The sequence below is a fragment of the Stomoxys calcitrans genome, chromosome 2 (assembly GCF_963082655.1).
Source record: "Stomoxys calcitrans chromosome 2, idStoCalc2.1, whole genome shotgun sequence".
In the NCBI taxonomy this organism is placed as follows: domain Eukaryota; kingdom Metazoa; phylum Arthropoda; class Insecta; order Diptera; family Muscidae; genus Stomoxys; species Stomoxys calcitrans.
Genome location: NC_081553.1, coordinates 168,119,438 through 168,693,681, shown reverse-complemented (window position 1 = coordinate 168,693,681; position 574,244 = coordinate 168,119,438). Strand labels below are relative to the sequence as shown.

At 38.3% G+C, this 574,244-nt stretch overlaps 2 protein-coding genes, 1 long non-coding RNA gene and 1 pseudogene across 37 annotated transcripts; 2 read left to right on the top strand and 2 right to left on the bottom strand.

Annotated features, from left to right (window-relative positions):
* The first annotated feature begins 10,679 nt into the window (after positions 1 to 10,679).
* LOC106081487 (nicotinamidase) lies at positions 10,680 to 113,572 on the top strand. 6 transcript variants are annotated; one of them, XM_013243477.2, is made up of 8 exons: positions 10,680 to 10,842; positions 54,969 to 55,178; positions 58,766 to 58,952; positions 91,938 to 92,042; positions 110,214 to 110,348; positions 110,422 to 110,719; positions 112,858 to 113,000; positions 113,063 to 113,572. In XM_013243477.2, the coding sequence occupies exons 2-8, from the start codon at positions 55,093 to 55,095 to the stop codon at positions 113,180 to 113,182; spliced, it is 1,074 nt and encodes a 357-aa protein (XP_013098931.1). In that variant the 5' UTR covers positions 10,680 to 10,842; positions 54,969 to 55,092; the 3' UTR covers positions 113,183 to 113,572. The 6 variants fall into 6 exon arrangements, with proteins under 6 accessions (XP_013098931.1, XP_059218513.1, XP_059218515.1 ...); XM_059362530.1 differs by lacking the exon at positions 10,680 to 10,842 and adding an exon at positions 10,903 to 11,245; XM_059362532.1 differs by lacking the exon at positions 10,680 to 10,842 and adding an exon at positions 54,320 to 54,338.
* Positions 113,573 to 257,417: 143,845 nt separating this feature from the next.
* Positions 257,418 to 531,519, top strand: LOC106081129 (glutamate-gated chloride channel). 30 transcript variants are annotated; one of them, XM_013242892.2, is made up of 16 exons: positions 257,422 to 257,623; positions 275,082 to 275,629; positions 328,298 to 328,330; positions 349,310 to 349,410; positions 391,065 to 391,194; positions 397,703 to 397,815; positions 427,543 to 427,613; positions 454,138 to 454,207; positions 463,088 to 463,324; positions 463,597 to 463,731; positions 480,036 to 480,188; positions 509,175 to 509,354; positions 519,499 to 519,605; positions 525,312 to 525,436; positions 529,967 to 530,083; positions 530,584 to 531,519. In XM_013242892.2, exons 5-16 carry the CDS (start codon positions 391,133 to 391,135, stop codon positions 530,591 to 530,593), a joined length of 1,380 nt encoding a protein of 459 aa, XP_013098346.1. In that variant the 5' UTR covers positions 257,422 to 257,623; positions 275,082 to 275,629; positions 328,298 to 328,330; positions 349,310 to 349,410; positions 391,065 to 391,132; the 3' UTR covers positions 530,594 to 531,519. The 30 variants fall into 30 exon arrangements, with proteins under 30 accessions (XP_013098519.1, XP_013098526.1, XP_013098501.1 ...); XM_059362527.1 differs by lacking the exon at positions 328,298 to 328,330 and having other exon boundaries at positions 257,420 to 257,623; positions 509,175 to 509,339; positions 525,357 to 525,436; positions 529,979 to 530,083; XM_013242999.2 differs by lacking the exon at positions 328,298 to 328,330 and having other exon boundaries at positions 257,420 to 257,623; positions 509,175 to 509,339; positions 529,979 to 530,083.
* Positions 509,511 to 510,103, bottom strand: LOC106081255 (uncharacterized). Its single transcript, XR_001220337.2, has 2 exons — positions 509,869 to 510,103; positions 509,511 to 509,800 (listed from the first exon to the last, which is right to left on the bottom strand). It is a non-coding gene; the product is annotated as an uncharacterized LOC106081255 (long non-coding RNA).
* Positions 531,520 to 571,267: 39,748 nt separating the features above from the next.
* Positions 571,268 to 571,954, bottom strand: LOC106080893 (prefoldin subunit 3-like; annotated as a pseudogene).
* Positions 571,955 to 574,244: the final 2,290 nt, after the last annotated feature.

Sequence of the window (574,244 nt, the reverse complement as noted above, 5' to 3'; positions counted from 1 at the left end):
AAAAGACTTCATTTGAGCCCGATATTCTCATGATGTCCTATTTGGGGGTGTTATCGGGGGTGAGGTGGCTCCTCAGACTAGTTTACCTGATTATTCCTTGTTATCCGTGTTTGAAGATGTGACTAGTCCAAATTGATTGAGATGTCCTGTTGAATTCGTTGATCTTATTTTGTAATTTATTAAACTTACCCCCTCGATCCATACTAGCTTCTAATTAATATTATAAATAATTTATTGTAATTAAACTAAAAGAATAAAAAATGTTTATTGTATAAATTATAGACGCATTAAAGTACAACCAAATTTTAGAATATTTCATACGAACGCTCTGTTCTTCAATTGCTTGAGTCATTTGATGCTCTATTACAAGTCTATAGTCCTTGATTCGAACATATATATATTTATTATATTTATATATATATATATATATATATATATATATATATATATATATATATATATATATATATATATATATATATATATATAATATATATATATATATATATATATATATATATATATATATATATATATATATATATATATATATATATATATATATATATATATATATATATATATATATATATATATATATATATATATATATATATATATATATATATATATATATATATATATATATATTATATATATATATATATATATATATATATATATATATATATATATATATATATTTATTATATATATATTTATTATATATATATATATATAGATATATATATATATATATATATATATATATATATATATATATATATATATATATATATATTTATATATATATATATATATATATATATATATATATATATATATATATATATATATTATATATATATATATATATATATATATATATATATATATATATATATATATATATATATATATATATATATATATATATATATATAGTTTGGATGTTAGATGTACTCCACTCTTAAAAGACTTCATTTGAGCCCGATATTCTCATGATGTCCTATTTGGGGGTGTTATCGGGGGTGAGGTGGCTCCTCAGACACTTAGCTCTGAAAACAAATATATAAGCATCGTGCTCTACTCTCAAATACCATTTATTTAAACCTCATATTGCCATATGATTAAGGGAAGTTTATGGGATGAGGTGTCTCCAAACACTGGCCGAAAAATTGGTAATCAAATTTGTTTTCTAATCTCCAGTATATTTGAGACACATATGGCCATGGTCGGTAAATTTATACTCTTATCCCTCAAAATAAATAAAAACTTTCAAATATCATTTGTTTGAACCCCATATTGCCATTGGCCTCCAAATTGTATATCATATTCGTTTTCTAATCTCAAATACCTTTCATTTTAAATCCTTATTGCAAAAGTCTGCAAATGTGTCCGGTTGGGGTATGGGCCATAAAAACTATCAATACCAAGCTCCACTCTCTTCATGATTCAAATTGTCATGGTGAGTAAATGCGTCCTACTTGGGGGTTGTTATGGGGCTGGGACGTCCCTAAGACAGTTGGTCCCGAATGTTGAAATCACATTCATGGTCTACCCCCAAATACTTTTCATTTGAGCCCCATATTTCCATAGTTGGCAAACATTGACTTGGCCCTGAAAATATATCTCAGATTCGTGTTACACTATAAAATACATCTTATTTGACCCTATATTGCAATGTTTACCAATAACACCACCTATTTGGGTGGTGTTATTGGTGGTGGGGTGGCCCCATAGACACTTTTCCCGAATATTTATATCAGATTAGTGCTTTACTTCCAAATACCTTTCATTTGAGGCCCATATTGCTATGATCGTAAATTTGTCCTCTTGGGGTGTGTTTTTGGGGAGGGGCTGCCCCACAAACACTTGGTCCCATATTTGATATCAGATTCGTATTATTCTCTCAAGTACCTTTTATTTGAACCCCATATTGCCAGGGTCAGTAAATAAATCCTATTTGAAGGTGTTTTGGAAAATGGATGGACACCCAGAAACTTGGTCCCACATTTGGTTATCATATTCGTATTCTACTCGCAAATACCTTGCATTTGAGTCCCATGTTGCCATGGTGGGTAAATACATCAGATTTAGGGGGATGGGGGTTGGGGTGGTCCCCCAAACACTTGGTACGACAATTGAATATCAGATACGTTTTCTTATCTTAAATACCTTTCATTTGAGTCCCTTATTGTCGTGATTGGTCTATATGTATATATTTGGTAGGTTTTTGGGGTGGGGCGGCCCCCCTAGATACACCATCCGAAATTTGTCATCACATTTTTGTTTTTAGGTCACTATAAGAGATCACACAAAACGTTTTTGAAAATTAGTATAAGGGGGAGGGTCCGACCCCCTTTCGGATATAAAAAAATTTAGTACCCTGTTTTCACCGCGGGTTCATAGTACACCATCTGTGAACATTTCAAGAAAATCGGTTCAGCCGTTTTTGAGTCTATACGGAACATACCTACAAACAAACAAACAAACGCAAATTCATTTGTATATATAAGAAGATGACTAGCAATAGAGTCAATCTAGATTGGTCGAATAATTTTCCAGAACTTATTATCTTATGTCATCCTGCACAGACGTAATAAATTTGCAGTGATACCAAATTCAGACATGGCTTAAAATACCTTTAGCGGTAAAGGGCTGTCGAAGGGGCTTTTGTAGTCAAAGAAGAAATGGCAAGTATCGATATAAAATCCGATTTTATGAGATCATAAGATCAGGTTTATATACAAAGAATACGAAATCATCAAAAAATGTTTGGAAAAGATCAGAAGATCAGGTTTATATACAAAGAATACGAAATCATCAAAAAATGTTTGGAAAAAATTTGTATGTCCAAAATATCAGAAAAATTATAAATTCTCAAATATATACCCAACGCTTGGGTATTTATTGGTAAATACCCAATAAATGCCTTTTTTGGGTATTTATTTGAGTATTTATAATTTTGCTGATATTTTGGACATACAAATATTTTCCAAACATTTTTTGATGATTTCGTATTCTTTGTATATATACCTGATCTTCTGATCTCATAAAATCGGATTTTAGTTATATATAGCCGCTATATAGACCGATTTCCAGACTTAAAGTCTTGAGGCAATAAATTGGTAATTTTTCTTTCTGATTTCGATGAAGTTTGGCACAGTGAGTTCTGGCAGACCCCAACCCATTTCTGTGAAGTGTGGTTCAGATCGGACTATATTTGGAAATAGCTGCCCTTAGACCAACCGCTCGATCTCCCGATATAAAGTATTGAGGCAATAAAATATCCATTTATAACCCGAAATTGACGAAATTTGGCTCGTACTCAAATGTCAAATGAGGTCCAGATCGGACCATATTTGGATAAAGCTGCCATATAGACCGATCTCCAATATAGTGTAATGAGCCTATAAAAGGAGTATTTTTTATCCGATTTCAATGAAATTTGGCACAGTGAGTTCTGGTACCCTTCTAAACCTTTTTGTTGAATATCGTTCAGATCAGACCATGTTTGGATATAGCTGTCATATAGACCGATCACCCGATATGAAGTATTGATCTAAAAAAAGGAGTATTTTTCATCGGATTTGGATGAAATTTGAGTTTACCAGAATACACTGTACCAAATTTCATCGAATCCGGGTAATAAATGGATATTTTATGGCCTCAATACCATATATCGGGAGATCAGGCGGTCGGTCTAAGGGCAACTATATCCAAATATATTCCGATCTGAACCACACTTCACAGAAATGGGTAGCGGTCTACTAGAACTCACTGTGCCAAATTTCATCAAAATCGGATGAAAAATTAACAATTTGTTGCCTCAAGACTTTAAATCTGGAGATCTGGTGTTTTTTTTTTTCGAAAATTGGGTAGGAGAGAACGAACCCTTCCCTCTCAGATCCTAAAATTGTTAATAAATTGTTAATCCTTCCAGACCGTTTGGAAATCCTTTTTAATTTTATAAACATTTCCATACGAAAGGTATACCCGGCACGAGTTATATGAGAGCACCACATTTGCTCGAATTTTGAGGTCCGATCTGTGTGGTGTTTGTCGCTGTCACGAGAAGTTTATCTGCGAGCTACTGGGCGCGTCCACCGGTTGCGGATAGTGGAATGCTTCATACGGAGTAGCTGCAACGACAGTCATGGACAATCATCGAGAGGCTTGCCTAAATACTGAGTGCCTATGATGCTCGGTATGACAATAACCAATGGCTACCATATTCCCACTCCAATCGGACATTTGAACCGGAATGAGCTTCAGCTGGAGCTTTACGAGGATCGCCAACTTCACATGCAAATGTAGCTTCAACAACAGAGTCATACTAACTTATTAATTCTGCTTATAACACCTCGAAATATCTGTCACGAAAGGTTCTGCATTCCAAGTTTATCTTCGGCAAACTCCGTTTACTCTTTTCCCCTAACCCCACGGCGGTCTGGCAACCAAATGATTGTGCGCAAGCTTTAATCGACTTCCTGTAATCTAGAACTGTCGTTGATTTAATCGTTCTAGAAGTTGTGCCCCTCTACACCCATCCCATATGCCGCCAATATAGATATGGGAACCACAAAAGCTCTTGGGCCTTTAGACGCTTAAATTTTTAACCGTTAAGATAACAATGTTACCAACTTTCGTGAGAATCGGTTGAAAAATTATCACATTATTGCAACATTACTTAAAATCGGAAGAACATATATATGGGAGCTACATCTAAATCTTACATGATTTCGACCAAAATCCGTAAACATAGTTGAAGTCACGGAAAAAGACATTGTGTAAAATTTTTGGAATATTGATCACTTAATGCGCTTGGAAAGTCCAACAGAATTTTGACAAACAGGCATGATTAGAACGAAAAATAAGATATTAGAGAGGTTATAAACTTAATGATACGCACTAAGCCATTTTCATTTCATTCATTTGAGTTATTTTATGCTATTTAGAAACGCAACAATTACAATCTTTATGATTTAAAAAAAATGTCTTTTTTTATTGAATATAGTTTAAGACTGCGCCCTAAGGTCGGCTAATATTTTTGAATGCTTGAATGCGCTTATTGCTTGTTTCGAACATATCGGGGTTGCCATAGTGCTTAAACTTTTTCATTTCTTATATATATTTGAAAATATGTTTTCTACCTTTTGTATTGGGTTGCCCAAAAAGTAATTGCGGATTTTTCATATAGTCGGCGTTGACAAATTTTTTCACAGCTTGTGACTCTGTAATTGCATTCTTTCTTCTGTCAGTTACCAGCTGCTACTTTTAGCTTACTTTAGAAAAAAAGTGTAAAAAGGTATATTTGATTTAAGTTCATTCTAAGTTTTATTAAAAATGCATTTACTTTCTTTTAAAGAATCCGCAATTACTTTTTGGGCAACCCAATATTATCAAACTTCCGATGACAGTTTATTTTTAGCGTGAATATCGATCATTTTTAGCACTATCGATGCTATTGGTAAAATTAAATTTTTTGTTGAAATCTATCCTATTTCCAACTTTGGTTGATACGACTAATATTAGGTCAGAAGGCCAAAGCCCAAAAAATTGTAGAGTTCGCAGAACAAACATTTGTACGGCGCTTTGGTCAAACACGGGTCAACAAATCCCCAAATTAAGTTCGAGCATAGCCGATTCGGCCCAGACGAATTTACGCTGTTTGGGTGTTTTCTTTCAAAATATGCATAGTTTACAAAATATTTAACAAATTTGACAGGCCATCGTCATATTCTCCATCCGAAACTATCGAATGGAGAGAATATCGATCGCTTGTCAGCTCTAATTTGTACTCGTATACCCAGAGCCATACAGGTTGGTCATACCTGCTGTGTTTTATTTTAGTACGGAATACAAGCCGTGAAGAGCAAAAATAAAACGCAAAAATTAATTCCAGTGCAAGTCTATTTGTTTGACAAATAAAATTTATTAAGATTTGTGCATCCAAATTTGTAAACAATTGAGTTTAAGTTTTATTATATCATTCACAATAGAGGTATTTCTGCAGGTGGCTACACTTATTTTTGAAATACATACCATGATTCATGACAATTCTGACGACAGATGGTCTATATAAGCCTGCACTGGTAATTCATCCACAACTTCTTTGTCATGGATAAATGTCGTTTTCATACAAATTTCATTGCACTGCAAATAGTACGAACATAAAACACAGCTTCTGTTTGTAATTCCTCGCAATATCGAGCCAAATTAGGTAAAGGGCAGGATTTTGTTTCAAATGACATTTTCCTACCCTTTTTGCCATTTGTTGTTAATAAAAACAACTAGGAGCGTGTTTAGTTCTAGCGTGTTGAATAATATAAATCCGCCATGGATTGCTTTTGATAAGTTGAATTTTTTAACCAATTCGTAAAATATTGACTCGTGAAGCTCAAAAAGTCAAATAGGGAGATTGGTTTAAATAGAACTTACATATATCAGAAGATGGTCCAAATTAGATTATACGTAGCATAGTTGTTGCAAACGGTTAAAAAACATCACGTGGAATATTTTAGGCATATAGGGTAATATTTGGGCACTCTACAGATTCAACAAGTCAAATCGGTTGTATGAGAGATGTAAGAGGATATGGACAGTTTTGATACCGCTTTGGAAGTCATAACAAAACACTGTCATCTCAATTTCATCATCATGCATTTTGGTAAAAAAAAAGTTGGATATCACCACGGAACCGCTCACCATTCACAGTTACGTTACGATTCGCATCATCTTTGAAGATGCCACCAGCCCATAAACTGCACCAAACTGTGAAATATTCTGGATGCATTGGTAGGTTTTGCAATGCTTCTGGCTGATCTTCATTCAAAAATAGACAATTTTGCTTATTTACATCTTTGGACATGTAAATAAGCAAAGTTGTCTATGAACTTTCTCAATAGAACATACACTTATACTCGTAGCAAATAAAAATTGCAGTTTTGAATGAAACGCCGAATTAAAGCGCCGTTTGGACTTCACCATAAAAAGGAGGTTAAAAGGTACTAGTGGAAAATTTTCTTGAGTTAACGTATTTTAAAAGATAAGACGGTTCAATTAGATTAATCTTTGAAATATGTTGATAAACCACCTATGTACAACGTTTGTAAGTGAAGCATAACCCCAAGTACCCGGTAATTTACAAAAGTTTTACGCAAAATGATAAGGCGCTATAAATGTTATTGTTAAGAATAGTCAAGAACAATCACATCAACCAAGAAAAAAAAGCAAATAAAGCAATTTCATAATCATGAGTACACCAAATTAATGGTGATTTAATATAATCTTCTTACGCACATTTAAAATTTCCAAGAAATCGCTGGAAATATGCGATATGAGGGTATGAACCGATAAAAATTCCCAGCGAATCTTTTTCCGCTTATTTGCTGGGGTAGTTGGTTAAGATTGGACATTTTTTTCATAACCAGGGGCTTAATTCTGGCATATGTACTCGACATGTTACACACAGAAAAATTAGTTTGCTGATATCAGCAAACACTGTCTGCTAACATTAAATTAAAAATTTTAAGCTTCTGAATGAATCTATTCAAAATTTTTGAACTTCCTAACAACTATTGAGGCATTTGCTATGTATAAATAAAAAAATTGCCTATTATTAGCTTTACATTTTTACTAAAAAGCATAAATATAATAGTAGAAGTTATTTTGTTTGCTGTTATTAAAATTTCGTAAAAAAATAACAAATTGTAGAAAATGTAAAAAAACGTGCATTATATACCTGTAAAATTGAGAGATCTGAGAGAACATAAAAGTTTTTGAAATATTTACGAGATTTTTGAGCATTTTTTAACCTTTCAAAATCAGCAGAAAGTGTTTGCTCTTTGAAGGCTCTATTACAGCAAACATTTTTGCTGTGTTTACAAACAAATTTCTCTGAGTGTACGACTAAAATAAAATTTCCACTATAGCTTCTATGAATATCAGATTATTTAAAAAAATCTACTCTCAACCAAATTTGTTATTCAAAACAGCTAAAATGTTTGATAAAACAACAGTTTTTGTCTGTTGTTTCAGCAAACATGGGGCTGCAGTATTAGCAAACATTTCTTGCTGCTTTTTCAACTAACAAAATCGGATGTCTGCTGTCTGAAAGTCTGGTGAAAAAAAATTTTATGCCACTTTTTATGGTTGCCTGTTACTTGTTTTGATTACCTTAGGCATTTTTAAATTTGTTTTTTAAAATTTTGTTTGAACAGATTATTTTTTGTGTGGAATAATACTGTAAAGAAGCTAACTGATCCATCCATTGGTATATATTTCCAAATGTGGCTGATATAGCTCCCATTTTTTGTTAATGCTCTACTAATGCGCACATGATTGGCATGGGCTTTTGTATCTTAATTTAAAGAAAAAAGTTTATGGAAGGTATACATTTAGTGGTGATTAAAAAAATTCCCATATTTACATATTTGTTCTATTTGTTCTTTTTACATCCCCTTCATAATTAAGCAAACAACAGACTTTTCAGCAGTAAACCTGCTACTCTGAAATTGCAGTAATACTGCTGTAATAGCAGAACTACTGCTACAATAGCAGCAAAATTAACTAATAATATGCAGCAGACAGTGTTTGCTTTTTTTATATGAGTGCATTTAAATAAAAACAAGTAAAAAAGCATTAAGTTCGGATAACCACCACCTCGGGTGATATGTAAACCCCTTTTCGTCACAATCCGGTGAAAATTGGATAACTTATGCACCCCAATTCGGCACGGCCATTGAGTGGTCTAATAAATATAAGTCACTGTTGAATTTAGTATTTCAAATTTCAACAAAATCGGATAATAAATAAAGCTTTTCAGAGCTTCAGAACCTTAATCGGCATATCGGTCTATATGACAGCTATATCTAAATATAGTTCGATCTGAACCATATTTGGGTCAGATGTTGGTAGTCCTATAACTACTCACTGTTTAACATTTCGGCGAAATCGGATAAAAAAAGAAATCATTTATGGGCTTCAGACCCTTTATCGGCAGATCGGTCTATATGGCAGCTATATCTATTTATATTCCGATTTAAACCATATTTAGGTCAGATGTCGGGAGGCTTAAAATAACCCACTGTTTCAAATTTCAAAGAAATCGGGTAATAAATAAAACTTCAATGGGCATCAGACCATTTGTCGGCAGATCAGTCTATATGGCAGCTATATCTAAATATAGTCCAATCTTAACCATATTTAGGTCAGATTTTGGGAAGCTTTAAACTACTAACTGTTTCAAAATTCAGCGAAATCTCGTAATAAATAAAGGTTTAATGGGCATCAGAACCTTTGTCGGCAGATCGGTCTATATGACAGCAATATCTTAATATAGTCCGATCTGAACCATATTTGGGTCAGATATTGGGAAGCCTTAAACTACTCACTGTTTCAAATTCAGCGAAATTGAATAAAACATAAAGCTTTTATGGGCTTCAGACCGTTTATCAGGAGATCGGTCTATATGGCAGCTATATATCCAAATATAGTCCGATCTAAACCATATTTAGGTCAGGTGTAGGGAGGCTAAAAATAACTCTCTGTTTCAACCACCCTTTATCGGCAGATCGGTCTATATGGCATATATATATATATATTCCAATCTAAACCATATTTGGGTTAAATGTCGGGAAGCCTTAAACTACACACTGTTTCAAATTTTAGCAAAATGGGGAAAAAAATAAAGCATTTATGGGCATTAGATCCTTTATCGGCAGATCGGTCTATATAGCAGTTACATCAAAATGTGGTCCGATTTGGCCTGTTCAAAAACTTGACTAGCGTGCATCAAAAAGACGTATCTGTGCAAAATTTCAGCTCAATATCTCAATTTTTGAAGGCTGAAGAGTGATTACAACAGACGGACGGACAGACACACTAACATCCTTAAATCGTCTTAGAATTTTACGACGATCCGAAATATATATACTTTGTAGGGTCGGAAATTGATATTTCGATGTGTTGCAAACGAAATGACTAATTGAATATAACGAATAAAATGACTAATTGAATCCTACGATGGTGGGTATAATACACGAAATTGTTCATGTAAATGTTATACACACAACTTCCTAACATTTTTTGTATGCAAAAAAGTATGTAGAAAGCCCTAAATCTTTCGTTTTGTGTTGAGAATGTATGCAAACAGCGTTATATTAGCGCTTGTTTTCGGATTTTTTTTATTAAAATGTATGCATATTTGCGTACCAAACAGCAGTTTGAACCTTTATGAATATGTATATTAAAGAATTTAATTCGAATTCAGGCAAATAAAATAATACATACCCAAATAAATTCAAATTTGAAAACAAAACATACCTACCTACCTATACGTATTGCTAACGGTAGAAAATCAAATGAAATACCAACAACGCATTCAATAGCAAAAAGTGCAAATAATCAAATACTCACATACATACTTTCAATTACTAAATAGTATATACCTACACCTAATCTTCACAAAACAAATGTCAAGCTTAATATCAAAGAGCATGGAGGGGCCGTAAAAGAGAGCAAAATTAAGCTAAAATCGATTTCTCCATAAAAATATGCCGGCAGTTGTGGATGAACAGCTGATGAAGCATACAAACAAAATTGCCATTCATTTATATGTCCGTCCGTTCGCCACATTGTGCGCTCCCTGCGTTGGCCGTAGAAAGTTCAAAGCTAACGCCAGTTGAGGTAAAACCCTTGTGGCTTTAAAACGTTTGTTCTGACGGTTCTATTTCCCTCTGTTTATCAAATAAAGTAGTGACCGTGTTTGATAACTTGCCGGTATCGTAAATGTAAATTGCGCGTAAATTTGTTATATTCATTGGTTTGCCTTATCGCGTGAGTATTGTAATCACAGTTGTCAATAGAAACGATTATCGAAAAGGAATTATGTTTGGTAAAACGTGCAGTGAAGTACATACATTTGTATATAAAAACACGAGAGCAGATATGGTTGTTGTGTATATATAGTACCCGCCAAGATTGTGTACTTTTTTGGATGACGAAGATGTTGCTGCAGATTGTCTATATCTCATCCCTCTCCCCTGTTTCCCTTTTTGTTTTGATGATGGCAACTAACTCACGTGTGCTTTTTGCGATTTCTTGAGTGAGTAATGTAAAGGGTTGCCATCATGTTGTTTTTGCTTTCGTGCAACGGAATGGCGTTTTTTGTTTAAATGCTTTGAAAGACAAATGAACCGATTTGATTTTGCAAGCCAGCAGATTTGCGAAGGTACATCAGGTAGGTGTTATGCGTCCCGCTGATTAAAAGATTTTATACAAGTACTATACATACGGAAAAAAGTAACTCGTTTTCCACAAAGGAAATTTTGGGGAAATAAACCTCTTTGTGAAAAATGTTGGAACTTTCTTGCGATGGAAGTAGATGCTTTCTGTACAAATTTATGGAAGAATTTGTGACAAATATACTTTTTTACCCAAATAAAACCTTTTACGTATTCTTGATAATTAAAATTTTTTTCAAGGTTTCAACTGGTTTTTCTCTATATATATGTAATTTAACATTTTCATGCTTATATACTACTTTTAATGTTAAAATAGATTGTGCATATCCAGAAAGACGACACGAAAAAAAAAATAACATGTTAGGGAAATTTTTACAGAAAACAAAATATTATTTATCGCCAAGTTTTCTTTTATTTTAACCGTATAACGTTTCGCATTAACATATCAAACGTTTGCCGTAAACGTAGGATCATTGAACGTTACTTACTCTGTTTATTGTAAACGCTTTAGCAGCTTCGCTACGCTAGAAGGACCTTCCTTTTGTTATGAAACCAAAAACTCTTTAATTGCAAATGTGAAATTGCAACAAGTATTATCTTGTGTCTCTCCTACTTGAGAGAAATGGTGAGTATTTGAGCGTATAGACCAGTGGTTGGCAAAAATACCCATTCTATTGCACAAAATAACCCAAAGCAGACCCATATGCTAGCAAATAATTGCAATGATGTGTTCATCACTGGTATAAGCACATTTCACACACAACATTTTTCTTTTTTGTTTTGGCTGAGCAAAGAGCAGTCAGAACATTGAGCAGCACGGACGAGTACGAAAGTAATCTCGGAAGTGGCAATATACAAGAAAATACAACAAAAATTTCTAAGGCACATACATTTTCGCGATAAAGATATATCCACCACAAAGTAGGTATTTAAATGTGCGAAAAGAACAACAACAACTATTTTTTGTTTTATTTATAGTAAACTAATACAGCAGATCATAATACAAAACCATAAAAGAGATATGCGAAAATGGAAGGCTTTTAATATAATTGTATATCATAACATCGAAATAAGTCCAAATATACTCTGAAAGAGCTTTAATTACCAACTGAGATCTGCTTACAATTAGTAAAAATTTGAGTTTGAATTATGTTACAACATTAAAATGAACTTAGCTTCCTTTTTAGTATGCACAATCCATTTTAAACGTTTGACGTCAAATTAATTTATAAACAAGGAAAAACTATTTGAAACCCCGAATAACATGTACTATATATCAAGAACAAAAGGTATTGCCAGGGTAAAAAAAACGTTATATGTCACAAATTCTTGCAAATGTTCAAATTCTTTGTACTATAAAAAAAACAACAAATTACTTATGGAAGTTGTTGTTCATACACATTCACGTACCAACCAAACACGTACGTGAATGTGCATGCCCAAGGTGGTCTCGCGCGAACAACTGAAAAGAGCCGGTCAAGATCTCTTTTCAAAAATGACGAGATGGCGGACTGCACCATATAATTTGTTGTTATTGTACAAATGAGACCACCTGTAATTGTTGGACATGGTATATTCCTCAGAAATTCGTGTTGTGTTTTTGTATGCTTGGCGCCATTTGTCTGTTGGTCTAATGTTTGTTGTTACGAGCATTTAAATGTCTAAGGCAAAACTTAAACATTTTTCACTTCCAAGTTTTCCATTTAGGCACTACTGCTCATCATATGGGCTGTTTTTAAAAAGTAATGATCGCTTAGTCAGAGAACAAACAATGTTATGTGTACGAAAATGTGTTTCTACGCTCAAATCTCTCCTTCTCTCTCTCTCTCTCTCTCATTAGTAGGAGAGACACAATAAACGTCTGCTAAACGAATAGTCGTTTTCAGCTATAGGAACACTTTTGACATTAAAGAATTATTGATTTTTCAATTTAAGAAAGATTCTTTTATCGTAGGCGATGTTGCTTAAGGGTTTACAATAAAAAAAAGTTACTTACGTAATGTGTTACATTTATTCGTATGGTACAAAAACAATACCGGATGGAATGGATGAAACATAAAATGATCAGTACCGTTTGCTACTAGCTTTATTACCGACCTGGTATTGGTTTTAAGACCAATATGTTTTCAGTACCAGACTGTTATTGGTTATTGATTATTCCACGTCCTAATGAACCAAAAAAAAAAGAAACATTGAAAATAATTTTAATCAAATTTTATTTCGATTATTTATGCTAATAATTACAAAAAGGAATGTTACAATTGATTTAATATCGATTGATTCCCAGAAATGGTTTAAATATGAATCGTTCGTTTTCCACACAAGAGGCTTTCATGTTTTTGATGTAGAATGTCCTTAGAATTTGTGCTGTTTTCATGTTTAACGTTTTCGAGTATTTGAACAGGTTTTTACGCACTCAAATTATATTAAAACATTTCATTTATTTGTTTAACAAATACTTTATAATGCCATCAATATTTAAACATTCACGTTGTTAAATTTCCAAAATTCACGTTCACCAAAGATTAATATAATTGACAATAGAGAGATTTCGAACGATGTTACCCGTTCGCGTATGCGGTAGTTCGGCCCCAGTCTACAAGTTACATGTCCCACAAATTTCGTAAAGTTTAATGTGTAGTGGCAACTCTGAAATGCATTGTTTTGGTTATATACATTCCCGTCGCGAGAATTTTTCACAACCTCTCTTTGATGTCATGAGCTCTCAACCATAAAAATCACGGTCATGCGTCTAATATTCAATAATAATAAAAAAAATAATAATAATGAGCGGATTCATTTTTACAAATTTGTTGTTAGATAATTAAAAAATAATAAGTAAAGTATGTAATTCTGGCTTTAATGAGAACACCGCCGGTAAACATGATTTGAAGAGACGTAGAATTACGAGTTTGTGGGAAAAAATGGTTTAATGACATTGTGAATGCATATTCAGGATAGACATTCACTTTGAGCAGCTGAAGAAAAATCCACCCTGGAAGAATGGAAAACCTTTGAACCATAACATTAAATCTCCAATTGTTTTTCTTGAGTCCAAAACTCGAGAATAAAAATAAAAAATTTTACCGTGAATTATTCAATTCACTAACGAGCGTTTCAGATAGTCTATTGTGATTGTGGTTGTAGTAATTGCTTAGGTTGAGTGATTAAACCAGCAACCGTCAGATGGCTCTAAGTTACTGGCAATCATTTTAGACCAAATCATGCATGTTCTAAACAGTGTTGCCGTTTTTGGAAGTTGCCAAACTTGACTTGACTTCAATTGCGGTAGCTTTTCTCAAGATATAAATAACAAGCAAATGAATGAAGTAATTTGTCTTAATGAAACTCTTTTCGGCTAAATAGAATAAAATATGTGCCGTTTATGATCCCTCAAGTTTTTATTTGGGAGATTGGTGGCTATAACATCTATGGTCGGTTATTGACTGAAATTTGTGTGAGTGTCAAGGAGTTTCGGGTAATAAGTGCGTATTTTATGGGTTAAATATCTAAAATCGGGCAGCTTTATCGCAATTCGGCACTGTAGTCGACTTATCTAATACGATTAACCGTTGTAATTTCAACGAAATCAAGGCTATATACGACTTTAATGCGCTAAGGAAATCCTGATAAAATTTAATACGGCCCACTTATAGCATATTTGGTAGGTTCTGCCCGGGTTTGGTAGGATTTATCTTCAATTTTAATAGAACAATTCAGAGGCAGAAAATCAATTCTGCACTAAGATTTTTGTATGAACCGTTGAGTGGTGGTCGTTTTGTTATTTCACTCCGCAACAATTTTCCTGTAACTCGTAATAAGTCATTATTTTTGGAAGAAAAATTTAAGTCACTCAAGGCTAGCTGCGATTGAGGTATCCATTAAGTGGTTGATGATCTGCGTCTGTTTCCAGTGGAGCGCAGATTTAGAGCCCGGGAGTAGGCTAAGAATGGGATCCAAAAACCTAACACCTGCGGTGGTGGTATCGGGCCGTAGCATGTTGTCCGCTATTGAAACCTTGACTGGTGGAGCGGTTGCTCCAGGCTCCACCATCCGACATACTACTGGTCAGCAGGGGTTTTTGACGAAGACACCAGATTCGAGTCTTAAGGACAAGGCCGTACCTATTCTTTCGTCGCATGCCTATAATTTTGCCTAGGCCATCGGCCTTCTCCGGCAAACCAACACGCTCTTTAAGAGGTTGGAATAATAGAAGACGCGTCGCTCTCAGGTTTATTAGGAGACTTGGTGCGAAGTCTAACTAATAGGGAGAGAGACTCCCTAAATTGGGCTCGGGAATTCGCTGCACAGGCTACCCCAAAGACTACAAGTCTAGATTCGGAAACTGCACCGTAGTCAGCCAAAAGGCTGCGGTCACCTAGGGGGCATCCCATGATTAAAGGACCTAGGGCGAACATCAGTAAGATGAGTCCAAGAACCTTTGCTAATGTCGCTAGGGACAGTTTGGTGATGACAGTTGTCGACAAGGAAGAAGAACAGGGCTGCATACCTAGGAATAATTGAATTGGGATAGTCAATGGACTGTCATCAGTATACTCCGGTGTCCTTGCGGAATTTTCTGGGTCAATTGAAATGTATCAACTCTGGCAGACCTCAACAAGTCTGAAGGGGTTGTATCCTACGGGTTCAACAAGTTGAAACTGAAGGTCTATAGAAGCGGTGGGGTTGGGGAATCAGGAGGCGACTCAACAGTTGTTGCTGAACACTTACCTGAGGAACTATCGACCACATCGCTAAAGTCTGGCGGCAGGCAGGAGACTGAAAATCCCCCTGCCACAATCGAGACAGGAGAAGATGGCAACGAAACAGGCCCCGACAAGCTCTGTGTGGGTGGGTCATCCGGTTGGACTGGGCTCAATGTGTGCGTCAGCGGGGAAGCAAGAAACTCAAAAAGTACTTCGACAGCAGCAGCTATTGAAGCATCTAAGGAGGAATCGTGCACACCGCAGGTGTCCAGGGTCCTGAGGAAGAGTGGTTCCACAGCTTTCTCATTTGCCTCTGGACGCGTGCGGAAGCTCATCATGACAAGATCCTCCTGGTGGAATAAGAACGCTAACACAACAGTGGTGGAAGTTCTGTATCCTGACTATGGTCCGGTTTCTATAGATAAATCTCCACCATTCTAAGGCCGCGGCGGCGGCACTAAACGTTCTCCTGATGGCAGGGGGATTTGACGTGGTTCTTATCCAAGAACCATGGGTGTGTGGAGAAATGATTCGTGCACTAAGAATTCCGGGATTTAAGCTACCCATGGGCACGGGGAATGGGAGATACAGAGCCTGTATTCTTGCAAAGAAGATTTAGTATTAGCCAGCCTTGAAATAAACAAGTGTCATTACTGGCTGGTTTCCCTACATATGTCACACGGTTCAGAGATGCCGCCTTCAAACATTAAGTCGCTGATTGAAGCCGCTTCTGTAGGAAAGAAGAGCCTCATTGTAGAAAGTGAAGGTAATGCATATCACCAGATATGGGGAAGTTCGGATGGGGGAGGGTAGTTTTATTAATCTCGGGGAAGTGTTGTTTTAGTATCCTTTCTCCTGGATAAGGGTTGTTTTAGTACCTCTTCCCTTGGGAAAGGGTAGTTTTAGTACTCCTTCTTTTGGGGATGTGTAGTTTTAATACCCTTTCCCTTGGGCAAGGGTAAATTTAGCATTCTTTACCTTGGAGAAGTGTAATTTTAGTACTCTTTCCCTTGGGAAAGGGTAGTTTTATTACTCCTTCTTTTGGGGAAGGGTAGTTTTAGTACTCCTTCTTTTGGCGATTCCTAGTTTTAGTACTCTTTCCCTTGGGAAAGGTATTTTTAATACTCTTTCCCTTGGGAAGAATATTTTAGTACTCTTTCCCTTGGGGATGGTCAGTTTAAGTACTCTTTCCCTTGGGGAAGGTTAGGTTTAGTACTCTTTGCCTTGGGGAAGGGAAGTTTTAGTACCCTTTCCGTATCTTTTCTCGGCTCCGCAGCCCTGCTTTAAACATAGATTCTTCATAGGTCGCTGTGGTATAATGTGGTAAGGCGTTTGTAAACACATAATCATGGGATGGATGGAATACAGGTTTGATTCCCAGCAGTACTTAAAATATTTATATATCGGCAAAATACTGATTTGTGCCAAGTATAAGAAAATTTATTATACTCTACATGAGTCCATGTATTATTGTAATCAAGGTACAGGTCGTATTTGTTGTCCAATCGTCACGAACTTTTCCACATTTCACTTGTTTGGCCCAAGACGAACGCTATTGATATATTGGGTTGCCCAAAAAGTAATTGTCGGTAATAAAGTAGTAATATAGTCGGCGTTGACACATTTTTTCAACGGCTTGTGACTCTGTAATTGCATTCTTTCTTCTGTCAGTTATCAGCTGTTACTTTTAGCTTGCTTTAGAAAAAAGTGCGCGAAATTTTGTTTACATTTGTTTGTTTGGCGTCAATTTTAATATGGGTACCACATGTATTGAAAGAAATTCATTTAACAAACCGAATCAACGCTTGTGATATGCACCTTAAACGCAATGAATTCGATCCGTTTTTAAAACGAATCATAACTGGAGATGAAAAATGGATTGTTTGCAACAACGTTAGTCGAAAACGATCATGGTCCAAGCATGGTGAACCAGCTCAAACCACTTCAAAGGCTGATATCCACCAAAAGAAGGTTATGCTGTCTGTTTGGTGGGATTGGAAGGCTGTGGGATATTTTGAGCTGCTTCCAAGGAACCAATCGACTAAATCGGATGTTTACTGTCAACAATTGGACAAATTGAATACAGCCATCAAGGAGAAGCGACCAGAATTGGTCAATCGTAAAGGTGTCATACTCCACCAGGACAACGCTAGACCGCACACATATTTGGTCACTCGCCAAAAACTGAGTGACCTTGGCTGACCTTGCACCATCAGACTACCATTTATTTCGATCTTTGCAGAACTCCTTAAATGGTAAAACTTTCGGCAATGATGAGGCTATAAAATCGCACTTGGTTCAGTTTTTTCCAGATAAAGGCCAGAAGTTCTATGAGCGTGGAATACTAAATTTGCCAGAAAGATGGCAAAAGGTTATCGAACAAAATGGCAATTATATTGTATATTTGATTAAAGTTCATTACTTTTTAGGCAACCCAATATTTTGGTAAAATCGGTTCAGATTATATATATTTATATTATTTATCGCCGGAATTTCACTTATATGGCCGTAGTAACAACAATTTTCAAACGATCTGTTCGAAAAAAGTCGGTTCAGATTTAGATATAGCTCTTACATACAAATATCTATTACCCGAATTTATAATTGTAGGGTAGGTATAGGGTGTTATACAGTCGGCTCCGCCCCCTACTGGTTTTTGTTTCAAACTGCATTGGGCTTACAACATTTTTATACCCACCACCGAAGGAAGGGGGTATATTCATTTTGTCATTCCGTTTGCAACATATCGTAAAAATCTGTGACGATCTAGCCATGTCCATCCGTCTGTCTGTTGAAATCACGCTACAGTCTTTAAAAATAGAGATATTGAGCTTAAACTTTACACAGATTCTTTTTTGTCCATATGCGGGTTAAGTTCGAAGATGGGCTATATCGAACTATATCTTGATGTAGCCCCCATATAGACCGATTTGCCGATTTAAGGTCTTAGGCCCATAAAAGCCCCATTTATTATCCGAATTTGCTGAAATTTGGGACAGAGAGTTATGTTAGGCCCTTCGACATCCTTCTTCAATTTGGCCCAGATCGGTTAAGATTTGGGTATAGGTGCTATATAGACCGATCAAAGCACGCTAACTTTCGAAGGAGTAAAGCTAGGCCCGTTAAAATTTTGCACGCATACTTCTTATTAGTGTAGGTCGGTTGGGATTGTAAATGGGCCATACCGGTCCATGTTTTGATATGGCTGCTCTATAAACCGATCTATAAACCGATTTGACTGAAATTTTGCATGAGGTGTTTTGTAACGATTTCGGACGATAATTTGTTTCTTTTGCTTTCGGTTGATTTGTTAAATTTTTCAAGTGTTGGTTTAGAAATTGATTTCACATTTAAAGGTGTCGTTGAATCTGGTCCATATTTCAGTGATTTTGTAATTTGTATTCATTGAACTTGGGAGCCAAGGAATACGTTTACCATCGTATCACCAGTTATGTACCCCAACTCGCAGAAGTCATAAATAAACGGGGTTTATATCGAACTCATATTGAAGCCATAAATAATGTCACAACTGTGCACTATGCAGTCTAGAAGAATGCTACCTTAATTTGGCTGCTTAACTGGAAAATTCCCTTTTAGCTGCTTTGTTTGCTTGTTTGTCAACAGAGAAATGGTAAGGGAATGGTGAGCATACCAGCATCCAATATCGCCCTCACACGGGTATATTTTCCACAATTATCGCCGCGGAACGAAGCCAAGAGCCAAGAACCAACCACAGTGACTGGCAAGCTTATATGCTGTCATAGCAATATATGTGTATGCGTATGTGTGTGTGTGTGTGTGATGGAGTCTCTCTTGGCTTCCATGACCTAGAATGGTTTCATTTGGTTGTGGGCTTGCAATAAAAAGAATCCTGCAAATGTTTGCAAGATTGATTTACGAATATTTAATGGCTGAGCGACATCTGGAGCCATAAATTCCTTCTCACCCTGGAGTTGGAGTCTTAAATTGTTTTTGTAGTTTTTATTATGGCATTTGTTGTTGGTTTGCGTTCCTTTACCTCCTTTACTCGGCAAAGGAAAAATAACATCAACAGAGCACGTGTGAATTGTCCTCATAAAAATAGAATATTTTTTCAACGTCATCGATTATGAATGAAGTGAAGTGTCCTGTTACGTCCAGCCCTAGTCCAGTCAATTTTATGGCCATTCGGAAACCTGACAAAAGTATGAAAACCTTGTTTATCGTCATAAAAAACGTACAGCGATGAGGACGACACTCTCGTTTGTTTACTCTACCACTTGGGCAAACAATGTTTTTTTTTGCTCTTGTCATTGTGGATCTGTTATGGGCCCATAAAAAAAGGATAACTAGTCTAGCAGAGACAGATAGTCGAAACAGCCGATACAGGAAAAAGAAGTGTGGTAGTATTAGTTGCTTAGGATGTTTCAATTTAATTTCTTTCTATTACGGCCACTAAATCGTTAATGATGTTTGTGCTTTGATTTTTGTTTTAGTGTGACTTGTTCGCAATCGAAAAAAAATAATAAATCTTGGCTAAAAGTTTATTTTATTTCATACAACGAATCAATCTAAAAGTTGATTTACGATTACCAACCAAAGCGGGTACGTTGAATTCAGTCTCAAAGACAACCTAAAGGGGACGAGTCTAGAGATACATTGAACTTGAGATATTCACAATGTGATTATCGGCTCTGTCCCATTGCATTTTCGATTGATTAGGAGTCCATCTATATTCCAAAATTTGTTACACTCAATTTAGTTGTCTAACTGCATGAAGCTTAATAAATTAATGCATACTTCTCATCAGTGAGTCTTTTCGGTCTACAATACACTCATAGAAAAAAGTCTGTCTGCTAATTGTTAGTAGTTAGTTTTGCTGCTATTATAGCAGTAGTTCTGCTGTTAAGGCTAAATGGTTGCAATTTCAGAACAGCACACTGACTGCTGAAATGTCTGTTGTTTGCGGAGGCAACAAAACAAAAAATACAGAAATACGTATAATACAGGATTTTAGAATTTTGAAAGTAATAATATAATGAGTACAAAAAAATTTGGAGAGTGGTGGGGTTTGTTGAGTGTGGTCGAGAATCCAAGAGAACAATGTAACGAGTAGCTCGTTGTTAAAAAATTTTTGAAAATTTTTCCCATGAACATTCCACTAAGGAACAGGGGCAAACTTCTCACATATCAATGAGTGCAGTCCGATTCAAGTTTTAGCTCAATGATAAGAGGTCTCCTTTTTATAGCCGAGTCCGAACGGTGTGCCGCAGTGCGACACTTTTTTGGAGAGAAGTTTTACGTGACATAGTACTTCACAAATGTTGCCAGCATTAAGAGGGGAAAACCACCGCTGAAATTTCTTTTCTGATGGTCTCGCCAGGATTCGAACCCAGGCGTTCAGCGTCATAGGCGGATATGCTAACCTCTGCGCTACGGTGGCCTCTAGTTAGCTAGTTGTTACAAAGAGGGCTTATTTTATCATTGCACTATGGGCGGAAATTATAAATTTGCAGCAGATATGTTTTAGAATCAAACCAGCTTTTCCAAACTTTGTAAATTGGTATTTCTTATCAAACAAAACAAAAAAAAAAAAACGATTTTGATGATGATTTGAAAATGATTTTGGAAGAAATCGATTCAGATTTAGAAATATGGTTTTATAGCTATTATCTTTTTGGCAACCCTGGTTTAAACAGCTTACGCACGTTTCGTGTTTTGTTTCACTGTCAAACATCTTCAGTTGAGTCTATAATTTAATCATGAATCGTTTTACAGACGAACAAAGCTTGTAAATTATTGAATTTTATTATTATTTGAATGCGTGCTTTGTTAAGAAAGTTCATCGCGCGCTTCTTCTATTCCATCGACGAAGCTAATTTTTGGCTCAATGGGCACGTAAATAAGCAGAATTGTCGATTTTGGAGTGAAGATCAGCCAGAGCATTGCAAGAGCTACCGATGCATCCAGAAAAAGTCTCAGTTATGTGCGGTTTATAGGCTGGTGGCACCATTGGACGGTACTTCTTCAAAGATGATGCGAACCGTAATGTAACTGAGAATAGTGAGCGTTATCGTGAGATGATATCCACATATGGTACCAATATGGCCACACAGTACGCGTAACAATGGACTTATTAAGGGGCGAGAAGATCAAAAGCCCGATGGAAAGATTAAGTGGTAGCCACCTTGAAACTTGGTGTCAGAGATTTTAGAATGAACACAGAGACGAGGCGCTTGGAACGCTATGCTACGTTCGGCTAGTGGAAAACATGTTCTGTCACAGCCTTTTAAAGTAAGTAAGTATGTAAAGCTGATAATCACATTGTGATTCAAATCAGTTCATAACCTGCCATAGCTGCCATATAAAGCGATCTTGGATCTTGACTTCTTGAGCTCAAGAGGGCTCAATTCAGCTGATTTGGCTGAAATTTTTCATGAGTTATTTTGTTATGACTGCAATAACTGTGTTAAGTATGGCGGAAATCGGTTCATAACCTGATATAGCTGCCATATAAACCGATCTGGAATCTTGACTTCTTGAGCCTCTAGAGGGCGCAAATCCCATCCGATTTGGCAGAAATTTTGTGCAACGGTTTCGCCCACGACCTTCAACATACGCGTCCAATATGGTCTGAATCGATCTATAGCTTGATACAGCTCCCATATAAACCGATCTCCCGATTTTGCTTCTTGAGCCTCGGCAAGGCACAATGACTCCTACAATGTTCACCATTCAATTCATTTATGGGCCGAATCGGACTATAACTTGATATAGCTCCAATAGCATAACAGTTCTTATTAATTATTCTTTGTTTGTCTAAAATGAGATACCGCTCAAAAGACTCGACAAATGCGATCCATGGTGGAGGGTACATAAGATTCGGCCCGGCCGAACTTACCACGCTCTTACTTGTTTTATCCTTTGTTTTTCTAAAAAGAGATAATGGGAAAAGAACTCGACCAATGCGATCCATGGTGGAGGGTATATAAGATTTGGCCCGGTCAAACTTAGTACGCTTTTACTTGTTTTAGCTGCAGAAGCCACAATTTCCAATCATTACAAAATTTGGAATGAATCGTTCTTTTTGAGGTCTCAATATGTGTACCAAATTGTATCAAGATCGGCTCAGGTTAGATATTGCAAATTGCAAATTTTGCCCATGAACATTCCACTAAAGGAACAGGGGCAAACTTCTCACATATCGATCGGTGCCTTGTACTACTCCAATACATCCGCCAGTATGTATATTGCACTTTCTCAATAAACAGTCTGGAAATTACAGGTGCAGATCCGCAAATCGTGGTCCTTTTTTCATTTGTGTGGGTTGTCAACATTAGGGGAACCCGTTCTTATTACTATTTTATTTCTCAGAGTAATTCTTATAATTCCCCTTGATGTTGCTCGCCGCTTGCTCCAAGGTACGACGCTCGCTTCCATCCGCCCCTGATTTGGAAAGCATCAATAGGTTAGGTTAGGATGAAAAGAGGGTGCAGATATTAATCCAGCCCATGCCACTATGGACATACATCTAAGCCAGTAATCGGCTTGTTGTGCGCTCTGAGTACCTCTAAAAAGAAAATGTTAAGTTAGGAATTCTGTGCTACTTACAAAATCCTTAATTGTTTACAATACCACTCCCCTAAGTTGGTTCATGTCTGATATTGTATCTCCACTTAAGTATCTGTTGTACGAGAAAGCCGGGCAATGGCAAAGGAAATGCTCCAACGTCTTATCATCTTCCCCGCATGCCCTATGCATGCTATCACTTGCCGCACCGATTTTGCATAAGTGAGCTCGTAGTCCTATGTGTCCCGTTATGATACCAATGGCTGTACTGACCTCCTTCTTGCTTCCTTTCAGTAATAGCCTCGTCTTCTCACGATCTGGATCACCGCATATGATTTTCGCCGTCCTACCGACCGTTCCGCTGTTCCACAATGTTGCATGCGCATTCGTCGCCCACTCCCATAACTCGGACTGCGTCGACCCGAAAGACTTCGGGTTAACCAAGTTTATTGACGGCAGTCCTCTGGTCTTCACCGCCAAATCGTCTGCCCTTTCATTTCCCCTTACTCCGTTATGGCCCGGCACCCAAACGATGCGGATTTGGTCATCCTCAGAGAAGGCGTTAATCTGTTCGTGACCTTACCGTCCTGGTTGTTATTGCCCTTATGGCAATTTTACTGTCGGTAAAGATGTTCACACTCGACGTCCTCGCGTTAGCACCACACCATTTCACGCATTCCGTGATTGCCCGGATCTCCGCCTGCAGGACCGTATTACGATCAGGCAATTTAAAACTGATCTCAGTCCCTGGTTTCTCAATGTAAACCCCCAGACCCACTCTGTCCTCTAGCTTTGATCCATCCGTGTAACATGATCTTCCAGATGGCAATACTAGGGTTCCGTCAATCCAAGACTATGCCGATGGCAGCAGTGCCTCGCACTCGACTTCAAGGTTCTTCTCAGGTATCCGATCGGAAACCTCTTCCCTTCCTTCCAGGTTTTTAGTCGTCGCCTCGATTATACCGCGATGGTATGAGCTGCTGCCATCCTAAATCCATTCTCCCATCGCCTTAAGTCTCATAGCCGTAGTGGCTGCCTCGCACTTAATCTGTATGTCACTGGGTCGGATATCTAGAATAGTTTTCCTCGTGAACAGGCATATTTCAGTCTTCTCTGGATTAACATTGAGACCTCTGGGTCTAGCCCAGTAATATGCCATATTCAAGACTCTTTAGGCCCTTCTGCATAGCTCGTTCGGATCCTTAGCCCTTAAAAGTATTATAACATCGTTTGCGTAGCAGACGGGTTCAAATCCCTCCTGAGTCAGCATCCGTAATAGGTCATTTATGGTGGTCACCAATAGGAGTGGCGATAAAATGCCCCCCTTTGGTGTGGTCTGTGCCACTTTCTCCCTTATATTTATGCCATGGGACACACAATTTAACCACCTGTTCCTTAGTATATGGTTTATCCAGTCTTTAAGGACCGGGTCCACCCGTTACTGTCCTAAGCATTGGATCCTTTAAAGCATCAATAACTCGCCTTGTCATCTCGAGTATCATTTGCACTTAGTATTTAAATAAGAGCCAGTGCCACCTCACCTCTCACTTAGACCCTCCTCTCGAAATCGCTGACTGCCCGTGGCCGAATTTGCGGCTGGTAGCTTTAAGCTAAGCTTCCTGTGATAACGATGGTGTTCATCGTGTTCACACAAGTCGGAGTCGAAAATTCCAGCCTGTGTGGTGCTCATAGTTATCCCGTGATCTTTTCTCCCCAGAGCTGGTAACATCAGATGCAACAGAGCTGAGACAGGGAGATGGTGGATCATTTTTCATCACTTTAACTCTGGCTTTCGACTCTCCGACACCCACGCCTACATCTGAGCTGCAACGACTGTTGAGGAAAGCAAAACAAACAGGAAACGTGGTACTAGAAGGGTGCATTGCTAACTCTCATATTAATTAGTGGGGTCGTGCTAACCTTAATCAACATGGCCAGGTAGAATTGTTAAATAAATACGACTTAATAACCCTTTATACAGGTAATGCAGCTACCTTTGGCAACAGGATTAGGGAAGAGACTTTGATATAATTAATATAGACGGAAACCTCTGTGGAACCCTCCTTCGCGGATTATTGTAACATTAGGTTTAGAATAGTACGGCCAGCACCAAATCCGATAGGCTTTGGAAAAAAGTTGAAAAACAACTGGACAAAATTCAGAAGGATACTCAGAGGAAGAACTAAGCAAGAAGTTTTACATTGTCCAAGAAAATGATTGCAATAATGGAATCTTTCAACAATAGTTGTACGCTTCGCGAGAGGAAACCAGTACAAGAAAAACACTGGATGACCAGTTATCCCGTTTCGACCTGGATAAGCAGCATTCTTTAAACAGGAACTCGCGGTTGCTACTCTCGAATGAAAAGCTTCCAACTTACTTCTTAGTAGTCTTCAACATATGCCAAGTTTTAGTATATTTTTTTCGCCCTTCTTTCTAGAGAATTTAAATTGGTCTCTTTTTTTTAATGAATTTACTGATATCACTCAGTGCATTTTTAGGTGGTCAAAAAAATTTGTTTTCGTATACTTTATTTTATTTTTATACCCTACACCACTACACTATTACTGTGGTACAGGGTATTATAACTTAGTGCATTTGTTTGTAATACCCAGAAAGAAGAGAGATAGACCCATTCATAAGTATACCGATCGACTAAGAATCACTTTCTGATACGATTTAGCCATGTCCGTCTGTCCATGTTAATTTGTGAACACACTACAGGTCGCAATTTTCATCCGATCGCCTTTAAACCTCCCCTTACCCTTATTTTCAGAAAAGCCAGATCTCGGAGATGCGTCGTGCGATTTTTAAGTGCTCTCTTATAGTTACCTAAAAACAAAAATTTGGTATCCAAATTTCTGATGGGGTACCTAAGGGGGCCGCCCCACCCGCAAAACTTACCAAATATATACATAGACCAATCACGACAATATGGGACTCAAATGAAAGGTAATTAATATTAGAAAACGTATCTGATATCCAATTATGGACCAAGAGTTTGGGGGACCACCCCAACCCCCAAAACACTCCTAAATAGGACATATTTATCGACCTTGGCAATATGGGACTCAAATGAAAGGTATTTGCGAGTAGAGTATGAATCTGATATCCAAATGTGGGATCAAGTTTCTAGGGGTCCACCCCTTCCCCAAAACACGAACCCAAACAGGACTTATTTACTGACCATGGCGATATGGGGCTTACATTAAAGGTATTTGAATGTAGAATACGAATCTAATATCCAAATATGGGACCAAGTGCTTGGGGGCCGCCCCTCTCCAAAAAGATTTCCCAAAGAAGACAAATTTACTACCATAGCAACATGGGGCTCAAATGAAAGGGAGTAAGGCTCGAATCTGATATCAATATTTGGCAAAGTGTCTATGGTGCCACCCCATCCCCATAACACCACCCATATGGGACGTATTTGCTGATCATTGCAATATGAGGCTCAACTAAGAGATTTTCTAGAGAAATCTGATATGTATTTTCAAGACCAAGTCACTGAGTGGCCGCCCCATCCCCCAACCGGACATATTTACCGACTATAGACATACCGGACATATTTGCCGACTATAGAAATATGGGGCTCAAATGAAAGGTAGTTGGGAGTAAACCACGTATCTGATATCAAAATTCGGGACCAAATGTCTAGGGGACGTTCCACCACCATAAGAACCCCCAAATAGGACGTATTTGCTCACCAAGACAATTTGGGTCTTCAAGATATTGGAGCTCGATATTGGTAGTTTTTAGGGCCCATACCCCAAACCGGCCATATTTGCTGACTTTTACAATAAGGGTTTTAAATGAAAGGTTTTTAAGATTACAAAACGAATTTGATATCCAATTTCGAGGCCAATGGCAGGTCTAAGTGTTTGGGGTACTCTCCAAAACACCCCATGTCAATGTGGGGTTCAAATGAAAGTTATTGGGGAATAAAGCACGAAATTGATACCCACTTTCAGGACCAATTTTCTGGGGGTCTACCATTTTCCCAAAATACCCTACAAACAGCAATTATTTACCAACCATCGCAATATGAGGCTCAAATAAAGGTATTTGGGAGTAGAATACGAATCTGTTATCCAAATATGGGACCATGTATTTGGGGCACCGCCAAAGCGTCAAAATTTACGGACCATGCCAATATGTGGCTCAAATGAAAAGTAAATGAGATTAGAAAACGAATTTGATAACCAATTTGGGAGACGCCTCATCCTATAAACTTAAACAATGGCAATATGGGGTTTATGGGCCCTTAAAACATTGGCAATATGGGGTTTAAATAAATGGCAGTTGAAAGAAGAGCACGATGCTGACCAGCTCAGGCGGACCAGCTCACCCCTCGAAAACACTCCTAAATCGGACATCATGAGAATATCGGGCTGAAATAAGGTCCTTTAAGAATGGATTACATCTAACATCCAAACTTAAATGACATTAAACACTCCGAGCGAGTCGTAGTCCAATAAAGATCATATGGATTCAGGTAAAGGCACTCATATTGTTATACTCTTAGCTAAGCGATATGCATATACTATTTTCGTAGCATAGTATTTCATTAAAAGCTCTTAATTTGTCGGAAATAAATATTTAAAGGATAATTTTGTTTGTAAAACAAGGCGCAACGGAGCGGGCTCGCTCTAGCTAGTAATACAATAAAACTGTCATTTGTTAACCGATACTCGGGAAATTTGGCAGGAAGAATTTTCTTATGACTTTCGACATCATTAGTGAAGTTCATACAAATCGGCTCAGATTTAGATATAGCTCCCATATATATATTCGTCCGATTTGCAGTAATAATACGATAAAATTGTGATTTGTTAACCGATTCTCTTGAAATTTGGTACGAAGGATTTTCTCTTGACTATCGATAATACTGTTGAATTTCATAGAAATTGGTCCAGATATAGCTGCCATTTTTCTCTTCTGGAGCCACTGAAAGCGCACTTATTGACCAATCTTGCCAAAACTTTGTACAACACATTCCTCATCAACTGCAACAATATTTGAGAAGTTTGCTCCAAATCGGTTCAGATTGAGTTGTAGCTCCCATATATATGTTCGTCCGATTTTGGGAAACATTGCAATAAAGTGCTCATTTGTTAACCGTAATTATTAGAGTTTGAACATATTTGCTCGAAATTTTATACGGATTGTTTAATAACCCATCTGAAAACATCCGCTGGGGTTCATCAAAATTGGTTCTGAATTGGATATAGCTCCCACATTGTACTTATAGGGTATGTGTAGGGTGTTATACAGTCGGCACCGCTCGACTTTTCCCCTTCCTTACTACTGGTATTATAGTAGTTTTCATTAATGTTGCTAATTTTGTAACTAAATAAGGCCTTGTTTGGCTTAGTTATTGAAACAATACATTAAATTAAATTAAATTAAATTAAATTAAATGTATTTATAAGAAACTTAAATTAAATGCCTTTAAAACTTGGAGTGAAACACTTGTTTTTAAACCAAAAAACCAAAGCGGAACACGAATACTAGCAACAAATGAATAAAAACAACAAGGAAGAGAATTGTTTACATGGTTCGGTTTAAACAGTAAATGAAGTGAATATTTAAAAAATGCTTATACCACATAGTTTGGATTTTTTGTAGAACACAAAAAAAAAAACAAAGAAATGAAAATGCTGGCTTACTACAATTTCGACGACAATAAATTGCACTTAAAACGCAGCCACAATCTAGCTGGTCGTTCATTCTATACTGCGCTGCAGTAAAAACGATAAATTTGTCATAACAAGGAGGAAGGGCTTGTCCACTCTAACGTGGTTGCTTTAGCGTGAACTGTTATTTGGTTATATTGTGAGTGCCGAAAGTTTGTTGTTGGTGGCTTCCTCTTTGCGAAGAGGTGGGCATAGGGCCTTATCTATTGTACTACGGTGGCATTTGATATAGGAATGGGTACAACTCCTCAAGGTGTCAAGGAAACATATGTGTGTCTGAGCACTGATTTTCGCGTATCCCATGAATGCATCCCGTGGAAATAAAAACCAAGCAAAGAGGTGATATTGGTTGCACTGTTTTGGTTTGTTTAGACATGTTTTTTGGAAATATGGATGAATGATAAGCATTGAAAGAATGAATGAATCCATTCTCATTCAATCACTTGCAGCACGGATCTGTGCAGCACTGCTGTGCATTGAAATGATAATCAATGCGAACAATTTGAATTCTGTTTTCGGTTGAACAACTTTTTTATTTTTTTTCACTGGCATTCAGGTATGTTCAAACTGTTCGCGATGTGCACTAAGGGATTGAAGGCCTTTTGTGACATTGGTTTTGTAGTCAAAACATTGTTTAGTGTTTGGGCCATAGGTCGATGGCTGAACCCAGAACGCTTCTCTGCGACTTTTTTTTATACCCTCCACCATAGGATGGGGGTATACTAATTTCGTCATTTTGTTTGTAACTTCTCGAAATTTTCCTCTGAGACCCCATAAATTATATATATTCTTAATCGTCATGTCATTCTAATTCGATCTAGTCATGTCTGTCCGTTTGTCCGTCCGTCTGTCCGTCTGTCGAAAGCACGCCAACTTTCGAAGGAGTAAAGCTAGCCGCTTGAAATTTTGCACGAATACTTCTTATTAGTTTAGGTCGGTTAGGATTGTAAATGGGCCATATCGGTCCATGTTTTGATATAGCTGCCCTATGAACCGATCTTGGATCTTGACTTCTTGAGCTACTACAGGGCGCAATTTTTACCCGATTTGGCTGAAATGAGGCATGAGGTGTTTTGTTGCGATTTCCAATAACTGTGTTCAGTGTGGTTCAAATCGGTCAATAACCTGATATAGCCGTCATATAAACCGATCTGGGGTCTTGACTTCTTCAGCCTCTATAGGGCGCAATTCTTATCCGATTTGGCCGAAATTTTCCATGAGGTGTTTTGTTATGACTTCCAACAACTGTACTGAGTTCGGTTCAAATCGGTCCATAACCTGATATAGCTGCCATGTAAACCGATCTTGAACCTTGATCCACTAGAGAGCACAATTATTCGATCAAATCGATCTGGGATCTTGACTTCTAGAACATCCATAGGGCGCAATTATTTTCCGATTTGGCTGAAATTTAGTACAACGACTTCTCTCATAAACTTCAACATACGTGTCAATTATGATTTGAATCGGTTTATAGCCTGATACAGTTCCCATATAAATTTATACGGGAGTCCATTAAAGGCGCAATTTTTATTCGAATTGGCTGAAATTTTACCCAACGACTTTTACTATGGTCTCCAACATTCAGTTCAATTATGGTCCGAATCGAACGATAACTTGATTTTATAGCTCCAATATCATAGCAATTCTTTCCTTTTATCTTATGTTTGCCTGGCTAGAACATAAGAAAAAAATTTTCAGCGGTGGTTATCCCCACCTATTGCCGATGACATTTGTGAGGAACTATGCCATTGGAAACAAGAAAAAGCGTGGGAAGTTCGGCCGGGCCGAATCTTTTGAATACATAACCATGGACTCTTCAAGAAATTTGTGGAAAATAAATTTAGGTTAAGGGCATAATTTTATTCTACATACCAAACCTCTGTCAAACCAGCAAAAATTAAAGCTTCTAGGAACCGAACAGTGATAATCGAGAGACCGGCTTACATCGGAGCTTCACCAGGTTATAGACCGATTTGAACCGTTCTTGGCACAGTTGTTGGAATTATTTTTGAGATATCGGACAAAAATTGTGGCTTCCAGGGGCTCCAGAAGTCAATTCAGGAGATCGGTTTATATGGGAGCTATATCCAAATCTGAACCTATGTAGCCTATCTTCAACGATCCCCATCAAAAAGAAGTATCTGTGCAAAATTTCAAGTGGCTAGCTTTACACGTTCGACCGCTTTTATGATTTCGAAAGACGGATTGACGGATATGGCTAGATCTACTCAAAATGTTGAGACGATGAAAAATACATATACTTTATGGGGTCTAAGATTAATATTTCGAGGTGTTACAAACGGAATGACTGTTTGTGAGAAGTTTGCCCCCGTTTCTTAATGGAATGTTCATGGGCAAATTTGCATGGTGGTTACCCATACAGGGTTGCGGAGTGGGAGTCGAGCAATTTTCGTTGGAGTCGCAAAAATTACCTCGACTCCGACTCCGGACAAAACAAAAGATCTTTTCAACAAAAAAAAATATATGTATATAAATATATATATAATTTTTTTTTTGAAATTTTGTCTTTACGCTCAAACAAATTTGTTATTCAAAACAGCAAAGATGTTTGCTAAAACAGTAGTTTTTTCTACTGAAAATGGGAAAGCAGACATAATTGCTCTTACAGCAAACATAGGGCTGCTGTATTAGCAAACATTTCTTTCTGCTATTTCAACTAACAATATCTGCTGTTTTGAGTAGACTAGTCTGCTGAAAAAAGTTTGTTGAAAATAGCAAACACTCTCTGCTGAATATTAGCAGTTAATTTTGCTGCTATTGTAGCAGTAGTTCTGCTATTACTGCAGTAGTACTGCTATTTTAGAGTAGCAGGCTTACTGCTGAAAAGCCTGTTGTTTACTGAAAATAACTGCTGATTAATTATGAAGGGGATATTAGAAGAAAGAAAAGAACACATGTAAATGTGTGTCTCAGTGGATGTTTATAATCACCATTGAATTTATACTTTCCATAACCTTTTTTCTTTAATTTTAGATACAAAAGGCCATGCAAGTCATGTACACATTACAACAAAATTTCCAAAAAATGCCTTAAGTAATCAAAACAAGTAACAGGCAACCATAAAAAGTGGCATACAATTTTTTTTCAGTAGACTTGTGTACTCAAAACAGCAGATTTTGTTAGTTGAAATAGCAGTAAGAAATATTTCCTAGTACAGCAGCCCTATGTTTGCTGAAACAGCAGTAATGTCTGCTTTCCCATTTTCAGCAGACAAAAACTGCTGTTTTAGCAAACATTTTTTTGAGTGTATGAGTGTAGAAAAATGTGACCAGTCCAATATTGGACTTATTTTTTCTAAAGACAAAACGACAAATGACCCACAAAAGGAAATATCTATGCAAAATGTCATGCGGTTTGCCTCATTCGTTCCGACGGTATTGTGATTTTGTCTACCTGATGAACGAACGGACGGATGTGGTTAGATTGACTTCGAATACTCAGACGATAAAGAATATTTATTATAAATATTTATAGGTGTTTAACGAAATGAGGATTAGGGGAGGAATCCACTTTATTGTGCCCTAGTTTGGAGCCCAGTAATGAAATTCTGAAATCCGTTTCTGGGGCAAAGGTCCCTCGATATCCTAGTGACCCAAAATGGACCCTCGGGGAGATGTGCTCCCTAGTGTTGAGTGGGAGCTACCCAGGGATTGCCGCGTGGATGTGGCAATCACATTTTAATGCCCTCAGTAGTAAATTTAATGTGGGCTTCCTTTACACACACGATGTGATGTCTTAAGACCCATAATTATCCTCCTCCTCCTCTTCATCCTTAATTTTGAATAATAATGAAAATCCATTTTCATAACCTACTCCTTACTAACTTTCATTTGGCACCCATATTGCTTAGGGTTAAAGGGGGTCCAAAATACTCAAGATCACGTAGGTCCTTCCCGGGTTCAATTGTTATATGTTTTACATATTCGCAATCTAATCGATAATACCTTTCATTTGATATTCATATTGTCTAGTTTGGGTATCACCCCCATTCGTAAGTGGTGGGTATAAAATAGAGCAATTTGCCTGGAGTGAAGTCAAAATTGTTCTACTTCGCAGCTCTGTACTCATGGGAGCGTCAAAAAATGCCGTCCTGTGGCTTGACCTGTGCCACTTTCGTCCTTATCTTTATGCCATGCGACCCACAATTTTGTCACCTATTCCTTAGCGTATGGTTTATTCAGTTTCTAAGGACCCAGTCCTCTCGGCACTGGTCCATGGGTTGGATCTTTGTTTTTGTCTTCACATTTTTAGGAAAGCCCCCTCGATGTCAATGCATATCGCCAATATGTACGTCTTGCCATCGGAGGATTCTTCTATCTTATGCACAACATCGGGCAGGGCAGTCTCCACCGAACTTCCCTTGACGTAGACATGCTGTTTGCATTTGAGCAGTTTGCTGGAAGTCCTACTCTTTATCATGATATCCACAAGTCGTTCCATAGTTTTGAGCAGAAAGGTAAGCCGTATAAGTCTGTAGGACTTTGGTGTCGCATAACCTACCTTGCCGGGCTTGGGTATAAATACTACTCTTGCATCCTGCCAGGCTTTCGGAGTATATGTAAGTTCTGGGTTTGCTGTGAAAATAGCGGCTAGATGGGGCGCCAGATAATCGGCCTCACGTGCTCTGTTATAAAGTCGGTGGATCATTTCCCAATTATTTTTTCTTGGGCCGATTTCCTTTCTTGAAAAGGAAGGACACTGCTTGGACACTAAAGTATCTTTCCCAAGTCTTACGAATTTTGTCCAGTCGGCTTTCACCTTTCAATATTCTGGAAGCTTATCGGATTCGGGTTTGGCCGTGCTCTTCTGCATCTAATGTAGCGAAGGTCCAAGAAGGAGTACTCCATGGAGACTCCACGACCTTGAACTTCATCGATTAAATTTTCTGAACATATTGCCACATCCAAAAGCTTCCTCCTTATCCTATTAACAATGGTACTGGTATTACCGATATGAAGTTTAATACTTGGTCGTTAATATTCAAGTATTATAGTATAGTATCCTGTCATGGCGACATCCGCGGAGTCAAGCTTTTTTATGTTTGTACTACCCCACGGATTCTGGTGATAGTTTGCATCGCACCCTATTAGTACTTCATTTCCTGTTTGTTTTATCTTCCTCATCAGTCGTTGCTGCTTCGACGTGGGTGGTGGTGTTGAAGAGTCGAAAGGTATTTAAAGTGATTCCAGGTATTCTCCCGTGGGAGGCCACCATAGCGCAGAGGTAAGCATGTGCGCCTATGACACTGAACGCCTGGGTTCGAATTCTGGCAGGAACATCAAAAAAATTTTCAGCGCCGTTTGGTACTTTGCCATGTAAAAACTTCTCCCCAAAGAGGTGTCGCTCTGCGGCACTGTCCTGGCAATATTTGGGCTGGGATACTGCCGTTGCGTAAATTGCCATATGGGAGAGGTCGGGGGGTCACATAGTCTGACGACGAGGACGCAGAGGGCGACGACGACGACGCTTGCGACCCATTGCTGGCTATGTTCGCACAGCACCTTGCGACATAACCAGTATGACTATACTCCCGTAGTGAAGTGAGGCCAGAGCAAGATCGGAAATGTACCCACTCCATGCACCGGTTACACCTCACCGACACTAACCGATGATGGAAGCGGTTCTGGCAAACCGAACAGAACCAGGGTGCGGGGTTCTTTTTAATCCCAGCATTGACCAGAAGCGTACGGAGAAGGCACTCCGGGATGTGCCTCTCCCATGACGAAAAAAGACGAACACGTACACTGAGGCGACAGCCCTTGCCGATTAGGATTCCATCGGGTCAATCCGGTGGGTACAACCGGCTGCCATGGGATTGATACCATGATTGATTGATCACTGGTACGTTGACTGGGCGGTGTACATTCTTTACTATCATCTGGGATTGTTTCTGTCGCATGGGGAGTTTCTGCTGGTTGTAGGGGTTTTGTGCCGCGTTCTTGATATCTTGACACACCTGGTCATGGGTTTCTTGGGGAGGCTTTTGATACTAAAGTATAATTTTCGATATAGTTTCCCTGGAGTGATTATGGATTGCCATTGCGCCGCTATGTCATTGGGAAATTGGATCAGTGGATTGGAGTATGCCGTTGTTATCTGTTGAGTTTGCAGCATTTCGACATCCAGCATTTTTTCAATGAGTCTGCTGTTCTGAAATTGCAAACATTGAGCTATAACAGCAAAAATTCTAGGCTGTGTTTGTTACTATCAGCAGAATATTTGCTGTAAGTGTACAGGTCAAACCATTTTATGTTGAACGGTATAAATAGGAAAGTAGAGACAGAAAGAACAGAAGCCTGTGGCGCAAGATGGTGGATAACCTCATGCACAGCAAGTTAAGTCTATTTATCACCCTGATGCGTGTTCAATTAATTTTAACATGTGATTCTACATTAAATGGTTATACATAAAAAACATTCGTTTTATGTTTATATGAAAAGTTAACCACAACCAGGTACCTCGTTTGTTCACCTCTGAGTTTGAGTGGAATTGAAAAAGTTTTCTGATTTCAAATGTTCCGGCACTACAAAAACAAAACTGTAGTCTAATGGTGTCAGCGGTAACACTCATATTCAGGTTCGTGTAAAAAATCATCAAAAAAAGTTTACTTTCTTTTTGTTGCCTCCATTTCCATTTCGATTTTGCATCGATGCGCTAATTTCGTCATTATTCAGCAAATATGAATTTATGCGGGGTTTTTGTATATCAAGACAGACCTGATAGAACGACGTACTTACCGGTGGCACGCAATCTGGCAAAGAGGTGGGAGATGAATGGACGGACACTAAGATAGAGGAAGCAGAGACAAGGAGGCAAACTGGCAGGTTAATCGATTTCCTTTTTAGGCCAAGCATTCACTAGGTAAAACGGCAACTTTTATCCTAGTATGAAAGTGCTTGCGACGAAGGTTTTCTTTTTATTTTAGTGCTTAATGTGTGAATGACTCTGAACACTTGACTTTTGGCAAATGAAACAAGTCAATTATTTTATTTGACTTATACGAGTATTTAATTGAGGGCGCGGATACTGCATTTCCGTTAAGCGGTTATATTAGGCTTTTTCTTATAGCTAGTATTGTATAACTTCTTATAATTTTGAGATTTGAATGACCGCATTCCCGTCTTCTGTACATTTTTTTGACAGGAAAAAACGTTTTACATGACACTTAAAAAAATAGCGGCAATAATTGTAACATGAATGTCACTCGAACAATACAGGCAAATGATATATCGAAATAAATAAATGTTGCCATAATCTTTGAAGAAGTCTATGAAAAAGAATACATAAAATAATTGCTTGAATTTTAAAGGAAGAAAAGAAAAAAAAAATAGTACAAAAGCAGTTATACCAAAATCTAATCCGATATTAATACATTTATTAGGCTGGACAGACTCACTTAGCCAATTTTAGTAGATTGTGAAATCACAAGCACATCAGAGGCACCCGTAGCGCAGAGGTTAGGATGTGGTGGTTATCCCCACCTAATGCCGGCGACTATATGAGGTACTTTGCCATGTAAAAACTTCTCCCCAAAGAGGTGCCACACTGCGGCACGCCGCTTTCGATCGAGATAACAATAAGAAACCTAGATGAATGGGAAAAGGTTTCAGGTCGAATACTTCAGACAACACTTGAGGTCGAATGCCAGTCACTGCTGCTACCGTCGCGGTCTTGGATTGACGAAACTCTGGTATTATCATCTGGTAGTTCATGCTACACGGATGGATTAGAGGACAGAGTGGGTCTGCGAGTCTTCATTTAGGATCTAGGGACTGAAATCTATTTCCAACTGCCTGCCCATAACACGGTCCTGCAAGCGGACATCCGGACGATCACAGAATGCTACAGAATATACTACGACTGCTATATAACATATAGGCAACACTTAGTACTGTCAGGTGCAATCTGATTTTTCCATTAGAAAGTTTGACATTTTGTTGCATAATCTTACTCAGAAGGTTTTGACGTACGACCATCATTTGTGCTGATTACAGTTACTTGAAATACTTAATTTGACAAAACTGGAATTAACTCGTGGACGCTTTCGTTCGACAATTTCTTAAAACTTTCAACGTGTATTATCACGATTAGCGCACTTTGTATAATAATGAAGCACCATCCTATAATTCTGTGAAAACCCCGTTTTTTGAATTCGCTCAAAGTCGAATTACGTGAAGGTCGTCCAAAAACGGCCACCAACCCAGCCCATAAACCGCACCAAACTGTGACTTTTTCTAGATGCATTGGTAGCTTCTGGCTGAGCCAAAAATGAGCATCGTCTTAAAATGGAAGAAGAGCACGATGAACTTTCTTAACAGAGCACTCATTTTGATAATAAAATTCAATAATTTGCAAGCTTTGTTCGTTTGTATGACGATTCATGGTCATCCGTTTGTAAGAATATGCAAGTCATTGTTTCAACAAGACGGTGCCACATGCCACACACCACGTGTATCAATGGACTTAGAGCTAGACCCATCGATAAGTATACGGATCGCCTTAGAATCACTTCCTGATTCGATTTAGCTATGTCCGTCTGTCTGTCCATGTATTGTTGTAATCAAGGTGCAGGTCGCATTTGTTGTCCGATTTCCACAAAAATTTGCATATCTGTTTTTTTGGTCCAAGGACGAATGCTGTTGATATTGAAAAAAATCGGTTCAGATTTAGATATAGCTCCCATATATATCTTTCATCCGATACGCCCTTTTAAAGCTGTAGGAGCCGCAATTTTGGTGCGATCTCTACCAAATTTGGCATGAAATGTTTCGTGTGATATCCCAATATGTGTGCAAAATTTCATTAAATCGGTTCAGATTAAGATATAGCTCCCATATATAACTTTAGTCCGATTCGACCTATAAAGGCTGTAGAAGGCACAATTTTGGTCCGACCTTTACAAAATTTGGCACGAAGTGACGTCCCAATATGTGTGCAAAATTTCATCATAATCGGATCAGATTTAATGTAGCTCCAATGTATATATTTCATCCGATATGCCCTTTTAAAGCCTCAGTAGCCTCAGTAGTTCCATAAAAATCGGTCCAGATTTAGATATAGCTCCCATACATATTTTTCATCTGATATGGCCTTTAAAGGCTGTAGAAGCCACAATTTTGGTCCGATCTTTACAAAATTTGGCATGGTTTTTTTCAACGTCCTCACATGTGTGCAAAGTTTCATAAAAATCGGTCTAGATTTAGATATAGCTCCCATATATATTTTTCATCCGAGATGGCCTTGTAAGGCTGTAGAAGCCACAATTTTGGTCCGATTTCTACAAAATTTTTCATGAGATGGTTTGTTTGACATCCCAATACGTGTGCAAATTTCATCAAAATCGATTTAGATAAAACTCCTATATATATCTTTTATGCGTTTCGACTTTTAAGGCTGTAGAAACCACAATTTTCGTACCATCGTAAGAAAATTGGAAAGGTTCTATTCGATATTTCAACAGGTATGCAAAAAATAAGTCTGACTAAATTTGAATATAAGTGCTATCTATAAAAGTATTACGTATACTCGATGGTGTAGGGTATTATATAGTCGGCTCCGCCCAACTTTTGCCTTTCCTTACTGGTTTTTAAAGCAATCTGGATGGTTCAACGGTAGGAACTAAAGGCATTTTACTTCCTGATTCCGTAGTACTACAATGGACGATAACGTCTAATTGAGTCTGATGGCAGACTGCCACTAAAAGTAAAGCCTTCTTTTTTAAACCCTCCACCATTGGATAGAGGTATATTAATTTCGACATTCTGTTTATAACACCTCGAAATATGCATCTATAACCCCAGACGTTATATATATTCTTGATCGTCATGACATTCTAAGTCAATCTTGCTATGTCCGTGCGTCTGTCCGTCCGTCCGTCTGTCTGTCGAAAGCACGCAAACTTTCGAAGGACTAAAGCTAGGTGCTTGAAATTTTGCACAAATACTTTTTTTGGTGTAGGTCGGTTGGGATTGTAAATAGGCCAAATCGGTCCATGTTTTAATATAGCTGCCATAAAACCGATTCGGGGTCTTGATTTCTTCAGCTTTTAGGGGGCGCAATTCTCGTCCAATTTGACTGAAATTTTGCACGTTGTATTTTGGTATTACTTCCAACAACTATGCTAAGTATGATTCAAATTGGTCCATGTTTGCATATAGCTGCCATATAAACCGATCCGGGGTCTTGACTTCTTCAGCTTTTAGAGGGCGCAATTCTTATCCGATTTGGCTGTAATTTTGCACGTGGTGTTTTGATATCACTTCTAACAATTGTGCTAAGTATGGAGCAAATCGGTACATAACCTGATATAGCTGCCATAAAAACCAATTTGGGAACTTGACTTCTTGAGCATCTACAGGGCGCGAAATTTTGTACAACTACTTCTCCCATGGCCTTTAACATACGTGTCCAATATGGTCTAAATCGGTCTATAGCTTGATACAGCTCCCATATAAACATATCTCCCGATTATACTTCTTGAGCCCCTACAAGGCGCAATTCTTATCCGATTAGACTGAAATATTACACAATGACTTCTACAACGTTCAGCATTCAATTCATTTATGGTCCGAATCGGACTATAACACCAATAGCATAACAGTTCTTATTATACTCTCCACCATAGGGTGGGGGTATACTAACTCCGTCATTCTGTTTGTAACTACTCGAAATATTCGTCTGAGACCCCATAAAGTATATATATATATTATTGATCGTCATGTCATTTAAAGTCGATCTAGCCATGTCCGTCCGTCTGTCGAAAGCACGCTAACTTTCGAAGGAGTAAAGCTAGCCGCTTGCAATTTTGCACAAATACTTCTTATTAGTGTAGGTCAGTTGGGATTGTAAATGGGCCATATCGGTCCATGGTTTGATATAGCTGTCATATAAACCGGTCTTGGGTTTTGACTTCTTGAGCTTTTAGGAAGCGCAATTCTTATCCCATTTACCTGAAATTTTGTACGACGGATCCTCTCATGACCATCAACATGCGTGTTATGATCTTAATCGGTCTATAGCCTGATACAGCTCCCATATAAATCGATCTCTCTATTTTACTTCTTGAGCCCCCACAGGGCGCAATTCTTATTCGAATTGGCTGAAATTTTACACAGGTCTCCAACATATAATTTAATTGTGGTCCAAACCGGACCATGTCTTGATATCGCTCTAATAGCAGAGCAAATCTTTTCATATATACTTTTTTGCCAAATAAGAGATGATGGAAAAAGAACTCGACAAATGCGATCCATGGTGGAGGGTGTATAAGATTCAGCCCGGCCGAACTTAGCATGCTTTTACTTGCTCAATATTCTTTGTTTGCCTAAAAAGAGATACCGCGTAAAGAACTCGACAAATGCGATCCATGGTCGAGGATATATAAGATTCGGCCCGACCTTAATTATCACTCTCTTACTTTTTCCTATTTGTAAGCACCTTCTTCAGCGTAAATTAAAAAAAATTAAAAACAAGTAAAAAGGCGTTAAGTTCGGCCGGGCCGAACTTTGGATACCCACCACCTCGGGTATATATGTGAACCACATTTCGTCAAAATCCAGTGAAAAATTCATACCTTATGCCCCATAGCAGCTCTATAGATATCATCCGGTTTAGACCAAATGCTTATAAGTACAAGTCATTGTTCAACCGAGAGATCGGTCAATATGGCAGTTATATCCAAATCTGGACCGATCTGAGCCAAATTGAAGACAAATATCGAAGAGCCCAACACAAGTCATTGTCCCAAATTTCGGCGACATCGGACAATAAATGCGCTTTTTATGGGCCCAAAACCTTAAATCGAGAGATCGGTCTATATGGCAGCTTTATCCAAATCTGAACTGATCAGGGCCAAATAGAAGAAAGATGTCGAAGGGCCTAAGGCAAATCACTGTCCTAAATTTCAGCAAAATCGGATAATAAATGTGGCTTTTGTGGGCCTAAGACCATAAATGGGAGGATCGGTATATATGGCAGCTATATCCAAATTTGGACCGATCTAGGCCAAATTGACGAAGGATATCGAAGGGCTCAACACAACTCACTGTCCCAAATTTCAGCAAAATCGGATAATAAATGTGGCTTTTATGGGCCTAAGACCATAAATCGGAGGATCGGTCTATATGGCAGCTATATCCAAATTTATACCGATCTGGGCCAAATTGACGAAGAATGTTGAAGGGCCTAACACAACTCACTGTGCCAAATTTCATCCAAATCGGATAATAAATGTGGCTTTTATGGGCCTAAGACTCTAAATCGGAGGATCGGTCTATATGGCAGCTATATCCAAATTTGGACCGATCTGGGCCAAATTGACGGAGGATGTCAAAGGGCCTAACACAACTCACTGTCCCAAATTTCAGCAAAATCGGATAATAAATGTGGCTTTTATTGGCCAAAGACCCTAAGTCGGAGGATGGGTCTATATGGCAGCTATATCCAACTCTGGACCGATCTGGGCCAAATTGACGGAGGATGTCAAAGGGCCTAACACAACTCACTGTCCCAAATTTCAGCAAAATCGGATAATAAATGTGGCTTTTATGGGCCTAAGACCCTAAATCGGGGGATCGGTCTATATGGGGGCTATATCAAGATATAGTCCGATATAGCCCATCTTCGAACTTAACCTGCTTATGGACAAAAAAAGAATCTGTGCAAAATTTCAGCTCAATATCTCAATTTTTAAAGACTGTAGCGTGATTTCAACAGACAGACGGACAGACGGACGGACATGTCTAGATCGTCTTAGATTTTTACGCTGATCAAGAATATATATACTTTATAGGGTCGGAAATGGATATTTCGATGTGTTGCAAACGGAATGACAAAATGAATATACCCCCATCCTTCGGTGGTGGGTATAATAAAGAAAATAATAAAATTGTTGTTGCACGGTCCATCGCTTACAATGCCCAATATATTAGAGAGTTGTTAAAGAAGTCTCATGCCTTATCATTATTTTGATTAGCATGTTCTACGCCTTGCGCTGTTTTAAACGACTTTCAATAACAAATAAATGTCATCACCTGCTTGAGAGATATAAAATGTATCAGGCTATCATTTATTCAACCTTTCTTCTACGATATGGCAAAGTATAAGAGATAATTGACTTCTCAAATGGGTGAATAATCCAAACTAATTAACCTCTTAAGCTCTATCCCATCAATACTTTAGGAAGAAGAAGAAAAAGCTCAGATGTCCTTTGTTAATTTCCTAGCAATGTTCATTAATAATCGTTTGCGCATTAACCTTTAGTTGCTATCCATTCACTCAATCACCTGCTGCGAAAGCAAATAAAAAGTCTTTAATTTCGGTTTGTATGAGTTTTTTCTGGTTGGCGTAGGAGGTACTACATTGATGGAGATTTTTGTTCTTTTATTAGGTTCCATTAATAATTAGTTGCAAAAGAAGTTACCAAGAAAACAAAAGAGAGAAGAAAACTTAAATAGCTTGTGACATGTCATTGTGATTGAGTCGAGGTGCACACGCACCACAAACAAAAAAGGGGAAACTTCATGAAGGTCGCCATTGATGTTTTGTTGTATCCATGGTGCCATTAATGGAAATCTATGAATGGAATAACACCACTCGGAATATTATGATGGTATTATCTAACAGATATTAAATCAATGGGAAGTTTTCAGAATTGAATGTGGGAGCCTACAGTTGGACCAAGTATCAAATACATGGTAACTCATTGTAGCCATGGCTACGGAAGCTTCTTCTTCGAAAAATCCAGTTGAAGTAAATCTTTGCGTGGGTGATTGCTTGAGGGACACTTGGAAGCTTGGATGGTAAAATTGAAACCTATCTTCTTGAATGCTTGGCAATAGAAATGTGGTCTATTTACTCTTGTTGTTATTCGTCATTAAACCATACATGTTAATCATTTTGTTTTGTGAATTGAACATGTCATGGCTTTTTCCATGCATGTCAAGATTGAGACCTAAGAAAACAAAGTTGCGCACACGCGGTGTCACTCACATCATCCACATCATGAAGGTGTACAGTTTATGACACATACCCAGGCGGGTTCAACTCGGGCACTGACACCGATTGCGTCTAAAACTCGCATTTATTATTGCATAGACAGCCACCACATTGGCAAATCGCTGCGAAACGGCCGTAAGATCGTAAATAATGGGCATGGGCATATAAAACTTCTTATTGAGTGACTTTCTGATGCTTTCACAAGACCGTCTAACCTATCTCAGAGCGGAGGATTCCGCTACCCGTCATCCCACCTGCCCGTCTACCTACGATCCGTTTGATTGTTGTTTTGGTTTTGTTTTATTGGCATAACGTCATAGTCAACGGCGACATGACGTTGTTGTAGCTATGACGACCGATTTCCCATTGATTACAAATATTTTTTGTTATTTCAATAAATTTGCTTTGAAGCGGAAAATGAATTGAATTGTGTTGTGTTGCTATGGACACAGGTAAACCTAGGGAAACAGAGTTAGAAGAAAATACCTGCTGATACGAGTTTAAAATTGAAAGCTGAGATATATTCATAACTCATCTGTATCAATTTCTTATAGTTTTGAAATATTCCTAGAATGCCGTGAGTTATTTTTGAGTGGCTTGTTAAACTATGCCGTTTCCTTATGTAAATATTGTACGAGGAATTCCTGTAAACATTTTTTATAGCCGTATCGCTGCTCCGCACAAATAGCATAGCGACATTAAATGAAACAAGCTAGTATATCGGCCTCAATTATTATTATTTTCCTTTATAAATTCATTGCAAGCAGTGATCAGTGCTATTTTAGTTTTTGGCTAGCCTATTTAGTAAAAGGGAACTATGTTGGCTATGTCGCATGGTTTGCAACAAGACAACATTTTTATACCCATCACCGAAGTATGGGGGTATATTCATTTTGTTATTCCATTTGTAACACATCCTATAAAGTGCACAGCCCTATAAAGTGCATATATTCTTGATCAGCGTAAAAATCTAAGACGATCCAGCCATGTCCGTCCGCCTGTCTGTTGAAATCACGCTACTGTCTTTAACAAGTAAAAAGGCATTAAGTTCGGTCGTGCCGAACTTTGGATACCTACCATCTCGGGTATATATGTAAATCCCATTTCGTCGAAATCCGGTGATAACTGGATAACTTAAGCACCCAAATTTGGCACAAAAATTGAGTGGTCTAATATATATGTCACTATTCAATTTTGTAGAACAAAATATTGGTCTTTTTGGCAGATATATCCAATTATTAAGGTCGGATATCGTGAGGCTCAGAAAAACTCACTGTTTCAAATTTCAGCGAAATCGGGTAATAAATAAAGCTTTTATTGGCTTCAGACCTAGATCGGTCTATATGGTAGCTATATCTAAATATAGTCCGATTTGAAGCATATTTAGGTCGGGTATTAGGAAGCTAAAAATAACTCACTGTTTCAAATTTTAGCGAAATCGGTTAAAAAATAAAATTTTTATGGGCTTCGGACCCTTTATCGGCAGATCGGTCTATATGACAGCTATAATTAAATAAAGTCCTATCTGTACCATATTTGGGTCGGATGTTGGGAGACTTAAAACTGTGCACTATTCCAAATTTCAGAAAATCTGAAAAAATTAAAGCCTTTATGGCCTTCAGACCCTTTATCGGGAGATCGGTCTATATGGCAGCTATATCTAAATAAAGTCCGATATGAACCATACTTAAGTCAGATGTCGGGAGGCTTAAAGTAACCCATTGTTTTAAATTTCAGCGAAATCGGGTAATAATTAAAGCTTTTATGACCTTCAGACCCTTTATCGTGCGATCGGTCTGTATGACAGCTATATCCAAATATAGTCCGATCTGAACTATATTTATGTGAGGTGTCGGGAGGCTTAAAATAAATCCCACTGTTGCAAATTGCAACGAAATCGGGTAATAAATAAAGCTTTTATGAGCTTCAGACCCTTTATGAGGAGATCAGTCTATATGGCAGCTTTATCTAAATATGGACCGATCTAATCCATATTTAGGTCAGATGTCGGGAGGCTTAAAATAACCCACTGTTGCAAATTTCAGCTAAATCGGGAAATAAATAAAGCTTTTATGGGCTTCAGACCCTTTATCAGGAGATCGGTCTATATGGTAAATATATCTAAATATAGTCCGATGTGAACCATATTTGGGTCAGTTATTCACTGTTTCAAGTTTCAGCAAAATCGGATGAAAAATAAAGTTTTTATGGGCATTAGACCCTTTATCGGAAAATCGGTCTATATAGCAGTTATATCCAAATCTGGACCCAATATTGCAGAAGTATGTCTAGGGGCTTAACTTAATTCACTGTCCCAAATTTCTGCGACATCAGACAATAAATGCGCCCACAACCTTAAATCGAGAGATCGGTCTATATGGCAGCTATATCCAAATCTGGACCGATCTGGACCAAATTGCAGAAAGATCTCTCGATTTAAGGGTTTGAGCCCATAAAAGGCACATTTAGTTTAGTGTCCGATGTCGCCGAAATTTGGGACAATGAGTTGTGTTAGGCCCTTCGACATCCTACTCAATTTGGCTCAGATCGGTCCAGATTTTAATATAGCTGCCATATAGACCGATCTCTCGATTTAAGGTTTTGAACTCATATAAGGCGCATATGTTGTCCGATGTCGCCGAAATTTGAAACAGTGATTTAAGTTAAGCCCCTCGACATCTCTCTGCAATATGGCCCAGATCGGTCCAGATTTGGATATAGCTGTCATATGGACCGATCTCTCGATTTAAGGTTTTGGACCCATAAAAAGCGCATTTATTGTCCGATGTCGCCGAAATTGTGGACAATGAGTTGTGTTAGGCCCTTCGACATCCTTCTTCAATTTGGCTCAGATCGGTCCAGATTTGGTTATAGCTGCCATATAGACCGATCTCTCGATTTAAGGTTTTGAACCCATAAAAGGCCCATATATTGTCCGATGTCGCCGAAATTTGAGACAGTGACTTGTATTAGGCCACTCGACATTCTTTTTCAATTTGGCTCAGATTGGTGTAGATTCGGATATAGCTGCCATATTGACCGATCCGCCGTTTTAGAGTCTTAGGCCCATAAAAGCCACATTTATTATTCGATTTTGCTTAAATTTGGGACAGTGAGTTGTGTTTTGCCCTTCGATATCTTTCTTCATTCAGTGCATATGAGAAGATCTGGATAGAATTTCAATGGATATTGGATATATTTCGATAAGATATACTACTGGTAATTTGTCCTTTATACTCGTAGTACTAAAATAAAAGACAACAAATATTCGATCAATTGTTTTTACATTTCGTGGAATGTTTTGAATTTGGCCAACATTCTTTCAAATGATAAACATGCAAATTTGATGTCAAGCAATGTTATATTTTTTTTATCCACCACTATTGAATGGGGGCTATTCTATTTTTTTTTTATTTTAATAAATCTCCCATAGGGGAGAGATACGGGCGGTTTGCCCATGAGAATGTAGATCACTAGAATGAAAGGTTTTTATTAATTACAGAACAAAATTTCCAGACTCACAGGCAGATAAGACACAAACAAACATCCTATCATCAACACTATGGTGTTCTCTGGCCCTCTTGTCTACGGGCCAACACAGGCGGATCAGACACAGACAAACACACCGGTAGCGAATATATCGGAACTTTGTAAAGACCCCCTCATCAGTGCTATTGTGTTCTCTGGACCTCCCGTCTGCAAGCTTACAACTTAAAGCTTGCTTTTTTCTGGTATATAAGCTTAGAATACACAGGGGAATTCCAATGGAATCTAAGGATACCACAACCAATCGCCAAATTCTAACAACTGCAGCCTGCTGCACAAATGTCCGACCTTATAAAATATATATGTAAAGTGCGATTTTTGAAGAACTATAGGAAAATTTTTCAAAAAAAAAAAAAAAAAAAACACACACACACAAACATAAAATTCAGAAAATGATTGAAATCTTTATTTGAATCGATAGTACGGTTCCTAAAATTTAATGTTTGAAGATTATTTCATGCAAATGTTGACCAAGACTTCGCCTCAAATGGTCCGGTAAGTCCGATGTTTGCATACTCTTTCCAACATTTCAGCCGGTATCTCACGAATAAACGCTTCAATATTGTCTTCCAATACGTCAATTGAAGCGGGCTAGTCTGTATAGACATGAGCTTTTACATAGCCCCTCAAAAAATCCCAAAAAGTCCCGAACGTGAAAGCCGGAAAATATTCTGCAATGGAATCTCAATAAGATTTTAAGACCAAAAAAAGAAACCGCAAACAGACAAATTTGCAAAGCGATGTTCGTTTGTAAGACGATTCTTGGTTAAATTATAGACCAATTTGAGGATGTTTGATAGTGAAACAAAACACGAAAGGTGCGTGAGCCGTTTAAACCGGTGATGCCAAAAAGATAATAGCTTAAAAATCACCCTTTATTAGGAAAAGTCTCTAAGACCTGCTATTCTGACACTACGAACATGCTGCTATAACAGCAGAATTACTACTGCATTTGCAGAAAATTTACTAGGAACAGTTAAAAGACAGCATTTGCTCTTATGAGCAGACAGAATCATAGAAAATTTCACAGAATATTTTGATACGAATAAGAATATATTTTTGTTTTATCTTTAATGTATTTGAAATATGGTATTGTATTGAAATATCGGTAGCCCTCATAGTTACATTACGAATCGCATCATCTTTGAAGAAGTACGGTCCAATGATGCCATCAATCTATAAACCGCACCAAACTGTGACATCTACTAGATGCACTGGAAGCTCTTGAAATGCTTCTGGCTGATCTTCACTTCATTTCTATTTAACACCCAAAATTATTACCACGGAATGTCATTGCACCCAAACCACCGTAGCTATTGGGTCTTTGGAGTCTATGCTAAGCCTACTCTCGGGGTCTCGTTCATCAACCGCCTAATGGATAACACTATTGTAGCTATCTTTGAGTAACTTAATTTTTTACGAAAATAACTACCTATTACAAGGTAAAGAATATTCTTGGGGAGCGAAATAACAAGACGTCCGCTCCACTCAACAGTTTAAACAAGGCCTTATAAAAACAATGAAAAAATATATTTTTTTTAAAGTTCGCGTTAAATTTTTTATGGAATTTGTAAAAGAATTAAAACTTTCTTCTTGACGAATCGTGTTATTTAAAAATCTTGTAAAAACGATGACGAAAGACTAAATTATTATACTCTTATCTTATGTTACAGGGTATAAACATGGAACGATTCATGATTTAGCAACGCATTGAAATTATTATAACTTACTACTAATGTGGTGAAATCTTGAAGTCACAGTTCGATAAACTAAAGCATTTTTGGCTCGTCATGAAGTACCTTGTCGGACCGCAATGCAGTAAAATTGTCACATCTGGGGCTCCGAAAACACAAGAGTTATTGTTGTGACTGTTTTGTGCAGTTTAAGATTCAAGGCATTGGACTTTATATAAATAAGGTTGTATCAACAGATAGGTTAGGTTAGGCTAGGTTGAAAAGAGGTCGCAGATAAAAATCCGCCCCATGCCATTATGGACATACTTCCAAGCCAGTAATCGGCTTAATGTGCGCTCTAAAAACTAAAAAGTAACCTTGAAAAAGGAAATTTTAATTTAGAAATTCCGTGCTAATTACAAAATCCTTAATTGTTTTCCATACCACTCCCCTAATTTGATTAATGTTTGGTATCGTGTCCCCACCTAAGTACCGGTGTCTGTTAACCGCGAAAGCCGGACAATGACAAAGGAAATACTCCGACGTCTCCTCATCTTCCCCACATGCCCTACACATGCCTTCACTTGCTGCACCGATTTTGCATAACTGAGCTCGTAATCCTATGTGTCCCGTTATGATACCAAAAGCTATACGGACCTCCCTCTTACTTCCTTTCAGTAATAGCTTCGTCCTCTCACGATCCGGATCACACATAAGATTTTCGCCGTCATACCAATTGTTTCGCTTGTCACTCACATCCTTAAATCGGACGGCGTCGACCCGAAAGGCCTCGGGTTAACCAAGTTTATAGACGGCAGTTCTCTGGCGTTTCAATTCCTCTTACTCATTTATGGCCCGGCATCCTAACGATGCGGATTGTGCCATTCTCAGAGAAGGCGTAAGTCTCCTTCTTACACTGTAAGACTGTTCGTGACATTACCCTTCTGTCCTTTGCAATTTGCAATTTTTGCCCATGAACATTTCGCTAAGGAACAGGGGCAAACTTCTCACATATCAATGAGTGCAGTCCGATTCAAGTTTAATCTCAATGATAAGGGGCCTCCTTTTTATAGCCGAGTCCGAACGCCGTGCCGCAGTGCGACACCTCTTTGGAGAGAAGTTTTACATAGCATAGTACCTCACAAATGTTGCCAGCATTAGGAGGGGAAAACCACCGCTGAAAATTTTTTCTGATGGTCTCCCCAGGATTCGAACCCATGCGTTAAGCGTCATAGGCAGACAAGCTAACCTCTGCGCTACGGTGGCCTCCACCCTTTTGTCCTATACGGACAGTACAGTAGCTATAAGGGCAATAACAACCAGGAGTGGATCGACAGTTACGGTGAATGTATTGCCCTATCGAGACATGGTTTATGATTTTTTATGGTCGGAGTTCGATGGTTTTATCTGGATAATGTTAACTTTCCACAAGTAAAAGCGTGCTAAGTTCGGCCGGGCCGAATCTTACATACCCGCCACCATGGATCGCATTTGTCGAGTTCTTTTCCCGCCATCTCTTCTTAGGCAAAACGGGATATAAGAAAAGATTTGCTCTGCTATTAGAGCGATATCAAGATATGGTCCGGTTTGGACCACAATTAAATTATATGTTGGAGACCTGCGTAAAATGTCAGCCAATTCGAATAAGAATTGCGCCCTCTTGGGGCTCAAGAAGTAAAATAGAGAGATCGATTCATATGGTAGCTTTATCGGGCTATAGACCGATACAGACCATAATAAACACGTGTGTTGATGGTCATAAGAGAATCCGTCGTACAAAATTTCAGGAAAATCGGTTAATAATTGCGACCTCTAGAGGCTCAAGAAGTTAAGATCCCAGATCGGTTTATATGACAGCTATATCAGGTTATGAACCGATTTGAACCTTATTTGACACAGTAGTTGAAAGTAAAAATAAATTACATCATGCTATATTTCAGCCAAATCGGATAGGATGTTTATATGACAGCTATATCAGGTTATGGACCGATTTGAACCATACTTGGCACAGTTGTTGGATATCATAACAAATTTTCATTCCAATCGGATAAGAATTGCGTACTCTAGAGGCTCAAGAAGTCAAGACCCAAGATCGGTTTATATGGCAGCTACATCAGGTTATGGACCGATTTGAACCATACTTGGCACAGTTGTTGGATATCATAACAAAACAAGTGGTGCAAAATTTCATTCCAATCGGAAAAGAATTGCGACCTCTAGAGGCTCAAGAAGTCAAGACCCAAGATCGGTTTATAGGCAGCTATATCAAAACATGGACCGATATGGTCCATTTACAATACCAACCGATTTTAAGCGCCTATCTTTACTCCTTCGGAAGTTAGCGTGCTTTCGACAGACAGACAGACGAACGGACGGACGGACAGACGGTCGGACATGGCTAGATCGACATAAAATGTCACGACGATCAGGAATATATATACTTTATGGGGCCTCAGACGAATATTTCGAGTAGTTACAAACAGAATGACGAAATTATTATACCCCCCATCCTATGATGGAGGGTATAAAAAGACGAGGCAGCGTGCCACACAAGCACCACAACAATTGCTCTTTTACAGGAAAAGTTCCCAGGCCATGTTACCCTGGAAAAGGTGATCACAATTGACCATTAAGATCATGCGATTTAACACCTTACGACTTCTTCCTTTTAGGTCATGTGGAAAATAAGGTTTGCGTAAGCATCGATTCAAGACCTCTTAGTTAGAATAAGTGAGGCTATCGAGAACATAGAGGGTACCCTTTGCGATTGGGTTATGGAAAATTTCATGAAAACCATAAAATGTATGCGTGGTTATGGTGTCCATTTGGCTGATGTTCTTTTTATAACCATACAGTGGAGGAATACTAATCTACTCGTTTTGTTTGTAACACCTCGAACTGCGACCCCACAATGTTTATGTATTCTAAAAGGATCGAACCATATATGTATTCTGGGTGGATTTAATCGTGTGCGTCCGCCCATTCGCTTAAAGCTAGCCGTTCGAAGTTTTGTACAGATATTTCTTTTTGATAAAGATCGTTGGGGATTGGACCATATCCTTTCAGATTTTGAATATAAAGCGATTCCTGGTTTTGACTACTTGAGTCCCTAGAAACCCGTATTTTAAACAAATTTGGCGGAAACTTGACACAAGGACCTGTTAAAACTTCTGTCCTAATTTTAAAGATTCGAGCCAAAGATCATCTAACTTAATTTAATGATTGTAAACTTTTCAACGTGTTATGGAAACATTTCCTTTGGTGAAAAATATTTTCCTTCATATTAAGGATTTTTATTTTAAATGGTTGGTTAATGAATCCTTAACTTTGCGTCTTGTTGTTAAAGACAACCAGTAAGGAAAGGCAAAAGTCGGGCGGAGCCGACTATATAATACCCTACACCTACCCTACACCATAAATTCGAGCAGTATATGAATATATATGTGTACGAGAGCTATATCTAAATCTGAACCAACTTTCAAACAGATCGTTTGAAAATTGTTGTTATTACGGCCATATAAGTGCAAATCCGGCGATTAATATGTATGTGTGCTACATCCAAATTTGAACCGATTTTGATGAAATCTTGCTGATATGATAAATCAGTAACAAAACAATCCGTGCCAAATTTTGTGTCGGTTACAAATTGTGTTTATTACAGCCTTATAAGTGTAAATCGGGCGATACATATATATGGGAGCTATATGCAAAGCTGAACCGATTTTCAAGAAATCTCACAAATATGTTAAGATCAGTAGCAAAACAATCCGTGCAAAATTTTGTGCTGATCGGTTGAAAATTGTAGTTACTACGGCCATTTAAGTGCAAATCGGACGATACACATATATTGGAGCTATATTCAAATCTGAACTGATTTTGATGAAATATCTCAGATATGTGCCAAATTTTGTGCAGATCGTTTGAAAATTGTAGCTACTACGGCCATTTAAGTGCAAATCGGGCGATACATATATATGAGAGCTATATCTAAATCTAAACTGATTTTGATGACATTTTGCACTTATATTAAGATCAACAAGAAAACAATCCGTGCCAAATTTTGTGCAGATCGGTTGAAAATTGTAGTTACTACGGTCATTTAAGTGCAAATCGGGTTATGCATATATATGTGAGCTATATCTAAATCTGAACCGATGTTTACCAAAATCAATAGCGTTCGTCCTTGGGCCACAAAAGTGATATGTGATGATTGGACAACAAATACGACCTGCACTTTGATTACAAGAATACATGGACTCACAGACGGACATTGCTAAATCGAATCAGAAAGTGATTGTGAGTCGGTCGGTATACTTATCAATGGGTCTAGCTCTTCTCCTTCTTAGCGTTGCAAACAAATACACAAACTTATAATACCTGATACCCGGTGGTGCAGGGAATAAAAATCTAAAATGAAGATCAAAATATCTTAGAAGTTAGGAAATTGACCTTGAGGCAAGACAACTGTGAACCCTAGTTAAAGACTCAATATAGTCTTACCAATAGGAGTGTCTTTAAATGTTTACTTTTTAGGTCAAGATGCTAAGTTTAAAAAAAGTTTTTTCAAAAAGTAATATTTGGACAGTAAAAGTAATAATTGGAAGTAAAATAAAAATCAATCAGCTATTAAAATTTGAATCGGATGGTCATTTCCGTTAGTAATTTAAATTTAAAGATAACATCTTTATTTAAAAGTTTTGGCTCCTTGGCTCATTTTCATTGCTTAAATCCTACGAATAAGGAAAAATCTTAAACTTCGGGCCAACTTTTTTTCAACGTATGATCCAAATTGATCTATAAACTGATATAGCCTCATATAACTGTCCCCGGGTTTGACTTCTTGAGCCCAAAGAAGCTTAATTTTTCATTCGATTTGGCTGATGTTTGGTACGTGATGTGAATTTATAGGTTCAGATAGATTAATAAATATATATATATATAAATCAAATAAATCTATCTCATACAAAACTTAGTTTTTTTTTCCGACTTTGATAAACGTATGTCATCCAATACTCATAACGAATACTCCACGATAGATTCATAAAAAGATATGGTCCTTAAAAACCTATACCCCGATATGACTTCTTGAGACCATAAAATCCTTCATCAATACCCGATTTCATTGTTTCAAAATATTTCAAATACCAGTTCACAAGGTTATATTTTTAGCAAAATCCATGATGGTGGATACACAAGATTCGGGGCCCGGCCAAACTTAGCTCGTTTTTTCATGTTCATGATTAACGATTAACACCTCGTATCGGAAAACCTCCATACGAACCGGTTTCCCTATCAGTCTTTTTCATTACCAGCAAACCTCAATTTCCATACGATTTGGCAGAATTCCTGGCGGTGTGGAACCAAGAATCAGCTCGTTATGGTTTTCTTACTTGTTATATGTACGAATAAGGATCCACCATAACGGGTACTTTAGCATGTCGGCCTTTGTCTATAAACTTCAGGGTTTGAATCAAGGCTTTTTCAACCGAGTTATGAGTTTCAATTGGGAAATAAAATTTTCTATAAAAGGTTTATAATTTTTTTTTTATTTTGTGTTAGAAGTTTTGCCTATGCCACGGTTGTTTGTAATAAGGGTAATGTAAACTTTTATTGAAAAATAAGTTTTTAAACTGTTTTTTTTTTGCTATAGTAATTGGTTTCAATAAAAAAATTGCATTAAGTAAACGATAAGATACTATGCCTTTGATCTAGACCCGTATGTCATAAATATAGCAAGTGAAGGGTGTTTTCAATTCGTTGCAGTCGCTCTCTCTCTATCCCTCCCTTTAACAGTTCATACTGGGTAGTGTCTTTTGTTGAACATTGTCATCACCATCGATGTGGATGTTGTTGTTGTCGGTTGTTATACTGTGCCAGTTTGTTTGTTTCTTTCTAATTGAGGTGATTCCCGCCCCGGCGTTGCTTCTCGAAAACCTTTCACATTCAGTTGTTAGAGTAACTTTTCCAAAACTGACAATCAGTCATCGCCGATAAACCCGTTAAATCACACACAGCTGCTCAGCGAATAAACGAAAGCTGAGAACTCAGTAGACAGACTTGTTGTAAGGAACTGAGCAACTGCGAAACCAAAGAACTTTCGACTGCTCTGTCAGTTGGCATTCAAAGAAAAGTGAAACGAACCCAAATCCAAATCCCTAGAAAAAGACACGGACTGGCACACTCGCTGCGGTGAAGCCCAAAATTGCGAAGGTTAAAAAACTTTAAAACCACCTACGGTCGAAAGGAGTAGGGCTGCCAGTACATCATGCACTCTTTCAAATACATTTTAGTGGGGGTTGTCACAGTCTGTTTTTATGTGTGCTTGTGTTTTGTGGGTGAAAGAGCGTTTGTTTGAAAGGCTGTGTGGTTAGAAAGTTTCAGTTTTATTTTGAATTGAACAATTATGTGCTTGTGCTAAAGGACTCCGATACAAACAAGCCTATTTGTGTGTGTGTGTGTGTGTATGTGCGCTTGTGTGTTTGTAGGTGTTTTTGAAAATCCTTGATTTATTTCTTATTCTTTTGCTTGCAGCTCTGTAGTCGCCTAAACAAAGCTCCTTTTTCTTGCTGTTTACTGTGCTGTGAAAGTGTTTGCGGTGGCCTCGTGTATATAAATCCCAACTGTGTAGCTGCGGTGAACATTTTTAAATCGAAGTATGGACTCACCAACACCGCCAATTGTCATCGACGATCCAAACGGTTCAGCAATGGATGCCTGTTTCACTGCTTTCGATAAGGACGGGTGAGTGTGTGATCATAATAAAATGCTTAGAAATCTCAAGTTAATGAAATTTCTCAATAAACGTGTTAATGGAAACAGTGTTCAATACCACAGTGGTACAGGGCAAAGACCATTTACTAGACTCCTTTTTAGTGATTCACCGATTGATATATTTTCAAAGTAATGACATCGTGTTTTATGACTATTCGTGTTGTTTGATGCGTTATAACTACTAAAAGAGACTATAAATAAACTGAAATTTACATAATATGACAATTTTTGTGAGAACTATATGACAAATATGGCATAATTTTACTGCAAGTGTATAAATATACCTTTATTACAAAACTAAACGAAAATAGTTTATTGCAAGTCATTACTAGACATTAAAGGACAAGTTAAATCGAGACATGGTAAAAACTTAGAATTATGTTTTAAATTTTGTGCACATAAAACAGAAAGAAAGATTCCGATTTATATCGCAACGCTAAGTGCCACAAATAATTTGTATAAAAAGCAACGGGAGCACACGACTATAAATATACTACCCTCGCCACCACGCTTATCCACAGCAAATGCAAATTTGCCCATGAACATTCCATTAAGGAAGATCAAGTGCTTTCCACGCATCAATAAGTGCTTTCCGATTCAAGTTTAAGGTCAATGATAAGGCCGAGTCCGAAGTTTTTACATGAACTGTCATACGAATTGGAACGGTGGGGGTATATTCATTTAGTCATTCCGTTTGTAACATATTGAAATATCAATTTCCGACCCAACAAAGTATGTATATTTCGAATCGTCGTAAAATTCTAAGTAGTTTTACGATGGCCGTGTGTCTGTCCGTCTATCCGTCTGTCCGCCCGTCTGTTGTAATCACCCTTGAAAAATCTCCCAACATCAGCCTTCAAAAATCTCTCAACATCTGACCCAAATATGGTTAGATATAGCTGCTTATATAGACCGATCTGCCAATAAATGGTCTGAAGCCCATAAAAGATAAAAAGTAAAATCTGATTTCGGTGAAATTTTGCACAGTGAGTTGATTTAAGCCTCCCGTCATCCGCCCCAAAAATGTTTCACATAGAACTATGTTTAGATATCGCTGCCATATAGACCGATCTGCCGTTTAAGGGGCTGAAAGCCATAAAAGCTACATTAAATACCAAATATCTCTGAAATTTGAATCAGTGAGTTGTTTTAAGCCACCCGCCATCTGACCCAAGTATGGTAAAGATTGGACTGTATTTAGATATAGCTGTCATATAGACCAATCTGCCCCGTATATAGTTCTGCTGCCATAGCCAAATGTTTGCTAATTCAGGACAGCAGTCTGACAATTGAAAAATCTGTTGTTTGCTAAAAATGGCTGGCTGGTTAATTTCCGATGGGGTTGCTGGAAGAAGAGTATAAAAGAAGAAGAAGAAGAGAATAAAATTAATTACAAGATTTAAATATTCCGAAAGGAAAGAAAATGCAGATCGCAGTCCGAGGAAAATACCTAAAAACATCAAGAAAGTAATAATAACCAGTAAATAGGGGCAAAAGTCGGGCGGTGCCGACTGTATAATACCCTACACCTTCCATATAAGAACAATAAGGAAGCTATATCCAATTCAGAACCAATTTTGATGGACATCGGCGGATGTTTTCAGATGGGTTATTATACAATCCGTATCAATTTCTAGTAAACAAGTTCAAACTGTAATAACTACGGTTGACAAATGACAACATTATTGCAAATTACCCAAAAAGTTGACGGACATGTATATGGGAGCTATATCTAATTCTGAACCGATTTCAAGCAAACTTCTCAGATATCGTGGTAGTCGTCGAGAAAAGTCGTCTTCAAAATTTTGGCAAGATCGGTCAAAGAAGTAAAAAGGCGTTAAGTTCGGCCGGACCGAACTTTGGATACCCACCACCTCGGGTGTATATGGAAACCACCGTTCAAAATCCGGTGAAAAATACATAACTTATGTCCCATAGCAGCTACATCGAAATATGTTCTGATTTGGCCTAAATACTGATTAGAACAAGTCATTGTTCAATTGCGTATAACAAAATGTTGGTCATTATAGCAGCTATATCTAAAAATAAACCGATCTGAACCATATACGACACGGATGTCAAAAAGCCTAACATTAGTCACTGTGTCAAATTTCAGTGAAATCGGATTATAAATGCGACTTTTATGTGGCCAAGACTTTAAATCGAGATATTGGTCTATACGGCAGCTATATCCAAATCTGGACCGATTTGGGCCAAGTTGCAGAAAAATGTCGAAGAGCTTAATACAATTCAATGTCTCAAATTTCGGCGACATCGGACAATAAGTACGCCTTTTATGGGCCCAAAATCTTAAATCGGTATATATGGCAGCTATATAGCCCATCTTCGAACTTAACCTGCTTCTGGGCAAAAAAGAATCTGTGCAAAGTTTCAGCTCAATAGCTCTTTTTTTAAAGACTGTAGCGTGATTTCAACAGACAGAGGGACGGACATGGCTTGATCGTCTTAGATTTTTACGTTGATTAACAATATATGTACTTTATAGGGTCGGAAATAGATATTTCGATGTGTTGGAAACGGAATTACAAAAGAATATACCCCCATCCTTTGGTGGTGGGTATAAAATTCGCTGGCAGTGGCTCTTGGAGTAAAAATCGGGCGATATACATATATGACACCTATATCTAAATCTGGGAGAATTTCTATGAAATTCACCAGTAATATCGAGAGTCATAAGAAAGTCCTTCCTGCTAAATTTCGAGAGAATCGGTTAAAAAATGAGCACTCAAAATCGGACGAACATATATAATGGAACTGTATCTAAATCTGAACCGATTTGGAGCAAACTTTTCAGATATTGTGGTAGTTGTCGAGGAAAGCGTTGAACAAACTTTTCGCAAGATTGGTCAATAAATACGCTTGCAGTGGCTCTAGAAGTGAAAATCGGGTGATGTACATATATGCCAGTTATATCTAAATCTGATCTGATTTCTATGAAATTTACCAAAATCGGACGAACATATATATGAGAGCTATATATAAATCTGAACTAATTTCCAGAAAACATCTCATATATTGCGGTAGTTTTCGAGGAAAGCATTGTGGGAAATTTTTGGAAAGATGTGCCAATAAATGCGCTTGCTGTGACTCAAGAAGTTAAATCGGGCGATATACATATATGGGAGCTATATCTATTTATATCTAAATCTGAACCGTTTTCCATGATATTCGCCAGTAACGTCGAGAGAAAATCCTTCCTGCGAAATTTCGAGAGAATCGGTTTACAAATAACCATTTTATTGCAACATTACTGCAAATCGGACGAACATGTATATGGGAGCTATATCCATATCTGAACTGATTGCTTCCAATTTTAATAGCCTTTGTCGAAATCTCTCTCCTCTTCTGAGTGTTACAAACAAATGCACTAATTTATAATACCCTGTACCACAGTAGTGGTGTAGGCTATAAAAAGGAGGGTGTGCGTTTTAAAAAAATGTTTTTGACACTGTACTGTATAAATTTTATATACCTTACCAATGTTTTCAAATTTGTAACACTTTATTGAATTTATGTTTTTGTTTGTTTTATTTTAGCGATGATCGTTTAAGCTTGAATGAATTCTCACTCATCTGTCGAGCTCTGTTTCGCAATGACAAAGGACACATTTACGAAGTACCTGCAGATCGTTTGGAGCAAATATTTGCAGTGTTTGATTCCAATGAAGATGGTTTCATCGACAGAGATGAGTTCAAGTTCTGTTGGAATAATTGGATTAAAACGGTAAGAACAACAAAATAAAATTACTTTATATATCGTATTTGTTGTTGTATAGCATAGAAATCGTAACGCAGCGCATTTATTTTACAAATGCCCTGCATGGGCAATGCAAAATTCGCCCATGAATGAATTGCCACTAAGAAACAGGGGTAAACTTCTCATATATTAATGAGTGCTGTCCGATTCAAGTTTTAAAATCAATGATAACGGACCTACTGTTTATGGCCGAGTCTGAACAGCGGCCGCAGTGCGACACCTCTTTTTGAAGAAGTTTTTCAATGGATGCTATACCAAATGGTACAGTACCTCACAAATGTCGCTAGCATTAGGAGGGGAAACCAACAATGATCATTTTTCAGCGTCATAGGCGTAAATGCTAACCTCTGTGCTTCGGTGGCCTCGCCCTGCATGGGCTACCATATAAATAACTCAAAAAGTACGATTTAGGGTTTACTCTTACCCTTTATGGTGTACGAATATCTATCAGAGATCCTTATAAGTAAAAAGAAGATGGAGTGTCTACAATATAATATTTAATGAAGATTACCATCTTCTTAGACAGTCAGGCAGCCATTAAAGAAGTGGAGGGTATTTCTTGAGAAGCTGGCTTTACAGTTAAAAATTCACCTGTTCTGGGTGCCGAGCTACAGTGATATCCCAGGGAATTGTAGAGAAATACAATACAAGGAACTGCCTTACACATTTTTTGCAGATCTCTCAACCATCGACCATCTCGGTCGAACAGTTTAAAATTCATTTGTTCTGGGTGCCAGGCCCTAAGGTATCCCAGGGATTTGTAGAGCGGGCGAGCTTGCGAGACTAGGAACTGCCTTGCACATTTCATTGGAACTGGAATCTGTAGATATGTCTCTAGCGAAAAGTAAGCTAAGACTTCAGGATCAGACCAGTGACAACGGATGATAGATGGTTAAAAAGGGGGGAGGTGTGGGAATTCCAAAATTATTTGGCCTAGTCTAGACTTGAAGAGGTTTACCGCTTTACTGCCGCTGGCTTGAACGGACGTCACGGTCATTGTGTCCGTCCTGACAGGTTACTGTCTGATGGGGAAACATGCTGACAGCAAATAATGACTTTTGCAGAAGCTTTGAGGACGTAAAGGAAGAATAGACTATAGAACGTCTTGTGTTTGTGTGTCCCGCATTGGCAGTCAGAAGGAATTCCTCTTTAGGTTTTAATTTCTTAGAGAGTTTGTCTGACTTTTAAATGTGAGCTGGATCGTTCATCGGTAGGAACTAGACATCTTCCTTCTCCTGTTCCTGTGGTATAACAATTAACGTCTAAGTGAGTCTGATGGCAGACTGCCACTTGAACCTAATCTAACCTAACTAACTGCAAGCTAATTTTTCGAGGTAGTACTCAAAAGAATGGCAAAAGGTCATACATCTGTGGGGTTTGTGAATGCGTCCAAGAATATTTGGTCTAATCTAAACTTGATATTGGTCTAACCTAGCTTGCAGAAGCTAAAAAGATATCTATGAAAAGAAAACAATAGAACATTGCTGTAATGTGCCGGTGTAAAGCAGAAGGAGTTCCTCATTAGCAGATGTGATTATTCATTTTAAGGTCTTGTAAAGCGATCTAGCTGTATAAACGGGGAGAACTAGGAAATCTATTATTGCTTCTGCGATATCAAATGCAAATTTGCCCATAAAAATTCCATTGAGGAACAGGGGAAAACATTCTCACATACCAATTAGTGCGGTCCGATTCAAGTTTAAGCTTAATGATAAGAGATTTCCATTTTATACGGCGTGCAGCAGTACAACACCCCTTTGGCGAGAAGTTTATACATGGCACAGAATCCCACAAATGTCGCCAGCATTAAGAGGGGAAAACCACAGATACAAATTTTATTATAATGTTTTCGCCTGGATTCCAAGCCACTCGTTCATCGTCATAGGCGGATATGCTGACCTCTGTGCTACGGTGCCGTGAGTGTGTCGTGAGTTCTTGGTAAAGTTGACCAAAAATAGAAGGAGTTAACGTGCCAATCGGATAATTTTTCTATACAGTTTCTATATAGACCGATCTCCCGATTAATGGTTTTGTCCTGTAAAATGCGTATTTTCAGCCGATTGTGCTGAAATTTGGATTAGTGAGTTATATTACACCTCTCAAGGCCCGTACCGAAAGTTATCCAAATCGGACCAAATTTGCATTTAGCTACCATATAGACCAATTTTTCGATTTTGGGTCTTGGGACAGTTCACCCAATTGCTTTGAAACTTTACTTGAAAAAAAGATAGGTTCGAATCCTGGCGAGACCATCAGAACAAATTTTCAGCGGTGGCTTTCCCCTCCTAATACTGGCCACTTTTGTGAGGTACTATGCAATGTTAAACTTCTCTCCAAAGAGATGTAGCACTGTACCCCTATTCCTGATAGAACAGATTGGAACTATATCCCTGGTAACAGAAGTTACATATACTACTATATGGATGGTTCCAAATTAAACGACCAGATGGGCTTTAGGTTGTAATCTAACGATCTAGAACTGGTCATATCGGGAAGGTTACCCGACCACTGCAGTGTGTATCAAACGGAGATCCTTGCTATTATATAATGCAATGATCTCCGATATAATGCCATTACGGGAATTGGCATATATTTCTTCTCGGACTGCCAGGCAGCCATTAAATCCCTGGAGAACGTATTTCTGAACACTAAAACCGTCCTCTACTGTCGCAGATCTCTCAACAAGATGGCTGAACAGTTAAAAATTCACCTGTTCTGGGTGCCGGGCCATAGAGATATCCCAGGGAATTGTAAAGCGGATGAGCATGCTAGACTAGGAACTTCCCTACACATTCCAGAGACACTGGAATCTATGGGTATGCCTCTAGCGACATGTGAGCTAAGTTTTCAGGAACAGACCCGAAGGACAACGAATGATAAATGGTCACAAAGAGGAGGCTGTAAGCATTCCAAAACTTTGTGGCCTAATCTAGACTTGAAAAGGTCTACTGCTTTGCTGTCATTGGCTAGAACAGACGTCTCAGTCATAGTGTCTGTCATGACAGGTCACTGGCTAATCGGAAAATATGCTGACAGGCTGAAGGTTTCCAGCAACAACATCGAAGAAGAAGAGACTATACAACACCTTCTGTGTGTGTGTCTCCCACTAGCAGCTAGAAGGAGTTCCACTTTAGGTTCTCATTTCTTTGAGAACCTGTCGGACTTAGCGGATGTGAACATTCGCAAGTTATTGGGCTTTTTAAAGAGATCTGGATGGTTCAACGGTAGGAACTAGACGGCATCTACCTTCTTCTGTTCCTGTGGTATCACAATCGACGAAGATGTCTAATTGAGTCTGATGGCAGACTACCACTTAAATCTAACCTAAGCTAACTGTAAACTTCATATGATCAATATCTATATTCAACAAGTAAAAGCGTGCTAAGTTCGGCCGAGCCGAATCTTGGGAGCCCACCATCATGGATTCTGCTAAAATTGTTATACAAAATAAATGTACTTGTAGGGCATAATTTTATTTTACATACCAAACTTCTGTCACACCAGCAAAAATTAAAGCTTCTAAGAACCGAACAAGGTTAGTTGAGAGACCGATTTATATGGGAGCTATACCAGGTTATGGACTGTACTTAGTACAATGGTTGGAAGTCATAACAGAACACTATGTGCAAAATTTCAGCCAAATCGGGCAAAAATTGTGGCTTGTAGGGGCTCCAGAGGTCATCTCGGGGGATTTGTTTATATGGGACCTATATCAGGTTATAGACCGATTTGGACCGTACTTAGCGCAGTTATTGGAAGTCATAACAAAACACTATGTGCATAATTTTAGCCAAATCGGACAAAAATGGCGGCTTCCAAGGGCTCCAGAGGTCGTCTTCGGAGATTGGTTTATATGGGACCTATATCAGGTTATAGACCGATTTAGACAGTACTTAGCACAGTTATTGGAAATCATAACAAAACACTATGTGCAACATTTTAGCCAAATCGGACAAAAATGGCGGCTTCCAGGGGCTCCAGAAGTCATCTCAAATCTAAAATGATATGGCCCATTTTCGATCTCCAACGACCTCCATCAATATCGAGTATCTGTGTAAAATTTCAAGAGGCTAGCTTTCGACCGCTACCGTGATTTTGACAGACGGACGGACAGACTGAATGGCGTTAAATCCAACTTGCAAAAATAGATTATTATTTTTTTCTGATTCAAAAGTTGAAATTTTTATTAGAAATGGTTATTAGCAATTTTTATTTAAGGTATAAAATCGTACTCATTCTCTATAGGGTTATAAATTTTATAAATATTTTTTCTCCTGGCAATAACCGCATTTCATTTGTACTTCAACTTATGTGGTATTACAAATGAATGCCATGAGATTTAATGGGATAATCACATTAACAGTTTGCATATCGAATGTTGAAGGATATGGATAACTACATTAAACTGCGCTATAAATGAAATTTCATTTATCCATTTACATACAGAAGGCTGTATCGCTGTTTGTCCCCGGAAAACAAAAATGCGCCTTTTTCCATAAGGGAAATATGTAAGAAACTTAACTTGCTCTAAAGTTTTTACAATTATTTCGCTATGTACGTACCACAATTTTATTACCAAATGATATGTTCATTTGATAAGATAAAACGTAATGAATGTCACCATGGAATTGCGAATTCAAAAAAATCGGAATTTCTATTGAAATTTTATAATATACCCGGTTGAAATTTCATCGCAAAAACATCATTGAAAAGGTGTGTCTTTTATATGACTGAATGAATGGTCTTTTTATTACTCCAATTATCTTAAATTAATTCTCAACCCAATTGAAAGTTTTAACAATTGACTCATGATTAGCCATCAACATTCTACACGATAAATAATTCACAAACCATAGAGACGAATGATAACGATCTGGGCTATGGTGAAAGTTGAAGTGAAATCAGTTTTGTTGTGAATATGCCATCCTTCTGGTCTGACAAGCATTCACTCATTTAACATGGAACGGGTGGAGTTCTGCCCAGTGACACTGACTGCATTGGTGAGTAATGTGGGTGGAAGAAATGTTGTAAACAACGTAAATGTCTCGCACCCACCACGCAAGTCATTGGTAACTGCAACCATAAGGATTTCTGCAATGTCTGATCTGTTTATGGTACTACATGACACAGTGCAATAGACACATACGAATGTTCGCTCATTTATTTACTCGCTGACACATGAGAGGACACACTTACATAGAGTATGTGTGAAAAAAATTATATATGTTCATATGTGCATTAAAGAATATTAGACTGGTAGTATTCGGAAGTTTAGGATGGCAGTCATAACAAAACTTGTCCAGATTTGATCTTTTTACAATTCCAACTAACATTATTGGAAGGTTGCAAATTTGCTGATGTACATTCCATTAAGGAATAGCGAGGATACTTTTCTCAAGTGAATTGGTGCTGTCCTATATTAGTTTAAGCTCAATAACAAGGGCCATCCTTCTTCCGAACGGCAGCGACACCACCTAGTAAAGAAGTTTACAGTTTGGGACTGGTAGTATTCGGAAGTTTTGAAAGGCAGTCATAACAAAACTTGTCCAGATTTGAACTTTTTACAATTCAAACTAACATACATTATTAGAAGGTTGCAAATTTGCCCATGAACATTCCATTAAGGAACAGCGGGGATACTTCTCTTAAGTGAATGGGTGCTGTCCTATATTAGTTTAAGCTCAAAAACAAGGGCCATCCTTCTTCCGAACGGCAGCGACTCCACCTATTAAAGAAGTTTACAGTTTGGGCTACCGAACGTGGTCTAGGTATAAATTCGTGCAAGACAGAAGTAGTTCTTTTCAGCAGGAGATACAAGTTGCCACCTGTCTCCATGGGTGGAGAGAATGTTCCATTTACAGAAAGCGGAAAATATCTGGGTGTTTTGCTGGACAGGAAATTGAACTTCAAATCTAACATTTTGGAAAGGGCAAGAAAGGCCACTCTTGGTTTTCTCCTCCTAATGCTGGTAACATATATGAGGTATTATGCCATGTAAAACTTCTCCCCAAAGAGGTGTCGTACTGCTGCACGCCATCCGGACTCGGCTATAAAAAGGAGGCCCCTTATCATTGAGCTTAAATTTGAATCGAACTGCACTCATTGATATGTGAGAAGTTTGTCCTCTGTTCCTTAGTGGAATGTTCATGGGCAAAATATGCATTTTTTGTCAGACATATAATGCTATATAGTGTTGTGGTCTGGTGGACGGCGCTTAAAAAATCCACCCACTGCTCACTTAAACGGATCCGAAGGATGGCTTCTTTGTGCATCACAGCCGCACTGAGGACGACACCATCTGATGCACTGAATCTAATGCTTCATCTTATGCCTCTGGACATTGTGGCTACCCAAATTGCAGCGACCACTGCCGTGCGGTTAAGGGAGCTTTCTCATTGGTCATGTGGCGGCTACGGACACTGTGTCATTCTTGATACAATATCCGATGTTCCAGGCAGTGTGGATTACACCCTACCTGAGCCGCTTTTAGATAAAAATTTCTATACATCTATTCCTGATAGAACCGATTGGAACTACGATATCCCTGGTAACAGAAGTTATATAGACTTCTATACGGATGGTTCCAAACTAAACGACCAGGTGGGCTTTGGGGTGTACTCTAAAGATCTAGAACTGGTCATGTCGAAAAGGTTACCCGACCACTGCAGTGTGTATCAAACGGAGATCCTTGCAATTAAGGAAGTGATGGAATGGCTAAGATATAATGTCATTACGACGTTTGGCATAAATATCTTCTTAGACAGCAAGGTAGCCATTAAATTCTTGAAGAACGTATTTGTGAACCCAAAAACCGCCCTCGACTGTAGCAGAAATCTTAACGAGATGGCTGAACAGTTCAAAATTCACCTGTTCTGGGTGCCGGGCCACAGAGATATCCCAGGGAATTGTAAAGCTGACGAGCTTCCGACACTAGGAACTATCCTACACATTCCAAGGATACTTGAATCTGTGGGTATGCCTCTAGCGACATGTTCCTGTAATATTACAATGGACGAAAACGTCTAAGTGAGTCTGATGGCAGACTGCCACTTAAACCTAAGTTGTCTTAACATTCTGTTCATCCTTTTGTTATTTCTTTATAATATTGAAATTCTTTTATCTTTATTTTACAAAATTTTGTTCGCCAAAAACATGATTATACCTCCAGTGTAATGTTACAACCAATACATATATAACATACAGTACATATACATGAAGATGGTGTAAAAGTTGATGTTGAGCAGTGGATATTCGTAACTACCATGTCATTCCTTTGACATACCACATACGTATAGATATATCAAAGCGAATGGAAAATATAAAAACTTGGAAAACAAGATGAAGCTTTGGCATCAACATCAGCAGTTTTGTCGTCGTCATCATTGGATGTCTTCCCGAAAGCCTTTAGTATGTAAATGTGATAATTTGTCTATGACGTTTGCATGTCAACGTTGTTGCATTGCAGTGTCTCTCTTTTTTTTGTCATGTACCCTACTTTTCAGAGGGTCCTCTTGGACATTTAAGTACGCTCTCTGTTTTGGTAGAATCTTTACAGTTGCAAGTTAAAATATTTAAGTGAAATGATTAGTTTTATGGTACTTTGTTAAAGCCTGTAGTTGGTTATTCGGTTCGGTTATCTAGACCTTGCTATGTCCTAATTATGCAGAATCACGTCAAGTTTCAAAATGTTAAGTGCAGAAAATTATTCAATAGACCCCGGAACATTTCATGGCCATTTGCCTATGAACATTCCATTAAGGAACTGGCGCAAACTTCTCACAAATCAATGAGTGCTGTCCGTTTCAATTTTAAGCTCAATGGTAAGGGGCCTTTTATAGCCGAGTCCGAACTGCGTGCCGCAGAGTGACACCTCTTTGAGGAGAAGTTTTGACATGGCAAAGCACCTCATAATTCTCGCTATCAAAAGGAGGGTATAACTACCGCTGAAGATTTTTCTGTAATCCTCCCAGGATTCTTGCATATCTAGTTCAACTTAATGAAGATAATTCGAAACGCACAACGAATCTTTTTCTTAAACAAACATTTTGCCTTGCATAATTTTCCCTGCAAAATTAATTAACCTTAAATGTTTCTTACTGGCGTTCTGCTGTTTCAACAAATTTGTGAACGAAAAATATGCTCGCAGATGTCAGGAAACAAGTTTAAGGACAACCGGACATAGCTCATCAATATGCTGTTTTTATGTCGTACTCAATTCATCTCTTTTTTAACAGCGTGATTCTGAATGCTCGGGGCTATGCTTAATAAACGGATGATAAATGTGGTATATTTGAGTGAATGTGTTGAGAGCTGTTCCTATCATAAGGTGGGGAGAAAGTGATACATAATGCATTTATAATAACGCAATCGCATTTTAAAACTAATCTTCGATTGTACGTGCGCACACAAAACATTTTCCTTAGAGAAGCAAGTTTTTCCAATAAGTATTTATTCCTTAAATTTAAGTCGCTATGTTTATGGGTGCGAACATGATATCGTGTGCGCTGAAAGCCGGCCCGAGATAGTCAATGCGATAAAACTGGTTACATACAAGGCAATGCAAATAAGCTTGTGTATAATATAGTGAACGCCAAGCAAAGTAGAGAGCATAGCCGATTCAGTGCGAGAAAAGAGTTCCAAAGCGTTTTTCACGCTTGTTTGCCTGGTTGATATTTATTTTCAGCGTGCAGTCGTGTTTTTCAATGTTTTAAAAACAAAAAAGTCAATATCAATCAAAAAATTACTTTTTTTTCCGGCATTATATAAATAATGACAAAAAATTTTGCTCCCTTTTATTGTAATTGGAAGTTTTGGCAATTTCTTTGATGATAATAATTGAATTAATCACACTAGAAGAAGCAAAATTGTCTTCGTTCGATAAATCCATTTCCGTGTGCAGCAATTTTTTAACCACAAATGAACAGTGAATTTGAATGACATAAAAGCATGGAACAAACAGTATTTTATCACCGATTCTAGCATTCACTGTGTTATATAAAAATTTTCTTCTCGCATGAAAATAAGCGTCAATAAGCTCGGTTCCGCTTGGCATCAGCGCTTACACTGTTTGCACCCTAACGGAACCTATCATTTCGAATTTGGCTTGCTTTCTTAATCTCCCACTATGATACCCCTGGTAACAGAAGTTACATAGACTTCTATATGGATGGCTCCAAACTAAACGACCAGGTGGGCTTTGGGGTGTACTCTAAAGATCTAGAACAGGTCATATCGAAGAGGTTACCCGACCACTGCAGTGTGTATAATGCACAGACTCTTGCAAATATCGAAGTGGTGGAATCCCTAGAGAAAGTATTTCTTAACACAAAAACCGCCCACGACTGTCGCAGATCTCTCAACGAGATGGCTGAACTGTTCAAAATTCACCTGTTCTGGGTGCTGGGCCACAGAGATAACCCAGGGAATTGTAAAGCGGACGAGCTTGCGAGACTAGGAATCATCCTACGCATTCCAAGAATGCTGGAATTGGGGGTATGCCACTAGCGACATGTAAGCTAAGTTTTCAGGGCCAGGCCCGAAGGACAACGAATGATAGATAGTCACAAAGAGGGGGCTGTGTTTGGAATGCACACTATGTGGCCTAATCTAGAGTTGAAAAGGTCGACAGCTTTGCTGTCATTGGCTAGAACAGACGTCTCAGTTGTTGTGTCCGTCATGACAGGTCACTGTCTAATCGGAAAACATGCTGACAGACTGAAGGTTGCAACTACTTTTGCAGATGCCGTGAGGACTTCGAAGAAGAAAAGACTATAGAACACCTTCTGTGTGTGTGTCCCGCACTAGCAATCAGAAGAAACCTTAAGTGGAAAGTTATCATTTCTTTTAGAACCTGTCGGGTTTGGCTTTTTAAAACGATCTGGATGGTACAACGGTAGGAACTAGACGGCATCTTCCTTCTTCTATTCCTGTATCACAATGGACGAAAACGTCTAAGTGAGTCTGAAGGCACGCTTCCACTTAAACCTAACTTCAATCTCCCAATTTCGGCATTTCCAAAAAATCCTATTGTTAAAACTTGGTATCTTTTTATATATCGTGTTTTCCAAAAATGACTTGACAACTTTTTTTTAAATAAATCGACTTTTCTTTTCCATTTGCATCTCTGATCATTGAGCTCGTCTCGAAAGAGAAACAAACAAAAATTGTAAAATTTAATGATCTTCGCCCTAACAAGCAAAAAACTTGAAAAATGAAAAATTCGGCAGAGCCCGGCCAGGATTCGAACCTGGGCATACGGAGCAACGGCGAGAGCCAATGCCGTTGTCTTAGCGTTCGAAGCCATCAATATAACTTCCAACAGATGAACAAAATAATGTGTAGTACGGAAGAAGTGTAATTTGCCACAGGCAGAATGTCTGTCATTACATAAAAATACATGCATTGGGAAAAAGTACAGCTTATAGACAGGGTTGTCGAGCGTGCTTAATGTGGTAATTGTATCATAGATGCGTTTTCGCTATTAATACGATTCAAATACACCATACCAACGCACGGCCCTTGAAGCCATCACACCTAATATGGTTGAAAAGTCTTCTAACCAAAGACGAAACGCGTCCCATGGTGGTTGGTGTGTGTTGAGCTCGTCTCGAAAGAGAAACAAAAAAAAATAAAAAAAAAATATATAAATCGGAAACCACATTTCAAAAACTGTATTCTCGGCTTGAAGTACAATCAAAATATTTATGAATGGAACTCGACTTCGTTCATATGGCTACCATAGGTACGTTTGCATCTGTCAATACGTTGGACTCGGCCACACATTTCAGCCGAAACGGTCGTTTTTTTCCGTCCAATGTTGGGTCTGAGCTCCTCCAACGTCATCGACTTGGTGGCATCGACTAATGATTTGATGTAGCCCTAAGGAAAATAGTCTAGAGGCGTCAAATCACACGAAAGCCTCGTTCCAAGGCGTTCAGAGGCCAATCGACTGTACTATTTTTTTAGATAACACTTTCATCAAACTTACTCTTCAATAAATCTACGTTTTGTCGTCCAACGTCCATACTTTTCAATTTAGGCCAAAAATAATCAGTGAGCAAGTTCCATTCCTTCCTATCGTTGCTTCAAATATAGCTCGTATCCTCAATCCATCACATATCTACAATAGTATAGTTTCCAAAGCTTTAGTGGCCTAATCCTCATCGCCCTTCGCAGTTCACCATACTACTGATGCGTAAGTAAGTATCGCTCTAATCACGTGCCAGTAGAGCCAGTGGACAATCCTCAGATTCAGGCCCCATTTCTAGCCTACGGCCCGTCTACATAGTGCTGAACAAATGTGAGCCTTCTCGCGTGCCATCTGCATGACCCTTTCCGCTCTTTTGCATAGCTGGTTCGGATCCTTATCCCTTAGATCGTTTGAATATTTGATATTTTAATATTAGGATTTTTGCCTATCCTAGTCTTCGCAATTCGACATTGGTCCCTGGTGTCAGTAATTATTGAGACTCGTGTTACTGCACCGCCTCATGTCTTAAATATTGGAATCTTTGCTAATCATAGTATTCCCAATATTGAAAAATACAGATTTGAACGCGTGGAACGCCAGCCATGTCAAAATTGCCATAGAGGCTTGGTCAACGACCCCCCCACAAGGAGAGTTCCATCCTCCTTCTCCTCCCTGTGGAAGACGTGACCAATCTTTGCTTAAGACATTCACCATGCTTTCTGTCAATAGTTGCTATACCATCCTTTGATGGTCATCACCTAGCCTGTATGACTTTGTCTCCCACTGTAGGGTACTAGGAGTCTCCATTAGCTTGGTCTTCCAAGAGAACGGGTAGCTCGTTTTTATACCCACCACCATAGGATGGTGGTACAATAATCTAGTCATTCCATTTGAAATACCTCGAAATATTGATCAAGGACCCCATTAAGTATATAATTCTTGATCGTCTCACGATTGGATACAGCTCCCATATAAACCGATCTCCCGATTTGACTTCTTCAGCCCCTGGGAGCGTCAATTTTCATCTGATTTGGCTGAAATTTTATACATGGTGTTTTGTTATGACTTTCAACATCTGTGTTAATTATAAACCGATCTTCCGATTTGACTGTTTAAGCCCTTACAAGCCGCGATTTTTATCCGATTTTGCTGACATTGTGCGTATAGTGTTTTGTTATGACTCTCAATAACTGCGCATAGCACGGTCCAATTTGGTCTATAACCAGATATAGCCCCCATATTTTAGCAGAATTCATGGTGGTGGGTTCCCAAGATTCGGCTCGGACGAACTTAGCGCGCTTTTACTAGTTCGTTTTAGACCTGATTCTCTTTCCAGCTTCCGTAGAAGTGTTTGTAATGTCAGCTCTATCCCAACGAGTATCTTGCACTTTCGTCCGATTGCCCTGCCGGGGCATACTCCTCAGTCTCCATCGTCTGACACGGATTGCTTTCTCGACCTTCTTTTGAGCTAAGCAAAGCCATTTCTCATTACTGCTGTCATCCCGTTTACCTTATTTCTCGATTCGGCTGCTATAACTGTTTCATTGACTCTATTACTGTCTGAGTTTGAATCGGAAACACCACGTTCACTTAAAGGCTGGGGACGAAAATAGAATCCCCCTGGGTTATCCTCCTCAATCCTCATTCGCTAGTATGACGGACGGACAACATGCTAAGGTATTGTGCCACCACAGCCAGCTGTTGGTTCTTTGGAGACCATTTTGAGCCTACTCCTGGCCCTTTGATCTCTGCCGCTCCACTGGAACCAGGCGTAAAGCACCAACTGCCTGGTGGATAATACAATTGTAGCTATCCCTGAAAGGCTTTAAAAATTTCTGTGTAAAGACAAATATTTTTGTTCTTTGAGTAGTGAAATAGAAACACACTCTCTCCACTATTACTTTTAACCCACGGGATTGCCTTTACAGTAAGGCGGTACTATTGTCTTTGCAAACGAATATCTTAACCTAATGTTCGTTAGCGAATTCATCCTTAATTTTCTTTGGTTCATTACAGTTAATTTTTATTTTTTATAATTACTCACCCAGAATGAAGAGAGATATCCCTATTGATAAGTGTACCGGTCGACTAAGTATCATTTACTGATTCAATCTAGCCCGATCCGTCTGTCTGTCGATCTGTCCATGTTAATTTGTGATCAAAGAACCAATTGCAAATTTCGTTCGATCATCTTTGACACACCCTTTTTTGGTCGAAACGCATCCTGTTGAAGTTCGAATAAGGGCGCCGATTTAGATGATGTATCTATATACATGTATGTTCGTCCGATTTGAAGTACAGCCCTAATCTATGTAAAAAGAACCTAAAACCCTAGCTTAGCCTAGTTTTGCATCTTAATTCTATTGATCTGGTTTTTCAATGTTATTAATTTTTATACTTTGGTCCACCCGCATGTTGGATGCCAGTATTTTCACTACATATCACACACCTTGTTTTGTTTTCCTTTTGTGTATTTTTGTTTTTCTTTTTCTTTTCTATAAATTTCATTGTTGGCAAACATATGATACAAAATGAAAGCGAAAAGTGATGTATGCGAATACTTTTGACAGACAACCCTTTTTAGGGCTTACTAGGGTGTTTCCATTGAGAGATGGTAATTACACCATCAATACTTTTTATATCCTCCACCATAGGATATGCCCCCAGCATACTAATTTCTGTTTGTAACACCTCGAAATATGAGACACCATAAATTATATATATTCTTGATCGTCTTGTCATTTTAAGTCAATCTAGTCATGTCCGTCTGTCTGTCGAAAGCACTCAAGCTTTCGAAGGAGTAAGGCTAGCCGCTTGAAATTTTGCACAAATACTTCTTATAAGTGTAGGTCGGTTGAGATTGTAAATGGGCCAAATCGGTCCATGTTTTGATATAGCTGCCATATAAACCGATCTTTGGTCTTGACTTTTTGAGCCTCTAGAGGGCACAATTATCGTCCGATTTGATTGAAATTTTGCCCGTAGTGTTTTGGTATCACTTTCAAAAACTGTTTTAAGTATGATTCAATTCGCTACATAAACTGATATAGCAGCCATAAAAACTGATCTAGGATCTTTACTTCTTGAGCCTCTATAGGGTGCAATTATCATCCGATTTGGCAGAAATTTTGTACAACGGCTTCTCTCCTGACCTTCAACTTACGTGTTCAATATGGTCTGAATCTATCAATAGCTTGATACAGCTCCCATATAAACCTATCTCCCGATTTTGCTTCTTGAGCCCCCACAAGGCGCAACTCTTATCCGAATGTACTGAAATATTACACAATGAATTCTACAATGTTCAGCATTCTTTTATGGTCCGAATCGGACTATAACTTGATATAGCTCCAATATCAAAACAAGTTCTTATTCAATATTCTTTGTTTGCCTAAGAAGAGATACCGCGCATAGAACTCGACAAATGCGATCCATGGTGGAGAGTATATAAGATTCGGCTCGCCCGAACTTAGCACGCTCTTACTTGTTATACACTTGATAATGTTGAAGAGTAGGATTTAAAGTTGTATACAACAAAAGAAAAGATGGTTAAAAAATCAAATGTTATATATCACTTAAATTTTTGGGCTACCCTTATACATCCACTACACATACATATGTGGGAAAACTCATGCAATTACATGAGCATATACATATATATGTGTGTGTGTGTGTCTGTATTTTTATACATATTGAAAAATATGAAAATGAATTGTGCAACATATCTTTTGATAGATTATATCAATGACAACAAACAACAGGATAAAGGACAACAACAGAACAACGATGCACAGCGTTAACGACAACCGAAAGAAAACACATTCCATGTCAGAGATGCAAATTGACTAAAACGTCAACGAGTGTGCTAACGAAAACGAGAAAAAAAAATCAAACAACGCCCTGTGAGCAAATATTTAATTTTTTCGGTACAACATTTAATTGAAAATTGATATGCAACGTTTTGTAAATATTGTGGATGTGACATCATATGCGCTGGAACCAATCCATACCATTGTACATACATGCATGATCTCAACTTTGTTATATGGAACATGATAAACTAATAAAACTGTCATTTGAGTAGAACGTTAATCAACATGTTCGGAAGAGAAGATAATAGACATTCCGACATAATTGAATCTCATTTTAAAGTACAATAGAAAATAATGGCACAATTTCTGAACAGACAAATTGTACATAAAATACAGCGGTCAAAAAAAGTATTCATCATTAGCAAAATTGATAATAAATTCACTTATTTTGGGTAATTGAAGAAAATTTAAAGTAAACAAATAATGCAGTTTTATGCAATAGTTTATTTTTCGTAATATGTTTTAAAATAAATTCAAAAAATAAATTTAATTAGCGCAAAAAATGCAATTTTATATAATAACACCAAAAACAGAACAAAAAAAGTATTCATCATTGATGTGCTATCATCAAAGTCAAATTCAAATATTATTTGGGAATCCCCCTTTTCTGTTTTATTTAGTAAAGGAGGCTTTGCCCTTGACAGCAAATATTTAATTTCATTGAAAATATAGTTTTTGTCAAAATGGGTCGTAAGCAAAACGAGGTTTCTGATGAGGTAAAAGTTTTGATAATAAAACACCACAGGAATGGTTTAACTCAAAAAACTATCAGTGAAATATTAAATAGACCACGATCTACTATACAATCCATCATCAGAAAGTGGACAGAAACGAAAACTGTTGACAATAAACCAAGATCTGGTCGACCAAAAGCACTTTCAGTTGGAGATGTGCGTTGGCTAGTGCGGCAAGTTCAGAAAACTCCGAAGACAAATGCGACCATTCTTCGTAAAAACACTATGGAATATTTAGGGAAGGAAGTTACTACACAAACAATTCGAAATACACTCAAAAGGCATAGTTACAGAGGAAGAACTGCACGTAAGAAGCCCTTTATAAATAAAATAAACCGAGTGAAAAGGCTAAACTTCGCAAAAATGTATGTAAAACAACCCGAATCATTTTGGAAAACAGTCATTTTTGCAGACGAGAGCAAGTTTAATCTTTTTGGGTGCGATGGAAAGGTCATAGTGTACAGAAAACCAAATACAGAGCTTGAAGAACGAAACACAGTTGCTACTGTAAAACATGGTGGAGGTGGTTTAATGGTTTGGGGGTGTATGGCGGCTTCAGGAGCGGGAAATCTTGAAATTATTAATGGAGTAATGGATCATAAGTATTACATTGACATTTTAAAGAGGAATTTAAAAGATAGTGCTGTAAAACTTGGGCTTGGTAATAACTTTCAATATTATCAAGATAATGACCCCAAACATTCTGCTTTAAATACCAATATGTGGATGCTGTATAACTGCCCCAAAGTCATTAAAACTCCTCCTCAAAGTCCCGACTTGAACCCAATTGAACATCTTTGGGAACATCTCGAACGCAAATTGAGAACGCGCAATTTTTCGAGCAAGAGTCAAATGCAACAGGTGATAATGGAGGAATGGACTAATATAGACCAAAATATAACCGCTAAATTAGTCCAATCGATGTCAAACCGTTTAAAAGAAGTTATAAGACGCGGTGGTCGAATAACAAAGTATTAATTTTTTTAAATTATGTTATTTATTTTTTTGTTTTTTTGCAATGATGAATACTTTTTTTGTTTAATTTTTTGTGTTCAGCTGTAAAATGGCCCTTTTTGTTCCAATAAATACTATTTTTTTCTTTAAAAACAATGAAATTGTGTACATATATATCACACAAGCACTACTGCATCATTAGTTTAATATGTTTTTATTCCAATTGTCTTTTGTAGACTTATTAAAAAAAAAACATTGAATGATGAATACTTTTTTTGACCGCTGTACTTCCAAAGCTTTAAATTCATATAGTTAATGAAATGGGAATCTGTATTATTAATTAAATTCGATGGATTTTAGAGGAATAGTGTAATCATTTACGGATAAGCGAGCAGGTGCTTGGTATTCCAAAAACTTGTAATGGTGAATTGCATAGACTGTCATTCAAAGTAACTAATGCATGGTCCATATTTGTATACAGCTGCTTACGGATTATTGGAGGAGAAGTAGAATAAGGGAGGAGGTTTTAGATGTGACAATATATTCGGAATATGTTCTATTCAATGAGGTTCAGGATTGGAAAGTCTCCATAGAGCCCAAGGTGTGTTGACCAACGCTTCATTAGGTTTAGAATAGCGTGACCAGTGCCGAGTCCGATAAGCTTCCATAATAAGTGGGAAACCAACTGACCAAAATTCGGAAGATTAACCAAGATAATTTAAATTGTCTAAGCATAAAAGACATTGAGCATAATATAAACAGGATTACAACAGTTGGGCCTTGAGAAAGAGTTGCCCTCTTCGAGAACGGAAATCAGCCGTAGAAAACCATTGGATGACCGGGGAGATTCGCAACATTGAGAAAGAGGTCCGCAGACTTTACAACAGAGCACGCCGTAAAAAACGGCATTTTATTGGGCAAAAAGTAAATTTTGGTGGCTTTTCTGCGAACAAGTCTAAAGCGTTAATAACGCCGCCAAGATGAGAATGTTTCTTTCAAAACCCATATTAGTGAGAGCAAAGGCAACGGAGAACATGTTGAGGCTTTTGTTGAAAACGCATTTTCCATAGAATACGACGGGACTCACCGGAATCTTGGAACAATGAGGTTGATAGAAGGAGAAGCTTCCTTGAGGAGCTTCCAGCCATTTTAGCCACCCGGACCTGATGGAACATTGTCGGCGTTATTACAGAACAAGGCCGACGATCTGGCGCCCATCTGGCCACTTTTTCCACTGCGTGCCTAGCACTTGCGTATACTCCGTAAGCCTGGCAGGATGCAAGGATGGTATTTTTTACCCAAGCCCGGCAAGGCAAATTATGCACCACCAAAGGCCTACCGACCTATAAGCCTAACAATCGTTCTACTAAAATCCATGATAATTTCTTTGTCAAAGAAAGGTTGGTCGAGACTGCCCTGAACGAGGTTGTGCATAAAATAGAAGAATTCTTTGATGCTAAGATGTACACATTGGCGGTGACAATGACATAGAGGGAGCTTTTAATAATGTGCGGACCGACACACTGATCCAATTCCTAGACCAGTAGCGTATGGACCGGGTCCTTAGAGACTCGATAAACCATATGCTAAGGAACAGATGGATAAATTGTGGGTTAAGTGCAAATGTTTGCAAATTTGCCCATGAACATTCCATTAAGGAACAGGGGCAAACTTCTCACATATCAATGAGTGCAGTCCGATTCAAGTTTAAGCTCAATCATAAGGGACCCATTTTTATAGCTGAGACCGGACGGCGTGCCGCAGTGCGACACCTCTTTTGAGGAGAAGTTTTTATATGGCATAGTACCTCACGAATGTCGTCAGCATTAGAAGGGGATAACCACCGCTGAAAATTTTATGATGGTCTCGCCAGGATTTGAACCCCGGCGTTCAGCATGCTAACCTCAGCGCTACGTTGGCCTCATAACATTGTGGGTCTCATAACATAAGTATAAGGGAAAAATTGGCCGAAGGTACTCCACAGGGGGGCATTTAATCGCCACTCCTCAGGATGACCACTTCAAATCACCTATTACAGATGCTGACTGAAGAGCGATTTGAACCCGTCTGCTACGCTCTAGACGATGTTATAATACTTCTAAGGAGTAAGGATCCGAATCAGCTAAGTAGAAGAGCTAAAACGGTATACGACTGGGCTACACCTAGGGGTCTCAGTGTTAACCCAGAGAAGACTGAAATCTGCCTGTTCATGGGAAGACAAAGCAGGGGTAGTTTGACGCACCATGCTTCCTCAATAGAAAGATTTTGATATTCGAGAAGGTTCAGAGGCTCAAAATGAGGACCTAAATCGGATGATAGTCCACTGGCTCTACAATAGCGAGATTAACGCCTCAGTAGTTGGTTCAGCAACGCAAGGACAATACAACAGGTTCAGCGAATATGCCATTTAGGCATAGGCAGCGCGATGAGAAATACGACCACTAGGACACTGAAGACAATACTTGATATCCGACTCATAGACATACAGATTAATTGTGAAGCAGCTACTGCAGCTACAAGTCTTAAGGCGATGGGACCCCGTCCTTAGAGACTGGATAAACCATATGCTAAGGAACAGGTGGATGAATTGTGTGTCCCATGACATAAATATAAGGGAAAAGTGGCACAGGGCACGCCACAGGGGGGCATTTTATCGCCACTTCAATGGGTGACCACCTTAAGTGACCTATTACGGGTGCTGACTGAGGAGGGATTTGAACCCGTTTGCTACGCAGACGTAACTTCAAATTTTCTTTTTAGAGGTTACTTTATAGTTTTTAAAGCTCACAACAAGCCGATTACTGGCTTAGGTGTATGTTTATAGTGGCATGGGGCGGATTAATATCTGCACCCTCATTGCAACCTAACCTAAGGTCACGAACAGTTTTGCAGTGTAAGAAGGAGATTAACGCATTCTCTGGGGTTGGCACAATCCGCATCATTTGGGTGCTGGGAGTAAGGGGGAAAGAACAAACGATTTGGCAGAGAAGACCATAGGATTGCCGTCGATAGACTTGGATAACCCGAAGCTTTTCGAGTTGACGCAGCCCGATTTAAGGGCGTGGGCAACAAACGCTATATCAGGCAATAGACCGATTTAAACCGTACTTGGCACAGTTGTGGGAAGTCATAATAGAACACTATGTGCAAAATTGTAGCTAAATCGCACAATAATGGCGGCTTCCAGGGGCTAAATATATCAAATCGGAAGATTGGTTTATATGGGAGCTATATCAGGATAAAGACTGATTTTTACCGTACTTAGCACAATTGGAGTTGGAAGTCATAAAGGAATGTTTAGGTTGAGTTAGAGTGAGAAAGAGGGTGCAGATATTAAACTGCCCCATGTCACAATGGGCATTCACATTAGCCAGTAATCGGCTTGTTGGGCGCTCTAAAAACTGAAAAGCAACCTCGAAAATTAAAATTTAGGAATTCCGTGCTACTTTCCTAATCCTCAATTGTTTTCCATACCAAGTTACTTCATGTCTGGTATCGTGTCCCCACTTAAGTACCGGTGTACGTTAGCCGCGAAAGCCGGGCAATGACATAGGAAATGCTCCAACATCTCATCACCTACACATGTTATCACTTGCCGCACCGATTTTGTTTATGTGAGCCCGTAACCCTATGTGTGCTGGGGCTTTTTCATTCGTTATATTTTTATACGTTTGGCTATGCCAATGTCGCCATACAGCTCGATTGGTCCGCCTTAAACTTTATGATGCTTAACCACTCCCTTCTCCGCTTTGCAAGCACCCATACTTTTCCATATTGCTATGTGCGTACAGTTTGAAATATAATTTAAAATTTATTAAAAATATTTTGCAAACTAATTCAGTTTTATTACTCAAAAATTCTCACACAACCATGTCATGATTTCTACCTCAATACTTTCTTCTTCTTCCCATACTTTATCAATGATGAAATGATTTCTTTTGGACTCATGTGGTCAACCTCAAACACTTTTAAAATGTTTTCAAGTTGAAACATTTAAACTTTTCGTTCAAAAGGTTATAATTTATTTAACCACAAATGGAAAAACAATTTGCAGCATACTTTTACAGCTAAAAAGAAAGCACTTCTGATCTAGTTTCACCTCAACAAGGTAGACGAAGGCAACAAAGGAAGAAGGCTGTGGCACATATGAGTATGTTGTTGTTTTGTGTTTGCTTGTGGCTACGTCGTAGTTGTCCAAAATGAAATTTTAAAATGAATCATTATTTACAAGTGATGATGTATTTTATGTTGTGGTCCAGGTCACCGGATGTTGTGAACCTTTTCATAACATTTCCAAGTCATGTGGGTCCTTCGTCATATGTATTTACATGCATATGTGTCAGGTATTGCCCTTCCATCTGCACTGTCATACCTTGTGTTAGAGTACGTAAGGCCAAAAGACCAACAACCACACCCATTGAGAAACATTTAGTCTAGACACGTTCTAGTTTTTGGACTTGTGATGGCTTTAACCTCATTTGTTTGAGCAAATCTTGAGTTGGATACTTAAGGGTGAGGTATAAATGTTGGGGCTTTTCGTTTGTCAGAGGAAGACAAGGAAACATGTTACGTTGTTGAATTTCATGTAATTATCATTTATTATAAAAAATTTTGTAATGATCTTTAAGAACAATTTTAATTATTTATTTAAATTAATAGAGCTTGAGCTACAACAACCTATTGAGGTGTACCAAATTATTTCGCTTCCGTTTGTATTAGAAAGTCATAACACGCAGAACTTTTCGATGATAATCAATGAACGGAGGCTATACTAGACCTGTACAAAATCCTGCCAAGTTTGTTCAAAAACTATTTTATCCAAAAACTAAACAAACATTTCAAAATGGCCGACTTTAAAAAGCATAATTAAGCAAATTTCTATCAAATCAGACAAAAAATTAAATTATAAACCAGTTTAGACCATATATGGCATCCTTCGTAACGAAGGATGCCATGGGCAGAAAATCGTAAGATGTGCTAATATGCAAGCTATATCAGGTTATAGACCAATTCGGACCATACGGCTCGCGCTTCAGATGACGCACTATGGTGCGACCAGAGGAACCTGGCCGCACAGGTGGCAAAAATCAAAAATTTCATGTGTACCTACGAAATTTTGAAATTTGACAGATGTTTAGTTTAGAAGATACGCCCGTTCAAACCCGAACTTTTTTCGATTATCCAAAAAAAAAAAAAAAAAACAATTTTTTGGTATGATGGTCCGATTTCAAGTGTTATATCTCGAAAACTAGTTAAAGGATTGTCATTTTTATACCCTCCACCATATATAGGGGGTATACTAATTTCGTCATTCTGTTGTAACACCTCGAAATATGCGTCTGAGACCCCATAAAGTATATATATTCTTGATCGTCATGTCATTTTAAGCCGATCTAGCCATGTCCGCCCGTCCGTCTGTCTGTCGAAAGCACGCTAACTTTCGAAGAAGTAAAGACAGCCGTTTGAAATTTTGCACAAATACTTTTTTTTAGTGTAGGTCGGTTGACTTCATGAGCCAATAGAGTGCGCAATTCTCATCTGATTTGGCTGAAATTTTGCATGAGGTGTTTTTTATGACTACCAATAACTGTGCTATGGCGCAAGTCGGTACATAACCTTATATAGCTGCCATATAAACCGATGTGGGATCTTGACTTCTTGAGCCTCTAGAGGGCGCAATTCTCATCCGATTTGAAAGAATTTTTGTTCAACTTCTTCTCTCATGACCTTCAACATACGTGTCTAATATGGTCTGAATCGATCAATAGCTTGATACAGCTCCCATATAAGCCCGATTTTGTTTCTTGAGCCCCTACAAGGCGCAATTCTTATCCGAATGAACTGAAATAATACACAATGACTTCTACAATGTTCAGCATTTATTTATGGTTCGAATCGGACTATAACTTGATATAGTTCCAGTAGCATAACAGTTCTTATTCAATATTCTTTGTTTGACTAAAAACAGATACTGCGCATAGAACTCGACAAATGAGATCCATGGTGGAGGGTATATACGATTCGGCCCGTCCGAACTTAGGACGCTCTTACTTGTTTATTTTGTCTATGGAATGATATACTAAATAAGTGTAGAATTACCCAAAAAAATAAAAAAATAATAATGATTTCTTTGAGCTTCTCTAGATATTTCACTATTTGAAAAGTACCCAATTTTACTATTTTTTAACTTTATTGGAAAATAAAAAAATGAACCCAAAACAACGCTCGCCATATTTTCAAAATACGCTCTTCGAATGGCCTTAACATAATTCAAAATAGTTTGGCTGCTGGTAGTTGCCTCAATTTTTTTTTGAGGTAAAAAAATGAAAAAAAGACTTGGTTCAAATGTTTGGAGGAAATGTCCCAAAGTCGAACAAGTAAAAAGGCATTAAGTTTGGCCGGACCGAACTTTGGATACCCACCACCTCGGGTATATATGTAAACCCCCTTTCGTCACAATCCGATGAAAATTGGATAACTTATGTAACCAAATTCGGCACGGACATTGAGTGGTCTTACAAATATAAGTCACTGATCAATCTATATAACAGCTATTTCTAATACAGTCCTATTTTTACCATATTAAGGTCGGATGGTGGTTGGCTTAAAACTACTCACTGTTTCAAATTTCAGTGAAATTGTATAACAAATAATTCTTTTATAGACTTCAGACCGTTTATCGAGAGATAGGTTTATATGGGAGCTATATCTAAATATAGTCCGATCTAAATCGTATTTGGGTCAGATGTTGATAGATCTAAAACTACTCACTGTTTTAAATTTCAGCGAAATCGGATAAAAAATAAAGCTTTTATGGGCTTCAGACCCTTTATCGGGAGATCGGTCTATATGGCAGCTATATCTAAATATAGTCCGATCTGAACCATATTTAGGCCCTATGTTAGGAGATCTAAAACTACTCACTGTTTCAAATGTTAGCAAAATCGGTTAAAAATTAAAGCTATTATGGGCTTCAGACCCTTTATAGGGATATCGATCTATATGGCAGCTATATCTAAATATCGTCCGATCTGATCCATATTTAGGTTCGAAGTTGAGAGGCCTGTTTCAAATTTCAGCGAAATTTGTTAAAAAATAAAGCTTTTATGGTCTGCAAACACTTTTTCGGCAGATCGGTCCATATGGTGGCTATATGTAAATATGGACCGACCCATATTTAGGTCAGAACCATACTTAGGTCAGATGTCGGGAGGCTTAAAATAATCCACTGTTTCAAATTTCAGCGAAATTGGGCAATAAATAAAACTTTTATGGGCTTCAGAATCTTATCGGCAGATCGGTCTATATGATAGCTATATCTAAATAAAGTCCGACCTGAACCAAATTTGGGTCAGATGTCGGGAGGCCTTAAACTACTTATTGTTTAAATTTTCAGCAAAATCGGATGAAAAATTAAGTATTTATGGGCATTCGACCCATTATCGGAAAATCGGTGTGTATAACAGCTATATCCAAATATGGTCCGATTTGGCCCGTTCAAAAACTTAACCAGCGTGCATCAGAAAGACGTATCTGTGCCAAATTTCAGCTCAATGTCTCAATTTTTGATGCCTGTACAGCGTTTACAACAGACGGACGGATAGACGGACGGACACACGGACATCGTTAAATCGTCTTAGAATTTTACTACGATCCGAAATATATATACTCTGTAGGGTCGGAAATTGATATTTCGATGTGTTGCAAACGGAATGACTAAATGAATATACCCCCTATAATATGGCGGTGGGTATAAAAATGCTTGGAATAATTCTATAACATTTGATAAGGATAAGAATATTTACACGAAACTTGAAATACATTTACCCTATGGAGATTTCCGAAAATTATGCAAAACTTGGAGACCCTAGTAGGTCCAAGGGCTGACATGGGGCGTGAACTTAGGTCACCTCTGGCATTTCATATTCTGAAGTGCTGACAAATAAGTATTTATATGCCAATCGTCATGATTCTTTTTGCAAAGGATAGAGCTCTTAAAATAGAGCATAGAAGTCTGGAATATCTATAACTTCTTATGAGATATTGGAGTTGAAATTTTTTTTTTTAAGATTTCAGCTAAGGATAAAAAATTCTCCGAATAATAAAAATAAAATGATAAAGGTTGACCTTTCGTATCAAAAGTTACATATACGATTCACAACTTGAAATTTCTGAAAAAAAGTAAATTACGAATCGTGTTGAATTTTACAGAAAATTGACAACAGTTTTGAAAAACAACTTTTTTTAAAGGTTTGTTTGATAATTTAAAAATACTAAAGCCTTAAGAAGGAGGAAAAAATCTGAAATTAAAAGAATTAGTTACCAATTTTCCACAAATTTTGACTTTGATAAGCCAAACTAAGCAACTAAAAGGAGTAGCACTCTTTCAAATTCATTTTATAGGCTGAACACTTAACACTTTCACTTTAAATCATTCGGTTCAAAAGAAAAAACGAAAAAACTCAAACCGCGCTACTGTGTGACGCCTATATTCTCCATTATCATAAACTTTTCAATATATTTTACGAAGGTTTTTACTCAAATACTCCAAGTACTGCCTCATCAATTTTCGCAAGTATCCATGCTTCGTAGCCATACAACAGCACGGTCGAAATATTACTTTGCTTCTAACTGCTTGCCCAATCCAAGGTAGCTTCTGTTAGCCAATGTTATACTTTGTTTTATTTCAAAATTGGTATCATTTGTTTCGGTTAAGACTGTGCCGATGTAGATAAAGTTGCTCAACATTAAAGTTAACCACTTTCTCCAATTTCTTTATATGCTCAGGTGTACAGGACTTTGAGGGAGCAGATACCATCCAAATGCAAATTTGCCAGTGCACATTGCATTAAGGAACAGGGGCAAACTTCCCAAATGTTAATGAGTGCTGTCCGATTCAAGTTTATGATAAGAGTCCTCCTTTTTATAGCCGAGTCCAAACTGCGCAGTGCGTCACCTCTTTGGGGAGAAGCTTTTAGATGGCAAATGCTTCCGGGAGCTGATAACCACCACTGAAAAGTTTTTTTATGTTCTCGCCAGAATTCGAACCCAAGCGTTCAGCGTCAAAGACGGACATGTTAAAATCTGCACTACGGTCGCCTCGAGTTGATACCATCCACTTTGTCTTGTCTTTATAGGTGTGCACGTAAGTCGGGAGTAGTCGTGTCGCTCACGCTATCACGTGATTAGATTTGGATCTCACTCACGAATCACGACTCATAACGCTTACCACGACTCACGAGAAAATCACGAACCACGAGATATCGCGACTCATAAGAAAATCACGAATTGGTATTAGGGCTAGTATTCTATTCTGCTTTCGGGAAAGTCGCTAAAACTTTTAATTGTTTCGAGAGAGAAATTTGACTACAATCCAATGTTTTCGTTTCCATACCAAAACACGTTTTTTATCTGCACCTATTGTTTTCTATATTTAATTTATTTTTTTTCAGAAATAAACCAATAAAAGCGTGCTAAGTTCGGCCGGGCCGATTCTTATATACACTCCACCATGGATCGCATTTGTCGAGTTCATTTCCCGGCATCTCTTCTTAGACAAAAAAAGGATAAAAGAAAAGATTTGCTGTGCTATTAGAGTGATATCAAGATATGGTCCAGTTCGGCCCACAATCAAATTATATGTTGGAGACTGTGTAAAATGTCTGCCAATTCGAATAAGAATTGCGCCCTTTGGGGGCTCAAGAAGTAAAATAGAGAGACCAATTTAAATGGGTGCTGTATCAGGCTATAGACCGATTCAGACCATAATAAACACGAATGTTGATGATCATGAGAGGATCCGTCGTACAAAATTTCGGCCAAATCGGATAGGAATTGCACCCTCTTGAAGCTCAAGAAGTCAAGTCCCCAGATCGGTTTATATGGCAGCTATATCAGGTTATTCACCGATTTGAACCTTATTTGGGAAGTTGTTGAAAGTCATAATAAAATACGTCATGCAAAATTTCAGCCAAATCCGATAGGAATTCCGCCCTGTAGAGGCTCAAGAAGTCAAGACCCAAGATCGGTTTATATGGCAGCTATATCAGAACCGATTTAAACCATACTTGACACAGTTGTTGGATATCATAGCGAAACACGTCGTGCAAAATTTCATTCTAATGGGATAAGAATTGCGCCCTATAGAGCCTCAAGAAGTCAAGATTCAAGATCGGTTTATATGGCAGCTACAGCTACAACACATGGACCGATATGGCCCATTTACAATCCCAACCGACCTACATAAGAGTAATAAGAAGTATTTGTGCAAAATTTCAAGCGGCTAGCTTTACTCCTACGAAAGTTAGCGTGTTTTCGACGGACGGACGGACATGGCTAGATCGTCATGAAATGTCACGACGATCAAGATTATATATACTTTATGGGGTCTCAGAAGAATATTTCGAGTAGTTACAAACAGAATGACGAAATTAGTATATCCCCATCCTATGGTGGAGGGTATAATAACAAACTAACAATTTTATTTTATTTGCTTCATGGAAAAATATTTTTTCAACCGTGATTCGCAAGTTTTTCGTGAATCGTGATTTTTCTCTTGGGTCGTGATTTTTCTTTTGAGTAAAATATTTGTCTCGTAAGCGTGGGAGCACGTGAGTCGATATAAAATGTCGAGCGTGAAAGTGCGTGAATATTTTCTTGATTCGTTATGGTGAGTGAAAAATCACTCACGTGCACACCGTATCGCAGAGGTTAGCTTGTCCGCCTATGACGCTGAACGCCTGGGTTCGAATCCTGGCGAGACCATCAGAAAAAATTTTCAGCGGTGGCTTTCCCCTCCTAATGCTGGCAACATTTGTGAGGTAATATGCCACGTAAAACTTCTCTCCAAAGAGGTGTCGCATTGCGGCACGCGGTTCGGATTCGGCTCTAAAAAGGAAGCCCCTTATCATTGAGCTTAAACTTGATTCGGACTGCACTCATTGATATGTGAGAAGTTTGCCGCTGTTCCTTTTTGGAATGTTCATGGGCAAAATTTGTTGTTGTTGCACATCTCTACTTGTGTCCATTTTCTGCCAGACTCAATTTCGTTGATAATCTTCTATACTTTCAAAAGCTGTTATTACGTTTTCCGCTAACCGACCCATAATATCGATGTCATCGGCGTAGGTGAGTAGCATATGTCCTCTTGTGAGTAGTGCGCCGTGCTTTTTCACCCCTGCATCTCGTATAATCTTCTTTAGCAGGATATTATCAGGCGATCAGGCGATGGGCTGTCTCCCTTTCTGAAACATCATTTGGTATTGAACGGTTCAGAGAGGTCGTTTCCCATTTTAACTGAAATACGTTTATTAGCAATCGTTATACTGCAAAGTCGTATCAGCTGAGGTTCCATCGGGTATTAAGGCTGGCAAACTATCGATAATCGTAACATTCGATATTTCTAATTACAAATATCGATACTATCGTTAATTTCCCATCACCTATATGTTAAAAGAAAATGCGAAATAATAATAAGGAGATCGATTTATATAGAAGCAATATTAATGCACAGACCGAATAAAACCAATTTTTTAAAGTCAGTTGGAAGTCATGAGAGAAACCATTGTTCAAAATTTTAGACCAATCGGATAGAAATGGAACCCTATATAGGTGCAATTTATCTTATGGGACACAATCAGTGTGGGATCGCTTATTTTGGTTTAATTTTGCAAAAAATTAACTTTGCCGATATTATTAGTAGGAACAAGTAAAAGCGTGCTAAGTTCGGCCGGGCCGAATCTTATATACCCTCCACCATGGATCCCATTTGTAGAATTCTTTTCCCGGCATCTCTTCTTAGGCAAAAAAGGATATAAGAAAAGATTTGCTCTGCTATTAGAGCGATACCAAGATATGGTCCGGTTTGGACCACAATTAAATTATATGTTGGAGACCTGTGTAAAATGTCAGCCAAATCGAATAAGAATGCACCCTTTGGGGGCTCAAGAAGTAAAATAGAGAGATCGATTTATATGGGAGCTGTATTAGGTTATAGACCGATTCAGACCATAATAAACACGTATGTTGATGTTCCTGAGTGAATCCGGCGTACAAAATTTCAGGCAAATCGGATAATAATTGCGACCTCTAGAGGCTCAAGAAGTCAAGATCCCAGATCGGTTTATATGACAGCTATATCAGGTTATGAACCAATTTGATCCTTATTTGACACAGTAGTTGAAAGTAAGAATAAAATACGTCTTGCAAAATTTCATTCCAATCGAATAAGAATTGCGCACTCTAGAGGCTCAAGAAGTCAATACACCAGATCGGTTTATATGGCAGCTATATCAAAACATGGACCGATATGGCCCATTTACAATACAAAGCGACCTACACTAATAAGAAGTATTTGTGCAAAATTTCAAGCGGCTAACTTTACTCCTTCGGAAGTTTGCGTGCTTTCGACAGACGGACGGACGGACGGGCTAGACTAGATCGACATAAAATGTCGCGACGATCAAGAATATATATACCTTATGGGGTCTTAGACGAATATTTCGAGTAGTTACAAACAGAATGACGAAATTAGTATACCCCCCATCCTATGGTGGAAGGTATAAAAATATCAATCTATATGCAGACAAAAAATAAAATATCAATGATATCGATATTTTGCCAGCTCCATCGGGTTAGCCGGATTGCACAGACGAGTTGATGCATACGCCCTATCACCGTGTCGTCTCTGGTCTTAACAGATGGTCGGACATTGTTAACTCGATTTAGAATTTCAAGACTTATATATTTTGTTGGGACTTAGATCAATACAGCGTTACAAATGAAATGATGATGTTGGTATTCCCCCATCCAATGGTCTTACCAACAGTCCGTTTTCAGTAACTGTACACATTGTTCAAACTCCTATACCGCTACTGTGGTACAGGGTATTATATCTTAGTGAATTTGTTTGTAACACCCAAAAGGAAGAGTGATAGACCCATTGATAAGTATACCGATCGACTCAGAATCACTTTTTGATTCGATTTAGCTGTGTCCATCTGTCTGTCCGTCCGTCTGTCTGTCTGTCCATGTTAATTTGTGTACCAAGTACAGGTCGCAGTTATCATCCGATCGTCTTAAAATTTGGTACAGGCATGTTTTTCGGCCTAGATACGAAGTTTATTGAAATTGGAAAAAGCGGTTCAGATCTGGATAAAGCTCCCATATATATGTTCGTCCGATTTGCAGTAATATTGCAATAAAATGGTCTTTTTAAGACCAAAAATCTAACCGATTTTCTCGAAATTTAGCAGGAGGGATTTTCTCTTGACTCTCAATATTACTGGTGAATTTCATGGAAATCAGTTCAAATTTTAGATATAGCTCTCATATATTGCCCGATTTTAACTTCTAGAGTCACAGCAAGCGGATTTATTGACCCAACTTACCAAAATTTTTCAAAACGCTTTGCTCGACGACTGCCACAGTATCTGAGGAGTTTGCTCAAAATCGGTTCAGATTTGAAATAGCTCTCATATATTGGGTTGCTCAAAAAGTAATTGCGGATTTTTCACATAGTCGGCGTTGACAAATTTTTTCACAGCTTGTGACTCTGTAATTACATTCTTTCTTCTGTCAGTTATCAGCTGTTACTATTAACTTGCTTTAGAAAAAAAGTGTAAAAAAGTATATTTGATTAAAGTTCATTCTAAGTTTTATTAAAAATGCATTAACTTTCTTTTAAAAAATCCGCAATTACTTTTTGGGCAACCCAATATATGTTCATCCGATTTTGAGAAATATGTATATCGCCAGATTTTCACCCCAAGAGCCACTGCAAGGGCATTGTTTGACCAATCTTGCCAAAATTTTGCACAACGCTTTCCTCGACGACAGAATTATTGTAGATACAGCTCCCAAATATATTGTCGTCAGATTTTGGGTAATTTGCAACAATGTTGTCATTTGTCAACCGTCGTTATTACAGTTTGAACATATTTGCTCGCCGAGGTCCATCAAAATCGGTTCAGTATTGGATATAGATTCCTCATTGTACTTATAGGGTAGGTGTAGGGTATAATACAGTCGGCACTGCCCGACTTTTGCCCTTCCTTACTGTCTTATAGATGATAAATACATCTCTAGCTGCTCAGTATTATTATTGTTTTCGATTAATTATACCCACCACCGAAGGATGGGGGTATATTAATTTTGTCATTCCGTTTGCAACACATCGAAATATCTATTTCCGACCCTATAAAGTATATATATTCTCGATCAGCGTAAAAATCTAAGACGATCTAGACATGTCCGTCCGTCTGTCTGTCTGTTGAAATTACGCTACTGTCTTTAAAAATAGAGATATTGAGCTGAAATTTTGCACAGATTCTTTTCTTGTCCATAAGCAGGTTAAGTTTGAAGATGGGCTATATCGGACTATATCTTGATATAGCCCCCATATAGACCGATCGGCCGATTTAGAGTCTTAGGCCCATAAAAGCCACATTTATTATCCGATTTTGCTGAAATTTGGGACAGTGAGTTGTGTTAGGCCCTTTGACATCCTTTGTCAATTTGGGTCAGATCGGTCCAGATTTGGATATAGTTGCCATTTAGGCCGATCCTCCGATTAAGGGTCTTAGTCCCATAAAAGCCACATTTATTATCTGATTTTGCTGAAATTTCGGACAGTGAGTTGTGTTAGGCCCTTCAACATTCTTCGTCAATTTGGATCAGATCGGTCCATATTTGGATATAGCTGCCATATAGACCGATCCTCCGATTTAGGGTCTTAGGCCAATAAAAGCCAAATTTATTATCTGATTTTGCTGAAATTTCGGACAGTGAGTTGTCTTAGGCCCTTCGACATTTTTCTTTAATTTGGCCCTGATCGGATCAGATTTGGATATAGCGATCGCTCGATTTAAAGTTTTGGGCCCATAAAAGGCGCATTTATTGTCCGATGTCGCCGAAATTTGGGCAGTGAGTTTAGTTTAGCCCCTTGATATACTTCTGCAATACGGCACAGATCGGTCGAGATTTGGATATAGCTGTCATAAAGACCGATCTCTCGATTTAAGGTCTTTCGCCCATAGAAAGCGCTTTTACTGTCCGATGTCGCCGAAATTTGGGACAGTGAGTTAAGTTAAATCCATTGACATACTTCTGCAATATGGCACAGATGTGGTTTACATATAGACCCGAGGTGGTAGGTATCCAAAGTTCGGTCCGGCCGAACTTAACGCCTTTTTACTTGTTTTCGTTTAATTTTATACTAAAAGTGAGAACAGAAGTTCTTAAAAATATATAACATACCACATCCAATGAAATATTTTATTTTCATTTTGTAAAAGAAATCAAATGATTGAAATCCAAGAAATGCAGTCGCCCTTAAGTGGCAGCATTCTCTTACAGAATAACCGGTAACTTCACTTCATTTCTTTCCTTTAACCTTTGATTGAGTGTCAGTAAGTCAACTTTAAATTTTCTGTGTTGCGGAGAAAAAGCTATAGTTAATAACGTTTATAATCCGTCATTTAAACTCAAATTAAGGACAATGACAAAGGCGACAAAGAAACGAAAGACAGCCAAGAATCAAGTGTCGCATTGAAGTACTTAAAGCTCATATCCGGCATGCGACAAGGCAACAATTCAACTCAATTTGACAAGAAAACAGCCCAGAACAAAAACAGGAGAGAATCACATCGCTCGCAAATGACAATAACAATGAATTTACATCCGGCTACAGTTAAACTATAATAAACGATTCTTTCTTCAGACTTACTTTCTTGTGACTTTGTTGTTTATTTTTTGTGAGACTGCTCCTTCATCGGATATAAACTCATCTGGAGTGAATTGAATGGAAACGGAGGTGAGCTTCCAGCATAATGATGATGAAGTTGATGACTACTATGACGTTGTCAGCACAGGATTGTAAAAAGAGATTGGGATTGCCAAAGTTGTTGGGTAAGGATGGGCCAACTGGATATCACTGGAGCTGATGATGATGACGATGATGCCGGTGATGTGGCAAAGGTAAAGTATGTATTTGGAAATATGTCATCGCCATCATTGTTGCCGGAGCTTTTTGTGCTGGCAATTTTCATATGCCAGTGCGTCGTATTTTACCCGACTCCATTGTTAGCGCAGCGTTGCCATTATCGTTGTTGTCCTGGCTGTTTTAAGTTATTTCCGTTTTCCCTGTTTCCCTTAAAGTATTTTGTTATTGTTCCTTGTGCTGTAGTTGTACCATTTAAACGTCGTTCGTTGATGATGGAATGATATAAAACTTTATGGGTAGTCCGTCAGTCATGCTGTCAGTCATACAACAAGCAACCATTTTGATTTCTTTCTTTCCTTAGAGTGTTATTTGTACATTAATGTAAGCCACACTACCAAACTACCTTATACTTAATGTGAGTGTTGATGTTGATGTTTGCCCGTATGTATTAATGTGTATGTGTATATCGTTCCTTCTTTGCAGATTGTACGTCCTGTGAACGCGTTTCTGATTGTTGATGTACAAAATGACTTTATAAGTGGATCTCTGGATATAAGTAATTGCAGTGCACAGCAAAAAGGACATGAGGTAAGTTGGTCCGCATTTTTCCTTTCCCATTCCCCTGCTTTGCTTAAGACTGTGGAGAAACGTAGTCTATAAGTGTATTTTTGTATGTCTATTAGACTTTGCAAGCAATTTTTTTTGGCATTTCTTTACGTTAAGAAAGAAAAATACGATTTTTTGATGAAAAAGTGCAGTGAGCTTTCCGTGAGTTCTATTCGTTTATTGTTTGGCACTTTTTCCCAAACAGTAGTACAAGAGAAATGAAAAGTTTCACAAACTCTTCAAAAGCGATGATGCGTTTTAGCAAAACTCAGTAAGGTATCAACGCTTTCTTTATTACTATGGAATCAGTGAAGGATATATTATCATATAGTCTGCTTTAGACATCAAATAAAGAGTGAAACGGTTTGTTTAATTCATGATTAGTTCTTGCTTAGGAAAGTCTATGTATTGTACATCTTAGGAAAGTCTGTAAATCTAATCCCACTTGTTTTGGAGAGGAGTATTCAAATAAAATTGGGCAGTTATGAAATGAGAATCATTTAGACTGAACACTGAACAATAAAAACGGCACTAATCTTATTTCTACGAGCGTTAGTAAATCACCAGTTCGGAATTCAGCCGCATTCCATGGCAAGCCATGGCAATTGAATCAAACATATATCAATAGTGCATATAAATTCGGTTCCAAATCACACACCCGCCATATAACCATAGACATGAAATTTAAGAAGATGTGTCAGCACACCATCCCTTACACAGCACAGCCTCAGCAAAAATAATCAGTTGAAAACAATTCAACCTATCAACTGGAACTGAAAGACCATTTAGTGTAATTGGGAAAAATTCTGCGAACGTATTGCTTATGTTCCAATGATTCTTTACCTACAAGCTTCATACAATTATGGAACCTCCAGGAACTGTGAAGACAATTTCTCATACTGTCAAGATAATCAGCATAACAGCTCACGTTAACTAAAATGTCTCTAATCTACATTCCATTTATATCCAAGCCCGGCAAGGCAAGTTATGCGACACCAAAGGCCTACAGACCCATAATCCTTACGTCCATTCTACTCAAAACCATGGAACGTATTGATTGACTGGGCTAGACCCAAAGGTCTCAATGTTAACCCAGAGAAGACTGAAATATGTCTTTTCACGAGGAAGACGAATCTGGGCCAATTTTACGTACCACGTTTCCTCAATAAAACGATTTCGATATCTGACAAGGTCAAATACTTAGGTGCGATCTTGGACAGGAAATTGAATTGGGAGTGTCACATTCAGGAGCGTACTGAGAAGGCTCACAGATGTTGGGCACTATGTACACGGGCCGAAGGCTCGAAATGGGGTCTGAATCCGAGGATAGTCCACTAGCTCTACAGGAGCGTGATTAGACCAATACCTATTTACGCCTCAGTAGTTTGGTGGACTGCTATGGAGAAAAAGTGCAACATAAGGACCATACAATTGGTTTAGAGAACATGTTGTCTTGGCATAGGCGGAGCGATGAGGACCACGTCCACTAGGAGACTGGAGACTATTCTAGATATCCGACCCATTGACATACAGATTAAGTGTGAGGCACCAATTCGGCTATGAGACTTAAGGCGATGGGAGAATGGATTGAGAATGGGAGCAGCTCATACCATCGCGGTATAATCGAGGGGACGATTGGAAACCTGTAAGCAAGGGAAGAGGTTTCCGATCGGATACCTGAGATGAACCTTGAAGTCGAGAGCGAGGTCTTGGATTGACGGAACCCTAGTATTGCCATCTGGATGATCATGTTGCATTGATGGATCAAAGCTAGAAAACAGAGTGGGCCTAGGGTTTACGTTGAGAACCCAGGGACTGAGATCTGTTTTAGGCTGCCTAACCATAATACGGCGCGTGAAGTTGTGTGGTGCCAACGCTAGGACGTCGAGTGTGAACATCTTTAACCACAGTAAAATTTCCATAAGCGCAATAACAACCAGGACGGTAAGGTCACGAACAGTTTAGCAGTGTAAGAAGGAGATCAACGCCTTCTCTGAGGATGGGAAAATCCGCATCGTTTGGGTGCCGGGGCATAACGAAGTAAGGGGAAATGAAAGGCCGGACGATTTGGCAGTGAAGGCCAGAGGATTGCCGTCAATGAACTTGGTTAACCCGAAGCCTTTCTGGTTGACGCAGTACGAGTTAAGGGAGTGGGCGACGAATGCGCATGCAACATTATGGAACAGCGAAACGATCGGTAGGACGGCATAAATCTTATGGGTGGATCCAGATAGTGAGAAGACGAGACTTTTAGTGAAAGGAAGCAAGAAGGAGGTCAGTTTAGCTATTGGTATAATAACGGGAAACATAGGTCTACGAGCTCACTTATGTTAAGTCGGCGCGGCAAGTGTTGGCATGCATAGGGCATGCGGGGAAGATGATGAGACGTTGGAGCATTTCCATTGTCATTGCCCGGCTTTCTAGCGTCCAACAGATAACGGTACTTAGGTGGAGACACAATATCAAAGATGAACCAACTTAATGGAGTGGCATTGAAAACAATTTAGGATTTTGTAAGTAGCACGGAATTTCTAACTTAAAATTTTCGTTTTAGAGGTTACTTTAAAGTTTTTAGAGCGCACAACAAGCCGATTACTGGCTTAGGTGTATGTCCATAGTGGCATGGGGCGGATTAATATCTGCACCCTCTTTTCAACCTAACATAACCTAATCTAAATCCCATATATCTCAAGGGTACTTCGATCTTTGAACCACTCCGGAATTGAACTTAGAGTTAAAGTCATCTACATAAGGAAACATCTACACCATGAATAATGGTACACAGACTATCCTCGTGAACTAAGGTTCACTTTCCAATATCGCTTTAGTTTGGGTGGAACTAAGGTTCCAATTGTACAACAAATATAAAGACTCAACTTTTCGTTGCAATTTAGGAGAAAAATGATGTGTTCGAGCTTTTTTACTTTTACTATCTAGATTGGCCATCCAAGACCTAATACTTACATCGCACAGTGGGCCAAATGGCAAAAAAATTGGAAATAAGTCTACAACTTTTTATCTGTTGATTTTAGCCATACAAAATGTTCTAGACATTTGTAGAGGAGGACATAGGCTTTCAGAAAAGTGCTGTTGTTGGTCCATATCTTTAATACAGGGTGAGCTACAGGGTGTCAAAGTTGACCACTTTTGACTTCTCCAAGCTTCTGGGGGCCATAACTTTTGATCTACTCAACCGATTTACATGATTTAGGACTCTAGAGAAAGAGCTTGACAAGATCTAAAAAACTTATGCATAAAGTACCATGCCATCGTGTACTGTTAAGGAGTTATGAATTGTTTAATTTTAAAATATGAAAATTTGGCCTTGGTTTTTTTCAGTGTTTTTTAAATAACTCCGTCAATTTTAAAGCTATAAACTTCATACTTCACACAAATTATGCCAGCATATGTGTGCATAAAATACAAAAGGAATCACGTGAATATCTTTGGCGGTTTAAAAATGGCATCGTTTTCAATATGAAAAATATTTTTTTTGTCAAAAAATTGCAAAATTTTTCAAAAAAGATACTCCCATTTCCTTTAAGTTTTCGCAAACTTTGGCCATCAAAGCATTATCATTTCTTTCCATTTTCACAAAGTCGAGGTATTAAGAAAAGTTTTAAGTGCTAATTTGGCTAATTTCGATATCAAACAACACCGTTATCTTAAGACCAAAATGGCCAATTTTTTTACTAAACTTCAAAAGTTTCTCACTGGAAAAAAAGTTCCACGGGGATTTTTTCGCTTTTTTTGAACTTAAATGAAAGCTTAAAATGTTCCCAACATTTTAAGGTATGTCTCGCCATATCCTAGCCATAAATGAGATCGTAGCGATCAAAATACTGAAAAAAGTCAATTTTCAAGTAGTGCTATATTCATTGCTAAAAAACAAGTATTACGTCACATTTTATTGCAAAGATGTTAAATAAACTTTTATTTGGTAACACTTCTTCTACAAAACACAAAAAGAATCATGGAAATATCTCTATTCTATTCCATTTTATGGAACCGGCAATAAAAAAGTCAATTTTTCAAAAAAGTCGAATTTCCCAAATTTTGTTTTTGTTGTCCTAATTGCACATGACACACTATAGCCATATTTACGCAACATACCTTATCGTAAAGGAAATTTTCATACCTTTCCAACGATGTATAAAACATTTCTCAACTCGGATTCTATCTACTCTAAAATTCATTTACACTTCATTAAACTCTATATAAAAATGTCTATTTGTGAAATGGAACCTTATATGGGGCCTACACTAAAACATTGATAGATTTGCCCAGGGTTTACAATACAAATGTGTTAGAATAAAAAAAGGTCTCCTGCCAAAGTTTAAAAAAATTGGAATAAAAATATGTGTTTTAGAGCGAAAACACTTCGCATCGGCGTGCGTTTGTATAGTACCTACATCTATTTTTAATGTAAGCTGATGATTTTTGAATAAAAAGTAACCTAGAAATATACCTGCATATATATATATATTTGTGTTAAGATTTGATGCAGACAAATGTTACCTGTTTCGCTATGTCGAATTCCCAGGAAATCCACCGTATCAATGAATGTGAAAAAACCTACCCATAAAAAATTCATTGTCATTTTTTTTAACCAAATTCGAGTCCAGGTAAATAATTATAGAAGAGTAAGTAAAAAGAGGCACTTTGGACCCCTTTTTACGATTGCGTCTGATACCTGAAATGGGTCATTAATTGTGAATATATTGCATAAATATTTGAACAAAATCCAAATTTTCTTCATTATATTTTGTAGAGGCGTAAAGGACATTTATAAGTTATGGAAGTCATACTGAAGTATTCCACTCTTTCGAAAATTGTATGGGACATCAAAAATGATTCCAAATCATACACGGAGTCATTTAAGGAACTTGTTTACACTTTGGACCACATATATGGAATAAGGCTAAATAAAGACGCTTTAGACAAACTTGAAAAATTCTACAAATCATTTGAGAGAAGGTTGCCAGAATGTTCATTCGCAAAAATCAAGTTTTTCAAAATGTATGAGAAGTGGCTGAAATCGGATCTACTTATTGAAATTAAACCGCTGATTCCCGGCCGGCCTAGCAAAGCATACGACGAAGTTACGGAGAAAACCAAAAAGAAAAAACAAGAGGAACTATTGGCGGCACATCCGCCAAATTTAATAAAAGATACGTTCAAAACAGCATTGTTAAAAACACAACCAAAAAATGTTGGACGAATTGTCGATGTTTTACCATTAGCATCTCCGAAAAGGGTAAAGAGAATGGTAGAAAGTATTCCAACTCCAAAATCGACTACAGAATTCACGGAGGAAGATGCACTGGCCCTGATTTTGAACCTAGGCCTCTCAAGAAACAAATACTCAACAATGAGGAAGGCTCTTCGTGAAAAAGGATGGGGTTGTTTACCCTCAAAACATAAATTGTACAACACCAGGACGAAAATGGTGCCATCAAATATATACGTGGACGAATTAAAAGCAAGAGTGAAACTTGCTGATCTTGTTGAAAATACAGCTGTTAGAATTATTTCTAATTTTACTGAAGAACAGTTGAACACATGTAATAATTCCGAAGTGGTTTTGATCAGCAAATGGGGTTGTGATGGATCATCTGGATTTTCCGAATATAAGCAACAAACAGAAATAGATACCAACTTCGCATCAATTTTCATGGCATCATTAGTACCATTGAGAATGAGATTGTACAAGGACCAATCTTCATCATCGAAAGAAAATGCATTTCAAGATATATGGATAAATAGAACACCTGGGTCAAAATATTTATGTCGCCCAATTCGGTTTGAGTATACAAAGGAAGACCGGAACACAACACGATCTTTGGTGAACGAAATAAAGGAAGAAATTGCTGCATTACCCATGATTGTTATAAACCAATTGGGAAGAAATATAAAAGTTTCGTTTCAACTACAACTCACTATGATCGATGGAAAGGTGGCAAACGCATTAACTGGCGTTATGTCCAATTGGAGATGCAATATTTGTGGCAAGAAGAACGGGCAATTCGAGGACAAGTCTGATGAAAATTTAGTAAACGAAAATGCGCTCAATTTCGGTATTTCGCCCCTGCACTGTAGAATTCGATTCATGGAGTATTGTTTGCATTTATCGTATGACCTTAAATATCGGACTAGCCCTGGAAACCGCGATGTCTCTGCTAGAAACAACCAAGATCTTCACAAAATGAGGCAGGAAGAGAAGAATCGAATCCAGTTGGAGTTTAAACAAAAGGGACTTATAATAGATAAACCTCTTTACGGATACGGAAGCACAAATGATGGCAACTCGGCAAGGCGGTTTTTTGAGGACCCCGTATCGACATCTAAAATAACCGGTCTTGATGAACACTTGCTAAGACGATTCAAAGTGATTTTGGCTGTAATCAATAGCAAAAAGATGATAAATTCAACCAAATTTGAAGCTTATAGTAATGACACAAAAAACATTTTATCTGATTTATATTCGTGGAAAGCTTTAACACCGACAGTACATAAAGTCTTACATCATGGCAAGGAAATTGTGGAATACAACATACTTCCGTTAGGAGAACTTACAGAAGAAGCTCAGGAATCCCGTAATAGAGATGTTAAACAGTTCCGGCTTTTCAATACCCGAAAGAGCACCAAATTTAACCAAAATTATGATTTACTTCAATATTTATTGTTATCGTCTGATCCGGTACTATACAGCATCAGAACTAAATGGCTACCAAAAATATGTGACGATATAGATAAGGACGATCCCGATGCCATTCAAATTAAAGAGCTTTTAAATTTTGATACCTTAGATTATTTGGTAGAGAATAAAATCAAATAATACAAAACTAAAATGCTTTTTTATTTTGGGAGTAGCTAATATACATATAAACGCACGCCGATGCGAAGTGTTTTCGCTCTAAAACACATATTTTTATTCCAATTTTTTTAAACTTTGGCAGGAGACCTTTTTTTATTCTAACACATTTGTATTGTAAACCCTGGGCAAATCTATCAATGTTTTAGTGTAGGCCCCATATAAGGTTCCATTTCACAAATAGACATTTTTATATAGAGTTTAATGAAGTGTAAATGAATTTTAGAGTAGATAGAATCCGAGTTGAGAAATGTTTTATACATTGTTGGAAAGGTATGAAAATTTCCTTTACGATAAGGTATGTTGCGTAAATATGGCTATAGTGTGTCATGTGCAATTAGGACAACAAAAACAAAATTTGGGAAATTCGACTTTTTTGAAAAATTGACTTTTTTATTGCCGGTTCCATAAAATGGAATAGAATAGAGATATTTCCATGATTCTTTTTGTGTTTTGTAGAAGAAGTGTTACCAAATAAAAGTTTATTTAACATCTTTGCAATAAAATGTGACGTAATACTTGTTTTTTAGCAATGAATATAGCACTACTTGAAAATTGACTTTTTTCAGTATTTTGATCGCTACGATCTCATTTATGGCTAGGATATGGCGAGACATACCTTAAAATGTTGGGAACATTTTAAGCTTTCATTTAAGTTCAAAAAAAGCGAAAAAATCCCCGTGGAACTTTTTTTCCAGTGAGAAACTTTTGAAGTTTAGTAAAAAAATTGGCCATTTTGGTCTTAAGATAACGGTGTTGTTTGATATCGAAATTAGCCAAATTAGCACTTAAAACTTTTCTTAATACCTCGACTTTGTGAAAATGGAAAGAAATGATAATGCTTTGATGGCCAAAGTTTGCGAAAACTTAAAGGAAATGGGAGTATCTTTTTTGAAAAATTTTGCAATTTTTTGACAAAAAAAATATTTTTCATATTGAAAACGATGCCATTTTTAAACCGCCAAAGATATTCACGTGATTCCTTTTGTATTTTATGCACACATATGCTGGCATAATTTGTGTGAAGTATGAAGTTTATAGCTTTAAAATTGACGGAGTTATTTAAAAAACACTGAAAAAAACCAAGGCCAAATTTTCATATTTTAAAATTAAACAATTCATAACTCCTTAACAGTACACGATGGCATGGTACTTTATGCATAAGTTTTTTAGATCTTGTCAAGCTCTTTCTCTAGAGTCCTAAATCATGTAAATCGGTTGAGTAGATCAAAAGTTATGGCCCCCAGAAGCTTGGAGAAGTCAAAAGTGGTCAACTTTGACACCCTGTAGCTCACCCTGTATTAAAGATATGGACCAACAACAGCACTTTTCTGAAAGCCTATGTCCTCCTCTACAAATGTCTAGAACATTTTGTATGGCTAAAATCAACAGATAAAAAGTTGTAGACTTATTTCCAATTTTTTTGCCATTTGGCCCACTGTGCATCGTTTACACCAAAATGAAAAACCACGGAGTTGTTGCTATAGAAATGAATCGGGAGGTTTTATTGCGGGAACTTTGAGTTTTGCCTAAGGGCTGGTGGCCTGCGTTAGTGATAGAGCTGGCAAAGTATCGATGGCACTATCGATATTTAATTTTTTGACTGAATATCGATTGATATTTTTCCGATGGATTCTATCGAAAAAGTTAATTTTTGCAAATTTAAACAAAAATAAGCGATCCGACATTCAATGTATCTTTTAGGATGTATGGGGCCTTTAGAGAGCGCAATTTTCATCCGATCAGGCTAACATGACTTCCACCTGACTTTATTAATCATGGTTTTATTTGGTCTGTGCATTGATATTGCTTTTTTACTTCTCATTTTCGGTTAAAATAAAGTTGAAGGGACATTAACGATAATATCGACTCAATCGATATTTATTATTAAAGCTATCGAAAATGTCGAATGTTGCTATTATCGATAGTTTGCCAGCTCTAGTTGGTGATAGCTGGATGCAAAATAAGACAGTTTAAAGCTATAGTAGCACGCAGGCTACTTCATGAGAATAAGAACAAAAGTGACAAGTCCTAGCCTAACAATTCTGACTTTTTCTTTAGCCTATTACATCCATTCCTTAAGCTAGTACTATTTACTTTAAACTATTATACATCAACGGCTATTAATTCAAGTTATCAATTCACAATGGGTTTTATTTAAATTCATTTGAAATTCATGTTAAAAGTTAGGACTAATTACAATGATATAAAAAAGGGAAAAACTACTCTCAACAGCTATCGCGGTAAACACCAAGTCTAAAATGCTGTTCCTTAAATTACAAATGTTAACCATCTGAAACAAGCATTGATCAAAAACGTTCTGTCCGAAATAGGATTTTGCAAAGGGGATTCCCAAGCCGGGTAATCCTGCTTTGTTGACATATTTTGGGTTTTTTTTTTTGGGGAAACGGGAATTAACAAAATGGTCATTCTGAGAGACTTTAAAGTTTTATTTTGAGAAATATTGTGGTTTATAATCTTGTTCGAGGTCATGAGGAAAAAACAAATGTCATTGTTTTTGCTTGAATAATTATATTTATTCCTGTCAATATTTCGAGAAATCTTCAATTCTTATCTTCTGGGCGAGATTTTAGAATTGAAAATATTTTACAACTATTAGGTGTTTTGTTATGATTTCTAACAAGTATGGTTCAAATCGGTCTATAACCTAATATAGCTGTCATATAAAGCGATCTGATGTCTTGACTTCTTCAGCCTCTAGAGGGCGCAATTCCTATCCGATTTGGCTGAAATGACGTGTTTTGTTATGACTTTCAACAACTATGCCAAGTATGATTTAAATCAGTATATAACCTGATATAGCTGTCATATAAACCGTTCTGGGGTCTTGACTTCTTCAGCCACTAGAGAGCGCAATTCCTATCCGATTTTGCTGAAATTTTGCATGAGGTGCTTTGTTATGACTTCCAACAACTATGCTAAGGATAGTTGAAATCGGTCCATATCCTCATATAGCTGCCATACAAATCGATCTTGAATTCTTGAGCCTCTAGAGGTCGCAATTGAAATTTGAATTTGAAATTTTGTACAACGACTTCTCTCATGACCTTCAACATACGTTTCAATTATGGTCTGAATCGGTCTATAGCCTGATAAAGCTCCGATATCCATATTATACTTCTTGAGCCCCTAAAGGGCGCAATTTTTATTCCAATTGGCTGAAATTTTGCACATCGACTTCTACTATGGTCTCCAACTTTCAGTTCAATTATGGTCCGAATCGGGCGGTAACTTGGTTTTTCTTAAAAGAGATACCGGGAAGAGAACTCGACAAATGCGATCCATGGGGGAGGGTGTATAAGATTTGGCCCGGCCGAATTCAGTAAAAAGTTTATAGCTTTCAAACACGAATATTTCTTCATTATGCGGACTACATATCTTTTATTTCAGCAATATCAGATTTCACGTATTTTAGCTGATATAGAATATGAAATTTAGCAGCAAAATAAGCAATGGAAATAGTTTACCGCTTAACCTTTAAATCCTAAAACTTATCGTCGAAAAAGGTCATTAAAAATTCAAAAGTAATTAAAAAATGAATACGGTGTTAGAGGTCAAATATGATTTTGTTCAACTTCCATTCAGTTTTTATGTTAATGAAAATAGAAGAACTTATATTTCGGAAAAATGACAATTTTTCATTCCCGTTTTCGGCATCGTAAAAAGTCGTGGAACGCAAAATCCTACTCAGAACGTATCAATTGATTATACTGTTGGCGAAAGAAGCAGATAGCTAACGATATTCTTTCTTGAGACTCACGATTTTTTGGGGTAAGTTCAAGGCACCTAAACAAACTAGTTCGGAATTTATAGGATGCGAATTCGATGCCAATCTGAGATTGAAGAAGAGCGCTGAAAATCGAGAAAATCCATTCAGAGTTCGGATAATGGGATAAATATTTTGCCATAGCCAATTAAAGTGGAGTAAAGAATTCGAGGAATTAACAGGACACTTTCACCGCTTTGGGAAATATGGGTATCAAATGAAAGGTATTTAAAGTATTTACCAATTGGGACCATATGGATATCAAGTGAAAATTAGATGATAAAATGTATTCCTTGGTGTCTATGGCGCCACCCCACCGCCAAAAACCCGTCAACAGTACATATTTACAGATTAGAACAATATGGGTATCAAACGAAAAGTACTTGGAAGTTGAGTACACTTCTGTTTACAAATTGGGTATCAAATGAAAATACTTTGGGAGTTGACTACGATCAAGTATACACATTTGGCAGAGTCTGAGACAAAGGGCGGTGACTCCATTTGAGACTTAAATATAGAGCAAGCCTCCTGGTCCAGTGCATCTACCAATTTTTGATAGTTCTTTTAAACACTGTTCTTTGGTTCGCAAGTACAAAGTAATAGCAGCAATTTTTCTTTACATCTCCGTGGGGGTTAAAAGTGGGGGTAAGAAAACCAGTTCCTCTGACATATGATATCAGTGCACTACTTGAGTTGTTTTGCTGGCTATCCAAGTGGTGCTAAGAAGGAAACGGAGGAGGAGATGAAGAAGGGAAGTCGTCTTGAAATTCATGAAGCATTGCCTGTTGCCACATTCTTATCCCTCTTCAAAGAAAAAAAGAAAAACTCGTTAGGAAACATTTTTTTGTGCCTGATGGTTCGCTCGGTGCATGTATAACGTCTTCGTTTTCGCATGTTTTTCGAAACTTTTGTATGCTGTTGTTTATTGTGAAATTTTATGATACGGAAACGGATATGCTTTACTTACAGCACTTCCGTTTGTATTACAGAACGCGTTGGTGTTACTTATATCCACACTACAACAGCAGTATCGTCATCTTCATAATCATCTTCCCTTATGTGAACAACAGCAACAGTGACAGTTCAAATCAGTGCTCTAAAACACTTTCCCTCTGGATATTATTAAAATTTGTCAAGGTTCATATTTCACATTTCCGACAATGTGTTCGCTTGCTCACTCTCTTAATAAAGGTATATCTAACATTTTGCTCTGCTTTGTTATACTGGCACTGAAGTTCTTACGCTCGCATACACAAAAATGCACTCGCCGCATTTCCTCATAGAGGTGTGACTTAAGGATGTGATTTGTTATTGAAATGCGAATAGGAAACGCCATTTGCTTTCAAGGTAAATACGTTTTCAGAATAATGATGTCATTTTGGGAGATGACAACTAAAGAAGCTTAACGAAGTGCCATTAGAGTCTTGGGCACAAAGCAGAATGGTTTTGATATCATTTTAAATAAATATGCAGTTGCAGGAGATTTGACTGAACGAACGCATTAGTATTAGAATGTACTCGTCAACATATTTGTCAAAAAAAAAAAATTATAAAAAAAAGAATACACATTTTTTTATTTATACTCACCTCTTTTTCGGGGAAAAAAGTTTGCATCCAATTATCCAATTTGCATCCACACTAGTTTATAATACTTCTAAGGTAGGTTAGGGAACCGAATCAACTATCCAGAGAAGATAAAAGTGTCCTGGAAATGGCATACGACTAAGCTAGACCTGATGTCTGACAAGTTCAAATAAAGGGTGATTTTTTTGAGGTTAGGATTTTCATGCATTAGTATTTGACAGATCACGTGGGATTTCAGACATGGTGTCAAAGAGAAAGATGCTCAGTATGCTTTGACATTTCATCATGAATAGACTTACTAACGAGCAACGCTTGCAAATCATTGAATTTTATTACCAAAATCAGTGTTCGGTTCGAAATGTGTTCAAATTTTGACAAATTTTGTTCAGCGATGAGGCTCATTTCTGGTTGAATGGCTACGTAAATAAGCAAAATTGCCGCATTTGGAGTGAAGAGCAACCAGAAGCCGTTCAAGAACTGCCCATGCATCCCGAAAAATGCACTGTTTGGTGTGGCTTGTACGCTGGTGGAATCATTGGACCGTATTTTTTCAAAGATGCTGTTGGACGCAACGTTACGGTGAATGAACACATTTCGAACCGAACACTGATTTTGGTAATAAAATTCAATGATTTGCAAGCGTTGCTCGTTAGTAAGTCTATTCATGTCAAAGCATACTGAGCATCTTTCTCTTTGACACCATGTCTGAAATCCCACGTGATCTGTCAAATACTAATGCATGAAAATCCTAACCTCAAAAAAATCACCCTTTACTTAGGTGTGATCTTGGACAGGAAACTGAATTGGAAGTGTCACATTCATGTAGTCGGGCCGTAGGCTCGAAATGGGGACTGATTTCGAGGATAGTCCACTGGCTCTACAGGAGCGTGATTAGACCAATACTTACTTATGCCTCAGTAGTTTGGTGGACTGCTATGGAGAAAAAGTTCAACATAAGGACCATACAACAGGTTCAGAAAACATGTTGTCTTGGCATAGGCGGGAGCAACTCAGACCATCGCGGTAAATCTAGGCGACGATAGGAAACCTGGAGGGAAGGGAAGAGGTTTCCGATCGGATACCTGAGATGAACCTTGAAGTCGAATGCGAGGCGCTGCTGTCATCATCACAGTCATGGATTGACTGAACCCTAGTATTGCCATCTGAAGAAGACAGAGTGAGCCTGGGGGTTTACATTGAAACCCCAGAGACTGAGATCTGTTTTAGACTGCCTGGCCATAATACGGTCCGGCAGGCGGTATCCGGGCGATCACGTGAAGTGGTGTGGTGCTAACGCGAGGACGTCGATTGTGAACATCTTTACTGACAGTAAAATTGCCATAAGGTCAAAAACAACCAGGAAAGTGAGGTCACGAACAGTCTTGCAGTGTAAGAAGGAGATTAACGCCTTCTCTGAGGATGGGAAAATTCGCATCGTTTGGGTGCCGGGCCATAACGGAGTAAGGGGAAATGAAAGGGCGGACGATTTGGCGGTGAAGGCTTGAGGACTGCCGTCAATAAACTTGGTTAACCCAAAGCCTTTCGGGACGACGCAGTCCGAGTTAAGTGAGTGGACGACGAATGCGCATGTAACATTGTGGAACAGCGAAACGATCGGTAGGACGGCGAAAATCTTATGGGGGATCCACATCGTGAGAAGACGATGCTATTACTGAAAGGAAGCAAGAAGGAGGACAGTATAGCTATTGGTATCATAACGGGACACATAGGACTACGAGCTTGCTTATGTAAAATCGGTGCGGCAAGTGATAGCTTGTGTAGGGCATGTGGGGAAGATGATGAGACGTTGGAGCATTTCCTATGTCATTGCCCGGCTTTCGCGTCTAACAGATATCGGCACTTAGGTGGAGACACAATACCAGATATGAACCAATACCAGACACGTAGCACGGAATTCCTAACTTAAAATTTTCTTTTTCGAGGTTACTTTATAGTTTTTATAGCGCATAACAAGGCGATTACTGGCTTAGGTGTATGTCCATAGTGGCATGGGGCGGATTAATATCTGCACCCTCTTTTCAACATAATCTAACCTAACCTAAGCTAGACCTGGAGGTCGGAATGCTAACCCAGAGAAGAAGAAATGAGCAGGAATAACCGAGGTTGCGATAGGAAAGCTGGATGGATTGGAAGAGGCTGCATCGGATTCCTTCAAATAGACTCACTTACACTATTTTTGTTCATTGTGATACCACAGTAGCAACAGACCAGGCATCTAGTGCCTGGTCTGTTGCCCATGGTACGACCAGGAGTGTTGAAAAGCTACTGATGCCAATAAAGAGGCATACAGAGCAACTTTACAATCAGAAGCAACGCGGCAGGCGATGGAGAGGTATCGGGATACAATGAGAGACGTCTCTTCCTCAAAAAAGGAGTAAATGGAACTACGTCAGTGTCAGCGAATCGAGATGTTCAGGAGCCAGAATGAAGTCCGAATATTCTTCCAAAAAATTAAACATCATGGCTTCAGTACAGGAACATCCTCCTGCAGAGACAAAGAAGGGAAGCTTGTAACTGTTGCAGATAGTGTGCTTTTACGGATTCTGGTATATGGTATCTGTACAGCTGAGCAGATAAATAAAATGGAGAAAGTTGGCAACTACGTCACGTCTGAGAACGAAACAAATGACACCAGTTGGGATATAAAACGAAGGATAATATGGGCTAACAGATGCTACCTTGGATTGAGGAATCAGTTCATGAGCAAAGCTGCCTCTCAGCAAACGAAAATAAGACTATGCAAGACACTGATATTATCCGTGCTGCTCTATGGCTTTGAAGCGTGGGTACTTGCGAAAGCGGATTAGGCATTGTTGGAGTGTTTGAGAGAAAGATCCTTCGTAAAATATATTAACGAGTCTGTATTAATGGAGAATATAGGCGTCGTATGAATTGTTAAAAGCATCAACATAGCTGAACGCATCAAAATACAACTTTTGTGTTGGCTGGGTTATGTTTTCAGAATGAATGAAGAATCTCCAGCGAAGAAGACTTTTGAAGGCGACCATAAAACACTCAAAAGGCGAAAACCAAAACTCCAATGCAGTGACCAAGTGGAAAAAGACATCACGAAACTTGGTGTCAAAGATTGTAGAAAGAGAGCAGACCGCTGAACCTCACGCTCTAGATTATGTAGATCTACCTTAAGGCTTCTGGGCGGTGGGTATCTATAAACAAGATGATGATTTGGATGGTCTCTGCGATAACAGTCCAAAAGGTATTGCTTAGACAGCATGTAGTTATGTCTTCGCACTGGTAGGATCTTTGTCTCCTGATGGAGGTGGTCCACAAGAGAACTGAGGAGACAGCCCGTCGCAGTTTGGAGGGCGGCATTCTGACAGATCTGAATATTATTCCACTGCGTGTCACCACAGACCGGCCAATTGCTTTGTACGTGGCCAATAAGGTTTCCTTGTCTGCACCCAAGTGCTGCCAGCAAGTGACTTGAGGACCTTGTTTCTACATTTAATTGCTGTGGCATGTGGGGAGAATGTGTTAGAGATGTCAAAAGTGACCCCAAGTATTTTGAGACATTTGATGGTCGGAATCATTTCTCCATCGACCATCACAGTCAGCTCAGTATTCACCTCACGCGTATTGATAGTGAACAATGTAGCTGAAGATTTGGTGGCAGATATCTTCAGATTTCTCGCAGCGAAATATGAGGCAAATTCGTTGAGGTAGACATTCAACCTATCGCAGATGTCAACAATGGGTGGGGGCCTGATGCCATGATCGTACAATCGTCCGCATATCAATCTGTATCTTTATATGGCCCCCATAAAAACCGATCTCCCGATTGAAGGTCCTACGCCTTCTTATTTCGCTGAAGTATGACACAATAATTTGTGTTTAGATTTCCGATATCCGTGATGAATACGGTCTAATTGGTCTATATCTTAATATAGCCCCCATATAGACCGATCTCCCGATTAGGGGACTTAGGCTGCTAAAAGTGGCATTTATTAACTGATTTGTGTGAAGTTTGGCGCAATGATTTGTGTTAAGATCTCCAAGTTCCGTGCTGTGGTTGAAATCGGACTATATCCTAATATAGCCTCTATACAAACCAAAGGCCTGCACAATGTTATTCAATTCTGCTTTCAAGACACACTAACAATCATAGAGTGTTTCAAAAACTGAACTCTTCGTTTTTAAATACAACTTTGAACGAGACAATTGAGAAGTGAGTTAAGCAGATAACAAGACACGAAGACAACGAAATGAGTGAATGGAAACAGTGAGTTGATACAGTTTTCAGTGAGTGCACGTTGTATAATGCATGTATTAGGGCACATTTTGCTTCAAAGTTTTTTTCTTTTTTGTCTGCTTTCGTAGTACGAAATTCGTACGAAGGCCTTTTGATTCATTCTGAATGTTTCGGAACCTGAAATTTCATTCCACACACAATATGCTCTTATAGTACTTCAGAAATACAATCGTATACAAAACACTTATAATTATTTTGATGTAACTTTGGCGCAGATGTCACTGACAGTCATTTTTGGTGTGTTAAATGTATCAAAGGGCGGGCTGCAATGATCGCGATTTCGGCCTTTGCCAGGGGCCTCGTCAGACTGCTATGCTACCAAAAGATTACATGCTTCAACCCACTCACTAATTAGTGAGCAGTGCAATAGAGGTAGAAGCATGCCCTCTAAATGAAATGTTGGGTCTTGTTATTCAACCTTTTCTTATAGCGCAGTAAGAGAAAGTTAAATTCTAACAGCCAACATCTCTTCAAAAAGACATCTAACATCAACAACACACACAAAGCTTAAGACTTGTTATCCAGACAAACTTCGCTTGCCATAGAATAACTTTTCAAACTCATATCAGAAGATGGAACCATATTTTGATATAGCTGTATGGGATATCACCGGATTTTAACGAAATGTTGTTTATATATATTCCCGAAGCGGTGGATATCCGAAGATCGACCAGGCCGAATTTAATGATATTTGACAATATACCTTTTTATACCCTCCACCATAGGATGGGGATATACTAATTTCATCATTCTGTTTGTAACTTCTCGAAATATCCGTCTGAGACACAATAAAGTATATATATTCTTAATAGTCATGTCATTTTAAGTCGATCTAGCCATGTCCGTCCGTCCGTCTGTCTGTCGAAAGCACGCTAACTTTCGAAGGAGTAAATCTAGCCGCTTGAACTTTTGCCGTACAAATACTTTTTATTAGTGTAGGTCGGTTGGGACTGGAAATAGGCCAAATCGGTCCATGTTTTGATATAGCTGCCATAGTAACCGATCTTGGGTCTTGACTTCTTGAGCCTCTAGAGGGCGCAATTCTCATCCGATTTGGCAGAAATTGTGTACAACGGCTTCTCCCATTACCCTTAAGATATGTGTTTTATATGGTCTGAATCGATCAATAGCTTGATACAGCTCCCATATAAACCTATCTCCGGATTTTGTTTCTTGAGCACCTACAAGGCGCAATTCTTATCCGAATGAACTGAAATATTACACAATCACTTCTACAATGTTCAGCATTCATTTATGGTCCGAATCGGAATATGGCTTGATATAGCTCCAATAGCATAACAGTTCTTAGTCAATATTCTTTGTTTGCCTAAAAAGAGATACCGCGCATAGAACTCGACAAATGCGATCCATGGGGGAGGTTATATAAGATTCGGCCCGGCCGAACTTAGCACACTCTTACTTGTTGCTCGTTCTAAATGACCTTCGTAATCATTTTAACTATTTGCAAAATGTAAGTAGGTGCTAAGTTGTATTATAGTTTGGTAGTGAAACAATTCCCTAACTTTAGCTTTGTGAAGGATATTTCCACTCACTATTATCCAACGCTATTGTTTAACAAGTTGGAATTATTTTGTTTTTTACAAACTATATTTGTAGATCTTGGAGCCTACTAACAATCTGTTGGACACTGTGGATTTTGATGCTGTGTTTTATTCATTGGATTGGCATCCTAGCGATCATGTCTCCTTCATTGATAATGTTAAAATTAGGCCTTTGGATGAAAGTTCTCCCGTAAGTAAATAAATGTGAAGAGAACAGAAGATTGTAACATGAAACTTCTGATTTTTCTTAAATATATACATAGATTGACGCGGATTCGGCTCAAGTTTTCGATACGGTTGTATTTGCTGGACCACCACCAATGAAGCAACGTCTTTGGCCCCGACATTGTGTCCAGGATTCATGGGGTGCAGAATTGCACAAAGATTTGAAAGTTGTGGAAAACGGCATCAAGGTCTACAAAGGAACAAATCCTGAAGTTGATTCCTATTCTGTGTTTTGGGATAATAAGAAACTCTCCGATACCACTTTGAATGCCCAACTGAAGATGAAGGGAGCCACAGATATCTATGTGTGTGGATTGGCCTATGATGTGTGTGTGGGTATGTACATTAGCTATAAGATACTAGATAATGATTTTTCGGATTGGAAAGAAATTGAACTTATGAATATGTTGTAGTTTAGAAAAAGGCGCACATTTTAGTCGGTACAACTTGATGAATATTGGTACTCGTTACTTCTAGGTTATTACCCTTGAAGTATCGTGCAGTGCTTTTGAATCTAAATTTGTAATTTATTGACACTAGTACAACAACAACTCATGTTCTTAAGATTATAGTACGGGAGTTAATCCTTTTGAAGTTTATAATGGTTACACAAAGTAAAAATAAAAAGAAGAGTAAAAAAATTAAAATAAAGTAAGAGAAACATAAAACTAACAAAATGGAAATAGGATTTAAATTTGAGTAATAGAATAAAAATATAAAAAATATTTTTCAAGTTTTTGCCTGTAAGGTCGAAGATCATTAAATTTGACAATTTTTCTTTGTTTCTCTTTCGAGACGAGCTCAATGATCGGAGAAGCAAATAGAAAGGGAAAGCCAAAGATAGAAACACACACCAACCACTATGGGACGCGTTTCGTCTTTGGTTAGAAGACTTTTCAACCATATTAGGTGTGATGGCTTCAAGGGCCGTGCGTTGGTATGTTGTATTTAAATCGTATTAATAGCGAAAATGCATCTATGATACAGTTACCACATTAACCACGCTCGACAAGCCTGTCCATTAGCTGTACTTTTCCTAATGCATGTATTTTTGTGTAATAACAGACATTCTTTCTGTGACAAATTACACTTCTTCCGTACTACACATGATTATTGTGCATCTGCCCTAACAGGCAAAAACTAGAAATTTACCTTTCAAAGGTAAATTCTTTAAAAGATACAGCGCATGATTGAAGCGTTTGAAGGTCATGTGGGAAAGAGTTCCAAAGCTAATCGGCGAATATGAATAGATGCCATTGAGAGACTAAGCTACGGTATCAATTTATTTTCTCGGTTCGACCTTGCAAATCTAAAAGACCATATACATAGCGTACTACACTGTTGTAGAACGTATCGATCTTCCGGTTGCTTCGAGAATCGCAGTTAGCAAACAGTTTACAGAGAAGGCTAGGTATTATTGACCAAAGAGGAGTAAATTGTTGAGTGGCCCAAAGCGAGCGAAGCGAACCCTTGGCCAACATCAGCATTAATATGGCCTGTCCATGACAAGGTACTGTTGAATGTCATCCCCAAGTTCTTCGCACGAGCCACGATCTCCAATCTATGAATAGCCAAAACAACAACAACAGGGTCGCAATTGTAATGTGAAAGCCTTTTCTTAATAACCATGCACTTGGACTTTAGGGGATTAAGGTAAAAACCATTAGCATTTGCCCATTCATAAATCCGAGACAGTTCATGGTTCAGCATCCCGACATGGTCTTCTAGATATTCCTTAGGACTACTTATGTAGACCTGCACATCATCCGCATACATGTGGGCCTTGCAAAATGAGAGCCGGTCTGGCAGGTCGTTGCTATATAAAGAAAATAGAATGGGACCCAGAATTGATCCCTGGGGTCCTCCTTGAATAACAGGCAAGGGACTAGAAACAGCTGACTTCGAAACCACGAATTGGCTACGATTGGAGAGATATGACATAATTAAGCGAACAGACGAGAAAAGAAACAGGTGTTTTAACTTTGCCGCCAACATGTTGTGATCGACTGTAACGAATGCCTTTGAATGGTCGAGGAGATCAAGGAGGTTCAATTCGTCATTCTCCAAGTTATTTTTAATATCCTCCACGACATCTGCTAGAACACTTATACCGCTACGTCCGGGTCGGAAACCTGACTACTTCTCTTCATCGAGCAAAAGTTTGTAAATTTGTTTATATGTGTGTGTAGTAAGTAAAAAGCAGATGACAGACAAGAGCACCAGTATCATTAATTCAAGTATTGTAGTTGAGGAGTTGCAACAGGCTCTTTCACTGAGCCTGTTGTATGTTCAGGGTCGTGTATTACCATTGTCTTGTTGAAACCACAGATCTTCCAATTTTTAATATCCAAATATTTAACCACATGTTGAAACCACACATCTTCCAATTTTTAATATCCAAATATTTAAATAAAACTATTACAAAATTTTATATAAATTTTGCGTTCTCCATCTTTTTTTTTGTCAACTTTAAGGTGCCACTGCTGTCGATGCCTTATCTGTAGGCTACAGAACCATTTTGATTGACGATTGCTGCCGTGGTACTGATATCCATGATATAGAGCATACCAAGGAAAAGGTGATAAGTAACCATGGGGTTGTTGTCCATTCCAGTGAGGTAAGTGAGATACTAAGCCAGCAGTCCAATATAGTTTTACTTAAACCTCTTATTTACTACAGGTGAAATCTATGGCTGAAGGTCGTGACCGTCGCCCTGAACTTGGTTATAAATTGGCCATGGAATTGAAAAATCCTGAGTCGGTTCTTTCTCAGCGGAATGGCTACCACTCGGAGGAATAGGGCACACATTGTTATTCTCCACAAAATCCCACATCTAACGATCATGCTTGCCGCTCTCTCTGACTTCCCTCCACCTCAATAACGTACCTATCCCCCAAACATATCTTCTATAGTTTAAATGTTAAGTTATCAACCGACAGTTGATATCGCCTGGAAGCGGTTATTGAAAGACATTTTCTTTGTTAACCACAAGGCAGACAGTTCACATCCCAGTGAAATTGCGCCTTATATACACGTTTTTATTTCAAACCTTTTAGTCGCATTTACAACTAGTGCACTTGGCTATGTTACCTGTTTAAGTTTATCAGTTATTTTTGGCAATGGAAAACAAATGTAATTTTAGTCATTTCGAATATTTAAATAAATGATATTTACTTAACAACCAACCAACAGCAACTAAGTGTTTAACATAAATATATCACATTACTGATTACGCTATAGATCTTTGTTTTAGATTAGACGCAAGCTGTTTCTGGTGACTTTTATACATCGACTTCATGTGACTCGAGAAGCTTCAATCATAAACCGAATTGATTTCTTCAAAATACGCATGTTATTCTAAAGGGTAATTTTTTAGTTATTATCTTTTTGGCAACACCGGTTTAAACAGCTCACGCACATTTCGGATTGTGTTTCACTGTCAAACATCTTCAGTTTGGACTATAATTTATCCATTAATCGTCTTACAAACGAGCAACGCATGCAAATTATTGAATTTTGTTATCAAAATGCGTGCTCTGTTACGAAAGTTCATCGATCGCTCATTTTGATACCCTCCACCATAGGATGGGGGTATACTAATTTCGTCATTCTGTTTAAAACACCTCGAAATATGCGTCTGAGACCCCATAAAGTATATATATCCTTGATCGTCATGTCATTTTAAGTCGATCTAGCCATGTCCGTCCGTCAGTCTGTCCGTCCGTCTGTCTGTTTGTACGAGGGATCCTCTCATGACCATCAACATACGTTTTTATTATGGTTTGAATCGGTCTATAGCCTGATACAGCTCTCATACAAATCGATTTTTCTATTTAACTTCTTGACCCCTCAAAGGGTGCAATTCTTACTCGAATTGGCTGACATTTTACACAGGTCTCCAACATATAATTTAATTGTGGTCCGAACCGGACCATATCTTGATATCGCTTTAATAGCAAAGCAAATCTTTTATCCTTTTTTCGCCTAAGAAGAGATCCCGGGAAAAGAACTCGACAAATGCGATCCATGGTGGAGGGTATATAAGATTGTTGATTTTGGATTGAAGATCAACCAGAAGCATTGCAAGAGCACCAATACATTCAGAAAAAGTCACAGTTTGGTGCGGTTTAAGGGGCTGGTGGCATCATTGGACCGTACTTCTTCAGAGATGATGCGAACCGTAACGTAATAGTGAATGGTGAGCGCGATCGTGAGATGATATCCCATTTTTTGCCCAACATGCAAGAGCTTGACTGGCATGATATGTGATTTCAACAAGACGGTGTCACATGCCACACAGCATTCGTAAAAATGGACTTATTGATGGGCGAGTTCGGTGAACTTTTTTTTTTCACGTTTGGATCCGGTTAATCGGCCGCCTAGATAGTGCGATTTAACGCCTTTAGAATATTTTCGTCTTTGGTGAGGCACATCCCGGAGTGACTTCTTCGCAAGCTTCTGGTCCGCGCCGTGATTGGAAAGAACCCGGACCATAGTTGCCCATTGTTAGATTGGGCTATGATAAAGCTCATGTATATACAGACAAGTCCGCTTTAATTGACACATTGGAAGGCGACATTGAAGCATTTATTCGTGCGATACCGGCCGAAATGTTGGAAGGTGTATGCCAAAATTGGACTATGCGGATAAACCATTTGAGGCGCAGTCACGGTCAACACCCGCCTTCGACCCGCCTTCGACCCGCCTTCGACCCGCCTTCGACCCGCCTTCGACCCGCCTTCGACCCGCCTTCGACCCGCCTTCGACCCGCCTTCGACCCGCCTTCGACCCGCCTTCGACCCGCCTTCGACCCGCCTTCGACCCGCCTTCGACCCGCCTTCGACCCGCCTTCGACCCGCCTACGACCCGCCTTCGACCAGCCTTCGACCCGCATTCGACCCGCCTTCGACCATTCGACCCGCATTCGACCATTCGGCCTTCGACCCGCCTTCGACCCGCCTTCGACCCGCCTTCGACCCGCCTTCGACCCGCCTTCGACCCGCCTTCGACCCGCATTCGACCCGCCTTCGACCCGCCTTCGACCCGCCTTCGACCCGCCTTCGACCCGCCTTCGACCCGCCTTCGACCCGCCTTCGACCCGCCTTCGACCCGCCTTCGACCCGCCTTCGACCCGCCTTCGACCCGCCTTCGACCCGCCTTCGACCCGCCTTCGACCCGCCTTCGACCCGCCTTCGACCCGCCTTCGACCCGCCTTCGACCCGCCTTCGACCCGCCTTTGACCCGCCTTCGACCCGCCTTCGACCCGCCTTCGACCCGCCTTCGACCCGCCTTCGACCCGCCTTCGACCCGCATTCGACCCGCCTTCGACCCGCCTTTGACCCGCCTTCGACCCGCCTTCGACCCGCCTTCGACCCGCCTTCGACCCGCATTCGACCCGCCTTCGACCCGCCTTTGACCCGCCTTCGACCCGCCTTCGACCCGCCTTCGACCCGCCTTCGACCCGCCTTCGACCCGCCTTCGACCCGCCTTCGACCCGCCTTCGACCCGCCTTCGACCCGCCTTCGACCCGCCTTCGACCCGCCTTCGACCCGCATTCGACCCGCCTTCGACCCGCCTTTGACCCGCCTTTGACCCGCCTTCGACCCGCCTTCGACCCGCCTTCGACCCGCATTCGACACGCCTTCGACCCGCCTTCGACCCGCCTTCGACCCGCCTTCGACCCGCCTTCGACCCGCATTCGACCCGCATTCGACAGCCCTGCATGTCTAAGGGCGCTCGATGGTAGACGTTCTTCAGTTAACACTGAAAGTGACCTCTCCAAACCAAACGAGGTTTCAAACATGGAGACAACCTATTGTGTGATCTCTTTTATATCCTGAAAAATGCTACTGAAAGGAAATAAGAAGGAGGTCACTATAGCTTTCGGTATCAAAACGGGTCACATAGGGCTACGAGCTCACTTATGCAAAATTGGTGCGGCAAGTTATGGCATGTGAGTAAGATGATAAGACGTTGAAGCATTTCCTATGTTATTGCCTTGTTTTCGCGTCTAACAGACATCGGCACTTAGGTGAGGACACAATACCAGACATGAACCAACTTAGGAGCGTGGTATGGAAAACAATTAGGGATTTTGTAAGTCGCACTAAATTTCTGACTTAAATATTCTTTTTGGAGGTTACTTTTGAGTATTGGTCCTGGGTCCATGGCGCGTGAAAATTAATACCCAAAAGCATTTAAATTTTTTATAAAGGGTGATTTTTTTGAGGTTAGGATTTTCATGCATTAGTATTTGACAGATCACGTGGGATTTCAGACATGGTGTTAAAGAGAAAGATGCTCAGTATGCTTTGACATTTCATCATGAATAGACTTACTAACGAGCAACGCTTGCAAATCATTGAATTTTATTACCAAAATCAGTGTTCGGTTCGAAATGTGTTCATTCACCGTAACGTTGCGTCCAACAGCATCTTTGAAAAAATACGGTCCAATGATTCCACCAGCGTACAAACCACACCAAACAGTGCATTTTTCGGGATGCATGGGCAGTTCTTGAACGGCTTCTGGTTGCTCTTCACTCCAAATGCGGCAATTTTGCTTATTTACGTAGCACAGTGGGCCAAATGGCAAAAAAATTGGAAATAAGTCTACAACTTTTTATCTGTTGATTTTAGCCATACAAAATGTTCTAGACATTTGTAGAGGAGGACATAGGCTTTCAGAAAAGTGCTGTTGTTGGTCCATATCTTTAATACAGGGTGAGCTACAGGGTGTCAAAGTTGACCACTTTTGACTTCTCCAAGCTTCTGGGGGCCATAACTTTTGATCTACTCAACCGATTTACATGATTTAGGACTCTAGAGAAAGAGCTTGACAAGATCTAAAAAACTTATGCATAAAGTACCATGCCATCGTGTACTGTTAAGGAGTTATGAATTGTTTAATTTTAAAATATGAAAATTTGGCCTTGGTTTTTTTCAGTGTTTTTTAAATAACTCCGTCAATTTTAAAGCTATAAACTTCATACTTCACACAAATTATGCCAGCATATGTGTGCATAAAATACAAAAGGAATCACGTGAATATCTTTGGCGGTTTAAAAATGGCATCGTTTTCAATATGAAAAATATTTTTTTTGTCAAAAAATTGCAAAATTTTTCAAAAAAGATACTCCCATTTCCTTTAAGTTTTCGCAAACTTTGGCCGTCAAAGCATTATCATTTCTTTCCATTTTCACAAAGTCGAGGTATTAAGAAAAGTTTTAAGTGCTAATTTGGCTAATTTCGATATCAAACAACACCGTTATCTTAAGACCAAAATGGCCAATTTTTTTACTAAACTTCAAAAGTTTCTCACTGGAAAAAAAGTTCCACGGGGATTTTTTCGCTTTTTTTGAACTTAAATGAAAGCTTAAAATGTTCCCAACATTTTAAGGTATGTCTCGCCATATCCTAGCCATAAATGAGATCGTAGCGATCAAAATACTGAAAAAAGTCAATTTTCAAGTAGTGCTATATTCATTGCTAAAAAACAAGTATTACGTCACATTTTATTGCAAAGATGTTAAATAAACTTTTATTTGGTAACACTTCTTCTACAAAACACAAAAAGAATCATGGAAATATCTCTATTCTATTCCATTTTATGGAACCGGCAATAAAAAAGTCAATTTTTCAAAAAAGTCGAATTTCCCAAATTTTGTTTTTGTTGTCCTAATTGCACATGACACACTATAGCCATATTTACGCAACATACCTTATCGTAAAGGAAATTTTCATACCTTTCCAACGATGTATAAAACATTTCTCAACTCGGATTCTATCTACTCTAAAATTCATTTACACTTCATTAAACTCTATATAAAAATGTCTATTTGTGAAATGGAACCTTATATGGGGCCTACACTAAAACATTGATAGATTTGCCCAGGGTTTACAATACAAATGTGTTAGAATAAAAAAAGGTCTCCTGCCAAAGTTTAAAAAAATTGGAATAAAAATATGTGTTTTAGAGCGAAAACACTTCGCATCGGCGTGCGTTTATATGTATATTAGCTACTCCCAAAATAAAAAAGCATTTTAGTTTTGTATTATTTGATTTTATTCTCTACCAAATAATCTAAGGTATCAAAATTTAAAAGCTCTTTAATTTGAATGGCATCGGGATCGTCCTTATCTATATCGTCACATATTTTTGGTAGCCATTTAGTTCTGATGCTGTATAGTACCGGATCAGACGATAACAATAAATATTGAAGTAAATCATAATTTTGGTTAAATTTGGTGCTCTTTCGGGTATTGAAAAGCCGGAACTGTTTAACATCTCTATTACGGGATTCCTGAGCTTCTTCTGTAAGTTCTCCTAACGGAAGTATGTTGTATTCCACAATTTCCTTGCCATGATGTAAGACTTTATGTACTGTCGGTGTTAAAGCTTTCCACGAATATAAATCAGATAAAATGTTTTTTGTGTCATTACTATAAGCTTCAAATTTGGTTGAATTTATCATCTTTTTGCTATTGATTACAGCCAAAATCACTTTGAATCGTCTTAGCAAGTGTTCATCAAGACCGGTTATTTTAGATGTCGATACGGGGTCCTCAAAAAACCGCCTTGCCGAGTTGCCATCATTTGTGCTTCCGTATCCGTAAAGAGGTTTATCTATTATAAGTCCCTTTTGTTTAAACTCCAACTGGATTCGATTCTTCTCTTCCTGCCTCATTTTGTGAAGATCTTGGTTGTTTCTAGCAGAGACATCGCGGTTTCCAGGGCTAGTCCGATATTTAAGGTCATACGATAAATGCAAACAATACTCCATGAATCGAATTCTACAGTGCAGGGGCGAAATACCGAAATTGAGCGCATTTTCGTTTACTAAATTTTCATCAGACTTGTCCTCGAATTGCCCATTCTTCTTGCCACAAATATTGCATCTCCAATTGGACATAACGCCAGTTAATGCGTTTGCCACCTTTCCATCGATCATAGTGAGTTGTAGTTGAAACGAAACTTTTATATTTCTTCCCAATTGGTTTATAACAATCATGGGTAATGCAGCAATTTCTTCCTTTATTTCGTTCACCAAAGATCGTGTTGTGTTCCGGTCTTCCTTTGTATACTCAAACCGAATTGGGCGACATAAATATTTTGACCCAGGTGTTCTATTTATCCATATATCTTGAAATGCATTTTCTTTCGATGATGAAGATTGGTCCTTGTACAATCTCATTCTCAATGGTACTAATGATGCCATGAAAATTGATGCGAAGTTGGTATCTATTTCTGTTTGTTGCTTATATTCGGAAAATCCAGATGATCCATCACAACCCCATTTGCTGATCAAAACCATTTCGGAATTATTACATGTGTTCAACTGTTCTTCAGTAAAATTAGAAATAATTCTAACAGCTGTATTTTCAACAAGATCAGCAAGTTTCACTCTTGCTTTTAATTCGTCCACGTATATATTTGATGGCACCATTTTCGTCCTGGTGTTGTACAATTTATGTTTTGAGGGTAAACAACCCCATCCTTTTTCACGAAGAGCCTTCCTCATTGTTGAGTATTTGTTTCTTGAGAGGCCTAGGTTCAAAATCAGGGCCAGTGCATCTTCCTCCGTGAATTCTGTAGTCGATTTTGGAGTTGGAATACTTTCTACCATTCTCTTTACCCTTTTCGGAGATGCTAATGGTAAAACATCGACAATTCGTCCAACATTTTTTGGTTGTGTTTTTAACAATGCTGTTTTGAACGTATCTTTTATTAAATTTGGCGGATGTGCCGCCAATAGTTCCTCTTGTTTTTTCTTTTTGGTTTTCTCCGTAACTTCGTCGTATGCTTTGCTAGGCCGGCCGGGAATCAGCGGTTTAATTTCAATAAGTAGATCCGATTTCAGCCACTTCTCATACATTTTGAAAAACTTGATTTTTGCGAATGAACATTCTGGCAACCTTCTCTCAAATGATTTGTAGAATTTTTCAAGTTTGTCTAAAGCGTCTTTATTTAGCCTTATTCCATATATGTGGTCCAAAGTGTAAACAAGTTCCTTAAATGACTCCGTGTATGATTTGGAATCATTTTTGATGTCCCATACAATTTTCGAAAGAGTGGAATACTTCAGTATGACTTCCATAACTTATAAATGTCCTTTACGCCTCTACAAAATATAATGAAGAAAATTTGGATTTTGTTCAAATATTTATGCAATATATTCACAATTAATGACCCATTTCAGGTATCAGACGCAATCGTAAAAAGGGGTCCAAAGTGCCTCTTTTTACTTACTCTTCTATAATTATTTACCTGGACTCGAATTTGGTTAAAAAAAATGACAATGAATTTTTTATGGGTAGGTTTTTTCACATTCATTGATACGGTGGATTTCCTGGAAATTCGACATAGCGAAACAGGTAACATTTGTCTGCATCAAATCTTAACACAAATATATATATATATGCAGGTATATTTCTAGGTTACTTTTTATTCAAAAATCATCAGCTTACATTAAAAATAGATGTAGGTACTATACAAACGCACGCCGATGCGAAGTGTTTTCGCTCTAAAACACATATTTTTATTCCAATTTTTTTAAACTTTGGCAGGAGACCTTTTTTTATTCTAACACATTTGTATTGTAAACCCTGGGCAAATCTATCAATGTTTTAGTGTAGGCCCCATATAAGGTTCCATTTCACAAATAGACATTTTTATATAGAGTTTAATGAAGTGTAAATGAATTTTAGAGTAGATAGAATCCGAGTTGAGAAATGTTTTATACATCGTTGGAAAGGTATGAAAATTTCCTTTACGATAAGGTATGTTGCGTAAATATGGCTATAGTGTGTCATGTGCAATTAGGACAACAAAAACAAAATTTGGGAAATTCGACTTTTTTGAAAAATTGACTTTTTTATTGCCGGTTCCATAAAATGGAATAGAATAGAGATATTTCCATGATTCTTTTTGTGTTTTGTAGAAGAAGTGTTACCAAATAAAAGTTTATTTAACATCTTTGCAATAAAATGTGACGTAATACTTGTTTTTTAGCAATGAATATAGCACTACTTGAAAATTGACTTTTTTCAGTATTTTGATCGCTACGATCTCATTTATGGCTAGGATATGGCGAGACATACCTTAAAATGTTGGGAACATTTTAAGCTTTCATTTAAGTTCAAAAAAAGCGAAAAAATCCCCGTGGAACTTTTTTTCCAGTGAGAAACTTTTGAAGTTTAGTAAAAAAATTGGCCATTTTGGTCTTAAGATAACGGTGTTGTTTGATATCGAAATTAGCCAAATTAGCACTTAAAACTTTTCTTAATACCTCGACTTTGTGAAAATGGAAAGAAATGATAATGCTTTGACGGCCAAAGTTTGCGAAAACTTAAAGGAAATGGGAGTATCTTTTTTGAAAAATTTTGCAATTTTTTGACAAAAAAAATATTTTTCATATTGAAAACGATGCCATTTTTAAACCGCCAAAGATATTCACGTGATTCCTTTTGTATTTTATGCACACATATGCTGGCATAATTTGTGTGAAGTATGAAGTTTATAGCTTTAAAATTGACGGAGTTATTTAAAAAACACTGAAAAAAACCAAGGCCAAATTTTCATATTTTAAAATTAAACAATTCATAACTCCTTAACAGTACACGATGGCATGGTACTTTATGCATAAGTTTTTTAGATCTTGTCAAGCTCTTTCTCTAGAGTCCTAAATCATGTAAATCGGTTGAGTAGATCAAAAGTTATGGCCCCCAGAAGCTTGGAGAAGTCAAAAGTGGTCAACTTTGACACCCTGTAGCTCACCCTGTATTAAAGATATGGACCAACAACAGCACTTTTCTGAAAGCCTATGTCCTCCTCTACAAATGTCTAGAACATTTTGTATGGCTAAAATCAACAGATAAAAAGTTGTAGACTTATTTCCAATTTTTTTGCCATTTGGCCCACTGTGCGTAGCCATTCAACCAGAAATGAGCCTCATCGCTGAACAAAATTTGTCAAAATTTGAACACATTTCGAACCGAACACTGATTTTGGTAATAAAATTCAATGATTTGCAAGCGTTGCTCGTTAGTAAGTCTATTCATGATGAAATGTCAAAGCATACTGAGCATCTTTCTCTTTGACACCATGTCTGAAATCCCACGTAATCTGTCAAATACTAATGCATGAAAATCCTAACCTCAAAAAAATCACCCTTAATATAAAATAATGGTATTTAAGAGTAGAGCACATATTTGTCCAGGGGCAAAAAATATTCCATTAAAAAAAGCCATTTTAGGGTGTAGCGAAGCGCACCGTGCAAGCTAGTTTCGTTTTTTATCTCTACAATATCCAGGTCACATAATCGAATTCCATTACTAACATATTGGATCTGGCAACTAATAATCGAATGATAAACGTAATTGAGCTTATTTCTCTGTGGCATTCTCGAAAAAATAGCGCTTTGTGTGGAGCAAGGAAACGAAATGCTTCAATGACAGACTAGACTTTCCTGCAACGCATCTCCAAAGAGACAGCAGAATTAGAAATTTTTTCACTTTGTCACTAATGTGACAGTTGCATAAACTAATGATGACATTGTTAAGCTCTAGGATATGCAAACTATTTGCTACGTAGAAGGGATTTCCTTTTCGTGTTCTTTTTTTGGATATATTCATAAAAAATCCCCGGAGATGGAATATGTATCTGTGTCTGAATGTGTTTGTTTAGCATATTTACAAAGGACAATGCCAATTTGTTATCTCTCATCCCTTGGCCATGTTTCGATGTGGCTTTTTTGTTAGTTGGTTAGTAGAAAATGTTTTTATTCCCCTTTTCTGTGTTTGATAAATCCTTGTTACAGGGCTCTTTCTGTTTTTTTTTGGGGTAGGAAATCAAATAAAACAAACATGACAGACTCGGCTGCTACAAGTAACAAATACGAGTACCCCATTCCACAGAAAAACTAAACATTCGAACTTGCAGCAAGTTTCATCGCAATAAAGCGACGGATGATCTTTGGTGCGGTTACTAGTTGTTGACGACCCTTGAAAAATTTCGTAGACATGTATAACAAAGGAAATTAAATATATAAGCAAATATATAAGTGCAGGAAATTCCAAATACCCCATTTAAAAAACACGCTTTACAAAACGAAATTTTTTCTAGAAAAACATTTTACTGCCATGGTTCCCTGTACTATACCATGGTTTCCTGTACTATAATAAATAACAAATTTTAGTGATTTTTCGAACATATTCTAGCTTTATATTATTTTTAATGCTTTCTATTTAAAGAATAGCATAGCAAAGAACTTATAAAAGTTAGGCAAGTGTGTGTTGTTTTTCAAACTCCTGGACTCCTGTTGGGGGTTCGGTTTGGCGTTATCTTGTTTCATCCTCTCCAAGGACTGTAGGTCTATTGGTACAATACCGGCAATGACGGGAACTGCGGGTTCAGACACTGATCGGTAACTCTAAGTGCGGCCGTTCCCTGTACCGGAAGCAGAGCCTTAGCCCTGCATCTGGTCTTTAGGGATTTTCCCCAAATCTCGCTTCCATATAGAAAAATATTATTGCAGGCCTCCATCATTAGCTTGCGCCTACCTGGTAGAGGTCCCCCGATATTCGCCATTAATCGCCTTGATGTGTCATTATTTTCGCCGCTTTTGTTGCCGCGTACTGCGACTGGGCTGTTAACGTCGGTTTAATGGCGAGTCGTACTCCTCTGTATTTCACGTGCCTTCTAGTGGGTAAGACGAAGTCCTCTACGTTTTTTGCATTGCCAGCTGTATCCCGTGGGATTCCAATCAATGCTTAGTTTTGATAATGACCTGTTGTAGTTTTCGTTGCGCTTCGCCCTTATTCCTTGCTCTGATGACAGCAGTAATGTTGTCTGCGTATCCGACCAGAAATGAGTTTACTGGCATCTCAGTATTCCGTCGTAGCTGCCGTTTCAGAGGTGGGCCCCAAGTATGGAACCTTGCGCAGTGCCCGACTTTACTTCATACCTCCCCATACCCCCAGTGGATGTGTAGAAGAGCACCCAGTTTCTCAGATAACTTCCCGTGATCTTCATCAAATACTCCGTTAATTTAAAGTCCATTTTTAAATTGCCAACCCAAGGGTTCAGCGACGTCCTTTAGCTTCGTCCTTTGCCTTCGCGAGTCTAGGCTTAATTAAATGCTCCAACAGCTTGCCCGCTGTGTCTAGCATACACAGTGGCCTGTAAGACGATGACAATTCTGTATCACCTTTCCCTTTGGCGATTAAAACCAGCTTTTCTTGTTTCAATGCATCTGAGATATTTCTTCTGATAAACATTTGTTTTAGATGCTCAGAAGAATTTCCGGTCCGGTTCGGGGCCGTGCGTCTTTCCGCTTTGAAAGCAACGTGTAGCGTGTTGAAGTTCTTCAATTGTGAATGGGGGAGGGTGTGTGTCCAAGCTTTTTCATTACGACTTTGTATCCAGTCCCCGGAGATCTCTATTGAGGACTTCTTTTAGTTATTCCTATTTATCTCTTTTGGTTTTGGTAATGGCGATACCGAGTGCTTTTTTGGACTTCTTATATTGGGTACGCTCTGCTCCCTCTGCGCCCCTGCGTTTAACTCTGGTGTACTTTCGGCTTTTTCGGATGCAATCACGTCTACATATGTTCATCGATTGAGTCATTCCACCAGTGTACTGAGGCTCTGTTTGATATCGGTCCCTTAATCCTAGCCATTGCCTAATCATATTCCGTAGTAGTAGTTCTGCTATTACAGCAGGAGTTCTGCATTTTCGGAGTAGCAGGCTTAGTGCTGAAAAGTCTGTTTTTTGCTGAAAATTACTGCTGCTTAATTATGAAGGGGATGTTAGAAGAAAAAGTAAATTACAAATGTAAATTTGTGTCTCAGTGGATGTTTATAATCACCGATACAAAAGGCCATGCCAGTCATGTATACATTAGTATAGCAATAACAAAACTTCGAACGAGATCAGCCAAACACAGAAAAGTGTTCCAATTGATGGATCAGGTAGCTTCTTTACAGTTATATTTCATAAATTAAAATCATCTCTTCCAACAAAATTTCTAAAAAAAAAAATCCTAAAAAATTGTTATATAAAAAGTAGCATACAATACTTGTGTATTCAAACAGCAAATTTTGTTAGTTGAAATAGCAGTACGAAATGTTTGCTAATACAGCAGACCTATGTTTGCTGAAACAGCAGTAATATCTGCTTTCCCATTTTCAGCAGACAAAAACTGCTGTTTTGGCATCCTAAGAGAAGGCGTTAATCTCCGTCGTACACTCCAAAACTCTTCTGGACCCTGCCGTCCTATAAAAATTGAGAGTATGCCTTTCTTCTTTTACAAAAAATCAAATTTTTAGCGTGCAAGTAGTTTTTACAAGTAAAAGCGTGCTAATTTCGGCCGGGCCGAATCTTATATACCCTCCACCATGGATCGCATTTGTCGAGTTCTTTTCCCGGCATCTCTTCTTAGGCAAAAAGGATATAAGAAAATATTTGCTCTGCTATTAGGGCGATATCAAGATATGGTCCGGTTTGGATCACAATTAAATTATATGTTAGAGACCTGTGTCAAAGCCAATTCGATTTAAGATTTCGCCCTTTAGGGGCTCAAGAAGTAAAATAGAGAGATCGATTTATATAGAAGCTTTATCGGGCTATAGGCCGATTCAGACCGTAATAAACACGTATGTTGATGGTCATGAGAGGATCCGTCGTACAAAATTTCAGGAAAATCGGATAATAATTGCGACCTTTAGAGGCTCAAGAAGTCAAGATCCCACATCGGTTTATATGGAAGCTATATCAGGTTATGAACCAATTTGAACCTTATTTGACACAGTTGTTAAAAGTAAGAATTAAATACGTCATGCAAAATTTTAGCCTAATCGGATAGGAATTGCGCCCTCTAGAGGCTCAAGAAGTCAAGACCCAAGATCGGTTTATATGACAGCTATATAAGGTTATGGAACGATTTAAACCATACTTGGCACAGTTGTTGGATATCATAACAAAACATGTCGTACAAAAATTCATTCAAATCGGATAAGAATTGCGCCCTCTAGAGGCTCAAGAAGTCAAGACCCAAGATCGGTTTATATGGCAGCTATATCAAAACATGGACCGATATGGCCCATTTACAATACCAACCGACCTACACTGATAAGAAGTATTTGTACAAAATTTCAAGCTGCTAGCTTTACTCCTTCGGAAGTTAGCGTGCTTTCGACAGACGGTCATATCTAAATCGACATAAAATGTAGCGACAATCAAGAATATATATACTTTATGGGGTCTCAGACGAATATTTCGAGTAGTTACAAACAGAATGACGAAATTAGTATACCCCCCATCCTATGGTGGAGGGTATAAAAATATCAGTCACAAAATGGTGTAGGAGAACTTCCCATGTGACAAAAGTCTTAAATATAGTCAGAACCCAAGGCGAATCTTTTGCACCCCCCACCATAAATCGAATTAGTAATTTTTTTTTTTTTTTTGACAATATACACCATACTGGTGATACATTCTAGTTGGGAGGCAGAACAAAACTCTACCAGCAAAATCATGTAATAATTGCACCCTCTAGTGGCTCAAGAAGTCATATATGGGAGCAGTATGAAGCTATGAAACAATTTGGGCCATACTTAGCACGGGTGCGCTGTCTTTCAGGCTGAGGTTTTTGCGATTTTCAAGGCCTTGAAAGTGGCCCTGTGTGCTAATGATACTCGAATGGACAAGCCGAGTTATTGGCGCCTTCAAATAACCAATGATCAACATCAGCTTACGTTTTCAGATTAGGGGCGGCTGAAAGCGGAAGTCGGATCTTAAAGCATGCGGCGCGCGACGACGAGGGATACATGTTCGATATCACATAATCCATGCGCTGGGCGTTGTGGCAGTGACCCACACCGGAAAACTGAAAAGATTGCTGTGGGAAACAAAAGAATAGCAAAAGCGGACTCCTTTAATGTTGACGACCCGCGCAAACGAAAAAAGGACCATGATTTTCGGATCAGTACCTGGAATTTCCGGACTCTTTATGGAGAAGGTGCAATATACGCACTAGCGGATGTATTGGATAAGTACAAGGTAGATATTACCACCTTAAAGGAAGTGCGGTGGATCGGGAGGGGCATCAAAACAATACCAAACGGTGACATACTATACTATAGCTGTCATGATACGAGGCATGAATTTGGCTGGGGAGTCATGTTTAGTCGGAACTAATACACTTTGTCTCCTTGTTTACTCCTGTGGATGAAAGGCAAACCACAATCCGCATAAAGGCCAAATTTTTCAACATCAGCCTTATTTGTGCCCATATGCCGACGGAAGATATGAACGAGCAGACCAATGGTACGAGCGCCTGCAGAGAGAATACGGTCCTTGTCCGCCAATTGTATTAATACCGTTCTAGGAGATTTCAATGCGAAGATAGGGGAGGAACATATCTTTGGTCCAACAGTTCGAAAATTTAGCCTCCAAGGGATAACGTCCGTTAATAGGTTGAAGCAAATAGACTTCGCCGCGGCTAAATTTCAACATGGCTACGTCATACTCCACTCGACTGACCCAACTGCTTGATGAAGGAACTCCTTGTCTCGATGATATAACGGGCGCAGAGGCAATCCATTGCCCACTCCATGGAAAATGCCGCGATATTCGTGCTTGGGTACTAGAAGCATCTCCTAAGAAACCCATGGTAAGACCAAAAGTATCAAAATGCTACTGAAGCCAAGAATACCGTACACACAGCAACCCTGCAATCAGTAGCAACGATCCGGATGAAGGAGTGGTATCAGGAGAAAGGGAAGAAGAGAGAACAAGTAAAAAGGCGTTAAGTTCGGCCGGGCCGAACTTTGGATACCCACCACCTCGTGTATATATATAAACCACCTTTCATGAAAATCCGGTGAAAATTGCATACCTTATGTCCCATAGAAGTTATATCCAAATATGTTCCGATTTGGACCAAATACTAATAAATACAAGTCATTGTTCAATTGTGTATAACAAAATATTGGTCTTTTTAGTAGCTATATCTAAAAATAAACCGATGTGAACCATATACAACATGGATGTCGAAAAGCCTTACATAAGTCACTGTGTCATATTTCAGTTATTCGGATTATAAATGCGCCTTTTTTGGTGCCAAGACTTTAAATCGAGATATGGGTCTATATGGCAGCTTTATGCAAATCTTGATCGATCTATACCAAATTGCATAAATATGTGGAGGGGTTTAACTTAACTCTATGTCCCAAATTTCGGCAGCATCGGACAATAACTGCGCCTTTTATGGGGGCTATATCAAGATATAGTCCGATATAGCCCATCTTCGAACTTAACTTGTTTACCTGCTTATGGCTAAAAAAAAGAATCTGTGCAAAGTTTCAGCTCAATATCTCTATTTTTAAAGACTGTAGCGTGATTTCGACAGACGGACATGTCTAGATCGTCTTAGATTTTTAAGCTGATCAAGAATATACATATATACTTTATAGGGTCGGAAATGTATATTTCGAAGTGTTGCAAACGGAATGACAAAATGAATATACCCCCATCTTTCGGTGGTGGGTATAACAAGGAAATGAAAAGACTTAAGTGTGTGCGATTTGAGATGTACTGGAGTCAGAATGAAGTTTAGAAATTTTACCAAAGAATCAAACATCAAACCGGTGGCATTGGTGCTGGCACATCCTCCTTCTGAGACAACGAAGGAAATCTGGCAACTGATAGAGATAGTGTGCTTGAAATATGAAGAGAACGTTTTACCAAGCAGCTAGTGTCCAAAAATGGCGGCGTAGACAATACCGCAGAACCAATCCCTGATGATGGTATAGAATTTGTTCCTCCTAGTCAAAATTAAGCCCAAGTAGCAGTGGCCAAACTGAAGAACAACAACGCAGCAGGAGCCGATGGTTTTCCCCCTGAATTATTTAAGACCGAAGGCGACACGCTGATAAGGGTCATGCATCAGCTTGTCGGCGCGATCTGGCTAAAAGAACGCATACCAGATAATTTTAATCTCAGCATACTATGTCTCGTACCGCCAACTACCCTATCAATGCGGCTTAGACCTGGTAAATACACCAAAGACTAGATATTTACGGTGCGCCAAATACCGGAAAAGACCCGAGAAGGACATGGCAACATTTCGTTGACTACAAATCCGTTTTCGCAGCCCTATACTTTCAAAAGTATTTCAAGCCATATCTGTGTTTGGTATCCCTGTAAAATTAATAAGACTCAGCAGGATGGCACATGCTGATAGACGTACGTCGGTAAGAATAGGAAAGAATCTCTTCGAACCATTGAATACCAAACGAGTTTTCAGACAAGGAAAAAGCTAATCGTTTGGTCTCTCCCACAAGAGAACTCATGCTACTCGCCCGTGACGATGACATCGATATAATGGGTCGATCACCGGAAGTAGTAACTGCAGCATTTGAAAGGACCGAAATAGAATCAATGAAAATTAGTGTGGCAGTAAATAGAGATAAAACTAAATGTACACCCCAGCAGATAAAGCAAATTGAGAAATTCGGAAACCAAAAATTTGAGATAATCGACTCAACTATATATACCTCGGCACCACCGTAACTAAAACGAATGACACCCGTTTTGAAACAAATCGAAGAATAATATTGGTAAGCATAGCTTGCATTAAGCAAGCAGTTTAGAAATAAGGGGCAAGAAACTATACAAGAGACTGATGGCAAACGCGTTATTATATGGCTCTGAGGCATAGGTACTTGTGGAAGCAGACGAGGGATACATACTCGTGAAAGCAGACGAGGCAGTGCTTCGAGTGTTTGAGAGAATGATTCTTCGTCAAATTTATGGACCAGGACAACGGTTGCGATGGCTAGGTCATTTTGCCAGAGATTGGAGAAGGAGCGTAGAAAATCGAGGCCATGTGCTCGGGAATCATGCTGAGTCTGTGGGATTAGGATGGGTTGCAGACGGTCGATTGGACTAAAAATTTGCGCAATGATTTTTCTCATGACCTTCAACTGACCTTATTAAATTTGGTTTTATTTCGTCTATGTATTGATTTTGCATAGCTATTGACCTATGTCCGTAATATTGGTTATGCCATCGATATTTTGTCAGCTCTAAACTGCGGTTACTTGGCGCGTGTCCTTTAATATAATAAATGCCACGTGGAAAATGTCAACCTATCGGATGGTAATTGCGGGCTCTAGTAGCTCAAGTCCTAAAATCGGTATAACGGTTTATATGAAAGCTACTTTCTATATATATAAAAGAGTTGCATGACTGACTGATCATCGGCCAGCCCAAACGGCTAAAGCTAGAATCATAAAATTTTCCATGAATGTTGGTCTTGGGTTGTAGGCACGGATAAAGTCGGATTTGGTGATATTCGTACGTTTAGGTACTAAAAAGTCTCAAAAAGTATAATATGGTACATATTTGCCCAGCGCGAACGGAAAGGGCTAGAAATATGTTTTTGGTCTTAAATTAAAGAACGTCTCGAAAAAATAAGGTTTGGGAAAAAATGGAAAATCGCACCGGGAATGGGACAAATGGTATATTTAATACCACAATTGATACTATATGGTACTTTATTTATAAATTGAACTAGAGCTCTGAGTTTTGGAACTTAGGTACACTATGGCAAGCTTAATTGGGTGACTATAAGAGTTTTTGGAAAAAAAAGTACCAAAAAGGTACGAAATGGGTGATATTGTACAGGGCAGATGAGGGAGAAAAGAAAAAATAGATGAGGTTGAAAAGAAACAAGTTAAATGGCGTTAAGTTCGACCGGTCCCAACTTTGGATACCCAACACCTCGGGTATATATGTAAACCCCTTTCGTCATAATCCGGTGAAAAATGTATAATTTATGCCTCAATTGCAGCTGTACCGACAAATGGTCCGATTTGGATCAAATTCGACATTAACATTGAGTGGTCTAATAAGTACAAGTCATTGTTCAATATTGGTCTTTTTGGTAGCCGTATTCAAATATGGACCGATCTGACCCATATACGACAGGGATGTGTCAAATTTCACCGAAATCGGATTATAAATGTGCCTTTTATGACGCCATATAGACCGATAGATCGGTCTATATGGCAGCTATATCCAAATCTGAACCGATCTGTGCCATATTGCAGAAAGATGTCTAAGGGCAAAACACAACTCACTGTCCCAAATTTCGGCGACATCGGACAATAAATGCGGCTTTATGGGCCCAAAAACCTTAAATCAAGAGATGGGTCTGTATGGCAGCTATATCCAAATCTGAACCGATCTGGGCCAAATTGAAGAAGGATATCGAAAGATCTTACCAAACTCACGGTCCCAAATTTTGGCTAAATCGGACAATAAATGCGCATTTTATGGGCCCAAAACCTTAAATCGAGAGATCAGTCTATATGGCAGCTATATCCAAATCTGAACCGATCTGAGCCAAATTAAAGACGAATATTGAAGGGCCTAACACAATTCACTGTACCAAATGTCGGTGAAATCGGACAATAAATGTGCCTTTTATGGGCCCAAGACCTTAAATCGAAAAATCGGTCTATATGGCATATATATTCAAATCTAAACCGATCTGAGCCAAATTGAAGATGGACAACTCACCGTCCTAAATTATGGCTTAATCGGACAATAAATGCGCCTTTTATAGGCCCAAGACCCTAAAACGAGAGATCGGTCTATATGGCAGCTATATCCAAATCTTAACCGATCTTAACCAAATTGAAGAAGAATGTCGACTGGTCTAATATAACTCAACGTCTCAAATTTCATCAAAATCTGATAATAAATGTGGCTTTTATGGGCCTAAGACCCTAATTCGGCGGATCGGTCTATATGGGGGCTATATCAAGATATAGTCCGATATAGCCCACCTTCGAACTTAACCTGGTTATGAACAAAAAAAGAATCTGTGCAAAGTTTCAGCTCAATATCTCTATTGTTAAAGACTGTAGCGTGATTTCAACAGACAGACGGGCGGACATGGCTAGATCGTTTTAGATTTTTACGCTGATCAAGATCAAGATAGGGTCGGAAATGGATATTTCGATGTTCGATACTATTTTCGTAGCCTGGTATTTCACTAAAAGCTCTTTAATTGTAAAAAATAAATATTTCAAAGAAAATTTTGTTCCATATAAAGTAATAGAAGGCGCAGCGAGGCGGGACCGGTCCAGCTAGTAGCTCCCATACAAACCAATCTCCAAACATGACTTCTTGAGCCCCTGGAAGCTCAATTGTTATCCGATTTGGATGAAATCTTGTACTTAGTGACTTCCAACAACTATGTCAAGTAGGGTCTAATTCGGTTAATAAACTGATATAGCTTCCATAAATACCGTTCTCCCGATTCGACATCTTGAGTATCTGGAAGCTGCAGTTCTAATACGATTGAACTGAAATTTTGCACGGAATTTTTTGTAATGACTTTTAACAACCGTGTCATATACGGTCCAAATCGGTAAATAACCTGATATAGCTCCCATATTACCGATCTCCCTATTTGATACCTTAAGCTCCTGGAAGCCACGTTTCTAATCCGATTAGCCAACATTCGTGCCAAGTATTGTCTAAATCGGTTTATAATTACAGTTTTGCCTGATTTGATAGAATTGTTATATAGACATTTTTAGAAGAAGAAGAAGTGGTGCGTTCCCCAGATTATATTTAATTGTTTATAATAGATTCTCTAAATATGAGCATATCTGCGGTCTTTGTTTTGTTTTCACCAACAATATTATACTAATAGTACATCTCATATGCCAGTCTCTTCAGGGTTCTTAAGCGTCATGCTGTATTATGCCTGGTGACAATTACGTTGAGAAAACTTTCGAAAGAAGGAAACTTTACTAATCATAAACCAACATGTGTTACGCCATCGAATGAAAGGCACAAGTTTTTGCTCGAAATGCATCTGCGGTGTCTCTGCCATCATCACTATCATTGTCGATGATATCGTTAATGTTGTTGTTGCTGCAGCCTTTGGACCCTCTCATTGTCGCGAGGAATACCGGAAAAATGTAACCAAACATCTCAGATCATCACTTGGCAACGAGCCAATGACAAAGTGTGACAATAATCCGCTCTAAACCAACCGACAAGTACTACTACAACCAAGGCACATCAAAGCAAAGTTGTACGAGTAGAGACTGAAGCAGGACATGACCAACAACTGACAAAGTGAAAAAATTGTTCTTTGGATGAGAACAAACCCAATGCTGGCTCCCAGCGAGCAATGTGCTTCACAAACCCAATGCGAAAAAAACCAAAAATAACCACTATGTCCATAACAGAAAAGCACCCACTCCTACACACAAATACAAAAAAAAAAAAAAGATAGAGGACTAAAAAACAGAACATAGTCCGAATTACAAAACTGACATTTAGTCCTTGTTTTCGTAGCTTGTATAACAAGTTTCCCACTATCACAACCCCCTATTATGTGTCCATGTCTACAGTGTGTGACGACTGTAGCTAAAAGTTGCTGACGTCTTTAAACCATAAATGCAGGTTTATGCTCGCGTGTCCTCCCATATCCCAATGGCTGTCTATCAGACCATGAAATGCATTGAAAATGGTTTGTTAGCAGAATATCTTATTATCCAGCTTTGGAGGGTTCAATTGTGTTAGTTCGGCACCCACATACATATTCGAATGTTGACGCAACATTCATTTTAGTTTGAAATTTATTGATGTTAGAAATAGTTGTAATGTCTTATTTTGTTAATTTGTATGATTGGGAGAAACTCTCTCAATACACAGAATGTTAGTTCATTAGAATAATAGTCAACCAGCAAAACATTTCACTCCAATCGGGTCTTCATACATGCATCCTGATCAATCTGGCAATATCTTAATTTGGTCCGCTTTGACCCATTTACAATCACAACCAACCAATAAGAAGAAATTGTGTACAACTTCAAGCGGCCATTTATTCTAAATTATCCTTTGAATATTTATTTTCGACAAATTAAGAGCTTTTAGTGAAATACCATGCTACGAAAAGAGTATATCGCTTGACTAACAGTTTAACAATATAAGAGCCTTTATCTGAATCCCATATAATCTCTATTGGTCTACGAATATAAGTTTGGATGTAAGGTGTACTCCATTCTTAAAATGCTTTATTTCAGCCCGATATTCTCATGATATCTGATTCAGGGGCGTTTTCGGGGGTGAGGTGGTCCCCCAGACGCTTGGCCCTAAAAAAATATCAGCATCGTGCTCTTCTCTCAAATACCATTTGTTTAAACTCCATATTGCGATTGGTTTAAGGCGAGTTTACAGGACGAGGTGTCCCCCAAACACATGGCCCAAAATGGGTTATCAAATTCGTTTTCTAATCTCAAATACCTTTCATTTGAGCCACATATTGGCATGGTCGAAAAATTTTTACCTTTTGGGGGGTGTTTTGGGGAAGGGGTGATGCGCTAAATACGTGGTCCTACAGTTGGATATCAAATTCGTATTCTACTCTTAAATACCTTTATTTAAGCCCCATATTGCGATGGTCAGTAAAAAATTGCTGTTTGTAGGGTATTTTGGGAAAGGGGTAGACCCCCAGATAAATTGGTCCCGAAAGTGTGTATCAATTCTTGCTCTACCTCCCAATTCCTTTCCACTTTCTGGAGGTAGAGCAAGAATTGATACACACTTCGGGACCAATTTTCTGGGGGTCTATGCCTTTCCCATCCCCCAAACCTCCAATTCCTTTCCACCTCCGATTACTTTCTACCTCCCAATTCCTTTCCACATTGACATGGTGGGTAAATATGCCCGATTTAGGGGTGTTTTGGGGAGAAGGGTGGTCCCCCAATCACTAAGGCCTGCAAATATATCAGCAACGCGTTATATTCTCATATATTTGAACCCCATATTGCCATTGGCCTCAAAATTGGATATCAAATTCGTTTTCTAATCTCAAATACAATTCACTTAAACCCCTTATTGAAAAAGCCGGCAATATGTCCGGTTTGGGGTATGGGCCCTAAAAACTATGAATATCGAGCTCCACAGTCTTGAAGACCCAAATTGTCTTGGTGAGCAAATACGTCCTACTTGGGGCTATTATGGTGGTGGGACGTTCCCTAGACAGTTAGTTCCGAATGTTGATATCAGATTTGTGGTCTGCTCCTAAATACCTTTTATTTTAGCCCCATATTTCCATAGTCGGCAAACATGACCGGTTTGGGGTGTTTTGGGCTGCCACTCAGTGACATGGCCATAAAAATATATGTCATATTCGTGTTCTACTCTAAAATACCTCTTAGTTGAGCCCCATATTGCAATGGTCAGCAAATACGTCCTATATGGGTGGTGTTATGGGGGTGGGTTGGCCCCATAGACACTTTTCCCAAATATTGATATCGGATTCGTGCTTTAATCCCAAAGACTTTTCATTTGAGCCCCATATTGCTATGGTCGTAAATTTTTCCTCTTTGGGGGATGTTTTTGGAGATGGGCGGCCTCCCAAACACTTGGTCCCATATTTGGATATCAGGTTCGTATTTTACATTCAAAGAGCTGTTATTTAAGCCCCATATTGCCATGGTCAGTAAATAAGTTCTGTTTGGGGAAGGGGTGGACCCCCAGAAACGTGGTCCCACACTTGGATATCAGATTCTTACTCTACTCGCAAATACCTTGCACTTTAGTTCCATATTGCCATGGTCGATAAATATGGCCGATATAGGTGTGTATTGGGAGTTGAGGTGGTCCGCGAAACAATTGGACATCAGATAAGTTTTCTAATCTTAATTACCTTTCATTTGAGTCTCATATTGTCGTGATTGGCCTATGTATATATTTGGTAGGTTTTGGGGGTATGGCGGCCCCCTTAGGTACCCCATCTGAAATTTGGATACCAAATGTTTGTTTTTAGGTTACTATAAGAGAGCACACAAAATTTCGCTTAAATCGCACGAATCATCTCCGAAATCTGGCGTTTCTGAAAATTAGGGTAAGGGGAGGATCCGCCCCCCCCCCCCCCCCCCCCCCCCCCCCCCCCCCCCCCCTTCAGATATCAAAAAGTAGTCCCTATATTCACCACGGGATCATTATGCAGCATTTGTGAAAATTTCACGAATTCGGTTCAGCTGTTTTTGAGTCTATAAGGAACACACAAACAAACAAACCGACAAACAAACACAAATTGATTTTTATATATAGGAAGATATACTTTAAGGGATCCAGGACCAATGCTTTGAGGTGTTACAAACGGAGTGATGATGTTAGTATACCTCCATTTTATGGTGGTGTGTAGCAAGGAAAGGGGAAACCAACGAATAAACAAAATCAAGCTATTAAGAGAGCAGTTCTCATAAGCCCATTTGACGAGAGGACTTTGTGTCTGAAGGCAATCTTTTCGCTATTACGAGGCAATGACACAAAGGTGTATGACAGTCTCCGAGGTCATACTTTCTTACGTTAAGTAACGTTCTGTTTCAAAATTCTATTCTAGCCAATGACAGCAAAGCGGTAGACCTCTTCAAGTCTAGATTAGGTCACATAGTTTTGATAGATGTGACCATCTATCATTCGTTGCCCTTCGGAATTAGTCCTGAAAACTTAGCTTATATGTCACCACAGCCATATGCACAGATTCCAGTTCCAGGATCTGCGCGGCTGTCATACACAAACAAGCCATCGTTTGGATCCGGATGAGGGTTGAACAGTAGTTGGACTTTTGAAGCGCCGTCCAACCGGCCACAACACCAAATGGCATTAAAGGTCTGACAACTGCAGTATATACCCAATGCATGACGCGTGGTCTAGACGCCCCAACTTTTACGAATGGCCGTCTTGCAGGTGTATAGGGCAAGAGTTGCCTTTCCCTCCCCCTCCAAAATGTTGGATTTGAAGTTTCCTGTCCTGAAGTTTGTTTACCTGGGTATTTTGCGCTTTCTGTAAATGGAACATTCTCTCCTCCCAAGTAGACAGGTGGCACTGAGAACTACTTCTATCTTGCAATACTATCGGTGAAGTAAAATTCTTTGTAAAATGATATAAGCATACGCGATTCGACACTGAATGTATCCTTTAAGATATGTTGCTCCTGTAGAGAGCGCAATTTTCATCCGATTGGGCCGAAATTTTGTACAATTATTTCTCTATGACTTCCAACTGGCTGAATTAAATCGGCTTTATTAGGTCTGTGCATTTATATTGCATCAAGGTAAATCGATCTCCTGATTTTTACATCTTATTTTCATATGGAATATAGGTGATGGGAAACTACTAGTATCGATACCATTCATATTTGTTATTAGAAATATCGAACATATTGAATGTTGCGACTATCGATAGTTTTCCAGCTTTATCCTGAAGTCACTAAAGACGATTACGATGCAAAAGGCCGCTCTTGACCGGTCGCCTGAGCCGAAGTTACTGGGGTCGAGTCGTGGTAGGACGAAATAAGCTGGAAACATCGAGCTTCTTAGAATCATGGGGAAAAAGAGGCCAGACGAGCTGGCCTGGAATGGATCGCTGATGAGAGCCTATTGAGCTACTGAATCAGTAAAACCTTATTTGTGCGTACTTTTCAATAGGTTGGAAGCCTTCTACATTACCGCGCACATGAAGTGTTGGCTGACGTTATGTTTTGGAGGGTGGTCACGGTCGAAGTTACTGGGGACGAGTCGTGATAGGACGAAATAAGGTGGAAACATCGAGCTTCTTAGAATCATGGGGAAAAAGAGGCCAGACGAGTTGGCCTGGAATGGATCGCTGATGAGAGCCTATTGAGCTACTGAATCAGTTAAACCTTCCTTGTTCGTGCTTTTCAATAGGGTGGAAGCCTTCTACACAACCGCGCACATGAGGTGTTGGCTGACGCTGTGTTTTGGAGGGTGGTCACGGCCGAAGTTACTGGGGACGAGTCGTGATAGGACGAAATAAGGTGGAAACATCGAGCTTCTTAGAATCATGGGGGAAAAAGAAGCCAGACGAGCTGGCCAGGAATGGATCGCTAATGAGAGCCTACTGTGCGTGCTTTTCAATGGGATGGAAGCCATCTATATAACCGCGCACATGAGGTGTTGGCTGACGCTGTGGTTTGGAGAGTGGTCGCGGCCGAAGTTACTGGGGTCGAAGGTGATAGGACGAAATAAGCGTAAAATATCGAGCTTCTTAGAATGATGGGGATTAAGAGGCCAAGTCGTCTGGCCAGGAAGGGATCGCTAATGAGAACCTATTGTGCTACTGAATCGGTTAAACCTTCCTTGTTCGTGCTTTTCAATAGGGTGGAAGCCTTCTACATAACCGCGCACATGAGGTGTTGGCTGACGCTGAGTTTTGGAGGGTGGTCACGGCCGAAGTTACTGGAGTCGAGTGGTGATAGGACGAAATAAGCTGGAAACATCGATCTGCTTAGAATCATGAGGAATAAGAGGTCAGACGAGCTGGCCAGGAAGGTATCGCTAATGAGAACCTATTGTGCTACCTTCCTTGTTCGTGCTTTTCAATAGGGTGGAAGCCTTCTACATAACAGCGCACATGAGGTGTTGTCTGACACTGTGATTTGAAGGGCTGTCAATGGCTAGAACAGACGCCTCAGTCATTATGTCCGCCATGACGGGTCACCGTCTAATCGAAAAACATGCTGACAGACTGAAGGTTGCCATCAACTACATTTGCAGAAGCTGTGAGGACATCGAAGAAGAAGAGACTATAGAAAACCTTCTGTGTGTATGTCCCGCATTAGAAGTCAGAAGGAGTTCCACCTTAGGTTCTCATTTCATTGAGAATCTGTCTGATTTAGCGGATGTGAACATTCGCAAGTTGTTTGGCTTTTTAAAGAGATCTGGATGGTTCAACAGTAGGAACTAAAAGGTATCTTCCTTCTCACAATATCACAATAGACGAAAACGTCTAAGTGAGTCTGATGGCAGACTGCCACTTAACCTAACCTAGTATTGGTAGGAAAAATATAAATCGAAATTCAGACATAAAATATCGATTGTGCCATCGATATTTTAACAGCTCTACTTCAGGTTTGCAAAATCACCCGTCTTAAATCCTATGGTATTTGACTCCCTTATTCCATGGAACGCAATGAAGATTCCTGCCCCGGTGACACCATCTAATTTAGATCCATACGTTGAGACTTAAAGACAAAATTGCAAGAATTTGTGGCAAATAATTTTTTTTGTTCATTCGTGAAAGCTAGGTCCCAAATTTTGTGAGGATCGTTTAAAAATTTACCACATTAAATCGAACGAACATATGTGTTGGAGCTATATCCAAATCAGAATGGATTTCATTCTGTTTTGATAAACTTCGTCTTTGGACAAAAAAAAATGCCTGTGGAATATTTGAAGGTGACCAGATAATATTGTGATCTATACTTCGTACACAATTTAATATGGACAGTAAGACAGGCGCACTGACACACCATAATCTAAAGAAAATCATACTAAGTCGAACAATATTCTTATCACTATACACATGAAAAAATAATGCATTAGCCATAAAGGAAATACAGCAAAACACAACAACATTGCCAAACTCTCTTTGTTGTGTACTTGACCATTCGTTGAATGTCACTGCAAGTGATGTTTTCTATTCTTTGAAAAGAAAGCAGAATATCATCTCGAGTTGGAATATGTTCGAAAAATCACGAAAAGATTTTAAAAATCAAAAGAAAGAGTCTTAACAGATAAACCGGCTTAGACCATGTTTAGTACGATTGTTGAACACTACGTGGTAAATATCAGATCTCCCGGACAACAATTTCAGTTTCTAGGTTGCAAGATGCCTACCGTGCGGGAGTCTTCCCGGCGCGTTGGAAGGTTGCGAACGTTCAGCCAATACCCAAGAAGGGTGAGGCAAACAACCCTGCGAATTATCGGCCGATTGCGATATGCTCAGCTCTCTCCAAGGTCTTGAAGAGCATGGTTAATCACCATCTTGTGAGGTATTTAGAGTCTAATGGCCTTCTTAGCCACGGGCGACCTCGTGGCACTTCTGTCGGGACGTTGGAGTCGCCTAATCCACCAGTTTGGTGAGAGTAAGGTTGTGGCTCTGGATATTTCCAAGGCATTTGATAGGGTCTGGCACGGTGCACTACTATCAAAGCAAAGCAAAGGTGTCGGTAATGGCTTCGTTCGATTTATTTCGAGCTTTCTCAGAGATCGCAATATTCGAGTCGTTATAGATGGGTTCTCATCCAATGAACACAAATTGACCGATCTGTTGGGTCAGACATCGAATCCGATCTACTCATTTGCGGATGACAGTAATCTCTGTCATTCGTACTCATTAGACCATTGGACAAGTCTTCGAGAGATTGAGGACAAGAAGCGGGTTACGGACGATGCACTCTGCCAGGATTTGCTGGCCATTTCTGAGTGGGGTCAAAGAATCGAGTAGATTTTAATGTACGGAAGACTCAGTGCTGCTTGTTGTCACACAAATGATTCGCTCATCATCTTTGTCTATCAACGGTGTAGATGTTGAACAATCACAAGCTCTTGATGTTCTGGGCATGAAAATAGAAAGTGATGTCCGTTGGGCTAAACATGTATTCGAAGTGTCGAAAGAGCATTCAAGTTTTTAGGCTTCCGTAAACGGTGTAAGAATTATTTCACTCCGTCTGATCCTCTTAACATCCACACGACTTTCATAAGGCCGAAAATGGAGTACAACTCACATGTATGGGCTGGAGCTCCAATTTATCCCTGGAGAGGGGAACGATGGCGTTGGTTGGGGACAGTGGGGTATCCAACTCTATTGCCTCCCTTCATCATCGTCGCAATGTGGGTTGTTTGGCGCTCTTCTATCGGTACATTCATGGTGCGTATTCGTCTGATATTCGTCTTCTTATTCCGGGAACTCACACCCGTTTGTAATTGATTGGCCAGCGGACCGCGCAATGCATTATAGAGAGAATTCTTATTTCGCCTGAACCGGTCGTATGTGGAATCGACTTCCGGCTATTGTTTTTCCCACCCACTTTGACATCCAAAGATTTAAGACAAATGTCAAAAAGCACTACATCCTTTCCCCTCCTCTCGCTAACGCAATGCACTGCATTCATAGGGGACATCCCCTGCGTGATGGCTGACAGAAAAAAATGATGTCTAATCAGGAAATCGGTTTACATTGGACCTATATCATGTTATTGACTAATTTGTATTGCACTAACCACGTATTTTGCCATTTCAGCCAAATTGAATAACAATCGCGGCTTCCATAGGCTCAAGAAGTCAAATAACGAGATCGGTTTATATGGGGCTATATCCAAATCCGAGCCGATATGACCCATTTGCAATCCCCAAAGACCTACATTCCGGCACGGGATAACTAGGTGCACCACACAGGCTGGAACATTGAGCTCCAATCAGTATGGTGATTATCGTTATTGTAAGAAGCTTAGCCGGAAGCTACCGCCCACAGGTTGTGGAATGAAGAATTTTGCAGTAAAAGATTCATCATATATCGCAAACAAAGTTCGTACTGTAAACAAAGTGACTTTTACATCAAAAAGTGGAAAATTCGCGAATAATATTCAATAGTGAAGAAAAATGTAAATAGCACTGTTGCTACAAAAATAGTACACCCCCAAATGAAACAAAATTGTTTGTCGCAAAGATTTTCCAAAGGTTTTATCTTTTTAATGTGGAGAGACCTCTTAGCGCTGCAATGATAGTCGAGATGCTTGCTTAGTTTTTAGCCCGATAAACAGTATTTTGAGTACCAAATTTCGTTTAGTGTTATATGTGTTTAAGTAGCTTATTTTCTTTCCGAGCAAAATTTTGTTAACATTTTATTGCAAAAGTTTGGCTTAATATTTAGTCCCTTTTACAGATTACACAATGTGTAATTTGATTACTGTAAAATGTAAAAGATAACCACATACCAACATAGTGACAACACTCCTAATGGAAGCACTTCTAGTTTTAGAGGCTTAGTACTTTGAAGTTTTACTTCTTTTATAACCACATAAATCTCTATTAAAGGAGACCTCAACTTCTTACTCATTTGGAGAAGTTTACAACTCTTTTCACATCAAGTTCTTAACCATCCATCATTTAACTCACTCCATTTAGTCGTTCAAATATTTTGGCATTAATTCTCGAGCATAAAATATAGGAAAACTTTTTCATTTTTGCCTCCATGCCAACTTATAAAGGGCAACTTGGCAAATGGAGAGAGGAGTTGATAAGCAAACAGAATATCTCATGCAACATATGTGATGTGTTTAGTGGTGTTAAAGTTTGCCTGCTATCTGCAGTTTCTGCAATCTGCTGAGCGTGTGTGTGGGTGTGTATGTTGTCAACAAAATAAAATTAGCATACTTTTAGGCGCATTATTAAATATACATGCTATTAAATAAGATGTTTAGGACACAGAATCAACAACAGCCACATACATACACATAGTTACCCGCAGCTAGTATTTTGTGAGAAGGGAATATTACATGGAGTCGTAAAAACTATCCGGACAGGATGCCAATTACGCATGGGGAACAATAAAAGCAAACAAAGAATTGAGGAAATAAACATGAAAACTAACTAATAAACACACTTATGCAAACAAACTTTCGCTCGTAATCTAGTTATAAACATTTCTGAGTATCCGATGCAAAAGTAATATGTAAGAGAAAGCGGTTAGTGAAACCACAAATGGAACTATTTCGTATCCTTTAGGGGAAAGTAGCACCAATACTCCAATTCAAACTCAAGGTACAAATGTGACTGAAATATACATTCATTACAGCCTTGAACGGATAAACATTAAAGGAAACTGCACCATAGCAAATTAAAGAGAGTGGAGTGATTCAATAATGGTCATTTTGGTGCCCACCAATATATGGGGGTATACTAATCTAGTTCTCAAATTGTAACACCTCAAAATATTGACCTGAGGCCCTTTAAAGTATATATATTCTTGAGCGGCTTGATATTCTGAGTCTATCTACCATGTCCGTCCGGCAATCGGTCGAAATAACGATAGCATTCGAGGCGAATAAAGATACTCGCTGGAAATTTTGAACAGATACTCCTTGTCGATGTAGATCGTTGGAAATATATCGATATCATGCGAAAGTACAAAAGCATATAGCACTCTCTCTCAAAATTATAGGAAAAATTGTTGTAAAACTGTGCCCCAGACGTTTTCAGAATATGAACGCCCAAAACAGCTTAGATATGCACAAAAAGAGGTTACTCATTAATAAACATTTATGTTTGATCTGATATCTAAAGGATGATTCACTTTCATGAAACCACGGTGACGATATTGAAAATGCTCCTACAGAATGACCCATTGGGTCCTTAACCCAATTATCAGACTAAGTGACGGGGGAACCTGGAAGGAATGCAAGTGGTTTCCGATCGGCTGCCTAAGACGATACGTCAGGTCGAGAGCGAGGTATTGTTGCCATCGGCACAGTCTTGGATTGACGGAACTCTGGTATTGCCATGTGGGCGTTCATACTACTCAGATGGATCAAAGCTAGACGACAGAGTAGGCCTGGGATCTACATTGAGAACCCAGGGACTGAGATCTGTTTTCGACTGCCTGACAATAATACTGTCCCTCAGGCGGAGATCCGAATGTGAACACTTTTACGGACATTAAATTGGCCTTCAGGGTAATAACAACCAGGACGATAAGATCACAAATAGTCTTGTAGTGAAAGAAAAAATTAACGACTTCTCTAAGGAATCAGCATTGTTTGGGTGCCGGGCCATATCGGAGTAGGGAGGATGAAAATGCAAACGATGTGGCATTGAAGGCCAGAGGACTGCCATCAATAAACTTGGTTCAACCGGAGCCTTTCGGGTAGTCGCGGTCCAAATTAAGGGCGTGGACGACAAACTCATGTAACACTGTCGAACATCCAAACAGTTGGTGGGACGACAAAAATCCTACAGAAAGATCCAGATTGTGCAAAGACGAGGCTATTTCTGAAAGGAAGTAAGAAGGAGGTTAGTATAGCTTTCGATATCACAAAGGACTACGAACTCATTTATGCTAAATCGGTGCCGCATGTGATGGTATGTGTAGGGCATGTGGGGAAGATGATGGGACTTTGGAGCATTTCCTATTGAATTGCCAAGCTTTCGCGGCTAACATGCACCGGTACTTAGGTGGGGACACAGTATCAGACATGAACCAACTTAGGGACATGGTATGGAAAACAATTAGGAAGTTTGTAAATAGCACGGAATTCCTGACATAAAGGGTGATTTTTTTGAGGTTAGGATTTTCATGCATTAGCATTTGACAGATCACGTGGGATTTCAGACATGGTGTCAAAGAGAAAGATGCTCAGTATGCTTTGACATTTCATCATGAATAGACTTACTAACGAGCAACGCTTGCAAATCATTGAATTTTATTACCAAAATCAGTGTTCGGTTCGAAATGTGTTCATTCACCGTAACGTTGCGTCCAACAGCATCTTTGAAAAAATACGGTCCAATGATTCCACCAGCGTACAAACCACACCAAACAGTGCATTTTTCGGGATGCATGGGCAGTTCTTGAACGGCTTCTGGTTGCTCTTCACTCCAAATGCGGCAATTTTGCTTATTTACGTAGCCATTCAACCAGAAATGAGCCTCATCGCTGAACGGTGAATGAACACATTTCGAACCGAACACTGATTTTGGTAATAAAATTCAATGATTTGCAAGCGTTGCTCGTTAGTAAGTCTATTCATGATGAAATGTCAAAGCATACTGAGCATCTTTCTCTTTGACACCATGTCTGAAATCCCACGTGATCTGTCAAATACTAATGCATGAAAATCCTAACCTCAAAAAAATCACCCTTTATATTTTCATTTTCGAGATTACTTTTTATACCCTCCACCATCGGATGGGGGTATACTAATTTCGCCTTTCTGTTTGTAACTCCTCAAAATATTCATCTAAGACCCTATAAAGTATATATATTCGTGATCGTTATGACATTTTAGGTCGATCTAGCCATATCCATGTCCGTCTGTTCGTCCGTCCGTCTGTCTGTCGGAAGCATGCAAACTTTCGAAGGAGTAAGCTACCCGCTTAAAATTTTGTACAAATATTTCTTATTGGTGAAGGTCGATTGGGATTGTAAATTGGCACAAATATTTCTTATTGGTGTAGGTAGGTTATATAACATGCTGAGGACATGGAAAGTACATTTTACCCAACTGCTAGTGTGCGACGTTGGCGGCTAAGAGGATACCGCAGAACCAATCCCTGATGATGGTATATAATGTTTACCTTCTAGTCAGAATGAAGTCCAAGTATCAGTGACCTGACTAAAGAACATTAAGGCAGCAGGAGCCGACGGGTTACCCACTGAACTATTTTAGACCGGAGGCGACACGCTGATAAGGCGTATGCATCAGCTTGTCTGCGCAATCTGGCCAGAAGAACGCATGCGTGATGATTGGAACCTCAGCATACTATGTCCCGTACACAAGAAAGGGGACAAGACAGAATGTGTCAACTACAGAGGAATAAGTCTCCTCCCCATGGCATACAAGATACTCTCGAGCGTACTGTGTGAAAGATTAAAACCTAAAGTCAATGAGATAATTGGGTCCTATCAATGCGGCTTTAACCTGGTAAATCCACCATGGAACAGATATTCACACTGCGCCAAATCCTGGAAAAGACCAGGACAAATCAACACCTACCATCACTTTGTTGACTACAAAGCCATCTTCGATACTCCTTTACGTTCAAGGGTATTTCAAGCCATGTCTGAGTTTGGTATCCCTCCAAAATTAATAAGACTCCGCAAGATGGCACTTGCTGATACACGTTCCTCAGTAGGAATAGGAAAGAATCTTTCCGAACCATTTAATATCAAACGAGGTTTCAGACAAGGAGACAGCCTATCGTGTGATCTGTTTAATATCCTGTTGGAGAACATTATACGAGATGCAGATGTGAATAGATATGGCACACTAATCACAAGAGAACACATGCTACTCGCCTATGCCGACGACATTGGTCGGTCACCGGAAGTAGTAACTGCAGCCTTTGAAAGAATAGAAAGAGAGTCAGTGAAAATGGGTGCATGCAGTAAATGGAGATAAGACGAAATGGATGGTTTCAACTCCCAAAAAGCCTTGTACAACCGAGCAGATAAAGAAAATGGAGAAAGTTGGGAACCACAACTTTGAGACAGTCAGTAACTTTATCTACCTCGGCACCGCCGTAACAGAAACGGATGACACCAGTTTTGAGATAAAGCGAAGAACCATACTGGCAAACAGATGCTACTTTAGACTAAGTAAACAGTTTAGAAAGAAGGCCACCTCTCGACAGACGAAGATTACACTATACAAGACACTGAAACTAACCGTGCTGTTATATGATTGTGAAGCATGGGTACTTGTGAAAGCAGATGAGGCAATGCTTGGAGTATTTGAGAGAAAGATTCTTCGTAATATATATGGACCAGTTTGCGATAATGGAGAATATAGGTGACGTATGAACCACGAGCTGTATGACAACGATAACATCAAAATACAACATTAAATTAAACGCATCAAAATACAACGGCTAGCCAACGGTCATGTTGTCAGAATGGATGAAGAAGCTCCAGCAAAGAAGTCTTTTGAAGGCACACACGGTGGTACACGCAAACCGGGACGACCAAAAGTCCCACGGAAAGATCAAGAGGTGAGAGACACGTGAAACTTGGTGTCAGAGATTTTAGAATGAGCGCAGAAAATCGAGGCGGTTGGAACGCTATTCTACGTTCGGCTAGTGGAACAAGTAATCTGTCATAGCCAATTAAAGTAAGTAAAGTAAGTAGGTAGGTTGGGATTGTAAATGGGCCATATCGGTCCATTTTTTGGTATAGCTGCCATATAAACCGATCTCGGATCTTGACTTCTTGAGCCACTAGAAGGGGCAATTCTTATATGGCATAACCTGTTATAACTTTAATAGAAGCCAAATTTTATCCGTATTATGAAGTATTTGTGCAAAATTTCAAGCGCCTAATCAAATTTAGTGTGCTGCTGGGATCACTTCACATTGGTTGCGGCTTATTTTTGACCCATCGGACGTCATGATTTGCTTTCTATCGAGGGTTTGAGGGATTAAGGCACTAAAATCATTGCATCACTAGATATCCAATTTGCCAATAATAAAAATTTTCAACTTAATTCGCATTCCTCTGCTCTCAACCTTAAGTGGCCATTTTGTAGAGCTTGTTTGTTGGCAGCATTTAAACTGACCAAATTGTAGAGCATCTCTTTGTGGAGCAAATCCGCAATTTATGCTTTTTGGGAGCTTATTCGAGTATTGTTACTATTAACGAGGGACATGGGACTGATGTCTGCGGCCGTGTGTATAGCATGTTTATGACATTTACGTGTAAATGATGTGTTCTTTTGTTAAATGCCATGCATTCCAACCGCAACAATCACTCACTCCCCGACTCCATTACCAAACCCCAACCATCAGCAGACTAAACTGTGGCAGGAGTTTGCTGCAAAACAAAACAAAAAATTATTTTGAAAATTTAATAGCAAATCTCAGGAAAATGTTATAAAAACAAGGAACGTGGTTTGTCCTTTTGTGGTTATTGTATTGCCCAACGACTTTCCCCATAACGAGCCAACGATGCAAAGCTAACTTCGCATGGAGCTGAATGACTGACTGACTGGCTGAGTGGCTGGTAGGATAGCTCATAAATGTTATTTCATGTTAACCAAGGCATTTAATGGAAATTTTTGGTTTACAACCATTTTGTTTGCGAGTTACTGCACTGTTTACACTGAAGTGCGGAGACTTCATGAAACCTAACTTTTAGCAAAATACAAAATTTTATGAAAAGGAAATAATAAACATGGCACAAGAAATTGCCCGACTGTCTTTCTGTTTTTTTTGTGTGTTTTGCTGCTTAAGTTACAACAAGGGAAAGTCTAATACACTAAGGGCCAATGGAGCAGATTCTGGAAGGAGTAAATTAAAATGGTTATTATGTTTGCCGGAAATACGTTTCATGACTTTCTATGTGGTTGTGGCTTTTGACTGTCTGCTTTCAGTCCTATACGCCTTCAAAGTTTCTTGATGGCAAATAAAGAATTTTGAGGCAACTTCATGAACACAAAACACATTGATAAGGCAAGCAAATTTTAATTAAAGTGAGGTTATGTGTTTTTGAGAGTTGATGGTGCCTCGGAGAGCACAACAAGTACTTTATCCTATTTAGTAATTCGAGATGTCCGGCACAGCCTGACCTGACAGATACAGTTCTTTTGAACCAATGGAGGACAAAATTTAAATATTCTTTACACTATCGTTGATGCTCACGTGTATTCTTATTCCCTTGGTTTCAGTCGTTGTTGAGAGAGCAATCAATGAACACGCACATGGGTGTGTATCGTTTTTATACCCACCACCATAGGATAGGGGTTATATTCATTTAGTCATTCCGTTTGCAACACATCGAAATATCAGTTTCCGACCCTACATATTTCGGATATTCGTAAAATTTTAGAACGATTTTATGATGTCCGTTTGTCCGTCTGTTGAAATCAATTTACAGCCTTCAAAATTTGAGATATTGAGCTGAAATTTGGCTCAGATACGTCTTTTTGATGCACGTTGGTTAAGTTCTTGAATGGGCCAAATCGGACCAAATTTGGATATAGCTGCTATATGGACCGACCTGCCGAAAAAGGGTCTAATGCCCATAAATGCTTTATTATACCCTCCACCATAGGATGGGGGTATACTAATTTTGTTATTCTGTTTGTAACACCTCGAAATATGCGTCTAAGACCCCATAAAGTATATATATTCTTGATCGTCGTGACATTTTATGTCGATCTAGCCATGTCCGTCCGTCCATTCGACTGTCTGTCGAAAGCAAGCAAACTTTTGAAGGGAGTAGAGCTAGCCGCTTGAAATTTTGCACAAATACTTCTTATTAGTGTAGGTCAGTTGGGATTGTAAATGGGCCAAATCGGTCTATGTTTTGATATAGCTGCCATACAAACCGAACTTATGTCTTGACTTCTTGAGTCTCTAGAGGGCGCAATTCTCGTCCGATTTGACTGAAATTTTGCACATAGTGTTTTGATATCACTTCCAACAACAACTAAGAACTCGACAGATGCGACCATGGTGGAGGGTATATAAGGTTCAGCCCGGCCGAACTTAGCACGCTCTTACTTGTTTGTTATCCCATTTCGTTGAAATTTAAAACAGTGAGTAGTTTGGACATCGGACCCAAATATAATTCAAATCGGATTTTATTTAGGTATAGCTGCCATATAGACCGATCTACCGATAAGGAGTCTGATGCCCATAAAAACTTTATTATACTCTCCACCGTAGGATGGGGGTATTCAAATTTCGTCATTCTATTTGTAACTCCACTAAATATTCGTGGAGTTACAAATAGAATTATCATCGTGACATTTTAAGTCGAACTAGCCATGTCCGTCCGTCCATCCGTCTGTCTGTCGAAAGCACGCTAACTTTCCGTCTGTCCGTCCGTCTGTCTGTCCGTCCGTCTGTCTGTCCATCCGTCTGTCTGTCCGTCCGTCTGTCTGTCCGTCCGTCTGTCTGTCCGTCCGTCCTTCCGTCCATCCGTCTGTCCGTCCGTCTGCCCGTCTGTCTATCTGTCTGTCCGTCCGTCTGTCCGTCTGTCTGTCGAAAGCACGCTAACTTTCAAAGGAGTAGCCGCTTGAAATTTTGCACAAATACTTTTTATTCGTGTAGGTCGGTTGGTCTTGTAAATGGGCTATATCGGTCCATGTTTTGGTATAGCTGCCATATTAACCGATCTGGGGTCTTGACTTCTTGAGCATATAGAGGACACAATTCTTATCCGATTTGGTTGAAATTTCGCATGAGATGTTTTATTATAGCTTCCAACAACTCTGCTAAGAATAGTTAAAATCGGTTCATAACCTGATATAGCTGCCTTATAAACCGATATGGTATCTTGACTTCTTGAGCCTCTAAAGGATGCAAGTATTATCCGATTTGGCTGTACAACGGCTTCTCTCATGACCTTTAACATACGTGTCGAATATGGTATGAATCGGTTTATAGCCTAATACAGCTCCCCTATAAACCAATCTCCCCATTTTACTTCTTCAGCCCCTAAAGTGCGCAATTCTTACTAGATTTGGTTGAAATTTTACACAATGACTTCTACTATGCTCTCCAATATTCAGTTCAATTATTGTCCGAAAAGAAACATAACTTGATATTGTTCCAATAACATAGCAATTCTTTTCATTTATTCTTTGTTGGCCTAAAAAGAAATACCGGGAAAAGAACTTGTCATATGCGATCCATGGTGGAGGGTATATAAAATTCGGCCCGGTCGAACTTAGGACGCTTTTACTTGTTTATTACCTGATTTCGTTGAAATTTGAAATAGTGATTTGTTTTATGCCTCCCGTCATCCGACCCAAATATGAGTCAGATCAGACTATATAGATATGGCTGTCATATAGACCGATCATCCAATGTAGGGTCTCAATCCCATAAAAGCAGATTTATTGTCTGAAAATGTTACTTGTATATGAGTTCTCTGGACCTGAATAAAATATGATCGAGAGCAGCCCCTATTAAATAATAACTACGGATATAGAAGTGGAGTTATAATAAAATAGGATGATTATTATATCTTTGTTTAATTAGATCCATATCGGTCCAGATTTGGTTATAGGTGCCATATAGAACAATCTCTCGATTTAAAGTCTTGGCCCTATATAGGCTTTTCGACATCCTTGTCCTATATGATTCAGATCGGTTTATATTTGGATATAGCTGCCGAAAAGACCAATATTTTGCTCTACAAAAGTGTACAGTGACTTACATTTATTATACCACTCAATGTCCGTGTCAAATTTGGGTGCATATGTTATCCGATTTTCACCGGGTTGTGACGAAAGGGGGTTTACATATATACCCGAGGTGATGGGTATCCAAAGTTCGGCCCAGCCGAACTTAATGCCTTTTTATACCCTTCACCACCACTGTGGTACGGGGTATTATAAGTTTGTGCATTTGTTTGCAACGCTAAGAAGGAGAAGATCGAGACCCATTGATAAGTATACCGATAGACTCAGAATCACTTTCTGATTCGATTTATCCATGTCCGTCTGTCCATCTGTGAGTCCATGTATACTTGTAATCAAAGTGCAGGTCGTATTTGTTGTCAATTCATCACGAAATTTTGCACAAAACATTATTTTGGCCCAAGGGCGAACGCTATTCATTTTGGTAAAAATCGGTTCAGATTTAGATATATATATTTATAGCCCGATTTGCAATTTTCAACCGATCTGCACAAAATTTGGCACGGATTGTTTTGTTACTGATCTTAACATATCTGCAAAATTTCATCAAAATCGGTTCAGATTAAGATAAAGCTCCCACGTATATGAAACGCCCGATTTGCAGTAGTAGCTACAATTTTCAACCGCTCCGCACATAATTTGGCACGGACAACTATGTTACTGGTTGCGAGATTTCATCAAAATCGGTTTGGATGTAGCACCCATACATATTTATCGCCGGATTTGCACTTATATGGCCGAAATATCAATTTTCAAACTATCTGGTTAAAAATCGGTTCAGATTTAGATATAGCTTTCATATACATACATGTGTACTGTTATCGTAAACAAACTCCGACGTTTTTCAGAAAAGAAGTTTACTTGACGAAATTTCCTTTACTTTTTGGTGTGTGGTTGAGGCCGCAAGAAGTCAACTCGGGAGACTCGCTTTATATAGGGGCAATGTATTGTAACTTTCGGGGGATATAACATAAGTGTACTTTACTTACCAGAGAAGTCGGACAAAAAATGAGGAGTTTAGATGCGCAAGAAGTCGTATCACGAAATCATGAAATATGTATGGTTATTGAATATTATGACGTACTTAACGTACTACAATATTTTAAGTAGTTTGAGCTGAGATGTTATCGAGATCATGGGTAAAATTGCAAGGCCTTGCAGGACCCTAAATTTGGTCACCTCGGCATTTCGAAAGATTGTTTGGACTGCTAAATCTTCATTTATGTTCCGATTTTCAAAAATCTTTGATCATTATTCACCATTTCTGGATAGTGCTCGAAAGTCCCAACAACAATGTGCCATTGAGGTATACAATATCTCCACTGGTTTCGGGGACATTTGACTTTTAATTTTTATTTATTGAGATTTTGATCGAGATTGGCTTCATTTGTAGTTCGATTTTCATTTTGTTGCATGATTTGGATTGGTGACAAAATTTACAATGAATTTGCTGTAGTATGCGTCAATATACGATAATTCAGTTTATAGTTAAACAGATTGAAAAACAAAAAAGTAAAAGTAACAACAAAAAAGTGTCTGAGACGAATATTTCGAGGAGTTACAAACAGAATGACGAAATTAATATACCCTCATCCTATGGTAGAGGGTATAAAAATGTAAAAAATGTTTTCTTTTTGCCTTAGATGTTATGTTTCACAAATAACTGTCAAAGATATATTTGACATAACTGGCAAATGCATGAAAAAATAAATCTAGTAACAGAATTCATCTTTTGCCAAATAAAAATTTGTTTGCTCATTTCCAAATGTTTGTATAGCAAGGGAGGGTCCATACTATGGCATTCCTTGCTTTTAAAATTTCGAGCTGACCCTGGTGCGCACGACTTAATAGTCTGCAAACTATTGTTATTTTTATGGCTTCGGCCACTACTAATTTCAGGAAAGGAAACGCATGGCACGTAAAAATTTAGTGCTTGCATCCATATTTGCTAAAAGTTAAGCAAACATGGACGTTAACAAATATTTTGTGCACGATAAAGGTACGTCGAAGCCCAACTACTTGGACAACATGACAAATACACAAAAAAAAAAGAAAGCACACAGATCTTTTGTTGGCCAAGAATGTAAAACCAACAGCTTAAATCACTCCCTTTGATGTTGTTGTTGGTATAGTTGTTTGTTCTACACCTACTGAGCTTCTGCTGTTGTTGTCATTGTTGTTGTTACGGCTACAGTGACCTGGAACAATTGGAATCTTTGGCATGAATTGCCAAACAAATTTTCCAGGAGAAATAGTTTCATATGACCTTGTTTTTGCTGTTGTGGCGACTCGACAACTCTTGCACGTGTAAAACTTCTGCAGCCATTATTGTCCTGCCAAACGAATTACAAGGCAGATTTGTACACAAAAGCCTTACGATGAATACCAACAAAGCCTGCTCCTGCAGATGATGCCATTTTCATTATCGCTTGTGTTTTTTTTTTGTATTCTTTTTGACCCGAAAAAAGGATGTGCATATACATATGTGCTTGGTTATACAGTGTAGTACCAGCATATTAAAGCCATAGCACGGTAATTGTAAACATTAACAAAAAGTATAAACGCATTACATATATAGTAATAAACTTTCTACTATATTCACATATGGCAGCTATATCCATATCACGGCCAATTTGGGCAGTATTTTGTATGAGTCCAACCCAATCCCAGCGATGTAAATTTCAGGAAATTTGGACAAAACACTTATTATGAGCTTACAAAGTTAAACCAGAAGATTTGGCTATATGATAACTGTATCCCACATGGTCCGATCTGGAGCAAATGAGAAACCTTTCCAAGTCGTCTGATTTTATATCTATGGGAATGTCTCAGAACAGAAGTAAATAACCTCAAAGATGGATATGTTGTCCACAGGTCTATAAAGCACAATAAGACGGGCAGAAATACAAAGAACAACTACCGGAAGCTCTTCTGGGAAAATGTCAATAGAGTTACACTGAAAAAGAGTTGGCCCAAAATTGAAGAATTTTTCTTATTCGTAGGATTTTAGCAATGAAAACGAGTTAAAGAATCAAAACTTTAAAATAGAAGCAAGAAATAAAAACAGGTTAAACCAATAACAAAATAAAGATGTGATCTCGAAATTTAATTTCCTATTTACTTACGCACATGACCATCCGATTCAAATTTTGATCTATGATTAATTCTTTTTTACTTCACTGATAAATGTCCAACTATTATTTTTGAAAAATTGTATATTTAAACTTAGCATCTTAACCCAAAACAAGTAAAAAGACATTAAGTTTGGCCGGACCGAACTTTTGATACCCACCACATCGGTTATATGTGTAAACCACCTTTCGCCATAATCCCGTAAGAAATGCATAATTTATGCCCCCATAACAGCTTTATCGAAGCAAGGTCCGATTTGGACCAAATTCGACACGGATATTGAGTGGTCTAATGTGTACAAGTCATTGTTCAATTTTGCAGAACAAAATATTGGTCTCTTTGGTAGCCATATCCAAATATAGACCGATCTCAGCCATATACGACACAGATGTCGTAAAGCCTTACATAAGTCACTGTGTCAAATTTGAGCGAAATTGGATAATAAATGTGCCCTTTATGGGGCCATGACTTTAAATCAAGAGATCGGTCTATATGGCAGCTATATCCAAATCTGGACCGATATTAAAGAATAATGTTGAAAGGCCTAATACAACTCACTGGCCCGAATTTCGGCGAAATCGGACGATAAATACGACTTTTGTGGGCCCAAGACTTTAGGTTGAGATATCGGTCTATATGGCAGCTATATCCAAATCTAGATCGATTTGGGCCAAGTTGCAGAAAAATATCGAAGAGCCTAACACAACTCACTGTCTCAAATTTCGGAGAAATCGGACAATAAATGCGCCATTTATGGCGCCAAAATCTTAAACCGAGAGATCGGTCTATATGGCAGCTATATCCAAATCTAAAACCGATCTTTGCCATATTGCAGAAGTATGTCGAAGGGCTTAACTTAACTCACTGTTCCAAATTTCGGCGACATCGGACAATAAATGCGCCTTTTATGGGCCCAAAACCTTAAATCGAGAGATTGGTCCATATGGCAACTATATCTAAATCTAGACCAATCTGAACCAAATTGAAGAAGAATGTCGAAGGGCCAAATTTCGGCGACATCGGACAATAAATTAGCCTTTTATGGGCCAAAAACCTTAAATCTAAAGATCGGTCTATATGGCAGCTATATCCAAGTTGGACCGATCTGTGCCATATTGCAGAAGTATGTCGAGGGGCTTAACTTAACTTACTGTCCCAAATTTCATCGACATCGGACAATAAATGCGCGTTTTATGAGCCCAAAACCTTAAATCAAGAGATCGGTCTATTTGGCAGCTTTATCCAAATCTGAACCGATCTGGGCCAAATTGAAGAAAAATGTCGAAGCGCTTAACACAATTCACAGTCACAAATTTCAGCAAAATCGGATAATAAATGTGGCTTTTATAGGCCTAAGACCCTAAATCGGCGGATCGGTCTATATGGGGGCTATATCAAGATATAGTCCGATACAGCCCTTACACTTAACTTAACCTAATTATGGACAAAAATAGAATCTGTGCAAAGTTTCAGCTCAATATCTCTATTTTTAAAGTTTGTAGCGTGATTTCAACAGACAGACGGGCGAACATGGCTAGATCGTCTTAGATGTTTACGCTGATCAAGAATGTATATACTTTATAGGGTCGGAAATGGATGTTTCGATGTGTTGCAAACGGAATGGCAAAATGAATACACCCGCGTACATCGGTGGTGGGTATAAAAACGCACCTCCAAGGGATACAACGGAAATTAGACATTGACACTAGATTTAAGGTAAGGAACCTTAAATTTTCAGTAAGCATGAGATTGGATTTGAAACTGTCTGCTACGCTATGTTCTGTATATAAATAAAACATCTAAGGCGATGGTCTATCCTTGGAGAAAAATTAAAATACTTAGGAATGAACTTGGTTAGGAACCTGATCTGAAAGAGCGCAATTAGACCAGCTACTATGGGGAACACACTAGGTTTAGAACATTATATCTGATAAGCTTCTTGGTGTTGTTCATAAAAACGAAGAATCACCCGATGTCAAGACGTACAAATTGGCGGTATGCATTGACATCGAAGTGGATTTTAACAATGTGCAGACCGACACACTGATTCAATCTTTAGACCAGTAACGGGTGGACCAGGTTCACAGAGACTGAATAAACCATATGCTAAGGAACAAGTGGATAAATTGTGGGTCCCATGACATAAATATAAGGGGAAAGTGGCACAGGGACCCACATAGGGGGATTTAAAGTCACTACTGGATGGATAATCACCATAAATAACTTATTACGCCGGCGCTGACTGAGGAGGGATTTGAACACGCTAAGCAGACAATGTTATACTACTTCTACGGGGTAAGGATCTGAATCAGCTGTGCAGAAGGGCGGAAAGGGTCTTGGAGATGGCATGCGACTGCTCTAGACCTAGGTACAAGAGAAGACACGGAATAGCTGTGAGCGTTACCCAGGCTGGAACTTTGAACTGCGATTTGTGTTGTGGTGTTATATAGTTATCACGAGAAGTTCAGCTGAGAGCTACCAGCTTGCTGATAGTGGGATGCTCCATACGAAGTAGCTACCACGGCAATCGCGGACAATCAGCGGTATCGAGTGGAGAGTCTCAGTGAGGGGCCGGGCGGGACCGGCTCTTGCACAAATACTGAATGCCTATGATGCTCGATACGACAAGGCGAATTATTGGCACCTTTGAATAACCAATCGCAGCCCTGTTCCCGCCGCGATCTCTCCTCTTTGAACCGAAACGAGCTTGCTCTCCTACAGGAGCTTGACAAGGATCGCCACCTCCGCATGTAAATGTGGCTACTACAGGTTAGGTTAGGTTAGGTTTAAGTGGCAGTCTGCCATCAGACTCATTTAGACGATTTCGTCCATTCTGATACCACAGGAACATAAGAAGGAAGATGCCTTCTAGTTCCTACCGTTGAACCATCCAGAATGTTCACATTCGCTAAATCAGACAGGTTCTCAAAGAAATGAGAACCTAAAGTGGAACTCCTTCTAACTGCTAGTGCGGGACACACACAGAAGGTGTTCTATAGTCTCTTCTTCCTCGATGTCCTCACAGCTTCTGCAAAAATCGTTGCTGGCAACCTTCAGTCTGCCAGCATGTTTTCCGATTGGATAGTGACCTGTCATGACAGACACAATGACTGAGACGTCTGTTCTAGCCAATGAAAGCAAAACAGTAGACCTCTTCAAGTCAAGATGAGGCAACATAGTTTTGGAATGCTCACAGCCCCCTCTTTGTGAGCATCTATCATTCGTTGTCCTTTGGGCCTGGTCCTGAAAACTTAGCTTACATGTCGCAAGAGGCATACCCACAATTTCCAGTATCCCTGGAATGTGTAAGGTAGTTCCTAGTCTCGCAAGCTCGTTTGTTTTAGTATTCCCTAGGATATCTATGTGGCCCGGCACCCAGAACAGGTGAATTTTTAACTTTTCAGACATCTCGTTGAGAGATCTGCGACAGTCGAGGGCGGTTTTTGTGTTCAGAAATAAGTCTGAGAAGATATTAATGTCAATTGTCGTTATGAAATTTTGTCTTATGCCATTCCACTATTTCCTTAATTGCAAGGATCTCTGCTTGGTACACACTGAAGTGGTCGGGTAACCTTTTCGATATGAATAGTTCTAGATTTTTAAAGAACACCCAAAAGCCCACCTGGTCATTTAGTTTGGAACCATCCATATAGAAGTCTATGTAACTGCCGTTACCAGGGATATCGTAGTTCCAATCGGTTCTATCAGGAAAAGTGATATAGTAATTTTTATCAAAAACCGACTCTTGTAGGGTGTAATCCGCACTGCCTGGGGCATCGGATATTGTATCGAGGATGACACAGTGTCCGTAGTCGTCAAATGACCAATGAGAAAGCTCCCTTAAACTCACGGCAGTGGTCGCTGCAATTGGGGTAGATACAATGTCCAGAGGCATTAGATGTAGCAATTAATTCATTGCATCAGATGGTGTCGTCCTCAGTGCGGCTGTGATGCACAAACAAGCCATCCTTTGGATCCGGTTAAGTATTGAGCAGTAGGTGGACTTTCGAGGCGCCGTTCACCAGACCACAACACCATATAGGTCTTACAACTGCATTATATACCCAATGCATGACACGCGGTCTAAAACCCCAACTTTTGCCAATGGCTCTCTGGCAGGTGTTTTGCTGAAAAGGAAATTGAACTTCAAATCCAACATTTTGGAAAGGGCAAGAAAGGCTTCTCTTGTCCTTTCCAAAATATTGGATTTGAAGTTCAATTTCCTGTCCAGCAAAACACCCAGTTATTTTGCGCTTTCTGTAAATGGAACATTCCCTCCACCCAAGGAGACAGGTTCTACTGTAGGCAACCTGTATCTCCTGCTGAAAAGAATACTTCTGTCTTGGACGGATTTATACCTAGACCACTTTCGGAAGCCCACTTTGCAGTTGCACGTAGAGCTTCCTGAAGTATGCATCTTAGAGTGCTGGGAAACTTTCCCCTAACCGCAATTGCCACGTTATCAGCATACTTTTTCTTCCAGAGACAATAATATATTGTAAATGGCTATATTCCAAAGTAGAGGAGACAGTACAGAGGTGGTCCTCTGCTGACCCATCTTTTTAGATCCATAGATTCCAAGCCTGCCATAATGCATCTTTTAGTGAGTAAGTTATTAATAAACTAACGGTAGAGTTGATTCCTAGAAACTCCAACTCCTTCATGATTGACGTCGGTTTTACATTCTTGAAAGCACCTTCAATGTTAAGAAATGCTACCATTGTATATTTCTTGACAGCGAGAGAATCCTCTATGTAGCCGACTAGGTTGTGAAGGGCTGTTTCAGTGGATTTGCTTTCACTCTATGCATACTGCTGCCGCGAGAGGCGATCTTCAGAGATCTTTGCCCTAAGATATATTTCTATCAACCTCTCAAGAGACTTCAGCATAAAGGATAACAGGATAATAGGACGAAAATCTTTCACCTTCGTGTGGAAGGGGTTTTCCTGCTTTCGGAATGGCGATGACCTTAATGTCCTTCCATCCCACAGGTATGACACTCTGATACAAGCAGAGGATATCCCCCTAAGCCAGGAGAAGAAACTTCTTATCGCCCAAAGGATTTTCGGCTCATACACAGTTTCCCTACTACAACGACCAGAGAAGACAGAAAACCCAAAAAATTGGTGGTTGTGTATTTCATAAAACTATTAGAAATTGGTTTTATTATTTTAAAAACAAAAAAACGTCATGTAGCCCAATGGATGTTCTGGACGATTTTTGGAAGGTTATAATGCCCTAAAAATATTGGTCATTTTAACCGCTTCAGGTTAGGCCATAGAGCCCAAAAATGTTTTGTGGGCGTTATATCACCTGGGCGTTATGACTGGTCACCTATGTTCTCTAAGGTGCGATAAAGTTTATTAAAGTGATCCTACGCCATGGTAAAAAAAAAATTTACCATTGGTGTGGTTGTAATTTACTGGTTGAATTCTGTTTTTTAAGAAAATGTCTTTTTGACTTCATTTGGACCAAGCAGCTGCAAATTGAAAAGTTGTCTTCTTTCGTCCAGGTGTTGTTTAGGCTTTTGGGTTCTTGTCTACACCCTGAAAAACTATTATTTTAAAAATAAAAACGAACAGTCCGCTTTTGTAAAGATTCAAGATTTGAAAAATCTTTTGAAATGGTCCGCATAATAACAGAGCTATTCAAAGATGTTAAAGGGAGAACTTGACATGAATTTGTCAAAGGACTAATGAAGACATTTTCACAATTACATTTCATGCACAAAGCTGAGCAAAATAACTTTACAAGCAGGCGTTAGTTAAAACAAGTAAGAGGGTGCTAAGTTAGGCTGGGCCGAATCTTGGAAGCCCACTACCATTAATCCTGCTAAAAGTTTACACCAAATGAACTTAGCTGAAGGGCATAGTTGTAACTTACGTAACAAATTTCTGCTAAACTAGGCAAAAGTTGAACCTTCTGGGGATCACACAAGACTAATCGGGGTGCCAATTATAGACCGATTTGGACAATACTTACACTAATTAATAAAAAAATGTTTAGTATCCTTTTATCTTAAATCTCAACCTAACCCATCGGTTAATAGATGATTTGCGGCAGTGTATTTGTGAATACAAAAATGTTATACATTTTTAGTATATACTCGTAGTACACATATATATTTATAGAAAGTTTTATGCTTTTGCAGGTACACACCTTCAATTTGTGTGTATGAATTTTTTTCGTTGAATTCGCTACACCCACCATGTTATAGTTCTCGAATGATATAGTGAATGCAGGAATATGCCTACCCAAACGAAGTGGTATTAAGCATGTGTGGAGAAAATGCAATCAATTGGCTTTGGTAAACTTTTGTTGCAACAAAATATAATTCAAGTGTGCTGTAATACATTGCATACTTTTAGGAAATCAAATATATGTATATAACTTATAGCCTACCTTTCTACCATGAACATTTAAAGGAACAGCCTAGAACTAATAGAATAGAAGAAACTTTTGCAGATATATACTTAAATTGTCCATTACGTCAAAAGAGTATGTATGCAGATTAGACAGTCCCATTCTATGCAAATTGCAAAGTGTGCCTTTGAACAATCCACTAAGGAACAGGGGTAAATTTCTCATATATAAGCACTCCGATTCAAGTTTTAGCTTAATAAGTTCGAACGGCGTGCCGCTGTCCGACACCTCTTTGGAAAGAAGTTTAACATGGCATGGTTAGGTTAGCTTAGGTTGAAAAGAGGGTGCAGATATTAATCCGCCCCATGCCACTATCGACATACACCTAAGCCAGTAATCGGCTTGTTGTGCGCTCTAAAAACTATAAAGTAACCTCTAAAAAGAAAATTTTAAGTTAGGAATTCCGTGCTACTTACGAAATCCTTAATTGTTTCCAATACCACTCCCCTAATTTGGTTCATGTCTGGTACTGTGTCCCCACCTAGCCGGGCAATGACAAAGGAAATGCTCCAACGTTTCATCATTTTCCCCGCATGCCCTACACATGCTATAACTTGCAGCACCGATTGTACATAAGTGAGCTCGTAGTCCTATGTGTCCCGTTATGATACCAATAGCTGTACTGACCTCCTTCTTTCTCCCTTTCAGTAATAGCCTCGTATTCCCGCGATCTGGATCCCCATAGGATTTTCGCTGTCCTAATGACCGTTTCCCTGTTCCACAGTGTTGCATGCACATTCGTCGCCCACTCCCTTAACCGAACTGCGTCGACCCGAAAGGCTTCGGATTAACCAAGTTCATTGACGGCAGTCCTCTGGCCTTCACCGACAAATCGTCTGCCCTTTCATTTCCCCTTACTCCGTTATGGCCCGGCACCCAAACGATGGGGATTGAGCCATCCTCAGAGAAGGCGTTAATCTCCTTCTTACATTGCAAGACTGTTCGTGACCTTACCGTCCTGGTTGTTATTGCCCTTATGGCAATTTTAGTTTACAATCGACGTCCTCGCGTTAGCACCACACCACTTCCCTCATTCCGTGATCGCCCGGATCTCCGCCTGCAGAACCGTATTATGGTCAGGCAGTCTAAAACAGATCTCAGTCCCTGGGTTCTTAATGTAAACCCCCAGGCCCACTCTGTCCTCTAGCTTTGATCCATCCGTGTAACATGATCTTCCAGATGACAATACTAGGGTTCCGTCAATCCAAGACTGTGCCGATGGCAGCAGTGCCTCGCACTCGACTCTCAGGTATCCGATCGGAAACCTCTTCCCTACCTTCCAGGTTTCCTATCGTCGCCTCGATTATACCGCGATGGTATGAGCTGCTCCCATCCTCAATCCATTCTCCCATCGACTTACGTCGCAGTGGCTGCCTCACACTTAATCTGTATGTCAATAGGTCGGATATCTAGAATAGTCTCCAGTGCCCTAGTGGGCGTGGTCCTCATCGCTCCGCCTATTCCAAGACAACGTGTTCTCTGAACCTTATGTTGCACTTTTTTCTATAGCAGTCCACCAAACTACTGAGGCGTAAGTAAGTATTGGTCTAATCACGCTCCTGTAGAGCCAGTGTACCCAGGCGTTTAGCGTCATAGGCGGGCATGCTTACCTCTGCGCTACGGTGGCTCCCATGTCCCATGCCATAAATAAGAGAATTTCTCTTCAAAAGGACTACCGCATACCTACCATTTTTTCACCCTTTTGATCCCAACAAGCAAAATAAGAAATATTATGGCGATCGGTTGACGATAATCCGAACAATATTGAATGTAGTGCTTTGAATATTTTATTCATTGTTTATCCGTCTGTCGTTTTTATACCGCCCATCACAGGATAGGGGAAAAGTAATTTCATTCCATTTGCAACACCTCGAAATATATATCTAAAACCACATAAAGTATAAATACATAATTTATCGTCATGACATTTTAAGTCGATCTAGCAATGTCCGTCCGTCCGTCCGTCTGTCTGTCGAAAGCACGCTAACTTTCAAAGGAGTGAAGTAATGCTCTTGAAATTTTGCGCAAGTGCTTCTTATTAGTATAGGTCCGTTGTAAATGGACCATGTTAGGTTAAAGTGGCAGTCTGCCATCAGACTCATTTAGACGATTTCATCCATTGTTATATCACAGGAACCATTCAGAACGTTTTAAATAACCCAACAACTTGCGAATGTTCACATTCGCTAAATCAGACAGGTTCTCAAATAAATGAGAACCTAAAGTGGAACTCCTTCTGACTGCTTGTGTGGGACACACACACAGAAGATGTTCTCTTCTTCCTCGATGTCCTCACAGCTTCTGCAAAAGTCGTTGCTGGTAACTTTCTGTCCGTCAGCATGTTTTCCGATTAGATAGTGAACTGTCATGACAGACACAATGACTGAGACCTCTGTTCTTGCCAATGACAGCAAAGCGGTAGACCTCTTCAAGTCTAGATAACACCACATAGTTTTGGAAGGGTCACAACCCCCTGTTTGTGACCATCTATCATTCGTTGTATTTCGGGCCTGGTCGTGAAAACTTAGCTTACATGTCGCTAGAGGCATACCGACAGATCCAGGCCATCTATCATTTGTTGTCCTTCGAGACTGGTCCTGAAAACTTAGCTTACATGTCGCTGGAGGCATACCGACAGATTTCAGTATCCCTGGAATGTGTAGGTCTACTTCCTAGTCTTGCAAGCTCGTCCGCTTTACAGATCCCTGGGATATCTCTGTGGCCCTGCACCCAGTATAAATGAATTTCGAACTGTACGGTCATCTCGTTGAAAGATCTGCCACAGTCGAGGGAGGTTTCTGTGTTCAGAAATACGTTATCTAGGGACTTGATGGCTGTCTGAGAAGATATTTATGCCAATCGTCGTAATGACATTATATTTATCTTAGCCATTCCACCATTTCCTTAATTGCAAGGATCTCCGCTTGATACACACTACAGTGGTCGGGTTACCTTTTCGATATGATCAGTTCTAGATCTTTAGAGTAAACCCCAAAGCCCACCTGGTCTTCTAGTTTGGAACCATCCTTATAGAAGTCTTTGTGGCTTCTATTACCAGGGATATCGTAGTTCTAATCGGTTCTATCAGGAATAGTGGTACAATACTTTTAATCAAAAAAACGTAATCCACACTGCCTGGAACATCAAATATCATATCAAAGATAACACATTGTAAGCAGCAGCCACTTTATCAAAGAGATAGCCTCACGGCAGTGGTCGCATCAATTTGTCTAGCCACAATGTCCAAAGGCTTTAGATGTAGCATTAAATTCAGTGCATCCGATGGTGTCGTCCTTAGTGTTGCTATGATGCACAAAAAAGCCATCTTTTGGATCCGGTTGAGAATTGAAAAGTAGTTGGACTTTTGAAGCACCGTCCACCAGACCACTACCCATATAGCATTATAGGTCTGACAACTGCAGTATATACTCAATGCATGATGCGCGGTCTAAAACCCCAAACTTTTGCCAATGGCTCCCTTGCAGATGTATAGGGCAAGAATTTGAATTTGATGTCCAATTTCCTGTCCAGCAAAACACCCAGGTATTTTGTGCTTTCTGTAAATGAAACATTCTCTCCACCCAAAGACAGGATCCACTGTAGGCAACTTGCATCTCCCGCTGAAAAGAACTATTTCAGTTTTGCACGGATTTATACCCAGACCACTTTCGGTGCACGTAGAGCTTCCTGAAGTATATCTCTTAGAGTGCTGGGAAACTTTCCCCTAACCGCAAATGCCACGTCATCAGCATATACGACCACTTTTACGCCTTTTATTCCAAGGTAGAGGAGACAGTACACCTCTTTGAGGTGTTTCTGAGCCGACCCATCTTTTTAGATCCACAGGTCTCAAGCCTGCCGTTATGCATCTTTTAGTAAGTAATTTATTAATAAACTTTCTTAAGGTAGAGTTGATGTCTAGAAACTCCAACTCCTTTATGATTGACGTCGGTTTTACATAATTGAAAGCACCTTTAATGTCAAGAAATGGTACCATTGTATATTCCTTGACAGCGAGAGAACCCTCTATGTAGCCGACTAGGTCGTGAAGGGTTGTTTCACTATATGCAGCTGCTGCTGCGACTGGGGATCTTCATCTTATGTTTCTATAAACCTCTCAAGAGTCTCCAACATAAAGGATGACAGACTAACAGGACTTAAATTTTTCGCCTTCAAATGGTAAGGTTTTCCTGATTATGGAATGAAAATAACATTTATGTCTCTCTCTTCCACAGGTATATATGCCATGCTGATACAAGCAGAGTATATCTCCCTAAAAAAAGGAAGCAGTCTATCAGACACAGCTTGTAATTCAACCGGTGATGCATCGTCAGGGCCTGGCGACTTAAAGGAGTCGAAACTTCTTATTGCCCAAAGAATTTTCGGCTCAGACACAATTTCCCCAATAACCTCCGACAAATGCATACCAGTGACAACCTCTTCTGGCTCCACGTTGTCTATTGAAGAGTTTTCCGGGAAATGGTATCAAAGAGTATCCCTAGTGTTTCCTCACTAGACATTGTCCATATATTCCCTGACTTCTGAATATACCCCACCGTATTAGGTTTCGAGAACAGAATCATCCTTAGCCTAGAGGCCTCAGATGTATCCTCCACGGAGCTGCATAATTCTACACAGGACTTGTTCTGAGCCATTCTCAGCTCGTCCTTACATTTTCTTAGTTCAAGCTTACAGATTTCCCAGTCGTGTGGTGCTCTTGTGGCTTTCGCTCTGCAGTCCTTCCTTAGACCAACCAGCTCTGGGGTTCACAATGGCGTTCGCTGTTTGACCCTTGGTTTGGCACTAGGACATGCTGACACAAGCGAGTCATTCCGGGCCTTCGTGATCCGCTTGAGCTTAATGTGTATATCCTGCGCAGTTGTCACTTCTTTTTCTAGTCTAAAAGGGATAGACGTGCAGAATTTGTGCCGAAATTTATCCCAATCCGCCTTGCTTCTGTTTAGCCAAGGGACCACTTCTGCAGTATTTTCTCCAAGGCTGAAACTAATATAACGATGACCAGATAAGCTGTGGTCTTCCAACACTTCCGATACAAAAATAATATCTAGTACCTCCTGCTTGTTCTTGGTAATTAGGTCGGTTTAGCCCCTTTACTAAAAATCGCCAGATTGCAACGCCAGATTGCGAAGCCAGCCAAGGCTGGCTATTACTGAATCTTCAGTGCTTAGGGACGGAAGAAGAAAAAGATTTAGACTACTCAATGCAAGAATACATACCCTGTGTCTCCCATTTCACGTACCCTTGAGTAGTTTAAATCCCGGAATTCTTAGTCCCCGAACCACTCCACCATACACCCATGGTTCCTGGATCAGAACCACGTCAAATCCCCCTGACATCAGGAGGACCTTTAGTGCCGCCGAAGCGGCCTTATAATGGTGGAGATTTATCTGTAGAAACCGGGCCATAGTCAGGATTCACAACTTCCAACACTGTCTTCTGAATCCGTCAAGAGTTCATCCTCACAAGATTTGTTAAATCTTGGCATGATTAGCTTCCGTACGCATCCAGGGGCAGGTGAGAAAGCAGTGTATCTACTTTTCGTCAGGTCACTGGACACTTGCGGTGTGGACCATCTCTCCTTAGATGCCTCACTAGCTGCTAGTGTTGAAGTACTTATGAGTTCCGTACTTCCAAGCTGGAGCACACCTCGAGCCCAGTCCAACCGGATGATCCACCCACATAGTGCTTGTCGGGTCCCGTTTCGACGCCTTCCCCTCCTGTCACGATTGTGTCAGGGGGATTTTCAGTCTCATGGAATCCGCCAGATTTTAGCAATGTTCCTTAGGTCGATAGTTTCTCAGGCAAGTATTCATCAACAACTACTGAGTCGTCTCTTGATTTCCCAACCCCACCGTTACTATAGACCTTCAGTTTCAACTTGTTGAATCCATAGGATACAACTCTTTCAGACTTGTTGAGGTCTGGCAAACAGCCGGAGTTTAGTACGAATACTGCATGTCTCCGGTCGCCAACAGACTCATCCAATCTACCAATCTTCCATTAACTTAGTCTTCTAAGTATCGATTCAGGATCTGAGGGAATCTTTGGTATCCAAGCATGCGCCATTGGCCGAGAAGGAATATCTTCCTTCTTGACTAAATCTTGTGCTGCACCTGGCCAGATCTCACCAATCTTTTTCAGCGCACAACGATACATTTCAATTGAGCGTTGATCTCCGAAGGCAATTAGTCTGTATCGGCCCCGATACCAGCCTGCATTGTCACAAACTGGAGGAAACCCAGGAAATTCCGCAAGGACATCGGAGTATACTGATGACAATCCATTGATTATCTAGTTCTTTTAGGCATGGGATGCCCTCCAGCTGACCGCAGCTTTTTGGCTGACTGCAGTGCAATTTCCGAATCTAGGCGTGTAGTCTTTGTGGTAGGTAGGTTATATCAAGTTATGGGCCGATTTGAACCATACTTAGCGTTGTTGGATATTATAACAAAACACGTCGTGCACAATTTCATCCCAATCGGATAAGAATTGCGCCCTCTAGAGGCTCAAGAAGTCAAGACCCAGCGCAGCGGAGCGGGCCCTGTCCAGCTAATATCTAAATATAGTCCGATCTTAATCATATTTAGGTCAATTTGCGGAAGGCTTAAAACAATTCTCTGATTGAAATTTGACCGGAATCGGGTAATAAATAAAGCTTTTATGGGTTACAGACACTTAATTAGAGGATCGGCCTATATGTCAGTTATATCTAAATGTAGTCCGATATAAATCATATTGAAGTCGAATGAAACTCACTGTTTCAAATTTCAATGAAAAGAGGTAATAAATAAAAATTTTATGGGCCTTAGACCCTTTATCGGCAAATCGGTCTATATGGCAGCTATAAATATGGTCCAATGAACCATATTTGGGTCGAATGTCGGGAGGTTTAAAACAACTCACTGATTCGAATTTCATCGAAATCGGATAATAACCGCAGCTTTTATGGGTTTCAGACCCTTAATCGGGAGATCGGTCTGCATGGCAGCTATTTCTATATAAAGTCCAATCTGAACCATATTTGGGTTGGATGTCGGAAGGTTTAAAACAACTCACTGTATCAAATTTCAGCGAGATTAGGTAATAAATAAAGCTTTTAGGGCTTTATATCCATTATCGGCAGATCGGTCTATATGGCAGATATATTTAAATATAGTCGGATCTGAACCATATTTGAGTCTGATGTCGGGAGGTCTTAAAACAACTCACTATTTCAGTGAAATCAGACCCTTTATAGGCAGATCGGTCTATATGGCATCTATATCCAAATATAGTCCGATGTTTCCCGTTCAAGAACTTAATCTGCGTCTAACAAAAAGACTTATCTGTGCCAAGTTTCAGTTCAATATGTAAATTTTTGAAGGCTGTAGAGTGATAACAACAGTCGGACGGAGGGCGGCCAAGACGGACAGACACACGGACATTGTTAAATCGCCTTAGAATTTTTCGATTATCCGAAATATATATACTTTGTATGGTCGGAAATATATATTTCGATGAGTTGCAAACGGAATGACTAAATGAATATACCCCTTATCCCATGGTGGTGAGTATAAAAATGATATGGCAGGCATATAAAAACTTCTCCCCAAAGAGTTGTCGCACAAAGGAGGCCCCTTATCATTGAGCTAAAAATGAATCGAACAGCACTCATTGAAGTTTGGTCCTGTTCCTTAATGGAATGTTCATTGGCAAATTTGCATTTATGTATTGACTACAGTAGTAGCAAGACTCGTTAATTGTTAACATTACAATGTGGTGTTATACGACTTGGCAAGATCTTTGTTGGAGTGCAAAACTGGCACCATGATATACCAATGTAAATTATGCGTAAGATATCTAAATCTGTTATTCAGCTTTTCTAAAAATAATCGGCAATATGGACCTTTATCGAAAATACAAACTTCTTTGACCTGCTTGAACAGAAAATTTGTTATGGAGGAAAGTGAGAGGTGTAGTAATTTATGTGGCGAAGAAATATTGCAAAACAACTTCAAGTGTCGTTGAATTTAAGTTATGTTCTCTCATTGTAGTCTTTTGTACTTTATTTTCCCATTTTATACTGGAAACCCAACAAATCGTTACATGTGTAGAAAACTTCGACCGTATTCAATGGGAAAAAGCATACAAAATGTTAAACATTGTGTAAACAATAGAAAACTTTTTTTTGTTTGTTTCTACCCTTTTCGTGAGAAAAACCTGGTCAACAGATTTTCTATTCCCTGTAGTAAAATGGCAAAAATCCAGGAATGGTTTTCTGACTTCATATAAATCACTCAATGCCATAGAGAATTTATGGAACGAAGGATTAAAGGGATAAGTTTCTGTGTGTGCTTTATATGGTTATCCAAATATCCAATATTCGACAACCACAAATATTTACCGGGCAGGCATTGCACCCAAGAGATAAGGTCATATAAAGAGTACGCAATTGTGCGTAACATACGTACGTATGTGTGTCTAAAATTACAATCACAATGGATAGGATTTATTGGGCAAGCTTTAGGATAAATTGCATCATCAGGCGATTATAATCAGATTAGAATGTTATGCTTTTTTTCTTAAGAGTTGTGATAAATTGAGAGAAAAGTTTTAAATTAGTTCAAATTGGAGTTTTTTTTAACTCAATTTTCTCTCGGAGAATTATGATGTATCCCTCATGAGCGCCTACTAGTATTTGTAAAAGATATCCATGCAATATATGCAGTTCAATTTATTTCAATAAGGCCTAGACCTTAATATAGCAGCTATTGCTAAATATGGCAAGGACGCAGAGGGGTCCAAGACAACTCACTGTTTTAAATTTCAGAGTAATCGGATAATAAATGCCCCCATTATGGGTTTAAGACCTTAAATAGTCAGATCTATGTGGGGGCGGGGAATATAAATAACCTGCTTATGGCAAAGAAAAATATTTCAACAGAAGGATAGGAGGACACGACGACCCAAAATACACCTATATCAGAATTCGCGGGCCGAACTTTGAATGCCCACCACCTCGGGTAAATATGAAAAACCCATTTCGACACGGATATTGAGTGGGATAATAAATATAAGTCACTGTTAAATTTGTATTTCAAATTTCAACAAAATCGGGTAATAAATAAAGCTTTTAAGAGCTTCCCTTTCCGTCTATATGACGGCTATATCTAAATACAATCCGAACTTTACCATATTTGAGTCGGATTGCGGGTGGCCTAAAACTACTCATTATTTCAAATTTCAGCGAAATCGGATAGAAAAAATTTTTTATGGCCTTCAGACCTTTTGTCGGCAGGTCCCTCTGTATGGAAGCTATAGCTAAATATTGTCCGATACAAACCATATTTGAGACGGACGTCAGGAGACCTACGACTACCCACTTTTTCCAATTTCAACGAAATCGGGTAATAAATCGAGCTTTTTTCGACTTCACACCCTTTATCGGCAGATCGGTCAATATGGCAGCTATATCTTAATATAGTCCGATCTGAGGAGGCTAAGACCTCCCAACATCCGACCTAAATGTGGATCAAATCGGACTATATTTATATATAGCTGCCATATAGACCGATCTGTACATAAAGGGACTGAATCCCATAAAAGCTTTATTTATGACCCGATTTCGCTGAAAGTTTAAACAGTGAGTTTTTGTGAGCCTCACGATATTCGACCTTAATATGGTTTAGAACGGTTTATAATTGGATATATGTGCCAAAAAGACCAATACTTTGTTGTACAAAATTGAATGGTGAAATATATATTAGACCACTCAATGTCTGTGCCGAATTTGGGTGCTTCAGTTATTCAATTTTCACTGGATTGTGACGAAATGGGATTTACATTTATACCCGAGGTGGTGGGTATCCAAAGTTCGGCCCGGCCGAACTTAATGCTTTTTACTTGTTTTATTTGGAACTAGCTGACCCGGGCCCGCTCCGCTGCGCCTTCTTTTACTTTATATGGAACAAAAGTTCCTTGGAACATTTATTTTCGACAATTAAAGAGCTTTCACTGAAATACCATGCTACGAAAATAGTATATAGCTTGACTAACAGTTTAACAATATAAGTGCCTTTATCTGAATCCCATATGATCTTTATTGGTCTACGAATTTAAGTTGGGATGTTAGGTGTACTCCATTCTTAGAATAATTCATTTCAGCCCGATATTCTCATGATGTCTGATTTAGTGGTGTTTACGGGGGAGAGGTGGTCCCCCAGATACTTGGCCCTGAAAAAATATCAGCATCGTCAAAATATCATCGAAAAAATATCAGCGTCCCCCAAAAACATGGCCCCAAAATAGGTTATCAAATTTGTTTTCTAATCTCAAATACCTTTCATTTGAGCCACATATTGGCATGGTCGAAAAATTTTTTCCCTTTTGGGGTGTTTTGGGATAGGGGTGATGCCCTAAATACATGGACCTACATTTAGATATCAAATTCGTATTCTACTGCCAAATACTTTTATTTGAGCCCCACATTGCGATGGCCACTAAAAAATTGCAGTTTGTGGGGTATTTTGGGAAAGGGTGGTACCGAAAGTGGGTATCAATTCTTGCTCTACCCCCCAATGGATATTAAATTCGTTTTCTAATCTCATTTAAACTCCTTATTGGAAAAGTCAGCAAATATGTACGGTTTGGGGTATTGGCCCTAAAAACTATGAATATCGAGCTCCACAGTCTTGAAGACCTAAATTGTCTTGGTGAGCAAATACGTCCTATTTGGGGGTTGTTATGGTGGTGGGACGTCCGCTAGATAGTTGGCTCCAAATGTTGATATCAGATACGTTGTCTACTCCCCCATACCTTTAATTTGAGCCCCATATGTCCATAGTCGGCAAACATGACCGGCTTGGCGGGTGTTTTGGGGGATGGGCGGGCACTCAGTGAGTTGGCCTTGAAAATATATATCGGATTCGTGTTATTCTTTAAAAACCCTCTTGAGCCTCATATTGCAATAGTCAGCAAATGCTTACTATTTGTGTGGTGTTGTGGGGGTGGGGTGGCACCATAGACACCTTTTTTTGGTGTAACAAACTAATTCACTAAGTTATAATACCCTGTACCACCGTAGTGGTGTGGGGTATAAACAGGTATATATGGCAGCTGCATACAAATATGGTCAGATCTGGTTCATATTCACATGTTGAGGGGTCCATGCAACTCATTGTGATGGTGAAAATCGGTTTCTGTGCTTAAGTCGGAAGATTGCTCTTTCTAAACCCGGCAGGGTTGTACATTGAAATCGGGCCAAAATACGAGATTACAAGATTTCTTTTCGGGAGATCGGTTCTACGTCAAGATATACATCATGTTTGATTTATGCTGTGGAGCGATTTTAGAAAACAGACGATTGGAAATGTCTAGATTTTCTATGAATAACGAAGATCTAGTACTTTATAATGTTTAAAACGTTATTTGCGGTGTGGCAAATGGAATGGGAAAATGGTCAACTCTTCGGTATTGGGTATAAAAACATATATTGAATTTTTGGCTTGTAGAACATTTGGTAGGTTTGGTAGGATTTTTCTTAAATTTTGGTAGGAAATAATTTTTTTGATTGACAACACTGCATGAACATTTGAACACCAAAAAAGTTTGTTCACGTTGGATGCCACACAATTTGTCAATCGCTCAAAAGAGGCTCATATCGATTGATCGAAAGAAATTCTTCAACAATACGATCGCGGTGCCTCGAAACACGTCTATGACATCGTGGCAGGTGATGAATCGTGGATTTACGCGTATGAGCCCGAAAGTAAACAACAGTATGGATGTTTCAAGATAAGCCAAATCCAACAAAAGTTGGTCGCGCACGAAGCACTTCCAAGCAAATAGTCGCCTATTTTATCGGAAAAACTGGACATGTCGCAATCGTACCACTAGAATAACGCAGAACAGTCAATTCTGAGTGGTACACTACCATTTGTTTGCCAGTTGTGTTCCAAGAAATCCGGAAAACCAACCGCCAAAGACTGATCACTCTTCACCACAACAGTGCCAGCTCTCACACATCGGCTCAGACAATTGCATCTTTGAACACTCAAAACATCGATTTGATGAGTCATCCGCCGTATAGTCCTGGCACCGAATGACTTCTTTTTATTCCCATACCCGAAGAAGAGATTGATGCGTTCAGAATGCATGTTTTGGAGATACCTCACTCAGAGGGGCAAAAGTGCTTCGAAAATGAGTTCAAACGCTTGCAAAAATATATAGATCTTGATGGAAAATGTTTTGAAAAACAATAAAGCGATTTTCGATGATTAATATTTGTTTTTGTTCTCTAGTCTCAAAATATAAAAGGCAACCCTCCACAATTTATTTTTATTCTCCTTATATTTCCGCTAAGTGTCCACTTTTTTGAGTAAATGCGATCAGTAAATGTGTAAAAAGCAAATTCAAAATATTATTCTCCTAATATTTTGTGCGTTGTACATATGTACATATATAAATAAACACTGAAACGCATTAAAAAAATTATACTTTGCAAGTAAAACTTTTTTTTTTCAGCTCACTTGGCTTTTTTTTTGAAGGACTGAAATTTCTTTTGTTTTAAACTTAAAACAATTTATATTTGCATTAATTTTATGGATTCATTTCGTAGGGCATATACGAGTATCTATGGTACGAAATCATAATCAAAATTCTTAAATCAATTGAGAGTATATTCTGTGCGTGTTCGATAGCATAAGTGCATTTTACTTGTTACGTACAACATTTTAGACTTACTGTAATTGGCTATGACAGAACATTTTTTCCACTAGCCGAATGTAGAATAGCGTTCTAAGTGCCTTGATCTTCTGCGCTCATTTTATAATCTCTGACACCAAGTATCGGGGTGTCTCCCACCACTTGATCTTTCCATTGGGCTTTTGGTCGTGCCGGTTTGCGTGTACCACCGTGTTTGCCTTCAAATGACTTCTTTGCTGGAGCTTCTTCATTCATTTTGCCAACATGACCTAGCCAACGCAGCCGTTGTATTTCGATTCGTGTAACTATGTTATCGTCGTCATATAGCTCATACAGCTCGTGGTTCATACGTCGCCTATATTCTCCATCAACGCAAACTGGTCCACATATTTTACGAAGCAAGTTTCTCTCAAATACTCCAAGCGCTGCCTCATCTGCTTTCACAAGTACCCATGCTTGAGAACCATATAACAGCAGTATTATTCTTCGTTTTTCTCGTTTAGGTTACGGCGGTGTCGATGTAGATAAAATTGCTGACTATCTTAAAGTTGTGGCTCCCAAATTTCTTCATTTGCTTTATCTGATCGGTGTTAAAAGGCGATCTGGAAGTTGAAACCATTTATTTTGTCTTACCTCCATTTACTGCCAGACCCTTTTTCACTCACACTCTTTTTAAATTCTTTCAAAGGCTGCAGTTACTACTCCCGGTGACCGACCCATGATGTCGATATCGTCGGCATAGGCAAGTAGCATGTGTTCTCTTGTGAATAGTGTGCCATATCTGTTCACATCTGCATCTCGTATAATCTTCTCCAACAGGATATTAAGGACATCACACGATAAGCTGTCTCGTTTTCTGAAACCTCGTTTAGTATTAAATGGTTCGGAGAAATTCTTCCTTATTCTCACTGAGGAACGCGTATCAGCAAGTGTCATCCTGCAGAGTCTTATTAAGCGATGGGGACGAGATTCCTTCCTCTGTAGTTGGCAGATTCGGTTTTGTTTATTTTCTTGTGTACGGGACATAGTATGCTGAGGTTCCAATCATCGGGTACGCATTCTACTAGCCAGATTGCGCAGACAGCGTGGCGCCTCCGGTCTTAAATAATTGAGCGGTAAGCGGGAGTTCCGGTACCCAGTCGGCTCCTTCTGCCTCATTGTTCTTCAGTCTGGTCACTGCTACTTGTGCCTCATTCTGACTAGGAGGTAAACATTCTATACCATCATCAGGGATTGGTTCTACGGTATCCTCTTGGCCGCCATCGTCGGACACCAGCAGTTGGGTAATATGTTCTTTCCATATCTTCGGTATGATAGTTACCAGATTTCCTTCTTTGTATCTGTAGGATGATGTGCCTGCACCAAAGCCACTACTGTGATTTAGCTATGTCCGTCTGTCTGTCCATGTTAATTTGGGTACAAAATGCAGGTCGCAATTTTCATCCGATCGTCTTAAAATTTGGTACAGGCATGTTTTTCGGCCTAGAGATGAAGCCTATTGAAATTGGAAAAATCGGTTCAGATTTGGATATAGCTCCCATACATATGTTCGACAAATTTGCAGTAATAATGCAATAAAATTGTCATCTGTTAACCGATTCTCTCGAAATTTGGCAGAAAGGATTTCTTATGACTCTCGACATTACTGGTGTATTTTCACTACTGTAGCCTCTGAAAGCACATTTATTGACCAATCTTGCCAAAATTTAGGCAAGAAGGATTTTCTTATGTCTTCTAATATAACTGGTGAATTTGACAGAAATAGGTTCAGATTTATATTTCGCCCGATTTTAACTTCTAGGTTTACTATAAGCGCTTTATTGACCAATTTTGCCAAAACTGCCACAACTCTTTCCTCGATGCCTACCACATCATCTAAGAAGTTAGGTCAAAATCAGTCCACATTTAGATGTAGCTCCCATATGTATGTTCGTCAGATTTTGGCTAATTTGCAATAATGTTGTCATTTGTCAACGGTATTTATTGCAGTTTGAATATATTTATATAGCTCCCACTTTGTACCTAAGTAAAGGTGTAGGGTATTATAAAGTCGGCACCGCCCGATTTTTGCCTTTCCTTACTGGTTTCTTTCCTCTCTCCTTCTCTCCCGATACCCCTCCTTCATATGGCGCGTTTCTAATGATTGCAGGGTTGCTGCATATGCCGCATTCTTGAATTCAGTAGCTTTGGCACTACTGATCGTATCATGGGTTTCTTGGGGGAGTCTTCCGGCAACATTGTAGACTTAACAAGTAAAAGAGCGCTAAGTTCGGCCGGATCGAATCTTGGGAACCCACTGCCATGGATTCTGCTTAAAATTTAGTTGAAGGGCATAATTTTATTCTACATACCAAACTTCTGTCAAATGCACAAAAATTTAAGCTTCTGGGAAGTGAGAGACCGGATTATATGGGAGCTATATCAGGTTATAGAATGATTCGGACCGTACTTGGCACAGTTGTTGGAAGTTGTAATACAAAAATTGAGGATTGTAAGGAATCAAGAAGGTTAATCGGGAGATCGGTTTTTTATGGGAGCTATATCAGGTTATACACCGATTAGAACCGTACTTGGAACAGTTATTGGAAGCCGTAAGAGATAACCGCATGAAAAATTTCAGCCTAAATTGTGGCTTCCACGGGCTCAAGAAATTAAATTGAAAGATAGGTTTTTATGGCAGCTTTATCAGGTTATAAACCGATTAAGACCGTACATGGCACAGTTGTTGAACGTCATAACTGAGCACCATGTGAAAATTTTAAGCTAGATCGGACAAAAATTGTGGCTTACCAGGGCTCAAGAAGTCAAGTCGTGAGATCGGTTTATATGGGAGCTATATCAGGTTATAAACCGATTTGATCCGTGGCACAGTTGTTGAATATCATAACCGAACACTATTCGCAAAATTTCAGCCAATTCGGACAAAAATTGCGGCTTCTAGGGCCTCAATAAGTCAAATCGTGAGATCGGTTAATATGGGAGCAATATTTAAATCTGAACCGATATGGCCCATTTGCAATTTCAAGCGGCTAGCTTTATGCGTTCCACCGCTATCGTGATTTCAAAAGACAAGCGGACATGGCTATATCGACTCAAAATTTCGAGACGATCCCGAATATATATACTTGATGGGGTCACAGATCAATATTTCGAGGTGCTACAAACGAAATGACTAGATTACTATACCCCCATTCTATGGTGGTGGGTATAACAATTAAATCGGTTGAGGTATACTAAAATTTGCACTAATGTAGTGTCGGTATCAAATTTGATTAATTGACCCACAGTGCTTAGTTTATAATTATGAAGGATTTAGCATGTATTCTTGAAGTGGGTATCAAACTCGTTTCTTGTTTCAGTGTTTCTTAAAATCAGTTAATTTAATGCAAGTATGTTTGTTTTCTTCATGTTGTAATTTCTGTCGTTCGTTTTGTAACATAGAGGAAAGGACAGAAGACAAGTACATGTGCGGGCAAAAAAAATAACTAGAAGGAATTTTTCTTACATATTATTATTATTAAATTAAAAGAAATAATGTTTTGCTGCAGTGCGCATGCAATCATTTTCACTTTACTGCTTTTGTGTTCTGAGTGAAATTCTACTTTTATTCCTTTTATATAGAAAAAATTATTTGCCATAAAGTATATTGGTTACGAGTGCAGAATTTTGAAAAAAAAAAAAAAAGATTTCTACGAGTGATGTTACTGGCAAATGATAATGCTTTTCCAATTAAATCTTATATATAAAAATCAATTTGTGTTTGTTTGTTTCTTTGTTTGTTTGTATGTTCCTTATAGACTCAGAAACGGCTGAACCGATTTTCTTGAAATTTTCACAGATGGTGCATAATGGCTCCGTAGTGAAAATAGGGTACTTCATTTTTTTTAAATCTGAAGGGGGCGGACTCTCCCCTTTACCCTTATTTTCAGAAACGCCAGATCTCGGAGATGTGTGGTGTGATTTAAGCGAAATTTTGTGTGCTCTCATATAGTACCCTAAAAATAAAAATTTGGTATCTAAATTTCGGATAGGGTATCTGGGGGGGCCGCCCCACCCTAAAACTTACCAAACATATATTTAGACCAATCAAGACAATATGGGACTCAAAAGAAAGGTATTTTGGATAAGAAAATGTATCTGATATCCATTTGTCTTACCAAGTGCTAGGGGGACCACCCCAAGCCCCAAAACACCCTTAAGTCGGACATATTTACCGATCATGACAATATGGGACTCAAATGAAAGGTATTTGCGAGTAGAATACGAATATGATATCCAAATGAGGGACCAGGTTTCCGGGGGTCCACCCCTTTCCCAAAACACCACCTAAGCAGGTCTTATTTACTGACCATGGGAATATGGGGCTTAAATAAAAGTTATTTGAATTCAGAATACGAATCTGATATCCAAATATGGGACCAAGTGTTTCGGGGGCCGCCTCTTACCAAAAACATCCCCCAATAGGACAAATTTACGACCATAGCAATATGGGGCTCAAATGAAAGGTCTTTGGCAGTAAAGCACGACTTTGATATCAATATTCGGGAAAAGTGTCTATGGGAGCCACCCCACCTCCACAACACCAGCCAAATAGGAAGCATTTGCTGACTTTAGCAATATGAAGCTCAAATAAGAGGGTTTTTAAAGAAGAACATGAATCCGATATATATTTTCATGACCAACTCACTGAGTGGCCGCCCATCCCCCAAAACACCCCCAAGCCGGTCATGTTTGCCGACTATGGAAATATGGGGCTCAAATTAAAGGTATATGGGAGTAGACAACGTATCTCATATTAACATTTGGAGCCAACTATCTAGCGGACATCCCACCACCATAACAACCCCCAAATAGGACGTATTTGCTCACCAAGACAATTTGGGTCTTAAAGAGAGTGGAACTAAATATTCATAGTTTTTAGGGCCAATACCCCAAACCGCACATATTTGCTGACTGTTGCAATAAAGAGTTTAAATGAGTTTAGAAAACGAATTTGATATCCAATTTTGAGGGCAATGGCAATATGGGGTTTAAATAAATTGTATTTGAGAAAAGAGCACGATGCTGACATTTTTTCAGGGCCAAGTATCTGGGGGACCACCTCTCCCCCGAAAACACCACTAAATCAGACATCATGAGAATATCGGGCTGAAATAAAGTATTTTAAGAATGGAGTACACCTTACATGCAAATTTAAATTCGTAGACCAATAAAGATCATATGGGATTCAGATAAAGGCACTTATATTGTTAAACTGTTAGTCAAGCGATATACTATTTTCGTAGCATGGTATTTCACTAAAAGATCTTTAATTGTCGAAAATAAATATTCCAAGGTAACTTTTGTTCCATATAAAGTAAAAGGAGTTCCCGCGGAGTGGGCTCGGGTCAGCTTGTTGTTTCAATAAAAAAAAAAGAGTGTGTGTGTCGTTTGATTTTGGTAAGGCTGGTTTTCTGATTATACCCTGTACCACAGTAGTGGTGTAGGGTATAATGAATTTTTATACCCTCCACCATAGGATGGGGTTATACTAATTTCGTAATTCTGTTTGTAACATCTCGAAATATGCGTCTAAGACCCGATAAAGTATATATATATATTCTTGATGTCAAGTCGCTCTAACCATGTCCTTCCGTCCGTCTGTCGAAAGCACGCTAACTTTGGAAAGAATAAAGCTAGGCGCTTGAAATTTCGCACAAATAATTGCCATTAGTGTAGGTCGGTTGGGATTGCAAATGGGTCAAATCGGTCCACGTTTTCATAAAGCTGCCATATAAACCGATCTGGGGTCTTGATTTCTTCAGGTTTTAGAGGGAGCAATTCTTAACCGATTTGGCTGTAATTTTGCACGTGGTGTTTTGTTATGACTTCCAACAATTGTGCTATGTATGACGCAAATCGGTATATAACCTGATATAGCTGCCATATAAACCGATCTGGGATCTTGACTTCTTGAGTCGCTAGAGGGCGCAATTCTTATCCGATTTGGCTGTCATTTTTCACGTGGTGTTTTGTTATGACTTCCAACAACTGTGCTAAGTATGGGGCAAATCGTTGTATTACCTGAATATTGTAGCTGCCATATAAACCGATCTGGGATCTTGACTTTTTGATCCTTTATAGGGCTCAATTCTCATCCCATTTTGCAGAAATTTTGCACAACGGTTTCTCCGTCGATCTATAAGCCGTTCTTTAGATTTCGCCATTTGAGCCTCTACAAGACGCAATTCTTATCCCAATGGACTGAAATATTACACAATGGCTTCTACAATGTTTAGCATTCAATTCAGTTATGGTTCGAATCGGACTATAACTTAAGATAGCTTCATTAGCATAGCGGTTCTTATTAATTATTCTTAGTTTGCCTAAAAAGAGATACCGCGCAAAGAACTCGAGAAATGCGATCCTTGGTGGAGGGTATAGAAGATTGGGACCGGCCAAACTTAGCACGGTCTTACTTAATTTATTTGTTTTGTTAATATGTGATTGATATTTGTTAATATTTATATATATTGCGGATGTGTGTCAGTACTGGCAACGTTAAAGCATTTAGCCGGAAGAGCGTTTTATTTATCCATAAGGTAGCGAATCCGCTAGACTGGTAAGTAAAACAGTCGTAGCCACATGCTTATGATGAGTGTTAGTCAACGCTAAAATATAAAGCATTTGGCGGGAACATTTGTATTTGTCCAAAAGCTAGCGAACCCACCAGATTGGTAAATAAAACGACCAAAAAACGAATGTAACGACAAACATGTAAAAGCGTGCTTAGTTCGGCCGGGCCGAATCTTTTATACCCTCCCCCATGGATCGCATTTGTCAAGTTCTTTAAATGACTTTTTCGAATAGAAAAACACCAGTCATAGAAAAACACCATCTCCAAAATGTCAGGCTCAAAAAGTCAAACTGGATCGGTTTATATGGCAGCTATATCAGGTTGTTGGAATTCATACAAAAACGACATATGCAAAATTTCAACCATATTGGATAAAAATTTTGCCCTCTAGAAGCCCAAGAAGGGTAATCGGAAGATCGGTTTAAATGGCGGCTTTATCAGGATATAGTCTGATTTAGACTATACTTAACACAGTTAATGGAAGTGATACCAAAACACTAGGTGCAAATCGGACGAGAATTGCGCCCTCTAGAGGCTCAAGAAATCAAGACCCAAGATCGGTTTATATGGCAGCTATATCAGGTTATGAACCGATCTGAATCATACTTATCATAGTTATTGGAAGTTATACAAAAATACCAGATGCAAAATTTCAGTCAAATCGGATAAGAATTGGGCCCTCTAAAAGCTGAAGAAATCAAGATCCAAGATCGGTTTATATGGCAGCTATATCAGGTTATGAACCGATTTGCGTCATACTAGATGCAAAATTTCAGTCAAATCGGTCGAGAATTACACACTCTAGAGGCTCAAGAATTCAAGACATGGACTGATTTGGCCCATTTACAATCCCAACCGACCTACACTAATAAGAAGTATTTGTGCAATATTTCAAGCGCCTAGCTTTACTTACGAAAGTTAGCGTGCTTTCGACAGACATACGGACGGACATGGCTAGACTGAGTTAAAATGACATAACGATCAACGATATATATATACTTTATGGGGTCTTAGATGCACGTTTCGAGGTGTTACAAACAGAATGACAACATTAGTATACCCCCATACTATGGTGGTGCGTATAACAACAATGATAACAAAAAACTCTTACTTAAATTTTATCTTTTATTTTATTTATCTGTTATTTACAAAAAGTAATCGCAAAAAGTATGGATTTCCAAAGCGAAAAAATTTCCAGTGATAAAATGGGAAGTGTGTTGATACTTTCGTAAATAAACAGCACAGTTAAAACCACAAATACAAAAACAAACATATTTTCAAAATACTGACCACACTTTGAACTACACACCTTTACTATTAGAATCCATATGGAAAAGTTTTTAAAATAAAAATTCCTTCTGAAGAATATACACAACGAAATTCTTGAAATTTTTTGAATGAATTTTGTAGACATTAGCAGCTGTTTGCTCATAAGCAGGGTTGCCAAATTCTATAACTATCTTTAAAGTTTTACCTTCCACGAAGTTTTAATTCAATTTCAATTAGAACATTTAAAAAAATATTATTTGGAAAATTTAACTTTTTGTTCGACTTCATTGGAATAGAGCCGTCCGGGAAAAATTGTGCGCATATACCTCTTTTCCATGTTTGTATGTCATACATTTGTATGTAGGTCATTGAGAATTTGAAGTAGCCATCAAAATGTGTATTGATATAATATTATTATAAGGTTTTCATTGAATCACGTTATGCATTTGTTTGTGTACAGCAACAATTCTGCTTTAAATGCATCTATTGCTGATCCAATCTTTTTCATAAATAAACAGCCTTCATGATGTGGATAGAAATAGCGTCGTATATTATTTCGAACATAAACGTCAGGTTGGCAAAATGTTTTCGAATGTTCATTCAAATAAAAAATGAGTATTTAACACAAATCTTCTGGAACTCTCACAGACATAAACAAATAAAAAATTTCACGGATTTGTTGGTAGATATGATCTTTTTAATAATTTTTTGTTTGTTTTTGGATCTTTTGGTAGAGTACCCTGTGATTTATGTTGTGATAATAAACATTGCTATGTGAACATAAAACTCATATTCATACATATATGGATGTATTTATATCTCTGTCTTGATTCGTTTGTGAAATGACCCAGCTAACAATATGAAATGACTTTGTCTGACGTCCGTCATACGAATATCTGCACATAGTTGGCCGAAACACACGAAAATTCTTACCAAATTCGGAAAGAAATCGGTTCGATAAGTCTGAGGGATTTTTTTTTATTTTTTTTCCGACAAGCTCCTCGATCTTTTGCGCTTATTTCATAATCTCTGACACCAACTTTCGAGGTGTCTCCCACCACTTGACCTTTCCATCAGGCTTTTGTTTGCGTGTACCACCGTGTTTGCTCTCAAAATACTTCATTGCTGGAGCTCCTTATCCATTCTCACAACATGTCCAAGCCGACGCAGCCATTGTACTTTGAAACGTGTAAATATGCTATCGTCGTCAAATACCTCATGTTTCATACGACGCCTATATTTTCCTACTGGTCCCTATATTTTGCGAAGAATCTTTCTCTCAAACACTTCAAGCACTGTCTCGTCTGCTTTTATCAGTGCAGTATCAGTGTCTTGTATAGAGTCTTCATGTGGCGAGAGGTGGCCTTGTTTCTAAACTCCAAAGTATCATCTGATTGCCATTATTATTATTATTATTATTATTATTATTATTATCATTATTTTAAAATTGGTATCATTCGTTTAGGTTACGTTAGTGCCGAAATAGATTAAGTTGCTGACTATCTCAAAGTTGTGGTTCCCAACTTTCCCCATTTTCTTTATCTGCTCGGTCGTACAAGGCGTTTTGTGAGTTGAAACCATCCATTTTGTCTTATCTCTATAAACTGCCAGACCAATCTTCAACGATTCTCTTTCGATTCTTTCAAAGGCTGCAGTTACTTCTTCCTGTGGCCGACTTATGATATCCATGTTGTCGGTATAGCCGAGTGGCATTTGTTGTTTTGTCAGTAGTTTGCCATATCTATCCGCATCTCGTATAATCTTTTCCAACATTCTTACTGCGTCTGAATTTGTCCAATTCATACTGTGGAAGTTGTATCAGTAGGTGTCATCCTGCAGAGTCTTATTAATTTTGCAGGGATACCAAACTCAGACATGGCTTGAAATACCTTTGAACGTAAAGAGTTATCGAAAGCGGCTTTGTGGTCAACAAAGGGATGGTAGGTGTTGATTTGTCCTTCTTGGATTTTTTCAGGATTTGGCGCAGTGTAAGTCCACCATAGACCAAACATTGACTTTAGGTTTTAATCTTTCACACAGTACGCTCGAGAGTATCTTGCATGCGCTTCCTCTGTAGTTGGTACATTCCGACTTGTCTCTTTTCTTGTGTACGTTACATAGTATGCTGAGGTTCCAATTATCGGGTATGACAAACTGATGCATACCACTTCTCAGCGTGTCGCCTTCGGTCGTTGGGAAACCCGTCGGATCCTGCTGCCTTGTTGTTCTTCAGCCGGGTCACTGCTATTGGGACCTCATTCTGACTAGAAGGTAAACATTCTATATCATCATCAGGGATTGGTTCTGCGGTATCCTCTTCGCCGCCATCGTCGGACTCCAGCAGTTGGGTAAAATGTTCTTTCCATAGCCCCTCTACCATGAATTCAAAACCAATACTTTCTTTCTGAAAGTACTATTCTAAAGTCACATTTTCATATACGGATAAATGTTGGTCTTGAGTTTGCCACTTTTTGATGTAAAAGTCTCTTCGTTTTGTTTTTTTGAACCTTTAGGAACATCGTCTGTGGTAATGGAAAGGTCTTTTGCGGGGAAATTAAAAAATTCTTTTAAACCAAATATGGTGTATTTACTACAAAAGATGTTTTGTCACGAAAAGAGGATTCGTTTACTTCTTTTATATCTTGTGTCTCTTCTATTTAGCTGAGTATTCTGTTTAGCTTTTCTAGCGCAATGCTGTCAAACTCCATAAAAAACGTTGACGAAAAACAAGCGGGGAAGTAGTACTCCACTTTTAGTGAGGAAAATAGCGAAAAAATTCTATTGGCAACCCTTGAGGCCATTGCCAGCATATTTTTTTTTATTGGTTTGAATATTTTTTTTCTTTATTTATTTGCGAATAAAGTGCAGATAAAAAACGTGTTTTGTTATGGAAACAAACAATTTTATTTCTGTTATGTTCGCTCGCGAAACAATTAAAAATTTCCGCGGCAATTCCGAAAGCAGAATAGAATACCAACACTTTGGTAGAGAGGCAGCAAGAAATGATCAGTTGGCAGTAAAGATGATTTATGGATGACCTGAAAATTACTCTCTGCACTAACTTGCCAAGGTGGATTAATAAAGGTGGTTTCACGCAAGCAGCTGAAAATTGCCGGTCAGTTTGACGGTATTAAGATGTCAGTTCTGTGTTTACATTAACAGCAAACCACTCCACTTTTTGCACGTTCTCATTGTTTGTGTTTCTCTTTCTCTCATTTTACTTGCACATGTACACACGCGAGAACAAGTTTTTTTTTGTAGTATTAAGAACGATGTTGACTTTGAAATGACATCTTGATGACAAGATGGCGGATTGTATCACATGATTCGTGGTGGTTGTACAAATGAGACCACCTTAAGTTTTGTGAATAAGGCCGCTAGAATATTGCTGCTTAAGAAAACAGAGGGGTTTTATTGAAAAGAGTTTAAAAGACGGGAGCGTACGATGTCGTCGATGGCCAAATTCAGAAAAAGGTCTTAAGGAAGATCGTAGGTTACCTCAAAACTAAGGAAGAAGACCATTGACCTTATCGCAACAACATCGGTTTCATACTATTTATACGATACATCCTTTCCTTAATCGGTTAAAACTTCTACGTCTATCCATTACATCGAAACGGACAGTTAAATCATAAAAGTAATTCAATAATTAAAATCCACGTTTTTTGTTTTAGAGTTATTCTTATGGGGTGTATTCACAATAAAACAAAGTTATTTCTTCGTAGTCTTCTAAACGTTTCGTTGGCTTAATCCCGAACTCATCAAGCGTACTATATTTAATAGAATAACTGTTAACTAAATTACAATGATTATTATCTTTTTCACCTGTGCATTATAACATAAGGTTCAACTAACTTTTGGTTTCATATATCAAAGTAACTCCATAAAATTATTATAAAACTAGCACAATTTAAAAATTATTTCAATAGAAATGTTAGGTTAGGTTAGGTTAGGTTGAAAAGAGGGTGCATATATTAATCCGCCCCATGCCACTATGACCATACACATAAGCCAGTAAGCGGCTTGTTGTGCGCTCTAAAAACTATAAAGTAACCTCAACAAGTAAGAACGTGCAAAGTTCGGCCGGGCCCAATCTTATATACCCTCCACCATGGTCGCATCTGCCGAGTTCTTTGCGCTGTATTTGTTTTCAGGCAAACAAAGTATAATGAATAAGGACGGAGGAGCAGCTACATCAAGTTATAGTCCGATTCGGGGCTCAAGAAGCGAAATCGGGAGATCGGTTTAAATGGGAGCTGTATTTAGATCGATTCTGACCATATTGCAAACGTATGTTGAAGACCATGGGAGGAGCCGTTGTACAAAATTTGTGCCAAATCGGATGAGAATTGCGCTCTCTAGAGGCTCAAGAAGTCAATACCCATGATCAATTTATATGGCAGCTATATCAGGTTATGGACCGATTAGGACCATACTTGCCACAGTTATTTGATATCATATCAAAACACTCCGTGCAAAATTTCATTCCAATCGGATAAGAATTGCGCACTCTAGAGGCTCAAGAAGTCAAGACCCAAGATCGGTTTATATGGCAGCTATATCAAAACATGGACCGATATGGCCCATTTATAATACCAACCGACCTACACTAATAAGAAGTATTTGTGCAAAATTTCAGGCGGCTAGCTTTACTCCTTCGGAAGTTAGCGTGCTTTCGACTGACAGACGGACGGACATGGCTAGATCGACATAAAATGTCACGACGATCAAGAATATATATACTTTATATATACTCAGACGAATATTTCGAGTAGTTAAAAACAGAATGACGAAATTATAGTATACCCCCCATCCTATGGTGGAGGGTATAAAAAGAAAATTTTAAGTTAGGAATTCCGTGCTACTTACGAAATCCTTAATTGTTTCCAATACCACTAAGTTGGTTCATGTCTGATATTGTGTCTCCACCTAAGTACCCGTATGTGTTGGACGCGAAAGCCGGGCAATGACAAAGCAAATGCTCCAACGTCTCATCATCTTCCCCGCATGCCCTACACATGCTATCACTTGCCGCACCGATTTTACATAAGTGAGCTCGTAGTCCTATGTGTCCCGTTATGATACCAATAGCTATACTGACCTCATTCTTGCTTCCTTTCAGTAATAGCCTCGTCTTCTCACGATCTGGATCCCCCCATAGGATTTTCGCCGTCCTACCGACCGTTTCGCTGTTCCACAATGTTGCATGCGCATTCGTCGCCCACTTCCTTAACTCGGACTGTGTCGACCAGAAAGACTTCGGGTTAACCAAGTTTATTGACGGCAGTCCTCTGGCTTTCACCGCCAAATCGTCTGCCCTATCAATTCCCCTTTCTCCGTTATGGCCAAACGATGCGGATTACGCCATCCTCAGAGAAGGCGTTAATCTCCTTCTTACACTGCAAGACAGTTCGTGCCCTTACCGTCCTGGTTGTTATTGTCTTTATGGGAATTTTAGTGTCGGTAAAGACGTCTGGACGTCTTCGCGTTGGTACAACAACACCTCTCGCATTCCGTGGTCGCCCGGGTCTCTACCAGCAGGACGGTATTATAGTCAGGCAGTCTAAAACAGATCTCAGTCCCTGGGTTCTTTAAGCAGACCCCCAGGCCCACTCTATCCCCTAGCTTTGATCCATCCGTGTAACATGATCTTTCAGATGGCAATACAAGGGTTCAGTCAGTCCAAGACTGTGCCGCTAGCAGCAGTGACTCGCACATGACCTTAAGTGTCATCTCAGGTATCCGGTTGGAAACCTCTCCCCTTCTTTCCAGCTTTCGTATCGTCGCCTCAATTATTGCGCCATAGTATGAGCTGCTCCCATCCTCAATCCATTTTCCCATCGCCTTAAGTCGCATAGCCCTAGTGGCTGCCTCACATTTAATCTGTATATCAATGGGTCGGTTATCTAGAGTAGTCTCCAGTGCCCAAGTGGGCGTGGTCTTTATCGCTCCGCCTATGCCAAAACAACATGTTCTCTGAACTTGTTGTATGGTCCTTATGTTGCACATATTCTCCATAGCAGTTCACCAAACCACTGAGGCGTGGGTAAGTATTGGTCTAATCACGCTTCTTTAGAGCCAGTGGACTATCCTCGGATTCTGGCCCCATTTCAAGCCTACGGTCGAACATCTGTGACCCTTCTCAGTGAGCTCCCGAATGTGACTCTTCCAATTAAGTTTCCTATCCATGATCAGTCCTTAGTATTTGACCTCGTCAAAAATCGAAATCATTTTGCTGAGGAAACGTGGTGCTTCAAATTGTTCCATCTGCATTTTCCTCGTGAACAGGCATATTTCTGTCTTCTTTGGGTTAAAACTCAGACCCCTGGGTCTAGTCCAGTCATTCCCCTTCTGCATAGCTGATTCGGATCTTTATCCCTTAGAAATATTATAACATCGTCTGCATAGCAGACGGATTCAAATCCCTCCTCAGTCAGCATCAGTAATAGGTTATTTATGGTGCTCACCCAAAGGGGTGGCGATAAAATTCCCCCCTGTGGGGTGCCTTGTACCACTTTCTCCCTTATATTTATGTCATGGAACCCGCAATTTATCCACCTATTCCTTAGCATATGGTTAATCCAGTCTCTAAAGACCCGGTCTTATTTAACTAACTAGTAAGGAGTAACAAGTAAGAGCGTGCTAAGTTCGACTGGGTTGAATCTTATATAACATCCACCATGGATCGAATTTGTCGAGCTCTTGCCACGGTATCTCTTTTTAAGCAAACAAAGGATAAAAGAAAAGAATTGCTATGTTATTGGAACAATATCAAGTTATGGTTCATTTCGGGTCATAATTGAACTAAGTATTGGAGACCATAGTAGAAGTCATTGTGTAAAATTTCAGCAAAATCTAGTAGGAATTGCGACCCTTAGGGGCTGAAGAAGTAAAATAGGGAGATCGGTTTATAGGGGAGCTGTATTAGGCTATAAACCGATTCATGCCATTTTCGACATGTGTGTTAAAGGTCATGAGAGAAGCCGTTGTACAAAGTTTTATTTTTTGAGCCCCTTTAGAGGCTCAAGAAGTCAAGACCCCAGATCGGTTTATATGACAGCTATATCAGGTTATGGACCGATTTTAACCATTCTTAATACAGTTGTTGGAAGTCATAACAAAATACGTCATGCAATATTTCAGCTAAATAGGATAATAATTGCGCCCTCTAGTGGCTCAAGAAGTCAAGACCTCAGATCGGTTTATATGGCAGATATCAGGTTATGGACCGATTTGAACCATTCTAAACAGAGTTGTTGGAAGCCATAACAAAACACGTTATGCAATATTTGTGCCAAATCAGATAGGAATTGCTCCTTTTAGAGGGTAAAGAAGTCAAGACCCCAGATCGGTTTATATGGCAGCTATATCAGGTTATGGACCGATTTGAACTCTCTTAGCACAGTTGTTGAAAGTCATAACAAAACACCTCATGCAAAATTTCAGCCAAATTACGGCAGCTTGATCAGGTTATGGGCCGATTTGAACTATTCTTAGCACAGTTGTTGAAAGTCATAACAAAACACCTCATGCTAAATTTTAGCCAAATCGGATAATAATTGCGTCCTCTAGTAGCTCAATAAGTCAAGACCCCAGATTGGTTTATATGACAGCTATATCAGGTTATGGACCGATTTGAACTATTCTTAACACTGTTGTTGGAAGTCATAACAAAACACGTCGTGCAAAATTTCTGCCAAATCAGATAGGAATTGTGGTCTCTAGCGGCTCAAGAAGTCAATATCCCAGATCGGTTTATATGTCAGCTATATCAAAATGTGGACCAATATAGCCCATTAACAATCCCAACTGACCTACACTAGCTTTACTCCTTCGAAAGTTAGCGTGCTTTCGACAGACAGACGGACGGACATGGCTAGTTCGACTTAAAATGTCATGACGATAAAGAATATATTGTATATACTTTATTGAGTCTCAGATGAATATTTCGAGGAGTTACAAACAGAATGACGAAATTGGTATACCCACATCCTGTGGCGGAAGGTATAAAAATAGACAAAGAACTATAATGATAAAAGGAACTGGCCTGAACATTGCTCCCGGCTTGGGCGAAAAGGCCAATTAATGGGTTTCTGTGACCTCGTTGTTGAGGTGGCTGATGCTCTTGGGCAAGGCGGATCTTTCACCCCGGTGCTAGGTCCAATGCTCGTTGCGCTTGGAGGTGGTTCAATTCGGTTCGGATGTCCGTCTGCTGTCTGGGCCCAAGATCACCACGATATTGTACCAGCTCTTCACAGCTGATTCTAGGCATCGCGTAAAGATGCAGAAGAAAATAGAGGTCGTCATTGCATATACTACACCGACGGATGCAAAGTGGTCCTGCTCTGTTGGAATCACTACACTCTACACTTTGGTAAAATTGGTACAGATAAACAAAAACACTTTGACTTTTAAATACATAAATATGCTTCAATGTAAACACAATATAAGATACCTCATCGTTTTATCCGCTCTATAAAATCGATTCTGTTATTTATATAAATCTGGAAATTTTTTTAGCACCAACAACCCGTAAAAATATGTGTCCCAAGAATTTTGTGTTTCCCGGCTGGCTCCAAAACGTGCCACACTTTTAGGTCGTACCAAATTGTGGAGGCCTTACGTTTGCTGAAAGGCAGATTTATTAAAATTTCAACAGACGCTCTTGAACTTTGATTTTCCACCTGCCTCCATGCTGTGGATGTGGCGTTCCATTATCACGGTGAATTTCTCGTTTTACACACACGCGCATGATATGATCCATTCTTGTGCACTGTTCAATGCTATTGATGTCCATTTAATGAGCGCCCGCTAAAGTTTATGTCAGATGGCTTTTTGTTTTCTTGACAAATGATGTGTTCTGACGAGACAATTTCTCTAATGGTCCCCAACGCAAATAAATATTCCTCATCCATGTGGAAGCAGAATGAAAAAATTGGTATGTTTGCATGATAAGCATTAACCAGAAGCATTTTTTGCTTATAAATATTTGCGCATTCTTGCCTGTACGAGGGCAAGAGGCATAAGTTTTCAGACTTTTATTTTGATAGGCCATGCGTCCGTGTGATAGAAAATTCTCTGTTGTTGTGCTACACAGATGACCGGAATTTAGTTAATAACAAGAAAGCTTGCTAGAGGGACTTGGCAATGTCATGACTTGTCTATCAATTAGCAGTCTATAATTTTGTCAACATAGTGCGAGGATTTTTGGAAATTATTTTGGGAGAACGAATTGACGCTACTGGCACACAAAATACGTACATACATATTTCTATTTTTACGTGGCCCACACCACAATCCAAAGCTGCCAAACTGTGTGAGACAATTGATTGTGGTGACAGAAATGTCTTGATTTTATGACCACTTTACGTTTTTCATATTCAACGACCAATAAATAAGCAATATGCAAAATAGTTGTACCAGCTACAATAAAATTGATAATTGCATGGCAACGATTCTAATGTGATTTATAGTATTTGAACTTATAATTCAATGGGTATTTGTTGTGGTACAAATAAAGCTCCCTGGGATTAGACCAGATATTTAAGTGGAAAAGATTGACCATTCGTGTGGCTGATGCCACATATATAATCGATTGCTGAACACAAACCAAAGATATTTTGTATAAAATAAAAAAACTGGTCCAACATGTCACTAGTTTTCCTAGAACACTGATCATCTGCCAAACATCATTAAAAAAATCGTTTTGTGTAGGAGACATATAAAATTATAGACAGATTTGGAATATGCTTACCATGGATGTTGAAATTCATAACAAAGCACTAAAAATTAAACTTCAACCAAATAGATTTAAATTGCGGCTTCGAGAGGCTCACGATGTCAAATCAGGAGATCGGTTTATATGGGAGTCATATAAGCTTGTTCTTTGAAGTCATAACTGAAAACTACGTACAAAATTTCGGCCCAATTTTCGTTAAAAAAATTAATTAATTCAATAATTTTTTTTAATTGAATTTGAAGTTTTTTTCATTTACGATAGTGATTGAAATTTTCGACAAGTAAAAGGCATAAGTTCGGCCGGGCCGAAATTTGAATACCCACCACCTCGGGTATATATGTAAATTACATTTCGCCATTATCCGGTGAAAAATTCATAATTTATGCACCCCAAGCAGCTTTATCAAAATATGGTCCGATTTGAACCAAATTCGGCACGGTCTAATAAATACAAGCCAGTGTTCAATTTTGTAGAACCAATCTTTTTGGCATCTATAACCAAATACAAACCAATCTGAACCATATAGGACACGAATATCGAAAAGCCTTACATTAGTCACTGTGTGAAATTTCAGCGAAATCGTATAACAAATGCGCCTTTTATGGGACCAAGACTTTAAATTGAGAGATCGGTCTATAAAACAGCTGTATCCAAATATGGACCGATCTGAGCCAAATTAAACAAGTAAAAAGGCGTTAAGTTAGGCCGAGCCGATCTTTGGATACCCACCAACTCGGGTATATATGTAAACTACCTTTCGTCATAATCCGTTGAAAAATGCAGTATTTATGCCCCCAAAGCAGCTTTATCGAAATATGGTCCGGTTTGCACCAAATTCGACACGGACATTGAGAGGTCTAATAAGTACAAGTCATTGTGCAATTTTGTTGAACAAAATATTGGTCTTTTTGGAAGCCATATCATAATATAGGTCGATCTGAACCATATATGACACAGATGTCGAAAAGTCTAATATAAGTCACTGTGTCAAAGTTGAGCGAAATCAGATTATAAATGTGCGTTTTATGCGGCCAAGACTTTAAATTGAGAGATCGGTCTATATGACAGCTACATCCAGATCTGAGCCGTTCTGGGCCAAATTGAAGAATGATTTTGAAGGCCCTCACACAACTCACTGTACCCAATTCCGGCGCAATCGGACAATAAATGCGCCTTTTATGGGCCCAAACCCTTAAATCGGGAGATCGGTCTATAAGACAACTATATCCAAATCTGGACCGATCTGTGTCATATTGCAGAAGTATGCCGAGGGGCTTAACTTAACTCACTGTCCCAAATTTCGACGACATCGGACAATAAATGCGCCTTTAATGGGCCTAAAACCCTAAATCGGCAGATCGGTCTATATGACAGCAATAACCAAATTTGGACCGATCTGGGCCAAATTGTGGAGGGCTATCGAAGGGCCTAACGCAACTCATTGTCCCGAATTTCAGCAAAATCGGATAGTAAATGTGGCTTTTATTGGCCTAAGACCCTAAATCGGCAGATCGGTCTATATGGGGGCTATGTCAAGATATAGTCCAACATAGCCCATCTTCGAACTTAATCTGCTTACAGACAAAAAAGGAATCTGTGTAAAGTTTTAGCTTAATATCTCTATTATTAAATACTTTAGCGTTATTTCAACAGACAGACGGACGGACATGGCTAGATCGTCTTAGATTATTACGCTGATCAAAAATATTTACACTTTAAAGGGTCGGAAACGGATATTTCGATGTGTTGCAAACAGAATGACAAAATTAATATACCCCCATTCTTCGATGGTGGGTATAAAAACGATGTCGAAGGGCTTGACACAACTCACTGTCTCGAATTGCCCCTTTCACGGACCGAAGAAATCGAGATATCGGTATATATGGCAGCGATATATATATCTGAATCGATCTGGCCGGATAATAAATACGCCTTTTATGGGCCCAAGATCTTAAATGACCGGTTATAAAACTGCTTTATCCAAATCTGAGCCTATCTGAGCTAAATTAAACAAGTAAAAGCGTGCTAAGTTCGGCCGGGTCGAATCTTTGGAACGCAACACCATAGATTCTGCAAAAAGGTTATAAAACATAAATTTAGTTAAAGGGCTTAATTTTATTCTATATACCAAACTTCTGTCGAGCCAGCAATCATTAAAGCTTCCAGGAACCGAACAAGGATGATCGGGAGACTGTTTTACATGGGAGCTATATCAGATTATAGAGTGATTTGGACCGTATTTGGCACAGTTGTTGAAAGTCGTAACAGAATACTAGGTGCAAATTTCAGCAAAATTGGACAAGACTTGCGTCTTGTAAGAGCTCAAGAAGTCAAATAGGGGGATCGGTTTATATGGGAGCTATATAAGGTAATAACCCGATTTGAACCGTACTAAGCATTGTTATTGGAAGTCATAACAGAACACCGCATGCAAAATTTCAGCCAAATCGGGCAAAAATTGCGGCTTGTCAGGTTTCATGAAGTCAAATCGGGATATCGGTTTATTTAGGAGCTATATCAGGTTATAGACTGATTTGGACCGCACTTGGTATAGTTGTTGGATGTCATAACAGAACACCGCATTCAAAATTTCATCCAAATCGGACAAAAATTGCTTCCAAGGGCTCAAGAAGTCAAATTGAGAGATCGGATTATATTCGACTTTTAATTTTTGTTTGCAATTTTAACCGAGACCTGCTTCGTATTTTGCAATTTACGAAGGCATTTGCTGTTCGATTTTCATTTTCATGCGTGACTAGCTGGACAGGGCCCGCTCCGCTGCGCCTTCTTTTACTTCATATGGAACAAAATTATCATTTGAATATTTATTTTCGACAATTAAAGAGCTTTTAGTGAATACCATGCTACGAAAATAGTAAATGTTTATCGCTTGGCTCACAGTTTCTCTACGATTGCTCTACGAATTCGCTCGAATGGTTTAGGGTCATTTAAGTTTGGATGTTAGATGTATTCCATTTTTAATGTAAATGTATTCCATACTTGAACCCAATGTTCTCATAATGTCCGATCTAAGGGTGTTTTCGGGGTATAATTGTCACCCAGACACTTAAACCTGAAAAATATCAGCATCGTGCTTTTCTCTCAAATAACATTTATTTCAACCCCATATTGCCATTGGTTCAAGGGGTTTGATGGGATGAGGCGTTCCCCAAACACTGGGCCTCAATATTGTTTATCAAATTCGTTTTCTTATCTCAAACACCTTTCATTTGAGCCACATATTGGCATGGTCGGTAAATTTGCAGTCTTTGGGACTGTTTTGGGAAAGAGGTAGACCAGCAGAAAATTGGTCCCGAAAGCGGGTATCAATTTCGTGGCATGGTCTGAAAATATGCCCCCAAAATACATCAGCATTATGATCTACTCTCAAATATCATTTATTTGAACCCCAATTTGCCATTGGCCTCAAAATTGGATATCAAATTCGTTTTCTAATCTCAAATACCTTTCATTCAAACCCCTTACTGTAAAATTCAGCAGTATGTCAGGTTCGGGGTATGGGCCCTAAAAACTATCAATATCGTGCTCCACACTCTTTAAGACCCAAATTGTCATGGTGAGCAAAAACGTCCTATTTTGGTGTTGTTGTGGGGGTGGGACAGTTGGTCCCAAATGTTGACTTAAGATTCGTGGTCTACTCCCAAATACAAATTTGAGCTCCTTTTTCCCATAGTCGGCAAACATGACCGGTTTGGGGGGTGTTTTGGGAGATGGGGCGGCCACTCAGTGACTTGGCTTTGAAAATATATGTCAGATTGGTGTTCTACTCTAAAATACCTCCATTTGAGGTATTGTCAGCAAATATGTCCTATTTGGGTGGAGTAACGAGGTTGGGGTGGCCCCATAGACACTTTTTCCGCATATTGATTTCAGATTGGTGTTTTACGCCCAAAGACCTTTCATTTGAGATCCATATTGCTATTGTCGTAAATTTGTCCTGTTTGGGGGTTATTTTGGGAGAGGGGCGTCCCTCAAAACACTTGGTTCCAGATTTGGATATTCGTATTCTACACTCAAATACTTTTTATTTGAGCCCCATATTGCCATGGTCAGTAAAAAAGACCTATTTGGGTGGTGTTTTGGGGAAGTGGAGATCCCCTGTAACTTGGTCCCACATTTGGATATCAAATTCGTATTCTACTCGCAAATACCTTTCATTTGAGTCCCATATTGCCGTGGTCGGTATATATGTCCTATTTAGGTGTGTTTTGGGGGTTGGGGTGGTCCCCCAAACACTTGGTCCGATAATTGAACATCAATTACGTTTTCTAATCTTAAATACCTTTCATTTGAGTCCCATATTGTCGTGATTGGTCTTTACATACATTTGGTAGATTTTGGGAGTGGGGCGGTCCCCTAGGTACCCCATCCAAAATTTAGATACGAATTTTTTGTTTTTTGAGGTTACTATAAGACGGGGCACAAAATTTCACCTGAATCGCACCACCCTTCTCCGAGATCTGGCGTTTTTGAAAATTATGGTAAAGTGGAGGGTTCGACCCCCTTCAGATATCAAAAAATGTAGTAACTTATTTTCACCACAGGTAAACAAATTGAATTTCACCCCTCCTGAGGAAATGGAGCACACCACAGCAAGGACCATGAATAAACAAATGAACTTTGGCAAAAACCAACATGATTCTCCCCTTATCGCTGGCCCCTTTTTTGCACCATTAGAGACCAAAGACGATATTATCTCCAGTTTCCCCATTCATTGTGCACCATCTGTGAAAATTTCAAGAAAATCGGTGCAGCCGTTTTTGATTCTATACGGAACAGACAAACAAACAAACAAACACAAATTCATTTTTATACCCTCCACCATAGCATGAGGGTATACTTATTTCGTCATTCTGTTTGTAACACCTCAAAATATGCGTCTAAGATACCATAAAGTATATATTATATTCTTGATCGCCATGACATTTTAGGTCGAACTAGCCATGTCCGTCCGTCCGTCTGTCCTTCCGTCCGTCTGTCGAAAGCAAGCTAACTTTCGAAGGAGTGAAGCTAGGCTCTTGAAATATTGCACAAATATTTTGTTTAGTGTAGGTCGGTTGGGATAGTAATGGGCCAAATGTTTTGATATAGCTGCCATATAAACCGATCTTGGATCTTGACTTCTTGACTTCTTGAGCCTCTAGAGGTCGTAATTATCGTCCGATTTGACTGAAATTTTGCAAGTGGTATTTTGATATCACTTTGAACAACTGTGTTAGGTCGGTTCGTAACCTGATAGAGCTCCCATATAAATCGATCTTGGTCCTTGACTTCTTGAGCCTCTAGAGGGCGCAATTATCATCCGATTTGACTGAAATTATGCATGTAGTGTTTTGGTAGCACTTCCAACAACTGTCCGAAGTATTGTCGAAATCGGTATACAACCTGATATAGCTGCCATATAAACCGATCTTGGATCTCGACTTCTTGAGCCGCTAGGGGGCCCAATTCTTATCCGATTAGGCTGAAATTTTCTACGAGGTGTTTTGTAATGACTTTCTACAACTTTGCTTAATATGGCTCAAATCGGAACATTACCTGATAAAGCTGCCATATAAACCGATCTTAGATCTTGTCTTCTTGATCGGCAGAAATTTTGTACCACGGCTTCTCCCATGTCCTTCAATATTCATGTCCAATATGGTCTGAATTGATCTATAGATTGATACGTCACGCATATAAACCGATCTTCCGATTTTGCTTCTTGAACCCCCACATGGCGCATTTCTTATCCGAATGGGCTGAAATATTACACAATGACTTCTACTATGGTCTTCAACATTGAATTCACTTATCGTCCGAATCAGACTATAACTTCATATATCTTCAATGACATAACAATTCTTATCCATTATTCTTTGTTTCCCTAAAAAGAGATACCGCGCAAAGAACTCGACAAATGCGATCCATGGTGGAGGGTATATAACATTCGGCCCAGCGAAACTTAGCACGCTCTTACTTTTTTGCAAGGTTTTAGACCGACAATTACATACAGAATGATGCAGAAAGTGAACCCTTATTCTATGATGGAGGGTATATATCAGTATCAAATACCATTATCTTGTTTGTGCCCTGGAAAACACAAGAGAAATATCCATACGTTTTTTATTTAAATCACTTGGCACAATTGTAGAGTTGATTAAATGGAGAATTATGCTTAACGATAAGAGAAACTGTCTTAATTGATTAAACATTAGGCTGTGACCACGTTTTGTGATATTTTGTTTTTAAGGTATTAATTGGATTGGTATAAGGTTCAATTTTTAAAGTGCGAGGCTTTCGGACCACATTGATTGTATTGGCAGACCTGCAAGCACATCGTCCTTCTCTGTCCTACATATGATTACAAATTTATGGAGCTCAACAATTATGATTTCAAGTCTTTTTATTAAAGTGCTGCAATCTAATATTCACTTATCTGAGTGGGAGTGTAAAAGAAAAAACTCTTAAAAGGATATAAAATTGTCGAAAGGCAACAAGCCAACTGACACAGAAATCTATTTCTGTTACATTGTTTTTACATACAGCTTTACAAATCTTCGTTTGCCACACACATAGGTGGTTCGCAATCACTCTGACATACTTACCAACACATACTCATACACACCCACAAAAATTGAAACAGAAATTGTAACGAGGTAACATGAACACATATGCATTTGGGCGTTGAACCATGAACATTTCTTTTTCGAATGAAACAAAAAACTCTCAAGTGCGCAGTAATAACATGAATAACAAAAACAAATCAGAAGAAAAGTTTAAAGTGTCTTAAATACTTTTGTGTCTTAGTAGGCCAAGACGAAAAAGAAGAACGCATTGTGAATACCCAAGTGAAGAGCAGCCGTATATGGAATAAAATGGTTTGACTCGATGCGAAACGAATGTTTATCGTGAAATTGAAAGGTAGCTTGTGAATGAATTGTGCACTGAGCTATATTGGTGTTGGGGTTTGGGCTATGTTATTATGCAAAAAGTTCCCATTCAAAAAAAGCGTGGGTATTCGATAGATTTTAGCAATAGTTATGCAAAATTATTCTTAATTTTGTAACCTATCTAAATCAGTATCTAGATTAAAAATCGCTTCTCCAATGTCTTCGTTAATCAAAACAAGTAAGAGCGTAATAGTTCGGCCGGGCCGAATCTTATATACCCTCCACTATGGATCGCATATGTCGACTTCTTATTCAATATTCAAAGAATACTGTTATGCTATTATCATAAGTTATAGTCCGATTCGGACTATACATGAATGCTGAACATTGGAGAAGTCACTGTGTAATATTTCAGTTCATTCGGATAAGTATTGCGCCTTGTAGGGGCTCAAGAAGCAAAATCAGAAGATAGGAGATTATATGGGAGCTGTATCAAATATTGATGGATTCGGGCTATATTAATCATGTATGTTGAAGATCATGAGAGAAAGCGTTGCACAAAATTTCTGCCAAAATTTCTGCACAAGAAGTCAAAATCCCAGATTGGTTTATATGGCAGCTATATCATGTTGTGTACCAATATGCGCCATACTTAGCACAGTTATAGGAAGTGACAGCAAAACACCACGTACAATATTACAGCCAAATCGGATAAGAATTACGGCCTCTAGTGGCTCAAGAAGTCAAGACCTAAGATTGGTTTATATGGTAGCAATATCGGGTTGAGAAACAATTTGAACCATATTGAGCACAGTTCTTGGAAGTGATACCGAAGCACTACGTGCAAAATTTCAGTCAAATCGGACGCGAATTGCGCCTTCTAAAGGCTCAAGAAGTCAAGACCCAAGATCGGTTTATATGGCAGCTATACAAAAACATGGACCGATTTGGCCCATTAACAATCTCAACCGACTTACACTAATAAAAATTATTTGTGCAAAATTTCAAGCGCCCAGCTTTACTCCTTCGAAAGTTAGCGTACTTTCGAAAGTCAGACGGACGGACATGGCTAGATCGACTTAAAATGTGACGACGATTTAGACATTTATATTCATTTTCTCATTCCGTTTGCAACACATCGCAATATCCATTTTCGACCCTATAAAGTATATATATTCTTGATTAGCGTAAAAATCTAAGACGATCTAGCCATGTCCGTCCGTCTGTCGGTGGAAATCACGCTACAATCTTTAAAAATAGAGATATTGAGCTGAAACTTTGCACTGTTTTTTTTTTTGTCCATAAGCTGGTTAAGATCGAAGATGGTCTATATCGGACTATATGTTCATATAGCCCCCATATAGACCGATCCGACGATTTAGGGTAAGACCCTAGGCCCACAAAAGCCACATTTATTATCCGATTTTGGTAAAATTCCGGACAGTGAGCTGTGTTAGGCCCTTCAACCTTCTTTTGTAATTTGGCCCAGATCGGTCCAGATTTGGATATAGCTGCCATATAGACCGATCTCTCCATATATTGTTTTGGGCCCATAAAAGCCACATTTATTAGCCGATTTGGGACAGTGAGTTGCTTTACGTTCTTCAACAACTTTGTGCAAGTGGGCCCAGATCGGTCTTGATTTGGATATAGCTGCCATATAGACAGATCTCTCGATTTAAGGTTTTGGACCCATAAAAGACGCATTTATTTTCCGATTTTGCTGAAATTTGGGACAGTAAGTTGTTTTAGACCCTTCGACAGCTCTCTTCGATTTGGCCCAGATCGGATCAGATTTTGATATAGCTGCCATATAGACCGATCTCTTGATTTTAAGTCTTGGCCCCATAAAAAGCACATTTATTATCAGATTTCGCTGAAATTTGACACAGTGACTTATGTTAGGCTTTCGACATCCGTATCGTATATGGTTCAGATCGGCCTATATTAGGATATGGCTTCCAAAAAGACCAATATTTAGTTCTACAAAATTGAACAATGACTTGTACTTATTAAACCTCTCAATATCCTTGTCAAATTTGGTGCAAACCGGACCCTATCCCGATAAAGCTGCTATGGGGGCATAAATTATGCATTTTCATTGGATTATGACGAAAGGTGGTTTACATATATACCTGAGGTGGTGGGTATCCAAAGTTCGGCCCGGCCGATCTTAACATCTTTTTACATGTTTCTATTAAGTTTATACCTTACTATACAAAATTTTACTATCCCCATGTATCGCATATCAAATTTGACAAACAATAACGTTAAAAGAGGGTGCAGATACTAATCCGCACCAAAGCCACTATGGACATACACCTAAGCCAGTAATCGGCTTGTTGTGCTCTCTAAACACAATTGGAGGCCACCGTAGCGCAGAGGTTAGCATGTCCGCCTAAGACGCTGAACGCCTGGGTTCGAATGCTGGCGAGACCATCAGGCAAAATTTGTGAACTACTATGCCATGTAAAACTTCTCTCCAAAGAGGTGTCGCACTGCGGCACGCCGTTTGGACTCGGCTATAAAAAGGAGGCCCTTTATCATTGAGCTAAAACTTGAATCGGACTGCACTCATTGATATGTGAGAAGTTTGACCCTGTTCCTTAGTGGAAATTTATTGGCCAAAATTTGGATTTTGCAAATACAAAATAAAGTAACCTCGAAAAAGAAAATCTAAGTTAGGAATTTCGTGCTGCTTACAAAATCCTTAATTGTTTTCCATACCACCTCCCCAAGTTGGTTCATATCTGGTATAGTGTCAACGCCTAAGTGCCGGTATTTGTTAGACGCGAAAGCTAGGCAATGACAAAGGCAATGCTCCGACGTCTAATCATCTAATCAAATCATATTTTAATCAACCACATACATTTTCACATCCATTCTATTTGGTTGCATGTGAATATTTTTTGTTTTATGACTTTAATGTAGATTAGAATAATGTTTTAAGATTTTCACTTTTATTTGCGAAAGATGAATGACCTAGAATAGACGATGTTTCGTGGGCTGAGGGATATCATTCTCAGCAAGCAAGTTGGGCGAGATACTGAGGCAAGCTTTCGAATTAGATCTTTGGTTGCTTATTTGGTACATGCTGTCATAATTTCTATCTCTCTTTTCCCCTTTCTTTATCCTTTCTATATAACTTGCTTCTCTGAATGAGCTACCTTACTTTTTTTTACTTGAATGGAAACGTATCCAAGCTAACTTTTAATGAGAAAGACTGAGCACGACACAGGGACGAGGAGGTATCCAGTCTTGGAGAAAGTTAGGCCAACTGGCAGATCGTTACAAATTATAGAGCAGATGAGCTTGTAATTGAGTATAGGAGCTTGCAGATGAGTAAAGGAGCTATCTTATAGCTTCTAGGGGAATTGGAATCTGTGGGTAGACTTCTAGCGAAATGTAAGCTAAGTCTTCAGGATGAGATCCAAAGGGCAACGAATGACAGATGGTCAGAAAGCTATGCGGCCCAATCTAGACTTAAAAAGAACTACAGTTTTGCTGTAGTTGGCTAGAACAGACGTCTCATTAATTTTGTTCGTCATGACAGATGACTGTCTAATTGGAAAATGTTCTGATTGACTGAATGTTGTAAATAACGACTTCTACAGAAAGTCAAGGAACGAGAGCTTTTAGAACATCTGATGTGTGTGTCTGGCACTGGCAAGCAGAAGGATTTCAGAATAATTCTTGCAAACAGATGCTACTTTGGACTAAGTAAGCAGTTTAGAAACAAGGCCACCTCTCGACAGACGAAGACTACACTATACAAGACACTGATACTACCCGTGCTGTTATATGGTTCTGAAGTGTCGATACGATAGCTGTATGAGCTATATGACGACGATAGCATAGTTACACGGATCAAAATACAACGGCTGCGTTGACTAGGTCATGTTGTCAGAATGGATGAAGAAGCTCCAGCAAAGATGTCTTTTGAAGGCAAACACGGTGGTACACGCAAACCGGGAAGACCAAAAGCCCGATGGAACGATCAAGTTGTGGGAGACACCTCGAAACTTGGTGTCAGAGATTTTAGAATGAGCGAAGAAGATAGAGGCGCTTAGAACGCTATTCTACATTCGGCTAGTGGAACAAATGGTCTGTCATAGCTAATTAAAGTAAGTAAGTACTTATAAAACCCTGTACCATAGTAGTGGTGTAAACAAATCACTCAAACAAATTTGTTCGTAAAAACAGCAAACATGTTTACTTTATTAACAGAAAATCTGCTAAAAATGGGAGCACAGCATTTTTATACCCTCCACCATAGAATGGGGGTATACTAATTTCGTCATTCTATTTGTAACTCCTTGAAATATTCATCTAAGACCGCATAAAGTATATAAATTCTTGATTGTCATGATGTCTTAAGTCGATCTAGCCATGTCCGTTCGTCTGTCTGTCGAAATCACGCTAACTTTTGAAGGAGTAAAGCTATCCGCTTGAAATTTTGCACAAATATTTCTTATAAGTGTAGGTTGGTTGGGTAATGTAAACGGGCCATATTGGTTCATGTTTGATATAGCTGCCATATAAACCGATCTAGGATCTTGACTTCTTGAGCCTTTAGAGGACGCAATTCTTATCCGATTTGGCTGAAATTTTGAATGATGATGATGTTTTGTTATAGTTTCTAACAATTGTGCCAATTATGGTTCAAATCGGTTTATAACCTGATATAGCTGTCATATAAACCGATCTGGGGTCTTGACTTCTTGAGCTAATAGAGAGCGCACTTCTTATCCGATTTGGCTGAAATTTTGCGTGCGATGTTTCGTTATGACGTCCAACAACTGTGCCAAGTGCGGTATAAATCGGTCCATAACCTGATATAGCTGCCATATAAACCGATCTTGGATCTTGACTTCTTGGCCCACTAGAGTGCGCAATTCCTATCCGATTTGGCTGAAATTTTGCATAAGGTGTTTTGTTATGACTTCCAATAACCGAGCTGAATATGGTTCAAATCGGTCCATAACCTGATATAGCAGCCATATAAACCGATCTTGGGTCTTGACTTCTTGAGCCTCTAGAGGGCGCAACGCTCATACAATTTGGCTGAAATTTTGTACAACGGCTTCTCCCATGACCTTCAATATACGTGTCAAATATTGTCTGAATCAGTCTTCAGCCAGATACAGCTCCCCTATAAACCGATCTCCCTATTTTACTTTTTGAGTCCCTAAAAGGCCCAATTCTTATTCGATTTCGCTGCAATTTTACACATAGACTTCTACTGTGATCTCCAACGCTCAATTCAATTAGCATAGCAATTTTTTTCTTTTATCCTTTGTTTGTCTAAATAGAGATACCGGGAAAGAACTCGACAAATGCGATCAAGGGTGGAGGGTATATAACATTCGGCCCGCCCGAACTTAGCACGCTTTTACTTGTTTTTGTTAAGACAGCAAACATTTTCAGCTTTTTAAAATGCCAAAAAGATCAAGAAAACCTAAAGATTTCATGAGTACCTAGAAAACTTGTTTATAGCATCATATCATATAACTTTAATAGCATTAAGAGTAATTTTGATATGTTTTAATATTTTAAATTACCGCATTTTTCATTTACAAAAAAATATGACAAAAAATCTGGATAATTATATGGCAAATGCTGTTGTTTACAAGCTACAAAAATATTCATGGCTTTTTTTCAAAAGTTGAATAATTTTATTTAAAATCTGCATTTTGTGGGTGAAGGATTCACATTGATTTTTAAATCAACTCAGCTTTTTAATGCTGATCGGTTCGTTAGTCTTTCTTCGAAGTCTTACAAATAAGCACTTTTCATTTTTATTCAATCCAATGAAGTCGGAGTACTAGTTACATATTTAAAAAATTCGGTCCCATTCACATAAATGTGGGTGGGAAGATTCTTAATAAAATTAGAAAGTATAGCTCTGCCGTTGTATTAAAAGCTGTCACTTATCATCGAATAAAGAAAAACTAGAGTGAGTACGTTCATTTCTTAAAGTGATTGCAAACACACACCCCCAGACCCACAGAGTGAATCAACTAAATTGAAAGTATGATGATATTGACATGAGCATGTGAAAGGTCCAGCATTTATGTTTGTATCTACTTCCATTGAATGGTCTATTCGTCGCTGACCTGTCGTCACAACAACAGTAGTAAGTGTACACGCTCATGTAGTAGTTCTAGAGTCGTTGTTAGCATAGCAGCTGCCAGTGATTCCTGACAAATTGATTTGACATGTGCTTCAGTATGGGGCGAAAAATCACAGACTCAAATAACAAGAGCATGGTGGGTACAACAATACCATACAAGCACAGAACTGAAACTAACTGAAGCGGAAATGAGATGAGAGTACTGTAGGGAGTATAAGCAATGAGTAACACACACTCACACACACACGCACCGAAATGGGAGCATATTTGTTCACTGTTGCATTACTGGCAAAGAACAACAAAGCCAACAACATCTTTGTTCACCACCCTGTCGGTGTCGAGGGTTTCTGTGGTATCCTCGCTTGTTGTTGTTCGTTTAAAAATAGTTCTTAAATGAAAGAACGAACGAATATTTTTTGTTACTACATTCACGTTGTGCTGATGATTTGCCCTTACGTTTAGTCTCTGTTTGTTTGTGCCATGTCGCCACCGAGTCTGAGGTAAGCACATTGCCAACAAACACAAAAAGCTTACTTCAGAGCTCTTTGCGATGGAAGTCCTGAGAACAAGAGAGTGAGTGATAAGGGGAGAATGCAAAGAGCAGAAAATCTCGCTGATGAAGTGAGTTCAAAGCTCCGTTTCAAGTGATGCGAAACATGTGTGGGTGATTTGTTGTTATTTCTTCTGTTGCTGTTGTTGGGGTATTTACAAATCTCTTTTTGATTTCTGCTTCTTCTGCTCCACATCCACTTGTTTTGACTCCCGTTTTTTTAGTTGCTCTTTACGATGTTTTTCTTGAGGATTTTTTGCTTGCCATTTTGCTTTCATGCACACGTCTGTTTATTTATTGATACACTGAAATTGACTGTTATTGACATACGCTAAAATTTGATTCCTTGCGCACACCAAACTCAACCTCCTACCCATTCATATCACCTTTAAGGAATTCGGTGCAATCCTAATACGATGTTCAGTGATGATGGTTTTTCTTTTTCAGGAGAAGGAATTCTATATTTATATGTATATCTATGTCCAAATAACGCTCATATCAAGCAAAGGCATACATTAAATGTGTTCGTGTACTTAAAAAATGATGCAAATGTGGAAAAACGTTTACTGGAAGTTATTCGCGCACATTATTTACCAGCAGAACAGTGCAGGAGAGCAAAATTTGGGAGTTTGGTAATTGGGAGTTAGCAAATTTTTGCTGGAGGTTTTTTTTCAGTTGCCATTTGCAGCATCGAACAGATGTTTTTTTGAAAACCAGCTGTTATATTCAAATAATTGGTAAAAGAGGATATAGGCTGTTCTTACTCCCCTCCAAACTTTTACCGTCAAACTTGTACTGGAAAAGTACGCGAAAAGGCCTAAATTTAAATTGTTTTGTGAGTAAGCTAACTCAACAAAAAGTTTTTAGGGTTAGGGAGTTCATTATTAGAAAATATAAAAAAACAAATATTTAAATATCTTGTACTCGTCAATTTTGTAAAGGGCATACATTTATGGTCAAATTATGGTCAAACAGAAACCGAAACAAGTAAAAGGGCGTTAAGTTCGGCCGGTCCGAACATTGGATACCCACCACCTCGGATATATATGTAAACCACCTTTCGTCAAAATCCGGTGAAAAATGCATACCTTAAGCCCCTAGCAGCTAAATCCAAATATGTTCCGATTTGGACCAAATACTATTAAGTAGAAGTCATTGTTCAATTGTGTATAACAAAATATTGGTCTTTTTAGTAGCTATATCTAAAAATAAACCGATCTGAACCATATACGACACGGATGTCGAAAAACCTAACATAAGTCACTGCGACAAATTTCAGTGAAATCGGATTATAAATGCGCCTTTTATGGGCCCAAAACCTTAAATCGAGAGATCGGTCTATATGGCAGCTATATCCAAATCTGAACCAATCAGGGCCAAATTGACGAAGGATGTCGAAGGGCCTAACACAACTCACTGTCCCAAATTTCAGCAAAATCGGATGGTAAATGTGGCTCTTATGGGCCTAAGCCCCTTAATCGGCGGATCGGTCTATATGTAGCGTGATTTAAACAGACAGCTGGAAGGACATGGCTTGATGTTCTTAGAATTTTCGCTGATCAAGAATATAAATACTTTATAAGGTCGGAAATGGATATTTCGATGGGTTGCAAACGGAATGTCAAAATGAATATACCCCCATCCTTCGGTTGTGGGTATAAAAATATATCAGCTAAATTTTGGATAAAGGATTTGGATAGAACAATATTGTACTCTTTTCAAAAAACAATTTTAGCAACATTTCAAAATGATACATAATAATTACACTTCGTTACTATAAGCAAAAATTGCAGCAATCGTATTATACAAGTATTATTTCTAATGGAAAGCAATTAAGGATGTAAAACAAGTAGAGCGTGCTAAGTTCGGCCTGGACGAATCTTCTATACCCCCTACCATGCATAGCATTTGTTGAGTTCTTCGTATCTCTTTTTAGGCAAACAAATAATAATGAATAAGAATTGTTATGGTATTGGCGCTATATCTATTTATAGTCCGATTCGGACCATAAATGAATTGAATGCTGAACATTGCAGAAGTCATTGTGTAATATTTCAGTTCATTCAGATAAGAATTGAGAATTGTAGGGCTCAAGAAGGAAAATCGGGAGATCGGTTTATATGGGTGCTGTATAAAGCTATAGATCGATATAACCGGTTTGAACCATACTTAACACAGTTTTTGGAAGTGATGCCCAAACATCACGTGCAAAGTTACAGCCAAATCGGATAAGAATTGCGCCCTCTAAGAGCTGAAGAAGATCGGTTTATATGGCAGCTATATCAGGTTATGAATAGATTTGAACCATACTTAGCACAGTTATTGGAAGTGATACCAAAACACCACGTGCAAAATTACAGCCAAATCAGATAAGAATTGCTCCCTCTAGAAGCTGAAGAAGATCCGCAAATCATGGTCCTTAAAACGTTCCCGGGGATCGTCAACATAGGGAGAATCCGTTTTTATTATTCTTCGTTCTTCAAATTTTTCGGGGTGGTGAGCTACTAAGCCAGCACCCCAACTTATCTTTTTATACCCACCACCACCACATCGAAACATCAATTTCTGACCTTACAAAGTATATATATTTCGGATCGTCGTAAAATTCTAAGACGATTTAATGATGTCCGTGTGTCTGTCCGTCGGTCTGTTGTAATCACTTTACAGCCTTCAAAAATTGAGATATTGAGCTGAAATTTGGCACAATTACGTCTTTTTGATGCACTCTGGTTTGAAACAGTGAGTAGTTTTACGCCTCCCAACATAGGACCCAAATATGGTTCAGGTTGGACTATATTTAGATATAGCTGTCATATAGATCTATCTGCCGATAAAGGGTCTCAAATGAAAGGTTTTTGGGAGTATAGCACGAATTTGATATCAGTATTCGGGAAAGTGTCTATAGGCCAACCCACCCCATAACACCACCCATGTAGGAAGCATTTGCTGACCATTGCAATATGGGGCTCAAATAAGAGTATTTTTAAGTAGAATACGAATATAATAAATACTTTTAAGGACAAGTCAATGAGTAGCCGCCCCATCCCCCAAACACCCCAAACCCGTCATGTTTGCTGACTATGGAAATATGGGCTCAAATGAAAGGTGTTTGAGAGTAGACCAGGAATCTGATATCAACATTCAACATGCCGATAAAGGGTCTCAAATGAAAGGTTTTTGGGAGTATAGCACGAATTTGATATCAGTATTCGGGAAAGTGTCTATAGGCCAACCCACCCCATAACACCACCCATGTAGGAAGCATTTGCTGACCATTGCAATATGGGGCTCAAATAAGAGTATTTTTAAGTAGAATACGAATATAATAAATACTTTTAAGGACAAGTCAATGAGTAGCCGCCCCATCCCCCAAACACCCCAAACCCGTCATGTTTGCTGACTATGGAAATATGGGCTCAAATGAAAGGTGTTTGAGAGTAGACCAGGAATCTGATATCAACATTCGGGACCATCTGTCTAGGGGACGTCCCACCACTATTTTTTCACCAAGGAAATTTGGGAGCAGTGGAGCTCGATATTGATAGTTTTTGGGGCCCATACCCCAAACCGGACATATTTGCTAATTTTGCAATAAGGGGTTTAAATGAAAAATATTTGAGATTAGAAAACGAATTTTATATCTAATTTCGAGGCCAATGAGAATATGGGGTTCAAATAAATTATGTATAAATACATGAGAATAGAGCACTATGCAGATATATTTTCAGGGCTTAGTGTTTGGGAGACCATCCCTAATAGGAAAGGTATTAGAGCTTAGAAAGGTATTAGAGATTAGAGCACGAAATTGATACCCACTTTCGGGACCAATTTTCTGGGGGTCTATCTCTTTCCCAAAATAGACCACAAACAGAAATTATTTATTGACCATCACAATATGGGAGTCAAATAAAGGTATTTGGGAGTAGAATAAAAAAATCTAAATGTGGGACCATGTATTTGAGGCACCGATCTTTCCCCAAAAACCCCCCAAAGGGTAAAAATTTACCGACCATACCAAAATGTGGCTCAAATGAAAGGTGTTTGAGATTAGAAAACTAATTTGATAACCAATTTTGGGGCCAATTGTTTGGGGACTCCTCATCTCATAAACTCTACTTAAACCATTGGCAATATGGGGTTTAAATAAATGTTATTTGAGAAAAGACCACGATGCTGATATTTTTTCAGGGCCAAGTGTCTAGGGGACCACTTCATCGCCGAAAACACTCCTAAATCGTACATCATGAGAATATCGGGCGGAAATACAGTCAGTTTAGAATGACATTAAACCCTCCGAGCGAATTCGTGGTCCAATAAAGATCATATGGAATTGAGATAAAGGTATTTATATTGTTATACTGTTAGGCAATCGATATACATATACTTTTTACGTAGCAAGGTATTTCACTAAAAGCTTTTCAATTGTCGAAAATAAATATTCAAAGGATAATTTTGTTTCATATAAAGTAAAAGAAGTCGCAGAGGTGCGGGTCCGGTTCAGCGAGTATCATATAACGCAGGGGCTATAGCCCTAGAAGGTTGGATAAGTTCAGAATTTTCAACAGGGTGCCAACGCTGTCTCTTAATCCTGTATTAAAGTTAAAGCCCTCTTCTACAAATGTGAAAAAAAATTTGCACCGCTCAGATCGACAGATAAAAAGTTTTGAACGTATTGAGAATTTTTCGCCGTTTGAACCACTATGCTACGTTGGAATAGTTCAGTGATGGGCAGACTAACACAGTTGAAAATAATAAATTGTGTTTGTATGAGTGACAGTACATTTCGACCAATCAACCAATTCTTCGGCATGTACACTTAAGTGTAAAATAATAACAATGCGTCGACCGAGCGAAGGCACACGAGTTGCTTACACTGGCTGTGCGCTTCTTTTTGTTCTTCATATGGCCGAGGGTTTAGGAATCAAATGAATCAATAAAATACTGTTTACGTTTGCTAGGTCACGTTGACCGAACGAATGAAGAAACCCAGCTAAGAAGACATTAGAAAATCTGATAGCAACTTAAGAAAGTAATGAGGTTAAATTATTTCAAGTATTTATGGAAAAATCGCATTATATTTTTATTTCAGGAATGTGATCTCCACTTCTTGGCGAAATGAACCATACAAATATTTATTTCAATTTGTTTTCTTATATGCAATATATTTTAAAAATGCTTGATTGGCAATTTTCTACCTTTATACTCTTATCATTATTTCAGAGTAGGCAATTTGTTATAAGCCCTCAAATATTCCCAACCAAGGAAAAACAACTGAAAAATAAACACCCTATCGCTGTAGCTGGGTGCATTAAAATTCAATAACGAGTCCAATGTCACCTGAGGTCTCTTCAGGCAACATCATCTTAAATGGCAATTATAATAAATTATCTTTCAAAAGATTGCCGCTTTTTCCGCATTTGAACATTTGCGACGGGCCATTGTGGTTTTGATAACGCATTTCATCCATCATCAATAAAAAATTATTTTGGTCATGGCATGACCATAAGGACAGCAACAGCAGCAACATTAACGACACATCCATGGAGTGATGTGAAATTGTTATCAACGTCAGTCAAATGTTTGAGGCGAACGAAACAAGAATAAGGAACTAAGGACCAAATCGACAGATTGGCAGACAGGCGGGCGGTCGAGCAAATAAACAAATAAAAAACATCAGTACAAGTACATATTATCAACATTACCATAAACATCTGGTATGGTGTTTCCTCGCTGTCTGCCATCGAGTCCAGTATGGGTCGGAAGTTAAACAGGCAACCAAACTAACACAAGCAACAATGAAAAATACACAAACAAGCATATGGACGAAAAGTTCGGCAGAGCCGAATCTTAAATTCACTTAAAGATCTATTGATTGTAATACAAGATGAAAGAGGTCCTATTTCATTGAGCTGAAGCTTGAATCGGACAGCTCTTAGTGGGATGTTCGTGAGCAATATGAAGTAGTAGACACCTGATAAGTGACTTTCGCCTAGGGATGGAGTCATCCACATAGCTTCATTTCCTTACAATGTACTCGTAGAAAAAATACAATCTGCAGAAATGCGGGAGACTAGGGAAAGGTACGCTCGGTTTTTTGCAACCAAATCAACCTTCTTGTGTTCTGTTAAATCGTGGCCCGGAAACCAACACAGGATCAATGTGAGCTACTTGTTCATACGGATTAAGCAGTTCTGAGGGTCGCCTGCAATTTTATCTTTATATTTTGCATTTCACTTATGTACAATCAGTAGATGTCCAATGATGACACAACCTCAACCCTAGCCATTGTTACCAACTCCACCTGGAAAATGTTACAATCATTCAGCATACCAATAAAGACACAGATAGTGAGTTGCGCAAAGTGAATTTTGTTCCCATTCCACAATCTATCTTTGATCCATCCAGCATCCCCTCCAAGGAACCATTCATTATAATGTCATGGCAACGTTTTTGAATCTTGTACAAATCCCATGCGATCAGTGTTCTGCCACAAGCCAGCATATGTTATAGCTATACATTTAATCAAGTTGCAACACCTGTTACACTTAATGGGAGGTTCATGGGTTAATTTGCACTGCATGATCATAGTTAGATAGTTTGAGGTGTTACCAAATGTAGGATGAATTTAGTATACCCTACCTTACGGTGAAGGGTATAAAAAGTTGCGCACTCACAGAGATACTCGCACACATGCCAATGGGCCCCCGCATCATACAATCACATGAAATCGTCGAAGACATCCCCTTACACATACACACATGTACCGATATTTGTTGAACAAACACTCAAAAGCAGCAATCATGGAGTAACGGCAATTCTAATAGATTTCATTCAACATTACAACAATAATAGTAACAATGGCGTCGAAGGCAACAGAGACGGCAACATCAGTGCCAGCTTCCGTTTCACAGTAGTTGGCAACTTCCGTTTCCCCGAAAATAATTTAAATCAAATATGTGTTGTTGTGTGTTTGACGATGGTACATAGGCCACAGTGGGCATGATAACGAAAAGGCATACAGGGGGAGCTAATGTAATATAGGCGATGTAATACAAACACGATATTAGAAACTTAAAACTAAACGGCATATTGTGTAGCTTGACGCACCAAGTTACGACTACCAGCGTACTTACTCGGTAAGTTATAATAGACCGCCGAACTTGGAATAGATTTCCAACCCCTTACACCCAGAAAACAGATTTGTTGCCTTAACCAAATTTTTTTGCCAACCGCAACTTTGCTGTTGTGACCACCAACGTCTAGTTTCTGTTATGCTACCAAAAATAAAAATAGCTTTAAGCGTGCGTCGTCGTTCGGTGCGCTGCGCTCATTCGTTTTTTTCTGCTTGCTACCGCTATCCCTTGGGATTTTCTTTCTCGACTTATTATGCTTTAAAATTAATTCTTTTAGTTATGTCGGGGGTCTAGGGGAGATTTGAACTTATGATGCTATGTTTGGTAGTCTTTTACACATCCTCTAACCTACCGACATAATTTTCTTAATTATGATATATGGCAATAAGCATTACTTACTTTAATTGGCTATGACAGACCATTTGTTCCACTAGCCGAACGTAGAATAGCGTTCCAAGCGCCTCGATCTTCTGCGCTCATTCTAAAATCTCTGACACCAAGTTTCGAGGTGCCTCCCATCACTTGATCTTTCCATCGGGCTTTTTGGTCTTCCCGGTTTACGTGTACCACCGTATTTGCCTTAAAAAACTTCTTTGCTGGAGCTTCTTCATCCATTCTGACAACATGACCTAGCCAACGCTGCCATTGTATTTTGATGCGTGTAACTATGCTATCATCGTCATACAGCTCATGGTTCATACGTCGCCTATATTCTCCATTAACGCAAACTGGTCGATATATTATACGAAGAATCTTTCTCTCAAATACTCCAAATATCCCTGGAATGTGTAGGGTAGATCCTAGTCTCGCAACCTCGTTTGCTAGAGTTTAGAGTTCCCTGGGATATCTCTGTGGCCCTGCCACCAGAACAGGTGAATTTTGAACTGTTCAGCCATCTCGGTGAGAGATCTGCGACAGTCGAGGGCGTTTTTTGTGTTCAGAAATATATTCTCCAGGGATTTAATGGCTGCCTATCTATCTGAGAAGATATTTATGCCAGTCGTCGTAATGGCAATATATCTTAGCCATTCCACCACTTCCTTAATTGCAAGGACCTCTGCCTGATACACACTGCAGTAGTCGGGTAACCTTTTCGATATGACCAGTTTTAGGTCTTTAGAGTACACCACAAGCCCACCTGGTCGTCTAGTTTGGAACCATCCTTCTTTGTAACTTCTAAAATACCAGGGGTATTTTTGTTCCAATGGGATCTATCAGGAATGCTGGTACAGTACTTTCTATCAAAACGGCTTAGGTAGGGTGTAATCCACACTACCTGGAACATTGGGCATTGTATCAAGGATAACAAAGTGTCCGTAGTCGCCAAATGACCAAAGATGGTGTCGTCCTCAATGCGGATGTGATGCACAAGCAAGCTATCCTTGGGATTCGAAAGTTAGCATTGAGTAGGTGGACTTTTGAAGCGTCGTCCACCAGACTACAACACCATATAGCATTATGGGTCTGACAACAGTATGTACTCAATATATGATACGCGGTCTAAATCCCCAACTTTTGCTAATGACCCTCTTGCAGGTGAATAGGGCAAGAGTTGCCTTTCTTGCCCTTTCCAAAATGTTGGATTTGAAGTTAAATTTCCTGTCCAGCAAAACAACCAGGTATTTTGCGCTTTCTGTAAATAGAACATTCGCTCGCCCCAATGAGACAGGTGCCACTGTGGGAAACTTGAATTTTCTGCTGAAAATAACAACTTCCGTCTTGCACGGATTTATACTTAGAGTGCTGGGGATCTTTCCCCTAACCGCAATTGCCATACACTATCACTTTTACACCTTTTTCTACCAGAGACAATACTGTATAGTTAATGGCTATATTCCAAAGTAGAGGAGACAGTACACCTCCTTGTGGTGTTCATCTTTTTAGATCCACAGATCCCAAGCCTGCCGTAATGAATCTTTTAGGAAAAAGACAAAAAAAGTCTACGAAGAGATAGTATGAGTTGACTTGTCCTTTACAGGTCTTTTTCAGGAATTGGCGCAGTGTAAGTATCTATTCTATGGTGGATTTGTCAGGTCTAAGGCCGCATTGATAGGACCCAATTATCTCATTGACTTTAGGTTTTAATATTTCATTCAGTACGCTCGAGAATGTAGACTTGTTCCTCTGTAGTTGGCACATCCCATCATGTCTCTTTTCTTGTGTACGGGACACAGTATGCTGAGGTTCCAATCATCGGGTATAAGTTCTTCTAGTTTTATTGCGCAGACGAGCTGATGCTTACGCCTTATAAAGCGTGTCGCTTCAGGTCTTAAACAATTTGACAGGCAACCTATCGGCTCCTGTTGCCTTGTTGTTTTTCTGTTGGGTTACTGCTACTTGGACTAGGCGGTATACATTCTATACCATCAGGGATTGGTTCTGCTGTATCCTCGTCGTCGCATTATCGGATTCAAAAAGCTAAAAAATGTTCTTTCCATATTCTAAGCATCCTTGTTTGTCTTCTATCGAGTCATGGACTCAGATAAGACTAATGTAAAAGAATCTGGCTTTTATGAGGATTGTGGCAAGTCTCTCAGTCTCCGACTAACAGGTTGTTTCAATCTCCGACTAACCACAAATCAACAGCCAATTTCAAATCATTTATCATGACAGCTATAGTACTGGGGCGTTACTCTTCGATGTTGAAGTGGCGCCTCTCCAAGTGCATCGCACTTTCTGTACGGCAGCATCGCGGCCTTGTTCTTTGCAAATACATCTGCCAGTGAGCATACTGCTTATTCTCTGTAAAGAGTTCGGGCATGTGTTATCAGAACTGCTGCTAGAATTCGAATAAATGCTGGCACACGAAATTTTTGCAGGGGAATGTTTCGTGAAAACCAATAAATTATGAATAACCAATATTTGTATACCCTCCACCATAGGATGGGGGGTATACTAATTTCGTCATTCTGTTTGTAACTACTCGAAATATTCGTCTGAAACCCCATAAAGTATATATATTCTTGATCGTCGCGACATTTTATGTCGATCTAGCTATGTCCGTCCGTCTGTCCGTCCGTCCATCCGTCCGTCTGTCTGTCTAAAGCACGCTAACTTCCGAAGGAGTAAAGCTAGCCGTTTGAAATTTTGCACAAATACTTCTTATTAGTGTAGGTCGGTTGGTATTGTAAATGGGCCATATCGCTCCATGTTTTGATATAGCTGCCTTATAAACCGATCTTGGGTCTTGATTTCTTGAGCCTCTAGAGTGCGCAATTCTTATCCGATTGGAATGAAATTTTGCACGACTTGTTCTATTATTATATCCAACAACTGTGGCAAGTATGGATCAAATCGGTCCATAACCTGATATAGCTGCCATATAAACCGATCTTGGGTCTTGACTTCTTGAGCCTCTAGAGTGCTCAATTCTTATCCGATTGGAATGAAATTTTGCACGACGTGTTTTGTTATGATATCCAACAACTGTGCCAAGTATGGTTCAAATCGGTCCATAACCTTATATAGCTGTCATATAAACCGATCTTGGGTCTTGATTTCTTGAGCCTCTAGAGGTCGCAATTCTTATCCAATTTGGATGAATTTTGGCACGTAGTATTTTGTTATGAAATCCAACAACTGTGCCAAATATGGTTCAAATCGGTTCAAAACCTGATATAGCTGTCATATAAACCGATCTGGGGACTTGACTTCTTGAGCCTCTAGATTGCGTAATTCATATCCGATTGGAATGAAATTTTGCACGACGTGTTTCGTTATTATATCCAACAACTGTGCCAAGTATGGTTCAAATCGGTCCATAACCTGATATAGCTGCCATATAAACCGATCTGGGATCTTAGCTTCTTGAGCCTCCAGAGGTCGCAATTCCTATCTGATTTGCCTGAAATTTTGTACGACGGATTCTCTCATGACCATTAACATACGTGTTTATTATGGTCTGAATCGGTCTATAGCCCGATACAGCTCCCATATAAATCGATCTCTCTATTTTACTTCTTGAGCCCACAAAGAGCGCAATTCTTTTTCGAATTGGCTGACATTTTACACAGGTCTCTAACATAAATATAATTTAATTGTGGTCCAAACCGGACCATATCTTAATATTGCTCTAATCGCAGAGCAAATCTTTTCTTATATCCTTTTTTTTGCCTAAGAAGAGATGCCGGGAAAAGAACTCGACAAATGCGATCCATGGTGAAGGGTATATAAGATTCGGCCCGGCCGAACTTAGCACGCTTTTACTTGTTTTATTTTCTATTGAACAAACCTTGTTGCGTACGATTTCTGTTCCCTGTGCTTCTAATACAATCGATTTTATAACCGGTCTTAAGCGAGTTTAGCTTATGGTGATCGTCTGAAATCAGACAATTGTTGTTCATTGTGATTGGCCACTATAGTACAGAGGTTTGTTTGGAGGACGTTGAATGCCTGGATTCAAATCCCAGCTTAAACATCAAAAACAAATTTCAGTGGTGGTTATCCTAGTTCTAACACCACTGTATCGGCTGTGACTACTGCTATCGAAATGGGAAATTTGAGGGTGGATGATTGTAATAAGCACAAGGAAACCTTAAACGAAACGAAAAGAAAAAGTGAAGATGTAAAAATCCACAGTAAGGGAACTATTGGCGCGGAGTGGGTCATGGGTATGTAAATTGTTATGAGAATGGCAAACGAAGTGGAAGGGTGGTGGCAGTTGATGGAAATGGTGTGTGGGTGGTTTAGCGACCAAAGCTGAAGTGTTTCACACAAGTTGAGGTGTTGGTCCAAATTGTTGGGTGGATGGGTCGATGTTCATCTTTAGAAGCCTGTGGCATACATTCTCATTGCTGCTGCTGTTGTTGATGATGATGATGAGAATGACGTTTGTTGGTAGGTCTTAAGTTTTAAAATGATTTTCTGTAGTTTCGTGTAAGGGGTGTTACCGCCACCTTATTTGGTTGGCATGAGATGCTGAGAGCCATAACAATCAACATTTTCCACAATTACCTCAAATCGTTTACTTCGAAGGCTGTGTGCTGTTTTTGCTGTTGATTTTCTCAGGAAATTTCTCTTTGGAAAAAAAAGAATTTTACGATTTGGTAACATTGCCTTTCCATCGGCCTGTAAGATCTTGTGTGTGTGTGTGTGTGTCTGCAGTCCCTAGCATGCTCCATTTGTTTGTTCACCGGCATTTACCAAAGTAAACGTTCCATATTGTCGTTGTATGCTTTGAAAAGGAACAAAAATAAATTCGTTCAATTCAATTTAGTTCGATACACAAACACTGAATATGAAAATAAATTGTCGAATGGAGAGAGGGAAAATATCAACAAAACACCTCATCTGGACGGAAGCTTAGATAAAAGTGTTTTTCTTCACCAAACAAATTCAAATTTGATTTGGTTCTGCTCCTGCAGAGGCATTGCGAACAATATGAAGTGAAACTACATTCCCTCTGAGGAGACGAATCGTTGGCAACATAATTTCTGTTTGCATAAACTCTACTTTTCAAAATGATTGCATTGTATTTTAAGGACGTGCAATCAAATGAATTGGAATTCATTTTGTTTACTTCAATTAAAGTTTTCGTTTAATAAACACTCAAGTGTTGTAACGCTTTTGGATCTGTAGGAAATAAAAGAAAATTGTAGAAAATAACAATTAATATACGTTTCAGAGGTTCTTCGCACAAATTTTATTTACCTTCCCGAAAATTTAAAGTGTGTGTTGAGACACTTGTATGACCTGCGATTTAAATCGTTTGAAACATTGCTTATGTCCGACATTTGAGAGCTTCTTTATCCTCCCCATGCCACTATGGACATACACCTAAGCCATAGTGCCATGGGGCAGATTAAAGTCTGCACCCTACTACTGTGCCATGTGAAAAAGTTTCGTAGTTTGCTGCAAAATCTACGGCCAGCTCATCTATCAACTCCTTTTGAAATTAGAATGTTTCTTCCTTAAACGACACGACTATGTAGTTGTGAGTAAAAACGTGCTAAGTTCGGCCGGGCCGAATCTAGGGAACTCACCACCAAAATTGTAACAAAACTAGGCCGCTCCGCTGGGCCTTCTCTAACTCTGTAATATCTTTTTAGGGTGGGGACACTTCGCCCTGAATGTGTATATCGAATTCGTGCTAACGTAGCCTATGTCCGCCTATGGCGCTGAACGCCTGCGTTCGAATCCCAGCGGAACTTCGGACAAAATTTAAAGCGGTGGTTATCCCCTCTTAATGCTGGCACGTCTTACGGACTTGCCTATAAAAAAGGTCCCTTATCGGTGATAAACTCAACTTGAATCGGAAAGCACTCACTGATGTGTGAGAAGTTTGCCCCTGTTCAGTTGCTGGATAAATTTTTACTCTACTTTCAAATGCCTTTCTTTTGAGTCCCATATTAGCTTATTGGAAAATATTTCATGTTTATTGGGTATTTCGGGGGTGGTCACTTGGCCATTAAAGTAAATATAAGATTCGTGCCCTATTTTCCGAAACATATCAGATGAGTCCCATTATGGCATGATCGGTAAATAAGTTGTGATTGACGGTCAATATATTTCCACCCCAAATAGCTTTTATATAATAGGGAGGTATTTTGGGGTGGGGCGGCTCCCCAAACTCATGGCTATATATTGTCATGATTGGTCGAACCAACGCATTACCAATCTGCGACATCTGGTATTTTTGAAATTAGGGTAATGAGAAATGCTTTTTAGGGGCGATATTTTGACCCACATATGGATATCAAATTCGTGTCCACCGTGTCCATTGGTGAACCGTTTCCACTCTCAAAAACCTTTCATTTGAGTGCCATTTTGCCATAATGGGTTAAATAACCTATTCGTCGTATTTTTAGGAGGAAAAGCGCCACCTTGACCTGAACGCAAACTTTAATGTCATATTTTTAATCTACTCCCAAATATCTTTCATTTGAATCCTATATGGCAATGGTCGTCTGATATGCCCATTTTGGGGGTATTTGGGGGTGGGGCGACCTTCCGTTACATGGACCTAATTTTTTATGCCATATTTGTAATCTACTGCCGGATGCTTTTCATTACTTTTTGATCCTACAGAACAAACATACCGAGTCTCATATAGTCATGATGGGTCATATGCCCATTTGGGGCTCTTTTGGGGGGGGGGGTGGGGTGATCCCCTACACTTCAATCTGATTTTGTATGCCAGATTCGTAATCTACTCCCAAATACCTTTCATTTAAGGCCCATATTGATATTGACGACAAATTGTCTGCTTTTAGACATTTTGGAGTTAGGGCAACTTCCTGGGTACTTGAACCCAATTTTTTATACCATACTAGCGGGCCCGGGCCCGCTCCGCTGCGCCTTCTTTTACTTTATATGGAACAAAAGTTTCATTGGAATATTTATTTTCGACAATTAAAGATCTTTTAGTGAAATACCATGCTACGAAAATAGTATATCGCTTGACTAACAGTTTGACAATATAAGTGCCTTTATCTGAATCTCATATGATCTTTATTGATCTACGAATTTAAGTTTGGATATAAGGTGTACTCCATTCTTAAAATACTTCATTTCAGCCCGATATTCTCATGATGTCTGATTTAGTGGTGTTGTCGCGGGAGAGGTGGTCCCCCAGATACTTGGCCCTGAAAAAATATCAGCATCGTGCTCTTCTCTCAAATACCATTTATTTAAACCCCATATTAAGTGGAGTTTACAGGATGAGGTGTCCCCAAACACATGGCCCCAAAATTGGTTATCAAATTCGTTTTCTAATCTCAAATACCTTTCATTTGAGCATATATAGCTCAATATATATATATTGGCATGGTCGAAACATTTTTTTTCTTTGGGGGTGTTTTGGGAAAGGGGTGATGCCCTAAATACATGGTCCTACATTTGGATATCAAATTCGTATTCTACTCCCAAATACCTTTATTTGAGTCCCATATTGCGATGGTCACTAAAAAATTGGTGTTTGTGGGGTTTTTTTGGGAAAGGGGTAGACCCCCAGAAAATTGGTCCCGAAAATGGGTATCAATTCTTGCTCTACCCTCCAATACCTTTCATTTAAGCTCCACATTGACATGGTCGGTAAATATGCCCGATTTAGGAGTGTTATTCTCATATATCTATATATCATTTATTTGAAACCCGTACTGCCATTGCCAAAATTGAGTATCAAATTTGTTTTCTAATCTCATTTAAACTCCCTATTGCAAAAGTCAGCAAATATGTTTGGTTTGGGGTATTGGCCCTAAAAACTATGAATATTAAGTTCCATTCTCTTTTAGACCCAAATTGTCTTGGTGAGCAAATACGTCCTATTTGGGGGTTGTAATGCTGGTGGGACGTCCGCTAGACAGTTGGCCCCTAATGTTGATATCAGATACGTGGTCTACTCCCACATACCTTTAATTTGAGCACCATATTTCCATAGTCGGCAAACATGACCGACTTGGGGGTGTTTTGGGGGATGGGCGGCCACTCAGTGAGTTGGCCTTGAAAATATATATCGGATTCGTGTTCTACTCTAAAAACCCTCTTTTTTGAGCCTCATATTGCAATAGTCAGAAAATACTTACTATTTGGGTGGTGTTGTGGGTGTGGTGTGGCCCCATAGACACTTTTCTCGAATATTTATATAAAAATCGTGCTTTACTCCCAAAGACCTTTCATTTGAGCCCCATATTGCTATGGTCGTAAATTTGTCCCCTATGGGGGATGTTTTTGGTGAGAGGCGGCCCCCCAAATACTTGGTCCCGTATTTGGATATCAGATTTGTATTCTACATTCAAATACTTTTTATTTAAGCCCCATATTCCCATGGTCAGTAAATAAGTCCTGTTTGGGGGGTGTTTTGGGAAGGGGTGGGCCCCAGAAATTGATCCCCCATTTGGATATCAGCTACGTATTCTACTCTCAAATACCTTTCATTTGAGTCCCATATTGCCATGGTCGGTAAATATGTACGGTGTTTTGGGGCTTGGGTGGTGCACCTAGCACTTGGTCCGATAATTGGATATCAGATATGTTTTCTTATCCTAAATACCTTTCATTTGAGTTCCATGTTGTCGTGATTGGTCTAAATATATGTTTGGTAGGTTTTAGGGTGGGGCTGTCCCCCTGGGTACACCATCCAAAATTTGGATACCAAATTTTTGTTTTTGGGGTACTATATGAGAGTACTCAAAGTTTCGCTTAAATCGCACCACCCATATCCGAGATCTGGCGTTTATGAAAATTAGGGTAAGGGGAGGGTCCGCCCCTAAGGTATTAAAAAATGTAGTACCCTATTTTCACCACGGGGTCATTATGCACCATTTTTGAAAATTTCGAGAAAATCGGTTCAGCCGTTTCTGAGTCTATAAGGAACACACAAACATACAAATAAACAAACCTACAAACACAAATTGATTTTCGTATATAAGATTCGTGTTTTACCTTTCAATACCTTTCATTTGATATACATATTGTCTTTGTCAATCCACTTGTGATTTTGGGTGGTATTTTTGGGGAATCGGGGAGGGTCCGCCCTTTCCGATATCAACAAATTATAAAGCATATTTCTCCTTCCTGACCATATTCGTATTCTACTCCCGAATACCTTTCATTTGAGTCCCATATTGTCATGATCGTCAAATAAATCTATTTTAAGAAGTTTTGGGGCTGGGGCGGCCCCCCATGTGCTTGGACCCAACTTTTATCATGAAATTCGTACTCCACTTTTTCTACTTTCTTCCTTTCATTTGAATCCCATATTGTCCCGATCGGTCCACTTTCATTTTTGGGTAGAACTTTTGGGGTAAGGGAGAGGGTCCGCCCCCCTCCCGATATGAAAAAATATATAGCCTATATTTCTTTCCAGACCAACCTACATAATCTGTGAAAATTTCAAGGTAATCGGTTCCGTTTTTGAGTCTACAAACAAACAAACACAAATTCATTTTTATACCCTCCACCATAGGATGGGGGTATACTAATTTCGTCATTATGTTTGTAACTACTCGAAATATTCGTCTGAGACCCCATAAAGTATATATATTCTTGATCGTCGTGACATTTTATGTCAATCTAGCCATGTCCGTCCGTCTGTCTGTCTGTCGAAGGCACGCTAACTTCGAACGATTTCGCACAAATACTTCTTATTAGTGTAGGTCGGTTGAGATTGTAAATGGGTCATATCGGTCCATGTTTTTATATAGATGCCACATAAACCGATCTGGGGTCTTGATTTCTTGAGCCTCTAGAGTGCCCGATTTTTATCCGATTGGAATAAAAATTCTCACGACGTGTTTCGTTATGACTTTCAACAACTGTGCCAAGTATGGTTCAAATCGGTCCATAACCTGATATAGCTGCCATATAAACCGATCTTGGGTCTAGATTTCTTGAGCCTCTTTTTGAATGATTTTGTACGACGTGAATGAAATTTTGTACGACGTGTTTTGCTATGACTTCCAACAACTGTGCCAAGTATGGTTCAAATCGTTTTATAACTTGATATAGCTGTCATATAAACCGATCTGGGGTCTTGACTTCTTGAGCCTCTAGAGGGCGCAATTCTTATTCGATTTGGCTGAAATTTTGCATGAAGAATTTTATTATGACTTTTAACTACTGTGCCGAATAAAGTCCAAATCGGTTCATAACCTGATATAGCTGCCATATATACCGATCTGGGATCCTTACTTCTTGAGCCTCTAGAGGTCGCAATTATTATCCGATGTGCCTGAAATTGCTCCCATATACACCGGTCTTTCGATTATCCTTGTTCGGTCTTAGAAGCTAAAATTCTTGCTGATTTGAAAGAATTTTGGTATGTAGAATACAATAATGCTCTTTAACTAAATTGAGTTTGTTTAAATTTTTAGCAGATTCCATGGTAGTGGGTTTCCAAAATTCGGCCCGGCCGAACTTTGCACGCTTTACATGTTTAAAGGTGGGATCTTCCGTTCAAGTTTTGCTCTAAGTTTCACCCTTGCGTTTCACCTTGTTGAAGGTGAATAACAAAGGTGAAGGTGCATAACAAAATGAATAATAACGTGTGAAAAATATATTGTCAATTTAAATGCAAAGGAGCGTGGAGCGGAGTGGAAAAAATTTTGCCGGAGCGAAAAAAAGATACCTGCTGTGGATTCTTGGTCATGAAAATATAGATCGATCTAGCTGTGCACGTCCGTCCGTTTATCGAAAGCTTGCTAACTTTCGAAGGAGTAAAGCTAGGCGCTTGAAATTTTGCACAAATAATTCTCCGTTCGCCTATGACGCTGAACGCCTGGGTTTGAATCCTGACGAGACTATCAGAAAAAAGATTTTCAGCGGTGGTTTTTCCCTCCTAATGCTGGCAATATTTGTGAGGAACTATGCCATGTACAAATTCTCACCAAAAGAGGTGTCGCACAGAGGCACGCCGTTCGGACTCGGCTATAAAAAAGAGGCCACTTATCTTTGAGCTTAAACTTGAATCGGACTGCACTCATTGATATGTGAGAAGTGGAATGTTCATGGGCAAAATTTGCATTTGTATTTACTTCCTATTAGTGTAGGTCGATATGGATTGTAAATGGGCCAAATCGATCCATCTTTTGATATAGCAGCCATATAAACCGTTTTCCCGGTTTTACTTCTTTCTATTGGGCGCAATCATAATCCGATTTATCTGAAATTTTGCACGTTGAGTTTTGTTATAACTTTCAACAACTGTACCAAGTACGGTACAAATCGGTCTATAACCTGATATGGCTACCATATAAAGCGCCGTGGCCGTCTTTTGCAATATTCGAAAGACTGAGATAGGCAAATATCCTCATATTGAGCCAACAGGCGGTGCGGTGTCGGGACACTCAATTCTCTCAATAACGGAGAAGGGGCCGACGATGAGACAATCACCGACTCTCTCAATCTCAGCACATTGAGTTTTGTTTTGATTTTCAACAGAATTGACTTCTGGAGTCTCTAGAAATCGGAATTACCACCTGATTTGATTGAAACTTCTTGAGTTTCTAGAGGATGGAATTTTTGTCCGATATGGCTGAAATTTTGAACGTGGAGGTTATATAAAATTCGGTTCGGTCGAATTTTACACCCATAGAAAAAATCAAGCACGGCGTTAACAAAGGGCCACATTCGTTCATAAAAGTGAATCAACACACAGATGTTATTAGATCAACAACAAATATTTATAAGCCAACAACAGTTATGTTGAACACAACGTCCACAGACGTTCAAATTCTGACAACTTTGAGTGCGCAGTTTATATAAAGATCACAAAAAGATTTTGTGTGCCGATGAGTATCGAACCTGTGTTCCATCAATATCATTGTGTGTTTACAAACGCCTTACCACATTGCACCACGACCGACTATGCACATACAAGGTTTTAAGAGTCATTTAAACTTAAGGTTGGTATACATACACATTTCGAAGGGATGATATCCTCAACGGCCATTGCATGAATCAACAACGCTTGTTCACAAAATCATTCACGCTTGTTGACAATATTTCCAACAATTCCCGTGTATGATAATGGCAACGTTGGCGCATGATTTTGAAACATATTTTTCCTATCTGTATACGCGCTTTTACTTGTTTAAATGAATATCATCAGACAGTGTTTGTTGATATCAACAGACCAATTTCTCTGGGGATAGCATATAAAATTCTAAACTATGAGGTACCATGTCATGCATAAAAGGCATGTAAAAACTTCTCCCCAAAGAGGTGTTGGACTGCTGCACGCCCTTCGGACTCGACTATAAAAGGTAGGACCCCAATCACTGAGCTCAAAACTTGAATCGGACAGCCCTCATTGATATGTGAGAAGTTTGCCCCAGTTCCCTAATGAAATGTTCATGGGAAAATGTGCAGTTTTGCTTTCTGGGATCAAAAGAAGAAAATGGGGGTATGTCTTTCTCCAATTTTCTAAACTTTAAAAAATTTATTTTTTTTGACCTTATTATTTCTAGACTCTTTATTTTGCACAAAACTCCATAGTCCAAGCTCTTTTCACTCACTCTGGACAAACATAAACTTAAGTTTCATCAAACTCCGTGTTATCTTGCGCCTATGAAATTTTATATGGAAAGAAAAGTCCGCATACTCTTCTCAAAAATCATATATTACCAAACGACATTTTTAGATGCAAAAATTTTCTGCTAAATGAGAAATGGTGTTAGCCATGATAGCCACAATTGTAATTAGTTACAATTTATTGGGTAAAATCATTTCCTTATAATGGCACTGTTGGTTTACGTAGCTGCCATTTACGAAAGGGTATACTGAAAAAAAGTTGGCCCAAATTTAAAATCTTTCTAATTCGTAGGATTTCAGCAATGAAAAAGAGCCAAAAGATACACAAACTTTACAATATAGACGCTATCCTTAAATTTAATTTCCTTTTTACTAACGGATATGACCATCCGTTTAAAATTCGTATCTTATTTTTTTACTTCATAGATGACTGTCCAATTACTATTTTTTGAAAAAATTTTTTTTAAACTTAGCATCTTAACCAAAAAAAAAAAAAAAAAAAACAATTTAACATTCCCAGACGCTCCTATTTGTAAGATTAATTTGTGTCCTTAACTATGGTTCATTGTTATCTTCTCCCAAGGCCAATTTCCTAGGTTAGGTTAGGTTGAAAGAAGGCGCCAATATTAATCTACCCCATGCCGCTATGTACATTCATCAAACCCAGTAATCGGCTTGTTGTGCGCTCCAAAAACTATAAAGTAACCTCTAAAAAGAAAATTTTAAGTTTGGAATTCCGTGCTATTACAAAATCCTTAATTGTTTTTAATGCCACTCCCCTAAGTTGGTTCATGTCTGATATTGTGCCTCCACCTAAGTACCGGTATCTGATGGATGCGAAAGCCGGGCAATGACAGAGGAAATGCTTCAGCGTCTCATCATCTTCCCCGTAGTCCTATGTGTCCCGTTATGATACCAATAGCTATATTGACATCCTTCTTGCTTCCTTTCAGTAATAGCCTCGTCTTCTAACAATCTGGATCCCCCCATAGGATTTTCGCCGTCCTAACTACCGTTTCGCTGTTCAACAATGTTGCATGCGCCTTCGTCGCCTACTCCCTTAACTCGGACTGCGTCGTCCCGAAAGGCTTCGGGTTAACCAAGTTTATTGACGGCAGTCCTCTGGTCTTCATCGCCAAATCGTCTACCCTTTCATTTCCCATTACTCCGTTATGGCACCCAAACGATGTGGATTTTGCCATCCTCAGTGGAGGCTTTAATCTCCTTCGTACACTGCAAGACAGTTCGTGACCTTACCGTCCTGTTTGTTATTGCCCTTTTGGCAATTTTACTGTCGGTAAAGATGTTCACACTCGACGTCCTCGCGTTAGCACCACACCACTTCACGCATTCCGTGATCGCCCGGATCTCCGCCTGCAGGACCGTATTATGATCAGGCAGTCTAAAACAGATCTCAGTCCCTGGGTTCTTAATGCAAACCCGCAGACCCACTCTGTCCTATAGCTTGGATCCATCCGTGTAAAATGATCTTCCAGATGGCAATACTAGGGTTCCGTCAATTCAAGACTGTGCCGATGGCAGCAGTGCCTTGCACTCGACTTCATGGTTCATCTCCGGTATCCGATCGGAAACCTCTTCCCTTCCTTCCAGATTTCCTATCGTCGCCTCGATTATACCGCGATGGTATAAGCTGCTCCCATCCTCAATCCATTCTCCCAACGCCTTAAATCTCATAGCCGCAGTGGCGGCCTCACACTTAATTTGTATGTCAATGGGTCGGATTAGCCTCCAGTATCCTAGTGGGCGTGGTCCTAATCGCTCCGCCTATACCAAGGCAACATGTTCTCTGAACCTGTTGTATGGTCCTTATTTTGCTTTTTTTTCCATAGCACAACACCAAACTACTGAGGCGTAAGTAAGTATTGGTCTAATCACGCACCTGTAGAACCAGTTGACTATCCTAGGATTCAGGCCCCATTTCGAGCCTACGGCCCGTCTACATAGTGTCCAACATCTGTGAGCCTTCTCAGTACGCTCCAGAATGACACACTTCCAATTCAGTTTCCTGTCCAAGATCACACCTAAGTATTTGACCTTGTCAGATATCGAAATCGTATTATTGAGGAAATATGGTGCGTTAAAATGGCCCACCTTCGTCTTCCTAGTGAACAGGCATATTTTAGTCTTTTCTGGGTTAACATTGAGACCTCTGTGTCTAGCTCAGTTATATGCCATATGCAAGACCCTTTCGGCCCTTCTGCATAGCTCGTTCGGATCCTTACCCCTTAGGAGTATTATAACATCTGCAGACGGTTTAAAATCCCTCCTCGGTCAGCATCCGTAATAGGTAATTTATGGTGGTCACCCATAGGAGTGGCGATAAAATTCCCCCTGTGACGTGCTCTGTGCCATTTTCTCCCTTATATTTCTGCCATCGGACACACAATTTATCCACCTGCTCCTTAGCAAATGGTTTATCCAGTCTCTAAGGACTGGGTCCACCCGGTACTGGTCTAAGGATTGGATCAGTGTGTCGGTCTGCATATTGTTAAAAGCCCCCTCGATGTCAATGCATACCGCCAGTGTGTACGTTTTGGCATCGAAGGATTCGTCTATTTTATGGGGTCTTAGACGAATATTTCGAGGTGTTACAAACGGAAAGACTAGATTATGGTATAGCCCCATCGTATGGTGGTGGGTATTAAAATGACCTATACTTTGTATAGAACCCTTTAAACTGATCTCCCGATGAGAAATCTTCAGTATATAAAGTCGTATTTCTAAACCAATTGCAGTGAACAACTGTGCCGAGTTTGAATAAAGCGATCTCCCAGTTTAAGTGTTTGCGCCCAGAAGGCGCTTTTACTACCCATTTTTGCTGTTACACTGAGTTGAATGGACCATGAGTCTGGACCAGATTTGGTCAAATTTGTATGCGGCGGCATGAGGTGAATTCGTTTTGAGTTATTCCTGGCGATGTTTTCTGTGATTAACTTGTTATGGGCAAAACCTACCAAAAATTGAGGCCAGCCTACCAACCTACCAAACGGATAAAAACCTACCAATTTTGGTAGGAACCTACCAAAAACAGTAACACTGATTTTGAGCTTCATTTTAGATTTTTGTCGTTAATCAAAAGGACCAAAGTTAAGGATTTATTAACCTACCATTAAAAATAAATATCCTTAAAATGAAAGGAAATATTTTTCACCAAAGGGAATGTTTCCTTTAAAAGTTGCAAAAATCTTAAAATTAGGACAACCATTTTTCAGTGTATGTCGACATATTTGTGCCACTATATAGAGAAGATGAATTTCTTAAGAAAATGATATGCATTTAATGTAATTGTTTCTTTAACAACTTGTATCGCTATGAATTCAATTTAAGAACCATAACAAGTAAAAGCGTGCTAAGTTCGGCCGGGCCGAATCTTATATACTCTCCACTATGGATCGCATTTGCCGAGTTATGTTCCCGTCATCTCTTCTTAGGCAAAAAAAAAAAGATAAAAGAAAAGATTTGCTCTGCTATTAGAGCGATATCAAGATATGGTCCGGTTTGGACTACAATTAAAGTATATGTTGGAGACCTGTGTAAAAAGTCAGCCAATTCGAATATGAATTGCGCCCTTTGGAGGCTCAAGAAGTAAAATAGAGAGATCGATTTATATGGGAGCTGTATCGGGCTATAGACCGTTTCAGACCATAATAAACGCGTATGTTGATGGTCATGAGAGAATCCGTCGTACAAACTTTCAGGCAAATCGGATAATAATTGCGACCTCTAAAGGCTCAAGAAGTAAAGATCCCAGATAGGTTTATATGGCAGCTGTATCAGGTTATGGACCGATTTGAACCTTATTTGGTACAGTTGTTAGGCATCACAACAAAATACTTCATGCAAAATTTCATTCAAACCGGATAAGAATTGCACACTCTAGTGGCTCAAGAAGTCAGGACTCAAGATCGGTTTACATGGCAGTTATATCAGGTTATGAACCGATTTGAACATAAATTAGAAAAGTTGTTGAAAGTCATAGCGAAACACGTTGTGCAAAATTTCATTCCAATCGGATACGAATTGCGCCCTTTAGAGGCTCAAGAAGTCAAGACCCAAGATCGGTTTATATGACAGCTATATAATGTTGTGGACCGATTTAAACCACACTTGCCACAGTTGTTAGATATCATAACAAAACACACCGTGCAAAATTTCAATCCAATCGGATAAGAATTGCGCTCTCTAGAGGCTCAAGAAGTCAAGACCTAAGATCGGTTTATATGGCAGCTATATCAAAATATGGACCGATATGGCCTATTTACAATCCCAACTGACCTACACTAATAAGAAGTATTTGTGCAAAATTTCAAGCGGCTAGCTTTGCTCCTTCGAAAGTTAGCGTGATTTCGAAAGACAGACGGACGGAGGGACGGACAGACGGACGGGCGGATGGGCGGACGGGCGGACAGACGGACGGACACCCAGGCGGACTTAGCTAGATTGACATAAATTGTCACGATGATCAAGAATATATATACTTTATAGGGTCTCAGACGAATATTGCGAGTAGTTACAAACAGTATGACGAAATTAGTATACCCCCATCCTATGGTGGAGGGTATAAAAATGCTCACATGGAATTCATATACTCAGATCCCTTAGTAATTGCATTACATTACTTCATTAGTAGCCAGTAATTTCTACCAAACAAATGTGGATTGTCCAACGGTTTACTTTCCTCCAACAAGGCACTGTAGACATTCATTATTCCCATACTTAATAGAAAATTCTACGACGATCTTTTTTTCTAATATTTCATACTGTAAGCCATAATTCTGGCAGTGACATTTGACGAAGGCTGTTGAGTCTTCAGCCTTAATTGTTTATGCTGGACTTTCCGCCTACCGCAACCTGCACGCTTTTCATACACCACCATTCTCTATGTGCTCACTGTTTTTGCATACCCATTATCCATACAAACCCATTTACCCGAACGGGGTTCCTCTCAGCTTCGAAAAATAAAAATGCAATTAACTTTCACAGCGGGATGTAAAAAAAGGTCTAAAATAGCAGTGACCCTTTTTCACTAAGGATAAACCACATTTCACAAAATTTATGGTTTGGCATTTTCCTCAAAAAAATTTAGTATGGATTCTTTAGTGATTAATGAAATTGGTTGTTTTTTCCAATTGAGATCCTATTTCTCGTTTTGTGTGGAAAATGGCATTTTTATTGCGACATTTTGTTTTCAGATGGAAACAAAATATTTGGTGTTCTATGAAAATAAAATGCTTTCAATGATTGAGATACATATTTGCCATTATTAAGCGAGAGCATGTTAGAAAATTTCATGTTTTAAGAAAGTACATAAGCGAATTCAATGAATTATCTAAATTTTAATGAGGCTTGATGATACCTTGTCCGCCTATGACGCTGAACGCCTGTGTTCGAATCCTGGTAGGACCATTAGAAAAATTTTAAAAACGGTGGTTATCCCCTCCTATTGCTGGCGAGGTGCTTTGCCATGTTAAAACTTCTCCCCAAAAAGGTGTCGCTCTGCGGCACGCCGTTCGGACTCGGCTATAAAAAGGAGGTCTCTTATCATTAAACTTAAAATTGAAGCGAACAGCACTCATTGATTTTTGAGAAATTTGCCCCAGTTCCTTAGTGGAATGTTTATGGGCAAATTTGCATTTGATGATGCCTTGGGTTTCGTTAGGTAATAGTGATAGTCCTTTACATACTCACTTAGCCAATTTTAAGTCCAATGTGGTACCACAGCAGCCACAGATCAAGTCCAATACTGGGAACCGTACCCACAAACCCCGCACTGCTAATCCGAGCACGCTACTAATTCGGCCATTGATGCGCCTTGGTGGTAGCTTACAACTTTCTAAATTTACTCCTGTTATCTATGCTTTGTTATTGATGTAAGTTTCCTCCAAGCTCCCTCCTTATACATCTATACGGTATAAAACAACAACTAGATACAAACACACCAACTACCAACATTTATTCCCATACATAAAGACACAGATTGGCTTTCATAATAATTGGATATTGTGAAAACGATTCAATTCCCACAAAAGCCATGTCTGCCATTATTTCAATTTTGTTTTGTTAGAGTCTTTGGCGGAAGTCTTCTTCATGTCATTGAACTTTGCAAATGGAAGGAAAGCAATTTGTTGTCTCCTTGGGAGACCTCATCGCTGCTAATTAGGAAATATAAAATATGGAATTTAAGTATCCTAGATAAATGGGCCGGAAATTGGAGTGAGTGTATGGACATATCCCATTGAGAGCGGGAGGATGGTATTCAATGAAGAATGGAAACACGAGTCAATATTGGTGGGGTGAAAATGATGAGTGGCTATATATAGCAATGAGCAACAATTAATTAGCCATAACCATAGAAATAAATCACAACACATGAAAGTTTGTACACACACGCACACTTGTATATAAACGTAGGAGTTGCCGCTGGAATAAACTGACCTTATATACATATGCATATTAAATATATTTGATTAAAGTTCATTCTAAGTTTTATTAAAAATGCATTTACTTTCTATTAAAAAATCCGCAATTACTTTTTGGGCAACCCAATAGTTGTAGTTTACGTTAGAAAGCGTTAGTTTTTATACCCACCACCATACGATGGAGGGCATAATAATCTAGTGATTCCTTTTTGAAACATCTCGAAATACTGATCTGCGAAAATAAGAACTATATATATACTCGATCGTCTTGACATTCCAATCCGATCTAGCCATGTCCCTCCGTCTGTGGAAATCACAATAGCGGTCGAACGCGTAAAGCTAGCCACTCAAAATTTTGCACATATAGGTTGTTGTTGTTGTAGCCACATTTACATGGGGAGGTGGCGATCCTTGTCAAGCTCTTATAGGAGAGCAAGCTCGTTCCGGTCTATACGACCGATCGCCGTGAGAACATCATGACCATTGGTTATTTAAAGCGCCACTAACTCGCCTTGTCGTATCGAGCATCATGGGCACTAAGTATTTACGCTAGAGCCTGTACCACCCGGCCACCCACTGAGACTCTCCGCTCGTTACCGCTGATTGTCAGCGACTGCCCCTGCAGCTACTCCGTATCGAGCATTCCACTATCCGCAACCTGTGGACGCGCCCGGTAGCTCACAGCTAAGCTTCTCGCAACAGCAATAAAGTTCCAGTCTGAGTGGTGCTCACAGCTATCCCGTGCCGGGGCACATGTGGGTCATTGGGGATTGCAAATGGGCCGTTTCGGTTCAGATGTGGATATAGCTCCCATATAATTCGATCTACAGATATGTCTTCTTGGGTCCCTGAAAGCCGCAATTGTTAACCGAATTGGCTGAAATTTTGCACAAGTATTGACCAAATTGATCTACAACTTGATATAGCACCATATGAATCAATCTCCTGATTTGGAGGAATTTTGGTATGTAAAAATTTTTAGCCGAATCCATAGTGGCGGCCAAGATTCGGTCCGGCTGAACTTAAAACGCATTTCTGATTACCGTTACATTATTTAGTGGAGCATATGGAAGGCAAATTCGCATAAGCTTCGGCACGCATTCTGCAGCGCTATTTAAGAGCTATTTGTAAACCAGAAATAAACTTGGGAGGACATTGTTATGATAGTTAATCAGATCAGAGATGAGAAGGAGAAAGGAACTCTCCTTGTGGTTTGTTTCTTTGCTTGTTTATTAAATGTGACATTACTAGTACAACAAGACAAAAAGTCGGAGTGGTAGGCATTGATTAAGTCTACGTGACAAGTTTGACTGAGACTAAAGGCTTGGCGCACTGCGGGGTCATGGTGGTCTTCATCAAGATTGGGAAGACTAGGATAGCCAAATATCTTTATATTGAGCCATCAAGCGGAGCAGTGGTAGGACACTTAATACCGCCTAACAAACAGGGGTCATTGAAAAAGGCCCAAAGCACAACAGAGATAAGATGACTTATGTAGTCATCGATATCGGCAATGCATCCGGTAGGATTCTACCAGATCATCGGTCCCAAGTGAATCATCTGGTAAACGAATGTGCTGTCGATTATGTGTTGAACTCTTGTGGTGGGCATTGATCAAGTCTCCGTGACAAGTTTGACTAAGACTAAATGCATGGTGTACTACGGGGTAGGCAAATATGCTCATATTGAGCTATCAGGCGGTGCAGTGGCGGGGCACTCAATACCGTCTAACGGATAGGGGGCCGACGACGAGACAATTACCGACTTGATCAGTATTGGAATGAATAGGATAAGCAGATATCCTAATACTATAACATAGGGAAGTACGGAGGCGGGAGGCCCAACACAGCCTAACGAACAGCGATCAGCTTGAGGCATTACTCCTTCCGAGCCTCGTAGGAGAATTTCCACTTGCCGAGCATCAACATGGATTTCGAAGACTGCATTGCACAACAACAGCTTTGCATGCCATCACCGCACACATTTGCCGTGGCTTCATTCAGCCCAGGCCATGTGATAGGACGGTCCTCGTGGCACTGGACCTATCGAAGGCATTCGATAGGTCCAGCCATGCCCAATTATTTGAGGACATCGCCAACACGTCCCTCCAGCCAGGTTTGAAACACTGGGTGGCGAATTATCTGTGTGATCGCCAGTCATTTGTGGAATTTAGGGATAAGAAGTCGAAGCATCGTAGAGTGAAACAGGGAGTTCCCCAAGGTGGGGTGATATCTTTAACTTTCTACCTATCCTCCATTCCATCCCCTTCTACCTATCCTCCATTCCATCCCCTCCAGACGGCATAGATATCTATCTACCTAAACGAACTTGTCTCATATTTCGCTGCAAAAATCTGAAGATATCTGCCACCAAATCTTCTGCCATATTGTTTACTGCAAATATGCGTGAGGTGACTACTGAGCTGACTGTGATGGTCGATGGAGAAATGATTGCGACCATCAAGTGTCCCAAAATACTTGGCGTCACATTTGACAGCTCTTACACATTCTCCCCATATGCCACAGCAATTTGCGATAAAGTCAAAAGTAGAAACAAGGTCCTCATGTCACTTGCTGGCAGCACTTGGGTCTTGACAGAGTTCCAGGGTCTTGACACTCAACAGAATCAAGCAGTCGAAGGATAAAACACAACAAACTGCTAAAACAACAACAGTGACCCGATGACGGAACCATCAATGGCTTTTCGACATTATAAAAACTAGTGTGGGTAAAAATCTTAATGCTGAAACATCAGGCAGTGCAGTGACCGAGAACTCAATGCCGCTTAACGCACAGGGAGCCGATGATGAGACCATAACCTACTCCCAAGAAGCCCATTTACTCAAGATTTGGAAGACTAGTATAAGTAAAGATCCTAATATTGGAACATCAGCCAGTACAGGGACGGTAAACTTAATACAGCCTAACGAACAGGGACCCGATGATGGAACCATTATCGACTTTCTCAAGATTCGGGAGACTAGGATAGGCAAATATCCTATTATTAGATCATCAGGCAGTGCAGTGACGGGAAACTCAGTGCAGCCCAAAGAACATGGAGCAGACAAACCACCGGAGCGAGATAGCTACTCATGCTCTGATGGAGAAAATCAGCAAGGGGCAAGATTCACATTGCATTAATTCAGGAGCCATGGACGACCCGGAATTCGCAATATTAGGAACGAGGTCTGCGGACTTTTTAACAGATCACGTCGTAAAAAAGCGAAAGTATATTGAGATGTGCATTATACACTGCTTAATGAATACAATAAGATTATTGGAGCGTTAAAAAAGAATATTTCCGGCGTTACTACAGAAGGAGGCGGACTATCTATCTGGCCACTATTGTCACAGCATGCCTAGCACTTGCATATACTCCAAAAGACTGGCACGAGGCAAGGGTGGTATTTATACCCAAGCCCGGCAAGGCAAGTTATGCAACACCAAAGGCCTACAGACCTATAAGCCTTACGTCGTATTTTCTCAAAACTATGGAACGTATCGTAGATACCATGATAAAGAGTAGGACATCCAGCGAACGGTCGGTGGAGACTGCCCAGCACGGGGTTGTGCATAAAATAAAATATCTTAATATGCCTGGATTTACAAATTGGCGGTATGCATTGGAGGCGGTATGGAGGCCACCGTAGCGCAGAGGTAGGCATGTCCGCCTATGACGCTAAACGCCTTGGTTCGAATCCTGGCGAGACCATCAGAAAAAATTTTCAGCCGTGGTTTTCCCCTCCTAATGCCGGCAACATTCGTGAGGTACTATGTCATGTAAAACTTCTCTCCAAAGAGATGTCCCACTGCGGCACACCGTTCGGACTCGGCTATAAAAAGGAGGCCTCTTACTATTGAGATTATACTTGAATCGGACTGCATTAATATGTGAGAAGTTTTCCCCGGATCCTAAGTGGAATGTTCATGGGCAAAATTTGTTTGTATTTGTTGGTATGCATTGACAATGTGCGCACTGACACATTGATCAAATCCTTAGACCAGTAACGGGTGGACCGGGTCCTTAGCGACGGGATAAACCATATGCAAAATAGAAGATGGATAAATTGCGGATCCCATGACATAAATATAAGAGGGAAAGTGGCACAGACCACGCCACAGGGAGTCATTTTATCGTCACTCCTTTGGGTGACCACAGTAAATAACCTATTACGGATGCTGGCTAGGGAGGGATAAGCATTCTAAGGAGTAAGCATTCAATCCTGCTATGTAGAAGTGCTGAAAGGGTCTTGCAGATGGCATATGACTGGGCTAGACTCAGAGGCCTCAATGTTAAACCAGAGAAGAATGAAATCTGCCTTTTCACGAGGAAGAGGAAGGTTGGCCATTCTGACGTACAACGTTTCCTCAATAGAACGATTTCGATATCTGACGAGGTCAAATACTTAGGAGTGATCGTGGACAGAAAACAGAATTGGAAGTGTAACATTCAGGAGTGTACAGAGAAGGCTCACAGATGCTGTTCACTATGTAGATGGACCGTAGGCTCGAAAAGTGACCTGAATCGAAGGAAAGTCCACTGGAGCGTGATTACGACTTGGTAGTGGACACTTGGTGGACAGCGATGCAGAAAAAGTGCAATGTAACAACAGTTTTAGGGAACATGTTATCTTAGAAAGACGGGGCGATGAGGACCACGGCTATTAGAGCACCGGAGACTATTCTAGATGTCCGACCCATAGACATACAGATGAGTTGTGAGGCAGCTACTCCGACTAGTAGACTTAAGGCGATGGGAGAATGGATTGAGGATGGGAGCAGGTCATATCATCGTGGAATAATCGAGGCGACGATAGGAAATGTGGAAGGAATGGAAGAGGTTTCCGATCGGATACCTGAGACGACACTTGTGGTTGAGTGGGACTACCTGCAGGTAGAGATCCGGGCGATATCGAAATGCCTGAGGTGGTGTGGTGTTAACGTGAGGACGTCGAGTGTAAACGTCTTTACGTACAGTCAACTGGCCATCAGGGCAATAACAACCTGGACGGTATGGTCACGAACAGTCTTGGAGTGTATGAAGGAGATTTACGCCTTCTCTGAAAACAGCACAATCCGGAACATTTGGAGCCGGATCATAGCGGAATTTAGGGGAAATGAAAAAGCAGACGATTTGGCTGTGAAGGCCAGAGAACTGCCGTCAATTAACTTGGTTAACTCGAAACCTTTCGGGTCGACGCCATCAATTAACTTGGTTACCCCGAATCATTTCAGGTCGACGCAGTCCGAGTTAAGTACGTGGTCGGCGAAAGTGCATGTAACAATGAGGAACAGCGAAACTGTGAGTAGGACGGCGAAAATCCTAAAGGGAGATCCGTATCGTGGAAAGACGAGGCTATTACTGAAAGGAAGTAAAAAAGAGGTCAGTATAGCTTTCGATATTACAACTTATGCAAAATCGGTGCAGCAAGTGATAGGATGAATAGGGCATGTGGGCAAGGTAATGAGACGTTGAGAGCATTTCCTATTTCATTGCCTGGCTTTAGCGGCCAACAGATACCTGTACTTCTATAGGTACATAATACCATACATGAACCCACTTTGGGGCATGTTATGGAAAACAGTTAAGGCTTTTTAAATAGCATGGAATTCCCAATTTAGACTTTCTTTTTCGAGGTTGCTTTATAGTATTAAGTGCGCAGAACAAGCCGAGTACTTACTTAGGCGTATGCTCATAGTGGCATGGGGCGTATTAATCCGCACCCTATTTTCATTCTAACCTTTCACAAAAATTTTTCCTTTCTTAGCATGCTTTGTTCGGCCGGGTCGAATCTTATATACCCTCCACCATGGATCGCATTTGTCGAGTTCTTTGCACGGTATTTCTTTTTAGGCAAACAAAGAATAATGAATAAGAACTGTTATGCTATTGGAGCTATTTCAAGCTATAGCCCGATTCGGACGATAAATGAATTGAATGCTGGACATTGTAGAAGTCATTGTGTAATATTTCAATTCATTCGGATAAGAATTGCGCCTTGTAGGGGATTAAGAATCAAAATCGGGAGATTGGTTTATATAGGAGCTGTATCAAGTTTATATAGGAGCTGTATTAAAGCCGTTGTACATAATTTCCGTCAAATCTGAAGAAGTCAAGACCACAGATCGGTTTATATGGCAGCTACATCAGGTTATAAACCGCCATACTCAGCACAGTTATTGGAAGTCATAACAAAACACCTCGTGCAAAATTTTAGCCAAATCGGATGAGAATTGCGCCCTCCAGCGGCTCAAGAAGTCAAGATCCAAGATCGGTTATGAACCGATTTGAACCATACTTATTACAGTTGTTGGAAGTGATACCAAAACACCACGTGCAGAAGTTAGTCAAATCGGACGAGAATTACCCCCTCTAAAGGCTCAGGAAATCAAAACCCAAGATTGGTTTATATGGCAGCTCATATCAAAACATGGACCGATATGGTTTTACAATCCCAACCGACCTACACTAATAAGAAGTATTTGTTCAAAATTTCAAGCGGCTAGCTTTACTCCTTCGAAAGTTAGCGTGCTTTCGACAGACAAACAGACGAACATGGCTAGATCGACATAAAATGTCACGACTATCAAGAATACATATACTTTATGGGGTCTCAGACGAATATTTCGAGTTGTTACAAATAGAATGACGAAAATAGTATACCCCCATCCTATGGTGGAGGGTATCAGTGGACTTGTGTATTTAAAACAGCAGATTTTTTTAGTTGAAATAGCATTAAGAAATGTTTGCTAATGCAGCAGCCCTGTGTTAGCTGAAACAGCAGTAATATCGGCTTTCCCATTTTCAGCAGACAAAAACTGCTGTTTTGGCAAACATTATTGCTGTTTTTGAAAATCAAACCGCAAATGAAGATTTGGCTGCCCGAACAAGTTTTCGAAGTTCATTGCTGACTAACATTAGGGGCCCGCCATGAAGCACTTGGACCACTTAGCGCCTTAAAATTTTATATATCTTTCATAACCTTTGTATGTCGTATGTCGAACTTGTGAGAGATGTCGATCTGTTATTTTGGACTTTATTCACATTATATATGTCTTTATAACATCTGCCTTCAGCTTCGTTACATTTCGTTTCATTTGTTGCGTATAAAAGAAAGCATTTATCACATATACACCGAAAGCTCTGGGGCCTTAATGAACTTTCATTAGGCCTTGTTGCTCATCCGCACACCATGTGTTAGTTTACAGTACACACACACAGTCAAAAAGCGACTACTCAGTGCCAAAGTAATGTTATTAAATCATGTTTTTTTTTAGACCGGGGAGGTGGCTTGCCTGCGAGGTGGGTGATGGGAGTTGGCTTCAGTAGCCGAGGGACACTGTTTGTGGCAGAAATATTTTTGGGAATGTACACAAATGTGGAAGGGGAAAGGAATGCGTTAGTATGGGTAAGTATATTGAATTGGCATGAAAACGTTGGATGAGAAATGATTCTGAATCTCCAGTTAAGAGACAATATATCAATTTTATGAGGAACTGAGTGTCCTTTATGTCCAGCTCTGGATGCACTGCAAAATTCACTGGAGAACAAAAGAAACATGGATCATTAGAATTTTGGGGGCCAAAAAGATACTGGTGTAAGCTTGTGGGATATACCCCATGCAAACTCACTTATGAGTTTGAGGCTTAGGTTTGCTTAGCTTTGTGAGTGGGAATGTTAGCATAGATTTTGTTGTTCCGTTATTATGGGCTATGCTTTGTTGTTGCGCCCTATATTGAAGATTTATGGATTGTGGTGGTCTTAAGTTTCCAATGCTTTTGTTCTTTTGTGCTGTATTTCAGTTGTCGGCCAATTTCTTGACGGACATTGTTACAGCATACTTTATTTGTATTGGAAAACTTCGCAATCGATTGAATACATATTTCTGCTATTGTTCCCTGACATGGATGAAATTTAAGCATAATAATGAAAGAAAATCATTCAAGCATCATTGTCATCACAAGCACAGATTTCCCGCTATTGTTTTCCATTTTGAGGATTTATTTGTTTTTGCTATAGAGTGCCCATTTTCTTGACATGCAAACTTGGGATTTTCTTAAAGCATGCTGTGGTATAGAGGCATCATGCTTTGTTTGATTAATGTTCACGCATTTGTTATACCAATGAAAATTTTGTTTTGTCACATTATCCCAATTTATTGAAAAATTCAATATCAGCTTAAGTCTGGATTATAACAAACATAACAAGCCAATTTACAAGCAAAGCCCAAATTGTTCCAAATCAAATTTGTACACCCACCGGAATTAGTTATTGAAAATAGCAAAAATGTTAGCTAAAACAACAGTCTTTGTATGCTGCATAGGGGAAACCAGACACGACCGCTGTTTCGGCAGACAAAGAGCTGCGGTGTAAACATTTTCGTCTGCTAATTCAACTAGCAAAATCTGCTAAAACATTGAATACGTGTTACTGCTGAACAGGCAAAGAATTGTTGCAACTATAGCAAATAAATCGGATTGCTTTGAGGGCGAGTATATATTTGCATGGAATTTCGCACATAGTATTTACTCTCCCATTTCATTTTATTTTTGGCAACACTACTTTAAACAGCTCACGCACGTTTCGTGTTTTGTTTCACTGTCAAACATCTTCAGTTTGGTCAATAATTTAACCATGAATCTTCTTACAAAAGAACAACGCCTGGAAATTATTGAATTTTTTTATCAAAATGCTTTCTCTGTTAAGAAAGTTAATCGAGCGCTTCTTCCATTTTATGGTCAGTTTAATCGACCCACTGAAAAAGCTATTCAGGCTATTGTGACTAAATTTCACACCAAATATCGCAGCTGTATCGGCCAGTGTTACCATCCATTATGGATCCGTCGCCGTTCGCAGCGATTGGGCTCTGTTACTCAACAACGTGGGAAATTTTGCGAAAGGATTTAAGTGCTAAGCTTTTCAAAATACAGCGGGTGCAAGAAAGTTGGCGGAAGATCCACTTTTTTTATCGAAAAGCTCATTTTTGGCTCAATGTCTTAAATATGCAGTATTTAACGATATCCGTGTGTCTGTCCGTCCGTCTGTTGTAATCACTCTAGAGCCTTCCAAAATTGAGTTATTGAGCTGAAATTTGGCACAGATACGTATTTTTGATGCACGCTGGTTAAGTTCTTGAACGGGCCAAATCGGACCATATTTGGATATAGCTGCCATATTGACCGATCTCCAGATAAAGGGTCTAATGCCCATAAAAACTTTATTTTTCATCCGATTTTGCTGAAATTGGAAACAGTGAGTAGTTTAAGGCTTCCCGACAACTGACTTATATATCGTTCAGATCGGACTATATTTAGATGTAGCTATCATACAGACCGATCTCCCGATAAAGGGTGTGAAGACCATAAAGCTTTATTTGAAACAGTGAATAGATTAAGGTTTCTAGACAACTGACCTACATATGGTTCAGATCGGACTATATTTAGATATAGCTGCCATACAGACCGATCTTCCAATAAAGGGTCTGAAGGCCATAAAAGCTTTATTTATTATCGGATTTCGCTGAAATTTAAAACAGAGGATTATTTCAAGCCTCCTGACATCTGAAGGTTCAGATCGGACTATATTTAGATATAGCTGCCATATAGGCCGATCTCCAGATAAAGGGTCTGAAGCCCATAAAGCTTTATTTTTAAACCTATTTCGCTGAAATTTGAAACAGTGGGTAGTTTTACGCCTCCCAATATAGGACTTTAATATGGTTCAGATCGAATTATATTCATATATACCTGCGATATTGACCGAGCTGCCGATAAAGGGTCTGAAGCCCATAAAAGCTCTATTTATTACCCGATTTTGTTGAAATTTGAAACAGTGGGTAGTTTGAGGTCTCTCGACGTCCGTCCCGTTTGTATCGGACAATATTTAGATATAGTTTCCATGCAGAGCGATCTGCCGATGAAGGGTCTGAAACCCATAAAGGCTTAATTTTTTATCCGATTTCGCTACCATTTGAAATATAAAATTCAACAGTGACTTATATTTATTAGACCACTCAATGTCGGTGCTGAATTTGGGTGTATAAGGAGGAATAGGCTTTATAATATATTGATAACCGAAGGGGCGGATCCTCCACCGTTACCCCAAAAACACCACCTAAAATCAAAAGTGGATCGTTCGGGACAATATGGGTATCAAACGAAAAGTATGCGGGAGTACATATCGAATCTGGTATACAAATTCGTGTCGAAGTATAGAGGGTCACCTCACCCCCATAAATACGCCCAAAATGGGCACATTAGCCAATCACGGATATATGGGACTAGGCTTGTTTGTTCTATATAGACTGAAAAACGCCAGAACCGATTTTTTCGAAATTTCCACATATTGTGTAGGTTGGTCTGGAAGGAAATATAGGCTATATAATTTTTCGGTATCGGAAGGGGGATGGACCTTCCCCCTTATGCCAAAAACACAACCCAAAATCAAGAGTGGACCGATCGGCACAATATTGGTATAAAATGAAAGGTATTCGAAAGTAGAATACGAATATGGAGAGTAGAATACGAATATGGTATAAGTCTTAGTACCCATCGGGCTGCTCCAACCCCAAAACTCCTCCAAACAGACATATTGGGTGTTCATTGCCATATGGGGCTCAAATGAAACTGGTATACAAAATCAGATCGAAGCATAGGGGGTCACGCCACACCTCAAAAACGCCTTTAGACCAAACGCCATAAGGACAATATGGGTATCAAAGGAAAAGTATGCGGCAGTAGATAACGAATCTGGCATACAAATTCATGCCCCACCCCCACAAAAACGACCAAAATGGGGACATATGGGACTCGGTTTTTATTTCCGTATAGACTGAAAAACGGCTGAACCGATTTTCTTAAAATTTTCATAGATTGTTTACGTTTGTCTGAAAGGAAACATAGGCTATATAATTTTTAGATATCGGGTGGAGGCGGACCCTCCCCCGAAAACGCCACCTATATTCGAAAGTGGTCTGATGGGAACAATAAGAGGTCGCCCACCCCCAAATTAACCCATATTAGCCGACCATGGCTATATGGAACTCAAAGTAAGGAGTAGATTACGAATGTGACATTAATATTTTCGTTCAAATCTAGGTGGCGCTTTATCTCCTAAAGGTACGTCAAATGGGTTATTTGACCCATTATGAAAATATGGGACTCAAATGAAAGGTATTTGAGAGTAGAAAACGAATTTGATATCCAAATTTTGAGCTAAGTGTTTTGGGCTACGCCCTTAAGCACCCCCTAACTTCTATATCCGCATCCAGGGCGTAATGTCCCCACCCTAAAAATATTCGGTTCTGCTAGTGTATATATATGTATTCTATCAGATTTTATGAGACCGGCAACATAAAAGTCCATATTTCAAAAATGTCGAATTCTCAAAATTTTGTTGTTGTTTTTAGCATCAAACATAAAAAGCGATCTTTGCAATATACTTTGTTTTAAAGGAAATTTCCATACTTTTCGAACGATGTATAAAACATTTCCTAACTCGTATTCTATTTATTAAAGTGCCCGTTAACTTCACAAAAATCAGGGTAAAAATTTCTCTTTGCGAAATGCAACTCTCTTTGGGAGCTTAATTTAAATGTTGCTCGATTTGGTCATGGGTTAAAATGCTGCGAATATGTCAGTTGCCAAATGTTAAAAAATTAGGAAAAAAATATATTATAAAATATTTTTTATAAATTTCAACAAAATCGGACATTGTCACAAACTATCTTGTCTCATTTCTTGAGTACCGGACATAGTACGCTAGTTTACAACGGGTATGCGTTCTTTTAGCGTGTCGCCTCCAGATTCATTCATTAGCGTGTCGCCTCCAGATTTATATAATTCAGCAGCCCATCCGCTTCCATCGACAACATATTGCCTCCTATTTTTTTATTTTTGTGCAGGAGGATGTGCCAGTAACAAAGCGGATTGAAGTTTTATTTTTTGGTAAAACTTCCGGAATTCATCCTGACTACTCTACATTTCCATTCGCTCATATTCAAATCTTTCCATTTCTCTCTTCTTTCTGTGGATAAGACGTTTTTTCTCGTTTTCTCTCGATAAACTATCCTGGCAAGTTGTGGTGGCTTGCTCTGTACTTCGCTTTCTTGGCTTCAATAGCATCGAGGCAATTCCGATAGTACCTCGGGATTCTTGGGGGAAGCTTTTGATACCCAAGTATGGATATCACGTCATTTTCGCTGGAGCAGGCATGGGTTTGCCATTGTTCCTTTGTTTTCGGAGCAATTGGCTCAATCGAGTAAAATATGCCTTTGCTATCTGTTGAGTTTTCAGCTCTTCTACATGTGGCTATGCCAGATCGTAAGCTTACGTTGAAATCAGTCTACATTCTTTAAAAGTTAAAAGATGGAGATAAAATTTGCACAGATAATATTGGTCAACAAAACAAGACCCTAACGCAACTCACTGTCCCAAAATTTCGTCCCACAACCTTAAATCGGGAGATCGGTCTTTAAGGCAGCTATATCCAAATCTGAACCGATCTAAGCCAAATTGAAGAAGGATGTCGACTGGCCTAACACAACTCACTGTCCAAAATTTCGGTGAAATCGGACAATAAATGTGACTTTTATAGGTCCAAGACTTTATATCGAGAGATCGGTCTATATGGCAGCTATACCGATCTAATCTGAACCGATCTGGGCCAAATTGAAGAAGGATGTCGACTGGCCTTACACAACTCACTTTCCCAAATTTCAGCAAATCGGATAATAAATGTGGCTTTTATGGGCTTAAGACTTAAAACGACGGATCGGTCTATATGGGGCTATATCAAGATTTAGTTCGATGTAGCTCATCTTTGAACTTAACCTACTTATGGACATAATCTAGAATCTGTGCAAAGTTTCAGCTCAATGTCTCTATTTTTCAAGGCTGTAGCATGATTTCAACAGACAGACGGACGGACATGAATAGATCATCTTAGATGTTTAGAACTTAACTAGCGTGCATCGAAAAGACGTATCTGTGTCAAATTTCAGCTCAATATATCAATTCATAATTTTAATGAATTCGGTTAATAAATATGGCCGTATTTATGGGCTTAAGACCTAAAATTGACAGATCGGTTTATATGGCAGTTAAATCTAAGTATTATTCGATCTGGACCATATTCGGGACAGATGTCAGGAGTCAGATGTCACTGGTGAAAATTTCAGAGAAATCGGGTAAGACCAAAATTGGCAGATCGGTCTTTATGGCAACGATATCCATGTATGTTCAGATCTGGACCATAATTGGTTCGGATATCGAAACGCTCAATAAAACTGAAATCGAGTAATAAATCCGCTTATTATGTTGTTAGGACCGTAAATTTGGAACAGCAGTTCACTGTTCCAAATTTTAGCGAAATCGGGTAATAAATGCGTCCGTTGCCTACCTGTCTATCTGTCAAAAAGGTGTTATATGAATTGGGATGGTAAATGTGTTGGCTCGGTAAGACATGGAGAAATCGCTATCTTATATCTTTTCAACTTTATATTCGATGTTTTGTTTTGACTTCGAATATCTCTGTCAAATAAGATCCAAATCGAAACGTAACTTTATATAGCTCCCTTGAAGTCCCTTGATTTCAACATTTCTATTATGTGATTTTGGTCTTCTTGTTAATTTTGTATAACATATAAATCGTCTGTTGCGAAACGGGCAATATGTTGTTTTTATACAACATTTTATGGAAATAACAGTAAATTTTGGTAAATTTGTATAAACGTCGCTGCTTGATTTCCCTGAGCCCTGGTTCTTCGTAGCGTATGAGTGTTGACAGCAAAAAATGATATTGCTTAGCCGCTCCATAGACTTGACAAATTGTTATGACAATCGGCAACTCATGCCAATGTCAATGCCAATTAAAAATGCGAATGAGAGTGAGTTTGCAAGTGTGCCACAACAAAACTTTTGGTAGAAGGATAACATTTATTTAAATGAAATTCTCACCATCCGCCTACACACTCACTCGAACGCACACAGTGAATGTTCGCCATGAGACCCATTTGTCAGGAAAATTAACCCCACCATCTCCAACGGCATCACATTTATATGTACGATGTTAAGAAGTTGGAGAGAAGTTTGTGAATAAATAATTTTTGTTGCTTATTTTTCTGTAAATTAAATTAAAAGTAAATACAAGAGCAAACACATAAAACGCTGCTGATACTTGTGATAACGACAGCAAAAACAACAACAACACCAGCAATTTACGATTCGTCATACAAAATTATGTTAAGCCCTGGGTGGCCTTAAACCATCAACGAATCCACGTTATGTAGAGGGCACCAGAAACAGAAAAAAAAAAACATAAAAGTCTCACCAAAGAATTGACAGGGAAAAGCTTTAACATTTTTGTTGAATTTCCATGCTAATTAAATGTTAATTGGGCATACATGTGTGTGAGTACAGAGCAGAGAGTGTGCATGTGTGTAGTATGAAGAAACAAATAATAAAAAAATAAACGTCATAATTAATTATGAGCCACAACAAATGACGTCGACATGAGCAGCATAGAACCTACGATGTTGGACTAACGACAACAACCACACTGATGTAAAAGTTAAACACGCTACAGATTTTCCACAACAACAACAAAAACATGCACAGCCGAACAGCCGACAAGCGAAGCCGAGAGAAAGGAACGAAAAAAACTATTGCACGCAAATACTCCAGAAAAAAGAAAAAAACACAAAAACACATACAAATAACGAATGAAAATTACACTTGCCTACAACCGTTTTCCTTCACCCGGGACGGAATTAACTCATAATAATAAGTCTTTCGATAATAGCAGACACCGTCTGCGGACTGTTGGTAGTGAATTTTCCTGTTATAACGGCAGTAGTTCTGCTGACCTACCAAATGTTTGCAATTTCAGACCAGCAAGCTGCCTGCTAACAAGAATGAGGTTTGGTGCAATGTTTGCTGTTGGAGTTGTATGGAGGATAGTAAGATAAAATAAATAAATAAAGTAAAATGAATTAAAACAAAAAAGAATAAAATGAAATAAACTGAAAGAAAATAAAATATAAAATAAAAAAATAAAATTAAATAAATTAGAATAAAATAAAGTAAAATAAAATAAATTAAATTAAAATAAAATAAAATAAAATAAAATAAATTAGAATAAAATAAAGTAAAATAAAATAAGTTAAATTAAAATAAAATAAAATAAAATAAAATAATATAAAATAAAACAAAATAAAATAAGATAAAACAAAATAAAGTAAAATAAAATAAGGTAAAAAAAATAAAATGAAATGAAATAAAATATAATAAAATAAAATAAAAATAAAATAAAATAAAAATAAAATAAAATAAAATAAAATAAAATAAAATAAAATAAAATAAAATAATATAAAATAAAATAAAATAAAATAAAATAAAATAAAATAAAATAAAATAAAATAAAATAAAATAAAATAAAATAAAATAAAATAAAATAAAATAAAATAAAATAAAATAAAATAAAATAAAATAAAATAAAATAAAATAAAATAAAATAAAATAAAATAAAATAAAATAAAATAAAATAAAATAAAATAAAATAAAATAAAATAAAATAAAATAAAATAAAATAAAATAAAATAAAATAAAATAAAACAAAATAAGATAAAATAAAATAAAATAAAATAAAATAAAATAAAATAAAATAAAATAAAATAAAATAAAATAAAATAAAATAAAATAAAATAAAATAAAATAAAATAAAATAAAATAAAATAATATAATATAAAATAAAATAAAACAAAAAAAAATTAAATAAAATAAAATAAAAACAAAAAAATAAAATAAAAACAAAAAATAAAATAAAATAAAATAAAAAGTGAAACAAGTAAAAAGGCGTTTAGGTCGGCCGGGCCGAACTTTGGATACCCACCACCTCGCGTGTATATGTAAACCACCTTTCGTCATAATTCGGTGAAAAATGCATAGTTTATGCCCTCACAGCAGCTTAATCGAAATATGGTCCGAATGGGACATAATTCGACACGTATATTGAGTGGTGTAATAAGTACAAGTAATTGTTCAATTTTGTAGAACAAAATAGTGGTCTTTTTGGTAGCCACATCCAAAAATAAACCGATATGAACCATATACGGACGTCGAAAAGCCTAACATAAGTAATTGTGTCAAATTTCAGCGAAATCGGATTATAAATGTGCCTTTAATGGGGCCACGACTTTAAGTCGGGAGATCTGTCTATATAGCAGCTATATACAAATCTGAACGGATCTGGGCCAAATTGAAGAGGGATGTCAAAGGGCCTATCAGAACTCACTGTCCGATCTGGGTCAAATTGCAGAAAGTTTTCGAAGAGCCCAACGCAACTCACTATCCCAAATTTTGACAAAATCGGTCAATAAATGCGCCTTTTAAGGGCCCAAGACCTTAAATCGAGAGATCGATTTATATGGCAGCTATATCCAAATCTAAACGGATCTAGAAAAATAAAAAGAAGGATGTCGCAGGGTTTAACACAACTCACTGTCCAAAATTTTTACAAAATCGGTTAATAAATGCGCCTTTTATGGGCCCAAGACCTTAAATCGAGAGATCGGTCTATATGGCAGCTATATTCAAATCTAAACCGATCTAGAACAAATTTAAGAAGGATGTAGAAGGGCCTAACACAACTCACAGTCCCAAATTTCGGCGAAATCGGCCAATAAATGCGTCATTTATGAAGCCAAGGCCTTAAATCGAGAGTTTGGTCTATATGGCAGCTATAACCAAATCTGAACCGATCTAGGCCAAATTGAAGAAGGATGCCGACTGGCCTAACCCAACTCACTGTCACTGGGTCTAAGACCCTAAATCGGCAAATCGGTTTATATGGCAGCTTTATCCAAACCTGGACCGATCTGAGCCAAATTAAAACAAGTAAAAGCGTGCTAAGTTCGGCCGAGTCGAATCTTATATACCCTCCACCATGGATTGCATTTGTCGAGTTCTTTTCCCGGCATCTCTTCTTAGGCAAAACAGGATATAAGAAAAGATTTGCTCTGCTATTAGAGCGATATCAAGATATGCTCCGGGTTGGACCACAATTAAATTATAGGTTGGAGACCTGTGTAAAATGTCAGCCAATTCGAATAAGAATTGCGCTCTTTGTGAGCTCAAAAAGCAAAATAGAGAGATCGATTTATATGGGAGCTGTATCGGGCTATGGACCGATTCAGACCATAATAAACACGTATGTTGATGGTCATGAAAGAATCCGTCGTACAAAATTGCAGGCAAATCGGATAATATTGCGACCTGTAGAGGCTCAAGAAGTCAAGATCCCAGATCGGTTTATATGGCAGCTATATCAGGTTATGAACCGACTTGTATTTTATTTGACATAGTGGTTGAAAGTAACAATAAAAAACGTCTTGCGAAATTTCAGCCAAATCGGATAGGAATTGGCCCTCTAGAAGCTCAAGAAGTCAAGTCCCCAGATCTGTTTATATGACAGCTATATCAGGTTATGAACCGATTTGAACTATACTTTGCACAGTTGTTGGATATCATAACAAAATACTACGTGTCAAAATTCATTCGAATCGGATAGGAATTACGCCCTCTAGAGGCTCAAGAAGTCAAGACCCAAGATCGGTTTATATGACAGCTATATAAGGTTATGAACCGATTTGAACGATATTTGGCACAGTTGTTGGATATCATAACAAAATACTACGTGCCAAAATTCATTCAAATTGGATAAGAATTACGCCCCCTAGAGGCTCAAGAAGTCAAGACCCAAGATCGGTTTATATGACAGCTATATAAGGTTATGGACCGATTTGAACCATACTTGGCACAGTTGTTGGATATCATAACAAAACACGTCGTGCAAAATTTCATTCCAAGCGGATAAGAATTGCGCACTCTAGAGGCTCAAGAAGTCAAGACCCCAGATCGGTTTATTGGCAGCTATATCAGGTTATGAACCGATTTGAACCATACTTGGCACAGTCGTTGGATATAATATCGAAACACGTAGTGCTAAATTTCATCCCAATCGGATAAGAATTGCGCACTATAGAGGCTCAAGAAGTCAAGACCCAAGATCGGTTTATATGGCAGCTATATCAAAACATGGACCGATATGGCCCATTTACAATACCAACCGACCTACACTAATAAGAAGTATTTGTGCAAAATTTCAAGCTGCTAGCTTTACTCCTTCGGAAGTTAGCGTGCTTTCGACAGACAGACGGAGGGACGGACGGACGGACAGTCGGACGGACATGGCTAGATCGACATAAAATTTCACGACGATCAAGAATATATATACTTTATGGGGTCTCAGACGAATATTTCGAGTAGTTACAATCAGAATGACGAAATTAGTATACCCCCCATCTTATGGTGGAGGGTATAAAAAGATATTGACTGACCTGACACATCTCACTGTTCCAAATTTCAGCAAAATCGGATAATAAATGTGGCTTTTATGGCCCTAAGACCCTAAATCGGCGGATCGGTCGATATGGTGGCTATATTAACATATATTCCGATATAGTCCATCTTCGAACTTATCCTAGTTTTGGACAAAAAAAAAATTCTGTGCAAAGTTTCAGCTCAATATTTCTAGTTTTAAAGACTGTAGGATGATTTAACAGACGGACGGACATGGCTAGATCGTCTCTGATTTTTATGGTGATCAAGAATATATATACTTTATAGGGTCCGAAATGAATATTTCAAAGTGTTGCAAACGGAATGACAAAATGAATACACCCTCATCCTTCGGTGGTGGATATAATAAGTAAAGCAGTGTAATTTATTTATTGTTGTTGCAATAACTTTTTGCTAGTTCAGTGTTTTAACAGATTTTGTGGTTGAAATACCAGACGGAAAGTTTGCTTTAGCAGCAGCCCTTTGTTTGCTGAAACAGCAGTCATATCAGATTTCATATTTTCAGCACACAAATATTGTTGATTTTTCAAACATTTTTGCTGTTTCGTTGACTGTTATTATGAACACCACACAAGCTGGTTTGAACTCCGATTTATGTGATGTTCATCATTATCTGTAGAAGATCAGCTGAAAGCTACTGGACGCCTTCCACTATAAAGTGGAATATTATTATTGGACAATTAGCGGCTGGCTTTTGCTTAATTACTGAGTGTCTATGATACTTATTGCATATTATATGCATATTAGCCGGTTCGATATACATATCCAGGGAATTGACGCAAAAATTTTAAACAGATTTACTACTCTCAAATACCTTTAGTTTGAGTCCCGTATTGTCCCGTTCGATATACATGTTCATGTGGGGCATAATTTTGGGGTGAGACGACCCGCCTAGGAAAAGACCTCAAAATTTTATACTAGTTTCGTATTCTACGCTCAAGTACCTTTAGTTTGGGTCCTATATTGTATCGATCGGCCAATTTTGTGGTTTTTAGTTAAAATAATGGGACTTACATTATGGTAACCAAAAAATCGATAAACTTATCTCCGTGATATGGAGTTTTTGAAAATTGGTATTAGGGGGAGGGTCCGTCTCTTTGCGGATATCATAAATTAGGGTACCCTATATCCATAGAGTGGTCATCCTCTACCATTTGGGAAAATTTCATTACAATCGGTCTAGCCGCTTTTGAGTCTATAGGTAACATACAAACAAGCTAAGAAACAAACAAATAGCAACACTTTCATTTTTATATAATAGACTAGCTGACTATTAAATATTGGGTTGCCCAAAAAGTAATTGCGGATTTTTTAAAAGAAAGTAAATGCATTTTTAATAGAACTTAGAATGAACTTTAATCAAATATACTTTTTTTACACTTTTTTTCTAAAGCAAGCTAAAAGTAACAGCTGATAACTGACAGAAGAAAGAATGCAATTACAGAGTCACAAACTGTGAAAAAATTTGTCAACGCCGACTATATGAAAAATCCGCAATTACTTTTTGAGCAACCCAACATTATTTTCTTATCATATTTGTTATTGCATTCACTACCTTAGTGTATTTTCACGTCAGCTTTCTACATAAGTTGTTTGCCCAGGTCCATTATGCTTATAGAATTTTTTGTTTTAAAGACATTTTTCCCAATTCTTTGGTTAATAGATTTTCTTTTAAAATTCTTCACATATTTATATCTTCATGTAGCCCGAACTAAAGTGGGAGGGTTGAAATACTACAACTTTAATTTCAGTTATTCAATGCATTCGAAGGAAAGGCAGCTTGTCGAGATAATGGTGAAAATTATATGATCAACCTTGAGCACTCTGTTCAATTCCCCCATAGATGGCGCTGATTTTATTGCTAGTGGTGCTCTCTGTTGGTTCCAATCACATTCTCGTCATTTTGGTTATTTTTATTTCCAACAAATTCCCACATCTATCGGCCAATCTGGTGCCTCTGTTGTGTATGGTTAAGGATCTTCGTGAATAAGAAGACTTCAAAGCAAAAAGGTAGCAGCCAGCTGTTCGCCTTTTGAACTCTGCTATAAAAAGGAGCCTTCATATAGTTGATATGTGAAATACATCCCTGCTAATCTCTTTTGGAATGATCATAGCCAAATTAAAAATACATTACTTAAATAAAAGAATTGCCATTTTGACATAACTGATCACTGCCCGTTCCGCTACGCTTTCAATTACATAATTAGAAAAAAATTCCGCTTATATAAATACATGTGAATTTGTTGCTGCTCCAATTATCACATTAAGCATAAACATGGATTTTAGGTTCGTGCTCTACTAAAAAAAAATACCTGTCATTTTATTTCTACACTATCATGGTTGCTCAATTAAACCTTATGAAGTGGTTTTGGACAGAGAGCCACTTTCCGCAAAAATTGAATGTCGTATTCATACTCCTCTCCCATATACTTTCCATTGAACGTTGTTGGATTTATTTGTCTAGCTGAAACCAATAGGCTTTGATTTTGCTTCTAATTGAAATAGAAAGCGAAATTGCAAATTTTCTCCATGAACATTTCATTAAGGTACTGGGTCAAAATTCTCACAAATCAGTGAGTGCTGTCCGATTAAATTTTAAGCTCAGTGATAGGGGACCTCCTTTTTATAGCCGAGTCCGAAAAGCGTGCCACAGTGCGACACCAAATTTGGGGAGAAGTTTTTACATGGCAAAGTACCTCACAAATTTCGCCAGTATTAGGAGAGGATAACCACCGCTGAAAATTTTTCTGATGTTCTCTCCAGGATTCGAACCCAGGCGTTCAGCGTCATAGTCGGAAATGCCAACTTCTGCTCTGCGCTAAAGTTCCTCAATGTTGTGGTCGATTAATATGTTTTTTGAGGTTGGGTAGCTCCAAAACACTTGGAGCTAAAATTTACTAAGAGTTCCGTAGTATACTACTATTGGGTTGCCCAAAAAGTAATTGGGGATTTTTTAAAAGAAAGTAAATGCATTTTTAATAAAACTTAGAATGAACTTTAATCAAATATACTTTTTTTACACTTTTTTTCTAAAGCAAGCTTAAAGTAACAGCTGATAACTGACAGAAGAAAGAATGCAATTACAGAGTCACAAGCTGTGAAAAAATTAGTCCACGCCGACTATATGAAAAATCCGCAATTACTTTTTGGGCAACCTATTTAAAAACCTTCCATTTTAGTCCCATACAGTCATGATGGGTCAATATGCCTATTTTGGGGTTTTTTGCGGAATGGGATTTCCCCGATGTTTGGACCCCATTTTTAGTATCAAATTCGTTATCTATTTCCGAATACCTTTTATTTGAGTCCCATATTGACATGAACGATAGATATGTCTGTTTGGTGTAGTTTTGAATTTGGGGCGGGTACCCCGAATTTTTGGACGCAATTTTTAATACCATTACCGTATTTCGCTCTCCAATACCTTGCATTTGATACAAGGTGTTTTTTGGGTTAAAAGGGGAAGGTAAGCTCCCCTCTTCCTTAATCAACAAAATATGTAGCTTATTGCTCCTTCTAGACCATATTCGTAATCTACTCCCGAATACCTTTCATTTGAGTCCCATATTGTCCCGATCGGAATATTTTTGATTTTGGGATGCACTTTTTGGTGGTTTTGGGCTTGGGCGTTCCCCTAGGTAGTTGGGCTCCAATATTGTATATGATATTCGTCATCTACTCCCGAACACCTTTTATTTGAATCCCATATTGTACCGATCTGTAAACTTTTATTTTTGGTTGGAGCTTGTGGGGTGAGAAGCTGTACCCGGCTCGCTCCGCTATGTCTTCATTTACACTACGCAAAAAATATGTTTCTTACTTGCATTTCCCCAGTGCAATTTGTTTATCTACTACCAACTACCTTTTATTGAACCCCATATAGCCATGATTGAGAAATATTCACAAATATTTTGAAGGAAAGACGACCTCCCATCACTTCAATCTCATTTTTAATACCAAATTCATTATCTACTCCCAAATAGCTTTCATTTGAGCCCCATATTGTCATGACAGTCTAATATGCTCATCCCTTGGCAATTGTACCCAGTTTTTAATAATCGATAATCATATTCGTACTCTACTCTCGAACACTTTTCATTGGAGTTGGGCGGTACCTTTGGGCGGTTTTGGACTTGGAGTGGCCCCTACGGTAGTTAGACGCAATTTTTAATATCGTATTTGTATTCTAAACCCAAATACCTATCATTTAATGTTCATATTATTTCGATCGGTTAACTTTTGATTTTGGGTCGTGCTTTTGGGGCGGTTATGGGACCACGTCCGGACGTGGAAATCACGGTAGCTGTCGAACGCGTAAAAATAGCCCCTGGAAATATTGCATAATTACTTTTTGTTGTATGCTGAATTTTCGAAACAATCGTGCAAATATTTGTTTAGATAGGTCTTTTAGTTCTTTAAGTTCAGTCAAATTGAGGCTTCTTTGAACTCAAGATGTCAAATATGGGGATCGATTTATATGGCGGCTATATCCAAAACTGAACCAATATGGCCCATTTTGAATCCCCAACGACCTATATCGATAGGATAGCAAATCCATTGAAACAGCCCTTCACGACCTAGTCGGCTAAATAGAGGGTTCTCTCGCTGTCAAAGAATATACCATAGTAGCTTGTCTTGACATTGAAGGTGCTTTCAATAATGTAAACCGGACGTCAATCATGAAGGAGTTGGAGTTACTAGGCATCAACTCTACTGTAAGAAAGTTTATTAATAACTTACTTAATAAAAGATGCATTACGACAGGCTTATGATCTGTGGATCTAAAAAGATGGGTCAGCAGAGGAAAACCTCTAGGAGGTGTACTGTCTCCTCTACTTTGGAATATAGCCATTAAAAATATTTTATTGTCTCTGGAAGAAAAAGGTGTAAAAGTAGTCATTGATGACGTGGCAATTGCGGTTAGGGGAAAGTTTCCCACCACTCTAAGAGATATACTTCAGGAAGCTCTACGTGTAACAGCAAAGTGGGCTAGGCAAAAATCCTTGCAAGACCGAAGTAGTTATTTTCAGCAGGATATACAAGTTGCCTACAGTAGAACCTGTCTCCTTGGGTGGAGAGAATGTTCCATAGAAAGCGTAACATACCTGGGTGTTTTGCTGGACAGGAAATTGAACTCCAAATCTAACATTTTGAAAAGGGCAAGAAAGGCCACTGTTTAGGGTTTCTAAAAGTCATGATCGGCGGACTTGCTTGGTAAGTTGTGTTTATTCTTTACAAGTAAAGTGTTAGGTTAGGTTATGTTGAAAAGAGGGTGCAGATATTAATCCGCCCATGCCACTATGGATATACACCTTAGCCAGTTATCGGCTTGTTATGCGCTCTTAAAACTATAAAGTAACCTCTTAAAAGATAATTTTATGTTAGGAATTCCGTGCTACCTACAAAATCCTTAATTGTTTTCAATACCACTCCCCTAAGTTGGTTCATGTCTGGTATTGTGTCTCCACCTTAGTGCCGGTATCTGTTGGACGTGAAAGCCGGGTAATGGCAAAGGAAAAGCTCCAACATCTCATCATCTTCGCCATATGCCCTACACATGCTATCTCTTGCCAATAGCTATACTGACCTCCTTCTAGCCTCTTTTCAGTAATAGCCTCGTCTTCTCACGATCTGTATCCCCCCATAGGATTTTCGCCGTCCTACCGACCGTTTCGCTGTTCCACAATGTTGCATGCGCATTCGTCGCCCACTCCCTTAACTCGGACTGCGTCGACCCGAAAGGCTTCGGGTTAACCAAGTTTATTGATGGCACTCCTCTGGCTTTCACCGCTAAATCGTCAACCCTTTCATTTCCCCTTACTCCGTTGTGGCCCGGCACCCAAACGATGCGGATTTTTCCATCCTCAGAGAAGGCGTTAATCTCCTTCTTACACTGCCAGACTGTTCGTGACCTTACCGTCCTGGTTATTATTGCAATTTTACTGTCGGTAATGATGTTCACACTCGACGTCCTCGCGTTAGCACCACACCACTTCACTCATTTCGTGATCGCCGGATCTCCGCATGCAAAACCGTATTATGGTTATGCAGTCTAAAACAGGTATCAGTCCGGTTATGGCCCGGCATCCGAACGATGCGGACTTTCCCATCCTCAGAGAAGGCGTTAATCTCCCTCTTACACTGCATACAACCTGTTCGTGACCTACCGTCCAGGTTGTAATTGCCCTAATGGCAATTTTACTGTCGGTAAAGATGTTCACACTCGACGTCCTCGCGTTAGCACCACACCACTTCACGCATTCCGTGATCGCCCTGATCTCCGCCAGCAGAATCGTACTATGGTCGGGCAGTCTAAAACAGATCTCAGTCCCTGGGTTCTCAATGTAAAGCCCTAGGCCCACTCTGTCCTCTAGCTTTGATCCATGCGTGTAACCGTATTATGGTCAGGCATTCTAAAGCAGATCTCAGTCCCTGGGTTCTCTATGTATACCCCCAGGCCCACTCTGTCCTCTAGCTTTGATCCATCCGTGTAACATGATCTTCCAGATGGCAATACTAGGGTTCCGACAATCCAAGACTGTGCCGATGGCTGCAGTGTCTCGAACCGACCGCAAATGTTGTACCAGGTATCCGATCAAAAACCTCTTCTCTTCCTTCCAGGTTTCCTATCGACGCCTCGATTATACTGCGATGGTATGATCTGCTCCCATCCTCAATCCATTCTCCCATCGTCTTAAGTCTCATAGCCTCAGTAGCTGCCTCACACTTAATCTGTATGTGAATGGGTCGGGTATCTAGAATAGTCTCCAGTGCCCTACTGGACGTGGTTCTCTGAACCTGTTGTATGGTCCTTATGTTGCACTTTTTCTCCATAGCAGACCACCAAACTACTGAGGCGCAAATAAGTATTGGTCTAATCACGCTCCTGCAGAGCCGGTGGACTATCCTCGGATTCAGGCCCCATTTTGAGCCAACGGCCTGTCTACATAGTGCCCAACATCTGTGAGCCTGTATGTGACGCTTCCAATTCAGTTTCCTGTCCAAGATCACACCTAAGTATTTGACCTTGTCAGATATCGAAATCATCTTATTGAGGAAACGTGGTGCGTTAAATTGGCCCAGCTTCGTCTTCCTCGCGAACAGGCATATGTCATTCTTCTCTGGGTGAATGTTGAACCCTCTGGGTCTAGCCCAGTAAAATGTAAAATAATAATTCTTGGTAAAACGACTTTTTTAAGAATAACCAACTTTTGTGTGCGACGTTTTCAAAATTCTCAATGGTACCCTGAATGGTGGTATTCATAAATCTCCCATATAATCTCCGTTTGTCGATTTGACTTCTCTTACATAAGGACTACAAAATACACTCAGCTAGTTCGTGAATGTTTTGTTTTCAGCAAGAACCTTTTGATGGTTGAAATTAAGTGTTCACTACGGCCGCATTTTGCACTTTTTACTCGTTTCTATCAAAATTACATTCTATTTTAATGACTATTATGTTTGTACGATTATTTCCCCAATGTCATATTACATTTTTAAAAATGTGCGCCTTTTTTCTCTGTAGACTAGTGCCGTTAAACGAATGAAATGCATCATATGTTATAGGTTAAGGGAAGAGAAAGCATGGAGAGAGTATGCAAACGTTTAACTTAATGAGAATGTCATACTTTGGAGTGAGACCGAAATCATAACAATGAAATGGTAAACAATAAAAGCTTAGGATGTGTTGTGCAGAGAGCCAAACTGTTAAGCAGCCAAGCAGTCAGTGGGCCAATTTGTACTAAAAATGCGAAAGCTTTTTGTGTGCTCTTCGCAGCATCCATCTAAAGAATAATCGTACATAGCTGCTCGCTCAAATGTCTCTGCTACGCTTACATTGATTTTCAGTCAGGTGGAGACAGTTGACGTGTACGGTTGTTTAGCGGCTAACGAGTTTTTGCGTAAAAGTTTGCAGATATACAAAAAGAAAAAAGAATAGAAGAAAAAAAAAACATACACATTTTTTCTACAAATTAAGATTTAAAGAAATTTTAAATTTAGATAAATTATTGTTTAAATATTTGAAAAACATGTAATTGGTGTGAAGTGAAAAAGAAAATAATGTAAGAATTCATGAGAAATTTATAAAAAAAATTCTAAAAAATTTATGAAAAAAAATACATACTAATTGATATCTTAAAGAAAGAAAAATTTATATGGTGCCCTAAAAAAATAGTGCAAAAAAAAAATTCCAAATGAAAAAAAATTAGTTGAAAAAAAGTCCAGCCTTTCTTAACATTTAGGCACAGCAGTCTAAAAAAGGTATACCAAAGTAAATGAATATTGCTAGATGGTAATGGCGAAGACGACGAAGATGATGATAAAAATGACGATGAGGACAAGGATGTTGGGTTTTCGGTGATACTATAGGAGGAAAAGGTAGATGAGTGTAGCGGAATGGCGGGGGAAGGCCTAACGCCAGGATTATGTTAAGAAGGGAAATATATAAAGCTTTTGCTTCAGATGGCCATAAAGCGAGCGCGTGTAAAAGAATGCTGGAAATGTGTGTTAAGCGTACATCCTTCCATCCAACCATCCGACCATACTCTATGCATGTATGTACTCACCACACCCTGATCCTGTTTAGCATAAAAATACCAACACTTTCAAGTCGAAGAAGCAAAAACACACACTTTGAAAACATTCGTGGATTCTGCAAACTTCCGTTTGAAAAGCCTTTGAGCAGGCAGTCAGTGAGTGTGAAGTGAGCAAATTGAGAGAGTGGGAGAGAAAACCGAAGGGAAGTAAGAGTATTTGCTAAAATTGCATTCAAAAGCAAAGAGTTACTTTGAGTGTTTGAAAGACAAAACAAAAACAAATGAGAGAAGTGTACTAAAACCAACAAAACAATAACAACAACAACAACAGCAACAATAATAAGAATAACTGCAAGTGGTGGCAGTCAGCATAGCCAAACAACAGTAAAATTCTGAGTGCCATTTCCTATGCTTAAAGGAGAGCCACTACCTAAGCTTTCTGCTCACCAGCAAGTGTCTGTTGTTGTTTTTTTATGAGTCTGCTGTAGCATATTTTGCAGAGATTTTGCCCCATAAAATCCTGTTGGGCTTCAATGTTGCTGCTGCTGAATAGGCTGCTTGTTGTTGTTATTGTTGTTGCTCAAATTGTGGCTGTGCAACTTCAGCAATGGCTGCTGCCGAGAAATTTATTAAGCGCTGTAACTTTGTGAGGATAAGACGTTAAAAAGACGGCCATTGGCATATCGCAAAAGAAAAATTGAAGTAAGGTTATAGTGATGTGAAAAAATGTGAAGAAGAAAAATCGGCTAAAATCTAACTACTCCTAAATCAAAAATTACTTTAAGAAAATCCAAAAAATGCCATATCTAAAAGTGTGAGTGTTAGCATCTCAAAACTGTGCAGACTAAAACTGAACAAGACATTGGTGTAATGTGTGCTAGTTTTGTTGTGATAAATGCCCCAGTTTGGCTTCGCTATAAAGTCGGCTAAAAGGCTACCCACCACCCTCATCTCAACTCGTCTCGCTGAGCCCCCGCTTCCACACAGAAAAATGTTTCAGTTGCTTTTGTTTTTCTTCCACTTGAGCATACCTACTAAACGCTAAGAATAGCAGGCGAGCAAGTTGAAAACATAAAACTCAGTAGGACAAGCAGCAACTTTGCCTCTGGTACAATGCACAAAAGACAAAAAAAAATAAGAAATGAAAAAAACCAACAAGAATAAGAATAAGGCGAAAGAAAAGAGTGTAGTCTAGGTCTACAAAGGCAAGGAAGAAAGAAAAGCAAGACAAAAACAAAAGTTTGATTAAAATAGCTTTAGAAAAAAAACCACCTACATCATAAAAAAGAGGAGAGAAAAGAAAGAAGCAAACATCTTTGAGTTATTTCCCTATTACTGTCTATTCCAATGCTCGTCTACATGAATTATTAGCCTCTAACACCTGGCCCAGCATCCTCAAACATTCAAGATGTATATTAACACCCAACCATTTAAACAACCACAAGCAAAAAACCTTAATACAAAAAAAAAATCATAAAAAATTAAACTCAACAACTCATTAAAGACTTTTCAGCTCTGGGTCACATAGCATCTTGAGACATCTCTTTGTAAGGAGATAAGGATAATTGCAAAGGGCAGGTAGCAATCTGGCAACTCAAACTGATAAAATTGTGCTCTTTTCCCACATACCCACATACACCAACACAATAAGAACATATCCTTTGAAATAAGTTGCCTTAACTATTGTTACCAATCAAGCTAGAAAATAGAAACGTTAAATTTTTTTACAAAACAGGCCAAAAGTAAGAAGGCAAAGATAAAAATATATAAACAAAATGATAAACTTTCACATACACACTCAATAACTTAACATCACAAAGTGAAATTCCAGTGAGACTAGATTCGATGTGTATGTGTATTGCCACAGCTCTCCCTTTAGTCATAAAATGTACTGAATGTAATAAAAAAAGGGAAAATACCAACATTACACATACATACATACATACATACATACACATGAAATGTAAGCACGAAAAGCAAATAGAAAGAAAATTCGAAAAAATTAAGAAGGCAACAAAAAAGACATCTAAAAAACATGAGACAAAGTGAAGAAATCTAGGATACTGTGTCACTACGACAGACGTTAATACAAAACGGATGTACGAGTAAATGACCGGAAACGAACATCATTATGTTAAATGACATTGCCAGAGTATACAAGAACCATACATCCACACACAAATTAATGCAGCCAAATAAACAACAAATGGTCGTCGAGCAACTGAGATAACAAAAATCATTACATACGGCTAAATAAATATCAGTGAATAAATACCACTGATTATATGGGAAATCTAAACCGATTTTCATATTCACCACTATAGCATGGGCGGTGTATTAATATAGTCTTTCCGTTTGTAACCTATCGAAATATTGATCTGGGACACCAGTAAGTATATATATTCTTGATCGTCTTGATCGATCTTGATAGTCGATCTAGCCATGCCCGTCCATTTATGCAAACGTCCTTTCCTCTATCTGTCAAAACTACGATGGCGGTTGAACGCGTAGAGCTAACCGCTTGAAATTTTGCAAAGATTCTTAATATTGATGTAGGTCATTGAGGATTGGAAATGGGCCATGTCGGTTCAGATTTAGATATAGCTCCCACATAAACCGATTTCCCGATTTGACTTCTTGAGCCCATAGGAGCCACAATTTTTTTCCGATTTAGCTGAAATTGAGCATGTTGTATTTTGTTACAACTTTTAACAACTGCACGGTCCAAATCGGTCAAGAGCCGGATATAGCTCCCATATAAACCGATTCCCGATATGACTTCTTGAGCCTTTACAAACAGCAATTTTCGTTCGATTCGTCCGAAATTTTGCACGCGGTGTTCTACTACGACTTCCAACAACTGTGCCAAATACGGTTCAAAGCAGTCTATAACCTGATATAACTCCCATATAAACCGGTCTCTCGATTATTCTTGTTTGGCTTCTGACAGCCTGAATTTTTGCGGGTTTGACAGAAGTTTGGTATGCCCTACAACTTAAATTATTTTGTATAAATTTCGGCTCGGCCGAACTTAGCGAACCGAATTAAAAGCTTTGTCTCTTATTACATGGCCTCCACTGTACATTCGATTCAAATTGAGATGCCTTCACAATAAAACTAAGTTTGTAAATTGGGTTTTACGATCAATATTTGATTTTGTACATTGGTAATGTGGATTTGTATGATTTTTTTTTTGGATTTGTATGATTTCAAATAAAGAAACAATAATTTAAATTTTTTCAACAAAAGAAAAGACAAGTAAAAGCGTTCGGCCGGGACGGATCTTATATACCCTCAAGACGTAAATAGAGAGATCGATTTATATGGAAGCTGTATCAGGCTATAGACCGATTCAGACCATAATAAACACGTATGTTGATGGTCATGAGAGGATCCGTCGTACAAAATTTCAGGCAATTCGGATAATAATTGCGACCTCTAGAGGCTCAAGAAGTCAAGATCCCAGATCGGTTTATATGGAAGCTAAATCAGGTTATAAACCGGTTTGAACCTTATTTGGTGCAGTTGTTGGAAGTCATAGCAAAACACGTCGTGCAAAATTTCATTCTAATCGGATAAGATTTGCGCTCTCTAAGGACTTAAGAAGTCAAGATCCAAGATCGGTTTATATGGCAGCTATATCAGGTTACGTACCGAATTGAAACTAACTTAGCGCAGTTGTTGGATATCATAACTAAATACTTCGTGCAAAATTTCATTCCAATCGTATAAGAATTGCGCCCTCTAGAGGCTCAAGAAGTCAAGACCCAAGATCGGTTTATATGGCAGCTATATCAGGTTATTGACCGATTTGAACCTTATTTGGTGCAAAATTTCATTCTAATCGGTTAAGATTTGCGCTCTCTGAGGACTTAAGAAGTCAAGACCCAAGATTGGTTTATATGGCAGCTATATCAGGTTATAAACCGGTTTGAACCTAATTTAGCACAGTTGTTAAAAGTCATAGCAAAACACGTCGTGCAAAATTTCATTCTAATCGGATAAGAATTGCGCCCTCTAGAGGCTCAAGAAGTCAAGACCCAAGATCGGTTTATAAGGCAGCTATATCAGGTAATTGACCGATTTGAACCTTATTTAGTGCAGTTGTTGAAAGTCATAGCAATAGACGTCGTGCAAAATTTCATTCCAATTGGATAAGAATTAAGCCCTCTAGAGGCCCAATCAGGTTATTGACCGATTTGAACTATTCTTTACACAATTGTTCGAAGTCATAGCAAAACGAGTCGTGCAAAATTTCATTCCAATTGGATAAGAATTGCGCCCTCTAGAGGCTCAAGAAGTCAAGACCCAAGATCGGTTTATATGGCAGTTATATCAGATTATTGACCGATCGATCCAGATTTGGATATAGCTGCCATATAGACCGATCCCTCGATTTAAAGTTTTGGGCATATGCCTATGTCAAGGGAAGGTCGGTGGAGACAGCCCTGCACGAGGATGAGGTTGTGGATAAAATAGAAGAATCATTCGATGCCAAAACGCACACACTGGCGGTATGCATTGACATCGAGGGGACTTTTAACAATGTGAGGAGCGACACACTGATCCAATCCTTAGACCAGTACCGGGTGGACCCGGTCCTTAGAGAGTGGATAAACCACATGCTAAGGAACAGGTGGATAAATTGTGTGTCCCATGACATAAATATAAGGGAGAAAGTGGCACAGGGCACGCTACAGGGGGGCATTTTATCGCAACCATTAATGACCTATTACGGATGCTGACTGAGGCGGGATTTGAACACGTCTGCTATGCAGGCGATGTTATAGTACTTCTAAGAGTTAAGGATCCGAACGGGCTATGCAGAAGAGCCGAAAGGGTCTTGCATATGACACATGACTGGGCTAGACCCAAAGGTCTCAATGTTAACCCGAGGAGACTGAAATATGCCTGTTCACGAGGAACGAAGGTGGGCCAATTTAACGCACCACGTTTCCTCAATATGACGATTTCGATATCTGACAAGGTCAAATACTTAGGTGTGATCTTGGACAGGAAACTGAATTGGAAGTGTCACATTCAGGAGCGTACTGAGAGGGCTCACAGATGTTGGGTACTATATAGACGGGCCGTTGGCTCGAAATGGGGCCTGAATCCTAGGATAGTCCACTGGCTCCACCAAACTACTTACGACTCAGTAGTTTGGTGGGCTGCTATGGAGAAAAAGTGCAACATAAGGACCATACAACAGGTTCAGAGAACATGATGTCTTGGCATAGGCGTAGCGATGAGGACCACGCCCACTAAGGCACTGGAGACTATTCTAGATATCCGACCCATTGACATACATTGACATTAAGTGTGAGGAAGCCACTGCGGCTATGAGACTCAAGGCGATGGGAGAATGGATTGAGGATGGGAGCAGCTCATACCATCGCGGTATAATGGAGGCAACGATAGGAAACCTGAAAGGAAGTGGAGAGGTTTCCGATCGGATACCTGAGATGAACCTTGGAGTCGAGTGCGACGCACTGCTGCCATCGGCACAGTCTTGGATTTGATGTAACCCTAGTATTGCCATCTGGAAGATCATGTTTCACGGATGGATCAAAGCTAGAGGACAGAGAGGGCCTGGGGGTTTACATTGAAAACCCAGGGACTTACATCTGTTTTAGACTGCTTGACCATAATACGGTCCTGCAGGCGGAGATCCGGGTGATCACGGAATGCGTGAAGTGGTGTGGTGCTAACGCGAGGACGTCGAGTCTGAACATCTTTACCGATAGTAAAATAGGTAAAGTCACGAACAGTCTTGCAGTCTAAGAAGGAGATTAACGCCTTCTCTGAGAATGGCAAAATCAGCATCGTTTGTGTGCCGGGCAATAACGGAGAATGGGGAAATGAAAGGGCAGACGATTTGGCGGTGAAGGCCAGAGGACTGCCGTCAATAAACTTGGTTAACCCGAAGCCTTTCGGGTCGACGCAGTCCGAGTTAAGGGAGTGGGCGACGAATGCGCATGCAACATTGGAATAGCGAAACGGTCGGTAGGACGGCGAAAATCCTATGGGGGATCCAGATCGTGAGAAGACGAGGCTATTACTGAAAGGAAGCAGGAAGGAGGTCAGTACAGCTATTGGTATCATAACGGGACACATAGGACTACGAGCTCACTTTATTAAATCGGTGCGACAAGTGATAGCATGTGTAGAGCATGCGGGTAAGATGATGAGACGTTGGTGCATTTCCTTTGTCATTGCCCGGCTTCCGCGTCCAACAGATACCGGTACTTAGGTGGAGACACGATATCAGACATGAACCAACTTAGGGGAGTGGCACTGAAAACAATTAATGATTTTGTAAGTAGCACGGAATTCCTAACTCAAAATTATCTTTTAAGAGGTTACTTTATAGTTTTTAGAGCGCACAGCAAGCCGATTACTGGCTTATGTGTATGTCCATAGTGGCATGGGGCGGATTAATATCTACACCCTCTTTTCAACTTAACCTAACCTACTCTGACATTCAACAGATGTGAAAAGTATGGTCCGAATCGGCTTTAACCTAATATAGATCCCATATAAACCAATGTCCCAAGTGCACATCTTAAGCCCTTAGAGGGAGTAGTGCTTGTTTGATTTGGATGAAATTGTCCGAAATTGCACAACGACATTTTCCTATAGGGCTACCCTGAAATAATGCACAATGACTTCTACTTTTGTCTCCATCATCCAATTCAAGCATGACCCGAATCGGTCAATAATCTTATATGGCTCCATTAGCAAAGCAATTCTTATCCATTATCCTATCAATGTTCGCCCTGTCGAACTTAGCATGCTTTTACTTGTTAAGAATAGAGACAATTATGAAATTATTTTGATTTTGATTTAGTTGCACTGTTCATTTTATACCGTCTGCATATTTGTTTCAGATCCCTTTCTTAAAAACATTTTACATATTACCAGTTATGGTGACCAAATATTTAGGCTACACCTACGAAACATATGGACTGAATAAGTCCAAATAGGTATGTGAGCTTCAAACCCATAAGATACCCATACGAGTTTTTTGCCGATGTTTCAAGTTTTGTTTTATTTGCTGATGTTAATTTTTTGTTATTGTTTTTAGGATGCTCAAGGTCCATAGCTTGGGTGCAGGTAAGGGAATTGTATGTTTCGTTTCCAAACAAAATTGGAAAATCCAAGACGATTAATCCAAGATTTGTTTCTTCCTTTTATCTCTTTACCCTTCTACTGTAATGGCATGTGAATCAAATGGCCGCACCATGACAAACCATTAGCAACCAATACTTTTGAGATTTGATCTCTGCCCAACCTCTTCTAGAGAGGATGGGCAAGAACGCAGTGTCAATGAAAACCATTTTTGTTTTTATGCCAAAACAGCATTAATTATTTTGAATTCTATGGCAGGCCAGATGTGACAATGCCAGTTGTGATATAACTAGGACTCTGGTTTATTCATGAAATGTCCTTGCTGCGAAATGTCTCTGCTAGTAAAACTAACATTACCTCAAACTATTGTCCTACAAATAGACATTGTGCTGAAATAGACATTTAAAAAATTAATGATACAAAATTTCATCCAAATGGGATGATGTGAATTGTTAATTTCTTTTCAATATTTTCTCAGAGTAAAGCAAAATCAGTGGGCGTCTTCCTTCAGCAAAAACACAACTTTTGCTATATGTGGAAAATATTTTCTATGTATATAGCAGTCGGCGAAGACCACCGTGGCGCAGAGGTAAGCTTGTTCGCCAATTACAGCGCATGCCTGGGTTTAAATCCTGGCGGGAACACCAGAAATAACAATTTCAGCGATGGTTTTCCCCTTCTAATGGTGGTGGCATTTGTACCACTTGGCACTGTACCATTTAGTATGGCAGCCATTTAAAAACTTCTCTATAAAGAGGTGTCGCACTGTGGCATGCCGTTTGGACTCTGCTATAAAAAGGAGGCCCTTTATCATTGATCTTAATCTTGAATCAGACTGCACTCATTGAAATGTGAGATTTCATGTCTGAATAATCGTTAAAAGAATTTTGTATGGATGTGTGTTATATGCACATTCATATATACGCACGTACGCTTGTGTATGTCATTTAAATCTCCAAATACGCAATGTAAACGAACCGGATTTGTTTTTAGATTTAGTTAAAACTAGTTCATAAAAATTTCAGTGTGAACGTGCTATTGCCTCCTTCCGGAGTATATGCAAGTTCTCGCCATGCCGTGAATGTGGTGGGCAGATGAGGCGCCAGATAGTACGCATCCTTCTGTAAAAAAGCCTGAAATATTCCATCAGGTCCGGGTAACTTAAATGATTTGAAGTTCCTCAAGGCTTCCTTTACCATAAATACCGTTATGATAAGCCTTCGATCCCACCTCATTTTCCAAGATTCCGGTGTCTCTGTGATCCCCGTCATATCATGGGGTATGTGGGATGCGTTAACATCAAAAGCCTCAACATGTCTTGTAAAGACACTGATACTACCCATGCTGTTGTATGGCTCCGAAGAATGGATATTAGCGAAAGTGAGGTAGTACTTAGAGTGTTTGAGAGAAAGATCATTCGAAAATATATGGACCAGTCTGTGTGAGCCGCATTGAATAATTAAACGCATCAAAATACAACGTTTGCGTTGGTTAGGTCGTTTTGTCAGAATGCAGGAGATAGCTCCAGCGAAGAAGTCTTTTGAAGGTGACTATAATAGAACACGCAAAAGAGAAGACCAAAAATCCGATGGAGCGATCAAGTGAAGAAAGGCAACTAGAAAATGGGTGTCAGAGATTGGAGAAAGAGCAAAGAAAGTAGAGGCGCTTATGAATCAAATCTAAATTCGGCTAGAAGAACAATTGTTCTGTTAAAGTAAGTACTTTATATCATAGGATGGGGGCTATGCAAACATCGTCATTTCATTTATAAGTCTTCGAAGTACTGATATGAGACCAAACAAAGTTCCCATGTATATTTGTGGTCGTCTTGAACTATCTGATCGTCTTGAACCGTCAGTCTGTCTGTCGTATGAACGCTAATTTTCGAAAGAGTAAAGCTAGCCGCTTAACATTTTGCATAAATACTTTTTATTATGGTTGGCCGGTTTGGATTGTAAATGAGTCAAAATATAGATTTAGATATAAACTGATCTCGTGATATAACTTAAGCCTCCAGAAAGCGTAATTACTACCTGATTCTGCTGGAATCTTGCAATTGGTTTTAAGTTATGAATTTTAACAGACATATCGGTCCTTACCCTGATAAACGGCCCGACCAAAGTTTACGCGTTTGTTTCTAGATTTAACGATTTTGGAATTTTTTTATTTTTTCCTGTTTTGTTAATGGAAAATGTTTTTATTGGAAAATGTATATATTTGTCTTTAAATTTGCATCTTTCTTCTTCAGTATGCTTTTTTCATTTTCTTTGCGACAACACTTCTATATTGCCATTTTAATATACGCTATTATAAACAAGTAAGAGCGTGCTAAGTTCGGCCGGGACGAATCTTATATACCCTCCACCATGGATCGCATTTATCGAGTTCTATGCGCAATATCTCTTTTTTGGCAAACAAAGAATATTGAATAAAAACTGTTATGCTATTGGAGCTATATCAAGTTATAGTCAGATTCGGACCTTAAAAAATGCCGAATATTGTAGAAGTCATTGTGTAATATTTCAGTTCATTCGGATAAGAATTGCGCCTTGTAGGGGCTCAAGAAACAAAATCGGGAGATCGGTTTATATGGGAGCTGTATCAAGCTATTGATCGATTCAGACCATATTAAACACGTATGTTGAAAGTCACGAGAGAAGCAGTTGTACAAAATTTCTGCCAAATCGGATGAGAATTGCGCCCTCTAGAGGCTCAAGAAGTCAACATCCCAGATCGGTTTATATGGTAGCTATATCAGGTTATGTACCGATTACTTAGCACAATTATTGGAAGTCATAACAAAACACCACGTGCAAAATTGCAGTCAAATCGAATGAGAATTGCGCACTCTAGACGCTCAAGAAGTCAAAACCCATGATCGGTTTATATAGCAGCTATATCAAAACATCAACCGATTTGAACCATACTCAACGCAGTTGTTGGAAGTGATACTTAAATACTACGTGCACAATTTAAGTCAAGTCGGAGGAGAATTGCGCCTTCTCTTCTAAAGGCTCGAGAAGTCCAGACCCAAGATCGCTTTATATGGCAGCTATATCAAAACATGGACCATTTAGAATCCCAACTGACCTACACCTATAAGAAGTATTTGTGCAAAATTTCAAGCGCCTAGCTTTACTCCTTCGAAAGTTAGCGTCCTTTCTACAAACAGACGTACGGACGGATGGACGGTCGGACGGACAGACAGACATGGCTAGATCATCATAAAATGTCACGACGATCAAGAATATAAATACTTTATGGGGTCTCAGACGAATATTTCGAGTAGTTACTAACAGAATGACCAAACTAGTATACCCCCATCCTATGGTGGAGGGTATTAAAATTAAAATAGAAACACATTTCTATTTTTAAAGAAATGTTAATGGTCGAAGATGCTGCTCATCCAATTGAAAAGAATTTGGGCAGGTAAAATTTGTGAATGACCCGTAGGGGTATACGGTTATTAATTATAAGATTATTAATTTCTATACACATAGAAGAATAACGAATGGATTTGATGGTTTGTTTGTCTATGGAAAATAAAAATAAAATTGAGATAAAATAAATTAATAAAAATAAATTTGTGGTATATTAGGTTTTTCCTTGAAATTTGAGTTTCTGTTATTGGATTGTCGCATGTTTAGTGGTGAATAATATAAATTTTTCTACTAAAATATATTTTCGGTATTTTTAAATTGATTGTTAGAATACTTTGTTGACGTGTGTGTTATAATTCAAAGCCACACATGTCCACTCTAATTTGGTTACCAAAGGTAAAACGTAAACAAGAATTTTATTTTTCTTTATGTGTGTGAGCAGAAAGTTGTGTTAATTAAGACATTGTTATAATTTATTGAATACATTTCTGTTAAAAAGGAAAACAAATATGTTTTGATAAAACATTTGATTTATTTTATATTTCCCTCTCCTTGGATCACGTACATCAAGTTCTCAGGACGATGTGTTAAAACTAATTAAAACAAACAAGTAAAAACATCTTAAGTTCGGCCGGGGCGAATCTTAAGAACGCACCACCATGGATTCTGCTAAAAAGTCCCACAAATGAACTAAGTTGTAGGGCATATGTGTACTTTATGTACCAAATTTCTGACAAATCAGAAAAAAACTGAAGCTTCTAGGGTCTGTATAATGCTAATAAAGAGATCGGTTTACATGGGAGCTATATCAAGTTATAGACCGATTTGGACCGTACTTGGCACGGTCGTTGGAAGTCAAAACAGAACACTACGTGCAAAGTTTTAGCCAAACAAGGCAACAATTGCGGCTTCTAGGGCCCCAAGATGTTAAATCGGGAGGTAATTTATATGGGAACTATATCCGTTTATAGAGCATTTCAACAAAAATTGAGGTCTATAGGGGCTCCGGGAGCTATGTCATATTGACTAGGACCATATTTTGCGGAACTTCATTCTGGCTCCAGAACATTTCGATTAGCTCTCACCCACGTCTTTCCAATTCCCTGTTCTTCCTACGAATGAGACGTTTCTCCTCTCCCCTTTTCACCCGATGTCTCTCGTTCGTCTAGAGCATTGCTACTGATTGCAGAGCTGTCCGGTTTGCCGCATTTTTGGCTTCAGTAGCTTGGCACCCCTGGTTGTACCATGGGTTCCTTGGGGAAGGCTTTTGGTATCCAAGTACGGATGTAGCGGCCTTTTCCATGGAGTGGGCAATGATTTGGCTTTGCGCTGCTATTCTATCGAGACAGGGAGTGCTTTCTTCAAGCAATTGGGTCAGCCGAGTAGAGTATATAGCCACCTGTTGTGTTTGCAGCTTTCCGATGTCCAGCTTCCATGCAAATCGTGTGTTTCTCGCCACGCTAAAAAGTGTGCAAATCTTTGCTGCAGTAAGGTAATGATCCGAACGGATGTTCGCCCCTCGGATCGATCGTACATAAAACACGCTGGTTGAATGCCTTCCATCTATAAAAACATGATCTATTTGGTTTCTCGGGTTTTTATCTGGTGACAGCCATGTGGCTCTGTGAATCATTCGATGTTGGAAGACTATGATGGTACTGCTGACCACCATGTTCCTTGCCGCGGAAAAGTCTATTCCCCTTAATCCATTATTAAAAGTTTCTTGGTGTAGGTAAAATTTTCCGACTGTTGTCCCAAAGATATTTTCCTTCCCTATTTTTTTTTTTTTTTTCATTAAAATCTCCCAGAACGATTGTAATATTATGGGTGGTACAGCGGTCAAATTCTCCTTCTAGGCGCTCTTAAAAAATATTCTTGGTCAGTTTGTCAATGTCTTCCGTCGGGGCATGGGCGCAAATAAGGCTGATGTTGAAGAATTTGACTTTTATGCGAATTGTGGCTAGCCTCTCATTCACCGGACTAAACATGGAGACAAGGTGTTTCAGACTTCGACTAATCACAAATCCACAGCCAAATTCATGCCTCGTTTCACGGTAGCTATGATATAGGGCGTCGCCTCTCGGTGTTGTTGTAGAGTTGTTTCCGAACCATTTCACTGTGCGTCCAATAGTGCGTTTACTGCATCCTCTCTATAAAGAGTCTGGACATTCCAGGTGCAGATACGCAAATCATGGTTCGTTGGTCACCAACATAGGGGTATCCGTTTTCAATCTTCTTCGATTTTTCATAGTAATTTTTTCAAGTTTTCCAGGTGATGATCTTCTATCCCGACTCACAACCTTTTACGGATGTCAAAGTTAACTACCCAGGGACACCGCGGGGAGGTTTGTGTCCGCATTTGTGACAAAGCCTTGGACAAAACCATACATTGGTGACTGTTTTTGCGGAACTCATGAACACTGAACCCACATAATGTTGTATTTCAAGACTATTGACTAAAGGTAGAGTAAAACGAACAAGTTGCTGTAAAATAGATAATCTTAAAAACAACCACCATTCACTAATTAGGAGAATTTTTCTCTCGAATTCATAGCCGCGTTCAGTGAGCTATGAGAAAATACTCTCTGTATAAGAAAGCGTTTCTCTGTCATTTTCAAAATATGAACTGATCACACAAATCATTTGCAAACAGTTTGTTTTCTCATATAAAAAATCTAGGCGTGTGTGTGTTCACCCATGCTTTTGCCAAATCAACCGGCAACGTGGTTTACGAATTTCGTACTACGAAAGCAGACGACAAGAAAAATCATACTCTATCTGAAGCAAAATGTACCTGAATACATGAATTGTACAACGTTCACTCAATCAATCTTTCTTTTTGCTGTCTTGTTTATAAGTTTTACTCAGTTCTCAATTGTCTTATACAATGTTGTATTTCCAAACGAAGAGTTTAGTTCTTGATCTACCTTATGATTGTTAGAGCGTGTTTTAAAGGAAGAAATGAATGGTATTAAGCAGGCCTTCGATTTGAGATGAAGGAAGACCAAGATAAGCCTTTATTTTGCCAACTACAAGTCAATCAGAATAGTTGCATGGTTTCCAACATCCCCAAGTCACCCAAATCTTATCCAAATATATAAAAAATCCATGGGGATTTCTTGTTATGGTCTTTCATTATTATTTTCTAATTTCTGTCTATGAAGATAAAACGTGCAATGAACTTAAGAACTTAACACGCTTTTAGTGGAAATACTTACCACCATATGATGGGGGTATACCAATCTATTCATTCCATAGCACCCCGAAATATTGATCTGCGACCCTATCCAGTATGTATATTTTTGATCGTCTCGAAATTCTGAGTCAAACTAGCCATGTCACTCTGTCTATCCGTCCGTCCCTCCGTCTGTCGAAATCACAATAGCGGTTGAACGCGTAAAGTAATGATCCCGTGGGGAAAAAATGGTACTAAATTTTTTGATATTTGAGGGAAGGGGGCAACTTCCCCCTTACCCTTATTTTCAGAAACTTCAGATCTCGGAGATACGAACCAACAACGAGTTGAAATTAATAAAATTTACTACCGAAATTCGGAGTCAATGACCTCAACGTTAAGAGCGCTACGCCAATTTAGCGATGAGGCTTATTTCTGGCTGAATAGTTTCGTCAATAAGCAATGGTTTATGGTCAGACGGCGTCATTGGGCCGTAGTTCTTTCGTGATAATCAAGACCGGCACATAACTGTGAATGGGAGTCGCTACCGTTCAATGATAGCAGAGTATTTTTGGCTCCAATTGGATGATATGAGTTTGGAGGGCATGTGGTTCCAACAGATCGAAGCCAATCGATTGGGCGCCTCGGGTGTGCGATTTGGCGCCGTTAGACTATTTCCTGTGGGGCTACGTCATGAATGTGGTCTATGCCAACAAGCCAGCGATGATTGATGAACTTCAGATGAATATGGAACGCGAAATGGCAGCAGTATCGGCCGATTAATGCTTGAAACTGTTGAAAATTGGGTTAAGCGTCTGGACTTCTGTAAGCATGCCCGTGGTGGCCATGTAAAAGAAATCGACTTCCATAATTAAAGACATCGAACATACACGCAAAAAAATAATTCGTTTCACATAAAGGACAGTTTTGACAAGTAAACTTCATTTGTGAAAAACGTTGGACTTTGTTTACAATGAAAGTACATGCTTTTTCGACAAAACTTTAATTCTTGACTTATTGAACATGTTATAAATTTATTTAACGTCATGTTTATTTAAAAGTATATTCTTTATCATTTCTTAAAATAGATTGTGCAGATATATAATATTACCAAACAAGGTATGTGCCTTAGAAATCCTTGTTGTATTTTTTTTTGTACCCGGCAGCCATTTGTCTGTTGCTCTAATGATTTAAAAAATTTCCCTTTCCGCACTCGACTGAGATCTCCAACATACGGATTGCTCTTTGCTCAGTCAAAATAAAGGAAAACAAGTAAGAGCATGCTAAGTTCGGCCGGGCCGAATCTTATATATCCTCCACCATGGATCGCATTTGTCGAGTTCTATGTGCAGTATATATGCAGTATATATTGAATAAGAACTGTTATGCTATTAGAACTATATCAAGTTATAGTCCGATTCGGATCATAAATGAATGCCGGACATTGCAGAAGTCATTGTGTAATATTTCAGTTCATTCGGATAAGAGTTGTGCCTTGTAGGGGCTTAAGATGCGAAATTGGGTGATAGGTTATATGGGAGTTGTATCAAGCTATTGATTTGAGTTATCGATTCAGACCATATTAAACACGTATGTTGAAAGTCATGAGAGAAGCAGTTGTACAAAATTTCTGTCAAATTGGATGAAATCGGTTTACATGGCAACTATATCAGGTTATATATCGATTTGCGCCATACTTAGCACAGTTATTGGAAGTCATAACAAAGCACCTCATTCAAAATTTCAGCCAAATCGGATGAGAATTGCGAGCTCTAGAGGCTCAAAAAGTCAAGATCCAAGATCTGTTTATATGACAGCTATACCATATTATATACCGATTTGCGCCGTACTTGGCACAGTTATTGGTCATAAAAAACTCCTCATGCAAAATTTCAGTCAAATCGAACTAGAATTGCGCCCCCTAGAGACTCAAAAAGTCAAGACCCAAGATCGTCAAGACCAAAACATGGACCGATTTGGCCCATTTACAATCCCAACCGACCTACACTAACAAAAATTTTTGTGCAAAATTTCAAGCGGCTAGACTTACTTCTTCGAAAGTTATCGTGCTTTCGACAGACAGACGGACGGACGGACAGACAGACGGACAGATGGACTTGAAATGATATGACGATCAAGAATATATATAATTTGTGGGGCCTCAGACACATATTTCGAGGTGTTACAAACAGAATAACGAAATCAGTATACCCCCATTCTATGGTGGAGGTTATAAAAACAATCACATGCGATCCATGGTGTAAGGTATATAAGATTCGGCCCGGACGAACTTAACGCTTTTACTTGTTCTTTCCTTATTTTTTGTTTTCACATATTATTTTCATTCAAATCATCAGGGTTCATTCCAGTGTTTGTGAAAGTATTTCCTTGTCATTCATCTACAATAGTAGTTAAAGAAGCTGCTTGTTTGTGAACACTTATTTTCATAAAAATTCAACAATTTCGGAGCAATTGAGTGGTACTTCTTTTGTCAAAAAAAATATTTAGTATTATCTGTTTTATGAGACATTCAAAATAACACATCGCTATACTACAGCTATATTTTTGTAGCGAAAAGGTAAACTTTTAGAGGCAATTTTGTCTATATGTAAACTCTACACCATAGGATGGGTAGTATATTTATTTTGGTATTCCATTTTAATCTAAAATAGTTTTCTATTCATTAAAATATTAGTGCTTGGGTAAACACTTTTTGTATGACATTTATTGGTACTGATGATTTTTAAATGCCCTTTATTTTGCCTGTCGGTAAGAGTGTGCCCAGATCTGCTTTTTCCATGTCGCCTCAAACAAAGCCTTTAAATATTTACTTTGGTATACCAAACATATACGTATTTGTGCATAAGTTTACAAAGCTGCTGCTGCTAAGGGTGTCTTTGCTGGAAGAAAAAGGCTTAATTGCCCATTAAGTTGCTGTAGTGTTTACCTGAGAACATCACTATATTCACGAACATAACAATTTCCCTTGGTTGATTTTAAGCGGTTATTGATTGTATCTTAATATCCGCATCCGTATCCGCCATGTCGTCGTTGAGTGCAACCGGGAGTTTGGTTTAAATAAAATTGTTATAAAAATAACCATAATTTCTTGTGGGCCATTGGCTGTGTTTTCTTGGCGGCTTGGCGGTACAGCTAACAACCCTTTGACGAGATAACAGCCTCTTGAAAACTCTAAAGTGTGTCATAATGGCAAATTGTTATAAATTTTATTTAATCGTATGTTTACCGTGCTGTCTTGCACATAAATTTCTAAAATTTCCTTTGTTATCTTGTTTAGAGAACTGATGCTCCCTTGGCTGTAACAAAATACAAGTAATTAGACAGAAATGAGTGTAATTATCATTTGTTAAAAGAACTGTAAATGTAACAAAAGTTACTAAACTTACCACTACTATTTCAACAACAACTACAACAGCATCAAATACAGCAACAAGAAGAACGTCATCAACACAAAAATTTCCAAAATTACCAATTAACATTGTCAAAAATAAGAAGAACAAGACCATCATCCACATCATTAGCAGTAATCGCAACGACGGCAGTAGCATCGATAGCACAAGTCCATGTTCGTATTCGTCACAGGGGACAAGCACCAGTTTTCGAATGAATCTCTACCAAATATCAGCAATACCACAACAATAAGCTAGAGACGACATCATCATCATCACCCAGGCAGAGGAGCTGTACAACTACTAGCGTCGTTCGTGGTCCCACAAACACTCATAATTAATGTCTGCATCTGTCGTCCGTCATCTGAACATAGCCTCCTGAATCGCCCACAAACCGATACCAAATTACAAAGGCTAATTAAGGCGTTCAATTAAGGTAAGTCGAACATCAATAGACGACTAATACACACTCATACTCACACCTACAAAAGATATTTATGCTCTCACATGCAACTATTACAAATTAAATTACCAGCAGCTACAGTGTAAATTAATTGCAATAATGACCATAATGGATGCCCTAATATTAAAGTGCATTCGAATTTCATAAAATATGGAGCTTTTTGAATGCGACAGACTTTTAAATGCCTTTCAGTTAACACAATCATTACAATACTGACAATAAACAAGTAAAAGTGTGCTAAGTTAGGCCGGGCAGAATCTTATCTACCCTCAACCATGGATCGCCTCTGTCTAGTTCTTTTTCCGGTATCTCTTTTTAGGCAAACATATGATAAAGTCGAATCTAATAATAAATGAGTCATGGGCCTAAGACCCTAAATCGGCTGATCGGTCTATACGGGGGCTACATCAATATATGGTCCGATATAGCCCATCTTCGAACTTAACCTGCTTATGGACAATAAAAGAATCTGTACAAAGTTTCAGCTCAATATCTCTTTTTTTAAAGACTGTAGCGTGATTTCAACAGACAGACGGATGGACAGACAGACGGACATGGCTAGATCGACTTAGATTTTTACGACGATCAAGAATATATATACTTTGTATGGTCGGTAATGGATATTTTGATGTGTTGCAAACGGAATAACAAAACGAATATACCCCCATTCTTTGGTGGTGGGTATAAAAAAAGTTAAAAAGGAAATAATGATGTTATTTTTTTGCAAAAACATGCAAATTTTAGATTTTTTTCGGAAAATATTCGGAAATAACGAATCTTGACAAAAATTTTCAAAAAAAATCGTTGCGAGTCCAATATCTCATAAACCTTTAGAGATACACCGGTCATTTTCGCATGTTTTTGTAGGTTTATATGAGCTCCATCGTTTAAAAACCTCAAGCCGATTGTTCCATAAGTGAATGTTTGGAAACCAATACAAAATTAGACATACTCCTGGTGACCAACTTTCAAGCCATAGATCAGCCTCTAGACTCACTAGGATCCCAAGTTTTACATACTTATTGGAAAACACATCAACATTGACTATATAAAGTTTCGTGTACATATCTCCAACCGTTCAAAGGTTCCAGAATTATTTCCAATATTTTTCGATTTGGCAACACTGTGCGTCGGTTTTATCTTATATATAAAAATGAATTTATGTTTGTTTGTTTCTTTGTTTGTATGTTTGAGTGTTCCTTATAGACTCAGAAACGGCTGAACCGATTTTCTTGAAATTTTCACAGATGGTGCATAATGACCCCGTGGTGAAAATAGGGTACTACATTTTTTGATATCTGAAGGGGGGGCGGACCCTCCCCCTTACCCTAATTTTGAGAAACGCCAGATCTCAGAAGATGGGTGGTGTGATTTAAGCGAAATTTTGTGTGCTCTCATATAGTACCCTAAAAATAAAAATTTTGTATCCAAATTTCGGATGGGGTACCTAGGGGGCTGCCCCACCCTAAAACCTACCAAACATATATTTAGACCAATCACGACAATATGGGACTCAAATGAAAGGTATTTAAGGATAGTGAACGTATCTGATATCCAATTGTCGGACCAAGTGCTGGGGGACCACCCCAAGCCCCAAACATCCCTAAATCGGACATATTTACCGATCATGGCAATATGGGACTCAAATGAAAGGCATTTGCGAGTAGTATACAAATCTGATATCCAAATATGGGACCACGTTTTTGGGGGTCCACCCCTTTCCCAAAACACCCCCACAAACAGGACTTATTTACTGACCATGGGAATATGGGGCTTAAATAAAAGGTATTTGAACGTAGAATACGAATCTGATATCCAAATATGGGACTAAGTGTTTGGGGGGCCGCCTCTCACCAAAAAGTTTCCCCAAAGGGGACACATTTACGACCATAGCAATATGGGGCTGAAATGAAAGGTCTTTGGGAGTAAAGCACGACTTTGATATTAATATTGGGGAAAAGTGTCTACGGGGTCACCCCACCCCCACAACACCACCCAAATAGGAAGTATTTTCTGACTATTGCAATATGATGCTCAAAAAAGAGGGTTTTTAAGTGGAACACGAATCCGATATATATTTTCAAGGCCAACTCACTGAGGGGCCTCCCATCCCCCAAAACGTCATATTTGCCGACTATGGAAATATGGGGCTCAAATTAAAGGTATGTGGGAGTAGACCACGTATCTGATATCAACATTAGGCACCAACTGTCTAGGGGACGTCCCACCACCATAGCAACCCCCAAATAGGTATTTGCTCTCCAAGACAATTTAGGTCTTAAAGAGAGTGTAACAAAATATTTATAGTTTTTAGGGCCAATACCCCAAACCGGACATATTTGCTGACTTTTGCAATAAGAAGTTTAAATGAGATTAGAAAACGAATTTGATATCCAATTTTGAGGGCAATGGCAATATGGGGTTCAAATAAATGATATATAGATATATGAGAGAAGAGCACGTTGCTGATATATTTTCCGGGCTTAGTGTTTGGGGGACTACCCCAAAACACCCTTAAATCAGGCATATTTACTGACCATGTCAATGTGGAGCTTAAATTAAAGGTAATGGGGCGTAGAGCAAGAATTGATACCCATTTTCTGGACCAATTTTCTGGGGGTCTACCCCTTTCCCAAAATACCCCACAAAGACCAATTTTTTACTGACCACAGCAATATGGGGCTCAAATAAAGGTACTTGGGAGTAGAATACGAATTTGATATCCAAATGTAGGACCATGTATTTAGGGCATCACCCCTTTCCCAAAACACTCCCAAAGGGAAACAATTTTTCGACCATGCCAATATGTGGCTAAAATGAAAGGTATTTGAGATTAGAAAACGAATTTGATAACCTATTTTGGGGCCATTTGTTTGGCAATATGGGGTTTAAATAAATGTTATTTGAGAGAAGAGCATGATGCTGATATTTTTTCAGGGCCAAGTATCTGGGGGACCATCTCTCCCCCGAAGCCATTTAAACCAAATGCCGATATAATTACACATTTTGCAGGGATAATGTTGGTAACGGTCGGTGCATGAAATTGACAACTCGCGTGCCAATCAAAAGGGAGGTCAATGACCATTGATCAAAAATTTGATTCGTACATTACTCATTGGCATGAGAGAAGTCTCGGCTCTGTTCCTTATAGGGATATTGGTTCATTTGCGGTGTATATACATCTAAACATTCATAGGTTAATTTACTCCATTTATAACTTTAACCATTCGATATAAAACTTTATAGGCTATTAGGCCAAAAATTCGAAATGTTACAACAGAACGACGAAATTTGTACGCCCGAGCGAAAGGGATACAAACTTGTAGTTGTTGTTGTTTTTGCAGTCTGTTATACACTGAGGCGGCAGCCCTTGCCGATGAAAAACTCCATCGGGTCTATCCGTTAAGTACAACCGGCTGCCATGGGATTGCAAACTTGCAGTAATTTCTTACTGCTAAAGATGGTTGAATTGTATGCTTAGAACCACTTCAATTTTAATTGCCAAACTTAAATATCAAATAATATCACACATACACAAATGAATTTACTCGGGTATAAGTTCACCCATCAATGCATATATGTATGCTTATTTGTGGGTACTTGTGCACAAAGTGTCAAGTACATTGCAAAAGTCTGTTGATATGAAAGTATTTCATCGGTCTGTCATAATCATTCAAAACGAACTATGTGGTAAACTATGGTGACATTTGCCATAATTAGCCACTTAAAGTATTCTTGGTCGATTTGCCAGAAAAAGGCAAAAAATTACCATGTCCCCACAAAAGCCATTACTTAATATCCACCCCTTTTGGGCAAACCTTCCAAGCCTAGGCCAAACACACATCAGTGTGGGTGTACATTTGAAATTGAGTGTGGTATGAACGAGGCCTCTTCGAAAGGATGAAAGTTGAATGAAAACAAGAAAATTTTCCTTTATTTTTAAATTAAACCCACAGTTCAAATGTCTTTGCGCCACAAGGATGAACCAGCCTGTTGAAAAGGCCTTGTATTTTTTTCCATTCAAAGAATTTTGTGCTACTGAGATTGATTGGCTCATATACAAAGGCCTTGTAGTCGTTGTCCCTCTATTCTCTCTTTTAACCCCCTTATTAATAATGCTGATAACACAAACACAATGTCAGTGACAATATTTGTGACCTATTCGTATACTAATTACAATCCTTCTCAAATGATTTTCTTAAAGTACAAAGAGGACAACACAAAGTAAACATGACCTTAAGGATTCGACCACAAATTTGCTATGTGTGGTTGCAATGGACATATAAACGCAAATTCCTAAGGGTGACCAAAAAGAAGGGTAAAGGTATGTCCTCAAAAATTACTTTGAACTACGTGCCCATTCCAAACATTGCCATCCTTAGTGCTATCACATCCAAAACGTTTATGACAATGAAATGTTTGTGGTTTTCTCATATTTATTTGTGACCAGCAAAGTGCAGGCTATAAATGAGCAAACGAATCTATAAAAATTTCTTAAATAGTTCACAATCGGCATTTATGCGCTCTTTAGATAGGAGAGTGGTTTTAAGCAGACAAATGTGTGTTGTAAGGAGTCGATTAAAACCCCCATTCAAAGTGGGGAGCGCATCAACAAAATCATCAAGACACCAAACAGGGACAGCGCACTATTTCCACTGGCATCAGCAACCTTGAAACAATGGCCGCCTTGGGTATTCTGTTCTGGTTTAGATATGACCTGCGCCAAATATTCTCTTGAGGCAGGCCATGTAAATTTTGCATATTTAGACTGACACCATAAGTCGCAAAGAGCCTTTTCAAAGCAATGAAATTCATTAATGTCTTATGGGCGCTTTAGGCGCATTCGAAACAGTACATTTAGAGGATTTGTGGCCACACGGGGGCTACTTGTGCAAAGAGTTGTAGCACGTGGTAGGCAAAGGGGTTGGTTGCCATACTGGTGCGAAGATTTCACTTCACGCTTTCCTTATGTCGGTCAAAGTGTGGACATTTGCTCTAAAAAACATGTGCGGCCTAGAAATTAATTAAAATTACGAATGAAAGAATTTGAAACAACAATATTAAATAAATCTTTGAGGTAAATATCTGTAAAGTTAAATTTTTTTAAGCTAACAGTAAAATTAAATAAAATAATATAAAATAACATAAAAGCGAAAAATAAAATTAAATAAAATTAAACAAAATTAAATAAAATTAAATAAAATAAAATAAAATAAAAAAATAAAATATATTAAAAAAAAAAAAAAATAAAATAAAATAAAATAAAATAAAATAAAATAAAATAAAATAAAATAAAATAAAATAAAATAAAATAAGATAAAATAAAATAAAATAAAATAAAATAAAATAAAATAAAATAAAATAAAATTAAATAAAATTAAAATTAATAAAATTAAATAAAATTATATAAAATTAAACAAAATAAAATAAAATAAAAAAAATAAAATATTTTAAAATAAAATAAAATAAAATAAAATAAAATAAAATAAAATAAAATAAAATAAAATAAAATAAAATAAAATAAAATAAAATAAAAGTAAATAAAATAAAATTAAATTAAATAAAATTAAATTAAATAAAATTAAAAAATAAAATTTAATAAAACAAGTAAGAGCGTGCTAAGTTCGGCCGGGCCGAATCTTATATACACCATGGATCGCATTTGCTGAGTTTTATGCGCATTATCTCTTTTTAGGCAAACAAAGAATAATGAACAAGGACTGTTATTTTATTGGTGTTATATCGAGTTATAGTCCGATTCGGACCATAAATGAATGCTGAACATTGTAGGAGTCATTGTGTAATATTTCAGTTTATTCGGATAAGTATTGCGCCTTGTAGGGGCTCAAGAAGCAAAATCGGGAGATAGGTTTATATGGGAGCTGTATCAAGCTAATGGTCGATTCAGACCATATTAGACACGTATATTGAAGGTTATGAGAGAAGCCGTTGTCTGCCAAATCTGATGAGAATTGCGCCCTCTAAGGGCTCAAGAAGTCAAGATCCCAGATTTTGCACCGATTTGCGCCATACTTAGCACATATATTGGAAGTCATAACAAAACACCTCATGCAAAATTTCAGCCAAATCGGATGAGAATTATGTGCTTTAGCGACTCAAAAAATCAAGATCCAAGATCGGTTTACATGACAGCTATACCAGATTATTAACCGATTTGAATCATACTTAACACAGTTGTTGGAAGTGAGACTCAAGAAGTCAAGACCAAAGATCGGTTTATATGGCAGCTATATCAAAACATGAACCGATTTGAACCATACTTAGCGCAGTTGTTGGAAATATTACCAAAACACCACGTGTAAAATTTCAGTCAAATCGGACGACAATTGTGCCCTCTAGAGGCTCAAGAAATCAAAACCCATGATCGGTTTATATGGCAGTTATATCAAAACATGGACCGATTTGGCCCATTTTTAATCCCAACCGACCTAATACAAAATACAAATTTCGCTTATGAACATTCCACTAAGAAACAGGGGCAAACTTATCACATATCAATTCAAGTTTAAGCTCAATGATAAATGGGCTCCTTTGTGCAGTGCGACACGCCGAAGTTTTACATGGCCTAGTACCTCATAAATGTTGCCAGCATTAGGAGGGGAAAACCACCGTTGTAAATTTTTTCTGATGGTCTCGCCTCGATTCGAACCCAGGCGTTCATCGTCATAGGCGAACATGCTAACCTTTGCGCTACGGTGGCCTTCAAGTAAGAATCCCCACCGACCTACACTAATAAAAAGTATATGTGCAAAATTTCAAGCGGCCAGCGTTACTCCTTCGAAAGTTAGCGTGCTTTCGACAGCCAGACGGACGGACATGGCTAGTTCGACTTAAAATCACATAACGATCAAGAATGTATATACTTTATGGGGTCTCAGGCGAATATTTCGGTGTGTTACAAACAGAAAGACGGTGCCGTCTATATAAAGTCCACTATATCAGCATAAGAGGTTTGTACAAGACACCTCAAGTGTGCAACAGATTCTCTTTTCTTATTTTGTTGCTAGCTATCTTTCTCATATTGATTGAAAGAGACGTGTGCGTGAGTGTGGTCTTACTGAATTGTCAACAAGGCAAGCGAGTTAATCATACGGCACACTGTACATAACGGATTAACGACGAATGGGTAGAAAAATACCCAAGAATAGATGAGTCTTAGCAAAATACCTGCTCCAGTTAGGAATGAGGTATTCTTGTAAAATTTGGATTGGTGTAAAGTAGATGAATGAAACTTGTTTTTCCGTCATAAAAGGTCATGTGTTGTGATAAAATTGGCTTGTTGAAAGTTGGCAAATTTTTATATCAAAAAAAAATCAAACAAAATTTTTTCTCAAAATTCTTAGGAGCGAGATTTCTGGAAACGGCTTTAGTGTCTTGTTGAATTTGAAAAAAGCCTACATATTCTGACAGCAAAAGCGAACTTATGCAGAATCATTAGAATCCAATTTTCTACGCTAAATTAAGAAAATATTTTTTTTTTTTGTAAAAACAGTGACTTAAGAAGAAAAAAGAATTTTTTCTTTTGTTTTTTTTTTAATTTAAAATTTTTTTATTTTTTATTTTTTTTTTTTTAAATTTTAAATTTTTTTTATTTTTTTTTTTAATTTAAAAATAAAAATTGTTTAAAAGATTTAAAAAATTACTACGTCAATACAAATGCTCTTAGTAATGACTATATGAAATCTCGTCGAAATCAGACCAGGGAATCGAGGACAGGCGTTAATGGGTTAAGAAAACATTTGTGTTCTCAAGTACAATATATTTTATGCAAAATTGTATACCACTTCTTGAGGGCACACAAGGCTCATTTTTTATCCGTTTTTGATGAAATTTATAAAGGTGAGTTACATTAAATCCTTTTACCCCGCCTATAGATTTTTTCGGTTCATTTAAAGGTTTTTTTTTAAAGCTTGTACATAAATTTTAATTTGTTTTATATACAGCACAACTATAATGATATTCAATGAGGCAAAATTTATTGAGAATATGTGGCATTGTAACATATCACGAATTAACAAACCAAATACATTGAATGAAAATTGGTATTCAACGTTATGATCAATAGTTGTTGGTAGGTCGGACTAAACTCCATGGACTATCTTGTATCGTTCAATAATATTTATGAGTATATCAAATTGTAATTCAATTTAATTGTCATAATTATTCATTGTACGAAATGTTTGTCCTTCAATCGCTTTTACCAGTTATTTCAATTGCAGCCAATTTTCTTTTGAAGTTCTGCCATAGGCATCAGATTTTAATTATTGTTATCCTTGCCAAAAATGTATAGCAGCTTCTGAAACTCGGTCATTGCAAATGCAAAAAGTAGGTCATCATGGATTTTGCTGTTAAAGTGTCAGTAATGCATTAAAACGTTTCCAACCATTTGATGATGTAATTTCATAGGTACAAGAAAGATTAATTAAATTAGCTTGCGAAATGAATGATAAAATAATTGCCAATATATTGTGATTCTTTAAATTGTCTTAATTGTTATGTTTTTATACCCTCCACCATAAGATGGGGGTATACTAATTTCGTCATTCTGTTTGTAACACCTCGAAATATGCGTCCAAGACCACATAATGTATATATATTCGTCCGTCCGTCTGTCCGTCCGTCCGTCTGACTGTCCAAAGCACGCTAACTTTTGAAGAAGTAAAGCTAGCAGCTTGAAATTTTGCACAAATACTTCTTATTAGTGAAGTTCGGTTGGAATTGTAAATGGGCCAAAACGGTACATGTTTTGATATAGCTGCGATATAAACCGATCTTGGATCTTGACTTCTTGAGCGTCTAGAGGGCGCAATTCTTATCCGGTTTGACAGAAATTTTGAACGTAGTGTTTTCATATCACTTCCAACAACTGCGCTAAGCATGGTTCAAATCGGTTCCTAAGCTGATATAGCTGCCAGCTCAACCGATCTTGGGTTTTGACTTCTTGAGCTTTTAGAAGGCGCAATTCTTATCCGATTTGGTAGTAATTTTGTACGTTGTGTTTTGGTATGACTTCCAACATTTGTGCGAAGTATTGTTCAAATAGGCCCATAACCTGGTATTGATGACATATAATCCGAACTTGGATCTTGACTTCTTGAGCCGCTAGAGGGCGTAATTCTCATCCGATTTGGATAAAATTTTCCATGAGGTGTTTTGATATGACTTTAAAAAACTGTAATGAGTATAGCTCAAATTGGTACATGACCTGATATAGCTGCCATATAAACCGATCTGGGATCTTGAATTCTTGAGCCGCTATGGAGAGCAATTCTCATCCGATTTATCACAAATTTTGTACAACGACTTCTCCCACGGTCCTCACCATACATATGCATTATTGTCTGAATCGATCTATAGCTTGGTACAGCTGCCATATAAATCGATCTCCCGATTTTGCTTCTTGAGGCCCCACAATGCGCAATTTCATCCGAATGGACTAAAATATTACACAATGACTACTACAATGTTCAGCATTCAATTCATTTATGGTCCGAATCAGGCTATAACTTGATATAGCTCCAATAGAATAACAGTCCTTATTCATTATTCTTTGTTTGCCTAAAAGGGGATACAGCGCAAAAAACTCGACAAATGCGATCCATGGTGGAAGGGTATATAAGATTCGGCCCGGCTAAACTTAGCACGCTCTTACATTTTTTTATTTGGGTATGACAGAATGTTCGTCCCATAAGTCGAACTCAAAATAGTCTTCCAAGCGCCTCGATCTTCTGGGCTCTTTCTCCTTCTATGACACCAAGATCCAGCACTTGATATTTTCATCGGCCTTTTGATCGTCCCAGTTTGCGTGTTCCACCATGTTTGTCCTCAAAAGACTTCTTTGCTGAAGCTTCCATTCTACCAATATGACCTAGCCAACGCAGCCGTTGTATTTTGATATGTGTAACTATGATATCGTCGTCATTGAGCTCGTGGTTCATACGACGCCTGTATTTTCCATTGACCATATATTTTACAAAGAATCTTTCTCTCAACTCTCTCTCGATACTTTCAAGAACTGCAGTTACTACCTCCGGCGACTGACCTGTGTAGTATATGTAGCATATGTTCTTTTGTGATTAGTGCGCCAAATCTATTCACTTCTGCATCTCGTATAATCTTCTCCAGAAGGATATTAAAGAGATCACACGAAAAGCTGTCTCGTGGTCTGAAAACTCGTTTGGTATCAAATGGTCTGGAGAGATTTTTTCCTATTCCTACTGAGGAACATATATCAGCAAGTTTTATCCTGCAGAGTGTTATTAATTTTGCAGGGATATCAAACTTAGACATGGCTTGATATTCCTTTGAATGTAACGGGCTGTCGAAAGCGGCTAAGTCAACACAGAGATGGTTGTTATTGATTTGTCCTTCTCGGGTCTTTTTCAGGATTTGGCGCAGTCTGAATAACTGGTCCAGGGTGGATTTACCAGGTCTAAAGCCGCATTAATAGGGCCCAATTATCTCATTGACTTTATGTTTTAATCTTTCACACAGTACGCTCGAGAGTATTTTGTATGCTATGGGGAGAAGACTTATTCCTTTGTAGTTGGCACATTCCGTCTTGTCTTTTTTGTGTACGGGATATAGTATGCTTAGGTTCCAATCATCGGGTATGCGTTCTTCTAGCCAGATCGGGCAAACATGTTGATGCATACACCTTATTAGCGTGTCGCTTCCAGTATTGTGTAGTTCAGCGGGTATCCCATCGGCTCCTGCTGTCTTGTTGTTCTTCAGTCGAATTACTTCTACTTGGACCTTATTCTGACTAGGAGGTAAACATTCTATACCATCATCAGGGATTGGTTCTGCGGTATCCTCTTCGCCGCCAACGACGCTCACTAGCAGTTGGGTAAAATGTTCTTTCCATATCCTTAGCATGTTATCTGTGTCAGTTACCAGATTTCCTTCTTTGTCTCTGCAGGAGGATATGCCTGCACCAAAGCCATCGGTTTGATGTTTAGTTCTTTGGTAGAATTTTCGGACTTCATTCTTACTCCTGTACATCTCAATTCGCTCACACTCACGTCTTTCAATTTCCTTTTTCTCTCTGTGGAATAGACGTTTCTCCTCTCTTCTTTTCTCCCGATACCTCTCTTTCTTTCCGCATTCTTGGCTTCAGTAGCATCTCGACACTCTTGGTCGTACCATGGGATTCTTGGAGGAGGCTTCCGATAGCCAAGTACGGATTTCGCGGCATTTTCCATGGAGTGGGCAATAGTTTGCCACTGCGCCATTATATCATCGAAACAAGGAGTGCTTTCATCAAGCAGTTGGTGGAGTAAGCCGCTGCTGTTTGTTGTGTTTGCAGCTTTTCAATGTCCAGGTTCCGCGCAGTGTCAGATCGTACTTTCCTCGACATGTTCAAACGGGTGCGAACCTTTGCTGCAACAAGGTAATGATCCGAATCTATATTCGCTCTACGGATCGATCGGACATCTAACACGCTGGATGAATGCCTTCCATCTATTGAAATGTGATCAATTGGGTTCATCGTGTTTTGATCGGGTGGCAGCCATGTGGCTTTGTGAATATTTTTATGTTGATATTTGGTGCTGTTAATTACCATATTCTTTGCCGCGGCGAAATCTATCAGCCTCAATTCATTATGGGAAGTTTCTTCGTTTAGGCTACATTTTCCCACTGTTGAACAAAAAATATTGGGTTGCCCAAAAAGTAATTGCGGATTTTTCAGGTCGGCCAAATGAAGTTGATGATAACCAAATCAAAGCATTAATCGAATTGAATCGTCATGTAACTGAGCGTGAGATAGGAGAGAAGTTAAATATACCAATATCAACCGTTCATTATCACATAAAAAGTCGTGGACTGGTGAAAAAGCTTGATATTTGGGTACCACATGTATTGAAAGAAATTCATTTAACAAACCGAATCAACGCTTGTGATATGCACCTTAAACGCAATGAATTCGATCCGTTTTTAAAACGAATCATAACTGGAGATGAAAAATGGATTGTTTACAACAACGTTAGTCGAAAACGATCATGGTCCAAGCATGGTGAACCAGCTCAAACCACTTCAAAGGCTGATATCCACCAAAAGAAGGTTATGCTGTCTGTTTGGTGGGATTGGAAGGGTGTGGTATATTTTGAGCTGCTTCCAAGGAACCAAACGATTAATTCGGATGTTTACTGTCAACAATTGGACAAATTGAATACAGCCATCAAGGAGAAGCGACCAGAATTGGTCAATCGTAAAGGTGTCATATTCCACCAGGACAACGCTAGACCGCACACATCTATGGTCACTCGCCAAAAACTGAGTGAGCTTGGCTGGGAACTTTTGATGCATCCACCATATAGCCCTGACCTTGCACCATCAGACTACCATTTATTTTGATCTTTGCAGAACTCCTTAAATGGTAAAACTTTCGGCAATGATGAGGCTATAAAATCGCACTTGGTTCAGGTTTTTGCAGATAAAGGCCAGAAGTTCTATGAGCGTGGAATACTAAATTTGCCAGGAAGATGGCAAAAGGTTATTGAACAAAATGGCAATTATATATATGATTAAAGTTCATTCTAAGTTTTAATAAAAATGCATTTACTTTCTTTTAAAAAATCCGCAATTACTTTTTGGGCAACCCAATATTTTCCTTCCCTTTGTATGCATTAAAATCTCCCTGAACGATTTAAATATAATGGGCGTCAGCGGTGTATTCTCTCTCTGGGCGCTTATAGAACTTATCCTTGGTCTGCTTGTCCTTGTCTTCCGTCGGGGCATGGGCGCAAATAAGACTGATTTTGAAGAATTTGGCTTTTATGAGGATTGTGGCTAGTCTCCCATACACTGGAGTAATGCTGGAGACAAGGTGTTTCAGTCTCCGACTAACGCCAACACCACAGTCAAATCCATGCCTCGTGTTATGACAGCAATAGTATAGTTCCTCACCATTTGGTGTTGTTGTGACGCCATTCCCGGTCCATCGCTTTCCCTGTAAAGCTGTCATATCCGTCTTGTACTTCTCTAATACATCCGCCAGTGCGTATACTGAACCTTCTCTATAAAGAGACCGGACATTCCAGATGCAGATCCGCAAATAATGGGCCTTGGGCGTGGGTTATCAACGTTAGGGTGTTCCGTTTTTATACCCTTCACCATAGGATGGGGGGTATACTAATTTCGTCATTCCGTTTGTAACACCTCGAAATATGCGTCTAAGACTCCATAAAGTATACATATTCTTGATCGTCATGCCATTTAAAGTCAATCTAGCCATGTTCGTCCGTCCGTCTGTCCGTCCATCTGTCCGTCCGTCCGTCTGTAGAAAGCACGCTAACTTTCGAAGGAATAAAGTTAGCCGCTTAAAGTTTTGCGCTTATACTTCTTATTAGTATAGGTCGGTTGGGATTGTAAATGGGCCATATCGGTCAATGTTTTGATATAGCTGCCATATAAACCGACCTTGGGTCGTGACTTCAAGAGATTCTAGAGGGCACAATTCCTATCCGATTTGGCTGAAATTTTCCATGAAGTGTTCTGATATGTCTCCCAACAACTGCGCTAAGAAAGGTTGAAATCGGTCCATAACCTGATATAGCTGCCATGTAAGCCGATCTTGGGTCTTGACTTCTTAAGCCTCTATAGGGCGAATTTCTTAGTCGGTTTGGCCGAAATTTAGCCAGAAGTGTTTTATTTTGACTTCCAACAACTGTTCCAAGTATGGTCTAAATCGGTACATAACCTGATATAGCTGCCATATAAGCCGATCTCCAAGTTAGATTTTTTGAGCCTCTGGTGAGCGCAATTATAACTCAATTTGCCTGAAATTTTGCAGGTGGTATTTAATTCATTCATTTAAAGAACTTGACAAATGCGATCCATGGTGAGGGTATAAAATATTCGGCCCGGCCGAACTTAGCAAAGTAATTGTTATTTCACGAGGGCGGATAACCGACCTAGCGTCCCGCATGGATTTTGTGGGATCGCACATATACCCGTGGGTGTCGCGAGCCACTTGCTTCAAGATCAGACGCTCGCATACAGCCGCCCCAAACCTGGGAACAGATGCTGATGTTGGCCATTGATTATTTAAAGGCACCAATAACTCGCTTTGTCATCTCGAGTATCATTGGCACTCAGTACGAGTCCTGTCCCCTCACTGAGGCCCTCTTCTCGAAATCGCTGACTGCCCGTAGCCGAATTTGCAGTTACTCCGCATAAAAACGAAGCTTTCCACAATCCGCGAACTATGGACGCGCCCGGTAACTCTTAGCTAAGCTGCCCGTGATAACGATGAACACCACACAAGTCGCCGCTCATAGTTCCCGCCTGTGTGGTGCTCATAGCTATCCCGTGTCGGCCAATAAAAATTGAATTTGATCTGCACTTTTCTGCAAAAATAGTATGATTTATATTATAATGGTATCTGTCTGATTGAGACGTTTTTAAATAACTTTTTTGTGTGCTCCTTTCAGCACATTTATGCCTAATTGAGCCGTTTCATTCATTTTCAAAGCCTTGGCATTTCTTTGTGTCTGGCTAACTAAAACCCATACGAAGAATGATGGGAGAAAAATTCCATTATTCTTCTTATGGGTTTCGTTTTTTGCCCTACAAATGATTATGACTTTACCAAGCTATTTTGGCGTGCATTCTGTCTCTATATGTCCATAATTCTTCCTTTAAATTACTAGGTTTCTCTGTGTGTGAGTGTGTGTGTGTGAGTGAAGAATTGCCTGGAAACACTATTATTACACAAAAGGGACATGCCAACCTAAAACGAACTATTCTGAGAGGGCATTTGAAACGCTTGTAAATTGCCATTTTTATAAAATGGCATGTACTAAACAGACTTTGTTGCGGGGCTAATGACCGGCTGGCATAGGAAAATTATAATGCACCATTTATTTGTTAACAAACCTAACATGAATTCTCTGCCAATAATGCAAGAAAAAATGTAAACTGAGCAAACAGACTATAGGCCAGAAGGTGTACATATATAAATTTACATGAAAGGATGAACACAAATGCATTAAATAGATGCTTCTTCTATTTGTTAATGTACCCAAAAGTAGGTACACTGAAGGAAGTAAGAAGAAGATCAGTGTAACGTTCGGTATTCTTGGGACTACGGGCGCACTTATACAGAAAAAAGCGTAGCATATGTAAAGCATGGGGCAAGATGATGAGACGTTGGTGCGTTGCGAATGTAATTGCCCGGTTTTCGCGGTTAACAGCGGTGGTTACACAATGCCAGACTTTTTTTAACCAACATGCAGGGGATGTCCCCTATGGATAGAATACATTGCGTTGGCTTGTGAAAAGTCAGGAATCGGAGGGGGAAGTGGGAGTAGTGTTTATTGATATCCGCCTTAAATTTCTGGTTGTCACATGGAAAGACATTTGCCGGAAGTCGATTCCACATACGAACTGTTCGGCTATAAAACGAATTATCTCTGTTGTGCATGATCAATCGGGTGTGAGTTCCTGGAAAATCCACTATTTCTAATGATTACCCATAAATCGGAAAAGAACAGACATATATCATTGGAACACCCACCATGGAAGTTGCCAACGTTCATCGCCGACTCTTCAGAGTGTAGTATCTGGCTGACTCCAACCACCTCGTTTACTCACCTTTCCTCTATGGCACATTAGAGCTCCCCACGAAGAGCTCTTACTGGCCGGCAATCGCGGGTACAAAACAACAAAAGACCTCGACGATCGTATGCACAACACGGTAGGGGGTAAATAGCAGACTTGACTATGACCACTGGATAATGACCACCGAAATAAGAAGCTTTGAGTTATTGTCGTATTCACAAATGCCCTTTTTATACACTCCACCATAGGATGGGAGTATACTAATTTTTATACCCTCCATTATAAGATGGGGGTATACTAATTTCGTCATTCTGTTTGTAGCACCTCGAAATATGCGTGTGAGACCCCATAAAGTATATATGTATTATTGATTGTCATGTAATTTTAAGTCGATCTAGCCATGTCCGTCCGTCCATCCGTCCGTCTGTCGAAAGCACGCTAACTTTCGAAGAAGTAAAGCTAGCCGCTTGAAATTTTGCACAAATACTTTTTATAAGTGTAGGTCGGTTGGGATTGTAAATGGGCCAAATCGGTCCATGTTTTGATATAGCTGCCATATAAACCGATCTTGGGTCTTGACTTCTTGAGCCTCTAGAGGGCGCAATTCTCATCCGATGTGGCAGAAATTTTGTGCAACGGCTTCTCTCATGATCTTCAACATACGTGATGAATATGGTCTGAATCGATCAATAGCTTGATACAGCTCCCGTATAAACCGATCTCCCGTTTTGCTTCTTGAGCCCCGCATCGGACTAGCTAGCTTGATATAGCTCCTCCTCCGTCCTTATTCATTATTTTTTGTTTTCCTAAAAAGAGATACTGCGCAAAGAACTCGACCGATGCGATCCATGGTGGAGGGTATTTAAGATTCGGCCCGGCCGAACTTAGCACGCTCTTACTTGTTTTGTTCTATGTTTATTATGGTAGTCTATTTGTTGCTATACATGGCTAGTTATTGTCGGTCGATTTTATTGTTCTTCGTTGTAAAGTAAGTTGCTGTGGTGGTTTTCATATGTTCACTGAACTATAAGCTAGGATTCTATACGAAACATAAAATTTAAGTGCATATGCACTGGCCTTGTCTAGAAATACGAGTGATCAAAATTTCAGTCTGTTTTTAGCTCTAGTCACCCATGTTACTGTCTTGCTGCACTAATACTTACTTCTACTTACTTCTATATAAGACAAGAATATAGAATCTAATATTTTTTGTATTTTGAGTCATTATCGTCAACAACATTTTGTGAGTTTATTGTAACCTTGCGTACGGAATTTTTGTGTCTTTAATACGAAGAGAAAAAACTCCTATAGCCTGATTTTAATAAAATCGTTTAAAATCAAGACTTATTCCCACTTATTCGATTACCTCTTTTTAATTTGTTTGTCTGTCATCCTTTATGCTGAAGACTCTTGAGAGATAGAAACATATCTAAGGGCTAAGATTCCTGAAGATCGCCTGCATATAGTATAGGCAAAATCACTGAAACAACCCTTCACGACCTAGTCGGCTACAAAGAGGGTTCTCTCGCGGTCAAGGAATATACAATGGTAGCATTTCTTGACATTGAAGGTGCTTTCAATAATGTAAAAACGACGTCAATCATGAAGGAGTTGAAGTTTCTAGGCATCAACTCAACCGTAAGAAACTTTATTAATAAGTAATAAAAAGATGCATTACGGCAGGCTTGGGATCTGTGGATCTAAAAAGATGGGTCAGCAGAGGAATTCTTCGAGGAGGACTATTGTCTCCTCTACTTTGGAATATATCCATTAACAATATATTGTTGTCTCTGTAAGAAAATGGCGTAAAAGTGGTCGCGTATGCTGATGACGTGGCAATTGCAGTTAGGGGAAAGTTTCCCAGCACTCTAAGAGATATACTTCAGGAAGCTCTACGTGCAATAGCAAAGTGAGCTACCGAAAGTGGTCTGGATATAAATCCGTGCAAGACAGAAGTAGTTCTTTTCAGCAGGAGATACAAGTTGCCTACAGTGGAACCTGTCTCCTTGGGTGAAGAGAATATTCCATTTACAGAAAGTGCAAAATACCTGCGTGTTTTGCTGGACAGGAAACTGAACTACAAATCCAACATTTCGGAAAGGGCAAGAGAGCCATTGGCAAAAGTTGCGGATTTAGACCGAATGTCTTGCATTGGGTATGTACTGCAGTTGTCAGACCTATTATACTATTGTATATGGTGTTGTGGTCTGGTGGACGGCGCTTCAAAAATCCACCTACTGCTCAATACTTAACCGGATCCAAAGGATGGCTTGTTTGTGCATCACAGCCGCACTGAGGACGACACCATCTGATGCACTGAATTTAATGCTACACCTTATGCCTCTGGACATTGTGGCTACCAAAATTGCAGCGACCACAGTTACATTACGATTTGCATCATCTTTAAAGAAGAACGGTCCAATTATGCCACCAGCCCATAAACCGCACCAAACTGTGATTTTTGTCCGGATGCATTGGTAAATCGAAAATTCTGCTCTTTCTTTCAAACTTCCTTAACAGAAGACGCATTTTGATAATAAAATACAATAATTTACAAGCATTGTTCGCAAATGCAAATTTTTTGCAAACTTCTCACATATCAATGAGTGCAGTCCGATTCAAGTTTTAAGTCAATAAGGGGCCTCCTTTTTATAGCCGAGTCCGAACGGGCCGCAGTGCGACACCTCTTTGGAGAGAAATTTTTTTCGGATTGTCTCGCCAGGATTTGAAACCATGTGTTCAGCGTCATAGGCGGACATGCTAACCTCTGCGCTACGGTGGCCTCCATTGTTTCGTTAGTAAGACAATTTATGGTTAAATTATAGACCAAACAGAAGATGTTTGACAGTGAAACAACACACGAGACGTGCGTGAGCTGTTTAAACCAGTGGTGCCAAAAAGATAATGGCTAAAAATCACCCTTTGGGAATGACAGCTACATGATATTCGTTTTGTTGACAGCTATATATGATATTGCCATTATGTTGTTAAGTGTGATTGCGCTATATTTGGCTGATATCTTATTCGGATATTGTTGGCAAGCTCAAACACCTCAAAGTGAACAAATTGTTTGTGTATAACACATGGTGTTGGTTAAAATAAATCTTCAACAACGCCTGAAATGGTTTGGCTAGTAAAGGCTCGAATTTAACGAAATCCGAAACAAAATCAAATGGCTAAAAATCTGAAAATATCCCTTGAAAGAATGCAATATAAACTCGTATCGAAAGAAGGGCTCAAGGTAAAGCTTTACAAAATAAGCCTTACAAAAGGCACACATTCTTACACCAAAGCAAAAATAAGGGACTTAAAATATCAAAGGAGTTGCTGCGCTAGCACGAACATGGAGAATTTCCTAACATCGTGTTGTCCGACAAGAAAAACTTGTAGATTCCCAAAATGATTGTATTTACTTCATAGAGTGCTCTTATGATAATTTGAAACTACGAACGGCCATCCGAAGCAATTTTCCAACTCAAGTGATTGTATGGACAGTTGTGGCTGTCGATGTTCGTTAAACATGGCGTCAAAGCAAATGCATGCGCCTTATTATCGGGCAAACCTTTTGAAAACTACTTTGGGCATGCGAACATTGCGGTCGCAGACCATGGACATACCAACAGGACTCGGCACTGTTACATAAAGCACGTGCAAAAAAAGTTATGGCCCAGCCGAATTTAATATCAATTTACTTGTTGAAATCATAAAGACAAGTCGATATTCGCTAGTTATGGTAAAGGGTATACAAATTGTTGAATTCCATAACTAAATATTGATCTTTTTAGTAGCTATATCCAAAAATACACCGATCTGAACCATAAACGACATGGATGCCGAAAAGCCTAACATAAGTCACTGTGTCAAATTTCAGTGAAATCTGATTATAAATGCGCCTATTATGGGGTCAAGACTTTAAATCGAGATATCTGTCTATATGGCAGCTATATCCAAGTCTGAACACATTTGGTCCATGTTGCAGAAAAATGTCGAAGAGCCTAACACAACTCACCGTCCCGAATTTCGGCGACAAAGGACAATAACTGCGCATTTTATGGGCCCAAAACCTCAAATCGAGAGATCGGTCTATATGGCAGCAATATCCAAATCTGGACCGATTTGGGCCAAATTGAAGAAGAATGTCGAAGGGTCTAACACAACTCCTATGGGCCTAAGACCTTTTTATGGGCCCAAAACCTCAAATCGAGAGATCGGTCTATATGGCAGCAATATCCAAATCTGGACCGATCTGGGCCAAATTGAAGAAGAATGTCGAAGGGTCTAACACAACTCTTATGGGCCTAAGACCCTTTTATGGGCCTAAAATCCTCTTATGGGCCTAAGACCTAAAATCGGCGGATCGGTCTTTATGGCAGCTATATCCAAATCTGGACCGATATGGGCCAAATTGAGGAAGCATGTCGAGTGGCTTAACACTGTCCCAAAGTTGAGCAAAATCGGATAGTAAATGTGTCAATTATGGGCCTAAGACTCTAAATCGGCCGATCGGTCTATATGGTGGCCATATCAAGATATCCGATATAGCCCATCTTCAAACTTAACTTGCTTATGAAAAAAAAGAATCTGTCTAAGTTTCAGCTCAATATCTCTATTTTGAAAGATTTTACGCTGATCAAGTATATATATATATATATATATTCTTAATAGGGTCGGAAATGGATATTTCGATGTGTTGCAAATATAATGACAAAACGAATATACCCCCATCCTTTGGTGGTAGTTATAAAAACGCTTGAAATAATACACTTACGAATATTTTTTACCATTTCAATAATTTTTAATAATTCTATCTTTAGCACTGAATTCCACTTAAATCAGATTTTATTATGCATTTTGTTTGTTGCGTTCACGAGCACGTTCAAAGTTCAACGTGGATTTTTCATCACGTCAAAAATATATTAAAATCACTCTTTGGGAGGCGAGAAGGTAGGCTAACAAATTCGAACTGAGTGAATTCCTGATGTTTATTTTTAAACCAAACAAACATCGACGTAGTGCCATGCAAAAAGTATTTCATGGCCCCAAATTTGCAAAATTATTTTAATTAACAAGTACACTTACAGCCTGCAAATATATGCATGTACACTAATGCACACACACACACACACCTACATACATACCTGCGATTAAACATACATAGAATACTTATTTGCTTAATGCTATGTGTGGCGATATGGCAATACAATGCCTCAGATGCGAATGCATTTTTAATGACATTCTCGGTGTTGAATATTGAAATGTGAAATTCGGCCAAAGAAACCTGCAAAAACTACAACAAGAGCAACAACAAACATTTGCGACTATTTATTATTGCTATAGCAAATAAAGTTGGTGGTACCACCAACTAGCTATTGCTCGGGCTTAAATGAACAATTTAAAGGTGCTAAAGATGAATTGTGAATGTTTATTATAATAATAAATAAAAAATATTCAACATTAATGCAAACAAACGACTACACATGAACAAAAATCTTGGCACGCAAAACCTTCTGCAGTTCAGTGTGCCAAGCAAATTTGTGTGCATAATGTTTGCCATCCCCCCCTTCCTGGCAGAGATCAGTGCAGTGCTCGATCACTGATGAGCTGAGCTGCGGCACAACAATTCACAGATTGCCCATAACTTTGTTAGTTATGTTCATCGGCAATTCATTCATCAGTAAGCCACTGTGCCCACAGCCAAATGGTTCTTCTCCTTTTTGATTTTTTGGATGTTTGTTTACATTTCATTTAATGCACTTAAAATTGCCGATGGCACGGTGACAATAAAATGTATTCATTTAAAAACAAATTGCAATATTAATTGTTTATTTACGAAGATCATTAAGGTGCTACACATGCATGAAAATGGAATTTAAAATTTTTTCATAGCAAAAAGGTTTGGCCATGGACAAATGACGATAACTTCTGAAAAATGCTTGACCAAAACTGAACTTTTCAACTACAGAGAGACCAAAAAAAACGGCAGTTTATTGGTTTAGAAGTCAAATCTGAAAATGGTTACATTGAGGAGCTGTAGTAGTTTATGGTCGCCAAAAGCCTAAGTCGATTTATGTATGATGTGGAACAAAATCTGGGTCATGGTATAAAGGGTGAAAAATTCCAAGTTAGGGTGATGGTACGAGGCCAATAAAGCAAACCCCTCAAGACACGCTTTTTTAATGGTTCTTAACCGAAGGTAGTATTTATACCCAAACGTGGCAAGGCAAGTTATGCGATAACAAAGGTCCATATACCTATAAGTCTTACGTCGATTCTACTCAAGCCTTGGATCAAATTCTGGATACCTTGATAAAGGGTAGGATACCCAGCGAACTGCATAAATACAAATAGCATGCCTATGTCAAAGGAAGGTCGGTGGAGATTGCCCTGCACAAGGTTGTGCATAAAATAGAAGAATCCATCGATGCCAAAACGTACACCACCCTGGCTATATGCATTGACATCTAGGGGGCTTTTAACAATGTGCGGACCGACAAACTGATCGAATCCTTAGACCAGTACCGGGTGGACCAGATACTTAGAAATTGGATAAACCATATGCAAAGGAACATCCAGTAGAAGGAGTTCGCAGTTGAACTAAAAGCCCAGAAACTTGCGAATATTCACATCCGCTAAACCAGACAAGTTCTCATCGAAATCAAAAGCTAAAGTGGAACTCCTTCTGACTGCCACTGCGGGACACGCACAGCAAATGTTCTACAGTCTCTTCTTCCTCGACGTTTTCACAGCTTCTGCAGAAGTCGTTGCTTGTAACCTTCAGTCTATCAGCATGTAGCTAGTCACGGCAAAGCGGAAGACCTCTTCAAGTCTAGATTGAGCCACATAGTTTTGGAGTGCTCACATCCCTCACTTTGTGACCATCTGTCATTCGTTGCCATTCGGGTCTGATCCTGAATTCTTAGCTTACATGACGCTAGAGGCATGCTCACAGACTCCATTTTCCCCGGAATGTGTAAGATAGTTTCTATGACCATTCCTCGTTCTTTAAAGTACACCCAAACCCCATCTGGTTGTCTAGCTTGGGACCATCCCTACAGAAGTCTGTGTATTTTCTTTCTTTGCTAGGGATGTTGTTTTTGCAATCGGTTCTATTAGGAATAGTGGTACAGTACTTTAAAAAAAAGGAGCTCATGATGTGTAATCCACACTGCATTTTATATTGTTTCAAGGATAACACAGTGTCCATAGCCGCTACATGACCAAAGAGAAAGCTCCCTTAGCCTCACGGCAGTGGTCGCAGCAATTTGTATAGCCACCATGTCCAGAAGCATTAGATGTAGCATTTAATTCAGTGCATCAGCTGGTCTCGTCCTCAGTGTGGCTGTATCCTTTAGATCCGGTTTACTAGCGAACAGGCGGACTTTTGAAGCGCCGTCCACCGGACCACAACACCATATAGCATAATAGGTCTGACAACTGAAGTTTAAAACCAGTGTATGACACGGGCTTTACACCCCCAACTTTTTCCAATGACAAACTTGCAGATGTATAGGTCAAGTGTAGCCTTTCTTGCCATTTTCGAAAGTAGTTGGGATTGTAACTGATCCAAATCGGTCAATGTTTTGGTATAGCTGCCACATAAACCGATTTCGGATCTTGGCTTCTTGAGACGCTAGAGGGCGCAGTTATTATTCGCCCTCTCATGAAGTGTTTTGGTTTGACCATCAACAACTGTTCCAAGCATGGCTCAAATCGGTTCACAACCTCATATAGCTCCGATATAATCCGATCTCGGATCTTGACTTCGTGAACCTCTAAAGGGCGCAATTATTACCCGATTTAGCACGAAGTGACTCAGTTGGACCGTCAACAACTGCGCCAAGTATGGCTTAAATCGGTCGATAACCTGATATAGCTCCCTTATAAACAGATCTCCTAATTTTATTTCTTGAGCCACTATAGGGCGCAATTCTTATCGGATTTGGCTGAAATTTTGCACAATGAACTGTACTTTGGTCTTCAAGAGCCAAAGAGAATGGCCCCAATCGGTTTATAACACGGTATGGCTGCAACAGCATAGCTATTCTTATCCTTTATCCTTTATTTGCCTATAAAGAGATATCGACCAAAGAACTTGAAAAATGCGATCCATGGTGGAGGGTATATAAGATTCAACCTGGTCGAACTTAGCACGTTTTAACTTGTTTTATTTACCAATCTAGCGGATACGCTACCTAATGGATGAATAAAACGCTCTTCTAACTAAATGCTTGTATTATATGAAAAACACTCCTTATATGGACTAAACACTCTATATCGGATGATCGGTATATATGGTAGTAATATTCAAATATGGTCCGATGTGGACAGCATTTAAGAAAAAGGTGTAGCGGTCTACCAGAACTACTGTGCCAAATTTCATCGGTAGAAAAATGCTCCTTTAATGGGCTCAACACTCTGGCCCTTAAAGAATAAATCAGATAAAAACACTCCTTTTAAGGGCTCAACACATTATATTTGGAGATAGGTCCATATGGTAGCTATATCAAAAAATTGTCCTGTTCTGGACCACATTTAACAAATGGGTGAAGGGGTCTACCAAAACTCACTGTGCCAAATTTCATCGAAATCGAATAAAAAATTCTTTTTTGTATGCTCAATACACTATATCGAAAGATCGGTCTATATGGCAGCTATATCCAAATATGGTTCGATCTGTGTAATACCCAACAAAAAGGTGTGGGGGTTTACTTGAACTCACTGTGCCAAATTTCATCGAATTCAGATAAAAAACGTTCCTTTTATAGGATCAACATTCTGCACCGGGATATCGGTCTATATGGTAGCTATATCCAAATATGATCCTATCTGGACCATATTCAAAAGATGTAGGGGTCTACCAAAACTCACAGTGCCGAAATTCATCGAAATCGGATAAAAAATGCTCCTTTTATAGGCTCAATACACTATATCGTATATCAGAGGTCACCGTGGCGCAGAGGTTACAATGTCTGCCTGTGAAGCTAAACCCCTGGGTTCGAATCCTGGTGAGCCATCAGAAAAAAGTGTCAATAGTGGTTTTCTCCTCCTAATGATGACAACATTTGTGAGGTTCTCAATGATATGTGAGAAGTTTGGCCCTGTTCCTTAGTAGAATGTACGAAACTTTGCATTTGCTTACACTATATCGGGGCATCGGTCTAATCGGGTAATAAATGGATATTTTATGGTCTTAATAAATGATGTCGGGCGGTCGGTCTTTAAAATAGCTATATCCAAATATGGTCTAATCTGGACTACACTTCACAGGAGCCTACCAGAACTCACTGTGCCGAATTTCATCGAAATCGGATAAAAAATAACCAATTTATTGCCTCAAGATTATATGTCAGGGGACGGGCTCTATAGCGGCTACATATAACTAAATTCCGATTTTAGGAGATCAGAAGGTCAGATTTGTGTACAAAAAATACGAAATTATCATAAATTTTTTGGAAAATGTTTTAATACCCAAGTTATCTGCCAAATTTTTAAAGAAAGCATTTTGGTATATTTGGCAAATACCCGGGTATTTACCCAATGTACCGGGTAAATACCTTTTGGGTATTTACTCATCTCTATATCGGCTACATATAACTAAATTCCGATTTTAGGAGATAAGAAGGTCAGATTTGTGTACAAAAAATACGAAATTATCATAAATTTTTTGGAAAATGTTTTAATACCCAAGTTATCTGCCAAATTTTTAAAGCAAGCATTTTGGTATATTTGGGCAAATACCCGGGTATGTACCCAATGTAACGGGTAAATACCTTATCAACAGGACCTGACGACTTAAAAGACTAAAAATTTGTTATCGCCCGAAGGAACAGAATTTCCCCAACAACCTTTAGCGAATACATATCAATTACAGCCTTTGTGGGGCCACCTTGCCCGTTGGAGAGTTTTCCGGGAAATATGTATCAACGAGTGTTACAGTGTTTCCTCACTGGACATTGACCATACATTCTGAATGTATATTACTCTAATAGGTTTCGAGGGTACCATCTTCCATAGCCTAGAAGCCTCAGATGTATTCTCCACGGAGCTGCTGAATTCCGCCCAGGATTTGTTCTGAGCCTTTCTCAGCTCACCCTTGTATTTTCTTAGCTTGGCCATAAAGACATCCCAGTCGTATGGCTTTCGCCCAGTGGCTTTCGCCCAGTGGCTTTCGCCCAGTGGCTTTCGCCCAGTGGCTTTCGCCCAGTGGCTTTCGCCCAGTGGCTTTCGCCCAGTGGCTTTCGTCCAGTGGCTTTCGCCCAGTGGCTTTCGCCCAGTGGCTTTCGCCCAGTGGCTTTCGCCCAGTGGCTTTCGCCCAGTGGCTTTCGCCCAGTGGCTTTCGCACAGTGGCTTTCGTCCAGTTGAAGAGATTTCTGCTTCGCTGCTTGTCCCTTGCTTTGGCTCTAGGACATGCTGACGCAAACGAGTCTATCAGGGCCTTCGTGATCCGCTTGACCATTACGTCCATCGCAGTTTCCACTTCCTTTTCAGGTCTAGAAGGGATAGTCGTGCTAAATGTGTGTCGAAATTTATCTCAATACGCCTTTCTTCTGCCTAGGCACCACTTCTGCAGTATTTTCTCCAAGGCTGAAGGTATAATCTTCTTCTTTATATGTATATAAAAATGAATTAGAGTTTGTTTGACGGTTGTTTGTTTGTTCCGTATAGACTCAAAAACGGCTGAAATGACTACTTTGAAATTTTCACAGATTGTGTAGGTTGGTCTGGAAGGAAACATAAGCTATATAATTTTTTGATACAGGAAGTGGGCGGACCCTCCACCTTACCCCAAAAGTACCACCCAAAAATAAAAGCGTACCGAATAGGACAATATGGGATTCAAATGAAAGGTATTCAGGAGTAGAGTACGAATTTCATGTTAAAAATTGGGTCCAAGAAACAGGGGGGGGGGGCCGCCCCAACCCAAAAACCCTTTAAAATAGGTTTATTGGACGAGCATTGGGATTCGGGAATAGATTACGAATATAATCAGGAATAAGAAATATGTTTTATTATTTGTTGATATCGGAAGGGGCCGGATCCTTCCCCGTTACCGGAAAAATACCACCCAAAATCACAAATGGACCAATAAAGACAATATGGATATCAAATGTCTTAAACGTATTGATGGCTACCTTCAAATTGTTTGACATTATGGGGCTGAAGCAAAACAAAATCGTACTCAAGCACTATGCTGATATTATTTCAGGGTCCATCCCCTAAACTCCCTTTAAACCGGCCATGTGTGCCTACTGTGGCATAAAGGGGCTCAAATAATAGATATTTTGATAGTAGAAAACGAATTTGATATTCAATTTTAGGGCCAAGGGTTTGGGGGTAGTATCACCCCATAAACTCCCCTTAAACCAATTACAATTGCGACTCAAATAAAAGGAATTAAAAAGTATAGCACAATGCTGATATTTTTTCGGGCTATGTGTTTGGGGGGGCCGCCCCACCCTACATTCCTCTCAAACTGCACACATTTGTGGATTATGGCAAAAAGGGGAACAAATCTGATATCTTCTTTATGGCCAAGTGTTTCAGGGACGACTCATCTCATAAACTCCCCTTGAACCACACATATATACCGACTATAGCAGTGTGGGGAATAGAGTATGAATCTGATTTTGTGGCAAAGGGTTTGGCTACACCAATCCACCACCAAAACCAAGAGAATGAAGTAGATCTTACATACAAACTCTAATGGGCATTCCCTCCCCTTACCCTGTTTTCGAAAATGCCAGATCTCGGAGATGGGTTGAGCGAAATTTAGTTTGTTTATAATAACTCAAAAATAGAAATTTGGTATACCTATTTAAGATGGGATGTCTAGGGCGACCGCCTCACCTCCAAAGACCGCCAAATGGAAATTTAAACTAATAATGACAATATTAGACTCAAATATAAGGTATTTGGGATTAGAGCACGAATCTGATACATGATACATACTCTCACAAACACCCCCATACCGGACATATTTTCCGACAATAGCGTTATAAGGCTCAAATGAAAGAAATTTGGGAGTAGAGCACCAATATGATATCCACATTGGGGCAAAATGTCTGAAAGGCCGTACCAGAACCCCCAAAGAAAAAATAAGAGAGTGAAAGAAGGCGCAGCGGAGCTGGCCCTTTTTTTTTATTTATTAGTCTATAGATATTATAATCTTTACAGACTAGACTATATACAATATATACAAACTAAGCTTAATAACTACGAATTCAGCAAAATAATAATCTTTTTCTTTAAAGAATATTTGTTTTCGCACAGATCTATTTTATTGTAAAATTTATTAAATTCAACACATAAACGCCTAAATGGGTCATTGTTCGCAAAATTCGTATGATAGTATTCAACATGAAGAAGATTAAAATTTCGTGAAGGTCTCAGCGGCACGTTCAAGTAGATGTGGTTCAACAGAAACTCCGACTTCAAGTTTCCGTTTAGTATATTTAACATGTAATTCAGATTCAGCACTTTCCAACGAAGGCAATTTGATCAAATTTAATCTTTCTTTATAAGATGGTAAAGTATTAAATGCCCAGTTACGTCTACGTAAGCAGAATAACACGAACTGTTTTTGCACAGACTCAATTGAATTGCAGTGGATTTTATAATTTGGGCACCATATTATAGAACCATACTCCAGTATCGGTCGAACAAGGGATGTGTATAGATTTCTTGTGACGATTGGATCAACAAACTCTTTGCTCCAACGCTTAACAAATCCTAAAGAACCATAGGCTTTATTGATCGTCAAAGATATATGTGATCTATAGTTTAACCTTTGATCTAACAAGAAGCCAAGATCCATGATTGATTCCACAGTTTCTAGGGGCGATCCGTTTATAGAGTAAATTGTTGTTAGATGATTTAATCTGTAAAACGATATATGTTTACATTTTTTTATGTTCAATTCCATTAGATTAAGTTGACACCAATCGTATAATCGGTCAAGGTCGGATTGTAGTTTCAGTTGATCTGTGTCATTTTGAATGGTTTTGAAAAGTTTAACTTCGTCTGCATACATAAGTACTCGAGAGAAAGTGGCAGTGGACGGTAGATCATTAATAAATAATGAAAACAAAATAGGCCCAAGATGACTACCTTGTGGGACTCCAGATAAAACATCAATAGTTTTAGAAACAGAATCATTAAATTTTACAGTTTGAGTGCGATTAGACAGGTAATTTGATATCCATGCTAGCAACGAGTCTGAAAACCCCAGGAGGTCTAGCTTGTGTAATAGAAGACTATGATTTACCTTATCAAAAGCCTTGCTAAAATCAGTATATATAACGTCAGTTTGCAAACGATTTCTAAATCATTCGTTTACAATTGTAGTTAATTCCAAAACATTTGTTACAGTTGAGTACGATTTTCGAAATCCATGCTGATATCGTGATAACAGTGAAGAAACTTGATGAGACAGTGAGTCAGTGATGATTTTTTCAAGAAGTTTCGGAATAGCGCTAAGCTTTGCGATTCCTCTGTAGTTGGTAACTTCAGCTTTACATCCAATTTTAAACAGGGGAATAATGAAAGAATTTTTCCATAATGGAGGGAAATATTGTTTCCGTAAAGATTCATTAAACAATATTGAGAGAACACCGGACAGGGAATTTGCGCAGTGCTTAAGAATATTGCTAGGGATACCATCTGGACCTGGATTGTAGGAACATTTCATATTCCTCAAATAATGCTGTACAGTATCAGATGTTGTTAGTGGAACAGATATCGTACTATTTCCGTAGAAGCTTTGGGAGGGCTCATTAGTTTTATTATATGTTTTCCGGGAATAAGTAGTGGCAAAGAAGTCTGCAAACATATTGCTGATGGAAAGGTCATCATCCGCTACGATGGCTCCAAATTTCAAAACTTTTGGAAAAGTATTCGACCGACGTTTAGACTTTACAAATTTATAAAAAGACTTAGGGTTTACTTGTAGTTGACTTTTTATATTCGACAAATAAGTGTTGTATGAGATCTTATTGCAGATGTTATATTCAGAACGAACAACAGAGTATTTGGAAAAGTCCATCGCAGTACCAGTTTTCTTATACTTTTTATATAGTTTATTTTTTCTATTCTTCACCTGTCCAGCTAGTATAATATAATACTTTCCAGTCCTTACATCTACTACCTCCTGCCTGTTCCTGGTAATAAAGGTCTGTTTATTATACCCTCCACCATAAGATGGGGGGTATACTAATTTCGTCATTCTGTTTGTAACTACTCGAAATATTCGTCTGAGACCCCATAAAGTATATATATTCTTGATCGTCGTGACATTTTATGTCGATCTAGCCATGTCCGTCCGTCCGTCCGTCTGTCTGTCGAAAGCACGCTAACTTCCGAAGGAGTAAAGCTAGCCGCTTGAAATTTTGCACAAATACTTCTTATTAGTGTAGGTCGGTTGGTATTGTAAATGGGCCATATCGGTCCATGTTTTGATATAGCTGCCATATAAACCGATCTTGGGTCTTGACATCTTGAGCCTGTAGAGTGCGCAATTCTTATCCGATTCGAATGAAATTTTGCATGACGTGTTTTGCTATGATATCCAACAACTGTGCCAAGTATGGTTCAAATCGGTCCATAACCTGATATAGCTGCCATATAAACCGATCTTGGGTCTTGACTTCTTGAGCCTCTAGCGTGCACAATTCTTATCCGATCAGAAAGAAATTTTGCACGACGTGTTTTGTTATGATACCCAACAACTGTGCCAAGTATGGTTCAAATCGGTCCATAACCTGATATAGCTGCCATATAAACCGATCTTGGGTCTTGACTTCTTGAGCCTCTAGAGTGCGCAATTCTTATCCGATTGGAATGGAATTTCGCACGACGTGTTTTGTTATGATACCCAACAACTGTGCCAAGTATGGTTCAAATCGGTTCATAACCTGATATAGCTACCATATAAACCGATCTTGGGTCTTGACTTCTTGACCCTCTAGAGGGCACAATTCTTATCCGATTTGAATGAATTTTTGCACGAAGTATTTCGTTATGATATCCAACAACTGTGCCAAGTATGGTTCAAAACCTGATATAGCTGTCATATAAACAGATCTGGGGATTTGATTTCTTGACCTTCTAGAGGGCGCAATTCCTATCCGATTTGGCTGAAATTTTGCATGACGTATTTTATTTTTACTTTCAACAACTGTGTCAAATAAGGTTCAAATCGGTTCATAACCTGATATAGCTGCCATATAAACCGATCTGGGATCTTGACTTCTTGACCCCTAGAGGTCGCAATTATTATCCGATATGCCTGAAATTTTGTACGATGGATCCTCTCATGACCATCAACAAACGTGTTTATTATGGTCTGAATCGGTCTATAGCCCGATACAGATCCCATATAAATCGTTCTCTCTATTTTACTTCGTGAGCCCCAATGGGCGCAATTCTTATACGAATTGGCTGAAATTTTACACAGGTCTCCAACATATAATTTAATTGTGGTCCGAACCGGACCATATCTTTATATCGTTTTAATAGCAGAGCAACTCTTTTCTTATATCCTTTTTTGCCTAAGAAGAGATGCCGGGAAAATAACTCGACAAATGCGATCCATGGGGGAGGGTATATAAGATTCGGCCCGGCCGAACTTAGCACGCTTTTACTTGTTTTTTTATTAAAAATTTTTAATCCGAACTTCCCCATATCTGATTATGTGCATTAGCATCACTTTCCGTAATGATGCTCTTTTTCCCCGCTGAAGCGGCTTCAACCACCAACTTAAGGCTTGAAGGCGGCATCTCTGAATCATTTGATATGTACAGCGAAGCCTGCGAGTATGCTAAATATAGAGCAAGATATTTTATTCACATTTTAATTTCCAACAGAAAGTTAGGACTCTATATTTGAAACATCGTTGAAAGTTCAACAACTTGTAAATACGTAGAAGAATTAATTGGCCTGGCAGAATGGCTGTTTGGATAATTGAAAATTTTGCTCGTGCTCATCCAGCAAGGAAGCCACGCCCTTAGAGCATCATTCAGTCTTTTCATCCACTCTGTTCTGCTATCCATTTTATTAATTAAATGTAAACATTCACCAATTACATTAGCAACTTTGGCTACAGTTTCAATGAGTCCTAATGGAACAACTGAAACGAAATGAAATTGATAATCCAGCATCATCCATTCAGTTCAGGGCAAATACCATTTGCAAACGACTTTGTGCGCAAAGGTCATACTGAAAAATAATCAGGAAAAGTTAATTCAATCTAATATCAGGTGAATTTTTATAAATAGCTGAAATATTACCAGCGTTGGAAAGGGAATATTGGGATTGGCAAATGGATGGACTTTTATATAGAAGAAATTTACGAAAATGTCAAAAGAATTATGACTGCAATGGTGGGGTCCTTCGAAAATAGTTGTCTTGCTCGGGAAAGGAAATCAGCCCAAGAAAACCCCTGGATGACCGGGGAGATTCGCAATATAGGGAAAGACTTTCCGCAGACTTTTTAACAGAGCACGTCGTAAAAAAGCGGAAGTTTATTGTAATGTGTTTTACACACGGCTCAAGGAATACAATAGGATTACCAGAGCGGCAAAACGTGACTCCTGGAAGTTTTCCTTCGAACAGGTCGGTAGCGTTAATGACGCCACCAAGATAAAAAAAGTTTATCTCAAAAACCCAAAGTGAAACTTTATTAGACGACATGGGAGTGAGAGCAGAGACAACGGAAGACATGTTGAGGCTTTTGATGAAAACCCATTTTCCACAGAATAGTGACGTCGATCGAAGGTTTATAATTACGGAATTTTTGGCGAAAGAATCCTTGAGGAGCTTCAAACCATTTAAGTCACCCACACCAGATGGAATATATCCGGCGTTACTACAGAAAGAGGCAGACTATCGGGCGCCTCATCTGGACAAAATTTACACAGCATGCCTATGACTTGCATATACTCCGAAAGCCTGGCAGGAGGCAAGGGTGCTGTTTATGCCCAAGCCCGGCAAAGCAAGTTATGCGACAAGACAAAGGCCTACAAACCCATAAGTTTTACGTTCTTTCTACTCAAAACCGTGGAACGTATTGTGGACACCATGATAAAGAGAAGGACATCCAGCGAACTGCTCAAATACAAACAGCATGCCTATGTCAAGGGAAGGTGGGTGGAGACTGCCCTGCACGAGGTTGTGCATAAAATAGAAGAATCGTTCGATGACAAAACGTACATCCTGGTGGTATGCATTGACATCGAGGGGGCTTTTAACAATGTGCGGACCGACATACTGATCCAGTACCGGGTGGACCCGGTCCTTAGAGACTGGATAAACCCATATGCTTAGGAACAGGTGGATAAATTGTGGTTCCCATGACATAAATATAAGGAAGAAAGTGGCACAGGGCACGCCACAGGGGGGCATTTTATCGCCACTCCTATGGGTGACCACCATAAATGACCTATTACAGGTGCTGCCTGAGGAAGGATTTGAACTCGTCTGCTACGCAGACGATGTTATAATATTTCTAAGTGATAAAGATCCAAACGAGCTATGCAGAAGAGCCGAAAGGGTCTTGCACAGGGCATATGACTGGGTTAGACCCAGAGGTCTCAATGTTAACCCAGAGAAGACTGAAATATGCCTATTAAAGAGGAAGACGAAGGTGGCCCAATTTAACGCACCACGTTTCCTAAAAAAGACGATTTCGATATCTGACAAGGTCAAATACTTAGGTGTGATCTTGGACAGTAAACTGAATTGCAAGTGTCACATTCAGGAGCGTACTGAGAAGATTCACAGATGTTGGACACTATGTAGACGTGCCTTAGGCTAGGAATGGGGCCTAAATCCCAGGGTAGTTCACTGGCTCTACAGGAGCGCCTAAGTAGTTTGGTGGACTGCTATGGAGAAAGAGTGCAACATAAGGACCATACAACAGGTTCAGAGAACATGTTGTCTTGGCATAGGCGGAGTGATGAGGACCACGCCCACTAGGGCACTAGACACTATTCCGGACATCCGACCAATTGACCAACAGATTTAGTGTGAGGCAGCCACTGCGGCTATGAGACTTAAGGCGATGCGAGAATGGATTGAGAATGTGAGCTACTCATACCATCGCTGTATAATCGAGGCGACGATAGGAAACCTGGAAGTAAGGGAAGATGTTTCCAATCTTATACCTGAGATGAACCTTGAAGTTGAGTGCGAGGCACTGCTGCCATCGGCACAGTATTGTATTGACGGAACCCTAGTATTGCCATCTGGAAGATCATGTTACACGGATGGATCAAAGCTAGAGGACAAAGTGGACTTGGGGTCTACATTAAGAACCCAGTAACTGAGATCTGTTTTAGACAGCCTGACCATAATGCAGGTCCTGCAGGCGGAGATTCGGGCGATCACGGATAGTATGAGGTGGTGTGGTGCTAACGCGAGGACGTCGAGTGTGAACATCATTACGGACAGTAAAATTGCTATAAGGCAATAAAAACTAGGCGGGTCAGGTCACAAGCAGTCTTGCAGTGTAAGAAGAAGATTAATGCCTTCTCTGAGGATGGGAAAATCCGCATCGTTTGGGTGCCGGGCTATAACGTAGTAAGAGGAAATGAAAGAGCGGACGATTTGGCGGTGAAGGCCAGAGGACTGCCCTCAATTAACCTGGTTAACCCAAAGCCTTTCGGGTCGACGCAGTCCCAGTTAAGGCAGTGGGCAACGAATGCACATGCAACATTGTGGAACAGCGAAACGGTCGGTAGGACGGCGGAAATCCTATGGGGGGATCCAGATCGTGAAAAGATGAGGCTATTTCTGAAAGGAAATAAGAAGGAGGTCAGTATAGCTATTGGTATCATAAAGGGACACATACGTCTACGAGCTCATTTATGTTAAATCGGTGTGGCAAATGCTAGCATTTGTAGGTCATGCAGGGAGCATTTCTTTTGTCATTTGGAGCATTTCCTTGTCATTTGGAGTATTTTCTTTGTCTTTGCCCAGCTTTCGCGTCTAACACATACCGGCACTAAGGTGGGACACAATACCAGACATTAACCAACTTAGGGGTGGTATTGAAAACAAATAAAGATTTTGTAAGTAGCACGGAATTCCTAATTTAAATTTTCTTTTTAGATGTTACTTTATAGTTTTTAGAGCGCACAACAAGCCGATTACTGGCTTAGGTGTATGTCCATAGCATGGCATGGTGCGGATTGATATCTGAACCCTCTTTTCAACCTAACCTAATTATACCCTCAACCATAAGATGGGGGGTATACTAATTTCGTCATTCTGATTGTAACTACTCGAAATATTCGTCTGAGACCCCATAAAGTATATATATTCTTGATCGTCGTGAAATTTTATGTCGATCTAGCCATGTCCGTCCATCTGTCCGTCCGTCCGTCTGTCTGTCGAAAGCACGCTAACTTCCGAAGGAGTAAAGCTAGCCGCTTGAAATTTTGCACAAATACTTCTTATTAGTGTAGGTCGGTTGGTATTGTAAATGGGCCATATCGGTCCATGTTTTGATATAGCTGCCATATAAACCGATCTTGGGTCTTGACTTCTTGAGCCTCTAGAGTGCTCATTTCCTATCCGATTGCGATGAAATTTTGCACGACGTGTTCCGTTATTATATCCAACAACTGTGCCAAGTATGGTTGAAATCGGTTTATAACCTGATATAGCTGCCATATAAACCGATCTGGGGTCTTGACTTCTTGAGTCTCTAGAGTGCGCAATTATTATCCGATTGGAATGAAATTTTGCACGACGTGTTTTGTTATGATATCCAACAACTGTGCCAAGTATGGTTCAAATCGGTTCATAACATTATATAGCTGTCATATAAACCGATCTGGGGTCTTGACTTCTTGAGCCTCTAGAAGGCGCAATTCTTATCCGACTGGAATGAAATTTTGCACGACGTGTTTTGTTACGATATCCAACAACTGTGCCAAGTATGGTTCAAATCGGTCCATTGAGCTTCTAGAGGTCGCAATTATTATCCGATTTGCCTGAAATATTGTACGACGGATTCTTTCATGACCATGAACATACGTGTTTATTATGGTCTGAATCGGTCCATAGCCCGATACAGCTCCCATATAAATCGATCTCTCTATTTTACTTCTTGAGCCCACAAAGAGCGCAATTCTTATTCGAATTGGCTGACATTTTACACAGGTCTCCAACATATCATTTAATTGTGGTCCAAACCAGACCATATCTTGATATCGCTCTAATAGCATAGCAAATCTTTTCTTATATCCTGTTTTGCCTAAGAAGAGATGCCGGGAAAAGAACTCGACAAGTGCGATCCATGGTGGAGGGTATATAAGATTCGGCCCGGCCGAACTTAGCACGCTTTTACTTGTTTAATCTATGACTGCCGGCACTCGAAATAAAAAAATAACAACTTTCATATTCCACCATAGGGATTCCCTAATTTGCATACACAAATTTTTCATATATCTCACTATAATTGGCAATTATTACCATTCTCTCCTTTTTTGGGTTTTCTCTAATAAATGGGATTTGTATAGAAACACATAGAACAACAAGGTGTTTAATTTTCATCCACAAGCTCAAAACCTTCCATCTGTTAAGTGAGTAGCTGTTTTCAGTCCTATAGTTTTGTTATACTCTAGGCCTGTAAAGAGCTACACACACATTGGAAACATTTTGCAAGGTTATAGGCTTTATCAATACTATGTTACATGTCAGTTCAACATTAGTAGCAGCAAGACTGTATTAGGCATGCCAATGCAAAATGGGCATTACTGAGGAATCCTTTTACACAATCTGCTCATATTCCATTGCAATTCTGTTGTAGTGAAACAAGGAATAGTAAAAAACATCAGCACTTAGGATAATTGTTTGCTTACTTTTGGAAAACTGAGTTTTTCTTTTGATTTCTATTCCAAGAAAGTAATGTCTAACGCAAAGCAATATTGATAAAAACAGGCAGTAAATCAAAAAATAGTTTTTCGTGCAAGTCAGGAAGCATATTGTTCACTGAAGATATACAATACGAGGACTTCTTTATTCAATCCCATAGCAGTCGGAAAGGGCTGCCGCCTCAGTGTACAACACACTGTTACAACAGCAACATTATCTTTATTGGGATGTATTTTACATACGGCAGAAGTAATATAATAAAACAATCAGAGATGCAAATTGTACCTGCTGGATGCTTTTCTGCGAACAGGTCGATAGCTTTATTGACGTTGCCAAGAAGAAAAGTTCCTCTCAAAGACCCATGTCTAAACTGAAGCGATAATAACGCTCATGGTAGTAAGAGCAGAGACAACGGAGGGCATGTTGAGCCTTTGCATAAAAATGCATTTTTCGAATCCAGTGAAAACGGGATACTTGAATTTGGGAAAAATATGGTTGATCGAGGGCTCATCATTACGTAAATGATGGCTAAGGAAGCCTTGAGGAGCTTTCAACCAGGAACAAATGGAATATTTCTGGCGTTGATGTAGAAGGAGGCGGACTATATGGCACCCCACCTTCATTCACAGGGTGCCTTGAACTTGCGTTTACTCCAAAGGTTCCCGGCGAGAATAGTGATTATAACTAAGTTCGGTAAGGCAAGTTATGAGGCACGAAATGCCTATGGACTTATAAACCCTACATTTATTCTACTCAAAACCATGAAACGTATTGTGGATACCCAGATAAAAAGTAGGACGTCCAGGGAATTGGTCAGAAACAAGCAGCATGCGTATGCCAAGTGAACGTCGGCAAAAATCGTACTGCGTCCTTCGATGCCAAGGCATAAATATGGACAGTATGTATTGACATCGAGAACCGATGCATGTGAGGACCGACACACTGATCCAATCCTTAGACCAATCTGGCTGGACCGAGTCCTAAGAGACTGGATAACCATAGGCTCAGAAATAGGTGGATAAATTTTAGGTTCCAAGACATTAAGATAAGGTAGTAAGTGCACACAACAGGAGAGAATTTTATTGTAACTCCTTAGACTGACCACCATAAAGAACCTATGACGGATCTTGACTGTGGACCGATTTGAACCCGTCTAATATACTTTTTAGGAGCGGGGATAGGAATCAATTATACAGAAAGGCTGAAAAGGTTTTGGAGTTAGCATACGTAGAAGTCTAAATGTTAATCCAGAAAAGCCTCCCACGAAGAAGATGAAGGTAGGCCATTTTTTTGCACAACGTTTCCTCAACTGAACAATTCAGTTTTTCCACAAGCTCAAATACTTAGAACTGATCTTGGAAAGGAAACTGAACTGGAAGTTCAGATTTGGGGCACTATTTATAAAGGTCGTAGGCGTGCAATGGGGCCTAAGTCTAAGGATTCCACCTGACTCTACAGGAGCATGCTTAGAGCAATACTAACTTAGACCTTAGAAGTTTGGTGGGTGATAAGGTTAAATAGTGCAGCGTGGGGGAAAACAACTGATTCAGAGAACATAACATCTTGCGATAGGCGGGCCGATGAGGACCACACCTTGTTGGGCTCTGTGGTATGCTTTATTGAGACTCAACAAGATGGGAGAAAAGATAGATTATGAGATGAGGTCTGGAAACTTTTTAGAAAATATTTTCATATCGAAACTTTTAAAGAATATTTATTTGCTCTTTAAAACGCTCGCTCAAAGTGAAATTGCGTGAAGGTCGTCCAAGACGTCCGTTGTACTAAATGCAAGATCGTCATGTGACAAATCGTGAGATAGAGGCATCCTTGGGCATTTCTTCCACCAGCATACATTCGATATTGCATGAACATCCTGCACTAAAAAGGGTTTGTTCTCGATGGATTCCGCATAATTTGACAAACGCTCGAAAAAGGCCATGTCAATTAGTGCGAAGAAATGTTAAAAAAATACTATAGCGGTGCTTCAAAATACAAAACTACAGGGTGGACCTTTGAAATCTTCCAACTAAAGTTATTCGTGGAAGAATCACGAAGCATATGGTCGCATGTATCTTCAGCTAAACTGGCGTGATTTGGTGATTTGGCGACTTTTCCGCTTGAGCAATAAAAGGAGGTCAATTCTTATTGGTACATGAAAATCTGTTTGTCTGAAATCTTGGGAGAAATTCGATAAACGAACAAGAGAGGACGAATCATTTTTCACCATGACAATGCGAGTTCTCACACATAGGGTCAAACCAACGTCTTTTTATTAGGCCAAACTGTCGAATTGATGGGTCATCCGCCAAACAGCACTGACTTGGCAAACAATGACTTCCTTTTATTCCCGCATAAATTAAAAAAAATTAAATAAAAATGCATGGTCCATGATTTTCGTTGCCAGAAAAAGCTGTCGAAGCGTTTAATAACCGTGTTCTGGGGGTGCCTCAATCGGAGTGGAAAAACTACTTAGACAATGGGTTTGAGCGCATGCAAAAGTATATAAAACATAATGGAAAATCCTTTGAAAAACAGTAAAGTCATTTTTGATGGTAAAAATTATTATTAGGCAAGTGGTAGTACCAACTCGGTATAATCAAGGCGACACACTGTAAGAGAAAATCGAAACAAGTAAAAGCGTGCTAAGTTCGGCCGCGACGAATCTTACATACCCTCCACCATTGATCGCATTTGTCAAGTTCTTGGAATGACTTTTTCAAATGGAAAGACACCAGTCATAGAAAAATACCATCTCTAAAATTTTAGGCAAATCGAATAATAATTGCGCCTTCCAGAGGCTCAAAAAGTCAAACTGGAAGATCGGTATATATGGCCGCTATATTAGGATATGGACTGATTTAGACCATACTCGACGCAGTCGTTGAAATTCAAAATTAAACACTCCATGCAAAATTTCGGCAAAATTGGATAAGAATTGCGTCCCCTTGAAGCTCAAGAAATCAAGACCCAAGATCGGTTTATATGGCAGCTTTAGCAGGTTATAAACCTATTATACCTATACTTAGCACAATTGTTGGAAGTTATAACGAAACACGTAATGCAAAATTTCAGCCAAATCGCATAGGAATTGCGCCCTCTAGAGGCTCAAGAAGTCTAATCGGGAGATCGATTTATGTGGCTGCTATATCAGTTTATGGACTGATTTAGACGACTTAGACCATACTTGGCACAGTTATAAAACATTACGTGCAAAATTTCAGCCAAATCGGATAATAATTCTAGATTCCTCTAGAAGCTCAAGAAGTCAAGATCCAAGATCGGTTTATATGGCAGATATATCAAAACATGGACCGATTTGGACCATTTACAATCCTAACCGACCTACACTAATAAGAAGTGTTTGTGCAGAATTTCAAGCACCTAGCTTTACTCCTTCGAAAGTTAGCGCGCTTTCGACAGACGGACGGACAGACATGGCTAGATCGACTTAAAATGTCATGACGATCAAAAATATATATACCTTATGGGGTCTTAGATGCATATTTCGAGGTATTACAATCGGAATGACGAAATTAGTATACCCCCATCCTATGGTGGAGGGTATAAAAACTAATAAGAAATATGTCATATGAGAAAGGGTAGGGATATCTCTTTGAAATTTGGAATGGTTGGAGCTTAGGTCTTAGCGAGATCGAGGACCCTAGGTTATCCGGGCGCCTTTTGACAGACCCCTGCCAAATCTTCCTTTGTGGTCCGATTTCCAAGATTTTTGCTGTATAGTGCTCAAAAATCCCTACAAAAAAGTTCGTTTGAGATATAAAATATCTAGTCTTGATTCGGGGATATTCGACTTTTAATTTTTTCTTGCATTTTTGACCAAGACCTCCTTCGTGTTTTGCAATATATGCAGGCATTTGTGGTTTGATTCTCACTTTTATGCATGGTTGGGATTCGTTACAAAATATACAATTTTTCAACAAAAAGTGCCCACATCTAATAATTAAGTTAAATGATATGCAGTTTGGAATTTCAATAAATTTGAAAAACAATTAAATTTTTGAATTTTTTGTCCAAAAACATATTTTAATGAATTAGTTTTTATTGATTTTCTCCCACTGTGAGGCGATTGAAAACCTGAAAGTAGTTGATTGACTGAACTCTGGCATTGCCATCAATTTTCATCCGATTTGGCTGACATCCATGCTAACATCTCTGCCATGTATGTTCCGAATCAAACCAAATCCCGGATTTGACTTGTATGATTTCATTTGGTCTATAAACTGATATAGCCCCCATATAAACCAATCCCCTGATTGAACTTTTTGGGTCCCTGGAAGCCGAAATTCCCATCTGATTTCGCTGACATTTGGAACGTGAAATGCTTATGCTCTCCAACACTTACCCAAAATCCTCCCCAGTAAAGTTCATAAATATATATGAACAGTCCTCATATATGTAGCCCCTATATAAATCATTTGACTTCGATCGTTTTTACTTTTTTTGTACCCTTTGTACCCACATTTTTTTTTACCAGATTTCAAAAGGAATAAAGCGATTTAGAATCTCCATCCTTTATTAGAAAGTCTACTTTGGCTATCAAAACATAATCAACATGATTCTTCACTATTTTTAAAAAAGTTCTTGTACTCGGAGCAAAAGTTTTAATTGTTTTTTTTTTTTTTTTATTTATTTCGATGGTACAAGAGGGCAGTGTTAAATTGTCACCCATACCCAATACATTTACAGAATGTTATCTATCGGGGTTGGCTTTGTCGTTATGTTGGATTTATCTCAAAAGTCGCATGTTATGTCACGGCAACATTTCCCCCTGGACAAGTTCAGTGAGGCTACGGTGAAAAACCACAAAGGAGCCATCCCTCATTGACCCCTTTTACCCACCTTATCTTTGAAAAGGACAAGCAGCATTTGAGCAAAAGTCAAAGCAGCAAAGTCCACTTAAAAGTATTAAATCAGTTTTTTGTCTTTACGTGAGACTGCGGGTTTGTGTGTGCAAGTTTTTCCTCTCAACTTAAACAATAAAATGTTGGTGCATTTATGTAGTCGTGTCCAGTTGTCTATTCGGTTGCCTGGAAACAAGCAGCGGCCATATTCATCGTTTTGTCCAGTATGCCAAAGGTGGTCTAGCGCACTCGACTTGGATGGGATGATGACGATGGTTGTGGTGGTGGTGTTTTGTGAAATTTACATTCGCCACGAATACGTGTGCTGGAGCATTAAGTTGACATAACAAATGACCTCTGGCTTTGTACATGAATGAGATTCGTTTTTGTAACTTAAACACATATACATACACTAAGTAGACCTTTGCCCACACACACACACACACGAAACGGCTCTCTACTGCAATTTTATTAATTGGTTGGTATAGAGTGAGAGCGAGAGAGTTTTTTTGTTTGTATTGACGGTGGCAATTTTCAGCGGCGGAGTATAAGAGGACTTCTGCTACAAGGCCTTGCAAAAGCAAGGAATACACCGAATAACATTTCACCAATAAGAGCGATAAGTAACTTCGGCGCTCCAGTAGCCGAGTGGGTAGAGTGCTCGGATTGTCAGTACGAGGGCCGTGGGTTCGATTCGCACCAAAGACCTTGGTCTGTCTCAACTGAGTCAGTAAAGGACTGCCACACTTGCCTAACCTTAGCATTGTAGTACTTTCTTTGTAGTGGATATTCGTGATTGTTGAAAAAATCTCGGATTTTTTCATCCATTTTCGATGATGTTTGAAATCTAAATTGCGATGGACTGACTGTTCACTGTCAAAGAAAGACTTAAACCATTTTTCCAACTATTTCTCACATAGTTTTACTTTTCTATAGGAATCGACAAACTATGACCGGTGAGTTACATTTGTTCACATTTTCTTTTTTCAAGAGAGAGATTTTAATGATACACAATTAACAAACAAAACAACTCCTTTATGGGAAATATTGAAGTAGTTTAGCTCATATTAATAGGCCCTGCAAATCATGCGCGCTGCAGCGTTTGATGGAGTACCCGCATGGCCTTAAATTTTAACCTTCCTGTTTTCGAGTGTAAGCGATATTTATATGGAGAGCCAAAATTTGAACATGGTCTTTTGGCAATCTACGTTAGTGGCCTTGTGCAAACAGCAGTTTCCAGCCTTACTAGGAGATTTGTGCATAACTGTTGTCATTGCAATATTTTTCCGTCGGTTGATGGGCACAAATTAAAAACGGCAAAATACAGGCATGACTTTTACTTGTGAAAACACATTAAAGCTGCAATAACAGCTATGCACACATTCAGACAGATATCTCTATGTATCAAGGATTTTTTTCTGCTAGTCCTTTTGCATTGTATTCAAGGTTCTAATACCATGTGGTATGAATTAAAAATTATCAAACTAGGGAGCAGCACTAATTAAGCATTACAATAAGATATTTAAGTTTAAAATGAAATCCAAAATTTACTTTTTTTTAATGCGGCTATAAAATTATTAACATATTTCAGTTTTCTAAATTTAAATTTTGTCAATTGCAAATGTTGCCCACTAAGGAACAGGGACAAACTTCTCACATATCAATGAGTGCAGTCCGATTCAAGTTTAAGCTCAATGATAAGGGGCCTCCTTTTCATAGCGGAGTCCGAACGGTGTGCCTCTTTGGAGAGAATTTATACATGGCATACTACCTCACAAATGGCATAGTACCTTCGAACCTAGCGCTCGAAGCTATCAATACAACTTCCAACAGATGCACAGAATCATGTGTACTAGGGAAGAGGTGTAATTGCCACAGAAAAAAAGTCTGTCATTATATAAAAACACATGCATTGGGAAAAAGAACAGCTAATAGACTGGGTTGTCGAGCGTGGTTAATGCGGTAATTGTATCATAGATGCGACTTCGCAATTAATACGATTTAAATACAACATACCAACGCACGGCCCTTGAAGCCATCACACCTAATATGGTTGAAAAGTCTTCTAACCAAAGACGAAACGCGTCCCATAATGGTTGGTGTGTGTTGGTATCTTTGGCTATCCTTATCCATTTGCAATCTCCGATCATTGAGCTCGACTCGACAGAAAAACAAACAAAAATTGTAAAATTTAATGATCTTCGCCCTAACAGGCAAAAAAGCTTGAAAGATGAATATCTTAAGTTGTTTGAATAAGTTTTTGCTCAATCTTGGACAATAAATGAATCAATGTGTTATTAACTCTATTTTAAATCAGCATACAAGATATAATCATATAAGATATGGTCTTATTGTGCTGGTGTTACCCTTAACAAGTAATGGGCTAAGTTCGGCCGGGCCGAATCTTATATACCCTCCACCATGGATCGCATTTGTCGAGTTATTTCCTCGGCTTCTCTTCTTAGGCAAAAAAGGATTTAAGAAAACATTTGCTCTGTCATTAGAGCGATATCCAGATATGGTCCGGTTCAGACCACAATTAAATTATATGTTGGAGACCTGTGTATAATGTCAGCCAATTCGAATAAGAATTGCGCCCTTTGGGGGCTCAAGAAGTAAAATAGTGAGATCGATTTATATGGCAGCTGTATCAGGCTATAGCCCGATTCAGACCATAATAAACACGTATGTTGAAGGTCATGAGAGGAACCGTCGTACAAAATTTCAGGCAAATCGGATAATAATTGCGACCTCTAGAGGCTCAAGAAGTCACGATGCCAGATCGGTTTATATGACAGCTATATCAGATTATGAATCGATTTGAACCTTATTTGGCACAGTTGTTTAAAGTCATAATAAAATACGTAATTCAAAATTTTAGCCAAATCGGATAGGAATTGCGATCTCTAGAGGCTCAAGAAGTCAAGTCCCCAGATCGGTTTATATGACAGCTATATCAGGTTATGGACCATACTTGACACAGTGGTTGGATATCATAACAAAATACTTCGTGCAAAATTTCATTCAAATCGTATAAGAATTGCGCCCTCTGGAGGCTCAAGAAATCAAGACCCAAGATCGGTTTATATGGCAGCTATATCAAAACATGGACCGATATGGCCCATTTACAATACCAACCGACCTACAGCAATAAGAAGTATTTGTGCAAAATTTCAAGCGACAAGCATCGACAGACACACGGACGGACATGGCTAGATCGACATTAAATGACGCGACGAACAAGAATATATATACTACATGGGGTCTCAGACGAATATTGCGAGTAGTTACAAACAGAATGACGAAATTAGTATTCCCCCACCCTATTGTGGAGGGTATAATAAAAAGTTGGGCGTTTAGACCGCGCTAGACGCATTGGGTATATACTGCAGCTATCAGACCTATAATGCTGTATGTTGTTGTGATCTAATGGACGGCGCTACAGAACTCCACCTACTGTTCAATACTCAACTAGATTCAAAGGTAGCTCGTTTGTGCCGCACTGAGGACCACACCATCTGATGCACTGAATTTAATTTTACATCTAATGTCTCTGGACATTGAAGCTAGACAAATTGCTGCAATCTCTACCGTGAGGCTAAGGGAGCTTTGGGATGTACTCTAAAGATCTAGAACTGGTCATATCGGAAAGGTTAACCGACCATTGCAATGTGTATCAAGCGTAGATCCTTGCAAATAAGGAAGTGGTGGAATGGCTATGATGTAATGTCATAACGACGATTGCCATAAATATCTTCTCAAACAGCCAGGTAGCCATTAAACCCTTGTAGAATGTATTTCTGAACACAAAAACCGCCCTCGACTGTCGCAGATCTCTCTCAACGATCTCTCACTGGCTAGAACAGACGTCTCAGTTATTGTTTCCCTCATGACTTCTCACTGTCCGAACAGAAAACATGCAGACACATCGAAGGTTGACAGTAAAGACTCTTGCCGAAGCTGTGAGGACGTCGAGGAAGAAAAGACTGTAGAACATCTGCTGTGTGGGTGTCTCCCACTAACAAACAGATGCAGTTCCTCTCTATTTTCTAATTTGAGAACTTGTTTGATTTAGCGGAAGTGAACATTCGCAATTTGTTGGGCTTTTTAAAACGATCTGGTTCAACAGTGGGAACTAGAAAGCATTTTCCTTCTCCTTTTCCTGTAATATCACAAAGAGTCTGATGGCTGCCACTTTAACCTAACCTAACCTAACTACGATTGAGAAGTGTGCGGTATTATAGTAAGTACTTCCCGCCTTTCTTTTTCCTTAGTCAGTGTTGACCAAATCCGTCTAACATCAACGAAAGTTTAACCCAATAGAAAGTACTTTATTCTCGCGAACTAAATGCAACATTTATGTTAAACATTTGCAACATACGTTTGTATTTAAAATTTATAGAGCTTACATACCTTAACAATAGTTCGTTCATGTTTGCTGTAGTTACAACAAACAACTCATACTTCCCGTGTAATGATAAAGACGAACATTGCTTTAACTTTGAAGGCATAAACGCACGCATCTCCGTTCACCTGTTTATTACAAGACTATGGTTTATTGCTTTGATTGCAGAATGCAATGTAATTTCATGCAACACAAGTTTTTAATTAAATTTCAGATGTGCTTTTAAGATTAAACGCACACCCACTCACAAACACAGTGGTACAAGTTTATAGAGTCTCTCAGAGAAGAAAACATTAAAAGCGGTAAAATGAACACACAAATACTACAGGAAAATATATATAAATCAACTGGATGTTGGGCAGATACAGCGGGTAAAGAAAGACAGGTAATAATTTGCCTGTGAACTTTTTTTAGTAAGACAACAAACAAATTGAGTACCATTGCCATACCATTTATTCATATATACCCACCCATGTACATCCCAGGATGTTATGTTACTTTGAAGTCACTACAATAGGTCATACGGGCACGATATCTCTTGTTGAAGGCATAGATACATCGCCATAGTTCTCGTCAGGTGTTATTTTTTATGGCTGTATATATTTTACAACTCTTAACCCTATGAGGACTTATTCTTCGTCCTCAAAGGGTTAACCTTTCGATAAGACTTTGATTTTTTGCATATAACAAAAGTGTCGCCAAAATGGCAAAAGTGTTGATCCTTCTATGAAACAAGTAAAAAGGCGTTAAGTTCGGCAGGGCCGAACTTTGGATACCCACCACCTCGGGTATATATGTAAACCACCTTTCCTCAATATCCGGTGAAAAATGCATACCTTATGTCCCATAGCAGTTATATTGAAATATGTCCCGATTTGGACCAAATACTTATAAGTACAAGTCATTGTTCAATTGTGTATAACAACACATTGGTCTTTTTAGTAGCTATATCTATGTCAGCTATATGCAAATCTTGATCGATCTAAACCAAATTGCAGAAATATGTGGAGGGGCTTAACTTGACTCTCTGTCCCAAATTTCGGCAACATCGGACAATAAATGCGCCTTTTATGGCCCCAAAACTTAAAACCGAGAGATAGGTCGACATGGCAGCTATATCCAAATCTGAACCGATCTGAGTGAAATTGAAGAATGATGTCGAAGGGCCTAACACAACTTATTGTCCCAAATTGCGGCGACATCGGACAATAAATGAGCTCTTTATGGCCCCGAAACCTTAAACTGAGAGATAGATCTATATGGCAGGTATATCCAAATCTATACCGATCTCCAGATTGCAGAAAGATGTCGAAGGGCCTTACATAACTCACTGTCCCAAATTTCGGCGACATCGGACAATAAATTCGACTTTCATGGACCCAAATTCTTAAATCGAGGGATCGGTTATCCAAATCTGATTCGATCTGGGCCAAATTGAAAACAGAAATCGAAGGGCCTAACACAACCCACTGCCCCAAATTTCAGCAAAATCTGATAATATATGTGACTTTTATGGGCCTAAGACCCTAAATCGGCGGATGGGTCTATATGGGAGCTATATACAAATCTGGGCCGATCTGGGCCAAATTGAAGAAAGATATCGAAGGGCCTAACATAACTCACTGTCCCAAATTTCAGCAAAATCGGATATTAAATATGGTTTTTATGGCCCTTAAACCCTATATCGGCCGATCGGTCTATATGGCGGATATATCAAGATATAGTCCTATACAGCCCATCTTCTAACTTAACCTGCTAATGACAAAAGAAAAAAATCTGTGAAAAATATCGGCTCAATATCTTACCCTTATCTTTAGAAACGTCGGATTTCGGAGATGGGTGGTGCGATTTAAACGAAATTTTGTGTGCTTTCTTATAGTAATATAAAACCAAAAATTTGGTATCGAAGTTTTGTATGGGCTACCTAGGGGGACCGCCCCTCTCCAAAACCAACCAAATATATTTATAGACCAATCACGACAATATGAATCTGAAATGAAAGGTAGCCTTTTTCGATAGCAAGTTTCTGGGGGTCCTCATCTTCCCCAAAACACCCCCCACACAGGACTTATTTACTGACCATGGCAATATGGGACTCAAATAAAAGGTATTTGTAGTAGAAAACGAGTTTGATATCCAAATAAAGAACCAACTGTTTGGGGGCACCCCCCACCCAAAAAAATCCCCAAAGAGGAAAAATTTACTGATCATCGCAATATGGGGCTCAAACAAAAGGTATTTTAGATTAAAATTTGAATCTGATGTACATTTTCAGGGCCAAGTCACCGGCTTCCCCAACCCCCAAACACCCCCCTAAACCTGACATGTTTGCCGACTACGTAAATCCGGCGTTAAATGATATTTGGGACTAGTGTACGAATCTGATTCAGCATTCGGGATTATCTGTCTAGGGATCGTATCACCCATATAACAACCACTTAATAGGACATATTTGCTCACCATGACAATTTGGGACTCCAAGAGTGTGGGGCACGATGTAAATAGTTTTAAGGACACAAAATTTTAATAATTTTTTTTAAAGGCAAAACTTCAATGAAATTTGAAAATTGAAAATTATGGCTTCCAGGGGCTCAAGATGTCAAATCGGGAGATCGATTTATATGGGAGCTATATCAGGTTATACACCGACTTTGGCCGTACTTGGGACGATTTTTGGAAGCCATAACAAAATAATCTGTGCAAAATTTCAGCTCAGTGGGATGACAATTGTGGCCTCTAGGATCTCAGAACTTAGGTCTTAGTTGTCATTCGATGTTGGTAAGTTTTAAGAACTTGGCAAATGTGATTTATCGAACTATACTCTGCCGCCAAATAGTCGAATATTCCGTTTTAAGTTATTGGGACTTTAAAAGATGCATTTGTCAACCGATTTCACTGAAACATCTCTGTTCAATGTGACCTAGACCGGCCAGTATGGGTTCTGCAGAAATCACTCCACGGGAGACCTCATGGCACTTCTGTCGGAACGATGGAGACGTTCTATCCACCAGTTTGATGAGAGTAAGGTCATGGCTGTGGATATCTTCAAGGCATTTAAAAGGGTCTGGCACGGTGCACTTTTATCAAAGCTAGTCGCTTTTGGAGTCGGTAATAACTTCGTTAGATTTATATCCAGTTTTCTCAGAGATCGCACTGTACGAGTTGTTGTAGATGGGTTCTCATCAGATGAGTATACATTGACCGCAGGAGTGCCACAAGGCTCTGTTCTTTCCCCTTCCCTTTTTATACCCTCCACTATAAGATGGGGGGTATACTAATTTCGTCATTCTGATTGTAACTACTCGAAATATTCGCCTTAGACCCCATAAAGTATATATATTCTTGATCGTCGTGAAATTTTATGTCGATCTAGCCATGTCCGTCCGTCTGTCCGTCCGTCCGTCCGTCTGTCTGTCGAAAGCACGCTAACTTCCGAAGGAGTAAAGCTAGCCGCTTGAAATTTTGCACAAATACTTCTTATTTTGCACAAATACTTCTTATTAGTGTAGGTCGGTTGGTATTGTAAATGGGCCATATCGGTCCATGTTTTGATATAGCTGCCATATAAACCGATCTTGTGTCTTGACTTCTTGAGCCTCTAGAGTGCGCAATTATTATCCGATTGGGATGAAATTTTGCACGACGTGTTTTGTTATTATATCCAACAACTGTGCCAAATATGGTACAAATCGGTCCATCACCTGATATAGTTGCCATATAAACCGATCTTGGGTCTTGACTTCTTGAGCCTCTAGAGTGCGCAATTCTTATCCGATTGGAATGAAATTTACACGACGTGTTTTGTTATGATATCCAACAACTGTGCCAAGTATGGTTCAAATCGGTCCATAACCTTATATTGCTGTCATATAAACCGATCTTGGGTCTTGACTTCTTGAGCCTCTAGAGGGCGCAATTCTTATCCAATTTGAATGAATTTTGGCACGACGTGTTTCGTTATTATATCCAACAACTGTGCCAAGTATGGTTCAAATCGGTCCATAACCTGATATAGGTGCCATATAAACCGATCTGGGATCTTGACTTCTTGAGCCTCTAGAGGTCGCAATTATTATCCGATTTGCCTGAAACGACATACGACGGATTCTCTCATGATCATTAACATACGTGTTTATTATGGTCTGAATCGGTCTATAGCCCGATACAGCTCCCATATAAATCGATCTCTCTATTTTACTTCTTGAGCCCACAAAGAACGCAATTCTTATTCGAATTGGCTGACATTTTACACAGGTCTCCAACATAAATATAATTTAATTGTGGTCCAAACCGGACCATATCTTAATATCGCTCTAATCGCAGAGCAAATATTTTCTTATATCCTTTTTTTGCCTAAGAAGCGATACCGGGAAAAGAACTCGACAAATGCGATCCATGGTGGAGGGTATATAAGATTCGGCCCGGCCGAACTTAGCACGCTTTTACTTGTTCTTATTTTCATTGACGATCTATTGGGTCAGACTTCGATTCCAGTCTACTCATTTGTCGATGACGGTAGTCTGTTTCATTCATATTCATTCGACCATAGGCCTAGTCCTCAAGAAATTGTGGACAGGAGGCGCATTATGGATGAGACGCTCTCCCAGGATTTGTTGGCCATTTCCGAGTGGTGTAGAATGAACAGTGTAGACTTTAACGCGCAGAAGACGCAGTGCTGTTTCTTGTCTCACAAGCGATTCACTGACGTCAGTATCTATCGACGGTATATAGAGCTATTGAACAGTCTTGATGTCCTGGGCATGAAGAAACAATGTGTTGTTCATTGGTCAAAACATGTATTCGAAGTGGCGAAATATGCATTCAAGTGTTTAGGCTTTCTCAAGCGCTGCAAGAAATATTTCACCTCTTCTGATCTTCTTAATATCTATACTACCTACATTAGGCTGAGGATGGAATATAACTCTCCAGGGATGATTTTGCAGGAGCTGTAGAGTATTGTTCTATCGTTATTTTCATAGGGATATTCGTCTTCTTATCACTGACGTTAGGACGTTCACCAGGAATACAAGCCTTGCCAGGAACTCACACCTGTTTGTAATTGATCGGCCAGTCGACCGAACGATGCTTTACCGAGAAAAATCATTTTTCGCTCGAACCATTCGTATGTGGAATCGACTTCCGGCTAATGTCTACTCCACCGACATTGACGTTCACAAATTTAAGACTAATATCAATAAACATTACTCATTCTTTTCCCCACTCCAACCCTGAATTTTCCTAATTGCCAAAGCAATGCACTGCATATATAAGGGACATCCCCTGCGTGTTTGTTACGTGAAAAAAACGTGCATTTATTATCCGATTTCTCTGAAATTTGTCACAAAGAGTTGTATTAAGCTCCTTAACGTATACCAAATATGGTCAATGTCAGACTATATTTGCATTTAGCTGTAATATATACCGATCGTCCAATCTAAGCTCTGAGGCCCATAAAAGGCGCATTTATTAACTGATTTTGCTGAAATTTGGCACAGTGAAATTTGTAAGGCTCCTCGCACTGAGTATGCTCATGATAAGGCTATATTTGGATACATCTTCCATATATATCGATCTCCAGACTTTAGCTCTTGGGCCGATAAAAGGCGCATTTAATATCCGATTTCACTGAAATTTGATACAGAGAGCTGATTAGGCTGTTCAACATCCGTGTCCTGTATGGTCTAGATGGATCTTTATTCCGATTTCGTTGAAATTTGGTACAATGAGTTGTACACAGTCCCATCTACACATCTTGAATATGGTGGAGATGGGACTGAGTTTAGATATAGCTACCATATAGGCCAATCTCCCGTTTTGTGGTCCAGGACAGTGAATTGCGTTAGACCCATAGATGTCCTCGGCAAGTTTAGTCCAGATAGGACCATATTTCGATCTTGCTGCTATGGTTTCTTAAAATGTGTTTTTTTTTACCGCACTTAAGTTTGTCAGTCGCGAAATCTTTGCAATGACATTGGAAATGCTCGAACGTCTCATCATCTCACATGCCCCTACACATGATATCAGTTGCCGCACATTTTCTGGACAAGTGAGCTCTTAGTCCTAAATGTCCCTTAATGATACCGGAAACACTCGTTCTTACTGCTTTCAGCACTAATCTCTCACGATTCTGATCTTCCCAGAGGATTTTTGTCATCCTAACGATTTGGCTGTTCCAGAGTTGACTGTCCGTAAAGATGTTCTCACTCGACGTCCTCGAGTTGACATGACACCACCTCACGCATTTTTTGACCGCCCCGATTTCCACCTGTGGGATCGCATTATGGTCAGACTGTCGGGAAAAGACCTCAGTCTCTGGTTCTCAATGCAGACCATCCGTGTAGCATGAACTTCCAGATGGTAATACCAGAGTTCCGTTAATCCAATACTGTGCAGGTGTCGAATCCGAAGTCTCTTCCATTCCATCCAGGTTTTTCCATCGTTGCCTCGATTAAAACGGGATCGTGTGACCTACTCCTATCCCCTATACATTCTCTCTTCGCCTTGGCCACTTCTCAAAGCCGCAGTGTCCTTACACATAATTTGTCGGATATTTAGAATAGTATCCAGTGCCTTAGTGGGCGTAGTCTGCAAAGACAACATGTTCTCTGAACCTGTTGGCCCACTTCCTTGTGAAAAGGCATAGTTTTACCTTCCCTGTGTTAAGATTCAGACCCCTGGGTCTGATCCATTGTCTACTTAGCATACGGTTTCAATTCCCTCTACATTCAGTATCCGTTATAGCTTAGTTAAGGAGGTCACATATAGGAGTGGCGATAAAAAGCCCTTCTGTGGCACACCCTGTGTCACCATTATGATTTTTGAAAATTAATTAGCCAGATAACAAATAATTTTAAATAATTTTATTTTATAAAATTATGTTTAATTTGAAAATTATATTTTTTCTTGTACTTGCAGGTAGTTTCTCATTAATTTTAAAAGCGAATAAGAGTAAGTAAAACCAATAAAAATTTCGGATAATATTTGATCGTTTATGGTTCATTATGGGTTATAATAGGCTATAAATAGACACAGCTTTCTCATAGACTGATCTCCCGATTTAACTGCACGAGCATAACAAATATTGAAAACTCCAAGAAAATTGATTCAGCCATTGTTGCATCGCCCGATTATTGTGGCACAATTTTCAACCAACCTTCATGACATTTGGCGCTGCTTGTCAACAGGTCTCCGCTCAATTTCAATAAAATCTGTTTGATTTGGAATTAGTTCCCATATATATCCATCGCCCAATTTTCAATAGTAGGGCCCTATGGTATATTAGAGCACACTCTTAACCTGATAGGCCCATATACAATCGACTTCGACGTACACCAAAAATATTGTAGCAGAGAGCCTTTTTCTACAGAAAATTGTGGGCTTGTGGTAGAGCAACGGATATCGCTAGATCGACTGAAACCGTCTTAGCAATTGAGAATATGTAGACTTTATGAAGTCATAGATCAACACTTCGAGACATTACAAACGGAACGATAATGCATGTATATCTCAGCTTTATGCTGAATGGTTTAAATATCTGCATAGATAACTGCTCCAGTCAATTATTTTGTAAAACATGAAACGATACTTAAACCAGTAAGGAAAGGTAAAAGTCGGGCGGAGCCGATTATATATAATTCCCTACACTTACCCTACAATCATAAATTCGGGCAATATATGAATATATATGTATATGAGAGCTATACCTAAATCTGAACCGACCTTTAAACAGATCATTTGAAAATTGTTGTTATTACGGCCATATAAGTGCAAATTTGGCGATAAATATATATGGGTGTTACATCCAAATTTAAACTGATTTTTATGCCCTACACCACTACTGTAGTTCAGGGTATTATAACTTAGGGAACTTGTTTATAACACCCAAAAGGATGAGAGATAGACCCATTGATCAGTATACCGATCGACTCAGAATCACTTTCTGATTCGATTTAGCTATGTCCGTCTGTCTGTCTGTCTGTCCGTCCGTCTGTCCGTCCGTCCATGTTAATTTGTGTACAGTACAGGTCGCAGTTTTCATCCGATCATCTTCAAATTTGGTACAGGCATTTTTTGTGCCTAGAGATAAGCCTGTTGAAATTGTTGAGAAATCGGTTGAGATCTGGATATAGCTCCCATATATATGTTCACCCGATTTTCAGTAATAATGCAATTAAATGGTCATTTGTTAACCGATTCTCTCAAAATTTGGCAGAAAGGTTTTTTGCGATTGTCGACTTTACTGGTGAATTTCATGAACATTGGTTCAGATTAAGATGTAGCTCTCATATATATATATCGCCCGATTTTTACTCCTAGAGCCACTGCAAGCACATTTATTGACCTGTCTTGCCAAAATTTTGCACAACGCTTTCCTCGACGACTACCACAATACAGATAGAGTTTGGTCAAAATCGGATCAGATTTAGATATAGCTCCCATATATATGTTCGTTCGATTTCCAGTAACATTGCAATGAAATGGTTTTTGTTAACCGATTTTCTCGAAATTCGGCAGGAGGGATTTTCTCTTGACTTTTAATATTACCGGTGAATTTCGTGGAAATCGGTTCAGATTTAGATATAGCTCTAATATATATATATATATCGCCCGATTTTAACTTCTAGAGTCACAGCAAGCGCATTAATTGATCAATCTTACCAAAATATTGCACAACGCTTTCCTCAATGATTGCCACAGTATCTGAGGAGTTTGCTCGAAATCGGTTCTGATTTAGATATAGCTCTCATATAAAGGGTGATTTTTTTGAGGTTAGGATTTTCATGCATTAGTATTTGACAGATCACGTGGGATTTCAGACATGGTGTCAAAGAGAAAGATGCTCAGTATGCTTTGACATTTCATCATGAATAGACTTACTAACGAGCAACGCTTGCAAATCATTGAATTTTATTACCAAAATCAGTGTTCGGTTCGAAATGTGTTCAAATTTTGACAAATTTTGTTCAGCGATGAGGCTCATTTCTGGTTGAATGGCTACGTAAATAAGCAAAATTGCCGCATTTGGAGTGAAGAGCAACCAGAAGCCGTTCAAGAACTGCCCATGCATCCCGAAAAATGCACTGTTTGGTGTGGTTTGTACGCTGGTGGAATCATTGGACCGTATTTTTTCAAAGATGCTGTTGGACGCAACGTTACGGTGAATGAACACATTTCGAACCGAACACTGATTTTGGTAATAAAATTCAATGATTTGCAAGCGTTGCTCGTTAGTAAGTCTATTCATGATGAAATGTCAAAGCATACTGAGCATCTTTCTCTTTGACACCATGTCTGAAATCCCACGTGATCTGTCAAATACTAATGCATGAAAATCCTAACCTCAAAAAAATCACCCTTTATATATTCGTCCGATTTTGAGAAATATTGCGAAAATGTGATCATTTGATATCCAATTCTGTCGAAAATTTGCAGGAAAGATTTTCTTATGACTCTCAATATTACTGGTGAATTTCATAGAAATCGACCCAGATTTAGATATAGCTGTCATATATGTATATTGCCCGATTTTCTCTTCAAGAGCCACTGCAAGCGCATTTATTGACCAATCTCGCCAAAATTGTGCACAACGCTTTCCTCGACGACAAATACATTATCTGAGAACTTTGCTCGGAACCGGTTCAGAATTAGATATAGCTCTCATATATACGTTCGTCAGATTTTGGGTAATTTGCCATAATGTTGTAGGTCTAGGGTATTATACAGTCGGCACCGCCCAACTTTTGCCCTTCTTTACTTGCTTTTTCATCAAATTATGTTTATAATAGCCTTATAAGTGTAAATCGGGCGATATATATATATGGGAGCTAATCTAAAACTGAACCGATTTAACAGATATGTTAAGATCAGTAACAAAACAATCCATGCCAAATTCTGTGCAGTTCGCTTGAAAAATCGCTTGATGAAATTTTGCGGATATGTTAAAATCAGCAACAAAACAGTCCGTGCCAAATTTTCTGCAGATCGGTTGAAAATTGTAGCTACTACTATATCTATTCAAGTGCAAATCGGGCGATACATATATATGGGAGCTATATCTAAATCTGAACCGATTTTTACCAAAATCAATAGCGGTCGTCCTTGGATCACAAAAATGATAGGTGCAAAATTTCACGATGATTGGATAACAAATACGACCGGCACTTTGATTACAAAAATATATGGACTCACAGACGGACAGACGGACATGGCTTAATCGAATCAGAAAGTGATTCTGAGTCGATCGGTATACTTATCAATGGGTCCAGCTCTTCTCCTTCTTAACGTTGCAAACAAATGCACAAACTTATAATACCCTGTACCACAATGGTGGTGTAGGGTTTAAAAAATGTCTATTGGCTAACTTTTAATTTAATTCAATCCATCCAATCTATAATTATTCCATCCACCATAAGATAGGGGTATACTAACTTCGCCATTACGTTTGTTAAACATCAAAATATTGGTCTAAATATAGCACATATATTCTTCCATAAAGCATATATATTCTTGATCGCCATGACATTTTAAATCGTCTAGCCATGTCCATCCGTCTGTCTGTCAGTGGAAAGCACGCTAACTTTCGAAACAGTAAAGGTAGGCATTTGAAATTATGCAAATTATCCTATCAGTGTATCCATATCGGTCCATGTTTTGATATGGCTGCCATATTAACCGATCTTGTATCTTAACCTCTTGGCCCTCTAGACGTTGCAATTATTTTCCCATTATGCTGAAATTTTGTACAACCATTTCTCCTATGACCTAGAACATGTGTGCCAAATACGGGATGGATCGATTAATCTGATATTGCTCCCATATAAACATATCTCTCGATATTACTTCATGAGCCCCTATATTGCTCAATTCTTATCCGATTTGGTCGCAATTGACATCTACGAGGGGCTCCAACATCCGAGCCAAGTATGGCCCAAATCGGTCCATAACCTGATGTAGCTCTAATAGCATAGCAATTTTTATTCATTATCCTTTGTTTGCTTAACAAGAGATACCAAGCAAAGAACTTGGCAAATACAATCAATCGCGGAGGGTATATAAAATTAGGCCCGGCCGAACTTTGCACGCTTTTACTTGTTTTATTTTTCCATCGTATCATCTACACTGTTTCGGTCAAAATTTCGAAGAAAAGTTATGCTTGTAGAAGTTCGAACGCATGTCAAAGCAACAAGGCACAGTCTGAACATTTTGTTGACAATGCCAATAGCAAATAAGTGTCTCTTAAGTAGTATTTGCCAATAAATTGTTTCTTTTGTCTCCTTAAGTGTTTTTTCATGGCTAAAAACTTTAGGCCACTTGAGGACAAAATAGCAAATTTGTATTTATCTTTATGGCACTTTGTTCTCACATGATTCGCAATCAACGCATGCAGGCGCATGTGAACTTCAGAGTCCTCCAATCGAACTTATGTTTCATTATTTCTGGTTCTAAGAGTAAAATTGTGACATTAGTCTGTGAATAGATTTTTCAAATTTGCTAACAGTTGCTAAGTGCTTTAGTCTTAAATTATTAATTTAAGCCATAATTTGTCAGAATTTTGGTTTAAGATTTTCGGAAAATGCTACTTGAAGTATGTGGAGAACTGTAGATGCTATTGTTGAAATTTCTATGTATGTATGTATGTACGAGTGTATATGGATGTGTCCATCAATGCATTTAGTTTTGTTATGTTTGTTGAACTTGAATCACTTGGCAGTTACGTGTATTAGGTGGCGTATACTTTATGCCCGACACACATTGGAAAGTATACGCCTCTATGAACAATGAATTTTGTGGCATTTTCGAACCATTAATGCATGACCATCCCTTGGGCGATTGTGCTGAAATTTTCTATCGTCATTATTGAGAAGCATTTATTATATTGAAACAGCAGTTTTTTTAATAAAAAAAAAATTATTAAAAAAATCCAAACAAATTTAAATTTTTCAAAAAAAAAAATAATGTTAAAACTTAATCTTTTTATTTTTAAGCCACAATATTTTTACAACAAAAAATAATTTGTTTATGATCACATTGCCAAAAAATGATTTTGATAACTTTGACATAAACTGTATACTGTAAATACATTTTTTAAAATAACTACCATCAAATGCAACAAGAAATTAACGGCTTCTAGAAAAATTTTTCCCAAGAATTTTTAGAAAATATTTTGTTTGAATTTTTGAGCTATAAAAAATTGCATACTTTTGACAATCCAAATTTTCCTCAAATCATAACCTTATATGAGACACTAAAGTTAATGTTTTATTTAGTTATTTTTTATGCGATTCCAGAATTTTTATACCCCCCACCATAGGATGGGATTATACTAATTTCGTCATTCTGTTTGTAACACATCGAAATATGCATTTAAGACTCCATAAAGCATATATATTATTGATAGTCATGTCATTTTAAGTCGATCTAGCCATGTCCGTCCATATAAACCGATCTTGGTTCTTGACTTCTTGAGCCTCTAGAGGGAGCGATTCTCGTCCGATTTTTGATACAGCTGCCATATAAACCGATCTTGGATCTTGACTTCTTGACCAATAAAGCGCGCAATTCTAATCTGATTTGGCTGAAATTTTGCATGAGGTGTTTTGTTATGACTTCCACGGTCCTTGTAGTGCTTATGTGACAAACATATTTTTTGTAAATGTTATTTGATCCAAATAAATTAAAAATAACAAGTTAGTGCTTGCTAAGTTCGGTCGGGCCGAATCTAATATTCCCTCCACCATGGATAGCATTTGTCGAGTTCTATGCGCGATAACTCTTTTTAGGCAAACAAAGAACATTGAATAAGAACTGTTGAGCTATTGGAGCTATATCAAGTTATAGTCCGATTCGGACCATAAATGAGTGCTGAACATTGTACAAGCCATTGTGTAATATTTCAGTTCATTCGGCCCCTTGTAGGGGCTCAAGAGCAAAATCGGGAGATCGGTTTATATGGGAGCTGTAGCCAGCTATAGATCGATTCAGACCATATTAGACACGTATGTTGAAGGTCATGGGAGAAGCCCTTGTACAAAATTTCTGCCAAATTGGATGAGCCCTCTAGAGGCTCAAAAAGTCAAGACTCAAGATCGATTTATATGGCAGCTATATCAAAACATAGACCGATTTGGCCCATTTAAAATACCAGCCGACCTACACTAATAAAAAGTATTTGTGCAAAATTTCATGCGGCTTGCTTTATTCCTTCGACAGACGGACGGACGGACGGACAGAGGGACGGACATGGCTAGATCGAATTAAAAATGACATTACGATCAAAAATATATATACTTTATGGAGTCTCAGACGCATATTTCGAGGTATTACAAACAAAATGACGAAATCCTATGGTGGAGGGTATAAAAATTAAATACTCTGTTTTCAGCAGACGACCAATCTCTAACTGTTTGAGTCATTTTTTTTTTTTTTTTCATTTTTGTGTAATAAATCCGTTGGAATTTCCCATTAATACCCTGTTTAGTTTATGCCTGCCTAGAGAAACCATGCAAAGAATTTCCACAAATGCGATTCATGGTGGAGGGCATATAAGTTACTTCCTGCCAGAACTTAACTCTCTTTTATATGGTTGAAATTAATGCTGCCAATAATCGAAAGTATTTAATAGCTGTGGCAAATAATTTTAAATAATTCAAAAATAACAGATTGTGCATCTGCCTAAATATTAACAATGCTCAGCCGTTTTCATGCCATTTAAGAACGTATCAACAGTAGTATGAGTACTATTTAATGGATTTTTTCTTTCAGCTGACTAATGTTTTTCTCTTCTGGCAAATTTATTTAATTTTTTTCCGGGTTTGCAGGCCGCTACGTGAATGTACATTTATATTTTTGCATTTAATAGACAATTGGCGCTTTACAAGATGGGTCTTTGTCCATGCGTCAGTGTCTCTCCAAGATTGCTGGCATAGCCTTTTTCAGCAGAACCCAGATATTTTTGAATGGCCGTGGTTGCTTGGCATTCATTGTAAATCGTAGCATCCTCGCCACGTTTTGCTTGATGATAGTGTATCTCTTCATTCATTCAGTTAAGTTCGGTTCGTTTGGGTTCAGTGCAGTTGCGGTTGCAAGGCGAGATGCCGTCAGTTGGCAGTTGTTGCCAAATACTTAAGTGCTTCTTAAAAATGCTTGTTGAGCTGCTAATGCCACATCGTCAAGACGATGATTGCAATTTTGCTTTCGCTTTTGTTCAGCTTTCAGTCAATTTTTTTTTTTTTGCTTTTTTCATCACACCCACCGCAGTGCACTGCTCGGCTCCTCTCACTGAGTTTCCCCAGACGATGATTGTATTTTCTATCACGCGTTATTAAGGCACTTTGTGTGGCATAAGAAAAAACAATGAGCTCAGTTAAAACAAAAGAGAATCTATTTAAATTCCATTGAATGCGTATTTACAATAAATATTGATCATTTTCATTTCTTAAGTGGAATATGGTAAATATTTGTCCCTTCGCTTGTGCTTGTGCACCGAATGATGGGCTATAGAGTGGGAGAGAATCTTATTAAAAATGCAACGAGCAAAACTACACACTTGTGCCTATTTAAAAAATAATTGAGTGCTAATAAAAGAAAAATTGTTAGAATATGCTGGCTTATGGGATAAAATTGTTGGCTATGGTAAAAATTGATATATGAAATACTTACTTTGGCATGAAACTTTTTGATTTTCTTTTTTATAAACTTAATTTAAGGAGTAATGCAAGTTATACTCCTACCTCTTGGAATTTATTGTCACATCACCAAAAGTTAATTCTTTATAGCCACCATACGTCTCACAGTGGGAGAGAATCGAAAAATTAAACTATTGGGTTGCCCAAAAAGTAATTGCGGATTTTTCATATAGTCGGCGTTGGCAAATTTTTTCACAGCTTGTGACTCTGTAATTGCATTCTTTCTTCTGTCAGTTATCAGCTGTTACTTTTAGCTTGCTTTAGAAAAAAGTGTATTTGATTAAAATTCATTCAAGTTTTATTAAAAATGCATTTACTTTCTTTTAAAAAATCCGCAATTACTTTTTGGGCAACCCAATATATCTTCACTCTATTGGTGGTATTCTTTAAGAGTACCGTTAAAATGCATTAATCACATGTAATGACATAGTAAAAAACAAGTAAGTGCGTGCTAAGTTCGGGCGGCCGAATCTTATATACCCTCCACCATGGATCGAATTTGTCGAGTTCTATGCGCATCTTTTTCTTATCTCTTTTAGGCAAACAAAGAATATTGAATAAGAACTGTTGAGCTATATCAAGTTATAGTTCGATTCGGACCATAAATGAATGCTGAACATTGTAGAAGTCATTGTGTAGGGGCTCAAGAAGCAAAATCGGAAGATAGGTCAACAGCTGTATTGAGCTATTGATTGCTTCAGACCATATTAGACACGTATGTTAAAGGTCATGAGAGAAGGTGTTATACAAAATTTCTTCCAAATCGGATGAGAATTGAGCCCTTTAGGGGCTCAAGAAGTCAAGATCCCAGATCGGTTTGTATGGCACCTATATCAGATAATGCACCGATTTGCGCCATACTTAGCACAGTTATTGGAAGTCATAACAACACACCTCGTCCAAAATTTCAGCCAAATCGGATGAGAATCGCGCGCTCTATTGGCTCATGAAGTCAAGATCCAAGATCGGTTTATTTGGCAGCTATATCAAAACATGGACCGATTTGGCCCAGTTACAATCCCAACCGACCTACACTAATAAAAAGTATTTTTGCAAAATTTCAAGCGTCTAGCTTTACTCCTTCGAAAGTTAGCGTAAGTTCCGACAGACAGACAGACGGACGAACGGACGGACGGACATGGCTATATCGACTTTATATAGGAGACCATAGTAGAGAAAAAAAGATCAGGTTATAAACTGATTCAGACCTTATTTTGCACGTATATTAGAGAAGGTAGGAAAGTCTTATGAAAAGTTTCAGCCATATCGCATAAGATCGGCAGCAGTGCCTAGCACTCGACTTCGAGTGCTGTCGCAAGTATCCGATCGAAAACCTCTTCCCTTCCTTCCAGATTTCCTATCGTCGCTTGGTTTGTACCGCGATGGTATGATCTGCTGCCATCCTCAATCCATCTTCCATCGCTTAAGTCTAATAGCCGCAGTGGCAACCTCACACTTAACCTGTATGTTGATGGCTCGGATATCAAGAATAGTCCACAGTGTCCTAGTGGGCGTGGTTCTTATCGCTCCGCCAGATTTTGCTTCTTGAGCCCTTACAAGGCGCAATTCTTATCCGAATGAGCTGAAATATGATCATACTACACAATGACTTCTACAATGTTCAAAATTCATTTATGGCCCGAATCGGACTATAACTTGATATAGCTCCAATAGCATAACAGTTCTTATTCAATATTCTTTATTTGGCTAAAAAGAGATGCTGCGCATAGAACTCGACAAATGCAATCCATGGTGTAGAGTATATAAGATTCGGCCCGGCCGAATTTAGCACGCTCTTACTTGTTAAGCTATAAACTGGAAATTTCACACTAACTGGGCCAGTATATGTATGGGTAAGACCATTTTTCTGAAAGCCTCGCTCAAATCAACATGCAAAAATATGTGGTCTTATTTCCAATTTTTTCGCCGTTGGCCCAGTGTGTGTCGTAATAAATATGATATATCCCCGAGGGGCTTTGCGAATCATAAAACGAAAAATGTTTTCTCTCCAACTCGGTTGACGTTACTCTTACTATTTGACTAAAACATGCATTCAAACATCGATTTGATAAGCTTTGCAAGAAAAAGAGGTGCGAAGAAAATCGATCGGTACGATTTGGATACCCTGTTTTGACCTCATTGACCCCATTAACCCCATTAAGAGTTGATAAAGTGAAACCTGGAGGCCACCGCAGCTCAGAGTTTAGCATGTCCGCCTATTACGCTGAACGCTTGGGTTCGAATCCTGGCGAGACCATCAGAAAAAAAATTTCAACTGTAGTTTTCCCCTCATAACGCTGGCAACATATGTGAGGTACTATACCAAGTAAAACTTCTGTTCAAAGAGGTGTCGCACTGCGCTCTGCACCGTTCGGACTCGGCTATAAAAAGGAATCCCCTTGCCATTGGACTCAAACTTTAATAGGACTCCACTCATTGATATATGGGAAGTTTGGCTCTGTTCCTTAGCGGAATGTTCATGGACAAAATTTCCAAATTTGCAAGTGAAACCATACAAAGAACTTGGCAAATATGATCCATGATGGAAAAACATAATTTCTCTACATTTTTTCAAAAATGTATTGCACTTTTGTTGTTGTGACTGCTACAGCATTGAGCAAACCAAAAAAATTGAAAAATTTTTGCATACTTGATAGGAAATTCTCCTTTAACCGCCCACTTGCTGCCAAAAGCCCGTTGCTGGAACACCACATCTATTCCATTTCTTTGTTTGCACCGAAGCTAAGTCAGCTAATGTTATGCACTTCCCTCTCACATAGTTTCGATTATCTATAATTTATCATACAATGGCGCATGCATTATGGATGAATCCAAACGGTGAATTTTATAGTTTTCCAAACTATCAAAACTTCAGGGGAAATTGAATCATGCATTTTTAAGTCTTTGATGGAAGTGAACAAAAGCTCTGACCTTTACCAGCGCGAGAAACACAAAAGCATTGCACACAATCACACACAATCTCTGTTATGAGGGAACATGAATAGGTGGTATATCTATGGTCGGTGTTTGATAAGAGCCAACAAAGGATATGACAAAATTGCTTTTTCAAACCAATTATATCAGTTGCATGTTTGTGTGCAGAAATGATATTTGGTCCCGCTTTTCTGCTTCCCCTTTTACTCGAATACACTCTGTCTTACCTGGCCCAGTTAAAAGTTGGTGAAGTTTTTAAAAACAATGACAGCAAATGTCACGTACAGTAGTAAAATACATCTATTCTGAGACCTTCAAATGTAAAATTTTTTAATCTTTAATCTTTAAAATTTATCTCTATCTGTCTTTACTTTAAAAAACAAGTAAAAGCGTACTAAGTTCGGTTGGGCCGAATCTTATATACCCTCCACCTTGGATCGCATCTGTCGAATTCTTTGCGCAGTATCTTTTTTTTATGCAAACAAAGAATGATGATTACGGACGGAGGAGGAGGAGGAGGAGTTATAGTTCGCGGCTCAAGAAGCAAAATCGGGAGATCGGTTTATATGGGAGCTGTTTCAAGCTATAGATCGATTCAGACCATATTGCACACGAATGTTAAAAGCCATGGGAGAAGCCAACACTACACGTGCAAAGTTTCAGTCAAATCGGACAAGAGTTCCGCCCTCAAGAATCTGATGAAGTCAAACATGGACCGATTTGGCCCATTTACAATCCCAACCGACCTACACTAATAAGAAGTATTTGTGCAAAATTTCAAGCGGCTAGCTTTACTCCTTCAAAAGTTAGCGTGCTTTCGACAGACAGACGGACGGAAGGACAGACAGACGGACGGACAGACGGACGGACAGACGGACGGACGGACAGACGGACGGACAGACGGACGGACAGACGGACGGACAGACGGACGGACAGACGGACGGACAGACGGACGGACAGACGGACGGACAGACGGACGGAAGGACGGACAGACGGACGGAAGGACGGACAGACGGACGGACAGACGGACGGAAGGACGGACAGAAATGGCTAGTTCGACTTAAAATGTCACGACGATCAAGATTATATATACTTTATGGGGTCCTTGACGCATATTTCGAGGTGTTACAAACAGAATGACGAAATTAGTATACCGCCCTCCTATGGTGGAGGGTATAACAAGTGCAGACGATTATATTTTATGTACTAAATCCCAGTGTGGAATTGAATGTACATACTGCTGGTTAAAATTAATTTAACTGAGTTTTGATATTTTTTACTGCGATTAGGCTGAACTTTTGCAGGTGTCACAACTTCTAATAACCTCGCCAGGTACGGTACAATCGGTGAAAAACCTGATATAGCTCCCATATGAACCATACTCCCGATTTGATATTTAGAGCCCCAGGAATGCGCAATTATTGTCCGATTTGGTTGAGATTTTGCACATTACTGTTTTATTATGACTTCCAACATCCATGGTAAGTAAGTGTTGTCCAAATTGGTCTATAACCTGATATAGGTTAGATTTAAGTGATAGTCTATCATAAGATTCACTCATACGTTTTCGTTCATTGTGATACCACTGGAACAGGAGAAGGAAGATGCTTTCTAGTTCCTACCGTTGAACCATCAAGATCACTTAAACAGTCTAACAACTTGCGAATGTTAACATCCGCTTAAGTAGAACTCCTTACATCCGCTAAAATGGATCTCCTTCGCAAGCTCGTTTGCTTTACAATACGCTGGGATATCGCGGTGGCTCTCGTTGAGAGATCTGCAACTGTTGAGGGCTGTTTTTGAGTTCAGAAACACGTAACCTGGTTTAGCTCCAGTATAAACCGATTTCGCGATTGAATTGGCTGAAAGTTGGTATGTAAAGTATACATGTCCCCTTCAAGTTAATATTTCTTAATTTTTATTAAAATGAATGGTGTTTGCTTGCAAAGATTCGGCCCGCCCGAACTTAGCTAGTTTTCTTAAAAATTTTTCAATTTGAATTTTCGTTTTCACAATGATTTAATTCGTAAAAATTGAAAATCGAACCACAAGATTTCGCAGCCGGAACCAATTTTTGAATGGTTGAGGTGATGAATTTTAAAGGCCTGCCAAGATAACCCAGGACTACATGGGACCTTTGTACATCATCTCGTTAAAAAATCTGCTCGGATTCAAAACTTCAAAACTAAACCTTATCAAATGCCTTAGAATTACGACGCACAGTGGCCAAAATTCAAACAAGTAAAAAGGCATTAAGTTCGCCCCGGCCGAACTTTGGATACCCACCACCTCGGGTAAATATGTAAACCCCTTTTCATCACAATCCGATGAAAATTGGATAACGTATGCACCCAAATTCGGCACGGACATTGAGTGGTCTTATAAATATAAGTCCCTGTTGAATTTTGTGTTTTAAATTTCACCAAAATCCGGTAGTATATAAAGCTTTTATGGGCTTCAAACCATTAACCGGCATATCGGTCTATATGACAGCTATATCTAAATACATTTCTGTTTTTACCATATTTGGGTCGGATGACGGGTTTCACTGTTTCAAATTTCAGCGAAATCGGATAAAAATTAAAGCTTTTATGGCCTTCAGACCCTTTATCGGGAGATCGGTCTTTATGGCAGCTATATCTAAATATAGTACGATCCAAACCATGTCTGGGCGGATGTCGGGAGACCTAAAATTACCCACTGTTTCAAATTTCAGAGAAATTGGATAATAAATACGGCTTTTTTGGGCTTCAGACTCTTTATCGGTAGATCGGTCTATAGTGCAGCTGTATCTAAATATAGTCTGATCTGAACCATATTTGGATCAGATGTTGGAAGACATAAAACTACTCACTGTTTAAAATTTCAGCAAAATCGAATGAAAAAATTAGTTTTTATGGGCATTAGACCCTTTATCGGAAAATCGGTCTATATAGCAGCTATATGCAAATATGGTCCGATTTGGCCCGTTCAAGAACTTAACCAGCGTGCATCAAAAAGACGTAACTGTGCCAAATTTCAGCTCAACAACAGACGGACGAACAGACACACGGACATCGTAAATCGCCTTAGAATTTTACTATGGTCCGAAATATATATACTTCGTAGGGTCAGAAATTGATATTTCGATGTGTTGCAAAGGGAATGGCTAAATGAATATACCCCCTATTCTATGGTGGTGGGTATAAAAATGAAAGTCTAATGTTTGGTACCAAATATGTATACATTACCTCTTTAGCATCTCAAAGGTATACATGTGATTAATTTATTCTAACTGTAGTCTTGAGGCATACCACTAATAGAGAGGAGATGTAAATACTTGGTTTAAACCGTGAGTTAAGTGTAAAAACGAAGTGAAAAAAAAAAAAATAAAATAAAAAAGGCGTTAAGTTCGGCCGGGCCGAATATATACCCGACCACAAGCTCGGTTATACATGTCATAATCCAATAGGGAAGCTACGTCCAAATCTGAACCGATCTAGGCAAAATTGAAGGAGTATGTCGAAGGGCCTAGCAAAACAGGCTGTCTCAAATTTCGGCGAAATCGAACAATAAATGCGCATTTTATGGGCCCAAATCCTTAAATCGAGAGATCTGTCTATATGTCAGCTATATCCAAATCTGAACCGATCTGGGCCAAATTAGAGAAGAATTTCGAAAGGCCTAGTACAACTCACTGTCCCAAATTTGGGCAAAATCTGACGATAAATGCGCCATTTATGGACCCAAGACCTTAAATCCAGCTATCAGTCTATATGGCAGCTAAATCCAAATCTGGACCGATCTGGGCCAAATTTCAGAAAGATGTCGAGCGGTCTCACACAACTCACTATGCCAAACTTCGGCGTAATCGGACTGTGAATAAGCCATTTATGGGCCCAAGACCTTAAATCGAGGGATCGGTTTAAATGGCAGCTTATATACAAATTCAAACCGATATGAGCCAAATAGCAGAAAAATGTCGAGGGGCCTAACACAACTCACTGGCCCAAATTTCAGCAAAATCGGATAATTAGTGTGGTTTTTATGGACCTACGACCTTAAATCGGCGATATAGTCCGACATCGCCCATCTTCGAATTTAACCTGCCTATAGACAAACAAAAGGATCTGTGCAAATTTTCAGATCAATAGCGTGATTTCAACAGACAGATGGTCAGACGGATAGACAGACGGACATGGTTAGACCGTCTTTTTTTACGACGATCAGGAATATATATACTTTATAGGGTCGGAAATGGAAATCTCGATGTGTTGTAAACGGAATGACAAACTGACCCCATCCTTCGGTGGTGGGTATAAAAATCTGATATATCGGTCAAGAACCTGATATAGCTCCCATGTAAACCAATCTCCCAATTTGACTTCTTGAGCCTATGGAAGCCGCAGTTTCCATCCGATTTGGCTGAAATTTTGTACATCGTGTTCTGTTATGACTCCCAACAACTGTGTTAAGTACGGCTCATATCTGTCAAGAACATGATATAGATCCCATATAAACCAATCTCCTGATTTGACTTCTTGAGCCCTTATAAGCCGCTATTTTTCAGATTTGACTGAAATTTAGCACATTGTGTTCTGTTATGACTTCCAACAACTGTGCCAAGTACGGTCTAAATCGGCCAAAAACCTGATATAGCTCCCATATAAACCGATCCTCCGATTTGACTTCCTGAGCCCCTGGAAGCCGCAATTTTTGCCCGATTTGGCTGGCATTTTGCACATAGTGTCCTATTTTGACTTCCAACATCTGTGTCATGTAAGGTTTAAATCTGTGTATAACCTGATATAAATCCCATATAAACCGATCTCCCGATTTGATTTCTTGAGCTTCCGGAAGCCTCAATTTTCCTCCGATTTGGTTGAAATTTTGTACATGGTGTTTTGTTATGACTCCCAACAACTGTGTTAAGTACGGCTCAAATCGGTCAAGAACATGATATAGATCCCATATAAACCGATCTCCTGATTTGACTTCTTGAGCCCTTACAAGCCGCGATTTTTTTCCGATTTGGCTGAAAATTTGCATCTGTTGTGACTCTTAACAACTGCGCCAAGTACGGTCCAATTCGGTCTATAACTAGATATAGCTCCCATGTTTTAGCGGATTCCATGGTGGTGGCCCGACCGAACTTAGCAAGCTTTTACTTTTTAAATCTAAATGAGCTACATCAAGTTATTGACCGATATGAACCGTACTTGTCATGGATGTTACAAGTCATAGACAAATGCCACCTCCATAATTCAGGACAAATCGCATAATAATTGCGCCCTCCTGAGGTTCAGAAAGTCAAATTGGGAGATCGGTTTATAAGGCAGCTTTATTAGCTTATGAACCGATTTAGACCATATTGAACACAGATGTAGGAAGTCACACTAACACATGTGCAAATTTCAACTAAATTTGATGAGATTGATCCCTTTAGAAACTCAAAAAATTATAATCGAGAGATCGGTTTATATAGCAGCTATATCAGGTTATGGACTGATGCAGAACGACTTAGACAATTATTGGAAGTCATACCAAAACACCACGGGCAAAACTTCAGCCAAATGGGATAAGAATTCCACCCTCTAGAAGCTCAAAACGTCGACACTCAAAATCGGTTTATATGGTAGCCAGGGACGTAGCCACAATTTAAATTTGGAGGGGGAGGTCATCCCACATTTTTTTCAAAACTAATTTTTTTATTCTGGTGAGAATTGTGGTCGGTGTTTTATGCAAGTCATAAAGTCAGACCTGAAATTTGTACTGCTTGCCAACACACTACCTATAGGGCGATCCTAATCTTTCAAATCCTTTAAAATGTGTTTGTCTTAGCGAATATCTTAGTTGTTTAGCGATAGTTTCGGTGAATCAGCTTCAGTTTTTATACCCTACACCACCACTGTGGTACAGGGTATTATAAGTTTGTGCATTTGTTTGCAACGCTTAGAAGAAGAAGAGCTAGACCCATTGATAAGTATACCGATCGACTCAGAATCACTTTCCGATTCGATTTAGCCATGTCTGTCGGTGAGTCTATGTATTCTTGTAAATAAAGTGAAGTGCAGATCGTATTTGTTGTCCAATCATTAAGAAATTTTGCACCTATCACTTTTTTGGCCCAAGGACAAACACTATTGATTTTGGTAAGTGGCACGCCTTTTGAATTCGGCGTAAGAGAGAAGGCCCCATGTCATTGAGCTAAAACTTGAATCGGCCAGCACTCGTTGATATGTATGAGAGAAGTATTCCCTGTTCCTTAATGGAATGTCCTTGAGAAAATATGTTTGGTGATAAACCATTATTTCCAAAACCTGTAAAATGCGATACAGGGTATTCTAAATTTGTGCATTTGTTTGCAACACTACGAAGGAGAAGAGCTGGACCCATCGATAAGTATACGGATCGTCTTAGAATCACTTACAGATTCGATTTAGCTATGTTCCTCTGTCCGTCTGTCTGTCTGTCCATGTATTCTTGTAATCAAGGTACAGATCGCATTTGTTGTCCGATTTTCACAAAATGTTGCATAAGTGTCTTTTTTGGTCCAAGGACGAACGCTATTGATTTATCTGATTCGGTCCAGATTTAGATATAGCTCCCCTATATATCTTTCATCCGATGTGCCCTTTTAAAGCTGTAGAAGCCACAATTTTGGTCCGATCTTTACAAAATTTGTCACGAAGTGTTTTCTTTAACGACCCAAAATGTTTGTTATATTTTATTGAAATCGGTCAAGATTTAGATATAGCTGCCATATATATCTATCATCCGATGAGGCCTTTTAAAGCTGTAGGAGCCGCAATTTTGGTGCGATCTCTGCCAAATTTGACATGAAATGTTTCATGTGACATCCCAACATGTGTGGTCCGATCTTTACAAAATTTGGCACGATGTGCTTTTTGTGACGTCCCAATATGTGTGCAAAATTTCATCATAATCGGATCAGATTTATATATAGCTCCCATATATATCTTTCATCCGATATGGTCTTTTAAAGCTATAGTAGCCACAATTTTGGTCCCATCCATACAGAATTTGACATGGAGCGTTTTATTCAACGTTTTCATATTTGTGCAAAGTTCCATAAAAATCGGTCCAGATTTTGATATAGCTCCCATACATATTTTTCCTCCGATATGGCCTTTTAAGGCTGTAGAAGCCACAATTTTGGTCCGATCTTTACAAAATTTGACATGGGCCGTTTTATTCAATGTCCTCAGATGTGTTCATAGTTTCATAAAAATCGGTCCAAATTTGGATATAGCTACCATATATTTTTTCATCCGATATGGCCTTTTAAGGCTGTAGAAGCCACAATTTTGGTCCCATTCTTACAGAATTTGACATGGAGCGTTTCAATCAACGTTTTCATATTTGTACAAAGTTCAATAAAAATCGGTCCAGATTTTGATATAGCTCCCATATATATTTTTCATCCGATATGGCCTTTTAAGGCTGTAAAAGCCACAATCTTGGTCCGATCTCTACAAAATGAGAGATGGTATATGGTTTTATTGACATCCCAATACGTGTGCAAAATTTCATCAAAAAATTTCATCGATTTAGATAAAACTCCCATATATATCTTTTATGTGTTTCGACTTTTAAGGCTTTAAAACCACAATTTTCGTACCATCGTAAAAAAATCGGAAAGGTTCTATTAGATATTCCAACAGGTATGCAAAATTCAAGTGTGACTAAATTTGGATTTAAGTGCTATCTATTAACATTTTTTTAATACATTACGTATACTCGGGGGTGTTTTGAGTTTGCAACATGCAAGAAGAATAGTCTTCTGATCGATCTATAACTGATATTGCCCTCATTCATGCCGATATTCAAGGTGCTCAAAACTTACAGAGCTTCATTTTTATCCCCATCCCAGCTCTACTTGTTTTCTTGTAGGGTCTGGAGTCAAACTCACCAATTTTTGGTCAGTTTCAATAACACGGAATCGAATCGAACTCTCAAACTTTGGACTATTAAACAGAGCTTGCTACTAATACAGCTACCAAGGTGCATGTTGCAATTGCAAAATTTTTAACTATACTCTTCCATATAATACTTAAATAATTTGGTAATTTTTCTTGTACTTGGCAACACTGACCAAAAGTAAGAATGCGAGTGTATATAGTATGTGATGTTGTGCTCATGATATTGCTATCTTCTCTGCTGGTGATGGCGATGATGACAACTAACCAGACTGGGTATGAGTTCGCAGAAGCATCCTTTATTTAGTTTAAACTTTGGCATTTGCCTGAAACAATAATAAGTGCAAATGTCAATATTATTTTTCGACATTGCATTTGCTGGCTTTCTCTTGCAATTTTCCACTTTTAAACACACCATCCATCTCCTTTCCCCTCCACACTCGTGGCTTGGCTCTTTTCTTTCTATCACTCTTTGCTATTGGGATGATGAGCTCTTTGAGATGAAGAAGACGAAGAAATGAGAACTAAGTGTTATTGGCATTAAGGATAAAAGCAAATGAGAACCAGCTTTAAATGTATGTTTATATGTGCCAAGTGTTTATTCGTTTTGCACAAAGTAAAGGAAGGAGACCTAATTAATCCCATTCATTATGGCAAAATTACGTCAGTCGAATTTCAAGAAATGTCACGTGTCTACAAAAAGAAACGAACGAAGGATAATAAATAAGTGTGTGTATGAGTCTCCGAGAAGATGTTTACATGGCAACATATAAAGCTTATCACTAGAGTGCAAGTCCCTCATCCTTAGGGTGAGAGCATTATACAAACTCTTCGAAGAGCTTTGATGATATTAACCCAAATATGTCACTTGTTTACCACAGACACATGCACACAACGATTTATATGCGATAAGAAGCGTTGTGCTCGAATTAAGCATCTCTCCAATTACAAACACAGGCATGCAATTGTGCTTCATAATCCCCATAGAAATGGGAATATTTGTTTTATTTTAGAGAATGGGTTTTTAAATTAATTGTAGTCAGGTATAGTGAAGCGTGAATTAAAATCAAAAAAAAAAAAAAAAAAACAGGAACATTATTTGAAAAGTCTACAGAGAATGATTTAAAGACACAATTTTGTTGCAAAAAATATTAGGAAGGAAACTCAGGAGTCCACCATGAATTCTGTTCATATATTGAGTAATGTAGGGAGGAAAAATCTGATTGTTGAAAAGAACTTTCTTGATCAATAGATCCTTGGACATAGACATAGAAGCTATTGGTACACGTTTTAAAAGGTGGTTAAACTTTCTTGTTCACTGTCAATATTCCGATAATAACCATATGCCTGTCATGAAATTTATTAAACTCTAGCTGGAAAGAGCCCTATACTGGCACAGTCTGGACAGTCCTGTTTTGGGGTACTGTTACGACCTTTCACAATTTCGCCCCAATGTGGATATATCATAGTGGTGCTCTACTCCCAAATACTTTTCATTTGAGCCTTATATTGCTATGGTCGGTAAATAAGTCCGGTGTGGGGGTATATTTGGGGGTGGACCGTCATAAATCAGATTCGTTCTCTACACTCAAATACCTTTAATTTGAGTCCCATATAGTCATTATTGGCTTGTATTTCCATTTAGCGGGCCTTGGAGGTGGCGCGGCCCCCTGAGTATCCCATCCTAAATAAGGATATCAAATTTCTGTTTTTGAGTTATTATAAACAACCTTAATTTTTAATTGCCCCACCATTCTCCAATATCTGGAGTTTTTGAAAATAAGGGATATCAGATTCATACTCTACTCCCAGAAATCACATTTGAGCTACATTTTGCTATAGTCGGTAGATATGTGTGGTTTAGGGGGAGTTTGGGTGAGGCGTCCTTGAAACACTTGGGCATAAAACAGATATCAGATTTGAGCCCCTTACTGTGATAATCCACAAATATGTCCACTTAAAGGTGTATCTAGGGTGGGGCCGCCACCCACGCACTCAGCTCTACTCTCAAATTTATTTTATTTGAGCCCCAATAGCCGTTGGTTTAGGGAGAGTTTATGGGGTGAGACGGCCCCCAAACACTTGGCATCAAAACTGGATATCAAATTCTAATTTCAAATACCTATTAATTATTGCCATAGTAGGCAAAGATGGCCGGTTTGAAGGGAGTTTAGGGGACGGACCCTGAAACAATATCAGCATCGTGCTAGAGCACGATTTTGTTTGGCCCTGTAGCATTTTGAAGGTGGCTACCAAGATATTCGGGGCGACTGGTCTCGTTCAGATACACACTATTTTTTTTTTTTGTTTGTTTGTTTTGGAATGAGAATTATTTAAGAAAAAGTATGTAAAAATGTTTCTAAAAGTAATTCTTTTACATTTTGTTACAGGATTTCTTTGCCGCCTTACGTCAAAATGTTTCAAATCTGATATATAAGAAATATATTAGCAGCATAGGGAAGAAAGGCTTTGAGTCAAGACTCCCACAAATGTAAGTACTAACATTAAATTAAAATCTAAAGGTAAAACATTGCGGACTATACTACAATGCTTACCATAATGGAGGTCCCTTTGAACCGATAAGTATTCTCGTGTTTGCATCATTAAATTTATCCCAATATTGATTAATATGACCTAATGTTGGTTATACGAGGGTTGCCTTTTATATTTCGGGATTAGAGAACACAAAAACATATATTAATCATCGAAAATTGCTTTATAGTTTTTCTAAATATTCCCCATTAAGATCTAGTCACCATGCGTTTGAACAAATGGTCGATGCACTTTTGCCACTTTGATTGAGGTATCTCCAAAACATGCATTCTGAACGCATCAACCACTTATTCAGGTGTCGAAAAACGTTGACCTATCAATTTATTTTTTACATACTAAAATTAAAAGAAGTCATTGGGTGCCAAGTCAGGACTATACGGCGTATGACTCTTTAAATCGATGTTTTGAGTGCTCAAAAATGCAGTTGTCGACCAATCGATACGAGCCTTTTATTGAGCGGTTGACAAATTGTGTGACATCCAAGGTTGTCTTAATCCCACGATAGGTCACATGACGATCTTACAATATCAGGTGGCGCATAACATCAGAACAACAACTGATTTTGGATGACCTTCACGAAATTCGTCTTGGAGGGAACTACGACCTAGCTTGAATTCTCCTTACCACCGATAAACACTGGTCCTTGATGGAACTTCATCGCCAAAAATTGAATTATATTCATCGATGCACTGTTGTTTAGTTAATCCACGTCGAGAGTTGTAAAAAATAATCGCACGAATATGTTCACGGTTCAATTCAACTTTTTGGTTGAGATGAATTTTTTAGTTACTGTAAACAACACAAATAACGCTCGTATGTCAAAACGTTCTGAGAACGTATAACCTCAAAAATGTCAAGCTTTACGATAGAGCTGTCAGTTGGCAGATTGGCAAGGGTTGTCCTATCCCTCGTAACTTTATATACTGATTTGTTCTCCAGAGCATTTCATGCCATAAGGAAACAAGAAGAAACGCATTGGGTCGAACGGAACTTTCGATAACAATCACCATGGATATAGTATATCTTATTTAAATTGAATTTAAATCCTACGAAAGTGGGTCTTTATTAAACTAAGATGTTTGTTCAGGAGTTCATACAGCCATATCAGACCATACCGATTCGTTGCTCCAAATTATTCAATATGGCAGTTATATTTAAAAGACGCTTGTCGAGTGGTCTGTTCGAAATTTCAGCAAAATCTTAAATCGGGAGACTCGGAACTACCCTACGCATTCCAGGGACACTGGAATCTGTGGGTATGCCTCTAGCGACATGTAAGCTAAGTTTTTAGGACCAGACGCAAAGGACAACAAATAATAGATGGTCACAACGAGGGGGCTGAGGGCATTCCAAAACTATGTGGCCTAATCTATACTTGAAGAAGTCTACTGCTTTGCAGTCAGTGGCTAGAACAGACGTCTCAGTCATTTTCTCCGTCATTACAGGTCACTGTCTAATCGGAAAACATGCTGACAGACTGAAGCCAGCAACGACTTTTGCAGAAGCTGTGAGGACATCGAAGAAGAAGAGACTATAGAACACCTTCTGTGTGTATGTGTGTATGTGTATGCACTAGCACTCAGAAGGAGTTGCACTTTAGGTTCTCATTTCTTTGAGAACCTGTCTGATTTAGTGGATGTGCGATCTGGATGGTTCAAGGGTAGGAACTATAAGGCATCTTCCTCTTCCTGTGGTATCACAATGGACTAAAATGTCTAAGTGAGTCTGATGGCAGAGTGCCATTTAAACCTGACCTAACCCAACCTTAATCGGGAGATTGGCAATGGTTTGAGTTCAAAATCTTATTTTTAAGAACTGTAGTGTGATTTTAACCAATATGGCCATAGCCTCTTAGAATTTTACGAGAAAGAAGAATATGCTGTCGAAACTGGATAACAAGCAATTTACCAACCCAAATACCGAGGTGACCTTCACTGACCCTAATAGCCTGCTGAGATCACGTTTAACGAAATTAAAGAACTAAATGCCAAATTTTTCAACTAAATTTAAATTTTTTATGTCTTTTGTTGCGCTACTGCGTGCATAAGAGGAGTCATCCTATAAACTCATAGCATAAATTCTCAGCTTAACTGAATGTAAATCACATTTTATGTTAACGTGAGTGAGAGAGGGATTTACATTTTTTTTTTTGTAATTTAGGGAGCGACGTTTGCAGTTCTAAACCCACTTTTGAACTTAAACGGCTTCACTCATACTCATAATTTGAATATTCATACGATTACAAGTACATCAGAAACAGAGAGAGGGGGAGAAAGGGGGAGAGAGAGAAAGGGCGAGACATGGAAAATTACTAGTAAAAGACAAACTCAAAAAAGAAAAACAATTTCATTACTGGAGCCCCCACTGAAATACAAATCCAGCGAAATGACATACACATCTCTCGACTTTATTTCGTTTCCTCCTTTTTAAAAAATCGGTTTCCGCCGAACCCCACCCATCTTTTACTAAGTCTATCCATCCCACCAGCCTTCCCAACCATATTCATTGAGACATATTTAACAGAGTGTTATGCCATCCCATACTAGGTAAGTATATAAGAGAACAACTGTAGTATAAATCACTGTGAGTGGGTTTAATGCTGCAAGCACATAATGATTTATCATGTTGTTTGTGGCTGTTTAATAGAGTGGGCATATTGTCATTCATTGGGAATTTCAACTGTATACAAAAAGGGTCTTCAGAAATGGTCTTTTTTGACTGTTGTCCTTTCGTTTATGCGGCAAGGTTAAGCATTTAACAATGAATAGGCTAAATCATAACGATTGGACTTATTGCTGATGTACGGCCGCAAATTCAGCAAAACAGCGAATTTAGTCTCTCGGACGGAATTTATTTGAGCCAACAATGACAAGAAGCCTCCCATTTGATCAATGTGCCGCAGAGAGACATCTCTTTGAAGAGACATTTTACAAGTTCGAAATATAATAATAATACAGGAGACAAGAGTGGTGTTTATGCCCAAGCCCAGCAAAACAAACAAGACGCCCAATGTCTGTAGACCTTCTTACGTTCTTCCTATTCAAAACCACAGAGCGTATAGTGGATACTATGATAAAAAGTAGAATATCTAGTGGTTTGTTCCGATACATGAAGCAAGTCAATTTCAAGGGTGGAGACCACTCGGATGACATAATGTATAACAAGTAAAATCGTGCTCCTGTCCTAATCCTATATATCTTCCACTATGGATCGCCTTTGTCAAGTTCTTTGAATTACTTTTTCAAATATATATGAACTATATCATGTTATTGACCGATATGGACCGTACTTGTCATGGCTGCTAGAAGTCATTGAAAGACAAAAACTCCAAAATTTCAGGTAAATCGAGCAATAATCGCACCCTCTAGATGCTATGAAAGTCAAATTAAGAGATCGGTTTATATGACAGCTATATCAAAACATGGATGGATTTAGCCCATTTACAATCTCAACCGAGCATTACTCCTTCAAAAGTTGGGCGCTTTCGACAGACAGAAGGACGGACATGGCTAGATCGACCTAAAATGTCATAACGATCTTGAACATATATACTTTATGGGGCCTTAGACTAAAATTTCCAGGTGTTACAAATGGAATAACGAAATTAGTATACCCCCATGTTATAGTGGAGGGTATAAAAGGCAAGGATACAAGTTGGCTGTATGCATTGACATCGAGGTTGCTTAAACAATGTGAGCACCGACACAAGTTCATTTTTTCACATTTTTTGACTTCCAAGCTTTATAACTTTTATCAGAATTATCGTATGCTGGCTCTTTCTGTAGTACAGTCATTGCTAATGTTGTCACCAATCCAAATCATGCATCAAATTGCATCAAAATCGAACCACAAATGCTTTCGTAAATGGCAAAACACGAAGACAATTTCGGATTTAATTTCAAAAAATTAAAAATTTAAAGTCGAATATCCCCGAAACCAGTAAAAATATTGTATACCTTAAGTGGACTTTTATTATAGGGATTTTTGACCACTATCTACAATACAAAAAAAAAAGAATTTTTGTAATCGAACCACAAATGAAGAACAATTTTTCGAAATGCCGAAGTGACCAACTTACGGGCCCTGCCAGGAGGTTCCTGGACCTTCTTGGGCCTTGAAATTTGGACATGATATCGATAAAACCCCAACTCTAACCTCTTCACCCCAGTGCAAGGTTTTTTTTATGAAGAAGTACTCAAGAGTTTTTGCTAAAAAAAATGTATTGTTTGGTAGTTACCAACAGTTCGGCAGTGAATGCCGTAATTGACTTTATTGGCAATTTCTCATACTTATATATGGTACATAACGGTACACTTAATACTAGTTCCTTTTTCTATAAATATCCTTAAAAATTAATATTCCATTTTGTAAATAATAGCTTATACTAAACAGCTGTTGAGTACTAAACAGCTGGTGAGTACTAAACAGCTGTTGAGTACTAAACATCTGTTGAGTACTAAACAGCTGTTGAGTGCTAAACAACTGATTTAACACATGTAGGCCACCGTAGCGCAGAGGTACGCAAGTCCGCCTGGGTTCAAATACAGACGAAAATTTTTTATCAGTGGTTATCCCATTCTAATAACAGCTGGCATACTATCGATAATAGCAAAATTCGCTTTTCGATATTTCTAATAATAAATATCGATACTATAGTTAGTTTCCTATCACTTTAATTTCAAACGAAAGTAAAAAGTAAAAATCAGACTGAACCGAAAACACAGACCGAATAAAATCATATTTAATTAAGTCAGTTGGAACTCAAGAGAGAAATCATTGTACAAAATTATAGCTCAATCGGATAAAATTAAGCCCTCTATAGCGAAATATATCTTATATGATACATAAAGTGTCGCATCGCTTACTTTTGTTCAATGTTGCAAAAAATTTAACTTTGCCGATGGTATCGATTGGAAAAATGTCAATCGATATTCAGGCAAAAAATAAAATATCGAAAGTATCAGCAGAGCCATCGATATTTTTCCAGCTCTACTCCTAATGTTGGCGAAATTTGTGAGGTACTATGGCATGTAAAAACTGCTTCCCAAAAAGGTATCGCACAGTGGCACGCCGTTGGGGCTCGGCTATATAAAGCTTATAATGTTGGCGAAATTTGTGAAGTACTATGGCATGTAAAAACTGCTTCCCAAAAAGGTATCGCACAGTGGCACGCCGTTGGGGCTCGGCTATATAAAGCTTACCATTGATCTTAAACTTGAATCGGACAGCAATCATTGACATGTTAGAAGTTTGCCTCCTTTCCTTAATGGAATAATCAAATTTGTGTTTGCATACTTTTTAATCTAGAAATCATATGGATAACACTTTACTTTTCAATGTTTTCCTGAACGGCATTCATGTGTTTTTATACCCTCCACCATCCGATGGGATTATATTAATTTCGTCATTCTGTTTGTAACTCCTCAAAATAATCGTCTAAGACCCCACAAAGTATATATATTCTTGATCATCACGACATTTGTAGTCGATCTAGCCATGTCCGTCCGTCCGTCTGTCTGTCGAAAGCTCGCTAACTTTCGGAGGAGTAATGCTAGGCGCTTGAAAGTTTGCGCAAATACTTCTTATTAGTGTAGGTCAGTTGGGATTGTAAATGAGCCAAATCGGTCCACTTAAGGGTGCAATTTTTCATGATTTCCAATAACTGTGCTAAGTATGATTGAACTCGGCCAACAACCTATTATAGCTGTCATATAAACTTATCTGTGTTCTTGACTTCTTGCGACTCTATTGTAGAAGGCGCAATTCTCATCCGATTTGACTGAAACTTAGCTAAGCATGATTTTAATCGGTATATAACCTGATATATCTGCCTTATAAACCTGGGATCTTGACTTCTTGAGCCACTATAGGGCGCAATTTTTAACCGACTTAGCTGAAATTTCGCATGACGTGTTTTGTTATAACATCCAACAACTGTGATAAGTATGTTTTAAATCGTTAAATAACCTGATATAGCTGGAATAGAAACCGATCTTTGATTTTGATTTCTTGAGCCTCTAGAGAGGCAAGTTATTATCAGATGTGGTTGAGATTTTGTACAACGGCTTCTCCCATGACCTCAAACATTCGTGCCAAATATGATCTGACACGGTCTATAGCCTGATACAGCTCCCATATAAACCGATCTCCCTATTTTACTTTTTGAGCCCCTACTTAACGACGTCTACTATGGTATCCAACATTCCATGTAATTATGGTTCGAATCGAAGCTATCCGCTTTAAATTTGACACAGATACTTAATATTGGTGTAGGTCATTGGGGATTGCAAATGGGCAATATCGGTTCAAATTTGGTTATAGCTCTCATATAAACCGATCTCCCGATTTGACTTTTTGAGCTCTTACAAGTCGCAATATTTGTCCGAATTGGCTGAAATTTTGCATGCGGTGTTCTGCGGCAACTGCGGCTAAAATCAGTCTGTAATCTTATATTCCTCCAGTGAAAACCGAACAAGGATAATGTTCGGTTCCTAGAAGCTTTAATTTTTGCTGGTTTGGATGGACGGACAGATGGATCGATGGACGGATGGACGGACGGATGGACGGATAGACGGATGGATGGACGGACGGATGGAAGGACGGATGGACGGACGGACGGACGGACGGATGGACGGACGGATGGACGGACGGATGGACGGACGGATGGACGGACGGATGGATGGACGGATGGACGGACGGATGGACGGACGGATGGACGGACGGATGGACGGACGGATGGACGGACGGATGGACGGACGGATGGACGGAAGATATATAACTTAGAAGGTCTTAGACGAACCTTTCGAGGTGTTATCGAAGAATGACGAAATTTTTATATAACAATAAAGAGCGCGTTAAGTTCGTTCGTACGTAATTTTTTATACCCTTCACCATGGGCTGCATTTGACACGTTCTTTGAATGACTTTTTCAAATATATGGGAGATAGATCTACAATTCGTCCGTAATTGTCATAACTATAAGAAGCCAGAAAAAATACCACGTTTAAAATTACAGCCAAATAATTGCGCCCCGTTGAGGCTCAAGAGGTCAAATCAAAAGATCGGTTTAAATGGAAGCTATATCAGGTTATAAACCTATTTGCAACATACTTGGAACGTCTGTTGGAAGCCATAGCAAAACTTTATGTGCAAAATTTTAGCCAAATAAAATGGTAATTGCGCCTTCTTGAGGTTTATTAATTCAAATCTATAGATCGGTTTATATGGCAGCTATTTCAGTTTATAAACCGATTTGAACCATACTTGGCACAGTTGAGGGAAATCAAACAAACCACCTTGTGCAAACTTTCAATCAAATCGTACACGAATTTCGACCTCTAGAGGCACAAGAAGTCAAGAACTGAGGTAGGTTTATATGGAAGCTATATCAGGTTAGGACCATTTACAATCCCAACCAAAAATTTCAATCGCCTAGTTTTGCTCCTTCAAATTAAGCGTGAACTAAGCAAACATATAGTCAGCTTCCTTTCAGTAATAGCCTCGTCTTCTCACGATATGGATCCCCACATAGGATTTTCGCTGTCCTACCGACCGTTTCGCTGTTCCACAATGTTGCATGCGCATTCGTCGCCCACTCCCTGAACCCGGTCTGCGTCGACCCAAAAAGGCTTCGGGTTAACCAAGTTTATTGACGGCAGTCCTCTGGCCTTCACCGCCAAATCGTCTGCCCTTTCTTTTCCCCTTACTCCGTTATGGCCCGGCACCCAAACGATGCGGATTTTGCCATCCTCAGAGAAGGCGTTAATCTCCTTCTTACACTGCAACACTGTTCTTGACCTTACCGTTCAAGTTGTTATTGCCCTTATGGCAATTTTACTGTCGGTAAAGATCGTCGATCGTCGATCACTCGACGTCCTCACGTTAGCATCACACCACCTCACGCATTCCGTGATCGCCCGGATCTCCGCCTGCAGGAGCGTATTATGGTCAGGCAGTCTTAAACAGATCTCAGTCCCTGGGTTCTACCAGGCCCACTCTGTCCTCTAGCTTTTATCCATCCGTGTAACATGGTCTTCCAGATGGAAACACTAAGGTTCCGTCCAATTCAATTCCGCTTATGCCAAGACAACATGTTCTCTGAAACTGTTGTATGGTCCTTATGTTGCACTTTTTCCCCATAGCAGTCCACCAAACTACTGAGGCGTAAGTAAGTATTGGTCTAATCACGTTCCTGTAGAGCCAGTGGACTATCATAGGATTCAGGCCCCGTTTCGGTGAGCCTTCTCAGTACGCTCCTGAGTGTGACACTTCCAATTCAGTTTCCTGTCCAAGTATTTAACCTTGTCAGATATCGAAATTGTCTTATTCAGGAAACGTGGTGCGTTAAATTGGCCCACCTTCGTCTTCCTCGTGAACAGGCATATTTCAATCTTCTCTGGGTTAACATTGAGACTTCTGGGTCTAGCACAGTCATATGCCATATGCAAGACCCTTTCGGCCCTTCTGCATAGCTCGTTCGGATCCTTACCCCTTAGAAGTATTATAACATCGTCTGCGTGGCATACTGGTTCAAATCCCTCCTCAGTCAGCATCCGTAATAGGTCATTTATGGGTGACCACCATAGAGAGTGGCGATAAAATGCCCCCTGTGGCGTGCCCTGTGCCACTTTCTCCCTTATATTTATGCCATGCGACACATATTTTATCCACCTGTTCCTTAGCATATGATTTATCCAGTCTCTAAGGACCGGGTCCACCCAGTACTGGTCTAAGGTTTGGATCAGTGTGTCGGTCCGCACATTGTTAAAAGCCCCCTCGTTGTCAATGCATACCGCCAGTGTTTATGCACAACATAGTGCAGCGCAGTCTCCACCGACCTTCCCTTGACATAGGCATGCTGTTTGTATTTGAGCAGTTCGCTTGATGTCATACTCTTCAACATGGTGTCCATAATACGTTCCATAGTTTTGAGTAGAAAGGATGTAAGGCTTATGGGTCTTTAGGCCTTTGATGTCGCATAATTTGCCTTGCCGGGCTTGGGTATAAACACCACCCTTGCCTCCTGCCAGGCTTTCGGAGTATATGAAAGTCCTATGCACGCTGTGAAAATTTTGGCCAGACGAGGCGCCAGATATTCTGCCTCTTTCTGTAGTAACGCCCGATTCTAACCAAGGCGTTCAGTGTCATAGGCCAACATGTCAGCCTCTGCGCTACGAAGGCCTCCTTAAGATTTTTGGACATGGGTGAGTATGATTACTTTCCGATAATTATGATCAAATATGTCATACGCCACCCTGGTACTCGTACCTGGCATATATGCAGAAATAGAAAAACCAGCAAGGTAAGGCAAAAGTCGGACGGAGCCTACTATATAAAACCCTCACCAACGAGTTAAGTACTATTAATCTATATAACTTATTTCCAAATCTAGTCTGACTTTAAATTTGGCAAACTTATTGAAATATTGAATAGAACTTTGTAAGATTTTTTTTATGATAGAACAGACATTGTGAATTTATACAGCCTTAAAAGGCCATATAAAACAAACGATTTATATGGGAGAAATATCTAAATCTATGCCGATAGTATGTCAAATAAAAAATTTCCCACCCAATATTGTAGCGATTTGACCAAAATTGTGGTTTCTACTGCCTTGAAAGGTCCGTATCGGAGGAAATATATATATATATATATATATATATATCGGAGCTATATCTAAATTAGACAATAAAACGTCTCGGACCAAAACTGTGGCTGCTCTAAAACTCTATATCGGATGAAAGATTTATATGAAAGCTATATCCAAATCTGGACCGATTTTCACGAAAATTTACACACATATGAAGACGTCAAACAAGCAGCATTTTGCAAAGATCGAAGCAAAACTGAGGCTTTTAAAGCCATAAAAGTTTATATCGGGTTAAAGCTATACATAAATCGAAACCAAGTTGTATGAAATTTTGCACACGTATTAGGACATCAAATACAACTCCTCGTGCAAAATCTTGTTAAAGTGGGATTAAAATTACAAAATTATAAAAGCCCATATCGGATTCCTTGTTAAACTACTGCTGCTATAAAATTTAAACAAAGTCCTATATGAAAACTATTAGGATTTAGCACACAAAAACTCTGTTTTGTCATTTCACATTGAAAAACAACTTAAAAATTTTTGTAGGGTCAAGAATCAACGAAAGAAACGATCTTTGTAAAAATCGTAAATTATTGCCACAAGCTATTTGAGATAGAAACACTAAAAAACTCAGAAGCAACAGTCACCTTGTTTTTAATTTTGTTGACCAGTATCCTTGGTTCGGCCCGGCTCAACTTAGCGAGTTTTTATTTGTTAAATGTTTTAACATGTCGGCGTTCAATGCCTCAATGGAGTATCATCTCTAGTGAAAGGAAAATTATATTCGACCCTGGAACACTATACACATGCATAGTCTTCTTCTGTTTCATTTCTACTACAAAATTGACTTTTGATGTTTCATTTTGCAAAACACACACACACACACATGCACGAACTTATGCCTAAATTGAGAGTGAGTCTATTTGCACAATGGGCGAAATGAATTTTTAATTTTGTTTCTCTTTTGTGCTGGTGCGTTTTGTGACAACTCTTTTGAAGGAAAACCTTGTTTTTAGTATTGTGAGTGTGATGGCACGATTATCAGAATGTGCACACCGCCAGCGTAACGCCACAAGGTAACGCCAATATCATTTGCCCATTAACATCCACACGCAGACATACGCACATGCATACTAGCCCTTAGCGTCATAATGAAAATACTGTCGCATAATGCATGCAAAGGAATTATTCTCTTTGCCATTGACAATGGCGCCATCTCTATGTCGTTTGGTGTTTAAAGCTTGGATGAGTTGGGCGGAATAAAAACAATTTTGCATTCATTGTGGCTTTGCCTAAATCGCTCTGAAAACCGAAAGACCAACGATTTAATGCAAATCCCACAAAAGCTGCAACAACGTCAACAAAAACAGCAGAAGGACGATTCACTAGCAACTCACCTGCGGCGAAAAACAAAAACAGCAACAATAAGGACTTCGGTAAAAACTTGCAAATTATGAATGCTTCCACTAGCACACACACAGCACACACACACACACATAAAGTAAACATAACATTGATGCTGCACTTCACTGCTGCTTGCTTGCTCTCATACACTCGCATTGGCACCCATACCCACGCACACTTCCAACAATGGCGACAATTGAAGTCCTTGTAGCCTGGCTTTTGTATCTATTCATGTGTGAGCGTACAGAATTTGTATTCTGGCAAATAAATGCAATGCAATCTGCTCCAAAATGATAACAGACCGCCCGCACATATATAACTACAGCTATTTGTATGTGTGTGTATGAGTGGACCGCCCGCACATATATAACTACAGCTATTTGTATGTGTGTGTATGAGTGGTTGGCTGTCTGTGTGACTGAGCATCAATGGCAAATGCATTCATGGCCCATGGCGGCATATTGCAATGATACCAACCGTTTCACCAACATCAATGTACACTACCTCCATTGGCTACCGTTGGCCTAGACCTCCACACATCCCAAAGAAATGTTGGTTTGTAAGTGAAACATGCAAATCATTTGTTGTTACATTTTGTAACCATCATTCATCAGTGGTCCTTCGTTTGGTGGTTGAGACGAGATGGGTACGAAATACAATTGAATTATGCCGCCACACATTGAACAAGGCAAAAGCAGGCATTGAGCTCTGTGGTCATTCTGTAGTTCCTCATTTATATTGCCATCCTGGCCCCTTCCCCGATACCTCACCCGAAAGGACCTAAGAGCTATTATTGTTGGTGTACACTTTACACTCCTGCCAATCAATTTGGATGTGCATTCATGCCAACACTTGGCCAACGTAGATTAATTTAATTGCATTTTCGAGGTCCATGTTGTGTTCCGCATGTTCGTTATTTTATTGCATTTATTGGCATTATATCTGGGTGTAAATGTTCCATTGTTACCCTTCGTGGTATATAATCAGAACAACGTCATACTTTAAAGCAAGGTCTTCGCAATACATTGAAAAAGAGAAACAGTTCGCAAAGTGTCTCATTTATAACACGGAACGTAATTGAGAGATATCCTACATTTGTAAGTCAGACTGAGTATAAACAGGCTAGGTGATATGAAGCATTATCAGCTCCAAAGACCACATATTTCAGACTAAGTTGCTTCGATCTTCTGTTCGAAATGCCTTTCTGAACTAATTCAAAATCAACACTGTATGAATTTGACATATTTTGGGGTCAAATATTTGACTCATCTGAATCTAGTTTAGGACTTCTGAAAATCCAAGTAGTCACGATTTCGTTTTATTTTGTACTTTTTTCTATGAATTACTGCAAATTTCAGAAAAATCTTTTAGTCGCCCATGTTTGCTGCCAAATTTTAAATATGTCCAAATTGTGGACATATTTAAAATTGCCGCTATGGCATTTTTTTTCGCTCCCCTCTGCTCCCGCTCCTTTACATTTAAATTGACTATTTATTTTTCACTTAGTATTAATTTTGTTACAACGTTTTCAACATCAAGCAATATTAAATTCCGATTATATATATTATTGATCGCCGTCTATATCGGATCATCCGATTTTCAAGCATGTACCGAAATCTATTTCTAGCCTGGTCCTTTTTAGTTACGCCAAAATAACAAGTTCGTGAAGTAAAACAAGTAAAAACGTATTCAGTTCGGCCGTGCCATACTTTGGATGGCCACCACCATGGATAAGCTTATTATTCTATTTTTTTTATAGCTCCACTATGTCCGTAGCTATATCCAAATATGGACCGATAAGGATCATATTCGGTTTAGATTCCGATATCCCAGTTTCAAATTTCAGCAAAAACTGGTATCAAATGCGCATGTTATGGGATTAAGACCCTAAATTGACAGAAAGTTCGTTTGTTTCTGAAAGTTCGGAGATTTTCTTTGTAATGGAAATGCAAGGCCAGAGATCGTAACACACACCAACCACTATGGGACGCGTTTCGTTTTTGGTTAGAAGACTTTTCAACCGTATTAGGTGTGACTTCTTCAAAGGCCTTCATTGCAAAAACGCCTCTATGATACAAATACTACATTGACCACGCTCGACAACCCTGTCTATTGGCTGTACTTTTTCCAATGCATGTGTTTTCGTAAAATGACAGATTTTTTGTCTGCAACAATTACATTATTTTCATGGTGCACATGATTCTGTGCGTCTGTTGGAAGTTGGATATCTGAAGCCGCAATACATCTCACTATATCAAATTTCAGCGAAATCGCGTAATAAGAGCGACTGTTATGACTTATAGTCCTATATGTATCAGAAAATCGGTGTATATGGCAGCTATATCTAAATATAGCCCGATTGGGGCCATATTTGGCATGGATGTCAAGGCGTCTAATAGAACCCATTGATCCAGCAAACTCGACTAATGAATGCGCTTTTTATGAGCTTAAGATCCTAAATAGGAAGATCGGTTTATATGACACCTATGTCTAACTAAAGTCGTATGTGGATCATACTCTGTATATCGAGAGGCCTAATGCAACTCATTCTTCAAATTTCAGCGAGTTCGGGTTATAAATAGCAGTTATACATAAATAAATATGGTTCGAACAAGATCATATTTGATATTGATATCAAGGGCTTTAACCGAACTCACTCTTCCGAATTTCAATTAAATCGAGTAACAAAAAACGGTTTTCATAGGCTTGAGACTCAAAATCGCTATATCGGTCTCTCTTGCAGCTATATCCAAATATAGTTCGATCTGAACCCTATTCGTTTTAGATTTCGGAAGGCTTAATAAAACTTTCAATATCAAATTGTAGTGAAATGGGGTTATAATTGCGTATGTTATGGCCTTAAGGCCCTATACCGGCAGATCGGCCTATACTGCAGCTAAAACTAAATATCAACTGTTCGGGGCAATATTTGACAAGTATATCGAGGGGCTTAGATGAACGATATTATCGATAGTATCGATAATATCGTTAATTTTTCATCACCTTTACTTCAAACGAAAATGAGAAGTAACAAGTAAGAGTGTGCTAAGTTCGGCCGGGCCGAATCTTATAAACCCTCCACCATGGATCGCATTTCTCGAGTTCTATGCGCAGTATCTCTTTTTAGGCAAACAAAGAATGTTGAATAAGAACTTTATCAAATTTTAATCCAACTCGGACCATAAATGAATGCTGAATATTGTAGAAGTCATTGTGTAGTATTTAACTTCATGCGGATAAGAATTACGCCTTGTAGGGGCTCAAGAAGCAAAATCGGGAGATAGGTTTAGTGGGAGCTGTATTAACCTACTGATCGTTTTAGACCATATTAGACGCGTATGTTGAAGGTAATGAGAGAAGTCGTTGTACAAAATTTCTGCCAAATCGAATGAGAATTGCGCCCTCTAGAGGCTCAAGAAGTCAAGATCCCAGAACGATTTATATGGCAGCAATATCAGGCTATGTACCGATTTCCGCCGTATTTAGCACAGTTATTGGAAGGCATAGCAGAACACCTCATGCAAAATTTCAGCCAAACCAGTCAAGTCAAGTCAAGATCAAAGATCGGTTTATATGACGGCCATACCAGTTCATGAACCGATTGGAATTATACTTAACACATTTGTTGGAAGTCATAACAAAACACTTCGTGCAAAATTTCTATAAAATCGGGCGAGAACTGTGCCCGTCCGCACCGAATCCCTGATATAAGTTATACACAGATAGTTCCTGCGATGGAAATTCTCCAGATCTAAGATTAATATAGAAATGGAAATACTATATCTATGATAGTGGGTATCCAATTTGCTTGCTGAATTTTGAACACTAAGTACTAGTGTCGCTCTGGTTGTTTTCATTGAGAACCCAAGGACTGAGATCTGTTTTAGACTGCCTGACCATAACACGGTCCTGCAGGCGGAGATCCGGGCGATCACAGAATGCATGAAGTGGTGTGGTTTTAACCCGAGGACGTCGAGTGTCAACATCTTTACCGACAGTAAAATTGCCATAAGGGCAATTACAACCAGGATGGTAAGGTCACGAACAGTATTGCAGTCCAAGAAGAAGATTAACGCCTTCTCTGAAGATGGTAAAATCCGCATCGTTTGGGTGCCGCGCTATAAAGGAGTAATGGGAAATGAAAGTGCAGACGATTTGGCCATGAAGGCCAGAGGACTGCCGTCAATAAACTTGGTTAACCCGTAGCATTTCGGGTCGACGCAGTCCGAGTTAAAGGAGTGGGCGACGATTGCGCATGCAACATTGTAACAGCGAAACGGTCGGTAGAGTGGGGAAAATCCTATCCTACTGAAAGGAAGCAAGAATGAGGTCAGTACAGCTATTGGTATCATAACGGGACACATAGGACCACGAGCTCACTTATGTAAAATAGGTGTGGCAAGTGATAGCATGTGTAGGGCATGCGGGGATGATGATGAGACGTTGGAGCATTTCCTTCATCATTGGCCGGCTCTTACGTCCAACAGATACCGGTACTTGGGTGGAGACGCATTATGAGACATGAACCAACTTAGGGAGTGGAATTGAAAACAATTGGGGATTTTGTAAGTAGCCCGAAATCCTAACTTAAAATTTTCTTTTGAGCGCACAACAAGCCGATTACTGGCATAGGTGTATGTCCATAGTGGCATGAGGCGGATTAATATCTGCACCCTCTTTTCAACCTAACCTAACCTAACTAGTGTCGCTCTGCTCATAATTCAAATTCTGTTGTCAAGATTTATGATAATACGTCCATATCTCTTAAATTTTCTCCACCTATATGTGTTTCGATTGTCACATAAGAATGTCTATCACCTTCTAATGTTAACAAGTAATTTCATCTCTTTATATCTGCAGTAATGAAGCTTTCCGCTTAAATTGTGCTGCTGATGACTGAATAAGGCTACTCCGAATACACGGCATTGTGTGTGTTAGTGCATGAGGATGTGTATACCTTTACACATAAAAATTTGGGGCAAAAGTTTTCGTAACATTTCATGCATTTGAATGGTTGCGTTCACCCCAGAGACATTTTAAATGTTAATTTAACCAAATTGAGATAGCCTTCACCTCTTTGGAGAATCTTGTGTTCACCACAATCGTCCGTGGCACCCACAAATAGCACCACATACTTGTCGGATCAAACTGAAATGCGCACTCAAACCTATGCATACACTTTCACGCACCCATACTCTTCTGCTCTAAACTTCACCTGTGCACAATTATGTATGTGAACATTCGTTTTTGGATTTTTCCTACATAAGTCGCTTCTAAGTGCCTTTGGGGCGGGTGAATGTATTTACAGTTGCTCCCAAAGACCTGAGGAAGGTACTACCTCTGCCAAATGTGTGTGTTGGTTGGGGAGACATTAGTTTCTGTGGATTTCGGAGTTTCTTAGGCTGATGCGTTAAGGCATGAAAATCTTGTGACTTGTTCCAATCCTCTCTCTTTGACTCCCATCAACGGGCTCAGCAATTTCATAACCTTTGAAATGTTTCTGAGCCACTATTCAAATTTCATTTCAATTTCAATGGCCTGTGGAGCAAGGCATTGAGTGACTTCGGTTTTGGCTTAAGTCCCAGAGGGTGGGGGAGACGGTTAATCCACATCACTACATCTCGGGCCGCCCTGCTGCTTACAGTTTAAACTCCCACTCCCTCATTTTTACCAGTTCGTTGGGTTATTCGAGAGGCAGAAACCACTCATTCACTGACTTCATCCTCTGATAGACTTGTGTCATATTAATAGTGTATGGCAGGCAGTTTCTTTGTTTCCAAAGAATGCCGTCCCCCATAAGAAATTCTAGCCCGAGTGGAGTGCGGTTAACTTAAGGGTTTTTATCTTAACCCACATTTATTATTACACAATTTAAAAATGCATTAGCAATCAACAATAAATGAATACCGCAGGCAATGCAGGTCCATTACTCAACTTCACTTGAGTACGTTCTTGCAAGGTGATAAGGGTTTGGGAAAAACAATGTTAAACGATTAAGGACTAAATTCCTTCAAATTTCAAGCATTGTTACATCGAAATTATGGAGCAGAAAATAAATTAAAAACTTAATTCATTGGCATTCATATAACCAGCAGTAGGTATGGACATATTGCTAACGAATATCTCAATTGTAGACCACTCTCACATTATGGGGCTTTTGCTTAAGCCAGCGATGATGCACAGAAAAAAACGGTGTCATATGTGAAATATACTTGTGACACCCAACGACCATATCAAACAGGACCCCATCTGCATCTGGTCTGCACTCATCAAAAGATTTGCTTATAATAGCAAAGACTGTCTGATGCTTGTTGAGTTAAAACAACAGTATTTTAGCTTTGTACCAAACTTTATAACAAGCAAAATACTGTTTACGCCGTAGACTCCCATTTAGCTGCTGGTGATTTTCCACTGTCCTTTGAGAGAACAATGTGTCCGAATATTGGGTGGGGGATATCTTCAAACTTCAGTGAGGTAATTCAACCTAACGCATATGCATCGAAGTGGGTCCTCGAAGCCACACAGTAAGAAATATTACCGAAAATTTAAGTTTTTTTTGCTTATTCGTTCGGCCTAAGAAGCTTAACTTCAAAATAAAGATGCTATTTTTGAATTGTTGGTCGCCATATTTACACGAGTCTCTTAGGCTGATCCCATATTTAATTGGACACAACCTTCAGTTTCGAATTTCGATCGCTGAATCGTATTTTCAGAGATTGGACAAGGAGCGCAGAAGATCGAGGCGTTTGAAAATCTATATTATAATGGAAAAAATTTCCTGTCGTAGCCAGTTCAAGTAAAGCATAGAATAAATTGGAGGCCACCGTAGCGCAGAGGTTAGCATGTCCGCCTATGACGCTGAACGCCTGGGTTCGAATCCTGGCGAGACCATTAGTAAAAATTTTCAGCGGTGGTTTTACCCTCCTAATGCTGGCATCAATTGTGAGGTTCTATGCCATGTAAAACTTCTCTCCAAAGAGGTGTCGCACTGCGGCACGCCGTTCGGACTCGGCTACAAAATGGAGGCCCCTTATCAGTGAGCTTGAACAAGAAGTCAAGACCCAAGATCGGTTTACATGGCAGCTATATCAAAACATGGAGCGATTTGGCCCCTTTTACAATCTCTACCGACCTACACTAATAAAAAGTATTTGTGCAAAATTTCAAGCACTTAGCTTTACTCCTTCGAAAGTTAGCGTGCTTTCGACAGACAGACGGACTGACATGGCTAGTTCGACTTAAAATCACATAACGATCAAGAATGTATATACTTTATGGGGTCTCAGGCGAATATTTCGAGGTGTTACAAACAGAAATCCTTCGAGTTCTCAAAACGCAAAACTAAGACCCTCTACTTTATAACATATTTTAATTGCCCCAAGTAAAAACTAATTGCATGTAAGAAATTTTTTACGCCATCCAAGGAAGGAGGTCTCTACGGACATTTTATTAAAAAGTGCCAATTTTGAAGACATCTTTCCTCAGTGTGGGGATTTTGGGGGTTTTCATCAAGAAATGTGGTCTAAGTTTTTACTAATTTTTTTAAAAAGATATTCATCCACAAATTTGTGAAAAATTAGAACGATATCTTTAGTAGTTTTGGTTTTATGATATTTTCAATAACCATGTAAAATTTCATGAAGGTATCTCTATTCGTTCCAAAATGGCAGACTTATTTCCACTTTTTTTCTCATCCCACTGTGTTTGCATCGTGGCGACACGGGTTATCGCTAACGGATAGCCGTAGTTGCCAGAGTTTTTTTATTTTATTATAATTTGTAATTATAATAAAGGTTTCAAAAGAATAAAAAAATTCATATTTTGCTTACTGGGTACAAAAAAAATTGAGAGAATGCGTTATAAGATAGTAATAATAATAAAACTTTTCTATAGAAGAATACCTGGGTCACTCTTTACTCCCACCGGCATAGGATGGGGGTGTACTAATCTAGTCATTCCGTTTGTAAAACTTCGAAATATTCGTCTTAGACCCCATAAAGTATATATATTCTTGATCGTCTCGACGTTCTGAGTAGATTTACCCATGTCCGTCCGTTTGTCGAAATTACGATAGCGTTCGTTTGTCGAAATTACGATACCGGTGGTATGCGTAAAGGTAGCAGCTTGAAATTTTGCACAGAAACTAAAAATTGATGTAGGTCATTGTGGATTGCCAATGGACCATATCGGTTCAGATTTGCATATAGCTTCCATATAAATCGATCTTCCGATTTGACTTCTTGAGCCCTTACAAGCTACAATTTTTGTCCGATATGGCTAAAGTTTTGCATGTGGTGTTCCGTTTTGACTTTCAACAACAGTGCCAAGTACGATCCGAATCGGTTTATAACCTTATATATCTCCCATATGAACCGATCTCCCGATTTGACTTCTTGAGCCCTTACAAGACGCAATGTTTGCCCGAGTTGGCTGAAATTTTGCATTTAGTGTTCTGTTATGATTTCCAGCGACTGCATCATGAACGGTCCAAATCGGTCCATAACCTAATATAGATCCCATATTAACCTATCTGCCGATTTGACTTCTTGAGCCCTTACAAGCCGCAATTTTTGTCCGATTTGGTTGAGATTTTGTATGCGGTGTTCTATTTCGACTTCCAACAACTGTGCCAAATCAGTCTATAACTTGGTATTGCTCCCGTGTAAACCGGTCTCTCGATAATCGGTTTCTAGAAGCTTTTGTGCTGGTTCGACAGCAGTTTGGTATGTAGAATACAATTATGCCTTTCAATTAAATTTATTTTGTATAAATTTTTAGCAGAACCATGGATTCTGCTAAAAATTGTTGGGTTGCCAAGATGCCGAACTTTTATTTGCTGCAATTAGTTCATAGTTTTTAGAGTTAAGTTCCAGGCAGTGTGGATTACACCCTACCTGAGCCGCTTTTTGATAAAAATTACTGTACCACTATTCCTGATAGAATAGACCTCTATACGGATGGTTCCAAACTAAACGACCAGGTGGACTTTGGGGTGTACTCCAAACATCTAGAACTGGTCATATCGATGAGGTTACCCGACCACTGCAGTGTGTATCAAGCAGAGATCCTTGCCATTAAGGAAGTAGTGGAATGGCTAAGATATAATGTCATTACGACGATTGGCATAAATATCTTCTTAGATAGCCAGGCAGCCATGAAATCCCTGGAGAACGTATTTCTGAACACAAAAACCCCCCTCGACTGTCGCAGAAATCTCAACGAAATGGCTGAGCAGTTCAAAGTTCACCTGTTTTGGGTGCCGGGCCACATATATATCCCAGGGTATTCTAAAGCAAAGGAGCTTGCGAGACTAGGAACTACCTTACACACTCCAGGGACACTGGAATATATTTTCAGGACCAGGCCCGAAGGGCAACTAATGATAGATGGTCACAAAGAGGGGGATGTGAGCATTCCAAAACTATGTGGCCTCATCTAGACTTGAAGAGGTCTACGCTTTGCTGTCATTGGCTAGAACAGACATCTGAATCATTGTGTCCATCAAGACAGGTCACTGTCTAAAAACATGCTGACAGACTGAAGGTTGCCAGCAACGAATTTTGCAGAAGCAGTAGGGACATCGAGAAAGAAGAGACTATAGAACACCTTCTGTGTGTGTGTCCCGCACTGGCAGTTAGAAGGAGTTCCACTTTAGGTTCTCATTTCTTTGAGAACCTGTCTGATTTAGCGGATGTGAACATTCGCAAGTTACTGGGCTTTTTAAAGCGATCTGGATGGTTCAACGGTAGAAACAAGAAGGAATCTTTCTTCTTCTATTCCTGTGGTATCACAATAGACGAAAACGTCTAGGTGAGTCTGATGACAGACTGCCACTTAAACCTAATCTAGAGTGTAGTTAAGATTTCATTAAACAAGATATATAGGCCAAGGACTTTGTAAAATTAAGTTTCTATTTTTGTTTACAGTCGTTTGCATTGTACTTCAATAGGTTGGCGTTGGACAAATCAAGTCTCAATTCAATTCTAAACGACTACTAAATCATTTATCATTTATCTCATATCGTTTATAGAAACACTTTAGCAAATTTATCGAGTTTAAACAACCTAATCTCGCATGCTTAAGCCAATACACACGAAATACTTGATTGTGAAACAATGTGGATACTACCCCCTCGATTGCAACTACTGTGTTTGTCCTTGCCCCGGGTCAACCGGCAAATCACCTATTATTTGGGGCGTAACGACAAATTGCAAATCATTAACCGCCTATTGCAAATTCCAATTTAGCTTCTGCCCAATTCTTAGTTTTGTTCATTGTTATGTGATTTGTTTTTGTCATTTTGCTGTCCAGTATTTATTATGAATTTCCTAATTACTTTGCACTGAAGCTGACAATTAACCGAATGTTTGAATGGCTAAATGACATTCATCCGGCATGCCATTTTTTCCACCCAATGGAGAATGTAAACTGATTTGGGTGCATAAAGTGCTATGCTTGGCAAATATCGAGGTCGCTTATTTGCTCTTATACGGAAATGCACACATTGAGGCAAGCATTGATAACAAGGTGTAACAGAAGCTGATATACTAATACTCACTGGAATTGGGGTGTTTTTGTAGGAAATCAAGAGATTTTTTTCTTTGAAACTTTCCCAAATAAACATGGTTTCAAACCAGGGATTCGGAGCGGAGCAGGCCTAATTTTGCTGGAGCGGGAGCGCAGCGGTTTCCAATCTCAAAATCCACTCAGCTCCGACAAAATAGCAATTTTTATACCCTCCACCCCAGGATAGGGATATACCAATTTCGACATTCCGTATGTAACTCCTCGAAATATTCGTCTAAGACCCCATAAAGTATATATATTCTTGATCGTCATGACAGTTTAAGTTGATCTAGCCATGTCCGTCCGTCTGTTTGTCGAAAGCACGCTAACTTTCGAAGGAGTAAAGCTAGCCGCTTGAAATTTTGCACTAATTCTTCTTATTAGTGTAGGTCGGTTGGGATTGTAAATGGGCTATATCGGTCCACGTTTTTATATAGCTGCCATATAAAACGATCTGGGATTTTGACTTCTTGAGCCGCTATAGAGCACAATTCTTATCCGATTTGGCAGAAATTTTGCATGAGGTGTTTTATTATGACTTCCAACAACTGTGCTGAGTATGGTTGAAATCGGTCCATAACCTGATATAGCTGTCAAATAAACCTATCTGAGGTCTTAATTTCTTGAGCCGCTAGAGGGCACAATTCTTATCCGATTTGGCTGATATTTTGCATGCGGTGTTTTGTTATGACTTTCAACAACTGTGCTAAGAATAGTTGAAATCGGTCCATAACCTGATATAGCTGTCGTATAAACCTATCTGGGGTCTTGATTTCTTGAGCGTCTAGAGTGCGGAGTTCCTATCCGATTTGGCTGTAATTTTGCACGTGGTGTTTTGATATGACTTCCAATAACTGCGTCAAGAATAGTTCAAATCGGTCCATAATCTGATATAGCTGCCATATAAACCGATCTGGGGTCTTGACTTCTTGAGCCACTAGAGGGCACAATTATTATCCGATTTGGCTGAAATTTTGCATGAGGTGTTTTGTTATGACTTTCAACAAATATGTTAAGAATAGTTGAAATCGGTCCATAACCTGATATAGCTGCCATATTAACCGTTCTGGAGTCTTGACTTCTTGAGCCACTAGAGGGCACAATTATTATCCGATTTAGCTGAAATTTTGCATGAGGTATTTTGTAATGACTTCCAACAACTGTGTATGGTTGCAGTCGGTCCATAACCTGATATAGCTGCCATATAAACTTATCTGGGGTCTTGACTTCTTTGGCCTCTGCAGGGAGCAATTGCTATCCGATTTGGTTGAAATTTTGTACAATGGCTTCTCTTATGATCTTTAACATACGTGTCGAATATTGTAAGAATCGGTTTGCAGCCTAATCCAGCTCCCCTATAAACCAATCTTCTAATTTTACTTCTTCAGGCCCTAAGTGCGCAATTCTTAATTTGGCTGAAATTTTACACAATGACTTCTACTATGGTCTCCAATATTCAATTCAATTAAGGTCCGAAATGATCCAAAACTTGATATTGTTCCAATAACATAGCAATTCTTTTCGTTTATCCTTTGTTTGCCTTAAAAGAGATACAGTGGAAATAGCTCGACAAATGCGATCCATGGTGGAGGGTATATAAGATTCGGCCCGGCTGAACTTAGCACAATTTTACTTGTTTAAATTCACATTTTTATAGCCAACACCATAGGATAGGTGATATATTTATATTCATTTAGTCATTCCATTTGCAACACATCGAAATATCAATTTCCGAACCTACAAAATTATATATTTTTGATCGTCGTTAAAGTTATAAAGCGATATAACGATGCCCGTGTGTCTATTCGTCTATTCGTCCGTCTGTACGTCCATTGTAATCATGCTGCAGCCTTAAAAATTGTTGATATTGAGCTGATATATGGCACAAATTCGTATTTCATCCGTTCACAGGCTATGTGCTTAATAGGGCTAAATGGGACCATATTAGATATAGCTACCGTATAGACCAATTTAGGGTCATGAGCCCAAAACAGATGCATTTATTATGTGATTTTGCCGAAATTTCAAATGCTGGGTTTTTCTTGCCAAATATGATCTAGATAAGACTATATTTAGCTAGAGCTGCAATAAAGACTGTCTGTCAGTATATGGTGTTAAGGCCATAACATACACAATTATTGAGTTGTGGTCCAGATCGTTCTAGACCGATATGGCGATTTTGGGTCTTTAGCTACAAAAGCCCTATTTATTATCATATTTCATTGGAATTCGGAACAGTGAGTTCTGTTAGACCCTTTAACATCCAGTGAGTTCTGTTAGACCCTTTGACATTCATGCCAAATATAGTTTCGATCGGGCCATTGCAATTTTTTTCCAATTTTGCCCATGAACTTTCCATTAAGAAACAGCGTCAAACTTCTCAGATATCAATGAGCGCTGCTCGATTCAAATTTAAGCTCAATGATAATACCCCTCCTTTTTTTTAGCCGAGTCCGAACGGCGTGCCGAAGTGCAACACCTCTTTTGGGAGAAATTTTTCGCTTGGACCATATTCAAGTATAACTGCCTAGTAGACCGATTTCCAGATTAAGGGTCAAAGGCTATAACAGTCGAGATTATTACCCGATTTCACTGCTATATGAAAAAGTGGGTTGCACCAGGTCTCTCGATATACGGACAGAGTATGTTGCACATACGACTTTAGTTCGATATAGCTGCCATATAGGCCGATATGTCGATTTAACTTGGAACCGAGAGGTCTTTGACATCCATGCCAAACAAGGTCTCAAATTGGGTCTTATAGCCAATATTTTTATACCCTCCACCATAGGATGGGGGGTATACTAATTTCGTCATTCTTTTTGTAACTACTCGAAATATTCGTCTGAGACCCCATAAAGTATATATATTCTTGATCGTCGCGACATTTTATGTCGATCTAAACATGTCTGTCCGTCCGTTCGTCCGTCCGTCTGTCTGTCGAAAGAACGCTAACTTCCGAAGGAGTAAAGCTAGCCGCTTGAAATTTTGCACAAATACTTCTTATTAGTGTAGGTCGGTTGGTATTGTAAATGGGCCATATCGGTCCATGTTTTGATATAGCTGCCATATAAACCGATCTTGGGTCTTGACTTCTTGAGCCTCTAGAGTGCGCAATTCTTATCCGATTTCAATGAAATTTTGCACGAAGTGTTTTGTTATGATATCCAATAACTGTACAATGTATGGTACAAATCGGTTCATAACCTGATATAGCTGTCATATAAACCGATCTTGGGTCTTGACATCTTGAGTCCCTAGAGGGCGCAATTCTTATCCAATTTGAATGAATTTTTGCACGAAGTATTTTGTTATGATATCTAACAACTGTGTCAAATAAGGTTCAAATCGGTTCATAACCTGATATAGCTTCCATATAAACCGATCTGGGATCTTGACTTCTTGAGCCTCTAGAGGTCGCAATTATTATCCGATTTGCCTGAAATTTTGTACGACGGATCCTCTCTTGACCATCAACATACGTGTTTATTATGATCTGAATCGGTCTGTAGCCCGATACAGCTCCCATATAAATCGATCTCTCTATTTTACTTCTTGAGCCCACAAAGAGCGCAATTCTTATTCGAATTGGCTGACATTTTACACAGGTCTCCAACCTATAATTTAATTGTGGTCCAAACCGGACCCTATCTTGATATCGCTCTAATAGCAGAGCAAATCTTTTCTCATATCCCTTCTAGCCTAAGAAGAGATGCCGGGAAAAGAACTCGACAAATGCGATCCATGGTGGAGGGTATATAAGATTCGGCCCACGCTTTTACTTGTTTTATCCGATTTCTTTGAAAATGGAAACAGCGAGTTGTACAAAGCCTTCCGACATCCAAACCAAACATGGTAGCTGATATTTTGACCGATCTGCCAATAAAGGGTCCTATGCTCATAACAGGCTATTTCGATACCCGCTTTCGCTAAAATTTTAAACTGGGACAAGTGTTAAGCTTCTTGGCATACGTATAAACCAAAAATGATCCAAATTCGTCTATATTTGGATATAGCCATTTATATAGTGGATTATAATAAAATAGGATCATAAATTTATCCTGGGAGGCAGGCATTCAAATACGGTCGTATTTAATACGTTTTTACTTGTTTAAAAAATTAAGACTAATAAGTTAACCCTAACTTTAGATTTAACTTTCGAAAGTTTCTACCAGTTTCAAAAGGTGAGTTGTAAAAACGAGTTAAGTTAGGTTGGGCCGAATCTTGTATACCATCCATCATTGATCGCATTTGTCAAATTCTTTCCACGATTTCTCGTTAAATGCAGAAAGTAAAAAGATTCAAGGAACAAACTTCGCTGAATTTTGTTTTAAATATTTGATTAAGAACTACTTCCAGTATATGCTTAAGATGTTAAACCGGATGATCCGTTTCCATATGGGAGCAATATTATGTTAGAGAGGGATTCAGACAGTATATGTTGTTCAAGAAAAAAAAAATAATTGTGCAAAATTTCAAAGCAAAAAAAAAAATAACACACAGATATATGGACAATCTATGGTAAACAAGTAAAAAGGCGTTAAGTTCGGCCGGGCCGAACTTTGGATACCCACCACCTCGGGTATATATGTGAACCACATTTCGTCAAAATCCAGTGAAAAATTCATACCTTATGCCCCATAGCAGCTCTATAGATATCATCCGGTTTAGACCAAATGCTTATAAGTACAAGTCATTGTTCAACCGAGAGATCGGTCAATATGGCAGTTATATCCAAATCTGGACCGATCTGAGCCAAATTGAAGACAAATATCGAAGAGCCCAACACAAGTCATTGTCCCAAATTTCGGCGACATCGGACAATAAATGCGCTTTTTATGGGCCCAAAACCTTAAATCGAGAGATCGGTCTATATGGCAGCTTTATCCAAATCTGAACTGATCAGGACCAAATAGAAGAAAGATGTCGAAGGGCCTAAGGCAAATCACTGTCCTAAATTTCAGCAAAATCGGATAATAAATGTGGCTTTTGTGGGCCTAAGACCATAAATGGGAGGATCGGTATATATGGCAGCTATATCCAAATTTGGACCGATCTAGGCCAAATTGACGAAGGATATCGAAGGGCTCAACACAACTCACTGTCCCAAATTTCAGCAAAATCGGATAATAAATGTGGCTTTTATGGGCCTAAGACCATAAATCGGAGGATCGGTCTATATGGCAGCTATATCCAAATTTATACCGATCTGGGCCAAATTGACGAAGAATGTTGAAGGGCGTAACACAACTCACTGTGCCAAATTTCATCCAAATCGGATAATAAATGTGGCTTTTATGGGCCTAAGACTCTAAATCGGAGGATCGGTCTATATGGCAGCTATATCCAAATTTGGACCGATCTGGGCCAAATTGACGGAGGATGTCAAAGGGCCTAACACAACTCACTGTCCCAAATTTCAGCAAAATCGGATAATAAATGTGGCTTTTATTGGCCAAAGACCCGAAGTCGGAGGATGGGTCTATATGGGGGCTATATCAAGATATAGTCCGATATAGCCCATCTTCGAACTTAACCTGCTTATGGACAAAAAAAGAATCTGTGCAAAATTTCAGCTCAATATCTCAATTTTTAAAGACTGTAGCGTGATTTCAACAGACAGACGGACAGACGGACGGACATGTCTAGATCGTCTTAGATTTTTACGCTGATCAAGAATATATATACTTTATAGGGTCGGAAATGGATATTTCGATGTGTTGCAAACGGAATGACAAAATGAATATACCCCCATCCTTCGGTGGTGGGTATAAAAAAGCAATGGTATCGCAGATATTCGGTGAAAAAAAATCTACCTCAGTCATAGCTTCAAATTAATGACAGTTTTTGATAGATTTTTTTGAGTCTCTTTTAGTATTCGTATTGTTTATTGTTACTTTCTGGTTTACTCGAATGTTTCTATATGAATAACGAGATGGCATTCGTAGAGATGACAATTGTCAATCACTCACAAAGTCATGATATTATGGGCCACTCTGTGACAACGAGACTTGAAGCTTTCCTGCCGTAATAAATTATTTGAAATAGCAATTGTTTGTTGTATATGGCAGGATATTTGTAATACTTATTTACACATATATATATGAACCCAGTACCGTCAACTGTATATCACAATCTTTTGAAAGGCCTTATTATTGGATAGGGATATAGTTATAAGCTGTACTAAAGCACAGATGTTACAAATTCGCAGAATATCAAATAACCTTTTATGGAGTTAGCACCTTCAATCTGATATAGTTAGCCTTGGTTAGCCCTATTTGACAGTCTGCCATCAGACTCACCACAGGAACAGGAGGAGGAAGATCCTTTAGTTCTTACCCTTGAGAAAGACCAACAACTTGGAAATGTTCATATCCGCTAAATCAGACAAGTTGTTCACCGCAAGCGTAAATGAAACAAGGAAAAATAACAAGTAAGAGCGTGCCAAGTTCGGCCAAATCTTATATACCCTCCACCATGGATTGCGTTTATCGAGTTTTTTGCGCGGTATCTCTTTTTAGGCAAACAAAGAATAATGAATGAATAAATTTAATGCTTAACTTTGTAGAAGTCATTGTGTAATATTTTGGTGCATTCGGATAGGAATGAGCCTTGTTTTCGGGAAGATCGGGAGATCGGTTTATATGGGAGCTGTATCAAACTATAGGTCGACTCAGACCATATTGAACACGCATGGGAGAAGCCATTGTACAAAATTTCTGCCAAATCGGATTAGAATTTCGCCCTCTACAGGTTCAAGAAGTTAATATGCCATATCGGTTTATATAGTAGCTATATCAGGTTATGTTCCGACTCGCGCCATACTTAACACAGTTGTTGAAAGTCATAACAAAACTCCCCATGCAAAATTTGAACCAAATCGGATGAGAACTGCGCGCTCTAGCGGCTCAAGAACTCAAGATCAAAGATCGGTTTATAGGGCAGGAATAATTGGTTTTAAACCGATTTAAACCATACTTAGCACAGTTGTTCGAAGTTCAACTACAACAAAAACAACAACAAAATTTCAGCCAAATTGGATAAAAATTGCGCCCTCAAACAACTGAAGAAGTCAAGACCCGAGATCGGTTTATATGGCAGCTATATCAGGTTATGAACCGATTTCAACTGTACTTAGCACAGTTGTTGGAAGTAATACCAAAACACAACGTGCAAAATTTCAGTCAAATTGGCTAAGAATTGCGCCCTCTAGGGGTTCAAGAAGTCAAGAACCAAGATCGGTTTATATGGCAGCTATATCAAAATATGTACCGATTTGGCTCATTTACAATCTACACTAATAAAAAGTATTTGTGCTAAATTTCAAGCGCCCAGCTTTAATCCTTCGAAAGTTAGCGTGCTTTCGACAGACAGGCGGACGGGCAGACGGACGGACGGACGGACAGACAGACGGACGGACATGGCTAGATCGACTTAAAATCTCACGACGATCAAGAATATATATACTTTATAGGGTCTTAGACGCCTATTTCGAGGTGTTACAAACAGAATGACGAAATAAGTAAACACACATCTTATGGTGGAGGTAATAAGGTGGGCTCGATACGCTTACCTAACTTTCAATTAAAGTGCAATAGGCGTAATCAAGATTACATTTTATTAATAAAACGATTTGTAGTACCATGAAATAATGAACTATAGTGTTTTAGCGAACGATAAAGAGTGAAGTAATTACAAGATGGAGAATGGTAGTGGTTCAAGTGTAAGAGAAAACGGTTAGCTACTCGTTAAAATCTGATATTTCAACTATAAAGTTTTCAACTAGAACTTTGGTCGAAATAGGGTCAATAAAACCGGTTCAAAAAGTTAGGCGAATTAAAATCTTTATTTGAACTTAAACACAAGTACTCAAAGAAATGAGAATCTAAGGTGGAACTCCTTTTCACTGCCAGTGCGGAACACAAACACAGCAGATGTTCTACAGTCTCTTCTTCCTTTACGTCTTCACAGCTTGTGCAAAAGTCGTTACTTGCAACCTTTAGTCTGTTAGCGGTCAGTCAGTAACCTATCACGACGGACACAACGACTGCAACGTCTGTTCTTGCCAGCGACAGCTAAGCGGTAGATCGCTAGATTGGACAATATCATTTTGGAGTGTCACAATCTCCACTTGGTGGCCATCTGTCATTCGTTGCCCTTCGAGCCTGATCCTGAAAACATAGCCTACATGTCGCTAAAGGCATACCCACAGATTCCAGTTCCCCTGTAATGTGTGAGGTTCACTATTTCGTTCGCTTCACTATTCCCTGGGACAGAGATTTGAGGCCCGGCACCCACAACAGGTGAATTTTTAACGGTTCAACCATCTCGTTAAGTGATCTGTGACAGTCGAATTTGGGCTCAGAAATACGTTCTCAAGGGATCTAGTGGCTGTCCAGCTGTATAAGATGATACTCATGCCAATCCGCATCTTCTTTATAATGCATACTATTGGGTTGCCCAAAAAGTAATTGCGGATTTTTTAAAAGAAAGTAAATGCATTTTTGATAAAACTTAGAATGAACTTTAATCAAATATACTTTTTTACACTTTTTTTCTAAAGCAAGCTAAAAGTAACAGCTGATAACTGACAGAAGAAAGAATGCAATTACAGAGTCACAAGCTGTGAAAAAATTTGTCAACGCCGACTATATGAAAAATCCGCAATTACTTTTTGGGCAACCCAATATATTAAAAGGTCCTATGTTAGGCCACCCTCCACAAGCCATTCTACGCTTATGGTGGTGACCATTAAAATTGCTTCGCTTTTATAACGGAAGGATTCTATGAGAAAAATATTTATTTAAAAGTTTGATATGACCTTTTGCAAGTTCAGGTTTTTCTCACCTAGAATGACAAAAACAGAATACCATGTTTATAGATTGGGTATTGAGAATAGCTTACTTAAACATTTTTATACCAACCACCATAGGATGGGGGTATGTTCGTTTTATCTTTCCATTTGCAACACATCGAAATATCCATTTCCGACCCTGTAAAGTACATATATTCTTGATCCATCTTGTTTTGCGCTACTTTATTTTGGTTGTTTCATTTTGTTGTTGGATTTATTTGTCCATCTGAAACCCATATAGGGAGTGCTTTTGTATCTATTTAAAATAAAAAACAAAATAAAAACCCTTTTCTTTATAAAGTTTTAGGCAAAATGTGGTTGCGATTAATGCATTGGGCAGGCTACAGAGATCGCGATTTCGAAATGATTAATGATTACATGCTTCCACCACTAATTAGTGAGCTGTCCAATGGTAGAAGTATGCCTTCTTGTGACGAACATTGGATCACCTTTCTTCGAGGGCAGTAAAAAAGGTAAACCACCAAATGCGATCCGCCAATTTAAGGTTATGGGCCCATTAAAGCCACATTTATTATCCGATTTTGATGAAGTTTGGGACAGTGAATTGTGTTAGGCTCTTCGATATCCTTCTTCAATTCGGCTTAGATCGGTCAAGATTTGGATATAGCTGCCATATAGACCGATCTCTCGATTTAAGGATATCGCCAATATTTGGAACAGTGAGTTGTGTTAGAACCTTGGACATCCTTCTTCTTGATTTTAGCCCAGCTCGATCTAGATTTGGATATAGCTGCCATATAGACCGATTTAAAGACTGCTATCTCGATTTAAAGACTTCGCCCCATAAAGAGGCATTTATAATCCGATTTCGCTGAAATTTGATTAAGCAGCTTTTCTTAGGTTTTTCGACATCCGTGTCGTATGTATATGGTTCAGATAGGTCTATATATAGATATACCTACCAAAAAACCAATATTTTGTTTTACAAAATTGAACAATGACTTATACTTATTAGACCACTCAATTTCTGTGCAGAAGTCGGACCATATTTCGATATAGCTGCTATGGGGGCATAAACTATGCATTATCCACCAGGTTATGATGAAAGGTGGTTCACATACATACCCGTGGTGATGGGTATCCAAAGGTCTTTTTTACTTGTTTTTATACCCTACACCACTACTGTGTTTGTAATACCCAAAAGGAAGAGAGATAGGTAGATAAGTATACCGATCGACTCAGAATCACTTTGTGATTCCATTTAGCTATGTCCGTCTGTCTGTCCATGTTAATTTGTGTACAAAGTACAGGCCGCACTTTTCAACTGCTCGTCCTCAAATTTGGTACAGACATGTTTTTTGTCCTTGAGACGAACCCTATTGAAATTGGAAAAAATCGGTTCAGAACTGGATATAGCTCCCATGTTCGTCCGATTTTTAGTAATAATTCAAAAAAATAGTCATTTGTAAACCGATTCTCTCGAAATTTGGCTCGAAGGATTTTCTTTTGACTCTCGATATTACAAGTGAATTTCATGGAATCCGGTTCACATTTAGATATAGCTCTCATATATATATATCGCCCGATTTTCACTCCTAGAGCCACTGCAAGCACATTTATTGACCATCTTGCCAAAATATTGCACAACGCTTTCCTCGACGACTACCGCAATATACATAGAGTTTAGTCAAAATCGGTTCAGATTTAGATATAGCTCCCATATATTTGTTCGTCCGATTTACAGTAATATTGCAATAAAATGGTCTTTTGTTAACCGATTTTCTCAAAATTTGGCAAGAGGGATTTTCTCGTGACTCTCAATAGTACTTGTGAGTTTCAGGGAAATCGGTTTATATTTAAATATAGCTCTCATATATCAGATTTAGGTATAGCTCTCATATATATGTTCGCCCGATTTTGAGAAATATTGCAAAAAAGTGCTTATTTGTTAATTGATTCTGTCGAAATTTTGCAGGAAGGATTTTCTTATAACTCCCAATATTACTGGTGAATTTCATAGAAAACGGCCCAGATTTAGATATAGTTGTCATATATGTGTATCGCCAGATTTTCAACAATGCAATCGCATTGTTTGACCAATCTTGCCAAAATTTTGCGCAACGCTTTGCTCGACGACGAATTAGATATAGCTCCCATATATATGTTCCTCTGATTTTGGGTAATTTGTCATACTGTTGCCATTTGTCAACCGTAGTTTGTTTAGGTTAAACATATATGCTCGCCGAGGTCCATCAAAATTGGTTCAGAATTGGATATAGATTCCACATTGTACTTATAGTGTTGGTGTAGGGTATTATACAGCCGGCCCCGCTGACTTTTGCACTTCCTTACTGGTTTAGTAAATGAAGTAGTCATCTTAAGGGAATATTCTATTGAGGCCTCTTAATTTTGGCGCCCTTAATGTTAAAGCACACACAAACTCTGTATCGCAGAAAGAGGCTCCCCTCTCCTATAAGCACTTGCATTTTGATTTATTTGGCGATTTGTCAGCGAGTTTTGTAAATGTGAATGGCACAAACAACGCCGTGAAGCTTCTAACTAGACATGTTGTTTAAAATTGTTAAAAATGACGCAGTCCTCTCTTATGGCAAAAATGTCCCATTAGGCAAAATGCAAACATTGCGGATTGTATATTTCCAACTTGTATGTATGCATGTGGCTGTACGTAGTAACAAACAGACATCGTGCAATAGCAGAAGCATGGCAAATGACAGCAATAAAACAGTTAAATGTTCTCTATATGACAATAAATATAAATTTATTCATTTTTGGGCTATTTTAATTTCCGGTTGCCCACAGAAATTATGGGCGCCAATATTCGCATACACAAATGCCATGACAAATAACAATCTAAATAACATTTGATTTGTGGCAACAATTCAGTTAAAAATCCAATTTAAATAAATGATTTCAGGATGTAATAAAATCACATACTTGCATACATACGCATATAGGGGAGAACTATGAAAAATGAATTAATTTTTTGATTTAATGTAGAAGTTCCGTTTGTAAATGTAATTTGATTCAAAAAGACAACAAATAAAAAATGAGGCCAGACAAGACTGCACCAATAATTGGGCATATTAAATCCTCTAGATGATATCTTTCTGCATGAATATGGATCTTTTCCAGCATTCTGATCAGAATTTTTGCTAAAACCCTGAACATTTTTAGTAAACTCAAAACACATAGTTGAGGCAGTATCCTGCGATTGTAGAAAATACCAAATTGCAAATTTGCCCACGAATATTCCATTAAGGAACAGCGGCAAACGTCTCGCATATTAATTAGTACTGTCCAATTCAAGTTTAAGCTCAATGATAAAAGACATCCTTCTTATCGCCCAGTCCGAAAGGCGCACAGTGTTGCCCCGGCGGACAAAAATGCAAAAATCGAAAATGAAAATCATTATGTAATCTTTTACCAATGCTTTAAAAACCTTTAAATAAAGAGAATTAAAAACAAATAAAAAGGCGTTAAGTTCGGCCGGGCCTAACTTTGACCACCCACCACCTCGGGTATATGTGTAAACCACCTTTCGTCAAAATCCGGTGAAAAATGCACACCTTATGCCCCACAGCAGCTATATCGAAATATATTCCGACTCTAAGTTGAAAATCAAGGTAGAGAAGCTTACGAACCGAATTGAACAAATAGATAGACGAAGCAGGTCGGCAAATGTTGTGGTGAGTGGGCTTTCGTGTAACAGCACCTTATCAGCTAAGAAGAGATTTGAAAAAATATGTAAAGATGATTTGAAAATGGAAGTTGATATCGTGAAAACAAGAATGTTATCGTCTGGCAAATCCTTTATCTTCTCTCTTGATACTTATGGACAAGCGCAGCGTGTAATCGATTCAAGGACAAAACTAAATGGAAAATCTATATATATACAAAAAGATTATACTGCCGTTGAACAGATGAATAGATACAATCTAAGAAAACTGTCTAAAGTACTATCTAGTAGCAAAAACAATATAAAAGTTCGTCTAGGTGAATTCTGTATTTTCGTTGACGACATAAGATACACTTGGGGAGATGGTAAAATACTTGCACCTTCTCAACGTGAGGCAGATTATCTCAACAATATTCTAGCAGATACAGATTGTTCTTTTGAAGTTCACTGTCAAAAACCAGTTAATTCAAGTAATGTAAGCTCAGGTTCTTTCACACAATAGCAGTTTGATTCGTGCCATATACTATCTTATAATGTTTCAAATCTACAAAGTTGTCTCAATTCTGGTAATTTTGTAACTTTTTTAAATAATTTTGATGTTTTCCTTTTATTTGAAACACATGTAACTGCAAATAAACGATCAAACTTTTCGTCATACCTCAAAAACTACTACCTACACTGGGTGGACGCAATTAAAATGAATAGATTTGGTAGAGCAAGTGGAGGAGGCCTCTATGGATTCAAAAAAGAGTTAAAAATCTCACTCAAAGCTAACTTTATAACGTCATACTCTTATTCATTTCTATCTTTAAATATTTGCGGTAACACAGTCTATTTAATTCCCATCTACATAAACTGTACTAGCTGGAAGCATGAGGCTGAAAAATTTGACTCCTTTTTATTGGATCTTGGCCCAACAAACTTTTGCCTAATGGGAGATATGAATGCCAGAATTGGCAACGTCCAGATTTTAGACAACAACATGATTCGTGGTATTTCTCATATTAATTCCGTTAGAAAGTCCAAAGATATAACTACAAACTCTCGTGGGAAACAACTATTGAACATTGTTGAGAACATTGGCGGTATTATATTAAATGGTAGGATAGATGGCGACGTTGAGGGAGAATACAGTTTCTGCGGTGTAATGGGTAACTCTGTTATTGATTACTGTATCTGTTCCACTACTTTCATTCATTATGTCGAGAAACTTGTGATTCCCCCTAAACCATATTCTGACCACATGCCTTTGTGCCTTCAAATCAGAATTCCTAGGCTAATGGGCAGTGGAGGCGATAACAACATTCAACACCGTCTTTATTGGAAAGGAATATATAAAGCACAGTATGTACGAAAACTTAATTCCATGCTACTTGATCTAGGTCAAATAAATAGTTTACCTGTTGATGTTATGGTCGAGAGCATTTCCCGGGCAATTAGACAGGCTCATATCCACAGGAGGAATAGAAAATTTTTTGAACCTAGGCAAAGATGGTTTGATTGGTCTTGCTTCCGTGCACGGTCTGTTATGTACAGAAGGCTAAAATTGTACAAAAGAATGAATACGGAGAACAATAGGAGGCTCTATTACTCATCAAGGAAAAGTTTTCGAAGGCTGTGTAGTGAAAAGAAGTTGGAATATTTTAACAACAACTTGATGAGGTTAGACGAAGTAAAGTGTAGCAAGGAATGGTGGGAACTATCTAAATCATTAAGTACCAGTTCGAACAGCATGAAAGGAAACATTGATGCAAATGAGTTCAAACGATATTTCAGCTCGCTTTTGGATAAGTCTGGTCAATCCCAGGAAATTAGTTGGTGCATGCCGTTTTTCGTAGACCCGTTCTTAGATTCCCCTATTGAATATTATGAATTATATAATGTTATAAGGAAGTTGAAACCGAATAAGTCCCCAGGGCAGGATGGTATCCCTTATGAGTTCTACAGACATGCTCCCAGATGTTTCCTTCAAAAACTGTTATACGTTTTCAATCAAATCTTCCTTAAGGGAGACATACCAATCACATTCACTGAATCCATTCTGATTCCATTACACAAAAAAGGGGATGTAAACGTACCAAGCAACTACAGAGGCTTATCGCTTATTGACTCGGTTTGTAAAATTTTCAACTCTATTCTTTTGAATAGGATAACGAATTGGTTGTCAATGAATAGTATTTTGAATGAATTTCAGGCTGGCTTCAGAAAGGATTATTCTACGATTGACAACATTTTCAATTTAGTTAGCATTGTGAAGTTGAACCAGGCTAAAGGTAAGACCACTTATGCCTTTTTTGTTGATTTTTCCGCGGCTTTTGATCTTATCCCAAGAAACAGTCTGTTCTACAAACTCTCATCTTTAGGACTTTCAACGAAAATTGTATCGATAGTGACATTACTGTACAAGAATACTAAAAGCAGAGTATGGGATGGAAATACATACTCGGAATATTTTCCTGTAGAGTCGGGAGTGAAACAGGGATGTATTCTTAGCCCAGTTCTTTTTTCACTATATTTAAATGACTTACCCGATGCTCTAACTGGAGGAATAAATATCGCGAACACACACGTGAAGATACTACTCTATGCCGACGATATTGTGATCTTGTCTGATACACCTAAAGATTTACAGATTATGATTGACACTTTGCAGGAATATTGCAGTACATGGAGCTTAAAAGTAAACCTTTCTAAGTCGAAAGTTATGGTTTTTAGAAAGAGTACTAGGATATCGTCCGGTCTTCGTTTCCGCTACAACGATGAAGATATAGAAATAGTTAACAGATATACTTATCTCGGTGTGGAAATCGCGTACAATTTGTCTTTCAAAGACCATTTAAAGAACAAATTATCGGCATCGAAAATTGCTATTAACTCCACGTGGTCGAAATATATAAATAACCCAAGAATCTCTCACGATAATAAATTAAAAATATTTGACTCTTGTTCAAAGTCTATCATGTGTTATGCTGCTCAAGTATGGGGTTACGAAAAATATGATGATGTTGAAAAGTTGTTTCGTTTTTTCATTAAAAAGATGTTTTACTTACCTAACAACACACCTAATTATATGTTGTATCTAGAATCCGGACTATACTCCTTATACTCCTCCACCCTTAAAACTCATTTTCTTTACATCAAGAGGGTACTTCAACTAGAAGTTAGTAGACTTCCTCGAATTCTAGCAGAGGAAATCCTTAAACTAAATATTTCCTGGGCAAAAGTGTGGTCGGAATTATGTCAGGATTTGAACTATCTGCCCGCCAACAATAGATTGCCCTTATGCGCCTATTGGAGGGAAATAATTGATGCCTTGAATGTAAAGGAACGATATAGTTTTGAATCGGCAGCCAGAAATTCTCAGTTTCACGATCTCTACCCATATCTTGATTATAATATGATCCCAACACTGACAGAGAATCTTTCTGCTCGTGCTACCAGCTTGATCATTAAAGCCAGAGGTGGATTGCTTGATCTGAATTCCAGGGCATTTCGAAGTAACACTACTGGCATATGTTCTATCTGTAACACAGATGAACCTGAAAATACTTTACATTTTATTGGAAAATGTCCTATTTTGAAAGAATTTAGGAAACTTTATTTTAACAAAATAAGTCTCGAAGAAAATGAAACATTAAACATACTAAATGGCACGAATCTTACCTCTCTGTACTCTTATTTAGAAAGCTGTATCAAATATAGAAAATTAATAATAAACTGTTTTGATGTTTGAAAATTATATAAATGATTAAATATTTTAACATGGCAAGCAGCATATGTGCTAAGCCATATATAGATTGTATGCTTAAGAATCAATATTATATACATGCATGTATTATTTTGTATTTCTTAATCAATCTATTAATAAATAATAATAATAATATTCCGATTTGGGCCAAATACTAATAAGTACAAGTCATTGTTCAATTATGTATAACAAAATATTGGTCTTTTTAGTAGCTATATCTAAAAGTAAACCTATCTGAACCATATACGGCACGGATGTCGAGGAGCCTAACATAAGTCACTGTGTCAAATTTCAGTTAAATCGGATTATAAATGCGCTTTTTTTTGGGACCAATGCTTTAGATCGAGAAATCGGTCTATATGACGGCTATATCCAAATCTAGACCGATCTTAGTGAAATTGAAGAAGGATGTCGAAGGGCCTAACACAACTTACTGTCCCAAATTTCGGGGACATCGGACAATAAAAGCGCTTTTTATGGCCCCAAAACCTAAAACCGAGAGGTCGGTCTATATGGCAGCTATATCCAAATCTGGACCGATTTGTTCCATATTATAGAAGATTATCAAGGGACTTAACTTAACTCACTGTCCCAAATTTCGACGCAATCGGACAATAAATGCGCCTTTACGGTCTATATGGCAGCTATATCCAAATCTGGACCGATTTGTGCCATATTATAGAAGATTATCAAGGGACTTAACTCACTGTCCCAAATTTCGACGCAATCGGACAATAAATGCGCCTTTTATGGGCCCAAAACCTTAAATCGAGAGATCAGTCTATATGGCAGCTATATCCAAATCTGAACCGATCAGGGCCAAATTGAAGAAAGATGCTGAAGGGTTTAAGACAACTCACTATCCCAAATTTCAGAAAAATCGGATAATAAATGCGCCTTTTATGGGTCAAAAACCTTAAATCGAGAGATCGATCTATATCGCCGCTATACCCAAATCTGGACCGATCTAGGATAAATTGAAGAACAATATCGGAGGACCTTACACATCTCACTGTCCCAAATGTTGGTAAAATCGGACAATAAATGCGCTTTTATGGGCCTAAGACCTTAAATCGAGAGATGGGTCTATATAACAGCCATATCCAAAACATGTCGAAGACCCTAAATCGGATGATCGGTCTATATGGCAGCTATATCTAAATCTGAACCGATCTGGGCCAAATTAATGAAAGGAGTTGAAGGGCCTAACACAACTCACTGTCCCGAATTTCAGCTAAATCGGATAACAAATGTGGCTTTTATGGGCCTAAGACTCAAAATCGGCGGATCGGTCTATATCGCAGCTATATTCAAATCTGGACCCATCTGGGCGAAATTGAAGAAGGATGTTGAAGAGCCTAACACAACTCAATGTCCCAAATTTCAGCAACATCGAGTAATAAATGTGGCTTTTATGGGCTTAAGACCCTAAATCGGCGGATCGGTCTATATGGAAAAAATGGAAAAAAGTCTAAAGAGAACATAATTTATAGAGCGACAGGGCGACATTCCTTTAGGAAGAAGTTTTCACATGGCACAATAACTCACATATGTCGCCAGCATCAGGAGGGGATAACCACCGATGGAATTTTTTTTATGTTCTCGCCAGGATTTTAATGCACGAGTTAAGCGTCGTAGGCGTTCTTACCTCTGCGCTACAGTGGTCTCTACTCTAAAAAACCCCGAGAAATTGAAAAACGTACTCTTCTAATGATGGCGACTCCAACTCTATCCAGTGAAGGTGCGGATATATTGGATAAGTACATGTTAGCGGATCCAAGAGGCATCATGACAACACCAAAAGGTGACGCGTTGTACCATAGCTGCAGTTTGACAGTGGATTTGTGATAAGCCGAAGACTGAAACACCTTGTCTATAGATATGCTATGGTGGATGAGGAACTGGCCACAAACCGCATAACAGCCAAGTTCTTGTACACCAGACTTATTTAGGCCCACGCCCCGAAAGAAGACAAGAACAAAGAGAACAGGGACAAATTCGCAACCATCTATACGTGGCATGAAATATACGATCTAACGCGACACGGAAACTGACGGTGCAATAGCAAACCATTCTCCACTTCAAGTCACAGCGCTGCCTGTCCGGGATAACTATGAGCACCACACTGGCTGAAACTTTGAAACAATCTGTGTGGTGTTTTTCGTTATCGCAAAAAGTTTAGCTGGGAGCTAAGTCTACAAATTGCGGATAGTGGAATGCCTCATACAGAGTAGCTGCAACTGCAGTCGCTGACAACCAGCGATAAGAGTGGAGAGTCTAAGTGAGAGGCCGGACGGCTCCTGCTTTTTAATGCTGAGTGCCTATGATGCTCGATATGACACTCTGTTTGTAACACCTCGAAATATTCGTCTAAGACCCCATAAAGTATATATACTCTTGATCGTCATGATGACAGTTCTACTTAAAACTAGCCATGTCCGTCCGTCTGTCTGTCGAAAGCACGTTAACTTTCGAAGGAGTAAAGCTAGGCGCTTGAAATTTTGCACAAATACATTTTATTAGTGTAGGTCGGTTGGGATTGTAAATGGGCCAAATCGGTCCATGTTTTGATATAGCTGCCTTATAAACCGATCTTGGGTCTTGACTTCTTGAACCTCTAGAGGGCGCAATTATCGTTCGTTTTGACTGAAATTTTGCACGTGGTGTTTCCTTATCACTTTCAACAATTATGTTAGCTATAGTTCAAATCGGTTTACAATCTGATATTGCTGCTATATACACTGATCTTGGGTCTTGACTTCTTGAGCTTTTAGAGGGAGCAACTCTTGTCCGATTTGGCTGTAATTTTGCACCTGGTGTTTTGGTATCACTTCCAACAACTATGCTAAGTATAGTTCAAATCGGTTCATAACCTGATATTGCTGCCATATAAACCGATCTTGGGTCTTGACTTCTCGAACCTCTAGAGGTCGCAATTATCGTCCGATTTGACTAAAATACACCTGGCGTTTTGATATCACTTCCAACAACTGTGCGAATGTGGTCGAAATCGGTCTACAACTTGGTATAGCTGCCATATAAACCGATCTTGGATCTTGACTTCTTGAGTGGCTAGAGGGCGCAATTCTTATCCGATTTGCCTGAAATTTTGTACGAGGTGCTTTGAAATCGGTATACAACCAGGTATAGCTTCCATATAAACCGATTTTGGATTTTGACTTCTTGAGCCGCTAGAGGGCGCAATTCTTATCCGAGTTGGCTGAAATTTTGTACGAGGTTCTTTGTAATTACTTCCAACAACTGTGCTAAATATGGCGCAAATCATACATAACCTTATATAGGTGCCATATAAACCGATCTGGAATCTTGACCTCTGGAGGGCGCAATTCTTATCCGACTTGACTGAAATTTTGTACAACGGCTTCTCCCATGACCTTCAATATATTTGTCCAATATGGTCTGAATCGATCTTTAGCCGATCTCCCGAGTTTGCTTCTTGAGCCCTTACAAAGGCGCATTTATTATCCGAATGGGCTCAAATATTACACAATGACTTTTACAATGGTCTTCAACATTCAACTCGCTTATGGTCCGAATCGGACTACAACTTGATATATCCTTAATAGCATAACAATTCTTATGCATTATTATACCGTGTACCACAGTAGTGATGAATACCCTACATATGCGTGTGAAGTATACGGGACAATCAATAACTTAATTGCAAATGCATTTTCCTTATATTATTTAAATCATTAATTTTAACCATGAAATAAACCTTATTTATTGACCTTTCTTTCTTTCTCTAGCAACATCACCTACTACGAATCATCATCAGTCAAATATTGCCAAAATAATCTACAGACGCAGCTAAAACATGGGAACTGGTCATTTTTTCTGGGTGATATTTTACTTTGCCAGTTTATGTAGTGCATCACTGTAAGTACTTTCATGACCACAATCATTTGAAATAAAAAACTCCTTCTGAAAAATAATGAAAAAAAGAAAAACAAAAACAAAACGATTTAAAAGAATATCTGAAAAAACTATTAAACCGGGAAACTGCCAACACCACTGTAAAATTATTCAAAATATGCAAAAATTTAACAACTTTTAGAATATTAGCTTATGTTTATAAAAATAAATTTAGCAAATTTTTTTAATTTTTGTCGGATTGGACATTTTGGAATTATTGCATTTTTACATCCACAAAGTTAAGCATATCTTTTATAGATAGCACCACACCAGATCAATACTACAACAAAAACGAAATCTCTTCTCAATCACTCAAGCTCATGTTCATATCTTTATAAATAACATGTCACTTTTGATCACATGCTTATTCCCTGCATATGTACATCTAACTCAAAAGCCAATCAAAGATTATGGAGTTAAGGTCGAACTATATCACATGTGTGACAATGTCTGAAAACAAAAAAACCTCCGCGTTAGAAGCTGCAAGTTGAAGCTAGAATAGTTTCAATTCTATTCTTTCGAGAGAATCAATCACAACACCCTCTGCACAACATTGCAATATTTTCTCACACTCAACCGGATATTTTCGAGGCATTTTGTGTTAAAAATATCATAAACATTTGAAATTCTTCAAACATTGAGAATGTTTTCGTTTTAAAATCGCAAAATTATTGCAGAGCTATTTAATATGCGTACAGCTTCAAGTTAAGGCTGGTACTATGTTTGCTTTTCGCATTGAAAATTTATATTTTTTGTTGAAATCATTTGGATGTCTTCTTTTGGCAAAAATATGTGAAGTGGAACTGTTTTCTTTCATGCTGCACAACAAAAAGAAAATACTCTTTAGAGCACATTTTCGGCCTAGAAGACATACCATTTTCAGTGATTCCCAGATACCAGACGATGAGAAAAAATCATCGTCCATTTTGACATATTCTCATTGATAAGTCCGGTCGTGTCAGACGAAATCGCGATCTTGGAAACCAGTTCATGCTATTTACAACAAAACATTTTCTGCCCAAATTAAAAACAAAAAAAGTATTTTATTTTCCTATCTGTAACAGAAACTGAATTCTTCAATACTCGGGTATTGTACTGCAGAATTTAGTAAAGACCACAAAATGTGTTACTAAAAAAAAAACTTCCTAGTTTCACTCATTATGACCACCCCTCATTACTTATAAAAATTGTAATAAGAGTATTATTTTAGCAATGACATTTTTGTAAACTTTCAAAACGTAATCGCGAAATATGTGGATTTTCAACGCGAAATGCGAACATAGTACCTGCATTTTCCTTGTAAATTTACACCGGATTCCGTCTTTTTTCGTCGCTGGCTCCATGTTCTTGAATTGGATTGAATTTCCATAAACACACTGTTTTTTACACTCACACGAACACAAAGTACCAAGTTTACAGTTCACACGCTTTTCCACACTGACTAGATACACTGCTACACTCACAAAAAGATATGCTTAAAACATTTATGATATGTGCGGCTGTATAATACTCCAATGATAACGTATTTTTTAAAACACTGTTATAATTGGATGTTTGTTTTTTTTTTCATAAAATTATATAAATTCACTTCCTACGTTTTTCTTTTATTTTCTACCCTATTTTAATTTGTTTACCCTCAGCTTGAAGAAATACTATTTGGGGTGCGTATTAGTTAAATATGCTGAGAAAAGTTTTGTCCCACTTAACACAGCTAACAAGTATTGCATTATACCATAGAAAATGGGTCCTTTATTAATGACCAAAAATTACAGAATAACTGTCACAATGAAAATATTTTTATTGAGCCAAATGACAAAAATGTGTGGAAGTAATATAAATTTCAGAATCCATTAACTTTCGCTGGATATGACCACTTTTTGTCTTGACTTTTGATTTGAGTCGGAAGTGAAAGCTGCCTGTATATTGACCCATTTATGTACAAACGCTTTCTTCATACATAAGGGCTTATAGGTAGGGTTAGGTTGGAACAAGGGTTAAATTGGTTGGGCCGGGCCGAATCTTGGGAACCCACTACCATAGATTCTGCTAAATATGTGTACAAAATAAATTTAGTTGAAGGGCATCATTCTATTCTACTTACCAAACTTCTGTCAAACCAGCAAAATTAAAGCTTCTAGGAACCGAACAAGGATGATCGAGAGCCCGGCTTGTATGGGTTATCGACTGATTGGGAACGTATTGGGCACCGTTTTTGGAAGTCGTAACAGAACACCCCTTGTAAAATTTTAGGTAAATCGGACAAAAATTACGGCTTTGTAAGGGCTTAAGAAGTCAAATCCGTAGATCGGTTTATATGGGCGCTATATCAGGTAAAAGACCGAATTGAACCGTACTTGGCACAGTTGTCGGAAATTGAAACAGAACACTATCTGCAAAATTTTAGCCAAATCGGTAATATGGTAAAAATTGCATCCTCGTCTTCGGATGAAGAACTATTTAGCAATGCATCTATTATGCGGAAAGCACTCATTGATATGTGAGAATTTGCCCCTTCTCGATTCCAGGTGATTATGTTCTTCCTTAGGGTAATCTTCTCATTAGGGATGGCACCTCAGACATTTCGACTGAAATATGGATATCAAATTCGTGCTGCACTTCCAAATCCATTTAATACGAGCCCCATATTGCCATGGCCGGTAAATATGCACCGTTTGGATGGTGATTTTGGGCTGGGACGGCCACCGGTACTTTGCAATGAAAATAGATATCAAATTCGCTCTTTATTCCCAACGGAAATGAAGTTTAGTTTAGTTTCCACAAGTACCTGTGCTTTAGAACCATGTAACAACTCGGGTAGTATCAGTGTCTTGTATAGTGTAATCTTCGTCTGTTTACTTAGTTTCTAATCTGTTTACTTAGTTCAAAGTAGCATCTGTTTGCCAGTATTATTCTTCGTTTTATCTCAAAACTGGTGTCATAGGTTTCGGTTATGGCGGTCCCAAGGTAGATAACGTCACTGACTATCTCAAAGTTGTGGTTCCCACTTTCTCCATTTTCTTTATCTGCTAGGTTGTACAAAGCGTTTTGGGAGTGGAAACCATCCATTTCGTCTTATCTCCATTTACTACCAGACCCATTTTCACTGACTCTCTTTCGATTCTTTCAAAGGCTGCAGTTACTACTTCCGGTGACCGACCTATGATGGCGAGTAGCATGTGTTCTCTTGTGCAGCAAGATTTTAAAAGGATCACACGGCTGTCTCCGTATCTGAAACCTCGTTTCGTATTGAATGGTTTGGAGAGATTCTTTTATATTCTTACTGAAGAACGCTTATCAGCAAGTGTCATCCTGCAAAGTCTTAATAATTTTGCAGGGATACCAAACTCAGACATGGCTTGAAATACCTTTGAACGTAAAGGGGTATCGAAAGAGGCTTTGTAGTCAACAGAAAGATAGTGGGTGTTGATTTGTCCTTCTCGGGTTTTCCCCGGATTTGGCGCAGTGTGAATATCTGGTCCAGGATGGATTTACCGGGTCAAAAGCCGCATTGATAGGGCCCAATTATCTCATTGACTTTAGGTTTTAATCTTTCACACAGTACACTCGAGAGTATCTTGTATGCGATGCGAACGAGACTTATTCCTCTGTAGTTGGCACATTCGCTCTTGTCTTCTTTCTCGTGTACGGGACATAGTATGCTCAGGTTCCAATCATCGGGTGTACGTTCTTCCAGCCGTGTCGCCTCCGGTCTTAAATAGTTCAGCGGGTAACCCGTCGGCTCCTATTGCCTTGCTGTTCTTTAGTTGGGTCTCCTTCATCTGGCGCGTTGCTACTGATTGCTCTATATGCCGCATTCTTGGCTTCAGTAGCATCTCGACACTCTTGGTCTAACCATGGGTTTCTTGGAGGATGATTCCGAGGATATGCCCATTTAGGGGGTTTTTGCCTCCCCCTACCTCCCAATACATGGACTTCATTTTTTTGCCTTATTAATGGTCTACTCCCAAATACCTTTTATTTGAATCCCATCTTGAGATGAACGCCCAATATGTCTCATTGACGTTCAAGGGCAACTTTCCAAAGGCACGTACCTGTATACGCAGAATCACAGCACTCTTCTTTATATGCAAGCACCGTTATATGTCGTACATAGCCGAATCTTATATACCCTCCACCATGGATCGCATTTGTCAAGTTCTATGCGCGGTATCTCTTTTTAGGCAAACAAAAAATATTGAATAAGAACTGTTATGCTATTGGAGCCATATCAAGCTATAGACCGATTCGGAACATAAATGAATGATGAATATTGTAGAAGTCATTGTCTAATATTTCAGTTCATTCGTATAGGAATTGTGCCTTGTAGTGGCTCAAGAAGCAAAATCGGGAGATAGGTTTATTTGGGAGCTGTATCAAGCTATTCATCGATTCAGACCATATTAGACACGTATGTTGAAAGTCATGAGAGAAGCCGTTGTACGAAATTTCAGCCAAATCGGATGAGAATTGCGCCCTCTAGACGTTCAAGAAGTGAAGATCCCAGATCGGTTTATATGGCAGCTATATAAGGTTATGTTCCGATTTACGCCATACTTAGCACAGTTATTGGAAGTCATAACAAAACACCTCAATTTCAGCCAAATCGGATGAGAATTGCCCAAGATCCGTTTATATGGCAGCTATATCAAACCATGGACCGATTTAAACCATACTTAGCGTAGTTGTTGGAAGTGATACCAAGTTGGAAGTGCTACCAAAACACTACGTGCAAAATTTCAGTTAAATCGGACGAGAATTGCGCCCTCTAGAGGCTCAAGAATTCAAGACCAAAGATCGGTTTATATGACAGTTATATCAAAACATGGACCGACGTAAACCATAGGAGCGTAGTTGTTGGAAGTGATACCAAAACACTACGTGCAAAATTTCAGTAAAATTGGATAAGAATTGCGCCCTCTAGAGGCTCAAGAAGTCAAGACCCAAGATCGGTTTATATGGCAGCTATATCAAAACATGGACCGATTTGGTTCGAACTAGAGGCTCAAGAAGACAAGACCCAAGATCGGTTTATATGGCAGCTATATCAAAACATGGACCGATTTGGAAATATATACCAACCGACCTACACTAATAAAAAGTATTTGTGCAAAATTTCAAGCGGCTAGCTTTACCCCTTCGAAAGTTAGCGTGCTTTCGACAGACGGACAGACGGTCGAACATGGCTAGATCGATTTAAAATAACATGACGATCAAGAATATATATACTTTATGGGGTCGTAGAGGCATATTTCGAGGTGTTACAAACAAAATGACGAAATTAGTATACCCCCATCCTATGGTGGAGGGTATAAAAAAAGGTACACACACCATAACTTGATTTTTATTAATTTTTTTTTAAGTTCACTTTTTGGTGTTCTGTATAACTACTCGACAATTATAACTGGTACTTCAATGACCCAATGATAAAAAAATATGACTTCAGTTTCTCGATTAGAAATTAAAAGTCAAACAGGTGTTGTTCCTTTGCAGTGCTTTCTATTTGCCGGCTACTCAAGAACTAGAGAAAGAGAAAAAAAGGCAACTCGCTCGACCGAACTTCTTTATGACAGCGAGTTACATCTGTTCAGTGATTGTAGCGAATGTTAACATTGAAATGGTATGATGAGAAGAATTGCAAAGGTTGATCTAATTGATCATTACACGGGTTGATCTTTTTACGAACAGAGCTATTAAATTTGAAAATGGTATATTCACAATAGAACCCCAAATAAAAGTAAATGACCAAGCGGGGAAAGCCTGAGCGTGGACATGTCTGTTTGGGGGAGTTTTGGGGTTAGGATGACTTCCTGGGTACTTGGACACAATTTTGAATGCAATATTCGTATCCTATTCTTCAATAACATTCATTTGATATACATATTGTCACAATCGGTCCACTTTTGATTTTGGGTGATGTTTTTGGTATAAGGGGAGGCTCCGCCCCCTTGGAAACAATTTTGAATGTAATCTTCGTATCCTATTCTTCAATAACAATCATTTGATATCCATATTGTCCCAATCGGTCTACTTTTGATTTTGGGTGATGCTTTTGGGATAAGGGGGAGGGTCCGCCCCCTTCCGATATCAATAAATTATATACTCTATATTTTCTTCCAGTTCAACCCACACAAATTGACTAAATTGTTAGTATCCATGGTTAAGAAGTAAAATATCAAAACTATCGAATTGTGCAAATATCAATAGTTTGCTCGCTCTACCTAGAAGGCTCCGTCTTTAAAATAATAAAGTAACAAAAAGAGCAATTCAGCATACATTACAATACACCCATGCTTTTGAATATACATCACGCTACTTGAATCTTCTAGCCGAGGGTAACGTTTCCTATATTGTTCTGCATATTATTTCTTCCTTCTTTCCTTCCATTTATGTAAAATCACCATTCTTTGTTTGCTTTCATTCGAAATTCAAAAAAAAAACACTTATTATACGTTCGTACCTATCATAATTTCAGAGCTAATAATGCCAAAATAAATTTCCGAGAAAAGGAGAAAAAAGTCTTAGATCAAATTTTAGGTGCAGGCAAATACGATGCAAGAATACGGCCATCTGGTCTCAATGGAACTGGTAAGAAATCGCTTTCAATATTCACAACATTACACAATTCCTTTAAAAGAGAAAAAAAGAACAACATTTGCAAACATAACAAAATCATTTATTAACAAATTAATTTCGAATGATGACATTATTAACAAAAAGAAAAAAAAAAATGAAAATTCAGCAGAAATTACAGGGAATTTGAGTTAATTTTTTTTAATTTTTGTATAAGGTAAATGCTGCCATTATAGTTTTATGTATTTGTTAATAATTTAAAAAAAACACACACACACTTCCAAAGGTATTCAGTATTGATTTTTGTTTTATGATTTTAATTTTTTGAAACATGAGAAAATTCAAATAAAGCTAATGATTCTATGTTTGAGATATATTTTTTTTATTATAATTATTTGCCTAAATTTTACAAAGAACCTAAGTTGCCCCATTGGTAAAAAAAAACACCACCATATTAGTTTTACATTATAATAATTTTATATAATTAAATTTAGATATTAGGACAGTCAGGGCCTTAATTAAGCACTTACCAATACCAATGCCGTATGCCACAATTCAGAAATACAATTATTTTACTTAACAAATTATTTCTTCTTATGATTTTATATGTTTGATTTTTGTTTCATTTTGAACTTTGCATTAATACATACCTAATTTAGATACGTATTACAAAGCATTTATTATGTATTATATATATATTTATCATATATATATATATATACTTTAAGTATTATATCACAAAACCAAAAGAAAAAACCATATCAACCGACACATAAACCTAGTTAAACCTTTCTACTAATCCAATTAATTTCTCTCTATATACTTACTTACCCACTTATTTTTATGTATTGACGATCAAATCAAAACAAATTGTTATAAACATTATATCCATACTACCTAAATACCTCAAAAAAAAATAATTTACAAAACCAAATCAAATCAAATCCACCAAAATACGTCATACTGTTGTTGTAAACTGAAAACTGTGAAAATCTGTCAAACTGATCAAAATGCAAAATGCTAAAAATATATATACACAACATGATGTATATATGTGTACAACTATTAAAATCTAACATACAGATGGTCCCGCCATAGTCAGAATCAATCTGTTTGTTCGAAGTATTATGACGATTAGTGACATTAAAATGGTAAGTTCTCACTATCAATCAACATTGCCCAAAAAACCAACACAATAAAATTGTTGTTTCCAAACAATTTGAGTGTTTTAATTTTTTTTTTAACAAAAATACTCCCAATTTAAATTCAAATTCAAAATAGTGTCAACAAAATTTGCTACCATCCCTCAAGAGGTTAGCATAGTTGCTCACCACTTCCCAATAAGAAAATTCGCATAAGTCTTAAAACGCCTGCCCCCCTCTTCTAATTCAAAATTCTTAGAAAGTGTCCTCCAAAGCAAATCCATTATGCATACTCTTTCAAAATTAGTTGCTAAAAATTTGTGAAAAATTGTTTGGCATTGGACAAAACCAAAGCCCCAACTGAAAAAAAAAACAATCAGAGAAAATCCGAAAGTAATAGACCCCATCTAGCAAACCCTTAATCCATAGCCATCTTCATACTCTGTCATCAGTTCAAACATCTATAGTTTCACCATACCTATTTATTAAACTAATTATAAACCAAAAAAAAAAAAAAACATCTAATAAAAACAAAAAACCAAACCCTATGAAAAAAAAAAAAACTTATAATTATTTTTAATGTAGTTTTAATTTGATAGAGTTTTATTGCATACGTCTTATGATTTTGAAATGCATTTTATCAACTTTGAACTATGTGAACATCATTAAAAAAAAAAAAAACAAACAAACAAAAACTTTTTAAATTCAAACTAATTTCTGCCTTAAAATTAAGTTAAACTGGATTTTCAGTTCTGCCATGTATCCAAAATACACCAAAAGTTCTTTAAATAATAACAAGTCAATGCTTTGAAAACAATATTTAAAATTGATGTTATATGTACTTTTAAGACTTACCCCTAACGAAACCCGACAGAGACAGAAACAGTTGTGCATGAAAACAAAGCGAGAGAAAGAGATAGTTTGATGTAAGACAGAGTTGTTATTTTTTTTCCTTCTATTCGATTTTGATGTCTAGCCACCTTAATTTACTCTCGCCTTTACTGCACTCTACTCTACTCTACATACCATATACCTACTGGACTCATGCTCATTTTGTCTAACCCTAAGGCAAAGCTACGAATGCGAAATCACTGCGTTCATCACTGTGATTTTGCAAAATAACCCCATTAGTTGTCCTTATCGAGATCGTTAACTATTTACTATGATTAGTTAACGTTCTCTATACATTGAATTGACTTACTCCCTTATTTTGCGAATCACGGCGAGTGAACGCACCGCGAGATGTTAAAATCTCGTTAAATGCCTATTTGTGTCTCTGGTGGTGATCGCCGGACAAAAACAAGAGTCATTCGATTAGGCTGTTTTGTTCCAAAAAATACAACAAAATGGCAAAAAGTTACCATGATTAGAAAGTGATGCCTTGCGTTTTACAAAATGAGAGACAAACTCCAAATTTTGGACTCTAATTTGAATAAAAACACACACACTTACTAGGTTACGTTTTGGTCATTAAAAACTAAGGCTGCCATTACACGAGCTGACATGTCATATAAACTGTCACTTTCGGTATTCATATGTACATCAAATACGAAAAGAGCGCGCTCGGGATGTATTCTCATATGTATTGTTTTTTTTAGATGTGTGTTCGATGAAACCTGGAATTAATCAAAAATTTGCATATTGAATCCAAAATCTATTTTTCATATTAAATTTTTCGTACGTATCACACGATGAATGCAACTTTTAGAGTTACTTTTTTAGAAATTACATATGACATGTCTGATCGTGTAATAGCAGCTTTACAAAACTTTTGTTCCAGATTCAATATGCTAGTACTAGTAAAATAGATAGTTGTTAAAAGGCTTGTAAAGAAGCATTCAGTGGAAGACAGAATTCAGAATAATAACCAAATTTGTTTTGTGGAATTTGCATTTAATTTGTTTAAAATTTTACACATAAGTAAATTAAAAACAAGTAAGAGCGTGCTAAGTTCGGCCGGGCCGAATCTTATATACCATCCACCATGGATCGCATTTGATCCGATATAACCCAACAGACCTACACTTATAAGAAGTATTTGTGTCAAATTTCAAGCGGCTAGCTTTACTCCTTCGAAAGTTAGCGTGCTTTCAACAGACAGACGGATGGAAGGACATGGCTAGGTCGACTTAAAATGTCATGAATATATATACTTTAAGGGGTCTTAGACGAATTTTTCGAAGAGTTGCAAACAGAATGACGAAATTAGTATACCCCATCCTACGGTGGAAAGTATAACAAGTAAAAAGGCGTTAAGTTCGGCCGGACCGAACTTTGACTACCCACCACCTCGGGTATATGTGTAAACCACCTTTCGTCAAAATCCGATGAAAAATTTTTACCTTATGCCCCATAGCAGCTATATCGTAATATGTTCCAATTTGGATCAAATACTAATAAGTACAAATCATTGTTCAATTATGTATAACAAAACATTGATCTTTTTAGTAGCTATATCTAAAAAAAACCGATCGGAACCATATACCATACGGATGTCGGAAAGCCTAACATAAGTCACTGTGTCAAATTTCAGTGAAAGGGGAATATAAATGCGCCTTTTATGGAGCCAAGACTTTAAATCAAGATATCGTTCTATATGGCAGCTATATCCAAATCTATACTGATTTGGGCTAAGTTACAGAAAAATGTCGAAGAGCCCAACACCACTCACTGTCCCAAATTTCGGCGAAATCGAACAATAAATGTGCCTTTTTTGACACTTAAACCTTAAATCAGGAGATCGGTCTATATGGCAGCTATATCCAAATCTGGACCGATCTGAGCCAAATTGAAGAAGAATAACGAAGGGCCCAACACAACTCACTGTCCCAAATTTCGGCGAAATCGGACAATAAATGCGCATTTTATTGGCTCAAAACCTTAAATCTAGAGATCGGTCTGTATGGCAGCTATATTCAAATCCCAACCGAACTGTGCCATATTGCAGAAGCATGTCAAGGGGCTTAACTTAACTCACTGTCCCAAATTTCGGCGACATCGGACAATAAATGCGCCTTTTATGGGCGCAAAACCTTAAATCGAGACCGGTCTATATGGCAGCTATATCCAAATCTGGACCGATCTGGGCCAAATTGTAAAAGGATGCGAAAAGCCTAACACAACTCACTATCACAAATTTTGGCAAAATCGGACAAAAAATGGGCCTTTAATGGGCGCAAGACCTTAAATCGAGAGATCGGTCAATACAGCAGCTATATCTAAATCTGGACCGATCTGGGCCAAATTAAAGAAAGATGTCGAGTGGCCTAACACAATCTCCCTTCCCAAATTACAGCAAAATCGGATAGTAAATGTGGCTTTTATGGGCCTAAGATCCTAAAGTGGCGGATCGTTATATATGGCGGCTATATCAAGATATAGTCCAATGTAGCCCATCATCCAAAAGAATCTGTGCAGCTCGATATCTCTATTTTTAAGGACTGTAGCGTGATTTCAACAGACAGACGGACGGGCATAGCTAGATCGTCTTAGATTTTTACGCTGATCAAGAATATATATCGGAAATGGATATTTCGATGTGTTGCAAACGGAATGACAAAATGAATATACCCCCATCCTTCGGTGTTGGGTATAACAACAAAGTTTAAAATAAATATAGTTTCAATAGGTCTATTCTCAAATGTAAAACACACGAAAGCTGATATTCAGATTTTTAGTTGTAAATATGAGGTCAATTGAAATTTGTTATATTTTTCGAATTCAATACGTTTTCTATAGTCCAATAGGATTCAAATAGGGTCAATAATGGACTACTATATAAATATATATGTAAGTGGCTTCTTGAGGACCCTGAAAGCACATTTATTATTCAGTTTAATTTAAATACATGCATAAAACGACTCTTTCTACGAAGTTTTTATCAAAAGCAGCCCATAATATAAGGATTTTCAATAAGAGCGCTACAAATTTTATTTTTTTATAAAATAAAAACGCTTGGTTGATATCCAACGAAATTCTTTATTTCTGTGAAAGTTCGTTAGATGCCATTATGTATGGAAGTCGATTTCTTTGCATCGATTTCTGATACTGCTGCAATTTCGCATTTGATGTTCGTACGAAGTTCATCAATCGTCGCTGGCTTGTTGGTATAGACCATACTTGACTTAGCCCCACAAGAAATAGTTCAACGGCGTCAAATCGTACTACCGAGGAGGCCAATCGACTGGACCATTTCTTGAGATAAAACGTTCTCGAAACTAGGTTTCCAATAAATTGATTGTGACATTCGCTGTGTTACAAGCCACACAGCGCTGGCCTGTTGGAACCACATGTCCTCCAAGTTCATATCATCCAGTTAGAGACAATAATATTATGTTATCAATGAATGGAAGCGATTCCCATTCATAGTAACGTCCCGGTCTTGATCATCACGAAAGAAGTATGGGCCAATGACGCCGCCGGCCTATAAACCGCACCAAACTGTAATTTTTTCGGGATGCAATGATGACTCATGGGATACATGTGGATTGCCCGTCTGACAAATTTTTATACCCTCCACCATAGGATGGGGGTATACTAATTTCGTTATTCTGTTTGTAACACCTTGAAATATGCGTCTGAGATTCCATGAAGTACATATATTCTTCATCGTCATGTCATTTTAAGTCGATCTAGCCATGTCCATCCGTCCGTCTGTCTGTCGAAAGCACGCTGAGATCTAAGAAGTCAAGATAAGAAGTCAAGATCCCAATTATTGGAAGTCATAGCGAAACACGTCATGCTAAATTTTAGCCAAATCGTATTGAAATTGCGCCCTCTAGAGGCTCAAGTAGTCAAGACCCAGATCGGTTTATATGGCAGCTAAATCAGGTTATTGACTGATTCCAATCATACTTAGTACAATTGTTGGAAATCAAACCCAAAGACCTCATGAAAATTTCCGCCAAATCGGATAAAAATAACGCCCAACAGAGGCTCAAGAAGTCAAGATCCGTTTATCTGGCAGCTATATGAAAACATGGACTTATTTGGCTCATTTACAATCCCAAACGATCTGCACAAAAACAGAGAATTTGTGTAAAATTTCAAGCGGCTAGCTTTACTCATTTAAAAGTTAGCGTGCTGGGCCGATTCTTATTTACCCTCCACCATGGATCGCTTTTGTCGAGTTCTTTTCCCGGCATCTCTTCTTAGGCAAAAAAGGATTTAAGAAAGGATTTGCTCTGCTATTAAAGCGATATCAAGATATGGTCCGGTTTAGACCACAATTAAATTATATGTTGGAGACCTAGGTAAAATGTCAGCCAATTCGAATAACAATTGCGCCCTCTGGCGGCTCAAGAATTTAAATAGAGAGATCGATTTATATGGGAGCTGCATCGGGCTAAAGACCAATTCAGACCATAATAAACACGTATGTTGTTAGTCATGAGAGAATCCGTCGTACAAAATTTCAGGCTAATCGGATAATAATTGCGACCTCTAGAGGCTCAAGAAGTCAAGATCCCAGATCGGTTTATATGGCAGCTGTATCTGGTTATGAACTGATTTAAACCTTATTTGACACAGTTGTTGAAAGTAAGAATAAAATACGTCATGCAAAATTTCAGCCAAATCGGATAGGAATTGCGCCCTCTAGAGGCTCAAGAAATCAAGTCCCCAGATCGGTTTATATGAAAACTATTTCAGGTTATGGAACGATTTAAACCATACTTGGCACTGTCCTTAGATATCATAATAAAATACTTCGTGCAAAATTTCACTCGAATCGGATAAAAATTGCGACCTCTAGAGGCAAAAGAAGTCAAGACCCAAGATCGGTTTATATGGCAGCTGTATCAGATTATGGACCGATTTGAACCATACTTAACATATTTGTTGGATATAATAACAATACACGACGTGCAAAATTTCATTACAATCGGATAAGAATTGCGTCCTCTAGAGGCTGAAGAGTCAAGATTCAAGATCGGTTTTTATGGCAGCTATATCAAAACATGGACCGATATGGCCCATTTACAATCCCAACCTACCTACACTAATAGGAAGTATTTGTGCAAAATTTCAAGCGGCTAGCTTTACTCCTTCGAAAGTTAGCGTGCTTTCGACAGAGAGACGGACGGACATGACTAGATCGACTTAAAACGTCATGACTATCTAGAATATATATACTTTATGGGGTCTTGGATAAATATTTCGAGGAGTTACAAACAGAATGACGAAATTAGTAAACAACCATTTTGTGGTGTCAGCCCATGTGTTATGAACAGTAAATGAAAATTTTCAAACTTTTTTATTACAAGTTCCGGTATTATAGATCTTGCAAAAACAAAAAAAAACATTCAGAGTACATACAAAAAACAATCGCTGTGAATTTGATCAAAGTTGTAGTACAGAATATTTAATTAAAGTATTGTATAGTTTGCTTGATCGAAATAGAAAGTTGCATTTAGCTACAACTTGTCAGTAAGAAAATCCACAAGATAAAATTTTAGATGTTTTAGTGTCGCCACAAACGATTCAACAACAATTCGAAAATCGACATCAAAAGTACATATAACATCATTTACCTCTATGCGTAATAGTTGTGACCCAATTCCAATGGTATTTGCCATTGTCATGGTCATTTCCCACTCATTCAATTGTTTAGAGAACTTTGCTACCTTTATTGAATAATTCATACCATTTTAGATTGAAGCTATTATTCATTAAACTAAACCAAACTTCCCATAACTTAGACTAAAGACAAAAACAAAACCAAAGAAACTATTTTTAATACAGATATATAATTTTTTTGTTTACCTGAAACAATATTGTTAATGTTATTAATTTATAAAAACTAAAACAAACAAAGTTGAAGTTGATTTTTTTAATTTCATTCTTTTGTACCCTTCTTTATTAGACTTGAGTATTTTCCATATTTATTAATTTGCGAATTTCGTATATTTATAAATTTCAATTAACATCAAATCAAAACTGAAATCAATCCTGCAAAAATTTAATTCCCTTAAAAATAAAATAAGAAAATGAAAACTTTTATAATAATTTTTCTTTTAATGAAGTATTTTGAATTTTTGTTTGCCAGCGATTTGTTTGTTTTTGATGTTTAATTCTTTTCGCCTTATTTACTGTAAATTTTTAGTTTTTCATTTTGACATTCCCATTTAGTGCGAATCAATCAAACTCAATGCCCTAGGGAATTGTATCACCAACAATCGCACTTAGTTAGAAGCTATACAAGATTCTGAAGTAACCAAAATATAGTCACCGTGAATGACCTTCATTTACAAAAAAAAATGAAGGAACACCATCAAAACACTAGAATGCGATCTCACTTTTTTTGAAAAATAAAGTCTCAACCATTTACAGCATTTTATAACTCCAGGCAATGGAACGCATGTTTTCTTCTATATACGCAGATTCAAATACTCACCCGTAACGAGAAGAACGCTTGTGAAAGTTTAAGACTTTAAATTTTCTCATTTTAATTACAATTACATTTTTTTGTTTGGATTTTTTTTTTTAGTTTTATTCTTTGGTTAGTGTGAATTTGTTGAGACCATTGATGATTTCCATTAAAATTAAGTTAGATATTTTAGTTAATTTTCTGATATCATTACATTTATAAGTCAGTCGAGCATTGACAAATACTCGTATTTAATTTAAAAAAAAAATAAATATACAGCGGTCAAAAAAAGTATTCATCATTAGCAAAATTGATAATAAATTCACTTATTTTGGGTAATTGAAGAAAATTTAAAGTAAACAAATAATGCAGTTTTATGCAATAGTTTATTTTTCGTAATATGTTTTAAAATAAATTTAATTAGCGCAAAAAATGCAATTTTATATAATAACACCAAAAACAGAACAAAAAAAGTATTCATCATTGATGTGCTATCATCAAAGTCAAATTCAAATATTATTTGGGAATCCCCCTTTTCTGTTTTATTTAGTAAAGGAGGCTTTGCCCTTGACAGCAAATATTTAATTTCATTGAAAATATAGTTTTTGTCAAAATGGGTCGTAAGCAAAACGAGGTTTCTGATGAGGTAAAAGTTTTGATAATAAAACACCACAGGAATGGTTTAACTCAAAAAACTATCAGTGAAATATTAAATAGACCACGATCTACTATACAATCCATCATCAGAAAGTGGACAGAAACGAAAACTGTTGACAATAAACCAAGATCTGGTCGACCAAAAGCACTTTCAGTTGGAGATGTGCGTTGGCTAGTGCGGCAAGTTCAGAAAACTCCGAAGACAAATGCGACCATTCTTCTTAAAACCCTATGGAATATTTAGGGAAGGAAGTTACTACACAAACAATTCGAAATACACTCAAAAGGCATAGTTACAGAGGAAGAACTGCACGTAAGAAGCCCTTTATAAATAAAAAAAACCGAGTGAAAAGGCTAAACTTCGCAAAAATGTATGTAAAACAGCCCGAATCATTTTGGAAAACAGTCATTTTTGCAGACGAGAGCAAGTTTAATCTTTTTGGGTGCGATGGAAAGGTCATAGTGTACAGAAAACCAAATACAGAGCTTGAAGAACGAAGAACACAGTTGCTACTGTAAAACATGGTGGAGGTGGTTTAATGGTTTGGGGGTGTATGGCAGCTTCAGGAGCGGGAAATCTTTAAATTATTAATGGAGTAATGGATCATAAGTATTACATTGACATTTTAAAGAGGAATTTAAAAGATAGTGCTGTAAAACTTGGGCTTGGTAATAACTTTCAATATTATCAAGATAATGGCCCCAAACATTCTGCTTTAAATACCAAGATGTGGATGCTGTATAACTGCTCCAAAGTCATTAAAACTCCTCCTCAAAGTCCCGACTTGAACCCAATTGAACATCTTTGGGAACATCTCGAACGCAAATTGAGAACGCGCAATTTTTCGAGCAAGAGTCAAATGCAACAGGTGATAATGGAGGAATGGACTAATATAGACCAAAATATAACCGCTAAATTAGTCCAATCGATGTCAAACCGTTTAAAAGAAGTTATAAGACGCGGTGGTCGAATAACAAAGTATTAATTTTTTTAAATTATGTTATTTATTTTTTTGTTTTTTGCAATGATGAATACTTTTTTTGTTTAATTTTTTGTGTTCAGCTGTAAAATGGCCCTTTTTGTTCCAATAAATACTATTTTTTCTTTAAAAACAATGAAATTGTGTACATATATATCACACAAGCACTACTGCATCATTAGTTTAATATGTTTTTATTCCAATTGTCTTTTGTAGACTTATTAAAAAAAAAACATTGAATGATGAATACTTTTTTTGACCGCTGTATGTATTTTACTAATTAGTTAAGTTTTATAAGAATTCTTATTGTAGTCGCTTATGTACAGATGCGGACACAGTCGATAAATTGTTGTGATATTTAACAAATCATTACTTTCAAAACATCATCAATACCCAGCAAAAAACTTGCTGAAAATTCAATATGTTTATAAAAGAAGATTGAGGTCTGCAGCGCTAGCGGTCTGATGATAGCGATCTGATAAAATCATAAAAAATGTCAAATGCGCTTCCTCAATAAATCCTAATCAGCGTACAAAAAGGCGCACTTCAGAAGCAATCAAGTTAAGGAATTTCCAATAGGAATTTGGCAACTTATGGCTTTATTCACAAAATGTTATGTAGATTTGGAAAAAGGGTTAATTTGACAGATTTCCTTTGTAGAACTGTCAAATAAACCTGTTTCAAGGCTTCACTAAGTTTTGTGAATGAGGCCGTTCGAATTTAATTTGTGAACGCACTCATACACTAATCATTGAACTGTCACTGTCAAATAATTCAGTAAACACAATACTTTCATCATGATAAAGTGCGAAAACGAACAATGTCTGCAAATTTACTAACGAACTTCGGAGTAGGTAACAGCTTCTTTAAGAGAAAAATCATCTTCAGTGACGAAGCATATTTTTGGCTTAATAGGTTCGTCGAAAATTGGGTCCTACGTATTGACAGATGCAAACTTTGCCGCTCTGGCCATTTGAATGAAGTCGAGTTCTATTCATAAATGTTTTGAATTTACTCAAGTAGATGAAAAAGTATTTTAAATATCTCAAATGGCTTGCGTTTTATTTAAAAACAAGTAAGAGCGTGCTTATATATATACCCTCTTATATACCCTCCACCATGATCGCATTTTTCGAGTTCTATGCGCGGTATCTCTTTTTAGGCAAACAAAGAATACAGAATAAGAACTGTTTTGCTATTGGAGCTGTATCAAGTTATAGTCCGATTCGGACCATAAATGAATGCTGAATATTGTGGAAGTCATTGTGAAATATTTCAGTTCATTTAGATAAGAATTGCGCTGTGTTGGGGCTCAAGAAGCAAAATCGGGAGAAAGGTTTAAATGGGAGTTGTATCAAGCTATAGATCAATAAGACAATATTGGACACGTATGTTGAAGGTCATGAGAGAAGCCATTGTACAAAATTTCAGCCAAATCAGATGAGAATTACCCGCTCTATTGACTCAAGAAGTCATAATCCAAGATCGGTTTATATGACAGCTATACCAGATTATGAACCGATTTGAATCATACTAAGCACATTTGTTTAAAGTGATACCAAAACACTACGTGCAAAATTTCAGTTAAATCGGATGCGCCCTCTAGAGGCTCAAGAAGTCAAGATCCAAGCTCGGTTTATATGACAACTATATCAATGTATGGATTAATTTGAATCATACCTAACACAGTTGTTGGAAGTGATACCAAAACATCACACGCGCAAAATTTCAGTCAAATCGGATGAGAAGTGCGCCCTCTAGAATCTCAAGAAATCAAGATCCAAGATCGGTTTATATGGCAGCTATTCCAGATTATTTGAATCATACTGAACACAGTTGTTGGAAGTGATACCAAAACATCACACGCGCGAAATTTCAGTCAAATCGGATGAGAAGTGCGCCCTCTAGAGTCTCAAGAAATCAAGATCAAAGACGGTTTATATGGCAGCTGAATCAAAACATGGATCCCAACCGACCTACACCTATAAGAGGAATTTGTGCAAAATTTCAAGTGGCTAGCTTTACTCCTTCGAAAGTTAGCGTGTTTTCGACAGACAGACAGACGGACGGACGGGCAGACGGACGGACATGGCTAGATCGACTTAAAATGACATGACGATCAAGAATATGTATACCTTATGGGGTCTAAGACGCAAAAACACAAAATTGGTATAAATTATGGGGTAAAATAACCTGGGGGGATGCCCCACCCCAAAACCCACCCAGATGGACATGTTTACTAATTGTGGCAATATGGGAACCAAATGAAAGGTACTCGCGACTGGAAGTATAAAAGGAAACTTATATAGCACTTTGGCTCAAGTCCCAGTGGGCCGCTCCACTCCCAAAAACCCCCAAAACGTGCATGTATGACCATGAACAAAACATGGACATGAAACGTAATGTCTTTTCGTTCGTTCCTTCCAACGCCTCTACACCCACTTTTGCCGACCGAAGGGCGCCTCCCCATACGTGAAGAGCGCGTACACACCAAATTCCAGTCGGGTTAGTTGTGGTTCCATAGTACCGGCTACAGATATTACCCCAGTCAGTAATGTGAGTAATACATACTTACATATTAACAAATAAATTTTGTGAAAATATATATAATTGGTGATTTTTTAAGAGCTATATGAAATTAAAAAAAAAAACACATACAATTCAGAATAATGCATGAAATCTTTATTTGAATCGATAGTACGATCCATAGAATTTAATGTTTGAAGATTATTTCATACAAATGATGATCGTGCCTGCGCTTTAAATGGTCCATTCGCTTAGTCCAATTTTGGCATACTCTTTCCAACATTTCGGTCGGTATCCCACGAATTAATGCTTCCATGTCGTCTACCAATGCGTCAATTGAAGCGGGCTTGTCTGTATAGACATGAGCTTTAACATAGCCCCATAAATAGTCTTAAGGCGTTAAATCGCACGATCTAGGCGGTCAATTGACCGGTCCCGAATGTTAACCGAACTCGCATCTCAATAAGCCTATTGTTAAGTATGCTGAGTGGCATGTGGCACCGTCTTGTAAAAACCACATGTCATGCAAGTCAAGCTCTTGCATTGTGGGCAAAAAAAGGTTGGATATCATCTCACGATAGCTATCACCATTCACAGTTATGTTACGATTTGCATCATCCTTTAAGAAGTACAGTCTAATGATGCCACCAGCCTATAAACCGCACCAAACCGTGACTTTTTCTGGATGCATTGGTGGCTCTTGCAATGCTTCTGGCTGATCTTCACTCCAAAATTAACAATTCCGCTTATTTACGTACCCATTGAGCCAAAAATGAGCTTCGTCCCACAATGGAAGAAGCGCACAATGAACTTTGTTCACAGAGCACGCATTTTGATAACAAAATTCAATAATTGGCAAGCATTGTTCGTTTGTAAGACGATTTATGGTTAAATTATAGACCAAACTGAAGATGTTTGATAACACGAAACGTGCCTGAGTTGTTTTAACCAGTGTTGCCAAAAAGAGAATAGCTAAAAAATCACCTTTTTTAACCTTTCACCTCTCGAGGCTCAATAGTTTACAACTCCCTCTGCTGACCAGTAGAACACTGGCAATGAACTGCTATCTTGTGATTAAGTTTACCTCACTCTTATGTTGCTGTTGGAAATCACTCTTTAAAAAAGTGAGGGAGTTGTAGACTAACTGAAACAAATAAGCAATTAACTACAAAGTGATCAACAATTAGGACAATTCCAATTATAAAGTAAACAAATAAACAAAACAAACAATCTTACATATGCAATATCAAATTCTATGTGACGGATCACTTAAACCTATAGTAGTACATAAGCTATTGTATATAGCATACAAGGATCTCAAAGGGTTCTTATCTCGTAGTGCGCCCCGGTAGCCGCCCTACGAGATTAGTAGAGCGCTTGGGTTAGCAGTGCAGGGGTCGTGGGTTCGATTCCCGCCAGAAACCTTGGTCTATCGCTACTTTGGTATCACAATAGGCTTAAAATTGTCTAAGTGAGTCTGTAAAAGGACTGCCACTATTACCTAACCTAACCTGCTAATCACGTAATTAGTTCTCGCGAGCGGAAACCTTAATGGTTCAAATTAGCGAGTTCGCCGAGAGGGAACATCAAATGTTATCTCTGCTGTCAAGAATGGAGAATCGATTATACCCGTAGTAATTAAATGATAAATAATTATTTTAACATAAAACGATTTCTCAAGTTTATTGCCTGTTAGGGCTAAGACCATTAAATTTTAAAATTTTAGTTTGTTTCTCTTTCGAGACGATTTTAATGATCGGAGATTGCAAATGAAAAAGGAAAGCCAAAGATAGCAACACACATCAACCACTATGGGAGGCATTTTGTCTTTGGTTAGAAGACTTTTCAACCATATTAGGTGTGATGGCTTCAAAGGCCGTGCGTTTGCATGTTGTATTTGAATCGTATTAATTGCAAAAACTCATCTATGATACAATTACCACAATAACCACGCTCGCCAACCCAATCTATTAGCTGTACTTTTTCCCAATGCATGTGTTTTTGTGTAATGACATACTTTTTCTCTGTGGCAATTACACTACTTCCATAATACACATGATTTTGTGCTTCAGTTGGAAGCTGTATTGATGACTTCGAACGCTAGACAACAGCAACGGCTCTCCCTGCAACTTCGCATACCCAGGCTCGAATCCCAGCGGGCTCTGCCGAATTTTTTAATTTTTCAAGTTTTTTGCCTATTAGGACTAAGATCATTAAATTTTACAATTTTTGCTTGTTTCCCTTTCGAGATGAGCTCAATGATCGGTGATTGCAATTGGAAAAGCAACACACATCAACCACTATGGGACGCGTTTCGTCTTTAGTAAGAAGACTTTTCAAGCATATTAAGTGTGATGGCTTCAGGGGCCGTGCGTTGGTATGTTGTTTGGAATCGTATTAATTGCGCAAACGCATCTATGATCCAATTACCACATTAACCACGCTCGACAACCCTGTCTATTAGCTGTACTTTTTCCCAATGCATGTGTTTTTTGTGTAATGACAGACTTTTTTCTGTGGCAATTACACTACTTCCGTAATACACATTATTCATACGAGTTCTTTCAAGTGTCGAAAGATCAATCAACAGTAAACGACTTCTGTAATGCGGAAGTAATTCCGATGGGTTCAATTCAGGTCACGCAAAGCGAAAATCAGAAATTGAATCTGAACTGATTCGTTCTATCAGAGTAACAATTGTAAAACGGGCTCCATATGGCGCACCCATTTTCCAATACAGGACGAACTAAGCTTTCTTCATAAATAAGCTCTTAGCTAACTTTATAAATAAGCACTTAGTGACATAAGGGTCATAGAACTCCTAAGCCCAACGTTTAATGAAACCTAATAAAGACTTAGGTTCATTAAAGCATAGCATCGTGTTAAAGAAGCAGAAGCCTGCGTATCACAGTATCAAAAGCCTTGCTAAATCGGTATAAATAACGTCTGTCTGTTTTCTATCCACAAAACCCTTGTGAACGTGGCATACTAATTCCATGAGGTAAGTGGATGTGGATCTACACTTAACAAACCGTGCTGAAAAGGTGAAATAACACGCATTAGAAAATGTGATATTCTTCGAGAAACCAGAAGCTCGAAAAGCTTAGGAATGGCACTCAAACAAATTCGTAATTTCAGGATCATCCGACTACTCCTTGCTCTCAAGTTTCATACAGCCGGGTTGCTTCTGTGCCCTCTTTTTAGTATCAACAAACTTGTAAAAGCCCTTGGGATTATGCAAAACGTCCTGTCCCATACGCATTAAAAGTGGATATTAACATCTGGAGTTCTCACTTTAAAACCTACTTCTATTCTAAGTAAGGAAGACCACAGAATAATATATGGGACTTGAATGAAAGGTTTTTGACAGTAGAGTATGAATCTGAAATTACCATTAGGGACCAAGTCCTTCAACGGAACATGCATATCGTGACAATAAGAAACTCGAATCAAAGGTCTTTGACAAGTGTCTGAGGCACTGACACCAAATGTACATGTTGACCGGTACCACTCATTGATTTAAGTCATTGAGGATTGCAAATGTGCAAAAACTTTTCAAATTTTGATATAGCTGCCAAATAAAATGTTACTTCGATTTGACTTCGTGGGCCTCTAGAAGTCACAATTAATATCCGATTTGGATAAAATACTGTATATGGTGAGTTTTCATGATTCAAACTTCCGTGGATAGTATGATTCAAATCGGTCTACAACCAGATATAGCTCCCATATAAATCGATATTCTGATTTGAGATCTTGAAGGCCTTGAAGATAAAATTTTCGACGTAATGTTCTGTTATGACTTCCAACATCCGCGGTATGTATGCTCCAAGTTGGACTATAACTTTATATAGCTCCCATATTAACCAATCTTCCGATTTGAGGTCTTGAGCACTTGTATGCCGCAATTTTTGTGGCTAAAATATGTATGTGATGTGTTTTCATGACTTCCAACATTCGTGGATACTAAGGTCCAAATCGGTGTATAACCAGGCATAACTCCCATATAAACTGATCTTCTAATTTGAGATCTTGAGGGCCTTGAAGCTGAAATTAGATACACAGGCATATTAAAGTCCTCCCTGAGCTACTGAAGGACGTCAGACCATTTGAGGTTGTTAAATGCGTTCTTCACATTCACTGTGGCTTAGGGGAAAATCGGCCTAGTTCAGTGGTTCCTTTGCCTTGCCGCCACTGCTATCTCTGAGAGCTCTTATCTTAGACATTGCTACCCGATAACCATGTTGTCCTATTGAGAGTCTATCTCCCTCAATGATGACGTCCTGAAGACATGGCTTTATGAGTCGCTGCCATACCTTGTCGGTCGTACCCAGCATGCAGAGTGACCTGTATGAGGATAGGCATGTGGGATCACCTTCATCCTTGCTTATGAGCACCAGCCATTGTCTCTTCCATACATCCGGAAAAACTCCATTCAGTAGGCACCGGTTGAACATTGGGCCGATATTCCGTCGGACCCGGGGGGTTTTCTGCTCTGGAGGCTACGGGCCGCGTACCTTAGCTCCTCTAACGTGGAAAGGATTATGTTATCGTAGTGTCAGGTTCTTCCGTGATGAGTGTGATGAGTTCGAGACCCCAAGGGTTTCGGTTTATATCTCTTTATACCTACTGTGGTACAAGGTATTATTACTTAGTGAATAAGGCAAGGTCCATGAAAATTGTTTCAGAATTAGATATAGCTCCCACTTTGTACCTATAGGGAAGGTGAAGGGTATTATAAAGTCGGCACCGCTTGAATTTTACCTTTCCTTACTGGTTTTAATTCACCCCCGATTCTATTACAGCATCGAGAAAATTTTTCGCCACTTAGTACAGATCATTTTCTGCCTCAATCGCACTCCTGTGGCGGGATATCGTGTATCTCCGTCCACATTTGATGCAATTGTTCGTTGCTCAGCTATCGTAACGTTTCACCTGTGTACTGGGAGTTCTATTTCGCCCTGTTTAAGTTTTGGCATGGACCGTCCTGCGGTCAATAGAACGTCTAGCGCATTATTGGATAGTGAGGGATTGAATTTCAAAAACTCCATAGATGTAAGCGCAAGTATCAGGAAGGTATGGGGTTACAATAATGAGGCAACATTTGAAAAGCTAATTAAATTTCAATAATATCAAATCTATCTACCTTCCTCCATTGTGTGAATCCCATCAAGATTACTGCTATAAATACGAAATAGCTATGTAACATACGAAAGCATAAATTAAAAACATAAGGACAACGAGTAGGAGTTTGAACTAATCCAAGACAGAACCGCTCCACCTCATACAAGTCTGCAGCCATATTGCCTGTCCTTTTTTAAACTTTAATTAACATCATAAATTGAACATTGCTCGTTACTGTGTCCGCAAACTGTACATTTGCAATACTTATATATAGATATCTTCATCATAGGTACATGTATATATATATATGAGTGTGTGAACGCCTTTTGCAGCAACCTTTTAATTGAAAGTCAGCAGATGAAACGAAACCCCTTATTGTGCATTCAACAAAGGTCAAAGGTTCATAACAACTGACATTTACGACTTGCCATTGCCACATTTTTGTTTGTGTTGTTTGTGTTTTTCTTTTAAATTAATTATTAAACTTATTTTGAGTTGAAACGTGAAGTTCAAGCAAGAACAGAACAGAACAAACAAACACGAAAAGTTCAAGCACTGCAAGTGCGTATGGACAAGGGAATAGCCTAAACAAACAGAGAACACCCACAACAACACTTTCTCTTTCTTCTCCTCCACGAATTTATTATCATCCTGCTCCTCCTTTTATTGTATACTCTACACACAGATGGTCCGGCTTATGTGAGCGTCAACATTTTCGTAAGAAGTATTTCAAAAATCGATGATGTTACCATGGTAAGTGCGCGTTGGATAATGTATCGCTTTCCTAGCAAAAGAAAAAAGAGAACCTTTAAACGAAAAACAAAAACAAAAACTGAATAGAATGAGATCAAGACAAATCCCAATCCGATTAGGTAGATGATCAACAAAGATGATACATTATCTCTGAAATGCCCACTCAAAATCAATCTAGGCATAGGAGGTATACAGTTGTCAGTCAGTCATATCTCAACTCAAAATGTGAAGAGCAATTTCGCCCCCCTTTCCCAACGCTTTAGGTTTCACACAATTAGAGCAACAACTTTTTCCAACATACCTATATTTGTACACTCAGGAAAAGCAAAACACCGATCCCAAAACGTGTGGTACTCCCCAGACAAACACACACCACAAAAATAAGTATACACTGCCATAAAACAAATGATGTCGTTGGTTGCCAAAAAAATAAAGAAAATCCATGGTCCTTGGCACCACTCCCTTGAACACTTACTACCACCAACCAATCTTGTAAATATTTTTTAATATCTAACCAATTTTCTTAAAATAGTTTTTCTTATCGCATTTGCGAATACCAAGTTATCGATTTGAGTTACATCCTCTGTGAATGCAGTGATCGAAACTTATTTTTTCAAAATAAAAATCACTTCTTTAAAAGGATAAAAATCAACAAATAACCATCGTAATATATGTATATGATATCATGACAAACTTTCTTAATTTTTTTTCCAATTCTCATAAAATAAATAGATTTTTTCCTTACGAAACCATAAATAATCAGTTATGTACAAAAGAAAAAAGAGAATTTTAACAGGAGTTTAGCATTTTTATATTTATTAATAAACTATTATAATGCATATGTGTATATTCGTTTGATTATCCTTCCACTGATATGTGTTATGGAGGACCAAAACCTAACACTGTGGGAATAAAATAAGAAGAAAGAATGAAAAATGTTATTTTACAATAAATGACAATTAATAATTATGTTATATGACCTCTTGCGATTTCTTTTTTAAAACAAAAGAAAGTTTTTTCCTATTACTATAACATATACAAATATCTATTACTGATAATCGAATATATATGTGTGTTTACTTTCATTTTCTTTGTGTTTAACACAGTCAGCAAACAAACACAGCGACATGAAAATTATCGTCTCTATCATATTTTTAATTAAAAAATTCTTGTCTTGAGTTAATGTTTAGATTTTTACATCATATTTATTTTAATATAATTAGATTCCTCTTTCTTCAGTCTTCAACAACTATTCATAACAGATAGAAATTCTTTGGGTAAATTCGAAGCACAGATTGCAATTCAATCTCCGAAATCGAAGGACTTCATACGAGTATGAGAAAGGTACCAAAGTTAATTAAAAGAAGACTTATTGAATCAAACGCGTTAAAGGGTGAATCAAAGTTATTCTTGGAATTAACATTGGATTGGGTAACGAAGTAACTCCTCAAAACTGAAAATGAATTTAATTCCCAAAATTTGGGATTTATTTCATAATGAAATAACTCCCCAGAAAATTAAATGAAATAATACCCAAATAGATGAAAAAAAAGTCCCCAAACAGAAAATGAAATAACCCCCAATAATGGGGTCTTATTTAAATTTTTAAAGATTGAAACAGATAAAGAGAATAAATTTGCCCAAAATACTAATGTAAATAATTCAGCATATATAAAAATTCACATTTAAATAAAGACCTGCATTGAATCTTCAACTTTTGAATGGCAATAAGGAGATTTATAATTGTCAAGTCCCTGAGTAATGGAATCTGCTTACAAACTAAACTGGCATATATTGCAAATCTGCAGGTGTTTATGCGGTAAAAGTGCAACATATTCAAATCCAGCGGATTGTGCAGAATTCTTTTCCTGGTTGGTAACTTCATCCTCAGATGGATAATAATCTGAATCTTCTATAAAGTTATTTGGAATCATATTAAAAAAGTTGGTTTAACCAGTCATGCAGAGATGCTGTCAGATCGAAAGAGGTGGCATTCAGGAACTGGCGCTTGGATAAAAATGCTAATACTGAACTGCTGTGCAGACAGGCAAGAGCTTCGTGTGCCAATGTGCTTAGGCGCGAACAGCGTCTGCCTACTAAGATTCTTGCTTCTACACGAGGATGTAAGAGCTCTTAGTCCAACTCTTGTTAAGGACGACCAAACGTTCACTGACCCGGTTGATAAGGCTATTTTTGTCGAACTCGTGGAGTTAAAAGGGTTCTTGAGAAGCTAGACGTAAATAAATCCCCGGGACCGGATGGCATATCAACACTTGTCTTACGCAAGTGTTCTTCGACACTCGCTCATCCATTACGCAACCTTTTCAAACTTGCCTACCGTGCGGCAGTCTTCGCGGCGCGTTGGATGGTTGCGAACGTTCAGCCAATAACCAAGAAGGGTGATGCAAACAAGCCTGCTAATTATCGGCCAATTGCGATATGCTTCGCTCTCTCCAAGGTCATGGAGAGCATGGTTAATCGCCATCTTCTGAGGCATTTAGAGTCTAATGGCCTTCTTAGCGACTAACAGTATGGGTTCCGCAGAAATCGTTTACATGCGACCTCATGGCACTTCTGTCGGAACGTTGGAGTCGCTCAATTCACCAGTTTGGTGAGAGTAAGGTTGTGGCTCTGGATATCTCCAAGGCATTTGATAGGGTCTGGCATGGTGCACTACTATCAAAGCTTATCGCATTTGGTGTCGGTAATGGCTTCGTTCGATTTATTTGGAGCTTTCTCAGAGATCGCACTACTCGAGTCGTTATAGAGGGTTCTCATCCAATATACACATATTGACCGCAGGTGTACCCCAGGGCTCTGTTCTTTCTCCTTCTCTTTTTCTAATTTTCATCAACGATCTGTTGGGTCAGACATCGAATCCGATCTACTTATTTGCGGATGACATTAATCTCTGTCATTCGACATAGGCCGAGTCTTCGAGAGATTGAGGACAAGTGTAAAAACTTCCACCTTAAACGGTATAAAAATTACTTCACACCGTCAGATCTTCTTAACGTCTACACCACTTTCATAAGGCCGAAAATGGAGTACAACTCACATGTATGGACAGGAGATTCAAAATCATCCCTGGAGCCCCTGGACCGTGTACAGAGGAGAGCGATGACGTCATCGTCGCAATGTGGGTTGTTTGGCTCTGTTCTATCGGTACTTTCATGGTGTGTGTTCGTCTGATATTCGTCTTCTTATTCCTGATGTAGGGATGTATGTCAGGGATACTAGCAACTCACACCCGTTTGTAATTGATTTGCCAGCGGACCGCCCAATGCATTATAGAGAGAATTCTTATTTCGCCCGAACCGTTCGTATCGACTTCCGACTAATGTTTTTTCCACCCCCTTTGACATCCAAAGATTTAAGACAAATGTCAATAAGGACAATTTGACGTACTGCGTTCTGAAGTAAATCTCTAAGAGTGCTGGGAAAACTTTTCACTAACCACAATAGCCACGTCATCAGTATTCGGCACCACTTTTACATCTTTTTCTTCCAGAGACAATTGTATATTGTTAATGGTTATATCCCAAAGTAGATAGTAGAGACAGTACACCTACTCGAGGTTTTCCTCTGCTGACCCATCTATTTGGATCTACAGATTACAATCCTGCCATAATGCATCTTTTAGTAACTAAATTGTTAATAATTTTACTTATGGTAGTAGTGATGCCTAGGAACTCCAGCCCCATGATTAACGTTGGGTTTACATTATAGAAAGTACACTCAATGACAAGAAATGCTAGAATTGTGTGTTCCTTGATAGCGAGAGAACCTTATATATAGCCGACTAGGTTGTGAAGGGCTGTTTCAGGGCACTTGCCTTTACTATATGCATGCTGCTGCCAAGACAGGCGATCTCCTGGGATGTTTGCCACAATATATGTTTCTATCAACCTCTCAAGAGTCTTCAGCGTAAAGGATGACAGACTTATAGGACAAAAATCTCTCGCCTTCGTGTGGTATGGTTTTCCTGCTTTCGGAATGGAAAATACCTTTGTGTCCCTCCATCCCACAGATATACACGACATACTGACACAAGCAGAGTATATCTCCCTAAGCCAATATGCCAATATATCAGACACAGATTGTAATTTAACTGGTGATACATCATCAGGGCCTGCATTTAAAGGAGTCAAAACTTTTTTTTGCCCAACGGATTTTCGACTCAGCCATAATATCCCCCAACAACATCCGACGAATGCATATCAGTGAAAACTTCTTCTGGCGACGCATTGTGCGTTGGACATTTCCCCGGGAAATGTGTATCAACTATTAGTTCTAGTGTTTCCTCACTAGACACTGGCCATACATTCACGGATTATTGAATATATCCTACCGTAATAGATTTCGAGGATTGCACCTTCTTTAACCTAGATGCCTCAGATGTATCCTCCAGAATTCCACCCAGGATTTGTTCAGAGCCTTTTTCAGCTCACCCTTTGTATTTTCTTAGCTCATCCTTATAGACGTTCTAATCGTGTGGTCCCTTTGTGGCTTCCGCCCTGTTGAAGAGTTATTAGCAAACCCTCCTAAGAAGGCCAATCAGTTCTGGGGTCGTATTTTTCCCCTTGGTTTGGCTCTAGAACTTGCTGACATAAGCAAGTCATTGCGAGCCTTCGTGATCCGCTTGACCATAACTTCTATATCCTCCACAGTTTCCGCGTTCTTTCAGATCTAGAGAGGTTAGTCGTGCAGAATGTGTGCTTCAATTTATCACAATGTGAACATTTTCCGTTCAGCCAACGGACCACTTCTGCGATATTTTCTCCAAGGCTGGAACTAATATAGCGATGTTCAGAGAAGATGTGGGCATCGAACACTTTCGGATGGATAGTTGACTAATATCCATCCGCTAATATTCTCTGATACAAAGGTTACATCTAGTGCTTTCCTCCTGTTTCCGGTAGTAAAGAACGGCTTATTCAAATTGCCTGATTGCAGCTTATAACATACCCCTTTCGTTGATACTCCAACTTACCTATATCTGGTGATGTGCTTTCGCATCACTTCCCACAATGAGGGCCTTTTTCTCTGCTTAAGCGGCTTACACCAACAACTTAAGGCTTGAAGGCCGAATCTATGAATCGTGTGCCATATATAAAGAAACCAACCAGTTATGAAATTTATTAATTTCAAGACTGACTACTGCTGAAACTTCAGTAGTTAGCAACGGATGAAGGAAAACATTTAAGCCACTATTTGCATTAATACAGGCTTTGTGTCTCCCATTCTCCATACTTGTGCGTCGTTTAAATTCAGGAAAATTTACTAACTATTCGCGACGATACTCTTATAACTAACTGCGTTAATTTTTGTAATACAGACTCTTCTCAGAGGGAAAATCTATTATGTGCAACATTTATGAAGTCACACGTATCTCTACATCGTCAAAGTTAGGTTTGTGACCTGTTTTTGCAAGGTGGGCTGCGATTACAATTTTCTGGTCTATGGGTTTCAAAGTTGGTTATATGTCAGATTTGTGTAAAGACAGTCTGGTTTTAAGTTTTGATCCTGTTATAACGACATATGCTTCTGTGCATATGTCAGTTGAGTTTCCGTTACATTTTTCCTTTATGTATGACTTTTGGACTTATCCTTCTTCAGAATTTCGACTTAGTTTTGATAAACAGTTGATTTGTTGTGTTGAACCTTTTATGTGGTGTATTTATTTTGTCTTTATTGCAAATATCTGAATGTAAGAGAATTTCAGAAATCAGCCCAACAAAAACCCTGGATGACCGGGAAGATTCGCAATATTGAGAAAGAGGTCCGCAGACTTTTTAACAGAGCACGTCGTAAAAAAGCAGAAGTTATTTGGGATGTGTATTACACACGGCTCAAGGAATACAATAAGATTACCAGAGCGGCATAACGTGCCTCCTGGAAGCTTTTCTGCGAACAGTTCGTTAACAGATAGCGTTAAAAAAGTTTCTCTCAAAAACCCATGTCCAAATTGAAACTTTAGTTGTGCATAAAATAGAAGAATCCTTCGATGCCAAAACGTACACACTGGCGGTATGCATTGACATCGAGGGGGCTTTTAACAATGTGCGGACCGACACACTGATCCAATCCTTAGACCAGTACCGGGTGGACCCGGTCCTTAGAGACTGGATAAATCATATGCAAAGGAACAGGTGGATAAATTGTGTGTCCCATGGCATAAATATAAGGGAGTGGCACAGGACACGCCACAGGGGGGCATTTTATCGCCACTCCTATGGGTGACCACCATAAATGACCTATTACGGATTCTGAATGAGGAGGGATTTGAACCCGTCTGTTAAGCAGACAATGTTATAATACTTCTAAGGGGGTGAGGACACAAACCAGCAATGGAGAAGGGCCGAAGGATCTTGCCCTGGCATATTAGTGGGCTAGACCCAGAAATCTCAATGTTAACCCAGAGAAGACTAAAATATGCACCACACACCACGTTCCCTCAATAAGACGATTTCGATATCTGACAAGGTCAAATACTTAGGTGTGATCTTGGACAGGAAACTGAATTGGAAGTGTCACATTCAGGAGCGAACTGAAAAGGCTCACCGATGTTGGACACTATGTAGACGGGAATAGACTTACAATGGGGCCTGAATCCGTAGATAGTCCACTGGCTCTATAGGAGCGTGATAAGATCAATACTTACTTACGCCTCAGTAGTTTGGTGGACTGCTAGAGGACAGAGTGGGCTTGGGAGTTTACATTGAGGACCCAGGGACTGAGATCTGTTTTAGACTGCCTTACCATAACACGGTCCTGCAAGCGGAGATCTGGGCGATCACGGAATGCGCAAAGTGGTGTGGTGCTAACGGCGGGACGTCGAGTGTGAACATCTTTACCCGCATTAAAATTGCCATAAGGGCAATAACAACCAGGACGGTACGGTCACGAACAGTATTGCAGTCTAAGAAGGAGATTAACACCTTCTCTGAGGATGGGAAAATCCGCATCGTTTGGGTGCCGGGCCATAACAGAGTAAGGGGAAAAGAAAGGGCAGACGATTTGGCGATAAAGGCCAGAGGACTGCCGTCAATGAATTTGGTTAATCCGAAGCCTTTCGGGTCGACGCAGTCCGGTTAAGGGAGTGGGCGACGAATGCGCATGCAACATTGTGGAACAGTGAAACGGTCGTTAGGACGGCGAAAATCCTATGGAGGGATCCAGATCGTGAGAAGACGAGGCTATTACTGAAAGGAAGCAAGAAGGAGGTCAGTATAGCTATTGGTATCATAACGTGACACATAGGACTACGAGCTCACTTATGTAAAATCGGTGTGGCAAGTGATAGCATGTGTAAGGCATGCGGGGAAGATGATGAGACGTTGGAGCATTTGCTTTGTCATTGAACGGCTTTCGCGTCTAAGAGATACCGGCACTTAGGTGGAGACACAATACCAAACATGAACCAACTTAGGTGAGTGGTATTGAAAATAATTAAGGATTTAGTAAGTAGCACGGAATTCCTAACTTAAAATTTTCTTTTTAGAGGGTTCTTTATAGTTTTTAGAGCGCACATCAAGCCGATTACTGGCTTAGGTGTATGTCCATGTTGGCATGGGCGGATTAATATATGCACCCACGTTTCAATTTAACCTAACCTAAGAGCATTTCGGACAATCCGTTTTCTTTACTATTGCGATAAAGTCATTTACATATTTCGTCAGGATTTTTGGTATTCGGTTCATATTGGTTATAGCTTATTCTAATAATTCCTAAATTGAAAATTAAAAATTTTGCCCATGAAAATTCCATTAAGGAATAGAGGTTAAATTAACACATATCAATGAGAGCTGTCCATTTCAAGTTTTAAGCTCAATTATAAGAGACGTTCATTTTATAGCCGAGTCTGAACCACGTGTCGCAGTGAGACAGCTCTTTGTGGAGAAGTTTATACATGGCTGGTATACCTAATGGTACAGTACCTCACAAATGTATTAGAAGGGGATAACCACCACTGAAAAATTTTTCTGATGTTTTCGCTAGGATTCAACCCCGTATCGATACAGCCTGTAAACCTTGACGGCAATTAACAATGTGTCACCGGAAAAAACAAAACTTGGGAAGCATTTTTTATACCCACCACCGTAGGATAGGGTGTATATTCATTTAGTCATTCCGTTTGCAACACATCGAAATATCAATTTCCGACCCTACAAGTATATATATTTTGGATCGTCGTAAAATTCTAAGACGATTTAACGATGTCCGTGTGTCTGTCCGTCCATCCGTCCGTCTGTTGTAATCACTCTAGAGTCTTCAAAAATGGAGATATTGCGCTGAAATTTTACACAAATACGTCTTTTTGATGGACGCTGGTTAAGTTCTTGAATGGGCCAATCGGACCGATTTGCCCATAAAAACTTTATTTTTCATCAGATTATGCTGAATTTTAAAATAGTGAGTAGTTTAAGGCTTCCCGACCCAAATATGGTTCAGATCGGACTATATTTAGATATAGCTACCATATAGACCGATCTCCCGATAAAGGGTCTGAAGACCACAAAAGCTTTATTTAATCTCCCGATAAATGGTCTGAAAGTCATAAAAGCTTTATTTATTACCCGATTTCGCTGAAATTTAAAACAGTGGATTATTTTATATATGGTTCAGATCGGACTATATTTGGATATAGCTATCATATAGACCGATCTCCCGATAAAGGGTCTGAGTGCCGTAATAGCTTTATTTTGTATCCGATTTTGCTGAAACTTGGAATAGTTCACATTTTTAAGCCTCCTAACATCCGGAACAAATAGGGTACAGATCAGACTATATTTAGATATAGCTGTCATATAGACCAATCTGCTGAATAGGGGTCTGAAGACCATAAAAGCTTTATTTTTTAACCGATTTCGCTAAAATTTGAAACAGTGAGTTATTTTTAGCCTCCTGACATCCGATCTAACTAGGGTTATATAGACCCATCTGCCGATAAAGAGTCTGAAGGCCATAATAACTTTAATTTTTATCCGATTTTGCTCAAATTTGGAACAGTGCACAGTTTAAAGGCTCCTAACATCCGTTCAATATAGACCGATCTCCCGATTAATGGTCTGAAGCCCATAAAAGCTTTATTTTTTTAACCGATTTCGCTAAAATTTTAAACAGTAAGTTAGTTTTGGCCTTCTGCCATCCGATCTAAATATGGTTCAGATCGGACTATATTTCGATATAGCTACAATATGGACCGATCTGCCGATAAGGGGTTGAAGCCAATAAAAGCTTTATTTATTGTCCGATTTCGCTGAAATTTGAAACAGTGAGTTTTGCTGAGCCTCACGATATCCGAACTTAATGTGGTTCAGATCGGTTTATAATTGGATATATCTGCCAAAAAGACCAATATTTTTTTCTACAAAATTGAATAGTGATATATATATTAGACCACTCAATGTCCGTGGCGAATTTGGGTGCTTAAATTAGGGGTTTACCCGAGGCCCGGCCGAACTTAATGCCTTTTTACTTGTTTTTTTTTTTTTTTTTTTCTTAGAACCATTGTGAAATATTTCGTTTTGTGTACGTCAACACTATGAGTGTCAACTCATAGTTACCGGATCAGTTGTTTTAAATTTCCTTGTCCTTTCAATGTGCGTGTAATTATACCCTAGAATTCTATCTGTTAAATAAATTAACGTTGTTTTCTTTTTATCATATCACAATAATTACTCAATTGTATGATATTAGTGGAACTTTGGCAAGATTGCAATTGAATTTCTAAGAATAGTTTCTATAAATTTCACATTCCTGCCAATTACAAATTGTAAGATAAAATATTTTCTTTTCCAACATTTTGTTACTTATAGTTTTTGGTTTAATTCGTTCCTCAATTAAAATGTCGTTTGGATCTCTACATTTTTCTAACTTTAATTCTGCTCAACTCTATCTATATCTCTCTGCCTTCCTCTCTATCTCTGTTTCGAACATTTTAGTCCTATATCCCCTTTTCTGTCTCAACTCTTCAGATTCTTTTCTAGTATTTCACTTAAATGATATCTTCAATTTTATAACAACTAACTAATGAACTACATATATAAATATTAAATAAAATATAAATTATTAATATGCAAAAACCCAAAACATATTTTTATACGAAACCATTACAATAATTATCAAATTAGAGTATGCAAACTAAAGTGTGATTTGATGTTAACACCGAAAACCAAACAAAACAAAAAACTTATAACAGATAATAATAATGAAGACAACCATTTACTACTATTTATGATGGAAAGCTAACCAATGATATTTACCTATATTTTCCAATTGAAATTCATTTACTTAATTAAATTATGGTGTTTTTTGTTTTCAATGGAAACAATGAACAAATAAATGTGCTTTAGACGTAATTTAGTTGAAATCTAATTTTGTGGGATTTGTTTATTTCAATTATTCGATGAGTTGTTATTATTTATGAATTTTGTCGTTTTTATGTTTGCTAAAGAAAAACACATTCGAAATTTAACGCCAGGACCTTGATATCGGTGATTTTTGCTTTCCATTGCAAATGGAGAACAACAACTATGACCCAAATAAAAGTGATAACCAAATCAATTGAAAATGTGTGGCATGCATTTTTCAATTTTTTAGATCAAAAAAAAGTTACATTTAATAAAATAGTTATAATTTCTAAAAAACTATGTTTTGACTTTTACAGAATATTTCTTTAGTTTTTCTTTTTACTTTCCTTCATTTTATGAGATCCATACAGACATTTTTCTATAATTTATTTGAGTTTTTTTACAAATAAATTTTCTTTTCTTTTACAACTTTTAATTTAAATGTTTTCCAAATTAAAACTCATAACGTCCATATTGTCATCACAGCAGCGGCAACAGCGATAGCACATCATGGTCAATTGAGATGATAAGATCAACTGCTTACACTAATACTATTATAGGTTTAAGTAGGTCTAGCTAATAAGGCAGTCAACAATAAAACAATCTGTGTTTTTGGAAAATCAGAATTTTTATATGTATTATTTTTCTTCATCTCTTTGGTTCTGCGAATTTTCACATGTTATACTCAGTTTTCATTTTTGTATCTCACATATACGTACCTCACCATTTCAGTGGTTATGTTTTTTTTTTTAACGCCTATCATGTGTATCACTTTTCTAATTTTGTTGTTTTCTCTATTCCGTTTGTTTCTACAATAAAACAAAATCGAAATTTTATAGAAAACTTACCCACCTATGTCTATGTCAACATGTTCCTAAGGTCTATTTCGAAAATCGACGATTACAAAATGGTGAGTGGGTTTCGCAATATTTCGCCAATTAAAAAAATCCTACTTTGTCAAACAATTACTAATTCCAACGATCAATCAATTCAAGAAACACTTCTTCCGCCAAAGCATTAACTCTGCCAAACGAAACTCTTTAACCTTGCCCTTCTCGCCTTTCATCCACCAGAAGATGTGCCTACAATTTAACACAATTAATCCCAATGCTGTGATATTTTTTCTGCTTTTAACGCCATGGTACGTTGCGTTGTGTTGGGTTTCGATGTCTGTTTCTTTAAATACTTAACTAACACTTTTGTGTATTGCGCATATGTCATAGAAGTTCCCGGAACCGCAGTTTCATACAACAAACAAAAACTTCTTCGGTTTCTCCTTCTTCTTCTTCGGGGGAACTCTATGAACAACAATGTAAATTATGCTGTAACGAGCTTTAATATCCATCAAATCACTTGAACTCCCCTTCCTCTCTTTTAATTCCTCACCAAATAAAAACCCATAACATGCTAAAATAATATCGGCTTCTACTAACTAACAAAGGTATTGATATATTGAATAGTCATTCAATATATGCATGAACATGTTGTTCGAATAACATATCGTACTTTATGTGCTATACATGTGTAAGGTTTTTCAGATTAGGACTTCACATAACTAATAACGTTCCAAATTAAGCGCCATTTATTCCGTCCATTTATGTCCAACAGCACCGGCTGCTTCCCACTAAATTGAATAAAAAGAGTTTAGTTTCCTTTTGTGGTTCCACTTTATGAACTTCACTATATTTTAAAGGGTAGTTGACATTAAGTGTTATCAAGTTCACAATTGAGTGTTTGTCAAACTAGAAATGACAGCTACATGTTATTTGTTTTATTGAAAGCTCTTTATATTGATTACAAGCCACCAAAAGCATACGCTTCTGAGTTTATTTAGAAAGAAAGTTATTCGTGATGGAATTGAAGCGTAATAGTGTGGTTGCGTTAGATTTGGTTGAAAATTCGTAATCACGCCATTGTTGACAAACTCAAAAACCTCAAAGAGAACAAAATGCTTGTCTATCGCAATGTAAATCATTTTAATGATACTGGTAAAAATGCAAATTTTGCAGCTCTTTAGAATATGAATATATTTGAAAACCTTTTTTATTCCCTCAACCCTAAAATTATGGCGTACTAATTTCGACATTTCGTTCGTAACTCATCGAAATATTGATCCGAGACCAAAAAAAGTTTATATATTCTTGATCATCTTGATATTCAAAGTAGATTTAGCCGATCTCCCAATTACACTTCTTGGGCCTCTGGAGGGCGCATTTCTTATCCGATTTGGCTGAAATTACAACCACTTCTCCTAATACCATCATCTTACGTGCTGAATATGTTCTGAATCGGTATATCTATATCCATAACCTGATATATCTTCCATATATACCGATTTCCTGATTTTACTTCTTGAGCCCCTATAGGATTACCCCGAAATTTTGCACAATGACTTCTACTATGGTCTCCATCATTCAATCCAAATAAGGCCTGAATCGATCCATAACCTTATACAGCTCCAATGGCATAGCAATTTGTATCCATTATCCTTTGTTTGCTTTAAAGAAATATCTGGTAAAAAAAATTGACAAATGCTATACATGTTGGAGGCTAAACTTTGGTCCCGGCCGAACTGTGGTCGCTTTTACTTGTTTGACATTGAGTTGTCTTATGAAATATGTTGCCTTTTATACCCTTCACCGAAGGATCGGGTTATAATAACTTAGTCATTTCGTTAGTAAAACCTCGAAGTTTTGGTTTTAGATTCCAGAAATTGGACAATTTTTTGATCAATTTAGCCATGTCTGCCTCAGGGAAGCACGCTAACTTTCGAATTAGTAAAGCTAGCAGCTCGAACAACACGTATATTAAGAACGGTCCCTAACCTCATGAAGCTCCCATATAATCGATCTCCCGATTTTAACCCTATGCGTAGAAAGCCTAATTGTTATATGATATGTATGAAATTTTGCACGATGCTTTCTCCTATAGCCTACAACATTTATCCCAAGTTAGGTCCGAATCGAAATAAAACGTGTATAGCCTCCATATGAACAAATTTTTCGAACACGTTATGAGCTTCTACGGGGTTGCCTTTTATGTTCGGGATTGGACAGCCCTTGTGTTGCAATCTGCCAACTGACAGCTCTATCGCAAAGCTAATAATTTTTGAAGTTATACGTACTCTGAAGGTTTAGACATACGAGCGCTATTTGTGTTGTTTACAGTAACTTAAAAAATTAATCTCGCCCAAAACATGGAAATAAATTGTGAAAATTTTCGTGCGATTACTTTTTACAACTTTCGATGTGGATTAACTCAACAACATTACATCGATGAACTTAATTTAATTTTTGGCGATGAAGCCCCATCAAGGATCAGTGTTTATCGATGGTATGGTGAATACAACACAGGTAGTAGTTCACTCCAAGACGAATTTCGTGAAGCTCGTCCAAAATCAGTTGTTGTGCCAAAAACCATTGATGCTGTGCGCCAACTGATATTGCAAGATGGTCATGTGACCAATCATGAGGTTGAGACAACCTTAGGCATTAGAGGGACCATCATACATTCAATATTGCATGAATATTTGACCGTCAAAAAATTTGTTCGTGTTTGATTCCGCACAATTTTTCTATCGCTCAAAAAAAGGCTCGTGTCGATTGGTCGATAGTAATGCTCCAAAAATACGAAACAACTGCATTTTTGAGCACTCAAAACATCGATTTGATGAGTCATCCGCCGTATAGTCCTGACTTGGCACCGAATGTCTTCATTAAAAATCATTAATCATTAAAAAAAATAAAATGAAAGTTCATTCGTCATCTGAAGAAGTTTTTTTATGCGTTCCGAATGCATGTTTTGGAGATATCTCAGTCAGAGTGGCATAAGTGCTTTGACAATTGGTTCAAGCACATTCAAAGGTGTACAGATCTTAATGGAAAATAATCCCGAAATTTAAAAGGCAAGCCTCGTAGAAGCCACAATTTTTGTCCTATTGTAGGAAAATCGTGCAAGGTTCTATTCGATATTTCAATAGGTATCCAAAATTGAAGTCTGACTAGATTTGGAGATTAACAGTTTTAATATTCTTTTTGTTAAGAAGTTTTTACATGGCTGGCATTCCAAATGGTATGGTACCTCACAAATGTCGCCAACATTAGGACGGAATAACCACCGCAGAAAATTTTGTCTGATGCTCTCACCAGGACTAGAAACAAGGCGTTCAGTTTAATAGGTGGACATGCTAGCCTGTGCCTTACGGTGGCCTCCATTCTGTTTGATACACTGTGCAAAATTTCATAAAAACGGAAATGGCTTCCCTATGCATCATCCTATCAAAGTACTCATCCATTACAATACATTAAAATTAATAACAGAAGTAGGTATCCAAAACGACCTTATCTGTCTTAGCTTGCGTCGTTAGACTATTTTAGAATACCCTTTAAAATATTAAGACAATTTCAGTGACAGCTTTTGTTACTCCCTTAGATCACAATACTTAGAGTAGGTAAGAATATAAAGCAAATCACTTCAGCAACACAGGCTCACTTATATGGACAAATGCAGATAGATACTGACAACGTTCACAATTTGGACCAATAAACTGTTTGATGTACCTACCACCCTAGAATGGGTCAATACTCATCTAGGTGTTGCGTTTGCAACACCTCGAAATATTAATCTGCGATTTTATGAAGTGTATATGTTTTTGATGGTTTCGATATACTAGGTCAATCTAGCCAATCCTTTCGCCCTGTCGAAATCACTATAGCGGTGGAACACGTAAAGACAGCCCCTTGAAATTTTGTCCAGATAGTTTTTCTTGATGCGTGTCGTTGGGAATTATAAATGGGCCATATCGGTTCAGATATGGATATAGTCCCCATTTAAACTCAGCCTCGGTTGAACATCTTGAGCCTCTTGATGCCCCCATTGCCATTCGATTTGGCTGAAATTTGGCACAAGGACTTCTGTTCTAACTTTCAACATTCATGCCAAGTATGATCGGAATCAGACTGTAAATTGATAAAGCCCCCATATAAACCGATCCCCGGCAATGAATTCTTAAGCCCCCAGAAGCCTTCATGTGTATCCGATTTAGCTGAAATTTGCCACAAGGACTTTTGTTTCGAATTTCAACACCAGTGCCGAGTATGATTCGAATCGGTCAATAAACTGGTATACCCCTCATATAAATCAATTCCTTGATTTGATCTCTTGTGCCCCTAGAAGCCTCGATTCTCATCTAATTTTGGCTGAAATTTTGAATGAAGAATTCTCTTCTGGCTTCCAACATCCGTGCTATGTATGATATGAACCGGCCTATAAATAGATATAACCCTCACATAAACTGATCAACGGCTTTGACTTTTGGAGCCCCTAGAAACCTCAATTTCCATCCGATTTGGTTGAAATTTTGAACTAGGACTTCTGTTCTGACATGCAGCATACGTGTCATGCGTGATATAACATCCAAATTTGCTGATCCCCGGATTAGACTTCTTGAGGCACTAGACGCCTCAATTTTCAAACTACTTGGTTGAAATTTGATACGTGAAGTACACATACGCCCTCTAACACTCACACGAAAACCAAATTTGTTCATAAATATGTATCCGTTCCGGTTTTGAATGAGAATTAGACCGTTTCAGATGAAATTTGGTACGTGAAATACACTTGTGTCCTCTAATACTCACAACGAATCCTTCCCCCAAAGGTTCATAAATATATAGCTGCCCTGGGCTATATCGGTCCACGTTTTGATATAGCTGCCATATAAACCGATCTGGGATCTTGACTTCTTGAACCGGTAGATGGCGCAATTCTTATCTCATTCTAAACCGATCGGGGGTCTTGACTTCTTGAGCCACTAGAGGGCCCAATTATTATCCGATTTGGCTGAAATTTTGCATGAGGTGTTTCGGAATGACTTTCAACTGATATGCTAAGTATGGTTCATGTTGGTTCATATCCTGGTATAGCTGCCATATAAACCGATCTGGGGTCTTGACTTCTTAAGCCTCTGCAGGGAGCAATTCCTATACCATTGGACTGAAATTTTGCATGACGTTTTTTGGTATGACTTTCAACAACTGTGCTAAGAATAGTTGAAATCGGTCCATAACCTGATATAGCTGCCATATAAACCGATCTTGGGTCTTGACTTCTTGAGCCATTAGAGGACGCTATTATTATTCGATTTCGCAGAAATTTTGCATAAGTTGTTTTGTTATGACTTTCAACAACTGTGTTAGAATAGTTGGAATCGGTCCATAACCTGATATAGCTGCCATATAAACCGATCTGGAGTCTGGGGTGCGCAAGTATTACCCAATTTGGCTGAAATTTTGTACAATGGCTTCTCTCATGACCTTTAACATACGTATCGAATATGGTATGAATCGGTTTACAGCCTAATACAGCTCCCCTATAAACCGATCTCCTAATTTTACTTCTTCCCCTAAAGTGGGCAATTCTTGCCGGATTTGGCTGAAATTTTATACAATGTCTTCTACTATGGTCTTCAATATTCAATTAAATTATGGTCAGAAACGAACCATAGCTTGATATTGTTCCAATAACATAGTAAGTCTTTTCGTTTATCTCTTGTTTGCCTAAAAAGAGATACTGTGGAAAGAGCTCTACAAATGCGATCCATGGTGGAGGGTATATAAGATTCGGCCCGGCCGAACTTAGCACGCCCTTACTTGTTGTAATAATATTTGCCTTATAACGAAATGTTGAATGTTTACCATCTTCTAGTTTTCAGCAAATCTTCCTAAGATGTTGAAACATAAAGAACTTTTTCAATAGGTATCGGAGTCTTCTGCTGAACTTCAAGTTGAAGGTCGTTCAAAATAAAATACTTACAATATTGAGCAAAATAATAGTTTTGAGCGTAGATATTCCAATTTGAGTTAACTGGAGACCAGGATCAATATCGATATTCATATATTTAAATTAGCATGTTATGGGTATAAGAAACACTTCCAAGTTAAACTATTGATAATTACATTTTCCCGGAAATATCTTCAATAAATTTACAAAGTTAATAAACTTAAATATACTTCAATGTTTCAATATTATTGTGTACTATGTTTGTATACATTACTATATGCTGTTTATATAATAATAAAACTATAAATACACCAAAAATTTATTTAAATTTAAAATATTTATGACACAATAACACTGAAGAAAATGAAAATTTTAATATAACCACTTGGTCTAGTTTGATATTTTGGAGTAAATAAAATAAACAACTAATAACAATGTAAATTATTCAAAAGCCGCAAATAAAAAAAAAACACTCACTATTTAACTTTTTTTGGCACTTAACAAAAAAATAAATCCTAGCAAATCTTGAACTATACAAAATTGGCAAACAGTTTATTTTATTTATTTAAAGAAAATCCTCCATCTGTAAATATATCTGTAAGAAGGATATACAGAATACTTTGTCTATTTTACAAGTACGAAAGACTCGAGCTATTTTTGAGTATAGAATTTTCATTTTTCATCGTCGAGCTACATATATTTTTGTATAAAAGTATGTTACACCTTTGTAAAGACATTTGTAACATATACGGGCCTAAATAGATTTTCGAAAGCAATTATAAACTACAATAAAACAAATAACAAATTGTCTTTTCAAACTCTAACCGTCTATACGCTAATATACGTCTACTCTATATGTCTGTCTATACAAATCGCCTATCCCACAATAAGTATCATCAATGTTTTAATATGATTTCTGATTATGTTCACCCCTATTATATCTGTCGCCCTCTGTCTGTTTCTACTTCTTCGTCTTTTGGTCGGTTCTTCTCCAACTCTTGAATAATGTTTTCCTTTTTTCAACTTTCTGCTCTATAACTCCATTCAATTTAAACATCTTGATTGGAATCATCTAATTTTTGATAACTTGTTCTTCCAAAATTCTTTCTTTTTATTTTTACTGTTTATAGCTTATCACTAACTTTCAAACTTTATGTGTAAAAAAACTGCTGTCTTTCATTGTCATCAATCATTATCATTATAACCACTTTGATTATGTCATCGTCTTATGTTCTTTACTTTTTATTCATATTAGATTGATTTTCTTAAATTGAATATGGATTATATCCCGAAAGTACTATTTTGTAAGTTAGACTAAGACTGTTTTTACACTCGCATGTATAAAAGAGGTGGAATATGTCCAGGGGCTTGACAAGAAAAATCGTAGGCAGAGATACTTTGATCCAACGCGCACTTAAAACATACAGTTTGTTTGAAATGAATTTAAAAAAAAGAATAATTAATGTTGTATACATCTTTCGCAAGTTTGTTTTTTGCAATAAATATATTTTGTAACTTTCCATTTCTTCTATGTTACAAATTTTAGTTTCTGATACCACTTTAACATAGATATATATGTATACTCAGCCAATCTTCAGAAAAAACGGCAATTTAAATAGGTTGGTTTTTTATGAAGTAATAATGGAACTAAAGATAAATATTTCTTCAATTGGGCCTTCCCATATACCATTAACTAAAATTCTTACCTTACTTTGTGGTTAGTTTAAAAATAGTCTAAACATTCTATTTTCTGGTATGTATATGAAAGATCAATGAGGAATTACAACCTACCCAAAGCAGATTAGGCACCATGACTTAAACAATCAATTTTATTCAATAGGCATTAAAATATAGAATTTTTAGTGGTTTGGCTGATAATTTTAGCATTAACGTATATATTAAGTTCTTGTTTCATGGAGAAAACTAAAAATTGTTCACTATTCCTTTTTTCAAACACTACAAAAATCTAAATATAACAAGTAAAAAAGGCATTAAGTTCGGCCGAGCCGAACTTTGGATACCCACCACCTCGGGTATATATGTAAACCTCATATCGTCACAATCCGGTGAAAATTGGATAACTTAAACACCCAAATTTGGCACGGACATTGAGTGGTCTAATATATTTGTCAGTTTTCAATTTTTTAGAACAATATATTGGTCTTTTCGGCAGATATATCCAATTATAAGCCGATCTGAACCATATCAAGGTCGGATATCGTGAGGCTATATAGATCGGTCTATATGGCAGCTATATCTAAATATAGTCCGATCAGAACCATATTTAGGTCGGATGTTGGAAGGTCTTAACATACTCACTGTTTCAAATTTCAGCGAAATCGGGTCATAAATAAAGCTTTTATTAGCTTCAGACTCCTTATCGGCAGATTGGCTTATATGGAATTTATATCTAAATATAGTCCGATCTGAACCATATTAAGGTCAGGTAACAGGAGGCTAAAAATAACTCACTGTTTTAAATTTCAGCGAAATCGGATAAAAATTAAAGCTTTTATGGACTTCAGACCCTTTATCGGGAGATGGGTCTATATGACACCTATATCTGAATTAAGTCCGATCTGAACCATATTTACGACAGACATCGGGAGGCATAAAATAACCCACTGTTTTAAATTTCAGTGCAATCGGATAAAAAAAAGCTTTTATGGCCTTTAGACCCTTTATCGGGAGATCGGTCTATATGACAACTATATTTAAATATAGTCCGATATAAACCATATTTACAACAGATGTCGGGAAGCTTTAAAAAAACCCACTGTTTTAAATTTCAGCAAAATCGGGTAATAAATAAAGCTTTTATAGGCTTCAGACCCTTTATCGGGAGATCGGTCTACATGGCGGCTATATCTTAATATGAACCGATCTAATCCATATTTAGGTTAAATATCAAGAATCTAAAATAACCCACTGTTGCATATTTCATCGAAATCGGGTAATAAATAAAGCTTTTATGGTCTCCAGACCCTTTATCGGGAGATCGGTCTATATGGTAGTTATATCTAAATGTAGTCCGATCTAAACCATATTTAGGGCAGTTGTTGAGAGGTTTAAAGCTACTCACTTTTTCAAATTTCAGCAAAATCGGATGAAAAATAAAGTTTTTATGGGCGTTAGACCCTTTATCGGAAAATCGGTCTATATAGCAGCTATATCCAAATATGGTCCGATTTAGCCCGTTCAAGTACCTAACCAGCTTGCATCAAAAAGACGTATCTGTGCCAAATTTTAACTCAATATCTTAATTTTTGAAGACTCTAGAGTGATTACAACAGACGGACGGACAGGTGGACTTTTACGACCACCTACGGTGGTGGGTATAAAAAAAATATTTTATTAAAAATTCTTTGTAAATGATATATGGATGAACATTGTTTTTTGTATAAAAATTTATCATCCACAAAAAGTTGTTGTGATAAAATGATGTTTTTCACTTTGAAACACGAACTCAATACCAGCCTTTAAGAATAAATATTCATCATCATCTTCCTATTTGTTTCACATGCCAGGAAGGGGTATTTTTGGAAATACAAATTTTATGAAGAAACTACTGACAGGATTTTGTTCGTATCCCCGTCCAATATTCGCACTACGCCGATAGTTATTATTTACACTCTGTATTATGTTTTTGCGGCTATTAACCTCTCGATAGTTGTCCATCCAAAATATGGTTATTTAGAAGGCTGCTGATATAAAAAATCACTATCCACTGCTTGGACAACATATAATTATGGTATCCCAGAGGAAAGAACTTTGCTTCCTAACTGTGGTGGAAGAAATGTACTATCTCCTCTACTTTGGAACATAGCGATTATTGTCTCTGAAAGAAAAAAGTTGTAAACGTGGTCGCGTATGCTGATGACGTGACTAGTGGGGTTAGGTTAAAGTTTCCCAGCACTTTTAGAGATATAAAGGGGGATTTTTAAAGAGCTATAGGAAAGTTAAAAAAAACACATACAATTCAGAAAAATTCATGAAATCTTTATATGAATCGATAGTAAAATACAAATGCCCATCAACATTACATTAAGGAACTGGGGCAAACTTCTCACAAATCAATGAGCGCTGTCCGATTCAATTTTAAGCTCAATGATAAGGAACCTGCTTTTTATAGCCGAGTCCGAACGGAGTGCCGCAGAGCGACATCTCTTTGGGGAGAAGTTTTTACATGGCAAAGTAACTCACAAATGTCGCCTGCATTAAGAGGGGATAACCACCGCTGAAAATTTTTCTGATGTTCCTGCCAGTATTCGAACCCAGGTGTTCAGCGTCATATGCGGACATGCTAACCTCTGCGCTATGGTGGCCTCGATAGTACGGTTCATATAATTTCATATTTGAAGATTATTTCATGCAAATGTTGACCGTGACTGCGCCTCAAATGGTCCATATGCTTACTCCAATTTCGGCATACCCATTCCAACATTTCCATCTCACGAATAAATGCTTCAATGTTGTCTTCCAATGCGTCAATCGAAGCGGGCTTGTCTGTATAGACATGAGATTTAACTTAGCCCCACAAAAAATAGTCCAACGGCGTTAAATCGCACGACCAAGGCGGTCAATTTAGTGAGCCCGAACGTGAAATAAAATATTCACCTAACTTTCCTCTCAACAAGTCCAATAAGACGATTTATGGTTAAATTATAGACCAAATTGAAGATGTTTGACAGTGAAACAAAACACGAAACGTGCGTGAGCTATTTAAAGCAGTGTGGCAAAAAAGATAATAGCTAAAAAATCACCCTTGAATTTAGTTAGCTCTACGTGCGACAGAGAAGTGCCCTACCGAAAGTGATCTAGACGTAAATCCGTGAGAGACAGATGTAGTTCTCTTCAGCAGAAGTAGTTCTTTTCAGCACAGTGGCACCTCTCTCAGTGGGGGCCCCCACGGGGGATCATTAGGTGGAAAGTAAAAGCTCTTCTGAAGTGGAAGATTAACGTTATTCAGGTATTGTGTGTTTTGGGATATTCCTCAACAATTGATCTGCTGGGTACGACAGTGCTGTATAAATGATGGCTAAAAGAAAGTGCTGGTTATAAGTCGGAGTAGAATGGTAGATGGTAAGGAGGTGAATGGATGGTAGGAAGGTCCGGGCGGGTAGGTAGTGATGTACGGTTGAAGCGATGGGACGAAGGGTGGATGAATGGTTATTAGACTACATCGAAAAGGTCGGTGAGTTGAAGGCTGCTGTACTGTTTTGAAGTCTTCGGAGCTAGTAGTGTGGGTGTGAGTGCAGAAGTAATGATGGTTTAAATATTTTCCACACGGTGTCGCTGCTATTTCTTGCGAATAGCAGAATGTATGCCGTGTTGTGTGGATGTTTCGGTGGCATTCCTCCTTTGGCTTAGCCTTGTGCTGAGTCATTTTGAACTATGCCATCTAATTTCCGATGGTTCTGATTGAGTTGTTGCTACAGAATAGTGCTTGCATCATCCCATTAGGTGACCTGTCCGGAACAGTTTGAAGTTCGGCTGTAAGTAGTTGGACTACATGTTTGGTTCTGAGTCTAATCTAGTACCACGCCAGTCAGGAGCCCCTGGAACTTCGTTTCCAGCCTGACTATGATGAGCCCCAGTTGGGAGCAACGTGGATGCTGTGGTTTATTCCTCAAATCGCATGAAGGCCATTCCCATACTCGGTGTGGTGTTATATGTAATCAACCGGGTGCTATTAACCATAGTTCGCATGTGTTGCCCAAAAAGTAATTGCGGATTTTTCATATAGTCGGCGTTGACAAATTTTTTCACAGCTTATCAGTTATCAGCTGTTACTTTTAGCTTGCTTTAGAAAAAAGTGTAAAAAAAGTATATTTGATTAAAGTTCATTCTAAGTTTTATTAAAAATGCATTTACTTTCTTTTAAAAAATTCGCAATTACTTTTTGGGCAACCCAATAGATGGTGCTCCGCTCCTAACCAAGGGGGAGATAGCGTCCAAACAACGTGACATCAGATTAGTACTCATCGGGGGTAAAGAGCCATGCAGAATTAAACCAACATGGTAGGTGCCTGCATAAAACACCACTAGGACTTGTCTCCTTGGTGGAAAAGAATGTTCACTTTACTGAAAGCACTAAATACCTAGGTATTTTGCTGGATAGGAAATTGCCCTTTCAATCAAACATTTTGGAAAGAGCAAGAAAGGCTACACTTGACCTATACACCTGCAAGAGAGCCATTGGCAAAAGTTGAGGGTTCGAAAAGTGTGTCATCCACTGGGTATAAACTGCAGATGTCAAGCCTATAACGATATATGGTGTTGTAGTTTGGTGAACGATGCTTCCAAATTCCACCTTCTGTTCAATACTCAGCCGGATCCAAAGGACGGCTTGATAGTGCATAACAGCCACACTGAACGGTGCTTTAAAATTCCACCTTCTGTTCAATACTCAGCCGGATCCAAAGGACGGCTTGATAGTGCATAACAACCGCGCTGAGGACGACAATATCTGATGCACTGATTTAAATGCTACGCCTAATGCTTCTGGACATTGTGGCTAGACAAATTGTTGCGATCATTGCTGTGAGGCTAAGGGAGCTTTTGCTTTAGTCATGTGGCGGCTACGGACACTGCATTATCCTTGATACAATGTCCGATATTCCTGGGAGTATGAATTACACACTACCTGAGCCGCTTTTTGATATAAAAAGAACTGTACCACTATTCCAGATACAACCAATTGGAACTACAACATCATTGGTAATAGAAGTTGCATAAATTTCTATAGGGATGGTTCCAAACTAGACGACCAGGTGAGCTTTGTGGTGTAGGACTGGTCACATCGAGAAGCTTACCTGACCACTGTAGTGTGTATCAAGTGCAAATTGTTGGAATTAAAGGAGCGGTGGAATGGCTAAGATACAATGTCATAACTATTGGCATAAATATTTTGTGAGGCAGCCATTAAATCCCTGGTGAACGTAAAACCGCCCAGTTCAAAGCTATATCAGGGAATTGTAGAGCAGATGAGCTTGCGATACTAGGAACTACCTTAAACATTCCACGGGGAAGTGGCATCTGTAGATAGCGACATGTTAGTTTAGTTTTCCGGATCAGGACCAAAGGGCAACTAATAAGAGATGGTCACAAATTGGTGGTTGTGAATATTCCACAATTGGGTGGCCCTATCTAAACTTGAAGAGACATCGCAATCATTGTGTCCATCATGGCAGGTCCATGTCTAATCGGTAAACATGCTGACAGACTGAAAGTGAGAACTGTGAGGCCAGTGTCCCGCATTGGCAGTCAGAAGGAGTTCCACTTTAGGTTCTCTTTTCTTTGAGAGCTTGTATGATTAAACGGACGTAAGCGTTCGCAAGTTGTTAAGCATTTTTTAGGAACTACAAGGCATCTTTCTGTAGTTTCCTAGACGGAATAAGTCTTAGAAACTACAGGCGCCGTCCTGTAGTATCACAATCGACGAATACATCGAAGTGGGTCTAATTGCAGACTGCAGCATAAACCTTACCCAACAAAGTATAGTTCTCATTGTTCCATACCCAGATATGGCTCCCATATGATCCGATTTCTCGATCTACCCTTTTTGAATCTCAAAAGGGAGCAATAATTATTCGTTTTGGCGGATTTTTTTTAACATAGAATTTTGTTACGTATTCCAAGATCCACGCTAAGTATGGTCTAAATCGGTTCAAAACTTGATGTTCCTCCTATATAAACCGATCTCACGAATTGGCCTTTTTAGCCTCTAGAGGGAGCAATTAGCAATCGAACGAAATTACCAATTAAAGTTTAAGCCTACTTTTTATAGCCGAATCCGAACGGCGTGCCACAGTGCACCACCTCCTTGGGAAAAAGTTTTTGCTCGTCTGCCATACCAGATGGTACAGTACCTCACAAACAGCTAACCACCGCTGAAAATGTTTTATGATGCTCACGCCAAGAATGGAACCCAGGCGCTCAGCGTCATAAGCGCACATGCTAACCTCTGCGCTATGGAGGCCTTCAATCGGTCCCTTGAGCTTATATATATTTGAAAAAGTCATTCCAAGTCCTTTTACCATGCGATCCTTGATGGCGGGCATATATGATCGGCCCGGTCAAACTTAACGCAATTTTACTTGTTGGGGGTTATACTCATTTTGTCATTCCGTTTGCAACACATCGAAATATCCATTTTCGACCCTATAAAGTACATATATTCTTGATCAGCGTAAAAATCTAAGACGATTGCATGTCCATCCGTCTGTATGTTGAAATCACGCTACAGTCTTTACAAATAGAGATATTGAGAAACTTTGCACAGATTCTTTTTTTATCCAAAAGCAGGATAAGTTCGAAAATGGGCTATATCGAACAATATGTTGATATAGCCCACATATAGACCGATCCGCCGATTAAGGGGCTTAGGCCCATAAAAGCCACATTTATTATCCGATTTTGCTGAAATAAGGGACAGTGAGTTGTGTTAGGCCACTCAACATCTTTTTTCAATATGGCCTAGATCGGTCCAGATTTAGGTTCTTAGGCCCATAAAAGCCACATTTGTTATCCGATTTTGCTGAAATTTGGGAGAGTGAGTTGTGTTAGGCCACTCGACATCTTTCTTCAATTTGGCCTAGATCGGTCCAGATTTGGAAAAGCTTCCATATAGAACGATCTCTCGATTGAAGACTTTGACCCCATAAAAGGAGCATTTATTGTCCGATGTCGCCGAAATATTTCTGCAACTTGGCCCAAATCGGTCCAGATTTAGATATAGCTGCCATATAGACCGATATCTCGATTTAAAGGCGCATTTATAATCCGATTTCACCGATATTTAACACAGTGACTTATGTTAGGCTTTTCGACATCCGTGTCTTATATGGTTCAGATCGGTTTATTTTTAGATATAGCTACCTAAAAGATCAATATTTTTTATACACAATTGAACAATGACTTGTACTCATTAGCACTTACTTACTTTAAATGGCTATGACAAAATATTTGTTCCACTAGCCGAACGTAAAATAGCGTTCCAAGCGCCTCGATCTTCTGCGCTCATTCTAAAATCTCGGACACAAATTTTCGAGGTGTCACCCACCACTTGATCATTCCATCGGGCTTTTGGTCTTCCCGCTTTGCGTGTACCACCGTGTTTGCCTTCAAAAGACTTCTTTGTTGGAGCTTCTTCATCCATTCTGACAACATGACCTAGCCAACGCAGCCATTGTATTTGGATGCGTGTAACTATGCTATCGTCGTCATACATCTTATACAGCTCGTGGTTCATCGTCGCCTATATTCTTCATTATCACAAACTGGTCCATATATTTTGCGAAGAAAGTTTCTCTCAAATACTTCAAGCACTGCCTCCTCTGGTTTCACAAGGACCCATGCTTGAGAACCATATAACAACACGGATAGTATCAGCGTCTTGTATAGTGTAATCTTCGTCTGTCGAGAGGTGGCCTTGTTTCTGAACTGCTTACTTAGTCCAAAGTAGCATCTGTTTGCCAGTATTATTCTTCGCTTTATCTTAAATCTGGTGTCATTCATTTCGGTAACGGCGGTGCCGAGGTAAATAAAGTTGCTGACTATCTCAAAGTTGTGGTTCCCAACTTTCTCCATTTTCTTTATCTGCTCGATGGTGCAAGGCTTTTTGGGAGTTGAAACCATCCATTTCGCCTTATCTCCATTTACTGCTAGACCCATTTTCACTGACTCTCTTTCGATTCTTTCAAAGGCTGCAGTACTTACTTATACCTATGGGGCATAAGGTATGTATATTTCACCGGATGTTGACGAAATGTGGTTAACGCATATCCCCGAAGTGATGGGTATCCAAAGTTTGGCCCGCCCGAACTTAAAGACTTTTTACTTGCTTTAATATAACCATTATTTGGAAGTGTGAGTTGTATTCGACTCTTCGTCATCCGATCACATTAAGGCTAGACCTTAATGGGACTATATTTCGATACAGATAAAAAATCATTGAATATATGTTTCCACCCTAAACATTTTACAAGCAATTTTTTGTAGGCAAGGCTTTAAATCTCTGAATTGTTTATTCATTGACATGAACCTCAAATTCAGCATTTGACTTTGGCTTTATATTATTACTTGTTGCCAACATTTCAAGCAAGGTGAATAAAAATTATGCAGAAATGAATTGTGTTCGTGTGCTCAAAAAACTGGTGCATTTGCACTGAAAGACGTCCTTGTACTTTATTGGCTAGTAGAAGGGAGCGCAAGAGTGCGTGAGAACGAGCAACATTTTGAGAGTTTGCAAAAGAGGAGTAAGGCTGATCGTACTCTTCTGCATATTTTTTCTGAAAAATTTTTCAATGGAAAAGTCTCCGAACACACAATTGTAATCTATTTGTTTGTTTTGAAATAGGATTTAGGCACGTATTTTGGTTAACAAAATACCAAAATTGGGCTCTTCTTCGCTATCTCTCGACGAAAAGTTTAAACTTTCTTCCAAACTACCCATGTTTTTTTGTTAACATTTATAACACATCAATCAACTGCTGTAAAAATCCAAAAATAACATTTAACACTTCGCGTTTTCATATCATAGATCATTCATTCGCTCACAGCATCACCAATTGAATAGTAATAACTCTTATTTAGTTCCTGCAATGGACTCAATTGTTTTTTTTTTTTTTTTTTATTATAATTAACAATTATTTTAATATAATTGAACAAAATGCTTACCACACACAGGCTAATCGATGAACAGCAGAAACAAAAATATAATATACGCCTTTAATAAGTCAAAAAAAAAAAAAAAAACAATCAAACCAAACTTTAACACTCAAATAACAACATTTCGAACTGCAACTGTAAAAAGAGAAAATGTTACACTGAAAAAAAAAAGATTTTGCAATTCCATGCAAATTAAATCGAACATTGTAATATAGAAAAGTTTATTACCACCTTTGTATATTTAAGCTTTACTTGTAAGAAAGTTTTTGAATTGAATTTTTATAACAACAATAACAACAACCAATAACCAAGCAAATCAGTTTAGGAGCACCTGAATCATCCACTTAAATTTCGTTTTAATTTTAATAAGTTCATTTTGTTTTTGTATTTCGTTTTGTTTGTCTTTTATTTTTGTACAGTTTTTTTATGATTTGTTAAACGATTTTTATTTGTCACTTAACAAAATAAATAACTGTAAAAAAAAACAGCCAAACAAAACATGCCACTCTAAACTAACCGAAGCAAAAAATAATTGCCAATGGATTCACATTTCAATTAAACAACTTTGCCATAGCAGCAAAGAGTTCGTTCATCAATTCGAATTTCTATTCCAGTCTTAATTATTCTCTAATCAACTTCAAAGGTATTTTGTGCCGTGTATAACAAACACATACATATTGTTAATTTTCACTTTTTATCTTTAGTTCAAGTTTTAATTTTCAGTTTTTATAAGTATGTCTATGATTTCCAGTTCTATCGATTTATTTTGTATTAAGTTTTTGTTTAAAACATTATTTTTTGTGATTTTTGGTTTATTGAGCATGATGTCCGTTTCCGCCATTTTGATTTTTCAATGCTTGTTACAATAACGATGAGTGAACGATTGATGTTAAATTGCATGTTGCATTTGTTTTTGGCTTTTTATATAAAAAGTAATATTTATTTAATTTTTGTTTTATTATTTTTGTTATGGGACAGCATACGAACTATTGAGAAAGTTCATTTTTAACAGTTTTGAAATGATTAAATTTCTATTAAAAAAAACTACACTTTAAGTTAAGTTAAATAATCAACGTTGGTTCTTACACTTAAAGAATTTTTTTTAGCAAAAACAACAAACAATAATTTTAATTAATTTTTTGTTAAATCCACAAAACTTTTCTACTTTTTTCGTACAATAAAAGTTGGAAAATAGTCTAAAAATGTCAGGAACTCTTCAAAAACTTATATAATTTCGAACTTATATAGCTTACAATATTTCTTATTTTCTACAATTTAACAGTTTATAAACTAAATATTCAACTCATATTTATGATTTTATTTATATATTATACAGCAAATATTTTAATAATCGTTCAGAAGATAAAACATTTTCAACGATTTCCTTCACAAATTAAAATTTTTAATTTTCAAGTTTATTGCCTGTTAGGGCTTGTAATGTCAAATCTGCATACAATGTTAAGTTACATCAGTAAACTAATTTTTCTCGATACAAACGCATGAAAACAAATAAAAACGCATTAAGTTCGACCAAGACGAAATGCACCGATAAAATAATTTTGAAACCAACAACTTTTGACGACAAAATTTGTTAATTTTCCTGCAACAATTTATTTTGAATCTCAACGACGCAAAGTCAAAATTCGTTGTTGAGAGGGACTCACTTTGCAAGCCAACATATAACAAGAACAACAATATTTTTTCTGCGAAACAAAAAACCATCAAACCATCCACCTCATGTGCATTGCTGCTGCACGCTTCGACAGATAAATATAATTTTGAGAAACAACAACTTTGGAAACAAAAAAACACTACGGAAATTGTTCATTTTCCTGCAACAATTTGTTTTGAATCTCAATGACGCAAAATCAAAATTCGTTGTTGAGAGGGACTCGCTTTGGAAGCCAACCCAAAGTTCAAATTTGTTGTTAAAAAGCACTCATTACAAGCTAAGATATAACAACAACAACAATATAAACATAAGCAAGACAAAAAACCAACCACCTGTGCTTTACTTCGGGTGGTGGTGTTTTTATTTTCCTTATTGGCCTCGCGCAGCTTTGTCCCGTTCGTTTTACTGCTGCTCTCAGCTTTTTCTCAGTCACTCTCTTTACTATTACCCTTAAAAACATGCATGCATCCTCTAGTCTACCGACATCATTTTCATTATGATGAAATAAATCAATAAGTACAGCTGCACAGTAATATGTGTCTCATCATTTAAATAAAAAAAGGTAAAAAACACTCTATTTCTGAATACCAAACTCACATTCTTTATAGCGAATTTTTCAAATAAGTTTAACAAAAAAATATAATTTTTTTTTTGACAAACAGGGGACTATTTTTGCAAGTCATGAAAGGCATGTGAGTATTATGCGCTACATGGTTGTACGCCTATTTTAACAAATACCTCAACTGAAGAATTTGTTGAAAGTTATCGAAATTTCAATAATTTTGTCTCCTGTAGAGACTTACTTACGCACTTCAATAAAAATTGTCTTCGATTCAATGCTAAAATTCGTTGAGAATTTAATATTTCACATAAAAATTTGGTAGTTGGTGTTTTTGTTTTAGTTTTTTTTTCTGAGTATCACAGGTACAGCAGAAGGAAGATGCCTTCTTCCTACCGTTGAACCATCCACATTGCTTTAAAAAGCTTAACAACTCTCTCTAAGAAATGAGAACCTAAAGTGGAACTCCTTTTGCCTGCCAGCGCGGGACATACACAGCAGATGTTCTATGGTCTCCTCTTCCTCACAGCTTCTGCACTAGGCGTTACTTGCAACCTTTTGTTGTCAGCATGTTTTCCGATCAGACAGTAAGCTGTCATGACGGTCGCAATGACTAAGACGTCTGTTCCAGCCAGTGAAAGCAAAGCGGTAGACCTCTTCAAGTCTAGTTTTGACAAATATCATTCGCTACCCTTCGGTCCTGATCCAGAAAACTAAGCTTACATGTTGCTAGAGGCACATCCACAGATTCCAGTACCCCTGGAATGTTTGAGGTAGTTCCTAGTTTCGCAAGCTCATCTGCTTTATAATTCCCTAGATTATCTCATATTGAAAGACCTGCGAGAGTAGATGGCGGTTCTTGAATTCAGAAATACATTCCAGCGATTGAATGGCTGTCTGAAAACATATTTATGCTAATTGTCGTTATGACGTTATATCTTAGCCATTCTCCCACTTCTTTAATCGCATGAATCTCCCTTTGATGCACCATACAGTGGTCGGGTAAACTTCTGAATATGACCAGTTCCAGTTCTTCGGAGAACACCCTAAAGCCCATATTGTAATTCCAATGGGTCCTATCAGGAATAGTGATACAGTACTTTTTATCAAAAAGGGGCTCAGGCAGTGTGAAATCCACACTGCCTGGAACAGTGCATCAGAAGGTGTTGTCCTCAGTGCGGCTGTAATACACAAACAAATCATACTATAGACCCTACTGAGTATTGAACTGCAAGTGGATTTTTAATGCGCCGTCCACCACACTGCCTGGAACTGTGCATCAGATGGTGTCGTCCTCAGTGCGGGTGTGATGGAAAAAAAGCAGGTCGATTTTTGAAGTGCTTTTCACCAGATTATAACACCATATTACATTATATGTCTGACAACCGCAGTATACACTAAGTGCATGACACGCGGTTTGAACCTCAAAGTTTTTTCAAGGGTTCTCTTGCAGTTATATAGGGAAAGAGTTGTCATCCTTGTCCTTTCCAAAATGTTTGGTTTAAAGTTCAATTTCCTGTCCAGCAAAACACTCAGGTATTTTGCGCTTTCTGTAAATGGAACACTCTATCCTGCCAAGGAGACAGATGCCACTGTAGGCAACTTGTATCTCCTGCTGAAAAGAACTATTTCCGTCTTGCACGGATCTACGCCTAGAACTCTTTCGGTAGCCTACTTTGGTGTTGCACGTAGAACTTGCTGAAGTATATCTCTTAGAGTGTTGGGAAACTTCCCTTAACCGCAATTACCACGTCATCAGCATACGCGACCACTCATACACCTTTTTCTTCGAGAGACAATAATATATTGTTAATGGTTATATTTTAAAGTTGAGGAGACAGTACATCTCCTTGAGGTGTTCCTCTGCTGCCATCTTTTCAGATCCACAGATCCCAAGCCTGCCGTAATGCATCTTTTTGTGAGTAAGTTATTAATAAACCCTCTTTCATAGAGTTGATGCCTAGAAACTCCAACTCCTTCATGATTGAGGTCGCACAGTGGGATGGAAAAAAAATAAGTCTAAATAAGTATACCATTTTGGAACGGATGGAGATATTTTCATGAAATTTTACATGGTTATTACTGTTAGTCAAATTTCTTCGACACTATAAAAGATATCCCGCAACATTTAGGACTGTTTTTTGTAAGGCTTTTTAAGCACTTTCCAGCAAATGCGCTTTTGACAGCCCGAACAAAATTTTGTAGGAACAAGGTGACCAAATTTGAAGGCCCCCCAATGGGCCCCTGGGACTTCTAGGGCCCTGAAATTGCATATAAATTGAATAACACCTCAGGTATAACAACATATAATTTCAAAAAGATATATCTATCCGTTCCAAAATGGTAGACTTATTTCCACTTATTTTTTTTTTCATCCCACTGTGCATCGATTTTACATTATTGAAAGCACCTTCAATGTCAAGAAATGGTACATCGTATATTCCATTATAGCGAGAGAAGTCAAAATTTTTTATCGCCCAAAGGATTTTAGACTTAGACACAATTTCTCCAATAACCTTCGACGAATGCATATCAGTGACAACCTCTTCTGATGCCAAGTTGTCCGTTCGAGAGTTTCCGGAAATTGTGTATCAATGATTAGTTCTAGTGTTTCCTCACTAGGCATTGACCATCCTTTATCTTACTTCTGAATATATTCCACCATAATAGGTCTTGAGGATAGGATATTTCTTAGCCTAGAAGCTTCAGATGTATTCTCCATTGAGATGCAGAATTCCGCCCAGGACTTGTTATGAGACTTTCATAGCTCTTCCTTGTATTTCCTTAACTCAGCCTTATAGACGTTGCATTCGTGTGGTGCCCTTCGCCCTGTTGAAAAGTTTTCTGCAGCTCTTCCGAAGACAAACCAGTTACGAGGTCCACCACGGTGGTCGCTGTTTTCCCCTTGGCTTGCTACAAGGACATGCTGACACAAGCGAGTCCTTCAAGGCCTTCGTGATCCGCTTGACCATTCCATCTATATCCTCCGCAGTTGCCACTTCCTTTTCTGTTCTACAAGGGATAGACGTGCGGAATGTGTGCTCAAATATATCCCAATCCAACTTTCTTCTGTTTAGCAGCGAGACCACTTCTACAGTATTTTCCCCGAGGCTGTAATTAATATACCGATGATCAGAGAAGCTGTGCTCATCCAACACTTCTCAGTCACATATCCTTCCGCTTATATCTTATGATACAAAGGTAACATCTAGTACCTCCTGCCTGTTCCTTACAACTAAGGTCGGTTTATTCCCTTTATTACAAATAGCTAGATCGCAATTTTTAATAAATTCAATAAGCAGCTCACCCCTTTCGTTGATACCCGAACTTCCCCATATCTGGTTGTTGTTGTTGTAGCAGTTTATTGTGTTCTATCCGTCGTCTGCTTGATTCTGTTGAATGTCAAGACCTAGGAACTCTGCGACTAAGATGGGGCGCGTCCACAGGGATCTGGGTCTGAGTCGAGTGGGTCTGGCCGGGCAGTTAAACAGGTGACGTGTATCGTGCGGTCCCTGGTTACAATCGGTAAGTACGCTCGAGAGTATGTTGTATATGGTGGGGAGAAGACTTTTTCCTCTGGAATAGCACATAGTATGCTAAGCCTCCAATCAACGGGTATTTTAATCTTTCACACACTACGCTCGAAATTATGTTGTATATGGTGGGGAGGAGACTTTTTCCTCTGTAATAGCACATAGTATTCTAAGCCTCCAATCAACGGGTATGCGTTCTTCTAGCCAGATCGCTTAGACAAGCTGATGCTTTCGCCTTATCAGCGTATCGCTTCCGGTTTTGCATAGTTCAGATGGGAATCTTTCGGCTCCTGCTTCCTTGTTGTTCTTCAGCCTGGTCACAACTACTTTGACCTCATTCAAGGACCAATCATCAAGGATTGGGTCCGCGGTATCTTCTTTGTCGCCATTGAAAGACTCTAGCAGCTGGGAAAATGTCCATATCCCGAGCGCCCTATCTGCATCTCTTGCCAGATTTCTTACTTTGTCTCTGTAGGACGCTGTGTCTGCACCAAAGCCATCGTTTCGATATTTGATTCTTTGGTAATATTTGCGGACTTTATTCCTTCTGCGGAATAGACGTTTCTCCTTTTTCATTTTATCCCAATACTTCACCTCAATCTGGCCCGTTGCTACTGATTGCAGGCTGCCAGGATGCCGCTTTCCTGGCTTCAGCAGTATTTCGTGGAACCATTGGTTTCTTGGTGGAGGCATCGCGATAAGAAGTGATTTCATCAAGCAGTTGAATCAGTCGAGTTGTGTATGCCTTTGCCATCTTTTGTGTTTGCAGCTTTTCAATGCCCAGCTTCTGTGAAGTATCAGATCGTACTTTCCTCGCCACGCTCAAACGGGTGTGAACCAAACATCTGCACAAAACCATACATTGGTGACTGTTTATGCTGAACTCATGTTGTTGTATTTAAAGTCACTGATGAGAGAAAGACGGAGTAAAACGTACAAGTTGCTGTTGAGTAGATGATTTTGAAAAACAACACCCATTCAGTGCTTGGTAGTATTTTTATCTTGAATTCATCGCCGCAAATATGAGATATGAGAAATAACTTGCTATGTTTCTTATGAAAGTGTATCGCTGTCATTTTCAAAAGATGAACCGATCACACAAATCGATGCTTTTATGAAATCAACCACGTTGCCTTCGTACGAATTTCGTACTATGAAAGCAGACGACAAGAAAAATACTTTGCCTGAAGCAAAATGTACTCGAATGCATGCATTGTACAACGATCACTCACTGAAATCTGAACCCTGCTGGCATAACATTAGGCAACCCATGAGAAAGTTTCAGCAACTCTTCCCGACGATCTTCTTACGTTTTAATCGTCCGTATGAGTCGTGAAACACTCTTCTAGGATATCATTGGACAAACCATTCCGTGTGCGGTAGATTTAGCGATTCTTCACGACGAGTATTATATAACTCATTGCGTTATAATTTTGTTTTTCTTACGCGGTGCGTTTAGGACTTGTATTGTACAACAACTTTTACAATATAAACTCTCACTTGGCTTTTATGACGTTTGGTACTTAAAATTACGAATATGACGAGTAAAACTAAATTTTTTTTTTAAATTTTTTCCTAGTTGTTACGTTTTTGATGAGCGAACTAATGCATTTTTAGATCTTCCAAGCAAATCACTTGCAACTCTCATAGAATAATATTTAATAAATATTACAAAACACGTATTTATTGCTCGTCCAGGGGAGTAATGCGCAACTCTCGATATAGAAAATTTTAGATAGTAGCACTACTGTTCGTCCTTGTCTTTCGTCAGAGCTTGGTCACAAATAAGGCTGCAAAAATTTGGCCTTTATTAGGGTTGTGGCAAGCCTCTTATCCACCAGGGTTAGCCTTGGGGCAAGGTGTTTAATTCTCCGACTAACCAAAAAATCCACAGACAAATTCCCTTTTCTTGCCACGTTTGGTGTTGTTGTGGGGTTTTTTTTCAATATATTCGTCAGTGGGTATACTGCTTTTTTCTATACTGGGTCCAGACATTCCAGCTGTAGCTGTGGATTGTCCTTTTTTCGTTTGCGTGTCTCATCAACGTTAGCGAAGTCCGTTATTACTTTTCCTTAATTTCTCGGTGTAATATTTATAGTATTCCGGTTGCGGGTTACTGGCCTAGAGCCCCAACCCCATGGGTTTTGTGGGATCAAAAATGTATCCCTCAATGAAGTGAGCCGCTTGCTTCAAAATCCGACGCTAGCCTCCAGACACCCTCAACCTGGGAGAAAACTTTGCTGTTAGTTATTTAAAGGCAATAACTCGCCTTGCCATTTCGAGTATCATCAGAGTAAGTAAGAGTCACGCATTTGCAACTACTGCGCATAAAAACGAAGCGTTCCGCAACCTATATTAATACAACTGAGTGTATAGGAACACATACCATAATTTTTTACAGATCGACGAAACCGTGGTTTACTAGGTATGAACTATTTCAATTTGTAGTTCCTATGCTGTTCCATTGCTGTTGACCTTTGGTAATTTCTATTAATTTTATTTGTATTTCTATCTATTTTTTGTATTTGCAAATAATCGATACATTTCTGCATTTTAATAATATTATTATGGCTTTTGATAAAACAACACTACGACTAAATTTTAATTATTATATACTAAAATTTAATTATAATAACTACACACTCACACATACTCGTATGTATATAAATAAATGTAAAAATAACATTTTATTTTTGTTTAGTTACAGTTACTGTTTAAAATAAATTAATTGAATTTTTAATCAATATTAAATAAAATAATGTAAAAATTGCTATAATTCACACACAAGGATACATACCCATTGAAGAAATATGTCAACAAATATTAGGGGTATTCACGACAGGGCGTATATCGATGTGAATGCTTTGTCATCGTTTTCTCATCCCCATCACAAGTTTACATATCAGCCATTTACACCGGAATAGGTCAAAGCGTGAATACCCTTAAGAGATGGATGGCCTAACCATCCATCCCACAATCTACAACTTCAAGTTCTGCTAAGGCATGAGAGTTGAGTTTACAGTACAGTATGAACTATTATTCTATTGTATTGTGCCCATAGAAAAGTTGAATTTGTAAGAAAACCCTAACATATACTAAACATTATTAATTAAGTGTATTTGTTTTCTAATGTTATCAATTGCTGTGAATGCCAATGCTGCCTGAAAGTATGCCTTAAAATATGTAGTGAATGAAACTGCTGCTAATGCTGATTATTGCCTGCTGCTTTGCTTCTCTTTTATATTTTGCAACTAAACTAGCCTTAATTCCTATTGCCTACTATCTCTTAAACCTATGCTATACTTCCTCCTCTTCTTCTTATTCTTCTTCTGTTGCATACTGTGCTTTTAATGAGTTGATGCTTTAATGCATAGACATAATTATAAACTTGAATTAAATAAACCGTTGAAGAAACCCAAGTACCTAATGCTTACTAAAAACCCATTAAACAAGTTGTTGCCATGCGCTTTGGAATGCTCGATAACATCAGTAAAATCAAGAAACCCCCCAGAAAATCAATTCAAATCAGACACAAACTCTCTATTTCTCCCCCCCAGTCATACGAAAGCCAAATTCTGTCTTGTCAAATATTCTAAATCATTGCTAGAGCCAAAGATCAAACGAAAATGCAAACCACCCCACCCATTGCCAAAATTGAGCCTTGTATCTGCATATCTCAACTAATCGGTATTCAATCGCAACATTTTGAAATTAGTGCCATGATCCCCCCAAACAAAAACAAGCAAGCATATATATAATCGGATGAGACCACTTGAATAAATTCGTTTCACGCCAGAATTACAATGATCTGAAATCTGAAAGACCCATTCTCAAATTCTGATCACCAACAGCTATCGAATACCTCCTCCCCCATTAACAAAACATTTTTTTTTTTTTTTTGGAAAATAGAAACGCATTTAACCTCTAATAAATTTTAATAGAAATTTTCGTTTAATCCAATATACATATATTTACAATATATACAAATATTTATAATCGCAAAATATTAATCAAAACTTATGTATTTTTTATATCCATCCCCATTGTCCTACCTTCAAAATTCAAATTCGAAAAATCAACCGTCCATCGTCATATCAATGAAAAAAAAAATCACCACAAAAATCGAAAATTAAAATTCAAATAAATCACCAACGATCACACCACCTCCACCACCACCTCCACTACAACTACTACAACCACCTTCACCAACGCTATACAGGAATACAGTGTACAGCTAACATTCCGTGAACAATGGACAGATGAACGTTTAAAATTTGATGATATACAAGGTTTGTATTATTTAAGACAAGTTTACACTATGCGATTGAATCGTACGGTTTTCCAGTGATCACTGAAATCACTTGAAATGTCTCTCCCAACACCATCACTATCACACATCACGTCACGTCTACACGCTCTCACCAAATCTAATACTACCACAACTACTACTACTACTATTGCTAGCTAGCCACTAAACTCAACACTACTCGTACTGTAACCACCCAGAATGGCATAGCAATTGAAATGCTACGTAGCCATTATTGCATAACGTCATCCCCAAGTTGGACCAAGTCCTGAACCCTTCTACATATTTTTGTATATATCTATGTATGTATGTAAATTATTACTATATTCAAAAGATAATTTCAAATGAGTTCTTAGGTTGTCAAAGAGAGCTTTGGTCACTACTGGCTACCGGTCAGGAAAACTATAAAATATTTCCCGTCTTTGAATGTCGTCAATAACTCTCTTTAACTTAAGAAAAAAGTAAAACTACATAAAAGCACCTATGTGTACATAAGTGTTTTAAATATTATTTACATATTCCCTATGTATATAACAGTCCTTTGTATGTTTATATGTCTGATTTTAAAACTAACCAAGGGATACAAATTAATAAACTAAAAGTTTTTTAATGTTTCGCTTTTTTTACATATCAACTTTAATCTCATTCTAGCGTCTCTATAAACCGTAAATTAAAATCCAAAGAAAACTAACAGTCTAGTTGGCAACATTGTTATAAAGAAACAAGAATATTTGAACAACAGATCAATGCCCTAAGACGGGCGAAGTATGAATGAAATTTCCTTTACATTCTACATTAAAATCAATTGAAGATTAAAATTGGAAGCTATACCCATATGTGATCAGATTTGAGATCATCCTGGAGCAGAAGTTAGCATGTCCGCCTGGGTTCAAACCCTGGCGTGAACAATGAAAAACTTTTCATCGGTGGTTATCCCCTAATTAAAGCTGGCTGGGCCGAATCTTATATACCATGGTCGAGTTCTATGCGCAGTATCTCTTTTTAGGCAAACAAAGAACATTGAATAAGAACTGTTATGCTATAGGAGCTATATCAAGTTATAGTCCGATTCGGACCTTAAATGAATGCTGAACATTGTAGAAGTCATTGTGTAATATTTCAGTTCATTCGGATAAGAATTGTGCCTGTAGGGGCTCAAGATGCAAACTAGGGAGATCGGTTTATATGGGAGCTGTATTCAGCTATAGATCGATTCAGACCATATTGGACACGTATGTTGAAGGTCATGGGAGAAGCCCTTGTACCTTGTACAATATTTCTGCCGAATCGGATGAGTAATGCGCCCTTTAGAGGCTCAAGAAGTCAAGATCCAAGATCGGTTTATATGGCAGCTATATCGGGTTATAGACCGATTCGAACCGTACTTAGCACAGTTATTGGAAGTGGTACCGATACGCTACGTGCAAAATTTCAGTCAAATCGGGCGAGACCAAGATCGCTTACTTAGCACAACTATTAGAAGTCAAAACAAAATACCTCATGCTAAATTTCAACCAAATCGGATGAGAATTGCACGCTCCATTGGCTCAAGAAGTCAAGATCCAAGATCGGTTTATATGACAGCTACACCAGATTATGAAAACGATTTTAATCATACTTAGCACAGTTGTTGGAAGTGATAGCAACACACTACGTGTAAAATTTCTGTTAAATGGGACGGAATTACGCCCTCTGGAGGCTCAAGAAGTCAAGACCCAAGATCGGTCAATATGGCAGCTATATCAAAACATGGACCGATTTGGCCCATTTACAAACCAACCGACCTACACTAATAAAAAGTATTTGTGCGGTTCAAGCGGTTAGCTTTACTCCTTCGAAAGTTTGCATGCTTTCGACGGACAGACGGACGGACATGGCCAGATCGACTTAAAATGACATGACTATCAGGAATATATATACTTTGTGGGGTCTCAGACGCATATTTCGAGGTGTTACAAACAGAGTGACGAAATTAGTATACCCCCATCCTATGGTGGAGGTTGATATGGCTCAGTCCAAAAACATTGTTCCGGGTTGTCCATGGCTCCTGAATTAAGGCCATATGAATCTTCGCCTTACTGATTTCCTCCATCAGACTGTGTGTAGCCGTCTCACTCTGATGGAGGTTCATTTTCATGACCTCAATCATTGGTCCTCCAGTAACATGGTCTAATCGTCGGCTGCATTGAATCTCCTGTCACTGCACTGCCTGATATTTCAATGTTGGGATCCTTGCCTCTCCTAGTCTTGAGGCAAAGATCTTGAGATTATTTTAAAGAGATTAGAATGCAAGATAAATATCTGATCTTGCTTTCATACGCTATGCTCATGTCTTTGCTAAAAAGTAACATGAAAATTCGATGTCATGTAGCCGACTCCGCCCGATTTTGGTCTTTCCGAATTTTTGATATGAACTATTCTGCTACTTACTTCATATCCAATACTTCTGAAAAAAATCGCAAAGCATAAGCTATAACGATTTTCTTTATATTACCCCCTTACCAACTTTCTTTATCGTTTTCTTCTACATGTTAATACTTCCAGGACAAGAGTCGTAACTCACATCTTTGTGCAAAGTTTGTACCACTTTCAACATTTGCTTTGAGTATTCATAGGACAATATATTGACACATATTTAACGCAATGATAAATCAACAAAATTAGATGCAAAGCACGTCAAAACTCGCCTTTTGTATTGATAAAACAGTCCTCATAGAAATTAACAACACCATCCGAGTTTGAAATGGTACGCCTTAATTGGCCTTGATAAAATTTACTCCTTTTGAAACAACATCCTAATATTCATACTGATCATATTCAGTGTTCTATAGCGTTATTTATTCCTTTATGTTTTCTACATACAGCAGTATACGCTGCCGACTTAAGATTTCATTGCAAATGTTTTCCTAAAGCATACCAGATTTGCCCTTTCCAGGACATTAAATTGATATGTTATATTCTCAAACTAGAAAATAGACTCCCATTCCCTAAAAACAAGTGTAATCATCACTTCAAGATCCCCATCGTTTGTCTATCCATTTTGTGTTGCGAAGAGCCTCTTGCAGAATCCCGAATGGATATGTGTTTTTAATCTTTGAGGTTCGGAACTTGTCTACTACTGTAGTCTGTTCTATCGGCGCTACGGAAGTCGACATCCCTTAACGAAACAATATGTATTAATTCGATTACTTTTCTGGTATTAGTAGCTAATACTTCAAGTATTGTCCTTCCTTATGACACATAACACAAAAAAGACAATTTATAACAATGTTGCCATTTTACACCACATTTATGCATTTACCAAACCAAAATTCTTCCCTTTAAACATTTATTCTTCAGTCACTACTTCGTTTACATCTCCATTGTAGTCGGTGAAGTGGATATGAATATCCACAATGTGAACCTCATCGTCAACGCATTGTCATACCAGAGACAAAGAGTTTTTTTTAACAGATCGTCTGATTCAGTCGCATAGTTTAAACAAACCTTTATTCCTCTAAAAGGCTAGTTTACACGAAACAATTGAATTGTGCGATTTTTTAGAAAAATCATCAAAATGTTTATATATGCATCTTAAAATAATATTTAATATATATATATTATTTTTTTTTTTTTGTTAAAAGTGGTTGAGATTGGGTATTCATTTAGTTGTAGATTAGCTTGAAGAAATATCGCCCTTTTAAATAGAATTGGAATCTGAGTGATCAAGAATCCTTTTTTTGGTTCATGGCGATTCTTCTAATACCTTTTCTGCAATTCGACTTTTTTGTCATTGTGCTTATTTTATTCAAATGGAAAAAAATCTTAAAAAAAATATATCCCTTAATATTAACCCGATGTCCTTTTCAGCTAGGAAAATTTTTAGCATGTCTCTCCTTTCTATCCAGGACTTTTTCCTTCATTGTAGTAAGGAATTCAAGCATAACTTATAATTTAATATAAGATAAGGTAAGCTTCAAATGTCAACCGCATTAAAGCCATAGCATGCTTGGATTCAACGATTGTGTCCCCTTCTGCTGCTGCACGAATTTGGAAACTTTTTCCATTCTATACTCCAAGTTCATAACTCTACGCAAGATCTTTCATTCATTCATTTATTCTCTATCCATGATTTTTAAGATTAACCGCAATAGTGATATTGCTATTAAGGATATTTTGTAATTAAACATTCGATTTGACGTGCATTTCTATGCGTTGGATGTGAGCTTTCTCCCTTCCAACAGAGAGAGTGTCATATGTTCTGTCCATCTCTATGCTCTGGAATTCACCAAAGTTTACCTAGAAATCTGCCGATTTATATTGGATTTACATTCTTAAGCGATTGGCTGATGTAGACTTGAATCCTATCTACACGTTTCGCTAAAGAATCATGTTTTCTGGTATCTCGATTATTGCAGCATAAATCCATGTAATTTTGCGATTTTAGGACAATGGTGAGAAAAATCCAGGTATTTGATACCATTTTGTTGTTTAATTCATCCAGCTTAGAACAATTGTGTTATTTTTTCGCTTCTACAATATTTCCAATAGAAACATAAAACAACAAAGGGCATTCAAAGACGACTCCGGAGGGTCAATACGCTGAGCTTTATCCTCGCCGCACATAATGACCTGACGCAACTAATGATTGATCCAACACACATTTTGTGTGTTCAAGGACACCAGAATATTACTCTTGACATTTCCCTCACTTCACACCCTGAGAAGTGTGAAGTTGGAGTCCTTGCACCTCTTGGTAATTCCGATCACTGCGTCGTTTCAGCAACATTTTCGTATTCTGTTTTTCGTACCTCCTCCCCAGTTCCAAGTCGTTCAAAAAAGCTTTGCTCGATGTTCGAAAAAGCTGGTTGAGCAGAGCTCAATTATTTTTTCCAGCATTTCAATTGGAAACTTTGGAAACCAGGCATGCAGAGATGCTGTCAGTTCGTTAGAAGAGGTTTTCAGGAATTGGCGTTTAGAAAAACCCCAATACTGAACGGCTGCCCAAACAGACAAGAACTTCGTGTGCCAATATACATTGGCACGAAAAGTTTATACACAAACAAGATCTAAGTGCCAATCTCGACGTAAATAAATCCCCTGGCCTGGATGCTATATCGACACTAGCTGTATGTAAGTGTTCTTCGACGCTTGCTCGTCCACTACGCAATCTTTTCAATCTTGCTTTCCGTGCGGGAATCTTCCCAGCTGGTTGGAAGGTTGCGAACGTTCAGCCGATACCCAACCCTGCGAATTACCGAACAATTGCGGTTTTCTCCAACCTTAACAAGCATGGTTAACCACCATCTTGTGAAGTATCTTGAGTCCAATGACCTCCTCAGCGATAGACATGGTTTCTGCAAAAATCGTTGGAGTTACTCTATCCACCAGTTTGGTGAAAGCAAGGTCGTGACACTGAGCAAGGCATTTGACGCAGACACAGACATCGAATGCAATCCACTCATTTGGGAATGACAGCAGTCTTTGTCATATATACTCATCCAGCCATAGGCCATTCTTCAGGAAACTGAAGACAGAAGGCGTATAATGGATGTGACACTCTGCCAGGACTTGCTGGACATTTCCAAGTGGGGTCGAATGAACAGAGTAGATTTTAATGCACGCAAAACGCAGTGTTGTTTGTTGTCACACAAACGATTCGCTGACTCAATCCAATCTACAATATCTGTCGACGGTATAGATGTTGAACAGTCGAATTCTCTTGATGTTCTGATACAATGTGATGTCCGTTGGATACAATGTGATGTCCATTGGATATAATGTGATGTCCGTTGGTCAAGATACAATGTGATGAAGATACAATGGGATGTCCGTTGGTCAGCCCATGTATTTGAAGTGCCGAAAGAAGAATCCAAGTGTTTAGGGTTTCTTAAGCGATGCAAGAATTACTTTACACCCTCTGACCTCAATATATATACTACCTACATCAAAGCTTCCAAATCATCCTTGGAACTTCTGGACCACTTTCAGAGAAGAGCGCTAGTGTCGATTGGCGACGGTAGGCTATCCAACTAAATATATTGTTTCCCTTGAGCATCCCTCGACTGTCACAGATCTCTCAACAAGATGGCTGAACAGTTCAAAATTCACCTGTTATGAGTGCCGGGCCACAAAGATATGCCAGGGAATTGTAAAGCGGATGAGCTTGCGAGACAAGGGATACTGGAATCTGTGGGTATGCCTCTAGCAACATGTAAGCTACGTTTTCAGGACCAAGCCAAGAGGAAAACAAATTATAGATGGTCACAAAGAGGGCGCTGTGAGCATTCCAAAACTATATGGCCTAATCTAGACTTGAAGAGGTCTACTGCTTTGCTGTCATTGGCTAAAACAGACGTCTCAGTCATTGTGTCCGTTATGGCAGGTCACTGTCTAATCGGAAAACATGCTGACAGACTGAAGGTTGCCAGCAACGACTTCTGCAGAAGCTGTGAGGACAACGAAGAAGAAGAGACTATAGAACACCTTCTGTGTGTGTGTCCCGCACTAACAGTCAGAAGGAGTTCCACTTTAGGTTCTCATTTCTTTGAGAACATAGCTGATTTAGCGGATGTGAACATTCGCAAGTTATCGGGCTTTCTGATCTGGATGGTTCAACGGTAGGAACTAGAAGGCATCTTCCTTCTTCTTGTCCTGTGGTGTCACAGTGAACGAAAACGTCTAAGTGAGACTGCCACTTAAACCTAACCTAAAGCATCGTCGTAATGTGGGTTGTGTGACGCGTCGATATCGATACTTCCATGGTGTGTGCTCCATACACATTAATCTTCTTATTCCTGAAGTAAGGATGTTCGCCAGAAATACTAGACTTTCTAGGAACTCACACCCGTTTGTTAGTGTGCCCGAACAGTTCGTATGTGGAATAGGCTATCTGCTAATGTCTATCCACCTGATTGTGACATCCAGATCCCCTCTGATCCTTAATTTTTTCCTTGCAAACTCAATGCGCTGCATAAATAGGGAACATCCGCTCCGTGTTGGTTGAAAAAAAAATGCTAAGCCTTCGTGTATATTACTTAGGTGGCCAGGGTTGAAACTATGATTCCAAAAGGCTTCCTTACCGATTCTTCACAAGTTTTGAATACCAGATGCTTTGCAGTCCTTTAGCTTTTCTTCGCAGTTTCGGTCCATATATCTTTCCAGCTGGATCATCATCCATTCTCACGATATGATCCGGGCAACGCATTCATAGTATATTAGTACAATTAACAATGCCATGCCGGCTCTTAGTTTGTATGACATCAATATTCTCCGTTAAAGCAGATTGGTCAATAAATTTTATGACGGATTTTTTCTCGAACACTCCAAACACTACTTCGTGGCATTTCGCCACTTTGTAATATAAGTTAGGCATTGTAGTCATAAAAAAGACTCAAAGGTATACAAAATAGAGCTGGCAAACTATCGATACTAACAACATTCAATATTCTCGATATTTCTAAAAATATATATCGATACTATCGCTAATTTCCCATCGCCTATATTCAAACGAAAATGAGAAGTAAGAATCAGGTGATCGATTTATGTAGAAGCAATATCGATGTTGAAAGAGAGAAAAACTTTTAATCCAATCGGATGAAAATTGCGCCCTCTTTAGGCGTAATGTACCTTAAAGGATACATTCAATGTCGGATTGCTTATGTTTATAAAATTTTACAACAAATTTAACTTTGCCGAAAGTGTCGACAGGAAAAAAATCAATCGATATTCAGACAAAAAATAATATATCGATAGTGTCATAGATATTTTGCCAGCTTTACACAAAAGCTTTTTTATACCCATTCACCAAAGTTTGGGGCCTTTACTAAACACATCGTTCCACTTTGCTTGTTGGCCGTAAGATACCATTTGAGGTCCCAGAAACCATTGGCCGCCATGGACCAAATTAAGCTCTTATCTTCTGGCATTCATTAAGTCCTTAGAAAAAGATGTAATAATCATATACTTACACAGTTTCACAATCATTTAATCCAATACCCAGTCTCAACGAAATCAATCTGAAAAGCTTCAATGTATATAAAAAAAAAAACCTAAACGGAGCCCCCTACTTGGTAGACATAAAAATATATAAAATCATGTGCGTGCATGTAAGAATATCAATGAGAGAAGCTATCTTCGTTAGCAACCGGATGTATAAAATGAGAGTAAAGCATTCACCACAGTCACCACAACGATGAGAGAGAAAAAGAGAGATCACAAGTCTTAGGGCTCGATTAGTAAAAACGTAGCGTAGCTATAAGCGCAAATGTCCCTGCAATGGTACACTGAACTATGTTACACAATAGTTCTTTGTACTAACAAGAAAACAAACGAACGAGAGAGGGAGAGAGACAAAGAGAGATAATGCATGGCATAAATCGCTACATTTCGACTAATCGAGCCTTTCAAGACTACTGCACCACAATGGTAGTTGATAATTTTTTGTGAATACAGATCGTACGACTGGCATCGTGTAAACTAGCCTTTATTGTTTGTAAAGGTTAACATATATTATACAAATCAGCTGTGTTTGCGTTTTGTTTACATCAATAAAAATGAAATCATCTGATTCAAACGCATTGTGTAAACTGATCTTATACTACTACTAAGCAAAAAAGAAAAAGAATTAAATCAAATTATTATTTATTATTTTTTTTTCAATTGAATTTAGAGTAAAATAATTTTTTGTTCTTGAGCGCCTAGAGACTGTGTTTTTGTATTTGTATGTAGATTTTAGTTTTAGATCATTTAACATTTGAATTTAGTTCGATATAAATATATCTAATTTTTCTTGAAACTTAAGTTGAATGTGTGTTGTGTGAATATAAACTTTTGTTTGGTCTTAATGAAATATATTAATCGTTTAAAATTTATACACTTATAGGTCGTTTAAAATATTTGACCCTAACAGAGGCAAATCGCGTGTGGATGCCAGATTTGTTCTTTTCGAATGAAAAGGAGGGTCATTTCCATAATATCATTATGCCTAATGTTTATATCCGTATATTTCCAAACGGTTCTGTTTTATATAGTATTCGTATCTCATTAACATTGGCTTGTCCTATGAATTTGAAATTATACCCCTTGGATCGGCAAATTTGTTCACTACGTATGGCCAGTTGTAAGTATGAGTTTGATCAAATCTCTATCTTTCCTTTTCCGTTCTTTTTTTCTGTCTTTCTTTCGATCTTGAAGGCTTTTCCACACTGATCGTTCGTTCCGTTGGAGAAACTAATTTCTATAACTGCTATTTAGACCATATACACAAGAAAACCAAAACAAAAGCTACCCCAATTAATCGATTACATTTTTTCTATCTTTTTCCCAAAATTATCTGCGACGTATCTACTATGAACTGAAATTTTTACCTCCCACACCCCACCCCACCCCTAGATGGCTGGACTACAAACGATCTTGTCTTCCTGTGGAAAGAAGGCGATCCTGTGCAAGTGGTAAAGAACTTACACCTACCTCGCTTTACACTTGAAAAATTCTTGACTGATTATTGCAACAGTAAAACCAATACGGGTACGTTCAAACTTGTTCACAATTGTGTTTTTCATTTCAAACTGTCTTAAAGTATGTATATGCTTTAATATCAGTTGGATTTTTTGAAACGTAATGTATTTGAGATTAATTTCGTTTTTACAATCCAATTTGTTTTGTTTGCCTATTAATTATGATCTAAATATATAAATATTAAAAATATTTATATATATTTCTTAAAACAAAAAAGAAAAGCGATAATGTTCTTTGTTTCTTATGATTTCCTTGTATGCCAAGTATTACTTACTAACTTATAACATATAATCGAATATAAACCCATACATCTACATATATATTTTAATTTTATGTTCAATGTTGGTACTTCCCCCTTTGGGGAGTTACATGTTATATTTGTCTCATTTCGTTGAATTGTATTGAATTTTATCTTGTGTTTCCTTAAAGAAAATGCTTTAATGTTTCTGAAGACTTTATGTTTTCTTTTCTGCTTGTTTCTTTCGTTCAATTAATTATGCAATTTAAGTTTCTTCCAAAAAGGATAAAAAAACAATCAATCTATAAAAACAATCTAAAATAAAGAAAAAGTTGTTTGTTACAATTTTCAAATCTAACTACACATCCACATTTACAATGAGACCCACACATCACTGCATACACACATCATCAAACATTTCCAAAATTTTATCACATAATAACTCAGCGGAGGAATTGAAGAAGCGAATGTGTTTTTTTTTTTTTTTTTTTTTTTCATATGTCATAATGTCTTACTTCATATGCAATGTTTTGAAATTGGTTTTTGTTTGATTTTTTTTTTTGTGTGGAAGAAATATTCTTTAGTAATATGTAATATTTAAAGTATATTTTGCCGCAATTAATGGAATGCTGCCAACCATTTGAACAGAGAGATGACGAACCGTCCAATTGAAGAAGCATGACTTTCAATAAAGGCCACCGTAGTTCAGAGGTTAGCATGTCCACCTATGACGCTGAACGCCTGGGTTTGAATCCTGGCAAGACCAGGATTTTAATGCTGGCAACTATGCTATGTAAAACTTTGAGTTTAATCATTGAGTTTAAACTTGAATCGGACTGCACTCATTGATATGTGAAATGTAAAAGCAAGATTTTTAAAAACTGCTGTTCGAATTATTTAAGAGAGTGGATGGTCAAGCCTCAGGAAAACCCATTTTGCCCAGGATACGAAGGAACTCACGGAGACACCGGAATCTTGGAATAATGACGTTGATCGAAGGTTTATAATTACGGAATTTAGGGTGAAGAAATCCTTTAGGGGTTTCCAACCATTTAAGTCACCCGGACCTGATGGAATTATCCGGCGTTACTACAGAAAGAGGTAGACTATCTGGCGCCTCGTCTGGCCAAAGTTTTCACAGCGTGCCTGGGACTTGCATATACTCCGAAAGCCTGGCAGGAGGCAAGGTTGGTTTTTACACCCAGCCCGGCAAGGCAAGTTAAGCGACACCAAAGGCCTACAGGCCCCTAAGCCTTACGTCCTTTCTACTCAAAACCATGAAACGTAGTGTGGACACCACGATAAAGAGTAGGACATCCAGCGAACTGCTCAAATACAAACAGCATGCCTATGTCAAGGGAAGGTCGGTGGAGACTGCCCTGCACGAGGTTGTGCATAAAATAGAAGAATCCTTCGATGCCAAAACGTACACACTGGCGGCATGCATTGACATCGAGGGGGCATTTAACAATGTGCGGACCGACACTGATCCAATCCTTACACCAATACCTGGCGGACCCGGTGCTTAGGGACTGGATAAACCATATGCTAAGGAACAGGTGGATAAATTGTGTGTCCCATGGCATAAATATTAGGGAAAATGTGGCACAGGGGGGCATTTTATCGCCGGATGCTGACTGAGGAGGGATTTGAACCCGTCTGCTACGCAGCTATGCAGAGGGGCCGAAAGGGTCTTGCATATGGCTTATGACTGGGCTAGACCCAGGCGTCTCAATGTTAATCCAGATAAGACTGAAATATGTCTGTTCACGAGGAAGACGAAGGTGAGCTAATTTAACGCACCACGTTTCCTCAATAAGACGATTTCGATATCTGACAAGGTCAAATACTTAGGTGTGATCTTGGACAGAAAATTGAATTGGAAGTGTCACATTCAGGAGTGTACTAAGAAGAACTATGTAGACGGGCCGTAGGCACGAAATGGGGCCTGAGTCCTAGGATAGTCCACTGGCTCTACAGGAGCGTGATTAGGCCAATACTTACTTACGCCTCTGTAGTTTGGTGGACTGTTATGGAGAAAAAGTGCAACATAAGGACCATACAACAGGTTAAGAGAACATGTTGTCTTGGCATAGGTGGAGCAATGAGGACCACGGCCACTAGGGACTGGAGACTATTCTAGATATCCGATCCATTCACATACAGTTTAAGTGTGAGGCAGCTACAGTGGCTATGAGACTTAAGGCGATGGGAGAATGGATTGAGGATGGGAGCAGCTCATACCATCGCGATATAATCGGGGCGACAATAGGAAACCTGGAAGGAAGGGAAGAGGTTGCCGATCGGATACCTGAGATGAACCTTGAAGTCGAGTGCGAGGCACTGCTGCCATCGGCACAGTCGTGGATTGACGGAACCCTAGCATTGCCATCTGGAAGATCATGTTACACGGATCGATCAAAGCTAGAGGACAGAGTGGGTCTGGGAGTTTACATTGAGAATCCAGGGACTGAAATCTGTTTTAGACTGCCTGACCATAATACGGTTCTGCAGGCGGAGATCCGGGCGATGACGGAATGCGTGAAGTGGTGTGGTGCTTACGCGAGGACGTCGAGTCTGAACATCTTTACCGACAGTAAAAAAAGGACTGTAAGGTCACGAACAGTCTTGCAGTGTAAGAGGAAGATTAACGTCTTCTCTGAGAATGGCAAAATTCGCATCGTAGACGATTTGGCGGTGAAGGCCAGAGGACTGCCGTCAATAAACTTTGTTAACCTGAAGCCTTTCGGGTCGACGCAGTTCCAATTAAGGGAGTGGGCGACGAATGCATATGCGACATTGTGGAACAGCGAAACGGTCGGTAGGACGGCGAAAATCCTATGGGGAGATCCAGAGTGAGAAGACGAGGCTATTAATGAAAGGAAGCAAGACGAAGGTATCATAACGGCTCACCTATGTAAAATCGGTGCGAAAAGTGATAGCATGTGTAGGGTATGCGGGGAAGATGATGAGACGTTGGAGCATTTCCTTTGTCATTGCCCGACTTTCGCGCCTAACAGATACCGGCACTTAGGTGGAGACACAATACCAGACGTGAACCAACTTAGGGGAGTGGTATTGAAAACAATTAAGGATTTTATAAGTAGTACGGAATTCCTAAAAAAAGTTTCTTTTAGAGGTTACTTTATACTTCTAAGAGCGCACAACAAGCCGATTATTTAGGCTTAGGTGTATGTCCATGGTGGCATGGGGCGGATTAATATCTGCACCCTCTTTTCAACCTAACCTAACCTATGCCAAAAATATTAAAGAACACGCAAAAAATAATTCATAAGCGATAAACGGAATTTTCAACAAGTTAACTTCTTTTGTAAAAAATAAGTTTTGAATCGGTGGGGTATATTCAGAAGCCAGAGAATGTGTGGACAATGTCTAGTGAGGAAACACTAGAACTGCTCGTTGATATACATTTCCCGGGAAAGTCTCCAACGGACAATGTGGCGCAAAAATGTGTTTTCACTGGTATGCATTTGTCGGAGGCTATTGGGGAAATTGTGTGTGAGCCGAAAATCTTTTGGGCGATAAGAAGTTTCGACTCCTTTAAGTCTCCAGACCCTAATGAGATATTACCGGTTGAATTACAAGCTGTGTCTAATAGATTGGTTCCCTGTCTAAGGAGATATACTCTGCTTGTATCGGAATGTTATAAATACCTAGACTTGAAGAGGTCTACCGCTTTGCTGCCATTGACTAGAACAGACGTCTCAGTCATTGTGTCCGTCATGACAGGTCACTGTCTAATCGGAAAACATGCTGACAGACTGAAGGTTGCAAAACAACGACTTTTTCAGAAGCTGTGAGGACATCGAAGAAGAAGAGAAAACATGCTGACAGCATGTCCCGCAATAGCATTCAGAAGGAGTTTCACTTTAGATTCTCATTTCTTTGAGAACCTGTCTGATTTAGAGGATGTGAACATTCGCAAGTTATTAGGCTGTGGTATCACAATGGACGAAACGTCTAAGTGTGTCTGATGGCAGATAGCCACTTAAACCTAACCTAACCTAACCTAAAGGTTTTACCGTAATCGAAGTGACTTTTACTTCAAAAAGTCCAAAATTCACGATTAATGTTCAACTATGGAGAAAAAGTATGCGCATTTACTATAAAAATAATACTTCCCTAAGAAAACGGAGTTGTTTTTCGGAAAAGTAAATGTCCTTTTTTTTGTAAAAACCGTTTGAAGAATCCTGTAAATTTGCCATAATGTATGAATATTTTTAAAAGCTAACTGTTACACTGGTCTTCATTGAAAGGTATATACATAGCTGGTTATTTTGTTATTTTAAAACACTGTTTGATAGGATTATCCCTAACTTATACTTAACTAAATGGTTCTTTTTTAAGAGCAATAGGAAAGTTTTTCAAAAAATAAAAACTATTAAAATTCAGAAAAATGCATAAAATCTATATTTGAATCAATAATACGGTCCATATACTTTAATGTTTGAAGATTATTTCTTGCTAATGTTGTTTGGCAACATTTCGGCCAGTATCTCACGAATAAATGCATCAATGTTGTATTCCAATGCGTCAATTGAAGCGGGCTTGTCTGTATAGACATGAGCTTTAACATGCTGTGTGGTATCCTGCCACACTTTTGGAGTACATGCAAGTCCAAGGCACGCTTTATATACAAAAAGAATGAATTTATGGCGAGTTGGCATGTCCGCCAATAACGCTGAATGAGTGATTTAGAATCCTGGATAAACTATCATAAAACAGGAAGGCACGGGATAGCTTTGAACATCACACAGACTAGGCTTGCTCTCCTAATAAAGCTTGAAAAGGATTGAAACCTTTCAAATGCAATAGCTACAAAATGCAAATGTGTCTACATCTTAGTAGGATAAGTTGGGTAAGGTTAGGTTACATTGACGTCAGCGAAGCAGTTTCACTTAGACATTTTAGTCCGTTGAAATACCACAGACAAATGAGAAGGAAGATGCCTTCTAGTTCCTATCGTTGAACCAGCCAGATCGTTTTAAAAAGCCTAATATCCTGCTAATTCTCACTTCCGCTAATTCAGTGGAGTCTTCAAGGAACATATAATTAAACTCCTTCTACATACCACTAAGCAACAGGCAGATTGTGCTTCATAATTTGCTGTTTCTCAGACACTGAACTCAATTGTTATGGGTCCAAAAGCATAAATCGATATCGGTCTATTGGCAGCTATTGTGTTGCCCAAAAAGTAATTGCGGATTTTTCATATAGTCGGCGTAGACAAATTTTTTCACAGCTTGTGACTCTGTAATTGCATTCTTTCTTCTGTCAGTTATCAGCTGTTACTTTTAGCTTGCTTTAGAAAAAAAGTGTAAAAAAAATATATTTGATTAAAGTTTATTCTAAGTTTTATTAAAAATGCATTTACTTTCTTTTAAAAAATCCGCAATTACTTTTTGGGCAACCCAATATATCCCAATCTGAACTGATCTGGGTCAAATTGCAGAAATATGTCGAAGAGCCTAACACAACTCACTGTCCCAAATTTCGACGACATCGGACAATAAATGCGCCTTTTATGGGCCCTGAACCTTACATAGAGAGATCGGTTTATCTGGGCCAAATAGAAGGAGGATATCGAAGGATATAACACAACTCACTGTTACAAATTTTGGCAAAATTGGACAATAAATGCCCCTTTTATGGGCCTAAAACCTTCAATCGAGAGATCGGTCTATATGACAGCTATATCCAAATATGAACCGATCTGGTCCAAGTTGAAAAAGGATGTCAAGTGGCCTAACGCAACTCACTGTCCCAAATTTTAGCAAAATCGGACAATAAATGTCCGGCGGATCGGTCTATATGGGAGCTATATCAAGATATAGTCCGATATAGCCCATCTTCGAACTTAACTTGCTTATGGACAAAAAAATCTCTGCAACGTTTCAGCTCAATATTTCTATTTTTAAAGACTAAAGCGGGATTTCAACAGACAGACGGACGGACATGGCTAGATCGTCTTAGATTTTTACGTTGATCAAGAATATATATACAATACTTTATAGGTTCGGAAATGGATATTTCGATGTGTTGCAAATGGAATGACAAAATGAATATACTCCCATCCTTCGGTGGTGGGTATAAAAACAGTTGGTTGTCCAAAGAGAACACTTCCTCAACTTCAAGGTATATCCAGAGGCAATAAGTTTTCGTTAGATTACACTATTGAAGGCACCATCAATGCAATGAAATGTTACCTAGTACATTCAGTTTCAGCCGACTTGTCCTCAGGCGAAGTTGAAGAGCATACGACTAGCAGCCTCGGTTGCCAGCTGCTTTACTAGGAAATCTTAGGTCCATTGTGTCCGCCATAGAAAATGGTAGAAGAGAAGAAAAAGACGAAAAAATATTGAGGTGTCAAAGGTGTTTTGATACAAGACATCAGAAAAGGCAGAAAAATAATGAAAGTAGGGCACTGGGAGGACCGAAAAGAAACTCTCACCACTGAGAGTATGCGCCAGTTAACCAATTCGTCTCACGGATTCTCAGGCATAATTTAGAGCCTAGACCATTGTTCGAAAAAATTCTTTGCATCCTGTAACAAGTTTCGACCTAATATGGCCCGTCGCCAAGAAGATGAATGCCCAAAGTTTAAGGAGCTCCAACTACCTGACCCTCTCAGTCTTCGTTGCCACAGACCCAACATATAGGAACAAAGGAATACGGTCCGATGATATAAGGCGCCTCATTCGGCGCGCTGTATCTTCTCTATCATACTGCGGAGGGCTCAGTTGCCCAGTCGTCTTGCTCCTTTTTACCAATGAGCAAGATGCTTATGGTACAAAGCTTTGCGTCTGCCCAAATGGTGCCAGTTGATCTATATGAGGTTCCTGTATGTTGGCTCAAGCCAATATCTGAGAGAAGAAAATTTATCTATGGTTCAAATTAGAGTCTAATCCTTTAAAATAGTACCATCGAGATTCATCAAAGTTATATCAATCACCTCTGAGCTATTACGTATCTGGCAAGCGCAGTTAGTTGCCCTAAGCTTTACTCGGAGACCAATGCTCCATTGTGATCGTCCTAGAAAGAAATGAAATAGGAGAGGCCCTGTAGCCGAAGTTTACCAGCCCACTCCGTGACAGCACATTCATCATACTAGGTATCCACCATCTCAAACAGCCAACACAGAGGGGGGTTCACCATCGACGTCGCTCTCCAAGAGCCCATCCGAGTTTCAAACCTGACCAGTTCGTCAGCCGCTTCGTTCCACGCCACCCCTTGATAGCACGGGATCCAGCACAATCTAATGGCAGTCTCAGTCCACCTATGACCTAAAAAATTCTGCTCATGATCTCGTGAGGCTTTTTGATATCCAAAAGTTTGGAAGGCCATACATTTAGTTAAAATAACGAGCTTTCGCTTGCACTTCTTCATGCCCAAAACACATACACCACTTAAACATTTTTATATAAACGATTAACTGATTTTCAAATGTTTCAATATTTTATTTTTTTATTTGTTTGAGTATTTATTGTTAAATAGGAGTTAGATATGCATGCAGTAATTTCTTTGCAAAAACGTAACAAATATTGTCAATTATAAATCATACTGTGACTGATTAAAAGGATCTGAAATCAGATATTTCTGATAATCGTCTCATTCCAAATCTTTGAAGTAGCATTCAATTAGATATATTTTCATCATAAAACATTTCCGCCTTAGAGCAGGTATTCAGGACATTTAAAATAAAATTCAAATGTTCACATGTGGTCTTTTTAAATTACAACTCCAAGCCTAACTAACTTCCTGAGTATTTGCTAATAAACATTAACTTCAAGCCTATGCTGTGAGCACTTTTGCTACTTCTATTCGATGTTTGTATTTAATTTTCAGAAACATATTTTATCATTTTACCTACCATGCCTTTTTTTGTTTAGTAAGTGTTTTTGTTATACCTTTAGATTTGGCTTATCTTTGCCTATGTTGTTGGCGTTATTAGATGTGTATTAAAATAAAGAAATTTACAACAATGTTAAGTTATATTCTTATGAAGTCGTTCGGAGGACATATCTTGCAACTCGTTAGTTCAATTTATTTCTTATACTTATTTCGTTTCGTTTGAGAACATCAAGTATAGCGGAGAGTGAATTTGAAATCGATCAAATATTCCATCAGAGCAATCATCACACTAACTGAATTTATAGCAACAACAACTCCTCGGTTCTTTGAATATGTTAGTTACAGTAATTATTCCACAAATAACGAAATAATCTTCAGGATGATTAGGTTAGATGGAAAGGAGGTTGCAGATATTAATCCGCCCCATGCCACTGTGGACATACACCTAAGCCAATAATCGGTTTGTTGTGCGCTCTAAAAACTATAAAGTAACCTCTAAAAAGAAAATTTGTATTAAGGAATTCCGTGCTACTTACAAAATCCTTAATTGTTTTTCATACCACTCCCCTAAGTTGGTTCATGTCTGGTATTGTGTCTCCACCTAAGTGCCGGCATTTGTTGGACGCGAAAGCCGGGCAATGACAAAGGATATGCTCCAACGTCTCATCATCTTCCCCGCATACCCTACACAAGCTATTACTTGCCACACCGATTTTACATAAGTGAGCTCGTAGTCCTATGTGTACCGTTATGATACCAATAGCTATACTGACCTCCTTCTTGCTTCCTTTCAGTAACAGCCTCGTCTTCTCACGATCTGGATCCCCCCATCGGATTTTCGCCGTCCTATCGACCGCTTCACAATGTTGCTGCGTATTCGTTGCCCACTCCCTTAACTCGGACTGCGTCGTCCCGAAAGGCTTCGGGTTAACCAAGTTTATGGACAGCAGTCCTCTGGCCTTCACCGCCAAATCGTCTGCCCTTTCATTTCCCATTACTCCGTTATGGTCCGGCACCCAAACGATGCGGATTTTGCCATCCTGAGAGAAGGCGTTAATCTCCTTCTTACACTGCAAGACTGTTCGAGACCTTACCGTCCTGGTTGTTATTGCCCTTATGGCAATTTTACTGTCGGTAAAGATGTTCACACTCGACGTCCTCGCGTTAATACCACACCACTTTACGCATTCCGTGATCGCCCGGATCTCCGCCTGCAGGACCGTATTATGGTCTTAAACAGTCTAAAACAGATCTCAGTCCGTGGTTTCTCAATGTATACCCCCAGGCCCACTCTGTCCTCTAGCTTTGATCCATCAGTGTAATACGATCTTCCAGATGGCAATACTAGGGTTCCGTCAATCCAAGACTGTGCCAATGGTAGCAGTGCCTTGAACTCGACTTCGAGGTTTTTCTCAGGTATCCGATCGGAAACCTCTTCTCTTCCTTCCAGGTATCCGATCGGAAACCTCTTCTCTTCCTTCCAGGTTTCCTATTGTCGCCTTGATTATACCACGATGGTATGAGCTGCTCCCATCCTCAATCCATTCTCCCATCGCCTTAAATCTCAAAGCCGCAGTGGGTGACTCACACTCACTCTGTATGTCAATGGGTCAGATATCTAGAATAGTCTGGTCCCCATCGCTCCGCCTATGCCAAGACAATATGTTCTCTGAACCTGTTGTATGGTCCTTATGTTGCACTTTTTCTCCATAGCAGTTCACCAAACTACTGAGGCGTAAGTAAGTATTGGTCTAATTACGCTCCTGTAGAACCAGTGGACTATCTTAGGATTCAGGCCCCATTTCGACCCCACGGCCCGTCTACATAGTGCCCAACATCGGTGAGCCTTCTCAGTACGCTCCTGAATGTGACACTTCCAATTCAGTTTTCTGCCAAGATCACACCTAAGTATTTGACCTTGTCAGATATCGAAATCGTCTTATTGAGGAAACGTGGTGCGTTAAATTGGCCCACCTTCGTCTTCCTCGTGAACAGGCATATTTCAGTCTTCTCTGGGTTAACATTGAGACCTCTAGGTCTAGCCCAGTCATATGCCATATGCAAGACCCTTTCGGCCCTTCTGCATAGCTCGTTCGGATCCTTACCCCTTAGAAGTATTATAACATCGTCTGCGTAGCATATGGATTCAAATCCCTCCTCAGCCAGCATCCGTAATAGGTCATTTATGGTGGTCACCCATAGGAATGGCGATAAAATTCCCCCCTCTGGCTTGCCCTGTGCCACTTTCTCTCTTATATTTATGCCATGGGACACACAATTTATCCACCTGTTCCTTAGCATATGGTTTATCCAGTCTCTAAGGACCGGGTCCACCCGGTACTGATCTTAGGATTGGATCAGTATGTCGGTCCGCACATTGCTAAAAGCCCCCTCGATCTCAATGCGTACCGCCAGGGTGGTGTATGTTTTGGGATCGAAGTTCTTCTATTTTATGCACAACCTCGTGCAGGGCAGTCTCCACCGACCTTCCCTTAAAATAGGCATGTTGTTTGTAAATATTTGAGCAGTTCAGGTCGGGGTGACTTAAATGGTTTGAGGTTCCTCAAGGATTCATTCACCATAAATTCCGTTATTATAAACCTTCGGTCAACGCCATTATTCCAAGATTCCGGTGTCTCCGTGAGTCCCTTCGTATCCGGTGGAAAATGAGTTTCATCAAAAGCCTCAACCAGGAGGCACGTTTTGCCGCTCTCGTAATCTAATTGTATTCCTTGAGCCGTGTGTAATAGTCATCCCAATAAACTTCACCTTTCTTACGACATGGTCTGTTAAAAAATCTGCGGACCTCTTTCCCAATATTGCGAATCTCTCCGGTCATCCAGGGTTTTTCTTAGGCTGATTTCCTTTCCCGAAGTGGACAACAATCTTCGAAAGACCCCACCAGTCGTGTCGTTATCCTGTTGACATTCTCGTCAATGTCTTCTATGCTTGGACAATCTAAATCATCTTGCCAAAGTCTTCTTTTGATTAGCCTTCCGAATTTTGTCCAGTTGGTCTTCAAGTTATTCCGGAAGCTTATCGGATTCGGCGCTGGCCGTGCTATTCTAAACCTAATGTACCGATCATCAGAGAAAGAGTGTTCCATGGAGAACCTCCAATCGTGAACCTCATCGATTAGATTTTCCGAACATTTCGCCAAATCTAATACCTCCTTTCTAATCCTATTAACAAAGGTAGCGGTGTTACCAATATTAAGTGTTATTAGGTCGTTAGTATTCAAGAACCCTGTCAGGGCTTGGCCTTGCTTATTAGTGTTGGTACTACCCCACGAAATGTGGTGAGAGTTCGCATCGCACCCTATTAGTACCTCGTTTCCTGTCTGTTTTGCTTTCCTCACCAGTCGTTGCAGCTCCGACGTGGGTGGCGGTGTCGGATAGTCGAAAGGCAGATAAAGTGATGCCAGGTATGCGACGTTGACAACCCTGGGGAAAATACATAATTCAAATTTTTATGACAAACAACGCACGTTCTCGGCCGAGTACCAGTGTTAGCATAGAGTAATTGGTAGTTGATATGGTTCAGTCCAGAAACTTTGTTCCAGGTATGAATATTGTCCTTGCGTGTGTAGCAATTCGTTAATTTGTTTGGAGGACTTTGGATTTCGGACATCTTCAGTTTTCGTGTTTATATGTATCGGCTTATATGAGAAAAATCTATTACCTGCGCTGCCTACAATGTAGCCGCAATGGATATGGTTCATTAGGTTTTAAACATTTAATTGTTTTAACTTTTGTAACTTGTTTCACTCTATAAACATGTGTTTACTCCATTAAACTAAGGAATATAGTGAAAAAAAAAAATATTCATCAAATCAACAAACTTTCACGAATAACGGTTAAAATATTTTTTCCCCCTATCGTTGACACATAAGAAGGGCAATTTTTTGGATCGAGACCAATTGGCAATGCAAATTTTGCTCATGAACATTCCACTAATAGCTATTTATCTACACCAAAATGGAACTAGTCTAGTAAATTTACTACTACTAGTTGATTACTGAACTAGAAGTTGGTGCCAGCTGACTACTTTAAATGTAAGCGGGATGATAATGTACCAGTGGTACAAAAAATTAAACTGAGACTCTGTGTGTGAGATGCTCCCTTCAAATCCCTTCTAGTTCCTACCGTTGAACCATCCAGATCGCTTTAAAAAGCCCGATAACTTGCGAATGTTCACATCCGCTAAATCAGACTAATTCTCAAAGAAATTATAACCTAAAGTGAAACTCGTTCTAACTGCTAGTGCGGGACTATAGAACACAGAAGGTGTTCTATAGTCTCTTCTTCTTCGATGTCCCTACAGCTTCTGCAAAAGTCGTTGCTGGCAACCTTCAGTCTGTCAGCATGTTTTCCGATTAGACAGTGACCTGTCATGACGGACACAATGACTGAGACGTCTGTTCTAGCCAGTGATAGTAACGCGGTAAACCTCTTCAAGTCTAGATGAGGCCACATAGTTTTAGAATGCTCACACCCTCTCTTTGTGACCATCTATTATTCGTTGTCCTTCGGGCCTGGTCCTGAAAACTTAGCTTACATGTCGCTAGAGGCATACCCACAGATTCCAGTGTCCCTGGAGTGTGTAGGGTAGTTCCTAGTCTCGCAACCTCGTCTGCTTTATAATTCCCTGGGATATCTCTGTGGCCCGGCAGGTGAATTTTGAACTGTTCAGCCATCTCGTTGAGAGATCTGCGACAGTCGAGGGCGATTTTTGTGTTCAGAAATACGTTCTACAGAGATTTAATGGCTGCCTGAGAAGATATTTATGTCAATCGTCCTAATGAGATTATATCTTAGCCATTCCATCACTTCCTTAATTGCAAGGATCTCTACTTGATACACACTGCAGTGGTCGGGTAACCTCTTCGATATGACCAGTTCTAGATCTTTTGAGTACACCCCAAAGCCCACCTGGTCGTTTAGTTTGGAACCATCCGTATAGAAGTCTATGCAACTTCTGTTAACAGGAATATAGCAGTTCCAATCGGTTCGATCAGGAATAGTGGTACAGAACTTTTTATCAAAATGCGGCTCAGGTAGGGTGTAATCCACCCTGCCTGGAACATCGGATATTGTATCAAGAATAACACAGTGTCCATAGCCGCCACATGACCAATGAGAAAGCTCCCACAGCCACACATTTAGCCACAATGTCCAGAGGCATCAGATGTACCATTAAATTCAAGTGCATCAGATGGTGTCGTCCTCATTGCGGCTGTGATGCACAAACAAGCAATCCTTTGGATCCGGTTAAGTATTGAGCAGTAGGTTGATTTTTGAAGCGGCGTCCACCAGACCACAACACCATATTGCATAATAGGTCTGACAACTGCAGTATATACCCAATGCATGACACGTGATCTAAATCCCCAACTTTTGCCAATGGCCCTCTTGCTGGTGTACAGGGCAAGAGTGGCCTTTCATGCCCTTTCCAAAATGTTGGATTGGAAGTTCAATTTCCTGTTCAGCAAAACACTCAGGTATTTTGCGCTTTCTGTAAATGGAACATTCTCTCCACCCAAGGAGACAGGTTCCACTGTAGGCAACTTGTATCTCCTGCTGAAAAGAACTACTTCTGTCTTGCACGAATTTATACCCAGACCACTTTCGGTAGCCCATTTTGCTGTTGCACGTAGAGCTTCCTAAAGTATATCTTTTAGAGTGCTGGGAAACTTTCCCCTAACCGCAATTGGCACTACATCAGCATACGCGACATTTTACGCCTTTTTCTTCCAGAGACAATAATATATTGTTAACTAACGACTGAAACAAAGAGCATAAGCGTACGTTTGAATTAGGTATGAAAACTCGCGTGAAGAAAATATTCTTATTGTGCACCACTATCCTGTAGCTCCTGTAAACTATGTAACAATTACAACTTGTTATGAATGTTATATGGCTCCTTCAAGTCATCAAACTGCGGCTCCATACAGTGGACGTGAATTAACGAGCGACTTTGTCACGTAACGCTTTTGTCTGGCATCATTCTGGAAAGGGAGATGTCCTCCAAATGGTGTTTGAATTTCAATCGTTTGTCTATCAGGACTCCAAAATATTTAAAACTATCGATTGATTTTATCACCACTCCACTCTCTTCAACAGTCAGATTCTCTTTGTTTCTCTTCCCACTTTTGAGTATAGCCGCCGTTTATGTTCTGCCAGATGTAAGTTAATTGCCAACAAATTTTGGAGGCCACCGTAGCGCAGAGGTAAGCATGTCCGCCTATGACGCTGAAGTTCGAATCCAGGCGAGACCATCAGAAAAAATTTTCAGCAGTGGTTTTCCCCTACTAATGCTGGCAACATTTGTGAGGTATTTTGCCATGTAAAACTTCTTTTCAAAGAGGTATCGCACTGCGGCATGCCGTTCGGACTCGGCTATAAATAGAAGGCCCCTTATCATTGAGCTTAAACTTGAATCGGACTGCACTCATTGATAAGTGAGAAGTTTGACCCTGTTCCTTAGTGGAAGGTTCATGGGCAAAATTTGCAAAGATGTAAGTTCGTTGTCGCCTGCGGCCCTTTATAGCCCGACTGGCAAACGCCTTGTACACTCAGCACACCCTCTGTAACTGTTATCTCATTACATCTAAATACATCTCTAGAGGTGGCTCTACCAGGTTAAGAAGGTGGGTTTTTCATGATATAATGAACCAACCTTGCCGCATAATATAATTTTTGGATTTTTAGCATCTTGGATGCCAAATTATCTTTAGTGGGCAATATATATATATATATATATATATATATATATATATTGACATCCATCACTGACTTTCGACATCTTTAAATCCAAGTCTTATAGCGATGTATATATGTATCTTCTTTTATTACGATCCCATATGTACCATTCTTGGTTATAGAAATCGATAAAAGGTTATTTAAGTTGTCTTAGCTTCCGTTTTCGAGAATGTAATTATATAACTTCATAAATATCACTTCAATGATATTCGAAGAAACCAAAAAACTCGTGATAATTGTGCGAATTAAATATATTGGACAACCTTTTATAATGTTAACATACTTCAAAATCTGTGTACACTTTACTCTAGAGAATTTAGTTAAAGAAGGTCTAATAATAAAACAATCAAAATGCATGTGATAAGTTACATCTTGAGGTAATAACATACAACTCTTGTTAGAAAAAATTTTTTATATTCTTTTTTTTTTTTTGATATGAATAGTTTGTGTTTTTGTGTTCGTATTTGTCAAATTTTTTTCTTGCAGAACTTCAAACATCCAGAACCAAGTGTTTTGAAAATTTAAATGATTTACTTTGTTACAAATATTTATATACTGTTTTATTACAAATCAAACAAACAAAATACTTCTCAGCTACAACAAATAATCATTAGATACAACAAAACCTACACAAATCTTTGACACATAATACGACAGACCCCTCTAAAATCACAATGCAACTCCAACAAATTACTCCAAACAACAGTCGTTCACATACTATCGTTTAATGGTTGGAATTTGGACAGATTTGCCAGATGCATTGATGAGATAAATTCAACGAAAATTGCCAATTTAAAAATTATTTAATGCTGTATAATGTTTTTTTTCTGCTATCAAGAAGAAAGAAACCAAAACAAAAAATATGAGAATATATAAACCTGAAAAAAAGAAAATTGAACAAAATAAACTTTTGGCTCCTTTTGAGAGCAAAATAAATTTTAGCAACAACAGCAACTACAAACTTAAATCAACTTCAACAACAACTTTGTCTTGAAGAGTATGGAACGCATTGCCAACAAATTAACGGAAATGAACTGAATGCAATTTCCATTTAAATTCGTTCATTTCCGTTAGATTTTGTTGTTGCACATATACAAATGCCATAAAGAAGTGTTGATTCTACTTGCCTATGAATGAGAAAAAAATGAAAAAAAACACGTTATATTATAATCTTATTACCTTTTCGTTGAGTTTTATTTTTAACACTTGTTTTATGTCAATTGAAAATACTATTATTTTGGTAATTTCCGCCTAAATTTCTGTTTGTATATTTTTTTATACTTGAAATTTTTGTTTCTTTCTCCTTTTTCAATTATTGTATTTTCCTTTCTTTTGTTATTAAATGTCATTTATATTTTCTTTTTATGAAATACCTACTGAAGACCCTACGTTTTACGTTTTATCATTTGTTTGTATATTTTTTGTACCTTGTATACTCATAGGTGAATACAGTTGCCTCAAAGTCGATCTACTATTCAAGCGAGAATTCTCATATTACTTAATTCAAATTTATATCCCATGCTGTATGCTGGTAATTGTCTCATGGGTGTCATTCTGGCTAGATCAAGGTGCTGTACCAGCTCGTGTCTCCTTGGGTAAGTTGTAACAAACATGCTTCACTACGAACCACTCCACCAAAAAAAACACTCTACTACCCGTTAGCACACAAATACATACAATGTTAAAAAAAAACAACAACAAATACACTTTTTTATACTTCCCCAAACGACACTCTCCGCCATTAACGACGACTTGACTTCGGCTTTTTTATTGAGAACAAAAATTAATCATTTGCTTAGCGTTACTAGATCGATCGATGGGTCTTTATCTCACGAAAGTCAGCAGCACACTAATGATTCTTATTGTTCTCCTCCTCTTTATGTACATAGAAAAGCAGAACAAAGGGTTGCCAACTATTAATTTATTTTTATTTTTTTCAGCAAACACACACACATTGTTATTCCTTGAAGAAAAAAGTGGTTTTGCAGCATGATCTGTGGTATTTAGTTTATAATTTTACAAACACTTGTGGAATGACATTTTTGAAACAAATATTTTTTTTTTTTTGTATACTCAGAAATATACTAACAATTCTCATAATTATTCCTAGGTGTGACTCATGATCAAACAAAGGAGTCAATGTCGCTTGTAAGACGCGACATCGTACATATGGTTCAGCCATATTACACGTCAAATATCAACGTCGGCTTTTTTCTTAACACGCTCTTAAAATTGGTAGACTCTGGGTCAGAATAACCGCATACGTTAGAAAATGAAATAGTTCCAAATCTTTCTTTTGTGAATCATGCATTTCTTTATGGAACTAGAATTTTCGAAAATTAAGAACGCGAATGTTTGAATCGATCATAATTTAAAAAAAAAGTCGACATTAAAATGTGTATAAAAGTGTTTTAACAACAAATTAAATAGGATATGAAATTTCATTCGATACGCAAGCGCCTTCGAACACGTATGCGATAATTCGGCCTCAGATTGTTCTAATCTTATCACATCTCTATTGCTCATCTTTGCTCTTGCGACAATGAGAATGCCATGCATTATTATGTTTTTTATATTTAGGATGGGGATATACTAATTTTGTCATTCTGTTTGTAACACCTCGAAATATGCGTCTAAGACCCCATAAAGTATATATATTCTTCATGCTCATGTCATTTTAAGTCAATCTAGCCATGTCCATCCGTCTGTCTGTCGAAAGCACGCTAACTTTCGAAGGAGTAAAGCTAGCCTCTTGATATTTTGCAAAAATATTTCTTATTAGTGTAGGTCGGGTAGGATTGTAAATAGGCCAAATCGGTCCATGTTTTGATTCTCATCCGATTTGTGCAACGGCTTCTCTCATGGCTTTTAACATACGTGTCTAATATGGTCTGAATCGATCGAGCTTGACACAGCTCCCATATAAACCTATCTCCCGATTTTACTTCTTAAGCCCCTTCAAGGCGCAATTCTTATCCGAATGAACTGAAATATTAAACAATGACTTCTACGATGTTCGACATTCATTTATGGTCCGAATCGGACTATAACTTGATATAGCTCCAATATCATAACAGTTCTTATTCATTATTCTTTGTTTGCCTAAAAAGAGATACTGCGCATAGAACTCGATAAATGCGATCCATGGTGGATGGTATATAAGATTCGGCCCGAACGGCTTAATAATAACGCTCCTAATGAGAGTCTAAGCCCAACTGAGAGTCAAGAACCAGAGTCAAAAAAAAGTTCTAGCGGCGAAACCAGAATCTGAATTCATATTAGAGGGATGAAAGAGTTACAGCGAGAGTGGTGGTAAAGATGTTATTTACCTATTTTAATTTTATACCCACCACCGAAGAATAGGAGTATATTCTGCTTGTCATTCCTTTTGCAACACATCGAAATATCCATTTCCGACCCTATAAAGTATATATATATTCTTGATCAGCGTAAAAATCTAAGACGTCCGTCCGTCTGTCTATTGAAATCACGCTACAATCTTTAAAAATAGAGATATTGACCGGAAACTTTGCACAGATTTTGCCCAAATTTGGGACAGTGAGTTAAGGTAAACCCTTCGACATCAGATCGTTCCAGATTTGGATATAGCTGCCATATAGACCGATCTCTCGATTTGAGGTTTTGAGCCCATAAAAGGCGCATTTATTGTCCGATTTCGCCGAAATTTGTGACAGTGAGTTGTGTGAGGCCTTTTGCCATCCTTCTTCAATTTGGCCCAGATCGCTTCAGATTTGGATATAGCTGCCATATAGACCAATCTCTCGATTTAAAGTTTCGGCCCCTATGAAAGGCGCTTTTATAATCCGATTTCACTGAAATTTGACACAGTGATTTACATTAGGCTTTTCGACATCCGTGTCGTATATGATTCAGATCGATCTATATTTGGATATGGCAACCAAAAACCCAATATTTTGTTCCTCAAAATAGAACAATGTCTTGTCCTTATTACACCACTCAATATCCGTGTCGAATTTGGTCCAAATCGGACCATATTTCAATATAGCTGCTATGGGGGCATAAATTATGCATTTTCACCGGATTATGACAAAAGGTGGTTTACATATATACCCGAGGTGGAGGGTATCCAAATTTCGGCCCGGCCGAACTTAACGCCTTTTTACTTGTTTAGAACTTCAAAGTATACGATAATGCATTTAAACATAATTGTCACTCTTAACTTAAAAGTATTTGTTACAAATTTTACACACAAACATCTGAAATTTTTTAAACATGGAAATTCTTTCATGTATGGATGCCATATTTTTGCTGAAATTCACTACAAAATTTTTGGTAACGCGGCGAACTTTCACGAAAATGTGACAATATTATGAGAGATAAATGTGGTGAGAGATGAGAATTTTGAGAGCGACGCTGTCAAAATAGAATAGATTCGATTTCAGCGTCAAGACGCTAGATTCCGGCGCTACCCTCTGATTTTTTTTCTTTTTATATCCTCAACCATAAGATGGGGGGTATACTAATTTCGTCATTCTGTTTGTAACTACTCGAAATATTCTTCTGAGCCCCCCTAAAGTACATATATTCTTGATCGTCGCGACATTTTATGTCGATCTAGCCATGTCCGTCCGTCTGTCCGTCCGTCCGTCCGTCTGTCCGTCCGTCGGTCTGTCGAAAGCACGCTAACTACCGAAGGAGTAAAGCTAGCCGCTTGAAATTTTGCACAAATACTTCTAATTAGTGTAGGTCGGTTGGTATTGTAAATGGGCCATATCGGTCCATGTTTTGATATAGCTGCCATATAAACCGATCTTGGGTCTTGAATTCTTGAGCCTCTAGAGTGCGCAATACTTATCCGATTCGAATGAAATTTTACACGACGTGTTTTGCTACGATATCCAACAACTGTGCCAAGTATAGTTCAAATCAGTCCATAACCTGATATAGCTGCCATATAAACCGATCTTGGGTATTGACTTCTTGATCCTCTGGCGTGCGCAATTCTTATCCGATCAGAATGAAATTTTGCACGACGTGTTATGTTATGATATCCAACAACTGTGCCAAGTATGGTTCAAATCGGTCCATAACCTGATATAGCTGCCATATAAACCGATCTTGGGTCTTGACTTCTTGAGCCTCTAGAGGGCGCAATTCTTATCCGATTACAATGGAATTTCGCACGACGTGTTTTGTTATGATACCCAACATCTGTGCCAAGTATGGTTAAATCGGTCCATAACCTGATATAGCTGCCATATAAACCGATCTTGGGTCTTGACTTCTTGAGCCTCTAGAGGGCACAATTCTTATCCGATTTGAATGAATTTTTGCACGAAGTATTTCGCTATGATATCCAACAACTGTGCCAAGTATGGTTCAAATCGGTCCATAACCTGATATAGCTGTCATATAAACAGATCTGGGGATTTGACTTCTTGAGCTTCTAGAGGGCGCAATTCCTATCCGATTTGGCTAAAATTTAGCATGACGTATTTTATTTTTACTTTCAACAACTGTGTCAAATAAGGTTCAAATCGGTTCATAACCTGATATAGCTGCCATATAAACCGATCTGGGATCTTGCCTTCTTGACCCCTAGAGGTCGCAATTATTATCCGATATGCCTGCAATTTTGTACGATGGATCCTCTCATGACCATCAACAAACGTGTTTATTATGGTCTGAATCGGTCTAAATCCCGATACAGATCCCATATAAATAGTTCTCTGTTTTACTTCGTGAGCCCCAATGGGCGCAATTCTTATACGAATTGGCTGAAATTTTACACAGGTCTCCAACATATATTTAATTGTGGTCGGAACCGGACCATATCTTGATATCGTTTTAATAGCAGAGCAACTCTTTTCTTATACCCTTTTTTGCCTAAGAAGAGATGCCGGGAAAAGAGCTCGACAAATGCGATCCATGGTTGAGGGTATATAAGATTCGGCCCGGCCGAACTTAGCACGCTTTTACTTGTTCTCATATAAAATGCACGTAAAACAATTTTCCTCTTATTCTTGACTCTTTTATTGGGTTTAGACTTCTAAATGACAATTTTCTTTCTGGTTTATAATTTTCCTTTAATGGCAAAATACCACTGGGTCACAAAGAAGACAAGACTTTCAGCAAATTGTTTTAAACAAACAATTGTTTTGTACATCTGCCTCAATCATGCGTTTTTAACAATAGAGATATTAAGCTAAAGGTTAGGTTAGGTTATAGTGACACTTTATATTTAGACCATTGGCATACCAAGTTGCCTTCTAATAAACTTATAAGCTTACTTGCTCCTAGAGGCATAAACTATAGAATTTAGTTATTCTGAAATGTGTTAAGTAGTTCCTACTCTTTGCAAGCTAGCCTGCTGGACCGGGAGCTTTTGCTGACTTAAATTTGCCGCTGACATATCTGATGCAATTACAGAGTCACAAGCTGTGAAAAAATTTGTCAACGCCGACTATATGAAAAATCCGCAATTAATTTTTGGGCAACCTAATACATCTGCCTCAATCATGCGTTTTTAACAATAGAGATATTAAGCTAAAGGTTAGGTTAGGTTATAGTGACAGTTTATATTAAGACCATTGGCTTATAAGCTTACTTGCTCTTAGAGGCATAAACTATAGAATTTAGTTATTCTGAAATGTGTTAAGTAGTTCCTACTCTTTGCAAAGCTAGCCTGCTGGACCGGGAGCTTTTGCTGACTTAAATTTGCCGCTGACATATCTGATGTCAACGAGAAAAAAGATCGACTATTTGCGATGTTCTCGATGGAAGGACTTCTCTGGCCGATACGTTATCCGGGAATAGGGTATTTGCAATTGTACGTGCTCTTCCGACACATTTTTGTAAAACATCTCATCAGAATAGAACTGGCTGTAATACTTCTACTAGGTAGTATGTTATTGGAGGTTTATATTACCGTTAAAAAGTTTATCTAAAATTTCAGCTCCTTTATAATTGATGTCGTTTTGTTATTATAGATTAATATCAAGAAATGCTACCTTTGTATACTCGTCGACAGCGAGAGAAGCCTTTATGCCTGTTGTAGATAGTAAGGACATTTTGCAAGAGGTTCTATTAAGTAAATACGTCCTGTTCATATGTTTATTGCCATTTTTTCAAGGGTAAGGGAGGGGTTATGCAACTTTGCTAGGCGAACTACACCATTTGTGAGTTTAATTCAGAAAATACCAATTGAAATTCAGAATATATCGGTTAAATGCAGATGTTATCTTGAAATTCAGGATATTGAATTGAAGTTCTGAGCATAAAGCAAATATAAGAACCTCCACTTGAGAGTTAACTACTTTATATGGAACAAGCAAAAATTATTTCAATTTGTGCAAAAAATTAACGAACTTATTCGTGAGGTATACATTTCAATCTGTTTTGTAAAAGAAACCACGTGTTGTCCCGCATTGGTACTAGGGAAGTTCAGACTCCACCAACATTAAAAGGACCAAATATCCACCTCATTGGAGTAATAACTATGTATTGTGAAATTAACATAATTAGACGCCGTGGAGGCGTCTGTTTTAAGATTGGCTTCATTTTCACCTCAAATGAAATGTGCTAAAGTCAAAACCTATGTTAAATGTCGTCCGGATACTCCACATGTAGGATAGGAGAAACTACAAATGTCAGCCGGATGTACGTACCGGTTTGACTCGATGGAGATCTTCGTCGTTAAGGGCTGCCCCCACAGTATACATGTTCGTCATGGGAGAGGCACATCCCGGGGGGCCTTCTCCGCACGCTACTGGATTGAAGAGAACTCTGGACCCTGCTTCTCTTCGGTGGTTTCGGTGAGGTGTAACCGGAGCATGGCGTGAGGGGCTTTTCAACCTAGCTTTGCCAGGTGTTGTGCGAACATAGACAGAAGTGGTCTAGAGCGGAAGGTTCAGCGTTACAAGAGAGAACATCTAGATCAAGCGCCATATCAAGCGGGTTTGGACAACATTCATGTAACGACGATAGTGGTGTGGTGAATAGCTACCGGGTGAATGTTGCCCTTGGAGAACTACCGCCACACATTGCACCTAAAGAGATTGGCCTCCCCCGGCAAACCAGAGTAGTTCTGATTAAGTTGCGCTCCGGCGTGCAGCCTCATCAACTTCTACTTAGCAAGTATTGATGCTTACGTGCAGGATGTGTGTCTCGATTGTGACCAGACCCACTCGGCTCAGACCTAGGTTCCACAAAACACTGCTACAACAACGGAAGAGACTATAATATTTAGAGTCAGGTATTGAAAGTGAAGGCGACTACAGTCTAGCCATCCAATATTCCAGGAAGAAACCCTCTCCATTCCAGATATACTTGCTGAACGTCAGACATTTTCTTCTTTCTCATTTTTTATTGCATTGCTCGTATTTTTATACACTCAATCTTAGGATGGAAGTAAACTAATTTCGTCAATCCGTCTCTAACACCTCGAAATATGCGTTTAAGTCCCCATGAAGTAAATGGTGATTTTTTAGCTATAATATTTTTGCCAACACTGGTTTAGACAGCTCACGCACGTTTCGTCTCACTGTCAAACATCTCCAGTTTGGTCTATAATTTAACCATAAATCGTCTTGCAAACGAATAACGCTTGCAAATTATTGAATTTGAATACCAAAATGCGTACTCTGTTAAGAAAGTTCATCGCGCGCTTCTTCCATTAAGCGACGAAGCTCATATTTGCCTCAATGGGTACAATAAGCAAAATTGTCGATTTTAAAGTGAAGATCAGTCAGAAGCATTGCAAGAGCTAACAACGCATACAGAAAAAGTCACAGTTTGGTGCGGTTTATGGGCTGGTGGCATCTTTGGACGGTTCTTCTGCAAAGATGATGCTAATCTTAACGTAACTGTGAATGGTGAGAACTACCGTGAGATTATATCCATCTTTTTATGCCCAAAATGCAAGAGCTTGATTTGCATGACATGTGGTTGCAACAAGACGGTGCCACATGCCACGCAGCACGCGTAACAACGGACTTATTGAGAGGCGAGTTTTGTGATTTTATTTTACGTTCGGGACCGGTCAATTGGCCGCCTAATCATGCGGTTCAACGCCTTTAGACTTTTGTGGGGCTATGTAAAAGCTCATATCTATACAGACAAGCCCGCTTCAATTGATGCATTGGAAGGTAACATTGAAGCATTAATTCGTGGGATACCGGCCGAAATGTTGGGAAGAGTATGCCAAAATTGGACCATTTGAGGCACAGTCACGGTCAACATCTGCATGAAATAATTTTCAAACATTAACTTATATGGACCGTACTATCAAATAAAAAGTAGATTTTGTGCATTTTTCTGAATTTTATGTATTTTTTTCTTTGAAAAAATTTCCTACAGCTCTTAAAAAATCACCCTTTATATATATTCTTGATCGTCATGACAATTAAAGTCAATCTAGCTATGTCCGCCCGTCCGCCGATCACGCTAACTTTCGAAGGAATAAAGCTAGGCGCTTGAAATTTTGCGGAAATACTTCTCATTAGTGTAGGTAAGTTATGATTGTAAATTGGTCGTGTCGGTCCATGTTTTGATGTAGCTGCCATATAAACCGATCTTGACTTCATGAGCCATTAGAGGGCGTAATCCTTATCCGATTTGGCTTAAATCATAACCTGATATAGCTGCCATATAATCTGATTTAGGATCTTAACTTCTTGAGCCTCTAGAGGGCGCAATTCTTATCCGATTTGGCGGAAATTTTGCGTAAAGTGGTTGGTTTTGTCTCGAAGCAATTGTTCTTGGTATGGTGGAAGTCCGTTCATAACCTGATATAGTTCCCATATTGACCGAGCTCCCGATTATACTTCTTAAGCCTCTAGAGGTCGCAATTATTATTAGATTTGCACCAAAATTTGTGTAAAGTGGTTTGTTTTGTCTGGAAATAACTATGGTCTAAATCCGTTCACAGCCTGATATAGCTCCCATATTTACCGATCTTCCGATTATACTTCTTAAGCCTCTAGAGGGCTCAATTATTATCCGATTGGGTTGACATTTTATACAACGGTTTCTCCCATGACCTTCAACAAATATGTCATATATGGTTTGAATCGGTCTATAGATTGATACAGCTTCCATATAAACCGACCTTCCGCTTTCACTTTTTGAGCCCCTTAGGGCCGCAATTCTTATCTCAATTGGCTGAAGTTTTACACAATAACTTCCACTATGGTCTCCAACATACAATTCAATCATGGTCCGAGACGAAACATAATTTGATATAGCCACTCTTATCCATTATTTTTTGTTTGTTTAAAAACAGATACCGGGCAAAGAACTCGACAAAAGCGATTCATGGTGCAAAGTATGTATATAAGATACTGCCCGGCAGAACTTTTACTTGTTATACCCTCCACCATAGGATGGGGGTATACTTATTTCGTCATTCTGTTTGTAACTCCTCGAAATATTCGTCTAAGATCCCATAAAGTATATATGTTCTTCATCGTCATGACATTTGAAGTCGGTCTAGCTATGCCCGTCCGTCTGTCCATCCGTCCGTCATTCCGTCCGTTTGTCTATCCAAGACACGCCAACTTTTAAAGTAGTAAAGCTACCCGTTTTAAATTTTGCACAAATGCTTCATATTAGTGCAGGACGGTTGGGATTGTGAATGGGCCATATCGGTCAATGGTTTGATATAGCTGCCATATAAACCGAATTCTAAATGAGCCATTTGATATAGCTGCCATGTAAACCGATCTTGAACCTTGACTTCTTGAGCCACTACAGAGCGCAATTCTTATCCGATTATACTAAAATTCTGCTTGACGTGGTTTGCTATGACTTGCAACAACTGTGCCAAATATGATTTAATGATTACACATTGACTTCTAACATTGTCAACAATTCCATTATGGTCCGAATCGGACCATTTCTTTATATCGCTTTAATAGCATAGCAATTCTTTTCTATCATCCTTTGTTTGCCTATAAAGAAATACCTGGAAAAGATCTCGACGTGTGCAATCCATGGTGGATGGTATATAAGATTCGGCCGGCCAAACTTAGTACGCTTTTACTTATTTTATTTTAATTTATTGTTGTTCATTGCTCAATTTTTTGTTTCATGATATAACTTTAACTCTGTAGTTTTTAAATGTAAACTTAATTCCATGACCCAAAGATCTGTTAAATGTTACACAGTTCAAGTTAACTTATACTAAATTCCAAATGAAATGAAATGAATTTCTGAATTTCAAACAAAATATTCTAAAGTTTCTGGAATTTCCATAATTCAAAAGGAATATTTGAATAATAAATAAAACATCTGAATTTAAAATGGAATTCTGAAGTTCAATTATTGTTTTCTGAATTAAACTTTAAAATTGAGTAGTTTACCTATCAAAGTAAAATTCAAAATGGTATAGTACAATTCAACAACGTAAGCCTAATTAAAGTAAATATTTTTTAGATCTTTTACATTAATTTTTTATATTGGATTGAATTTTTTAAAATTTGACATTAGTGCATTTTTAAATTTGCGTTACAAGCTTTGGCTTTCCTAACAAGGTTCCATTTCTTATTTTTTAAAAAGAAATATTTTATTATTAAAAAAATATGTTGGTATTCAAAAGTGATGTCACTTCTAATGTCAGTAGTACATTTAAGTGGATGTGAACATTTGGTGTCCTAATTATATCCTCCGCCATTGGATGGGGGTATACTAATTTCGTCATTCTGTTTGTAACACCTCGAAATATGCGTCTGAGACCTCATAAAGTATATATATTCCTGATCGTCTTGTCATGTTAAGTCGATTTAGCCACGTCCGACCGTCTGTCTGTCTTGACTTCTTGAGCCTCTTGAAGGCGCAATTCTCGTCCGATTCGAATGACATTTTATACGTGGTATTTTGGTATCACGTCCAACAACTGCGCTAAGTATGCTGCTGTATAAACCGAACCAGGCATCTTGACTTCTTGTGCCTCTAGAGGGTGCAATTCCTATCCGATTTGGCAGAAATTGTTCAACGCCTTCTCTCAAGACCTTCAACATACGTGTCCAATATGGCCTGAATCCATCAATAACTTGATACAGCTCCCATATAAACCTATCTCCCGATTTTGCTTCTTGAGGCCCTACAAGGCGCAATTCTTATCCGAATGAACTGGAATATTACACAATGACTTCTACAATGTTCAGCATTCATTTGTGGTCCGAATCGGACTATAACTTGATATAGCTCCAATAGCATAACAGTTCTTATTCAATATTCTATGTTTGCCTAAAAAGAGAAACCGCTCATAGAATTCGACAACTGCGATAAATGGTGGAGGGTATACAAGATTCGGCTTACTTGTTTAAAATTGGTAAATTTTTTAGTTTGCATTACAAACTTTGACTTTCCAAAACAATGTTCCTTTTTTATTTTTTGTAAAGAAATATTTTATTATAAAAAAATGTGTTGGTATTCAAAAGTGATGTCACTTCTAATGTCAATAGTATATTTAAGTGGATGTGAACATTTGGTGTCCTATTTTTTTTTTTTTTTTTGATATAACACTTCACTTCACTTCAATAAATTTGTTGTCACCTCTTTTTACCCTCATACACAGAAGATATCACTTGGAAAAATTGCCTGAAGGAAAGTTTGTAATCTCATCTGTGGAAAAATGAATGAAAATAAAATCAGGTCAGATTGATAAATAGAAAAAATTAAATATTCTTCGTTTTCTCTGCAGGCAAATGCGTAGATAAGAATTTCGAGGTGTTCTGAAGACATTCTGAATACTAAGTGAAAGCCTTCTTGATTAAGGCCTTCTATGCCAAGAATAGTACACTTAGTTCCATATTTCAAAATATCTCTAAATTTTACTTGTCGAGGTTAAAGAAAAATAAATTTGGGTAATTTTTTTATACCCACCACCGAAGGATGGGGGTATATTCATTTTGTCATTCCGTTTGCAACACATCGAAATATCCATTTCCGACCCTATAAAGTATATATATTCTTGATCAGCGTAAAAATCTAAGACGATCTAGCCATGTCCGTCCGTCTGTCCGTCTGTCTGTTGAAATCACGCTACAGTCTTTAAAAATAGAGATATGGAGCTGAAATTTTGCACAGATTCTTTTTTTGTCCATAAGCAGGTTAAGTTCGAAAATGGGCTATATCGGACTATATCTTGATATAGCCCCCATATAGACCGATCCGCCGATTTAAGGTCTTAGGCCCATAAAAGCCACATTTATTATCCGATTTTGTTGAAATTTGGGACAGTGAGTTGTGTTAGACCCTTCGACATCCTCCGTCAATTTGGCTCAGATCGGTCCAGATTTGGATATAGCTGCCATATAGACCGGTCCTCCGATTTAGGGTCTAAGGCCCATAAAAGCCACATTTATGGTCCGATTTCACTGAAATTTGGGACAGTGAGTTGTCTTAGGCCCTTTGATATGTTTCTTTAATTTGGTCCAGATCGGTTCAGATTTGGATATAGCTGCCATATAGACCGATCCTCCGGTTTAGGGTCTTAGGCCCACAAAAGCCACATTTATTATCCGATTTTGATGAAATTCGGGGCAGTGAATTGTGTAAGGCCCATCGACATCCTTCGTTAATTTGGCTCAGATCGGCCCAGATTTGGATATAGCTGCCATATAGATCGATCCTCCGATTTATGGTGTAAGGCCCATAATAGCCACATTCATTATCCGATTTTGCTGAAATTTGGGACAGTGAGATGTGTTTGGCCCTTTGACATATTTCTTCAATTTGGTCCAGATCGGTTCAAATTTGGATATAGCTGCTATATAGACCGATTTCTTGATTTATGGTTTTGGGCCCATAAAATGCTCATTTATTGCCCGATGTCCCCGAAATTTGGAACAGTGAGTTAAGTTAAGCTCCTTGACATACTTCTGCAATATCGCACAGATCGGTCCAGATTTGGATATAGCTGCCATATAGACCGATATCTAGGTTTTAGGTTTTGGGGCCATAAAAGACGCATTTATTGTCCGATGTCGCTGAAATTGAGACAGTGAGTTTGGTTAGGCTCTTCGACGTCCTTCTTCAATTTTTCCCAGATCAGTCCAGATTCGAATATAGCTGCCATATAGACCGATCTCTGGATTTAAGGTTTAGGGCCCATAAAAGAGGCATTTATTGTCCGATTTCGCCGAAATTTGGGACAGTGCTTAGTGTTAGGCTCTTCGACATGTTTATGCAACTTGGCCCAAATTGGTCCAGATTTGGATATAGCTGCCATGTAGACCGATATCTCGATTTCAAGTCTTGTCCCCATAAAAGGCGCATTTATAATCCGATTTCACTGAAATTTGACACAGTGACTTATGTTCGGCTTTTCGACATCCGTGTCGTATATAGTTCAGATCGGTATGAGGTATATGAGTATAAGGTATGAAATTTTCACCGAATTTTGATGAAAGGTGGTTTACATATATACCCGTGGTGGTGGGTATCCAAAGTTCGGCCCGGCCGAACTTAACGCCTTTTTACTTGTTAATTTCCAACTTCTTTCCTATTAAATCCGTCATATACCCAAGGTTCACGGAAGATCCATAATGTTAGGAATACAAAAGTTTGTCCTGGACAACTAAACTCCGAGATAACACCAACACCAACAAAATGTTGGTGGACCTTGTTAAGGAGTAGAGTCGTTAAGTTGAAGTTGATCCTTTGTAAGCTGTGTTATGCCAGCACTAATTTTTGTCTTATGTTTGTGCTGTTTTGAATAATCTGTGACCTAAGAAATCCAATAAAATGAAGAGGAATAAGGGTAATTTTTTTCATTCAGTGTTTGGCTAAGATATTAATCTAAAGTTGTTATTTTGGATCTAGAAATTCTTCTCTACATTTTATTTTCAAAATTATGGAGAAATCATAACATGTTTCGTGCTAAATTTGAAGTGCACAAAATTTTGGCCGTCAGATAATTTTTTGGAAATTGGTTTTGAAAAGTCATAAAGCATGTAAATGGTATATAAATCGTGAATTTGTAAATATTGTTTCAAAATTTCCAAATCTTCGCTACTGCCTCCCACCGCCTATCTACACCATGTTGCTGTTATTTGAGTCAACTCATAATATCTCAGAAGGAAATTCCAGAAATTAAATTCCGCTTTCTGACAGACTTGCCTCCACTATCTTTGAAGTAAAGTGTCGCAGAAACTACATTATACCAGAATTTCACACTCAACCTGTACTCTTCATCTTCTTCCTTGAGGCTACCAGCAAATATATGTACATATTGTGCCTGAAGTAACGCAATCATAAGATCTTTGGTATGACCACAAAACAACATCATTTCGATTTTGGAGGTATATGAGTTGATTTTCACTGCTGGTGATGTTAAAAGTTTTGGATTACTTTGATCCGAAACATTTTCGACTCGCCTGAAGTACGAGAGCAACTTATGCCTAGCGTTTGGAGTACTCTCCAATTGTGTAATTCCCAAGTCATTACTTTGCCCATGCATATATTCACTATTTTTACGGAATTTTGTAAGTGACTAGTCATTACTCGGAGTCTCCAGGCTCCAAATGATGTAGCGTAGTTTATAGTATTTTGGTACTATATCGATCGATGCATTTTCTAATTTAATTATGATACCTTTTCAGGTAACAATCAATTCTTGCGAGAATCATATAAAATACAATAACCCCTCTGTATTGCTTGCCTTAGTAATGCCATTGTCAAAAAATAAACTCCTTCCAGAATTAACTGCCCGACGTTTGTTCTTGGAGTCGAAGCCAGGTTCCAGTGGTCCCAGTTCGATTGTAAGTATTGTGAACTCAATCTGCTTGGATTCAATGGCACCCCCACCCAACTCAGTCACTTATAGCACTAGAAAAAGGCTTAGGCCACAGGTAAGTGTATTTTGAAGGTTTCTTACTTCACCCGCTTTTCTGGTCCTTCACTCTTCCCCCGGGGAGGGTGATCATGTTCGGTAGTGACGTCACCGAGCGTGCATAATTATAATTTTTCCGATGGTCCCAACCCCTTTGTTCTTTTTCACACCTAACCCCCAAACTTTTTTGATTTGCTCCATCACTGTTCACCTGATATGATGGGCAGGACTTGCGTTTGGTTTGCCTTCTGCAGAGACATGGTGTAGCTTTGGCGGGAACCTATGATGTTGGCGACTGCTTCATCAGTTGAGGCCAGTAGCTCGTCCGCAGTGGAGATGTTTGACATCTCACGTTTGTTTCTATCTGGATTATGGTCGGCTTTTCATTAACCCTTTTGTTTTTATTGCGCTAATTGATTTTTTCCGCAAGGTATGAAAATTTCTTGAAATTGTATGGAAATTTGATTTTTAATTTTTACGAATATGGTGCCACCATTGGCTGATTTTTGATTGGTGTATATTGGTGACAATTCACAGAGGTAAGTGACATTTGTGGAATACCATGACCAGAGCATACGAAATTTTGAAATTTTGCTCAGCTTTCCAATAATATATTTCTTACATAATAGAGTTTCGTGATCATAAAAAAGGAAGAAAAAATATTTACCATGGTATGGTCGATTTTTAAAATAAATATAGTCTACATTATTATTTGTTATAACGATATCATCGAAAACGGATTATTAAAAAATTAAATAAATACATATGTATATAAGTAATTGCTCTTATTTTGTTCCTTGTTATCTATAGTCTTAATTCATTGATTAATTATGATAACTCCAAAAGTTATTAGTAAAATGGGAGGTTATTTAGAAGAATTCTTCATGCTAACTCACAAATATTCATTATTCGTATTTGTATACAATCCATTATAGTCGGGGGTTACAAACTTCCATATGTGCAACCTTCACGCAGGGGATATTCCCTATGGTTGCATTACATTGCGTTGGCTACTAAATAGAAAGTTGGCGATGAACACATCTATAGCGTTACGCAAGCCACATTACGACTATGCTCAAGGAAAACAATAGGATTGGATACCCCAATTGGACCAGTCAGCACTATCACAAGTAAAATCAACCCACATCAAATTAAATCTTCATGCTCACAACATAAAGAACTTCTAGCTGCTTAACTTACATACTGTTATTAGTTTAGCCACATTTGAATGTGGATGTAGCGATTCTTCTCGAGCTGTTCTGGTGAGCAAGCTTGTTCCGGTCCATGGGACCGATCGCTCGTGATTATTTAAAGGCGCCAATAACTTGCCTCGCCATATCGAGTATCATAGATACTCAGTATTTAGGCAAGAGTCGGTGCCAACTCGTCTCTCACTGAGACTCTCGACTCAATATCTCTGATTGTCCGCTGCAATTGCAACTACTCCGTATACGGAGTATTCTGCTCTCCGCAACCTTTGGACAAGCCTTTAGTTCTCAGCTGAGCTTCCCTGGATGATTATGTTCACCACACAGATCGGAACTCATGTTCCAACCTGTGTGGTGCTATAGCTATGCCGTGCCGTTGGGATGTATTTACCAACCTAGAAATCCGGCGAACGATTGTCGATGGGCGATTCAGAAGAAGTGCAGTTGTTCTTGAATCGCTTAAGAAAGTCCAAAACATTTGAATTCTTCATTCGGTACATGCTTTGGCCTGCGGGTATCACATTGTAGACTCATACCCACAACATCAAGAGCTTCTGACTGCTCAACATCCATACTTTTGATAGATAGAGTAATAGGTCAGCTAATCGTTTGTGTGACAAGAAACAGAATTGTGCATTAATGTTGACTCTATTAATTCGACCACACTCATTAGTGTCCAGTAAGACCTGGCTGTCCACAATAAGCCTCTTGTCTTTAATTACTTGAATGAGTCCGAGCTGCAAAGGTTAATGTAATCTGTTAATAGGTAGATCGGAATCGAGGTCTAACTCTGCAGTTCATTAATGAACGTAGAATATAGGAAGGAAGAAACGACTTCTGTTCTACAGTTAATGTTTGCTCATCGGATAAGAACCCATTTACAAAGACTCGTATGGTTTCCAATGTATTATTTTGCAATGTGATCGTAATATATCCATGTTAAGTGTTGTCCAAATCGGGACATATATTGAAATTCACTATTACAAAACAACAATTTGAAAACAAGTTAAAACATGTAAAAGTGCCTTATGATCAGTCGAGCCGAATCTTATATGCCATCCACCATATTTCGTATTTTTCAAGTTCTTTGAACGATTTAAAGCGGACCACAAAGGTCTTTTATGACTCGCTTATGTCAGCATGTTCCAGAGCCAAGCCAAAGAGCAAACAGCGATCGCCATGGTGGACCCCTGAACTGGTTGGTCTAACGAAGGCTTGCAGAAACAATTCAACAAGGCGAAAGCCTCAAGGGCATCACATGACTGAGGGGTCTATAGGCAACGTAGTGCCGGTTGCTTTACAAGCTGTGTCTGATATACTTGCTCCTAGGCTTAGGATGGCATACTCTGATTGTATCAGCATGTCGTACATACCTTTGGGATAGAGGGACACAAATGTAATTATCATTCCGAAAGTAGGGAAAACATACTATACAAAGGCGAACAAATTTTGTCTTATTAGTCTGTCATCCTTTATGCTGAAGACTCTAGAGAGGCTGATACAAACATATCTTGGGGCAAAGATCCCTGGAGATCACGTGTCTCGGCAACAGCATGCAAAAAATAAGGACAAGTCCACTGAATAGTAGTATTGCTTGACATTGAATATGCTTTCAATAATGTTAAACTGACGTCAATCATGAGGGAGCTGGAGCATCAATACTACCGTGGGAAAATTTAGTAATAACTTACTTACTAAACTGTGCATTACGTAAGGCTTGGGATCTTCAGATCTAAAAAGATTATCAGCAGAGAAACACCCCAGGGAGGTGTACTGTCTCCTCTGCCTTGGAATATATCCATTAACAATAGTATATTATTATATCCCAGGAAATTGTAAAGCTGATGAGCTTGCGAGACAAGGAATTACCTTACACTTTCTAAGGGAACTGGAATCTGTGGGTATGCCTCTAGCGACATGTAAGCTATGTCTTCAAAATCACTCTTGAAGGCTCATTGTCACAAAGTGGTGGTTGTGAACAATCCAAAAGTATGTGGCCCATTCTTGTCTTTGCTGTCGCTGGCAAGAACGGAAGTCTCAGCCATTCTGTCCATCATTAAAGATCACTGTCTAATCGGTAAACATGTTGACAGACTGAAAGTTACCATCAAGGGATTCTGCAGAATCTGTGGAGGAAGAAAAGGCTGCTGTGTGTGTATCACGCACTGTCTGTTTGAAATACTTCCACATCGCTAATATTCAAATTTGCCCATGAACATTCCATTAAGGAATAGGGGCAAACTACTCACATATAAATGAGTGCTGTCCGATTCAAGTTTGAGCTCAAAAAGGGGCTGCCTTTTTACAGGCGAGACGGAATAGCGTGCCGCAATGCGACACCTCCTTGCAGAGAAACCTTTAAAAAAGCATTAGGTTCTCATTTTTTTGAGGACTATCCGAAGTTTTGAACGTAAGATGTATTCGTTCGGAATACAGCGTGATTTTGAGAAATGGACGAATACAAGACGGATAATTATATATACTTCAGTAAAGTGTCCTGAATCAAGAAAACTAAATTTAAGCTGCACAAACTTGCACCTATTCAATATTTTGCAAAACTCTACTATAGTCCCCCGAACACCACAAAACCCAAAACATAACATAAACACCGGAAATCAGTAAAACGGAAAACACATATCAGGGATAAAATTGTAAGTTAAAGTAAACGCTTCTATAGGCTTAAGAACTCAAGAAATTGGCCTATATGGGAGCTATATAAAGGTATATACCGATTTGGACCATACTTAGCAGAGTTTTTGAGAGTCATAGCAGAGCCATTGTGCAAAATTTCAGCCAAATCGGATCATAATTGCACCCTCTGGAGGGTCAAGATGTTAAATCGGGAGATCAATTTATATGGAAGCTACTATATCACGTTATAGACCGATTTTAGATTTCTATGTCAACTCTAATTATTTTTGTCCAATGAATACACTAAGAGACAACACTGTGCGTCGTGAACACTCCTCAAATTCTGCATTAGTAGTTACATAATGTAGCAAGTGTTAATTTCAATTTATATTTCATTTTTACTTGGTAAGATTTTAGAGGGCGATTCAGTGCCTATATACTATATTAAGTATGGACCAAATGGCTACAATCTAAATAATCATGCAATTTATTCTCGTAAACTCAATTAACCTTAACTTAACAATACGTACGATTCTTATTGATGTATGCTACTTCATTTGGGACTCCAAATATTGGGGTTATTTTGAAATAAAGCGCCGCTGAAGCAGATTCTCCGATTTCAGTTCTTGATTGGTTAGCAATTTGGTATCTGATATACACCTAATCCCTCCCAAATTTTCACTATATTCCAGATAGGTCCAAAAGTTAAGGAAGTACCTAACCTAACCTACAGACCTCCTAAAACCCTCAACTTTGCCCGATATGCCCAAAATGTCAGATATACGTAAACATCCACCCTAAAAATCCACAACAAATACTTTCTGCATAGACCTCATACTTGTAGACCCCATCACAAGCGAATGCCTTCTTCGATTTCTTCGAAATCTACATTCACTCTCGCACTTGCTTTCTGTTCTTCCTGCACTGTTTATCCTGGATACTTAACCCTGTAGGATATTGACATGGTCTTGTCCCAGATCTTTGGTTTACCAAAAAAAATTGTTGAGGCTACGGTTTATAAATGAAAATTGTGCTATACATTCACTTATGAATAGGTATGAATTATATTAGGCTTAGGTGTACTTTAAACAGTTCCAACTAACTCAGCGAAGTTTTAAAATAAAAATATGCCGTTTATGATCTCATGAATTTATGTGCGCGATGGTCTAAGGTAGCTGATACAAACTGATACAAATTCAAATAACTAAATTTTTTTGTGTGAAAATATTTTTTATTGATTCAAATGACATAAAAGTGTGGAAATTATCAAAATTTCAGAATCCACTCACTTTTGTTATATATATGCTCACTTGGTCTTGACTTTTGCTGCGAGTCTTTCAAAAAATGGTTTGCAAGCTGTATGAATATAATCTGCAAGTATTTTGGCCCATTCCCGTACAATGGCTTTGTTCAGCGCATCCATACTGGCGTAGTTTTTAGTAGTCTTTACCTTGCTCTCTAAAATGACCCAAATAGAAAAGTCAATCGGGTTAGCATATGGCACATGGCACAGCCACGAAATGAAGTGCGGAATATGGCTTTTTAAATATTTTTCATTTACGCGTGCCTTATGTGACAGTGGTGAGCCATGCTGGTTCGTCCATGGTCTATAACCGAAATGTATATTGCAAATAATAAGTCGTATTTACTTTGCCGCCAGGCCTGATGAAATGTAGGAGAATGGCCTTTGGCGGTTATAGCTGACAACTGGGATGGAAAATCACTTCGTTCGATAATAATTTTGGGAGTTTACGAATTGCTCAATTCGGGCATTTTTCTAGTCAGAAAACACATTGATTTTAGGCGCTCCTGTGCCGAGTGAAAAGCTTGTTCGAATTACCCGTGCGGTGGTCATGGATTCGATTCCCACTAGAGCCCTTGGTATGTCGCTACTGTGGTGTCACAATGAATTTAAAATTTTCTAAGTGATTCTGTAAAGGACTGCCACTCCTACATAAACTATTCTAACCCAATGTTCGGAAATTCACTACGGTCGTATAAGCGCAGCTACTTCTTTGTTCTTTCGAATCAAACTTAGGTGTAAAATCATGTGATTTTTGAAAATCTTCAACTTCAGATCGTTTCTAAATATATGTTGGATCCTTTCACGGGATATTTCCAGATCTTAAACCATTTGGCTATGCTATAATTTACGGTGCGATACACAAACATTTTATTTACTTTGAAGTGTTTGAGTTTGTCAACAATAACCGGTTGTGATTTTTCAGCTAAATATAACGCCATCTCACTTTAAGCTTGACTTTCATCGCGAATAAATTTTTAAACAAACTCTTGTAAGCAATTCGAGGGCTGCTAAATAAATTTCTGGCCTAATCACGAATATGCTAATTTGTATCATCAAAAAGGGTTCTATTGTCTTTCAAAATATCCTCGAGCATGATTTATACACTTTTTCATGCACTCAAACTAGTTGCCGAGGCACTTTTTCAACTCCAATTGCAAAAACCTCCAAAACATGGTTATTCAACACCCTTACCCTTCAACATCATTTTCTAGCGAAAAATTAAAATCATTGACCCAGCATTTTTATCTTAATATGCGGGAATAAAAAGAAGAACGCCAATAAGTGAGAGCTCACATTGCCATGGTGAACAATGATTCGTATTCTCTTGTTGATTTTTCGAATTTCTTCGAAGACATCAGGCAAAATTGTAGTATACCACTTAGAATTGGCCTCCTATCGAACGGTCAATTCCGTAGGACGGAACAGAACAAGCAGGCAACAATTTACTTCGAAGTTCTTCCTCCACGAACAAATTTCGTTGGTTTTGTCCTAAAGAGGTGGTTACACTAGAAAACAAAAAGTGAAGTTGAAGGAGTTAGCTGACATTCCGAAGATATCAAGAATCGTTTGTTTTAGTTTTATAATCCACAAACTGACTACACGCAAAAAAAATTATTTATTAGCCATAAACGAAATTTTTGACAAGTTAACTTCTTTTTTATTTGTTTTTCTTTCGAGACGAGCTCAATCTTTGCAAAGAGGAAAAGGAAAACCAAATATTGCAACACATACCAACCACTATGGGACGCGTTTCGTCTTTGGTTAGACGACTTTTCAACCATAGTAGGTGTGATGGCTTTAAGAGCCGTGCGTTGGTATGTTGTATTTGAATCGTATTTATTGCGAAAACGCCTCTATGATATTTATAATAACCACATTAACCCCGCTCGACAACCCTGCCTATTAGCTGTACTTTTATTCAATGCATGTGTTTTTGTGTAATGACAGACTTTTTTTTGTGACAATTACACTACTTCCGTGGTACACATGATTCTGTGCATCTGTTGGAAATTGTATTGATGGCTTCGAACGCAAGACAACGGCTACGGCTCTCGCTATTACTCCGTGTTCCCCGGTTCGAGTTTTTGCCTGTTTAGGCGAAGATAATTAAATTTTAAAATTATTGCTTGTTTCTCTTTTGAGACTATTACTATTACTATTCCAAAATTCCAAAAATTTGTGACAAATGCAAAAGATGGATATATCTTCAGGGACCGAAATATTGTCAAACATTCTATGCGCTGTAGAAATTCTTGATGGCTTTAACCTATCGCTTTTTGTTGCGAGGTATTTTGTTTGTGGTATCGTGAATACGATAATTTTTTTAAACTAACGAAAAAATTTAAAAAATTTTCACTTTTCGTGTTTACATCAGCACAAGATCGCGAATCGCCCAATACGGACTGCTAGGAGACTGAACTTTACCTTAAGAAAAAACCCCAAAAAGAGCTTTTTTAGCTACATTCTCTGTCAAATAGAAGAGACACAAGGTATAAACAACCCGAAAGATTCATATTTCAGTCATCTTTTACCATAGACGACATTAATTGACTATAACATCAAAATGTGGGAAAGTTACGACTAACCTTCAACGGTGGAGGCGAATGTTGCACAGTTACTGTAAAAATAGTATTTCCCCAATAAAACAGAATCTTTCGACGCAAAATGGGTACCATGATTTCTCACAGTTGACCAAAAACGACAGACAATGCATCTGACAATCCCGCTGGTCACCATGACTAAACTGCGCCAACTATTTTAGGAATTGCTTCGTTTACACCAGATTTTAACCCGAAAAAATGACAAATCGACGCCCGATATTTCTTTGAATACATTTTTTTTAGAAAATCGCAAAACTAGCTTCGTTAGTTAAACTTGTGAACTAACGATAAGAGTATAATCAAATTTTGCAGGAATATTCCTGGCGCGATTTATATATTATCCTAAGAACTTTTTAGTCCATGTGCTATATAAGGCCTTTATACATCCTTATTTTTAAAACAAATTTTTCGGTTCGAATGTACACGAAAGGCGTACTTTATATCCGATTTATATGAAATTACTGGCATTAATTACATCAAATCGCCCAATATTCATTTGTGTCATGAACAAAAGCCCACCATCCACCTGACTTTACCAACAAAAGCTTTGCCAGGGATCCATGATGGTGATTATCCAAAATTCGGCCCAACTGAACTAATTGGTTTTCACTTGTTATACCCTATACCATAGGATGGGGCATGCTAACATAACTTCCCTGCAAAAAGTTTGCTTCCAAAGATGTAAGAGCAATGTAGTTTTTTTTAAAAAAAAATTTTGTGATTTTAACAAAGGGTTGTCGCCAAAAAATTCAAAATTTTTTCAACATTCTTTTCAGCAAATTTATATCGCCTTTTTTAGGGCAGTGTAGGTTCAATATTTTCAATTTTTTTAAATAGGGTTACAAAATTGGATTTAAATATGATATTGGCAACTTGTATGAAAAGAGCAACGTAAAGTCGTCGTAGAAAAAAATTAACCATTGAAACTATAAAGCGAAACCAACTGAAAATTGTGCAAGAGTATGATCCCCTTTTTTTGCATGTAACTCAAATAGTGAAAAATGGCGTAGGAAACATACCGCACTCAATCAAAAATATGTCGCTTTGAAACTACAAAAAGTTCAATTCATTCATAGCTCCCCCAATTTATATTCCTTTAAATTTGCATATTCAATACTATTTTACATTCTTTCCATGACGTAAAAATATTACAAACCTTGTTACTTTGAAAGCACAAAAAAATGTTCTTTTAGAATAACTTCCAATTTATTTTGAGGGGTTCGGTATTCTGTTTGAAGATTAGGTTAGGTAAGAGTGACAGTCCTTTACAAACTCGTTTAGACAATTTTAGGTCCTTTGTGATACCACAGTAGCGACAGACCAAGGCTTTTGTCGGGAATCGAACCCACGACCCCTGCACTGGTAATCCAAGCACGCTACCAACTCGGCTACCTTCTTCTATACTTCGAACACTAACACTTCGAAATATTTGTTAACTACTCCATAAAGTTATCGTTATGAGATTTTAAGTCGATCTACCCATGTTCGTTCGCCTGTCGAAAGCACGCTCACTATGAAAGGAGAAAAGCTAGCAAGTTGACACTTTGCACAAATATCGGTTTTTAATAAGAGCGCCACAAAAAATGTTTAAATAAAACAAAAACTTTGTTTTATTTAAAAAAGTTGGTCACCTCGGCCCTACACAATTTTGTTGGAGCTGTCAAAAGGGCATTTATGGTTCAATTTTCAATTTTTGAAATTTTGCATATAAACTGGATAACACCTCAGCTATAACCATGTAAAATGATGGTATCACTATCCGTTCCAAAATTGCAGACCTATTTCAACTTATTTTTTTCCCCTTACACTGTGTAGGTTCAAATCGCATGACCGCGGTGGCCTATCGACTGGTCTATTTCGTGAGATTACACGTTCTTTACACTAGGTTTCCAATAAAATGATTGTGATTTTCGCTTATGGTGCCGTCCTGTTGGAACCACATGTCCTCCAAGTCCATATCATCCAATTGGGGCCAACAATATTCTGTTATCATTGAACGGTAGCAATTCCAGATCACAGTAACGTGCCGCCAGCCCTTAAACCGCACCAAACCGTAATTTTTTCGGGATCCAATGTTGACTCCTAGAGAACGTGTAGTTTGCAGTCTGATCAATACCGCATATTTTACTTATTGTCGAAGCCATTCAGTCAGATATGAGCCTTATTACTGAAAATGATTTTGCGATGATAACGATCAAGCCACTGACTCCTAATTTCGATAGAAAATGTTATTAATTTTGACTCGTCGTTAGCTTTTTTCTCTTTCCATCATGAAATGGCAAACCTTACTGAAGAGAAATCTCAAAAGAGCGGCACAAAAATGGCGTCCTTTGCTTTCCCTATCGGTCTACTTTTTTAGTGTCCCTAAAAAATCCTATACTTGTTAACCATGTAGGTCAGTAAATGAGGGCAAATATAACTTCCATCTAAACCAATCTTACCAATCTGTCATGACCCTCAATCGCTTCTTATGCGATTTTGATGAAATTCTTTATCATGAATTCTTATATGATACTAGCTGGCCCGGTGTGCTTCTCTACACCCTAAAGTATTTTCGCCCCCCTTTGAAATTTGAAAATAATTTATATTCGTATATAACTCTCAATTATTGAATCCCATATTGTTCTGTTCGGTATACATGTGCAATAGGTGCATAATTTTGGGGTGATCGACCCCCGGTAATTCAACTAAATTTTTTTATAAGTTTCGTATTCTACTTCCAAATACCTGTCACTTGAGTCTCATATTGTGTTGTTTGGTGTACATGTCCTTTTGGGTTGGGGTGATCCATCTGGCAGTAGACCCCAAATTTTAAAATAAGTTTCGTATTCTATTCTCAAGTACCTTTCGTTTAAATTCCATATTGTACAAATCGGTTTACATTTCCATATGAGGGCGGTTTTTGGGATAGGGATACTCTTTTAGGACTTGAACCAATATTTTTATAGAGGCTTTTTATTCATTTCCAATTATCTTTCATTTGATATCCCTATTGTCCCAATCGTAAACATGTAAGTTTTTGGGGATGGGGCGGGCCCATAGTCACTTGGGGTAAAATTGTTAAATCAAATTCATACTCTACTCTTAAATACCATTCATTTGATGAAAATATTGTCCCAATCGATAAACATGTCCGTTTGGATGAATTTTATACCAATTTTGTATTTTTGGGTCACCATAAGGATGCATAATAATTACGCTTAAGTCGATGGAATCATCATGTACAGGTTAGGTTAGGATTAAGAGGTAGTCTGCCATCAGACTCACTTAGAAGTTTTCGCCCATTGTGATACCACAGGAACAGAAGAATGTAGATGTCTTCTAGTTCCTACCGTTGAACCATCCAGATCGCTTTAAAAAGCCCAATAACTTGCGAATGTTCACATCCGCTAAATCAGACAGGTTCTCAAAGAAATGAGAACCTATAGTGGAACTCCTTCTGACTGCTAGAGCGGGACACACACATATAAGGTGTTCTATAGTCTCTTCTTCTTCGATCTCCTCACAGCTTGTGCAAAAGTCGTTTAGTCTGCCAGCATGTTTTCCGATTAGACAGTGACCTGTCATGACGGACACAATGACTGAGACGTCTGCTCTAGCCAGTGATAGTAACGCGGTAGACCTCTTCAAGTCTAGATTACGCCATATAGTTTTGGAATGCTCACAGCCTCCTGTTTGTGACCATCCATCATTCGTTGTCCTTCGGGCCTGGCCGTGAAAACTTAGCTTACATGTCGCTAGAGGCATGCCCACAATTTACAGTGTCCCTCGAGTGTGTACATTAGTTCCTAGTCTCGCAAGCTCGTCTGCTTTAGAATTCCCTGGGAGATCTCTGAGGCCCCGCACCCAGAACAGGTGAACTGTGAACTGTTCAGCCATCTCGTTGAGAGATCTGCGACAGTCGAGGGCGGTTTTTTGTTCAGAAATACGTTTTGCAGGGATTTAATGGCAGCCTGGCTGTCTGAGGAGATATTTATGCCAATTGTCGCAATGACATTATATCTTAACCATTCCACCACGTCCTTAAGTGCAAGGATCTCCGTTTGATACAAACTGCAGTTGTCGGGTAACCTTTTCGATATGACCAGTTCTAGATCTTTAGAGTACACCCCAAAGGCCACCTGGTTAAGGTAAAATGTACTCTATTTTCACTGGGGGCCTCTACCTACTGTGAACATTTCATGAATATCGGTTCAGCCGATATTCTTTGGAACAAACAAAGCGCAACATTTTTATTTTATACCCACTACCGAAGGATAGGGGTATATTCATTTTTTTATTCCGTTAGCAATGCATCGAAATATCCATTTGTGACTCCAATAAAGTATATTCTTCTTCGTCGTAACAATCTAAGACGATCTAGCCATATCCGTCCGTCTGTCTGTTGAAATCACACTACAATCTTTGAAAATAGAGATATTAAGCTGATACTTTGCACAGATCCTTTTTTGTCCATAGGCAGGTTAAGTTCGAAAATGGACTATATCGGACTATATTTTGATATAGCCTCCATACAGACGGATCTGCCCATTTAAGATCTTAGGCCCATTAAAGCCACTTTAATTATCCGATATTGCTGAAATTTGCGACAGTGAGTTGGTCCACCATTAAAAGTGAAATTTAGGAAGTGAGTTGTATTATGACTCTTGACTTCCTGTTTAGTTTGGTTTAGATTTGGATATAGCTGCCTTATCGACCGATCTCTCGAGTAAATGTCTTGGGCCAATTCAAGACGCATGTTTTCCGATTTCGCTGAAATTTGGGATAGCGAGATGTGTTGTTTCGACATTCCTGAACAATACGACTCAGATAGGTCCACATTTGGATATAGCTGCCATATAGATCGGACATGTCCGGTCGACGCTAAACGCCTGGGTTCGAGTCCTGGCGAGACATCAGCGGTAGTTTTCCCATCATAATGCTGGCAACATTTGTGAGGTACTTCTCCAAAGAGGTGCGGCACTTCGTTCGGACTCTGCTATAAAAAGGAGGTCACTTATCATTGAGCCTAAACTTGAATCGGACCGTACTCATTGATATGTGAGAAGTTTGCCCCTGTTTCTTAGTGGAATGTTCATGGTCAAAAATTATAAATTGTATACACCGGGTCATTAAGGCTCATTTGTTGTCCGATTTCGCTGAAATTTGGCATAGCGAGTTGTGTTAGGCCCATCGTGATCCCGGTTCAATATTATCTCAGATTGATCCAAATTTTGATATAACCGTCATATATATATATAATAATCTCCCGATTATAGTTTTAGGCCAAAAAGGTGAATTTATTAACCGATTTTGCTGAAGTTAAACACAATGAGTTTTGATAGGCCCCTTGACAATCGTACCGAGTATGGTTAAGATCGGTCTTTATTTGGATTTAGCAGTCATATAGGCCGATCTACCGATTTACGGTCTTGGGCCCATTAAAGGCGTATTTACGGTTGGCCTAACGAGTTGAGTTAGGCACTTCGACATCGCTGTTCAATACTATCCCAGATCCATGCGGATTTTGATTAAATTTCCATATATACCGATTTCCGGATTTAAGGTTTGAGGTTCATAAAAGGCGAATTTATTAACCGATTTTGTTGAAATTATTCATAATGAGTTCTGTTATGACCCTTTGACATTCGTATCGGGTATGGTGAAGATCGGTTTTTATTTGGATATAGCTGCCATATAGACGGATCTCTCAATTAAAGGGCTTGAACACATTAAAAGGCGTATTTATTTAGGATTTTAGGACCGTCGACATTCCAGTTTAATATAGCCAAAATCGGTCTAGATTTAGATGTAGCTGCCATATACACCGATCTCCCGATATAAGGTTTTAGACCCTAAAAAAGCGAATTATTTAACCAATTTCCCTGAAATTAAACACAAGGAGTTGTGTAAGGCCCTTGATATTTGTACCGAGTATAGTCTAGATCGGACTATATTTAGATTTAGCTGTCATATAAGCTGATCGCCCAGTTTAAGTTCTTGGGATCATATAAGACACAGTGAGAATTTTGACACAGTGAGCTGTGTTATACTCTTCGAAATTCATATTCAATATGTCTCAACTAGGTCTATATTTAGATACAGATGCAATACATACCGACTTTGAGATTTTAGTGAAAATGCATTTTTAACCGATGAATTTGGAACAAAGAGTTGTGTTAGAATCGTACATAACGTTTCTGAATATGGTGGAGATCGAATTACAGTTAAACATAGCTGTTATGTGTTCACAGATGATGCATTTTTGATCGTAAAATGACAATTAATATATATATTATTTCGAGGTGGTTTATATTAATATATATATTAGAGGTAGTGGGTATCCAAAGTTCGGCCCGACCGAACTTAATCCTTTGTTACTTGTTATATAATAGGATGGTCTTTACTAAGTACAAATCGAAACAGTTCACAATCTTATACAGCTTCCATATAAACCGGTTTATCAAGTTGAATTCTTGGGAACCTTTCTGTAGGTTCTCAAGTAGTCAAATTGAATCGCAATTTTTTACAACCTGCATAGAATTTGTTGTTTCGATTTACCTAACCTTTTTTAAGTTTTCGCCTTTAAAAAAAAAAACTTGCGAGAAGTGGAAAAATGCGATCTGTGGAAGAGCGTATTTAAGATTCGACCCAAACGAATTTAAAATGTTTTTACTTGTTTTCAAGACCTTTTAAATGTCTACCATGCAATAGCCTAAATACTTTTTATTACCATTTTTATGATACGAAAAGACAATTATGTAAGAAAAATGTATTGACATGTCTGGGTGATGCAATTGTATGTATAAACCTTGTGGCCTAGCTAAATTACCAAAAATCAAATTGATTTTTTTTTTTTAAATCAGAATAATATTTTTGATGTTTCAATTTTGACAACCACAAACACACTCACACACACAAGTACACACATGCCAAATAGCCACTTTGTCTTCAAGGAATTGTTTGGTTTTTTTTTTAGAAATTCAAAATTTTTATAGCACAACCGTTGGTTCTCACATTGTTCCACTGTCATTTTCTAGGTGTCACCACACTGCTCACCATGGCAACGCAGACATCCGGTATCAATGCATCACTGCCACCGGTCTCCTACACCAAAGCCATTGACGTCTGGACTGGTGTGTGTTTAACGTTTGTATTTGGCGCCCTGCTCGAGTTTGCCCTGGTGAACTATGCGTCCCGCTCAGGTTCGAATAAAGCTAGTAATTGAGATTTTATATGCTTCTTATTAACTGTATTTAATTAATTAATGGTGTTTTCTATTATTATTTTTTTCTTATGTACGTAACTACTACTACTACTACTACTTACCACCACAACAAAACACATCCAAAAAATATTTGTTCTATACATACATATACATGTGTATATACATTTTTATATATTTATAATCATTTTCACCGCCATACACATCCACATCACCATCTCACTATCCTTGCTGCCTACTTTCAATATGTATAATTTGTAATTTAATACAACAATGACATTCCCACATAAACCATTAACCATAACCGTCCTTTATCCTGCTCATTTCATCCAATTCACATGTCCCACCATTGAACACTACCACCACCACCACCTCCACTGTCATCGCATTCATAACGGACTTGATAACGTTACGCTGGACCAAGTATCAATGGACTGATTGCTAAGGACGTTAGATAAAAAGGGATTTACTCTCACAAAAACAGTTAATTCGATTTGTTTTGACAATACCATCTATCCACCATGGGAAAATTGACAGATGATGACAAATTACTTGCATGAAATTCGATTAATATGAAAATCTATGTCATTCAAGGATATGACATTCCTTTTTTTTGTTCTTTTTGTTTTTCGTTGAGCAAAATTCATGTAATTTTATCGGACCTTCAAAACGCATCGACACACTGACACAGTCGCCATCATCATCCGATTTTCATCAGAACAACAGCAAACCCCAAGCACAAACAATTAGAACGAAAGACAAAGAGAAAATGTTAATGAATTCCATTAACTGTTGCAATACAAAATGGGGCATTTTCTCTTTTGAGTTGGGAAAATCAGAGTGAAAGTTGGGTAAGTAATACCGTTAAGAGATTATCTTGGACCGATAAATTTCCTGCAACAAAGGATAATCCCATTGGGAGTAAGGCCTGCTCCCAATGCTTATTACATTCAGCATAGTTAAATATATTTATTTTCATTTTGTTGTAGAACCATATATTAAGTACTTGCTACCCTTACAGCGCATTCATTTAGCATTTGGTTCATCTTATAACTTATGCGAATACTATATATGTACATACATATATCACCAATTATATCATAAAAAAAAAACAAATTAACTTATTATTGAGCAAGAATTATTGCTGTGTCATAAACGGCTACCGCTTATGCCAAATAACTACAGTTTGGAAATCGATATTTCATAATCCTAATCCATAATACTTTCCCTTTACTACGTTTACCGCACGGAAAAAAATAAAATCTCGATTTATATAAGAAATTTGTGTATTCAATTAAAACTTTTGCTGAAATTGGTCCCATAAAGATGTTTGTATTATTAATTAATTTTTGTAATACGAATTTATGACAATCTGATCAATTCAATTAAAGCGGTTATCATCTACAATAACCAATTTACTTGGAAAACTTTGTTTCCTTCTAAAGATACTTAACTGCCAAAGTTAAAATAAATAATTGATATTTTGTCCATTAGTAAACAAATTGTTTACCCTTGATGATTAATTGTGTATCAAAAATGAAGTATTTGCATTGCATTTAAATATTTGTCTTTTTATTAAAACTAAATATTTTTCTTTTATTTTATAATAATTAAAAATTTCTACAAAAGAAAGGGATACTTATGGTACAACAAAGTAGACCTATATCAGCCGTGATTGCCTTTTGTTTTATAATATATTTTTATACCCACCACCGAAGTATGGCGGTAAATTCATTTTGTTATCCGTTTGCAACACAACGAAATATCCATTTCAGACCCTATAAAGTATATATATTCTTTATCAACGTAAAAATCTAAGACGATCTAGCCATGTCCGTCCGTCTGTCTGTTGAAATCACCCTACAGTCTTTAAAAATAGAAATATTGGGCTGAAACTTTGCACAGATTCTTTTTTTGTCCATAAGCAAGGTAAGTTCGAAGATGGGCATATCGGACTATATCTCCATATAACCACCATATAGGATGATCCGCCGATTTAGGGTCTAAGGCCGATAAAAGCCACATTTATAATCCGATTTTGCTGAAATTTGGGACAGAGAGCTATGTTAGGCCCTTCGACATGCTTTTTAAATTTGGCACAGATCGGTTCAGATTTGGATATAGCTATCATATAGACCGATCTCTCGATTTAAGGTTTTGGGCCAATAAAAGGCATATTTATTGTCCGATGCCGCCGCCCTTCGACATCCTTCTTCAATTTGGTCCAGATCGGTCCAGATTTGGATATAGCTGTCATATAGACCGATCTCTCGATTTAAGGTTTTGGGCCCATAAAAGGCGCATTTATTGTCCGATGTCGCCAAAATTTGGGACAGTGAGTAAAGTTAAGCACCTCGACATACTTCTGCAATATGGCACAGATCGGTTCAGATTTGGATATAGCTGTCATATAAACCGATCTCTCGATTTAAGGTTTTGGGCCCATAAAAGTAGCATTTATTGTCCGATGTCGCTGAAATTTCTGACAGTATGTTAAGACAAGCCCCTCGACATATTTCTGCAATTTGGCTCAAATCGGTCCAGATTTGCAAATAGCTGCCATATAGACCGATCTCGATTTAAGGTTTATTGGCCGCATTTATTGTCCGATTTTGCCGAAATTTGGGACAGTGAGTTATATTAGGCTCTTCGACATTTTTTCTGAAACTTAGCCCAAATCGGTCCAGATTAGGATATAGCTGCCATGTAAACCCATATCTCGATTTAAAGTCTTGGCCCTATAAAAGGCGCATTTTTAATCCGATTTAACTCAAATTTGACACAGTGCCTTACGTGAGGCTTTCCGACACCCGTGTTGTATATGGTTCAGATCGGTTTATTTTTAGATGTAGCTACTAAAAAGGCCAATATTTTGTTATACACAATAAAACAATGACTTGTAATTATTAGTATTAGGTCTAAATCGGAACAAATTTCGATATAGCTGCTATGGGGCATAAGATATGCATTTTTCACCGGATTTTGACGAAAGGTGGTTTATATATTGTATAAATCAAAATCATTTAAAGAACAATGTTTACATGAAGATGTTATTCGATGTTCCATTAGCCATTACTAGAGATGGGTATCTACCTCGTAAATACCCATTGCTTGGGTAATTATTGAGTAATACCTTTTATAATTTATAATTTTGCAGATATCTTGGGTATAAAATCATTTTCCAAACAATTTTTGACAATTTCGTATTCTTTGTATATAAACCTGATGATCTCATAAAGTCGGATTTTAGTTATATATAGCCGATATATAGACCGATCTCCAGACTTAAAGTCTTGAGGCAATAAATTGGTAATTTTTGATTCGGTTTCGATGAAATTTGGCACAGTAAGTTCTGGTGGACACCTATACATTTCTGAGGAAATGGACACCTATATAGTTAAGATCGGACTATAATTGGATATAGCTGCCCTATAGAGCGGCCACCCGATCTCCTGATATAGGTTATTGAGGCCATAAAAAAACCGATTTATTACCCGAATTCGATGAAATTTGGCACAGTGTGTTTTGGAAGAACCCTACACCTGTCAAATGTGGTCCAGATTGGACCATATTTGGATATAGCTCTCGTATAGACCAATCTCTCGATATAGTGTAATGAGGCTATAGAAAGAGTATTTTTCATCCTACTTCGATGACATTTGGCACAGCAAGTTCTAGTCCCTCTAAACCTTTTTGTTGCATATCGTCCAGATCGGACCGTATTTCGATATAACTGCCATTTAGACCGATCTCTCGATATAGAGTATTGAGCCCATAGAAGGAGTTTGAGTTTTGATAGACCTCTACACCTTTGTGGGTATAGCTACCATATAGACCGATCTCCCGATCGTATTAAGCCAATACAAACAGCATTTTTCATCCGTTTTGATAGACTTCTACATCCGTTTGTTGAATATCGTCCAGATCGGATCATATTTGGATATAGCTACCGATCTCCTGATATAGAGTATTGAGCCAATAAAAAGAGCATTTTCCATCCGATTTTGACGAAATTTGAAACAGTGCGTTTTGGTACCCCACTAAGCATTTTTATTGAATATCGTCCAGATTGGGACATATAGGGAATGTGGAACAGATCTCTACACAATACTCTATACAGCTATATCTAAATATGGTCCGCTCTTGCATAGTCTTGAATAACAACATATTGTTGGTTCAGCGTTCACGAGTACAGAAAACACAGTCACCAGGCCTTTGGTCCACATGAATGGATGTAGGTAGTTGTGTACTTTTATCAAAAAGTACTATTGTGTAATGTTATGTATTTTTGTATTGGATATTCAGTCTTGGATATTTTGGAGCCAAGTTGTTTCTTATCTACCTCTGCTTCGTTTTCCTTCAATATTTCCTTTAGGAGCATTTTGCAATTCTGTATATTTATTATTTCTTAAATCAGTTGAACCTCGATTATCCGGTTCGGTCGGGACCTAGCTTTGCAAGGAAAATCGAAAACCGAAAGAAATTTTACGGCAATTTTTAAAATGGGTTTCTTCATGTAAAGTTTGTTTGTCTACATTCATGTGTATGGTGCACGGGTAACAGAGGTAACCACTTATAATAGAGGGAACATTATTGAAGCATGGGTAATAGATGTAACCACGGTAAATAGAGGGAGCATTATTAAAGCACGGATAATAGAGGTGAACCACGTCCTTCTTAGTACTTCGTTATTGAAATCGCAGTCCACAGTATTTTTAGTACTTAAAGGAGTACCCACATTTCGAAGGCCTCCAACTTTTCGAAATCAAAGTTTTTGAGCGTCCAAATTTCGGCTCCATATAATAGTACAGACTATTCATATCACTTGATGAATCTTACTTTTAATGTTACGTTTTTGTCGTGGCTGTTTAACACTTTTTTTGTATGTAAGAAATGTATCTCTCGCCATTTGTATGCGGCATTGTATGATCATTTATTAGCATTTCCAAATATTTGAAGTTTTTAACTCGTTTAATTTCTGTGTTGTTTATATTCAATGTTGCGTCGTTATGAGGTTTTTTACTAATGATCATGTGATTCGTCTGTGTTAAAGTGATCTTTAGTCCATATGTTACACTTACTTATGTGCAAATGTTTCTACAAGCTTTTGTAGAACGGACATGCTATTAGTGTATTGGAGGCCACCGTAGCGGAAAGGTTAGCATGTCCGTCCATGACGCTAAAGCGGACTCGGCTATAAAAAGGAGGTTCCTTATCTCTGACTCATGTTCCTTAATGGAATGTTCATGGGCAAATTTGTAAGTCGGCATACCTTATGTTATTTATAAACTTTCCATTTATTTAAATGCCAATATTTTCGCCTTCGAGTGTTTCTTGGAAAATTCGTTCTGAGTATATATTTAAAAGCAATGGGGAAAGTATACACTTCTGCCTAGGTTAGGTTAGATTAGGTTTAAGTGGCAGTCTGCCATCAGACTCACTTAGACGTTTTCGCCCATTGTGATACCACAGGAACGGAAGGAAGGAAGAAGGAAGATGCCTTCTAGTACCATCCATATAACTTTAAAATGCCCAGTAACTTGCAAATGTTCACATCCGCTAAATCAGACATGTTCTCAAAGAAATGAGAACCTAAGGTGGAACTCCTTCTGACTGCTAGTGCGGAACACACACACAGAAGGTGTTCTATAGTCCCTTCTTCTTCGATGTCCTCACAGCTTCTGCAAAAGTCGTTGTTGGCAACCTTCAGTCTGTCAGCAAGTTTTCCGATTAGACAGTGACCTGTCATGACGGACACAATGACTGAGACGTCTGTTCGAGCCAATGACAGTAAAGCAGAAGACCTCTTTAAGTCTAGATTAGGCCACATAGTTTTGGAATGCTCACAATCCCCTTTTTGTGACCATCTATCATTCGTTGTCCTTCGGGCCTGGTCCTGAAACTTATCTTACAAGTCGCTAGAGGCATACCCTTAGATTCCAGTATCCCTGGAATGTGTAAGGTAGTTCCTAGTCTTGCGAACTCGTCCGCTTTACAATTCTCTGGGATATCTCTGTGGCCCGGCACCCAGAACAGGTGAATTTTGAACTGTTCAGCCATCTCGTTGAGAGATCTGCGACAGTCGAGAAATAAGTTCTCCAGGGAATTAATGGTTGTCTGAGAAGATATTTATGCCAATCGTCGTAATGACATTGTATCTTAGCCATTCCATCACTTCCTTAATACCAAGGATCACCGCAGTGGTCGGATAACCTTTTCGATATGACCAGTTCTAGATTTTTAGATTACACCCCAAAGCCCACCTAGTCGTTTAGTTTAGAACCAAGTCAATGTAACTTCCGTTACCAGGGATATCGTAGTTCCAATCGGTTCTATCAGGAATAGTGGTACAGCAATTTTTATCAAAAAGCAGGTCAGAAATGGTGTAATCCGCACTGTCTGGAACTTCGGATATTATATCAAGGATAACACAGTGTCCGTAGCCGCCACATGACCATTGGGAAAGCTCCCTTAACCTCACGACAGCGGTCGCTGCAATTTGGGTAGCCAAAACATCCATAGGCATAAGATGTAACATTAAGTTCAGTGCATCAGATGGTGCCGTCCTCAGTGCGGTTGTGATGCACAAACAAGCAATCCTTTGGATCCGGTTAAGTATTGACCGGTAGGAGGATTTTTGAAGTGCCGCCCACCAGACTACAACACCATATAGCATTATTGGTCAGACAATTGCAGTATATACCCAATGCATGAGACGCGGTCTAAACCCCCAACTTTTGCCAATGGCTCTCTTGCAGTTGTATAGGACAACAGAGGCCTTTCTTTCCCTTTCCAAAATGTTGGATTTGAAGTTAAATTTCCAATTTCCGCTCACATCAACCCGTGCCGACTGATTCCAGTACAGGTTTCTTATGAATCGTAGCACTCTCTCTTGTATGCCAGTATGTTTAAGAACTTCCATCAAATTGTCATGCTTGACCGTATCAAATGCCTTCTCATAATCAATGAAGCATATACAAAGATCTTTTTGGGCATCTCTACAGTTCTGATTTAATATTTGCACACAGAATAACGCTTCTCTTGTGTCCATATTTTCGCTGAACCCAAACTGAGTTCTTCCCATTGCAGCTTCGCATTTGATACATATGCTTTTGTGAAAAATGCATAACTCATTAGACTTATTGGTCTGAACTCGCCTCATTGTTTTGCATTATTCGGAATGGCGATAAAAGTGGATTTAGGAAATCATCTGGATATTGGCCGGTTTCATTTATGTATGCCAAGTCAAACACTGCTACATTGTTAACATCAATCTGAGACAACAATATATCTTTAATATTTATATTTTGAGGAAGAAGTTCAAGTCCTTCACATATTGCTCTGCCGACACAACTGTAAAGATCTACAGAAAATTTGGTGTGCTGTAATAGGTATTTGTAAGTAAATTCTTACAGTAGTATTGAAGACTCTACAGCACCCTCATTAATGACTTCAGTTTTACTTATATGGAAATGAAAGTTATAGATGGCTAGATCCTTTAATAAATAAAAGAAATGTATGACTATAAATAAGTGTTAACCCACTAACAGATGTGCACATTATTTCCAAGCCCATGGACTCATGTTCTTGTGCACGTACACAATAATTTGCAGCACTGTTTGTATTTTACCACGCAAAATTGTTATGACTTAGCATAATAACACCTAACGGTTTAATTACCAAGCTGAATACGTTAAGATATTTACCGAAATTAATACGATTTGTAACGTTTTATAAAAAAAAATAATTTTGAATTTTCTGTTTGCGAAAATTTGGGTTATAAATCATATTGCATCAATATGTATAAAAAAATCTGAAAATTTGAACAACAGAAAGCGTTTCATAGGAACTGTTGAAGTATTTAACGGAACAGAACACCATGAATGACGCAACGACTATTCAGATATGATTGAAATGGTCATACCTGGCGAGGAATCAGGGGTATCAAAAAACAAAGCAATCGTCGCAATGGAAGAGCCTAGTGGAATCGAAGCGCTTCATACCATAATAGGTGTTGTGGTATCTTCAGGCTTTACTTTTCCATTGCAAAAAACTTCGATCGTAAAATGCTCATCTAGAAAGAGAAATAGAATGAAAATTCTAAAAATAATGATCTTCACCTCTAGAGGCAAACAACTTAGAAAAAATGTAAGGTTACGCAGAAATCGGTAAACAAAAAAGAGCTGAACTTCAGGATTGGGATCAGGACCATAAGTCACTAACCTGCACCATCTGCCGGTTAAGGTTTATCATTAGGATAATGTTTCACGTATCCAAAAAATATCGATACAATAATTGTAATCGGAGAATGAGAAACCCATCCTAACTAAGGTAAATATTTTAAGTACAATTTTTAAGTGGACGTGTAATTAAGAAAAGAAAGCCTGAATTTACAATTGCCAAAAAATATAACTAAGGTGCTGGAAAAATGCAAGTTGCCTATATTCAATGGATATTTACACTTGATAAAAACAAAACATCAAGAGTTACCAAAAAAAAGAAAAACATTCACTCTTCATGTCTAACCCATACATCATTACCAATGGTCCTATATAAAATTATTATCGGTTATACTTTCCTTACTCTGATTTTCCCTATAGACACTCTACCGTAATATCAAAAATGTCTTCATGCTTCATTTGTTGAATTTCATGAATGTAGAATTGAAAAATTTCACAATTTTATGAACTAACACTAGTTTCTTTTATTTCCTCTCTTATTAATGCCACGTCGTGTTTTTTTGCTACGATGTTTTGTAAATATCTAAACGTTATATTTGAAATCAACCAAAATGCAACGACTCCTTCGACATCGATGACGACAACAACAACCACAACAACTGTAATGATAATTTTCCCTAATAATCAACTGCGCTTGATTCTTGAAAACGACGACATGCTATAACTATGCACATACACGGACCCCCACTTACTCCCTTCCGAATGTGACAACACTTTTGCACACTACTGTAAATGAACTGTAATGAAACAACACCAAACCAAACAAAAAACCACCAAACAAACAATTAATCTATGCCAAATCCTCTTGAAACCACCCTCTAAATACAAATCATTACAATCATTATTTTTTGTTTGTGTACCAAAAAATATGGCATCATTTTATCTGTCATTTATTTTGATATGTCTGCTGCCATTTCCTTTATGACTTATTTGCAAAATTTGGTGTGATTGTGATTTTTTTTTTGTATTAATTTAACATGTACATAAATATGTGTTTGTCGTCTGTGCTTGTTTGTATTGGTTGTCTGTACAAACATCAATCATAAAACAACAACAACAACATGTATAAACAAACAATTGTGCTTATAAATGTGGCAAAACCAAAAACAAAACGTACTCTTAATTTGACGTTTAAAATAAACAACGGCAAAAACACAATTTTTTTCTTTCAATCTTTTGTTTGTTGCACCATTGTTTATGCTTTACGTTTCATATTTTTAATTTTCATTTTCGTTTCATGGACATTTTTTATGGTTTCACGAAATTAAACTCAACCGCCACCACCACCACCACCACCACCACTACCACCAACAATCTAAAATCTAACAAAATTGAACCTGAAACCGTTCCTTTGCTGTATCATCATCTGTGAATCTGTAACTCTACCTCTCTGTGTGTGAACTCGATGTGTGTGTACATAATAACAACAACGTAACGCAATGCAACGTTATGCCACGACGTAACATCAACTAACCAACCAACCAATTAATACATGTGCCACGGTTGTATCGTGTGTACTTGCTTGCGTCTCTGCGTGCGTGTGTATGGGTGTGCGTGTGTTTGAGTGTGTATGTGTTTTGTTCTAATCTAATATTTAATTTCGTCGTTGTACTGCTATGGGCACAACAATTGTTAATAAACAAACATCTACTAAAATGTTTTTGCATCTATATAACTACTAACCAATCTACTACTACAACTTCTACCTACCACTGCTATCAATCACTTGAATCTATGTATGTGTGTGTGTGCGTGTGTATGTTGTGTCGTTGTGTTGTATTTTCTGGATACGTTTAAATGCGCGCGCGCTGCCTTTGCCGCCCACTTGTTGCCGAACAAATAAATTCTTGTGAAACATTTTTCTACCACCACATGCCACCTATACGGATCGGGCCGCAGACATGCACAAGGAGAATATGAAAAAGAAACGCCGTGATTTGGAGCAGGCGAGTATAGATGCCGCTTCAGATCTGCTGGACACAGATAGCAATGCAACATTTGCAATGGTACATATATATAATTATGATTCATTACGTTATTCTTTTTATAATACTCTAAATGTGCTTTACAATGATAACGCATTGGTCACCGTTGCTTCTTTTCATGATGTGTAAAGAGGTTATATATTTTATGGAGTTTTAGATGTAATATGTAATCAAAACAATCGCCTTTTTGCGAAAACCACATAACACACTGACTATTTTAATATATCTATCTAGGAAATACTGATTGAAATCTGCTACAGATCCCTCAGAATTGTCGAACAAATAAAACAAAACAATAAAAGCAAAAACCATATCGATGGTTAAGCCCCAAAATTCTAAAAATACCAATGATACCTTGAGTCGCTATGACTGCATAATCACACATATGCGTCAATCAAAGTACCTAATCCAGACAGTGGTCATGTATAGGGGCAGACTATCGACTCACGATGGTGCCAAAGAGATGATCCTTAGCCAATCATCTAAACACGCCCATCAATAGTGTGATCTGAGTCCTAATTTTCTTCAAAAATTATTTAAGACTATTCTCGTGATCATTAAAGCTCGACTCCCTCAGGAGATTTTTAGCTCGAAGACATGAATGGATTCACATGATTGGCAGAAACAAGCCACACAAATGAAAAGAATTTTTTACAATTATAACTGAGGAATGTGTGTGTGTAATGGCGTACTATCTGGCCATAATGACCTGGTTCTATTAGACTTTTATGAGCATCACGTTTCATGGCATTCTCCCGTACGTAACAACAAGCGGGCATAACTTTTGCTGAGCAGATTAAAGGCTCCACATTCTGCACGATGAATGAGGATGCCCTATGTAAGGAGTAGGTGCAGCAGCTCGCCAAACATCATTTAAGCAGCAGATACTCGCTTTATACAAGCTGGTCAAACCCAAGTGCGACTTAATTTTCCAGCACAAGCAGCGGTTCCGCATAAACGACGGCAATGGGATTCGTTGTACGGACCCCACTAACCCTAGAATCAGCAAGCTGAATCTGGAAATAAACAGGGTTGTCAAGGAACATAAGCAGAAGTTGTGACAGCAACTTAGGCAAGCTGTGGTCCACTGTTAAGTCACTCTTGAACTCCTGAAAAATGAATGACAGGACCTCAGTCGCTTTTGGTTAGGTAACTGTGACTCACTCTATGAGATGCGCCAGGTTGAGCAACCGTTAATTTATTCAGCATCCCGAGAGTGACAAGGCTAGGAGGTGAGCCATTCGTCGTATTCGAGGTCTCCGAGCCGATGGACAGCCATCACAGTTTACAGTGGACGAAGTTACAAATGTCATTCATCTCGCCAAGTCATCCACTTCGTTGGTCCCCGACGGGATCTCTACACTGATGCTGAAGAATCTGGATCTATCTGTAGTCGAGTCCCATTACAATTGTTCTCAAATTGTCTTTGAACACTCTTATAGTACCCGATGTCTGGACGATGAGGAGAATAATCCCGATACTGAAGCATGGTAATGACCCGAGCAATGGGGAGTCGTACAGACCGATCTCCCTTCTACCACCAGTAGCCAAGACACTTGAGGGACCCGAGTCTCAATGGAGAATTTTCATTCGCCGAACATCAGCATGAATTTCGAAGAATACATAGCACAACAACTGTTTGCATGCCATCACCGCACACATTTACCGAGGCATCAACCATCCAAGGCCATAGGACGAACCTCGACACGGTCAGCAATTTCAAACTGTTTGAGCACAACGCCAACCCGTGCCTGCAGCCAGGCCTGAAACGCTGGATCACTAATTATCTGTGTGGTCGCCAGTCGTTTGTAGGGAGTTCTCCAAGGCGGAGTAATATCTTCAAAACTGTTTAACCTCTACCCATCCTCTATTCCACCCGCTCCAGACGGCATTGCGTACGATTGAACAATCATCTGGCCTCCCACCCATTGTTGATATGTGCGATAGGTTTTACGTAAACATCTTGAACTTATTTTCGCTTATTTCACTGCAAGAGACTTGAAGATATCAACCACCAAATCTTCAGCCACATAGTTCACTACATACGTGCATGAGGTGAAAACTAATCTGAATGTGATAGACGAGGAGTTACGATTCCGATCATCATGTGTCCCAAAATACTTGGTGCCACATTCGAAAGCACTTGCACATTCTCCTGGTATGCCACTACAATTTTCGCTAAAGTCAGAAGTAGAAACAAGGTTCTCAAGCCACTTGTTGGCAGAATTTGGGGTACTGATAAAGAAACCTTGTTGACAATGTTCAAGCCATTGGCCTGTCAGTGATATGTTATGCAGTGTCAGTGTGGTCTCGTCAGCAATGGGACACGCAGTGAAAAAAATTCAGATCTGTCAGAATGCCGCTCTTCGAACAGCGCTGGGCTGTCTTTTTCGTTTTCATGTGGACCTCCTACATCCGGAGACGATCCTACCCGCCCAAAGACATAACTACATACTGTCTGAGCAATACCTTCTGGGTTGTTATCGCAAGGACCATCAACATTATCATCTTGTTGATCGATATCCATCGTCCGGAAATCATAAGGTAGTTTTACATGATCTATAGCCAGAGGTTTAGCGCTACAAGAGAAAATCTCGAAATCAACTGGTCTAGACAACATTCATGCAGACATGGTAGCAGATCGATGAATAGCTACCGGATTAATGTGGTCCTTAGAGAACAACTACCTCCCATTGCACCTCCTCTAGCAAACCAAAGTAGTTCTGACTCAATTGCGAATCGGCCGATGCAGCCACCTCAACTCCTAGAGAGCAAGGATTGATGCCAAAGTGCAGGATATGTCTCCCGATTGTGAACTGGTACCACACGACAAACGTCATCTTTTTAACTGCCCAGCCAGACCCACCCGACTCGCATCCATATCCCTCAGGGAGCGCACCACCTTAGTCGCAAAGTTCCCAGACCTATATATTCAACCGAATCAATCAGATGAAAAACAGAACACAACACCCTGCTGCAGAAGTCCAGACTCTGAACCCAATTTCATCAGTTTTCAAATATAAATCAGCCGATACTGCTGAAATTTTGCATTCGATATTCATAGAAATTGTCGCTGGCTTGTTGGCATAGACCATGGACTTGGCGTAGCCCCCATGAAATAGTCCTACGACGTCAAATTGCACGACCGAGGCGGACCATTTCGTAAGATAACATGTTCTTCAAACTTGATTTCCAATAAATTGATTGTGACATTCGTTGTGTGGCTTGTGGTGCCCACCTGTTGAAACCACATGTCCTCAAAGTCCATATCATCCAATTGGAAGAAATACGGCCCTCAAACCGCACCAAACCTGATGACTCATGGAGTACGTGTGGATTGATGTCCGATCAATAACGCATTTCAATCAGAAATGCGCTTAATCGCTGAAAATGATTTTTCGATGAAAATCCCAATCATTTTCACGAACATACGACGCATACACGAACATACGACGCAACATTCATCATGAAATGGCAAACCTTACTGAAGAGAAATATCAAAAGAGCGGCAAAAATATGGCATTGTTTGCTCTGTATCTATCAGTCGCCTTTTGTAGCGTCCCTGAAAAAAACCCTGTATTAGAAGGACGTTGAGTTTAATTAATTGAATTAAAAGAAACAAAAAAAAAGAAAAGAAGATGACAATTGACTTTGAAGAACCCATAAAAAAACATCTCTTTGTGGAAAAATTGGAATGTCATTTCTTTTCACTGTTTTGGCTTTCTGTTCCTTTCAGAAATATTGCCCTTAATAAAAACTTCACTGAATATTTTTGATTTTGAAGAAAATTTCAGTAAATTTTTGATTTTGGAGAGAATTTTACTTGAATTTGTATTTAAAGAAAATCAAATACAAGTTTTCTTTTTATAGAAAATGGCATTGAGTTTTGGCTTTGTAGAAAATTTCATTAAAATTTTGTGTGAATATTTCTTTAAAATTTTGTTTTATTCCGAAAATATGTTTAAAATTGTATCATTAGCCAAAAATTCAATAAGAAAATTCCATGAAATATTTTCGTTAAAAAAATTTCGTTGATGTTTTGTATTCAAAGAAAAGTCTGTCATTACACAAAAATACATGCATTGGAAAAAATACAGCTAAAAGACAAGGTTGTCGAGCGTGGTTAATGTGATATTTGTATCGTAGATGCGTTTTCGCAGTTAATACGATTCAAATACAACATACCAACGCACGGCCCTTGAAGCCATCACACCTAATATGGTTAAAAAGTCTCCTACCCAAAGGCGAAACGCTTCCCATAGTTGTTGGTGTGTGTTGCTATCTTTGGCTCTCCTATTCTATTTGCAATCTCCGATCATTAAGATCGTCTCGAAAGAGAAATAAACAAAAATTGGAAAATTTTTTATGGCTTTATTGAAAATAAAAGTAAACAAAATTAAGCGTCTGAAGTTCTTCTGCGCGTCGACAATTTGAAAGTCTTAATGAAAGTCAAATTTTAGGTGTGAAGATTTTAAGAGGTTTTTCTGAAAAAATGAGACAATTTTGTCGATATTTTTTCCCGGATTTTGACGATTTTTAACCAAAACTACTGACTGCTACATTTTTGTTCTTCATTGCTGGTCATGGGTTGGCCTCCATATTCTAAGCACATCATCTGCATATTTTACCAAAGTTCCTTCTTTGTCTATGCAGGGGGGGACAGCACTCGTTGATATGAGAGGACTCCATACCAGCGAAGCCCAAAATAAAAATGAGATTGTGTGAGTGAAGTACTCTCTTTATTATTATTTTTAATTCTCTCAATATGTAAAAAAAAACTTTTTTTGGACTGAATGATTCTGTTTTTGTAAAAAATAAACATAAAATAAGTTTGATTAATAAAAATCATTGTTTTTAAAATAAACCCGGAAAAACTATGCGTATACCCATGCTCATGTTCATTAAGCATTCTTATGCTCTTACAAAGAGCATAAAAATGGGTGTGACTTGCCATCAAGGCAACCGTAAAGGGTGGGCATCGCTGCTCTATACGCTGATGCTTAATGAGATATTGGTGTAATATATTTATGTTTTTCTTTTCCTTTATCTTTATCTTTTGAAGAAGATCTCGAAATAATACAATAGACAGTTTTCGATAGGTACAACAATAACATTAATTCCAAATTTGAGTATTCGATAAAGTTATTCGAAATTGAATTGGCAAGCTAGAAAATGTTTAACAAATATCCATAAATTTAAGAAAAACACTCAAGGAAAATGAACTCCACAAAATATAAAACTTCATGTAAACAGGTATCTGTTACTTCTATTAGTAACTGACAATATGATATACTATTGTATAACAAACTTGATTAATAATTTTTTTTTTTTTTTTGTATATCTTTAAATTAAATTTCACTTCGTATTCATTCTAATATTGGCATTACAAAATTCTTACTAAAACATGATCACCTATTTTTATGTCTCTCTTTACCAACTTGTTTTCTGCCTTCATCTTCATGGTCTGTATATCATCATTATAACGTCCTTGCTCGTTCTCCAAATGCATTCATATTACAAAACATTTATCCATTCATACATCATCACCGCTAATGCCAAAAATATGAAACATTTCAAAACTAAAAAAATTAAAAAAAAAAATATGAACATCAAAATCAAAATACACAAAATAACCCTAAACAAATTAATCTGTTATTGAATTGGACAAATTGGACTAATGACACATTTCATGGAAAATCACACATAAAACTCTCACAATCAACTTAGAAACCTCTGGTACGTCATCCGGGTGATCCATTGGCATTGGAAAAGTTGCGACAGTGCGAAGTGCACATGCAGGCGCCTAAACGTCCCAACTGCTGCAAGACTTGGCTGTCAAAGTTCCCCACAAGGTAAGCCAGATATGTCACCTGACACATTGTGATCTCTTAGATTTTCGTTCTGTTGTTGAATGTGAATGCCAATGAATTTTGTTTGGTTTCGCTTTGACTTTCAGTTTTAAATTTTGGATTTTCTTTTTGATGTTGTGATTTGTTTTATAAACAATAAAAATGAAACATTTTTTTTACTATCGATTGTGTATCTCCTGCTTCTCGTTGCTTCTATGGTTTGTCACGCTTGTGAGATTCATGTTCATTGCTTTTTCTTCGTTCTAATACATTTATTACACTTATAGCTAATTTGCTCTAATTTTTCCATCCATTTAAGTTACAATGCCTTTTTGGAGTTCTTTAAATAAAATTCTTTGTTATACTAACAAAATTATGTTGCAAAATGTTAATTGAATTTAAAGTAACAGTAATCCGGAATATACCGTAAGACATTTTCTTAAAGACTTTATTTAAACTTTATTAAACTCGTATATTGAATTTGTTTGTTTTATCGATAAGTTTATAATTTTCTATAGAGTTTATACAATTCAATTGGGTAGTTAGTTGTTTATTACAATACCAAGTTCCATTGATGTATAATTAAAAACGTTTAACACATATATGTATGTTGGCTCTAACCCAGCTTTGCTTTATCAGCCATTCATGGGTTGATTGAGAGTGGCGATGATTTAAGTAATTAAAGGAGTGCTAGAAATATCTATAAGAATACAACATGATGTAGTAGTTGACTAAATCAAAATTCTGTTTAAAATTTATGACGTCGGCTGAAGAGCAACTTAAACATTGAAAACCAGTAAGTAAGGGCAAAAGTCGGGCCGTGCCAACTGTATAATACCCTACACCTACCCTATATGTACATTGTGGGAGTTATTTCCAATTCTGAACCAATTTTGATGGACCACGGCGAGCAAATATATTCAAACTACGGTTGACAAATGACAACATTATTGTAAATTACCCAAAATCTGACGAACATAATATGGGAGCAAGATCTAATTCTGAACCGATTTCGAGCAAACTTCTTAGATAATGCGGTAGTCGTCGAAGAAAGCGTTGTGCAAAATTTTGGCAAGATTGGTCAAACAATGCGCTTGCAGTGGCTCTTGGGGTGAAAATCGGCGATATTATGTATATCTATATCTAAATTTGAGCCGATTTCTATGAAATTCATTAGTAATATTGACAGTTATTAGAAAATCCTCCATACAGAATTTCGAGAGAATCTGTTAAATCAGCATTTTCTTGCAATATTTCTCAAAGTTGGACGAACGTACAATATATATGGGAGCTATACTTGAATCTGAACCGATTTCGAGCAAACTTCTCAGATACTGAGACAGTCGTCGAGAAAAGCGTTTTGTAAAATTTTAGCAAGGTGGGTCAATAAATGAGCTTACTGTGACTCTAGAAGTTAAAATCAGGCGATATATGTGTATAAATGAGACCTATATTTAAATATGTCGAGAGAAAATCCTTCCTGTCAAATTTCGAGAGAATAGGTTAATAAAAGACCATTTTATTGCAATATTACGGCAAATCGGACAAACATATATATGAGAACTATATCTATATAGATATTGTGGAAGTCGTTGAGGAAATCGTCGTGCAAAGTTTTGATAAGATTAGTCAATAAATGCAATGGCAGTGGCTCTAGGAGTGAAAATCAGGCAATATATATATATATATATGAGAGCTATATCTAAATCTAAACCGATTTCCGTGAAATTCACCAGTCATATTGAGAGTCATAGAACAATCCTTTTTGCCAAATTTTGAGAGAATCGGTTAACAAATGACCCTTTTATTGCATTATTACTGAAAATCGGACGAACATATATATGGGAGCTATATCCAAATCTGAACCGATTTTTTCCAATTTCAAAAGGCTTCGACTCTAGGCCGAAAAACATGCCTGTGCCAAATTTGAAGACGATTGCATAAAAGCTTTGTACACAAATTAACATGGACACGTGGACAGACAGACACAGCAAAATCGAATCAGAAACCGATTCTGAGTCGTTCGGTATACTTATCAGTGGATCTATTTCTCTTCCTTGTGGGTGTTACAAACTAATGCACTAAGTTATAGTACCACAGTAGTGGCGTAGAACATAAAAACTAAAACGTCAGTTCAAAAAGGAACATTTCAGAAATCACGTCTATGAGGAAGTTTGATTTTATACCCTTCACCGTTGCATGGGAGTATACTAATCTAGTCATTTCGTTTGTAAGACCTTGAAGTATTTATCTAGGACCCCTTAAGTATAACTACTCTTGATCGTATCTACATTCTGAGTCGATGTAGCAAAGTCCGTCCGCCTATAGAAATCACGATGGCATTCGAACGAATGAAGATATCCGCTAGGAATTTTGCACAGAAACTTCTTATTGACGTAGGTCATATCGGTTCTGATTTGGATATAACTCCCATATAAACCCATCTCAATCAATAGTGCTACGAACGGTCCAAATCGGTCTATAACCTGATATAGCTCCCATAGCAACCGATCTCCCGATTAGTCTTCAACAGCCTCTAGAAGATTCAATTTGTACCTAATTTGATAGAAATTTGGTACGTAAAGTACCCGTATGCTTAGAGTAGAGCTCTCTGGCTAGAGCAGAATTGGAACTAAGATCTCGAAAAAATAGGTAGTTCTAAGACAACTTGGGAACTTAGATTCTCCGGATCGTGAGAAGACGACGCTATTACTGAAAGAAAGTACGAAGGAGGTCAGTATAGCTTTTGGTGTCATAACGGGACACATAAGACTACGAGCTCACTTTTGCAAAATCGGTGCTGCAAGTGATGGCATGTGTAGGCCATGTGGGGAAGATGAAGAGACTTTGGAGCATTTCCGATGTGATTGCCCGGCTTTCGTGGCTAACGGACACAGGTACTTAGGCGAGGACATAAACCAACTTAGGGGAGTGGTATGAATAACAGTAAGGATTTTGTAAGTAACACGGAATTCCTGACTTATATTTTCTTTTTCGAGGTTACTTTTTTGTTTTTAGAGCTCACAACAAGCCGATTACTGGTTTAGGTGTATGTCTATAGTGGCATGGGGCAGATTAATATCTGCACCCTCTTTTTAACCTAACCTAGGTTCCTAGCACACTGGCTGCAGTGGCTACTTACCCATACTTCGAAGCCATACAACAGCACGGGTAGTATCAGTGTCTTGGATAGTGTATTTTTTGTCTGTCGAGAGGTGGCTTTGCTCCTCAGCTGCTTTCTCAATCCAAAGTAGCATCTGTAGGCCAATATTATTCTTCGTTTTATTTCAAAACTGGTGTCATTTGTTTCGGTTACGGCGGTGCCGGGGTAAATTAAGTTGCTGACTATCTCAAAGTAGCAGTTCCCAACGTTCTCTATTTTCTTTATCTGCTCGGCTTTATAAGAGATGATAACATCCACTTTGTCTTATCTCCATTTAGTGCCAAACCTACCTTGATTTTTTTTTTCGATACTTTCAAAGGCTGCAATTGCTTCTTCCGGTGACCCGAAGTTCTCTTGTGAGTAGTGTGCCATGCTTATTTACACCTGAAGCTCGTATTATCTTCTCCTCCAGCAGGATATTAAACAAACCTCGTTTGGTATTGAAACCTGAAATCTCGTTTGATATAGCACGGCTTGGAGAGGTTCTTTCCTTTTTTAACTGACGATCGTGTATCAGTAAACATCATCCTGCAAAGTCGTATCAGGTTTGCAGGAATGCCAAAATCAAACATGGCTTCAAATACATTTGAACGTATAGAGTTGTAGAAGGTGAATTTGTATAAAAAGGTTTTTTTTTTTTCCAAACATTCAACTAATTTTATCTTCTATAATAATTTTCTTCTTCAATAATCAGTGAACGCCGTTATTTTGGTGCAGGTGCCTTTGAAATGAAAGCAGCTGATTTAAAGTGCTACATTCTAATCCGTCGTCCTGGCAAGTTGTAGGAAATGCAACAGTTTTCACATTTTAATATACATCGTCTAAGCAATATTAGTATGGGGTTACACGTTATACTTGCCTAAAAGATGTTGGGTTAGTTTAATATCTTCCGAAAATTGGTAACAAAACTTCTATGTGACTTTAAAAAAATATAGGTGTTTTAATTTGTTCAATCCGTCGTATTAATGATCTCATCGTATATTAAGGGGCATAGGTTTAGAAAGCTAGGACATATAGAACAAGTTTGCAATATTTGTTTTGTATGAGACACTCTTTCTCCAAATTATCAATGTGAGCCTGTTTCTACAAAAAAATGCTTTCAGGGTAAGTTAACCTGTTTCTTTTATATGCTTAAAGTTCAAGGAATGAAATTATGTTAAATGTTTATATATCTTGTGTATCACTTGAAATTAAAGTTTGCGTTTTACCCGAATGCTTATCTTAAAACAAACAAATACTCTTTTTTAACACAAACAGCTGAGCTTTTAAGAATGTTCTTGGATGTATTTTTGAATAGACACACAAATCAACACAAAGAGACAATCTAAAATTTGATCATTAATCAGCAAATCCTTAAATATTTATTCAAGACAATGTTCTAGATCGAAGCGGATCGATGTTATATCGAGAATAACATTTCCCCTGGTCTTTGCCCTCTTCAATTTGGTCTACTGGAGCACCTATTTATTCCGAGATGAGGAGGATGAGTAAATGCCTAAACATTTTTCATTTCCAATTATTAGTATTAATCAGACATTGAAAAAAAAAACAACAAGAACAAAAAAATAGTTAAACTTATAATTATGTACTATTATTATAATTGTTATTTTGATTATTCGAAATATCATTATTATTAATATTATTGTAATTAATTGTTATTGCTATAATTTTCCTAAATTCTAAATCTTAGGGTTGTTAAAAGATAGTAGCAACATAAACAAACCTTAATAATATTACTAATCAATTATTTTTCCAATTTTCTTTCATTTCTTTTCGTTTTTTTATTTTGTTTCTATTTTTTTACTTTTTGTTAAAACTATTTTTGTGTTATATTTTGTGATTTATGTTTTGTGTTTTGAACGCAAATCAAACTCGGAAAAAACGTTAAAAAAACCAAATTTTCTACGCAAATTCGAAAAAAATGCAAAACAAAACAAAAATCATTCAAAATTAAAAAAAAATATATATATATTAAATAAATATATAGGACTTTCTAAACGCATTGATGACGACGTTGATGTTCATGATCACAGTCACGATCACCATCACGATGGCATTGATGAGGATGAGGCTAATATGGAGGAAATTTAAACAAAATGAATGGCTATGTAGAATTCTATCGTTAATGTGGCAAATGAATGACATTCTCCCCGCCCACTTCCCGAAACTGCAGCCCTTATGCTATGCATAGAAATTCTTCGGAAGACACATTCAATTTAGACTTCTTAATTAAACATGAACAATTAGAAGTTAATTTGCCAACAAGTTTGTCACCTCCCCTATCCCCACCCCTCTCAGCTCATAATTCACACAGCAGAGAAAAAGTCGTAAGAAAAGAATTTAGTTAAATTAACCAAACCAAAATGTGAGCCAAGGATGTTATATATTCTAGACGTACATATTAAACCTAGGAACATTAATTACAAACCAACAAAACAGAAAATAAATTTAAGGCCATAAAAAATAGAAGAAAAAAAAAATGACAACAAACCAACAACCTAAGACGTAGTTAACAAATTAAGGTTTAGTACTCTAAGTTTAAGGATAACAGGAAGAAGAGAAGCAAAATTTTTCAAACCATCAAAAATTCCTTCGAAATCGACCTCACTTTCCCATTAATACTCTCTCACTCTCACCCTTTCGTTACATATGTATGTATGTATGCAATGCATAGTATTATAAGTACTATATATACATATAACTAGGACAACAACATGTATTTTGTAAGACTTTATATAATAAAAACAGACATATTTTAAATTTTTATTTTCCAAAAATAAAATAAGCGAAGAAAAAGCGAATCGTTACGGAAATTCTAGATCTAAGGCATGTTTCATAACCAAACAAAATGTTTCGAAAAAATAAAACAAAAAAAACAAATAAAATATGTTAATTTTGCTGCAAGACCTGCAAGGATATTCAATTGTTGTTTTTGATTTTTGTTAAACAAGCATACTCTCTATATTCATACTATCTTATGTAATCTACACCTGCCTTCTATCCACCAAACAAATACACGCACACAAACAAGAACAGAAAAAGAGAATGCCTTAAATTAATTAATTCACCATATGATATGATTATGATATTCGTTTCAATGTGCTTGGTAATGAATTTCTATTTACTTCTGACATTATTTAAAAACAAAAAACAATTAAAATTATTATTCTTAAAGAAGTTATCAAAATAAGATTTTGTTCAAAACAAACTTCTTTAGTCTATAGAGAACTTCAACGTAGCGTTATATTGAAAAAAAAAATGAGTTAAAAATTAGCCAGAGCCCATAAACTGATGGAAAAATTATTATCAAATTACTTATTTCGATACTATACGGTTTTGAAAGCAAAGCAACCCCGTATGTTATTAAAACAATACCGTATGGTATGGATAAAATATAAGACAAAAAGTACCGTGAGGTATTAGATGTAAAACCAAAATGATATTGGTTTTAAAACCAAACTCTTAGTACTAAACTGAGATTATTGAAATACCATTCTCGTTATCACTTCCATGAAAGGAAATTAACCCGCTTATTTGTAAAAACAATACCTTTTGTTATGGATGATGTAAAATGTTTATCAATACCAAAGGGTATTGTTTCCACAAATAACCGGGTTTAATTCACTATCAATAACAACGGTACAATATTTTCTATTATGCACCCACTAATGAATTAAAACAAGAATCATTCAAAAATGTTACTTTCATTTATTTCGTTTGCGTATGGTAAAATTAGTACTAACAAGTAAAGGCGTGCTAAGTTTGGCCTGGATGAATCTTATACACCCTCTACCATAGATCGCATTTGTCAAGTTATTTGCCCGGAATCTATTTAAAGTCAAATAATAGATAAGAATTTTTATGCTATTGGAGCTATGTCAGATTGTAAACCTATTTCGGCCACACTTGTCTTGGATGTTAAAGACAATAGTAGATCCCATTGTGCAAAATTTCAACCAAATCGGATAAGAATTGCGCCCTAGAGGAACTTTAGAAGTAAAATGTTGAGATCGGTTTGCATGGGAGCTATATCAGGTTATAAAGTGATTCAGACTATATATAGCACGTATATTAGAGGGGATAGAAGAAGTCGCTGTGCCAAATTTCAGCAACATCGGACAAGAATTACGTCCTCTAGAGGCTTAAGAAGTAAAATCGAGAAATCGGTTTATATGGGAGCTATATCGGGTTTCAGACAAATTCGAACCATACTTGGTACATCCACTAAATGTCATAGAATACAACATTTCAGTCAAATCCGATAAGAATTGTGCCTTCTATAGGCTTAAGAAGTAAAATCTGGAGATTGGTTTATATGGTAGCTATATCTAAATACAGACCAATATAGCCCATTTACAATCCCAACTGACCTACACTAATAGGAAGCCTTACTCCTTCGAAAGTTAGCGTGCTTTACACAGATAGACAGACGGTCAGACATTGCTAGATCGACTTGAAATGTCAAGACGATCAAGAATATATGTGTTTTATGGAATCTAAGATCAATATTTCGAGTTGTTACGAAGGGAATAGCGAAGTTAGCATACCCCCATCCTATGGTGGAGGGTAAAAAAAGAATATTTCACCCAAGAAAAAATTGTGTTGCTTTATTATCAATACCATTGATACCATACGGTATTAAATTTTCTTTTGGTGTACATCTTGGTCAATCTCGATTCGTTTTATTCAACAGATGATTCCACATGCATTCCCAGCAGTGGCATTTGTATGAATACACCAACAATAGCTAATAATCGTCCACCACACGTGAAACTTGATCAAGTTTTAAAGCTTCTGTCGCCAAGATTGCCGCTGTTCTTTTTCTCCAGAGCTCCACAATGAACGGCTGCGCCACAGTACAGAACATTCATAGATCAGAGATATTTGTATGTCCAAATTTTATGTGATTTGTACCAAACTATGCCTTAAAATTCGGATTTTTATTTATGCAAAATAAAGGAATATAATTCGCAAAAAACAAATAAAATGAAACTGATGTGTGATTGTTAGAAGTTGTGGTTCATATAAACGAACTATAATTCACATTTCAATAGCTAATTTCCCATTAATGATTATGAACAGCACTGACTGGTTTGTTAGGATAATTTGTGCTCATTAACTCATAAAAGATTCTTAGAAAAAAATCAAGTTTAAGTATCTTTAGGACTCTGAATATAGTTTTCAAATGCCGCATAGCGAAGAGCATTCTTTCGCATACTCGAGCTCTGGGACCCTGAAGATCATACAATATGTATATGAGATCAGCAAAAATCTAGAAGTTGAAAGAAAAGTCTATCGTCAAACATGGTCTGTTAAATTTATATGAAGTTATATACTATTACTCAAAATGAAATAAGCGTAACAAGATGCTACCATTTTTTAAAAATTTCACAAGTTCATTGATCGGGAAATTTATTATCAAGCATATGTGCAATACACCACACCATTAATACACATAAACACATCACCCTTTAAATATTTATGTTTCAAATGCAGAATGATATACATATTTGTTATTGAGCCAAACCCACCTTCCCTTTCCCTAAATGTACTTAATTTAAGTATACAATTGTTGTGTCACTCTGTCTCTTAATTGTTCTGTCCTTGTCTCTTTCTCTGTTTGTGTTAATTTTATGAAGAACTAAAATAAAAACATAAATAAAATATATATCTATATTAATATTTATATATAGCATACTACTATTATGTACTCTTCTTTTCGGTTGCATTTTGTTGTAAATAATTTTTACATAATTACCAAAAAAAAAACAATGTAAATTCCTATTAATATAAATCAATTGGTTGATATTAAAATTTCTTTTCTTTTTTAATGTTGTATACATTTGATCTATTTTAATTGATACAAATTATTGGAAATTGTTTTATATATGTAAAAAAAAAAACGAAATGAAAAAAGTGAATTATATAAGAAATAAAATAACTTGAGTTTTAAACAATGCTTTGTTTTTTATTTATTGCTTTGCTTTGTCTTACTCTGATCTTGATGTTTATGTTCTTCTTTAAAGTGGAAAAACATAACGAATGTATTACTTTTATATATAGGCATATCGATCAAGTGATTTCGTGTTTCAACATATGCATACTTTGTTCCGAAATTTTGCATTATAATATCCATTTACATAATGTGTGTATAAAATCTTTCACATGTATCGCTTCCAAAACTTCAAAATGTACATATCGATATGCAAAAGCTTTGTGCAACTTAACTGCTTAAAGGTGGGTACCAACTTATCTTTTTCGTCCTATTTTCAACATTTTTATAATATAATTTTTAAAGATTATACTACTTTATATTATGACTATTTACATAGGTATACATATAAATATAAGTTGACTTAACCTGCGTTATTAAGATATAGTGATAATGACAGCTAAACCTTAATTATTGACTTTTTCATATCTAAGTTAAAATAGTTTTCTTAGTTTAGTACAAAGTTGTCGTGTTTTCCAGTGTAGTACCATTAGCAAGCAGAAAATACATAAAAAAACTTCATTAGATATCTACCCAGTAGCTCAGCTAAGGTGAATACCCCGTAGGTTAGAGCGTACAACAAACATTTAAGCCACCAAACGGTTTTTTGTGTTCTCTAACTGAAAGAACCAAAACTTTGAAAAGTGTTTCGTAGAAATTCAATTCAGTATTTATTACAAATTCCTTAATCTTTTTTTTCATTTTATTTATCTACCACTTGATTCATGTCCTGGTATAGTGATTTTTACTTCGCCATTACTTGGCAGCCAAATTATTCAGATTGTGCAATTTTCCATCCATCTTCATATATAGATTTTTAATGATTTTTTTTTTATTCTGATGGTGGAGGAAGGCCACCGTAGCGCATGTCCGCTTATTATGCGTGGTATCGAATCCTGCCTTGAACATCAGAAAAAATTTTCAGCGGTGGTTATCCCCTTCTATTGCTGACGATATTTATAAGATATTTATAAGATACTATGCAATGTAAAAACATCTTTTGCCTCGGTTTCTTAAAGGAATGTTCATGGACAAATATGCATTCTAATGGTATTCCCTCAATACTGTTTCCCTTGAATGCCATGTTTGGCTTCGATATAGTAACAGAGACTGTACTCAAATTTTCCAAATATGTAGCTTTGTTTTCAGAAATGTTTGTTATGGTTGTCATATATAAAATTGTCAAACAAAAGATATTCTGTTAGAGACAATATGTCATTATTACACACTTCAACCAGATTAGGCCCCTTCATCAGTATTTAAGTTTTCTCCGGCCCCCTGTTTCTCAAGCCACAATTCATAAATAGTTTATTTGTGTTATATAATGTTAAATATAAAACCGCTGATGTGAACTTCATTGCAAGCTAACTAATTTGCGGGTTCGGCTCAGAGTTCAGTTATTTACAGTGTCGTAAGTTTCATTAGCGTCATTATAGAAATTATATTTCACTTTCATTTCATCAGAGATTTTAACGTGAATTTCATAAGATGTTGAATGCTCATGTTGGCCAGAGGTTAGCATGTCCGCCTATGACGTTGGGTTCGAATCCTGGCGAGACCATCAGAAAAATTTTTCAGCGGTAGTTTTCTCCTCCTAATGCTAGCAATATTTGAGAGGAACTATGTCATGTAAAAACTTCTGTCCAAAAGGGTGTCGGACTTGGCTATAAAAAGGAGACCACTTATCGTTGAGCTTAAACTTGAATCGGACTGCACTCATTGATGTGTGAGAAGTTTGCCCCTGTTCCTTAGGGGAATGTCCATGGGTAATATTTGTATTTGCATTTCGCTGAATGTTCATAAAACTTTTCATTACGTTTAAGATTTTGGAAATCAGAGTGTTTATCTTCTTTCACTCTCAAAGACTTATTTTGCTACATTATAACAATAAAAAGAATATCTAATCATATTTTGCTGTAAACCGAATCATATATTCTTATTAAAATGATGATGATGAGTTTTACTTGAAGCTAAGTTTAATAAAAAAGCTTCATAATATGCAAAAAAATTGTAAATTAGAGGATAATAGTAAACATACTCTTAAACGATTGGAATGACCTGGGTTGAAAACAGGTTATTATTGTAGTAATACAAACGTTTTTATTATCTGATACAAAGGTAATGTTCGATACCTACTGAGTATTCCTGGTAATACATGTTGGCTTATTTATATATTCTACTCTAGACTGCAACTTATAAGGAATTTAATTAATTGTTCAGATTTTTATAAATATTCCATAATAATAACCATAAAGCGACAACTTGAGGCACTAAATATATGAACTGTAAAAGGAAGAAATGCAAATTGCCCCTGAACATTCCATTATAGAACAGCGGCGATACTTCTCTCATATCAATAAGTGCTGTCCGATACGAGTTTTTTAGCTCTATGATAGGGGACATCCTTTTTAAATTCAAGTCCCAACGGCTTGCCGCCGAGTGACACCACTTAGTAGAGAAGTTCACAAGGAAGAAATATTATACCAATTACGAGACTACAAAGTCTGAATAGAGACACATTCAAATCATTTAGCAACGGGTCTTACATACTCGGACCTCGATTATCCGGGAAGCTAGGGACCGGAGGCATTATGGATAATTGATTTTCCCGGATAATAGAGTAATGCATTTTTACTGTTTCTAGTCATATTTTTTATAACATTTGTCTCGGTCTGAAATGCCAGAGCAACCAGGGGTTTCTAAGAAGTCGAGAAAAAATATGTGGAACCATGTATTGATTCTTTAAAAGATATTTTTGGGTGAATAATATCATCGTTATCAGATTCATCTGAACTACTTTGCTTCTTGGTCTGATCTGTGACATATGTCTTAAATATCCATAATTTTAACAATGGACAAAACAGCAAATCGGGAAGGATTATTACACCTGAGCTATCTTTCCATATCCGCAATAGTAAAATTCGTAACATTTTAATATTTTTGTGTTACATTACCGGATATATGTTATCTGTCATTTCTTTATCTGAAACACTGAAGATACAGTTTTCGATAATGGTATTTAAAGCTTAATATCGTACCGTTGTCCATCGACTGAATTTAATTAATTGTACATCTGGTTGTGCCGGTCAGTTTTCTATTCTCAGCCTTGATCGTTGAAGATCAAGGCTGAGCAGTGTTTCCCATAATTAACGACTTACCCTAAAGAGTACCAGCAGCATTGGCATACAATAATGCAGTTAGTCTCTCCTTTGACACATTATGCCCTTTATTTCAAACACTTCAAAAATAGGACAACTATTTCCCTTAACTAATTCCTTCAAATCGAGCTCGACGACCATTCTCTAATTTCTAAATCCACTTTTGTTCTTTTGCGCTTTCCAAGGCATAAAGGGGTTGGATACTCACAAACAGTCACTTTCTGAACAAAAACCAATGACAACGAGAGAGCTCCCGTTTTCGATTTTTCCCTTTTATTTGGTTATTAAAATATAATGACAAAGTGTGCTTATACCCACGGATGATGATGGTAATCACGGATAATCGATTCTATGAAAAAATGTTTCCCATTCCGGATAATGGAGGTTCCCGAATAATAGATTTCCGGGAAATCGAGGTCCGACTGTAGTTATAAAAATTGTTATGGATTCATGTTTAAATTATTGTAGTATAGCAAATAACTGATATAAAATGCGGATCTGAAACCCGATAACTGTAATGTATATCATATAGAGGTCAGCCAACCACTTGTGGGATTAATTTATTTTCTTGCTGGTGACTACAGTATACAACCACAGGGAAGCAGTACACAAGCCCTGTATTTAATGTAGGAGTTCGAAATCTCCACCTTTTGCCTATTTTTTAGCCAAATAGTCAGTATTTAACCTTCGCAGGTAGAAAGGTCAACAATATAATTTGAAGGAAACTGCTATATTCACTACCACTAACTTGAGTAGCACATACTCAATAAATACACTAATAATTGTAGTAGAAAGTGATAATAAATTACATCGTCTTTTTTAACTTGTCTCCCTTTTATATAATTAAGGACAAAATATCAAAAACAAAACAAAGTCATAAATTCGGTTAAAATATTTGGGTGATTTGAATAGCACATCATACGACTTTATCAGTTTTTAATTCAAACTAATTGATGAACGTTAACAAAACTGTAGTTAAAGAAAAAAGAAGTTAAAAGAAATCCAAATATAGCAAAATGGGTCGAGCGATATCTTTGAGTGTTAAAGAAGGAGCTAAATTATGTCCTATAACGAATATGGTTATTGCTGATACAGAAGTCGAAAATGATGTAGAAATGTCAAAATTTGAAGCAAAAATGCGTTTACAAATGCTGACAACAACACTCTTCTTAGAAAAAACTTAAATATCCTTGATTTAGCTGCTGAAATCAAGCAAAATTTTAGCATACATTGAGTTTTTGAAGTGACCACCATATTCTCCGAATTTAAACATTATTGAAACAATGTAGAGATTGGTCGGAAAAACAGTCTTCTTTAAAAAAAATAACTCTTTGAGGGAAAGAACCATCCTAATTCAGCATAAAATCCGTTTTTCTAAGGAAGATACCAGGTTTGCCCTTAATAATATAAAAGGAAAAATTTGATAAAAATTTGCTCAGTTATTGATATTTAAAAATCAAAGACTCCATCTGGGTGGAATTTGGGCTTGCGAAGGTCAATAGGAATTTATCAACGCATTTTGAATTCAAAAATACACACCCACTACAGAGATTAAATGGCTGCCTAGCTTTTTGCGAAGATATTTATACCAATCACCGTTATAACATTATATTTTAGCCATTCTATCACTTCTTTAATTGCATGGATCTCCACTTGAAACACATTACAGTGGACGCATAACCTTCTCGATATGACTAATCAGAGTTGTTTAGAGTACACTCCAAAGCCCCCTTGGTCGACTTGGCAGAAACCATCCGAATAATATCTATGTAAGTTTTATTACCGGGGATATTGTAGTTCCAACCGGTACTATCAGCAATAGTGGTACAGTATTTTTTAACAAAAAATTCAGTGTCCGTAGCCGCCACATGTCCAAAGAGAAAGCTTACTCAACCTTACTGCAGTATCCGCAGCAAGCTGTCTACCCACAATGTTCAGAGCCATTAGGTGTAGCATTTAGTTCATTGCATCAGATGGTGTTGTCCTCAGTACGGATTTGATGCCCAACGCCGACTATATGAAAAATCCGCAATTACTTTTTGGGCAACCCAATAAGTATTGAACAATAGGTGTTACATGATCCCCCCCAATTACATAAAATTCCCAATTTTGCAAATGTCTCTCTTGCACGTGTACACGGCCAATGTTACCTTTTTTGCCCTTTTCAAAATGTTTGTTTTAAATTGAACATTCCCTCCTCCCTACGAGACAGGTGCCACTGTGGGTAAAAGTATCTCCTGAGAACTACTTCCCTCTCAGATGAATTTACGTAGCCAACTTTTCTCGTGTAATTTGAGCTTTCTGAAGTATATCTCTAAGAGTGTTGGGAACTTTCCCTTAACAACAACAACATCTTCTGCATAGAAGACCACTTTAACACCCTGCGGCATTTCGACGTCGGAGATGGCCATAATATGAGGTCCCTTTTCATTGAGTTTAGAATCGCACGGCACTCATTGATATATGAAAAGTTTGCCCTCTGTTGCTTAATGAAATAAAAAAATATATATCTAAGATTGCTTGGAAACATTCCCTTAACTGCACGTCATCAGCTTACCACATTTAGACTTTTTTCATCCAGAGACAATAATATATTGTAAATGGCTTTATTCCATTGTAGAGAAGACAGTACAACTCCTTGAGGTGTCCCTCTACTAACCCATATTTGTAGATCTACCGATCCCAAGTTTCCTACAGCAGTATTGACGCCTAGAATCTTCAGCTCCCTCATAACAAACATCGGGCTTAAATTGTTGAAACAACCCTCAATGTAAAGAAATGCTGCCATTGTACATTCCGTGACAGCGAGAGAACCCTCTATGTTGCCGACTAGGTCGTGAAGGGCTGTTTCAGTAAACCTGCCCTTACTAAATGTATGCTGTTGCCGAGACCGGCGATCTGCAGGGATCTTTGTCTTCGGAATTAAAGGATGATAGATTAATAGGACGATATCATTCGCCTTCTTGTAGTAAGATTTTCTAACTCTTGAAATGAAAATGACCTTTGTGTCTCTCTAACCCACAGGCACATAAGACTTATTCTAACGGACACAGCTTGTATTTGAACCGATGATACATCATCAGGGCCTGACAATTTAAAGGAGTCGAAACTTTTTATCGCCCAAAGGATTTTCGACTTAAGACGCAATTTCCCCAACAATCACCGATGACAACCACTGCAGGCGTAACATTGTCCATTGACTTCTGAATGTATCCTACCGCAATTTGTTTCGAGTATAGGACCTAACTTAACCCAGATGCTTCAGAGGTATTCTCCACGGAGCTGCAAAATTCCATCCAGGATTTGTTCTGAGACTTTTTCAGCTCACCCTTGTATTTTCTTAGCTCAGCCTTAAAAACGTCCCAGCGGTATGGTTTTCTTGTGTCTTTTCTACATCCCTTCATTAGACCAACCACCATTGCGGTTGCTGTTTGCCCCTTGTTTTGGCTCTAGGACAGTGGTGAGCATACTAACACTTGTACACTATTTCCAAACCCGTGGACTTAAGCATATATATTCACAGTAATATGCCAAAGTGTATTAGAATTTGCCTAGCGCTACTCTAGGATATGCAGACTTAAGCGAGTACCTTTTTAGGAAGTGGAAACTGGAAACTGCAGTTCTGTAGATGCTACATTGGGACATGTACTCCTCGCTAACGCCGCAGTGTCTTAAACATAGGTGCTAGTGTTACGTTTCTTTTACCAAACAAGTCTGATGTGAACACGATGTAATGGACAGCACCCAATACACTTAACTGTGGAATTCCAGAACTAATCCGATCAGTTTCTGAACCATTATTGTTTAAATATACATAAAAAGTTCGGTCGCTAAGGTATGATTTTATAAAAATATAGAATGGTGTGGGTAGAATATGTTCAAATTTATAAAGAAGGCCGTCATGCCATATTCGGTCAAAAGCTTTTTTTACATCAAGGAAAACTGCAGAACAATGCTCTCTTCTTTCAAAATAGTTTTGTTTGTTTTCAACCATTCTACGGCACTGCTCGGGCTTGCCATGGTTGTTATGGAATCCAAATTGGTGATCGGGCACAACTTTTAGATCCTCTAAAATTTACTCCAGTTTCCTATTGAGTAGACTCTCCAACAATTTTGAAAATACTAGCAATGGACTACTTGGAGTATATGATGATATATCATGCTCATTTCGTTTCAAATGCACATTTAAAAGGAATAGGAAAATATGCCAACCCCAAAGATGAGTTCAAAAGCACTGTAAGATAAGTTATAGCTTTTTCAGGAAGAGCTACCATTACCTTAGGATCAATAAGATGGAAATCACCATCACTTGCTCCTGCAGAGGCGGCTTCAACCGGCAAATTAAAACTCGAAGGCGGCATCTCTTAATCATTTGCCATATATAGAGAATCCAGCCAGAAGTGAGATATATTAATTTCAAGGCTGACTATTACTTCAACTTCAGTGCTTAGCGACAGAGGATAATAAATATTTGAACCACACTTTGCAAGAATAGTGTCTCTATTTTCCGTACCCGTGAGAAGTTTATGTCCAGGAATTCTTATTCCACGAACTGAGTTGGTACTGTGCCTGGATTACCATTGCGGGGGTCGTGAATTGGATTCCCACTTGGTCTGAGGCTTAGTCTGTCGCTGCTGTGATATCACAATGTACTACAATTTTCTAAGTGAGTCTGTGAGATTTTTGATGAATATTTCGCATAGTTAAACCAACCATACAACCATATAAACCTTTGTTATACAAATATCTAATGCCTACTATTTTTATAGAAACCAAGACTGGTTTTAAATCCAACTTTCAACATGGTAAGTAAATAAAAGTTGAAAATCTTATAAATCACTGGATAGTTAAGATTTCAAACAAAAGACATTTGACAAATATCACTCTATACTTACAATCACTTTACTCAGATAATTGTTTTGATATAATTATAAGTTTATAACCTCCCTTCAGACATTTTAGTTAAGAAACGTATAGTAAATCTTATTTATATATACAATGATTAAACAAACCTTAAGTTATTTTTAAACTTTTTATACACGATCCTAACTACATATATCACATCTTCTTGCACTCACATAGAAAACTGTGAAACAAAACTAGAAACATAGTTAAGGTCAATTCTTTTGTACAAAATTTCCAAAGAATAGAAAAAAACAACCTGTGGTTTCATATACTACATATGCCAATGTGTAGAGAAATCTTCCCAAATCTAAATGAAGAGAAAACTAAACAGATCCTTATAGACATTCAATAAAACCAAATTTGCTACCACTAAAACTGCAAGCTTATGCTTAAAAAGAAACTCCCTTTCCCCTGTACAATTCTACATAGCACATTTTTAAGCAAATCTTGTTAAGTTTTGTTTTCTTTAATAGTTGAACGATTTGTTTATTTTTTGTTTATTTGTTTTTATTTTGATAACTTATATTCACAAATCCTAAAGGTTTTCATTGAAATGAAAAGTAATGAATGAAAAAAGACACATTAAATAATGGAAAAAAAACTGTCGAAGAAAAGAATCAATCATGTAAAAATAGATAATCTAAATATGAATTAGGCAATACGGTACCAGATTTTCGTTTATACTTGTGTGTAATAAATGTAAAAGCCGAATATTTGTCGGGTATAGAAGCGAAACTATTGTACTCCAAAATGGAACTCCATAGTAATTGTTTCATCCCTATGTGAACTTGCCATTGATTAGTTTTAGAACCAAAAATCTTAATATAATTTTCAAATTTTCGATTTGTCTCAAAGAGCGAGAAAAGTTCTGAAATGCTCAAATGAGCGTCGAAGTTGTAGTGATGTATGTATGATATATAAACTTGAACACGAAATAGTTGAGAAATCGTAAAAAATTAAAATGAAAAACCACTTTACAAATAAAACCTACAAATGACGATGTTAATGATGAATTTTTAGGCGAAATGAAACAATTTGTAATTAAACAACAACAAAAAATACAGGGTTTAACAAAAAAAAAATCGCGTAGTTACAAACGTCGATATAACAGATATATGAAACTAAAAAGAATGTTATTGCCTAGGATATGTATGTATAATTGACAAATTACAAAACAAAAGAAATTAGTTTATGTGTATGTAAATGTAAGTATGTAGGATTACAATACAAACTACACACTAGATTTGAATACAACCAACTGACAGCAACAAACTTAATTATAGAAACTTCCCACACTCTTCACATTAAATCGAAAAAAAAAGCTTAAATACAACTCATGCTAGGATAGTGCCACAAGAGCAACTAATAAAAATAACTTTCGTTGCAATTAATTCTTGCAGCATGGATAGCAGCCCTTTGTATTTATCTATGTTTTATGGCATATTTTCATAATAACGAGATTGTCGAAATTGTAATTAAATTGGTACGATTATGGAACTTCATATCCCTTATTCGATATTTCTAAGTTTTAGTGATCTTTGCATTCGGTTAAGAGTACAAATGATTTTATGACTGAAGCATCATTTGTCATCCCTCAACGTAAAAATAATATTTTAATGCAATTAACTAATATATCAATGTCAGAATATAACTTATTATTCCTTCATACGCTACTCACATTTGCCCCTTTCGACCAAGGGGGCCACTTCCCATTACGTAAGGTTGTGTACACCTCATAGTCCAAACCATGGAGGATAAGAGTAATACCGGCTACAGAAGTTTCGAAGACAGCTAAACCCTTGAGTTAGATCAACATACACTTTCTGTCGAAAGCAACATAGTTATAACTCAACAATACCATGAAAGAAATACAGTTTTATCTGGCTAATACTACAACTAACTACAGACGAAGGATAGAATTTTTTATTACACTTACAGGATTGATGTAGGATACACTATTATACAGTTTGTTAAAGACATAGCATAAAAAGCCAAGCTGATTGTTAAATTTGAAAGAAGATCTCACTAAGAGAAGTCTAAGAGGTATGTAATGCCGCAAATTTCGGAGGAGAAATAAAATTCCACTTCGACAGCTCAGAATTGGGTATCAATCGGACCACGCAATAAGTTAAATAAATACGGCCCTTTGTATAAAGCTCCTTCTGTCGATCGTAAATCAATAAGCTTCAAGCTGGTCTAGTTACGAAAAACTTCAGGCGAATTCCATGGTAAACCTCTAAGAATAAAAAGAAATTATATTTGAACTGGTTCAATCTCATCTGAGGAGTAATTCAAATCCAATTCGACAGCTCAGAATTGGGAGTCAATAGGACCACGCAATAAGGTAATAATAAATACGGCTCTTTGCATAAAGCGTCTTTTTTCGAGTGTTGTTAAATCAATAAGTTTTCAAGCAGTTATGGTAAGGAAGAATTTCAGGCAAATGTCGTGGTAAGCCTCTAGGCGCAAAAAGAAATTGTATCTGAATTGGTGCAATCCCATCTGAACAGCGCTTGTAAAATGGGTTCCAAATCACAAAATCGTGTTCCAATGTAAGCCGGACAAAGCCTGTTAACAATCTTCATTGGACTACCGTTTAAACCCAGTTACGACTTCGTCTTGTTGACGGACGAATCATTGTGGAAATTAAAATGTAATCTACTGTCCAAAATATATAATTTTTATATAATTTTTACCATTGATTCATCCTGATAGATAGATAGACAATTAAAAAAATAAGAATTGCTTTCCGTAGTTGTTCAAGAAGTCAAATCAATAAATAGATTATATAGAAGCTGTGTCAAAGGTTACATACAAGCTGCGTTTGAAGTGTTGAGTGTAGCGGAAGTGTTGTTATTTCGCTCCCCCAAGAATATTCTGTAACTCGTAATAAGTCTCTCAAGGATATCAACGAAAATGTTTCCAGTGGAGCGGCTGATCTTGAGCCCGGGACTAGGCAATCCAAAGATCCAACAGCAGCGGGGTGGTATCAGGCCGTAGCATGTTATCTGATACTGAGACCTGTACTGGTGGAGCGGCTGCGCTGACGGATGACTGGTCAGCAGGGGCTTTTGACAAAGACACCCGGTCCGAGTCTAAAGGACAAGGTCGAAACTATTTTATCTTCGTATGCCTATAATTTGCCTAGGCCATCGGCCTTCTTCGGCAAATCAATACGCTCTTTAAGTGGTTGGGATAATCAAAAGCGCATCGCTCTCAGGTTTATTGAGTGGATTGGTGCGAATGATCCTAAAACTCACACCGATCAGGAGAGGGGTTCCCTTAATTGGGCTCGAAGATTCGCTGCACAGCTACCCCAAAGGCTACAGGTCTAGATTTGGAAACCACACAGCAGTCAGCCAAAAGCCTGCGGTCACCTGGAGGGCATCGCATGCCCAATAGAACTAAGGTGAACAATTGCAATAAGGGTCCATGAACCTTTGATAATGTCGCAAGGTATAGCTTGGTAGTCGTGGACATGGGTGAAGAACGTGTGTCTACATACCTAGGAACACTTGGAGTGGGATAGTCAATGGACAGTCATCTGTATACTCCAGGCTGTGCAGGCTGGTATCGGCGCCGATAGATCTGGCTAGGCGCAGCACTGGATTAAATCAAGAAGGAAGATATTCTTTCTCGACCGATGGCAGATCAATATTTTGAGATGATATTTTGACAAATGGAATGACTAGATTAGTATACTTCCACCGTATAGTTGAGGGTATACTAAATCGTGAACCACAAATCTAATCAAAAACCTTAGTAAAATCAGTGGAAATTACATCTCTTTGAAATAGATGATGTACCAAAATGGGATAACGTGTAGAGACGTTGAATGGTTGGAGCTAAGGATATATGAGAAATATCTTTATAAAATTTCTGATATTCCGAGGTGACCAACTTTGCGACCTGCGAACAGGCGCCCGGAATACATTACCTCGATAACACCTTAGCTCTAGCCATTCTAATTCTCAAAGAGATATCTTAACCGTTCTCAAACGGTAGATTTTTAACAAGTTTTTTCGATTATATACTTCCTCTGGCACTTCTACTTTTGCAAACATTTATGCCTTAATGCAATTACACATGATTATAGAAGTAAATTCCTCTGATACTTTCCATTTTTATAAATCGCTTTGTGTTCAATTTCTTGTTAAGTCCAAACTAACATATTTTGGCCATTCCTTTCTTCTTTTGATCTCAGAACTGACGTCGTTTGTTTTGTCAATGAAGGTTCAGAGGTCAAATCAAAGTCCTTGAATCTTTTAAAGTTATAGTTATGAACATTCATGAGCTCACAACCTGCTGATTACTGGCTTAAGTGTATGTCCATAGTGGCATGGGGCCGCTTTTCAACATGACCTAACCTATCAACATTCAGCATTTACTTGAGTTCATGGCTGAATTATTTAAGGTTGTCTCATTTGTACAACAGCATAAGGACTATTTGGTGAAATCGCCATCTTGTCATCAAGCTGATCGCCATTTTGCCAACACAATCAAAGAAATTTGTGTGCCTGTGTTTGTACGTGTGCAGAAATTGTGCGCTCAGAAGCGGAGGATAAGCGATAAAGAAGATAACAACAAAGAGAATGCAAACAAAAATCTAACATCTTAATACCGTCAAATCTGGCCGGCTGTTAACAGCTGTTCGCGAGAGACCACCTTTTTAAATCCCCCTTGGCTTGAATCTATCCTTCAACTTTCGCTTCGGATTTATAAGGTCTTTCAATGTTAACTATAATAACTTGCTTATGTCGCCGCTTATAGCAAAGGTCCATACAAAAGATTGGAGGCCAATATAGCAAATTCGAATATCAGTGAGAGAAAATCAGAAAAATATTCAGAGGTGGTTATCCACTTACCAACGCTGGTCTTTGTGATTTTATAAAACTTTTGTACCGGTTATAAAACTTTTTGTACCGGTTGCTCGTACAGGATTGACCCTATGGAGTTCTTCATCGGTAAGGGCTCCCGCCTCAGTGTACAACACATTCCTACGACAACAACAACCAAAAAAACAAAACTTTTGTACAAAGATATGTCACTTTGTAGCACACCGACATAGTGTTTCATTTGTTGATTTTTTTTTTTTTTTTGATATCTGCTTTTGGGATATACTTTTTCTTGAATCGGCACTTCCCTATCTTAAAAGATAATCAAGTGTCACAGTCTTATTAGTTGTTCAGGAATAGCTCAGACGTGATATACTATGTTGAGCGACATCAACGCATTTTCGTACCAAATTATTTAAGTTGTTAAAGATTATGTTGACTTTGTTTTTTCTGCTCTTCCCGCTGTATCACAGCACGGGATAATTATGTGAGCACCACACATGCTGGAACTTTGAGCTCCAATCTGTGTGGTACATATAGCTGTCACAAGAAGTATAGCTGCGAGCTATCGGGCGCGTCCACAGGTTGCTGATAAAGCTGCGAGCTATCGGGAGCGTCCACAGGTTGCTCATATGAAGTAGCCGCAACTGCTGTCGCGGACAATCATTGGTATCGAGTGGAGAGTCTCAGTGAGAGGCCGGGCGACACCGGGTCTTGCATAAATACGGTTTGGCTACGATACTCGATATGGCGAGGCGATTTAATAGCAACTTCAAATAACCAATGGACACCATGTTCCAGCGGCGATCCGTCCTTTAGACCGAGACAAGCTTGCTCACCTTCAGGAGCTCGAATAGGATCGTCACTTCCACATACAAATAAGGCTACAACAACAAAAACCCCTTCTGAAGCAGATTATTATGTACGAAAAAATGCAGTTCTCACGAACAGTGACCGTTAGCCGACTTGGTGGCAAGTGAGAGTTCGATTCCCGCCAAATACCAAAGCCTGCCTCTGTCGCTACTGTGCTATCTCAATTATCTAAGCGAGTCTTTAATAGACTGTCACTATAACCTTCTTCTTTACCACAAGTGCGTCAGTCACTCCATAGTATTTTGTTTGCAATAAGAAGAAAAGTGAATGTGTACCTTCTATAGTAGGAACACACCGTATTTTCTTCCTTTTCGTGCACTGGACAATAGTATGCAAATGTTTCTATCAGGCGAGGGGTCCCCAAAATTATGAAAAATACAAGAAATTTGGGGACATTTTTGTTATATTTCTTAATATAATTTCCTCAATAATCAGCTCAATGCACCTTTTCTGGCAATTTGATGAAAGAACAACCGCAGCTCCCATTTTGCGCATGGCTTTCCTCATCAATACTTCCGTCAATATGCGAAGTACTTGTCTGTGACCTCAGCCAGCCTCTCAAATTTTTAATCGTCGGTCATCTATTACCATTTTTTGGGAATTGTTAACCATTTCTGCCATGGATGGGTACGAAGTCAAGGTAGCTCATACGGCTCTATTTAAATTCAGCCACCCGACATTTTATGGCTGTAAATAATGGCCTAGACGCCTTCAAAGTAGAAGCTAGCTCGGTTTTTATATTGGATTAACCGAGACCTTTCAAATAAAATAAGATCGTATACTTTTGAGTGCCCCAATAAAAATAACTACAATATGTGGCGGCTTGAAACTTGAAACATATGCTTTAGAAGGTTGCTAATTTCCACGAAAGTAATTATTTTTTCATACTACTACCGCCATCTTTTAGTCAGGTTAGCTACTTTTTAAACCACCCTCGTAGAATATGCGTTCTTTAAGCCATATTGTACCAAAAAGCCTTTGCCTTTCTCGTGAGTCAGTCGTTTTGGGGCTCAAAAAGTTCATTTGGCAAACCATCGGCTTCTACTGCCTTATTCTTCTCTACTGGGATTTTTGCTATGTTAAACTTTCTCTAGCTAGGCGATATATAATCAATAGGGCGATTGGAGCTAAGATATCATCGTTACCACCATACGCGGGTGACGCCAGTTTTGTTGAATGTCCTCTTTATTTTCTTAACAAATGTTCTGCATATGGTTGCTATCCTCATCTCCAAAAGGGTATGCCTGTAGCAAAGCCATCGGTTAGATATTTTTAACTTTGGTAGAAGTTTCCAACTTCATTCTGAAAACCTTAGCATTTTAACACTCATGTCTTTTGTCTTGTCTCTTCTTCTTTCGGAAAAAACGTTTTCTCCTTCCTGGTACCCCAAACACCCTTTAAGAAAACATTAAGAAACTTCAGCCCGAAACAAGTTAAGATCGAATGACAAATTTGTACAGATAACTTAATTATGGTTATGTAATGATTATATGCTACCAGTCATTTGATTTGCTTTCGACGACTAGGCTGCGAGGTTAGTCCTTGTTCTCATAATGCAATATTTGTAATTTATCAGTTTTATAGATTTGAAAAGCGAGTTACATAACCAGCATTTTGTAGTCAGCCTAAGCTGTTGCTCCGGAGATTTTGATCATTTACAAAACTTTCAAAGACTATCCTTATAAATAATCTAACAAATGCCAATCATACTACACACACACAAAATTTCAAAGGAAATACAAGACATATCTGTTGTTCAAAAAAAAAAAAAAAAACAAACAAAATCGCATAAATCTTGAGTGTGGGTTTATGAAAAAGCTTTATTTTCATATGAAACATGAGAAAGTGTTATACAATGATGTAGTGTTTAATTGGTTGTTATGATAAAGGTGGAAGAAGAACCCTTCCACCATAGGTATATAAAAACAATGCAACAATTCCAAGTAAATTGAAAATTAATGTAAATAAATTAGCAAAACACACAACACATTGTGAACATTCTGACACTGACACTACATGTCTAAAATAATACAATCTGGTTTATATATAGCAACGCTATATCAATGTTAAAATAATATGGAAATGAATCTAGAGGACATCTTTAAAATAAAACTTTTTAATTGCCGAAAAATATTAAAAATCTTTATTATGCTCCCCACAGTAGCAGATGGTAGTATTTGCTACAAATTCGCGATTGTGGCAATTAATATTTGTTTGAGATGCTTTGCATGAAATACAATAGACCAGTCAGCGCCACTATAAGATTTAACAGGTTTCGTCAATTTAGTCTTATCAGTACCACTGTGTATTTGAGTTTTGTATAAGAGCTTGAAGATGATTCTTTTAACCATTCCCAGCGACGTTGCGCCCGGCGCCTTCTAGATTTCGTTAGAAGAAGATCCAACTCGGGGTAGTTCGTCTGATTTTTCATGCTCGTCAAGTCACTTATATCCGGTGGAGAACTAATATTCATATATACAATTTCTTCCTTAGACTCTTTCACAAGTCTTGAGGTGACTATATTCAAAGCTAAGAGATCCGCTTGACTGTCTACGAAAATTTCTGAAGACTTCAATGTGTTATGATGCTGAAGTCTGGACAAGCTTAGTTTATGACCAGTATCCCCGCCAGCAATACACTGCAATGCTGAGGAAGCTTTGCTGTGATTGTTATCATTGACCTTTAATGGCTGATCGAAAGTCATTGCGGGAATGCAGTATTCAATGGAAGTAATAATATCCCATAGAAGAAGCTGAAGTATTCGGACGTGGCCATATGTCATCTAGTACCCTGTCGATAAGTCTTTCTATATACCATACTTAGCAGAAAAGAGTTGGGACTTTTTCGTCTAAATCGGTGGTGGGCAAACTTATACATATATACACTATTTCCAAGCCCCTGGGCTTATGTTCTTGTTTACATACACAATAATGTGTAATAACATGAGTGTATTTGCACTCCACTTGTCTAAATCATAGATGGGCAGCAAACACATTCGCACATGAATTTCTATGCCCGCGGGCAAAGGAAAAACGAATAGAAGCACACGGACAGGGTAATAACTTCGTGTGGCTTCGGTCAGATGCCTTAATTTCAAAGCTACATATTTCATTTAAAATTTTTCAAGTTTTTTGCCTGTTAGGGCGAGATCATTAAATTTTACAATTTTTTCGTTTGTTTCTCTTTCGAGTCGAGCTCAATGATCGGAGATGCAAAATGGAAAAGGAGAGCCAAAGATAGCAACACACAGCAACCACTATGGGACGCGTTTCATCTTTGGTTAGAAGACTTTTCATCCATATTAGGTGTGATGGCTTCAAGGGCCGTGCGTTGTTATGTTGTATATGAATCGTATTAGTAGCGAAAACGCATCTATGATACAATTACCACATTAACCAAGCTCGACAATCCTTCTTATTAGCTGTACTTTTCCCAATGCATGTATTTTTATGTAATGACAGACATTCTTTCTGTGACAAATTACACTTCTTTCCTACTACACATGATTTTGTTCATCTTTTGGAAGTTGTATTGATGGCTTGAAACTTAATGATACACACACAAACACATTTTGGGCTTTTCAACATTGTTAGTGTGCCCATCACTGGTCTCCTGCCTTGAGTATGGAGACCAATCTTGCTTGTTTCCAACTAAAAGCTAGCCATGGGTTAATAATACTTTCAGCGCTTTGTGGCATTCTTGGCAAAGCCATCTAGCCCCGGAGGTTTGTGAGGTGGAAAGCTATTTATATCCCTGATAGCCTTATCTGCCCTTATTACATTGCCAATCTCGTGGCGGTTTTCAACCTGAGTCGATGCAGTTCATACTTCAATGTTGTCAAGATCACTTGACCAGGTGCCTTCATCCCACTTTATGTAAGTGGGGTTCGAGGAACCTTTTGCCATTACTGTCATTATCTTATCTTTTACTTTAGTCTTTATCTATCAGCTGTGTGGAAATAGAGCTCCTAGAGCTTCAGGAGCTTGATCAAATCATATACGTTTTTAAAGTTGTGAAAGAAGCAATCGAATGCTTGTACACTTTTAAGTGGCGCAAATGGTATTTAAAAGGTCTTTATCAAAAGTAACCGACTTAACAAAGACAACGCAACAAATTTCGAAAAAAATTCGTTATTTCTCAACAACATCTCCTTTTAGCTCGATACACTTTTTCCAACGATTTTCAAAAGCATCGATACTAGAGCTGGCAAAATATCGATGGCACAATCGATATTTTAATTTGAGGCTGAATATCGATTAGTATTTTTCCTATCGACACTATCGGCAAAATTACACTATTTGCAAAATACAACAAAACAACTAGCGATCCGATCATGAATGTATCCCAATAATAAATTTTTCATCCGTCTTTCTTGTTAATTATTTGAAGTATTGTTCGAATCGTCCCATAACCTGCCATGGCTTGCTTATTAAATCTACCGTTTATATCGGGTTGCCCAAAAAGTAATTGCGGATTGTTTTTTTTTTTGGTCTATAGTCTATAGAGGGCGCAATTTTGATCCGATTTGATTAAAATTTTGTACAATGGTTTATCTAATGATTTTCAACTGAATTTACTTTTAATTTTCGTTTTAAATATAGATGATGATGTGGAAATTAACTATAGTAACGATACTATCGATCAAATCTTGCGAGTATGGATAATTTGCCAGCTCCAATCGATACCCTGTTTGTAGTAAGAACTAGAGTGTACAGTGTACATTGTACACTTGATTAATTGTTATTCGATTAGTCAATTATTCGTGGCTATCAAAAAATTGAAAAAATTAATATTAAATATTTTCAAATAAACAAATAATCAAACAATTTAGAACGGTTATTTGATTAATTGTTTTGATGTTGAAAAATCCTAAAACATATGAAATGTATCATTTGTCTGCATATTTTCGAACACTAGGGCCGACTTTTATACATGTAAGAGATATATTTAAAAGATAAAATCGCCAAAAATATTCCGTTTTAAACGGAGGTTAATTGAAGGAGAGCGATGGTGTTACTTGGCGACAGTGGTATCCAACTGTAATGTGTCCTACACTAAAAGAAATTTGTTATTTAAAATAGCAAACATGTTAGCTAAAACAACAGTTTTTGCTATTATCAGCAAATAGGAAAGCTGATATGACTGCTGATTCAATAAACATAGGGCTGCTGTTTTACCAAAGATTTTGAACTGCTATTTCAACTAACAAAATCTGCTATTTTAAATATAGAAATCTGCTAAAATGCTGAACACAAATTGTTACTGGAAGTCGTTCGCGTACTTTTTTGCCAGCAGGAGAGAGCGGGAGAGTGCGTGAGAGCAAATAACATTTTTAGAATTTGGTAATTGAGAGCTTGCAAATTTCCACTGCAGCATCGAAAAACTGACAGCCAGCTGTTTAATTCAAATAAATAATAAAATAGAGTAAGAGCTATTCATACTATCCTGCAAATTTTTTGCTGGAAGTACGCGAAATGACCTAATATTGCTCGCTTTCAAGCAATCTCCCGCTCTCTTTTGCTGAAAATAAAAAAACAACTTCTGTTTTAAACCGATTTATACCTCATCTTGCTGCACTAAAGCTTTTGAGGTGAGAACGAGTTTCTAGCATTCAGTAGGTCATCGTTACTACCTTCCGACATTTTTCTCCCCTTATTCATGGCCAACAATAATAATTGAATTTTGAGTAGCTATTTGGGGGAGATTGTTTTTAAACGGACAATTCCCTTTCAACTTTTATTATAATTTGGTCGCCAGGGTAGCCGAGTTGGTAGCATGTTCGAATTTTGAGTTTGATTTTGCCTGAACTGTCACTACAGTGGTATCGCAATGGACTAAAATTGCCTAAATCAGATTGTTCATCTAACCTAACCTACTCTAAGTTTCAAAAAGATTTTATTACCATTTAAAAAGAATTAAAAGTATAATTACTTATTATTATATAATTTACCTAAGAAAATCAGGTTGCTGCTCTGGGGAATATAATAAAGATAGTCATTTCTCTAAAAAGGAAAAAACAAACAAAAAACCAGAAAACTATCGAAAAAAGCATTTCTTCATACTACTTTCAAAAAATGTCAGTTGAGTTTTTTAATCCGCGCATTGAAATTAACAAAAACTCTGCATTAACAACTATGAACCTACAAGGATAAAACAATAATGTCATAGTGACAGCCCTCACCTAATGTGAATGAAACAATCCAGAGTCAGTCCACTTCCCCCATAAGATTAACAGAAGAGCTCAATGTAGATTAAAAAAAATCAAAGAAGACTACACTCCACAAAAACTAAAACAAGACAAAACATTAATTTTAAATAAATAAATTAAAATAAAATACATACATAAAAAAGGAAATAATTACACATTGACGTGTAAAACTGTATACTCACGGAGAAAGTATATGTAACAAAAAGTAAACTTTTTTAAATGTCTCACTCTCACTCTCTTATTCAATCACCTTGTCAAAAAGAAAGAAAAAAAACAAAAAACAATCGAATCACTTGGACACCCTCATCATCTCATCTCATCCTTCACACACGCTCACTCAATCAGCTGCTACTAATCGTTTATCATATCTTTTCACTGCGTTACCGGTTTTAAAAACAAATGAGGAAAAAGTTACAACCAAAAAAAAAAAAACTGCGAAGAAGATAAAATCAAACCAAATGTTTATAAATTGTTGAAAACAAAATAATAAAAAATATACAATAAAACCAATAAAGTGTGAGAGTATTTATAGAGAACATACAAAGCAAAACAGACACTCCGCATGCAGGAAGCGGAAACAAAATTACTGATAATTGAAGAGACATTTGTTGAAATAACAGAAAACCAAATGATCAATGTTTATGAAACCAAATTGTGAAATGAACAAACAAAACAAACTGAGAAAAATCATAGGAAATCATGAGAAATATATTGTATATAAAATATTGAAAAAAGTAAATTTCAATATAAGCAGTTTTATTTCATGGAGATAGGGCAAACACTAATTGCAGTGATCCTAAAAGCTTTCTCAGCAATAAATGGTAAGTTGTCACTATTAACAAGTAACAAGTAAGAGCGTGCCAAGTTCGGCCGTGCCGAATCTTATATACCCTCCACCGCGGATCGCATTTATCGAGTTCTTTGCGCGGTATCTCTTTTTAGGCAAACAGAGAATATTGAATAAGAACTGTTATGCTATTGGAGCTATATCAAGTAATAGTCCGATTCGGACCATAAATGAATGCCGAACATTGTAGAAGTCTTTGTGTAATATTTCGTACCTTCGGATAAGAATTGCGCCTTGTAGGGGCTCAAGAAGCAAAATGGGGAGATCGGTTTATATGGGAGCTGTATCAAGCTATTGATCGATTCAGACCATATTAGACACGTATGTCGAAGGTCTTGAGAGAAGCCATGGTACAAAATGTCTTCCAAATCGGATGAGAATTGCGCCCTCTAGAGGCTCAAGAATTCAAGATCCCAGATCGGTTTATATGGCAGCTATATCAGGTTATGTACCGATTTGCACCACACTTAACACTCATGGGAAGTCATTACAAAACACCTCATTTCATCCAAATCGGACGAGAATTGCGCGCTCTATTGGCTCAAGAAGTCAAAATCCAAGATCGGTTTATATGACAGCTATACCAGATTATAAACCTATTTGAATCATACTTAACACAGTCAATGAAAGTGATACCAAAACACTACGTGCAAAATTTCAGTCTAATCGGATGAGAATTGCGCCCTCTAGAGGCTCAAGAAGTCAAGATCCCAGATCAGTTTATATGACAGCTATATCAAAATATGGACCGATTTGAACCAAACTTAGCACAGTTGATTGAAGTGATACCAAGACACCACCTGCAAAACTTTAGTCAAATCGGACGAGATTTGCGCCCTCTAGAGGCTCAAGAAATCAAGACCCCAGATCAATTTATATAGCAGCTATATCAAAACATCGAGCGATTTAGCCCATTTGCAATCCCAACTGACCTACGCTTATAAAAAGTATTTGTGCAAAATTTCAAGCGGCCAGCTTTACTCCTTCAAAAGTTAGCGTGCTTTCGACAGACAGACGGACGGACATGGCTAGATCGACTTAAAATGACATGGCGATCAAGAATATATACTTTATGGGGTCTCAGACGCATATTTCGAGGCGTTACAAACAGAATGACGAAATTAGTATACCCCATCCTATGGTGGAGGGTATAAAAAGCGTTAAGTTCGGCGCGGGCCGAACTTTGGATACCCACCACCTCAGATATATACGTAAACCACCTTTCGTCAAAATCTGGTAAAAAAAAATGCATAACGTATGCCCCCATAGCAGCTTTATCCGAGTATGGTCCGATTTGGACCAAATTCGACGCGGATATTTAGAGGTCTAATAAGTACCAGTCATTGTTCAATTTTGTAGAGCAAAATATTGGTCTGTTTGGTAGCCATATCCAAATATAGACCTATCTGAACCATACACGACACCGATGTCGAAAAGCCTAACTTAAGGCACTGTGTCAAATTTCAGCAAAATCGGATTAAAAATTGTGCTTTTTATCGGCCAAGACGTTAATCGTGATATCGGTCTACATGGCAGCTATATTCAAATATGAATCGATCTGGGCCAAATTCAAGAGGGCAGTCAAAGGGTCTAACACAACTCACTATACCAAATTCGGCGAAATCGGACAATAAATGCGTCTTTTATGGATCCAAAACCTTAAATCGAGAGATCGGTCTATATGACAGCTATATCCAAATCTGAACCGATCTGAGCCATTTTGCAGAAAGATGTCGAGGATCCTAACTTAACTCACTGTCCCAAATTTCGGCGAAATCGGTCAATAAATGCGCCTTTTATGGGGACAAAACCTTAAATTGAGAAATCGGTCTATATGACAGCTATATCCAAATCCGGACCGATCTGGGCCAAATTGAAGATGGATATTGAAGGGCCTAACAAAACTCACTGTCCCAAATTTCGGCGAAATCGGAAAATAAATGCGCATTTTATGGGTCCAAAACCTTAAATCGAGAAATCTGTCTATATGGAAGCTACATCCAAATCCGGACTGATCTGTGCCATTTTGCAGAAAGATGTCGATGGGCCTAACTTAACTCACTGTCCCAAATTTCGACGAAATCGGACAATAAATGCACCTTTTATGGGCACAAAACCTTAAATCGAGAGATCGGTCTATATGGCAGCCATATCCAAATCCGGACCGATTTGGGTCAAATTGAAGAAGGATATTCAAGGGCCTAACACAACTTACTGTCCCAAATTTCGGCGAAATCGGATAATAAAAGTGGCTTTTATGGGCCTAAAAACCTAGATCGGCCTATCGGTCTATATGGGGGCTATATCAAGATATAGCCCATCTACGATCTTAACCTGCTTATGAACAAAAAAAGAATCTGTACAAAGTTTCAGCTCAATATCTCTATTTTTAAAGGATGTAGCGTGATTTCAACAGACAGACAAGCAGACGAACGGACATAGCTCGACTTAGATTTTTACGCTGATATCGAATATATATAATTCATAGAATCGGAAATAGATATTTCGATGTGTTGCCCCCATTCTTCGGTGGTGGGTATAAATCAGAAGACACTAATTTTGCAATTTTAAAGCAACCCAGCTAACAACATTTTCCGATTTCGGCCTGACAATCGGAAAATCATCCGATATCGGTAAGACATCGTATGGGGGCATATTCCTTTCGTCATTCCGTTTGCAACACATCGAAAGATCTATTTCCGATTTTATGAAGTATATATATTCTCGATCAGCGTAAAAATCTAAGTCGAGCCATGTCCGTTCCACAAAAGCAATCCGAAAAAGTTATAAAATTTTCAACTTTTACGCTTAAAACCGAGCGTCATTCGGTGTTGCCACACTTGGAGTAATGTATTTGGTCGTCAAAGTTAAAAATTTTGTAACTTTTATGTGTTGCTTTTTTAACATTTGTTTGCAGAGTTGCAATTTTCAACGCGACGCTCCTCAACGCGCCCATTCTGCTTAGGCCTTTACAATTTCGTTCTTAAACTTCGGAACAAAAAAAAAAATAAATTCCCTTAGACTTGTCGAATTGATTTCTTTACGGATTTGGTAAGATTTGTCATATGTTTCGTCCGATTATGTGAACACATGTCAGACGTCAGACAAAGTCGGATCATATTGTCAGCTGGGAATACACAAGTTATTAGTTGGAAAACAGTTTCTCAACACGAAATCCCTGCGAGTTGTGTTAGTAGTGAGCTTGGATTACCAGAGCGTGGATGGCAGAGTCTGCTATGATATCGGAATGGCCAAAATTTGTCTTACAGAGTCTGATTTCAGGCTGTCCTTAAAAACTAACCAAATTTGCTAAAGTGGGTCTTGAGTATCAGAAACTCTACCTCCAGTTCACCATGGTAAGGTTGAAAGGAGGGTGCGGATATAAATCCGGACCATGCCACTATGGACATACACCTAAGCCAGTAATCGGCTTGTTATGCGTTCTTATTACTTTTTAATAATAAATAATAATAATAAAACTGGCGATTACTGGTTAGTTAACTGTCATTAATCTATTCTCACAAGCGCCATCATCCACTCTATTTACGAACTTCCAAATGCTTATCTATAGCTAATTTATCTGAGGGTAACCAACAGCATGGCGTTGCCAAAGAAGCGCATTTTGTTAGCGATGACAACAACCGGCCCTCTACAATAAAATTGTTCTCATCAACAGACCAACCACTTACAATACATGAAAATGGTGGGTTTTGAGATTGAGATGTTTTCATGGCAGATGTCGTTAGTAAAAATTGGTCCTATCTTTCAATTATATTTTAGTTACATTTAGTGGTCAACAGGTGTCATTGGTCAAAATTGATGCAATGTTCTAAATAAAAACAACTAAATCGTGCTAAGTTCGGCCGGGCCGAATCTTATATACCCTCCACCATGGATCGCATTTGTCGAGCTCTTTTCCCGGCATCTCTTCTTAGGCAAAAAAGGATATAAGAAAAGAGTTGCTCTGCTATTAAAACCACAATTAAATAATATGTTGGAGACCTGTGTAAAATTTCAGCCAATTCGTATAAGAATTGCGCCCATTGGGGCTCACGAAGTAAAACAGAGAACGATTTATATGGGATCTGTATCGGGATTTAGACCGATTCAGACCATAATAAACACGTTTGTTGATGGTCATGAGAGGATCCATCATACAAAATTTCAGGCATATCGGATAATAATTGCGACCTCTAGGGGTCAAGAAGTCAAGATCCCAGATCGGTTTATATGGCAGCTATATCAGGTTATGAACCGATTTGAACCTTATTTGACACAGTTGTTGAAAGTAAAAATAAAATACGTCATGCAAAATTTCAGCCAAATCGGATAGGAATTGCGCCCTCTAGAAGCTCAAGAAATCAAATCCCCAGATCTGTTTATATCACAGCTATATCAGGTTATGGACCGATTTCAACCATATTTGGCACAGTTGTTGGATATCATAACAAAACACGTCGTGCAAAATTTTATTCGGATCGGATAAGAATTGCGCACGCTAGAGGCTCAAGAAGTCAAGACCCAAGATCGGTTTATATGGCAGCTATATCAGGTTATGGACCGATTTGAACTATACTTGGCACAGTTGTTGGATATCATAACAAAACACGTCGTGCAAAATTTCATTTCAATCGGATAAGAATTGCGCACTCTAGAGGCTTAAGAAGTCAAGACCTAAGATCGGTTTATATGGCAGCTATATCAAAACATGGACCGATATGGCCCATTTACAATACCAACCGACCTACACTAATAAGAAGTATTTGTGCAAAATTTCAAGCGGCTAGCTTTACTCCTTCGGAAGTTAGCGTGCTTTCGACAGACAGACGGACGGACAGACGGACGGACATGGCTAGATCGACATAAAATGTCACGACGATCAAGAATATATATACTTTATAGGGTCTCAGACGAATATTTCGAGTAGTTACAAACAGAATGACGAAATTAGTATACCCCCCATCTTACGGTGGAGGGTATAAAAATCAATTTGTGTTTGCTTTGTTTGTCGGTTTGTTTGTTTGTATAGACTCGAAAACGGCTGAACCGAATACCTTGATTTTTTCGCAGATTGTATGGGTTGGTGTGGAAGGAAACGTAGACTATATAATTTTTTACCCCAAAATTACTAACCAAAAATAAAAGTGTGCCAATCGGAGCAATAAGGGACTCAAATGGAAGGTACTTAAGAGTACAGAACGAATTTAATATTAAAATTTGGGTCCAAGTAACTGGGGGGCCGCCCCAACTACAAAACCCCCCTAAAATAGATTTATTGGACGAGCATGACAATATGGGACTCAAATAAAAGGTATTCGGAAGTAGATTACGAATATGGTCAGGAAGAAGGAATAGGCATTTGTTGATATCGGAAGGGGGCGGATCCTCCCCCGATACCCCAAAAACACCACCCAAAACTAAAAGTGGGCCGATAAGGACAATATAGATATGAAGTGAAAGGTATTGAAGAGTGTAATGCGAATATGGTACTAACAATTGAGTCCAAGCATCCAGGAAGTTGCCCTAAATCCAAAATTTCTAAAAGTAGAAAAATTGAACGTCCATATCAATATGGGGCTCAAATGAAAGGTATTCGGGAGTAGATTATGAATCAGGTATACAAAACCAAGTCGAAGTATAGGCGGTTATCCCACCCCCCAAAAATCCCAAAATGGGCATATTAGCCAATCACGAATATATGGGACTCGGTTTGTCTGTTTTTCCGTATAAACTCAAAAACGGATGAACCGATTACTTCGAAATTTTCATTTAAGGAAACGTAGGATAAATAAATTTTCGATATCGAAAGGGGAGCGCACTTTCCCCCTTACCCCAAAAACCCCAACTAAAAGGTATTGGAAAGTAGAATATGAATATGGTCTTAAAATTTTAATCTTAGTACATAGCTGTTCGCCCCAACCCCAAAACTCCCCGAACAGACATATTGGACGTTCATGTCAATATGAGACTCCATTAAAAGCAATTTGGGAGTAGATTATGAAAATGTCATTAAAAGTTTGTGCTAAGGTATCTAGGTGGCGCTTAACCTCCTTAAAACACCCCAACTAGACTATTTCACCTATCATGACAATATGGGACTCAAATAAAAAGTATTTGAGAGGAGAAAAGGAATACAGTTTTGGGGCCAAGTATTTGTCGGTAAACCCTAAAGAACTCCAACTGAATTTGATTCCTGAACATATCAAAATGTGGCTCAAATGAAAGGATTTTTGTGACTAAAGAACCAATTAGATACCAATTTTTTGGGCAAAGTTGCAGAGTGCCTGCCTCAGCCCCATCCCCAAACGCCCTCCAACCGGTACAAATATATCGACCATGGCAAATTTGGGCTCGAATGAAAGGTATTTGGAAGTAGAGCATAAATTTGACAAATGAGAAATGTATGAGTTACCATCCCTACTCCGAAAAGAACCCCACACAAATGGATATATAGACCAATCACGACAATATAGGGCTCAAATGAAACAGGACTTATTTACCGGCTATGGTAATATGGGGTTCATATAGAAAGTATTTGAGAGTATATCACGAAGCTTGTATTTACTTTAAAGCCAAGTGTCTGGGTGGACATCTCACTCCTAAAATACACCCCAAACCGGACATATTTACCCACTACAATATAGGAGCCCAAAGAAAAGTAAAAGGGAGTGGAAAAGACTTCTGCGCTTCAATGACACGAATCCGATATACACATTCGGGTGAAATGTCCCCATCTTAAAACTGTACCAAAACCGGACTTTTATATTGACCATTGCAATATAGGGCTCAAATGAAAGGTATAACAGCATTAAAGAGGACGTTGCGGATGGGGGAATAACTTATGGTCGTTCCATAAAAAGATGACCGGAAAAAAGGGCATGCAAGGAAGCGCAATTGATAAGAAAGTTGTTTTTCATATGGTGTAAAAAACGACAGCGGATCGGGACACATTCAGCTAGATATTTATAAGGGTAGGTATTCTGTCCTGCTTTCGCAATGGTCGCCGAAATTTTTAATCGTTTCAAAGCACAAATATATTTTAAAGCTTCACTTTCACGGAATTCCTGACCTAAATTTTCTTTTTCGAGATTACTTTTTTAGTATTAAGAGAGCACAACAAGCCAATAACTGGCTAAGGAGTATGTCAACAGTGGCATGGGGCGAATTAATATCAGCATTCTCTTTTCAACCTAACCTATTCCCTTTAACAAACCATCAATTAATGTCATAGGTTTTGCCGGTATAGATAGTGTAACGGCTATCAAAACTGGCGGAACGGACGTGACCGTTAGCGAAATTAGCAGACCTTTCACTAATCCCTTGAATGAAACCTGTCAAAAAATAAAAGCTTTTTAACAGACGTTACACTTAAATGTAAAGGGAGTAACTTTGTCCTTATATGTTTTAAAGGGTAATTTTTTAGCTATTATCTTTTAAACAGCGCACGCACGTTTAGGGTTTTGTTTCACTGGCAACCATCTCCCGTTTGGTCTTCAATTTAATCATGAATCGTCTTACAAACGAACAACGCTTGCAAATTATTAAATTTTTTATAAAAATGCGTGGTCTGTTAAGAAAGTTCATCGCGCGCTTCTTCCACTTTATGCCGAAGCTAATTTTTGACTCAATGGGTACGTAAATACGCAGAATTATCGATTTTGGAGTGAAGATCAGCCAGAAGCATAGCAAGAGCTACCAATGCATCCAGAAAAAGTCAGAGTTTTGTGCGGTTTATGGGCTGGTATCATCATTGGACCGTACTCCTTCAAAGATGATGCGAATCGTAACGCAACTGTAAATGGTGAGTGCTATCGTCAGACGATACCCAACTTTTTTTTGCCTAAAATACAATAACTTGACTTACATGACATGTGGTCTCAACAAGACGGTGCCACATGCCACATACCGCGAGTAACAATAGGCTTATTGAGAGGAGAGTTCGGTGACCGCCTAGATCGTGCCAATACAGACAAGCCCGCTTCATTTGACGCATTGGCAAACAACATTGAATCATTTATTCGTGAGATACCGACCGAAAGAGTATGCCAAAATTGGACTAAGGGGAAGGACCCTTTGACATGCAGTCACGGTCAACATTTGCATAAAATAATCTTCAATCATTCAATTATTTGGACCGTACTATCGATTCAAATAAAGATTTCATGCATTTTTCTAAATTTAATGCGTTTTTTTTTTTTTTGAAAAACTTTCTTATAGCTCTTAACAATCACCCTTTACAAAGGACATGTTTTTTGTTCAAAGTTATTTACTCGTAAGCTACATGAAATTAACGAATAAATAACTTTAGACTTAAACAAACTCTTTTGGATAATATATTATCTGACTATATCTTGTTATAGCCTACTGTGACTCATCTCCATATAAACCATCCAGTCTTATAAAACGCGTATTTTTCATCTGATTGTGGCAAAATTTGGTAAAATGATTTGTAAAATACCCCTTCGTACCAGGACAGAATATTGGTTAGATGGTATCATATCTGGATATAGCTGACATATCGTGCTATCTTCGAAGTATGGGTCTTCAACTCATAAAACAAATTTGTTATCCTATTTGGCTAAATTATAGGATTGGATTGCATCAGAACATTCTGCTTCCTTGGCGAATATGGTTGTTATACTTTAGGTTAGGTTGAAAAGAGGGTGCAGATATTAATTCGCCCCATGCCACTATGGACATACACCTAAGCCAGTAATCGGCTTGTTGTGCGCTTTAAAAACTATAAAGTAACCTCAAAAATGAAAATCAATATTAGAAATTCCGTGCTACTTACGAAATCCTTAATTGTTCCATGCCACGCCTAACGTTGGTTTATGTTTGGTATTGTGTCCCCACCTAAGTGCCGGTATCTGTAAGACGTGAAAGGTGGGCAATGGCATAGGAAATGCTCCAACGTCTCATTATCTACCCCATATGCCCTACACATGGCATCATTTGCAGCATAGATTTTGCATAAGTGAACTTGTAGTCCTATGTGTCTCGTTAAGCTATACTGACCTACTTCTTGCTTCCTTTCAGTAATAGCCTCGTCCTCTCACGATCCGGATCACCCCATAGGATTTTCGCCATCCTACCGACCCTTTCGCTAGTCCACAATGTTGCATGCGTATTCGTCGCCCATTCCCTTAACTCGGACTGCGTCTACCCGAAAGGCTCGAAATGGGGTTGGAATGACTAGATCAATACAGGAGCATGATTAGATCAATACTGACTTACGCCTCAGTACTTTGGTGTACTGCGATAGAGAAAAAGTGCAATGTAAGGATAATACAACAGGTTCAGATAACATGTTGTTTTGGCACAGGCGAAGCGACTGGGACCACGCCCACTAGGGCACTGGAGACTATTCTAGGTATCAGACCCATAGACATACAGATTAAGCGTAAGGCAATCACTGCGGGTATGAGACGTAAGACGATGCTAGAATGTATAAATGATAGGAGCACGTCATACCATTGCGGAATAATCAAGGTGACGATAGGAACTCTGGAAGGAATGAAAGATATTTCCGATCGGGTATATGAGACGACAATTAAGGTCAAGTGGAAGGCACTGCTACCAGCTGCACAGTTTTGGATTGACGGAACTCTGGTATTACTATCTGGAAGATCATGCTGCATAGATGGATCAAAGCTTGATGATAGAATGGGTCTAGGTGTCTACATTCAGAACCTAGGGACTGAGATCTGTTTTCGACTTCCTCACCATAACACGTTCCTGCAGGCGGAGATCCGGACGATGACGTGATGCGTGAGGTGGTGTGATGTTAACGCAATTTCGTCGGGTGTGAACATCTGTACGGAAAGTAAACTGGCCATCAAGGCACTAACAACCAGGGCGATAAGGTCACGAACAATCTAGGACTGCAAGAAGGTGACCAACGAGCTCTCTAAATATAGCACAATCCGCAAGAATGAAAGAGCAGCGAAGGGCAGAGAACTGCCGTCAATAAACTTGGCTTACCCGAAGCCTTTCGAGTCGACGCAGGCCGAGTTAAAGACTTGGGCAACGACACGCTTGTAACACTGTGGAACAGCAAACCCGTCAGTAGTACGACGAAAATCTTATGGAATCTTGAAAAGACGATGCTATTAAAGTATGAAGGAGGTCAGTATAGCTTTCGGGACACATAGACCTCTACGGGCTCACTTATGCATGACTCGTTATGAATGACTCGTTTTTGTGGTAAACGAGTAGTTTGACATATTAATTGTTAATGAAAAACGAGCCGTTTTCAGAGCATTATAAAGAGAAAACGAGTCGTTTTATAAAACTAACAAACTTTTACAGTAAAATCAAGAAAAAATAGATCTTAACAATAGGGCGTCATAACATTTAGGTTTGAGTGTGCAACTGGTATGAAAGGTTGAGATGTTTTTCAAAACGACAAAAGCAAAACGAGTCAATGTAGACATACGCATAGAGTTTGTACTTTTTCCATTTTCACCACTTTCGAGTATTTGAAGACGTGTGTACGCACACAATTCGTATTTAAACATTTTATTATATTAAAGCAAATATTTTATAATAGCGTCAATATTTTAAGTATATAACTAAGCAAAACTTTTGCCGCTATGGCAAGAATACAAATGTGACGCCGTCAATTCTTAATAGCCTCCTTCGTCTGGTACTAAATTGATACCAAGATATATTCATTTACAGGTAGGAGCAGTTGCCCAACAACAAAATTTTTAGTGCACTATCTGTCATAATCAGTGATTTTGTGTTTATTACTAAAGGGTGTTTTTTAAGAGAAATTCAGAAAAATGTATGAAATCTTTATTTGAATCAATAGTACGGTTCTATATTATTTCATGCAAATGTTGACCGTGACTGCGCCTCAAATGGTCCATCCGCTTAGTCCAATTTTGGCATACTCTTTTCAGCATTTCCGCGGGTATCTCACGAATAAACGCTTCAATGCTGTCTTCCAATGCGTCAATTAAAGCGGGCTTGAGCTTTAACATAGCCCTACAAAAAATAGTCTAAAGGCGTTAAATCACACGGGCTAGGCGGCCAATTGAACGGTTCCGAACGTGAAATAAAATGTTCACCGAAGTCGCTATTGTTACACGTGCCGTGTGGCATGTGGCACCGTCTAGTTGAAACCACATGTCATGCAAAAAAAGTTGGATATCATCTCACAATAGCCCTCACCATTCACAGTTAATTAACGATTCGCATCATCTCTGAAGAAGTACGGTCCAATGATGCCACCAGCCCATAAACCGCGCCAAACTGTGACTTTTTCACGATGCATTGGTAGCTCTTGCAATGCTTCTGGCTGATCTTCACTCCAAAACCGTCAATTCTGCTTATTTACGTACCAATTGAGTCAAAAATGAGCTTCGTCGCTGAACACAATTTGAACACGAGGAACTTTCTAATAGAGCACGCACTTTGATAATTAAATTCAATAATTTTCATGAACTTTTTAAACCAGTGTTGCCAAAAAGATAATAGATAAAAAATCGCCTTTCACTTTTTGACCAAAAAATGCAAAAATACACTTTTTCCACATTTTTTGACTTCCAAACTGTATAACATTTATCTGAATAATCAGATGAGGACACTTGTCGCGTCAAAGTTGTTTCGGATTTTGTCACGAATTCAAATCATGCATATCTTGACCTTGAAGCAGATCTCGGTCAAAATTACACACGAAAAATTAAGTCAAATGTATCCAAAACCACTGGAGATATTGTGGACCTCAAGCGGACTTTTTTGTAGAAATTTTCAAGTACTGTCCCGTAAAAATTTTGAAAATCAGACCATAAACAACAATTTTTCGAAATACCGAGCTGACCAATTTTAGGGGCCTGCTAAAAGTCTCCCGGGCAACCTACGGCATTAAAAATTTGCATACGATCTCGTTAACATATCAGCTCTAACCATTTCAAAGGCATATCGCTACCCGTTCTCACACGGCATACTTTTTAATAGTTTTTTTTTTCGATTTTCTCCCACTGTGCGCCGTCAATTCTAAATAGCCCCCTTCGTCTGGTATTAAATTGATACCATGTATACCTTGCTTGGATTTAAAATCCTCAACTGGTTTGATTAAATAGTACTGCATCTAAATTTGTATGTCGTGTCGGAACGGGTTTTCGTTATCCGATAACCATAATATTTACTTTTTGTTTTTATAGGGATCAAGAGGAAAAAAATGGAGGGTATACATATCAAAAATAAAAACATAACATAACATAACAGTTACTACATGAAGTCTACAACGCTCCTTCACAAAATTATGCACGCATGTTGATCATATTTTCAGCAACGCCTGCAAATATGGTGATTTTGCAACAACTTTTTTCTATCAGTGTAGAGACTTAAAAAACTCTAATTCCCATAACGGTTTGCAAATTGCAAATTTTGCCCATGAACATTCCACTAAGGAACAGAGGCAAACTTCTCACATTTGAATGAGTGCAGTCCGATTCAAGCTTAAGCTTAATGGTAAGGGGCATCCTTTTTATAGCCGAGTCCGAACTGCGTGCCGCAGTGCATCATCTCTTTGGAGAGAAGTTTTACATGGCATAGTACCTCAGAAATGTTAACAGCATTAGGAGGGGAAAACCGCCGCCAAAAATATTTTTCTGATGGTCACGCCAGGATTCGAACCCAGGCGTTCAGCGTCATAGGCGGACATGCTAACCTCTGTGCTACAGTGGCCTCCTAAAACGGTTTCTATGGGGGATATATCCATTTATAAACCTATCTAGATGAGATTTTGTAAAGATTTTGAAAGATATAAACGCACTTCACATGCCAAATTTTAGCCTAATCGTGTAAAAAATTTTGGCTTCTAAGAGTTTAAGAATTCTAATCGGGGCATCGGTCTATATGGGAGCTATACCTATTTCTAATGTATATGGGAGATATATATGAGTTTATTATGCTGAGATATTATGATATAGCTTTACTATTAAGGTTCAATTCGAGACCAATACCTGTGCTAAATATTGTTTAGTAAAACAATTTCTAATAATATATGGCTGCCATGGTTGTAGAAAAGGATGATGGAATTTTAGGGGTCGATGTTGATTAGGAATAACTTTAATGCAATGCTCGAATGTGTATCCTTCTATGGTTCCATGGTTGCTTAACTGAAATTGAGAACTGTCCAATTAAATGTAGAAAAAAACTTGACATTAACGTGACAATAAGGTGTGTTTCACATTCTAAATCGGCTCTTAAAATATAACTACTCTTTAGACCCATCCATTGCAAAAACGATCCGAATCGGATTCAAATTACTGATTCAGGTTCTGAGCTCATCAAAGGGCGAATTTTTTTAACCGACACTTGAAGCAAAGTGCAGCCCAAATATCACTTGATAACTTGATATTTTACACAAATACTTTTTATAAGTGTAGGTCGGTTGGGATTGTAAATGGGCGAAATCGGTCCATGTTTTAATAGCTGCCATATAAACCGAACTTGGGTCTTGACTTCTTGAGCCTCTAGAGGGCGCAATTATTTTTTTGCACGTAGCGTTTTGGTATCACTTCCAACAACTGTGCTAAGTATGGTTCAAAACGGTTCATATTCTGACATAGCTGCCATATAAAGCGATCTTGGGTCTTGACTTATTCAGCTCTTAGGTAGCGCAATTCTTTTCCGATTTGGCTGTAATTTTGCACGTGGTGTTTTGGTATCATTTCCAGCAACAGTGCTAAGTATAATTCAAATCGATTCGTAACCTGTTATAGCTGCCATATAAACCGACCATGGATCTTGATTCTTGAGCCGGGCGAGAGGATTTTGATTCTTAAGAGGGCGCTACTCTCATCCGATTTGGCTAAAATTTTGAGTGTGGTGTTTTGTTATGACTTCAAATAACTGTGCAAAGTATGGCGCAAATCGGTACATAACCTGATATAGATGCCATATAAACCGATCTGGGATCTTCACTTCTTGAGCCTCTAGAGGGCGCAGTTCTAATTCGATTTGGCGGAAATTCTGTAAAACGCCTTCTACCACGACCTTCTACATGCGTGTCCAACAAGATCTGAATCGATCTATTGCTTGATACAGCTCCCATATAAACCGATCTCCCGATTTTGCTTCTTGAGCCCCTACAAGGCTCAATTCTTATCCGAATGAACTGAAATATTACAGAATGACTTCTACAATGCTCAGCATTCAATTCATTTATGGTCCGAATCAGACTATAACTTGATATAGCTCCAATAGCATAACAGTTCTTATTTATTATTCTTTGCTGCCTAAAAAGAGATACCGCTCAAAGAACTCGGCAAATGCAGTCCACGGTGGAGGGTATATAAGATTCGGCCCGGCCGAACTTAACACGCTCTTTCTTGATTTTTGTTAAAGTTTGAAACATTGAATTTTAAAGACAAAAACGTTGTAAATGTTTTGTACATATGCAGCTCTTCACTTCAACTGGCTTAATTTTGACCATTTTCACACATTATTAAATTGATCACCAAAAGAGACATCAAAATTGCCCGAACAAATTGTAACCGTACAAATTTCTCCTCCCCAAGCTATGGGACAATAGTAGCATTAACGTCAAACATTCCCCTAAGTTCAACAAGGTGTGAGCAAAATGAAGTAGGTGTTAGACTACGAACGCTTTAAATACCAAAACGGTGGTATGTAATTAATATTCAGGACAATGTTGTTGTTTGTTTCTTCACCAATACAAGCTTATGAACGCAGATTGATATGAATGTACGCAACATGGTAGTGCATTACCACCTGCTCTGAAAGAAGGAAATTTGTAAATATTTGGTTTGCTTTGGGCGATACATTGGCGTTGAATGCTGTCAATACAAGTGCAACAAGTGTCCACAGATTTTATATCTGTGATAACAGCATGCAACTAATATTTGTGGAATTCGATTACAACAGTATTGGTCCACTCATTAATGGAATATTTTTCTATTTAATATCGGAATATATAAGAATTATTTAAAAGACCTTGGAAAATTTGAATAAAACTTAATGCGCGTTGTATGGAGAATATATCCATTTGAGGAGTAAACATACCTCACATACCAAATTTCAATGAAATCGTATTAAAATTAAAGCTTCTTGGTGTCATTTGGTTGGGTATAACAAAAACATACCTCGCATGCCAAATTTCAACCCCATCGAAAAAAACGTGAGGCATCTGGGGGCTAAAGAAGTTAAAAAGCGGGAACGATTTATATGGGGGCCATATCTATTTATAGAATATGAATATAGACATTTTATTAAAATATGCACATTCTCAAAGAAAACACGAAAAACGAATAAATTCAACAGGGCCGAGCTTTGAATATCCACTACATACCTGGATACCTGTATAAATATCAATCTGCTATGCTCGACTTATATTTAAGAGATTGGTTGACCCGTCTTCAATCAAAAGAGCCTTACAATTGTTTGATCGCAAAACTCTAATGTTCTAATTTCCCACACCAAAGACCATGGCCACTGCATTTTTAACTCATTTTATATTATCATTATCGTTTAGAAAGTGTAGGCATCAGAAAAAATTTTCAGCGGTTGTTGTCCCCTCTTAATGCTGGCAATGTTAAAACTTCTTCCAAAAGAAGTGTTGCACTGCAGCACGCCGTTCGGACTCGGTTATAAAAAGGAGGACTCTTACCATTGAGCTTAAAATTTGAATCGGACAGCACTCAGTGATATGTGAGAATTTTGCCCCAGTTCCTTAATGGAATGTTCATGGGCAAATTGATAATTAAGAAATTCCAAATTCCAGCGAGAGTCTAAAAAGCTAGTAATTGTAACAAGAATTGAATGAATGATAAAACATCCAAGCACAGAGAGTTATGAAAGAGTAAGAGTAGAGAATGAATCAATGGGGATGCCTAAAATCACCATTACGAGGATGTGGAACCGCACCAGCTTTCGCTGCAACCTGACGTTTCTTAACACCCCAATTGTATTCATGAGCTATATTTACCTCGGTGGTAGTAATATGATCCTTTCCTCAAGAAATCTTGATCATGCTCTACAGTTTTCAAGTTCGAAACCGCCGAGGTCATATTTTGTTTCAACATTTTGTTGGAATATCCCTCATACAAGGGATATTCCAACATCACGCTAGCACCCAACCATAAACAGACTGTTTTAGTGGGTGGTACCATGGTCTTGATGAAGACCTGGTCGCTTAGTAGAAATTGTGTTTCGCGTTCTTCAGTCTCTTTGCACAATACATCTATCATCTCCAAAGATCTCTCTAATTAGGGTATTCGAGATTTGAGCTTGCATTTACGTGCTTCTAAATTGTAGGCCATAAATCTATATTTACTGTGTTGCTCGTCCAAGCGTTGAAAGACTTTTTCGCAGTTTTCCTCATTTTCAGGTTGGCTCATAAAACTATCGATTTCCTCTAAAAATACTGACTCAGGTATTCCAGCAAAGGACTTTTGATTTTCTGGTATTTTTGGCATTTCTACTGTATCCATGATTCTAGTCATTGTGTTTTAATTAATATTAAATGGAAATTTATCAAAAATATTCACAGCAGTTCGATAATGTAATGTTGTATATGCCCTCAAAATTAGGGCATATACAAGAAATCCAACGTGACTTATGAATTATTGAATTATTATCCCTCCACCAGGGATCACATTTGTCACATTATTGACCCATAGGACCGTACTTGTCTTGGCTGTTATAAGTCATAGAGAACCACCACCTCCAGAATTTCAGGCAAATCGAGAAATAATTGCGTCAAATTGGGAGATAGGTTTACATGGCAGCTTCATCAACCGATTTAGACCATACTTAGAACAGTCGTTGGAAGTCACACCAAATCGATATGTGCAAAATTTCAGTCAAATCGAATAAGAATCGCGCTCTCTAGAAGATCAAGAAGTCTAATCGGGAGATCGGTTTATATGGCAGCTATATCAGATTAAGAACCCATTTGAATTTCAGCCAATTTGGATTAATATTGCGCTCTATAGAAGCTCAAGAAGTCGAGACCCAAGATCAAATTATATTGCAGCTATGTCAAAACATGGACCGATTTGTCCCATTTATAATCCTAACCAACTTATACTAATAAAAAACATTTATGCAAAATTTCAAGCGCCTAGCTTTACTCTTTCAAAGAAACAGACAGACGGACAGACACACATGGCTAGATCGACTTAGAATATCATGATGTTCAAAAATGTTTATACTTTATGCGGTTTTAGACGCATATTTCGAAGTGTTACAAACAGAATGAATGGTATAAAAAGGTACATTTCAACAAAAATTTAATTATACCGACGCAAATCGATTGAAAGTTTGCCAGCAAATTTTGAAAGGCATGAACATAGCTCACATACCAAATTTCAACAAAATCGGGGAAAAAATTGGGTTTTTGGCCTTAAAAGTTCAAGTCAAAGTACCATTTTATATGGGATCTGTAGCCAACTAAGAACTGAATTGAACCCTTTATACAATAATAAACTTCGAGAAACAAAAGAATGGAAAGAACGGACTCTCCCTAACGTTGCGACCCACACAAATGAAAAAGGGACCATGATTTGCGGATCTGTATCTGGAATGTCCGGACTCTTTATAGAGAAGGTGCAGTATACGTATTGGGGAATTAGCAGCACCAGATTTTAACATAAAAAAATTAACAAAACCACATGGCTGTCACCCGATCGGAACACGAGAAACGAAATTGTGATAGATAGAATGCATTCATCCAGCAAATTGGATGTACGATCCATCCGTGGAACAAATAAAGATGTGGATCATTACCTTGTTGCAGCAAAGGTTCGCACCCGTATGAACATTGTGAGGAAAGTACGATCTGACACCGCACTGAACTGGACATTAAAAAGCTGCAAACACAACAGATGACAGCGTCATACTCCACTCGACTGACCCAACAGTTTGATGAAAGCACTCCTTGTTCCGATGATATAATGGCACTGTCGCAAACTATTGCCCACTCCATGGAAAATGCCGCGAAATCCGTACTTGGGTACCGGAAGCCTCCCCCATGGTACGACCAAGAGTGTCGAGATGCTACTGAAGCCAAGAATGCGGCATATAGAGCAACCGTGCAATCAGTAGCAACGCACTAGATGAAGGTAAGGTATAGAGAAAAAAGGAGAGAGGACAAACGTCTATTCCGTAGAAAGAAAAAGGAAATGGAAAGACTTGAGTGTGAGCGAATTGAGATGTACCGGAGTCAAAATGAAGTCCGGAAATTCTGCCAAAGAATCAAGCATCAAACCGATGGCTTTGGTGCAGGTACATCCTTCTGCAGAGACAAAGAAGGAAATCTGTAACTAACACATATAACATGTTGAGGATATGGAATGAACATTTTACCCAACTGCTAGTATACGACGTTGGCGGCGAAGAAGATACCGCAGAACCAATCTCTGATGATGGTATAGAATGTTTACTTCCTAGTCAGAATGAGGTCCAAGTAGCAGTGATCCGTCTAAAGAACAACAAGGCAGCAGGAGCCGACGGGTTACCCGCTGAACTATTTAAGACCGGAGGCGACACGTTGATAAAGCTTATGCATCAGCTTATCTTCGCAATCTGGCTAGAAGAACGCATACCCGATGATTGGAACCTCAGCATACTACGTCCCGTACACAAGAAAGGAAACAAAACGGAATGTGCCAACTACAGAGGAATAAGTCTCTTCCCCATTGCATACAAGGTACTCTCGAGCGTACTGTGTGAAAGATTAAAACCTAAAGTCAATGAGAAAATTGGGCCCTATCATTGCGGCTTTAAACCTGTTAAATCTACCCTGGACCAGATATTCACAATGCGCCAAATCCTGGAATAGACCCGAGAAGGAC

What these genes read in the sequence shown, in the direction of transcription:
- LOC106081487 (XM_013243477.2), top strand. Translation starts at nt 55,093, where the DNA reads ATGGACTCACCAACACCGCCAATTGTCATCGACGATCCAAACGGTTCA. An exon ending in ACTGCTTTCGATAAGGACGG is followed by an intron (nt 55,179 to 58,765) that starts GTGAGTGTGTGA and finishes GTTTTATTTTAG; the next exon opens with CGATGATCGTTTAAGCTTGA. An exon ending in GGAATAATTGGATTAAAACG is followed by an intron (nt 58,953 to 91,937) that starts GTAAGAACAACA and finishes CCTTCTTTGCAG; the next exon opens with ATTGTACGTCCTGTGAACGC.
- LOC106081129 (XM_013242918.2), top strand. Translation starts at nt 391,133, where the DNA reads ATGGGAACTGGTCATTTTTTCTGGGTGATATTTTACTTTGCCAGTTTA. An exon ending in AAATCGACGATTACAAAATG is followed by an intron (nt 427,614 to 454,137) that starts GTGAGTGGGTTT and finishes AACGCTATACAG; the next exon opens with GAATACAGTGTACAGCTAAC. An exon ending in CTGTCAAAGTTCCCCACAAG is followed by an intron (nt 525,437 to 529,966) that starts GTAAGCCAGATA and finishes TATTTATTCAAG; the next exon opens with ACAATGTTCTAGATCGAAGC.